Source organism: Marmota monax, unplaced genomic scaffold (assembly GCF_021218885.2).
Source record: "Marmota monax isolate L192 unplaced genomic scaffold, Marmota_monax_Labrador192_F-V1.1 WCK01_AAM20220418_F8-fsc00110, whole genome shotgun sequence".
Classification (NCBI taxonomy): Eukaryota; Metazoa; Chordata; class Mammalia; order Rodentia; family Sciuridae; genus Marmota; species Marmota monax.
The window spans coordinates 4262601-4839316 of record NW_026694633.1 but is presented as its reverse complement, the minus strand read 5'-3'; the positions used below and the strand labels follow the sequence as shown (position 1 = coordinate 4839316).

The window sequence follows — 576716 nt, the reverse complement described above, 5'->3', positions numbered from 1 at the left end:
AAGGCATTCAGATCAAGCAGGAGAGCAAAGTCCATTGCACAAGTTACAGAGGGGCCTGCTGTGCAACAAGGATACACAATGCCATTATTTGCACCCCTGAACTCCTGCATGATCACTTAGTTCCAACAGGCGGCAGGGCTGGTCTTTCAAGGGAGTATGAAAGCCGAAGCTTGTGTCCCACCATGCATCTTGCAAAAGGAAGAACACTGAAGCATCATGAGAGCCACACTTAGGAGATGTACAAACTGACGGCACATTACCAAGAATTCCTCAGTGATAGAAATGCACAAGGAGAAGGGCTTGAAAGACAGCTCCAGCCTCTGGAGCACTTTCTGCATGGAAACAAATCAGCTTTTCAAAGACAATACCATAGTAGCTTTAAAAAGTGGTATTTAAGCAGCATGGAAATAGCCTACGAGAAATTAATGCAAAATCAATTCAGGCACATAATTTACATCTGCTGTGTTACCCAGAATGGCTCTCTTCTATAACTGGAAATCTATGGACCTAATTCTGGGATGACTGGAAGGAGTTTAATGTCTTCTGGGATGTAGCTGAGCAATCTGTCACTGGGAGGGAAAACCTGTAGCCCTCAGAGCCAGCAGAAACTGGGGTCTTTGTGTTAGAAAAAACACAGCAAATTAACACCTAAGGAACTAGGTGATGTTCACAAGTCCAGGTCATTAAACCCAGCCCTTTGCCCAAACCTGCAGTCTTTCCACACTTCATGGGCTTTGTCCTTTCTAGATAGTGTGTAGCAAACCATGAGCTGCTCCTGCTTTGAAGGTCAACAGTAAATGTCCAGAAAAGACTCAAACTTATCGGTGAGCGGGCGCTGCATGCAGACTTCTCATTGAGTCTCTGGGCAAACTGATTGTCAGACTTTTCCTATCACCGTGATGATGATGATGCTGATTTTTAGTTCACTGGAATCATTAAGAGTTAGTTTTGTTCAAAACACATTTAAGGTTTCGGATAATTATAATGAAAGAAACTAAAAAGGAGCAACTGAGGAGTGCAAGAGGAATGGGGTGAAGGGTTGTCTAGGGAAGTCTTGGAAAGTGGCCATTGTTTCAAGAAAGAGACTTTGAAGGAGAAAGGATTACCAAATGCCTCAGAGAAGATGAATAAGATAAGGATCCTGATGTCCACTAAACCCAGGCCCTGCGGGGGACACCTTTTTCCTTGGGGCGTGGTTTTGCAGAGTGGGCGGGGAAGCTGTGGGTTTAGAGAGGACGATGACTGACAGGTGAGACCGCCAGCTCCTAAGGAGCGAGGGCTGGTGGGAGGGGCATTGCCACCCGGACACACTGAATGAGAGAGGTTTTTCTATTGCAGAGACTTTCTCATAACATTGCATGTCTCTATCCAGTGCTGAAATCGCAGACTAGGAATTGTAATCTTGCCTGAGGCACCCTCTCCCTGTGAATGGCTAAAAGTAGGTTTTCAACCAATGTTTGTGAAAGGAAGCCAGTTCGCCCTCTCCGAACTGCCTGCTTGCAGCTTGTGTTGAAAACAGAAATTCTTTTTAATCAGATCGAAAGATTTCCACTTATTTTTTTAAAGATTTGCATTTCTTAATTGTGTGACCTGGTACACGTGGCTTCACTTCTCTGGGCCTCTATTTCTTCATGTATAAGAGGGCATGGCTTATGCAAGAGGGGATGGTCGCCCGTGGTACACACCTGTAATCCCAGTCACTCCGGAGGCTGAGACAGAAGGATCACAAGTTCAAGGCCAGCCTCAGCAACTTAGTAAGGCCCTGTCTCAAAATAAAAAGCACTGAGAATATAGGTCAGTGGTGAGCACCCCTGGTGGTTCAGTCCAGGCACCAAAAAAAAGCACATGTTTCACAGTAAACAGATTAACAGATTATACTCTTTGTTGTTTTATTATTATTATAACCATCTGCCATACAGAGGCAGGCAGAGGAGGGTCACATTTGCCCTGAATGTCCAAATAACTCACAAAATATTTTTTCATAAGGGGAATTTCAAAAACAGCTCCCGCCTCCTGAGGTCCTTCCTGTGTTGAAAATAAATTAGCTTTGAAAATATAATGCCATACATTAGCGCAGATTATGCTAAGTGAAGTCAGCCAATCCCTAAAAAACAAATGCTGAATGTCTTCTTTGATATAAGGGGGGTGACCCAAAACAGAGCAGGGAGGAAGAGCATGAAAAGAAGATTACCATCAAACAGGGAAGAGAGGTGGGAGGGAATGGGAGAGAGAGGGGGAATTGCTCGGAAGAGGGAAGGAGACCCGCATTGTTATACAAAAATACATATAAGAGGATGTGAGGCGAAGGGGAGAAAAAAAAATAAGACAGAGAGAGAGAAATGAGTTATGCTAGATGGGGTAGAGGGAGGGGAGGGGAGGGGAGGGGGGATAAGAAGGGGATAGGAAGGACAGCAGAATACAACAGACACTAGTATGGCAGTATGTATAAACGTGGATTATTGTAACCAATGTGATCCTATAATCTGTACACGTGGGAATAATAAGAATTCATACCCCATTTGAAACAAATGTATGATATATGATATGTCAAGATCAATGTAATGTTTTGAGCAACCAATAAATTTCTGATGTTTAAAAAAAAGACTAAAAAAAAAGAAAATATAATGCCATAAAAACTATTTTAAAAGATACCAAATACACTTCAAAAAAAAATTATTGAAAGAAAGGAAAGCCTTTCTTTCCTAATGATGGCTTGCTTAATTGGATTTTCAAAAAGAAAACCAAAGCATCATGCCAGAAACCCATGCCCAGCAGCTGAGGCTCTGGAGGGCCAGGTGGGATGCAGTCTCTGGGTGCTGTAAGAGGTCCAGAGGGAGGGGCTGCTGAGGACTAGGGCTCTGACAGCGATTTGTGAGATACTGTCTAACTCCACAGAAATATTCCGTGGATTTTCCTGTGCTATTAGTCCTACCAGTAGGTGCACCCCAGGGGAAGCACCCAGGTTGGATACCTCTGTCACCGAGTCTCAAGTACACTGTCCATATTCATGTTTAGGTGTTTTCTAAGACACAGAGGGATGTCTTAGAAAACACCTAAACTGAGACAGTGACCAACTCTCAGAAGTGGTCTTTGTTGATGAGGCAGCAGTGACAAGAGGTATCTGCCCTGCTTTGAAAATTGGTCCTCAGTGCCAAGCTGTAAAGCCGTGGGCAAGTCACCAAACTGGAAATCTTCAGCTTCTTGTCTAAATGGGGGCGATAGCAGGGCCCAACTCCAGGAGCAGGTGGGACTGAGGAACTGGTGTGTGAGGAACTCACTGTGCTTGGTCCACAGGGGCTATTTTTTTTAAGTTGGTGGATCTAGCACCACCTTAACTTTTGTCCTTCATGCATTCCTGACGTTCCGTCAGTTTCTAGAAGGCACAGCTTTCTTTCCTTGTTCTCACAAAGATCCAGGATTGAAGCAAGAAAGGGATTGGTGATAAAATTGTTTTTCTCCTTTCTAAAGGTCAGACCCTAAATTCACCCGTTTCTCTGATGGGTTTCTCTCTGACTCATCTTAGTGCCTGAGGCAAATTACACATTTCCTGTCTTGTTTTCTTTATCTGAAAAATGGGCTTTAGTTTACTGTTTTCCCTGCCTGCCTTTGGGCACCTCACTGTTTTGAGGCTATATTCAGTAACATACCCTGCTTGTTCTGCTTCCTCTTTCCTCTTTCAGCAAGTTTTAGATCCTTTCCAGTAGTACACAATGAGGGAAGCATTTCTCTAAGGGCATCTGTGGAGAACTCCACCACAGTGCAGTGTGTTTCAGTCCAGGGGACTTTGTCCCCAGGAGGGATATTGGCAATGCCTAGAGACATTTTTGGTTATAACAACTGGGGCTGGGAAATGCTACTGGTATCTAATGGTTAAAAGCAAGGGATATTGCTAAATATCTTATAATGAAAGGGTCACACTCCCACCCATCTGGCCTCAAGTGCCACCTCTCTGCTAAAAGGAAGAGTAGGGTCCTGAAACTTCTTACCAACCTGTCACAACTTTGGCTTGAGCAGCCCAAAGCAGGAGAACCACCATGTAGGGCCCAGTTCTTCTCCAAGCTGCCTTCACTCCCCCTTGCTGGGCTGAACTGAAGGGAGTGTCTATTTCCCAAGCCCTTTCTCAGAGGTGAGGGTATAGGGGAGCTTCCGGGCCTTGCTTGTCATCAAGTTCCCACAAGGCAGGCCTCATCTGGGACGCCCCTCCCTCTGTGTGTGACTCACTGCCACCGTCTGCATCTGCTTTCCTGTCTGGGGATGGTATGATACCAGATTCATCTGGTTAAACAAAAAATGCTTACTGGTTCATTTCTTTACTGGGGACAAGATCTGCAGTTGTCCTCTGAAAATCCTCCAAAGTTCACACAGGCCTGGCTGCCAGGATCAAAGCCTCAAGGCCTGCAAGGACAACTGCTCTGGTCAGGGCCTGGCTTAGCTTCCAAAGGAGACAAAGCTTTCCTTTGTTGGGGTGACCCCTGCCTCTGAGTCCATGTCCCATTTCAGATCCGCCTTCCCTTCCCTTCCCTTCCCTTCCCTTCCCTTCCCTTCCCTTCCCTTCCCTTCCCAGAGCTCCCCCAGCAGGCAGAAAATACCTAACAAAGAACTTTTCCCAAATTCTTTGGGGAGCAACATGCTGACATTTGCAGAGAGTGAGGAGGGGCAATGTTTCATCCAAAGACATTACTAACTGGTACCCAGGTGTCCTGAGGGGCTGTTTGACCAACTGGCATCCCCAAAGCTTTTCCTGGAGGCCATGTCTGCTTCACTCCCACTGGAAGAGTCAGAGAAGGAAGGAAACCCAAATTCATTGACCCCCCATGGTGTGCTGGGCATAGTGCCAAGCGCTCTCCGTGGGTTTCCATATTTATTCTTCACATTGGCCATTGTTACTTTAATTTTTTTTTTAGTCATTAAAATTTGTTCTGTTTAAATATACACGACAGTAGTGTGCATTTTGACATATTATGCATACATGGAGTATAACTTAAGATCGCATTCTTGTGGTTGGGTTACTTTGATTTTTTGTGGTAGGGTACTGGGGATTGAACTCAGGGCACTCGACCACTGAGCCACATCCCCAGCCCTATTTTGTATTTTATTTAAAAGCAAGGTCTCACTTAGTTGTTTAGTACCTCACTTTTTGCTGAGGTTGGCTTTGAACTCACAATCCTCCTGTCTCAGCCTCCAAAACCACTGGGATTACAGGTGTGCACCACCATGCCCAGCATGTTACTTCAATTTTAATATAGAATAATCTGAATTGAAGCCAACAGATGTTAATTACAATGTTACATCATCATGCTACTCCCATAATACTAGGACCTATATATTTTCACAGAAACAAACAAAAACAAAAATAGCTGAGCCCTTAATCAGCGTCCTTCTGCGCTCCAATGTATAGGTTAGTACAGTTTATCAACATCATCAGCCCTTTTGCGTCAGCTGTCTGAGACAATATACAAAGGAAAAGAAAAGTCTCCTCCAATTCACTTGCTTTGACTGATTATTGCTTCCTCTGCCTTCATCCTTCCTTTGTAATTGCTTGTGCACAGTCACAAAGGTGAGCCACAGAGGACCTGGAGCAGAAGGTCCTTTGAATTTGGTCCCCAGACCAGCAATTTTGGCATCTCCTGGAAATTTGTTGGAATCTTATTTCTTAGGCTCCATCCCACATCTGAATCAGAGATGGGGAAGTCGTCAAACTGTATTTTAACGAACGCTGCAAGAGATCCTGATACACTAAACCTGAGAATCACTGACCTAGAGAATGTCATTGGCATAAATCCTCAGCTCTACATCTAATGAGTTGCTAAACTCTGCAGATTATGCCTCTGACTCCTGGTTGGCCTGTATTTGTCCTGGTTCAGGCCCTGTTAACTCCTGCCAGCAGGCTCCCCACTTCTTATTCCTCATTTTCTTCCGGTTCGTGAACCCATCTGATGTGACATTAACTTTCTGCTCTGGGGTTGTCATGCAGCTGTAGGAATAGGGGGAGCATGGGAGGAATAGATGAACTCTAGATAGGGCAGAGGGGTGGGAGGGGAAGGGAGGGGAAGGGAGGGGACAAGGGGTGAGCAATGATGGTGGAATGTGATGGACATCATTATCCAAAGTACATGTATGAAGACACGAATTGGTGTGAATATACCATACAACCAGAGGTATGAAAAAGTGTGCTCTGTATGTGTAATATGAAACAAACAAACAAAAACCCAACTCCTTAGCCCTGGAGAATAGAGTCCTGAAAATAAACATCCAACTTTTATTTTGAATCTTATTTCTTACTCTTACCTTCATGCACCTGATACTCAAGTCGTACAAAAGGCTCACAGTTTGCTTCAGATTCAAACCTTCTCATCTCTGCCTCTGCCTTTGCTTCTGCAGCTCCCTCTGGCTGGCAATGCCTCCTATTTATTTGCATACATTTTTTCAACGTCCAGCTCTTTTACAAATCTTCCTTGATCCATTTAATTACAGAATCCCACATAGAATTTGTCTTTACTTCTCTTAAAACTCTTTGTAGACGATATGCTTGCTTGTGAGCATGTCTTAGATTCCTCCCTACTAGATGACAGGGAGAGAACTGTGTCCTTTTCCATCATTTCATTTCCTTCAGCACCCCAATCCGTGGCAAAGCTTCACATAGAGTCATTGAGTGAGTCAGTGAAGGTTGGGTCTACATAAAAAACTGACTTTCCATCCCTTAGTTTCTTAAAAAGTTTCTATCAAAATCAGTGATAAGACTCTTGCTGTTTTTCTTTTTTTAATTATTTTTTTATTTATATATGAAAGCAGAATGCATTACAATTCATATTACACACACACAGAGCACAAATTTTTTGTATCTCTGGTTGTATACAAAGTATATTCACACCTATTCATGTATATGTACTTTGGATAATGATGACCATCACATTCCACCATCATTTATTTCTACCCCAGCCCCCTCCCTTCCCTTCCCACCCCTCTGCTCTACCTAGAGTTTATCTATTCCTCCCATGCTCCCCCTCTCTATCCCACTATGAATCAGCCTCCTTATATCAGAGAAAACATTCAGCATTGTTTTTTTGGGGATTTTTCTAGTAAAATACCTTTTCCATTTTATCTCCTCCCAAAATTGGGCCAGTTAGAAATCAGAGATTACAACACAAAGGTATCAAGGATGACATTGTTGTAGAACCAGATCATTGTTCCCATGGTGACTCGAACAGTATTTAAGAAGGAAATTACAACTTTTGCTGCTAACATTCACCTTGATCCACACAATGGATAGCCAAGTCCTAGCAGTCTCTCTTGCTAAGCAAAGTAAGAATACAGCAGAAACGCCTCTCAAGGAAACACGGGCTGGTTCCTTAAAAGTGCCCAGTTATAATCACTGGCCTGGCTTAATTCCAAAGCTGAGAAAGAAAACTTCTGCTTGGACAAAGTAGCTGGGCAGGTGATAAAATCTCGGCTCAATCTTTTTTTTTGAGAATTTTAATATTTATTTTTTAGTTTTCGGCGGACACAACATCTTTGTTTGTATGTGGTGCTGAGGATCGAACCCAGGCCGCACGCATGCCAGGCGAGCACGCTACCGCTTGAGCCATATCCCCAGCCCTCAGCTCAATCTTAACATCCCCATTCTTTGAAGACCTTTTTCCACATGGGTCAAAAAGATGAGAAGGGACATTTTTCAGGCATTCCACCATCATGTGTTAAGCGCTGAGCAGAAACCAAAGTGGAAGCCCAGGGTTGACTTTAAGCCCGGGTTTACCTATAGGCAGGAAGTCTGTTGCCATGGAGAAGCAGAAGCATTGGGTGCACTTTCAAGAGCAGTCATGATGCTGGTAGGTTTTAAGCCTCCCTAGAAATCCAGGGATTAGCCCCATATAGCTTCTCCCACCACGGGCTCTGGCCCCCTGCTCTGTGCGGGGTATGGGTCTCATCATCTATCTGCCTCAACAGTTACCTTTTCTTGGTAAAGACTTTGCAACCTTTCTGAGCACTCCTGTCTCCAGTGGGTCTTTTCTACTGATTCTTAGGCAGGCAGAGGGAAGTGGGGGCACAGCCTATGGCTGCAGTGTTGCGCCAGCTGGCATGACAGACCTGAATGAAAGCAATCTCCCCTGCTTCCACCTGGCTGAGTAGGATGACCCTCTGGCCATGAGCAGCCCCTTCTGCTATTGTCTCAGCTCTGGGGCTTGCCTCACGTGTGCAAGCTTTGAGAGATGGGTCCCTGGATGATCCTCTGCTGTTCTGGTTTTATTTCTGTCATATGAAGTTTCTTCTGAGAAGCACAAGCATTTCCCAGGTCTGTACGTCATTTTGTGTCTGTGAAAGCCTTTTCTTGGATTGTCTTGTGGTGCCTGGATACCTGTCCTTGGCAGAAAGCTCAACAGTCTTCCCTTTATGTCAAGATTAGGTTGTAAAGGGGCAGCACATGTCAGAATAGGTGTCACTGGTTGGCAGTGCCAAGTGTGCTCTGCTCTTAGCACCATGGGGGCAGGCAAGAGGAGCTGCTGGCACTTTATATGACCCCAAATACTCATAGTACAATGCTCCCTCCTTGTGTCCGCACCTATGGGAAACCTTCCTCCTGATGAGCTAAGAAGGATGCTAAAGAAATATTTTCAGAGGTTCTTATTTTTACATGGAAGATCTCTGGAATTCACAAGCCAGGCATGAAGAAAGGGAGTTTCTCTGGCCCTTCTTGAGCTTCAGGACAATGGAGAGTCAGCCCCACCAGCTTTGAAGAAATAGATGGCTGGTGTACACCAATGATCAGCAGCTGGTTGCTGGGAAGTAAATGAGGACGAATGGATCGGTATGGTCCCTGCAGCATGTAGGGACATAGCAAAACATGTTCCTGCAAGCGAGGGCACCTCAGATCATACAAATTATATATATCAAAGTTAACCAATTCTAAATACAAACTTGTTCTTGAAAGGTTTAAACCAGACTTAAACAGGGTGTGTTATGAAGGCTAATTACTCTCTAGACTTAAAGTAAACCCAGGGCTTCTGCTCAGCGCTTAACACATGATGGTGGAATGCTCTTGATAGCAAAGCAGATGTTCTACTGCATGGTGGCGGTGATGTCCTTTTTATTTTTAAAGTAGCCTGCCTCAGGTTACTATTAAGATTCTGATTGGCTTGGTGGGCACAGTGGTACTTTCCTGTACTCAGCTACTCAGGAGGCTGAGGCAGGAGGATGACAAATTCAAGGCCAGCCTGGGCAACTTAGTGAGACTCTGTCTCAAAACAAAAAATAAAAAGGGCTGGGGATGTAGCTCAGTGGTAGAGCACCCCTGGGTTCAATCCTATTCCTCCCATGGTTGAAACCTTCTAATGACTCAAAATGAGGTCGTAAACTTATACAGGCCTATGAGACACGCATGATATTTCTCTCTCTGACCATATCTTCATTAGTTTGTTTTCATGACTATAAAAATTTATGAAATCACAGTGTAGTTCCTTTCTGAGTAGCCTGTTAACCAAGGTGTACCAGCTCCTCTTATAATTCTATAAGCCAACCAAGAGGTTTTTTTTTTTTTTATCCTGAGGATTGAACCCAGGGGTACTCTACCACTGAGCTACATCCCCAGCCCTTTTTATTTTTTATTTAGAGACAGAGTCTCACTAAGTTGCCCAGGCTGGCGTTGAACTTGCCATCCTCCTGCCTCAGCCTCCTGAGTAGCTGAGTACAGGAAGGTACCACTGTGCCCACCAAGCCAATCAGAATTTTAAAAGTAAACTCCTTTTCTGTCACAATTAGCTGGAGTCCTTTTCTTTTGATGAGGCCTAAGAACCTTGACTGATACAATCTCTGTGTTGTTGAAACCCAAGCTGCTTTCTCTGGCCTCAACTTATTCAGCCCCTCAAGCAGCATCTGACACAGTTGATCCATTACTTCCTTCCTGAAACACTTTCAGAACCACTTGGCATTTTGTGGCCACTCCAAGGACTTCTCCAAATCCCAGTGGTCACTCCTCTGTCTCCTTTCTGCTTCCTAACTCCAGAGGTGGCTTTGTAACTCATCCAGTGACGTGAATGCATCTCCAGCCCTGGCCTTTCTCCTCAGGACCAGTCTCACATCTGATGCCTAAGCATATACATCTACTATGGGATATCTAGCAGATTCCTCAAGTTGAACAAGCCCTACATTCCCTCTCAGAACTGTTCTTCCCTAGTGTCTCCAACTTCAACAACCAGTTTCCTCATCCGCCCAGATGCTCAAGCCAAGAATGAAAAGGTCAGGCCTGCTTCTTTTTCTCATCTTCCACATGCAACTATCAAGACTTCTCAGCACCAATGTCCAATCCTAAGCCAGGCTTGTCTTTCTATCTCTGCATCTTTATTGGATCCATGCTGCCATCAACATCTCAACCTCCCCGCCTCCTTTCCCACTTTTTAAAAAATTAACTAATTTATTTTAATTAGGTAAATATGACAGCAGAATGCATTTTGATTCATTATACACAGTTGCAGCACAAATTTCCATTTCTCTGGTAGTACATGATGTAGCGTCACACCATATTTGCAATCATATGTGTACCTATCCTTTCCCACTCTTCACTCTATGTTCCAAACAGAAACCAGTGTGATTTAAAAAAAAAGAACCAAATAAACATAAATCAGATCCTATTCCTCCCATGGTTAAAACCTTCTAATGACTCAGAATGAGGTCTGAAACTTACACAGGCCTATGAGACACCCATGATATTTCTCTCTCTGACCATATCTTCATTAGTTTTCATGACTATAATGAAATACCTGAGGCAGGCTATAAAAGGAAAAAGAGTTTATTTTGATTCATGGTTCTAGAGGTGCAAGGTCTAGGGGTCTCAACTGGTGATGGCCTTCTTGACAGCAGAGTCCCAAGGCAGTATAGAGCATCACATGGCAAGAGACAGGGAGTACATGTGTGTCCCTTTGTTTATAAAGCTGCTAGGTTGCAATTATGTGGGCTCCACCTCTTACCATTTGCTAATGACCTTATGTAATCGAAAGCACTTCCAGAAGGCCCCACTTTTTACCCTAGTCAAATTAAGTTTCTCTTAAAACCAGTAACATAAGACTTTGGGGCTTAACCTTCTGCATGAGTTTGTGGTGACAACCTATATTTAAAACATAGCATTCTACTCCTGACCTCCTGAAACTCATGTCCTTCTCACTCACAACATGCAATCACTCCATCCAAATAGCTCCAAAGTCCCACTAATTCCAAAATTCAAAATCCAAAGCCCCATCTGATACTCAAGACCAATTCCTTGCCATTTGAGCCTGTAAATCAAGTCAAATTATCTACTTCCAATATACAGAGGTGGAAAAAGCACACAGTAAACACTCCCTTTGCAAAAGGGAAGCATAGGCAAGTAGAAGAGAAAAACTTTATGTATTAGTCAGCTTTTCATTGCTATAATGAAATACCTGACACAATCTGATTTTATAAAGTGAAGATATTTATTTAACTCATGGTTTGGGGGGCTGAAAGTCTAAAGAACATAGCACAGGGCCCCATGCAGATGATAGGGCTTCTGTGAGAGGAGATATCACATTTGCAACTAGGAAGCAAGAAGGGGAGGGGGTCAAGCTTTTCTTTTTATAACCACACAAGGATACCCCACCCCTCCAAGACTACCAACACCACCATCCTAGGATCAAATCTTTAGCACATGGACCCTTGGAGAACACTCAAACCATAGCAGTATGTTATTCTGCCCCTTTATGTTTCAGTCACATGGGTCACTTGCTGTCACTGTAACTTGTTCAAGGTTGCTTCAGCTCAGGCCTTAGCACTTGCTCTCCCCTCTACCTGGAATTGTCTCCTCCTAGATCTTTGCATTCTTCACTTTTCCTCATTCGGGTCCCAGTTCAGAACAATCTGGAATATACAGAACAAGCTTTTGATATATATTATATTTTTAATAGATTCATTAATACTTTACTAAAAAATACTTTATTTCACCACTTGGAGAATCTTAGTTTTTTTTTTTTTTTTTAAAGTCACCTTCCCTTCCCGCCTTATAATATATTAGGCAGTGAACAGAACTTTTCTTTCTCTGATAACCAGACATCTTATAGCAAGGAAGGATCGTTGTAGCCAATCAGATGTCCACATGGAAAGGGGATGGGTCTCTGAGCTAAACTTGGACTTCAGTCCCATTTCTGACATTCATTTATTCATTCATTCTATCCAACAGAAGATACAGATCAGGGAGTGGTCAGTGCACGGGGGTGGGGGGGATCGCTAAAATCAAGGATATGGATGCACAGGAGGAAAAAAGACCAGGGAAGAGCCCTGTGTGATGGCAAGGTGTAGGGATTGGACTAGGAGAAAGAATCCAACAACCTGATTCATAGGAACACAAAGCACGTGTGGTCAGCCTACCGAGCGTGCTCAAGTCCAGTGAGATATGGGCGGAATCTGTAAGGTGGAACAGATCATTAAGTGCAAGGATAACTGGAGCCTGCTTATAGGCTGAACGGAAATACTCTGTGATATGACCCATTAACATCCCACTCAAAATTCATTTCCCACTCAGCACAATGAGGATCTGCCTTCCACTTTAGACAACGGCTGTCAAAGAAGATGGGTTAGTGTGGGATTTCCAAGACCTATACGTTTGCAGGGAATTTATTGGCAGAGAAGAAGGGCAGTAGGGAGGCTTGAAAGTCATGGAACAAAGATGTAGATCTGACCCTCATATAGAGAGGAGGAGAGGAAGGAAGGCTGGGTTAAAAAAAAAAAGAAAAGAAAAGAAAAGAAAAAAAAAAACAGCCTCTTGTCCTTCCCTGTGGTCTCCCAGGACAGGCCTCCTTAGCTCCTGCTCAATTCAGTCCTTGCTCAGACCTGTGGGGCCCGTGGCTTTGGCATCAATGGATGGATTGCAACACAGCAGGGGAGGCCAGAGGTTTGTTAAGCTCCCACACTCAGATCAGAAGGGTGCATTTTATGGCCATCGTGTTAGTTAAGAGATTTCAAAGTCCTATATAAATGTGGAACAGGTGACTAACTCAAGCTGCCATTTTTAATCAACCACTGTTTATTGTTGGTTGCTGAGTGGATAAGAAAAGGAAAGTGCTCAGCTTACACATTCAAGTTGCTTAAAATCAATTAAGGGGCATTTCCATTGCACATTGCCACCAATATAGGCAAGGAAATCAATCAGACTGATTGCTGTACGGATCTCAGGGCACATGGAATAGGATTAGAAGAGTTTTATCCCTAATTTTAGTTTTCTTATTATGTGCTCTTTCACCTAAAATCAGCAGGAGACCAGGGTTTTAGTTAACAGGGAATTATAAATAGGTGAATTCTGGTTAATGAAAATTTTGGCCTTAATGCCAATTGACTTGGTAAATCAAAATAACTGTCATCTAGGTTTCAGCAAAGCTCTTAAGCATTTATGCCCCAGAGCATTAAGTCCATCTAGTAAATGACCAGTTTCAGACAAACCACTTGTTTTCCAAGGCCTGGATAAAGGTGGTGCTAACGATTTTGAAAGCTGCCCCCTCTCTGAGCTCTTTAGAAAGTTTGCATAACTGTACATAGTGCTACTCTCCTGATGCAGCAGCTTTGCATTTCATTTTCTCTGTCTCCTCCTTTTGCTCTCAACCACTCGGGGAGTCAAAAACACTCATCTCTGAGACTGCTTCATGGAAGGGCAGTCATCTGTGTGGTTCTGGGGCATATTCTAATCAGGGAGCACTTTTGAGAGATGCACTGGGTGATAGCATTAGGGGTCCCTGTGCCTTGAATCTGGCCAGGCTGGACCAAAGCAAGCACTGAACTCCTGGCACTGGTGTCCTCCACCTTGCAGAGGAGTTCCTCACCCAGCGTTCACTTTGGAGTCTTCACCTTGACTATGAACATGACAGGAAATGTGCTCATCCGGTGTCCGCCGTCTTGCTGAAGCTCTTGGGTTCTAGTTGGTGCTACCCAGTCTGTTTAAAACTTGAGGCTGAACATATGGCCATTTAGTATGAGATTCTTTTTCATTTATTTTTTTACACTGAAAACTCTTATTTGCTCTGTCTTCTCTATTGTGGACTCTTCTTCCCATAGAAATCATGCATTTGTAATTCCTTGGCTTGTGAGAGGTACATCTGGATGGCCCCCGCAAAGGGTTTTTTAAAATCTAATGGTTTAGCTGGGCACACAGCCACTTAGGAGACTGAGGCAGGAGGATTGCAAGCTTGAGGCCAGCCTCGGCAACTTGTTGAAAACCTGTCTTAAAATAAAAAGTGCTGGGGATGTCACCCAGTGGTAGAGCACCCCTGAGTTTCAACGTAATACTAGTGCTTCTAAGGCAAAAAAAAAAAATCAAAGATTTGCTAGGAGATAACAAAAGGAATAGAAAATCGGAATTGTTTCCTAAGTCATTTTTTTTTTAAATTTGTCATTCGGAACAGGTGCTTAGAAGTCACATCTAAGATGTACATGGACAAGAATTTGAGATTTGGGTTGCATGGCTTAAGTCCAGTAAAATTCTAACCCATGGCATTTTTTTCAGAAGTATTGAATTTCTTCTCTCAGTAGGTAAAACTCTGTCCTGAACAAATGTTCCTGTCTCCCCCAGACCACTGAGGTTTTTATTACAAACAAATTAAATGATGTAGCCTTCCATCTTCCCTCGGAGAGATTTCATAATGTACTGAAAAGCTAAGTGTTACTTTAAATAAGAGATGAGGCTAGAAAGTGCTCAACTACAGTTTAACAGACCTGCCTAAGCATAGGAAAAATTCTCCAGAAATGTGCCAAAATGAAATCTGGGGGTGGTAAGGTTAGGGGAGATTGCTATTTTCTTCTTTTATTTTCCACAATAGGAAAATGAGTGGCTTTATTGTTACAGGGAGATTAACTACTTAATTTCCAGTGGGTTGTTAAACTACCTTTATTTTGTGGCTCATGGAATCAGCTTTTTGATGTTATAGTCAAGCAAACTCTACACTGAAGCAAACTGATCTGTAGTTCAGTCCTCTTTAACATGTGTCTCACTTATCTGCAGGGTCAGCAGATCATTGAGGACACACAACTGCCTGGATCACATTTAAGAGAAATATGTATTTTTTCAGCAACAACAGAAAATTCCAGCTGTCGGGAAGCCAAACTCACTAAAAGAAAGCTTTAGAAGAAGAAGTCGTTTTCCCCACCCTTCTCAAATTCCTGCCAGTGGCCAAGGCCGTGTCAATGACAGAACTCCTGCAAGTGGACATGTGTTGGGAAGTTCCTATAATACAGGGCTGTTTTGTAAGGAAAGCCTGTGTGTCCCGGATGCCCATAGCAGCTGCGTGCCCCTAGGTCACCATGAGCAAATTCCCTGCGAGAGGGAGCCTCACTCGGTAGCTAAATAAAATGGACTCATAAGAACGTGCTCATTAAAGGCTAAATCTGCTATAAAGATTCAACAAGTTTGAAATCTACAGAAGCGAACCCTGGAAATAACCAGCTTACCCTGAGACTCCTTTTCAACTTCAATTTAGAGGTTGGGGAGAATCTCTCATTGCATTCACCTTTTCTTTCCCCCACCATTGATTTAAGCCTCTTTCCTAATAAGAGCTTCTTTGTCCTTAACTGGTCTCCAAGAATCAAGGAGAGAGAGTTAGAAAATCTAAGTCAGGGACCTAAGCTGGGTGATATCACTTACCATGAGCAAGATATTGAAAAGGCTCATTCTGTGACTGTAATGGAGATCTTGGCTTTAGGGGATTTATAGGAAGAGACCTGGGAGATTACATCATCAGGTCTCAGAGGGGAGAGCTCAGAAAGTATTAAAAAAAGGAAATGCAAAGCTTTGTAGTCCTGTAATTCTTCGCCTATATGGCTGCTGAGGCCCAGTATCCTCTGAGGACCTAGACTTTCTGGGGATCAGGGTGGGAAGCAGAGTGACTGAGATAGCCCACGGCTTGCAAACTCCAGTCCCTTACAGGGGCCAGGAAAGTAACAGAAATGGATGAAGAAGACTGGATATGAGACAATAAGGGATGTCAGGGGCTGCCGCAAATCAGAAAGGCATGCAAATACGGGCCAAAGAAAACACAGCTACTAGTACACACTGTCTTTGAATTGCCGATTTGTGACATACAGATAATCGACATTTATTTTGCAGATGAAGAAATAAAGGCTCAGAGAAGTGAAGGGACTCACTGAAAGTCACAGAGCCAAGTGGCAGCAGAACCAGCAATGGCAGCTCAGTCTCTAGGGTTCTCCCCATCATATCCTGCCATCCATTTCTTGCACCTGTGGCAGAAATTGGGTGTCACTGGAGAGACCCTCTTTCTACTCTGAAAGCTGATATTGAGCATATTAGTGAGAATAAGAGAATTTATTTCAGTAATTCCACACGGATTCTAGTTTACCCAACAATTGATGGCAGCTGTACATGCTACCGCCACTGATGGTCTTTCTCACACTCTGAATTCCTTCTTTGACCTCATACAAACAGGTCCCTCTGTTGGATCCCCTGTGGGTACAGTTTGAGAACCAGTTCCCCTCAGTTCAAGACTTTGGGCAACAAAGCCATAAACCAGGTCTAAAACTTCTGAGTAAGGCATCTTGAGCACCAGTGTAAGTTTCCTGAAAGTTACCTTTGAATTTGTCTCTAGGGTGTTATAGGAATTAATTACTAGTTGTAAAACACTTTGAAAATTAGGGATGAAAGGATTCAGGATCCACAAAATATTATAATTAATGAATGCCTATCAATGAACCATGATTAAGAATAATGGGCCTTCTTCCCAGATTATCAAACGGAGCCGTCATTCACACAAAGTCCATTAGCTATTTTTTCAGAAATGTTCTCTGTGTAATTTGCTTATGGGAATTTTGTCCAATGCAAAACAGTGCATTTTGTACTTTTTAAGAAAGTATCATTGATGTTTTTATACACCATGAATTAATAACAATGGATATACATACTTAATTTTCACTAACAATTTCTTATCCTTGAAAACTTCAAATTTTCTCAAGCTTGGCTTCAAAAAGAACCTTGTCAGATGATACATATTTTTGGGAAATTTCCTCTCCAACTGGTCCTCTATCCAAGAATTCACTGACCTTCTGTTTTACTGGCTAGGAGGGACTCTTTTGATGTATGAATATCAAATATCTTTCAGAGCTCAGGATATGCATGTAGTAAATGCTCAATGAACACTTGTTGGCTGAGTGGAGGAGTGGGTGGCTGGCCACAGTTGCCTGAGCTCAGTTTGGGACCATGGTGGATACAAGCACACTGTGAGGTAGGAGGCCACAGTAGCTCTTTAGTAAATGTCCTCCAGTTAGAGGACTTGGCTGGGACTTGATTTGGAATTCTAGTCAATTGTCCAATCCCATCTAGTAGTGATTGGTAGTGGCCTCATTGCTCCGAGGTGATGGAGCCTGGTATGGACCATATGTAAAACTTTCAAAGCTACTGAAGTCTAAAAACAGAGCAAAATAATTATGGGATTTCCATGAGACTCACAAACCACACAGGCACAGCTTTTTATACCTTTATTTTGTTTACTTTTTTTTTTAATGCAGTGCTGGGGGTTAAACCCAGTGCCTCACGTGTGCTAGGCAAGCACTCTGCCACTGAGCCACAACCCCAGCCCCACAGGCACAGCTTTGAAACAGACATTTACTTAAGTTTAAATCCTATCCAATAATAGCAGCAAATATTTAAGCAGCAATTATATAATGCCTGGTACTGCATAAAGCCCTTTTTGTACATTTTCTCGTTTAGTCCTGGTAACTACCTTATGAGGGAGATGCTAATATTGTGCTCATATTTAATTTGAGAAACCAGAGACAGATGAGTAAAATAATTTATCCCAAGTTACACTGAACTGAAAAGTAGCAGAATTGAGATTTGGGCTTTGATTTCTAAATCTCTGTAGTATGGTTTCTCACCAGTCACAGCTGTGCCACTTATGACCTCTGGATAAATGAGTCCCTGACCTCTCCAGGACTGGGTTATCTCATCTTTAAAATGATGAGACTCTGGCTAGCCACTCTGCAGAGGTATACCTGAACATCTCCCTCTTCATGGTTCCTCCTTCTGACTCCACCTACAGGTCCAAAGAGGGCTACTCTCTTCTTTCACAGTGTCATATCTGACCCTTTTCATTGGCCAAAGAGTGAGCACATGACCTAAAGAGGACCAATAAAGATTGCCAATCTCCTTGGCTATAGTTATTTGACTAAAATCAAACCAACCAAGCTCTTCTCTGGGATTTTTTTTTTTTCACTTGGCACTAGAGAAGGTGAATCTCAGCCCTTGCAGGGTAATAAAGGAGAGAGATGGGGTCAGGCTGTGCTTCCTTGCAAGGGGAAAAAGCTTACAGGAGAATGAAATCAACACAAAGACAAAAGCAGAGGAAACCAATGTAGAAAGTGCTCAGGTCTAAAAAACCTTAAGTTCCAGTAGCTCCTCTGCCATTTCTCCAGTATAGTTAGAAAACCAACGAATAACCATTTGTGCCTAAGCTGATATGAGTTTTTCTGTTACTGTGCACACACAAAGCCACAACAGAGCATCTTGACAAGTGCGTAGCATTGGGCCTGTATAAGCCTATATGAACACATGTATAGTGACTATGATGATTAAGCTTGATTACCAGTTTGATAGGATTGAGAGACACCTAGGAAATTAGTAAAGCACACTTCAGAGTGTGTCTTTAAGGGAGTTTCCCAAGAAGATTGACATGTGGGACTGCAAACTAAGGGAAGAGATCTGCCCTGAATGTGGATGGCACCATCCAATAGGCTCAGTGCTAGGAAGGAACAAAAGCAGAAGAAGGAAGCCTGCCAGTGGGTCAGCCCAATTCTTCTTGAGCAGGGGCATTTGTATTGCCGCCATCACCCCTGAATATCAGACTCCCTGGACTTCAGCCTTTCAACATGGATTCATACCACTGACTCTCCAGGGACTTCCAGACTGTGAGCCTTGGACTGTGGCTGCACATTGGTCGTTCTTGTTCTGAGGCTATAACCTCTTGAACTGAACAGCTGGCTATTTGTTCCTTGGGCTCTCCAGCCTTCAGACAGCCATTGTGGGATATCCACCTTCTGATATAAGCCAATCTAATAAATTCCTGTTTATAATTACACATATTCTGTTGGTTGTTTCTCTAGATAACCCTGACTCACACAGAGATCTGTTTATAATGGATCCAGGTTTTAGATCATCATTTTGAGGGCTAAAGAAGAGACTACATCAGCATCTATATCAGGAAAGATGTCCACTGCGGTTTACAGGACACAGCCTCTGCACTGAGTCATGGATATGATCCCATCATCTCCAAAACTTTATACCTGACCCATGTCCAGTTAATGTAAACTTATTGCTCATCCCAGAAATTTGAAATCTTGGCCTTTGCCAGGAGATCTATTTTGCTGGAACTAGTGCCAAGTATCAGAAAGGCAGGAATTGAATATATGCTAAGTGCTCCGAAAAGCAGGAAACAATGATTTTATTCAGGGTTTCTCAAGATCATAAGCATCAATGTTCTTTTGTTCAATTCAAAAGCAGAGGAAACCAATGTAGAAAGTGCTCAGGTCTAAAAAACCCTAAGTTCCAGTAGCTCCTCTGCCATTTCTCCAGTATAGTTAGAAAACCAACGAATAACCATTTGTGCCTAAGCTGATGTGAGTTTTTCTGTTACTGTGCACACACAAAGCCACAACAGAGCATCTTGACAAGTGCGTAGAATTGTTTAGCACCTAAACTCCTTATAGATAGTACCAGGATACCATTTTATTTCTATCTCATTTGGCACCTGGATTCACACAAAATGGTGAGAGGTTTTCAAGTGTCAAGCAAGATTCAATGTTAGTTCTTCTAATCTCAGACAGTTGACATTATTCTTGGCATAACCATTCCCTTCTGGAGGTAGGAAGTGTGTATCTTTTTTTAAAAAAATCTGTAAATGAAAAATTAATTCACAGAAATAACATTAAGAGAGTAGAATCTATGCCATTACATTATGGGTGTGAGCCCAGTAAATGTTAGTTACACACACAGCAAATGCATACAGTTATCTCTTGCTTTCAAGCTATCACTATGTGAACTCAAAGACCAAACAGATACATGGACAATGTGGGATCTGTTCCTTCTGTTCTTATTGTTCCCCCTTTGCTCTCTAGATCCCTTGACCAACCTCCAATGCCTACATATTGCCCCTAGAGGCTGGCACCTAGGCTGTATCACCACCTTGCCTTCCAGCTTTTCATTGGGTATGGCCAATGGGATATCAATGGTGAGTGTGTTGGGGTATCTATTTCCCTCTTTTCCTGTGTGAACACTCCTAGTACTGTACCCACATGCCTGATGCATGTGTCCGTTTCCTGGTTTCTTTGTCCTTTGCTTCTGTTGGCTGGCTCCTGCACCTTTCTTCTGGAAACCACCTATAGGCGGGTACAGTACTATAGGTGGTACAGTACTTCTTGCAGTACAGGTAGAGATCTGGGAGTACCTAGGAGCTTATGTCCCTCTAGAGATTAACCAATAACTGGTATAGAGTGTGAGAGCCCAGTTCCTTTGCCTTGAGGTGGGACAACCTCTGGCATGTGACAATTTTGACATATAATTTCACTTCAGAACATGGTTGGGCTTTGCTTGAGCTGGCTCTCTCACAAAGCTTTGTCAGTTTTCCTGTCTTGCCTCTGCTGTTCTCTTATGTCTTAATTATTCATTTACACACAAATGCTTGTCTCAGGGTCTACCTCAATAGGATCTGCCCCATAGTCTTCCCATCAGAACTGGATCACAATCTCAGCAGCAGCTGAGCCCCTCTACAGCCACAGAGCCTATTATGATTTGGATATGTGGTATCCCCCCACACCCCCCAAAGCTCATGTGTGTGACAAAGCAAGAAAGTTTAGAGGTGAAATGATTGGGTTATGAGAGCCTAAACCTAATCAGAGCATAAATCCACTTGGATGGATTAACTAGGTGGTAGGTAACACAGGCAGTTAGGGTGTGGTTGCAGGAGGTAGGACACTGGGGTATGCCTTTTGGGTTTCTATTTTGTACCTGGTGAGCAGAGCTCTCCTTCTCTGCTTTTTGATGGCTATGCTCTAAGCTCATTTCTTCCTCCACAACCTCCCACCATGATACTCTTTTTCACCTCCAACCCAGAGCAAAGAAGTCAGCTATCAATGGACTGAGACTCTGAAACTGTGAGCCCAAATAAATTTTGTCCCCTCTGTATTGTTCTTGTCAGTTCTTTTGATCAAGCCAAGAAAAAGCTGACTAAAATAGAGCCTGTTGGATGGATCACCTCCCAAGACTCCAGTTGTCATGGAAGCTCTGAAAATGAGCTTCTCCCTTTAAGACTAAGGATATTAACTGCTTCCTGTTGGTACTAGTGTTTGGGTTGTTGTTGGTTCCCTTAACCTTGCCCATCAATCTCTAAATAGTGTTCTCCTTTACTCTTCTTCCATTAAACCCTTTGGCTGTACTGTCTTTTTCTGACTGGGCCAAGGTAGAACTTAACAGAAACTCTTCTCTGCCCTTTCAGAAGCTAAAAGTTAATACATGACAAAGTGATTCAGATAACTAGGTATCCCTTGCCAACCAAACTCCGTCAGGAATCTCTCATGTGGAGCAGGCCTGTAACCCCAACAGCTCTAGAGGCTGAAGCAGGAGAATTGTGACTTTAAAGCCAGTCTCAGCAAAAGCAAGTTGCTAAGCAACTCAGGAGACCCTGTCTCTAAATAAAATACAAAATAGGACTGGGGATGTGGCTCAGTGGTAGAATGCCCCTGAGTTCAATCCCCAATACCCCTCCCCCTCCAAAAAAAATAAATGAGGTTGAGAAATGTTCACTTTCCCATCAGTCATAATAGAGACCTCATAATGCAAGGGACATTGGCAGGGGACTCAGAGGGTATTGTTTTCCTAGTGAGACTAAATTAACCCTAAAGCAAAAACTTCTCTGGATCTAACCTAACAAAGCTTAAAAGTAAAGCTTGAGAAAATCAAGTTATTTCTAAGCAATTTAACTACATGTCAGAACAAAGCCCACAATTATTCAAAAGAATAACAAAGCCCAGCCACCATAAATAAAAGAACACAAGCAAATGAAAAATTCACAATATCTGTCACTTAATGAAAAATTACCATGCATAAAAATAAGCTGGAAAATAGGATTCATAATCAAGGTAACAATCAATGAGCACAAAGAAAACTAGAATTTACAGAGATGATGGAATTAGAGGAATTGACCATGAAGCAGTTTTTAGAAATATTCTCTACATGCTCAAAGATGTAAAGAAAATGAGGATTTAATGATGTGAAAAATGGAAGATATTTTTAAAAATTAAATGACGCATCCAGAGATGAAAATGAAATATTTTAAATAAAGTCATACTGTATGAAGTAACAGCAGATTAATACGAAAAATATTTTTAAAAATAATGAACCTAAAGACATAGGAGAACACAAATTACTCAACATGAAGTAAAGGAGGAAAAATATTTTTTCATCAATAAAGCCACAGTGACATCTGGAGAAATATCAAGCAGTGTAACATATGGTAAATGGATTTATAAGAGGGGAAACAAAATATTTGAAGAAATACTGAATGGCAAATATATAGGTCCAAGAATCTCAATAATCCTCAAATGATTCAACATAAAGAAAAATACACAAAAGCAAGTTAGACTAACTTGCTGAAAAACAGTGACAAAGAACAGCCAGAGAAAAGAAGCCCCTTTACATACTGAGGAACAAGATAGAATTACAGCATATTTCTTGTCAGAAACTATGCAAGTCAGAAGACAATGCAATAATATCTTTACAGCACTAAGAGAAAAACATAAATCTAGAATTGCATTCCCACTGAAAATATCTTTCAAAAACAAAAACCAATTAAAGGCTTTTTCATAAAAAACAAAAGCTAACCGATAGTTACTGCAATGAATGTTAAAAGAATTCTTCAGGCAGAAATCAACTGAAATGAATTGGGAATTTGGATCTAAGGAGTAAATAACACTGGAAATGAAAAACATGGTGTCAAGGACTAATGAGGGAAAAAGAAGGAAGATTCTCATCCATTAGTAGAGCTGAAGGTAGACTGTCAGCTAAAGACGTACAAAGCAAAAACTAGAGCAAACACTACAAGTAAACAAGTAAGCAACAACAAAATGCAAGAAACAACAACTAATAAACTAGTAGTGAAAATAAAAGGGGGTTATAGAAAATAAAGTCAAATAAAGGTGTAAAGGAAGAAGGAAAAGAAACAACCAACCAATAGGACAAAATAGTAAACAAACAGCAAGATGGTATCTTTAAATAAAACATCAGTGATTATATTAAATATAAATAGTCTAAACATTTGCTATAGTTTGGATCTGAAATATCCCCCAAAGGCTCATGTAAGCTGGACTGGGTCCCAGCTTGTGGTGGGTGTTGGAGATGGTGGAGACTTTAGAAGGCAATGCCTAGTTGAAGGAAGAAGGAAGTAGGTCATTGGTTGCATGTCCTTGAAGATTGTATCATGTCCATAGCGCATGAGCTCACTCGAGCTCTATCTATCTATCTATCTTACCATGAGGTGAGCAGCTCTGCTACACACTCTCTGCCATGATGTCCTCTGTCACCACAGGCCCAGAATCCACAAAGCCAAATGACCATGGACTGAAACTTCTGAGATTATGAACCAAAATAAATATTTCCTTCTTTAAGTTGTTTTGCTCAGGTATTTTGCAATAGTGACAGAAAACTAACACAATATTTCAGTTAAAATACAGTGATTGTCAGATTGTCTCTAAGAAACATGCTTTAGATAAAACAACACAACTAGATTGAAAGGAAAGAATGACAGAAGATGACTCTATGAACACTAATATAAAGAAAGCTAGATTATTAATACCAAAGTAGTCAATGGTCTAAGTGTCAACTGAAGAATTTAGAAAAATAAGAAAAAAATTAAACTCAAGGTAAAAAAAAATTTTGTAAAGAACAAAGATCAAGAAACAGAAACCAAAAATAATAGATAAAATCAGTGACTCCAAATCTGGTTCACTGAAAAGATCGGTGCAATTATAAACTTCTAATCAGACTGATAAGGAAAAATAGAGAAGGCACAAACTACCAATATCAGAAATAAAATAGGACCATCACTGTAGATCTTTCAGTTATTAATAAAATCAACATATAATATTAAATATATAAATATACATAAAATAACATGTAAATAATATAATATATTATAATAAGGGAATACCATAAATAAATATCTAACAACAAATTCCATAAATACCATAAATGAATATCTGACAACAAATTTCCATTAGAAATCATGGAAAAATTTCTTCAAAGTCATGATTTGCCAAAACTTAGCAAGGAAAAAGAAATAAAGGGACTAAATTAAACTCCCTAACTTATTTTCTAAATCTGGCATTATCCTGATACCCAAACTAGGCAAAATCACTACAATAAAAGAAACCTACTGGCCAGTCTCTCTACTGAATATAAATGCAAAATTATCAAAACGTGTTTAAACTGAATCCAACAATTTGTGAAATAATAATTCATCCAAATGACAGTTGTTTTTTTTTAACTGGAGCAAACTTCGAAGTAACCTGTCAACAGAAGAATGGCTAGAAAATTTAAAGATATTAATATGGCCAGTACATAGGTCATATGGAAATGTTAACAAAAAAAATAATGGAAATGTTAACAATGTGATATCTGGAAAAGTAATTATGATATGCTCCTAACACCTAACACAGTGAGCATAGAATAGAAGTACACCAGGGGTGACAGAGGCTGAGATCCTGAGATCCTGAGACCCTACCCCCACCCCTCCACCCCCGTCACCTTTTTCCCCAGCTATGTTGGCTGATGATGGCTCTTACCAATGATGGAACCTTCTCATAAGAGCTCACTTTGTCCACAGGAGGTTAAGCCACCACCTTCCCAGGATGCTTGTGCGGTCAGTGACTGTCTGACCTAAGCACTCAGTACTCTTGATCAAGGTGAGACAATCCCTGGTGCCATTCAGATTCTAAAACTTCCTTGCAGGGTGGGGGAGGAGGGTCAGATTGAGATGAAATTTCCGCTGAGCCCACTGCAGGCTCCTTTCCCTGCTGGGTTCTGCTTCCCTTGCTTCTTGGACGGTTTCACCTAGGAAAATTGCCCCCAAATTACTTGCATAAGACACCTCTCCTTAGGCATCCTGGAGGGAATCTGACCTAAAGGTTGGTGCCCAGAGTGATGCTGGGAATCAGACTCCAGTGGTGGGAATCTGCAGTTGGTTTCTCACCTGCCAGATGACATTGAGGACTTCATCAGTGGTGCTGGGTACTGAAGATTTCTGTTGTGCTATAATACAGTAATTGCCCAGACTTTCACTTGAGAACAAGAATGGAATACAGGGGAAGAGGCTGCACTAGGGTGTGTAGTGTCTCTGACATTTGAAAAGTAGGAGGGAAATTAATTCTAAATACTGTGGAATTGAGTGGCTGAATTAAAATGAAGGGTGACTGTTGGAGGAACTCCCGGACAACATTTGAGGAGCCCCTTACTTTCTTCACTCAGAGGTGCAAAGAGAGCTGAGTGCCAGGCACAGCAACTGTAAAAGAAGTGGGGCTCTAAGAGAAGCTGAATTCTCAGTGCAGTCAAGTCCTATGCCAAAGTCAGAGCCCTGATGGGGAAGGGATGGAGGTCTAACATTTAGGGTAGAGATATCTAAGTCAAGGGCCCTGAGAACATTGATCTACCTGAACATGCTGGGCTTGCTACTTCTCCCCTTGCTTGAATATGATACTCAAATCAGGCAGATGCTTTAAAAGACAATATTTTTCCTCCTTAGGATCTGCCACCACCTCCTCTCCTGGCACAGAGTCAAAGCCAACTACGACCCAACTGAAGAAGTCTGGGCTGTCAAATGAAGGGGAAGGTTACATGCCACAGGAGCAACAGGACCCGGATGGCACAGGCCAGCAGGAATCGGTAGCGCATTCCTTTCCTGGGAGAGGATCATGAGGGTGCTATGTTTGAGGGGAGAGGAGTGGAATATCAAGTGGCATAATGGAGAATTTGTCAATATATGATCGACCTCCTAAAAAAACAGAATTTAATACTCTGGTAGGGCCTCAGGAACCTGCTCTTTTTAATCTGTTCCTAGAATCATGGAATCATATAAAGAAGCAATGACTCACATTAAAACAAGTATGAAGGAAAAAAATCAAAAAGCACGGAAAGTGAGACAACAGAAAAGATCTACTATATCAAACTAGAAAGCCAACCAGCAGACAGGTTTCTTGGAGCATTGTTAGGGACTGAATTTCGTGCCTTCCAAATTCATTTGTTGAAGCACTGAACCCCAATGTGACACTATTTGAAGAAAGGGGTTTTGAAGATGTCATTAATGTTAAATAAGGTCAGAACAGTGAGATCCTAACTACAGAACTGGTGCCTTTATAGGAGAAAGAGAGAGCAGAGTTCTCTCTATGCACATAGAAGGCCCATCCAACAACAGTGAGAAGGTAGCAATTTGCCAGGCAGGAAGAAAAGTCTTAGTAGAAACTAAACCTGTTGGTACATTGATCTTCTGCTTCCAACCTCAAGAACTGTGAAAAAATTAATTTCTGTTGCTTAAACCACCAAACCTACAGTATTTTGTTCCGGTGGTCCTAGTGTACTGGCACAGAAGGCCTAGAAGATACCCTCCCTGACTTTCAAGACAACCAAAAATGATCTGCCAGTATTACTGAGAAGGTCAAATGGAAACACTTAACCATCGTAACTGGGTGAACATAATGAAGATGATGGGCAGTAAAGTCAGAATGGAAGCCAGGCATATCTGATCCATGGAGTCAATGGAGATGACCAAAAGAATGTGGTGTTCCTGAAGGCAAGATAGATGGGCCACTGGCAAGGATTACTCTTGTGTACATGTTCTCTCTCTCTCTCTCTCTCTCTCTCTCTCTCTCTCTCTCTCTCTCTCTCTCATCATTTTTATAAATCACAATCCATCCAATTCCCCAAACAAATCCTGTGGTTATTTCCCTATTTCCAGAATACACAATTATCATAGATACATTCAGGAGCTGGCAGAACAGAATCCCACATTTGTTCCCTGACCTGTGGAATGAGGGCTATTTGGGTGGGAAAAGCCAAAGGAAAGCCATTAGATCTACCTCTACCAAGAAATATAGTAAACCAAAACCAATACCAAATTTCTGGAGGGATTGTAGAGATTAATACTACCAGACTTCCAAGAAGCAGGTGTGGTGATTCCACATTCCATTCAACTCACCTATTTTGGCCTTCATAGAAGACGGAGGGATCATGGAGAATGACAGTGGCTTATTGTAAGCTTAACCAGGTAGTGACTCCAATTGCACCTTCTGTTCCAGATGTGGATTCATTGCTCAAGCAACTTAACACATCCCTCGGCACCTGACATGCAGCTATTAATCTGGAAAATACCTTTTCCTCCATGCTGTCCAGGAGAGGACATAGTATGCTTCCAACTGGCAAGATCAGCAATACACCTTCACTTCATGCCACAGAGGTACATCCACTCTCCAGCCCCATGTCACAATTACTTCTCAAGGATCTTGATCACCTGTGCCTTCCATAAGATATCACACTGATTCATTACTTTGATGACATTATGCTGATTGGAACCACTAAGCAAGAAGTAGCAATTACTCTAAACTTCTTGGTAAGACGTTTGCATGTTAGCAGTGCTGATCATAATCCTAAAAGATTAGTATCCCAAAAGCTGAATTCCTGAAAAAACATAATTTCTCTTGAAAAGAAACCTATATAAAAGAACAGAAAGATAAACCTAGGGAAAAGAGTAGTTTGTTTTCATTTATGTGCAAAAGAGTTGCAATGTTAGGCAGAATCCATACTTCGAAACTTGATAAACCCCCATCTTGGGTGAGTCTATGAGGGTCTCTCCATAAGAGACGAATGTGTGGGTCCAGGTAAACAAGGTGGGAAAGATCCACTCTCAATGTGGCAGGCATCATCCAATCTCCCGAGGAGCCCAGAGAGGACAAATACACAGGGTGAAACTGGTCTCTCTCTGAGAGTTGGGATACAATTTTTTTCTGTTGCCTTGGACACTAGAATTCTAGGCTCCTAACCTTGAATCTAGGATTTATACCCTCCTCCTCCTAAGTCCCCAGGGCTCTCAGGCTTTCTGACTAGACTAATAGACTATCAGCTTCCCTGATTCTTAGGGCTTCAGACTGGGATTAGGCCACTATCTGCATCCCAGGGTCTCTGTGTAACATTGTGCATGTATATCAAAATATTAAAACTTCCTTAGTAAATAAAGAGATACCGTTTCTGTACATCCTTTGTGAAAATTTAAATTTTTCAAGTTTTTTTGCCCTTTGGGCAATTGTAAATGTTGTAGTTTTTTATTTATCTCGTCAAAACTTAGGTGATCCAACATGATATTACAGATGATCATAGCTGTAAACCTGGGGGCACAAAATTACCAACTGTAGTGATATGTGCTGATGCATTTTTCTTTTTTACCTATTTCTTTATAAATATTATCTATTTATAACAGTTATACTTGTGCAACAGAGATTTTTGTTGCTCATAAAAATGTGTATGTTATTATTTCCTCTTTTATTTTGTGACGTAACCTATGGAATATTCCATAATGCTTATATACATAAATCTCCCTTAAAATGTAAATGAATGTCTTTTAAATAATTTTTTAAATATTTTTCTCAGAATTATGTTTTGGGGACCAAACCCACATGTCAGAGGGTAAGAAATAAATCCAAATAAAATTCAGGGGCTTCTCAGTGAAATTTCTAGAAGGACAGTGGTATGGGGCATATTGAGATATTCCTCCTAGATAAAGGAGCAGTCATTGCATCTGAGCCTCTGAGAATTTAGCAAGAGGCACAACACCTCATGGTCCCCTCTCAGTTTTAAAGGAAACGCATTCCTCATCTGAGTGCGCTACTCTGGCACATTTACCAAGTGATCTATAAAGTTGCTAGTTTTGAGCGAGGCCTGGAACAAGAGAAGGCTCTGTTAAGAGTTCCAGGTTGCTGTGTAAACTTCTCTGCTACTAGAATCATATGAGCCAGCAGATTCAAAAATGGCGTTTAATGTAGCAGTGGCAGTCTCCTACATGTGAACTACAGCACAGGCTCTTAGGATTTTGCAGCAAAGCCCTGCCACTCTCAACACATGACTATTCTCCTATCGAGAAAAAGCTCTGAACCTGCCACTAGGCTTTAATAGAAGCTGAACACTTAAACATGGGCCACCAAATTACCATGCAACCTGAGCAGACCATCAGGAACTGGGTTTGTATAGGATGCCCTAAGCCGTAAAGCCGGGGGATGCACAGCAACGCTCCATCATCAACATGATCCCCACTCCTGCCTTCTCTCTCCCAGTCTGCACCTGTTGGCTTCTAGATAATTCTGTACAATCAAGAGTAGACAGCTGTAGCACTATAGCTCCTCTCTGGGACATTACTGAAGGACAGCTGTGAAGGAAAATCCTCCCAGTGGGCATTCCTTCAAGCAGAGAAACTGGTTGTTCCCTTGGCTTGGCAGAAAAAAATGAGCAGACATGCAACTATATAGTGATTCATGGGCTATGGCCAATGGTTTGGATAGATGATCAGGAACTTGGAAGGAACATGAATGCAAAATTGGTGACAAAGAAATTTGGGAAAATGTAGATGAAAGGCCTCTCTTAAATAGCAAAATATATAATATTGGTATCTTATGTAAATGTTTACCAAAGGATGACAATAAGTCTGCTTTTGAGTATCAACCTGACTGAAATAAAGGATACCCAGAAAACTGGTAAAGCATTACTCTTTCTCAATCATTCTATGAATTATTCTCAATGCAATAAACCCTCATACCATCCTCTTCTGCTAAGAGGGAAATCCAGGTGGTTTGGCATTTGATTAGAATGGTCGTGATGCCCCAGTGTGTGTCTATGAGAATATAATGGGAGGAGATTGGCATGTGAGTTAGTGGACTGAGTGGGAAAGACCTGTTCTAAATCAGAGTGGGAACCATCCAATTATCTGGGGGCTTAGATAGAATAAAAAGGTAGAGGAAAGGCAAATTCATGCTCTCTCTCCTGGAGCCAGTGAGCCCTTCTTCTCTTGCCATTGGACATTAGAACTCTAGGTTCTCTGGCTTTTGAACTCTAAGACTCACTCAGAGGTCCCACGGGCTCTTGTACCTTCAACCTTTGACTGAGAGTTATTCCACTAGCTTCCTTCATTCTGAGACCTTCAGACTTGGACTGAGCTATACTACTGGCTTTATTCACTCTCCAACTTGTGGATAGACTATTGTGAGGCATCTGGACCTCCATATTGAACGAGTATACCAGCTCCTCTAATATTGGCTCTATCCCTGAGGAGCTCCCTTGCTAAAACTATGTACTTAGCAGAGAGGGATTTTAGCAATCTAATGAATAGGAAGACCCATTTTATGGACACCAGTCGATTTCTTTCCCCAGACACCCCTGTCACCACCCAGTGGGCTCATGTTGTGTATGGGTGCCTAGTTGACAAGGGGGAAGCTAGTGATTCTTTTTGTTGTTTTGTTTTATTTTGTAGTACTGGGAATGGAACACAGGGCCTTGCACTTGCTAGGCAAGCTCTCTACCACTGAACTATACCCACAGTCTGTGGTATTTAATTTTATGTGTCAATTTGGCTGGGCCATAGAACACCCAGGTTTGTTTGTGGGAGTGTTTTTAGATGAGATCAGCATTTGAATTGGTGGACTAAAATAACACAGATGACCCTTTCCAGTATAGGTGTTCTTCATCCAATCTGTTGAAGGCTTGAATAGAATGAAAGAGAAAGAAAGAAAGAAAGAAAGAAAGAAAGAAAGAAAGAAAGAAAGAAAGAAAGAAAGAAAGAAAGAAAGAAAGAAAGAAAAAGAAAGGAACATGTCCTTCCCCCTTTCTTTCTGACTCACTGCTCTAGCTGGGATATCTCATCTCATTTTCTCCTGCCCTCAAATTGGGATTTATATTATTTGCTCCCCTGGTTCTTAAGCCTTTGGACTTGGGATGAATCATACCACTAGTTTCTCTGGGTCTTCAGTTGTAATCTGCAAGCAGATCAGAAGACTTCTCAGTTTCCTTGATCATGTGTACCAATTTCTCCTGATAGATGATTGATAGATAGCTTATTGGTTCTGTTTCTCTGGAGAACTTTGCCAAATACACTATCTAGTCCCCCCCCTCTTTAAAAAAATAGATGAAAAATAATGGATAGAAGACTGTGCTCAACCACCCAATGAAAGACAAAATTTCTTCCTATTCCCTGACCTATGTCAGTTCTCAGAGCCCAAATTCCTCCATCAATAGGTCACTTTCCCATGAGAAAGGATCTTGCAATACCATAGCAGGGAATTCGGTAGTGATTCCTTCAGTCTTTCTCCCCAAGAGGCTTATGACCATTTGTTTAAGAAATCATACATCAAGGAATAAGAAATAACAACATCTTTGGAGAGATACAGGGTTCAGGTCAACACTGGTTCCCTGAAAAGTCTCCCCAAAGAAAGTTGTATTAAATTCAGCAATTCCGCTCCCAAGATAAATGAAGCACATGTCTCCAAATATTCTAGTACAGGAATGTTATAACTGCTTTATATCATAATAGTCAAACACCAAAAGTATCCCAAATTTCTATGGTATAATAAAGTATATATATCTGGTCTTTGTCTCCAGTTCCTGGCTTAGAGCTTCAAAATCCCTTGTAATTTCCTGCAGAATAGGACTGTTTTGTTATGCAAATGAGGTACAAGTGGCAGAGGTCAGGGGCATGGCTAGATAGCTCCAGGATGGAACTAACTGGTCACCAGAAAATCAGTCACATACAAGTTGGAACTCAGATCCAGCCTGACCTCTGGGAAAGGTAGGGAGTTGGAGGTTGAATTCAATCCTGTAGACAATAATTTAATCAATCATACTTCTATAATAATACATAATGAAGCTGCAATAAAACTTCAGACACATTGGTTGGTGGACACACTGATATGCTGGGAAGTAACATGTTCTGATGTCACCAGGAGGGAACTTGGCAGTTCTATGTTCCCTCCGAAGGCTTATGCTGTAGAATTCTTTACAATAAAACTGAAATTATAATACAGTGCTTTCCTAAGTTCTCTGAGTTGTTCTAGCAAATTATCAAACCTGAGGTAGTAATAGGAACCCCAAAATATATAGCTAATTGGTCAGAAGTGTAGGTGTTGGATCAATCCAATTAAAAAACTGTAAAAGTAAGCATTTTATTTGGAGTCTTAGGAATTACATTTCAGAAAACACAGGCTCAAATAATTTGAATCAGTATTTTGAAGAAGGTAGGAAAAGTGGGAACTTATATAGGCAAGAAGCTCTTTATATCATTACCAGAAAATTAAAATTGTTTAAAGAATCTTCTATTGAAATTGGAAAAGAAAGCAAAGGCTACTTAGCAGGGCTATGTAACCAATACAAGATAAAGAAAAAAATATATAAACCAAAGGGAAATGTTCATATGACAAGAGGCAATAACCTCCTGACATGCATCTTGAGTTCCTAGGCTCTATGAGTTGTTCTGTCTGCTCTGGATGCTAAGAGTCAAAGTTCACATTGCAGCCAGTAGCCTGAGACATGCATAAATCCTGTTCCCAGCATGGCCTCCCAACTCCATTTTGAAAACTTCTTTCAAAGTTGTTGCCATTGTGATTTTCCTTTTGTTTTCATACTGTGGATCCCCAAAGTGCATCTGACATCCTAGGGCAGTCTTGTGGAGGATTTTGCATCTGACATCCTAGGGCAGTCTTGTGGAGGATTTTGCCTTTGATCTGTGGAGCCTGTTCTAACTCTGGGGAGTTCATATTGAATTGATTTGCAGTACACTCAGTTGGTGTGAGACTAGTTAGTTGAAGCAGAATATGCTCATCAACAGGAAAACAGATAAGCCATGGTACATTTTTTCAATAGAATATTACTTAGCAATAAAAAGGAATAAACTATTGATTCATACAATAATAAGAATGAATCACAAATTTTCTGTTGAGTGAAAGAAGGCAGACACAAAAAAAATATGACATGAACTAGCATTGAAAGCTAAGTAGGGGTTTAATAGAAAAGGTAGGAATGGAGAGTGCATTCCAGATTGAAGGAGCTTTTTTAAGCAAAGGTAGGAAGTTGGCAAATAGATGGGAATATTGGGAATGAAAAGCAATTTCAGATGCTTGGACAATATGTCTGTAAGTGTGTGCACTTGCATGAATGTACACATGTGCTCATGGGTGGTATGATCATACATGCACCTGTACATGCATGTGTACACATGTGTGTGCATTTGTATAGGTAATGGAAATTATAGGCTTTCTTTGTTAGCAGAGTATATCAACACATGCCACAGCGTCTAATACAAAATTCTTTTTCGGGGAGGGGGGCTACCAGGGATTAAACTCAGGGGCACTCAACCACTGAGCCACGTCTCCAGCCCTATTTTGTATTTTATTTAGAGACAGGGTCTTACTGAGTTGTTTAATGCCTCGCTGTTGCTGTGGCTGGCTTTGAACTCATGATCCTCCTGCCTCAGCCTCCCCAGCCTCTGGTATTATAGGAGTGAATTATCACGCCAAGCCTCATACAAAATTCTTCCCAAATTCAATTGCTTTGAAGAATTGGCCTACAAAAAATTCTGAGAGTTCCTGAAAAATCCAGGGTAGACATGTAACAGTAGTCACTGTTACATGCACAGGCAAAGTGTATACAACTACCTTTGACGTGACACCTCTACTGCCTGCTCATCAAGCAGCCAGGGGTTTGCCTTGTAATCCTGGAGTAGCAAATTCCTGGAGTGCCTTTCTCAGTGTGCTTCATGTCCCTGTTCATGTCTTTAGAGGAGAGCTGATCTTCTGAATATATTTAATTTCTTTCTTGAGGTTCTTTTAGGTTGAATAGGGTAGCGGCAGGCAAATTCTGCTGCATGATTGGGGCTGAATTTTGAAGAAGAGAGTAGCAGAATTATTACCCTGGAGAAAGTATTGGGAAAGTTTTCCCAGCTATATGGATTTAGAAACATTTTGCTAGTCTTAGTCAGTTCAGCAGAAAATCCTTTTAGTTATAGTTTAGCAGGGAAGAAATGGAAACATTCTCATTCCTAAAATGATCTGCTTTTAAGAAGGACTTTTAATGTATTTGAGAGTTTCCATCTTATTGTAGCACATTTCAACCCATTTTCAATTTGCCTCAATTCCCAGTCTTTTCATCTGAACCTCTAATAAAATAAAACGAATGGAGTGACCTCAACTAACTACATACTTCCTCTAATCACATCAAATTGTTTACCGAGGTGGCTCTGGAACTAGCTATATCAGTTGCATTTTCTGAATTTTGTTGGTTTTCATCCTATGTTTCAAATGCTCTGATCTTGTTAGATTTGGGGCCTTTCAGGATGAAGATAACTTTATTAGTAGTAGCTAAATACAGCGACTCATTTTTTTTGCATTGGTGTATTTGGAAAAAGCGCTCTTACCTGAGGTAAGTGGCCAAGTTTCCTGAGCAGACAGACAGTCCCTCTGGCATGGCTAGCCCCTAAGCAGAGCTGCCCTTGGTCCTGACTGGCCATCTAGCCACAGTCTACTTCTTACTGCGAAATAGTGCTATTTATTTTTGTATTTAGAAAATCCTTTAAGATTTTTATTTATTTTAACTAAACATCATTTAACAAATATTTATAGAGTTTCTATGACATATCTGTCTCTTTGCTGGCTAAGACATACATAGACCAAAAATATACATAAAAATCCCTTCCTCCATGGAGCATTTTACTGTAGAGCAACTAAGAGATTCTACAGAAGAAGTATCAAAACACAATATTTAAATTGAAAACACAGATCTTCAAGACATACAAAGAAAAAACATTCAACTCATCATCAGGGAAATGCAAATTAAAGCCACAGGGAAGTATCACCTCATTCTATAAGGAAACTACTATCAAAAAGACAAGACATAGCAAGTGTTGGCGAGAATCTAGAGAAAAGGGAACCCTTTTACAGCATTGGCGTTTTGGATATAAATCATTACAGCCACTATGGAAAACAGTCTTATGGTGGTTCCCCCCAAAATTAGAAATAGAACCACCAGTCCCACTTCTGGGTATATATCCAAAGGAATTGTGCCGCTATGATCATTGATGTGGCAGTATCCCTATAGTACGCTCTTTTAAGATCCTCAGGGAATAGTCCGAGTAGGGCGATAGCTGGGTCAAATGGTGGTTCCATTCCCAGCTTTCCCAGGAATCTCCATACTGCTTTCCAAATTGGCCTCACCAATTTGCAGTCCCACCAGCAATGTACAAGAGTACCCTTTTCCCCACATCCCCGCCAGCACTTGTTGTTGTTTGACTTCATAATGGCTGCCAATCTTACTGGAGTGAGATGGTATCTTAGGGTGGTTTTGATTTGCATTTCTCTGACTGCTAGAGATGGTGAGCATTTTTTCATGTACTTGTTGATTGATTGTATGTCCTCCTCTGTGAAGTGTCTGTTCAGGTCCTTGGCCCATTTGTTGATTGGGTTATTTGTTATCTTATTGTTTAATTTTTTGAGTTCTTTGTATATTCTGGATATTAGGGCTCTATCTGAAGTGTGAGGGGTAAAAATTTGTTCCCAGGATGTAGGCTCTCTATTTACCTCTCTTATTGTTTCTCTTGCTGAGAAAAAACTCTTTAGTTTAAGTAAGTCCCATTTGTTTATTCTTGTTATTAACTCTTGGGCTATGGGCGACCTATTAAGGAATTTGGAGCCCGACCCCACAGTATGTAGATTGTAGCCAACTTTTTCTTCTATCAGACGCAGTGTCTCTGATTTGATATCAAGCTCCTTGATCCATTTTGAGTTAACTTTTGTGCATGGCGAGAGAAAGGGATTCAGTTTCATTTTGTTGCATATGGATTTCCAATTTTCTCAGCACCATTTGTTGAAGATGCTATCCTTCCTCCATTGCATGCTTTTAGCCCCTTTATCAAATATAAGAAAGTTGTAATTTTGTGGATTGGTTTCTGTGTCCTCTATTCTGTACCATTGGTCCACCTGCCTGTTTTGGTACCAGTACCATGCTGTTTTTGTTACTATTGCTCTGTAGTACAGTTTGAACTCTGGTATCGCTATACCTCCAGATTCACACTTCCTGCTTAGAATTGCTTTTGCTATTCTGGTTCTTTTGTTTTTCCATATGAATTTCATGATTTCTTTATCTATTTCTACAAAAAATGCAGTTGGGATTTTGATTGGCATTGCATTAAACCTGTAGAGAACTTTGGGTAATATCACCATTTTGATGATGTTAGTTCTGCCTATCCATGAACAGGGTACATTTTTCCATCTTCTAAGATCTTCTTCTATCTCTCTCTTTAGGGTTCTGTAGTTTTCATTGTATAAATCTTTCACCTCTTTTGTTAGGTTGATTCCCAAGTATCTTATTTTCTTTGAGGATATTGTGAATGGAGTGGTTTTCCTCATTTCCATTTCAGAAGTTTTGTTGCTGATATACAGGAATGCCTTTGATTTATGTGTGTTGATTTTATATCCTGCCACTTTGCTGAATTCATTTATTCACTCTAGCAGTTTCTTTGTAGACCCTTTTGGGTCTGTTAAATATATTATCATGTCATCCGCAAATAGCGATAATTTAAGTTCTTCTTTTCCTATTTTTATGCCTTTAATTTCTTTTGTCTGTCTAATTGCTCTGGCTAGTATTTCAAGAACTAAATTGAATAGAAGTGGTGATAGAGGGCATCCCTGTCTTGTTCCAGATTTTAGAGGGAATGCCTTCAGTTTTTCTCCATTTAGGATGATGCTAGCCTGAGGTTTAGCATATATAGCTTTTACAATGTTGAGGTAAGTTCCTGTTATCCCTAGTTTTTCTAGTGTTTTGAACATAAAGGGATGCTGTACTTTTCAAATGCTTTTTCTGCATCTATCAAGATGATCATATGGTTCTTGTCTTTAAGTCTTTTGATGTGGTGAATAGCATTTATTGATTTCCATATATTGAACCAGCCTTGCATCCCAGGGATGAATCCTACTTGATCATGGTGCACAATTTTTTGATATGCTTTTGTATTCGATTCGCCAGGATTTTATTGAGAATTTTTGCATCCAAGTTCATTAGAGATATTGGTCTGTAGTTTTCTTTCTTTGAAGTGTCTTTGTTTGGTTTCGGGATCAAGGTGATATTGGCCTCATAGAATGAATTTGGAAGCGCTCCTTCTTTTTCTATTTCTTAAAATAGCTTGAAAAGTATTGGTATTAATTCTTCTTTGAAGGTTTTGTAAAACTCTGCTGTATACCCATCCGGTACAGGGCTTTGCCCTTCAATAGATGAATGGATAAAAAAAATGTGGCATCTATACACAATGGAGTATTACGCAGCACTAAAAAATGACAAAATTATGGAATTTGCAGGGAAATGGATGGCATTAGAGCAGATTATGCTAAGTGAAGCTAACCAATCCTTAAAAAACAAATGCCAAATGTCTTCTTTGATATAAACAGAGCAACTAAGAAGAGAACAGGGAGGAAGAACATGAGGAAAAGATTAACATTAAACAAAGATGAATGGGGGGAGAGAAAGGGAGAGAGAAGGGAAAGCATATGGAAATGGTAGGAGACCCTCAATGTTACACAAAATTACATATAAGAGGTTGTGAGGGGAAAGGGGGGGGAAACAAGGGAGAGAATTGAACAACAGCAGATGAAGTAGAGAGGGAAGATGGGAGGGGAGGGGAGGGGGGGATAGTAGGGGATAGGAAAGGCAGCAGAATACAACAGTCACTAATATGCCATTATGTAAAAATGTGAGTGTGTAACCGATGTGATTCTGCAATTTGTATTTGGGGTAAAATGGGAGTTCATAACCCAATTGAGTCAAATGTATGAAAGATGATATATCATGAGCTTTGTAATGTTTTGAACAACATATATATATATATATATATATATATATATTTCCTTTGGATATATATATATATATATATATCCAAAGGAAATAAAAAACAGTATTTTTTTTTTTAGAATTTGAATCTAGGACGTCTGTTTTCAGATCCCTCATTTTATTAATTTGTTTATTTACTTTTCATTCTAATTTGTTATATATGACAGCAGAATGCATTGCAATTCATATTACACATACAGAGCACAAGTTTACATATCTCTGGTTGTATACAAAGTATATTCACACCATTTGTGTCTTCATACATGTACTTAGGGTAATAATGTCCATCTCATTCCACCATCTTTTCTAACCCTTTGCCTTCTCCCTTCCCCTCCCACCCCTTTGCTCTAGCTAGAGTTCATCTAATCTTCTCATGCTCCCCCTTGTAACCCCACTATGAATCAGCCTCCTTATATCAGAGAAAAGATTCAGCATTTGTGAAACCAGTATCTTGAGAAGATATTTTCACTGTACTACTATTTACAAGAGCCAAGAAATGGAAACAACCTAAGTATCCATCAATAGATTAATGGATAAAGAAAACATGCTGTGCACATACACATACAATGAAACACTATTCAGCCTTTTAAAGAAAAAAATTCTTTCATTTGCAACAATATGGATGAACCTACAGAACATCATGCTAAGTGACATAAACCAGCAACAGAAAATCAAATACTGCATAATCTCATTTATATGTGGAATGAATCTTAGAAAGTAAAACTCACAGAAGCAGAGAGCAAAATGGTGGTTTCCAGGGGCTGAGGGACAGAGAGTAAGCAGATGCTAATCAGAGTGTACAAAGTTCCAGTTAATATTACTAAGTTCTGTACGTCTATTATATAGCATGGTGACTATAGTTAATAATGAATTATTTACCTGAAAATTGCTCAAAGAGTAGATCTTATGTGTCTTATAACACATACACGCACATACACACACACGCACACACACACAAAAGATAAATATGTGAGGTGATAAATGTGTTAATCAGTTGGGTTGTAGTAATTGTTTCATAATATATACATACATAAAAGCACCCTTTTCTTCACTGTAAATATGTATGATTTTCATTTGCCAATTATTTCTCAATAAGACTGGGAAATAAAACACAATGTCTCCATCCCTATAAAACTAATAGAAGTACAGAAAATTCTATAAATACAGTTGTGGTTATGTTCTAGGAAGTCACTGCCAAGGCTGAGTTAGTGAATATTGAACCAATGCTCCTAGGGCTGGGATCATGAAAGCTTCAGATCTTAAGTGGTCAATATGTAATCTTGCTTTTGTGTTCTTTTCTTTAAAGACACCTTATTTAATATACATCACTGACCCATTAACTGTTGTAGTTAAAGCTTCGTCCTAGGGTTTCATAAACTGACTTCCAGACCACTCACATATAATCGAATCAATCCTTTATTGAAGCACACCAGTGGTGGCTGACCAGAACATAAAGCTGTTCCCCTGATCAGCCCCGAACAATTGCAAGGGCACTCCTTATAAGCCTGAAAACCGCAAAAGGGATGTTTGGGGGTCTAGCCAATGCAAGCAAGCCAGGTTACAGAAGTGGGAGAGTGCAGTCAAGCAGTGGGAAGCCTAACCAATCACAGTTAGCCAGTCACCCCAGAAACAGAGCCCTATTACCCTAGTTACAGAAACAATGTCCCTAGGTGGTTCCGTGTTCTTAAAGATTTCTATAGCAAAAGGAAAAGAACATTTTGCCTTGGTCATGACCCTTCTACTTGGCATGGTTGTTTTACAGGATGAAGTCATAAAACAAAATGGAGTCACATTTGCTTCTACTATCCCAAACATTGAAATCAGAGTCAGACAACACCATAACCCAGGTCTGAACAAAGCCAATCTAACACTGATTCCTTTTCATGATCGGGAACACTGGACTTCTGCACTATACTTGGGGATAATTTTAAACAGCAAAATCACCAAAAAGAATTAAAAAAATATGAAAACCATTGGCACTAAATAGATCCCAAAACAAGACACCATTCACAGTCTGAGTTAAACAAGAAGGCAGAATGTCATCTTGATCTAATCTTAACTGGAAATGTACTTATTGGGTTAATTCAAATTTTCTACTACTCTGTGCTCATTCAAGAATGATCATGAGATTCTATCCCTAGCACCAGAAAGAAAAAAAATTCATGAAGGTGCTTCAAATAATTTTGGTGAGTAGGTGAATTTGCAAATACAGAATCTGTGGTAATAAGGATGGACAGCATATGCTTACTTATAATTTATAATTTGGGAAATCTACCCTTGTGTCAATTATATTTTTCCTTAGGTTGTTGAGAGGTACCTGGTCTAGTACCCTTTGCATATTAAAGGACTTCACTGGGGGTCACCTGGTCACCTTTCCCAGTGATTCTGAACTTATGCTTCCTTTTGAACCCATGCCTTCTTATTCTTCTATCTAGATAAAGTTGACCCCTTCTTCTGTCACTTGGATTAGAAATCTTAGCATTATTTATAATATATTTCTTTTCTCCCCATCTAGTCAATAAGCACAGATAGCTAACCCCTTGTCTACAACATCTGTAACTTCCTCCACACCTATTCAATTTCTCCTATCTTAGCCACAAGAACCCTCTGCCTTTAATAATATGATATAATATAATTAATATACCCCTCTCCTGCTTTTGTGTCTCTTCCCTCTGGTTAATTCTTTACCTTGATGGTATAATCTTTCAAACTCATGCCACTCAGGTCCAAAGCCTACAAGGACTACTCACTATTTAACACATTAAAGAAGTCTCACTTCCTTTTATGATATTCAAGGCCCTCTGCAATGTCAATCCACCAACTTCCCACTCTCCCCTCCCACAAATTCTCACACCGATTTTATGTTGTAATGCTAGAATAGATGCTAGAGTGAGTATTTTTCAAAACCCAAATCAAGACACTTGCTTTGATTTCATTAAATAAATGTGAAGATGTTGGGATAAGAGGTCTTCAATCCATACAGTATTGGAAAAGTCCGGGTCCTCTGCTTAAAATTTCTTATTTCCAGTTCTTTCCTGTCTCTGTCACCATGTCTTGAGGGTTTTGCTTTGTATTGTTTTGTTTTTTCTCGTGCCTAGAAGCATCCACGGCTTCCCTTTGTCTTCCTCATTCACTAACCAGTTGATTGTCCAATTGTCTGCTCAGGTCCAAATCAAATCCTCACCCTCCACTGCACAATTTAAATTAGTTGCTGTGCTCTCAAGACATTTTTAAAATCCTTTAACTATTTTTTCCTGCTCTAAAATATGTGTCTGTCTTATTCTCCTTTGATTTCCCCGTAGTACCTAGTGAGAATAAGCCTTTTCTCAGGTCTGTTGTACAAAAAGGACTCTTAACACCTCACTTCTTTCTCACAAGGACCTTCTCCCAGGCCATTGCCCTTTTATCACACCACGGCAAATGACAACCTATGGTGGTTAAGTAGCTCATCCAGATCCACGTGGTAGTAAACGGTCAGCCTGGAACTTGAGCCCGGTCATTTGCGGCATCAGAGGTGCACACACGGGGGAACACTCACAAGAGCTTTTCAAGAACCGCACTTAAAACAGGTGCACCAAGAGATAAGCTGACTGTTCTGCTAAGAAGTCAGAATTGAGAGAAGTCCTGATGTTCTTTCTCCTTAACAAGGAAGATAATACCAAATAATTGATTAGATTTCAAAGATCATTGTGGGTGAAGTACAAGGGAGATGAACAAAAGCAGAGAGTAAAAATAATATTTAGACAGTTTTTAAACATCATGTTCAAAGTGCATTTCCTCTCTCCTTTATCAGAGGTAGACACTTTCTCACTGTTTGCCCAGCAGTTGCTCAAACATCCCAGCATACGATGAGTCATGCACAGAGACAGCCACACAGCAGCCCCTGATGGGACAGGATAGGACAGCAGACCACACCTAGGGGGGCAGGCCATGCCTGTTGGACTCTGTACCCTCAACTCTCCCCCATACCGTCATTTGCCTCCCTACATCATTTACTTTCCCCAGTGAGAGATGTTACCTTGGAGACACAATGATGAGGCCCAGACAGCAAAGCTTACACAGCTCCTTTGGAAGCATGTAGAAGAGCCAATGGTGAAAAGGCAGCAAGCCTTAAGTGACCTTGGAAAATATTCTTTGTCTCCTTCTGGCATAGGATGTAGGACAGGGCCCAGGCTTATCTTATGGGCAGGGACTGCAATGGGGAGTGGTATCATAATTATTACTGCCATTAATATTAATGCAAGGTTTCCACCCCTATCAACCCATCCTTATGACCTTATAATGGGGTTCATTGCAGGTCTGACTAGTCCAAAGCTTCCAGAACAAAATTGACTCATCAAATGTGGACTTTCCTGATGAGATGCCTCTGGCTTCATCACGTGATCAGCTCTCACGGAGTTGAAAGCAGGCTGCGATGCTATTTTTATTTTTTTTCTTTTCTCTTCTCACCCTTAGGGATTTTGGATAACAGAGTTTATTACCTAGGTTTATTTACCTAGGTTCGCTGGCTTGTTTCCCCAAAGCCTGAAACTACACTGCAAATTTAGCCAATGCCTTTCTTTGTGAGCATGCCAAGTTCAGAAGAACACAGACAAGCAGGTGCAAACTGTTCAAGTCATCCTTCCTGCAGAAAGCTCGAGAGCAAGCCAGGCCAGGCAGCCGAGTGACGTTCCCAGCAGCAGAAAGCATGGATACCACAATCATTTTCATAGTCTGAATATGATCTTGAATTTCTTTTTTTTTTAATTTGTTTTAATTAGTTACACATGACAGTACAAGGACCTTGACATACATACATGATCTTGAACTTCTAAAGTCTAAAAAGCTCTGAAAAACAAAAACATTTATTTCGTTTTGCTTAGAAATCGGTAGTAAGCTTATTTGGTGGCAAAATCTGCCGGAACTGTCATGAAACTATCATCTTTATAGGCTGTACTTTATTTAGAAGGAATATTTACACATTGTGCTGCAAGACATAATATGTTTAATTATAAGGTATTCCCTGCTGAAGTGTGTGTATATCTATCTGAAATAGTCAAAATCTCAAAGCACACATAACCCCAAGGATTGTCAATAAGGAATCATAGACACATAGCACAAAAAAATTATCAAAATTCCTGCTTAAAAACAAATGAAAAGTTTTGTTCCATCTTTATGTGCATGAATTCCATTTCTTTCACCTACTGGATTGGAACTTGCTTGCTGGCCTGAGAAAAATCACTTAGTTGTCATGGAACTGGTTCCTAATTGTGAATTTGGAGGCCTGAAGGAAGTCAGTTTCTCTGAGCTTCAGCATCCCCATCTGTGGAATGGAGATGAAAATCCCAGCCCTGAATTTCCTATTTCTCATACTTTAGAAATAGTAGGAAGTATGAGTTTGAGACTCAAATACATTCTACATACTATGTCTATTTAGCGATATTTATAAAACCATCCCCAACTCGAGCTTACCACGATCATTCCTGTCTCTCGTGATACTCTGAATTCACTGGCCTCAGAGCAGTCCTCTTTTAGGATTTCAGGGAGTGGCTATATGAAGTGGCTGAGGCTGGAGACATCTGGTGACTCACCTGCACCCGACATCTTTGCTAGCTTCTTTGCTCATGTCTGACTCCTTAGCTGGGTAGTAGGACATCTTGATGCTGCTGAATTGGTCTCTTTTCTCTTTAGGTCTTTTGCCATTGTAAAAATATCAGATATGATTAGCAGAGCCAAGCTATCTGACTCCTTGATGTCCTTTACAAAAAAAAAAAAATCAAAAAATTTTCCGATAAAAAAAAAAATACAGCACATTAGTTCATCTAGGCCTGACTTCATCAATATCTTGAATCTTGTCTTCTCAGTCTTCAGTCATACTGAGTTAGGGCTGACCTGACATATTTTTTACTCTATCTTTGCATACACTTAAAAGCATGGGAATACTCCTTCTTAGATTGCATTATGTTTAAAATATTCCAGAATAAATGCTTCTGGTCCTTTGATTAATAAATGTCTTTAGTACTACTAAAAGACTTTAAAAGATTCTTTTCCAATTTGGAAAAAGAGCAAGACTGAGAGAAGGAGTTTATGCCAACGGGCAACTAGCACAGTTGTGTACGGTAATTAATGTTAAGTGGTTTGTATTGGTGGATCAAAGGAACACCCTAAGCACATCAGATAAGATCCTAGTCCCAGGCTGAAACTGGAGTGGGCAGAAACAGCCCAACAAATCCAGATCTAAAGAATCTGAGAAAAAGACTTCACAGCAAAGGGTAGGGAGTCCAGAAATCCCTAGGGCTTTTGGCTAATGTAGGTTTACCTTCCAGGGGGCGAATACTTTCTTAGTTCTCAGAGTTTTAAAATATGCATGTATGGAACAAATTTGCATGAGTTAGCTACTTTAAATAGGACTTCAGTAAGGCCTAGAAACAAACTTAACAATAATAATAATGCTTTATGTTTTACTGACTGCCTGCTATGTTCTGGGCACCTAAATACATGTAATCTTCATACTATTTCTGTATGACAGGCCTGATGATCATCCTCATGTATTCTCCCTAATTACTGACATGTTAAAAATTACCCAAAGCTGAGCAGCTTACAACAATCATTTCATGTCTCATAGTTCTGTGAGTTAACTGGGCTCAGCTGAGCATGTCTCCCTGGGGGTTTCAGGCAGTGGCTATAAGAAGCGGCCGGAGCTGGAAACGTTGGATGACCAAATATACCTGACACATAGGCTGGCTTCTTTACTTATGGGTCTGCCTCCTTAGCTGGCTAGTGGGAACATCTAGGGGCTGGCTTGGTATCTTTTCTCTCCTGGTCTTCTTCACAGGCCTGTGTAGGCTTCCTCAAAACATGGCAACCTCAGGGTAGTTAGACTTCTGACATGGCAGCTTCTTCCCCCTGATGAAATGTTCCAAGGGAACTAGGTAGAAGCTGCGGGCTTCTTCTGACCCGGCCTCAGAGGTCGTTTTGAGTTAATCTCCAACAATTCTATTAGCTAAAAGTGAATTACAGGACCAGCCCCCAAGAGGAGGTTCTAAAAGGTATGATTCATCAGGGGAAAGAGACTAGCATATAAATGAATGAATGAATCAATCAATCTAGTTCTCTATGATTCCACTATACAATACTTTATATACCAAGTAAAATTATCTGTAGAAAATGAGTTATTTATCAAGGCATTCTACAAAAAAGGCACAAACATCTGATCACCATCCTCCAAAACCTCTAGAAGGCTGAAGTTTAGAGTGAAAACAACATTGGGCTTGGAGTTAGAAGTTCAGAGTTTGACTCCCCACTCTGCAAATCTGGACAACTCTTTTAACCTCCTTGAGACTCAATTTCCTCAAAAGTAAAGTGGAGGTAACAAGGTATTCCTACAGGATTGATGGAAAATAAAATAAAACAAGGTATGTGAGCTTAATATTCTTAGTGACAGCGTAGTACATAAAGGGTGGGCTTTTAGTTGTGAAGAAATCATGGTCCACCGAAGGTTATATAACCAAGGAAAAGAAGACAGCACTTCTTCCTGAGACGTGTGCAAATTCAGGCTAATGGGTGTCAGTCAAGAAGGAGCTAGAAGTGATTCCTGCAGTCAGTGAGATGTTGCACCAGATGCCCTGCAAATCTCCTTCCATCCCTGTTCTCTCTGACATTGTGTTTTCCTGGGAAATTTAAATAATCCTTAAGAGTTGGATTCCTTTCCTTCATATGATGGCACACTGACATTTTGTCAGGCACTAAAGAGGATCCTAGAGAACCAGAGTGAAATGTTAAAATTTACTCCTGGATTTGATTTTCTTTTTACCCAACCTTAACTTCATGGGATGAGAATGAAATACTATAAAAATGCAGGGAGAGCCATAGCTGAACCCTAGTTTGAGCTTAAGTTTAACTATGCCTGATGAACTGGGATCAGAGTCCAGTAGCACAATCCTGCAGAGATGGCTGAGGATGGAGAATAGCCCAAGTCCTGAGCTGTGCTGATTGACCAAGTCTGAACCCTGAAGAGAGGGTGTCGCCGCTACAGGTGGAAATGCAAGAGCGCAAACTCACAAAGGCTCTCTGTGATGCTCTGGGGAAGAGGCAGTATGGCTTTCAGGACCAAGTGGTAAAGACTTAAAGAAGGATTTGGACACTTTATCTTTTCTTTCTGGATTTCTTTATAGTTGGCACAGAGAAGCCTGTCTGGGTACCAAGGGTGTTACATAGGAAGGGGCAGTGAACCTTTGAATTCTAAGTAGTGTGAATGCCACCTTGTTTGCATGGAGGTGGGTAAATTCCTAGGATACAGAACAGTTGGTTCTTAACATAGATTCAATCTATGTAGAGCAATGTTTCCAGACCTCTTCCCAAAGATTCATTTCATTCCATTGTCATGGACCCATTTTAAGTAACGAACCATGGAACAAATTTAACTTGCTTAGTTTTTTAAATGTCCAGATTAGTGGTTTTTAGTATATTCACAAAGTTATAATCATTGTCATTAATTGTATAACCTTTTTTTTTTGAGAGAGAGAGAGAGATTTTTTTAATATTCATTTTTTCGGTTTTTGGCGGACACAACATCTTTTTTTGTATGTGATGCTGAGGATCGAACCCGGGCCGCACTCATGTCAGGTGAGCGCGCTACCGCTTGAGCCACATCCCTAGCCCAAACCTTTTAATTATATCAAATGAAACCTATTAGCAGTCACTTCCTACCTCCCACCTCTGGTCCTTGACAAACACTGAATCCTTTGTCTCCATGGATTTGCCTGATCTGGACATTGCAATTCAGTGGAATCATATAAGTCTTTTTCATCTTCTTGTACTTAGTATAATGTTTTCATGATTCACCTATGTTGTAGCCTGTGTCAGTACTTCAGTCTTTTTCCTTGACAAATAATATTCTGTTATATGGATATACCACATTTTGTTCATTCATTCATCAGTTGACAGACATTTGGATTACTTCCACTTTGGGGCTATTAGAAATATTACTGCCATGAACATTCGTGTACAAGCTTCTGTGTAGATATATGTTTTCAATTCTCTTGCATATATATCCAGGAGTGAAATTTCTAGGTTATATGGTAACCTTCTGAGAAAGTGCCAAACTGTTTCAAATTAAACATTTTGATCAGTAATTTTTCTTTTTTGTCTTAATGAAGATATTAATCAGTATTTCTGATCCGCAGGAGATAACCCTTGTTAAGCATATTGAATTCATATCTTTTGAATATGAATTCAATATGCTTAACAATTTGCAGTGTAATCTATGTTGACTAATTTGGAGGAAATGAAACTTTTCTTTAGACTTTTTGAAGTCTTTCAGGGACCAAATATTAGGTTGGAAACAAGGCAAAGACTAAAAACAGCTCTGGAACACTTACTGGACTGTAGGACCCCTATTTTCTTCTCCCATCTTTTTTCTCTTGAAAAAAGACTGGAAACTGGAGGTCTTTTTCTTTTCTGTTTTTTCCTGCCTGCTCCCCCCACCCTTTTAAACTTTCCTTTTAGATTTCTCTTTTAAACAAACATTTGATTGTTCCTTCTTTCCAAGAAAAGTCGATTTCTCTGCCACAAACATTGCTAGGCTTTTGTGATATGAAAATGGGAAAGACCCGCAAGAGATGACTTAAAAGAGGCCAAGTTGATATACATGATAAAGAGCCAGGAAGGAGAAGGGTAAAGAATATTGAGAAGGAGAAAAACACCCTCTGGGGCCAAAGGCAGTTTTCTTTAGTTGGGTGCAGTGCTGGGGATGACAGATGCCAGAAAGTATATGTGGTGGGAAGGATTTAGGGATGAGGAATAAGAAAAAAATATGACATACTGCTTAGATAAAATAGGGCCTCTTTATTGTTTTTCAGAAGAATTAAACCAAAATCTTAGAATTCCTTTTCTTAAAAAAAAATGATAAAGTCTATATCTCATGACCCAGGACCTAAAAGTCACACAAAATCTACCAGTGTATGATGTTCAGATTTAGACTATCAATCTCCCTTTAAAATTAGTGTATCCTTCAGATAGAGCCCTAATTAGTGTATCCTTTAGATAGAGAATATACAAAGAACTCAAAAAATTAAACAATAAGATAACAAATAACCCAATCAACAAATGGGCCAAGGACCTGAACAGACACTTCTCAGAGAAGGACATACAATCAATCAACAAGTACATGAAAAAATGCTCACCATCTCTAGCAGTTAGAGAAATGCAAATCAAAACCACCCTAAGATACCATCTCACTCCAGTAAGATTGGCAGCCATTATGAAGTCAAACAACAACAAGTGCTGGCGGGGATGTGGGGAAAAAGGTACACTTGTACATTGCTGGTGGGACTGCAAATTGGTGCGGCCAATTTGGAAAGCAGTATGGAGATTCCTGGGAAATCTGGGAATGGAACCACCATTTGACCCAGCTATCGCCCTACTCGGACTATTCCCTGAGGACCTTAAAAGAGAGTACTATAGGGATACTGCCACATCAATGATCATAGCAGCACAATTCACAATAGCTAGACTGTGGAACCAACCTAGATGCCCTTCAATAGATGAATGGATAAAAAAATGTGGCATTTATACACAATGGAGTATTACGCAGCACTAAAAAATGACAAAATCATGGAATTTGCAGGGAAATGGATGGCATTAGAGCAGATTTTGCTAAGTGAAGCTAGCCAATCCTTAAAAAACAAATGCCAAATGTCTTCTTTGATATAAGGAGAGCAACTAAGAACAGAGCAGGGAGGAAGAGCATGAGGAAAAGATTAACATTAAACAGAGACGAGTGGTGGGAGGGAAAGGGAGAGAGAAGGGAAATTGTATGGAAATGGAAGGAGACCATTAATGTTACACAAAATTACATATAAGAGGTTGTGAGGGGAAAGGGGGGGGGAAACAAGGGAGAGAATTGAACAACAGCAGATGGGGTAGAGAGGGAAGATGGGAGGGGAGGGGAGGGGGGATAGTAGGGGATAGGAAAGGTAGCAGAATACAACAGTCACTAATATGGCATTATGTAAAAATGTGGATGTGTAACCGATGTGATTCTGCAATCTGTATTTGGGGTAAAAATGGGAGTTCATAACCCACTTGAATCAAATGTATGAAAGATGATATGTCATGAGCTTTGTAATGTTTTGAACAACCAATAAAAAAAAGAAATGTTAAAAAAATTTAAAAAAGAAAAAAAATTAGTGTATCTTTTATTGGGGAAGGTCTGTTTTTTTTATTGGTACCTATAAATGATATAGAGTAGTGGATTTCATTATGGCATAGTCATATGTGCATGTAACATAATTATTTAATCAATGTATTTCTTAATACCCCTGCTTACCCTCCCTCCTTCTCTCCCCCGATCCCCTTCCTCTAGCCTAATGGTCTCCATTCTTCTTTTATGGTATCCTTTGTTTTCTTTTCTCTCTAGCTTCCACATATGAGAGAAACCATAAGATACTTGTCTTTCTGAGTCTGGCTTATTTCATTTAGAATTATAGACTCTGGGTCCATCCATTTTCCTGAAAATTATAAAATTTTGCTTTTCTTTGTGGAAAAATAAAGCTCAATTGTGTATATATACTACATTTTCCTTATCTACTCATTTGTTGACAGACACCTGGTTTCATAACTTGGCTATTGTACATGGTGCTGCAATGATCAGGAGTATGCATGTATCTCTAGAATCTGACCTTAATTCTCTAGGAGAAATACTGAGGAGTGGTATAGTTGGACAATGTGATAGTTCTATTTTTAGTTTTTTGAGGAAGCTCCAGGATGATTTTCATAGTGGCTGAAACAATTTACATTCCCAGCAACAGTGTATATAACTTCCTTTTCCCCGAAATCCTTACCAGCATTTATTACTATATGGTTGTTGGGTTTTGGGGTTTTTTTTGTTTGTTTGTTTTGTTTTGTTTTGTTTTTTTGGTACCAGGGATTGAACACAGAGGCACTCGACCACAGAGCCACACCCCCAGCCCTATTCAGGCCTATTTTGTATTTTATTTAGAGACAGGATCTCACTGAGTTGCTTAGTGCCTCACTTTTCCTGAGGCTGGCTTTGAACTCACAATCCTCCTGACTCAGCCTCCCAAGCTGCTGGGATTATAAGTATGTGCCACTGAACCTAGGATTAGTTTTTATATATATATTCTGGCTACTGGTCTTCTCAGAAGAGTAGCTGACAAAGATTTTCTTCCATTCTATAGTTTTTCTCTTCACACTTTCAATAGCATTTCTTCGGTTCTTCTCCAAGACACTCTGGCTTGATTTTTCTACCTCCTACAAGAAGAAATAAAGAATTTTTTTTTCTTTGGTACAAGAATAGTATATTGGAGTTCTCAGAAGAAGATATACATTTGATCCACAAATATATGAAAAAGTGTTCAACATCTCTAGTAATTAGAGAAATGCAAATCCAAACTACTCTAAGATTTCATCTCATGCCAATCAGAATGGCAGTTACCAAAATTCAGACAATTATAAATGTTGGCGAGGATGTGGGGGAAAAGGCACACTTATACTTTGCCGGTGGGAATGCAAATTGGTGCAGCCAATATGGAAAGCAGTGTGGAGATTCCTTAGAAAACTTGTAATGGAACCACCATTTGACCCAGCTATTCCACACCTTTGTCTATACCCAAAGGACTTAAAAACAGCATATTATAGTAACACAGCCACATCAATGTTTATAGCAACTCAATTCACAATAGCTAGACTGTGGAATCAATCTAGATGCCCTTCAATAGATGAGTGGATAAAGAAACTGTGGTATATATACACAATGGGATATTACTCAACATTAAAAGAGAATAAAATAATTTGTTTGCAGGTAAATGGATGGAGTTGGAGAATATTATTCTAAGTGAAGTAAGCCAATCCCCAAAAACCAAATGCCGAATGTTCTCTCTGATAAGTGGATGCTGATCCATAATGGGGGTGGGGAGGCATGGGAAAAATGGAGGAACTTGATTGGGCAAAAGGGAGGGAGAGAAGAGGAGGGGGCATGGGGTCAGGAAAGATGGTGGGATGAGATGGACATCATTACCCTAGCTACATGTATGACCTCACATATGGTACAATGCTACATCATGTACAACCAGAGAAATGAAAAGTTGTGCTGCAATTGTCTACAATAAATCAAAATGCATTCTGCTGTCATATATATCATATAAGTAAAATAAATTAATTAATAAAAAAAGAATAGTATGTCTAGATACATAGATATGAATAATTATTCCTTTGGTGGAGAAATTCCTTTTCATTCTTTAAATTTATTCATACAAAGTGAAACACTTTTACCAAAGGGCTATATATAGACAAATTTAATACCTACACCTTAAATTGTAAAATATTTTTTCTTCAGACATGTGAAGAAAGGAAGGAAAGGAGGAAGGAAAGGAGGAAGGAAGGAAAGGAGGAAGGAAGGAAAGGGAGGAAGGAAGGAAGGAAAGGAGGAAGGAAGGAACGGACGAACAACGAAGGAACTACAATAGCACACTGTAACAGTACAATAAGCCACAGAGGAGGAAGTGAGGCAGGGGCAGCAGGAATTCATGACAAAATCATCAATGTGTCCACTCCCTTTTGGAATGTGGCTTTTCATTTTCTTAAGCTTAATAAGACATACAGCATTGAAACAGTCAGATTTGGGTGGGGAGAACATTCCTGGAAGAAAGAACAGGGAAGACTTAGTTCAGGGAGGAGAGACTGTAAAAAGTATTAAAGCCTGGAAACTTAACCAGCAAAGGAGTAGCTACAATCCCTGGGATGTGAGTAGGTTTGCATCCGAAGCCATCTTAACTGACAAAGCCCCTGCCCCCTAAGGATCAACACCCTCTACTGATCCTAAGGTGTACCTGAAAGCCAAGATAGATCACATCAGCCATGGTAAGAATAGCAGTGCTCTGTTCAGCTCTGTTAGGTGGAATCATGGGATGCTCCCCTCCTGCCTCTTCATGTCATGAATTCCTGTCTACCCTCCCAGCATGCACTTCTACCTTGTAAACTCACCCTGTAGGTTTCTTCACTTGGTGTTTAACCTTGGTTAGTCAGATGGATTCATGAGTAGAAGTTCTAACTAACGAGAATGGATTAAAAAGTCTAGCAGCACTGGGGTCACTTCTCAGCCATGCCACTTGCCACTGTGTTTTCATGAACAGGTTATACCTTAACCTTTCTGATCTTCACTTATGTACAAAGTAATAATAAGAGACTCTGCTACATAGTAGGATCTACTACATAGCAGGTACTCAATAAGTAAGTAATGTGAATGGACAAATTGCAAGAGGAAACATCCCTAAACTCTAACAAGGTAGGGTTCTGTCTCATACTCCAAAACATGCAGAAGAGAAAAGGTGAAACAAACCAATTCTCTTTATCAGAGATTGGCAGAAAGGTGTCAGGGAATCAATTTCCCCAGTGTTCACCTTTTATGTTCCTACCACCTCACCAAATCCTTCCCTTCCTTGTCTGGACGTGGGCTTTTAAAGTGCAACTCAGATGTCAGAGTGATATTGACCTAATGTGATTTCACATTGTTAAATAAAACTAATGTATATTGCAGCAGGTTCAATTGTGTTTCCCCCCAAAAGACATTTCCCAGTCTTTAATTTTGATTTCCATGGAAGTGACTTTATTTGGAAAAAGGGACTTTGCAGATGTAAGGAAATGAAGATGAAGTCATGTTGGATTAGGGTGGATCCTAAATCCAATAACTGCATGGCATTTTTTTATGAAGAAAAGAAAAGGGAGATTCAAACACAGAGACAGAGAGACTTGCACAGGGAAGAAAGCCATCCGTGATGGAAACAGATATTGGAATGATGCAGCTACAAGCCAGGGAATGATAATGAACTCTGGTAACTACACGAATTCAGAAGAGGCAAGAACAGATTCCACAGAGGGAATAGGACCTAACTGAAACTTTGATTTCAACTTCCAGTCATTGGAACTCTGAAGGAAAAAAACCCACCCAATTTGTAGCAATTTGTTATGACAACCCTTGAAAATCAGTATACATACAAATGGCTTTAAAAAATAAAATGGATTATTTTTTTTCCCCCAGTCTTCAGAATTTGTTCCTAGCCTTTCCTGGAAAACTTTTCCAGAACAAAAATTTTCAGGCAACTGACCATGTTCAACAGCATGAAAATTAGTAGTGATAAGAGTAAAGTAGGGGGAAAGGAGAATAAGCAAGAGAAGGCAACAGAGGAGATGAGAGGCAAAGGGAGCTCACGATGGCAACTGTGGGCATCAGCAGGTAACAGCTGGCAGTGTTGGCCAGACCCAGCTTCCAGCGGAGAGGAATGAGAGGGGCTGGCGTTCACAGCTGCCACAGAGGACAGGTGTCTGAAGTCAGCCTGCTTAGGACAATTGCTAAGGTCATACAAGGTCAAGCCAGAAGCCAGGTTCGAAGTGCCCATGTTAGTTCTTGCCGGGCATTTGATCCTTCCTTCCATCCCACATCACAGGGGCTCCTGGTTTGCTTTCACTTGCAAAGGGCCAGTTTGATAAGTAGATATCTCAATCATTCTGGAAAGTTGTGTTTCATGTAAGTTTATAGTATCAGTCCCTATGCAACCTTCAATCAGGCACTAATGCACCACCTTACTTGTGTAGTACTTATGGGGACATGGGTCAGTCCCTTCTCCCCACCTTCTGTATCCTAAGGTCGGACCCCATCCTCAATAAGTAGGCAGGTTTAAGGAAGGGGAACAAAGCAATGTTGAAGTGCTCCTAGGCACTCACAGCAGAGCCCAGAGAACTGGCTTTGTCCTAAATAACTGGGTCTCCCCTCCCTCTGCCTCAGATGAGGGACAGAAAACTATGGACCACATATAGTTAAAAATTTTATGAACCACATATAACTTAAAATCTTTAACTTGTACATGGCTAGTTTTGAAAGACTCTAGGCTAAAAGCTGATTATAAATGTTATTCAGGAATCATCCTTAAGGCCGCTCTATGTGCAAGACACTGAACTAAGCCTGTGGGAATTTTGGTCAGAGATTAAAACCATTAAAATCTCAGAATTTGGTGTGGAAGAGGGAGCTAAGCAGACATTCAGACACAGGCATGGAAGAAGGGGCAGAAGAAGGGCCAGTGGGAAGGCCGGTGGAGGAAGGATCCATCTTACAGACTGTGTCAGCCCATGGAAATACAAAGAATAAGCCACTAGAAGAGTAAGAGATCATCTTCAGGAAGACCACAGTCAAAATAGGTTCAACACCCAGGAACCACACACACACACACACAAATGTTCAATATATATGGTTCATTTCTAGCAACTTCTCTCCTCCCCCTTTCTCTACCCACTCACCTACCCTCAATCACTATGGTGTTTGTTTGTTGTTTTGTTTTGTTTTGAGACAGGGTCTTCCTATGTTGCCCAGGCTGAACAGTGATCCTTCCTCCTCAGTCTCCCCAGTAGCTGAGTCTATAGGCATGCACCACTTGGGTAGGAAACTATGGTCTATTTTCCACCCCCCATAGGCTTTATTACTCCCTGAAACAATCTGGCTCATTTATTCGGTGACTTGTTTTATTACCCTAACCACAAGAATGGTGCCTAGAAGTCGATGATTGCTCCATGAACATTCATTGACTGAATGAAATATAGCCCAACAGGAGCAGAAGTCACTCATGAAAGAGATCCAAGGAGAGTAGGCCTGGGTCCATCCCGCCCCTGGCAGACACCAGCCTGAGTTCAGGCTCTGGCACAGGACCACCTCCTCCAACCAGCAGACCCCCCGCCAGAACTCAGGCCCAGCCCAGATCTGCCTCTGCCCATCTGAGCAAGACCCAGCCAGGCCCAGGGTAGGTCCAGGACTGTCACTCCCCACACACATCTGGGAGCCCAGCCCACTTTCATATTGGGGCACAGCAGACATTGCCATAGCCTTCCCCACACAATAACCTCTGCCTTTTGGCAGCAGACAGGGCCTAGAAGCAGCTACATCTCAGAGCAGGCATCCCAAAGCTATTGTAAGACCCACCCTTTCAGCCCCATTTCTGAAATACTTTGCATCCACCTTGGGACACCTCTACTGCTATCTCAAGTTGCCTCCACTATATTGCCTCCACCAACTTTAGTTGCAGTAGCATCCATTGTGGGAACCCACAGGGTCTGAAAGTCCAGCAAAAAGGTGAGGTACAGACAACAACAACAAAAAAAAAACAAGGGAGGAAAGTGCTCCAACAAACCAGGATACTACAATAACAGAACCCATGGACAGAGAAGTTGGTGAAATGTCAGAGAAGGAATCCAGAATGTTCATAATTAAAATGATCTGTGAATTAAAGAATGGCCTAAATGAGCAAGTACAGGCAAAAATTGATCACTCTAACAAAGAGATAAGAGAGCAAATGCAGGCAGCAAAAGATTACTTCAAGAAAGAGATAAAGAGTCTTAAAAAAAATTAGAAATCCTTGAAATGAAGGAAACAATAAGCCAAAGAAAAAACTCAATGAAAGCATCACCAACGGACTAAATCACTTAGAAGACAGAACGTCAGATAATAAAGACAAAGTATATAATCTGAAAAATAAAGTTGACCACACAGTAAAGATAGTAAGAAACCATGAACAGAACATCCAAGAATTATGGGACAGCATCAAAAGACCAAACCTATTATTGGGATGGAGGAAGGCATAGAGTTTCAAACCAAAGGAATGCACAATCTCTTCAATGAGATAATATCAGAAAATTTCTCAAACATGAAGAACGAATTGGAAAATCAAATATAAGAGGCTTATAGGACACCAAATATACAAAATTATAACAGATCTACACCAAGGTACATTATAACAAAAATGCCTAGCATACAGAATAAGGATAAAATCCTGCAAGAGGGAGGAATCAAATCACATATAGGGGGAGACCAATTCGTTTCTCAGCAGATTTTCCAACCCAGACCCTCAAATCCAGGAGATCAAGGAACAACATATACCAAGCTCTGAAAGAAATAACTTAGACTTAACTGACATATACAGAATATTTCATCCTCCAACAAGAAAATACACATTCGTCTCACCAGTACATGGATTCTTCTCTAAAATAGACAATATATTATGCCACAAACAACTCTTAGCAATACAAAAAAGTAGAGAGATACTACCCTGCATTCTATGAGATCATAAAGGAATGAAACTAGAAAACAATGATAAAATAAAAAATAAAAGCTACTCCAACACCTGGAAGCTAAATAATATGCTACCAAATGAACAATGGGTTGCCAAAGACATCAAGGAGGAGATCAAAAAATTCTTAGAAGTAAATGAGAACACTGATACAACATATCAAAATGTCTGGGATATATGAAGGCAGTACTAAGAGGAAAGTTCATTGCATGGAATTCATTCCTTAAAAGAAGAAAAAGTCAACAAATAAATGACCTAATATTATATCTCAAAGCCCTAGGTAAAGAAAAACAAACCAACACGAAAATTAGTAGAAGACAGGAAATAATTAAAATCAGAGCTGAAATAAATAAAACTGAAAAAATTGACAAAACAAAAAGTTGGTTCTTTGAAAACATAAATAAAATTGATAAACCCTTAGCCATGCTAACAAAGAGAAAGAGAGAGAAAACTCAAATTACTAACATACACGATAAAAAGGAAATATCACAACAGACACTACAGAAATACAGAAGATAATTAGAAATTATTTTGGAAACTTGTACTCCAATAAAATAGATAATATTGAAGTCATTGACCCACTTCTAGAGTCATATGACTTGCCCAAATTGAGTCAGGATGATATACACAATTTAAACAGATCAATTTCAAGCAATGAAATAGAAGATGAAATCAGAAGCCTACCAACCAAGAAAAGCTCAGGACCAGACAGATACACAGGTGAGTTCTGCAAGACCTTTAATGAAGAACTATTACCAATACTCCTCAAATTATTTTGTGAAATAGAAAAAGAGGGAGCACTTACAAACTCATTCTATGAGGCCAGTATCACCCTGATTCCAAAACCAGGCAAAGACACATTAAAGAAATAAAACTTCAGGCCAATATCGCTAATGAACATAGATGCAAAAATTCTTAATAAAATTCTGGCAAATCAAATTCAAAAGAGGTATCAAAAACTTAGTGCACCATGATCATGTGGGATTAATCCCAGGGATGAAGTTTGGTCCAACATACAGAAATCAATAAATGTAATTCATTACATCAATAGACTTAATGATAAGAATCATAGGATCATCTCAATAAATGCAGAAAAAGCATTTGACAAAATATAGCACCCCTTCATGTTCAAAACACTAGAAAAACTAGGGATAACAGGAACATATCTCAACATCATAAAAACTACCTATGCTAACCCCAGGCCAATATCATTCTAAATGGAGAAAAATTGAAATCATTCCCTCTAAAAACTGGAAAAAGAAAGTGTTGCCCTGTTTCACCACTTCTATTTAACATAGTTCTTGAAACACTAGCCAGTGCAATTAGACAGATGAAAGAAATTAAAGGGATATGGAGAAGAAAAGAGAACTCAAATTAGCACTCTTTGCTGATGATATGATTCTATTCCTAGAAGACTCAAAAAATTCCACCAGAAAACATCTAGAATTAATAAATAAATTCAACAAAGTAGCAGGATATAAAATCAACACCCATAAATCAAAGGCATTTCTGTATATCAGTGACAAATTCTCTGAAAGAGAAATGAGAAAAACTACCCCATTTACAATAGCCTCAAAAAAAAAAAAGAAAGAAAGAAAAGAGAAGAAAAAAAAACCTTGAGAGTCAACTTAATAAAAGTGGTAAAAGACCTCCACAAGAACACCAAAGAAAGAAATTAAAGAAGACCTTAGAAGATGGAAAGATCTACTTTGCTCTTGGATAGTCAGAATTCATATTTTCAAAATGACCATACTACCAAAAGCACTTTACAGATTTAATGCAATTCCAAACAAAATCCCAATGACATTCCTCATAGAAATAGAAAAAGCAGGGATGAAATTCATCTGGAAAAATAAAGACCTAGAATAGTTAACGCAATCCTTAGCAAGAAGAGTAAAGTAGGTGGCATCACAATACCAGACCTTAAACTACACTACAGAGCAATAGTAACAAAAACAGCATGATATTGGCACCAAAATAGACTTGTAAACCAATGGTATAGAATAGAGGGCACAGAGACTAACCCACATAACTACAGTTATCTTATATTAGACAAAGGTGCCAAAAACATGCATTGGAGAAAAGATATCCTCTTCAACAAATGGTGCTGGGAAAACTGGAAATCCATATGCAGCAAAAAGAAATTAAACCCCTGTCTCTCACCATGCACAAAACTCAAATCAAAGTGGATCAAGAACCTAGGAATTAAACCAGAGACCCTACATCTTGGGAGCAAATCTTTACACCTCACACATCAGATACAGGACTAATATCTAGGATATATAAAGAACTCAAAAATCTTAACACCAAAAAAAAACCAAATAACCCAATCAATAAATGGGCCAAGGAATTGAACAGACACGTCTCACAAGATAATATACAATCAATCAACAAATATATGAGAAAATGTTCAACATCTCTAGCAATTAGAGAAATGCAGATCAAAACTACTCTAAGATTTCATCTCATGCCAGTCAGAATTGCAGTTAATAAGAATACAAAAAACAATAAATGTTAGTGAGGATATGGGGAAAAGGGTATACTCATACACTGCTGGTGGGACTGCAAATTGGTGCAGCCAATATGGAAAGCAGTGTGGAGAATCCTTGGAAAACTGGGAATGGAACCACCTTTTGACCCAGCTATTCCACTCCTCAGTCTATACTCAAAGGACTTAAAAACAGCACACTACAGGGACACAGCCACATCAATGTTTATAGCAGCACAATTCACAATAGCTAAACTGTGGAACCAACCTAGATGCCCTGTATAGTCTATATACACACAATAGAATATTACTCAGCATTAAAAGAGAATAAAATCATGGCATATGCAGGTAAATGGATGAATATAATGCTGAGTGAAGTTAGCCAATTCCAAAAAACCAAATGCCGAATGTTTTGTCTGATATAAGGAGGCTGATTCATAATGGGCTTTGCTGGGGGGAGGGGAGCATGGGAGGAATAGATGAACTCTAGATAGGGCAAAGGGGAGGAAGGGGAAGGGAGGGGGAATGGGGGTAGTAAAATGGTGGAATGAGGTGGACATCATTACCCTAAGTACATGTATGAAGACACAAATGGTGACTCTACTTTGTGTGCAACCAGAGATATGAAAAATTGTGCTCTATATGTGTAATATGAATTGTAAAGCATTCTGCTATCATACATAACAAATACAAATAAGAAAATACATTAAAAAAAAGAGATCAAGGGCAAGGCTCTGGATTCAGACTTCCTGGGCTCAAACTTCAACTCCTCTCTTTACTCCCTGTTTGGCTTTGATCTAGTCACTCCATCTTTTTATGCCTCACTTTCCTCAAGTGAAAAATGGGGATACTAAATCTGGTAGGAAGATTGAATAAGCCAACTAACATATGCTAAAAAACTCCTAAAGCAGGGATTAGCAGACATTTCATTAAAGAGACAGATAATAAATATTTTAGAGTCTGTGCTCCATATGGTCTCTTGCAATGACTCAACTCTGCCCTTGTAACACAAAAGTAGCCATAGACATAAGTGAAGGAGTATGGCTCTGTTCCAATTTCAATATTAAGAAATTATGGCACAACATATACATAGCATCTATGAATAATAACAAAATAGTCATCAATTGACCAGGGAAGTAGAAGTCTTTGTTTTGCAACAGATTTACCATGTGATCCCAAAGTCTCTGAGCCACAGTTTAGTCATCTGCAAAATAGAGATAATAACTTCCCTTCCCTACCTGGATTGTGTGGCAATCAGCCAAGGCAAAAGACGACATGAAAAGTGCAAATGTACTGTATACAAATAAGGCAAAGTGCCTACAAATAGGGGTAAAAGTGCTGTTTGGATCCAAGGTCTCTACCCAGCAGATAGGTCAAATATTATTTTACTCATTCTACAGATGAGGGAGCCAGAAACATTAAATGACTCATCTGAGGTTACACTGCTGATAAATGGAAGAGCTAAATTGAAACCCAACGTTTTTATTCTAGCAAAAGATTCCTAACAACAACACAGCACCTCTCCCCACATATACAACACAAACCTTACACTACAGTGTTTCTTTTTTTTTTCTTTTACCCTCCTTACCCATTTTCTAGGCACTACCCACACCAAAGCGTTCCATAATTACTAGAGAAGTTGCTTCCTGTCCTTGTAGTTATCAAGAAATAATTTTAAACTCAGCCCATACACTTTTTTCAAGTCCCCCCAATCCCTGTAAAAAAATTAAAAAGCCGGTGAAAGCTGTTCCTTAATTAGTTTTTATGTAAAAATGTAAAGGAGAAAATTTCACAGCACAATTCTGTTCTATCTCCATTCCCTTCCCAACCCTCAATGCACACATGTTTGAGAAGCACAAAAGTATATTTTGGTCAGTTTTATGTGGGTTGAGTAGCATTTTATGTGCTGCTGTAAGAAATCTACTTGATATAAACTTATAGAAACAAGGAAATGAAGATCTTGATAGTTGATGAAGACTTAAGCTTACTTTTGATTTAAATGCCAGAGACCTCTAATCAGGGAAACTTGAGATCCCAGCTTTCAGTCATCATGTGACTAGAAATTACAGCCATGCTGACAACTCAATTCCTGGAAGAGAACTGTCCAAGTATTTTCATCCACTACAATAGCTGAAATTTAAAAAGACCAATAATACCAAGTATTGGCAAGAATGTGGGGAAACTGGTATCCTCTTGCATTGCTGGCGGGAATGCAAAATGATATGGTCACTTTGGAAACTGGTTGGCAGTTCCTTAAAAAATAAACTTACATTTCTCATATGACCCAGAAATTCCATTCCTAGATAGCTACCCAAGGGATATAAAAATGTATGTTCAGATGAATGGATAAAGAAAATGTAGTATATATACACAGTGTGATATTACTCAGCCATAAAATAGAATGAAATTATGGCATTCGCTGGTAAATGAATGGACCTGAAGACTATCACGCTGAGTGAAATAAGCCAGTCCCCCAAACCCAAAGGCTGAATATTCTCTCTGATATATGGATGCTAACACACAATAAGGGGGTGGGAGAGAATAGAAGTGCATTGGATTAATCAAAGGTGAATTAAGGGAAGGGAGAGAAGATGTGAATAGGAAAGACAGTAAAATGAATCGGACATAACTTTCCTGTATTCATATATGAACACACCACCAGTGAAATTCCACATCACGTACAACCACAAGAATGGGATCCTAATTAGAATAAGTTATACCGCATGTATGTATGTATAATATGTCAAAATACATTCTTACTGTTATGTATATCTAAAAAGAACTAATTTTTAAAAATATATGTCCACACAGAGATTTGTAAGCACATGTCCATTGCACCATTATTCATAAGAGCCAAAGTCTGGAAACAACACAAATGCTCATCAATGGATGAATGGATAAACACAATATGGTATTTCCATACAACAGAACGATACTTAGCAATAAAAAGGAATGAACTATTGATAGCACATATGACAACTTGAATGAACCTCAAAAACATCACGCTGAGTCAAGAACAGATATGAAAGAGTACATAGCCCCATTCATGTGAAATCTCTAGCAAAAGCTAAATACACAGTAACAGAAAACAAGTCAAAGGGAAAGGGAGAGAAAAGGGAAATTGCATGGTAATGGAGGGAGACCCTCATTGTTATACAAAATTACATATAAGAGGTTGTGAGGGGAATGGGAAAATAAACAAGGAGAGATATGAATTACAGTGGATGGGGTAGAGAGAGAAGATGGGAGGGGAGGGAGGGGGGATGGTAGAGGATAGGAAAGGTAGCAGAATACAACAGTTACTAATAGGGCATTATGTAAAAATGTGGATGTGTAACCGATGTGATTCTGCAATCTGTATTTGGGGTAAAATTGGGAGTTCATAACCAACTTGAATCTAATGTATGAAATATGATATGTGAAGAGCTTTATAATGTTTTGAACAACCAATAAAAAAAAAATTAAAAAAAAAAAAATAAATTTACAAACCTGCACAGTTAAAAAAAAAAAAAAAAGAAAACAAGTCAAAGGGCTATGCATAGGAGCAGGGATGCACAACAAATAGGGCATGAATGAATTTTGGGGTGTTGGAAGGATTCTAAATTTGTATCATAGTGATGGTTACATGACTATAAATTTGCTAAAACTCCTATAACTGTGTGCTGTAAATGATTGACTATTCAAAGTATATAAATAGCATTTTAGTGAATCCATAAAACAAATGTGAATTTTTAGTTAACATTTTCCTTAAAATTTTATATATAAATATTTTATATTTTAGAAATATTTTATCTTCATAGCACAAGATATGAAAATAGGGGAAAGAAAACTTTAACCAGTAATGACCACTATTAATGTGTTTAATGCACTCACACTGGAAACTCCCTGTGCTTTATAGTTTTTTGCCTCATGTTACTCCTAAGCATTATACCATCCATTATAAATTATTCAAAAATATGATATTTAGTGGCTACACAATATTACATTATATGTACTGCAGTAATGGATTTACTGATTCTCCTTTGTTAAATATTTAAGTATTCCTCATTTTTCAGTTTTATTCTTATAAATATATATTCTTAAGATATAATTGAAGTTCAAAGTTTACCACTAACTGCTGAGGTTCTTGAATATACATTTCCAAATTGCTTTTCAGAAATATTTCATAATTGGTGTAAGAAAATTACCATAGTACTGTTACTTTGGCAACACTGGGTATTTTTTTTTAATTCAAATGTTTTAGATTACTTTGATTTCCAATGAGTGTTTTGATTGCTGTCTTTTTTTTTTATACCAGGGATTGAACCCAGGAACGCTTAACCACCAGCCACATCCCCAGTCCTTTTAAATATTTTATTTTTAGGCAGGATCTCACTAAGTTTCTTAGGGCCTCCCTCAGTTGCTGAGGCTGGTTTTGAATTTACAATCCTGCCTCAGCCTCCCAAGCTGCTAGGATTATAGGCATATGCCACCGCACCCAGCAAGGCTGATTCTTTCTTCAGTAATGTGGCAATCATGAAGGCTATTCATACATATTTCAATTCATTTTCTTGGGGGAATGTAATGGGTTTGGACTTCTCTCCCTTTGAAGCTCAGCTTGGCCTTGAGACTTGTTTTGGTCAGTGAAATGCGAATGAAGTGACATGTCATTTCTGGCCAGAAGCTTTAAGAGTCAGGGAACTAATATGCCATATTCCCTATCTCCTGCCTGCATGATCATGAAAGCAGGTCGAGATGGAGCCTCTGCAAGCCAGAGGCCCTGAATGACCTCCTTGACCAGAGCTCGCTGGCCAACCCAAACACAAAGAAGCATGTGTGAGAAATAAACCTTTTGAAATCAATGAAATTCAAGATTGGTTTTTACTACAGCATAATTGATATTATCCTTACTGTTACAGACCTTTGAATTTTTGTATGACAATAAGATAAAAATTTGATCAATATCATTTTACTTTGAGAAAATGTGTAACTTAGTACAGGACTCCAAATCAGAAGTAAAGGAAAAATAAGTTTTCACAATCAATGACTTTCCAATTTGAAAATAATTTCACAATACATTTCTATAAGTAAAGTGAAGAAAGGCTATTGCTTGACTTCCAGAAATAAAGTAAACCGTAATTTTTTTCTGAAAGTGGTACCCAAAACTCAGAAAAAGTGAACTCCAAGACTCTGGATTAAGCCATTCCTATTTTGACGAGTGTCCTTCTACACTGTTACCCAGACAACCCTGTGGGCAATGTGATTTAGCAGGCGTGTCCAGTGCTGCTCTGCGGAGGACAGGTGTTTAGAAGTCTTACACAGACATGTTATGACAATCAAGTTTCTGCCAATGAGAAAAGCACTTTGGATCCCAAACAGGAAGTTACTTGTCAAAGGAAAGAAACCACTTTATCTTCCCCAGGGCCACAATGGCAGAAATACACACAGGATGCAGAAGGTCAGGAAGAGCCACAGAGGCAGGGAAAGACAGGTTCATGAGTATAGCAAGAGAATCGTGTTTTATAAATTATGTTTTTGAATAGACCAGAAATATTCATCCATAAAAATGAAGCATATCTAAGAAGTGACTTCTCAGTACAAATAGCCTACAACTTGCAGCCAGAATCCAGACAGAACCCACAGAGCTTGTTTATACAAAGAGAAAAGAAACACCAAATGACTATGCATTCTCATCTTTTGAAATGATAACAGGACTCTCCTACACAGTGTTTCTTGTTGATACACATAATATGCAGTGTGTGTCTGTGTGTGCATGTGTGCCTGCATACATATATATGAATTCATAGTCTAAGTATAATCATTCTCAAAAATTTTTTTGCTGTCTTTACAAAGTTCCAAGTGTTAGGTACAGTGGCTTATACCTGTAATCTCAGCTGTGGCAGGAGGATCAAAAGTTCAAGGCCAGCCTCAGAGACTTAGTGAGGCTCTAGGCAACTTAGCAAGATCCTGAGTCAAAATTTAAAAAAATAATAATAATAAAAAGTCTTTGGGATGTGGCTCCTGGTAAAGTGCCCCTAGATTCAATTCCCAGTACCAATAAATAAATAAATGAATAAATAAGAATCTCAACTACATTACCAGATGATGAGAGACTACTAGAAAGAGGCTCTGGGGAATGAGAGACCATCCTGGACACTGCAGCCTCTCCAAGCACCCAGGTGTATGTTGTTGAGTAAGAGATAAAAGCAAAACCAGCTAAAGAATCCCAGGTTGGTGAACCCCAACCTACAGAGTAATAATTTTTTAAAAAATGTTTTAAGCCACTACACTTGGGGGTGATTTTATATATATATATATATTGTTTATATATATATATATATATATATATTGTAGTTGGACATAATACCTTTATTTTACTTATTTATTTTTTTATGTGGTGCTGAGGATGGAACCCAGCGCCTAGGCGAGCCCTCTACCGCTGAGCCACAACCCCAGCCCCTTGGGGGTGATTTTTAACACAGCAATACATAGCTAAAATATGAGTAATGTAATTTACAACTGACAAATATGTAAAATGGAACTAAGAAAGTTAAAAACATTGTCAATCTTATAATAAGATTGTAACTCCAAATGTATCATAAAATCCTGTGTTTCATTCACTATACTCTCCTCTAAGTTCCAGGCTTATATACATAAATTGCTTATTTGGTGGCATGTTTCCTTGGTCCTCTAATAGGCATCTTAAATATAACACAAAAAAAAACTCTTGAAAACATTTCACTCCCAAATTTTCTGCTCCTTTTTGGGGGTTCCCTACCTCAGTCAGTGGCACTGGCACCCATCTAATTACTCTGGCCAAAATTCTGGAATTTGTATTGACTTCTCTCTTTCACTCACACTCCTAAACCAATCTATCAGTAAATTCCTGTCAGCAATAATCTCTAAAATTACCTCCAGACTAAGGACACAGCTCAGTGGTAGAGCACTTGCCTCATATGCATGAGGACTTGTGTTCAATCCCTAGCAACACACACACACACACACACACACACACACATACACACACACACACAAATACACCTTTGAATCCAAATATACCTTTGCTATTAAAATACACCTTTGAACCTGACCCCAACTGTTCATTAGCTCCCTTCAACCACCTTAGTTCTGCCATGATCATGACTGAGTTGAACTAGCACAATAGCATTTGGGAGAGAGAAAATAGGGATAAAATCCACTGCAGAGAGCAGAGGGTAAAGGGAAGGTAGAGGGCACCTTCTGATTCCACAGCTCTTGCTGTCATCCCCACCCCCACCATCCTTCTTTATCTTCAGGAAGTGGGGCTGGAGTCTGGCAGGAAGAGAGGTGGCTATCTCCCTTTCCCCTCTGCCACAGAAGCTTTGTTTGTTTCTAGAAAAAGCATAGTGAGTGGGTATTTGTGTATCACACCCTCTGCAATCGACTCAGAAATAAGGTTCTATATTTGACATGGGGAAGATTACAACTGGAGGGGACTAAGGTCTTGAACAAGCATGAGCCCTTGCTCTGCACACGGAAATGTTGCTTTGGATCTTGATGGTTTATTCCCCAAGAGAGTAGATCTGGCCAGGAGAAGGTTAATTGACAAAGCAAAGCCATGACTTCCAATAGAGAATGTTCTTTTAAAATAGAAAAAGGACCAAGATGCGTTAGCTCAATAAATAATTCATTGGACTGCCTATTCACAGTCTAACAGAAAAAAATATTACAGAATGCCTACATGTCAATCAGTCTGCAGTAAGTTAAATAAACATTCTATGCAGATGTCATTTGCAAAACCCAGATTTATACATTAATTGTATGTCTTACCCAGGAAAAACACAGTATCTAGTAACTTCATTTCAAAGACTATTAAAATCTCATGGTCTTGGAAAGGTTGCCTGACATCTTGTAGGCCAGATCCAGGGCTGAATAGACATGTCCCCTGCCACTGAGTGTACAATAGCCACTCAAATGACACTTCAGTTACATTTGCTGCCCTTACAGAGAAACATGAAGAGCTGTGATCCTTCTGGGCCTTTTGGAATTCTCTTGGCTTCAGAGGGCACAGCTGCAGCAGCAAATGGAAAGGCAAAATGGGCATCTGCTAAAGCCCCCATCCAACTCCAGCAGCAACTACCATCTTTACTTAAACAATTCCCTAATTATTTGATGTGCTTTTAAAAGAAAAAAAAATAAGAATGACAATATCCTACTATGTCCTAGGAATTGTGCCAAGTGATTTTCATGCCATTTTACCCCCATTTAATGCTTACAATCACCATTTGAGGCAGGCACTACCATTATCCTATTTTTTAGATTAAAATATCTACAACATGATGTTTTAAACACCATGTAAAACATCTAGAACATGACGATCTAGAAGACACAGAGTGATCAAAGTTAGCATCATGGATAACAAGACTAATGGATACCATGGGGCTCCCGATAAGATGCACTCAGGAAACTGGTTGTGTGGTGTTCTTACTGAAAGAGCATAATCCAAACTCAATCCATATCAGCCAAATCCAAATTGAAGGATATTCTAAAAGATTCTTGTATAGTACTCTTCATATGCATCAAGGGCATGAAAGATAAAAATTGACTGCAAATCTGTTGCAGATCAAGGGAGACAACCAGACAAGAAAACGAAATGCAACATGTGAAACCAGGACCAGATACTGGACCAGAAAAAGAACATGAAGTGAGGCAATTGATGAATTTGAGGACTGTAGGTGAGGGGATGGTACTGCATCAGTGTTAACTTTTTGATTTTCACATTTCTCTATGGCATAAAAAAGGTTAACATTTGGAGAAACTAGGTGAAGGGTATTAAGGAATTATTTTGTGCTTCTTTTCTAACTTCTTTCTTTAAATGTTTTTATTAGTGCTTATAGTTTTACATAATAGTGGGACTTGTTCTGGCATAATCATGCATGCATGGAATATAATTTGCTCCATTTCAGTCCCCAGTACTTCCTCTTTCTCTCCCTTCTCCCCTACCCATGTTCCTCTTCCTCTACTCTACTGGCCTTTCTTCTATTTATTGTTTGTTTGATTTTGTGGTACTGGGGGTTGAACCCAGGGGTGCTCCACCACTGAGCAATACCTTGCCCTTTTATTTAATATTTATATTGAGACAGGGTTTCTCTGAGATGCCCAGGTTGGCCTCGACCTTATGATCCTCCTGCCTCTAATTTTTTTTAAATGGTGCTTTAAGATATACATAAAGGTGGGATTCACCTTGGTATATTCATATTTGTATATAGCATAATTTGGTCAATTTAATTCCTCCCTTTTCCTGTCCCTCCTCTCCCTTCTTAATCCCCTTTCTCTATTTCACTGATTTCCCTTCTATTTTCATGGAATCCACCCTTTTTTCTCCCTAATTTCTTTTTATAAGTATGTGATAATAATTATTATTATTACAATTATAATAATTCAAAATTAAAAGTTAAAAAAATGGAAAAAGAAAAATAAAAAACACAAAATGTACATCCAGCAGGGAATCTGGAGTGACAAAGGAGGTAGCCCCACATTTGGGATGAAAATAATTCTCTTCCAACTGCTGTGGATACCATTTGAGATTTGCCCTTGGAGTGGCTTATCCAGAAGATCAATTTCTCTTGTGTGAAATTCTTGTGAATGAAAGGCTGTTGGAGTTGGAAGAGAACGAAGAGGGACTCTGAGGGTCCCCAGCTTGCAGGTAAGGCCCAGAAGGGCATGAGCATGATGGGCCTTAGTAGTTGTGTGACAACTAGAAAAACAGAATTAGGATCTAGCTCTTCTAGGTCACAGAATATAGTTTCTGTGCTACCACACATTCCTAAAGAGGACACCTCTATGCCATGATGAAACTCAAGGATAGAATCAATAATGTAGGGGCTTTCCCCTTTAGTCATGTGACTACCCACCTACTAGAGATTTGCTTCCAGAACCATATAAAAAAATCATTTATTTACTCATTTAACTAATACTTGTTTGAGTGCTTCCCTGTGCCAGGCACTACTTGAAGGGTTGAGGATACAGCAACTATTAAACACAAAGTCCTCACATAATGATGGATGGATCCAGCCTCCACCATTAATAACCTGCATGACCTTGGGCATGTCCTATGACCTCTCTTAAGTCTCTGTTTGCTCTTCTGCAATACAAAGATAGACTCATTCAAAGTATTAAATAAGATATTGCACTTAAGTTTGCAGCACCATTGTCTGGCAAGAAAGGACTCAGTAAACATTAAGAATTATCATTATAATGTTTTTTTCTCCAATCCGGAGCTATTTTCAGTTACATCAACATGGGGAGATATCCAGGTTCACTTGGAAATTCTATAGAATATTTCTAAATGAGTTGAAAACTCATATTTAGAAAGGTAGGTTTTTCCAACAGAGTAATTTTCCATTTCCCACTCCATTTCTTTGTTATTTTCAAAGGTAGATAAGCAATAAAAAGAAGGGCAAGAAAGGCCAGCTGAGAAAATTGTTGCTGAGTGAGGAATTCAAATAGGAGTTGTAATAGGCAGCATATCTGATAGGGTTTATCTAGATTCAGATGAGACTGAGCTGGCTGTATCTCACCTCTTCACGGGCAAAATTTGAAACGCCACTTTGACCAGCCCTTGATTATTTCCACAAATGGAAAGAATAATAAATAACTGTACATAAAACAAGATAAGCAGAACCCTCTAGTGCTGATTGGAGGAAGCTTCTGGTGCCCTCTCTATTGTTATATCCCAAGACTATGGTCATTGTTCTGCTGGCTGAAATTATCTCACTGCATCCTGTAACTCTGTACAAATATCCCATGTCAATTAAAAATTTTAAAAAAATGTCTATTTGTCCACATGCAAATGGTTGGTTCTTAAATAGGAAGTACTTTGGTTTCATGTACTTCCTACATAAAAATTTTCAATGAGAAAATTTTAGGGTTACTTCTTATATTCTGTAGTATCCGCTCTTTAAAGGAATTACACTAAATCTATTTGAAAGATTTAGTTTGGCTGTATGTCTAGGAGCAGAATTAATGGGTCCTATGATGTACGCATCTTGAAATTCCTTGATAAACAGAGTTGGATCAGTAGTTTTTAGAAGTGGTTCAGATGTGCTGGGTGCTGTGGTTCATACTTGTGATACCAGCTACTCAAGAGGCTGAGGTAGGAGGATTGCAAGTTACAAGTCAGCCTGGGCAACTTAGAAAGACCCTGTCTCAAAAGTAAAAATTTGAAGGGCTGAGGATATAACTCAGTAATAGAGTACCTATCTAGTGTGCATGAGGCCCTGGGTTCAGTCCTCAGTGCCACAAAATCTTTTTAAAAATTAAAAAATAAGTAAATAAAACATCTCAGATGATTGTATGAGGCAGACAAGGTTGAGAATCCATGCTGCTGTCATTTACATAGTCAAGTACACAGCCTAGCAGATTGTGGCATTTGTCAGTACCAACTTCAAATTCTTAGAGGAAAATCTGTGTGGCTCACCTTGGGCCAGGTGTCTGCCTCAATTCCAGGTAAGCTGGCCAGATAGATAAGATCACATAGAACAAGTACATTTGCTAGAGGTCTCCTCTCTGTGATAGCTCAAGCAATTCTTTAAAATGAGGGGAGATTTTTATGGGTTGGACAGAATGTGATTTGACAAATATTTAGAATTGTTGTTCCTACTTGTTACAGGAAAATTTAAGATAGCTTGCAAAGGCACAAGCAATGCAAGATTTAAAAAAAAATATGCCAATTAAATGAAGAGACCTAATGCAACATAAAGAGGTTGTAGGAGGAATCGGGTTCGAAATAAGTTAAGACTGGTGTTCCAAATTATGCATAAGGCCTAGCCCATGCTATTAGAAGGGGATCCTAAATTCGACTGTGAGTTTCCTTGCAGCAAACACACAAGAAAAGAAAATCAGCTATACATTTCCCTGTATGCATAAGATAGAACAACAGTTGCAGCTTTCCCTGAAAAAAGTGAGGGCTTAGGATTTTATCTCAGTGGTAGAGTGTTTGTCTAGCATGCGTGAGGTCCTGAGTTTTAGTCCCAGTACTGAAAGCAAAAAAGAAAAAAGAAAGAAAAGAAAAGGTAAAAAAGGTGACTTCCTAGTCAGCTGGGAAGAATTGTTCTTGGGTGGTTCAGCGAACCTTATCCTTAATGATCCTGCTGAAGGAAAGAGGATAACAAATTGCTATGATGTCACTTGTCACCTAAGGCCAAGTGTAGAAGACAGGGTGAGGGCAAGAGAAGAGGACACAACACAAAACGTGAGGGAACCGAGAACAACTCTCAGTTGAGACCTCATGCTCTTTTCTGAAGACAAATCTCCTCTAAAACTCTCCCTCAAATCTGCTTCTGCTCTCCTCCAATCGCACCCCCTGACCCCCACCACAAACTTTCTGCTGTCAAAATTGGGTTGTTTACTTACACCAGAGTTTCAGAGTTAACTGGACAGAAACCACATTAGGGCTGGTCCTCTTTAAAGAGCCCTGAGGAAGTTGTTTGAGGTTCTCTGTGTGACTGACATTAGTCAGTTCTCAGAGGAAAGATGGGCGTGTGTGAGGTAGAGATGCGAAATGAAAAGGAAATGAAACTTGACAGTCGGGGTACTGTTGTTGGAGTCCACTTTCCAGAAAACCTGCCCTACCTTGTATCCTCTATCTAGCTCTACCTAAACCTGTCTCCAAAATAGACTTTGTTCTCAGTTCCATTTTGCCTCATTTAATCAGGTAATTTCTATTGCCCTGAGTTGCATGGAGTCAACACATTGAGCAAAAAGCAATCAGAGCAAAACACGTCTGCTGTGTTGGCAAATAGCATGGAGAGGGGAGTAATTCAGCCAGGGGACATTTGGAGATCGCGTAGGCAGCTGTCTGCCTGGGTTCCACTTCGTGGCCTATCCAGACACAGATTCCTAATCCTGTGCTCTTCTTTCCCAGCAGCACTTGACTGGGCCACTGAGTAAGGCCTGGGCCATCCCAAGGAATGGAGAAGGAGGCAGTGGCATGGGAAGAGGCTTATACCTTGGAGTCAAATAGGCCTGGATTCTAATCCTACTCTGTTCAGCAACTCAAGCTCTGTTAGATTCAGTTTCGCCTCCTCTAAACTGGGAAGAATTCCTATTGAAGCTACAGATGGTGTAAGGATTAGCAACAATGCCAAGCATTAGAACTAGGACAGCATATATTAGGACCTGGGAAATAAATCAGAGGTACTCTGTAAGTGAAAGCAATGAATCCATTCAGCCATCAAACTGCTCATTGATTTTATTTATTTTTCCTGCTCTGTGCCAGGTCTGAGGACCAGCTACTCAGCCAAGCCAGGTGGAAGGAACAGAGTAGTGAGGAGAGATTTCATGGGCTTCCTTCAAAAAGCCTCATTCCGGAGGCCTCCTTCCATGCCTCCAGAGAAGCGACCCATGGGGCTTTGTGGCTAGTACTCTCCAATTGTTCCACTGTTCAGAGCAATGGGAGGTGGCAATGGTGCTGATTTTTCCCCAGAAAAGGGAGGCTCTCCTGGCCATCTTGACAGTGGAGGGTGGATGGAGGGATGATGGACATGCTATAGCCCATCCACTGGCTCTCGGGTGTTGGTTGTCCGCCTGCCCTTACCACCCTGCAGCACAGCACTGCTAAATACTCCTACATACAGTCCCCTCACGCTTCTCCACTTGGAAAAAAAGGGTTCTAAGGCTACTGGTCTTTGTGTTCCTGAAATGGGCCTGTCTGACCTTAGGATGCTTTTAATCACTTGCTGATGGCATTAATTTATTTCCCATTATCAAAGGTATGTGTGTCATTCTGATTCCTGGAAGGTTTGTAAAAACTCAAAAAAAGAAAAGAGCAATTCCTGCAAATTTTCCCTGCTAACTCCTCCAGGCTCTCTGTACTTAGCACCCACCCATTCATTTTTTTTTAAATTTTTTATTGTTGGTTGTTCAAAACATTACAAATTTCTTGATATATCATATTTCACACTTTGATTCAAGTGGGTTATGAACTCCCATTTTTACCCCATATACAGATTGCAGAATCACATCAGTACCCATTCATTTTTTTCCACTTGTTTTTCCAAAAAACAGAATATCATGAAATCTATTATATATGGTACACATCATCTTCACATGACAACGTGTTATAAACAGTGCCTCAATGCCATCGTATATTTCTTTTTATTGTTAAGTCTCTTTTATTTGCTTAGAACCATTATGAAAGCACAAAATCAGGAAGTTGAGATACCTGGTCCTACCTGGCTAGGTGATGCTGGGCAAATTACTCAGTCTTCACCAAGATGACCTGCAAACTCTGTCCCAGCCTGAAAGGTTTATGATTCTGAGCAAGGTAGTTATCTTTAAAAAGCACCACAAAACAGACTCCGGATTTAAAAAACAAAAACAGATGCCCTGTTAAGCCCAGGGTTTTCACAAGCTCATACATGTATGATCTATAGAAGGGGAGAACTGGTGACCATCAAGGGTCTCTGTGCATGTCGGGAGTTATTCAGGAAGGAGGAAGAAATGCCTCAAGTGCTCCAGTGAGAAATGCTCCTCTCTCTCTGCTGGCCTGTGTCACTGTGTAAGTCTTTGCAGTTGCTATTTCTGGAGCTTTAGGAACTTGAACTCTAATCTCTACTCAACCTTGACACTTTCAGAGGTTATTGAAGTGATTCGTATGGCTATGGAGGAGACAATTGAGGCCTCTATTTTTTGCTTTTTTAGCACTCTAACTTCTCACATAAGCCCTGTGTGCATTATTTGTAGGAAATATTTCAAGGAGATCCAGAATTTTCGTTTTCTACCAAACCAAACCAAACATGGGGTTGGTAGTGTAGCTCAATAGTAGAGTACATGCTTAGCATGTGGGAGGCCCTGGGTTTGATCCCCCAAGGAGGAATAAAAAGTGATAGATTTTGTGACTAACAGATGCTCATTTTATCCAGCCAACTGTTCACCATTAAACCTTTTTTTTTTCAGATTTTATTTCATAAGTTCTTATTATTTTAAATCCTAATATTTCAAGGACTATTTTAACCAAAAATACTTTCTAATTTCTCTAACTATAAGGCAAGTAAACAAAAAAAATCAAAACAAACAACAAAAATGTAAATGAGCCAAGCGTGGTGGCCCATGCCTGAAATCCCAGTGGCTCAGCAGGCTGAGGCAGGAGGGTTGCGAGTTTAAAGCCAGCCTCAGCAAAAGCAAGGTGCTAAGCAACTCAGTTGAGACTCTGTCTCTAAATAAAATACAAAATAGGACTGGGGATGTGGCTCAGTGGCTGAGTGTCCTGAGTTTAATCCAGTACCAACAAACAAGCAAACAAGTAAACAAAGGTAGATGAAATAAACAAGTCATATTGTCAGAAGAGAATAGGGAAATAAAAGCATATAAAACATCTGTCTATGCTCATTTGTGAAAAATAGTTATCACACATCATATTTATTTCACATAAATGTTTTAGAGGAGTCCAGTGCATAAAATTTGGAATCCAAAGACTGGCTGGATGTGTCATCCTGAGCAAGCTTTTCCGGCTCTCATTGTAATAGAACAATAACACTGTCCATGAGAATTAAATGAGAAAGTGAAAATAAAACCAAATCTAAACCAAGGAGTAATCCAAATATAAAGATAAAAAAGTTCAGCGTGGTTTCTTGCCACTCATAACAGGAAGACTGAAAAGATGCCAATTCCCCCAAACCATTTTGCTTTCTTTCACAGAGGTTTCTAAGAATGAATATTCGGAATTTTCCTTTTGTATTCCTCATGCTGACTAAGACAGCCTCAGGGTCCAGCTTCCTTCTGGCAAAGAACAACCCTGAACCTATTTTTAGAACTCAAGTGGGGTCCAGTGTGCATAACAGTGAATTCATAAGCCTCCCTCACTGGCTGCTGGCTTCCGCTTGGCCCAATTGAGCTGCCCTCACTCACTGGGCTACATACTCACCTTCTTGGCAAGTCACTCTCTTGGATTCTAAATGGAGACAATCAGCCTCACCATCTGCCTTACTCAGTGGGTTATAATCAAGAAATATGAAGATGGAAGAAGGAGGATTTTTATGATGTTGGGAAATCTTTCCTATAGACTGAGGGTCGGGTAGGGGTAGGTTGGTACAGTGGTGAGTGTGCAAGAGTCAGGCCCAAGATGCTTTGTCTGTCTGGTACCCTCTGTGTCTACTGAACCTCAGTTGTGTTGTTGAGAAAATGAAATTATTTTTGGCTCTAAATAAATTAAATTTTCATAACTATTCTAGTTAAAAACAGTGATTTATAATTTATAAACATAATGTTGCTTGGTTTTGTTCTCAGGAGAAGGTGGAGAGAGTGTTAGAAAGTTAACAGTCTCCCAACTACAAAAAAGAAATGTGGGCATTATGCATTAAAATGCTCAAGTGGTTAAAACATACTTCATAATAGCTTCCAAATGGTTCTATCATTTAGTTCAAACTCCTCAGCTCGGTTGTTGTTCTAACATTTGATCTTGTCTTCAGTTTCAATGCCATTCAACTACTTATTGTTTCTCTAAAGCAGTGGTTGTCCAAGTATGGTCCCTGGACCAGGGGCACTGGTATCACCTAGGAACTTGTTAGAAATGTAAATTCTTGGGTTCTATCTGGGCCCACTGAGATAGACACTATGGGGATGATACTTGGTTATCTATCCTTAACAAACCCTCGAGGAGATTCTGATGGGTGCTTAAGCTAAAGAAGCACTAAAAGGCATTCCATTTCTTCTCTCACCCTCAGGTCTTTAAAGTGCTGCTTCATTGACATGGAAAGCCCTCCAGCTCTGACTCAGGGTCCAAAGCCTACATACATCCCCACATTCCTCACCCCTCACCCATCTCAGTCCTTGCCCAACACCCCTTCAGCTAGCACACTCCAACTATCCCAAGTCTGAGAAGTCTTCCCTGGGTTGATTACCCTCCTACATGCTCTCAGAGGAACCTATCCCATCTCTCTGGGGAACCTCATGTCACATTGCTCACCATTAAATTGTCTGTCTTACATTATAGGCCACATGCTTCCTCAGATCAAAGTTATCTGTTTCTGTATCTGGGTCTAGTCTAGTATTTGGAACATACTAGGTGTCTGTCTAATAAAGATTTGATGAGGGGAGAAATGAATGATTTAATGAATGAATGCAATTAGTCACCATGTGACACAATTAAGACTTAAATTTGTATCAGCTGACTCCAAATCAGACCGGATTATGTAAGAAAGGGCTCAGCATGATACCTGAGCCACAGTAAAGGATTCACAATTCTGTTTTCCTCCCTTTTCTCCCTTTGAAAACACTTGGCACGAAAATTCAAGCAATGGATAAAGACAATGTTCTATTTTGACTTTTTTTTTTTTTAGTTGTAGATGGACACAATACCTTCATTTTATTTATTTATTTTTATGTGTGCAGAGGATCAAACCCAGTGCCTCACACATGTTAGGCAAGCGCTGTGTCACTGAGCCACAACCCCAGCCCCCTGTTTTGATTTTTTGACTGTAAGAAAATGAGAAGTGGTTTTCATCCACCTGGGTTTTTGTTGATGGTGGTGGTGATTCTAGGAATTGACCCAGGGCACTTTACCACTGAGCTATATCCCTAGTTCTTTTTATTTTTTATCTTAAAACTGGGTCTTGCTAAGTTGCTTAGGGCTTTGCTAAATTGCTGAAACTGGCCTTGAACTTATGGTCCTCCTGCTTTGGCCTCCCAAATCCCTGGGATTACAGGTGTGTGCCACCACAGCTGGGGTTTTTACTACCAGGCCAATCACAATTAAAACATTTGGCCATCAGCAACAAAAATTTTATTGTTGAGTAGTTGGAAAGCTGTTTTTTTTTTGTCTTCTCATATTTTTTTTAAGAGAGAGAGAGATTTTTTTTTAATATTTATTTTTCAGTGTTCCGTGGACACTACATCTTTTTTATTTTTATCTGGTGCTGAGGATCGAACCCAGCACCCCGCGCATGCCAGGCGAGTGTGTTACACCTGAGCCACATCCCCAGCCCTTCTTCTCATATTTTAATTTCACTTCAAACTCCCCTTAATAAAAATGTTAAAATATTTTGGACAGTTGAGAAAGTTTGACCATGATCATCTGTACATTTATTGCCTGGGTCAAATATTCTCAGCTTCAGCACAATGACATTTTAAGAGATAATTCTTTTTGTTGAGGGCTGTCCTGAGCAATATAGGATGTTAACAGCATTATTAGCTTCTACCCACTAGATGCGAGTGGTACCGTGTGTGTGTGTGTGTGTGTGTGTGTGTTTTAACTGGCTACTTCTGGTGCTGTATCTGAAAGATTACAAAATCGTGTTTAACTGTTAGATTGGGGCAAATAATTTGATTCCAAATGGTTTCATTCAACTTCAATGTTCTAATTAAGTATCTATGATTAAACTATGGCATAGTTGTACCAGGGCCCTCAATTTAAAAAATAATAATAATAAAGCCCTTTAACAATGAACTACTAATCACATTGGTTGGCAAGCTGTAGACTTTGGTACTTTCAATGCCTAAATACTTCCATTTTTTCTTTCCATCATTCTTTTTTTTTCCCCCTATGGTGAGTGTCCTTTTACTTATTTATTTATTTATTTACTTTGTTCTAATTAGTTATACATGACAGTAGAATGCATTTTGACACATTGTACACAATGGAACACGACTTCTTCCTCTGGCTGAACATGGTGCAGAATCACCCCAGTAGTGTAATCATACATGTATATAGGGTAATAATACTTCTCATTCCACCTTCCTTCTCATCCCCAAACCCTTTCTCCTCCTCTCCCTCCTCTCTGCACACTCCAAATTTCCTTTTTTTCTCCACCCCTCCTCCCCCAATATGGATTAACATCCACTTATCAGAAAAAAAAAAAACATTTGGCCTTTGGTTTTTTGGGTTTGGCTTATTTCATTTAGCATGATATTCTCTAGCTCCATCCATTTACCTGCAAATACCATAATTTCATTCTTATTTAAGGCTGAGTAATATTCCATTGTGTGTGTGTGTGTGTGTGTGTGTGTGTGTGTGTGTGTATATATATATATATATATATATATATATATATATATATATATACACACATACACACATATACATATCACATTTTCTTTACCCATTCATCTGTTGAAGGACTCCTAGGTTGGTTCCATAATTTACACACAACTTTGATAACTGGGCCATCATTCTATGATAATTTTTAATTGACTCCTCATCTTGTTTGCTCCACTGTCCTTCATTTACAATTCCTGGTAGATGGATAGCCTTTAAAGAATAGAACTGTTGTTACCTTCTCACACACACCAAGTATCCCAAGGTTTGCTGAAGAAAAATCACCCAAATTAATGCCACTATAAATGCTTGTTCCCCATATTCAGCTGGGCTTCTGATGCCTAGAAATCTTATGATATATTCATTTTCTAATCTCCGTTGGCCCTTTCTTAGATTTCTGGCCTCTGCCCACTCATATTAGATGACCTCACTTTTGACTCACTGAGTCCACAGGAATAATTCAATAAAAAAGTCTTCAACTTCCAGTCAGGCAGGCACCCTATAAATGCACCTGCATCCTCTTCTAGTCTTTCTTCCTGGTTCCTGACTTAAAAGATGGCCCAACCTTCTTCCCAAGGCCCATGCCTTTTACTCTGATAAGGAGTCTCTCCGTCAATTTGGGCCTTGTTCTTCCAATTGAATATTCCTCTCACTTGCAGGGTCTCCAATTCCTCCTGCCTACTCATCTAAACACGGGTCAAGTCTCTCCCATTTCAAAAAGAATTGTCTTTATGCCAATCTTCAACCATGTCATGATTTCACACGTTATCTTAACAGACAAATTCTGGGAAGATATTTGTGGGAAAATGTTCATAGACTCCATGAGATTCTCATCCTTTCAATCCCAACACAGATTAAAAACGTCTTCTCCACACCCCTTTCCTGAGAAATCTTGTCCACCCTTACGGTTTCAGTTATTCTCCGTGTGCTACTGACTCTTGGTTTGTCTTCTGAGTTCCATTTCCTAGATTTCCAATTTGACATAAATCCAAACTCAACAGGGTCCCAGGATGAACTTGTGACTTTGCCCCACCTTCAAACACGCTTCTGCTTGTTTCCCATCTTCATGAGTGACACAATCTCCTCTCTACTTCCCAAGGCCCAGGCTGGGATGCATTCTAGAGAGTTCTCACCCTCACCCTGCACACCTCATCAGAACAAGTGCTACAAGAGCTCTGCTTTCTAGATGTGTCTCAGATCCATATGCTTTATCCCCAGGATACCAGCCCCATCCAGATGGCTTAGGTAATGGGGACAGCCACAAAACTAACCTCTGCTTCTGGTCTTGTTCTGCTCTAGTTCATTTACCACGACAGAAACTCCATAAACTTTCTAAAATGGAAATCCAATAATCTCAGTGATTTAAAAGTCACTTGCTGCCTGGCAAAGTGGCACACACCTATAATTCCAGTGACTCAGGAGGCTGAAGAAGGAGGATGGCAAGTTCAAAGCCAGCCTCAGCAACTTAACCAGGCCCTAAGCAACTCAGCAAGACACTGTCTCTAAACAAAAAAAAAAAAAAAGGGCTTGGGATGTGGCTCAGTGGTTAAGCACCCCTGGGTTCAATCCCTGGTCCCCAAATAAATAAATAAACACTATTTATGGTTTGCTGTTGTCCTTAGGATAAATTCAAAACTCTTTCATGTGGTCAGCTTGTTTGTTCATTACTTACCCACTTTTCCAAACTCACCCTGAGCTCTTTGCTCTCAACACCACCCACTCACATATGTAATATTCTAAACATAAGAATTATTTTCCCTGCATGCAAACTCAGTCTACAATGGTCAACAGTCTTGGAATTAACAGAGAACTATTTCTTTGGTAATAGTTGAATATTCTATATTTAAAGCCAAAGCCATTCTGCAAATGGTAAAAGTTCCTTGTGGCTTACTTGGTGCCTCATTTTTTGTAGAAGTAATATATATTCATGATAGGGAATTAGAAAAATCAGACTTGCATGTAGCATAGATTGTGTGTGTGTGTGTGTAAAATATATGTGTATATAACATGTACATATTAGATATAGCTAATATATATACATTTAAAAATGGATTATATATATACACACACATATTTTGAAAACCAAACAATTTGTGCTGAAAATTTCAGTAAATAATTTCATAACACCTCCAGTTGTATGCCAGTAGTAGAATAGTCACAAACCGAAAGAAACCACTGTGGCTTCACATAAAAACTGTTTTTGACCTTACTGAGAACTTCCTACAATCTTCCAGCTACCTTTTTAAAAATACTGTGGCAACACTATAACACAAAATTTACTATTTAACCACTTCTGCAATCCTGTGACATTAGGTGCTATTCTCGTGATCTGCAGCCACCACTATTATCCATTATCACAACTCTTTCCTTATCCTTAAACAGAAACCTTGTACCCATTGAATAGCTTCCTGTTTCTCACACCCTCTAGCCTCTGGTAACCATGCTTGCACATATTGTTTTGTAATTGTTTCATTTTGTTTTAATTTTCTGGTACCTTTAACTTTTCTCCAACATAATTTTGTGTGTGGCGGGGTGGTACTGGGGCTTGAACTCGGAGGCACTTTACCACTGAGCTATATCCTCAGTACTTTATAATTTTTATTTAGAGATACTGTCTAACTAAGATGCTGAATAGCTTGCTAAATTGCTGAGGCTGGCCTTGAACCTGTGATCCTCCTGTCTCAGCCTTCTGAGTTGCTGGGATTACAGGTGTGTGCCACCATAACTGGTCCCAACATAATATTTTAATGATTACAGAGATTTTGTTGATTGCATCATAATTTATTTAACCAGGTTCCTGTGTAGGTTAAGTTTGCTTTAAATTTTTTACTCTCACTACAACACTACTCTCTATTTCTTTGCCTTATGTTTTTTTTTTTCTTTTAACAGTTTTTATCTTCTCAAGTCCCTGTGAGAATCTGAATTGATCATGTTATCTCTCCATTAAAGATAATTAAATAAAACTCAGGAAGGTTATGGAACTAGAACCCAGGCCTTCTAACTCCATACCACCCACTGTCCTCTATCCTATCTTGGCCAGTCTCATTATTTCTCAGTTTAGCAAAAGATGGCAGTTTGGACAGAAAGAAGTATCAGAAGATAAAAAGCTCATGTGGAGAGATGGTCACACAGAGACATCAAGACAGGGGTTTTATGATATGCTTATGGCCTGTAAGCCACATTGAGATGTCACAAGTCAAAAAAGCAGGGGGCTAAATAAAGTGAAAGTGAAAGATAGCTGGGACCTAAGGATGGGCACTACCTGACCTGCTGGTCCCCCAAAAATCCTTCATGTGAAGAACTTGCTAGCATGAATTCCCAGCCTCTGCAGTCCACCCATGTTTGATGTGCCAATTTGATAGGCAATACATTATAATAATCACATTTGGGAAACTGGTTGGAACAAGTCTTAAGGAAACACACACATTCAGTCACACAGTGTTAAGTAGGCTACTGTAGTTAATTATACAACTCCAGTCTTCCTTGCTTTTTGGTTAAAATGTTGTTATATTCATGGAGCAAACACTGAAACTACAAGTAATTTTTTTTACCTTAAAACAATAGCATCTAGGCTGAGGTTGTGGCTCAGCGGTAGAGTGCTCACCTAGCACATGTGAGGCCCTGGGTTCCATCCTCAGCACCACATAAAAATAAAGTAATAAACAATAGTATTGTGTCCAACTACAAAAAAAAAAAAAAAACAGCAACAACAATAACATCTATTACTTTTTCAACAATTAATTTGTAGGGAATCTTTAAAACACTGGGTCTGCAGTGGAGAAGTAACAAAAGGGTTTATTCAAGGCAAATTCTTTCTAACTTTTCCATCTTTACTCACTTAGCCATTTTGTCACTTCTATAATTTTGAATTATGTGGGTTTCCCTGAAACAGAGACTGAGATGAAGAGTTGTGTGCAGGCAGCTAATTTTTGAGGAGAACCCAGGAAAGAAAACGTGGAAAGGAGGAAAGCCAATACAGTGTTTGTTGAGCAGTGGGCTTTCATTTTGGTACCTCTAACAAAATCTTGCTTGACTGAGGCTTCCCTAGGAATTGGTGCCTAATCCATTTTTATGTTTTAGATATGAGGTGCCCCCAAAAGCTCATATGTGAGACCATGCAAGAAAGTTTAGAGGTGAAATGATAGGGTTCTGAGAGCCTAAACATCATCAGCACATTAATCCACTGATAGAGATTAGCTGGATGCTAACTGTAGGCAGGCAGGGTGTGGCTGGAGGAGGTGGGTCACTGAGGGCACATCTTTGGGGTTATTTTGTTTGTGGGGAGGGGAGCTCTGTCTCTGCTTCCTGAGCTGCTTTCCTTCTCCACACCCTTCCACCATGATGTTCACCTCAGGCCCAGAGCAATGGAGTCCACCAACTATGGACTGAGACCTCTGAAACTGTGAGCTGCAAATGAACATTTCCTCCTCTAAAATTGTTCTTGGCAGGTTTTTTGGTCACAGCAGGGAAAAAGCTACTAAAAGAACCATCCTTCTATTCTTATGAAACCCTGTTATTTCTGGGCTCAAGAATGTAGCCAACTGTGTACAATGAATTGAAGAGCTTTCTACTGTCAGGTATAACTGATTAGAACTAGTAAACAAATTAATTTTTTAAAAGATTTGATAATTACACACACACACACACACATCAATAGCTGCAGAGAAAGCCCTGAGGGAATGGAGACCTTCACACACTGCTGGGAGGGCAACACAAAATACTATGGCTACTTTAAAAAACAGATTGGCAGTTTCTAAAAAAAAAAAGGAAAGTTAGAGGTCCATATGATCCAGTAATTCTACGCCTAGTAAGAGATTGGAAATGTGGAAATGTATCTTCACATAAAAAGGTTTTATACAAATGTTCATAGAAACTTTATTCATATTAGGTAAAAGTGGAAACATCCCAAATCCGATATATGATGAATGGGTAAATAAAATGTTTTATATCTATGCAATAGAATATTAATATAAAAGGAATGGAGTGCTACAACTTGGATTGGCCTTGAAGACATCGTGCTAAGTGAAAGAAGCCACATATTATATGATTCTTTCTGTATGAAATGCCAGAATAGGCAAATTCACAGTTGCATGCATGAAGATTCTGTTCCTAGATACAAAACACAGGTCTTATCCCTAGATTAGTGGTTGCCCGTGGAAAAAATAATAATGCCAACCCACTGTGGAGATTAAACTGAGTAATGTAAATAAGGTGTCTGATACATACCACATACTTCCTAAGTATATAGTTATTGTTACTATTACTACTCCTATGATTATTATTAGGGAGAAAGAACACAGGGGGAGGGAATAAGAGACACAAAGAGCACAGTGGGCATAGACTCGGTGCAGAGATCACATCTTTGTCAATAATTTGATCACTATAAAGCATCAAGGTCTGCTTTATTTCACTTCCAACTATTAATATAGTAGATTAATGATGGCCTTTTCACTTTAAAAAGAAATTCTTAGAAAGTTTTGTTAACTTAATAATGAAAGTGATATTATTTTTGAAGTACCAAGCATACAAGAGGAATTTTTGTGTGTGTAGTTTTGTTCACTGATTTTCTTTATTTCTTTCTTTCCTTCCTTCCCTCCCTCCTTTCCCTCCTTCCCAGCCCCCCCCCCTTTCTTTGTAACAGGAATTGAACCAAGGGGTGTTCTACCACTGAACTACATCCCCAGCCCTTTTTGTGTTTTATTTTCACAATTCAGTTTGCTGAATTGCCCAGACTAGCCTCAATTTTGTGATCCTCCTGCCTCAGCTCCCCACTCCTACGGGAAGTGGCTGAGATTACAAGTGTGCAACACTGCTCCCAGCAAAGGAAATGGAATTTTAACTTAAAAAAATGGATGGTAATTCTGTTGGTATCCAGGGGGAACTGGTTCCAGGACCCCCCTTGGACACTGAAATCTGCAGGTGCCCAAGTCCTTTATGTAAAATGCCATAGTATTTACATATAGCCTACACACACCCTTCCTTACACTTCAAATCACCCCTAGATGACTAGCAATACCTAATGCTATGGAAATAGCATTACACTTATTGTCTGGGGAAGAATGACAAGAAAAACGAGTCTGTGTTCAGAAGAGTTGCGTTTTTTTTCCCAAATATTTTCAACCTGCAGTTAATTGAATCCAGGGATGGGGAACGCTGGACATTGAGGGTCAGCTGCTGTCAATTACGGAAGGTGTTATTTCCACCCATAGGTCAACTTGGCAATAACTAGGAGTTTTCACCTTTGACTTGGAGTGCCAGGCCCCAGGTATTTCAGCAGATTCTTGGAGGCCAATCCCTAAGATCCCACTTCAGATGTGGAGTCTGACATGGTATATCAGCAACTTACCAAATGAATGGCTTATAGGACCAGTCTCAAAATCCTAGCTATTAAAGCTTAGTCCCCAACTGAAGTTATAATAGTATTTTTCATCATTGCAAATCCAATAACCATATCTGAAGTTTCTCAGATATTCTTAATTACTTTAAAAAAAAATCTTAAATGAAAGGTGGATCAATTCAAATAAATTTGAAGGGTTGTATTCATGGTAGCTTAAAATTCAATTACACATTTAATAATGTATTAATAATTAAACATTCAAAAACTGTATTGAGATATCACCCTTTAAGTAAAGCTTTCAAATCTAAACTACTGCCCAAGAATCACTGAAAATGAACATACTGAGTCAAGTATGTGAAACATGCCAAGGCTGTGGATTGATCATAGTGAAGATTTTCAAAGAGGAAAATTCTTTGTTATTGCCATATAATAATTAAACTAATACCTCTACTCAAATAATGCCTAACAGTTAACACAGCTGTTTCACATTCATCTTTTTATTGATTCCTCACAACGAAAGGAGATATTATCATTCTCCTTTTACAGGTGTAGAAACAGAATGAAATATGGTGGTTTTCAAACACTTTTGCAACTTCACAATTCTCATTAAGAACTCAAATATACAAAACCAGCAGGCACAAAGGGACCCTCTGCCCACAAACTGCTGGGACCAACCACTCCCAGGAGATTCTTTACACACAATTTGAAAACCACCCATGCAATCTGAAAAACAGCATGGGTTTGGGATTCATACAAACCCCAATACTGAAGACTGGCTGATATTCATAAACTAAGTATTTCTTGGAGTGCATTATTTAACCTTTCCAATCCTCTGTTTCCAAATTTGTAAAGTAAAAATGATAACATTGTAGAGTGCTTGGCACTATAAGCTTCCTAAACTTAACCCTTTGTCTCCTGAAAGGCTTGAGTGATTTTCTCAATGTATTGAAAGAATGATTTCTTTGGCCAACAAACCCAGGACTTTTCTCTCTATATCATAACACTGTATTCCTGACCATGTGGGAGGAGATTGGTAGTATAATAGCACCTTGTCCTAAAGGAATGATGGACACACATGACCTATCAATACTGGCCTTCTTGTGAATAGCCACGATAGACTAACAGATTGGGAAGGAACATTTAAGGCATGTTTTTTGGGAGGGTGGGTGTACCAGGGATTGAACTCAGGGACACTCAACCACTGAGCCATATTCCCAGCCCTATTTTGTATTTTATTTAGGGACAGGGTCTCACTGAATTGCTTAGTGTCTTGTTTTTGCTGAGACTGGCTTTGAACTCATGATCCTCCTGCCTCAACCTCCAGAGCCACTGGGATTACAGGCATGTGCCACCGGGCCTGGCTAAGGCATGTATTCTTAATGCAGGTCCTAGACACTCAGGTGGGCTTCAAGTGCTCTTTGAAGCACGCTTAAATTATTTAACAAAAATTCTGAACCAGATGTGCATTTTTTCTGGGTGCATGGTTCCTAGCTCCCAAATTATTGAAAGCATTCATAAACTAAGAAGAGTTCAGGACTGATGAATTAAGGAGTCAATACCTTGATCATGGATTTTTATTTTCCTTTGACAAAAAGAGCCAGAGATTGTTAATCAGCTCATCCAATCTCTGTCCATCAGAGGTCTATGTTTCCCAAGTTTTCATAAGTGTAAGAATAATCAGAATATAGAAACCAAATAAAATAGGACTGGGTATTAGGTAATAAGCAAACATTGTTATTTTTGTTAGGTGCCTTTAAGGAAAAAATTTCCAATAATTTAATTGTTACCATGTGTGGAAATTTTGTTGCCATAAATTTTTGGTGCCATACAAAGAAAAATGTCCTCTCTCAAGTCCATTCAAAGACTCATTATTTTATTTTACGAGAAAAGAGACTAGTAAAATATTCAACATAGAACAGATTTAAAAATAAAGAATGCTAAGTTCACTTGACTCTTGTCTGACAACCATTAGGGTAGATCAGTAACCAGTTTCCAGAATAAGCCTTGATTCTGTTCAAGTTCATCAGAAAAGTGCTTATAATTTTTATTGTGAATGCAAATATCTTTGCAGAAAGTGGTTATAAATTATATTATGCAAAAATGTTCTGTCTTTGACATGGTTTAGTACAATTTTTCATTTTAAGTGTAATAGTGACATTGTAGTTGTCCTGCCCCTCCCCTTTTTAAATAAGAAACTTTAAAAATTGTAGAATACTGAAAAGTTGCAAAGTAGACTCACTATCCAATTTCTCCTTTTGAAACATCTTATATTACTCCTGTGCATGTGTCACAACTAAGGAACCAATATTGTTACATGACTGTTAAGTGAACTACACCCTACTCAGATTTTACTAGTACTTTTCTTATTACAGCAGAGTGAGAGTACTTAATATCAACATGAATCATCACTGATGCTGTCACCGATGATGTTAATCTTGTTCATTGGCTAAGGTCCTGTTTGCTGTTTGCTAGATTTCTCCACTGTGAAGCAGTCATCCCTCCCCCTTTTCATGCTCTGTGTTTTGAAAGCACATCACTAAGCACAGCCTAGGTTCGAGTCCCTCCCCGTTTTATTGACATGCATACTGAAATATTTAAAAGTAAAATGACACAATGTCAGATCTGTTTTAAAATAGTCTACCAAAATAAAAAAAAAAATGCATGGAGATGGAAGATAAATAAAAAAAAGTACGGTGACATGCTGATGACTGTTGAAGCAGGTGATTTATACAGGGAATTTAGATTTGCTCTATGCTTATGCATGTGTTTGGAAGTTTTCAAATAAGTGCTTAAAAGTAAAAGAATCATCACAGAGGTCTTCTTCCTAAATTGCAGAGGTTTCAAGTGTAATGATGCCACGTTCTCAGATATGCCCATTGGAAAACAGAGCAACTGCAAGGCGTGACTTGAGAGGGATGGGTTTGAATTGCAAGAGGAATTTAACATCAACAACAACAACAAAAAAAATGTCACCATAGAATGGGCTCGTGATTTTTTTTTTTTCAGCCTGTGTTAGTCTGTGGGCAGAGGGTAGTGTGGATTCAATTTACAAATGTTCCAAGTTCTTGGGGTCATGCTAGAGACAGAAAGTTTTAGTATTGGTGAAAAGACAAAACAAGGGCTGGGGATACAGCTCAGTTGGTAGAGTGCTTGCCTCGCATGCACATAGCCCTGGGTTCCATCCCCAGCACCACCAAAAAAAAAAAAAAAAAAAAAAAGACAAAACAATAGAATGGCCTGATTGCTTTTCTACCCCAATCCTGGAGCAAGGCTGACCTGATGCTTTGGTGGAGCCTTAGAATGTTCAGACTGCTATAACAAAATACCATAAACCAGGTGGCTGAAAAAGAACACACATTCATTTCTTGCTGTTCTAGAGCCTGGGAAGTTCAAGATAAAGGCACCAGCAAATTCAGCATCTGGGAAGGGGTATTTCCTCATAGCCTTAGACACAGCCTCCTTGCTGTGTCTCTGCCCTCAGGTCCTGGCCACCACCCCAAAAGGCCCTACCTCCTAATACAACCCTCTTGGGGGAGTAGGATTTCAACATATGAATATGCAGGGGACACAAATCTTCAGGTCACAGCACTGTCCCAAAGAAGGAGCTCTTGGTCTGGTTCTGTTTCCAGAATTTCTAGCATGGTGCAGTCCTGAATCCTCAGCAGCTTTTCTGGATCTGCTTCACTGAGAATTTACCAACAATACTCTGTCTCTGAATCCATGAATCCTTTCCACCTCTGTCAGCTCTTTTGCTGTCACTTAGCCTATGTTTCATTACACGTGTTTGTAAAATTGGCTTTTGTCTCTTGCAGTGCTATAATCTGCTCCCATTATAAATTCAGTCTAACCAAGGAGGGCCTTGCTTATCATAGGCACTCACCAAATATTTGGGAATGGGGAGAAAGGCACCTGAGAGGTTACTTGTTTAAAAGTGAAGATTTGCCAGGGACAGTGGCACACACCTGTAATCCCAGTGACTCTGCAGGCTGAGACTGAGGCATGAGGATCATAAGTCTGAGGCCAGCCTGGGCAACTCAGCAAGACCTTGTCTCAAAATAAAAATATAAAAGGTTGAGGTTGTAGCTCAGTGGTAGAGCATTTCCTAGTACTGAAAAAAAGAATATATATGTATGCATATATATAGGGGGTTGGACTTGGTTATCTCTAAACTCCCTTCTAGCTTTAAAAGTCTGATAAAAAAAAGTTTTATCTATTCTATGACTTCATGGACAGACCCAGCTGGCCTTCCATCCCTTCTCCCAGCTCTAGCTGACCTGTGGGGTTGTGACTCTTTGTATATGTGGCTATCAAATGCAACACTGAAGGTTATTTTGTATGGATGATGGAGTAGGGAAAACTTTAAATCTAAAAACTAAACGGCACATAGATATATATATGCATATATATATATGCATACATATATATAAAATAAAAGTGAATATTTCTGAGTCTTGCTCCCCAATATTCTGAGACTCTGCATATTCATCAAGCCCTGTCCCTGATGGAAGTGTCCCAGGGATCACTTTTAGAAATTCTGCTTAAATTCTAAGGTAGAGACTATGTTGATGACCCCTCTATCCCTCCACTGAACCCGTTTTGATGAGTGGACACAGGATGAGTAAATGAGTTTATAATCTTCATGAATAGATGAGAAAAACAAAAACAAATGATTTTTTTTAAATATTTTTTTTTAGTTGTAGTTGGACCCAATACCTTTATTTTATTTAATTATTTTTTAATGTGGTGCTTAGGATGGAACCCAGGGTCTCACACATGCTAGGAGAGGGCTCTACTGCTGAGCCACAACCCCAGCCCTACAGCTGATTTTTTTTTTTGGGGGGGGAGTCAACTTTTGACACAGTTTTAGTGTTGACACTCTTGGTTTATTCTCAGAATCAACTAGTCAGGCAAAAATCATGACAGGTTGAAAATGTTGACACTTAGAGGGCTTCAAAGACTAGTCCAATATTTACTGGCTTCAGAGTGGCTAGTTCTGTCTACCTTTAAGCAGCTGTTTCACTAGATTTCATGATTTATTGATTCATTTTTTAATAAGCATCACTTTTATTCAAGTGTTCATTGAAGTCATTTAATATTTTAGGTATTATAGTTGGCACTAGAGAAATAGAGCTGAACCAGCAGCATTAGAAAAAAAAAAAGCCAACAATATAATCTCTCAAGCACTGAAAGAGAAAGTATTTTCTGGTGTGTGCCTTAAAATTCATCTATGTAACCACATGATGAGAGTGTGACAGATCTTTGGGGATGTTGGGCTTCTACCCTCTTTGACCAGCTGATCCAAAAAACCCCTCCTTCCTCGATTTATTTCTTGAACCCAAGGAACCCACTCAGATAAGCACTGGCTCCATTTTGACAACTTCTTCCCAATAGAGCCAATACAGGCACAGCAAACCATTTAGCTTAATCTCATTTAGTTTAAGCTCACAGGATGCCCACACTGTAAGGGAAATGCAACCAGGTATGGTGTGTACTGTACAGTTCCTTTAAGATAAAAAGCACCACAAAAGTGGAGAGTACTTTAAAAGTCTGGGAAACAATAGGGTATCATAGAAGGAGCAGTGGACTGAGAATCTCATGGGAAACAATATCAATAAATACAACCTTGCTTTTTTTGTTGTTGTTAAGTACAAAGCCTTCAGTCCTCAAAGCCCTTTTCTTGACACTGAGCAAGTCACATAGTGTCTCTGGACCTTGATTTCCTTATCTGCAAAATGAGGGGGTTGGACTTGGTTATCTCTAAACTCCCTTCTAGCTTTAAAAGTCTGATAACAAAAAGTTTTATCTATTCTATGACTTCATGGACAGACCCAGCTGGCCTTCCATCCCTTCCCCCAGCTCTAGCTGACCTGTGGGGTTGTGACTCTTTGTATATGTGGCTATCAAATGCAACACTGAAGGTTATTTTGTATGGATGATGGAGTAGGGAAAACTTTAAATCTAAAAATTAAACGGCACATGGTTCTGTAGAAAAGTTATGTGGAAAAAGTGGAAGCAAATTGAGATAGTCAGCAGGGAGTAAAGCACAGAAGGCTTCCGGCATGGTCTGGACAGGCCCTTGGTGATCTGAATAAATGTCCTTTAATCATTTCCATTACAGTATGTTTGGTCACTGAACGGATGTGTATTGAAGTGTTACTGTTGCAAGATGCTAGGTTAGTCCCTAAAAATTACTGAAGGAAAAGCAAGCTGAAAACTCCATTATTTGGCCAGAATACAACTAAATTTAAAACTGCTTCAGGATTTAAGGAGATTAAGCGACTTCCAAGAAATTATAAACAATTAAATTTTTCAATAAATATTGAAGGATTACAGCTGCATATTAAAATTTTATGCATATTTGTTGTTGGGAAATTCTCAGAGAATAAAAACAGAAAATGTTTTGAAAGTTCGTGCCAAATTTCTAGTAAAAATAGTTTTCTGTGTTTAGAGAAAGTGTAATACTGGTATTTTAGATAAAGTGTTGTGTTTGTCTTTGGGCTTCAGTGATGCTGCATAATTAAGAAAATCGCTCCAAACTCATTTTATACAAAAGAGATGTAGCCACTTGGCATTATTGTTCCAAGGGTAACTAGATTTTTTTTTAAACTAACTTTCTTTCTTTCTTTCTTTCTTTCTTTCTTCAATTCTTTCTTTCTATCATCAATGGAAAACAATAAGACTATATTACTTTTCTTTTTTATTTTGAGATTTGACCTCAAGCAGCATAGCTTCAGGGGCCATGTTCTTGCCCTCAGATCAGGTTGCATAGAATATGGTATATTGAATTTCAGGCTCCTGAACACTTTGAGGTCCTGCTTAGAAACGGAAAGTGAAATGGGCAAGAGGGTAAACCAACGGGAAAGTAATGAAGAATTCTACCAATGGACAGACATGGCACCTCAGAGAGGCAGAAAACAGTGGTGATGGCCAGGAGGCTACCAGGAAATCACAAGTATAAGGTGAGCAATAGACAAAAGGAAATTGAAGCTTTTGTTTTCTAAGTAAGAGAGGTTTAAGATGATGATAAATTTCTGGTTGGATTCCCGGGAGCAAGTTTAAGTACAATGGAAAACAAAGGCCATTCTAGTTTAAAAAATAGTTTCAAGAATTGTGAATTATATATTTAGATAAATATATATATTTAGATAAATATTTAGATAAATCTATTACATGAATGTTGACATATCCTAATGATGTGGCCTGAAAATGGACATAAATGATTGATACTTTTTGGAAATTATCAAACATTACAGTTTGGTCAAAGTTCATGAATTTGCAATGCAAGATTTGAAAACCATGTGTATTATTATTATTATTATTATTATTATTATTATTATTATTATTTGGTGGAAGGTGGAGGCTGTGGAGTGTTGGGTACCAGGGATTGACCTCAGAGGCACTCAACCACTGAGCCACATCCCCAGCTCTATTTTGTGATTTACTTAGAGACAGGGTCTCACTGAGTTGCTTAGCTCCTTGCTTTTGCTGAGGCTGGCTTTGAACTTTGTTCCTCCTGTCTCAGCTTCCTGAGCCACTGGGATGACAGGCGTGCTCTACTGTGCCTGGCAGCATGTGTTTTCTTAATTTAATGGGGTTATTTTGCTTTGTTTTTAAGTACTCTGAAAGCTTCTGTCTTTTAATATGAAATTTAAATATTTTTCCTTATTCTGATACACATATACTTAGGCCTGCTACATTATTCTTTGATTTCAACGAAAAGCAGAAACCAGTTTTGGTTAACATGAGCAAAAAAGACCAAATATTGAGCACAGAGAATTGACAGTAAAGTTTGCACAATGTGGTAGTTTTAATTTTCAAAAAAATACTGGAATGGCATCCTCTGTCCCACATGCTCATTTTCAATGTGACTTCAATACTCCATTCATTGAAAGATGGGGTATATGTGCCATCCTTCTGAATCTGCGTAGATTCATGACAGTGGTGAATTTAAGTTACAAGACTGCTGAGCCCAGTTCATAAAAGGTAACCAACTTCTCCCTGGTTCTCATGGGACGCTTGTTCTTGCAACTTAGCCACATTGCTACAAAGAAGCCCTGACAACCCATGGAGACACCCACCTGGAGAGGAACTGAAGCTTCCAACCATCATCCCTGGGTGAGCACTCCTGATGTCCAGCACAAAACTATAAGCTCTTCATTGTTTTGAGTCCCTTCATTTTGAGATGGTTTATTATGCAGGAATAAATAACTAGCACAGGGAAACAAGCTTGGAACTGAGCAGGAAGCAAGGAAACATAACTTCCTATTCCAAGGACTAGAAAGGAGGAATTTTCTCCTGTGGGTTACCTCATAGGTGGGGTGGCTTAACTGGAGTGAAGGAACACTAGCCACTTCCAGTCTGGCGGTCATCCTTAAGTTCCAGGTTTTAGGGAAGGGCCTTCCACTTTTCCAACTTCACACACCTCCTCACCCTTTGGCTGCCAATGAGCAGAAATCTTGAATAACAGCCCTGATTATCCATAACTGAAATAAAGGAGAGATTACTCAAAAGGAAATTTAGAAAAAGGAAGTCTGTTTTTTTTTTTTTTTTTTTTAATCACTGCTGTGACAAACTGCCTCAAACTCGGTGGCTTTTAGCAACACAAATTTATTACCTCTATAGTCTGTAGTTCAGAAGTTCAAAATAGGTCTTACTGGGCTAAAACATAGGTGCTAGCAGGACCACTTTTCTTCCTGGAGGCTCTAAGAGAGAATTTGTTTCCTTGTCCTATGCAGCTTCTAGAGGCTGCTCACTCTGTGGCATATGGTTCCCTTCCTTCATTCTCAAAATTGTATTTCTCTGTGCCTTTCCTGTATCACATCTTGCTCTACTTCTTTTCTGTCTCCTTTTGTCACTTTTAAGGAACCTTGTGATTACTTTTGGTACAAGTTGATAAGGAGTTGGGATGGTCTCCTCATCTCAGATTCCTTGACTTGAGCACAACTGGGAAGTCCCTTTCCTTTGTTGGGTAACATAATCATGGGTTTCAGGCCCTGGACCATGGACATCTTTTAGGAACCATTATTCTGCCTACTATGGTACACAAAAATAAAATCAATGCTAGGAGGGCCAAATTGCCTAAAAATATGTCCTTTATGCTGTATATTCTATTTTATATTTTTTCTTTTATTCACTTTATTGAATTCATCAATTCAATTACCCTTGTTTTTTTCCACTCAAATAGTGTATACTTTAAATATTCAACTTATATTCACTTATATGGTGACCTTATATTAATCATGCATCAATAATTTTTTTCTGTGTATTTAAAAATAATACAATGTCTATATACATCTCCAAATAAGACAAAAATCTTAGCCTGATTTTCTCTCTCCTTTCTATTTATTCTCATGATATAATACTTTTATAAATTGTCATTATTTCTTTTTATTTTACAAATTAGCAATGATAGAGATTTAATCAAGTTTTGATTTTTATTTTAGGAAGTGTTTGGCTGCAAATAACAGAATACTCAACTAAATGTGACTTAAAAATGAGAAAAACTTATTTTGCATAGAAAAAAAATTCACAGATATGTTGTTTCTGGGTTAATTTAGTGGTTCAGTGATGTCACAAAGGACCCAAGTGCTTTTCACTTTTTTCTCAAGTTCATCTGTCCTGGTAGGAAGAAGACATCTATAGCTCCAGCTATTATATTCTCATACTCCTTGTCAGAAGATAATGTATGACAAATCAAATGACTTAATCATAAAATTTATTATCTGTCATGTTTTCTGTGGGTCAGGGATTTGGGAGCAGCTGTTCTGGTTGGTTCTAGCTCAGGGTCTCTCATGAGGTGATAGTCAGGAGTTGGTATGGCAGTCATCTGAGGACTGTGGCTGAGGATCTGCTTCAAGCTGGCTTTCTCACATGGCTGGTAAGGAGCATGAATATCTGCAGGACACTTCTTTGAGAGCAGTTGTTCTCATGGGGTGATTTCGCTTACCAGGGGACATTCAAGAATGTATGGAGATATTTTTGTTGTCACAAACTAGAAGGTGCTATTGATACCTGGTGGATGGAGACCAAGGCTGCTTCTGAACATCTTACACTACACAGGAGGGCCTCCTGTAACATGAATTATCAGACTCAAAGTGCTAAAACTGAGGAACTCTGCCACAGAGCAAGGAGGTAAGAGAGCAAGGTGAAAGCAGCAATTTCCATTTATTATCCAGCTTTGGAACTTCTTTGTGTTCTGTATTGTGTGAGGGTGTGAATACCAGGAGGTGCGTCTCTTTGGGGGCCATCTTATGTATAGCTACTATAGGCTGGAGGTTTTTCCTGGACAAATTATCTTCTTCCTCCCTCCTTTCCTTCATCTTTGATTTTCAAAGGAGAAGTCCATTCTCATAACTCCCACCAGACTTGTCTTTCCTCCTCATTTGTCAGTGTTATGTGATAAGCCTATGTCTAAACCAATCACTAGGGGACAGAATGGAATTACTATGATGAGTTTACATAATGTAATATTCACTCTCCCACTGGGGCAGGAGAGAACTTGTATTCTTTAAAAATATGGAGTATAAATTCTCAAAATCAGTGTTTTACCAGTAAGGAAGGAGAATGGCTTTGAGTGGGTAGTAAACAGAGTTTGCTGGGCTGAGAGTAAGTCAGTGTTAGAGAATTTACTTAGCATGGGCAAGGCCCTGGGCTGGATACCCAACACTTAAAAAAAAAAAATTGTATCACACATTTTCTTTTTGGATTCAGTTTCTCTTTAGTGGAATGTATTTTCTAAAAATAATTTCAGAGATGGTCAGTCATCTGAATCCTTATGTGTCTAAAAATATCTGTCATTATTTTGTATTCTCTCTTAAGTGTTAATTTAGTTGGGTAGAGAATTCCAGGTTAAAAATAGGTCCCTTAGAATACTACTTTGTTCTATATTAACCTTCACTGTTGCTGATAAAAAATAAAATAGGTAACTTAGCATTTTCTTTTTAGCTTTCATGCTCTGAAATTCCATTATGATGCGTTCAAGTATGATATTTTATATTTATGCATTTGGCTCAGCACCAAATGAGAGCTTTAAACCTGAAGATACTGGAACATTTTCTATCATTTCCTTGAGTATTTTCTTCCAACCATCATCTAGATTTCCCATTAGATGCATATTGGAATTTCTGGATTTATTTGCTATGTTACTTAAATTTTCTCTTTATCCTCTCTCCTGAAAAAAAACTGGGCCCAGTTTTTTCTTTCACTAACTCACCCTTCAGTTCAGCTTGCATCCCTACAGCATGGTATTGAAGAGACTAAGTTCAAATACTGGTTCAGTCACTTTTATTGTGTTGCTTTGGGTAAGTTGAATCTTTGTATTCTTCAGTTTTCTCATGTGTAAAATGGATGTGCTAATAATATTGCCTGCTCTTTAAGATTATAAATATTAAATATGTAATGCTTTCTTAGTCCATTTGGGTGGCTGTAACAAGATACCTTAGACTAGGTAATTTGTAAACAACAGAAATTTATGGCTCACAATTTCAGAGGCTGGAAAAAACAGTATCAAGGCACCATCAGCATGTTGGGCGAATGATCTTTCTATCTTTCCTCATATGGCAGAAGGACAAGCAAGCTCCTTTAAGCCTTGTTTATAAAGCATAACCTATTCAGAAGGGTTCTGCACTCATGATCTAATCATCTTCTAAGGGCAACACCTCTTAATACCATTGCTATTAGGGTTAGGTTTCAACATTTGAATTTTTTTTTTGGGGGGGGGGACACAAACATTCAGACCATATAAAATTCTTAGAATATTTGTAGCATAAATACCGTATTATTCAATTACTCATTTTTAAAATTTCAATAAACATTCTTAATTAGTTCTCTAACTGGTTTGCTTTTAAAATAACCTTGCTGTTTTATGAATGCATGCTCCCATATTATGCCTCTAAGGATTACAAAAATGTATATTATAAAACTTTTTGCTGAGTGCACTGGTGCACACCTGTAATATCAGTGGCTAGGAAGCCTAAGTCATGAGGATTGTGAGTTCAAAGCCAGCCTCAGCAATTTAGTGAAGTCCTAAGCAACTTAGTAAGACACTGTCTCAAAATAAAAAATAAAAAAGGGCTAGGGATGTGGTTCAGTGGTGAAGCACCTATGGGTTCAATCCCTAGTATCAAAACAAACAAAAAACTTTTTTTTCTCTTATAATAATATTAACTTTGGGTGTTGATTCTGTTTGTTGACTGAAGTGTCTCTCTTTCACAGTAATAGATTTCCACAAATGAATGGTGCTTTGGGGTTGGTTGTCCACTCATCCTAGTGTTGAAACTCTTATTTGTCTATGTATGGTGTCAATTCTGACTTACAAGTGCTTGCTTTGCTGATTGTGATGGGAGGAGGTCTGGAAAGTACATGGTGCAGGGAAGAGGATACTAGTAATCTTCTGTGTGTGCATGTGGTCCCATTTCCCCCAGCAATTGGTGATAGACTCTCTGGGATGCTATTTTGCTCTCATTGGCCCAAGCACCCATACTCAAAACAGTATGTGTCAGGGCTGAAGGTAGTCATGTCCACCCGTGAGGCTTACATTCCTTCATATCACTCATCACTATATGACTAAAATAATCTTAGTTATTGATATTTATTTACAAGTTTATTGTAATCCATGAAGGCAGGGACTTTTTTTTTTTTTTAAACCAAGGTTTTGTCTCTAGGGCCTAGTACTGGTCTTACACAGAATGATTCACATATTTGTTGAATGAATGAAAGAGTGAATTAATATTGTTCTTTCATTACTCACCATATGAATGACACCCTCTCTGAGCTTAACTGGCCCCAGATGATCCCAGTCCCACCCTTTATTGTCTAGTTTGTGGTTCTACTGGAAATCCAGTCCTGCCTGCTTTATATAATCCACAAAGTCCATGGGGTCACTAGACCACTGATGTCATTAGTCTCTTACAACTCCAACAAATGACTAAAAATCTACTTTCTGCTATGTGGTGATAGAGATGTATGGCATGTGCTTTTGGAAATTCCACAAGTGGTATTTCTGATTTCTACTGTGTGGTTTTAGTTGGTGCAGACATTGACACCAATTAACATTGAATGTAATAGGGAGAGTATAACCTCCTTTGGGATTCTTTTTTTTTATAAATATCTTTAAGTTATAAAAATATTTCAAACATATAAAGATACTGAAGATAATATAATGAATAACCATTACTAATCATCCAGATTTAACAATTCAAACATTAAAAAAAAAAAAAGATATCACTCTTGGAGGCTCCTTTGTGCCTTCCCATTCCACTCCTCCTCCTCCCTTCTCACTAGTTGATCTGTATGCTTCCTGCCCATGTTGGTGCTTTTTATAGTTTATTGCCTATTTATCCCAGGCATAAGTAGCATATCATATTGTTCTGCAGGCTTTCAAACTGCTCTTAGATGGCATCAGTTCCCTCAGTCCTTCAGATTACCCCAAGAGGAAAATATCACTTTGGTTGAATCTTGAATGCTCTTTTTGGCATTTGCTATTCTCTCTCCTAACAAACTAAGAGCAGGTCTTAGGCTAGAAGTGGGGGGAATGGGGAGGTGGGGGGGATGGGGAGGTGGGGAGGTGGGGGGAGGGGAGGAAATGATAGCTAGAATTTAATAATACTGCTTTATTTTCTATTATATTTATTTTAAAGTTTTCCTTCCTTTTCTTAAAGCGAGTATTGCTAGCTTTCCATTTATAGTAGTGACTTATGTTTTCTTTTAAATTAAAGGTAGGGAAAAATAAAAGTGTTGATTTAAAGAAAAATGTTAAGTAGTAATAGTTACAGGCAGAATACTGACCAGGCCAAAAAAAAAAAAAAAATCAGGAAGTTTTTACTCATGTAGCTGAAGGTTGTTCTACACTTGATCTAAAGGATAAAGTTCAAGTTCCTAAATGAGGCATGCAAAGCTCCACCTGATCTGACCTCTGTTTTCTTCCCTAGTTCCAAGAATCACAATCATTACTTCACCTCCAGCTGTACAAACTGCTTGGAGCTTCCGCCTCCTCACCGGTGGCACTAGTTGGAGGTACATTTGCTATGCTAATCATTCCTTTTATGGTATTTCCTGTAGCCAGCTCCCCTACCTTCACCTGGCTCTCACCTCCGGTGCTCTAAGGAAGCCCTCTCCATTTAGTACCTATCACGGTGCTGCATGTATAATTCTCTAATCCCATCCTAAACCCAAGAGTTGAATTTAGTGCCAGTGTCACTGTATATATCTTCATGGCCTGAACAGGTTACTAATGTTAAAAAAACTAACCTGCTTGCGATGTGGCAGATAAACTCTGGGGTATAAAATGAAGGCTCTCTGTAGTGGGAAAAAAGTTTATCTCACATTTCCATGTTTGACCTTTTAAAAATAGTTCTGTTTATGTGTCAATACCTGATCTTAAATTTTCTTTCACACTGAGACAATACATTAACCTATTGTTCAGATAAAGGGTAAAGATGAATAATAATAAAGAGGACACAGAAGGGGAAAATGATAATGATGGAAAATAATGTTTTTTTATGTCATTCTGACATGGTGGTTTATTGCATAGTACTTATTACACCGACTTGGATGGTTTCATTAGAAAATGAGAAGTCAAAGAGCGCAATTTTAATATAACACGTTTGACATATAACATTTAAAGATAAAAGCTCCCAAACTATTACAGCTGTTGAGATGTTGCAACAATTTTCAAGTTTCATGGTCTATGATCCACAGTGCATACGAAAAATACAGTATTACTATCAAAAACAGTACAGCAAATACTGAATGCTGTTTAAAAGTCCTTTAATGTTAGCAGTCTTGATGAACTAACTGCATTAGGTTCCATTCATTCATTCATTCATTCAAAAAAATCTTATTCTGAAGCTCATCTTCACGCTACGTAATTAAAACCCTTCACTGCATTTGGCCACAGGTAGATCCCCGTCTTAACAGAGATTCAAAGAATACTTTATGAGTTATTGGTATATTTGTAGGGGAAAGTTCAGATTTTGCGTTTTCTTCCAAGATATTTCGCTTGGCTAAGGCCCCGGAAAGCGCGGGGAAGCTGCGGGAAGTGACTTCACTTTCTTGATGACAGAATGTCATGTTTACCACTGTAAACAACCAGCGTTTAAATGAGAAAGCAGTCGAAGTGAAATAGCTCTCACGCGTACATCTTCCATGTTACATCTTATCCACCAGCCAAACTTTCTCCATCAATCTGGATAGGTCAGCTCCGAAATGCCGCCTGAAGGAGAAATACTGTCCTCATGTGGCTTACCCAAAGCCGGCCTTGGAGTTACCTGAAACATTCTAGCTACTGCACCCAGAGAATAAGCTTCTCGTTTCAATTCGGTCATTTCCGTGGGGAATTGCGGCACGAGCAGGTCTTGGGTGTGGTGATGTCAAGAGGGAGCTCAGGTCCCCTAGCTTTCCCGCTACTGGCAAACCTTCCCAGCCCCGAAGCAGCGAGTGACCGGCGTCCTGGGCCTGTCATCCAGCTTCCCGGGGGCCACCGGTGGCCCCGACCCCGCGTCCGCTACACACTGCCGAAGCGCCAGGCTGCGCGCCCTGCGTGTGCGCTTCTCCCCCACTCGTTCCGCGTCTGGAGGCGGATCCCCTTCCCTGCACACAAGTCCTTATATGCACCGGTTGCACCAGCCCGCCTTACTCCAGCCCCACAAATAATTAATGGGGAGGGAGGGCGTCGTTCTTTTTTTCTCAGGCTTCTTTTTCAGCGCTAGAGCATTCGAACCCCTCCGAGAACCCCCAAAATGCGGCTGAAGGGCCATTTTGCTGCAGTGCATAAATCGGACACACAAAAATAGAGCTTGAGTCCTTGCGATAAGCACGCCTAGGTTCAGGAACAGCTCTTCCGATCCATCCCCATTAGCCCGCAGAAGCTTGGGAGGAAAGGGCGCGCGCCCCTCCCCCAATCCACGCTAGTGCAGAGGGACGGGGTCAGGAAGCGTGGCCTCTCCCCAGTCGGAGACCACGCCTCCTCCGCCTCCCCCCGCTTTTACTCCTCCCAGGAAGCGGTGATAGACAGTTCTGTGTGGTTCTCCACCCCCACCCCCCCAGCTGAGTGGAGGAGTTGATGTGTCTCATTATAACAGCCAATGCAGCCGCCATCCACGCACAAGCAAAGAAGCATGTCCCATTTAAATACACCCACGCAGCCCCAGCGCCCTTAGCCGATCAGGGCGCGCAGCCCACACGCACCGCGGCTCCGGGCTTGGAGATCTGTGCAGGTTGGGCTCCCGGACGGCGGACAGACGCGCGGAGGATCGTGCTCAGGCTCTGTGGGGCTGGGGTGGGCGGGGGAGGTTTGGCCCGGGGCCTCTGGCGCGACACCCGCATGAGGACGCGAGTGAAATAGACCAAGGTGGAATTTCCAAGGGAGAAGCTTCGGGGTGGTTTTGGTCCATTTCTCCGGCGAAGAAGTAGACATGGCGAGCGACTCCCCGGCTCGCAGCCTGGATGAAATCGATCTCTCGGCTCTGAGGGTGAGCAGAAACGTGCTTTCTGATTTCTTTCCAGTGGTTTGGGGCAGGGAGAGTGGGCTCGGTGAGTGGACTGGGGCTGGGGCTGGTGGGCAGCAGCGGAAGAATGCAACCCGAGGGAACCTGCATTCGGATTTTGATTCGGGGGTTGCTGAGGTGCTCCTGGCTGAGCCCCTATGGCAGGGGCTATGCAGTATGTTTTCTCCTCTGGCTGTGGCCGATGCTCCCCGAGAGCTCGGGAAGCTTATGCCAATTTCAAATTAGACCGGTGTAAGAGCATTAAAATGAAAGGTTCGTGGTGTGTGTGGTGTGTGTGTGTGTGTGTGTATACACGCCCTGGGCAGCCGTCTCTTGCTAAGGCGGGAGACCCAACTGTCCCTTTCGGCAAAATGAATAACCGCGTGAATAAAGCCACTGGCCCCTCAGGTTTTCCAGCTACCTGCAAGATGACATTGTGAGCCTCCCGTCCCCGCCAAGCCGAACCCACCGCTCCAAGGGGGTAGTTTTTGCTATGCGGGTCTTGTAGATGGCAACTGCGTCCCCCTCCCCCTTTTCTGCCTCCCACCCTGGCTCCCTCTCAGCGCTCGCTGAAATGCCAGTCTGCCACTCACCTTTATTTATGGTTTTAACTCAGCCCTGCCTGTGCTTTCCGACTTTGTGACTGTGACATTTCAGTTTTATGGCTGAACTTAAGCAGGTGAAAGGGATGTGTTTTCAGTTCTCTCCCAATCAGACCGGAACTCCCTGGAGTGTGTGAGTGTGTGTGTGTGTGTGTGTGTGTGTGTGTGTGTGTTTTCCCCGTGTCTGTGGCCATTCTTTGGTAGAGCACCTCCCTTCCCCCTGCCCCGCTGCTTCGCGTTTACCTTCACGTGAATTACCTCAGACGCTTTTCATTGTATTGACTAAGACATCACTGATACAGAATCCATTTTGCTGTTGTTTTGAGATCAGAACACCAGGAATCCCAGTGCAGCCTCCACATTTCCCTACCCCCAACCCCGGATCCCAACACACTCCTTCGGGGAAGGGGGCTGTGCTTTCTTGCCATTTTAATTAGATGTTGCCTGCTAGGAAGGGGGTGAGGGGTGGCGGTGGTGGGAGCAGCCGGAATCTGAGAAATATTGGACACCAATCTGGGGACGGTGTCTTCCTCTCATGAACCAAAAAAATAAAATTAAAAAGAAAATAGCAAGTGCATGTACTTGATGTATAGAGTGTGGGTGAAACCCAGTCCATGGTGGCTCTGTGGTCGCTGAGACAGGCAGTAGGGGTGGAAGTTCACTTGCCCTCTGGAGGAATACATTGTTAGATTGATGCTGAATCTTGGGGCCATTTACCTGAATGTCTAATGTTTCTTCTGACATTACCTCTCCCTGGATATTTGAAAGAGCTACCTCTCTAATCAAAGTGTTACTTTTTCTTTAGTCTCCATAAACCTCTTCCCCGACCTCTTTTTCTAGTCCTTTTCCCCTTCCCCTTAATCGGTTGGTCCAGGAGTTGAGGTTTTAGCAAGGCAGTGCTGGAGTTGAGAAGAAACAGGATGTCATTTGACATGGGCTGTTCTGATAGTTGTGTTGCCAAAGCTCATTCATGCATTATTACAGTAAGCCGGCTGTTTTCTTGGTGCGGGAATACCACATCCAGAACCCTTGCCCTCTGGGCAGCTAGGAGTGGGGTTGGTAACAGGGTGGGTGCTTTGGACCAGTTTGTGGCTTCCTGCTTTAGGGACTGTGTGTTCACTTGCCCTACTTTCTGGATGGGAGTTGCTGCTGGCGGGTTGATGTTAATCCGGTGGATGGATGACTGGGACTTGGGGAGGAGGGGAGTGGCAAAGGGGAAGGGGGTCTGAACAATGAGCAAGGTTTGCAGTGATTCCCCTGAGCTGCAATCTGGACATTATTCCTAAATGGAAAGCACTCTGATGTGATTTTAAGTTGAGCTGGGACTTGTCTCTTGTGGGCTTTCTGTTGGCTGAGGTTTTCTGAGACACCAGACACAGTGCCTGCCTGTAGGCTTAAGAGTAACCATGAAGACTCCTGGGCCCACCTTGAAGGCATTTCTCATTGGGAAAACCTGTACCCTGGTAATCTGTATTTTGAAAAGATATCTTTGCATGATTCACGGAAATTGTTCTTTGTGGCCTGAGCTGCTGGCTTAGTTCTCTGCCTGCCTGGAGATGTACTAAGAGGGAAGGCAGTTTATCCCAGTGACTGCTGGCAGGAAGACTTAAATGATGGTGTGTAGACATTTGCTCCCCGCAGGGATGGGGTCTTCCACCAGCCTTGTGTGCAGGCCAGTGTGGCTCCAAAGGCCAGAGGTGATTTCCACAAATCAGAGGGTGATCATCTCTGCCTCCTCAAATTTGGAGAGGTGGGCTCATGTAGATGAGAAGTCTGATTTGTCCCTTAGCCCTCCATAAGGCCTGCCTGCTGAGTACCTCCTGGGGAGTGAGTACCTGACCCCTGAAATGCAACCAAGGTCAGTGGCTTCTAGGAGAATTTGCTGCAGCCTTACCAGTCCCTTGCTGTTTCGGTGGCTCTTTAATGTACACAATCAATGCTCTTTTTGTAAACCCTGGGCTCAATGCATTAAAAAAGAGATCCTGTCTGGAGAGGCCTTATCTTTCTCACTTTGGGGGCTTATTGTTCTCAGCCAGTGATCCTAGACTGGACCCAGTCTAAATTTTCCCCAAATAGGAACAATGCATAATTCAAACCAGAACAACCAGTGACAGTACTGATCATTTAAATTATGCAAGATTTGGATGGGTTTTAAAAGTAAAACGAAGCTGGGTCTTTTTTGGTTAGAAAATAATCAGAATTCAATTTTAGTCTTGATTTTTAGAACTCATGAAACTGAATCTTGGGGGTGGAGATATTTTCACAGATTTAGAACTGAAAGAAAATTGTAGATTGCTCTGCCACACCTTACATTTAACACACGGGAAGGAGAAACCCAGAGAGGTGAAGTCTGTTGCTCTATGTCCACAGCCACAGGGGTTGGGGGGATGGGGATTAGGGGAGGTAAGAAGAATGGTTTGAGGAGAGATTCTAGGTTTTCTGACTCTTTATTCAGTGCTCTTTGCTCTAAGTCACGTTGTCTGTGGCTGAATCAGAAATCAATAATACATTTTCTGCCTGAGCACCAAAAAATGGCAGAGAGGAATAATTTCAGTGGGGTGATGGAATTTTATTTATGCAGAAGGGAAACTGCTTCATGCAAGTAAATTGGTAATACAGATAACCATGGAGCTTTAATGCACCTCTGAAATTCATTTTGTCCCCCTCCTCTCCGTGCTTCCTTTGCAGGCAGATGACTGAATGATACAAGGCAGATGGCTGTCCTGCACGGGTAGCCTCTCCTAGTAACCCATCTCCATCTGAACATGTCCCAAGGGGTCAGTCTAGACACACACATTATTCATATGTCTACACGAGAGGTTTATGGAGTCTGTGGATGTTTTGTACAATCTATGTGGATACGGATATTATAATAGTATTATGGATATAAACTCTATCCATGTGGGTGTATGGAAATGTGTGTATACATACATAGGCTACAGCAAACAATTTACTCATTCAAACCTGGGCCTTGAGTCATTCTTGCTTCAAGACATCATGATATTAAAAGATGAAACTTGCCACCAGGATGCTTTATTGCACATGAGGTGAGCTCAGCCCAGAAAGCTTTTTGAAGATTAAAATATTTCTGAACCTGAGCATCTTGGCTGTCTTTAGCTTGGCCCACGGGGTAAGGCATTCAAGGCCAGGATTTGGCCACTGCTGATCTCATACTCTTGGCTTCTGCCAGGGCTCACACATACTTTTCTATTTGAATAGAATTAGATGACCTACACTTGTCTTTCCCCGAACCCCTCACTTGTTTTTGGGCCTAACTGTTCCTTTCTCCATCAAAACCCAGATTTAAGCATTGACCATATCTGGAATCTTGCACACATTCTTAATTACACTTTTTATGCTTGTGTTATCAATGGTGTGACGTTTTCTTTCTGTCTCCTCACCAGACTGTGGGCTTGCTTATGGCCCACGGGGTCATCTTTGAGTGCCAAGTCCCCGTTAGTTAGATAAATGAATGAATGTGGGAATGAATGTATAAGCGAATGGAGTAGAATGAGCACTAGCTTTGGGTTCTGTGTCCACATCTTCTTAGTCAACCTAAAAATGGAAATGATCACAACTGCTTGCCTTCCTTGTGCACTGGTTTCAAAATATCAAATATTCATGGCAATGCTTTCAAAAGCCCAGCACACCATACAAATGTGCTATTCCATGTTAGGTAGAACTTTTTGGGGGAACTTGATTCCACCAACATTTGATCCTGGTGATTGCACCTAATAGAAAATGATCCTGGGAAAAAGGTATCAGAAGGGGCCTCTTTTCAGTAGCACCTCAGTAGACCTTGGTTGCCTGTTCCGTTTTATGTGCCAATCTGACCTTGTATGTTTCTCTGATGTCCTCAGTTGAGCTTAGCCTTGGGTATCAGCATTCACTGCATGTGAGGTAAGCTTGGCTCAGAAGCTTTTTGGAGATTACCATATTTCTGAGCTAGTATCAACTATAGGGCATTATTCATTCAAATCTTCTTCTGTCTTTCTTTTTTTTTTTTTTTTCTCTTTGTAGGTGATCTGTTATTCAAGTGCAAGCAATTTTATTAAATGCCTGGGCCTTTTCAAAGTGTTTCTTTTCTTTTTCTAGGAGGATGAGGTGGACACCTAAAATGATAACACTAATAGCCCAGTACTTAAAGCCTGGTCAGAGGTCTCCTGGGTCTTAAAGAAATCTTGAAACATTATTAATTCATTACCCCAGAGCACTTAATTAAATTTGGTCTAAAATGAGATTTCAGTAAAGTTACACAAATTGATGAGATAACGGTATCTTCAGACAACAACAGCATGGCAGTTTTTCTTTAGATGTATTTGTTGTTTTTCAGAGGTATTAAACAGGTGTTTTCTTTGCAATGAAACTGCCTTGAAATAAAATAGGGTGTATCAGTAGTTATCAGAACATCAGAGAAATATGCATAAGCATTTTCAGTATTCATTACTAATTGCAGTAATATTTAGTATAAAAGCTGATTTAAGTCATGGTTTGTTGTCTGAATAGTTATCTACTTAGGGGGTCATGGAATATTTTCTGGAAAAAATATCCATTATTTTTCCTTCTTGGACATATCTCATTTTGCCCCCTTATTTCTAAGACTCTTGAAATCTTGTAATTTTGAGTCTTTCTAGCGAGGCCTTCTTTCACCTCTAGAATGCATCTTTTGTGCCTTCTGGTTTCAACACGATTCCTTCTTCCAGTCATGGTGGTTCTAATGTCCACCCAGCCAGGGCTGCTGTGATTGAATAGTGGTCGCCATGCCCAGCTGAGCACAACCATACTGATTCTGTTTCTGATAGAATTTGGGATAACTTGAGTCTGAAAGATGCTTTAATGTCAAATTGGTTCTTCCATCCTGTGGGGGAAGTAGTTCTCTGAGAATAGGACCTAAACTAGTTTGTTAGTAGTGTGCTGAGAATTCAAGAGAATCTCTATGATATTTTTTTTGAATGAAATGTTATTCTCTGCATATAAAAATAAAGTTCCTAGTGGAGAGAGAGGGAGGACTTAAGTAGATAATGTTGGATGAATTCTGCTTGAAAATTCTTCCATTCTGTTTGGAAGTTTATTTCCCTCTAGAGACAGATGATTCTATCCACCTTTTTTATTTATTTATTTATTTTATAAAACATGCCCAGGATGATGGCTGTTCTCAAGAAGGTGCCCCTAAATTCTGAAAATGTTTTTGTATTTCCTCCCAACCTTTAAAGTCCTTTCTTAGTATCTTTTGCATGGGTCTCCTTGTCTTTTTCTTCGATTCATCTGCTGTTGTTACTCTTCCCCTGGGAGCATTTGTGATAAGACCTATTTCCTATGTCTCTACCCCTAGCCTTCTACTCACTAGTGCCTCTTGTACACTGAAGCCAAAGTAGGGTTTCAGTCTGGCTATTTCTTTTTTCAAGGTCTTCCCTGACTCTTCAGTCTACAGTCCAAAGACTAGAGCTTGGTATCAGGACCAGCTGTAAGTCAGCTCAATCTCCCACCAAGCTCTGCTGTTGTAATAATGATCACTCCTTCACTACCCCAGGGGGCAACCTCCTTCTTCCCATGCATGCTCTTTAGGGGGCGTCCTACCTTATTTTCCTTTTCTGCACCTGCTACTGTAAAGTAAACACTCATAGGCCACCTTTTCCATACAGTTTTCCCTGGTTTCTCTCAGAGAGATGTTCTCCCTCCCACTTACAGACTCTCTCAGAACTGACCTCACACCTCTTTCCTAAAACACAGAACTTTCTATCTTGGATTCTATTCACTAATACACAGTAAGCTTCATGAAGGCAACGTGCATATTTGATTTTCTTAGGGATCCCTACCAGTGAGTTTTTCACAGCAGGTGCTCAATAAATAAATATCAAACAAGCGAAATACATAATGTGCAGCCCTTTTAGAAAGGCTGGAGGTGGTGCTGCCTGGAGCAGGAATTGAAACTCCAGAAAGGTGGGGCCAATGCTGACCACAGCACAATTTCAGGGAACACGAATCCCATTATATCCTACTTGCACAACTCCAGGGGACACATTTTATGTAGGGTACAACTCCACTGGATGCCAATTACATAGAGTACAATCCCAGGGGCACCAATTATGAGGAATGTACTGTCGAGTCCTGGTAAGAATCCCTATTTGTAAAATTTTCTTACTATGGAAAATTGCTTCCATTGTGTCCATATTTTGAGTTTTTTAAAAAATATATTTTTTTTCAGTTGTAGATGGACACAATACCTTTATTTTATTTATTTTTGTGTGGTGCTGAGGATCAAACCAGTGCCTCACCCATTTGAGACGAGCACTTTACCATTGAGCCACAACCCTAGCCCCCATATTTTGAGTTTTGGGAGACTTGGTGCTCTGGGTTAGACTCTCAAAGCCAGTGGGGTGTGTGTGTGTGTGTGTGTGTGTGTAGGGTATTTCAGTCTTTTTACTGTCCTCTTAATGTTTGTGACTACTATTTTTATTAAATAATATTAGAGGGTGGGAAGGACTATACCTGTACATTTCCCCACTGGAGGATGACCTTGAGTTTTTATCTTGATAGAGTTGGTTGGAAAAATTTTATACAATAAAATAGGAGAGATACCATCTGGGAGTTACCTGGAGTGCTGGCTCTGACCCCTCACCCTCAGAACCTTAGTATATTCACATGTAAGAGGAATGGTTTGGACCAGAAAATGCTGGCAGTGACTTCTAAAGTTGTTATTCTTCTGTGATAAAATCTGGGATATGTAAAGAAGCCAGAGGCAGAACTAAGGATTCTTATTCTAGGAGACTCCTAGATACTGCAAGCTAAGCACCACAGAAAACCAGGAATTACCATTGAAAAGTAATATCTTGTCTCATTTTTAGGTGAGTTATTTTTTTCCAGTATGGATTCTGATTTATTATTTAAAATGTCATTCTGTTGTAGCTCAGTGGTAGAGTGCTTGCCTAGGATGTGTGAGGCATTGAGTTTGATCCTTAGCACCACATAAAAATAATAGATATAAGAAAGACTACTGTCATGTATAGCTAATTAGAACAAATAAAAAAAAATTTAAAAAATGAAAAAAAATTTAATTCTGGTCTTTGAAAATGGAGTAATCGGACCAAGAACTGATGATGACTTTTATTTAGACTCTGAATGAAGTAAGGATAAGATATTAAGTACTCTCTCTCTCTGATTAGTGAAATCAGAACATTGGCAGTGTGCATCAAGCTGAAAATTTGTAGAATTTTAACAGTACATTATATATATATATATATATATATATATATATATATATATACGATACTAGTGTTTGTTTGATTAATGTATTAGAAGTACAAGTCTGGGTGCAGTGTAAATTTGGAAGCAGTCCCCTATTCTATGATTCTGTGAAATGTGATTAACTGAAGGATAAGGTACGTGTCCAGCATTCATTCATTGATTTCTTCAGGTGTACAGTCACTCAGCACATGATCATCAGGGACCACTAGTGGCTGGAATTGTAGTTCTCCATGCCAGGAAATATTCTCACCAAATTTTCGCATGGAGGGCTTCATCTTGTTTTTTGGGTTTCAGATCAGATGCTCCTATATTATTACTTATCTAGTGCTGCATTAACAAATGACCCCCAGACTTAGTGGTTTAAAGCAACTATAACCATTTGTTATTTCACCATTTCAGTGCGTCAGGAATTCTGAAGTGGCTTACCTGGTGGTTTTGGCTTGAGGGTTCTGAGCACTCAGCTCAGGCTGGAGAACCTCTTTCTAAGATGGTTCACGCATGTGATACTGACTGTTGGCAGGAGGCCCTTCCATGGGCTGCTTGAACATCTTTATGGTATGGTGCTGCCTGTCCCTGGACAGAGCATTCCAAGAAAGCAAAGCAGAGGCAACACAGTCTTTATGATCTAGCATTGGAAATCATATACCATGATTTCCACCCAATTTTGTGGGTAATCCAGGTCAGCTTTATTCTGTGGCTGTGTGGGAACATTAATACCAGGAGGCGGGTGTCATTGAAGTCCCTTGTGGAAGCTATCACAGGGAGAGGCTTTCTTTGATACATATCAGTAAATTAACATTCCCTCCTACCCTGTAGCCATCCTATTCCGGTGTTTTATTGTCTTTAAAGCAGTTATGACTATCTGAAATTTAAGATAAAATTTTGTCTTCCTCCACTGGATCTTGCTTGTGTGCCTGCATAGTTTCTGGTGTTTAGAACTGTGCATGACTTGTGATAAAAATTGATTAAGTAAATATCAGTTGAATGAATGAAATTAATTAATTTAAAAGGGATGTTATTTATTTATTATACCTCATACCTGCAGAAAATTGGTTTTAGCAGCTTCTGATAAAAGCTGTAAATAGGATTAAGTCATTAGATCATTGAGCTAAGGAGGAGTAAAATGAAAATCAGCAGGGGATTGTGGAGTTGGGGCTGTGGTTCAGTGGTACAGCACTTGCCTGGAGTGTGTGAGGCACTGGGTTTGATCCTCAGTACCACATAAAAATAAATAAATAAAATAAAGGTATATAAAAAAGTGACTGCATTTGTGTATCTTGCTCTTTATATCTTATCTATTTGTCTGTCTTCTAGGGTTTAATGATCTAACTTATTCCTTTTGTACTTAGAAGTTGGGGGTAAGAGAAGTTCCTTGTCTTGTTGAAGACCGAGCTAGGTCCTGTTGTGACATACCACTCAGTGGGGCTGTGAACACCCTAGCCATTTGAGTGAAGCAGTTATTCTCACCATACAAAAATAAGCCTGAAAAACAATGGCTACAAAGATGGTCAAGTTGCTTGAACGTATAAAACACTCTTAAGACAATCTGGTAGTCAGTAGGTGGTAAAGGAGAGCACAACTCAGTCAGGATAGGTAAATGGCAAAGTCTTTGATGTACAATTAAAAAGTTAAGATTCTGTGTGCTGAGAACCCAACTGTAGGAGCTTGAAATATATGTAGGATCCTAACCGGAGTGAGTGACCAGAATGACCTCTGGGGCTGCAGGGGGGCCTGGGAAACCAAAGTAAATGAGAGCTAAGACTACTGAATTGTTAAAAATTTGTTTAATTAAGAAACAAGGGACTAGGGTTGTGGCTCAGTGATAGAGTACTTGGTTGGCACATGTGAGGCCCTGGGTTTGATCCTCAGCACCACATAAAAATGAATAAATAAATAAAATAAAGGTATTGTGTCCATCTACAACTAAAGAAAAATAAATATTTAAAAAAAACAAAAATATTTTTCTTCTCATAATAAAAGCAATGCATAATCATTGAAGAAAATTTAGAAAATGAAGAAAAGGCAAAAAGTTCCCATATCATCCAAATTTGTAATTCTTAGGATAACCATGATATCATAATCCATGTACTTTGGTATATGGATTAGTAGTTTGTTCTATGCAAAAGTAAATAGGTAGCTTTAAAAATTAAGTTCATATTGTATGTATTTTCTGCAATGTGTTTTTACAACTGAACAGTCATTCCTCATGCTATTAATGTTTTTTTTTTTTCTGGGATAATCTATAAAACTCTTTATCTATATGGCTCTGGAGGCTGAGTCAGGAAGATCACAAGTTTAAACCCAGCCTCAGCAAGGGTGAGGCACTAAGCAACTCAGTGAAACCCTATCTCTAAATAAAATACAAAATAGGGCTGAGGATGTGGCTCAGTGGTCGAGTGCCCCTGAGTTCAATCCAGGGTGCTAAAAAAATGAACAAACAAGAAAACCCCCAAATTCTTTATCCTAGAGACTTTTGAATATATGTGAAAGTAGACAGAATATTGGAGTTTATATACATTACAGGTGGGAATGTGTAAAATGTACAGAATTTTGGAAAATGGTTTGTCAGTTTCTCAAAATGTTAAATACAGATAGAGTTGTGATGTGACCTAGCAAATCTCCTTCTAGGTATATATCCAAGAAAAGCAAAAGCAAAAACTCGTACAAGAATGTTTACTGTAGTCCCAAAAAAGAAACCTCCCAAACGTTTCATCAACTAATTAATGAAAAAACAAAATGTAGTTTATCCATACAGTAGAATATTATTCAGCAATAAAAGGTAGTGCTGACACAGTCTACAACCTGAGTGAATAATATACTAGTGAAAGAAGCCAAAAACAAACCATACCATGTTGCATGATCCCATTTATAAGAAATGGCAAATCTACAGAGACTTAAAGTGATAGTGGTTACTGGGGCTGATGGAAAGAAAGAGTGGGAGTGACCGCTATGCCCTAAATCAGGTAGTTTGGATTGTCGTACAACTCTGTAAGTATACCAGAAGTCACCTGAATGCTTCAAAGAGTGAATTTTACAAAATGTGAATGAAATTTCAATGAAACTACTATAAAAAATAGAATAGGGGGTTGAGGTTGTAGCTCAATGGTAGAGTTCTTGCTTAGCATGTGTAAGGCACTGGATTTGATTCTCAGCACCATGTATAAATAAATAAATAAAATAAAGGTCCATTGACAACTAAAAAAGAAAAAAAATAGAATAATATAATGATTCCCCCTTTTTAATGATAACCTCATGACCACTCTTGTTTCTGCTATAACTCTGTCCACTTCAATGTTGAAATTTCTAATATGCTTTTATACTGCTTAGCATTTTATTGCTGAGATGTATCATAATATATTTCACCAACCCCTATTGGTGACTCGAGGTTACTTCTAGCTTTTCAATTCTTAGAATGTTTCAATAAACATCCTTTTCATAAGTCTTTGTATGTGTAGTTTTCCTTCGGATAATTTCTTAGATATGAAATTTAGAATGAAGCAGCAGGACTGATCTCTAAGGCTCTTGAAATTGTCAAATTACCCTCTGATTTCTTGTGAGGTTGATGTGTATCATTTACAGATGAACACACAAAGCTTAGAAACATCAATTAATTTAGCAAAGGCAGGTCATAGAGCTACTGAATGGCCCAGCTTATGACTGGCCCCAAAGCCAGGGCCCACAGGGACTTACATGACCCTGTTTTGACTTATAGACCTTGTCATAACATCATAATTATCTAAGGCATCATCTCTCTGGCTTTCACATTTGGTGTTGGGGACAAGTTTTCTTTGATAGCCCTGTAGTGATGTAAGCGTTATTCTAAAGCATTTCCTCCTTGTGATACTGTGTTTTAAGTAACCAGAGTCAGCTTGGAGTTGTATGAAACATAATTTATGAATCAGTTTATGATTAACATTTTTATCCTTGGACAAAACGTAGAGATGTTTACAGTTAATCTGTCATTCTTTTTGTTAGACATCCAGCAAGTGTGTTTGGAAAAGGTGTGGAATCAGGCTCAGAGGTCTCTGTTTTCTAAGCATTGGAGATCACTGAATTTGTGATCATCACAGAAGATAACAGGATGATTGCAGAGGCCTTACTCAACCCTTTATCTGTCAGATAGTTGTTAACATCAAAATCTTGAGTTGTAATTTAAGTTTTTCATATGAGTATAGATATTTTAAGATTACAATGGAGAAAATAGAAGATAGATTCAGAAACCAAAAGAACTCTTGTATTTTGGAGTACAGTCTACTTTCTATCCAGTTTATAAGTAAGAAACTATTAAAACTGACACAACTTTATGACTGTACATTTTCTGGAGGCCAGTTCCCTTGATTTACTGGATTTTATGGCCAAACCCTCCATTTCAAATGCCTATAAATTATTTATGCCTAGGGTATACATCCAGAACTTCACATGGACATGGTTTCATCATTTCTACCTCTAGGTATTTTTTTTAACTGCCTGTAATCAAATTATAGCAGAGTGGTGGGTGGGATAGGTTGTAAGCAGTAATTGCAAACTGTATATAAATAATAATAATAATAATATTTAGCATTTATAGGGCACTTTATATCTTCAAAGTACTTGCAAACATTATCCAATTAAATACCTTCTCTGATTGCAATCTGGATATAAATGCACTTAAATCCAGAGCAGGGTCATGAGAAAAGTATGCATTTGAAAGTTAATGCTAGCAATGCTTAGAAACCTCTGCAGTGATGGGAAAGTTAGAGTCAGAAGTTCTGTTGGATTGTGTTTGCATTTTGGTTCAGCCCAATGTCAGGATTACATTATTGCTGTACTGAGGACAGAATGTTGACCATGACTTTGGTGCTTAGACATGTGAAAATACAAACAACATAAATAAGATTTAAAAGGGGCTCCCTCGTTACATTTTGTGTCTGGCCTCTGATGAAACTCCCATTAGTGAGTGAAATGAAGTGAGGTAGTACAAGGAAGAAAAGCTGTGCATTGTGGTTTGGTAATGTCTATCTGAGAATAGTAGATTAAATTGCACAGTAGGATACATTATCAAGAAATGCATTGGAGAAATGAAACATCTTTAGTTTGACTGTACTAATTATTTCTTGCTGTTTTGGACATGTGTGTATGTATTGTCCCTTTACAGGTATATCCATGCATTTCCAATTTAGATAGTGTTTGGAGCAAGGACCTGTGCTGCTTACCCAGTAGGGAGTAGAGGGCTCTGTAGCCTGTAGATTCTCAGTAAATATTCATCCATGCATTGAGATTTTTGTAGGAGCTTTACCTTTACAGTTTTACTTCCAAGTCAGTGGTTCTCAAAGGGACATCCTTAGATCAGCAACTTTGAATCAGCTCTTAGGTCTGCTTCTCTGACCTCCTGAGTCAGAAACTTTCGGGATGGGTCCAGCAACCTGTGTGTATTAAGAAGTCTTCCTGTTAATTCGGTTGCACTTTATGAAGCTTGTGGGGTCTTGTTTGTTTTTGGTGCTAAGGACTGAACCCAGGACCACACACACAACCCTTCAGTTGCACTTTATAATCTCAGACCATTATCATAAATGTTTAAAAGACAGTTTTCTCTCCTCTTGTTTCTTTCATGCCAGTTTACTTATTCTTTTAGCAGATATTTATTGAGCAACTGCTGTGTGACCAGCACTGGGCTAAATTTTGGAGATATAGTAATAAAATAATGTTAATGAGTGGAAGAAACTTGTGTTAATGAAATGGTCATAAAACTGGTTTACTAAATACAGATTTCTTTTAGAACGACATGGAATATATCTCCAGAACTTTGAGTGTGTCTGAAAATGTTGGACAGTAAGAATTAGTGATTTGTAAAAGGTAACTGCAGCTTCCCATAAGGGGTTTTGGCCTCAAAGAAATTGTGGAAGGTACACATTTTTAGGAATATGGAATTTAAAACCACACTAATTATGTGTGCATTTGGATTGTTTGTAAGGAAAAGGGATCAAAGAGTCTGTGATCAATCCTGAATTGGTCTTTGTATTGCCAATTTTTTTTTTTGGCACCAGGGATTGAACTCAGGGGCACTTAACCACTCGGCCACATCCCCATCCCTTTTTGGTATTTTATTTAGAGACAGGGTTTGCTGAGTTGCTCAGTGTCTTGCTGAGTTGCTGAGGCTGGCTTTGAACTTGAGATCCTCCTGCCTCAGCTTCCCGAGTTGCTGGGATTACAGACATGTGCCATAGCACCCAGCGCCAATATTTTTTAATTTAGTGAGCTTTTTCAAGATGCAGAAAAGCTTCATCCCCATGATCAAAAAGTTGTATCTTTCCCTAGTACTGGAAAAAAAAAAGTACATCTTTCTGATGTTGATTTCCCATTTTTCCTTATAGGCCTAGAGGGATTTTTAATTTAAAGACCAGGAGATGCTGACTTTTGCCTGGAAGTTGAAAAAAAGAAACCATACCCACAAACTTTTTCAGTCCGACTTTTATTTGAAGGATATGTTCTTTGGGTTATGTTGTGAATCCTAGGAAATGGAATGGGTGTCTGGAATCTTGATACCAGGTAAATGATTTCCTTACTGAGAAATCCCACAGAATTTCTTTGGAACAACCCATAAACTTTTCTTAGCCACAAAGAATGTCCCATGTTGTTATTTAATCTACATTTCTTAGAAAAGTAGACTACTTACGTTGTGTGTGTATTTATTTGGAGGAAGGTTGATGGCAATTATGGTTGTCAAGGCAACTGTATATACAACTTGAGCAGATATCCTAATTTTATTTAATGAATAATATTTGGGGAAGGTGCTTTGGAAAAAGTGAGTTTGAAGATGCCATTTCAGAATACCTATTTTATTATATATATATATATATATATTTTTTTTTTTTTAAATACATAGTTTTTTTAGTTGTAGTTGGACACAAAAACTTTATTTTATTTATTTTTATATGGTGCTGAGGATCAAACCCAGTGCCTCATGCGTGCCAGGCGAGTGCTCTACCACTGAGCCCCAGCCCCAGCCCCAAATACCTATTTTAAATGGAAAAGATGGTTTGATAATCATCATTAAGCTAGAAGTGAAAGGTATCTTGTTGCAAACCATCAGGTTTTTCCCAATTTTGATTATTTGAGGGACAGATTCAACTTTCTCAGAAGCGGTTTTAATGTCATTATAGCATCAGGGAGTTACTTGAGCATTTTAGGAGTGTTACATTATTCTCTAGAAGGGGCTATGTATTCCATCTCCTAAAAGATTTGGACAGTTTTCTGTCTAGGTGGTGATGTCATAGGCTTTTTCTAAGAAAACTGACTTTCAAATGACTTTGCAGCCTCTCTACCCAGTTCCTGCCACACCCGTGGGGATTATAGTGCTACCATTAACTTGATTGAAAGGCCTTTGACTTTGGGAGTGCTGGGCTTTCCAGCTGAACTCTGAAGCTCCTGTAGAGCACAGGGATTCTGGGGACCGGGAGCTCATTGGTTTGGTGCTGGTGTCTTACTCCTTAATGGTTGGGAAGATCAAATCCAAAGCACTCACTCTTCCTACAGGCCTGTCCTCTTCTTTTTCCTTTAAACCGGTAGCTTCAGCACCAGAGAGAACTTAGTTTTCATTCTGGGCAATTGAATAAACAAAGCACTGTGGTATGTTCCAGATCTTAATATCTGTATGCTGCTAGGAGGCCAGGAGCGTTGCAGGCACTCTTGGGTCTGAACAATAAGTCATTGACTTGAGCTGGTATTGTAGTCATTATTTCCTAAATATGAGCATCTCTTATTTTAGGAGAACAGATGTAAAAGTGTGAAATATACACATCTACACATTTGGGAGGAGGGGCTGGGGGAAGAGGAATAGTGTTTCTTTAAATCACTGTAACCTAATCTTAGTTACGCCTTTGTTTTCCTTGAGTGACTGAAAATCAGCAGGGGAAATCTCCTGGAACCTGCCCAGCTGGGTACCTAAGCGTCCCTATGACTGATTGCACCAGAAAAAGTGCTAGTGGATTGTAGGTCTTCATCATTAGGTACAAAAAAATGTCCTTCCCCAGGAAGAAGCCCTTTGTGAAGAGAGGAAATTATCCACATTCTGTGAAATGGGTATGAGGCTTGAAAGAAAATCTTAGAGATTCAGAGATCCAGATCCCAGGTAGGGAGTTTGTTTTCCAGATTGGAAAGGGAAGGGGTTTGAAAGCCTGGTGTCCTCTGGGATCTCTGAACTAGAGCTCTTGCCAGTTCTCCCAAGCCCTCTTTTAATTTGTGTGCATATTTGCCAGAGGTGCCTCGGGTTTTCAAAGCAACAGGGGCTTTCTTGTGACTATTAGGCTCTCTGTCCCCTGGAGGTCAGGTCTGTTTCTATTCTTTTTGGCAACAGGGTCTCTGTTTTATTTTTCATGACCTCATACAATGCAAGTTGCATCAGAATTAAAGAAATAATTCTGTGACCTTCTGTAAGTTGCTTCTGGTTTGTGGGATTCACAGTTACATTTATGTCCCTTGTAAGACTCATTTTCATATGCAGTGCCCATTCCCATTTGTTGTGCTTATTAGCTCCTTGATAAGTTCCTTTTGACATTTTAGTCAAATTTCCTATGACCTAGGCTTACTTAGTTGTTGGGTATTACATTTTGATACCAAATGACTTTAATGAAGTCAATGTTTTGAAATGGACATCTCCGGTAATTTTTTAAAATAAAATTTAAGGGAAATTTGGAATGCAAATCAATTATGAGGCCACGTGAACTCCACATTTCACAGGCTTGCTCATCGAAAATTTATCTGGTTTATGCTTCTATCACAATAAATGTCAATAGGAATTTAACACTAAATTATACCTGACAATATAGATAAACTGGAACTCTCACATATTGCTGGTGGGAGTGGAATCTGGATCAGCCACTTTGTAAAACAATTTGGCTGTTTCTGAAAATGTTACAAAGGAATTTCCAATAGGAGCTAACAATTCCGCTTCTGATAAGAGAAATGAAAACATACTACAAAACCCTATATGTGAACGTTCATAGCAATATGATCCACAACTCAAGTGTCTGTCAACTGATGAATAGGTAAACAAGGTGTGCTTCCCTACCATGGAATACCGTTCAGCAATAAAAAGGAATGAAGTATTGATACATGCCACAACATGGATAAACCTAAATAAATGATTCAATTTGTATGAAATTTCCGGAAAAGGCAAATCTAATAAAAACAAAAAGAAAATTAATGGTTGGCTGAGGCAGGAGATAAAGACAGTATGACTACACACGGGCATGAGAGATCTTTTGAGGTGATAGAAATGTTCTAAAATTGGGTGGCAGTAACATGAAAGAATTTTAGGATATGTAAATTATACCTCAATAAAGGTCTTAAAATATAATAGGCCTGAAATACCACTTCATAGTTGGGCCAGCTCCATACACTGCAGGGGCAAATTCCCCAGTCAGGCCACAAAGTGGTACTTCTAGAAAGCCTGTATCTTCAGTACCTGGAGGAATGTGGGCTCTGACACTATCTTATGTTTTCTACTTTTCTTCATTCTATCCTTTATTCTGGAAGGCTTGTCATATTTTTCAGACACAATCATAATGACTTCCATTGAGATAAGATATCCTAGATAATGAAGCCTCCCTCTGCAAAAAAGCAGGATTTTGGAGCCAGGGATAGCATAGCTGTTCCTGCCTGAAACTATTCCTTGAGAGCACATTCTGCTTTCTCAATGTGTTTTCTCTCACCTGTCTGTGCATTATTCTCCTGTCTGAAACTCTTCTCCAGACCCATCATGATGACATTTATGAACATATCCTTTATTTGTTTGTCTCTGTCTATACCTCTGCCCCATCCCAGAGGAGACTGTAAGCGCTACAAAGGCAAGACCTATATTCCATGAATCTCCATGAAGTCAGCAAGGCCTTCTATGATCTGACCATTCCTCACTTCTTTATAGCAACCACTCCCCTACTCTCCTTCTGTACACTAACTCAGCGTTTTTCAAATTGTTTTGAGTGGTGGAGTGAGTTTAATGTGTTGTAATAAATTAGGTTTGGAAGAAAATTAGGTAGAATATTGAAGAAAAATATTACTGTACATGTGTGTGTGTGTGTGTGTGTTGTGTGTGTGTGTATTGGGCCATAGTGTGGAGTGTATTTTTTTTTTTTTTTTGGTACTGAGGATTAAACTCAGGGACACTCATACACTGAGAAACATCTCTAGCCCTTTTTTGTATTTTGTTTAGAGACAGGGTCTTGTTGAGTTGCTTAGAGCCTTGCTAAGATGCTCAGACTTGCTTTGAACTCATGATCCTCCTGCCTCAGCCTCTCAAGCCACTGGGATTACAGGCATGCACCATCGTGCCCTGCTAGGAGTATACTTCTTGCAGAGTATAAGGACTGAAAGTTTGAAGTTCATTTTTTCTAGCTCAGGCTGTAGCCTGCCTGAGACTCAACTGGAGGGATTTTAATGTACAAATTCTAATTCAGTAAATCAAGCCCTGATGTTTACACATCCGCACCCCTGTAGCTTCTACATGTGTAAAAGAACTATGATAAACTGTAGTTCCTGACATCTGCATAGCTGCCATAGGCCTCTCCCTCACTTATTAGGCACCTACTAAAAGCTGGGCGCATAGGATCCTGAAAGCAGCTGTGAACCCATGAGATAAAGTAGCTGTGCAGACCAATGGTAGGTACTATTGGTCCTTCTGCTGGGAACCTTTCTCTCCCCATCTTTGGTCCTGACAGCTGTTCATCTTACTTTTTAACACAGAAGAATTAGACACATCGTCCCTACTTTTCACATAGTTCAATGACGTTTGATATCTGTGTAGCGATTCCAGGAGGGCAAGATACTTAAAGGAGCTCTGTTCACTTGAGTAAAGGTATTTTTCAACTTTGTGGGAGCAGAAGAGCTGAGTCCTACAGGTAGTAGTGGATGACAGGAAGAGGTGGTATTCAAGGAGGAACGAGTTACTGGAAACTTCAGTAGCCACCGTGGCTCAGAGCTCCCTCTAGGAAATGTGGGGAGGGGAGAAGGCCTTGGGAGGTTGAGAGTAGGCAGTGGAACTGGAGGGTCCTTCACATCAGTAATCATTGTGGTCATTCCTCCAGGCTGTCCTGGCCTTGGAGATCATAAAACCACAGAGAACAGCCTATAGGCTTCTACCATGGGCCAGGGCGAGTCTGGGGAGGCAGAGAGAGTGTGCCCTTTCCCTCAGAGCAGTTGGGACACTTGATAGAAAGTTTATGAAACCACTGTGGAGACTGAGCACATGCTTAGCTTTTGGGGACTGCCTGTGCCAGGTGCTGGTTGAGAGGCTGGGAGCAGGTGGATCAGGCTGGTGGCTCACTCTGTCAAGGCAGGGCTTTCCTGGAGGATTTTATAGTTCAGGGATTTGGTCCTCAACTTTGTGGTTCCTAGAACTGCACTGTGATGTATCCAGCAAATCTCAGGTCATATCAACACACAGATGTACTTGGAACTGATCTGCAGCATAATTTATATAATAATTATAATAATGATAGTAATACCTACATTACAAGTATTATGCATAATTTATTCTAAAATATTTAAAATAATATTATTAAAATATTGGGTATTTTTGCAGCTACTTGCCATAGGTCAAGCAGTAGGTTGATTTTTTAAATAATAAAACTCTAGTCTTATTAATGCCACCAAATTTTGAAATATGTACTGTTCTTCTAATTTTGCAGATGTGGAACGTGAGGCCTAGGTTAAAGAGCCTGTTTTTTTTTTTTTGGTTGTTGTTGTAGATGGACAGATTCCTTTATTTTACGTGGTGTGTTGAGGATCGAACCCAGTGCTTCAGATGTGCTAGGCAAGAGCTGCCAGTGAGCTACAGCCCCAGCCCCAGCCCAAAGAGCGTGTTTTTTGAACCTGGGTTGGTCTAATTTAAATTAGACCCATTAAATGTAAGCACTGTGCTATTGTTTCTTCCCATTTTCTAATATAGAGAAAATACCTTTCTAGTAGTAAAGCTATTGTCTACTCTCCAGGGATGTGTATTCTTGATTTTAAAAGGATCTGGGACTATGAAATTTTTATTGGAGATGTGCTTGTTGGGGCTAGAATGAGGCTGGCATTGAGCCTGGAACTTGAGGTCAGAAGACCAATCCACCATGGGAGCAATGGTTGATCTGGATAAACCCACAGTCACCCATTTTGGACCCTAATCAATTCACAAAAGTCCCTGTTACTAAGACACCTTCTTAAGGAAAACATGTCACCCAGAGTTGTTCATCGGCTGGATCTACTGGTTAAAATTAACCTCTGCTTTGTTTTTGAGTCTTGCTTTGTTCACATTCTCTATAACCTGGGTTTCTGTTTTATTTTAAAACCATTTGTCTCATGTAGCCATTGATGGCTTTAAACTATAAATGGCATTAGGGCAGGAGTAGCCTCTGGTTTGCATTTATGCCCCATAGTACGTCTGATACATAACTCAGCCTGAGGTGCCTTTTCAGAACCATCCTGTCTGGATCCTGCATTTCCACTAGATACCGAGTGAAGAGGGGCCTGGCTATAAACTTAGTATGTTTTTGACCTTTGAGAGGAGAGATTGTGATATTGGGAAAACAAACCTTTAGAAAGTGCAGGAACTCCTGAGAAATGGAAAGACCTGTGTCCCAGCTGTGGGGTTTAATGTTGGCATTGTCAGAAACCTCCAGTGTCTCCCAAGGTCAATGGGAAGAAACAGATAGGGGTCCCCGAGTAGTGTAAGGACCCTTACTGTTGCTTCTCTATCTCTACTTCATACTTCAAAGTGGTTCATTTTTTTCCAAATATTTTTTAGATGAACACAATACCTTTATTTATTTATTTTTATGTGGTGCTGAGGATGGACCCAGTACCACACATGTGTGAGGCAAGCGCTCTACCACTGAGCCACAACCTCAGCCCTAAGGTGGTTCATTAGCACAGCTGACTATACACCTCCTAATAAGTGCAGGCTCAGTAGATGAGATGTGGGTGAATTTTTACTGGTGACAAGTGGGTGATGAGGGACCGTCTTTGTGTTCTCACTTCTGTTCATTGGACTCTCAAAGGCACTGCTTGTGGGCAGCTTCCCCAGGACCAGCAGGAAAGCAGGGGAAAGGACACTGTGAAGCTTCGTGGTGTGGACAGTAGCTAGCTGATTAGCTGGCCATCAGCCCCTAATTTCCTCAGCATCTGTCATCAGTGGCACATGGTAGGCACTTGGAGCTCTGTTGAATGAGGTCATGTTAGTCTGCTTTTTGTCATTGGGACCAGCATACCTGAAATAGACAACTTAAAGGAGAAAAGGTGTATGGTTTCCGTTCATGGTCAGCTGGCTTTGTTGTAGAGGTGGAAGGGTGTGGCAGAGGAGAGCTGTTCACCTCATGGCAGTAAGGAGGCAGAGAGTGAGAGAGGAAAGGGCTGGGGACAAGATACAGTCCCCAGGGGCATATCCTTCAGGACCCCTTTTCTTTAACCAGGTCTCACTCCCATAGCCTCTGCCATCACCCCACTTCCCTGCAATCCATTCAGCTATGAGTAGATTAACGCACTGATGAGATCAGACCCTTATGATCCAATCACTTCCCAAAGCCCCACCTCTGAATACTACTGCATTGGACACCAAGCCATCTACACATGCACCTTTGAGGGACAATCCAGTGCAAACCATAACAGAAGTCATCTGGTGCCTTCTAAGTTTGCTTCTAAGAAACATATGAAAGAGAAGCATCCTTTCCCTCTAATACAGAGCATCAGGTAAAGTTCAAGGATGGCTCTATTATGCTGTAGATATGGCCCAGTGGTAGATTGCTTGCCTAATATGCACAAAGCCCTGGGCTGATCCCCTGCACTGGAAGGCGGTGGGGTGGGGGGAGAAAGAGACAGAGAAATGGGGAGGGAGGGAAGAGAAGAGAGAGAGGGGCGTTGCCCTGGGGTTGAAGGCAGATGACTCTGGGAGTTGCGATGCTGGAGCCAATCTGGTAGCAGACTCACTCTCATTCTCAACTTCCTTGACTGCTGACTGCTGGGGTAGAGGCCTGCACTGGCTGGGCTGGGCTGGTTTGGGACGGAAGGGAAGGACCAGGCTGTATTTCTTTGCCGTCATGTTTGAGTTCAACAAACAACTGACAGTCTCTGTAACAGTTGCAAATGTTAGTTAGAATTTGGTCTTGGGAGCACCTGTGCTGCCTACCTGTGCCGACACTCATTTCATTCTTTGTTTAATTTTTAGCTTCTAAATATTGATGATCTTAAGCTAGTGCTCACTGGCTCCTTTGGTCCCCTTTCAGCTGTAGGAGGCAGATAAATGGAATTCTTAGAGCAAGGTGGAGGGGATATTTACTTATTTATTTAAATAAGGTCTGCAAAATACAGTTCATGTCTTCCATGTTCTTTATTAGGTCCCTCCTAGTAAGCGTGGGTACATTTTTTTTTTCAAATGTAGACTGTTGTATTTTACAGTAATTAGCTCTGACTATAATGGACTATGGCTTCCTTGGATAGCATCTTTGAAATCAGGTGTATTAAATTGACTCTTCCTTTCTCAGGTAATTCCAGCTATCAACAGAATTAATAGATTCCAAGCTTTTATAGGCTCTGGGGCAGTAACGAGGAGAGGGGAGCTGGTGCAGATGTGGCTGCACTTGATTTAATTTTTTGCTATTATTGTTTTTGAGATGTGCTGAGATTCCAGACAAGCTGGCCAAGTGATCCCAATGGGTTCTGTGTGAGGACCAGGAAAGGACAGTTGAGGTGGACTCAGTGCCTATTCCAATGCGGATTTGTGTTGATCTTCCAATCTTCAGCCTATTCCCAGTCTTTTTAAAATCAAGAAGTATAAAAATGAATGACAATGGCTCTGGCCTCTGGTTAGGATTCTCCAGATGACACCTTGGCAGGGAATTCAGCCAGAACATTTTTGGCAGTTCCACATAAGTTCATCTGTATGCAGAGGTCACAGTGAAATAATTCGGACTCATTTCTGAGCTTGTGGTTTTTCTCATTTGTTTTCAGAGTCAGAGGAAGAGAATGACTTAGAGGTTACATCAGGGTCAGACTGTGGGTACTGCTTGCTAGCTTTTCAGCTTGGGACAAGCTATGTAAAAATGTCTAGGCTTTTCCTACACCTGTGCAATAGAGATGGTAATTACAAAGTCATGTTTTATTTAAAGTACTTAGGACAGTGCTTGCCATATGGCCAATGTATAGTAACTGTTCAATACTTTTAATATCAGCATAATTTCTTTAATTTGGGAACCCATTTTGAATCTGGTATGGTGCAAGTGACTGGGTATATTTAGGTCTATGAGGTATTAGGTTTTGCCCTCAAGAAGCTTCTAGTGAAGTGGTAGAGGGGGAGATGGCTATTGGTATAGGGATGGGCGAGATGAGGGTGTGGACCAAAGTGGGTGAAGTGTGCCAGTGGAGTTGAAAAGGCCTAAAGCAATTCTCAGCAAGGCGGTGGGAGCAGCAGTGATTTGAATGTCCATGTAGATGAAGGATGAGTTTTTCTTCAGAAGTGGCCTTTGAAGGTCCCATGCTGTCCTGCCCTGTTGCCCCCACCCCAGAACCAGCCATATCACTCCCATATATATCTTTCCTGCCTGCCACCCTCTCTCTCTAGTTTTTCCCCTCTTAAATCTTTCTGGCATAGGGTCTGGAAAAATCTCATATGAAGTATTATTTGTAATAAGCAGTAGTGCGTGTGTCCTGCTTTGAAAACAATCTGAAAGTTGCTCATCAACAATATGGAACTGAAAACACAGAAAGCCCCACTTAAATCCCCTTCTTTCTCTCTTAGACAACCTATTAATATAACACATTAGTGGACCGAAGGATTTTCACTGTAAAATCATTTCAACAGATGTCAGAAAGGCATTGGTAAAATGTAGCAGTTATTCCTGATTTAAAAGTTACTCTTAACTTGATAAAGGATATATCCAAAACCAATAGTCAACCCCATACCTGATCTTTAACCACCAGAGACTCTTTGTGGTGGACATTGTTTGTTACCTGCTGTGGTCATCCTGATCCCCTTTCTCGCAGGCAGAACTCTGAATTTCTTCTGGTATTTACCCTTTCACATTCTCAGTTAAAATGACCCTTTCCTCAACCTCATCCTGGAGTAGGTGGAATGGATTAAGTCAGTCTTTAAGCTTCTTATTGATGATTGGGTTACACAAGTCATGTGATACAACCTGTCCAATGAGAGAACCAAAGGAAGCCTTTCAGTGTGGTCTTGGGGGGTGTTATGGTTTAAATATGAGCTATCCCCCAGAAGGTCATGTGTGAGACAATGCAAAAACATTTGGAGATGAAATGATTAGATTATTAGAGAGTTGTGAGCTGATCATTGGATTAGTCCACTGATAGGGATTAACTGGGTGGTAGCCATAGTCAGGTAAGGTGTGACTGGAGGAAGTAGGTCACCTGAGGCTACCTTTGGGGTTTATATTTAGTCCCTGGTGAGTCGAGCTCTCTCTCTGCTTCCTGGCTATGTCCCGAGCTGCTTTCCTCCACCACACTCTTCTGCCATGATGTTCTTCCATACCTTGGGCCCAAAGCAATGCAGCTAACTGTCTATGGACTGAGATTCTGAAATCGTCAGTGCCAAATAAACTTCTCTTCTAAATTTGTTCTTGTTAGGTCGTTTGGTCATAGTGGTGGTGATAAAGTTAACTAAAACAGGGTGGTTTCCCTCACTTTTACATGTGGATTTTTAAAATGAGCCTTTCCCTATCCCAGATTTGGATATTATTTATAAGTCTGTGATATCTAGATTTGTTGCAGCTGTTTGGCAATTGTGAGGAGCAGATCTGAAGAATCTAAGAAAAATTGACTCAGGCCCTGTATTAGTTTCATATTACTATAACAAAATACTTGCATCAGTTTACTTAGAAAAGGTTTATTTTGGTTCACAGATCTGGAGGTTCAAGTTCAAAATTGAGTGACCTCATCCCTTTGGTGAGGGCTGCAAATCCTGGTAAGAGTGCTTGAAAAATCAGCTGCTTACCTCATGATTCAGGAAGTAGAGAAGCTGACAGGCTGAGCTCTTACAGTCCCCTTTAAGGCATTCCCCCAGTGACCTAAGGAACTTGCACTAGCCTCTACCTCTTAAAGGCTCCATCACCTCTCAATAGTACCATCCTGGTGAACAAGCTTTAAACTTTGGAGGACACTTATCTAAATCATGAGGTCTTTCTGTTGTTGATCAGCAGAATTAATCTACCCTGGAACTGAACTCACTCAAAACTTCAAATTATATTGCATAGTATAGTGTTCACACTGTTGAAGGCCCTCCTGTTTGTATATTCTTTAACTTGCAGTTGCAAACATCCTAATTGGTATATATTCATTTTAAAGGATGATACAATGATGACAGGGTTAAGGTAAGGACCAATAATAATATAGAATGCTCTGGAAATCTTAGCCATTGAAAAAGGACATGTCATAGAAGAAACAAAGAATTTTAAGTATTAGATTACAGGAACAATTTTGTCATTATATAGATGATAACTTGAAAATATAAGAGAATCAAAGGGAGGAAATTATTAGACCAATAATAATTCAGTAATGTGACTGGATAAAAAATAAATATAGCAAAATCAATAGTATTCTTATTAGACAGCTGAAATAAATAACTAGCAAATGTATTTGAAAAAGATACCTTTTGCAATAGTAACAAAAATGTAAAATAACTAGAAAATTTTTTAACAAGAAGTATGTAAGACTTATAAGAAGAAAAATTTAAAATTTGATGAGACAAAATGAAGACCTAAATTAACATAAAATATCCTATGTTCCTGAATAGGAAAACTTAGTAAAGGTTTGTATTCTTCCCACATTAAGAAAGGATTCCAATAAAAATATCAAGCAGGAATTCATTTTAGCATCTGACAATATGATTCTAAATTTTATTTAGAAGCATTATCAGATAAGAATGACTTAGACTTTGTGTTTCTATCATTTGTATGTGTATGTGTGTGAGTGTGAGTGTGTGTATGATATGCCTGTACTGCAATACTTGCTGCACAAAAGCTTTAACAGTTACAATTTCATTTTGGATTATGATTTTTGCTGATATAAACACACTCTGTTTCAGGTGATGGTTTTTCCTAGGAATTATATTTAGTTTTGTAATATTGTTGTGCTTATTTTACTTGGTGTTTGCTCAATACATTTGATCTTTCTTTGATTTCTAAACTTTGTCTTGATTTGTTTTTGCTGTATCCCTATATTTGTTTTTACAACATATATGGTAAGATTTTGGTTTTGAACCTAATCTGAGAGGTTTCTGTTAAAGGGAGTGTTTAAACCATTTGGTTTTATTGCTGTAAATGATATGTTTGATCTCTTATTTCATTTATTCCACATTCTTTAGTGTTTTCTTTGTTTTTCTTTATAAATTTGTGTTTAAAAATCCAGTCTTGGGGCGGTAGAGTGCTTGCCTACCATGCGTGAGGTCTTGGGTTTGATCCTCAGCACCACATAAAAATAAATAAATAAAGATATTTTTAAAAATCCAATCTCAATATACACTTAAACTAGTTCTCTAATTATGTAAATTAATAATAAGATTGTATTCTTTGATATCTTCATTGCATAATAGGATTGAGTGAAACCTTATTTTCCCTACCTTCATCTTTCTGCACTCTCCAGTGCTTGTTTATATTGTGTTATATCAGTTTAATGTTATACACTTTTTTAAAAAAGAAAAAACAGATTAAGTTTTAAATTAAAATGTGAAGATACTGGGCTATGGGTATAGTTTAGTGGTAGAGCGCTTGCCTAGCATCTACGAGGCCCTAACAATACAAAGAAAAAAGAAGAAGATATTAAATAAAACACATTGTTTTTCAAGGATGCTTTTTGCCTTTTGCATTAAATTGGTTATCATATGAAATGAGTCATTTCCTGCTGTTATTTGAGTTCGCTATGTTGCTTTTTCTTTCAATGAGCTGAAATGTATATCTTGAATAATTTTGTTTTATGGGAATGTTATATATGTGTCATGTTTTATGAATTCTCACATAGCTCAAAATTTTGCTCTTACCTTTTTTCATGAACAATGAAAAACTCTATTAAGAGTACAATCATTTTATCACCACTTCTCCACATCAGACTTTGTAAATGGTTTATAGGTTTGTAGTGTTCACTTATGTTTTAGGAGGCTTACGCTCTTTTGATATTCATCTCTTTGTAGTTAACCTGCTTTTCTGTCTAGGTAGTTGTATGAATTTTTAAAATATTTTAAATTGCCTTTTGGGGGGCATAGGTAGAATTTGTTTGCATTTATTTTGCTTAGAAATTGGTGCCTTTTTGCACTAGGAGTTGGTATTTGTCCAAGTATGAATGTTTACCTTTGCTATTATTATTAGTTCTGTTCCTCACTCTTGAATTTCTTCCTGTTGAACACCCATCTGCTCAGTTTGTGCCTCTGTACCCTGGGTTTCCTGTGTATCAACTGTTTTGTCTTCACTTTCTGACTTTTAAAACTGCATCTGGTAGTGTTTCATATGTGTCTTTCACAGCATGGATATTTTTCCCATGGTGTTCCAGTATCAGTTTTGTTCTTTACTGCTTTCAGTTTTCCAAATGCATTTTTAGACTTCCTTGTGTTCTTTTTAAAATTTCTATCCTCACCTCAATCTTTTCTTTCCTTTTGACCCATTGCTCCAGTCTTCAGGAGCTATCCCTTCTTATCCTTTTTCTTCTTGAGAACATCATGACAGTGCATTTTAATTTTTTTTTTTTTTTGTACCAGGGACTGAACTCAGGGGCACTTGACCTTTGAGTCATCTCCCCAGCCCTATTTTGTATTTTATTTAGTGACAGGGTCTCACTGAGTTGCTTAGTGCCTCACTGTTGCTGAGGCTGGCTTTGATCTTGCGATCCTCCTGCCTCAGCCTCCTGAGCTGCTGCGATTGTAGGAGTGTGTCACCTCTCCTGGATAAAATTTTTATATGTATATGTTTTATATTTTTATTATATGTATTTAATAAACATATAACAGGTTTATTATTGATGTTATTTTTGCTTATGTATTCTCAAAAAGAGGTAATTAACCAGTCTTGGGATTTTTTCCAGAAGGCCCGGTAGAAGCAGACAGTCTTCTCATGGATGACTTTTGTAACATTGTTATCAATCTTCATGTGTTTGAATCCCAAGTAAAAGTACTTAATTTCTGACTCTTTTTTTTTTTTTTGTCTGCAAAATTAAGAGTATTGATTTCATCCATCTCAGAGGGTTGTTGTGGAGATTAAATGACATGAAAAAAACCCCAAAGAGTATTCACTAAATGTAGAGGTCAGTTTTTGTACGTGTGCTTACATAAAACATGATGTTTTTAAAATTGTTGTTATATTTTAAAAGTTAAAATATTTATTGAAAAAATTGGTTATTATAAAAACAAAAATAGTACAAAAATATATGTAAATACCTATTCAATGGAACACCTGTTAATATTTTGGCATACCTGTTTCCTGTTCAGTTAAAAAAAATTGCATTAAAAAGAATGTACTTATATGGAACCCTGGACATTTGTCAATAAAACTCCAAAAGAAGCTAGGTTAACAAAAATACATTAAGACTTGGTATAGTAGCTATCATTGTGTTCTGCTTGTAGTAGACGTGAAAAGAAAAAGTTGGTTGATATAAGGAACAAATGAAGCATGTTATACTATTTCAAGATATTTTTAGTGTTAATTATTATTTTCTCTTTTATCCAGAAGATGGTATGTTTATTTTAGGCCCTTTTGATTTAGTTTTTCTTAAATAGTAATTGTCTAAAGACTTAAAGCAAGCATGGTGGATGTGTCAGTCAAATTCCTGTTGCTGTAACACAGACCTGAGATGAGGTAAAGAGATAAGGTTTATTGAGGCTCACAGTTCCAGAGGTTGGCCTTGTGCTTCAGGCCTTCCAGGAGATGTAGCATATCATGGAGGGAGCAGGGAGTAGAATAAAGCTGCTCACCTAATGGCCTGGAAAGTGAAAGAGGAAAGGGTTGAGATCTCGCAGTCTTCTTCAGGTGCACCCCCCAATGACCTGAAGTCCTCCCACTAGGCCACGCCTCTTAAAAACACCACCGTCTCCCATTAGCTCCATTTTTGGAAACGAGCCTTTAACATACAAGCCTTTGGAAGAAGTTTAAAATCCCAACTATAGCAATAAGCCTATTATGTAAGTATGTAGCTCATTATTACTGTATTTCCTGAAAGCAGAATGTTAAATCTGGTCTAGTTTGGCTTCGCTCTACTTTTCATGTTTTACAACAAGCAAATTGTTTAAAATTAAGGCTTAGCGTTCTCTTTGCAGGCATTTTTATTTAGCCATCTTTTCCTGTGTTCACCATTAAGGTACAACCTGAAAACTTTACAGCCGTTTTTCTAAAGTTGAAATATATAGAAAATACAAAATAGAGTCTCTGCTAACTTTAGTAATATTAAATTTTTTATTATTAACTAAAATGATTATTTTTGTTATTTATTTAAAAACAATTTTAATTAATTTTCCTGGTTCATGGCCTAAAGCCAGAGGACTGTGCTATTTAGTGTAGTGTTGTTTTTTTTTGTTTGTTTGTTTTTTGCTTTTATTTTTCAAAGTTCATGCTTGGAGGCAAAATTCACTGTATGTTTACTGTGATGAAACTACTGGAAACAGTATTGCAAAACTGTTTCCTTGAAGGACAGCTATACACTAGATACTGTAAGTTGATATTTTGCATATTGTCTATTTGGCAAGATCAAACAATGTTAGGCTGAGTTTTATAAGTCAGCGCTTCTCAAACTTTAGCATGACATTAGCTTTACCTGGAGAGCTTGTGAAGTCACAAATTGCTGGGCTCTTCTGGAGAGTCTGAGTCAGTAGGCCTGGGGCGGAGTCCAGTAATTTGCTTTGTAACATGGTTATGCTGATTCTTCTAGTCCCAGGACCACACTTTGAGAATCACTGATGGTAGGTTACACAGAAGCGGTAAGGACAGTAGGTTCTAGGGTGATCGGGACAGGAAAGTTGTGCACCAAACTTGGGGGGATGTGAATGGATGGCTCCTGGGTCAAGATTGGATTTGAGCAGGACCCTGATGAGTAGGTAGCATAGGGCAGGGAAGAGGACCTGGAAGACAGAGCCACCTGAGAGGGGACTGTGTGACAGTGGTACAGAAGGAATAATGTGCAGGGCCTGCCAGAGGGATGGAGAGACCATCTGCAAAGGGAAAATGTACCTAGTAAGAAAGTTTGTTTGAAAGAAAAGCAAAATATGAAAGCAGGCCCTAGCAAGCATTCTCTAGTTCTCTCTCCTTCCCCCTCTCCTCCTATTTCTCTCAACTTCTGAAGGCAATGTAGAACTCATATAATGGATCAGATGAGTGGCATGGACAAAATAGTGTTTTAGAAAATTAAGCTGGTAGTATTATGAGATGAGTTGAAGAGGATGGAAGGGAGGCCCTTCTAGAAATCCTAGGCTTGAGGAGATGCAGGTTTTTATATGGGGATTGCCATCCTAATCATTAGTAGGGTCAGTGGGAACAAGCAGCTTGCTCTGGGGACGGGTAATAATGATGGGGGTTTGGTTTAGGCTGGTGAATTGACAGGGCAGCATGACTGGTAACAGGAATATGTGGCCCACGGTGTGGATATAGAGCTTTAGCTTGGTAGACAGGTGAAAACTAAATACAGAACCCAACAATTGATGCGCTGGTTGATTCATTCATTGGTTCAATAAATGAACAAAATTGGGTGCTAGGGGCCCTTTTTAGAGAATAGCCAGAATGGCTGAGAGTTAGGTCCTGACAGCTTTGCTCAGAGGAATGTAGAGAACAGTTCAGAGGATGTAGTATTTGAAAGAAGAGACGAAAAAGGAGATGAGGAAAAAAGAAGAGAAGAACGTGGAAGGACTGCCCACAGCTGCCACAGCAAATGGGGACAGTAGATCTCCCCAACAAGAAGAGAATTTGAGGATGGAAGTGTTAGGCAGTGCCTCTGGTGTGGGTGATGGGAGGTTGCCTTGCAGGAGTGTCCTTTGGAGGGGAAGGAGGTGCCCCTTGTGGTGGTGGTGGGGGCGGGGGCAGAGGGTCCTCAAGGAGTCAATGGCATTGGCTTAAGAAGTTATTCAGGAAGCTTAGCATTAAGCTGTAGGAGAGATTAGAGTAGTGGAAGGCTAATGTGCCTTCTTTTCTTTTCTCAGTGAGCAAGACCTTTGCTGGTTGACTGTCAGGGGCAGGAAGCAATGGCAGGGAGAGATAAAGGTATCACCCCGCAGTCTTGTGCATCTCGGTGTAGAACCACTCCATCCTCCCAGTGACATGGGGCCAGACCCTCGGGAGACATCTTAGGCTTCTCCTTTTCTTTGCATTGCTGTTTGGACCCATCAGCAAATCCTTTTGGTACAATATTCCCTTGAAAAATATATCCAGGATCTAACTGCTTCTGACCTCTACTGCTGTCAATTGGCTAATGTCCTCTTTCTCCTGAACTGTTGAAATAGACTAACTAGTCTCTTCTTCCTTCCTTGACCCTGGGGCTATTCTCAGCACGGTATCTAACTTGGATCAAGCCACCGTATAAAATCCACCAGGGACTACTCTTTTATTCAGTCAGAGTAAACGCTGAGTTCCTTACAGTGGCTTCCAAGGCCCTGTGTGGTCTGGCCGGATCCCCCACTGTCAACCCCAAACACACTTTTCTCAGACCTTACACCCTGCAGGATGGGTCAGCCTCAGCCTTCCCAGGGGTACTTTTCTCCGGATATCTGCCAGGCCTCTCACCTCTTTCAGTCTTTGCTCACATGTCGTCTGTGAAATGAAGCCTCCCAGAACATACTTTGTAAATTGGAGCTCTGTAGGACTTAAGCACCTCACATCCTATTTATCATTGGGCTCTTCCTATTAGGTTGTACATTTCCTGAGGGTAAGGATTTTTCGCTTGATTTTTGTTCACTACTATATGCTTAGTGGTTAGAACATCTCTTAGAGGCTCTTGATGAAATCTTACTGTGAGAGGAAGTGGGCATGGTAGTTGAGGGCGACAGGCCTTAGAAGGTAATACTAGCTACTATTTGTTAAGCACCTTACTGTGTGGTAGTTGTTTTATTTTTATTTAATTTTATTTTTAAAATTTTTATCTAATTTTTAAATGATACACAAAAACAAAGAAGTTGTACATATTTGTGGATTGCTGTGTAATGCTCCGTACACGAATATATTGAATAATGTTTTAGTCAGGTTAAACATATCTCTTTAAACATGATTTCTTTGTGGTGAAAACTTTTTATTTTTTGGTGCTGGGGATCGAACTCAGGGCCTTGTGAATGCAAAGCAAACACTCTACCATCTGAGCTATATTCCCGGCCCTGTGGTGAAAACTTTTAAAATAATTTCTTCTAGGTTTTGAAATATACAGTACATAATTGTTGTCTCTAGTCACCTACTGTGCGGTAATACTCTAGAGCTTCTTGCTCCTACCCAACTATAACAGTCCTCATCCATCAATCAGTATGCCAGGTGCTTTGATATGTGGTTGTATTTAACTCTAACAGCTGCGTTGCCCAGCGGGCATTATGTTCCACGTATATCTAAGGGAACTGAGTGTTGGGTAAGTTGATAATCTTTCACAAAGTTAATAAATTTATGTAAGCTGTTTAGATTATAGAGACAGTCTAATTAGGCAGAAGATTTGATCTTAGATATCAGGAAGGATTTTTCTCAAATGAGAAGAAAGGAAGAGAAGAAATGCTGAGACTGAAAGGGAAATGTGTGAGGCATCTTTTTTTCTGATGACCTTCATTTTACTTATTAAAGATCAAAGCCAATTTATCCATTGAAACTGAGAGGAGGTGAGCGGAGAGTTTAGAAGGCTACCAAAGGTTACATTCTGCTGAAGACTCAGATCAACAGCATGGTTCTTGATGTGTTTAGGCTCCATGTAGAATAATGAGCCCACCAACCAAAGGTGTTAGCAACGGATGGCATCGTTGAGATCATTTAATCTAGCTCCCAACTTTATCACTTTTGTCTGTGATCTGCCAAGGCCATGGTCACTTCCATTTATCTTACACCTGTTTTCCATTTGCTTTTCGTTTGCTTATTGTCTTCATCATTGTTGAGTGAATTATTTGTCCGGTAGACAATGTCCAGTGCCTGTATCTCTTCCTTCATTGACCTCCCCTTCTTCAGTGAGCCCCTCAGTCAACCTATACCTATGGCTGGACTACAGGAGTCTTTGGCTTTACCAGGAAAGCAGTGGAGGGTTGACAGTGGCAGGGCAGGGCGAGAGGGGTTACTGGAGAGGGGGCCAAGGGAAGGAGAGCTTTTGGTGGGGGTCTAGAGAAGATGGAGCTCCAGTTCAAAGTGGGTTAGAGGCAGGGTGGACCTGAAGAAAATTCATTCCTGCTTAAAGTAGTTCTGTGGTTACTCTTAAGATGATTTTATTTATTTATTTTTTGGAACTGGGGATTGAACTCAGGGGTGCTTGACCACTGAGCAACATTCCCAACCCCATTTTGTATTTTATTTAGAGACAGCGTCTCACTGAGTGTCTTAGCACCTCACTTTTTCTGAGACTGGCTTTGAATTCGTGATCCTCCTACCTCAGCCTCCTGAGCTGCTGGGATTACAGGTGTGCACTACCATGCCTGATTCTGATGTTTAAGCACTATGCATTTTTACATTCATGGGGCTGTCATTTCTTTCTTTTTGTTATTATTTTTTTAATTTTTTTTTATTCTTTTTTTAGTTTTAATTTTAATTTGTTATATATGACAACAGGATGTGTTACAACTCATATTACACATATAGAGCATAATTTTTCATATCTCTGGTTGTACACAAAGTAGAGTCACATCCTTTGTGTTTTCATACGTGTACTTAGGGTGATGATGACCATCGCATTCCACTGTCTTTCCTATTCCTATGCCCCCTCCCTCTCCTTTTCCCCTCTGTCCTATCTAGAATTAATTTAATCCTCCTACCCCTGCCCCCACAGCATATTATGGATCAGCATCCTTAAATCAGAGAAATCATTCGGCATTTGGTTTTTGGGGATTGGCTAATTTCACTAGCATTATGTTCTCTAGTTCCATTCATTTACCTGCAAATGCCATGATTTTATTCTCCTTTAATGCTGAATAATTTTTTGTTATTGTTATCTTTTTTTTTTAATTTTAGAGAAACCAGTAAAACATTTTTTTAAACATGGAAAAAATTACTAGTGAAATATTTGATGCATAGAATTAAGGATAAACACTGTGTAGATATGGGTAATAAATATAGCTTGGGTAATAAATATAATTTCTTAAAATTGGAATTTGTACATAGTCTAATTATGCACCCTTGTTGTTATATTTAGCCAGAGAGGTGTTACAGAATTGGCATTTATATTGGTGTGAACTAATGTTAATATTTATAACACCACTAACATTTAGCTGAAAATTGTTAGTTTGTATATCAGTTTCCCAGTATTTGCCAGGTTGTTTAAATTGTAGTTTTTGAAATTGGTATATGCATATTTTTTAAAAAGCAAGTATTAATTTCATTGCTTTCTTCCAAACACACAAGTGAATCATACACAAGTCAAATGGGAGTACGCATAATGAAACCTCCTACTTTATGTGAACTTGGATTTTTTAAAAAAAATTATAAAGAGTTTGTTTTTAAACAATTTGAGTGATTGCAGTCATTTCCTCTATTTAGCAACATGTACTCAGACTTTTGTAGTTATGCAATAAATACATATTCACAGGTTGACACAGGGTCAAGCATCAACTCATTTGAACATTGGTGGTGGCCATGGAAGCTGATAAAACAGAGGAAAGGTTCATCTGGGGCTTACATGGCAATGAGAATCACATTTTCCTTGGAAAAGAGATGTGATGGGCTGCTTGGGTCCAGTGTTCTCATTTGTGCAGCGGAAGACTCCGAGGTCCTGAAGGTTTCAATTGCTAAAAGCCACTGGGCTGGGAGCTGTTAGGGCACTGAGGAGCACGTTTATACCCACAAAGAGAATCTTTGATTGAAAAAGAAATTGTATCATGGTTTCTCTGGGCTGTAAGGTCCTCAAGGGCCCCAGCTAACTGGGCCCCCTACTATTCATCTTTGTATCTGAGTGCATGGCTATTTCCAGTACCTATTAGATATTTGATAAATGCATAATTTCCAAAAGTAAGTTATTTCCCCCTTTCTGAGAGTAGTTCTTTTAAAAAATATTAGCAAAACAAAAGGGTCGGTGCTGTAGCTCAGTGGCAGAATGCTTGCCTATCATGTGTGAGACACCGGGTTCAATCCTTAGCACGATATAAAAATAAATAAATGAAATAAAGGCATTCTGTCCATCTACAGCTACAAACAAAACAAAACAAAACAAAAGTGTGTTTCAAGAAAATACAGTTTAAAAAACAGGCTTAATAAATTGAGTTAAACATTTACTTCATTTTTTAAACTATAAATATCATCATTGTTTACAATCTAATTTACAATAGAGGGCCCATTTGCAAATAGTGTGTGTGTTTGAATGCGTATGTATAAACAAGTACATATGTGAGTTGTTTGTGTGTAAAGAATTTGATATTTTACTTATGTATGCATTTATATTATTATTATTTTTTGGTTGTAGTTGGATACAGTACCTTTATTTTATTTATTTATTTTTATGTGGTGCTGAGGACCGAACCCAGCACCTCACTTATACCTTATACCACTAATCAGGAGTAGAGCTGGGTCTTCTAATTCAGTGTTCCTGTCTTTTTCCCAGCAGAACAGCCTGTCTTTGAGGTTAGCTTCTTCATATGCTACCCTGTGTATTGTGATTGGGGTACAGCTGAAGGTGAGGGTAAATGCATTTCAGGAATATATATTTTAACAGTTGAGAACTCTTATTTACAATCAAGAGGACTGAATGTACTGTGACCTGAGAAAGAAACTAGACATCAAAGTCAAATCACAGCATTCCTTACACAGAATCTATAAAAGGACCATAGAAAGAGGTGTGTGTTTTCTAGATGACATCCTAGTGGGCTGTCTTCCAAGAGAGCTGCTCTCACATGGGTCCATTGACCATGGTGGGTCAATTCTGCCATGCAGCCTCAGGGACCTTACTTTGTATTTTCTGGGGTATTTGTGCATACGTGTGTCTTACAGGGAGGGATGCAGTTTCTGCATTTTCTTTAGAACATTGTGCCAATATGTCCGTTTATGGTGATAACTAGAACTGTCTTACAGGGAGGGATGCAGTTTCTGCATTTTCTTTAGAACATTGTGCCAATATTTCAGTTTATGGTGATAACTAGAACTTTCCCTGGCACTCAGTTTATGTGTGATGAGAATATCTATCACTCCTCAGTGATGGAGACCTTAGTTGACTGTCTAGCCAGGCCTTTAATATCACGGTCATGGAAGCAGACATGAAGGAGTAAGGTTTATACTTGTAGCTGTTCTGTAGCAGATCTGGGAATAGAACTAACTTCTCACCCCTGGCCCATAGTTCTTTCCACTGGTTTTGGAGTGGACTTGGGCCTCAGAAGTGCTGGGAGAGGGGGTACCACCTTGAGTGTTGGTACTGCTTTTAATTGCCTTCTCATGTATTCAGCAGTTTTATTGTTTATTCATGTGGAGAGCAGGACATTGGCCAAATGAAGGTCGAAATAAATCTTAAAATTAGTTTTAGGACTGAAGCTAGAATATGATGTCCTGAAGGCAGGGACCAGCTGTGTTCCTCTCTGTGTCCCCAGAGGCCCCGAGAGCCACAGAGAGGTGGGCCTGTCTCACCCACACTTATTAAATGTTGGCTGAAATAGAAGTCTTCATGAGCCAAGAGTGGATACTGAGCATCATCAGCTAGCTCTGGCCCTGTCCTTGAGATCATTTGACCACTTGGAAATTTGTTGTAATTCTCCATTGGATGTAGACATGCTAAAAGCCTGTTGGTTTTACTGACATGCCTTGCCTGGAGTCACAAACACATTCATAGGACAGCAGGCACTTGCTGTGTTGTCAAGAGATGAAGAATAAGTACTTCCAGGTATGCACTAGCTGTTAAGATCTTGAGGTCAGATTCATTGCCTCAGCTTTGAAATTGTCCATTCCAAAAAAGCAACCCATTCTATCCAGGAAATGTATTAATATCAACCACAGCATCACTTACCGAGTGCTCAGGACATGTTGGACTCTGTGTCACCTCATTTCCTTCTCAGCCAACAAGAGCAGAGTGCTCCCGGCTTCACAGGTCAGAGAGACTGGCCAGGCTCACACAGAGAGTGGGCGTGGGGAACTTGAACCCAGGACACAGTGAGTGGGCATGGGGGACTTGCACCCAGGGCTTCTCTCTAAAGAGCTTTTTCTTTCATCCTTTGTCAGTCATCTTGGACCTGGTCTACTTATTTATTATTTCAAAAAAAGTGTTACTGAGATGTAGCACATAATTCATCTATTTGAAGCATACAGTTCAGTGGATTTTAATAGATTCACTGTTGTGCAGCCATGATCAATGTGATTTTATCACATTCTCATTACCTCCAAAAGAAACCTGATAACCCATTAGCAGATATTCCATTTTCTTGCAGCTCTCTTCCCACCCCAGCCCTAGGAAATCACTAATCTACTTTCTGTCTCCGTAGATTTGCCCATTTTTGACATTTCATACGAATAGATTATGTAATACGTGGGTGTTTTGTGACTTGGAGTTATTTTGGCTAGCATCCGTTCATCCAACATGCTGTTTATTGACCCCCCTCACCCCCAAATCATATGTTGAATTCCTAACCTTCCTGTGACTGTATTTGGAAAACAGGGCCTGTGAGGGAGAAGGCAAGGAAGGGTAAGTCAGGTGGTAAGGGTGGGCCCTAATCTGGGAGGATTATTGGCCTTATAGGAAAAGATTCTAAGGACTTGCTGTGAAGATAGAACTGCAAGCCAGGGAGAGAGCCCTTACCAGACACTGACCCTGTCTGACCTTGACCTGGGCGTCTAGGCTTCCAAACTACAAAGCAATCATGTTCTGTTGTTTAAACCACCCAGTCTACCATGTTTTGTTGTGGTCATTCCTAGCCGACAAAATATACCATGTATTAGTATTTCATTCCTTTTTATGGTTGAATAACATAGCATTGTGTGGATATAGTCCATTTTGCTTATTTATTCAATAATTGATGGACATTTGGCTAGCACCTCACTGGCAACCACTCATTTCTTTTCTTTTCTTCTTGGTTCTTTTTGTTTATATATAACATCAGGATTCATTTTGGCATAATTATAAAAGCTTAGAATATAATCTGCTCTAATTTAGTCCCCACTACTTATGTTTTCCCTCTCCTCCTCCCTCTCTCTGTTCCTTTCCCTCCTCTCTACTGATCTTTCTGCTATTTACATAATTTTTTTTAGTTAGTGTCTTGTGGATGTAGACGAATATGACTGTGGCATATTCATATATGTACATAATAAAGTTAAGTCAGATTCATTCCATTGGCAACCACTAATTTAATTTTTATTTATAGATTTCCCTGTTCTGGATATTTTCTATGAATGAAATCATATAATATGTGAATTTTTGTGACTGGTGTCTTTCATTTAGTACAATATTTTCCAGGTTCATCCCTGTAGTACCATATCAGTACTTTGTTCTTTTTTATGGCTGAATAATATTTTATTCTAAGATGGTAGTAAGATTTGTTTATCCGTTGGTCAGTTGATGGCCATTTAGGTTGTTTTCACTATTTGGCTATTATGAATAATGCTGCTATGAACATTTGTGCACAACATTTTATACAGACATTATTTCTCTTGAGTATACACCTAGAAGTGGAAGTATATACCTATGGTTTAGGCCATACTTTAAGCTTTTCTCACCACCGAGGCGCTAAGGATTGAACTCTGGGCCTTGAGCAGGCTATGATGTGCTGTCTACCACTGAGCTACATTCCCAACCCTTGATCTATAAGTTTTTATAAGTCCTTTTGGAAGTTGTCAGAGTACCCCAAATATATTACCTATGGGTTTATGCTGTATTTTTGAAATTTGACAGTCTTTGCCCCCTCTGTGCCATTTAGGAACATGCAATGGAATTATAGAATCCTTGAGGTGCAAGTTGATTGAGAGGTGAGGAAACCAAAATTTCCTTTCCAGGATTGTGCCACTGCATAGTGGCTGAATCTGCACCAAACACCTGATCTCTTTTTCTCCTGGGCTGTGCTTTCCATATGATGGCCTCTCAAGATGGAGCAGTTCTTACAAACAAGGCTCCGTTGCTGAAGTAAAGATGTTTTGTATGTTGTTTGCCTCTGGCTGAAATCTATTCAGAGTGACATTCTAGAACTAGTCATAGTACTTTGGGATGTGCCTCAGAGAAAGCTTGCCATTCAAAGCACTTTGATGGTAGGAAGGTGGCAGGATGGGGCCCCATCAAGGTGAGGTTCTTGGGGATTGTCAGGAACGGGTGCTAGTAATTGAAGTTCTGTGAGCTCTCATTTCAGTTCTGTAGAATGGCAGTGTCTTGGAGCCTGGTGATCCAGGACATTTACAAATGTCAAGATTCACAAATGGAAATGGCAATTTAAAAAGCAAAGTTTGAGATGAAAAGAGGAAAATTACATGATTTTTAAAATGTTATGATACCTTTCACACCCCTGGAACCAATTCAGTAAGTACTAAAGAAATAAGCAACTGTGAAAATTCTTACTGAAGAGGGTCAAGTGCAGGTGCAGGTGGTATGGACAGGGAAAGATGTATAAATCATGAGACAGGGAAGATTTGCCAAGTTATTTGCCAAGGAAAGCAAACCTTGTTAGCAAGCTAGGAAAGAGTATCCAAAAACTGCCATCTCAATTTGAAATAAGGTGTGGTTCTGACTTGTTGCATCAATTATTGAAATTTTTATATGTGAAAAGAAAGCCTTGATTTTCTAATTCCTTAAAAAATACATTTTTTGAGATGTGAAGAGTAGTTTAATTGTTAAATATTTCATGATATGCTTAAGAAGCAATTGAATAAAAGTTGTAAAATCTGAAAGTATTAGTCTTTTTAGTATATTTTGTAGCACAGATATACAAGGTCATTTAAAACTTCAAGCAAATAAGCAGTCATTATGTGGTCTAAATTATAGTAATTTAAAAAATTCAACAAACGTTTATGAGCTGTGTACTCTGTATAAGCCATTGTTAGCCTCTTGGGAATGTAAAGATTAGCTAGGTATCATCTCTACTGTCAAGGAATTTATTATTTAGTGGCTGAAGTAGTATTTAATAAGAACTTTACTAAATGTTATTGGCAGAGGGAGGGGGAGAGGGAATAAAATAGAAACACAAAAAGACAGGCTTAAGGAATATAGTTTTCATAATCATAAATAAAGATTTATAAACTGTGTCTCCTCCAATTAGTATTAAAAACATCCTGTGGCAGCCTGACTCTATTGAACTGAGGATATAGATCTTACTGTGACACAATGTATATAACTGGAGGACATGATAGATGTGGAAAGTGCATAGTGATTACATGTAGGAGTGAATAATGATAAATTGGATCTGGGTTTTAACGACTATAAGCACGTGGGTGTACCTCATGGAGCTTTTGGGACCTGTACAACCTACAGTCAACTCTCCCAGTTTATGGATATTATTACTGCCCTCTCTCCCCCCACCGTCCCCAAGAATTTACGATCCAATCCAGTTTTCTTTTCTTTTCTTTTTAAAATTAAATCTAAGCGAATCCTTTAGACATTAACTTTTTTTTTTTTTTGAAGAATCCCGACCAGTTGTCTTGTCTAAAGTCCTACATTGTGGACCTGTGGATGCCTGCCTCATAGTTGCATTTAGGTTAACTATTTTTAGCAAGCATGCTTCGTGGCTGATGTTGAGTGGCTGATGTTGAGTAGTTATTAGATCAGATTAGATGTCAGGTAGTTCTTCTTCCCTTTGATGATTATCAGTTTACTATTATGAATGTAAATATACAAGAAGTACCTTGGGTTTTCTTTCTGAAAGGATGGCCTACATAATTTATCTCTTGGTTTTTCACTTACCCCAAGGGGTGAGGTACATTTGCCCTAAGCAGTGAGAGGACTCTTGGGTGGGAATGGAAAAGGAATGTTGGTCATTCACTTTTCTTACTAGTCGATGGATGGCCTAAGCCAGGGGTTGGTGCTCCAGGGAATTGGCCAGGACAGAGATATAGAGGTAGAAATGACAAAGGTAGGTGTGTGTGTGTGTGTGTGTGTGTGTATTATTATTATTATTTTCAAGGACCAGTGGGCTGAGAGACCCTGTCCTATGTACAAGGAAAGTTGCTAATGTTTGTAATCTATTATGTTGGGGTCATATCCTGGGGATTCTAGCCTTTGTTTATCATTCCATCTATGCATTAAATTTTCTTTGCATTTGTCCTAGTTGTGCTACTGGTGGAGACCAATTATAAACAGATTAAAAACTTGTGGCATGTCAAATACGGATGAGTGCTATGATGAAACAGTAGGCAAGATGGTGTGTGGGGGGGTGTGAACGGGATAAGATGGGTTGACAACCTATCTGAGGAGGCATTATTTATGTAGAAATGTGAATGAGGTAAGGGAGCAGGCCATGCATGCAAAGAGCCCCATGAACAGGTACGGAGAAGGAACATGCTTTCTGTGGATGTCTCAGGAAGAACCAAGCAGCTGGTTGGGCAGCTGGAGGGCAGTGAGGAAGGGCAAGTCGGGTAGAAAACTGAATGTAGGAAGAGTATTTAAATGTGCTTTGTGCTGAGCATAGTTACAGGGAATCCCAGGAGGCTGAAACTGAATACGTTTATTTTCCTTATAGGAAAGTAAATGTAAAAGACCATGAAAATGGTGAGTGTAAAAATAGGTCTTCCACTTAGTCTAAGGTCTTCCACTTAGTCTCATGAGGTATAGAACTGAGTTAAATACAATTTGACTGTTTTGCTTTACATTGTATCTCCAAGATGACAATACAAGTATTTTAGCCAAAATGCAAATTAGCCATGGGTTCCACACTTTCCAGCGGGGTATCTCTTTGTAAAGATGTGCAAATAGTTTTAAATCCCATGATGCCTTTAAAAAAACATTGAAATAGGACTTGAAAGATCTAAACCAAGGAACTGGCCTCTGGGAAAACTCTTGAGCCCCCAGGAGTCTGAACATTCCCATTTATCACACTGAGATAAGCTCTCTGGGTATCTGATGGGGCTACTGGAAGGACTGACTGGCATGATGGATATGAATGTGCTTTATAAACTGTGATGCACTACATGAGCCTAAGGTATTATTATCATTTAGATCTTTATTATAGTTTTGCTAAACAGAGGCAGTCTATTATCTACCTTTCATTTGAAAGCAAATGACAAATAGTTACTTCAAGGTAAAAATGCTTTTTAAGAGCAGAATCTGATCAATGCACCTTAAAGGACCTGATGAATTATTCAGCTGTTCTTCCAATCAGCATATCAGAACTAGGGAAATGATCACTTTTTATTTCTATTCCAGGCTCCTGGAAATCAGCATGCTCTGTGTGAAACCCTATCTGGGGGAATCTTCTTGAGTTTCAATGATGGATTAAGAAACTAGAAAAGCTTTATGCATCTGGAAGAAATGAAAATTTGAGAAGGATTGGCACATTTAAATTAGAAAACTGGCAAAGATTCATTGAGTCTTTAACATGCATGAATGGATGAATGGGTAGGTGGGTGGGTAGGTGGATAGGTAAATAGATGATTGGCACTATGGGATAGAAAAGAATGTGAGAAATGGATATTGGCATGAGCATAGCTGACATTATTTAGCACTTAGATATTCCAGGCATGAATCACACCCTAAACCATATGAGGTAACTACAGTTATTATCCCATTTTATGGAGGGGGAGATTCTATTTGGAGAGATTTAAGCTTACTCAAGGTCACATAGCTAGAAAATGGCAGAGCTGGGATTTGACTGTAAGTCTCCACTCTTAACCATGAGCTTTCTCAAGTTGCATATGGTATCACTGAGGAGAAAGTTTTTCTTTAAGGAAAGTGATGTAATAATACTGAGTTAAGCATAAATGCAATGGAAAGAAAAAGCTATATATGCAAGAATTTAGAGGAAGAATAGAACAGATAACTGGGGGCTCAGTTGGTCATGGGTCATGAGACTTGTTGGAAGAGGAGGGCTTTTAGTAGGATCCACAGGACTTGAACTGAAAAAAAGGAGCCAGGGGTTGGTGCTCCGGGGGTCAGCCAGGGCAGAGACATAGAGGTAGGAATGAAAAGGTGTATGGGTGTGTATTATTATTATTATTACTACTACTACTACTACTACTACTACTTTCAAGGACCAATGGGCTGAGAGACCTTGTCCTATGTACAAGGAAAATGGCTGATGAGGCATAGTGGTAATAGTGGAAGGGGGGATAGGATTAGAATGGAAACCTGAAAGGTACCTGAAAGGCAGAGAAGGGCAGACCCAAAGAGACTGAATTTTATCCTCTTGCCATTAAAGATCTTTAGATGACTCTGAAGTCAGCTAGTGATTTAATCAGAGTGTTGCCCCTGATTCAGAAAACTCAATTTAGAATCAGATTTAAGGACCTAGCCAAGTTGGGAGCGATTGAAAGAATGTAAGCAAAAATATGCACATATGTATGATATTGTCATATATTTATGTATGGCTAGGTAAAAAGAAGAAGGAAAATGTACATTGCTTGCTTGAGTTTCAAACATAGAATATTCAAATTCTCCCAGAATTATCCCACTTGATGTTTACAGAGAGGCGTTTGGCTCTGGAGGGGAAATGGTCTCCAAGGTGGTTTTCCTGTGGGGCTGGGGATAGAGAGTGGATGTTCCTAATGCTTCCAGGTTTCCTTCTGATTCTTATGGCTCATTATTCTTTTAAGCTTAGGTGTGTTCCTTCTGGTCTTCATAATGAAAATAGCTACCATTTGCAAAAAACCTGCTACATTCTGAGAGTTCAGGGTAACTATATGAATTAGATGGTGTGATCCCTGTTTTGCTAGTGAGGAATGAAAGCCCAGAAATGTTGACAACTGAAGTCACAGAAATAGCACAGTAATTGGTGGAGATGGGATTAGAAACTAGCCTTCTCTGGTCAGAAAAGCCCTGTTCCTTCTCTACTCTGTGTAAATGTGAGAGTTGGCCAACCCTACCTCTTATTGTAAGTGCTTTTGGGAATGTTATTAAATATCTTTGTTCTTCATTTTCTCTCCTATTAAATAGGGATAGTCATGACATCCAGGTGACATGCCATAAGGGTTCCATTAATAGCTCTTTTAGTGTTATTTATTATTATCTATGACTGAGTCCTTCTGTTGACTGTAACATGCTGGTCCTCAAAAAAAAAAAAAAAGGTTTAAATTCAGGTGCAAAGAAAAGAGGAACATCTTTGAAAATTCATTTTAGATTGTGCATATTAATTTGGAAACTCTAATTAGCTTTCTGTGTTTTCCCTGGGATTTTCTTAACCCAGTTTCGCACCTATGCTGCCTACCTTTTTGCTCTCTCTGTCATCAGCAGTGACTTTTCGATGCTGCTCTGGGCTGGAAGAGCACCTAGTGATGGACAGCAGGAAGGAAACTGATGTCTGCCTCACTGTTATCCTCACTAGGGAGGAACCACTTCTTCTCAAACAGGAAGGAGTAACTAGACTTGCTTTACCTTATTTTGACCTTGTGGGGCAAGGACAGGCTCAAGTAGGATGGTTTGAGATTGCTGAAGAAGTCCCTCAGCAGGTTTGACAAAGGCTTTTTTTAAAACCCAGATAACCAGAGTGGGGGCGGGGAGACCACACACTGGGTTGCAGTTACAAGGAAGAGAAAGAGAAAAGAGAGAGAACCAATTCCTGTGAGGTTTAATAGTCATCCCAAACTGAAAATTCCCCGCCTTGTCCTTTGTGTGTTCTTCCAAGGCCTAGAACACCAGAGATATTCATTAACAGGTCGCTAGTGGGGATAAGCTTCAGTATAATTGCTAAGTTGGCCTTTCTGGGAGTGACTTCCTCCTTCCCTGGCTTTAATGAGCAGTTTTATATGCAGATATATTCTCTGGTACTAGTAATATTGATTTCTGGGTCTAATTTTAAAATAACCTGAAGTTATCCTGCTCATCTAAAGGAACAGGCATTCAAATGCAAGTTTGCATTGCTAATGCTGTGAAAATCTGTATGCCCAGTACTGCAAGATTATCCATTTGTTTCCACTGGTAAGACTAGTGTAAGAAGATGAGCTGTGAGCTCTTTCATTGATCAAAATTTGAAATTAAACCCATTGTGCTCTCATGCAAAATACTAATGGTCATTATTTGTTACACAGGACATATTATAAATATCCAAAAACATTTATTTATTAACTGATTATTACCACTAATCAAAGTCAACTCTTTTATTTCATTGTTTTTCTAATAACTTCTCCAACTTTGGAGATTGTCAGTGAAATGAAAATAAAATACCCTAAACAATTAACTAGCCCAGTTGTCCACTGTCTCTGTTTCTCAGCAGTAAGATCTTGATGTCCTAGGGGAGTAGTCATCTGTGTGTACACAAATCTGATCAATGTTATTCTCTATGTCTTATCTCTGTGTTGGAGACCTTGCCAGGCCTCTCAGCATGTAATCATACTCATTATCTCCTCAATCATATGAGTAGTAAGGGCCTTTTTTGAGTCTGGAGTTGGAGTTTGGAGTTGGAGTTTAAGTAGTTTGGAGTTGGAGTTTAAGTAGTTTGGAGTTTAAGTAGTTTGGAGTTATGCAGTAGTCCTTCTCATTCATAGGCAATACTTCTGAGACCCCCATTGGATGCCTGTTATGTTCTTCTCCTAGATGCCTATGATGAAATTTAATTTATAAATTAGGTACAGTAAGAGATTAACAACAATAACTAGTAATAAGTCAAGCAGTTATGACAATTTGCTGCAGTGAAAGTTATTAAAATTATGACAATTTACTGTAGTGAAAGTTATTACAATTCTGGAATTGTTTATTTCTGGAATTTTTGATTTAATAATTTTAGACAGTGGTTGACCATGGTTAACTGAAACCATAGCAAGAGAAACCTTGTATAGGGGGACTATAATCTACCCATGGCCCTACTAGGAAACAGTCAATGTAATGATGAATATTAATCTAGCAGATTCAGTTTTGAGCCCTTTTTTTTTATCCATGGGCAGTAGACTGAGGTCATGTTTCTGCAGTCGACATATGTCATCTATCAAGTGCCTTCCCTGTGCCAGGTACTTTGCTCGTGTTGAGGATTCTAAGGAAGGTTTGTCCCAGAGGACCTCAGAGAGCTTTTGTTTTTGACGCTTACTTTTCTTTACCTGACTACCTGTTTTCCAAATATTCAACTCCTTTTGGATCTTTGGTCCAAGGATAAGCAAATATTAAATTGCTTGCTACTAATGTATGCCATTAGCAATTCAAATTCTGGTTTTCTCAGATTTTACTCCTGGGTATGAGGACAGAACTCAAAAAAAAAAAAAAAGCATTAATTAAATGAACACAATGAAAAGGAAAATAGCTGTAAAGCATGGTTGAGTCCCTCTCAGGGGGCCCTGATGTAAAAATATATTAACATACAGTGCTAAACAGGTGGGGGTAGAAAGAAACCACCTGAGAGATGCTCTTTGCTGCTGTTCCATGAGGTGCACTTGAATGACTGGAGCCAGTAACAATATTTCTCGACATTTGTGTGTTTATATACATTTCCTTTCTATGGTTTGCAGTGAGGAGAGTGATTTTTGGAGATGCTCAGCTTCCCATAATCCTGGTCTGAGGTTCAGCCAGAGGGGAGGCAAGGGGACGAGGGAGAGGGCTGACCTAACTTGTATTTTAGTCACCATTTTCATTGCAGTGACTGAAAGTCCTGACAAAAACAACATAGAAGAGGGAAAATTTATTTTGGCTCATGGTTTCAGAAGTTCAGTCCATGATCAGCCAACTCCATAGCTCTGGGCCTGAGGAGAGGCCGGAACATCATGGTGGAAGGGCATGGCCGAAGAAAGCAGCTCAGGACCTGGTGACCAGGAAGCAGGACAAAATATAAACCTCACCAAGGACAAAATATAACCCCCAAAGACAACGCCCCAGGGACCTACTTCTTCTGGCCACACCCCACCTGCCTACAGTTACTACCCAGTTAGTACCTACCAGTGGATTAATCCACCATTGAGTTATAACTCTCCCAAACCAATCTTTTCCCCTCTGAAAATTCTTGCTTTGTCTCATGTATGAGCTTTTGGGGGCACCTCAGATTGAAATCTTCTATGTCTGGAGTGTACCAGATTCTTTAACTTGTCACTTCTTTTCGTATCACTTTCTAACCCACTGAGGGTGGGTATGGTTGTAATCATCCTCATCTGACCATCAGAGGAACTGTGGCTAAGGGAGATGAAGAGTCATGGCTGAGGCAGTTAATGAGTGTGAGTCCTCCAGATCTGCTTGTTTTCTGGTGTCTTGCGACCCAAGAGTAGAGAATCTTGATCATCTTACCCCGGGCCTTCCTTGATAAGTCTCTGTCCTTGGTGGATCTTCTCTTCCTTGCTAAATGATGACCATGGTGTTCTCATTTCATAAAATCAGGGCTTCCATAAGTAAATGATCCTACTTTGCCAAAAATTCCCAAATTAAATGGGGAAAAAAGTCCTAATGTAGTATTTTAGTTCTCTGTGTAGACTTTCCCCCTTCCATTTAATGAAGACATAGAATTTCTATAAGGTACAGCTCATAAACATAATGTGAGAGATGTTATGTTTACTTTGTCATCTTTTTTAGAAGAAGCTGCCACCAAAACGATTTTAATGGAAATTATATCTTGTTATGATTCCCATTTTACTGTTACGATTTTGTTTCTTTTATCTTTAGCCATTTTATGGGTATTATTATATCAGAATATATGCTTCAGAGTCGATGTGCCGTTTGCTGTGGGATATGAAAGCTGACTCAGAACCGTGATTACGGAGGAGATTGGAGATGGGAGGCTGCGGTGAGGAGCCTGAACTCTTTCCATTCTGGACCGTTAAATGATCCTTCTTGTTTTAATGAACCTGCCAAGATTGATGGGCACAGCTCCCAACTCTTGAGATTCTCCTGTGCGTTTCATAGCCGAAGATGTTGGCATGTCACTGATGACACTTGGGGAAGCCTAACATGTAGTTTCACCTCAGAATTCTTGTTATATTCAATTTAAAAGCATTTACCCTTTGGATGTTTCTGGGAAGTGGAGATGTAAGTTCTTGTGTCCCACAAAAGGGCGTTTGCTCAGTGCTGATTTGCAGAGAGGGCAGGTGCAGTTTCAGTGGCTGCCTTCTCTCTCTGCGCCAATATAGAGCAAGCAGAGAGGAAAAGGAACTCCCAGACTACTCGAAGTCCCATGAACTCGTTGAAAATATGCTGTTTTAATAATGGTGGCCGATGGTCCTCTAACTCTATTACTCTCTAAATGAGAAGAAATGTGCTTGTGTTTTTCAAATAAAATGGTTTCTAAGCTTGGAGCAGATAACTGGAAAGCCTATAGAATCTTACCATGGTTAAAGGTCATCTAGCTGGATGCTTGAATTCTCTCTGGCATCCCTACCAAGACTGGCATCGTCCCCCATGCGTGCCTTTCACGGTTTTCTTCTACTTCTTTCTATCATGTCCAGCTCCCCACTAAATACCAGTAAAGACTCCAATCCCCCGTCCCCAGTCCTGAGTCCCCTTTTAAGAGTCTCCTGACTTCTCCTCCCTGACAACTACTGGCGGGGGCACTTCTGCCCTCCTGTGCTTCTCCCTACTTCCAATTCCTCCACTAAGCATGACTGGCAGGGCCTCTCCCCTCCTATTCTTCCCATCTTCCCCAATGTGCTCTAGGTAAGGTCTCATGGAATTTCTTAGTCTCTGTGTCAGGAAATTGCTGTGTCATCTTGGGTGTTCAGTATTAACTCAGTGATTTGAGGAGTAACACAGTTCTAGATGCTTCCATTTGCCATCTGTACAGGGGTCATGACCTCTTACTCTGGCTGGTTAATTTATGGGATCTCTGCTAGAGGGACTTGCAAAATCATGTTTGTTCTCAGTGCATGGAGGTCTCTTCTGCATAGCCCTAGAGTGTAGTGCTGTTCCCATTCCCTGACTCTAGATTGGTCTGGCCCCAGGGCCCTCCCTGTCAGGCGGCTCCAATGTGTGATAGGATGGACTCAGATTTTTATCACCTGGGCAGACAGAGTACTGAGGTAGCCAGAGGGTTCTGTGGGGAAGGAATGTTTGCTCACAGCCTTTATCACCACTGAGCCAAAGGCAAGTAGGTGCTATGGGTTTTTTCTTCTAGCTCTTTTTGGTCATAGATCAAAGATATTGAATTCTGGGGGCTGGGGCTGTAGCTCAGTGGCAGAGTGCTTGCCTGGCATGTGTGACGCACTGGGTTCAATCCTTAGCACCACATAAAAATAAACAAATAAAAAGAAAAGCATGCTGTCCATCTACAACTACAAAAAAATAAAAAATAAAAAAGATATTGAATTCTTCACTCGATTGTGTGTTTGTGGTTCTGATGTTAAAGATCCAGGTTTGCTTACCAACCTATATTGTAGGTTGATTATGAATTATCAGAGTGTAGGCCACACAGACTTTTAACTGATGGCTGCATCTTCTTCAAACTGTTCCATTCTTAACTCTGTGGAGCTGTGGTTCCCCCGAGAAGTTAGACAGATGCTATGGCTCAGGCTTTCTCTTAGTTCTTACTTGCCCTCAACCTGGCTATTTTCACCATGCACCTACCTCATTGTTCAGGCACAACTGCTACAGTTTGTTTGTTTTATTTAACTAGTGCTGTTGCATGACTGTGAGATTTTATCTTTAACAGTGCTTCTTAGCAAGATATCACCCTCTTATTTCTGGAGTTTAATTTGGTTGAGCAATTGAATTTTAGGATGTTCTGTGGAAACGTTAGAGGCAAATGCATATCCATCTTCTGCCTTGGTTATTGATCACAAGCATCGTAATTTGCTACATGGAGTAGAGTCAAGCCAATGTCTTTGAAGTTGTTTAAATAAAATGGATCTGTTTTCTCCAAATTGCTGTTTTACTCAGTGTATTGTCTCTAGTTGTTTCTGTTGTGATCTTTTTACCAAATTGATGTTTCGGAGTTCTTTGCATATTTGTTTTTATAAAGTTTTTTTTTTAAAGGTATAAATTGTTAAACTAAGGGTACAAAAAGTTTTAAATTTGTCACATCATCTAAATAAAATGTTCCAAAGCCTTATTTGATTATTTCAGGGATGTTTTGTTTCTGTTAAAATATTAGAATAGGACAGTAATTTAAAATGCTGGTTACAGAGGGGAGTGAGTTCCTTGTTCTTAGATTTTGAGGTAACTTTTATACACCAGCAAAAAAGTTTTGAGGGGTCTTGGTTTACATGTTACTTACAGGGCTGAAGAGAACATTTCATTGTTAATCTAAAGCATTCTACCTACCAATTTTTATCATCATTCATCTTTCAATTAAATCTTGGAAGTTTGTCCCACTGAGTTAGATAGCCTGCATTCAAATCCCCACTCTTGCTAGTAAGTGACTTTAAGTAACACAGCTGTTACCCTTTCTCTGCCTCCATTTCCTCATCTGTAAAATTGGGTAATACCTACCTCCGAGAGTGATTGAGGGATCAAATAAGTCTGTCTGTATTAAGCACTCTGTGAGTTGCATTGATTTTTCTAATTGTGCTGTTTTATATGTGACACATTGATTTAAAAGGAAGAGGCTGTATTTCAAATTTATAATTATTATGTTACAGATTTGAATCGAGCTCATGTATTGTAGGCTTGGCATAGAGGAAATGCTATCTCGAGTGAATATTTTAGCTGAGGGAAAAAACTGCCTGACAGGCAAAACCAAAAGTTCTGATTTCTACTCCCAAGTTCTGCCAATTACAAGCTTGGAAAAAAAATCACTTAACTGCTCTGAGCTTTAGACGCCCTGTCTGTGAAAATGGGTAAAATAATATTTTTCTTGCCAAGCTTACAGGACTCTTAAGAGAATTAATTAGCATAATCAATGAGAATACATACATAAGAACTTTTTTTTATTATTAAAACGCACACTCTGCAGTTGTGAAGCAGGAGGTTTGACTGAAGCCTGGCAGGGATTCCTCAGATTTTCTTTAGCTCAGTTTTTTTTTAAACTCAACTCACAAACTATCTTTAGTAACAGCTGAACATTTGTAAGATCAGATTGCTCATGATTTCTGAACAAAACGTGTTATAAAGATTCATTAAATTAATGAACTGATGAAAATTAGTTGCAGTGATAGGCAAGAGAGAAGACAGACTTTTTAAAAATTTTTTAAAAAATTTATTCCTTGTAGTGGTTTTCAGTCAGGCTTTTGCAAATGCATGGAGAGAGAGATTTTCGATTGCCTCAATGACTGGGGGTGGGGGGGGTGTCACACTGGCATTTGATGGACAGGGCCAGGGATTCTAAACTCTTCAAAATGCACATGACATTCTGACTTAAAGAATTCCACTGCTCAAAAGCCTTAAGGAGCCCCATTTAAAAAAAGTTGTTATCCTATCTGATGTCTGCAGGTCATACCACAGGGACGTTACCAGTACTACTTTCTGGAAAATAAGTGGTTGTACTTTATATTTTGATACATGGAAAATGCTTGTGCCACTTTTCTCATCTTCATGAGGGAAGAAGCCATATCCTGTGGCCTCTTTGCCTTTGATTCTGTGGGTATGTGCAACACAGAAAGCAAAGTGTAGGTCAACAGCTGTTTCTGGGAGGAAAACATGGAAAGCCACTGGCCTATCCCTATTGATAGGAAACAAAATCCTTTTATTATTCTTAGAATTTGCTTTTGAATAGGGAATCCATCCACATGGCTCAAAAATTAAAACATCCACGAAGGGTGCAGTATTTTAAAAAGCCTTCCTCCTAGTCCTGATCTGCCCATTCTCCTTCTCTGGCTTCCTCTGAGTAGTCATTTTGGCTAATTTCTTATGCTTCCATTGTTTCCTCCTGCAAGCAGATGGGTGCATTCCATTCACCCCACTTTCTAGCACAGGAGCTCTTGTCTGTTGGCTTGTTCTGAGTCTCTTCTGTATTCATCTCTAGGTATCTGCAGGTGTTTGTCTGTCTCATTTGCTTGGAGTCCTCTCTTCTGGAGCCTCTGTTTATCTTCAACCTGGACTGCCCTAGCTCCAGGCCTGCTACTCTTGGGGAGTGGATAGGATAGAATCTCCTATCACAATCTTCTGCCCCTTGTCTTGTCTTCTTTTTCCAGATTCCATTTCCTCTGTCTTAGCGTACTCCCTTATTTTCATAGAACACATCTTTTAGTAGTTTTCCCAAAAAGAATAGAAAAGTTTTAAGCATTGCATGTTTGAACATGTTGTTACTGTGTCTTCACGAGTTTTTGATAGTTTTGTTAGATAATTCTAAGTTGGAAACCATGCTTTATTTGTAGACAAGTGATCATATAAGTTGTGTGTAAGTATGTGAATTTATTTCCTTCCATAAATGGGGACATTAATCTACTCATATAGATATATTTAAAAATGGTTCTGCCTAATGCGGACTAAAAAGGACTAATAAGTAATATAGGATTAGATCTGCTTTCTGAATTTTGGAGACCTACTCTTTAATTCTAGTACCTTGTCTCTTCTATTGGTAATAAAGGGGTGTTTTTTGAAGATGAAAGGAGAATGTATTTTAAGGTGATTAAGCCTTGCTGAAAATATGTATAGTAGACATTGTTCTTTGTATCACTCAATTTATGGAGAATTTTTTTTTTTTTTAAGAAATCTCAATAACAGCAGTACCAGTGTCTCCCCTGAGTTTTGGAAGCCATGCGTTATATCACAGATCCCCTTTCTCTCTTTGCGTTCACTGCCAGGTAGCTCACAGCCAAATTTGAGACCCACTTCTAGCACCCTGAAAGGGATCTATTTGCATGTCCATTCATGCCCACTGGGCACCAAATATATTTTTCCCTACCCCTTAATTTGTTTTTTAAGAGTGATTGTCCTACTTTCTTTTCTTCTGTTCTGCCTGTGTCCTTGCCAACCTCCACAGATCCTTTATGAATGGGTTGAGGGCTGCAATAACCAATACAGGCTCACAATGTCTCACCCTAAAACAACCTCACTTGGGCTTTCTGAAGAGAACATTATTTTCCATTTTTTTTTTTTAGTCTTTTGTACTGCCAGATTTATAGCAAATTGGTACCAGCTAGCTATCTTTAGTCATTATCACAAGAATGCTCAACCACTAACTATTCAGTCAATGGGAACTTATAGAAATGTATGGTCATTAGCAGCTCTTGTTGAGGGGCTTAGCACTCCACAGAGCTTGTGAATTTTCTCTGTTAATTGAGGAGTAACTGCTGACTTCTTTTTTACAGGTCCCTAAGAAACAGATGTGATCATTTTGCTTGGTTCTAGAAATAAATAACAACAGCAGTAGCAGCAATTACAGTAACAGCTAACATTTATCGAACTCTCATTTTGTATCAGACACTGGGCTATGTTTAAATGCATTATTTAGTTCTTCCAACAGCCCTGTGAGATTGATATTAAATTGCTTCCTTGTTCTTTCATGCCAGTTCCCCCAGAAGCTCCCAAATACAGATTCATCGGATCACCTGCTTCTCACTTGCTCTCTCTGCATTGCTGAACCCTACTGGGACACAGTCACTGCATGATGTACCTCGGTGTTCCTGGACATCATACAGAGTGGCTTCGCTTCCTTGTTCTGGGCAGCACCTCTCCGTGCCTGCTGCTGTTGCTGTCTCCCTTCGCAGACCTCAATTCCTAGTCCTTCCTTCTAGCTGGGCCTCCGGATCACCAGGGAACTTTTAGCAATTACTGGGCCTCATCCCTGTCCCTGAAGATGACAGTTCCGCACGACTGTCACAGGAGACCAGTCCTGTGGTGGTTGCAGAATTGCCTCAGGAGATTCTGATGGGGCTCCTGGTTCAGGATCCCTGGGTGGGGTCCAAATGACAGAGAACCGCCTTTGTTCAAGGGAGACATCCCCCCCACCCCAGGCCCCACTGTCCAGAGCCTCCCTTTTTCTTTCCTCTAGGACTAAATCTGCTTTCTCTGAATTTCCATGGACCCCCTTGGCCCTGTGTGCTCCACTGTGGCTTCAAACACACATTCAAATTTTCCTCTTTGGTCCTGGAAGCGCTGGTCAGATTCCCTCCCATTCTTTTTACTTTCTTTCTTTCTTTTTTTTTTTTTTTTTTGAGAGAGAGAGAGAGAGAATTTATTTATTTAGTTTTTTAGTTTTCGGCGGACACAACATCTTTGGTTGTATGTGGTGCTGGGAATCGAACCCTGGCCGCAGGCATGCCAGGAGAGCCCGCTACCGCTTGAGCCACATCCCCAGCCCCCCTCCCATTCTTAGATGAACTTGTAAGGAAGAGTAAATAAGGTGCATCCTTCATTATTCTGCCTTTGGTTTTTTCCAAGTTGCTTTTACAAAGGTCACCAGCACCCAAATCCACAGGATGCTCTGGGAAGCGCCTGCTGTCAGCTTTAATGGGGCACATAGTGTTGGGGAGACTCTTCCTTGGTCTTTTTTGGTACCATCTCTGCCTAGGTCTCCTGCTCACTCATCTCCATGTCTTAAGTGGTTCTAAAAAAAATTTTTTTTTCAAGCAACTTTATTTAAGAATAAAATAGAATCTTACTTCATTTATAAACAAGAGGATGTGAAATAATATGGTTGGGGAAGAAATGTCTTTCTTCTAGGGATCTGGATCTAGCATTTTTTTAATGAGGAAAATGTGGACATGAGGGAATGAATTTGGCATAATTTCTTAAGACCCTGAAAGCCAATTTCAGAAAACCCCAGTTTTGGGTCTTAGTTTTTCTCCTGGAAGAGGGAGGCAATTGTGGGTGCAGAGAATGGTTTCCACCAACTTAGGAAAACCCATCAGTCCCCAGGTCCTCGGAGGCTGTTAAACCTCTTGGCAGCTGTCAGATGGAAGGCCCTTGTGTGTGTGATCCTGGGGGAGCTTTGCTACCCATGTGTCCTGTGACTGTGACAGTGCACCTGCTTCCCAGAACCAAGGGACATCTAGGTTCAGCCCAGAGCAGCACAGCTCAGCAGTTTGAACTCTACTTCTTTCTGTTTTGGTTATTTTGATTTTGTTCTTATCCCATTCCTTCTTTCTTCTTCCCATACTGAAGTAAAGCTTTGCTGAAGTAAAGCATGCGTGCTATATAAAATTTGGAAAATACTGAAGAAGAATGAAGAATGAAATCAATTTTCTTAACAACCATTATTCTGTCACTCAGATGTAGGCACCATAGACATGGTGGCCCTTTCTTTTCTGTCTTCTTACCTGTGCAAACACTCATGCATTTTTTCCCCTTTTCTTTTCTTTTTGTAGTTCTGGAGATTGAACTTAGGGGTTCTCTATCACTGAACCACATCCCCAGCCATTTTTCAGTTTTTATCTTGAGACAGGGTCTCGCTAAGTTGCCCAGACTTACCTTGATCCATTCTCCAGCCCCAGCCTCCCTGAGTTGCTGGGAAGACAGGCGTGTGCCACTGTGCTTGGCCTCACACACATGTTTTTTACAAGTAAAATTTGGATCAAACTACATGTGAGAGTGTTTATTCTGTTTTTGTTTGGTAATGATATCTACGTCATGAAAAATTCTTTTGTTTTTTTTGGTACCAGGGATTGAACCTAGGGGTGCTTAGCCACTGAGCCACATCCCCAGCCCTTTTTATGTTTTGTTTTGTTTTTAATTTTGAGTCAGAGTTTCCCTAAGTTGTTTAAGTCTTCACTAAGTTGTTTAGGGCCTTGCTAAGTTGTTGAGGCTGGCATTGAACTCATAATCCCCCTCCCAAGCCACTGGGATTACAGGCCTGTGCCACCATGCCCAGATCATGAAAAATTCTTATTGAGATTGTTTTTTTTCTTTTTAAATGGTTGCCTAGTATTCTGTCTCAGAGATATTCATAATTTATTTAACTAATCTCCTGGTGTTGAACATTTAGACAGTTTCCAATTTGTGCTCTTATAAATAAATAATGCTACATTTAATAACCTTGAACGTAATTGCTTGTGCATTGCTGATTATTTCTTTAGGAATATTTTTAGATGTTGGATATTGCTGGGTTTCAGGGTAAGACCAACACTCTTGTGATTGATTGGCCTCCAGCTAGACAAATCTTCCTTGAGGGAGGGAGGTTCAGAGGCCAAGAGATTCTGCCTGCTGCTGCTCACATCTGCTTGAAATCTAGGCTGTCTGCTGGATTTCAGAAGAACGCTGTAAAGCATTTTTTCAGGAATGCCTACATGGGAAGTTCCCTGCACCCCCAGGTGAAATTAAGCACATGTGTTTCCAAATCAATCTCTATTTGCTAGAGGCTGGTTCTGAATTTTCTCAGTTCTTTGCATGCTTTGGAGAAGTTCCGAATTACTTAGAAAGCAGCAATGGAAAAATCTAATATTTTTCATTATTTTACTTAATTTTGGAGATACAAAAGTAAATAAACCCTTAAGGGACTATGCCATGTAGCAGACAGGCAGGGAAAAGACTCATCATGTCATCATGGGTGAGAAGCATTGTGGGGGCAGAGAGGATTCTCCAATTTTGAGGGGTTGGGGGTCACCTCTGCTGCAGAGCTGATATATGAGCTGAATCTAGAACAACAAGAAATATTTCTTTTGTAGAGAGGGAAAGGTGTTCCAGGGAGAGGGAACAGCATGTGCAAGCCACAGAATTGTGACGATTCTGTGACATGTCAAGGGAGCCATGAATACATGCTCATAGGTGGTATCTAGGCAGAACTTTTCCACCTCTGTGCTGCACCAGGTGATGAAACCTGTGTAGACAATGGCACTCTTGGTCCTAGGGCTTGAGCCCTCAAGCCCTGGGCAATTTTGTTCATTTATCTCGGTGTGCCAAATGGCACGAATACTGATTTGTAGAAGGGTAACGGGAGCTGAGATGGAAAGTTGGACAGGGTGCCAAACATGAAGGACCACGTTGGCCATACAGAAAGGAGTTTAAATTGCTTTGTGAGCTATTTAGAGACAGTCCCCATTACAGACTACTATGTAGACAGGAGATAAGCTAAGCTGGTGTCCTTCTTTGCTCTCCTAACAATTCCACGACATACATCCCCACACAACAATTTGATGCTATGAACTCTGCATACTGACCTGCTTCACACTCCTTTGGGGGAATATCGCAGCATTGGAACTACACAGTGGAAACTCACAGTTGTGAAGTCTGTTCTGGGTTGGCAAAAGGTGACAGTCTAAGGAGGAATGATTTGAAAAGTGCTAATAGTAAAACATCAGTTATTTTGGTATCTCCAAAAGTGCTGTGCTATTTACTGTGACTGGTGCGAAAAGAATCAGTAAATGGGAAAATTGTGTTTTGGCCAACATAAATTAAGCCTCCACATATCATCAGTCTGTTGTATTTTCTTTTTCTGGCATTTCTTATTCATTACATACTACTTCATATCAGAGGTCTTAAGAATTCTTCAGCTATGTGGCTAAGAAAAAAATAAAAATGTTGGAATTCTCAAAGGGCTATTAGACAGGAATTTGCCTTACTATTTGTTTTGTTTTTGTTTTAGTAAATGGTGTAAATCTAAACCTTAGAAAATAAAAAAGATAGAAATAGTTTTATTTTTAAACTTTACATGCTAATGCTTGATATGGGAATCATTTGAAGGTGTTTGGATTTTAGGAAATGAAACAAGCTTTTGTCATTACACATTATTTTCTCTTAGATACAAATACATTACAATGATATCTCTGTGTTTCAAATGTAAATATAATTAAAAAAAATTGTTTTACATAGTTGTAGATGGACAGCATGCCTTTATTTTATTTATTTATTTATTTATTTATTTATTTATTTATTTATTTATTTATGTGGTGCTGAGGATTGAACCCAGTGCCTCACATATGCTAGGCCAGCGCTCTGCCATTGAGCCACAGCCCCGGCCCTAAATATAATTATCATTTTTTTTTTTGGCGGGGGGTAAGTTGTCATTCTACAAGAGGTATTTCATTTTCTTTTCCCTTCTCTTAACTAATTCCACTTCAAGACCAGGAGAACATGTAATTCACATGGGTAGCTGAGCAGTCAGCATATTTTCATGCCAATCTCTGTAGGGAATTTAGACTTCCCGCTTCCTGGAGCCCACCCCACATCTCCCTCAGCAATGGTAGAACATGAGTCAAACACACCAGAAATTTCATATTAAAATTCAGAGGCATCTATGTGTTGACCAATTCTTAACCCCCTCAACAGAACTCACGTAAAGGTAAGTGATGTATTCCTTGGTCGGTCACCTCGCTCTGTCCATCAATCTATACATGACTAACAAAAGAGGAGTGCAGCAGACCGTAGAGAACAAGGCGGGTATTCAGAAGGAAAATCAGAGATAGATGCCCTTCGCACTCTGGTGTCGAAGGCCACAGCGGCTGGCATGTCACACCTGCAATGATTTGTGAGAGTGGATAGATTTTCCAGATGCTACATTTCTCAGACTCCAATAGAAGCTCCTGCTCCTACCATTGGCATATTCCTGCGATTCCGACTCCTGGTGGGAAGCAGATTTCTTGTTTATTTATTTGGTACTAAGATTGAACCCAGAATACCCTACCATGGAACTGCATCCCCAGCTGACAGAGTCTTGCTAAATTTCCCAGGCGGGTCTTGAACTCGCAGGCCTCCTGCTCAGCCTCCTGAGTCTCTGAGATTATAGATGTGCCCCACCACACCCAACAGCTTTCTTTTAAATTTTATAAACATACTTGCTACAATTAATTGATCTGAAAAAATAGATCTTGTCTCACGAATTGATACTTTTGTAAATCTTCAGTATCCATCCCTTATTGTATTCCAGCTTTAGTGGCCTCATCATTAAAACAGTCATCCACCAACATAGTGAACCGAGGCAACAAGAAATAAGCCTGCATAAATGGCATCTTGAGAATTGGAGGAGTCAATTGAGAGTGGCCAAGAAGTGGGGAGGCCCATTGCTTTCTTGTCTTGTGACTGGCATTTTTTTTTAAGCTGGAAAATATCAGTTCTTACAAGATGGTGCCTGCACAATATGAATAATTGATGTATAATTATTAGGTGAATGAAGAGTTTCTTTTGGCAGCAAGAGTCAACCCTTTGCTGAATAGGTTGGTTTGATACACCAAGTTACTAGTATATTTTGGTCTTTCTGTCTCCTGGGAATTAGTGTAAAAGCTGGTGAGTCCATTTCCTCAAAATGTCAGAGAGGGTTAGTACGTGACTGAGAAGTGCTACCCTTAGGTGTAATGTACCCCACAGAAATGAAGACTTATGTTCACACAAAAATGTTGCATGCAGACATTCTTTGATCATCATTCACAATAGTCAAAAGGTGGCAATAACACCAATGCCATCAACCTTCATGAAGAATAGATAAAATTTGGTATCTCCAAATAATGGAATATTATTTGGCCATAACAGGAATGAAGTACTGATACATAGTCTGCAGAAACTTTGGAACCATTATGGTGATGGAAAGAGGCTAGTCACAAAAGGTCAAATATTGTATGATTTTATTCATGTGAAATTTCAGAGCAGAGAAATCTATAAAGATGGAAAGTAGATTAGTGGCTACTTAGGGCTTTGGGGTGGGGAGGATAAGGGGATGGAGACTGAGAGCCAAGAGGTATGGAGTTTATTTTTGAGATGATAAAATGTTTTAAAATTGCCTGTGGTGGTAGTTACATGTATTTGTAAGTACTATGCCCCAAACTGTTGACTTGTATTCTTTAGTTGGCTGATTGTGTGGCTTATGAATTATATCTCAATAAAGCTGTTAAAAATCTCCACATAAAACATAAAACTGTGGCTGTTACTGTGGAATGTGACAGGAGGGTGCTTCAGGGAGGAACATTTAGATGACTTGAGCCATAATGTTCCATTTCAAAGCTAGATGGTAGGTACACAGATGTTCACTGTGTTCAGTTTACTGTTTTTATTTAAATTCACAGATCTGTCATCAATATGGTTGGTATATGTGATATATTTTGTAAACAAAAAAATCTCTGACCCATACATCAAAAGCGCTGGTGAATCATGGAAAAGTATGCTTTATAATATATACTTTTAAAGGATCAAATGTCGTTCTGTGAAAGCTTGCCACTGCATCTCATTGTCATTCATCACCATCACCAACACCATTGCCATTGTCCAGTATCTAGGGCATCTCCAGGGTGCCCTATCATACAATGTTGTCCGGTATTTGACTGGAGAAGGGATTAGTTATAGTTGTAGTAAAGGTGGCCATTTATTTGGGACCTGTGAAATGCTAGGCTCTGTTAGAGGGGCTTTTTGTATTCGATCTTCAGTTCAATTATGAGATGTGTCTACTGATCCTTCTTTTACTGAAGACACAACCAGGTCTGGAGAGATTAAGTTTTGAGAATCGAGGAGCTAGTTAGTAAAGAGGAGGTCTGGAATTTGAACCCCTGTCTAACACCAGAGTCTGCTCTTAACGACAGCACCATGCCAGCTTTTACAATCCTACTGCTTCGTGAACTTCTGAAATCCATGTCCCTCTTTGATAAACTTCACGAAAATATCATGCCTTCTCTCCAGGTGAGAATCACAATCTTTTTTCTGTCTCCATGAGCCAAGACCACTTTGCTAAGCCTTATATTGTTTGTTTGCAATGCAGACAGTATTTGTTTTCCAGGTATGAAATTAGACTGAATATGCATTTTCAAACGAGATATTTCCCCTGGAGTTTTAGACACACTCTTCCCTCTTCTCCCAACACATATACCTCCATCTTTTTTTTTTTAAAAGACAGAGAGAGAGAGAGAGAATTTCAGTATTTATTTTTTAGTTCTTTTGGCGGACACAACATCTTTGTTTGTATGTGGTGCTGAGGATCGAACCCGGGCCGCACGCATGCCAGGCGAGCGCGCTACTGCTTGAGCCACATCCCCAGCCCATACCTCCATCTTAAAGACTTAAATCCATTTTCAAGAAGATGCTCTGCAGTGGAGAGTAGTACTTGATTAACTCCTGATGAGGAGAGTAGCAGGTTGTTTTTATTGAGCATAAATAACAGAACTGTAGAATGGAAGGGAACTTGGAGATCAATCATTTTAGAGTTTTCATTTTTCCTAAAATAAGAAGGAGAGGTGAGATGGTCTGAGGTTTCCTTGGAGAGGGAAGGACAAGTTCAAGGGAAAAGATGACTTTTCTCCATTGAAAAGTATTAAGTAGTCTCTGTGTGGCATGGACAACTGATTATTTGCTACATTATTTTATTTACTAAAACATGGAAATCAGTATCGTAATTTTCAGGTGCCTTCCAACTCCATAAATGTTCAAATGTGAAAAAATATGCGTTTTAGGATCGATATAAGTCCTGAATCAATATTTGTTAGAAGAATGAATGAACCAATCTTTTCTGGCAGTGCCCTGTGTAGATGTGGAAGGGAATAAATGCCAGAGAAATGAGCATTACATTTGCTCTCTAAGTTGTGTGACTTTCCTTAGTGAGACACATTTTGAGAGAAATCACCGATTGCTTTCCTTGAACAATTTTCCTTTTTTAATTTTTTTTTTTAGATGAACACAATATCTTTATTTATTTTTAGGTGGTGCTGAGAATCGAACCTGGAGCCTCCAACTTGCTAGACAGGTGCTCTAGCACCGAGCCATAACCCCAGCCCCAAACACTTGTCCTTTTACATTTTCTTATTGGTACATTAGAATTGTATGCAATGATGGGGTTTGTAGTTCCGTATTCGTACATGCACATAATACAACAATATAATTTGGCCACTATCACTCCCCTATACATCACTCTTGATAGAATTTTTGGGAAAATAGATTTGAGAAATGACTGAAGGAACAAGTTACTCTATGGGAGAGTGATGCTATTTCATTTAGATTTCAGGTCAAATAGTGGAAGCTGTGTTTGGGAACCCGCAGGCTGCCACTGGGTCCTTCCTGTGGTTCAAGAGGCGGGGCTTAAAAATAAGTGATAAGGTCACCACACAACTGAGAAGAAAACCTGGGGACAATTTAGAGGTCAGCCTTTGGTGGCACTCCTAGAGGGAAATTGCTGTTTGAAAGTTTGGCTTAAGTTTTTGATGACTGCTCAGTCCTGCAGCAGCTGGGTATTTCCTGGACCTCAGTCAGTCTTATCCTTTCTTCCCACTATTTGCTTAGTGGGATTCCAGCCAGGAATGTCTAAGAGACAAGGACAGCTGGGTCTGCCTTGACCTTGGGATTGCATTTTGCTTCTGTGGCTGTTTTGCTTCAGTTTGCACCATTTCAGGGGCACTTCCACAGGCAGAATGCAGCGGGCCTGCCAAACTGAGATGCATTCTTCACATTCTCCATGTGTCTGTACTTGTGCAACCTGAGAAAGTGAGCTGAGCTAGGAGAGAAGGGTCAAAGGAGGTGGTAGAAAGTGCTGCCTGTCCTTAGATATACCGATAGAGTGGCCTCTTTTACCGTGGTTCCTAGAAATGTGACTTAAATGAGCATGCCACATCACCTTGAAGGGAGAAGGCCCACTGTTTCTGAGACAGAATGACCAAAAGATTTTGGAACCTGTTTCTTTGGGACTAACTAGGATGATTATTCTAAAGCCCAGTAAAACGGTTGAAAATTTCTTCTCTTGGGAGACAAAGGTCTGCATAGAAAAGATCCTTGTGTATGCTAGTTGTATTTTCTTAACAAGAAAACACTGATGGTCTCTGAGTGGACTGAAGATGGGCTATTTTTATTTTCTCAAGACGCTGCACACTAATTATGAAAAGCTGCCTTTCTTTTAGGTGGGACCCTACAAGAGGGGATTTCTGCCATAAGCTTTTGTCTGGTTGGCTGACTCTAGCAATCTCCTTCCATCTCGCACAGCCACCAGTTTCTACATTGCAACCAGAGGAACTTGCTGGAAACACCCAGTCCTTCACTGTATTGGGGCCTTCAACTTCTGTGCCTGATTTTAGTTCTTTTGATGGGCTTCTGTTTGCTGTCCAGATTCTACCTTTAGCCATCTAGGCTCAAGATCAGGTTCCCAACAAAGCTTTTCCTACTTTGGAGGTAATCTCTCTCTCCTTTCTGAGCTAACTTGGCTTCATTCAATCTTTTTAGGGTGCCACTTGACTACTTTCCACCTCATGTCACAGACGCAGTCGTTAATATATTTCTGAAAACCAGAAATTCAGCTGGAAAAGCTACCAAGGGCAGGTTTCCTTTTTTACTAAGTGGGAAAAATGATAATGTGTTACATTTCAAAGCTCTGAAAGCCCTAACCAGTTCTCCAAAAGTGCAGCTAAAACACAGTAAGTACCTATAAATAAGCTCATTTTTCAGGATAAAAATTGCTCAAATCCTAGTTTTCTGTGATTGCTAAGGATTCTTTTGAGTTCACTCATGAACATAGCCAGCATCTGGGACCACACTGCTGTATTTACCCTAACACTTTTCAAGTCATCTCCACGACATTCTGAGGTCTCACCATTTGAAGTAACTTTGGTCTCTTCCATGTTTTGCTTAAAATGTTTTGAATTTTGAAATCATAAATATGCTTTTTTTCCCCCTGTGAACAGTTGGCCAGATTTTGTTTTATTGAGAGTTGGGTACCTTCTTTGAATCTTTAGAATTGAAAACCAAGAGTCATTCTCCTGGGAAGCACATGAGGTGGGGACATTGCACAAGTGTCCTGTGCCCACCTGTGGGTTTCATCTCCCTCTGTAGGACCAATGCACATAGAAAGTACGATCCACACCCAGTTCAGCTTTGTGTTCTAAGACCAAGCACAACTACTCCTTCTGGTTGCTTAAAACCTTTTTTATTTTTCTTTATAAATTAGATGAGAACTTGAAAGGAGGTTTTGAGCTGTTCATTAAAATCTAGACAGTTACTCTTCAGCAATTATAGAGTATTGGAAACTTGTGAATCATAAAGTTCTTTTCTTTCAAGCATTAGCAGATTTTTTTTCCCCCTGGGTGTCTACTTTTTAAAAATCTTGTCCACATCCCCTGGCTTTTTATACAGTTATCAAAAAAAAAAAAAAAAAAAAAAAGAAAGAAATTATTCCATGAATGTCTTGTGACAGAGATCAGAAATAGATATTTCTGAAAACTGAAGTTTGCTTTGTGTCATCACAGTTATTGTATATATTCCAGGAGGAAAAAACTTTTGGTCTACCATCTTGGATTTATCTGTGGTTCAGTAAATTAAACTGAAAAAGAAAGATTTTATTAAAAGAAAAGAACAGATTTAATTACATCCATGTGCAGGGGAGTTCTCAAATATGATCAAAGAAGTGGTTAGAATTTGGGATGTATATACCATCTTGGCAAAAAAGCAATAAATTACAGAGTTGTAACAAGAAAAAGGATAAGGATTTGGGGATTGTAGGAGCAGTCAATTATGAGAAGTTAAGAATATGAGGGAAACTAAGGGGAGATAAAGGCTATTTCAGTGGGGTTGCTTATGCAGATTCAGGTCACGGCCATCTCCAGTGAAAAGAGTTCTCTCCTCTGCTTGGTATCGGAGAGAGAAGGGGACACCTCCACAAAGGGAAATTTATCCCCTTTGGGAAGATAGGGAAGGGTAGAGAGTTTTATTCTACATCTGTTGTTTCTCTGTTGCCTTCTGCTCAAAATAATCTTCATGCCAAAATGGCATATTTTGGAGTGGCAGATTCTGATCCTCATCCATACAAACACCCCTTCCCTTTTTACACACACACACACACACACACACAGAGAGAGAGACAGATAAAAATACTTTCTGTACTTAGGCCTGAAAGTCTAGATCAAAGACAAGTCTTCCCAGCCATGGCACTCTGTGGGTCAGTCTTATACATGATAGGTACATTGTCTGGGAAGATACCGATCAGGAGCAGGAAGGCTCCTAAACTTATACTCAGGCAGGTACCCCTCAAAACTTGTTTCTTCCCATATAAAATGGAGGTGATGAATGTATCACCTACCCTGCTTGTATTGAGGACTGTTGAAGGATCAGCTAAGATTATAGATAATAGAGTTCTTTCAGATGACCAATGCAATGCTTGGACTTTGTTTCCTAAAAACACACACAAAACATGGGTTCTAGTTGTAGGAGGGTCACAGATACCAATGGGCCCACAGGTTCACAGTCCTTGAGCAAGATAGGCCAGCACACTCATTTCGTGAAGGATAGGTATGAGGTTAACACGCATCTTCCCAGACAGGCAGGGAAGCAGATTGGTGGTTTTGGGAGTTCATGTGGCAAGAGGTGCATCCCCTGCATCCCCCTGGCACCATGTTCTTCCTCTGGAAGTGAAAGCCAAGTGCAGCACGACAGTTTGTTGGCAGCTTCTGTGAGCCTAACCAAGGCATTTAGTTCTATTAATTGAGTGGCTATGTGGGAGACCCTCTGAAATAGGGGCTCTCCAGAGGAGTTTGTAAACAATAATTGCTTAGTCCGCCAGGGAACGATGTTGAGAACAGAAGGTCTAGAAAAGAGATCAACGGTAGTTACGGCGACAAAAGGCATAAAATGAGGCTGCAATCTTGTACCGCTATTATTTATTATCCACTTTTGGTCTTATTTGTGCTGCTTTCAAAGATGGTGTGGCAGTTATTAACGCTGAGTGGAGGTCTGACAGGAGCATATTCAGTTAGGTGGCATTTTAATAGCTCAACTAAAGCTCTGGGAGTAATTACTCAGGATCTCTTCTGTGTGGCTGATTGTGCACTTGTGCTTCGGGCAGGAAGAGGTACCTTACTTGGTGGGCTCTGCTTCCCTTTGGTTGCTCTGTGCCAGAAAGGCATGGAGATCTTCTCACGTGTTGCTTGAAAATTGGGCATGCTGGTGAAGCTTTGCAGCTGATGGTGCCTGGGAGCTTTAATTACTGTTAGTTAGGACCACTCTGGTGCACAGCTTTGGGGGGACTGTTCCAGCATATTTGTGTCATGTTGTGCTGTATGTGGATGATGCCTTTTGGAGTTCTGTACAGAGGCACAGCAGGTTGCCAGCCTCAGTGGATGCCATGGGCTGGTGGAAACAAGGGGCTCCTTTAGGGGGCGGTTGGCTGGGTGTTTGTGGTGAAAGTCTCCATAATGAGAGGCTTTTATGTCTTGATGCCCACTGCCTTGCTAAGTGCCAGCCATATTACCATTTCATTGGAAACCCTGTTCTATTCTTTAAGTACTCCCCTGTAGGAGTCCATCTGTGGGCTGCTCTTCCATTGTCACACGAAGGTTGGCAAATGGAGGACATTATCTACCTGAAAGAATATTCTGTGGTCACACACACATGGCCCCAAACAAGTTGCTCTGTGTTCTGTTAAATGATTCATAGATCCCCTAATGGCAGGCTAATGGCATGGAACTTCTGCCAATTAAGAACACGTGCTCCAGTCCCTCTCAAGTTCCTGCAGCAGGCACTCCACAAATGCCGCTATCTCCCCGTGTCTGCTCCTTGGGGCTGAGATTGTGACTTTTCATCCTTGGATTCCCAGTGCATAGTACAAAGCTGGCCCAGAGCAGCCACTTGGAAAATATGTTGGTGATGATTAATGAGTGGCTGAAAAAACTTTTGATGAATGCTGATGCAGAATCTGGTGGAACCAGCTTGTTGGGTCAGATTTCGCAGGTTTTAGTGTTATCCAGTACCCATGGAGTTCTTGCTTGGACGTTAGTCCCTAAAGACCACACTAAACATGGAATCTAGGTAGGAGGTTCACAGATATCAGTGTACCCACACAGGTTCTGGGATGTCCTTTACAAAAGTCATGCTCTCATTATTGTTTGAGCAAAGGAAGGACGGTGGCATCTTTTGAGGGCCCAGTAAATGCTGGGTGTTGGGTTAGATCTTTCATGGGCAGATAAGAGGTGGCTCAAAACTTGATATTAATTGCTCACTTGCTTCGTTTAGGCCTCATTTTTATCATCTCTGGAATTAAACTATTGATGTCCACCTTATAGTGTTCTTGTTAGGGTTACAGATGATGCATGTGGGTGCTCACAGTGCTCCAGAAATGATTACTGCTATAGTGAATTCAGTCACTCATTTAATACTTGCCATAAACCCATTAGAAGCTAGAGATATTAGAAAGTATAGGTACTTCAGGCAGCTCCCTCAGTCTAGAGGAGAAGGTCAGATACTTAAATATAGAATTAAAATACATGGCAGGTGTTAGTCATTTTCTAGAACAAATACTATGAGAACACAGAGGAGGAGGACTAAGATCTCCTGGGGAGAAGGCATGGGTTTTAGCAAAGGCTTGTTAGGTTCTATAATTTGGTCACCAGCCTGTGGCACTATGGAGGAAGTGGTGGAACTTGTGGAAGGTGGGGCCTCGTGGAAGGATGTTAAGTCGTTGGGGGGCTATGCCCTTGAAAGGCTATTGGGACCCTTGTTCCTTCGTCTCTCCTTACATCCTGGCTGCCATGAGGTAAATAGTCTTCCTCCTTCCTCTGCTACACGCTTCTGCTGCTGTGAGGTGCCGTGCCACACAGGCCCAAAGTCATGGGCCAGGAGACCATGGACACAAACCTCTGAAACCATGAGCCAAAATGAACCATATTTGTTTGAAATAGATTTCTCAGGTATTTTGTCAGAGTGACGGAAGCTGACCAACACAGTGAATAGGATGTTTAATCCGATTTAAAGGTGGAAACCAGCCTTTAAGGAAGTCACTTATGAACAGAGGAATCGAAAGCAGTGAAAGAAGAGCAGGGTCATCGTGGTGTGTGTGAGGGTGTGTCTGTGTGTGCACAAGGGGTAGGGAGGAAGTCACCCTTTGTGGGAGAAATATTCCCAAGGCATTTAGGAAATTTGGCAAGAAGGTAAAATAGCCTACTCATTCACATAGTTCAAAAGTAGCAGGGCCTGAAATTTGAACTGAAATGATTTCTATGACACCCGGGCTCTTTCTACTTTAATATCTGATCTTGAACATGTGTACGTTGCTACATTTTTAAGTGTGCATTATTACCTCCTTCCCAAGAGGACAGTATTTGAATTAATGGGTGTCCATGGGAAATTTTTGTATTATAAAAGTGAGGTTCTAAGTCAGACCTTTGAGGAGTGGCTGTTTTGGGGTAAAGTGAGAGGTACTGGTCTTCTCCAAAAAGGCAAGAGACTTCTCTGTCAAGAGGAAATGAAGACTGGAACTCCTGATCAGGAGGGATGAGATGGTCCCCGGAGCCAGAGGCTGAGCATGGTGGTATTGATGGTTCATGGAAACGACTAACATGAATTATGCTATATGTTCTATTATTATGATGATGCCTGGAGGCGGTTCAAGTAAAAGAAAGACCCCACATCAAATAGCCAAGTCCTTAACTGGCAGGAATCTTTGGGAAGATCTGTCTGCCTCCCCCAGTCGTCCTACCACTGTGTATTCCTTTCATTTTACAGTGTTGGTTTAGTTCTGCAGGAGCCCAGGTTCCAAGCTACTGAGCTATTTCTAGAGTGTGTTTGTCTTTTGAGAATTTAGAATTAACCTCATTCATCTAGAAGAAGCTAGGGAGAGCCAGGGTCTCCCTGCTGGTGAGAAACTTCACGTTCCTTGCTGGCAGTGGTGGAATCTCACGGGACCACAGGTGGCTTTGGTATGAACTGAATGGCTGTCTTCAAAAAGGGAGGTTCAGCGACACATAGATTTTTCATTATAATTGCTGTCATTATTCTTTTTACAATAATTTTTTAAAAAAAATGTTTTTAGTTCTTTTTTATTTATGTGGTGCTGAACCCAGTGCCTCACATATGTGAGGCAAGTGCTTGTACCAATGAGCCAAAGCCTCAGCCTGATGTCATTATTCTTAGTTCATTACTTGACTTATTCACTTGCATAAAAATCCCTCTTTTCATTACCTCTCTAGCTACATATGCCTCAAGTTTCTTGTTTCAAAACAACATTTGAGTACAGTGGCTGAGCAAGATACATGAGAAGAATGCTAGAAAGAACTATCCCTAGAAAGATTTGGGGCCATGTGGAGGATGTGAGAACTGACACCGGGTTTTGGGGGATGTTGCCATAAGCCCGTTTTAATTACACGTCTATTGGCAAACTTTGGTATCTCAATGAAGCAGGACTCTACTTGCAAGTATTATGGACTGAGCATTGTGCTATGTGGTATGGTTAACACCTGAGTGGAATTAAGTAATAAGGTGAAGATTTCTGCTCTGTAACAAAATATGCCTGTTTTTTTTTTTTGTAGTACACTTTACATCTGAGCTACATCCCCAGTCTTTTTTAGTTTTTGAGATAATGTCTCACTAACTTACTGAGGTAGCCTTGAACTTTCAATCCTCCTGCCTCAGCTTCCTGAGTCACTAGGATTACAGGCATGTTCCACCGTGCCTGGTTTAGCTTCTGGGTTTTAAGTAAGTTAACACCTTAGTGACTGACCTCTGAACCATCCTAGGTAGGGTTTTTTTTTTTTTTTTTTAATTGTTGGATTGTTCATATCTATTTTCTCTTTCTTTTAAATTGAAGATGACCTCATAATGACTCCATTGTTTTTTCAAACCTCTTAATTGTGAAGTACTTGCTGAAAAGTGCACAAGACAAATGTATTCTGCTTGCATGAGCGGCACCAGTGTAACCATGTCACCATTCAAGGAACAAAACGATCCTGTTATTAGCCTCAGAGAACCACTTCACTGATCACAAGTATTGAGAGGATCAGCAGACATTTTATGTCAGTGAAAAGCAATACTTAATAATAACTCAGAAAGAAACTTAGTTTTCTTCTACATACAGACAATAACTTAGAAACCCTAAAATGACACAGTTATTTAACAGAGGTCTTGGAACATCAGCCCTAGTGGAGAACCCTGGTTTAATAGACAAATCTGATTGTAATTAGCAATTGATTGAATGAAAATGTATGCACACACACAACAACAACAACACCAAGTATTCCTCTCGTCACCTTTTAAAAAATAATATTACTTTTTCTTGAAATCTATTCTGTATGGTAATAGAAAATTAAACTGGTCTTCAGTTCTAATCTCAGTAATTATAAATTGTGACTAGAGGTGCAATAAAGAATATTTTCTGATTTTGAAAATGGGGCTGTGAATTGTACAGGTGAACAATGTGCTTCTCTCCCCACCCCCGCTCTTTCTTTCTTTCTTTTTCTTTGAGTCAGGGATTGAACTCAGGGGCACTCAACCACTGAACCACATCCCCAGCCCCTTTTGTGTTTTATTCAGAGACAGGGTCTCACTGAGTTGCTTAGCGCCTTGCTTTTGCTGAGGCTGGCTGGAACTCGCAATCCCCTTGCCCTGTCCTCTCAAGACTCTGGGATTACAGACTTGCTCCACCGTGCCCAACTGAACAGTGCACTTTTGAGCCTGCTTGCCAAAACATTCCTATTGGTGAAGGAGAGGAAATGGGAAACCCTAAGATGCTAGTGTACTCACTGAGAAGCCTGCAGCAGAAGCCTGAGCTTTATTAGCATCTTCTCTGCTTTATTTTAAAATTGGTATCGAGTTTTCCATGTTTAATATATTAAAAAAAATCCACAAACCAATATCTTTATGGAAAACAGGCTTTCCAGAAGGTGAGCTATATTTGAATGTGGCTTCACAGATTATCAAGCGTCAGCCGGTTCTCCCAGAGGAATGTATATTCAATCTTCCATGTGCATCTCTGCATTTCCCCAGAGAAAAAAGTAACAGCTTATATATGTGTCCTTGTTAATTTTGGTAAAATCATTTATTTACCTAACTGACCATTATCCGCTCCCTCCGACTCCCATCCTGGTGTCTGCATGTTGCTAAAACCGTCAGGATGAAGAGCCCAGCCCTGTTCCTGGGGAAGCAGGGACACTGGGGTGTGAGGAAGGTGGATATAAAGAAATGATCTCAGCAATTGAATTGACATCGCTTTGTTGGGAGAATCGAGGCATCAGACATGGTGATTTGTTTAAGAAAATGAATGGCTTCATGGTCTTGATTCCACGTGTGCCTGTTGTTTTGTCTGCACTATGCATTCAGTTTTTGAAGTCCACCTGCCCCATGAGATGCTCCTGGAATCGTGGATTCTGGAAATACCCTCACACTGGAGGGATGCTGTTAGGTGCTGTCTCCAAGTGATATGACTTGAAATTTCTGACAAAGTGACACTTGCCTTGATGTGTATACTGTTAAAACAGCACCACAGTAAAGGCAGGTGTATTCCTTCTGACCATCTCTCTTCGCTTGTTCAAATCCTGCTTGTGTTTTGAAGTCCCGCCTAATGCCACCTTCCCTCTCCGCATTCTTGACTATTGGTCTGTATTGATTTCCTGCCTGTGTAAACTCTCCTAGCATTTATGGTGTTCTTCCCGTCTGGCTGGGTAAAGCCGGCATCCCTGACGCCATCCCTTCTCCTTCCAGGATCAAGGTTCTTGAGAAGTGGGTGAGAGCAGTCCCTGTAGCAGATGTTTCCTCCCTGCCCTCATCAGAGTGGCAGAGCTTCTCCTCCATCCAGCCTCAGGCTCTTGTCCTGGAAGCCCCAAGGCCTCCCTCGTGGTTTTGTCTTTAACTCTGGCACCAAGAGGGTCCAAGTCTGCTATGAATTTCTTTTCTCCTGGAATCCACACTGGCATCCCCTCTCACTCCCTTCCCCAACATTTTGAAAGCAGTGGCCATTCTATAGCCCTCTTCATACCAGCTTAAGTGACTTGTCAGTCAGAGCCAGTGGCTTTCAGCTCTTTCTCCATTTCCATTAAAACTCCACCCATGGGACTGGAGATGTAGTTCAGTTGGTAGAGTGCTTTCCTTGCATGCACAAGACCCTGGGTTCAATCCCCAGCACCACCGTAAAGTGGGGTGAACTGAGTATTATTCTGCAGTGGCCTTCATGTGCTGTTTTTCATCTGTGTGTCCTTCAAGGGTGGCCACCATGAGTTCCCTTTCTGATGGGCACATTTTATTTCAGCATTAACTGATAAAAACCAATTTAATCATTGCTTTGTATTTGGCAAAATTCTTTCGTTCTTTTTATCTCATTTCATTTTTAGTACAGCTTTGAGAGGCAGGCAACCTGCCAATATTCTTATTTCTGATGTATGGGAAGAGAAACCAAGGGCTAGAAGATTTCAGTGGATTTGCTCAATGTCAGACAAAAATTGTAAACGATGAAGTCAGTTTGTCAAATTCTTCCAAACCACAATCCTTCTGCTTCCCTTCATTTACATTTCCTGTATGTAATCTATTATAACTAATTAGACCTGCTCCTTGAGGGACACCTCATTTTATAATGTCCCCTATAATAACAAATGGTTTAATTTGCCATTTGATTAAGGGAGCTAAATAGTGGTTTCCCCAATTAGTGTCTCTGACTCTGGGCTGGGTGTTTCCCTACACTTTCCTTACATCTTACATGTCTCTGCTAGGTAGATTTTGTCAATACTTTTGGATCATTCATGTGCATTTGAATCACCTGGGGATGTTGTTAAAATGTTAATTCTGATTCAGTAGGTCTGGGTGGGGCCAGGTCTCTGCATTTCTTTCAAGGTTCCCAGGTGATGGGGATACTGCTGGTCACAGAACTCACTTTAAGGAGTGAGTTCTTCACCTCTTTATAGGTGAAGAAACCTTGGCTCAAGACATCGAGTAGTTTTTCAAAAATGCCACACTTGGAAGTGTAAAGTCCAGCTCAGAACCTAAACTTGCTCCCTGGAGAGTTGCCTTCCAGGGTGGTAAGGCAGACATGTTCAAGGACATCTTTGGGGTGTACTTTAATGTAGAATTTACTCTAGTGGAGTGGAATGGGAGGGACTTAGGGATGAATGATGATTTGAGTTGGCCTCGAAGGTTTACCTAACAAAGATGGGATCAGAGGAATATCTGGATAGCAGCAACAAAATAAGAATAAGAATATGGACGGGAGAGTCTACAGGACATCTTCTGGGAACAGGCTGGAGCTGATGCCTGGGGAGAGGTAGGGTGCAGCTTTAGGTAAAGTCTGAGTTGGATGCAGAGTTGAGAGGCCAAGGAAGCTCCTGGGAGACCTGGAGGAGGGTCTGTGATAGCACATTGGAGGTGCCCAGGAAATGAGCATGGATCAATGCACCGCCCGTTCTCTGGTTGTTAGCCGTCCCCTGCCAGTGGTGTGCCTTGGCATCACCATGGAGCTCTGTGGCTTGGTCGAAAGCCACAGAATTGCTCTGTGACAGCCTTTACTGTTGTTCCTATAGAGCCTGCCATCGTAGTCTGTTCACTTTTGGCAATAAAGGATGCATGACCCCCCTCCCTGCCCCCCACCTTTCCATATTTTCTTCCAGGCTATGAAAAAAAGCTGTTTTTCCACAGACCAGTAATAAACATTCTTAAAAGAAGCATTGTTCCTTTAGTAGCAATCTGCAATGGGAAAAGTAGAACACAGACAAAGTGCAATCCTGGTCTGAATGGAGACCGGTTTTTCTTTGTGTGAATAACCAGCATTCCAGTCAGGTTGCCACGGTGATGCTGAGATTATAACTGTTCATGCCAGCAGTCAGAGAATGTTGCCCAATTAGTTATTCTCGGCTGCTGGGTTACCTTGACAGTGGCTCAGACAGCAGGTTTTGAGTTCAAAGGCCTTCAAATGAGCAGTCAGGAGACCTATAGTTCTGCTTCCCTGGATGGGGCACAGGGACTACAAGTCCCAGCATACTCTGGATTAGGCTATATGTGGACATGAAAGCAGGGGCCATTTTTAATTTCTTTGCGCCTTTTGGTAAGAATGAGTTACCAGAATCCTTGGGTTGTTAGCTACATGTTTTGTAAGGGCTTTCCTAGGCTGTGTTTACATGTTTGGATTGGAGACAGAGAGAATGTGCATTTTGTCACTGGACATAGCTTTAGTTTTTTCTTTTGTTTTAACTTGCAAGATGCCCTGTGTAATTTCTGGGGTGTAGGAGGTATCCAGGGAAATGTGGCTTATTCCAATATTATTTCAGAAATCATCAAGCATTATACAGTGCAATTATTATTATTATTAGCATCTTTTTGTCACTTTATTCTCTTGGTCACAATGGCCTAGGATGTGCTATGGTAACAAACAATTTTTGAGGCTTTATATGACTTTGATTTATTTCTTGTCCCTGCCACATGCCCATTGTGGATCATTAGAGGACTCTATTCATCATCGACCTAAGAACATAGACTCCTGGAGGCTTTGTGACCACATGTGTGTCCACAGTCATCACAGTGCTTTGTACAGGAGATCAGATATTCCATCTGGAAGTGGCACATTCCTTCCAGCCACACTTCATCAGCTACAGTAAATCAAGTGCTTCTACTCAGCTTCAAGAAGGGTGGGGAGTGCCATCTTACAACATGCCCACAGAAGAAGTGGAATATTTGTTAAAAAACTCTTAATGACTGCAACACCTACCAAAAGCAAGAAGGCTGATGGAGAAGAGTGTTTTAAAGCAGGACTACTAGTTAGACATAAAAATATAAAAATCTCTAAAGAGTAAATCAGTTAGAATTCAGTTGCATCATAGCAAACCCAAGAAATCAATGCATTAAGGAAGACAGAAGTTTATTTCTCTCTCATGTCCAGAAATAGGCAGGTAAGTAGTGGCATGGTAGTTCCATGGCCTTGAGAGGCTTAGGATCATTTTATTGTTCTACTGTAACAGTATAGCATAAGCCTTCTGTTTTTCAGTTAACCTTAGGATCAGATGTGACTGCAGGGTTCCAACTATTACATCTTCACTTCATGAAACTAGTGGGAGAAGGGAAAAATAACAAAAGAGCAAAAGAGCTCTTCTTCCAGCTAAGCCAGTTTCATTTGAGTAGACCTTTTGAATGTCCATCCAATACTTCTGATATTGGCTAAATTATATTGTCATATTTTGTGCATGGATGAATATGTAAAAACAATTTCCATCATATGTGCAATTATAATGCCCCAATCAAAAACATGGAAAAAATACGTCTGCTTTTATGTAATTGACTTAGTCACATATTCACTTCTGACTTCATTGGAGTTGGGGCACATATTTTTGAGGTGCATACTTTGCCTCCCAAATAAAATTGAGATTTTTATAACTAAGACACAAGGGGAGAGTCGACATTGGATGGCACTGAACAGTCCTGGTAACATTAACTTAAGAAGCAAATTTTGGTTAAGTAGGAATGACAAGGGAAAGATGGCTGTGTGCATTAGCACTTTGCAGCCTGTGCTCTGCAGTACCCCAGTCTGTAGAGGAGATAGGACTCTCCTTAAAGGAGTGTGATGAGGCCAGACAGATTTGGGAAGTGCAGAAAGCTTGTCTCTAGAGATTTGCAGGGTACATTAACACATTAAAAGCTCTTGAGAAGCTCTGCTCTAAAGAAACTCCCAACCAATGGGGAGGGGTGGTGGTACACACCTGTAATCCCACAGGAGTTCAAAGCCAGCCTCAACAAAGGGAAGGCACTAAGCAACTCAGTGAGACCCTGTCTCTAAAATGAAATTCAAAAAATACAAAATAGGGCTGGGGATGTGGCTCAGTGGCCAAGTGTCCCTGAGTTCAATCCCCCGTACTCACCCCAAGTCGCTCCAGCAAAAAAAAAAAAAAAAAAAGAGAGAGAGAAAGAAAAGGACCCTCCCAGCCTACAATTTTTTTTTTTTTTTTTTGGTTCCAATGTTCCCAGATTTATTTGACAGTGGAAACTCAATACCCATGGAAATCTGGAGGGACTCAGAGAGATTAATTTGCCCAAATTTTCTAGATCCTTGATCAGATGCTATAAAGGCTTTATTCCAAAATTGTCTGTCTTGCTTAACCAACCACCCAGCCAACAAATCAACCAACTATGCTAGGAATGAAAGCCTTGGGGGGAGGAGTTATGCAAATGAGGTCCTGTTATAAACAACCTGTCCTAGTTGGTATTTACCAGCCATCTGTTCCATTAGTTGTGACACCAGATGATGGGCTGAGATTGGCTTGGATATCTTTCTGCCAATGACAGGCCACTGCCCCAGGTAGCTGTTGATGGACTCTGGGGCCATCCCACCATCTCTGGAAGTGAGAGTATTAGAAGATCCAGCCAGCTTGTCTTTCCTTCCTTGAGAATCCAGAGAGAAGACCTAGGTTCTTGGCCCAAAGGTGTTGGCCCCGCCCCCAATTGCACAACCCTGGCCTTCAAGTGGAGGCTCCCATGCAAAGGGGCAGAGAAAGGTGCTCCTTCCATTGTAGGGGTCACACGGGTGGGGGGTGTCTGGTGGGGGGTCAGGTGGGGGCGGGGAGGAGGGTAGATAGACAGCCAGTGAAAGGTGGCTTGCATCCTTATTACCATAGAGTGGAGTTGGCTGTCTCACTAGTTTTGCTCCTGCCTGGGTCCTTTTGGGGAAAGAACTCCTGAGAACATGTTCAAGAGCACATACCTGTTGTTGGTCTTTTGTGAGCAGGTGATAGGAGAGTAGCTGTGGGGAAGTGGTCCTGTTAAGGCTCTTCTTTCCAAAATAGAACCTGGGATGGCTTCCTAATCTTTCTTACTTAATTATTTAGGTCATCGGTTCTTGTCTTTAAAGTCCATCTGCTGCAGTTGCTATCTTTTTTCTTCATCTAAGCATCTTTGAAGGGCAAAATGCCAAAATCTTTGCTAGTCTGGTTCCCATCAATTGGACCTCTTGTTGCTGGAAATACTGGAACTATACTGAAATTATATCACCCTGTCTTGACAGATCTAGAGGGATCTGATGCTTGCACCTCCTCCCCGCCCTGACGCCCCCCTACAAAGGAAGGAGCACCTTTCTCTGCCCCTTTTCATGAAAGCCAGGGTTGTGCAGATGGGCGGGGATGGGCGGGGGGTAACATCTTTGGGCCAAGAACCTAGGCCTTCTCTCTGGATTCTCAAGGAAGGAAAGACAAGCTGGCTGGATTGTCTAACACTCTCACTTCCAGAGATGGTGGGATGGCCCAGAGTCCATCAACAGCTACCTGGGGCAGCGGCCTGTCATTTGGCAGAAAGATATCCAAGCCAATCTCAGCCCATCATCTGGTGTCACAACTAATGGAACAGATGGCTGATAAATACCAACTAGGACAGGTTGTGTGATATACTTCCCCACAATAGTTGTATTATCTCTGCAGCAACCTGATGATGGGAGGGACCCAGGTGGGGAGCTCTGTGTACCTGTTGACTTGTAGAGCAATTTATGCCTTTTCCTGATTGTTGATGTGTTGGAACGTAATCTCTGAACATGAATTTGGGTTTTGTACTTTCCACATATTGCCTTGGCAAATTTGTAGCCATGACATGAGAATATCAGGCCAGGAAGCATGAGAAGTGCTGGCCAGCAAATTGCAACAGCTGACAGGGGATTAAAATAGCTGTGCACTAGAGCCAGAGAAAAAGTATTCAAGTTAATGTTGTAAGTCCTTTCTGGGTTGTTCTCATCTCTGTTTTATGTTTTTTAATTTTATGTCCACATTTTTTTTTCATTGTAAGCCCGTGGACAACAATCAATTTATATGTAATCCTTTGTTTTCATCTGTAAGGAAATAAGTTGGAACTGAGCTAAATGTGAGTATGAATATGTAAAATCTATGAACTGAGAAAAACGTATTTTTGAAAAATTTCATTTATCTCCTATGCTGATGTTTACATGTGACCTACCAAATGGACTGTCTCAAAGATAATCAAATCAACCACGTGTGATAATATTAGTTATATCAGCTCTGGGCATGAATTAAATTTCTTTCTCATGCCAAGCACCTGAAATTTACAATTGCCTACCCATCCTCCCCATGACCCCTGCTTCCTTCCCTTCCAAGCCCACTATTTAGGGAGCGGTGAGTGATTCCTTTGATCTGTCAGAGGATTTTTTAATTGAACAGAGAAAAATGAGAGGTCTGAAGAAAGAGAGGTCTTGACCTTACACTGTAACCAGTTGAGACCTTGGACAAGTCACCTAAGCTTATTTTGTTGGAAATTCTGTGATTTTATGAGTGTATAGTTCCTCACTCTGGGCCTCCAGTAGCCCTTGTATAAAATGGGGAGAGGGATCTCTTGATTTGATATTGGAAATCCCTGCTCTGGTTGCCAGAGATCCTATTGTGGCCTTGGATGGCAGAACTGTGATGTGGAGACGTCATTCATCCAGCTGATACTCACTGAGTGTCTTTATGTACTAGCTGTGATCTAGTACTGGGGATACTGTGCTGAACAAAACCAATAGAACTTATTCCTTCTTGGATGAAGAATTTTTAGCAAACACTTTTTGAGAACTTATAATATGCTTGGCTTGAGGTTACCACCCCTTCTCTGGCTCCACTGTTAAACCACAAAGACTTCAGCAGTCCCCATCGCCCCAAGTCAGTTTCAGCATTGGCCTCTAGTAGAGAAGTGTGTAATGATGGACTTGGATTCAGAATACCCGATTTGAATACTGGCTTTACCATTTTGGGTAATTTTTAATAATGCCAGCAGCAGCAGCAGCAGCAGCAGCAGTCATATAGCTATTTTATTAAGCACTGCCTCACATTGTGTTTAATACTATGTTGTTTCTGATCTTCAGGAAAAATCCTCTTCACATTGTCATCTACTCTTGGTTGCTACCTCTTCCATTTTACCTTATGCAAGTTACTTAATTCCTTGAAGCCTTAGTTTCATTGTGGGGGTTAGGAATATCTATTTCCTAGGTTGCTGTAAGGATTGGATGTGAAAATGTATAGATAGCATGTAGGCCATTGCATGTTCCAGGGGTAGTGATAATGTCTACTATCATAGCCTGTTCTATAGCAGAAGGTCTTGCAGCTATTAATCTGAGGACTCAGGTTTCCATTCCACTTGTAAAGGCTGCCTTCGTGATGCCAGGCCTGAGCTGCAGAATGCTGAGGAGAGCAGGTGAGCAGCAGGAGGGTGCTGGGAAGGCTGGTTCTCTACTGGCTGCTGCACTGCACCAGGTGGAACTAAACCAACAGCAATTCAGGCAGGAGAGGAGGAGGTTTCAGTCCCTGTCTCGAGAACTCAAAGTCTCCAGCATTGAGAACGGTGTTCCCAGAGGCTCAGTTCAGCCTAGATCTTGACCCTACCAAGAGCTGGCTGGTCATCGAGGACCTAGTATGGTAATAAGACACCAATCCCAGCCAGGCACAGAGGTGTTAGGGCTGGTGGAGTCCTGGAAGCGAGCCTGTGCTCAGGACTGCTCTTCCCAAAGACTGTGCATGCTGCATGGAGCAGGGGAGTTGCCCAGGAGGTTCACAGTCAGTTTCAGCATTGGCCTCTAGTAGAGAAGTGTGTAATGATGGACTCGCAAAGAAGGCAGGCTGAGTGGTATGATCCCTTTTGCAGATGGGAGACCAGAGTATGGGAAGTGGAATAACAATAGCTATGAGTAGAATCCAGACTGGACCCCCATTTTGGATCAGTCCTCTAATGGGTCTGCATAGTTTATTTGTCTATACAAGACGTTCACCCAGGAAAAATCAGCAGTGTTTTATCTTCATTTTATTGTATATAATTTTTTACTTGAAATATCCACTCTACTTCAGATGCATAGCTTGGACTAGTTTGTTAATGAACAGAAGCTCTTGGGCCCTAGTCTGCATCTCCTGGATGACTGCTCTTGGAGCACTGTTTTTTCTGTATGCCACTTGTGGTGGTAATTTAATGACTGTGTGCATGTCATCATTTGCTCGTGTCTCTTTCCCTCCTTAGACTGGAAGCACCATGAGTTGGAGGTCAGGTGCCTTCTACTTCTACTTTTGGATAGTACATCACACCGAACAGGTGGCTGTGGAGGGGTTCAGGTGACTATCGGGACTAAATAAACCTGATAGTGTGAGGCAAGACCTTTGATCTCTCAGATATTTAGAAGAGAGGATATTACTGTCCTCCTATATTAGAAGAGGGGACAGTAAGTAAAATGTTGCCTTTAAGGGACCTTTCCTGGCTGTGAGTCAGCGGGGGACTGAATCCAGGGGATGTTGAGTCAGCCCGCCTTTCCTAAGGCTCTACTTACTCAGGAAGGACAATGGTGTTGAAAAAGCCTGAAGGCCAAGATAAATATGGAGAGTTCTCTTACTTTTCTGTTTTCTTTGTTCTGTTTTGCTTTTGTTCACACATGCCTGTCAGTTGTGGCTGAAACAGAACAAAACAGCTGCTAAATTTGGTTCCAGGAGAAATACCATTTTGGTCTTTAAGGCTGGTAAGTTTAGAGAAAGCACAGTGGTTTGGTAGATGTCAGTAGCCAGTCCCGGGTAGACAGTCATACCAAGGGCTATCTGTATTCTGTTAGAGTCTGTTTCACCCTGCCAAAGGACTGGTGGCCTCAAGTCAAAGATTCTGTCACAGAATGACTATGAGGAGTATTGGACAAGTGGTGTCTAGAGTTAGGCCATGGTCCTTTCTTAACTTCATTTTCAAAGAAGGGAAGGTTTGGGGAAGAATAGGTGGCCTCTTTTACCATGCTAAGGAGTCGTTGCCCTTATAAATAGGTCCGTTTGCCATTTGCAATCTTTGGGATTTAGTCTCAAGATGTTATTTAGTATTCCCATTAATCTAGTATCATTCAAGGGTCCTGGAAGAATATCTGCTCCCAGGGCCTTTGTAATTCGTCAAGGGAGAGAAATGTGTAAGGGGATAGCAGACTTGTCCCTAGATCCTAAATCTCTTCCCTCTGCTGCAGAGTCTGCCAACGCTGCCCACATTTCATCAGCTGAGGGACGAGAGAATTTGTTCCAATGTCCCAGGAGCCCGAAAAACTTCATGTGTCTTCTCAATTGCCTCACTCATTTCTAAAGAGACATCTGTTTGTCCATAAATATCTGACCCTGTTTGCTAAGCATGTGGTGACATTATTGGTGGAAAAGTAATAGGTCTTCTTTTACTGGCCTTTGTATGGTTTATAGACTTTCTTTAGTTGAAAATCTATGAAATGCAGATTAGCTTTTCCTGTGACATATTTCTTGTTTATTAACTGAACTGGTTTGCAAAGAGCAAGAAAGGAAATGGAAGGAAGGAGATGAATATTTATGGAAGTCCCATTGTGTATCAGGTCCTGTGCTAGTCTGGACACGCATGGTCCTCAGGATGACCCTGGAGAGAGGTAATACTGTTCCCATTTTAAAGATGAAGGCTCTGAGGCTCAGAGCAGTTAGGAAACTTGCCCAAGGTTGGAGAGCTTAGTTCATCACTTGAGCGATATCACTTGATTCATCACTCACTGAGGGATAAATCAAAGCTGATACTTCTGATGCCATGGAACTGACAGTGTATGTAGTGAGGAGCTCAGAGTTTGCAATCTGACATGCTGAGGTTATATCTTCTCTCCTGCTCCTCAGTGCCATGACCTTGACCAAGTGTTTACTCTCTGCATGCCTCATTTTTCTCACTTGTAAAATCAGAGGTAATGATAGCATCCATTTGATAGAGTTGTGATCATGAAATAAAAGACTCATGGAAAATTCTCATAATCATCCCTGGCATAAAACGTTGTCCATTATGATTTTTATTACCACGACTGACCACATTTGCCTTTATCAGCGCTTGTTGAAAAGTAACATTTTCTTTCAGGGAACTGCCTGCCTTTGGATATGTAGTTATATTTCATTATGAAATAATGTAAACTACTCTACCTTAGAATTAAATCTCTTCTTGGCCTCCCGGCAAAGGTTAAGATCTGAATAAAGGCATGTGTAGCCAACAGGGATTCCTGACTTTGGTAAATGTCAATGATTTGCTCTTTTCTCCTTGGTGGATGTAACATTCTTCCAGGCCGCCCATCCTGGCTTAGAGCAGCTAAGCAAACATGAGAGGGAGAATGAAGCTGACTCTTGTCTGAGCTTTCCTGTCTATGTAACATGATTATCAGGTACAGGCTCTTCTGCCTGCTGCACTGCAGCTTCCACATCCTGACAGCCTGTCTTCTCCAGGCACATGCGGCCCAACTCCCCCAACAAGCTTTATGGATGTCTTTGGAGCTGAGAATCCTCGAGGGACTTACACATGTGATAGCGCCGTGTGTCTGGGATTGGTGTAAGAGGGGTGGGGCTCAGCGGCTGGAACAGCTTGTCTAGATTGAAAAGAAATGACACAACTGTGATTTAGACCTACATTGTGATCCCCCTCCCCCCCCCCTTTTTTTTTGGCAACTTCCTCTACATATGTCGTGGAGAATTGGGAGTAGGACGTCAACCTTATTTAGTAAATAATTATGTCCAGCAGTTTTATGTCGGACATGGTGCTAAGTGCTGAGAACTACGAAGATGAATATGACATTCTCTGCTCCCAGGGCATTTGTAATTCATCAAGGGGGAGAAATGTGTGAGAGGACAGCACCGTGTGAAAACAGTTTTCCTAGAGCTGAGCACTAAATGCTGCCGGTGGAGAGAAGGGAGGTAGCATTGATTGGAGAAAGGCTACAGAGGAGGGTGCACAGGATGGGCTTGCCTGCTGGAGAGTGGCTGAAGAAAGATCTCTCTCAGCAAATGGGCTTTATGATAACCAAGGCACAGGGCTTCGTGTGGGGTGTCAGGGAAACAGCTGGTCTGAGGTCTCAGCTGGGTGTAACTTGAGGCTGGAAATGGAGGCGGGGCCTCAGAATGACAAGACCTTGAGTTTTCATTTGAAACATATTGTACGGAATTTTAAATCAGGGATTGTCAGGGTTAGAATATGTACAGTAGAAGGATTTGTGTGGTGAGTAGATTGAAAGGAGGTAGGCGCAGACAGAAAGCAAGTAGTGCCACACAGAAATGGTGAGGCCTGTTGTGTGAATGAGGTGGAGTAGATGGACATGTCGGACATTTGAAGGTCATTAGCATGTACTGAACAAAATGAGGGAGGTGGTGGCGAGGGTGGTACCTGGAGGGGCGCCTACGTTGAAGAAACAATCCGTGAGAGACTGAGGGGTGTAATGGAGGATGGAGGAGGATGTCCATTTTCATCAAGAGTGGTGCTCAGCTGGGGAATGCCTCAAAAGGGGCAAACGGGACAAGACTGAGAAGAGGCCATTACACCGAAGACTTGAGGGGTCATGGCCCACCATTGGGAGAATTTCCCCCCCCCCCACTTTTCCCCTATTGTTACTGGTGCATTATAATTATACATAATAGTGAGATTTGTTGTTACATATTTACACGTGCACACAAGATCATAATATAATTTGGTCAATATAATTTGGTCCCCATTCCCTCCCCTTGGGAGATATAACTTTAGAGGTCTTGCTCGAGTAGAGAAAAAAGCTGGATGCTCACCTTGTTTGAGCTCCACAAGAACATAACTAACAGTGATATGTGTTTATGTAAAGGAACATTTGCAAAAATTCCATTCTTCAGGTTCTTGGATCTAGGTAATTGGAAAGTTGGGGCAAGAGCCTCCATGGATCAGGTGGAGTGTGTGTGTCCACTGCCTTATAGTGCAGTCTACCTCTGCATGGTCCAGTCCTACCTCCTTCAACCCCAGCAGGTGTGGATTCCGAGGATGCCACAGTAAACTCACTCTGTAAATCAGAGATTCTTCATCTGCTTCTCAGAGAACCAATCTGATACGATGATTGTTTCCACTGCTGTTGTCCACTTAAGGCCACTTAGCAGTGGGCTTCCTTAGTTCCTTCAGCCTTTGTCCCTTTGGATGTGTCCAGCAAAATGCCTCCCTCTCTCCTAGCAGGTGGAATAAAGTCTATATTAAGTTACCTTGGCTCTGACTACCTGGGTCATGTGCCCATTACTAGATGATTGGAGGAGAGAAGGGGCTTTGGAAGTTATCAGTCCAGATCCTCCTGAGACCCCGCTGTGAACCCCAGCCCTGATGAGATCCAGGAGGTGGGGAGAGCCCTGGGTGTGGAAGCTGATCCCTGGCCTGCACCTATTCCTGCTCCTGCCCTTCCTCACACCCTTGATGGATTGATTATTGGGCTCCTTAAGGCAGCCGCTCCTCCCCATCCTGCTTCTCCTCGTTCACATTTATTTCTACTCAAGAAAAATAAATGTTGAAAGCACAATTGAGATATTTCAAGCAAATGTAGAACCTCGCTCCAAATATGTTGCAGAAACACCACTGAGCAAACAAACTACTGGGAAGCACAGCTTAGAAACAAACAGCAGCTGCCACCGTTTATGGGCTGTTTTTTTCTTTTCCTCATTCCTTTCTAATTCTGTTTGTAATAAAACCTGCTGCTCTAATGGCCTAGTCGTTTAACAAATGACGTTTTTCTTCCCCATCCTGAGGCCTCCCAGGTGGCCCTGTCCATCTTGCAGCTCTGGGGTGTCGGTCGCCTCAGAGGTCTGGTTCTTTCATAGTGTTTTCTTGTTGTGGTTCTGATGGAACATTGTCCACATCTACCCGGACCAGGTGGGACCTCACTGGACCTTCTGCATTGTTGATTTTCAAGGACATGAGCCCAAAGTGTGCTCTTTTTCACTTCAGACTTTGTGAAAGTGGGTAATGCTCTCTCCAGCATTTCGTCATGACAAAATGCTTACTCTTTTTTTATCATTTACTTTTTATTTTTCTTTTCTTTTTTTTTTTTGCTTTATTTTTTTAATTTTAATTTTTATTTTTTTTAAATTTTTTATTGTGGGTTGTTCAAAACATTACAAATTTCTTGACATATCATATTCCACACTTTGATTCAAGTGGGTTATGAACTCCCACCTTCACCCCATACACAGATTGCAGAATCACATCAGTTACACATCCATTGATTTACATATTGCCATACTAGTGTCTGTTGTGCTCCGTCCGCTGCCTTTCCCATCCTCCCCCCTCCCCCCTCCCCACCGCCCCCCTCCCCTCCCCTCCTCTCTCTCTACCCCCTCCACTGTATAACCCTGAGGGTCTCCTTCCATTACCATGCAATTTCCCTTCTCTCTCCCTTTCCCTCCCACCTCTCATCCCTGTTAAATGTTAATCTTCTTCTCCTGCTCTTCGTCCCTACTCTGATCTTAGTTACTCTCCTTATATCAAAGAAGACATTTGGCATTTGTTTTTTAGGGATTGGCTAGCTTCACTTAGCATAATCTGCTCTAATGCCATCCATTTCCCTGCAAATTCTATGATTTTGTCATTTTTTAATGCAGAGTAATACTCCATTGTGTATAAATGCCACATTTTTTTAATCCATTCGTCTATTGAAGGGCATCTAGGTTGGTTCCACAGTCTTGCTATTGTGAACTGTGCTGCTATGAACATCGATGTAGCAGTGTCCCTGTAGCATGCTCTTTTTAGGTCTTTAGGGAATAGACCAAGAAGGGGAATAGCTGGGTCAAATGGTGGCTCCATTCCCAGCTTTCCAAGAAATCTCCATACTGCTTTCCAAATTGGCTGCACCAATCTGCAGTCCCACCAGCAATGTACAAGTGTACCCTTTTCCCCACATCCTCGCCAGCATTTGTTGTTGTTTGACTTCATAATGGCTGCCAATCTTACTGGAGTGAGATGGTATCTTAGGGTGGTTTTGATTTGCATTTCTCTGACAGCTAGAGATGTTGAGCATTTTTTCATGTATTTGTTGATTGACTGTATGTCCTCCTCTGTGAAGTGTCTGTTCAGGTCCTTGGCCCATTTGTTGATTGGGTTGTTTGTTCTCTTATTGTCTAATTTTTTGAGTTCTTTGTATATCATTTACTTTTTATATAGAATCTTCAAAGGCACATAGCCAAGAACCTTGAATTTAAAGACTCTTTTTACATCAGACTCTTTGCCTACTTCCCCCATTTAAAGGCTACTGTTGCGTGGAATTTGTCAACTTACAAACGATTACTCTTAGGTGTTAATAGATTGTCGCCTGTGTGCGAGTCATTGTGCTGGTACTTATTCTTCACAAGGCTTCAGCAAGGTGGAGGACAGCACTGTTTTATAGGCTCAAATACTAGGGTTGCTCCTTCAGGCTCCCCCAGGCTCTCTCAGGCTCCTACAGCCAGCCAGGACAAAGCTGGCGTTCAACCCAGGTCTGTCCATAGCTCAGGTTGCTTCCCTCCTGCCTCAAGGCCACCCACCACCATAATATATGGTAGTGTTCACACGTGTGTTCACTCAAGATGGGCTAAGATTTGCAGTCTTTTTTTGTCTCTAAGAGCATTTTTTAAAATTTAGGTGCTTAACAATTAAGGTCTCACATTAAACCGATTTTTTTTTTTTAAATGTCATTAGACTTGGCAGAATAGTTGCTACTGTGTTGACAGGATGAGAGTTGGATCCCAGCTAAGTCAACTCTCCTCCCCCCCCCCCCACTCCTCTTCCTTAGCCTCACCTAATGGTGCATGACTTCTCCAGTTTGGCTCACGCCCCAATGGGGCCACTTTACTCATTTGCTTCTCTCGCTTGGCCTTTGTAGGCCTTTAAGTTTGTGACTTGATTTATACCTTTAAAGAAGCTATTTCTTTCCAGTTAGGAATCAGTAGAGGTAAAAGTCAATTTCTGTCTCTGAGTTGAATTTTATAGGCTTTGATTTTTTTCTTTTGAACTGTTTGGAATTGTAATTCAGTAATAATAGCTGTAATTATTGGACATTTACTAAGCACTTTACATTTAACTGATTCCGAGGGTTTGCAGACACCTGTTTTGGTGATAAGAATGCACATAATTCTCCAATTTAGTATGTACTCTAAGTCCTGTGGTTACCCTTCATGTACTGCAAAAGCATGTTTGGCAAGGGCAGCATTATAGAGAGGGGAGATGAATCCAGAGAATAGCATTCCAAGAGAGCTAAGTGTGTTGATAGAATTTTCTTTTGGAAGCTTTGACTCTCATAGGTAAGATTGCCCCATGATGCAGGAACATCCTACTTCACTCCAATGTTCACCACAGTGTGTAGACATTTCAAGAGAAATAGCCTAAAGAATTGGAAGCACCTCAGGATGATGAGTCTTTCATTTTATATTGTTTACCTGGAAGTATATTTTCATTTGCTGATGAGAAACATATTCTTCATATTGCTTTAATAGAACAAATGCCTCTTTCTGTCTGATTTAAACCCATTTCGGAGAAATGGAAAATAGAAGCAAAATGGAATTTGGTTGACTTCATAGTTGCTGCTGAATTAAATATTTGAAATTTTGATAATATTAACATGTGAGAGCCCCCCCCCCCCAAACTAAAATTACTTACTTATTTCTTTTAGTGTTTGCTTTTTAAAAATTTTTTAAAAGATGTTGATAGGCCTTTATTTTATTCATTTATTTATATGCAGTGCTGAGAATTGAACCCAGTGCCTCACACATGCTAGGCAAGTGCTCTACCACTGAGCCACAACTCCAGCCCCAAATATTTACTTTTGATTAAAACAATACCTGGAATATTGCTTTGAATATTTATTTATTTATTCATTCATTCATTTATTTATTTTCCAGGACCCTGCAGGGATCTTTGAATTGGTGGAACTTGTGGGAAATGGAACGTATGGGCAAGTTTATAAGGTAAGAGCATTGACCTTGACCATGGCTTATGTGTGGTTTTGGTTCTTGAATGTGGAGTGGCAATGTTGTCTGTACTTGCTCATAAATGTGTCACAACAGATGTAGTGAAATAATATACTTGTCACTCGATGCTGTCTTTTTAAATATATCTATAGTCATGTTGCCTGAGCTGGATCCTGTGACTTGGGCTTTTCCCCTTATTATAGATTACTGTGTTTGCATCTGACACATGAATTTGGATGCTCCAGAGTTGAAACTTAGGTGGTAAGTTTCCTTTACTTCAAGCACTGCCAGAGTTGGTTTTCAAAGGAGCAAAGGATGCCATTTACTTTAGAAATTTAAGCTATTAGACTCTGGCAGCTGGGAAAGTAGATTTGTTTTAGGCCTAGGGCACACGTTAAATGAGTTTGGCGATCAGTATTAGAGGAAGACTGGCCACCTCACAAGGCTAAAGTCTAACGGCAGCAATGAATTTTACAAGTTAGGAAATAATTAAAGTTAAACTTAGAATTGAGCTTCTGTCCTTTTACTAATTTTTGCTTCCTAATTCACCCCAAAAATGTTTTTAGAATGTATTTTTTCCCCAATAAATGATCTAAATTTTTTTTAAAATATGGGTTGATTTTTTTTTTTGGACTATCAAAAGAAAATGCAGGGGCTGGGATTGTGGCTCAGCGGTAGAGCCCTTGCCTAGCATATGAGAGGCCCTGGGTTTGATCCTCAGCACCACATTAAAAAAAAAAAAAATAAAGATTGTGTCCAACTATAACTAAAAAATAAATTAAAAAAAGAAAATGCAGTTGAACTGTTTTTAGCTAAAATTTTGGGGATTTTGGTCAATGAGCTCTTGAAATGCCTTCAAAACAAACCAGCTGTTTCCTCATGATTATTTCTAGGGAAATAGCCATCATTTCCCTAGTGGTAGTGATATGGGACGGCATTTCCATTACAAATTATCTCTTATTGGTCTATTTTTAAAAATTCCTTCTCTGAGCCCTAAGCTTCTCTCAGCTGGTTAAAATTATTATAGAAGTCAGATTGTAATATTTCCAATTCTGTAGAATATCAATAGTATATGTATAAGATGTTCTTGAGAATCTGGTTTTTAAAGTGCAATTATGAGTAAGTACACAATTTATGCTCCTATCAGGATGAACCATTTGGTGTCCACTTCAGGAGAACATTTTTTCCTTGCAAATAACAATAATTTCCTAAAATGTCAACCCCCTACAATTAGACAAAGTGTAGTCTACCCAAGCTGTTCACTTGATGTTGATCTTGTCTGACACAGAAAGGAATGTGTCTCGGCAAATGCTTTTAAATACTTTCAATGAAGATAATCAGGTTGGAAGATTGTGTTATTGCATTTTGAGAAATTGGATTGAACTTGTGAAGTAATGTGGCTAATGAATTAAGGTCTGATTTAGGTAGAGAATTACTTCTGACTCGCTGTCAGTGAGGAGGAGCTACTCTGCAGCAGGCTCTTGGTTTGATGGCGCCACTTCATAGAGCCCTTTCATCATGGGGTGCCTCCCACCGGTACATCTGGGAGACAGTTCATGTGTATGTCCACTAATCCAAGAGGTGGAACTGTATGCTCTAACAAAGGGTTTTGAGAATATTTGGAAAATCCAGAATTATCCCTAATTTCATGTCACCTAATGAGGAACAGGGAAGGAGTGGCAAGAAGACTCAAATCTTATTAAGGTGTTTAGCAATTGGGTTGTTAATGTTAGTATTCTGCAGGGTTCCATTCTCTTAGTGGTTGGCCCAATAATTGGCACCTTCCAGGTGAAGGGGAGACCCTGTAGTGTATGGTTGTGGAGAACGCACTGGACTTGGGGGACAAGAGATGTGGTCTTTTTTTTTTTGTTTTTTTACCAGTCCCATTTGTTGTTTTGCGGCCATGGCTGATTTCTGTGCTTGAGTCAAATGAGAATGTTGTCTGAGATGCTTTGGGGACTTCTGATGATTGATCTAAAGAGTTCAGTCTCCCCACTTAGTTAAGGGTTGGGTTTCTAGGCTACCAGGTGATATTAGGTGGCATTACTCATGAACAGAGACACCTGTGCTCACTGAGGACAAATCCAGAATGCTGAAAGACTAAAATAGCAGATCTGAACTTTAAAAAATGAGATCCTAAAAAAAATTAAATCAGGAAGTGATTTTCTTCATAATGTATGTTTTATAACTTTCACAGAGTACATGTTTCTAAAATACTGCAGGCATAACCGAGGCTTTATTATCTTAGGAGGGGGTCCTTATATTTAAAAATATGATAAATATTTTCTTTACATTAAATATTAAACTTTTTGCTTTAATTTTTTGCAAATTTACCTTTCAGAATTCCTGGTTTTCACAAAGTGAGGTATAATTTTATGAATAAACTGGTTGGATATGACCTTTATTTGTGGAAACATTTATCATACTTTTTAAATAAGCTGCCCTATGATAGTCCTAGTACACATTTATTTTCAAATAGTTTTTAAGAAACCTACTTCATACAATAAATAAAAACAAAAGCATAGATATTAAGAGAATATTTCCTGAAGTATATTTATATATGAACCAGATATATCTGGATTAGAAATATAAATATTTTGTAAAAAGGCCATTAAAAAATGTGTTGTTTTTCAAAATTGTCTCTAGTCTTTCTCCCAAGTCTAGCTCTTGGTTACCTGTTCTTGGAAGACTAGATTTGATTCTCTTTAGCATTTTGGTCCTGGGTGATCAGGACCAAGTTTAGGATTTATTATTGTTGTTTGCTTTTTACTTTATCTGCTAGACAGTCCAGGTAAATATAATGAATAACAATTCTCTACCAGGACTTTTAATGTGGAAGCTGTCTTTCTATATCCATGGCTCCCAATAAAAAACAGACCAACCCAAAACACACATACCTGTTTGTAGAAGGTCTTGGCTGTTGGTTGGCATGTCACCTATAGGGAACCTAGAGGACTCTGGACACATTTTTGGTAAAATACAGTAATTATTTTAATAAGTTAAAATGATTGCTTAATGTTTACTCCCCAAACACCATTTCAGATTAACCATTTAAAATGAATATTGGTCTATCCTGTTTCTTAATTGCCCTTTGGAAATATATATTTTATTACAGAATATGATGGATTCCTCAGCACGCCTCATGCCTCTTTTCAATCCCCTTTAATGTTGTCAAGTGCCCAGTAGAGAGGCCTTCTTGGTAGTTACAGTGCTTGAAAGAGAGAGTCACTGGGAGTGTAGGCCAACCATGGGGCATCTCATCCAGTTGTTCCCCTGCCCACTGGCTGATTTCTTGGTCACCTCTGACCAGGTGGAACTCATTGCCTCCCAATCAGTTCATTTGCCGGCAACTTCTTCGAATGTTCATTACCATAATGAGGTGAAATTTTGCCTTTCTGAAATCTTTACTATTTTAACCCATTTCATAAAATTGGAGCTACGTAAAATTCAAAATGAAATCTTCTGTAAGAACTTAGTCCTCCGGATACCAGAAAATTTCACCCCCCTCATCCCAAATATATGCTTGTATCTTATTTGCTTCATCCACTTACAGTCCCAGTTGCTTAGTTCATTTTTCATATGACATAGATCTGAGGCTCTACATTATTCCAGCTTCTGTCCTAAAACTTTCCTAATATTTTTTACTAAAAATAGTTTATACTTGTCAATAGATTTTCATTTTATGAAATCCTTTTGTATATATCATTTAATTTCCATCATAATTTCACTAGAACCTTGTTCTCACCTCAGGTGCATCACAGTTACAGTTCCCTATGCTTCAAACACTTCACCCCCAGCCCTCTCAATATGGCCTCCTCCTTCAGGTCTCTCTTCAAATGTTCCTCCTCAAGGAAGCCACCTTTCATGCCTGTAGTGGTTAGAGCCAGCCACTGCTTCTTTCTCCCTTTGTCCTAGACTTGTAACCTCAACTGTCATGTTGACTAAAGGACTGCTCTCTGGATGATTTTACTTCTTTATTTATGCATGTGCCAAGCAATTTAAATACATAAACAGGTAAAACAAGGGTGAGGCCTACTCTGTTTAGTTTGTACTGTTTTTCTAGAAAGTTCTTTTTATATTTGTTTCAAGTTTTATCAACATTTCTCATAAAATATTAGTCTGCTTACTTCAGAAAACCATATTTGCACAAAAGTAATCAACAAAATGCTGTACTTGGTTTTTATGGTGGGAGATGGATATGAATTTTCTATTAAATTAATTGTCAATAATCTGTATGCTGGGAATTTACAAAATAAGTCAAGACAGTCTTGTGGGATTCAGTCTCCTCATAGAAGTTCTCATACTTTGCTGTGTAAAATGAATATTTGGGAAAGTATTAAAAAAGTAGATTTCTGCAGCTGGGGTTGTAGCTCAGTGGTAGTGCTTGCCTAGCATGCATGAAGCACAGGGTTTGATCCTCAGCACCACATAAAAATAAATAAGTGAAATAAAGTTATCATGTCCATCTACAACCAAAAAAATATTTTTAAAAATGTAGATTTCTAGGCCCCAAACTCTGAAACTTGATTCAGGAGTTCTTGGGTGTGGTCCAGGGATGTGTACTTGTAATAAGTGCATTAGAAATCTATACCCGGGCTGAGGATGTGGCTCAAGCGGTAGCGCACTCGCCTGGCATGCGTGTGGCCCGGGTTCGATTCTCAGCACCACATACAAACAAAGATGTGTCTGCCGAAAACTAAAAAAAAAAAAAAAAAAACAACTAAAAAACAAAACAAAACAAAACAAACTTCTCTCTCCTCTCTCTCTCTCTCTCTTAAAAAAAAAAAAAAAAGAAATCCATACCCCTGAAGACTTTGCATACATGATTGTCTCCATTCCTGTAGTAAGGTCATTTGAGTGAATGCTCAGTCTAATGCTTTTTTGATCATTTACTTTAGAATTTCTAAGCTGATTCAGACTTGCAGAAATTGAGAAAAGGGGTGAGGGGAGATCTTGACCTGAGATGTCATACTGACCAGTTCTACTTCACTCATTCAGAGATTGGACTTTCACTGTTTTTATTTGACATGCCTGTGATTACAGTTTAAGGTTATTCTTGAGTCATTCACCTGAAAACCCGAGAATCAATACATTGTCAAAACTGACCTGGTATGGAAGAATTGGAATTGCCTGTTGCATGAGATTTCCTCAGATTTGTGCACTGTGATCTCTTCATTAACCTTCTGTTTAAAAACAGAGAAAGCATTTTGATAGTAAGCTTATTGCTTGTCTTGACAGGAGGGTAATTCTGCGACATTTCCCAGGATGCAGTGTAGCTTTCCATAGTTGATTGCAGTGAATCATGTATTATACTATTCATTTCTTGTTTGGCAAGGAGTTAGTATGGGAGAATGTTGTGTTTTTTAAATAATAGTGGCATTTGTTTTTTTTTTTTTAATCAGAAATACCCAATATAAAGAATGCATTCTTTGACATTTGTTGAGTACCAGTGAGACAAAGCTCTGTGTTTTGTGTGGGAATAATGCAGAGCTAACTGAGGTGATTCCTACTCTTTTTTTTTTTTTTTTTAATATTTTTAGTTGTAGACGGACACAATACCTTTGTTTTATTTATTTATTTTTATGTGGTGCTGAGGATCAAACCCAGTGCCTCACACATGCTAGGCAAGTGCTCTACCACTGAGCTACAGCCTCAGCCTGATTCCTACTCTTTAGAAGTATGCAGATTATTTAATGAGGACTCAGAGTGTTTCATCTCCTTTGTCTTAGTTATTCCTCCTGTTAGTTATGGTCCCATTTTATAGGGAGGAAGTTCATTTGTTAAATCATGTCACTCTAAGGCAGGTTTTCTCAGCCTCAGTGTTGTGGAGATTTTGTGCTGGATAATTCTTTCTCATGGAGGCTCTTCTGAGTATTGTAGGCTGCTTAGCGGTATCCTTGGCCTCTAACCCACTGGACTCCAGTAGCATCCCGCAAAGCTGTGACAATTGAAATGTCTCTAGACCCTGACAAACATCTTCCAAGAGACAAAATTGATCCTAGTTGAGGACCACTGCTAAAATGATAAGAGAAAATGATAAAACTTTAAAAACTGAGGTATAAGCAGAGACAGTGGGTCGTAGAATACAGAGCAGTAAATACTGTTCAGGCAGAGTAGGGTCCTGAGCGGGCTGTAGGACAGAGGTTCAGGAAAAGATTAGAAATCCCTGGGTGCCACAGCGCACGCCTGTAATCCCAGTGGCTCGGGAGGCAGAGGCAGGAGGATCGCGAGTTCAAAGCCAGCCTCAGCAAGGATGAGGCACTAAGCAAGTCAATAAGACCCTTTCTCTAAATAAAATACAAAATAGGAAAATAGGTCGGGGGATGTGGCTTAGTGGTCGAGTGCCCTTGAGTTCCATCCCTGGTACCCCCCCAAAAAAAAAAATAGAAATCCTGGCATTTGCACTCTATCTGGGAGTGCCATTCAGTGATTTTGTAAATGGAAAGGACTTTGGAGCAGTATTGAGCTGGAGTCCCAGTCTGCTCCTGCCTTGCTGTAATTTTGTGAAGATAATCAACTCTCTCTGAGTCTGAATTTCTTCATTCATTAAGAGTGCAGAGTAGAAAACTCAAGTTGGAAACACTTGGAGCCCTAGGCAAACCCTCCCACCCCTTCCTGACACATAGTAGGCATTCAGTGACCTTTCTTCCAAACATTTGCCAGTTTTCTTCATGGTCCTGATTATATAGAATATTTTATGATTTAAGAGAAATATTTATGGAAGAATGAAGTCAGAAACACACATCCGAGTGCTTTACCTTTTAAATTTGATTTCTTTGTATATGTGTGTACTCAGAATAGCGTTGTTTGTATTAAATCCAATTCTTAATACTTCTTCTATGACATTTGATAATATAATTGCTAGGTAGGTGCTGGAAATTGAACTTGAGGTTTGAAAAAAACACAATTTCTTGATGATTTGTAAGGAGAAATGCATCAGAAGAAGTTAGCATTGGCTCTGACTCTGGAATTTTGGTAGGGTAAGAATATAATTTTTGAATAGCTACAGATTTTATGTGTTTGAGGGGAGAATTGACAATAGTTCCTCTTTGGCACTCAAAAGTTTAAATAGAGAGCCTTTATTGTGATATTAGTCGAGGGCAGAGTAGGCCTCACTTAGGAACCGAAGACCTGTCTTGAGACTTTGGTTCTCCCCCTAACTTGTTACAGCTTTGAGTTTGTCATAGACCCACTAAGAGCCTCAGTTATTCTCACCTGTGAAATGAGAATAAAAACATCTTTCCTGATATACCCCATCAGGACATGGTGAGTTTGAAGGCCTATGAAAGTATTCTGTTAAATATAAACTGCTGTGAATAGCTAAGGTTTGATTATTGCTGTTGTCATTCATCCTGGGACAGGTGAAGGAGTACTTGATACAGGTGTAGGGAAGTCTAGTTCTAACTCTTCTTTCTCTTCTTCATCCTTGGGCTCATCATGCTATGTATGGTAAACGATTCTCCTTCCTGGGGTAGCCTGATTCCAGCTACAGATTGATTCTTGCATCTCTTCTTCTACTCATATTAGGATCTTTAAGCAAACCAGGGGCATTGGATTGAGTGGGAGGTCACTCTGGCTTTGCCTTTGCCTGACCTTTGTCTCATTGACATATATGTTAGCTAGTTTGCTGTATTTCCCAAAGTGCATTCAGTGGAACCCCAGAAGTTTCTATGGACAGAGGGTTGAGAGGCGGAAGAGGTTGCATACCTCTGCTGACCATTCCTCTCTTAATGGGACACAGTGACATTAGCTGTATTGCATTGTTTTACCCAGCATTCCTCCAGTTTATTTAACTTTGGAATCCTCTCTCCTCCTCCAAGTAACCCCTATTAATACCTATTAAACTATGTCCTATATATCCCACAGATAAATCAAGGTGGTTTTTGTTCCTGCATCACAGTGCAGTGCTGGTCTCCATTTCTCCAGGTTCCCTATCCTCCCATTCCTTTGGATCTGAGGGCAGTTAATGTCAAATGTGGCTTCAGGCTGTTTTTCCTGTTTTCTTTTAAACCAGGCTATTGGGCCAGGGCTGGTATGTTGATCTTCAAAAAGAGTTTTTGTATTATTTAGAATAGCACATTTTGCCCCCTTAAAAAATTAATGATATGATCAAGGGTAACTAGTTGGTCTTATTCAATTAAAAAAAAAAGTTGGGCTGGGGCTATAGCTCAGCAGCACAGCGCTTGCCTTGCATGTGCAAGGCACTGGGTTCGATCCTCAGCACCCTATAAAAATAAACAAATGAAATAAAGGCATGCTGTCCATCTACAACTACCAGGAAAAGAAAAAAGGTAATTGCAGCATACCCAAGCATTGTTTTTCTAGAAGTGCAGAAACTGATTTTTCTTTTTAGTGGCAAATAGACTTTTATTTACAAAATGTCTCTAAGATGCTGTAGCATATACAAGCATTGTTCTTGGTAATAGATTCATTTGATTATAGTTAAAGCTTTAGGATTATTATCTAATCCAGATTTGTTCTTTATGTGCAGTTGACCAGAGTTGTAGGTAACAGTTTTACACCTGTTCTCCAATAAGGAGAATCATTTCCCTTAGAAATGTGTGGCCTGCTGAGCTTTATGTCCTCATAGACCCTATGTGGTGCCCAGATGTGCTATGAGCTGCTGGGTATAATGAATTAGATGAATGCTGTCCGAGTATGGAGGGCAGACCTTCATGAGTGCCTGCATGCCAGGTACCTTGTGAAACGTCACTTTCTTTGCCAGGTGGTGGAATCTCCATCAACCTCCATTTTGGTGAGTGCTACCGAAATTTGCTACAGGGAACTGTGAAGGATTTCTTGTGGTTGCTTGTGGTTCTCAATCTTCAAAGTGCATATAAATCACCTGACAGCTTTGAAAAACTACAGCTATGTGGGCCCTTCTCTGGAAATTTGAGTTTAATTAGTCTACTCTGAGGCTGGATAAAGTATCCCCCCGCAAAAAATCTTCCCAGATGCAGCCAGGATTGAGAGCCACTGGGCTAAGGTGTGGTTGCTTAGGTGGTATAAGTGCTCTTTGGGGTGTTTTTGACATTAGAGATGAGACTCTTGCACTCCTAGCTCTATCCTGGTGGGTTTCTTTTGTTTGTTTGTTTGTTTTGTTTTGTTTCTGTTTTTTAACATTTATCCATATACTCAGCATCAGCCTGAATCGTAAGCATCTAATATCTGCTTGACACTGCTTTGAGGGCAGGGTTTATAGACCTGCAAGTGGCATAACGCTGCCCTCAAATCTTTGAGTAGCCAGACTTGTAAGTGAGTTGCTTCAGTGGTGTATTGCAGGGGCCCAGAGTAGGACCATGCAGGGATGAGCCAATTCTTTGAGGGCTGTGGGAAGACCAGGACCGGCCTCATGTAGAAGGTGACGCTTGAGTCTTGAAAGATGGTAGGTGTGTGCAGAAGGAGAATTAGGAGGACTTTCTAGGGAGCAGTGCTACTTCTGGTATAGATTGCCTAGGTCAGGGTCATTGACCTGAGGTGAAGCAAGACTGGGAAGCATGTAGGATGTGTAATAGATAGATCATGGATCTTGGACAGATGGCTCTTTTTAGCTTTGTGTCTTGGCCTTGGGGCATATTAGCTCTATGTGCTTAAGCAAGCCATTTAGTTTTTCTGGTTCTCAACCTTCTGGTTCTCAACCATTTTAGTTCAAAATACTTTCATTCCACCTCGTATCAATGAGTGAATTGCCCAATAATTTGATGCACAACATCCTCATAACTTGCAGTTTTTATGTCTCATAATACCCACAATGACTTGGTGATGATAAGGTACTTCCCAGTAATTAAATAATCAATAGTTACTCTGTAATTAACTGTTATTCTGGGGTTATTTGTAACATGTAAAATGAAACCCCGCCAGTATCATAGGTGCAGAATTTAGGGCTGCTCACATTTTAACTGTTTTGTATATGGAAAATATCTGAGACACTCTAAAAATGAATAACCAATTAATTGGGGCACTGAGTTTAAATTTCTTATCGCTGTAATTTAACCTCAAGGGTAATTTTATTAAATCCACTTGGATATTTTGCATTTGCAAGAAGAAGTATCTGCTGTTTGGCAAGCAAATATAGTATGTACTCTCCACTAAGCAGGAACCTTGCTGGGTGATGAGGGGCTGGCACTGGATGAAGCCTGGCCAGGGTTTGCAAGTGGGACTGGGTTCCACCTCTGTTGCTGAGTGCTGTGGCCTTGGGCATGGTTTCAGATCTCAGTTGTGTTACTCGATTCCAAGGCAGTGCACAGAACTTCTGTATCCACTTTGTTCCCATCTATAACAAAGAAAAGAAAGGGTAGCTACTCACTCATTGAGGACTGAAAATAAATACAGTTATTATAATATTAATCACGTCACCTTTGTGGACTGCAGGGAATAGTTAGGAACTAAATTATGTGAAGAGGTCTGCCTCCTTTAGAGAGAAGATGGTCTATTGTTTTAGGAGACTTGCCCATAATTGCATAATGTGGCCCACTGGGACACGCAGTTTTGGCAGGCCACTTGCATGTTGGAGTTGATGCTTTTCTTTAAAGCCTTTTTTGAGAAAGTTAGTTTTGACCTATGTATTGTGTTCAAGGAAGCAGTGTAAGGTTCCTAACTTACTGGAAAACTTACTACTTTTTAGTTGTGCCCCTCTCTTTTTCTTTCTTATTGTAGTAAGACATACATGCTATAAAAATAAACCATTTCACATATAAATGAAATGGAAATATGTAAAAGAGTGGATGTGGAACCTATGTGAATTTGCAATATGTATACGGGGTAAAAATGGGAGTTCATAATCTGCTTGAATCAAATGTATGAAATATGATATGTCAAGAGCTTTGTAATGTTTTGAACAACTAATAATAAAAAAAATGTTAAAAAAATGAACCATTTCAGCCAGTTATTAAGGATACAGTTCAACAGCATTAAGAAGGTTCACAATGTTGCACAACCATGACTACCATCCGTCTCCAGGACTGTTTTATCTTCCCAAACGGAAACTCGGTACCCAGTAAACACTAATTCCCCATATCCTGCTCCCTGGCCTTGCATCCCTAGTCCTAGTCTCTCATTTAAAAAAATTTCCCTGTAAACTCAACTGCTTTGAGAGCCACAGAGGCTGTGGCTTCTCAGATAACATCCCACAGCACTGAATCTCCAACAAGCCTGATATGTGCTGCTTATGTCTCCCTGGCATTCCTCCCAGGTGACATGCTCACAGCCCACATTGTCCTTAGGAGACTGACCACCCAGCACTGCAGGGCTACATCCTGTTCTCAGAAGCTGAATCGAGCTGAAGCCCAAATGGAAAAAAAAGAAAAAAGAAAAAAAAAACCTAAACCCAGGTCCTTCTTAGGTAGAGGTCAACTAAAATCATACAAGCATTTTGTATTGTGAATGTTTTCTGTGCTAAAATGTCTGGACTATGGTTATTTCTATTGCAGTTTTATAAGCGTGATTCCCCTTTACCTTTACATATATCAACTATTTTCTTTTTTAGTAGCAAAACATTTTTTTTCTTCAAAGGGAACCCGGATATTTCATACAGAAGCAGAATGTTCTGGATAGAAGATAGTTGGGGTCCACCTCATGTAGCTGTTTGTTCCTTTGCTAGTGCACTGCTCCCCTGACCCCATCCATCTGCAGAGTGGCTACTCCCCTGGGCGGAGTCAGACTCCAGGGAGCACAGTCCTAGATCCCCATCCCTTGTTTTCATGACATGACCTCTGCCTCCCCCTCCAGCCTCTTCTTTGACCAGACCTGACTCCCTTATGTGCTTCAGGTATCACGTTGCTTGCCATTTGTTTTCATGCTGTGCCTTTCCCCCTCTCCCAGTCTTTTAGGGCCAGTGACAATAATGCTTGGTTTAGGCAGCAGCCCCCTCAGGAATGGAGTGCTGTGGTCTTCCCTGAACCTCGTGCTCTGTCTGGTGTCTCTATCATGCTAACCCCTGAGCACTCTGAGGTCATGGATGTCATCCTACTGCCAGAACAGAGGCCGTGTCTGAAAACACCAACTTATAAAAAACCAAAAGTACAACTACTAATGTTTGCTGGGTTTGGAATGCCCTATGTCAGATTTTTTCCCCCCCATTTGGGTATAAACAAGGTAGAAATATCACATAGTTTTTGTTTAACCCCAGCAGTTGATATGTATTAATTAAGGAGATTGACACTGAATGTAGTATTTACTAGCCAATAGCAACTAAATATCTGATAAGTAAAACTGTGTCCTCCTAGTATCCAGTATAACAAAGAGAATAAGATAAAGGGAAAAAAATATTTTCCCTTCTTTATAAAACTGGTTTTGTGGACACAATTCTAAAACTCTCCTGTTGCTAAACAAAAGGGGCCACAGCTCATTTGAACTTTAAAGACAATGTTACACACTTTTGGTACATAAATTAGTTTCTTAGGTTTTCCTTCTAGCATGTCTTTGGGACTATGGAATCAATCATATTGATGATGGGAACGATTTTCAGAAAATGTTCATACTTGCTATTTGACCTTATTATATGACCTTCACAATAATACCACAAATTACAGGAGGTATGATTATACCTGTTTTAATGATGAAGAAACTTAAGATCTGAGAGCTTTTAAATGACTTTCTGGAAGCTACCAAGTAAATGGTGGAGCCTGACTCTTGATCAAGTAGCCTAAATTCTCTATCTCTACACAGAAGTTTCCCAGGAGGAAATCCAGAGGAAAAAAAAAATCTCCTTCAATATTTGGCAAGTATTGGTTTTGCCCTGCCCATGCATTGCATGTTTAGAATTTATTTTAAGCAGATCTCTGGTATGTATGGATTTAAAATATACAGCAAGCTGTACATGGTGATGCATATCTGTATCCTAGCTACTTGGGAGGCTGAGGCAGGAGGCTGAGGCAGGAGGATCGAGAGTTTGAGGACAGCTTTGCAACTTAGCATGATTCCACCTCATAAAAAGAAAAAAAATGTGTGTATGTGGGGGCGGGGGGACAGTGATGACATAACTCATTTCAATATATGCTTCTAATCTCTATATTTGAAATACTGAAGAGTGATTGCTAGCTGTGAGTAATTAATCACTGACTTCTTAGTAAGTGGAGACACTGTATTTTTATATAACAAACAATAAAGATAAGATGGGAATTCTTGTCCATCTCCCAAAAAGGAAGTAGCATGCCTTGGGCTAGTTACATTTTACCATATGAAATACTTATGTACTGATCATTTGAGGGAGTTGGTTGATTGTTTTCTTATGATTTGTTTTTGGTGAGAGAGGGAATGAAAGGCATAATTCTTAGACTTCTTCAAAAATCAGCACCAATAGCCAGGTGCATGATTTTTTTTTTTCTTCGAGAAAGACTCTTCAATCAGACTGGAACTTGCTAAACGTTTGTTGAACTGAATTGATTTATTCTCTCAGCTGCAGCCGTGTACTTTTGTGAACAAATGGATGAATCTCACAGCTCTGGAGACCATGCAAATATTTGCCAGGTGCATAATCTGTACTTTTTCTCTATTCTGAGCAGGCGGAAGTCCAGTTACCTACAACCTGGTGTGGGATTGTAGCAAGTTGCTTACTCTTTTTGGCTTTATATTTCCTACTTTTGGGGGCATGCAGATTTTCATGTTTGGGCTTGAAGATGGGGGTGGTGGTGGAAATAATGAAACAGGATGGGAGGAATTTCTGGGTGATAAATGATGAGGGCCTCCTGGCTACAATATCAAGATACAAGTACTTTTTAGATTATTTATTGTGAATGCAAGTTAGGAATACCTCTGTATCCATTTCCATTTCCATTAAGGGCCACACTGTTCCCCCATCCCCCATGGATTTTATATACATAGTGACAGCCACCCAGGAACACCAACAATGCTTCTGAAGGCTATTCTCAGACTTCAATGACAAGTTTTACTCACATTATCTCATTCTCTCTCTTTATGTGCCAAAACAGTGAAAGTTAGGGAAGACACAGGACAGCATGTCCTCTTTGGATGGAGGCAGAGTTGATTGTACATTATCTTAAAAGGAGTTTTAAATTAGGCAGATTCTGATTTTCCCCAGCTAACACTTCTGGTGATTTCACTGGAGGAAAGGAAATGTTTTGTGACCTAAATGTGTAGTACGTTTTGTTCTACCATTTTGTACCCACTTACCTACTTTGAGAGATATTAAGAACTTTTGAAACCACTCATTCCCCAAAGAAGCTTGTCGCCAAGTCCCCCACTTCTCGGTGTGAACATGCCCCTCTGCAAGCTCTCCAAGGAAGAGGTGCTGGGCACCCTGTGAGGTAGCCTCAGCTCTCTTGGTCAGCAGAAGGACAGAGAGGTGGGATGAGCAGATGTTCATAAGCAACCGTGTTGCCCTACTCTTTGGGGCTTGGGTTTATCTATTGCTTGACAAGAGACTTGCTCAAACAAGACTCATACCTACAGTTAATCATCTGAGTACATATCCCATCAATTAAGGTGTGGCCAAGAAACCAGTGTTGATAGGGGGATGAGGGAAACACACACACACACACACACACACACACACACACACACAACAAGCCTGCCAACCTAACCCCAAACAAAATAGCAACCTCCAAAAACAAAAAGCTCTTTGTTTGAATATTGTTTGGCAGTCTGAAAGCATGATCTATGAATACCTGGCTAAGTTGATGAGTAATAGTGTGGTCAAATGTACTCTTTGAAATTTGGCCTAAATCCTGGACATCATGGGATAGCTATCACTCAGATCCCTGTACCTATGAGCATCTAAAAGTAACACTGGCATTACTAGTATTTCTCTTTACCCTCATCCATCAAGTACATTGCTTCCTCCTGGGCAGTCTCTCCTCTATATTAGCTATGGTTCAATTTCTTGCTGCCTGAAAGGGAGTATCTTTGCATTTCTAACAGTCAAATTCAGAGATTCATTGGGATTTGAGTTCCATTTACTGATGGAGAACATGAGCATCCAGAGGTTTCACATCTTACTCAGGTTTTTGCTCCTCAGGAACCCCGAGGGTGACGACTTGGGAATGCCTAGGCTTTCAGGCTCATGGCCATCCTTGCTTTTGGCCCTCCAAGGGGCTGGTTAAAGCTCAGAGATTTTCTTTCCAAGTTTCCTTGAAGAGTCAGCTGAGGTGTTCAAGTTTCAACATGAATCTGGAGCACTTGGTGTCAACTACTTCTCTGTGGCTGGTATTTATTTGCATAATAAGAGGAAGAAGAATGTCCCCTCTTCACAGTCAGTGGTTCTGGTTAAATAGAAGAAATGGAGATGCTAAGTGCTGAGCAGTGGCTTAAAAAGGGAGAGGACTAAGGGTGTGTGTGTGTGTGCTTGTGTGTGTGTGCATGTGCACACGCATGCACACACATGTGTAAGTTCATTTGGTATGTGTGCTTGGTGTACTGTGCTCTACTGGGATTGGATTCTTCTCTGTGATGGTAGCAGTTCAAGACAGGTCTTTTCCTAGTGGTGTGGAGTCACCCTTAGGTAGATACAGATGTAGCCTTAAAACTTAATTCTGCTAGAATATAGACAGGTTCTGCTAAAATAAACTCTTTGTTTGAATATTGTTTTCCAGTCTGGAAGCATTGTTTTATAAATTCAACTTTATACAAATGCAATTTTGGGGTGGATTTGGAGGATAGAAAATATTTACAGAAAAAAAAAATCCTCCAAAACAAAAATTTTAAGAAATAGCAAATATCAACTTCGAAAGAAATACTGGGACTATAAATATTACTGCCTGTTATCACTAAGAGAAGGAAAAAAGTTAACTCTTTAACCCTGGCTCAGATGAAGGGCTGGGCATCCCAGAGACTGTGGCCTGACAGGCAAAGGGTGGGCACTGTGAAAGGTCACCTTGGGGAAGAGTGGTAACTTTCTCTCTGGATTTGAACCTTGAGGTTGAAGTTTCTTTAGAGCTCTCCCAATAATTAAAGAGCCATCTCTTTGTTTTTTACTGGTTAGAAGGTTCATAGGTTTAAAATGTGCTTTGGGTAGCAGCTTTTCCCTGTGACTTGTGGCTAAAGTGTCTTTTCAAAGCCAAGTTAATGCCTAAGGCCTGACCTTGCTCTGAGAACTAGAATCAGCACAGAAACACGTGCGTATAGTGCTGAATGAAAGGCTCTGTACCCAGCCTCCGTACCAGAATGTCACAGAGTACATTCTTACCATCTCTGCTTTACAGATAGAGTCTGAACCCTGGGTCACACTTTTAGTAAGGGATACAACCTTGAGTTGAACTCACAACCTTTTGACACCAGTGACTTAAACAATGATAATTCATTGCATAATGGAAGCGTGGTGGGGCTAACTGATCAGTTCAAGTATTTAGGGATCTAACCTGTAATTTAAAAAATTCTGCTTTAACTAAAAAAATGGTTTCTTGTTCTTGGAATTCCTTCTAAATAGGAATCCCACTGGCAAGCCACTCTTCATTCAGCAGTGTTTACAGGCTTTATTTCTCTTCCCTGACCATTTTTTTAAAAGGAGAAGAGTTACTCTGTGGCTCAAGAAGGACCTAGTGATGCTGCCCATGAGCTGAAATAAATGTCCTTTAAAATAGCCCATTTGAGAGGTGATTTAAAGGTAGAAGCCCAGCCAAAATATTTTGCTATTCTAGAAAGTTCTTTGGCTTAAGTCAATCAAGTAACCTTGACACCACTTCTGCATTTCTGAGTACATTAAAACCTCATTAATTTTCAAAGAGCAGACCTGAACTGAACTTGACCTTTTAAAATGCCTGAGAAGGAAGAATTTACCTAGCAATTTAAGAGTATAAACAGAAGTTTAAGAAGTTTGTTGTAAAGCTTCTGACCTTGAGTGCCCTCAGGTAACTGTTTATTTATGCCTAAATGATATGCTAATCACAAGTCATCCTTCAATATTAAAGCATTTCCTCTAAAGAATTTATACATTTTCCTTAAATTGTTTTTCTGCATGTACTTGGTTCATTATACATACAGTAAAATAATTATACAGTAAAACAATTCCTTATTTACATAGTAGTGCCTACCTTTGCATCCAAAGTAGCCTGAGTTGGTGAGACCTTGCTTGAACATTTATGCCAAAACTTCACCATTTTGGAGAATTTGACAGTATTCCTTAGGTAATTGAACATAAGAAAACCTGAAACTAAGTATAGTATCAGGTTTAATATTATGTATGAAAAAAATTAATATTAATAATAATATTAAGATTATGTATGAAAAAAATGTCTCTCTTCTTACTTGGGGTGAGGTAGCCTGGTAGAGCCCCAAAGGCTTAAAAAGTGAATAGATACTCCTGAGAATTGTTTAGAGTTTTAAATGCCACATAGAGGTACGTAAAAGTTTGTGGATTAGAACCCAGAGTCCTGGATGAGAACCCAGGATAAATCTTCCAAATATTCAAACACATGCTTTTCTTTGAAGCACACTTTTGCCCCTCTCTATGAGCTGGACCCTTGCTGCTCCAGGTGTGGCCAGCTGTCCAGCAGTATGTTTGTCACCCTCAGGGGATTGTGAGAAGTACAGGATTTCAGGTCCTCCCAAACCTCCTGGATCTCAATCTGCTTCTTAACAAGATATTCCCAGATAATTTCTGTGTGCATTTATATTTAGGAAGCACATAATTAGACCATCTCATTGGCCCCGAGGACTGGAGATAGCTCGATTAGAGCAATGCCTTTTCTAAAGAGAGGGCATAAATCCCGGGTTCAGCGTGGGCAGGTTGCCGGCAATGGACCATTTAATCTTTGCATTGAACAGTTGGTTCTCCTGGGAACTGAGGGAGGCGAAGGCAAGGTCTTGATGCCTGTGCTGGTTGGCTTGTCATCCCCACAGAGTAAATCACACTTTTTGAGAAAGTGAAGAGGGGAAGGCAGAGCATCTCAGTTCTGGCAATGACTGGGACACATGATGTGGAGTCTTATAGTGCTTAAGTGAAGAGTGCAAACAGATTTGAGACATTTGGCTGCTATTGTACATTGGAAATTTTCCCTCCCAACTCTTATAAATTCAATGATTGTCCTAATCTCTGTCCTTTAAGATATTTTAGATGTTTATCTGGTGCCATTATTGTTCATATTAAAATGAAAAAAAGAACACCAGAATAAATGATTTCTGTTCTTGAAAACAAAATCAAATCAATACACTTAATGGAAATACGAGAAGGATGATACATGATGCAATTCTTGTGTGAGTAGTTCTTCATGTGATTAATCTTGTGGAGTATTGAAGATGGCTTTCTTTCAAGGGTCCAGAGATGTGTCAGGTGGTTTGACAATGAAAGGACAGGGGTAGATTCATTCACATACACATACACACAGGCCACCTCTGTATGCGCATGCATTCCTGCACACATCTGCTCATGCATGCTTTCATATATTCTTCTATGGCTTCGGGAACAGTAAATGAGATAGTGTGCATATGGGTCTATGGGGCAGATTAAAGTGTTCAGTGTTAGTTACTAGAGGAAGCTGCAATGCAAAATGGTTAAGAGCACAAGCACTGGAGTGATAATCCTTGGATCCAGAATCTTGGCTCTCTCACTTATTAGCTGTTTGATTGAGGATTAACTGCTTAACTTCTCTGTATCTTTGTTTTCTCTGAAAAACAGGAATAATAGTAGTTCCTACCTCTTAAGAATTCAATGAAATTAGAATCCAATGTATTTAGAAGAATTTTGGATATAGGCTAAAAAATTAACTAAATTTTATGTATGCACTATGTGCTGTTATTTGGAATCCAGTGAATTTGGGTAGACATTCCTTTTTACTTTGTGTGTGGAAATCTTTCACTTCCTTTCTTGGTTAATTTTATGGTTGATGTTCCTTACCCTAAGTGAATTTCAACAAGCAGTAGAATTAACAGAAAATATTCGAATATGGCATTGTCAGATATGGCCCTCTAATCTGTGCAGGCATTGTGTTATGGTTTAGATGTGAGGTGTCCCTCAACATTTGTGTGAGGCAAATGCAAGAAAGTTTAGTGATGAAATGATTGGATTTTGAGAACCTTAACATAATCAGTGCATTAATCCCCTGATAGGGATTAACTGGGTGGTAACTGTAGCAGGTAGGGTGTGGCTGGATTAGGTGGGTCATAGAGGGCATGCCTTTTGGGGTACAGATTTTTATTCTTGATGAGGGGAGCTTTCTCTCTGCTTCCTGGTGGCCATGTTCTGAGCCACTTTCCTCCACACCCTCTCTGCTGTGATGTTCTGTCTCATCTCATGCCTGGCGCAATGGAATCAGCTGTCTTTGGACGGAGACCTCTGAATCCATGATCCCCAAAGTAAATATTTCCTCCTCTAAAATTGTTCGTGTCAGGTCTTTTGGTCACAGCAGTGAAAAAGCTGATTAAAACACATTGAAAGTAGCTCTCATTCTGGGAGTTGAGATGAACTGTAAAGTAGTTCCAGGAATACTTCAGAATCCTGGATCCAACAACCTGTTTCCCACCCTAGATTCAGATTTAGCAAATAGCATATTGGCTACCAGCTTTATTTCAGGCGCTGTTCTAATTCAGGGGCTGAGAACCTAAGTTTGGGTCCATGCAGATCTGAGGTCAAATCGTGATTCTGTTTGTTACTAGCTGTAGTATTTTGTGCTGTTATTGACAGAGGTGAGTGAACTCATTGAGAATCTTACTCAGTTTTGTCATAATGTTGTATTTTATGTCCACTGTAGTTTGAAAGTTTAACGTTGGAACTTACTGGCCAATGTTTTAGTATTCTGGGGTGGGGTCTGTAGGAGACTATGAAACAATGAGGGCAAAGTCCTTGTACAAAGAAGTTAGAGGCCAGATGTGGTGGCATACACCTGAAATCCCAGCAGATCCTGAGGCTGAGGCAGGAGGAGTTCAAGTTCAAAAGCCAACCTCAGCAATTTAATGATACCCTAAACAACTTAATGACACCCTGTTTCAAAATAAAAAATTAAGAAAGGGGGGGCACTGGGGATGTGACTCAGTGGCTAAGCCCCCTTGGGTTCAATCCCTGCTACCAAGAAGAAGAAGAAATATTTAGAGGGTATTAGCTAGGCCCCTTTTGCCCTCTGTCCCTCCTGCCTTCTAAGGATACCTAAACAGTGCCACCATTGAGGAATATGTCCCAAATAGACCTGAAAATATGGGAGGACTACTCCTTCACCAGACCCTGAACCTTCAGTCCCTTTGATCTTAGATTTCCCAGCCTCTAGAGTTTTGAGAAATAAAATTCTAATACTTACAGATTACCAAGTCTCAAATATTTTGTTCTAGCAACACAAATGCACTAAGACAACCTCTTACTTGTTTGGTAATTCTTCTAAATGTCCATGAGAATTGTAGAGAATATTTTGTGGGGAACAAGCCTGTCTTCATTATCTTTTAAAAATAACTTAAGGACTTCTTACTTTGGCAGTAGGTAAGTCCATTTCCTCTGGGTCAACAACTATTAAGATATACAAGAAAAACATGAAACTCTAGAATACTACTTTTAGAAGACCCTAAATACCACGGGCTTCTTTTGATTCAACAATGAATCTGTGTTCTGGGAAACTAAGACATGCAAGAATGGACTGCTCTCAGTGGGGAAAATATCCTTCTCTATACCCAAACACGACTGGAATGGAATAATTATAGGTATATTAGAAATACTGGGCCAGAAAATTATCCTGAGTTTTTAGTATCCTGTTTTGACAAGATGCCAGAAGAGAGTTTGGGGACAATGTGTCACATGCATGTCGGGCAAGGGTGAACAGTCTCCTTGTGTGACATGGCCTCTTGGGAGTCAGGAGTCAGCCTCCTCCAGACTCAGTCAGGGCTGATTAGTTGATGCCCTGGGGCTGTCTGTCTTTTGTAAAATTATCCCAGCTGGTAGGATTGGCCTTGCTGATCTCATTTTTGTGTGAATGTCTCATTCTTGTGGGGGATCTTTATCAATTATCTGCCTCTACCCTTGCAATGCAAGAGTTATTGTAGGATCATTTCATGGGCTACTGAAAGGAGGTGCTTTGTCCCAGCCAACAAACGTTTCTTGGTCTCCTAGCACTGCGAACCACTAATTTGGAAAACCATTATGATATGTGATTTGAAACAGAATTAAGCCACTGTCTAACAGGCCACTGTCCAACAATTCCAATTTTCCCAGTAGATCAGTATTAGAAACTCTGGTGCTATTTTGCTGTTTTTCTTGAGAGATGAAGGTAGCTCATGATCTATATGGAAACTTTATCTATCTATCTATCTATCTATCTATCTATCCATCTATCTATTGTATTTCAGTTATTCTTAGTATTTCCCAAGCTTTAGCCAGATGTATACCAAGCTCATGATTTCCCCCTCCCCCAGAACTTGGTAATATTTTCACTTAACTTTTTTCACCAAGTTACTTCATTTACTTATTTACAATTTTGAAAAAGGAAATTATTGCTACCTTAAATAAGAAACCCACTATTTCCAGCTATGCTTTAAAATGTAGTACATTATTTACAAATATAAGATGTTTGCTCATTTCTCACCAAATCACCATAGTCTTAAAGAATACTTTATGAAATATCACCTTCTCTGTGTCTTAGACCAGCATAGCAGAGGAGAGGACTGACTACTAGGGCTGTGTATTAGACTGGCAGGAGACCCTTGGCATCTAGGAATTTGGGGCTTCTTCCTCCATAAAAAATTAATTAAAATTTAGGTTTTATAGCTGCTTCTGTATAAAGCAAATACCTTACATATTAAATCTTTTTTTGACCTAATAGTTTAAATTTTTGTTCTGATTTTAAAATTAATAGGACATTGTCCTTGGCTGTTAGAAGTTTTCAGGCCCTGGGCACGGTTCCTAGTGCCTAAACTGGTCCGGAACCACTTATCCTCATCCAGAGGTCTAGAGGCTTTCTTCAGGGTGGTGGTGGTAAACCCCCAAACTGATATGTGTTTGAAGTCTTGCAGATGGATTTTCCCTCTATACTATGACATAGTCATTGTTGCCTCAATTTAAAATCATTTTAACATAATTCCAACAGAAAAGTAGAATTATAAAAAGATCTGTGGCTTCTTGCTGCTGTTTGGCATAGAGCCATGTGCCCTGGGGAGCCCACGTGTTAGGAACAGGCAGGAGGCATATCAAGCTTCAAAAGGCTTTCTTGTTCTTTCTTTTCTTTTTCTCCCTCCCTCCTTCCCTCCCTCCCTCACTTCCTTCCTTCCTTTTCTTCTTCTTCTTCTTTTTTTTTACATCTATGCTCAAGGGAAGGGATTGGGTTTATGATGGATTTTCTTATTGTCAAAAACAAATAAACTGCTGATACCACCCATGAGTGATCTTACAGTGACTAAAAGTCCACTGGGGTTCTTAGAAGAGGGTAGAAGGATGTGTACTGCCCTGTTGGGTTTCGAGCTCATTTATCAATACCTCCTTTCTTAGAGCCTGGTGAGTGATTTAGACTCAGCTATTTCTAGCAGGGAGGAGGAACAGTCACTCATGAAGACACTGAAATTCTTCTTGTCACCTGCTCCTTTTTAGGAAGTTCCTGCAGAGGTCTCCTTGGTGTGAAGAGGAGGATGGCTTTCCTCTTTGTCCTCTCATTACTGTCTGATCTAGGACAGGCTGTGATAAAGGCTTTTTGTTTGTGAGATCACTTCTCTGATTTCTGACTTCCCCTTTCAGACCTAAATGCCACACTGCTTCTCCCACATTGCCACTGCTGCCACTGCTCCCAAGGCTTCTGTTTTGTTTTTTTTTTTAAAGGATCTTTGTCAGACGTTTTGGTCTCTTGAAAAGAAAGCCCTAATGAGTCATCCTTTTGCTAATGTCTTTGTAGGTGCAACCAGCTAAGTGCTATTGGTATGGAGTTGAAACAGAAATCTTTGGACTAGGAGCCCACTTATCCTGAGTCTAACGTGGGCTGCTGGCTTCTCTATAATTTTTTTTTCTTATGATGACATACGCTACTTAAGTGAGGGCCAACTCTGAGGGCACACCAGGGATCCAGATTCCACTTAAAACTAGCTGTGTTGGGGGGCTGGGGTTGTGGCTCAGCAGTAGAGCCTGCACCTAGCGTGTGTGAGGTCCTGGGTTCGATCCTCAGCACCACATAAAATAAATAAAATAAAGGTATTGTGTCCAAATGCAACTAAAAAAAATAAGTATTTTTTTTAAAAAAACCCAAAACAAAAAACTAGCTGTGTTGGCTGTCTGCAGTGGCACATGTCTGTTATTCCAGCAACTTGGGAGACTGAGGCAGGAGGATTGCAAGTTTGAGGCCAGCCTCAGGAACTGAGCGAGACCTTCAACAACTCAGTGAGACCCTGTTTCAAAATAAAAAGGGCTAGGGGTGTAGCTCAGTGGTACAGCATCCCCTGGGTTCAGTCTCCAGTACCCCTCTACCCCCCCCCCCCAACAAACAAACAAACAAACAAACATAGAAACAAAAAACTAGCTTGACTGCCAAGGAGAAGAGACATGCTGTTTTCTACCGTGTTCTCCATGATGTTTGGTACCTCAGCTAGGGTGTCTTGTCTTTTTTTTCAGCAAGTGAGCAAATGAATGAAGAACATTTTCTTTTGAATGTTTTAATATTTATTTTTTAGTTTTCGGTGGACACAACATCTTTGTTGGTATGTGATGCTGAGGATCGAACCCGGGCCGCACGCATGCCAGGAGAGTGCACTACCACTTGAGCCACATCCCCAGCCCAAGAACATTTTTTTTTTTAAATCAAAAATTCAAGAGTCCCCCATGATGTCATCTCCTGTAATTGAATCTGTCAACAGGCCTAGCTGATTCTGTTTTCCTAAATTGTTCTTGATTTCCTTCTGCTGTTTTCTGTCTCCACTGCCGCTGTGCTGGTCCAGGAAAGGGACACCTCTCATCTGAATGTTGGCAGTAGGTTGTCCACTGATGTGATCCTTGCAGCCCTCCATGCCCACTGTGTAGCCAGTGAAGTCTTATTAAAATGCTTATTTGATCTCTTTCCTGCTTAAGATCTTCCAAATGGTTTTCTGTTTGCTTGAGACCAAACTTTGGCTCTGGAACCCTGCACAGTCTGATCCCAGCCTTCTTCTCCAGACTATCATATTGTTGCTCCTCTTCACTTTCAGGGATCCAGAAATATCTCTTTTCTTTTAGATCAGCAAGCCTAGTTTGCTCCCTCTCACCTGAGGACCTTTGTACATTTCTACTTCTGGACTGTTCTTCTCATTAATTCTATGCCATTTCCTTGAAAAACCTTTTATTGGCCTCCATAAGATCCCGGAGCCTGTTTTGAGCTCTCATAGCCCCCGGCACATTCCTTTAGGAAGCTCAGTTCAGATTATAATAGCACATTGAATAATTGATAAAGACTGTAAGCTCCCTGATGGCAGGCACGTGTCTACTTTCCTTACTATAGTATTCTCAGTAACCAGCACAGTGCTGAGCAAAGACTAGAGGCCCCCAAAGTAAAGAATAGTGTGCAGTGCATGGGTTGCATGTTTAATATGTATGAATAAATAAAGGATGATATTAGAGTCATTAGGAGAGACTGAATTATGGACCACATTGCTAACAGGGCACAGGGCTATGTAACATTTTTAACATTTTTGTTTTTCAAAATTATAAAATCAATGTTTGGGGACTTAAAGGAGAAGGTATTTATCGATACTGACCTAATTCTGCATAGAACGCCAAGCTTTCTGGAGTCACTGGTGCAGTGCCCGTGCACCTGCCCTGTCACTTGGATTCCTCTCCTCACACCCTCGTGTCATCTGCCTCCTCAAGTCCTTCCAGTGTCTGCTCAAATGTTTTATAGAGTGGTCTTCTCTGACTTTCTCATTAAAAGCAGCACCCCACCCCTGGGACCTGTCTTCTCTGCTGTCCCTATTGTGCTTAAGTTTTTTCCCACAGTGCTCATCGGCCACTTATTGGTTCACTGATTCATTCATCATTCATCCCCTCTCTTTCCACTAGGCTGCATGTGGAGGATAAGGATTTTGTTTGTTGAATATTCTGTTCCTAGCACCTAGAACAACATTAAACATCTTGGTGACACAAAAGCCCACTTTCTGAATGCACGAATGATCTCGCCGATGAAGGAAACTTCACTGTTTCATCCCCTTACCCCTAAGGGGGAAAAAAAGTCCATTTTCATCTTTGACCTCTTCTTGCCCTTCATCAAAAACTGAGTTTCCTAGTGAAGGTCAGGTTCCTACCCTATCGGTTTGTGTGTGCTCCCTTACAGCTCTTGACAGTCCATTAGAAATCCATGACTCGTTAATGCAGTTCCTCTGCTTCTAGGGCTTTCTCATAAGCTTGAAGGCTCAGCTACACACTCTTTGCTATGTTGCAAAAGTAAAAATACAAAAAGAAAGCAAAACAAAAAGAAAGTTAGGGCATTTTTACCTAAAAATAGCACTTACTCTTCATGAAGTGGCAGCCTGCCCCCGGCTCTCACATCCAGTTCTTCTCCAGCAAGATGTACCATAACAAAGGGAGAGGCTGGTGGTCACAAGCCAGGACATTGCAGGGCTCATTAATTACTTGGAAAATGGTGCCTGGGCCAGAATCCCAAACAAAGAAAGAAAATAGCTCCTGTTCCCCCATTGACAAGTTGATGAGTGAGGTAAGAATGAAAATCATTTGGGTAAGCAAAAGGGGGAAGAAATTAAATGCAAGCAGTCCTTTTGTTCAAGAATAAGTGTACAATTAAGACATATTCCTACCCCCGGGAGGGTTGATTCTTATCAGTTCAGACCATGCAAGTCACTGTCTGCTCCTGGCTATGAAATGAATTCCTTATCTCTAATAAAAGGATTGGGAACACCAATTTAGGAAAAGCGTGGATGGTGTTGGAGCCTGGACCCAAGTACATGATATGTATACAAATCAGTTATTAGTCTCAGTAGCTCCTAAATCACTTGGTCCTTATGAGAACTGTATTGCAAATACACAGAGTTAAATATCCTCACTCCAGAAAATGGAATCCATACTTTTGGCAAGGCTAAAAGTCCTAAGCCATTTTAGCAAATGTGTGGTAATTAAATGAGGATAGAGACTTTCTTAATGTTGATGTGAAAAGAGATAACTTAAGACAAATAGGCTCAGTGGGTTAAAAACTGATTTTTCTAAGTGTGATTATATTTTCAGGCAATATTCATAAGAGCTAGCCCATGACTCTCTCAATTCAGAGCTGTTCAAGGTTCATAGTGAGTCCTGATCATACAATACTTAGATAAGAGGCCATTGGTAACCTCTTTCTATTATGAGCTAGATAGTGAGCAAGCTTTCATCATCTGAATGAGCATATGTCTCTGCCATAAAAACCGTGGCATTAGGCAAAAAAGAAAATGAATACTGTATCTGTACCCCCACCCCCCACCCCCCACATCACCACAGATGCTGTACATAAAAGCAAGGTCTTTTTAGTTGTCACATCTCCTCAGGCTCCTCTTAGCAATGACAATGTCTCAGCTTTGCTTGTTTTGGTAACCATGATGGTGTTGAGTCCTGTTAGGGGTTTTGTAGGCTGGTCCCTCAACAGCTGCATGTTTTTCTCATGGACTAGATTGGTTTGTGGGGAGCAAGAGCACAGAGGCAAAGTGCTGATTTGTTACTTCTTATCATGTCTTGACTTGATGACCTTGACCTTGAACAACTGGCTGAGAGTTGAGTCAGGTTTCCCCACTGTGTATTTACTTCACCCTCCGCTTCCACACTGTGCTCTTTGAAGTCTGTCTGCCCAGTGGACACCTAAGGAGTGGGGAGTTAGACTCTTCCTTGAGGGCAGACTTATCTGGGCATTTTTTAAAAAAAATTTCTGCATAGGAGATTTATGTTTTTCTCTAATTCAGTCCTTTATTCATATCATTATGAACTCATGGACATTATATTTTATACTTTGGGTTATACTCTATCTTATTGATTTAGTTGCTCAACTTGTTCTGCTCTGGCCAACTCTTTTGGTTATTGGCTGTGTCTCTTGTGCCACCGGAGACCCTCCTTTCCTTCCTTCCTCTCTTCCTTGTTTTTTGATGCAATTCTTCCTTTCTAACACTGCAGGTGCTTCAGAACCCAGGTTTCTGAGTGATTGCAAAAAAAAAAAAAAAAAAAAAAGCCTTCCTGTCAATCTGTGAAGGACACTTAGTCTTTTGAGAAAACACAATTCTGTAAGGCCTCTTGAGATTCCAGAATTGTTTGTTTCAAAATTTAATCTAGACCAGTGGTTCTCAAAATATGTTCCCGGGAGCAGCTGTATCACCTGGGAACATGTCATATATGCAGATGATGTGGTCACCTCAGACTTAGTCCTATGTAGCTCAGTGGTAGCATTCTTGCCTACTATATGCAAGGCCCTGGATTCAATCCCCAACACACAAAAAATAAGAATAAAAAAGACGGTAGCTTGGAATGAATTGGGGGTTTATTCTTCTTTTGGGCCTTTCCCCTATGAGACCATAAACACCATCAAGATAAAGACTAGGCTGTCACCAGTGCCTAGAACAGTGCCGAGACACACAAGGTATGTCTACAGTGAACATTTGTGAAATGATTGTGTTATTTTTCAGGCTTTTGTTCATATAATACTTTGGGGTTTCTACCTCATGTGCATACCAACTCTACTGTTCTACTACTTTTAAAAAAAATGGAGATAAAAGTTATGTACAATGAAATATGAGGTTCTTAAGGATATATTGTATTGGGGTTTAATAGATGCAAGTATACCTTAGTAGTTTTCTTTAAATTGACTCTTTTTGTTGTATTTATGACTGCATTAATAGAAACCATGGCTGGTAGTCTTTGATATTTATTTTTCCAATCAGCACTAAAAATCAGTGCATATTTGTTGAAATTGACATATCAGTCCAAGTGCCACCTAGAACACTCACCTAAACTCTTTTGAGAAACATTTCAAAGAAAGTACTTCCCACGGTGGGTGGAACTTTCTCAATCACTAACTGGTGGATGTTAAATGTTTGAGTGAAATTTGGGGTTTGGGGGGGGCAAGGGTGAGGTTGTGATAAGGAAATCTGCTTGGGTTCTTGGGGTCACCATGGCACAGCTTCAGTTATTAATCATCTGAGCCAGTTCTCTCAATACCTGGGTTATTGAGATACTTCAGCTACCCCCATCTGCCTCTCAAATTGCTTTCATTTCAGAACTTTGTTCTCACTTGGGGGAGAGGGTCAGCTTGCTGACTTCTGAATTTGTAGATGGCTTTATTATTGAATATTTTTATGCCATTGTGATAAAAGGGACAGGGAAGAGACTTTTTGACTAGAGGGGGGGATTGTTTCCAGTAGACTGCTTGGTTATGTTTTCCCAGAATCACTTTGGAAGAAACTTTGGAACCAGTTAATACACTTGGAAAATTAATTTGCTTGATAGGCATCTGTGGTTATACCAGTTCCATGTGGGGCTCTGTGTTAGGCCTTTGAGGACGTTCTTTAGGGACCCAGCAGGGAGCCTTGTGGGAGAAGAGAGAGGCCCACGGTTAAGTACAACTAACTGGCATGATTTGGGCATTCCAGAAGCTTGAGCTATGTGATGAGGCTGTATCCTACCTCAGTCTGTGGGGGCTTCACTAGCTTGAAAGAAAATAGGAATAAATTAAAATTCAAACTGCATTTATCCTGTCTATTTAATTAGGTTTACTGACATCCATAGACTAATAATTCGGATCCTAATGGCTTGGAAGCTTGAGCTAAGTATTGTCATGGCACAGCAATATCTGCTCTAGGACATGTTTACAACATTACATTTAGTGTCTTTTTTACTATTATGAAAGTAATATATGCTTATGTGGACATTTAGGAACACACGCAAGAGTGTAGATGAAACACCTAATCACCCATAATTCAATACCTAGAGATTATTGCTGTCTTTTAAAAAAATGTGTTTTCCCATATGAGTATATTGTATAAAAAAATCTTACAACTTTAAAAAAATTTTTTTTATGTTATCAAATGTTTTTAGGATGGTAGAATTAAAGCCTATTAACAGTCTTGTTATTTATTCCAGTTTTTTTTCTAAAATAATAGCTTTGAACATAAATCTCAATAATTTTTGCATGTAAGTGTATAAAAATATTTCTGGATATAACTAGGTAAAGAATAATTAACAGAGCCAAAGGACGCATGCTGAGCGGGGCTGAGAAGTGGGCCCCTGAGCCAGCAAGTGCCAGTGAACACCTTGCAGGCGCAGGCAGGGGGCCTGAGCTGGCAACCAAGGCTCTTGATCTGAAACTTAAAGGAACAGACTGGGTTCTGGTAGGCGTGTGGAATCGGGATCCAGGGAGCTGTGGGGCATCTCAAGAAGTTAAGTTAAATGGTGTCAGGAGGGGAAAATAGGCAGTAAGTATCTGGCTCTAGCCTTGGGTCCCAGGCTGATCTAGCTAGCGGCAGCATGGCCATCAACCATCCTGGGATCCTCAGTCTTCAACCAAACATCATTGAGGGCCTATTATGCACCAGGCACTGTGCTGCAAGCTTAGGATACAAACCAATCCAGATTGTCATCTTGGAGAAATTTATACTCTAGTGAGGAAAATCTTCCATGGATGTGGACTGACAAAAGCAACCCATAGCTCTGGTTTTAGAGAAACTGGATGTTGATTTTGTCCAAGACAGACTTAAGTAAGAGGAACAGGTAGAAATCAGAACTAGCTCCTGAGAGGTGCTGGTAGAAAATCGGGAACGGTACTGATGGTCAGCCTGGGACCCAAGGCCAGAGCCAGAGCCAAACCCAGCAAGGATGACTTATCAAGCAATGGGGTGAAGCCTAGACATGCATCTTTCTGGTGTAAAGCCACATTGGTCTAACAGGGACGCCTCCTTCAGCCTGTAGAAGCAGGGAGGGGTCCAGGGCTGGACCTGCATACTGATAACCTGGTTGTGGGAGATGGGAGGAAACTTTAGTGACAGAATGAAGAAGTCAGAAATGTGCCTCGAGCTTTCTGCCCAGCAGGTATTATAGTTGGAGGTCAATGAAGATTTGTTGAATGGATGTATTGGTTAAAAGAAGAAGGAGGAGGAGAAGGAGGAAGATGGGGGGAGGGGGAGAGGGAGGAGGAGGAGAAAGAAAAAAGACCTGCGTTGGGGAGGAAACATAGGAGAGAAAATAGGACTGCAGATAGGGTGCAGGTGCAATGAGCTGGGGTGAAGTCAGCCCCTCAAATCTTAGTTCTTCCAGTTCTGTCTCTGTGACCTTGGACAGATTATGTAAGATCTTGGAACCTCAGTTTCCTCTCCTGTAAATTGAGCTAAGAGCAGTACTTAACTCACTGTAGGATTGTTAGGCAGTTCTTGTTTTTTAATATTTACTTTTTTTAAGTTTTAGGTGGACACAGTATCTTTATTTTACATTTATGTGGTGCTGAGGATCAAACCCAGTGCCTCATGCATGCTAGCCAAGCGTTCTGCCACTGAGTCACAACCCTAGCCCTGTTAGGCAGTTCTTATAAAGAACCAAGCACATTTCTTGGCACATAGTGAGTACACATTCAATAAATATTTGTTAATAAAACAACATTAATACTTTTTAATGTATTTTATTATTAACATTTTACATATTCTGTGGTGAGGTCCGTCTTTCTTCCTTCCTTCCTTCCTTCCTTCCTTCCTTCCTTCCTTCCTTCCCTTTTCTTTCTTTCTTTCTTTCTCAATATCATGACCTTAAAAATCAAGAAAGGTTATTATGTTGATAGAGAAGATGGGCTTTCATATATCCTCACCTATTTACTTTGCCTGCCTTACTTCTTGAAATGAGAATATCTCCAGGTTAGAAATGAGTCACGGAAGAGTGGAAAAATTAGGATATGAAATATTATTATTATTATTTAAAAAAATTTTTTTTAGTTGTAGTTGGTACAATATCTTTATTCATTTATTTTTATGTGGTGCTGAGGATCAAACCCAATACCTCACACATTCAAGGCAAGTGCTCTACACTGAGCTACAGTCCTAGCCCTGCAATATTATTATTTTGATTAAAAATAAAAGACTTGGATTGTGGAGTCATAAGATAAACATGTCTTCCTTCAATTTACATTACCAAAATAATTACAGAAAATCAGTCCAAGTAAGAGAACCTGATCAAATTAGAGACTCAGAGGTACATGGTTCAGATTAAATACTAAAGAACTTTGTCCTTCACTCTTTTTTTTTTTAAGAGAGAGAGAGAGAATTTTAAAAATATTTTTTATTTTTTAGTTTTCGGCGGACACAACATCTTTGTTTGTATGTGGTGCTGAGGATTGAACCTGGGCCACGCGCATGCCAGGCGAGAGCGCTACCGCTACCGCTTGAGCCACATTCCCAGGCCTTGTCCTTCACTCTTTGTGGGAACGCCTTCTCTCTCCTGTTCATGTAGAGATGTGTAGACATGGGCTTCACTATCAGTTCCTGCTATGTTTTGGCTTTTGCTTGTTGAAAGTGTTGATCCCTAGGCCATTTTCAAGTTCTCCCTCTGGAGAGGGTCTGTTGCGTGCACAGTAGAGCTAAAGAAAATATTTCTAGAAGTGAATCTAATGGCCCAGTGCTTCATTTAAGCAGATGCTCTTTTACTTTCTATGGAACACAGGCCTGTATAAAAATCAGAAAAGATGCTATCTCAGAAGATGCAGGCAGTGGGTGAGAAGTGTGTATCAATAGACGTCAGGTTTTTGTGGTGGTTGTTATTGTGTGTGTGTGTGTTTTGTATGGTGCTGGGGATGAAACCAGGGTCTTACGCCTGCTGGGTGCATGCTCTACTCTACTTCTGAGCTACACCCCCAGTCCTAGACATTTGTTTGTGTGGATCAGGGACATTAAGTGGGAATAAGAGAGCAGACGTCTCATTGAAAGTCTTTCAGGCTACAGACTCAAGAATGAAACAAGGCACCCAAATAGGATGCCCAGGTTTGAACTGCCTTCAAACCACGCAGGTGTCCACAGTGCCCAACATTGACTTTCTTTATTCCTGCTTTGGACTTCATGCCCCCTCCTCATCTTGGCTTTTCCCTGCTCAGACCCTGCCTTCTGTTTCCCTCAAGTAACTTCGTTTTTCTAGGCAGCATGATAGGTGCTCTATTTTCTCTGTGAGGATCCATCCTCTCAGTCTGGGTAAAGGGGATGTGTTTTTCTTCATAGGAACTTTCTGCTTCTGCGTGAGATTATGGATTCTTGGTAAGCCCGGCCTCCTTCCCTTCCAGCAGGGATATTCCGGTTTCCTATAGTCACAGACTCTTCTCATACCACTCCTGTGTGCTCTTTTGTGTTTGATTGGCACAGGGCACTCTGAGTTGGGCGCAATGTTACTTATCATCCTCACTTTTTGGATGAGGAAGCCTGGCTCTCCCAGGAAGGGCCCAAAGGGATGGGGAAGGTGAGGGAATGTCTTGGTTTCTCTCCCCCACCGGGGCTTCAGAGACATGAGGCTCTTTGCAGAGGGAGTTGAGCTGTTAAAATGAACAAAAAGGAAGGCGAAGAACTTATTTTAGGACACTGCACTGGAGCATCAACCCTACTCCAGCCACAATTTGCAAGACGTCATTAGGGTCGTATTTGCGTAGTGTCATTTATGACTGTGGAACCAGAAAAATGGGGCCATTCAGGGATCACTCAGTGTTGGTTGATAAGTTCTACTAAGCTTTCTGGTACATCTGGAAATGCTGACAGAGATTCTCTTCATTGATCCCAAAGAGTCAAAGAAGTATGGGATTCATCTTGGGAAGTTTTCCTTGAAAAAAAATGGAGGAAAGCAAAAATTATTTTTTCAGTCATGATGATTTGACAGAGATGATTGATATTAGTCAAAATGTATTGGAGGAATTCAAATGAACAATGTCCTTTTAATTTCCATTGAAAGATATTTGGTTCAATAAAGATTATATGATTGGCCTTAAAGTACACATATACCTATTGATCATTAGGCAAGTGCAAATTAAAATTGCAGTGAGAGATACCATGCACTGTGAGTATGACCAAGTTTAAAAAGACGGACACTATTAAGTGTTCACAATGAAATGAAGCACCTGGAACACTCATGCATTGCTAATAAGAATGTAAAATGATACAGCCACTTTGGAAAACACTTTGGCCATTAATTGTAAGGTTGCTCCCACACTGCTCATATGACCTGGCAAATCTACTTGTAGATATTTTACCCAGGAGAAATAAAACACATGTCAACATGTGTCACCAGCTGTCCAGACTGACGAGATGAGCTGCGTTCAAGGAGCTGGCTGTATCAATAACTATGAAAACGGCGAAGAAATTACACAAACATGAAAATACCTTTTTCTCCCTTGCTGGGATCAGGAATGGCTCTGAGACCTCAGGTGTCATCTCCCACGCCGGAGGGCAAAGGGAGCAAGGGAGGGAAGAGGCAAGAGAGTGAGCACACCCCAACCCCTCTATTTATTGGGAGAAGGACATTCAATAAAAAGTTCCACCCAAATAAGTCAAGGGATTGGGTTTCAAAGGGTGGAGTCTTGCTTGGTGAAGTCTTGTGGTCAGCAGATTGATTGATATCTTGGCAAGTCACGCCCATCTCAGGTGCTGTGTGCCATCACAGGCAGAGAGAGAAAAGATATACTTGTGTTGCACAGCTCAAAAAGCACGTAACGTCAGACCAGTCCTCTCATACACTCAAATGCACATAGCTCACACACACAGCCCATGGATGGCTTACGACAAACATTAGGGTCCATATGTGAGGGTTCATGGTAGCTTTCCTCATAATCACCAAAAGTTGGAAATGGTCTAATTATCTTATCAACTGGGGAATGGAAAAACAAATCTAGGTCCATCGATGTAACAGCACACTACTCAGCAATAAAAGTGAATGAACTGCTTGTACACGCAGCAGCCTGAGTGGATCTTCAAATCATTATGCCAAATGAGAGAAGCCAATTTCCAAAGACTGTACACTTTGTGATTTCGTGAATATCACATTTTATAAATGGTGAAAGTATAGAGATGGAAAACAGATCAGTGGACTAGGATTGAGGGGAGGAATTTGATCACAGAGGGACATGAGGGAACATTTTAGGGTGGATTATGATGGTGATCATATGACAACATACATTTGTCACCACTCTTCCAACTGTACCCTTAACAAGGGTGGATTTTATTGCATACGTATTATGCCCCAATGTAAAAGCTGTGGACATTGCATTGCTAAATTAATAAACAACCTAAGCATTTTGTTTTTCTAGCCTTTCAACTAAATTTTATTACATGTCAACAGTATCCCAATCACCACACTTGTCCCTGGGGTCAGAAATATGAATAAAATTAGACTCTAACCTGACCACTCTTACTCTTATATGATAGTAACTAAGCTAACTGAAGTTTATTAGTGATTGTTGATTAGGAGTTTTTTGGTTTTGTTTTTAGAGGAGCTTGCATTTTGGTAAATTATCTGTTTCTCTAAAAACACTCTGAAAGTCATTTCAAATGACAGTGATCTCTTGTGAGCACTAGCAGAGTAACAGAATCTGTCTTCAAAGGGATTACAACAGTTTATGGTAAAAAATAGCTCACACAGTAAAGATCAGCTGCACGGGATTCGGGTTTTGAAATTTAATTCAGGCTCTCCTCTTTTCATACTTCACTTCTCCCAAGGAAGTTGCTGGATATCTGAGGCCCAGAAGCTTGCAGGAGTCCCTAGAAGCAATCTGGTGATGTCATATGTGGTAGGTGAACAGCAGCACCTGTTCCAGGCTTCTCCCAGACTCGCCTCAGTCATTTTGTCACAGCCTAAGGGGTGGTTAATCTTTAAAGGAGAGAAAAAGGAATGGGCCTGAAGGTAGCTTCCTTCCAGATTATTTTTAGAAGACTCTTCCGCAGGGATCTGAGTGTCATTATTTTGAGATCCTTGCAGGGCAAGGCCATTTCTGGATGCCCTGGTGTAGACATGAATGAGTTCTGTGGGCAGGTAAGTCTCTGGTGCCCACCGATCCTCCTAGAAGCTGACTGCTTTCTATTCTGCCCTCTCTCTGCATAGGCTCCTTGGTCTCCCCAGGTACCCATTCCCAGCCTTCTATTTCGCTTACCCTTTCTTCTCTTAGGAGGGCCCTCCAGTTCCTGCACTCACCATGGAGGGGATGAACTAAAACAGCAAATATTGCCTGGATAATCTTTCTGAAAGCTAAAACTGACACGAGTCTTGCAGTTCTTAACGCTCTTCCTCCCATTTTAATTTGTTCATTAGGACAAAACCCCAGTGGCTTGTCATGGGATGCACAGTCCTTGTAACTCAGTCCCAGCCCTGTTCCAGTGTCCTACTTGACTCTGCCCCCACCCCCACTTGCCTTTCCTTAGAAGCCCCAGGCAGGGCACTCACTCTCTATGAGTTGCTTTGTGCTTGTGAGCAGAGGGCCTGTGATCTGTGAGAGGCCTCTCTTTGTCTTCTGGGTGAATTTCTGGTAGGCCTTTAAGTTGAACCTAAGCTCCTCCCTATCCTCCCTGACTTCTTCACCTTCCTTCATGGGCAGGTAGTCCCTACCCTGCCCCCACCCATACTGCATTTTTTTGAGATAACTCTGTGTGTTTTTACGCTTAGTTTTGCCACTACAGTTTGATTTTTTTTTTGAAGTTGTGATTTTCTTTTGTATCCCTATACCCAGCATATTGAAGGTATGTTACTGCTTGTTCAGTACAAACAACAATGAAAGAAACCAACCTAGACCAGAATTTAGGAAAGAGCTAATCGTACTACCTTCTACCCAGAGGTAGATAAGGTAATGAATATATTATTGTTCCAGATGCAGCTACCAAGGCAAGGAGATGTTACCCTGAATGTAGAAGAGGTCAAAGCATTATTAACTAGCTTCCCATGGCTTAAAATATTGTATTAGTCAAGATGTTCGTTACTGTGACCAAAATACTTGGCAAGAACAACTTAGAGGAGGAAAAGTTTATTATGGCCCATGGTTTCAGAGGTGTAGTCCATGGTCAATAAGTCCATTGCTCTGGGCCCAAGGTGAAGCAGAACATTACGGCAGAAGGACGTTGGGGGAGGAGCTGCTCCATTCATGGTGGCCAGGAAGCAGAGAGAGAAAGGGGAAGGGTCTGCAGGGAAGATGACCCTTTCCAAGGCACACTCCCAGTGACCTGTCTCCTCCAGCCATGTCCCACCTGCCTACAGTTACCATCCAGTTAGTCCATTCAACTAGGATGGACTGATTGGGTTACAGCTCTCAGAATCTAATTATCTTGTCTCAGAACAGACTTGCATTAACACAGGAGCTTTGGGGGGGACCCCTCACATCCAAGCCATAACAATAAATGGAGCCCGTCTGACATGACCCAGAACGGACAGTTTCACAGATCTTGTTTACACCTCATGACAACCTTGTGAAGGATGTCCCTACTTTACAGATGAGGAGACTGGGACTTAGAGGGACTCAGTGACAAGGTTTGTGGTAAATGAACAGCAGGCTCCACTTCCTTTGTGGGGTCCTTACTGTTATCTTTATCTTCCATTTCCTTGGCTCCATGCCCTGCCTGAGGCTTTTTGGTATTGGGCTTCTGATGGACCTGGGGAAGTTCCTGTCTAGTTGGGGTAGGGATGCTTTGGGGAGGATAGCCTAGGGAATGGCAGTGGGGTTGGGGAAGAAGCAAGACACTGGCCCTTGAAGTCTGGCTCTCCGTCCCCAGGAAGGGGACTTCTGGGTTGGCCTGGGATATGAGGATTAAAGGATGAATATACTGTTCCAGAATGAAAACTGCCTTTGGTGGTGGTGGTGGGGGGAGTCCCTCGTGCTGTTCTCCTCCACTCACCAGTGAGCATGCTGGGGAAGGGGCCCCGAAACTGCCTGAGCTGTCCCAGAATTTTCCTGGACTAAGGAATGGAGGAAACCTTTGAAAAATCTTGCCTGAGATGGGGCATTGGAAATTTGGATGCCTCTAGGGTCAGCAGGTAATTCTGAGTGAAATGGCCAATCCCCTCAACCTGAGGGGACAGCCACTATTCATTTCTCACCAGTTGTTGCCATAGGAATTTAGGGCCCAGTGTTGCCAGGCCTTGTGATTTTTTTTTTTTTTTGAGAGAAGCCAGATTTCACATAAAACTTCCAAATTATTCAATATGAATGTAAAACTAAAAAGAAACATAAAGACATCTCCTTCTTCCTCTGCACTTCCACTGCTATGGTCAAACAAAATATCTTGAAGCAGAATTTACCTTGGAGGCACCAGCTGGGTCCCCTGCCTGAGGAGTTGTAGCTACAGTATCAAGAACATCACTGATTGCAATTGAGAAGGGTTTATTTGATGTACTTAGATGCTCCATTGTTGGGGGCATAAATATTTACAATTGTTATGTCTTGTTGATGTATAATTCCCTTAAGCAGAATTGAAATGGCCTTCTTTGTCCCTTCTTATTAACTTTGGCTTAAAGTCCACTTTATCTGATATGAGGATATAAACTCCTGCTTGTTTACGTGATCCATGTGAGTGATATGTTTTTCCCATCCTTTCACCTTCAGTTTGTGGATGTCTTTGCCTATGAAGTGAGTCTCTTGGAGACAGGATATTATTGGGTGTTTTTTTTTTTTTAATCCAGTCTTTTAGTCTGTGTCTTTTGATTGATGAGTCTAGGCCATTAATATTCAAGGTTATTATTGAGATATGATTCATATTTCTGGTCATTTGGGTTTAATTCTAGATTCTAATTTGAATTAGTTTCTCCCTTGATTGACTATTTCTTTAGTATAGTTCCTCCCTTTGCTGGTTTTCACTTTTATTTTTTCATTTCATCTTCATGGAATATTTTGTTGAGAATGTCCAGTAGTGCAGGCTTTCTAGTTGTGAATTCTTTTAACTTTTGTTTATCACGCAAGGTTTTTATTTCATCTTCTAATCTGAAGCTTAATTTTGCTGGATATAGGATTAGAATTCTATGGTTGGCATCCATTTTCTTTCAGAACTTGGTATATGTTATTCCAGGACCACAACACAATAATACTAGGTAACTTTAACATGCCTCTGTCACCACTGGATTGATCCTCTAAACAAAAACTAAATAAAGAAGCTGTAGAGGTAAAAAAAATACAATTGATAATTTAGACTTTACAGACATATATAGAAGAATATTTCATCCGTCAATGACTGAATACACTTTATTCTCAGCAGCACATGGATCCTTCTCTTACATAGACCATGTTATATAAGCTATCATATATGGTGGCATACAATTTTAATATTACCTTAGTATATTTTTAGTATCTGTAGGGTTATTTTGATAGCTCCCTTTCCAATGATATTAATTTTTGTGTTCTTGCTTTTTAAAAATTAGATTTGCTTGATTTTTATCAAATTTTAACTGTATTATTTCGTCTCTATTTCTTATATTCTACTCCTACTCTTATATTTTTCTTCCTACCATGTAATTTGAAAATTATTTGATTGTTGTTCTAGGTTCCTTTTGACACAGGTACTGTAAGTTATAAATGTTCAGCTGAGTACTGTTTCATTCCAAAGATCCTGATACTTTAAGCTTTTATTATCACTTAGTTCAAAGCACTTTTTATTTACTTTTCTTGTGCTTTCTTCCTTGAGCTCTGAGATATTTATAAGTGTGTCATTTAATTTTGAAATAGTTGATATGTGGGGGTGGGGTTCTATATGTCTTAAGGTGATTGATTTCTAATGTAATAAATCATACAGGAACACAATCTGCATGACTTCAAATTTATAAAAAGTAATGGAAATGCTTTTTATATTGATTGTATTAGTTACATACCTGTCAAAATTGATCAAATTGCATACTGTCAAGTATGTGAATTTTATTGTACTTCAATTTTATCTCAATAAAACTATGGAAAAAAACAAAACAAAACAACAACAACAAAAGAACATCAATTCTGTGGAGCTCTGGGATATTTATAAGTGTGTCATTTAATTTTGAAATAGTTGATATGTGGGGGTGGGGTTCTAAATGTCTTAAGGTGATTGATTTCTAATAAATCATACAGGAACACAATCTGCATGACTTCAAATTTATAAAAAGTAATGGAAATGCTTTTTATATTGATTGTATTAGTTACATACCTGTCAAAATTGATCAAATTGCATACTGTCAAGTATGTGAATTTTATTGTACTTCAATTTTATCTCAATAAAACTATGGAAAAAACAAAACAAAACAACAACAACAAAAGAACACCAATTCTGTGGACCTAAAAGTGCAGAATTGGCTTCTTTCTATGGAAGAACTCATTTCTGCATCACAGATTCCTAGCTTTTCTACTCCTTGATTCACCCCAAATTGCCTTAATGTCATTCTGACAAAAATCTCTGAATTTGCAGATAACTCCTACAGAAACAATATCCCTGCTCTGAGCTGAGGTTTTTCCAGTTTTAATATAGACAATATCCACATATCTCAGTTTGTGCTTCCATTTCTGGGAATCAGCTTAGACCAAATATGACGTTTCAAAGTCATAGTAAAATCTTTGTCTTATTATTCATTATTCCTGTTACTCTCATTTCAGTGGGTTCTGTTTGGGTAAATGCACCTGGCCTTTGATTATAGCTGAATCGGGAAGGGGTTGGCTGGCAGGAGGATTACCTGGAGACATTTCTGCATCTCTCACTGTTCCTTGGCCACTGCAACCCGCACTCACAGCAGATATTCTGTCCTGAGGCTCTTCCCAGGAAGTGCCACAGCGTGGAAGATTGGCAGTATTCCTGCCAGTCTGGAGGTTATCATATGTGGCAGTGTGGGGTGATGCACTCTTTAGGAAAACGTTCATTTTCTGGAAAACAGTTTGGCCATCTCTAAAAATGTCCATCCATCTCTAAGAAAGGATCAAAAATATGAAAAATCTTTATGCACAATTATATTGTTTTTAAAGGTAATTTTGGTAGCCAAAAAGAAACAAGTTCATTATTCCACAGTAGCAGAAGGATTAAACAAATTTTGGTGTAGCTACATGGCCTAATGATAAGTGGCCCTTTAAAAGAATGCTTATGAAGAATTTTTAATGACATGGGGAAATTCCCTGTCAATCAAAGGATGACAGATCTGCAACTACATCTATACACAGAGTTAGAGCTATAGTTAAACCTATTTTATACCTATATACCTATATTTTATAGGTGTTTTTCTTGTTTACACATTTCTGTAGTTTTCCACATATTCTACAGTGAAAAAGAAGTGTTACCTTTTAAAAAATAATATTTTTATTTAAAAATAGCTTTAGATTCAAATAAAAGTTGTAAAGATGGTGGAGACTTCTGGGATACCTCACTCATTTCCTTTATATTTGTGTTATTTAAAAAAATTACAGTAAACAGTATTTTTAAAATAATTAAGACTATGTCCTACTGTTTACAATGCCACAAAGATAACTTTTCTTAGTTATGTAGTTTTTTTTTTTTTAAAGGAGGCTTTCAAAGGAAAAAAAATACATTCAATAAGGAGAGATGAAGTTTAGGTATTATTTATTTATTTATTAGCACTATTATCTATAACTGGGATCCCAAGCATTTTTACTTATCCTGGATGGAGCATTGGAAGATTAAAAAAATCTCTTTAACTTTGCTGTTTGTCCTAAAATGATTTCAACAAATCTATTTTTTAAATTTATTTTTTTTACTTTGGGATTTGATTCCAAAATCGTGCAGTTGAGACAAAAGAACTTCCTCATTCCTCCTCTTTGTGCTAGACGTTTATTATTCCTTCTCAAACTTCCTTAACTGCACAAGCATCAGTTTTATATGAGATGATAGTGGATGAGAGTTTAGGATGCAGTCATCTGAAACTGAATTTACCAAATAGATGCTATTTTAATACTTTGTTTTGACTGATCAACTCACCAAAGCTGGAAGCTAAAAATAATAAACCCTGTCATTTTAGCAAGTCAAGCCATCATGGAGATTATTAAGAAATGACAGCGTTGGTGTTGAGAGGATTCTCTTGCTGTGCTGATCTCTAGTGAGAGCCCTTCAGGAAGGGGCCAGGGTGTGGTCGTGGATGCCGTGGGGAAAGGTGAATTTATGGAGTGAAGCTCTGTCCAAAAGGGAGAGGTCTGATTCACAGAGGGGTGAGAACTCTGTGCTTCTTTCCCGACAAGGATTAGAACATGGGCTGCTGTTTTAGAGCATCTCAAAATCTTGTCTTCATATCACAGTTTCAAAGGCGTCTGTTGTTCAATTTGAAAATTTAGTCACAGACACAAAGCTGGCTGGCATTCCTGTAACTCATGTATTTCTGCTATTTTGTGGGAGGAACTTCTATGCCTTTTGTTCCCTACCTTTTGCAGTGAGGCCAGACAGACCTGTCCCATCTTCTCACATGGCGTCCACTTTTGTTTGGGGATTCCGGGGTGTTGCAATGCAGGGACTGTAGGCCAGAATTAAATGACCTGATATATGGGTTTATTGTGATCATCATTTGGAATAGAAGGTTTGGAGGAGAGAACAGAGGTTCTTATTTAGATTTGTTTTGGAGAATAGAGCGGGAATATGTGTAAGATGTCATCTGTGTGTAAGATTCACCCAAACTTTCCCCCCCCCCCCCATGTTCCCCATCTGCCTGGTTAAGAATCCCCAACAAGGACTGAGGTTGTAGCTTATTCTTAGATAGCTTGCCTAGCATGTGTGAGGCGCTGGGTTCAATCCCCAGCACCATAAATAAATAAATAAATAAATAAATAAATAAATGAAATATAATAAATTGTGTCCATTTACAACTTAAAAAAAAAGAATCCCCAACAATATGATTTCCCATCTCTCCTCTCCTTAATAAGGCAGAATTCCTGGCACATGAGAAACAACAAAAGCAAGAAGCTCACCCTGTTACAGTATTCTGCTACCTCCCTCCTGAGTTAATAGACTAAGGGAAAATCTATACACTGTATCTCTAAAAGGCCAGAGAGGGAGAAGGAAAGAAAATTAAGACACAGTTTGGTTGGCGATCATTAATGCTTGCTCAGTCCTGTGGGAAAATGAGCATTCTTTCTTCTGCCTGTTATCGGGTAGATTTAGGTTGTTCAAGAATACTGGAGGCCACCAAGGAAAAGACAATGGTCTTTACAAAGATACTCCAAAGCAGCTGAAAATGTATATTTCTTCAACTATGTCACTGTCTGATTCAGTGGCACTTAACTGACTTGGAATCGGCTTCTACTAAGCCCATGTGTCCTGATCCAGCAGGTAGGTCTCTTCTCCGGAGCCCACACCTGGACATTTCTACTCATACTTCTCAAGAAGGGAGAGGATCATTCACAGTTGCATTTTTTTGCAAACTTTCCAATGCTGAGATCTGAATCATCTATTTAGGGCAGTCAGAGCTGCCTAATGGAAACTGCATAATTGAGTCGAATTAAAAACCACTTTCCTGTAGGTCTCCTCCCCATCCCCCATCTGCAGCAACCTTTGACATTGCATAGATTTTGAAAGTCACACTGTAAGATGACTGCCAGGGGTCTTTCAAAGGGTGCTTGTAGCTGAAAATCTGTTTTCTTATCCTTCAAAGCTGCAAATCATGAAGTAAAGAAAAACTTTCTGCTGCTTTTAATGAACAGTCTTTGCAGAATCAGCTTCTTGCAACTTCAATCCTTCATGTGAATCAAAAATAGCAGAAAGTAGGTCATAGTGTAAAAGTGAATTAGGCTTCACTTCATTTTATTGACTTTACTAGGCTTTTTTTTTTTTTTCATTCACAGTGGCTGATGGTTAGCTAATGACTGGCATAAATAAGGAGGCATTGATTCTCATTTTCTTTATTTTACCATCTACTTCTTTAGACTATCAGTGTAGCCTGCTTGCTATGTGCTCAGGATTTTAACTTTTTCATTTCTCATCTTCACAACAACCTTGAAAGTTGGAATTTTTATTCTCATCTTATGTATGAGGGAACTGAAGCTCATAGAATTTAAGTTAAATGGCCCAAGGACACACAGCTCATTAGTAAAAGATATGAGACTTGGACACATTGCTCTGTCTGGAAGCCTTGATGTTATCAACTACATTTTCTTGATGTTAAGAAAAAAGGCAATTTTATTTTTGGAGCATGGTAGTGGAAATAATTAAATTGAACTAATATTGCCAAATCTTAATGCCTCATGAGACAATGAAAAATACTTGCCATGTCATTAAATCCTTTTTTAAAATAGCAATAACAAAATACTTATTTAAATTAACACTTAGTATGAACCAGGCATTATGAGGAAGGGAAATATATAATATACAAATAAATAAGAACATTTAATATGTCAGAAGAGAAAAATAAAATAGGGAGTGGGGAGGGAGAGAGAGAGAGAGAGAGAGAGAGAGAGAAGCATCACGCACATGCAGTGAGGAGCTTTTGTTTCAGAGGAGGCCTCAGGAGTATCTTGAAATTTGAGAAGAAACATAAGGGGAATGCTGGAGTAAATCTTTCAGATAGCTGGAAGAAAACTGCAGAAGTAATAGCAAGTTCAAAGGCCCTGAGGTGGGGTGGTGTTGCTCTATTTGAGAATCAGGGAAATGACAGTCTCAGTCTCCATAGAGTGGTTGGGCTGGAGTTCTTCAGTGACTTCATGCCACAGCTCAGTCGTCTGGGTGACTGACTGCCTTTGTTCTCAAGGGGCAGAGAGACTTCTATAATGATTGGTAAAGGCAGGCAGTAACTGCCTCCAAGCTGGAAAAGTTGGGGAGCCAGTTTTATTTTCATATTTAAATATTTTCCCTTACAGGTGAAAAAACTCAACACTTTTTAATTGAACATTTAAATCTTTCTTACTGCTAGGTATTTCAGGCATTTGGCTTTATGCCAATTATTGCATCATCTTAAAAGAGAAGCTTTTATATTAATTAAACCCATTGCACCTGAATATTTGATTTTGATTCCTGCCAACACATAATTTTAAATTCTCACTTAAAAATAATTTGGTAAGGATTAGTAAACTTATCAAAATGTCCTAATCTGTGCCCTTGGCGATACACTACCCAGTGTCCTGACAGGGGCAAAGTGGACTTTTGAAGGGGACTTTTCACTCTAGGCCTGGGAAGACAAATCTGCGGTATCTCAGACCATATGGTATAATAGGAATACACTAAACTAGGGGGCTTCAACAGCAAGCTCTTATTTTTTATAGTTCTGGAGGGTGGAGAATTCCAGATCCAGGTGCCAGGAGATCCAGTGTCTGGTGAGGGCCAGCTTCCTGGTTCACAGTCTTCTTTCTGTGTCTTCATATGGGGCAAGGGTCCTCTGGGACCTCTCTTATAACACGTGCATGAGGTCAGAGCCTCACCTCCTAATGCCATCACATTGGGGGTGAGTGTTTCTACATGGATTTTGTGGAGACACAAAGGTTCATTCAGTGTATAGCTTGCGGTGTGTCTATGAAGGGGCAGTCCTTGCACCTGCCTTCCCATGGCTGCATTAGTTAGTCAAGGCTGTGCTGTGCTGCAGAAACACATAGCCCCCTGGCTCACTCTTGGAAGTTAGTTCTTTCTCATGCAAAGTATAGGGCCAGGACCAACATCTGGAAAGGCAGATTTTCTCCAAATGGTGCCATGGACATCCTGGTGACTTCCACTCAGTCACACTGTGTCCCCCTAGGGCCTCCTCAGAGAATTCTGCAGTCAGCTCAAGAAAGAGAATATCCATTTTTGTGGGTTGTTTTACAGACCAACTGGGCCCCATGCAGACCTTCTGCCTGTGTTCCACTGGGTACAGCTAGTCCTTTAGCACCTTCCAGGTTCAAGGAGGCTGGGAAAGATAGTTCTCCCATGTGCTCAGAGGCAAGAGAGATCTTTGTCTAACACACACACAACACTGGCTCTGTAATTGTGATCCTGGGGCATACCTGGATGCAGTGTTCTGCAGTTTACTAGTGTTTTTCCATCCAGGTCTGCCCCAAATTTCAAGGTACTGCATACTGAGGATTACTGACCTCTCTACCTTCAACTTGGCACCAAGTCTGCTTGGTCTTATTGACAGAGTGGTGTTTAGGGGCCAGAGTAGATAAGAATTGTGATTCTAAGTATGATGTTCAGGAGATGGGAATTTTCTGGACAGTCTATTATTAGGGAAGATCTGAACCCTAAGGGCACACTCAGCAGCAGAGACGGTCTGTATCCTTGGTGAGACAAATCTTAAGTACTCAGTGTGAAAAAATGAATTAAACAGCTTTATTACCTGTAATTGCACAGTGACCATTCTCAGAGAATGTGCATCCCTAATGGATGGCCCCAGCCTGGTTGCCAGATAAAACACAGACCTTCTGCCTGTGTTCCATTGGGTACAGATTTATATTTTAAATAAACCATAAATACCATTTTAGGATGATTATGTCCCATAACTATAAGTATGTACTCTTTGAATAAGTTGTATATTTGAATTTAGAATTATTATAAATGTTGAATTTCAGATAAACAGATAAATTCTTTTCCATATAAGTAAGTCCTATACTACATACTCAGTTACAGTCTATATTTATACTAAGAAGTTACTTTATCTGAAATTTGAATTTAACTGGGCATTCTCAACTTTTAGTAGCTAAATAGTTTTTATTGGTCACAACTCTTGTGCCTGTGGCCAAGAGTTCCTTGGAGGCTGCCAAGATGTCCAGAGTTGCTTAAGAATCTCTAGATGTAGCCCCTGAGAACTTGGATTCTTTGTTTGTGAAGCTGTCATGACCTCACCATTGTCCCTCTGGATTGGGGCACCCCTTCCTTCTCCTCTCCTGGTGTTTGCCTTCCTGGTCTTCAACCTGCCTGCAGAGACAAGGGCTGACCTATTAGCAGCAGCACCAGCCACTCTGAGGTCCTCCCTTTATCAAATTGGTTTCTCCCTGAAGATTAGATTCATCTTTCTATTTTGGAGCAAGATGATGTCTGAATATTTCTGGGACAAGAAACCTGGCATTTCTGGAAGCTGAGCTAACTGCAATTCTCTTGGGGGAAAAAAAAAAACCCAACCAAACAAAAAAACACATCTTTGGTGAATCACAAAATCTTTCTGTCTCTCCAAGTGTGTTCTTTGTGTAGGTAATGGGAGCCCATCTAATTAGGACAATTAGATGAATAAGAACACCTGGCCCCCACCACCTTGGGTCCTAATGAGACTCCAGTGCAGACAGTGTCAGATAGGACCAGACTAAACAGGCTCTCTCACCCTTCTGTGTGGAAATAACAGAGGCCTAACAGCCGCAGCAGGGTAAAGTCACTTTGTTCTCTCTGTCCTAGATTCCAGCCGCTGCTTTGCTCTAGAGACCTTTTATGCTTGTTTAGTTCTCTATGAAATCAACAGAAACATGGAACACTAAGGAAGCCCATAGGAGTGAGAGATGCTGACCTAATTTGAATGTCCTCCTCCTACAGTTACTCAAAAGAATTCAAGCCTTAAAGGTGCAGAGCCTCTAAGTTGCTAGAGCTTTACCCAGATTCCCCTTGGGCGAGGAGACTGCAGAAGACTGCTGAAATAGCCTTTCTTTCCCGCCTTCTTCTTCCTTACATGTTGTGGATTTCAGTATAGAAAAAATGTAATGTTGATTTTATCTGGATGAAGTTTTGCTTGGGAATGGTCAGCTGTCACTGGATGTCACTGCTGGGATTACATTGTGGAATGAAGCGGGGTGGACTTTTTGTTGTTGTTGTTGTTCTTTAATGTTTTTAATGGCAGTGGATAGTTATTAGTTGTGTTGCAGAGATTAGTAATCTCATTTCTGTTTTCCATGGAGGGTCTCGGATGTAGTGTTTGGGGTGGAAACACAGAAAATGAAATTTAAACTCTCAATCTGTTGATGGTTCAGAGCACGCATAGCTTGACATTAGTCATTCACTGAGTTCAGGTCCTGTCTTAAATCAGAGGCTAAAATAATCCTTTTGCTCTAAATCATAGCTTATAAAGAACAGGTCAGAGGACAGGGAGGCAGCGAGTGGTGGCCATTTCATTGCCACTTGCTTTCTTGTGCAATAACTACATTATTTTTAAGAGTTTTCAATCTGAAGTTACAGGAATTATTTCCAGTCTTGTCTAATCCCATTCTGTCCTTCAGTTTGTATTCAGTCTCTTATAGGTTTTCACAATTGTAACAAAACAGATTGGGCTGGGAGTCCCAGAAAGCAGAGAAAGTCCATCTGTTGACCCTGGAAGTGTCAGTACCAGGAACACTCTAGATGCTCACCAGACAGATCAAAGTTAGACTCTAGAGCAGTGTACCCAGTCATTAGCAGATTATACATAATTTCTTAGGAATAACAGAGTTTTCTGAAGATCTAGAAAGAGAAACTGGAAGTTTGTCCAAATATAAATGGTCTGTTTATTGGATTACGAGATCATTTTATATTGCACCACCATTCCCCTCCCAGCATACTTCTGGTTATTTTTACCCTCTGAAAGGGTGTGCACATGGAATATAAAGAACCTATTTACAAGTAAGATAGGAGGAAAATAAATCTCATGTCCTAAAACAGGGGTTGTCTAACTTGTTCAGCAAAGGGCCGGAAAGTAAATGCTGTAGTTTAGAACTTGAATGTCCCCCCCAAAGGTCCATATATTAAAGGCTTATCCTGGGGTGGTACGATTGATGAAATGGTGGGAACTTTAAGAGGTGGGGCCTCGTGGGAGGACTTTAGGTCACTGGGGGCTTTCTCACTGTCTGTTGCCTTCTGGCCATGAGGTGCGTGGTTTTGCTCTGCTACTTGCTTCTGATGTGATGTGCTGCCTCACCATAGGCCAAGAACAATAGGGTCAACGAGTCTTGGGGCTAGAACCCCCAAAAGTGGTAGTCAAAATAAACCTTTTCTCCTTGATTATCTCAGTTTTTTTCTTTTAAATACTGTACATATTTCATTTTTTTTTAAATAGGATCTTTGTCCCAGCAACTCAGCTATTGCCCTTGGAGTCCGAAAGCTGCTGTAGACAGTGTGCAAAGGAACGGTCATGGCTGTGTTCCAGTCACATTTCATTTGTGGATACTGACATGAATTTCTTAAATTTCTCACATCATGAAATGCAGTTCTTAAAAAAAAAATTCCCCCAAACATTTAACAATGTGAAAACATTCTTAACTCACTGACTGTATAAGAACAGGTGGTAGACTAGATTTGACCTATTGGCCAGGGATGGACAGGACAGTACCCATGCACTAAAAAGTATTACTAACACCAAAGGCAAAGCTTGGTGAAGAAAGAGGCATTTTTGCTCTATCTGCTTCCAGGGCTTCCCTATGCATAGAAATGAGGGACAAAGGGGCCTTTGCTGAGTGGCTTATTTTTATACCCTTCTGTGTTTGTTTATGTGCATATTTGCCTAAGTGCATCCATGTGTGTATGATGGGAGGAGGACCGGGTTTTCATGTTATATTTGATCTATTTTCTTAGCAATTTGGAACAATGAGAGAGAATTGTAGAAAATACAGCATGAATGCAATTTTTAAAAAGTACATTATATGAAAAAAATGATATATGATTATATGCTTGTCAAACACTCTGGAAGGTATTTACTAAATGGTAATAGTGGTCACCCATGAGAATTACGTTTGGGATTGTTAAAGAGTAGGGTTCTTGACCTTCTTCTGAATTATTTGGTGATTTAGAATTTGAGTTGTGTTATTTGTGGATTTAAAAATAGTTAAATATTTAATTAAGAAGATATTCATGAATCAGAAAACACTGTACCTGCTTCTGTGAATCTAATTCATCCGTGATTTTTAATGATACCAGCTTTTTATATTGATGCTTTCTAAAATACAGCTTCTGAGAAAATCCCTTCTCTATAAGAGAATTGATAAATAGGAGTGTTTAGGTTTTATAGTAGTAAGAATATCTTCTCTAGTATTGTTGATATTCAAAATAATGCAAATATACACTAAAAATCCCACAATCTAACTCTACTATGGATCTGAGCCACGTACCCAGAGTTTTAGAATACATGTCTTACTAAAACACAAAAAGCCGTGAAAGCAGGTGGTGTCTTTGTCCCTTGGTACCAATGTTTTTTAATAAGGTTTCACTAGATTTTCAAAGTCTTTGGTTAAATTGAAACTGACATTTATGGTAATTAGCTGGGTTCAGGGACAAAACAGGTAAAATTTAATTAAGATGTGCTCTAAATTATGTTTATTTTTAACATGGTGACTCTGAAGAATGTTAGTTCCATTTGTTGGTGTTTTTATATCTTGCTTCTTTTCTCATTCCTCCCTGCCTAGTGTGTTAATCTGGTCATCCGAAATCTTTTTGTCTGCCTGTAATATGATAGCCCATTTTGCTGTATTCCATCTGTCTCCCACAGGAGGTGAAAGTGCTTTCCAGAAATGGCTTGGGTTGATATTATTAATCTTTATAAGCAGAGAAATTCCTTGAATAATTTAATGGCCAAATGGCATTTGGAGGACTTGGTAGGAAAATGAATTTTCTTGTCAGCTTTAAAAAATCACAGCATGGCTTGCCTTTCATCTGTGCACCTCAAATATCAAAACGCTGGATGTTTATACTTTTATGTAGGTTTTTCTATTTTGCACCACCTAAGACCATAAGGAAACATCTAGAACATTTTTGTTTACTTTTTCCCTGTTTTTTTTTTTAATATCTCACAATAAACTAATCACTCCAAAAGAAAGCCCTTCTTGTTCTCTGAAATAACAGATGCTGCCTTCGACCTTGGGAGTTAAGGGCAAATCTATTCTTGTTTACATGTCTTGAATTTCTTGGATTTGGCCGTGTGAAGGCAGAAGTTGGGACTGTGTGCTTTAGAAAGTATATGAATGATTTTTTAAAAAATCAGTCTGCACAGCTGTTCTGCTGCTAAAGAAACCATTGTTCTCCTCCCTTCCAATTCATTGATATAAAGGTTTTTAAAAAATTATTCATATTATTTTGGATTTTTCTCCCTATTATATTAATTGGAATGAGCCTTGCTACAGATGTCACAGCCTCTGGGTGTCTGGCCTTCCATCTGACACCTGTCTCATTGTGAAGGTACCCAGGGTTGGAGTATGACACATTTGATTTGCAGGGTCCCATTGTTCCTGGGTGTTGGGTAAGGAAATACAGCCTGCCCAGTATTAGGCAGGCCAGTGGGAGTGGAAATATTGATAGCCAAACACGTTTTTTTTTTTTTTTTCCTTTCTTTCCCCTCTCTCTGACAGCATCTATACAATGCTGCTTATTTGCCCTGTCTTTTGGAAAGTCATGTGAAGGCAGAGAAAGCTTTCTAAGAAATATGAGGCCCAAGTAAAATTACTCTGTAGGAAGTATGTCCACATGGAGTTATTAATATTTTGTTAGAAGACCTCTAGCAAGTTTGGTGTTTTTTTTTTTGTTGTTGTTGTTGTTTTGTTTTTAATCAATACCAAGGGCTGGGACTGTAGCTCAGTGGCCGAGAGCTTACCTAGCATGTGTGAGGCATGGGTTCAATCCTCAGCACCACACAAAAATAAACAAATAGAATAAATGCATTTTTGTTCATATACAACTACAAAGAAATAAAAAAAATCAAAACCAACCGATATGCATTGAAAATTTTTGTTTATTTTTTCGTAAGTCATGTATTGAAGAAGTAACCCCCCCCCGCAACCTGGTACTGGGAATTGAACCTAGGGCCTCTTGGGCAACTCCCACTGAGCTATGTTCCCTGTCCCAGAAGGAAACCTTAGTGACGAAAAATTCTTCCTTTTGAGCAGTGCAGACTTAAGTGGTGGCTTTATCCTTTTCATGGTGCTGAAACCAGAAATACTTTTCCCCTTTAAATGTCATAAAATGCAATGACATTTCTTTCCATATTATATTTTCAACCTGAGCAAATTGATGGTGAGGTGGCCAAATCATTCTTTGCTTCCCTTCATAGGTAGTTTCACTGTGTTTTTCTATTTATCTTCTTGATGCCATATTTTATTTGTGGGCCATTATAGTGAAGCCTGTTATTAGCAGTTTGGGTAATTTTATTAGTCAATTTATAGGCAACAGGCAAGACATTAGAATGTTACTTAATTAGAAAATTTAAGTGAAAATGTCTTTGTTCTGTTAGCCACACCTTCTAATTATAGAATAAGTAAGCTGCTCAGGTGCGTTGGGCCAATATGGAAGAAACCAGAGGGCCCATTGAAAGCCTGCTTCCCTATGGCTTGATAATTACAAAGGGAGCAAACTGGCCAGCTGGTCAGCTTCCTCTAGGAGTGGATTCTTTTGCAGGCCCCAGCAGTTATGTGCCTACTAAGTGGTCACCTACAGGGTGAACTGTCCTCTCCTGATGCTTTCAGGATCATCATCCAAGATGCTTTCTGCATCCCTTCAAGGTTAGTTGAGGGCTGACCTTCTCAGTTTTGGTGTTCAGGGACTGACACTCCTTCTGAGGAAGGAGCTAAGACATCCTCTCCTCTCAAGTGAAAGTTTTTGGAAGACATCATTAGGATATCCATTAGGGTATTTTGATATACAACGTGGTGGTTATAATTTACTGGAAAATATCTTTAATCTTTTAAAGGCATTTTCCTTGTTAATTTTTGGTATCTTGAAAGAGTGTCCTTGATTTTGGTGAGTGCCTTGAGAAACTTAGGCAAGCTCAAAAAGGATTTTTTTTTTTTAGAGAGAGAGAGAGAGAGAGAGAGAGAGAGAGAGAGAGAGAGAGAATCTTTTTTGTAGATGGACACAACCCAATGCCTTTATTTTTATGTGGTGCTGAGAATTGAACCCGGGTTGCGCCTGTGCGAGGCGAGGGTTCTACCGATGAGCCACAATCCCAACCCCCAAAAAGGAGTTTAATAAACTCAGTTCTCTAATCAACTGCTCATAAATCCATTTTATTGTCTCAGATGCCCAAGATGGATTGCCGCAGTCTGGCTGGGCACACAATCACGAGCCACCACACAGCTTGTAGATTCAAACAGCAACTCTTTATTCCCGAACTCACACCAGCCCTCTACAATCACGTTCTGGGGAAATCCACGTTCTCTACCCAAATCCACCTCCACTGGGCTTCTATCTCCAAAATATACTGTCTGAATCCCGTGAGAACTCAAGGGGAACTCAGGCAGCAGGATACGCCCTGTTCCCAGCAGGAATAATCTTAAACCTTAAACCTGGAACCTAAACTGGGAACGCCCTAAACACGATTATCTTAAAACCGGGAACACCCTAATCTGCCTTGGTCCTTGAGCAAGGTCACCTACATTCAATGTCACTGCAACATGTCAGCAACATGGGGTACGCTGGCAAGGAAATTGTCATACCTACTTGGCTAATGGCTCCCAGCAATGGATGTTTAAAATTTATTTGTCCCATCAACCAATTACTGAGTCAGAAAGCCAACCTCACTGAATATGTCTTGCTATGAAACTCTTCCCCCACCTACAATTTTCCTAAAGCTTTTAAAAACTATCAAGTAAGGATGATAAAGGTGTGCTTTACATACCATAACAATTAAACCTGGGAACATACGAGTAAGGGGAAAACAACTCTATCTGTTCTTTTATCTTCATGCTGAATTCTTTCCACATTAGGATTAGGGCTTAACTGCCGATTTCTTGCCCAATAGTGGAAACATTTTCTATATAATAATGGAAAATTGTCCATTCAGGAACACGCTGAACTAAAAAGGATAAAAAGTTCTTCAAAATAAAATTTTGTTCCTGGAGTCTTTACACACACATGCACGCACGCGCGCACACACATACACACACACACACATGCACGCGCACACATTTTCTCTTTGTGGTGCTGGGGATCAAACTCGTGCATGCCAGGCAAGTTCTCTAACCACTGAAGTACATCTCTAGCCCTGCCATTTTTGACACTATGTATGTAGCATAAGTTTTTATTTGCAGTCACTGAGATATTTGTAGATATGTTATTAATTATTGGACTCTCCTGGAATGAAATATATTGCATTGCACTTTAAACCATTTTTCTTTAATTTTGAGTTTATAAAAGAAGGTTTGATCCTAGAGTGTTTTAGAAGTTGCTTTTTTCAAACTTATTTTTCTTTTAACTTGCTTTATTGGCAAAAAGATGGTGTCCATACGCCATGTGAAGAACTGCAGCTTAAAAATAATTAGCTTATGAAGAGTTATTCTTAACTCTTTGTGAGAACTTAGCTAGGGTTTTCAGGAGAGTATGTATGAACAGGAGATCTACACCATTTCTTAATGAGAGCTGGATTATTCACAAAATAGGAATTGACTTTAAAAAAAAAAATTCTTGAAACTTAACTATATCCATCCAAGTTTATTCTCTTTATACAGAGATTTTGAACTATTTGTAACCAAACCCTTATCTGCAGTTTGGAAAATGATTACTTGGACTTAATGTTTGGGATATTGGTGCTTTTTCATATTATGCCTATATATGGATCAGTAATTAAATAATCGACACACTCCTAGTGAATAGTTATACAGTTCATCTATCTTGGAAGGCTGGAGAACATTAGCCAGCCTAATTTCAAATCCTTTCACAAGGCCGAGTTTAGTCTAAATTATACAGTTGGACATTTCTTCTTTCTATAGTGTATTGAAAAAGCATAGGTTTTTGGATATAGACAGATCTAGTTCAAATCTAAGTCTCTTGTTTATTAGCTCTTTAGCAGCATGTAAGTTGTTTAAGCTTCCTGAATCTTGAGCATGGGATGTTTTCTAAATTCTAGGCACCATACTAGGAATTAGTAGACCCTTTTCTTTTTTCCTCTTTTTTTAAAAAAATTTTTTAGTTGTCAGTGGACCTTTATGTTATTTATTTATATGCAGAGTTGAGAATCAAACCCAGCACTCTACCCCTGAGCCACAACCCCAGCCCTGACCTCTTTTCTTTACTTGGGCTGGTTGCTGTCCCATGGGGAAGGTAGCCCCGAGGGCATAATTTCACCATCTGTGATGGTTATTCCCAAATTCAGAGAAGTCTGCTCCGGGCCACTCCTGCCTGGCTACCCACTCCTGTCCAGCACACATATGTCTGAGGCCTAGCTGGGTATAGCTTAGGATACAAATGCGAACAAAAAAGCACTGTGCTTTCTGATGTCTTACAGTCTAAACAACAGAGGTGAGCACTTTTCCTACAGGGTTTTGTGAAAATGAAATGAATTTTCCCTTTCCTTCATGCTATCTCCATCCTCTGCCCTCTGCCCTGTCCAAGTGCCAAGTCTCCCATCTTCCTGAGCAGGCAATGGAGGCAGATCTTTCTCTTGGTTGACAGTTCCATATACAGAATCCCTTTATAGGCAAATGGCTGAAATGCCTTCCTACGAGTATTAGCATTAGCATCAAACGCTCTTGGATGCATGGAGACCACAAGAAGTACCTCTTTGTTTGGCAGGTATTCAGCCACTCAGCAGACAGACCTCCATGGGTGGCTGGGGTGTCTCCCCCAGGTCCCAGTGTGAAGGTGCCTCCTCCTATTCTGATGGCCTAGGTAATAACTGGCATCTCTGGCATCCCTGGCATTCCTGATGCTTCCTGAAGAGAAGGACAGATAGTAACCACATCCAGCCTCGATTATGAATTCTTTTGATCTCTGGACTTTCCAGGCTCATACAGAAGCCAAAGAATCTGGCCTGACCTGGAAGTCAGATGCTTTGTTATGGGGGAAAGTCCTCTTCCTTCCTTTAGTAGCTCATCCATCTCCCCTGAGGCTTTAAATTCCAGAGTCTTCTCCTGAGGAGAGAGTTTGAGACCTGGCCTCCGTCTATTTTAAGTACTTTTCAGATATGACCTTTTAACTATAAAATGTATATAACTAACTATATAATTTATATGATAATACGTAGTATATGTAATAAACATATCATGTAATGGATTATGTAACCAATTTCAAAATATAATTACTTGTATGTGACTCTAAGTTCCTCAGGCGAAACAAGGAGGTAAATAGTGGATGCACAGGTAGATATAAAACACTCAAGTACTCTTTGTAATAAGATAAGAACTGCCACTCAGGCAGGAGGATAAAGAGGATCCCATGCACGGAACCATCTCTACATATTTTTTCTTTCCTTCTGAAGCTCAGGTGGGATTACATCACTTCCCTTCTCAACAAGATGCCCCGGGTTCTGCTGTACTCAGAATAGCCTGGGTTCACAGGCCTCCGTGGGCTGCCTTTCTAGTGTACTCACATCCCTGTGGGCACCCTTTGTTCCAGCTTACCTGGTCTATTAACTGTTCCCCCAAAGACCATGCTTTACATCCGCAGGCCTTTGCTCCTACTCTTTGGTCAGCAGGGAATCGATTTTACTCATTCATTTATAAAACCCCACTGATGCCACAAGGCTGAGATAAAATACCTCCTCTTTCAGGAAACTTCCATATTCCTACTAATCAGAATCGATCACTGCTTCCTCTCTGTTCCTCACTGTTGGCCTGTCATGGGTTCCTCTATTACTCACATAGGCTTTTCTCATTCTTGCTTCTGTCTAGTTAATTCCTTCACCTGTCCATGTGCCCATTCGACAGTTAGTTCTTGAAAGCTTTATCCCCCCTGAGACTGTGCAGAACGAAGGAATGCAGCGGGGAACAGAAAACAGAGATGGCGCCTGTGTTCTGGGAGCTCACCGTCTCCAGGTGGAGATGGGTGGTGAGGACATGACCGCACCCACGAAGCCAAACCTGTGGCTGTGGTAAGAGCAAAGAAGACAGATTTGTGTGTCTACCTTTCTAGACTGTAAACAGCTGGATGTCAGTAAGAGCCTCTTGCTTGGTAGAGAACTTAGATAAGCCAACTATGATCACATAGTGGAGTATATACTCTCCACTGTTGTTGAATTGTGTTTCCCAAAAAATATATGTGGCAGTACTAATGCCCACTACTTGTGCCTATGACTTTATTTGGAAAGTGGGACTTTACAGATGTGTTAAGATGTGGTCAGGGGCTGGGGCTGGGGCTCAGCAGTAGCACACTTGCTTGGCATGTGTGAGGCATTGGGTTCAATTCTCAGCACAGCATATAGATAAATAAAATAAAGGTCTATTAAAACTAAAAAAAAAATCTTTCAAAAAAAGATGTGGTCATTCTTATTTTTTAAATAGGTTTTTTAGTTGTGGATGGACACCTTTATTTTATTTATTTATTTTTATGGGGTTCTGAGGATTGAACCCAGTGCCTCACACATGCCAGGCAAGCGCTATACCACTGACCTATGACCCCAACCCAAGATGTGGTCGTTCTTGAGTGGAGTAAGTCCTAATTCAATATAATTGGTGTCCCATAAGAAAAGGAGAAAAGACAGACACAGATGTAGGGGAAGATAGAAGCAGAGACTGAAGGGTGGTGAGTTAAGGAACATTAAAAAATGGCGGCAACCACCAGAAGCTGGGAAAGAGGCATGGAACTGGTTCTTCCTCAAGACCTCCAGAGAGCGCCAACCCTGAACACATCTGGATTCCAGACCTCTAACCTGTAAAACTGAGAGAATACATTTCTGATGTTTTAGGCCCCTAGTTTGTGATACTTTGTTATGGCAGCTCTCAGCAACTAATACCCTCTCCTAGAGGGAAGTTCGTATGAACTAAAGCACAACACCACAATACTGTCATGTGTAGGTGAATGAACGAATTTGGATGAGAGAAAAAAATGAATGAATGAATGTAGTGTTTGTTCTCTGGAGTGGTAAGAGACCAGGGTAAGTTCAGGATATTTATTCTGTTTCAACTCTATTAAGAGGAAAAAACTGAGGATTCAGTTAACAACATGGTCATCAGTTGAAGAAGCTGAATGAATTACTCAATTGCCCATGGGGCTCTGTCTTTAGAAATAAAGCTGTGTTTTTGTCACTGCGGCTAGTTTAAAAAAAAGCTAGAACCACTTAATATTGCAATAGTAGCAACTCTTTTCCTTCTTACAAAACAGAGTCTTAGTCTCTCATCTCCAGCCCTTGTCCCCTCAGGCAATTTGTATTGGTCCCTCTGGTTGATTGACTCATTTCAAGGTAAAGCAACTATTACAGTATTGCTGTTGTTTATGTTTGTTAAAAATCTTGTTGCATGTTTTATTTTCAGAACATTTTACAGTTGCCACTGAGTTCCATAGCACTGAGGAATTCATGGTGTTAAAATGTTTTTTTGTTTGTAAGGGGAGGACCAAGATGTACAGGGGCTGTACTGAAAGCTACGATAATGTAGGGTACAGCCCGCTTCTGCCTAGAAACGGGTCCTGTCCTTCTACTGCCTGAATCCTTCTGCTGTCTCTACGTTTCGTGCAGTGCCACCTCTCTGAACCCTCCCTGACCTCCTCAAGTCTCACAGATCTCTGTTGACATTATAGCATGAGGTCTGGTTTATGTGGGTTTTAGGCTGTGAGTCCCTGGAGGACGGGCAACCAAACTCGACTAGTAGGCATGCTGGGATCATCTCTTGAGGGAATGAGTGAATGAACGCATGCATGAAGTTCCCAGAGCCGAGTGAAGCCAGGAATTCCCAGTCTTTTAGCGCGGACTTGCTATTTTTATCATCTAAGACCATATCCATGAAACTCTAAGCAAATCACAGAAGGCAGAAATGGGACAGCAGTGCCAGCTTGGAGAACTTCCAGGCCAGCCCGAGGCTCTGTGTGGATCTCCTAGTTTTTTCTTGTCAGTGGAGGAGTCAGCTGTATTTAAAGTTATCCTGGCAGCCTAAGGTTGCAGGATGATTGCTAGAGAGGCAGCCCAGGTTGGCCACTCTGGCTGAGTCTAGGCGGTAGGTTGAAGGAGATGTTCACCTAACCCAGAAACCTGCTCTGTGAACCTGAAGTTCACAGGCTGCATGGAGGGATGTGGTTGTAAGATGACTCCAGCCACAGGGAGCAGAGTAGTCTGCAATCTGCAGAGAATGGCTCTCATTTTCCTCCTATTCCTTGTTTACCTTCTACTTATCTATATGTTGAAGAGCCTCCTGTGATCTGGCATAAGCGATCAACATCCATGGGGCACCTGAATCCTTCAGAGTAGAACATTTAAGCTAGATTTGGTCTCTCTGCATCCCTTCCAGGCTGTGTGTTTTCTTCTTTATGCCCCAGCCACCCCCAGCACTGCCTGTGAAGCCCCTTACACTGATCCCATGATTTTGCCCCTAATCACTCAGGAGTGAAAGCTAGTTCTAAGAGCACTTGGGAAGGCAGACTTTGAGCAGTTCATAAATTAATCATAGTTTGTTAGCAGGAATCATACATTCTCAGAGAGAACTTCTATCAGTATTTATTCTCCAGGTCAGGGGATTGGAATTGTAACCCTCTAGGTGACAGATCTGCCCTGTTTTTTGTGTGTTTTTTCCTCCTTGTTAAATGTTGGGACCTTTCCCTCTCACTTATCACCCAGCTAGAACCTTGCTTTGAGGAAACATGGTTGTGTGTTGGTTATTTTCTAATGCGCTAATTTGTTCTTAACCAGAAGTGAACATTGTTAGAATGATTTAACAGCAAACGAATTTGTCATTATTTGAATTATTTTTACTTGGCAAGAATATTTTTTTGTAGACTATCTTTCTGAGGATGAAAGGAGAAATTATGGATGTTGCTTTTCTAGGATTGGTAGATAAGGAAAACAGCAAGCTATGTTTTGGAACCCACTCTATAGCAATTCTTTGTCCTCCATCAAGTCACCTAAACTTCCACATTTCACAATGAGCAGTTGAGGGTCCCCTAAATTCATTTCCAGCCCTACCGTTCTGTGATTCTAGTTGGTAAACAGTTCTGAAATAATAACAAAGATAAATTTTTTCAAAATTGGACAAGCTGGGATCCGTGGAGGCAGTATTCGTGGCTTTGAATTTGTAAACTACCTGCTGGTAAAATCTCTTGAGTAGTTTCTAAACATTTGCATTCTTGCTTCCTCCATTTTCAAAACACTGCATGATTGCAAAGTGATTCCCCTGAAATGTAATCTCTTGCTTCGCGTAGCATGCTGGGAGAACGCAGGATCCACGTGGAGAAGTTAAGCACACACAGATCTTGAAGGTCAGCAGTACATTTAATGGCACTCTGCGGTCCAATTCCCTCTTCTTTAAGCGTTAGTAATTGCTATGAATACTCAAAGAAGTGCCCCACGTGGGAGCTGCTGGATTTGGGCCATAAACCAGAATTCGGGAATATGTGCCTTGTGAAAGCCAAAGTAATGTTGTCAGAGACAGGCAGGTAAGGCTACTGCGTTAACCAGCTGGGCAGTGTGCCACTCCTGCTGGGGAAAAAAAAAAGAGGCAGTTTATTAGATTTCACTACGATAGATGAAACTGGTGCATCTACTAGATATGTTTTAAAACCTTGGAAGTTGATAATGAAACAGGAAAGAGATCTCAGTTTAAAAAAAAAAAAAGAGAGATGCCTAGCACAAAAGGTTGAAAGTACTCAGTTAAATGGATCTTCTGTCTCCTTGGATACTTCCCAAGAAGAGGGCAATTTGGACAAGCATATGCAAAGTGGTTTGTACAGGTTGTAGTTAAAATCCCAACATGAGTACTCTAGTTACAGGGACCCAATAGAGAGCTGTTGCTCTGGACAGTCAAGATATCACTCTCCTGTTCCAACTATTTTAAAATTTTGAAAATGGAAATATTTAAAATGATATGCCACATAGAGTTGTATAGACATTTTTCTTCTAAAAAATGATACTTTTTTTTTTCCCTGATAATTGTGGAAGAGTTAGAAAGACAGCTCACAGTTGATAATCCCACTTGCTCAGGGATGATTTTATTAAACTTTTGGTGTATTGCCTTCCTGTCTTTTTTTTTTTTCCTTTTTTAAACTCCATATTTTAACATAGCATATATACATTTTTAAAAATCAGTTTTGCCAGGCACCATCTAGCCTGTTTGGATCTGGGTTGGCATCGGGGACTGCTGAGAAGGACAAAGCAATAACACAAAATATCTTCCCTCCCTCTTCTTTCCCCTACAGTCCAGAGGGCTGGGGTTTGGGATAGATGGGCAGAGATTGCCTATGGGAAGTCACAGGTATCCTTGGGGCTTTAGTGCTTCCTGACCTTGCATCTACTCTAGTTGCTGAATCCCTTCCTTAGCCCTGCCAATCCTGCTATCAAAATCTAGATGGCTGAACTCTTGCTTATCTGAATTACAGCAAAGTTCATGATGAAAGAGAAAAACATCAACAATGGGTCCTGTTTTTTAAATTTCTTTGTAAAGAAAAAGTAGTATTTGTTATATTGTTCCATTCCCTGAACTTGTTGAACTCGAGGGAAAGTGCATGGAGAAATTGTATGATTTGTACTTCCAGGTTAGCTGATCTCAGGGGACATGCTTGTTTTTGGGGCAGGTTCTTGAGACTGAGAGATTGGTGCCAGGAAGCAGCCTATCAATCAGACAGACCTGGAATTGAATTTTGGTTTCTTTTCACTTGTCTATGTGATCCTGAGCGAGTGGCCTAACTTCTCTGAGCATGAGTTTCCTCATTTGTGAACCACAGTTGATGGTGCATACATTCCAGATGTGTGGAGAGCTTGAATGGAAATATATGTGGAGTTCTCAGCACGCAGTAGGGCTTCCTAGTGAGCTTCTCCCCTTCTGCTTTCCCCTGTGGTTTCAGGGAAGTTTGTAGAAGGAATACATTTCATCAGTGAGTCATTGAGTGATGATAATGGTATGCTAATATTTACCCAGATAAGCACTTTGCATAAAACTATTTGTATAATGTTAATCAGAGGAAAAGGTTCTCATCATATATCATGATGCGAATTTTCCTTCCTTCCTATTAACAAGATTTGAGTGAGAGAAAGTCACTGAATTGAAAAGAAAATTTTTCCATGCTTTGCTCTGGGGGACATGCTTTTATATTTGTGAATAAAGCTTGCAACTTCTCTTTTTTATTAATTCTCACCACCCCACAAGTGAATGGGAGTGGGGAGTAGAAATATTTGAGGGTCACTTGGTGTTTGCATTGACAAGGTATTCATTTGTGTTTGGGAAAATAGATCAGGATCTGAAATAACTGGACGGCACCTGTGTTTCCTAAGTGTTTGATATATTCCTGGAAAAAAAATAGGAAACTGAATATTTTGCTTTTTGCTCTGGCCGCCATTCTAAAGAATGTGGCCTCAGCTTTCTGTTCTGCTTCTTATCATGTATGGTGTGGTACTCGTAAATTCTCATACATTTTTCCAAGTATTGCAATGCTTGAAAATAAACTACTTAAATATTAATATGTAACAAAAGATTGCTTAACTGTAGTGTGGAATAGCACAAAGAATGGAGAAAATTTTCATGTCCCAAAAGTGAAAGACGTTGTTGAATGAAATTTCTTATTTTTCAACTCTGGTTTTTAATGCCACTCACTGTTTACCCTAGTTTTCTAAGCTCGATACATTTTCTTCCAATCCTTGAGTTCCCTTCAGTTTCTCCCTTTTTTTTTCTTGGCATCCTGACTGCTTTTGTCTTTGAACTCATCTTGAAAGGAGAGACAGGCGTGCAGTAGGGGAAGAGCAAAGCTGGGCTCTGTCTTTAGGAATAGGTGCTGTGGGTTCCTTCAGAAGTTCTACTGCCTTGAAGGACTGCCAATATATCCTCAAATGGGAAATTCCAACTTCATATGAACTTCCCTCTAGGAGCATTAGTTTACAATGAGTGTTCATTAAACATCTATTCTAGGTAGTGGAGGGGAACAAATAAAGCCCAGCCCCTGTTTTCTTTTCTCCGTTGGCCTTCAGGAAAGTCAGAATCAGATTCAGTGGACTATTAGAAGTGTGTTACAGCTTGGCTGGTTCATTCATTTGCTCCCCCCTGTATTCTCTCAAAATTTTTTAATTTCTAAATTGAGTCCTACATTCACTAGTGGATTTGGTCATTAGCATCTTTTCTATGCTAGTTTTAGGGGAAAGAAAAAAAAATCTATGAATCACACCATCTTTGATGTGTTGAAATCCCATAAAGAAAAACCGGTAGTTGGTCAGCTCTGTAAGAAGTTAGATACTTCCTGTGGAGGGAGAAGATACAGCCCAACAGCCCAATTTTTTTTTTTAAAGGAGATGCACTGTTAGGTGTGGTGGCACTCACCTCTAATCCTAGAGGCTTGGGAGGCTGAGGCAGGAGAATTGCAAGTTCAAAGCCAGCCTCAGTGAATTTGCAAGGCCCTAAGCAACTTAGCAAAACCCTGTTTCAAAATAAAAAATAAAAACCGGGCAGGGATGTGGCTCTATGGTTAAGCACCACTGGGTTCAATCCCCAGTACCTCAAACAAATACATAACAATAAAGATACGTTCTAAATAACAATTAAAAATGCAGTAACATGTAACCACAACGGGGAAGTTGAAGAAGAGATGAGAAGGTGTGTGATTAAGAGCCACAATGAATAGCTGTGATGATGGGATGTCAGAAAAAGGACTTATCTGAAAAAACAGGAAACCTTTGTAAGAGGAGAAGTGGCAACAGGACCCTGTAGAGAGCAAGGCCCAGCAGCTGGTCAGAGCTGGAGATGGCTGGATTCTAGCCCATCAAGAAAAGGATTGAAGGACTTTATGTTTCTTCATTTTTTTAAGTACCCTATTGCTTGTGTGACATCCTGTCACCAAGTTATGGTTTATTAAGATTCAAAATGCAAGGCCCCTACTCCTTACAGAATTGTGACCTCAGAACCACTTTACATTCTTCACAGTGTCAGGGACTCCAGAAAGCTTTGTTACAGTGGGTTTATATCTATCCGTGTTTACTGTGGGATCATGAAGGGGGACTTAGTAATTTAATGAATAATTTTTAAAGTCTGAGAGCCTGAAAACACATGACCTGTTAGCTGCAGGGTGGTGATGTCATCTCTTGACAATTAAACTCCTGGTGGGTGACAGTGAAAGTGACACATGACATCTCAGTATTGTGATTAAAAATGGTTTGACCTCATAGACCTCTGACTGGGTTGCAGAGGCCCTCAGAGGGCCCCAAACCACTCTGAAAATCCTTCTAGCTATTTCTGCTCAAAACTGGGGGGTGATTGTGCACATTCTTTCATTCAGTAAGCCCTCAGTCGTTTCTTTTTCCTGGACAAGTAGCTGTGTGCACAGGTTTAAAAATAAAGAGGGCTGAATTTCACAAATTGCTTGTGGTCTGGAATTGGTACTGCTGGTAGTAAGAAAGAAAACATAATAGCAACAGAGGAAAAAGTTCAGTTGCTGATTTTTCTGTAATTATTTTTAAACCTTTTAGGTTAGACCTATGAATCAAGAGAATGTACTTTAGACATGTAACACAAGGAACTCCTTGAGTCCTTGGAGTAAGTGAACTTTGAGATATGTGCAGTCTCCGGGCTGGGGAACATTTAAGAAGAGATGTTCCCTCAAGGCCTGGTTGATGTGGATGAGGTTGGACGCAGGGTTTGAGTTCACTGACCATGGCTTGGCTGGACCTCTAGCTTTCAAGGTTCTACTCCAAGGGGAGAGCACAGAATGGCAATTCTGCCATTAGCAGCCTGTTTTCCCTGTCCCCTCTCCACCCACATAAAACTTAAGAGCAATAAATAGAAAATGGAGGTTTGGGGAACATATACAGGACGGTTTGGTATTAGGGATGATTGTTTTGAGACCTACTGTCCTTTCTGCAATTAGCCTCTGACAGTGGCCATGAATTCCTTTGTCTCAATCCATTTTTTTTCTGAAGATGCACAGTTGATGAGCCTTTCTACAACACGAGGCTCACTTTGAACTTTATTCCCAGGTCTGGTGTCTGCTAGATCTGACTAGTGAGTTCCCATCGCTGCCGGCTGAGATTTTTCCCATCACCAGGACATCAGAGCCTATCTCCCCTTAGAGGGTTTGTTATTTCAAGAAAAGCCGAGCATGGAATTGCTGGGAATCGCTGCTGCTGCTGACCACCAGGAGCACATTTTCCCTACTGGTTGTTTTTCTTTCCAGCTTCCTGGGGCTTTAGTGGTATTTACATTAAGGCCCTGTCATTTCACTCTTTCATGAAAATCCATTTGAGTGAGATGCCTGGATCCAAATACAATTTTTTTTGTAGTTGTTTAAAATGAGCCCAAATGTCCAACAGTCTCGCTGTTGGTCACTGAAATGGAAAGACTAAAAAATAAAATTGATTTGCTTTGTTTTTCTGCTTTAAATCTAGTCAAAAAGTCATTTTGCATGCTCCGCGAGGAACATGGCAGGCATCAGTAACCTGCCTTTTTATTTTATATAGCATCACTTTCTACTCCACACTTTCAGATTTGTGATGCAAAGCTGCTGAAAGAATTCCAAATGATTTCCAAGTGAAGTATCTTCTCTAATGTATAAAGAATGCTTCAAGTGGCCCTGCACTCAGTGTGGGCTTTAGAGAAAGATGGACAAGTAGATCACGTGTGCTGTGTGATGGCCCCATTAAAGCCAGGTTAAACTTTAGCTCTCCATATTTCTGTGTCTGCTGATCTAGTGCTGTTAACACTGTCCTCAAATCCCAGTCTCACTGAAAGCTAGCCCATGGCCCGGTCATTCTTATCCCCATCATCATGGCTCCGCCTCTGCTTTCCTTGCTTGGCTTTATTATGATAGGCACCCACCAACTCTACAGCAGACATTTTTCTACTGTTCCTCAATAGCTAACAGACCAGGGCCACCTCACTTCCCTGCAGATATCCCATGCTTGATTTCTTCTGTCTCTCTTTTTGCATCTCTGTCTCCTTCCCACATGATCTAACTCAGGCCATTGTCCCTCCCCAGAGCCATGCTCAACTGTTGTGAGTCCTTATTGATTGGACTTCTCTCATGTATTGATTGACTTCTTCTCGGTTCCTTTGCATTCTCCAATCTGCCCTTTAGAAAACCATTCCTTGCCACAGACTGTCTCCATGACTTGCCTTCATTATATTAATAGTCCTGCTGTTGCCTTTCCTCTGAGGGCAGGGCCATAGGCTAGCAATGATCTTTTCCTTACACCATCAAGAGACTCAGGTGGAGTTGGGGGCATGTGAGTAGAGTGTTTACTCATACAGCCTCACTTTTGGAAAGCACTCACATATGTTTGACAGACTGGAAATGCAAAGAAAAAAAATGAGTGAGCTGAACCTTGGGGTGCCTGGTTCTAGGGTTTGTGTGTGAAGGCTATGCCATATAATGGCCCATATTCTTAATGGAAAAGCAAGCATGTAGTCACATAATCTGAATGTTTTGAAATGTCACTTATTTTTTAGATACTTATATACAATGTATTTTATATATTTAGAAAAACAAGGATGTGTGGACAGACCATTAAAAATGTTTTTCTTGGGCTGAGGATGTAGCTCAGTTGGTAGAGTGCTTGCCTTGCATGCACAAGGGCCTTGGTTCAATCCCCAGCACCACCACCAAAATAATAATAATAATAATAATAATAATAATAATAATATTTTTCTTATGTTGATAATAACTTTGATACCTGATCTAGGTGTTTCACAATGTAAAATGAAAGTTATGGTATGAACACACCACAGACAATTCACTTGAATAGAGCTAATGCCATATATTAGGCCACCTAGATTGTGATGTTTGAGGCTGAAGGATTGAAAGTGGATGCTCAGATTCTCTCTACTGGGAAATGAGACAGAGCTGACTGATTCCAATTCTAGCATTTCTCCAGTGGCCGCTGCCTGTTTACTGAACACTATCATTGAGCAATAAAAGATAAGGGAAGGGTTGTTTTGATCTTGCCTAACTTTAGTACAAATATTACTTTCGAGTGAAACTTTATTTTGTTGGACCTTACAAATTTTGGTAGGTGTGAACTGTGTCACCTTCGCAATGAGATATTTTATGATAATGTCATTATCAGACAAGTTGTCAAGACAAATAATCACTCTGTGGTATGAATTTGACTTTTCATCTTGGAGACACAACTGGAAAGTCTGCTTGATAATGATAAGGAAACCAGATGACGTGGCTAGATGGGGAGCAGATGGTGGAGGCGACAGGGACTCTCCCAAGGAAGTAGCTCAGTGTTTTCTGCGGGTGCAAAGGACAGGGAGAGAGGGCGGAAGATTTGGACTTTGAGATCTTACTCCTTTTTGTCCTTTGGATTTTTTTTTTCTTTTTAGATATCAAAATGTTATTTACAAAGAATTTATGACTTCCCTTTAAAACGTATAATGAATTCATTCATATGTGGACTTCTGCCAGGATTTTACGGCATATGCTCTTGACTATTCAGCAGAGAATTCATAATTCAAAAGAAACATTTTAAAATCTGATGTTTAGGTTCCCACTTGAGCCAGGGTTCAATTATGATCATGGGCAGGGGTGTCAGAACCCTTACCCTCACTGTCCCAAAGCTGTGTTGACACTGTTCCTGAAGTCAGTAATGGAGCAGTTCATAATAGTTCATTTTAGAGTTTGTGCTGTGTTTCAGTGGTTTCTGTAACAAGTGAAATATCCTTTTTCTGATATAGGAAATAATGCCCATTTCCTTACTTTAAATCTCCATACCAAAATAGATGAATCTCTTTATTCTTCTATTGAATGTGGAAGTTGGACAGTCTTGACCCATTCTGAACCAGGAGTGCACTATCTGGACTGTCTTGTTCATCAGATGAAGCCAGCCCCAGTCCGAGGGGCTTGTGAGGCCAAGCATGCAGGCTTCACCCATTGGCCTCTGAGCTTTGCTGTTTTCCATGACCTACAACTGAAACAACCAGCTCAATCAGATGTTAGGTTTTCCCCCTCTATATCCTCCCCCAACTTTTTTTTTTTTTTTTGTAAATGAAAAGCTTCAAATTATACAGACAGCTGTGAGAGTGGTGCAGTACATACCTATATACTTTTCATCTAAATTTGCCAATTGTGAACATTTTACTATTTTTTTGTTCTGTCTCCTTCTATATGTGTTTATATGTATGTGTGTAAACCTTTTTTTTTTTTTCCCCCTGAACCAGTTGAAAGTCAGTTGATGACATCATGCTATTTAGCCCCTCTGTACATCAGCATTGTCACTGAAGAACCAGGGCTTGGGGAATCTGGTGAAAATAGAAGGGAGTCAGATAGAGCAAAGGAAGGTTAGAGTCGAATGGGGGGTGGGTTACTGGGGGATGAAACTGACCAAATTATAGTGTTCTATTGTGTGCATGTACACATATGTAACAATGAATCCCATTATTATATATAATTATAATGTATCGATTTAAAAAGTGGAAAAAATACACAGTTCACATCAAGATTTCTCCCAGTAGTTCCAATAATTATCTGTATAGCTATTCTTTCTAATCAAGGATCACATGCAGCCTTTAGTTGTTCTGTCTCTTTGGTCTTCTTTAATCTGGATAAGTTCCCTATGATTTTGTCTTGTGTAATAGTTGCAGGTTGGCGTGGAGACGTCCAGGTCATTCTTTTGGCATAGTTTCCCCCTAATCTGTGTTTACTTTCTCATGATCAGACTCAGCAATGACTTTTGCCAGAGTCCTGTGTAGTTAATGTTTGTCCTTCCTATTAACTCAGACCAGGAGCCACTTAATGTTTGCTTGGGCCATGATTGGTGGTACTGAATTTAATCCCTGGTTAAAATGATACCGCACTAGGTTTTCTTTTTATTAAAAAAGAAAAAAAAACTCGTTGGTAAATAAACTTTGGAGTAATATTCTGACTCTCCTCTTCACCTCCAAACTTTGGTCTAATGTTGTTGGTATCCATTGAGAATCCAAGCCCGAATCATGATTATTTCGGTGGTTTCCGAGACCCCAAAGCCTTGAAATTGAACACTGCTGGTGACTGCAGCAGCCAAGGAGGAGTGGGGAAGTGGAGTTTCAAGGCAGAAACAACACCCAGACCCTGACTGACCAAAGCTGTATCCAATTCGTCTTTGTGCTCTTTCTGCCTAGCATCATGCCTGGCACAGAGAAAGGCCTAGATAAATATTATGGTTCAGAGAATAATAAAAAGAACAGCCTTTTTCAATTTCTTTTTAATTAGGCCTTAACAGTTTCTGCTTAGAACATTAGGTTATTTCCCTCAGAAGGGCATGGCTGTTGGAGTGCGCCATCAGGGTGCTCTCTGGTTTTTACCAGCAGGCAGCATTTCTTCCATCAGCATCCTTTATATTGAAAGCACAGATTTTTATTTTAACTCATAATTCTTTGCCCAGAATCATTAAAATAGCCTGTTTCCAAGTCCTATAAGGAAATATGTTCTCTCTTCCAGAAATAATGTCAGATATATTTGTTCCTTTCTCTTTCTCAGAAAGTCTCTCCCTTACAACCATCAAAATATGTCCTGGTGATTCTTACTCAACAGGACATACGCAAACTTGAGAGAAGCAAACTGTGCTGCCGTTCTGCATGGTAGCATGGGGCACGGCCATGCATTGTGCTTTCTAGCAGGGGTTGCTATATGTGGCCGCACCATTTTCCTAAGTACAGTAGGTTTACTATTCACAAAGTTACCCATACATTTACTCACACTGAAGTCTCCAGAGCCGAGGTGTATTTCTGGACTCCATTGCCAAAGCAGAAACATGACTCGTCTTGGGAACTTTTGGTTTATGTCTTAAGATAGAATCCCATTTATCTTTGTAAACCCTTTTTTTTTTTTCCACACAATTCCTGATGTTTAGTAGTCAGTGAACACATTTGCATACCATTCATGTTTATTAATATTCAGGAGATTTAGTGTCAGCATTGCTGTTTTTGATTTAAGTTGAAGGAAATTATTCATCGTTGTGATGTGTGTCTAATTCACTGGAATGGCAAAAATGTAAAATGCCACAATTATTCCCTTGTGTGTTAGATGGTGTGTTGACTTTTCTCTTAGGGGTTCTGCCAAAGTTCGTGGCCACCATTCATCGCACTTCAGACTTAACCAGGTGGTGTCGCCAAATGAAATGAGGTTCCAATGGTCGGAGTCTCCTAAAATTTGGATGCATGCTTTATAAGATGCTGAAGAAGCAAAAGTGGTTGGAGACCAAGCTTGCTTTTCTTTTCGCCAACCTCAAGCCAGATTTTGGAGTCCTGCTGAAGCCCCTTTTCATTTCCTCAAGCAGAAGAAAGAGCCCAACATAAAACCCTCTGAGGTCAAGCAACCAGGAGTTACAAAAATCACCTTTTACTGTTGTCAAGTGGTTAAGTAGTCCCCATGCTGTATGGTGGCTAGGGCAGTGACTGGGCTGGCTTTCCACAGCTCCATAGATTTGGCTGGTAAGGTGGCAGCAAGTCCAGGTGAAGTTTTGCACAGGCAGCAGAAGCAAGATGAACATGGCAGCAGCCTCCTGCTTCCCCGGTCCCACACAGAATAATGCCGAAATGGAGAGACCACATGACAGGTGGCATGTGAGATGGGCCACTTTGCCCTGGAGAAGCATCTTTTAATTTATAGTCAAGCAGCTTCAACAGCAGCCTGCAGCTGTGCCTCAAGGGGAAGGGGACCCAAGGCAGAAAGTCCTGTGCTCTATTGAAACGAGGAAGATGGATGGGAGAGGTCTTGTGGCAGTCCTCCACAAGATGGTGACATAGATGACAAGGACACTTGCATCCCTTTATTCCAAGGAAAATTGCCAGGCATCTCCCAAGACGTGGATCACACACTACTATGACATTTAAGCTTTACCCACATGACCTGTGGAGATATCCAGGGGTGCCATGGGACACCTCTTCCCTGCATATTGCCCTCCTCATCCATTAGTATGAGAAGAAATTCACAGAAATAAGGTCTCAGGAATTTTGTGAAGCAGGTTGGGTGGAAATGTTAAGATGTTTTGGACTTTAGCTATTGTGTTATTTAGAATAAGATAGATGTGCTGCAGAAACAAATAACCTTGTCTTTTGGTGGCTTCCCCCACAAGGGTTGGTTTCTTACTCACTGTATATATCCAACAAGAAGAGCTGGAGGCAGTGTACCTCACACAGTCAACCAGGACCCAGACTGATGGCAGCAGTTAATACCATCATGGCTCCCTCAGAAGACATAGCCAGAAGACCCTGTGACAGGTTTTCTATGCTTTGGCCTAAAAGTGACCCTAGTTACTTCTGCTCATAACATATTGTTTAAAGAACTGTCCCATGACCCATCCTAATTGCAAGGGGCTGGAAAGAGAGGGAACAGGTGGAATATTTAGTGAACATCCTTATCTTTTCCACAGGCATGTATTTCTCCAAAGTCAACCTATCAGTCTAGCTTAGTATTTTTACAAGTGAGTATTGACCAATAAAATAAAATAAAATTCTTCTGTGACTGCTTTAAATTTTACAAAGTGCTTTTCCAGGAATTGTTCATAAAATAGACAAAGAACTGGACGTTCAGGGGAAAGGACTTACTCATGACCAAAGCAGTGAGGGAAGATGTTCCAGACTTCTGAAATTATAGGTGGTCCACGTAATGATACTTAGATAGAAACCAAGTTGTGCTTTAGCTTATATTGATTTTGGTGGGAGGTAGGCTCATCATTTTGTACTTATTCATGTTGAATGGAAATCGTGGTGATTGGAACACCATCACAAATCATTGAAGCCACTGCACTGTTCTTCAAACAGTTTGCATCCACACTCTGACCCAAAGTCTATAGTGTGAAGAGCTAAACCCCTGCGCAGTTGGAGGAAATGAAATGGTATCAGGACTGCAGGTGCAGAACAAGTAACTTTCCACACAAGTCTAAGCAGAGATTTAATTGCTGCTCTTCAGAAGTACAAAACAAGAGAATGTAATAATTAGAACTGTCATTATATACTTTCTCTCACCCTGATGCTGATATTAACTAGTTTTAAGTATATTTTTAACCTTTACTTTGGTATAATTATGAAATTTTTAGCATAAAATCCAAACTGATTTCATTTCTTACATTTAGAATACTTTAAAATAACAGGCCCAGGTTTAGTTAGCTGATGAAGATGAATGAGAGAAATCACAAAATTATATTTGGGGGTTTAATTTTTCTCAAAGAAAAAAAGCAACCTCTGAATTTTATATGATCTGTTATTATTTTGTTGGGATATAAATAAAAGTTGATAATTTGGCGGGGGGGGGTGCAGGGGACACTACTGAAACAACCTTTCTCCAAGCGATACAATTTTGATGTTATCATGTGCGGCGCTAATAGGGATTGCCAATAAGTGATTTATATTTCTATAACTTGGGGAGCCTCCATTTATATTGGCACTGTGAGACCCAGCAAGAAGCCATTCCCTTTTCTCAGTGCATTGCTTACATGTGAAAGTTGCTTTTGGTACAAAAACAACCAAAACAACAAACAAAATACACACACACACACACACACACACATATGGGCCCAGCATACTGCATTATGTCTCTCTGCTCTATGGGCACAGTGTCTGTGTTTTGAAGAGTCAATGGTGAGAAAACAGAGCTGTATTGGTTCCTGAGATGGAGTACAGCATACTCTTTCTTCTGGTCTCCCCATCAACCCCACCTAGATCCCAAGGGCAGGTATGGAGGATTCACTCTGGGATTTCAGAGTGAATCCTAAGCTGCATCCAGATTCCTAGAAACATGACTGGCTTATAAGAGGCAAGGACTGCAGTAAAATTCACATCAAAATTTTGATTTCTTTTTGCATTGGAACAATTGATGGTAGAGCAAGAAAAAAAATAAGGCTTTCCTTCCTCCAATTCCTTCCCATTAACCTGTGGGAGCAGGGAAGCCCATAGAAAATTGTTCTGCAGTTCCTAATAAGGATGGAATTCCCAATGGTTTGTCTAACATTTATCTCTGGAGAAGAGAAGAAAGTTGTTCATTGAAAGGAGGCATTAATAAATGACTTATATTTCTGATCATTATGAAGAAGTGTCATTTAAGAATTGGTTCAGAAAATGTCAGACACATGAAAGTGGATAGAATGAGTTGACCCATCTTCCATAGGCATGGAGATCTTGCCCCTTCTGCTTCAGTTCATTTCATTTTGCCCAGCTTGTCACTGCCACCACCCTCTTTTATTTTTTTTTGTTGGAGAATTAAAAGCAAGTCTTAGCCATTGTGAAGGAATTTGCCTCATATCTCATAACTAAAAAGTGGTGAGAAAATAGAACGAGGCAGCCGAGACCCCCCAGGTGGAGGTGTTCTTCAAGGTATTGTAGCCGCCAAGCAAGCCATCTCTTTCCATAGCACCTCCATGCCCTTGTATCTGTGCTCCACACATTTATCAGAAGGGTGATGAGTGTGCGCAGGGTGTTTAGGACCCAGCATTGGAGACTCTTTGCTAGTACAGCATTTTACCGACATGAAATGCCAGTTTATTGCAGGGCCTGCCTCTCCCCTGAACATATTTATAGAAATTAATATCTGCTCACGTGCTTCTGCCAGCAGTTCACAGGAATTTAAAACAGTGGGGTCAAGCTCAGGTCACCGTTGAGTGAAGGCTTGAGTCGTGGGGTTCCTGTGTTCTGCTCTGACAAAGTGTCAGGGGTTGACTCTTTAATTACAGCATTTGGGAAATGACCAAAGATTTGACACTGACTGTTCTTGATTGTTTAAAAATATACTGTTTTTAGGGAGTACAGAGAACACAATATCATGGCTGCTGATGTCTGAAAGGTGCTGATCAATATTTTGAATTCAGTTTGGTTACCCTCACTGAGCCCAGGCTTAGAACTCAGAGCCTGCATTGGTCTCTGTGATCTGGGGACATCAAAGCTAACCCTGGGGAGGGGTGTTTCCTGCTTTTAAAGAGCTGGTGCCCACTGTGAGTTGAGGGGTGGCCAGTTAGGACCAGCCAGATGTTCTAGAAGTGGGGTTGGTGGATTCACTGTGGTTCCATTGGAAAGGCCCCACCCTCCCAGATGGGGGTCCCTCTATGGCCTGCGGTGGCCCAGGCAGGGGCTGTAGTTGTCACATCTGGCTAGGACGCATTCAGAATAGCAACATGACTCCAAGAAGCCTCCATATAAAATGTTCCTAATTTCCCTGGAGGGAAGTAAGGAAGAGCTTTCAATTAACACTAATACTGGTTACTTTTTCAAGCTAGCTAATTGAACTCTCAGAAAGCAAAGACTTTGTGGAAAAGACGAGAGACAGGATTAGTAAATTGCAATCACAGAACAGTTAGGAAGGAAAGGGCAGCCTGGAGCTTGAGCCAGTACCCAGGTTGTGTGTGGAAGTCTCCCGACATGGATAAGAATCTCGGAGGTCTGTTTGTCTGTCTCTCTACTTTTCTGGGGTAGATGCCAGATGCTGGGGACTGGAAGGCAAGTCAAATGGAGAGATATTAATCTTCAAAGTCAGGTGTTTTTTTTTTTTTGGAACCGGGTCTTGAACTCAGGAATACTTGACCACTGAGCCACATTCCCAGCCCTATTTTGTATTTTATTTAAAGACAGGGTCTCACCGAGTTGCTTAGTGCCTTACTCCTGTCTCAGCCTCCCAAGCCACTGGGATAACAGGTGTGTGCCACCACGCCTGGCCCATGTCAGGTTTTGCTTCCCCTCTGTTTTAAAGGAATATAACCTAGTACATAGTTTCTTGACCTTGAGTGAGTTTCCCAAGCCTTAGGCTCATCAAAACTCAAAACTCTCTTGTGGGCATAGAGCTGGACCCATTTCCTGCCTGCCTGTCTCACAGTGAAGGTGCCATAGACTGAGTTCCAGCCAATGGAGTGTGAGCAGAAGGGATATGTCAACTCTAAGCCTGGCCCAAAGCAGTCTCCCACACTGTCTGCTGTTCTTCTTCTCCTTCCTCTTCTTTCCCCCTGTCTGTTGAGTGGTATTGAATCGAGGCTGAGGTTCCATCATCCTTAGATGCTGAAGGAACACATGGAAAACTGCCACAGACCAGAAAATACCCAAAGGGAATTATCGCACTTTCATGAGCAAGAAGCAAGTTTTGTTGTGTTAAGCTACTGAGATTGGGGATGGGGACAGATATTATAGCAACTAGAGTTATCTACTATAAATATTTTCCCAATTATCTACATATGAACTATACTGTCAATTAGTGTTTTTTTAAATTGATTCACCTTTTGTGAATTTTGATTTTAAAAGTAAACTTTTCTATCATTAACACAATTGGAAAACAGTATCCCTACAAATAGAAGGTTGCTAAAAATAGATTGAGTGAGAACAAAATAATGGTAGTCATTTCTAGCTAGATGCTATTGCCTGGAGAAGTCTCTTCATGTGAGCCCTGCTGCCTCTGTTGTAAAGGGGAAATTAGGTGCTATTAGGAAGGTGTTAAAGGCATATTAGCACCAAACTTGAGATTTATTCCTTGACAGAATAAGAAGGGTTGAAGAGGAATTGAAAATAACTTCCCCCTACTGAGATTCAGTGCTATTTAATGTGCATCTCAGGCATCTGCAGTCATCTCGTTTACCAGTGTAACATGCTGCACTTGGGAATCAAAGGCTTAGCAAATGGAGACCAGATAAGAATGATGGCTTGAAAGGAGTTGGAATGCCCAATGGAGAACGCTTATGTGCCATAGGAAGTAAACCCAGTGCATGTCTTGGAGGGGTGGGGTAAAACTACACTTCTGTGGGCACAGAAAGACTTGGCAACGTACGGTTCATTTGTTTTCCCCATTATCTATAGATGACCTATACTGGACCCTGTGTGCATTGGACAGGCTCAAAGCAGCACCAGTTAATAATGAAAAGAATCAGACCGAGATTGATATGTTGCTTCTTGCAGACAAGACCAGGTTTTCAGTTTAATACAAGTTAATTGCCTGTTAAAATAAACACTGTTCGAAGGAATATAATAGGATCCATAATGCCCACAACAGCTTTCCCAATGTTCAGGATACAATCCCAAATTACTGTACCGACAAAGAATCTGGAAAATGGGACTACTCTCAGGAGAAGATAGATAGAAGCCAACACCCAAAATGATCTAAATGTTGAAATTACTGCATGATGCTTTAAAGAAGCTAGTGTAATTGAGATAGAGGAAAATATTCTTGTACAAATGAATGAAAATGTAAGGATTTTGGCAGGAAAACACAAAATACTAAACAAAAGGGGAATTTTAGAACTAAGAAATACAATATTTGAAATGTCAAAAACCCTCTCAATATACTTCATTAATAGCAGAAGAAAAATAACAGGAGGAAGATTTGGTAAACACTAAGAGAAATCAAAAGAGAAAAGGATTTTAAAAGAGTGAATGGAACTCTAGGACCCGTGGGGCAAAATTAAGAATTAACATGTATTTACTGTTTCAGAAGGAAAGGAGAGGGAATGGAGCAAGGGAAAAAATATTGAAGAAATAATGGCCAAAATTTTTCCAAACTTCATGAAAAACATAAATTTAAAGATTCAAAAAAAAAAAAACAAAAACTCAAGTGAAGCTCAAATAAGGTAAACACAAAGAAAGCCACACCAAAGCCCGTTACAGTCAAATTGCTGAAACTAAAGATAAACTGAAAATCTTGAAAGAAGCCAGAGGAAAAGGGCCCACGGTGCACACTGGGTAACTGATGCAAATGATGGCCGCCTCCCTCTGAATGTGTGAAGCAGATGAGCCGAACAGTATCTTTCATGTCCTAACAGAGGAAAAAACTGTCAAGCCAGAAATCTAAATCCACTGCAAATATCCGTTGGGAACAGAGGAAAAGACATTTTTTTTTAAATAAAAGGAAATATAAGAAACTTCACTGCCAGCAGATTTGCATGACAAGAAGAATTAAAGTTCACTAAGTGCATGGAAATTACATGAGAGAAAGCCTGATTTTCCATGAGGTGATGTACAGTGTTGGATATGATAGGTATCTATGTGAATAAAAGAGGTGGTGCCTTCACTCAGTTTATTTAAAATACATGTAGTGATTTTTAAAAAATTATCTCTGGGTAGATGCAGCACAGGAGACAACAGCATAAAGTACAGAACTGGCGTGGGGGTGGGGTGGGGGGGTGTTAAATGGAATATGCGGTTACAAGACTTGTATGTTTTTCCCTGAAGTGGGATATAATAACTCTCGTAGATTTGGAAGAGTTAAGAGGGCATATTACATTCTCTAGAGCAACATTAAAAAATGGTGCAAAGAAGCCTAGCTAAGAAGATAATAGGTAAATGAGAAGGAATTCTAATAAACCAATCAGTGTGTTTGTGGTATGGAGCGACTGGAGAGCAGACCTTTTCCTAATTCTTTGGGTTCCTCATGGAATTGATCATATTTGAGTGACTGTTTCTTTCTTCCTACTCCTCTGGTCATTTTCACTGAATCACCTCATCCTGTCCACGACACTTTGACACACATGTTCCTGTCTTCCATAGTGAGTGAATGCAAACTTCCAGTGCTGTTCCTTCAGTAGTTGTGGAGGTGTGGATTTGGAAGTTTGTAATGGAGAAAGATATTTAACTTGTGTCTTCTGTAGAGATTGTCTTTTCTTACAGATAAGGAAGGTCCTGGAAAGTTAAAAGAAAAAGGTTACTGTGGGAGGCTTAAAAGCAGCCCATAATATTATTAGTACTAGGTAGGTAAGTAGGATCTGATGCTTGAGTTTTCATCATAAAATCCATTTTTGAGAAGTAATAATCACTTCCATTTCAGCATACCTATTAAATGCCAGGGCCATACTGGGCCCTGTAAATGTCATATATTACCTAATACTCAAAGTTAGGCCAATGAGAAAGATTATTACTTCCCATTTTACAGATGATCCACTAACTTGTTTTAGCTTATGCAATTAATGGTGGTGATTGGATTCAAATCCAGTTGCTTGGATTTGAATCCCTTCCCACATATCACATACCCTTCTCTTTGAAGTTTATCAAATTTAAATGTTACCACTTACTTTGTCATCATCATTCATCCATAGATGTTCTTGAGCACCACAGAATAGCAAGTTGTACCACAATACATGATCTGGTGTTGATGGTGGGGTAGTTTGTGCCTTTGCAAGAGCCCAGAATGCTGGAAGCCCTTTCCCCATCCTCCTCCATGTCTATCTGAAAAACATCAGTTTACAAAAATCTGACAGCATTTGCCAGCATGATTTGTTATTTTCCACTGTGTAGAGGAATCAACTGGAGCCCAAATGAATGATATTGGAGATGCGGGGTATGAAGTCATATGCCTGGGCTCAAATCTAAAGCGGGGCCTTTCCTTACACTTTAAATTTGAATCTCTAGAAATCTGGTGATAAAGACATGTTTTTCAAAGTGTTCCAGAATTGAACTGGCTGCTGGCAAAGTCAGGCTAGTGAGAGGATGGGAATAGAATCTCTATCAGCCAGCCACATTTTCTCCTGTCTCACGTCTGGAATGTCATGGCAGGATATCAGATCAGTAGTGACATTTACAGGAGGACTGAACATTTTTGACAGCAAAGATGGAGAGTTTTTAAGACCTTATTAAGACTAATCTCCAGGTTTCCTTAGAACCATAGCCTTTTAAAGGCGTGAAGGAATGTTAGAGAACACCATTCTTCTGTTCTCTTTCCACAGGGTTTTAACATCTACTCTAGAGGCAAGGATACACAATTAGTCCTTCCTGTGTCCTGGCTCCCAGTTTGGGCATTCGTGCTTTACTTCTCACTCACCCTCCAATTGCTTCTTGAAGGAGTGAACTTGTGTGAGGCTTCCTACTATGCCTCCTGAACTACTATCCTGAAAGGGTGCCAAGGGTAGAAGTGTGTGTGTTATAACTTAAATTGTTAACCCATCTTGGAACAAGTTATCCTATAACTTATTGGGTAGCATGCAAGATTTTATTGCCACGAATGAACTTGAAGAGGGGTAAGAAACATGAAGGAGGAAGTTTACTGCCTCTAATGGTCTTAAATCGTTTTCTCAGTACTGTAAATTCTGTCTTTGGATAAAATACTAAACATTCAAGACATTACTTGGCCTGATGTTGCATTAGATGTGTTGGGAATCAAAACGTGTTATCTTCTAAAGTCATGTCATTGTGAAAAGAGAGTAAAAATCCCCAGAAAGTTTCCAAAATATGTCCTAAAATATTACTTGGTAGAAATTTTAGTAGAGATCAAAGTCATCATTCTAAGTTAAAACCAGTGGACACAGACATCCTGTTGGATTTCCTTTTCTTACTTAGATGGTTTATTCTAGAGTTTGCATTAAACCCAAGGAAAAGCTGCAAAATAATTGATTAGATGTATCTAAGACCATATTTAAAATATATTGAACTTGGAGTTTAAATATATTGAATTTGAAAAGATCAATGATAAAATAGGATTTGATGTTATATACTAAGATAATGAATTGGCAACTTGTTCGACAATGAAAATAAGAATTTTTTGTATAGTTTTTGAGTTGGACTAGGGGGAAAAGATAAGATCTGCAACAGCATGCAATACCCAGGCTCATCCTGACTTTATTGAGGACCATAGGGGCACCCCCTAGTTTGTGCCTCAGTATATTCCCGGAAACGATACCATGAAGTGACTTATTGGGAATAGGTGTTTTTCTATGAGAACAATATTGAGGAGTGACTTTTCTGATCAAAGATGCGGCATCATATAAACCATCCTGCCAACAATAAGTCATATAAACAGATATGAAGACATAGAATAAAGTTCCATTGTTGTAAAGCTTCATACCACAATTGATTTTTACCAAAGGTTTCCATGACGAGTCCAATTGTCACAGAGCTCTTGAAACTACAGCCTTGCGTCAGGGATGGGGCTGTCTAAATGGAAGGACCTTGCGTGACTCCAGCTTGTACTTGGTATCTCGTGATGTCAGCTGAGTCAGAACAAATATTAAACATGTATTTATTTCCCAAAGTGACATTTCTGCCTCTAAATTTTTATGTTTCTATTTACAGTGCATACTCTTGCATTCCTAGACTATGAGAGAATGACTTAAATTGTGGACAAGTTTCAGAAGACCTAGGTTTCTTCCTGAAGTATCTGAATAAGACCCCACCCCACCTCCACCCTCACTGAATTTCTATAGGATGAGTCAAGGCCTTTGTGAACTGATCTCTTATTGGTTCACATTCTGAGTGCTGGAAGGGGCACTCCTTAGGTATGTGTTATTGTGATGGACAAAGAAGAAGGAAGCCAGAGAAGACTTTAAAAAAAGAATAGCAGCTAACCTAGCCTCTCTCCTTGTGTCTCTTCTACTGTCCCAGTTAATTCACAGGCTGTTTCTATGGCTTCATCAGACAGATGCCCCCTCTTCCCTCACCATAACAATAAGAAGGAAGTATTGGATTTGGTACTTCTTTCTCTTTTATAACCATGGGGTTATAAGAGAGAATAAGAGCTGAGAACTTTTTCAACAATGAAAATAAGAATTTTTTGTATAGTTTTTGAGTTGGACTGGGTGGGGGGGAGATAAGATCTGCAACTAACCATCTCCTAATAATGCTGACACAGACTAAGACTGTCCTACTCTTGAACCTTCAGAATGGAACAGGTCACTTCAGGAAATGACCTAGTCCTAGACCACCCAATTTTCCCCCAAATTGATTTTTGTAATAATAATAATAATTAAAAAAATCCACCTAGAATAGTGTTTTCTCAGTTCTCATATATGTGCCTAATTCACCAATGCCTGGGGCTCTCCCCAAGTTACTGTGATCCAGTTTTTCTATGGTAGGGAGGCAGTTAAAAAAAAAAAAAGAAGAAGAAATCATTTAGGCCATTTAATGTAAAGTCAGGGTTTTACTACTGGGTTAGAGCCTTTTCATCTGCCAAATAATGAAAGAAAGAATGAAAGGAGAAGGGTTCATTTTACTAAAATCTAGTGACTAGATTGAAAGTGTAAATGATTGCTTCTAAATCCTGATGACAATATGTACTAGTATTTACTATAATGCACTGTACATGCATGAAGCCAATGAACCTACCCAACAGCCCTTACTTTTCAGATGAAGAAATTAAGCACTGAGTGTCACAGAGAATCCAGCTCTCCTAAAACAAAACAAAACAAAACAAAAAAACCCAAAATCCATTTTCCACTTTTCCTCTCTGTCCTAGCACCTGTACAACCTGACTTTCTCATTTTATTTTTTCTTGAATAAATGCAGTGCAGGTCAAGCAGGCAAATATGTACTATTGCTGGTTACATGCTTAGCAGCCGGAGTATTGCTAAGGAATTTCAACAGCTGATACGTTTGTCCCAGTCTTGGGTAGAAATGATATATTATGAACAGCTTATGAAGAAAATGTTTTATTAAAAAAATTGTCTGCTTGAATTCCATGATTGAGGACAGGTAATTTCTGTCCATGCAAGATAAATAGCCTGTATCCTTTAAATAATTTAAAGCATATTTCATGATAATATTCTGCATTTGCCTATGTCTTTTATTTAAAACGTATTGACCCAGTATCCTAAAGCAGGGCAATGATGAACGTAGTTCTCAGGGAATGGAGGTTTTTAAATAATTTTCTCCATCCCTCTTACTGTAAGCACGTAGCAAAGTCTTGGCATCTGTTCAGAATAAATGTTCTGCTTCTTTTCTGTCTTTTAGTCAATATGCATTTTATCTCAGTTCTCCCGCCCTTTCCCCACCCCTTGGTAATCTACAGGAAACCAGACCTTACTAATTTGAGTGCTTTACTCCCAGAGTTACTTATTATTGCACTAGTCCATATTTGCCAGAGCTTGTAGAGGATTTGTGCTGCTTTAGGTGTCATAAAAATTACAAAAGACAGACCCTTTAAATAATGTGTGATTGTGAGGGAAGCTACAAAAGCAGGAAGATTTATTTGGACTGACTCTCTGCAATAAATTGCTTCTTTAAAAATGCTGCCATGTAAGAGAATTTTGTTTTTTCTTTCTTTCTTTTTTGGCAAAGAACTCTTAAGTAAAACAATTTGTAGTGAAACTTACTGTGGTCAGAGACGAGGTTTCTTCTCTTTGGACGCCTGTTCTGATGCCCAGCACCCAGATGTCTTCAAGTGTAACTTTTCATGATTGTGCTGCTCTAGAATGTTCAGTGATTCTCCAACTTCAGCGTGCACCAGAATCCTAGGAAGATTTGTTAAGGCCCAAATGGCTGACTGTCCTTCCCAGAGTTTCAGATTCTTAGGTCTGAGTTGGAGCTGAGTATTTGCATACATGGTCAAGTTCCCAGGTGAAGCTGATGTTTCTCAGGTAATAGGCGAATGATGGTGAAACCCAACAGGTTTTTATTTTAGAGATGAGATGCCCATTCAGTCTACTTGAGTAAAGTAGAACTGTAGTTGCATTTTTACTGGTAGATCACCTGAAGGAACCTGTAGGCATTGCAGGAGACTTGGAAGATGGCTAAGAGGCAGTACCCTTGGGGTAGTTCTGGGGTGCTATACCTGCCTGGCATCTCCACATTCCTGTGACTTGAGGCACTTCTCTGGGGACCAGTTACTGGTGTTGCAATTCACCATGGCTTGCAGAATCCCAGTGGCACGGTGGGAATTCCTGTTTCTCCCCTGTACTCCCACAACCCTGAATCCACAAGATTTCTTCCCATCTACAGGAAAATCCATTTTCCCTTCCTTGGTTTGCAGAGGCAGGCGCCATGGAGTTTCCTGGATGGCCTGTTTTGAACAATCTGAATGGCCTTCTGTCTTACTCAGAGCTCTTACCTTTTAGTTAGCAAACTAAACCTTTCTGCTGCTTAGTAGGTGGAGCATTTGGTGATGGTGATGGTAATTATTCAGAAGACTTAGCACCCAAGTTTGAAATTCTCCTAAGCAGTGATTTGGGGGATCTACTTCCTTTAGTTATACAGTTGGCTTTCTCCTATGTTCATTCAAGTTGCCAAATCTTCTGTATAATTCTCATCCCCCATCAAAACAGGAAAAAGGAAAAAGAGAGAGAAAAAAAGTACTTCTATTTTTGAGGAAAAAGAGGAAAGAATCCAGGAAACATTTCTGAGGACTGTATGTTTTCTTAGCTTCTTCTGCTATGCATGTGCAATTCAAGGACAGTTTGTCCAATCGCTAAATTGCATGAGAATTTTTAGAAATTAATACAAAATTTAGCTTTCTCTGCCCCTACCCCTTAAGAAACTATAAGAAATACCCAGTTTGCATAATTTAAGTCAAACAATTCTTTTCTAAAGATCATATTTTTCTTGTCTCTCAGAGTTGTCATAGGAGGGTGGCATGGAAAGGTGTCCCTGTGTGCCTGGGTTCCACTGGCACTGTGTGGGTAGCACAGCTGGGTCAGCCTTTGGGGGCCAGGCTGCATCACTCTGCTGGGATAATTAAAAACAGGTTTGTTGTGAAGTTAGGGCCCTAGCCACCCCTAGAACTGCCTCCTTCTCTCTCTCTTGCTTGAAGCTTTACATTCTAGATTTTTGTTCTGAATCTTCCTAAGGTAAGAAAATTTATACTTTTGTGAGACTTTACATCATCTGTTGATGAGCATCAGAGTTCATTAACATTGTTTTGAAATCTCTATTTTTCTTTTTCAGTTTTATTATTTTTCTATCATCATCATCATCATCATCATCATCATCATCATCTTCATTATTGTTATTGTTATGTTGCCTTACTGAGGATTGAGCCCAAGATTTCTCATGTACTAGGCAATCCCTCTACCACTGAGTTATATCCCCAGTCCATTTAAAAATTTCAAGATAGTGTCTCACTAAACTGCTGAGGCTGGCCTTGAACTTGCCGATCTCCTGCCTCAGCCTCCGGAGTAGCTGGGATTACTGGTGTGCACCATCATGCCTGATGCATTTGTTATTTTTAAAAGGCTTCAAGATACCATTAAGAGAATCCACAGATAGTTCTTTTGGCAGATATGTTGGTTACAAAAATCCTTGGCCACACACCAAGTCAGTGACCTATAAATACTCCATGCTGGCTCTGCTTTCTCCTCTTTGTGATTCATTGGAATGGAGATCTTGGACCAGTGCCTTGAGGGAAATGTTATTTTGATGATAACCAAAGATTTTAATCTGAAGAATTGAAGGCTGATTATAGACTGGAGAATTTCTCTTAGCCTAAAAATTCATTCTGTCCATCACACTCAAGCATATGCTGAGTTTGGGGAGAGGATAGCACTTCACATAATCACTGTTTTTAAATTGTACTGTATAATGGCAGCAGACTTTGCCCTCACTGACCTTTAGGTATGATAAGACCCAGATTACTGTCTGAGATGTGCAGTAAAGCATGTATGTAAGAAAAATAAAAATGGAATATATACTTCGTACAGTTTTAGTGTTAACTGTTAAGATTTTGGAAATATCAATATTTGAAATGTGGTGCTTTTCATTCTGGGTGAGTGTCTCTTAAGCACTGCATGGGCATTAGCTTATTTTCTCCTCCCAACAGCCCTTTGAGGGAAATTTTCTACTTCTACCATTTGCAGATTAAGGAAATAAGACTTTAAGAAGATAAATATCTTGTTCATGATTTCATAGAGGGTCAGTAGTAGCATCAGAATTTGAACTCATCTCTGTCTGACTTCAAAGCAAAGTTCTTATGTACTTTGTTCCCCGAAGGAAGCTTCTGGCTGAAAAAACTGTGATCTGATGTGGTCAAAACTGTGTCCTGGGCAATGCCATTCTGCCTCCTGGCCATCTTTGGATCTTTCATGTAAGAAAGAGCATGGGTGGCGGTCTCCAGATGTTCTTCCCCTCTGTCCCATTGCTTCACCTTTACACTGCCTTTTAATAAAAAAAAAAAAAAAAAAAGGAATGAGGGAAACAGAAGGTAGCTCTCACCCAAGCAAAACCTGGGAACTGTAGGTCTATCTCTATTTAACCAGAGTATTTCCTACTAATAGATAGATAGTGTTTAATATCGTGTTATTCTGTAAAGACATGGTTACTCCTTAACTTTTGCAAAGGGTACTTTCTTAAAGTATGACTATTTATTCAGCAGGTTGCAAGCACTTTGTTTTACTGACTGTTCTAGATTTTAGATTATTCCTGTGGAATCACAGTCAAGCCACAATGTAACATTATATGCAGCACATGTAGTAATAGGAAGTAAGAAACACCAATTCCTCTATTTTATTATGGAAATTGCATAACATTGCATTTATTAATGGTTGACATCAATATTTATAAATTCGGTGTTAATATTGATAATTGATATGTTGGGTGACAAAATAAAGCATTACTTATAGTAACCGAATAGTCCTAAGCCCTATAGATCTGATACTAAGAAATTTTGTATGCTATCATATATTAATATTGATTCCTTTAAGGGATGAATGCTTCTATTTAATCTATTGATGCATCTCTGAAAGATGGTTCTGTTGAAGGCAATCTTGCCTTTAGAGATCACTGGAACTATATAGCACAATGGTAATTTTCTGGGTGATGAGAATATCAAACAGAAATAACTAAAGGAACTAACACTTGACACAAGGGAAAATTACAGTGACTTCTACTTACCAAGGATTTACTACATGGCAGGCTTAGCATGTTTTCTTACATCAGCCAAACATGCCATACACATTTTTATCCTCACTTCACAGGTAAAAACATTGAGGCTCACCGGGATTAAGCTCTGATCCAATGACACGTAACTTCTAAATGGTGGATCTGGAAAGCCAGAACCTTGTTTGTGGTGTTTCAGTGTCTTTTAAAACCTGAGATTCTGTTGTTGAACTTGTTCAAGTCTCAGCTGTGGTGCTCAGCAGTGTGAGAACCGCTGGGGCTCAGCTGAGACTTCACTGAACCATTCATCTGGACCATGCGGATATTAGGCATGGTAAGTCATTAGCAGGACCTTGGGCTCAGGGCTGAAGGAAGTGGCAAGATAGTGTGGTACAGAGAGCTAGTGCCTGGTCATCCATGAGCCACGTATCCAGGAGTGAATGGGCAGGACATAGTTTCTGATTTTAAAGGGAACAGATTCCAGGTGAGAAAGAACTTAACTAATTATATTCAAGTGAGTGACAATCTATGGAACTGCAGAACTACACCCATGTCTGAGGGCAGGAAAGGATGGTGATGTCTCTGTTTTCATCCATCTTTTTCTTTATGGTACAGGAACTGTTACCAGGTATGTATTACACCTGAGCAGGCAAGATAGATTTGGAAGGATTCTAAAGCCAGACTGCATGTGTTTGAATCCTTGTTTTATCTCTTATTAGCTTTGTAGGTTTGCACACTTTACATCTCTCTGTACTCCCTTCTCTCATTGTAAAATGGAGACAATGATAACAAAATGCCCGCTCACAGGTTTTTGTGAAAAGCTTAGAACAAAGGCACTGTATAAATGTTTTGTGGCTGTTGTCGTGGTCATCATTATCGCCATCACAATCATCATCACCTGTCATTGCTGTTGTCAAAAATGCTAAGTACATTTAATAGCGGCCTTAGATAGAGCAGCTCAAACAAAGCCCTTAGCCAAACTATGAACCATTTTGAAGTAGTAGTATTGGAAATGGATGTTAATAGCCAGAGTTGGCCATGGGGTTGGCATTTAGCACATCATGTACTTGTAGGAGGGCAAATTGGTGTAGTTTTTGGAAGGTCAGTTAAGACCTTTGTTACCAAAATTCCTGAATAGTTGCAACCTCTGTAGTCTAGAAGCTCTGCTTCTAGAAAGTTCTACAGGTGCCTAACCAGTGTACAAGGATAAATGAAGGTGTTAACAGTTTATAGAGACTTATATTTATGGACATGGAAAGATTTAATAATAGGGGGAGAAGTGAGTTATAAGCAATATAAAGGGGGCTCTCATTAGAAATATAGGTATTGGTAGATACTTTATGATGAGTTTTTGCTTTTAAGTTCAATTATAGCCAGAGGTAATAATCACACCCCACTTTCAAAAAACTTGCTTACGCTTTTTGTGCCTAGTTACAGTTCTTTTCCTCAATGTCCACGTACAACTTTTCATCCAAATACTGAGAATTTTGTGATAATGTGAGATGACTTTTCTCTCCCTAAAGAGGAGAAAACACCATGGAGTGTGATTATTTGATGTTCATTATGAGTACACTATTGAGACAAAGTCAGCCCTTGTCATTTAGGAGGAATACTGCCATTTAAAAAAATGGTTTCTTTAGCAGATCATTAGTTTCTCTCCTATTTGCTCTTCCTATAAATTGGATTTACCTCCAGGCAACGTTTCAATTTAAAGAACTGTGATGAGAATAGGCCGAGGACATGGCATTCAAACTAGTGTGGCTTTTGTTGTTTGAAACAAGTATCTATGATGTGTCTTTGAATGCCCAGCTGCCCAGTCTGTGGCCTTATAAGGCTGAATGCTTTTCTTAGGAGATATCGAATAAGCTTCATTCCAATACATTGAGATACAGGCAAAAAAAATTGGAAGGGGGGCGGGTCCTGGGGATTGAACTCAGGGGTACTCGACCACTTAGCCTTATTTCATATTATATTTAGAGACAGGGTCTCACTGAGTTGCTTAGCACCTTGCTTTTTGCTGAGGCTGGCTTTGAATTCACGGTCCTCCTTCCTCAGCCTCCCGAGCTGCTGAGATTAGAGGTGTGCGCTGCCGCACCCCGCACAAAATTCATTTTAATGTCAGCATGTACAGACTGCTCTGTTTTAGGACAGGTAATGTCCAGCATGTAGCACTACAACACAAGGGCTAAGTCCTGACTGTCATCTGAAAGGTCAGGAGAATGATCAAATATTAGACACCAGGTCTTTGAGGCATGTTGTGCCTATTCTCAGCAGGTTGATGGGGGTGGGGGGAGGAGAAAAAGAGAAAGAAAGAGAGGCAGACCCCGCCTAAAAACTGACTCTTTTCTAAAAGTCAACTTGACTGCAGATAACATTTCCTCAGAAATCCAGGGATTTTCTGTAAAGGGCAGAAATATTTTAAGTTTTGTGGGCTGTATGGTCATTGATGGAATTACTCAACTCTGTCGTAGCAGAAAATAGCCCTCGAAATATGAAAACAAATGAGTGGGATTGTGTTCCAATAAAACTTTATTTACAAAAAAACGAAGATTGTTTGCCTAGGATGAATGTGGGATTCTCTGATGAAAGTTGTGCTCCCTTGGTCACAGTAGCATTTGGAGGGTAAGTGTAAGAATGGGACATGGGGGCGGGGCGGAACGTTCCTCAGTAGGAGCTTCATCCAGACTTGCTCTTGAAAAATTTTATGCTCTTTTCTTCAACTAAGAACAGAACAGGGAGGAAGAGCATGAGGAAAAGATTAGCATTAAACAAAGACGAGTGGGGGGAGAGAAAGGGAGAGAGAAGGGAAAGCATATGGAAATGGTAGGAGACCCTCAATGTTACACAAAATTACATATAAGAGGTTGTGAGGGGAAAGGGGAGGGGGAAACAAGGGAGAGAATTGAACAAGAGCAGATGAGGTAGAGAGGGAAGATGGGATGGGAGGGGAGAGGGGATAGTAGGGGATAGGAAAGGTAGCAGAATACAACAGTCACTAATATGCCATTATGTAAAAATGTGAGTGTGTAAGTGATGTGATTCTGCAATTTGTATATGGGGTAAAAATGGGAGTTCATAACCCAATTGAGTCAAATGTATGAAAGATGATATGTCATGAGCTTTGTAATGTTTTGAACAACCAATAAAAAAAAAAGAAAAAAAATTTATGCTCTTTTCTTGACTGTCTTTGGGAATTCTGAAATTCTCTTCGGGATCAGTTCTCCTCACTTACTCATCTCGATTGCGTTCTTTCTTGAAAGTTTTCCTAATGTGCCTGGGAGCCATAATTGCCCATTCTTAATTAGGAGTGAGGCCCATTCATCGGCTGCTTAGTGACTATCTCTGTGGGCTTTGTTTTATGATGATCAAGTGGGTTGGGGCCTGAACATGGAGTCTCTTTTCCCTCCCTCCCTCCCTCCCTCCCTCCCTCCCTCCCTCTCTGTCTCTCTCTCTCTCTTTCTTTCTTTCTTTCTTTCTTTCCCCTTACAATTTTTATACAAAAGATTGCTCCAAAATATATTTTCTTTTTCGGGGGAGGGTGTGCAATAGTGGAGAGGGGGAAAGAGGTAGTATTAGAATGGAGCCGGGCACGAGTTAGGGTCCGTGGTTGGTCGTTCCACGTACATGACTTCAGATAATTTCTCCACCCTGCCCCATATCTCTCACTTAGCCTCTGTCCTTCAGGAATCTCCGGTGTTGTCCAGTTCTGCAGGGCCAGTTGGGTTCTGCCCATGGTGTTTTACATGGTAGACTGCTGGCCCTGTTTCAGTCATTCTGTTTTCTATAGAGAAAGAGATTTGTTTAGACCTCCTCAGGACCCTTTGCATGTTTTTTTTTTTTAATTTATTGTTATAAGTTTATGCCATTTTTCCCCCTGGACTTTAAAAAATATTTTTTTGACAGTAGAGTGTATTTTGACATATTATATATACATGGAGTATAACTTATTCTAATTAGGATTCCATTCTTGCGGTTGTACATGTAGAGTTTCACTGGTGAGGTATTCATATATCAACATAGAAAAGTTATGTTCAGTTCATTCTACTGTCTTTCCTATTGCTATCCCCTCTCAGTTTCCTTCATTCCCCTTTGTATAACCAGTGAACTTCTAAGCTTCTTCTGTCTGCCCCCTATTGTGTGTTAGCTTCCGCATATCAGAGAGAACATGTAGCCTTTGGTTTTTTGGGATTGGCTAATTTTACTTAATTTAGCATAATGGTCTCCAATTCCATCCATTTACTGGCAAATGCAATAATTTCATTCTTCCTTATGGCTGAGTAATATTCCATTTTGTATATGTACCACATTTTCTTTACCCATTCATCTGTTGAAGGGCACCTAGGTTGGTTCCATAATTTAGCTGTTGTGAGCTGAGCTGCTGTAAACATTGATGTGGTTGCGTCACTGTAGTTGGCTGACTTTAAGTCTTTGGGTACATGCTGAGCAGTGGATAACTGTCAATGGTGGTTCCATTCCAAGTTTCCTACTTTCCAGAGTGGTTGCACCAATTTGCAGTTCCACCAGCAATGTATGAGTGTACCCTTTTCCCCCCACATCCTCACCAGCATCTATTGTTACTTGTATTCTTGATAATTGCCACTCTGATTGAAGTGAGATGAAATGTTAAGAGTAGTTTTGATTTGCATTTCTCTAATTACTAGAGATGTTGAACATTTTTTTCGTGTATTTGTTGACCATTTATATTTCTTCTTCTGTGAAGTGAGTTTATGCCATTTTGATCTCTTAACTCTCATTTTAATGAGGTTGATTGAAGGAGAGAAGATAACTTGTGTGGGTGATCAGAAGTCACATTATTCTTTTCCTCACCTGTATTTTGAATTGTAATTAGACAATATTTTATTGTCTGCTGTTGATTTTATTCTGCTGTTGAGTGGCATGGTCTGCTTAACTTAACCTTCCTGGATGTGAGAATTGTTTGAAACCCAGGATTCTAGAGACCACATTTTGATCCTATGTTATAACATTCCTCTCCTCCTTCACTCTCCTTGACTTTCTCCTCCTGGCTGTGTGATGCTTGGCCAAGATGGGACTAGAGGAAGTATCTCCTTACTCCTTAGGAAGGCAGTAGCTGTGAACTGTTTTTGAAGTGATTTCCAGGGCTTCCTGGGCTCAGTTCCCATAAGGAACACAAGAGAGACTGACTCAGATTATTCATAACTCTAGCAATAAATTATATTTTGGTAAGTTGGAACAACCGACTTGTGATTATGTCTTGCTCTTTGGTTCTACAAATTCCACACATACCAAATTAACTCCTGAGAATTACAGAAAATTGGAATGAAGACATTCTTGCTTCTTGTGGGCTTTTCTTTTGCTAAAACTTTTCCCTGTATGCTAAAGAATGCACACTGGCTGGTCCCTCTCTGGGAAGCAGGGCCTAGGGGTGCCTGTTTCACCTTAAACACAGAAAGAGGTATTGTTGAAAACAGGGGCTGTTAACTCAGGCTCCAAATGGACATACAAGCTTTTGTTCTGCAGAATGAGGGAGAGAAATGGGGTATTGGGTGTCAATATGTTTCAGCCCCTCAAGAAGGCTTCCATATCTCTTCGATGGGCCAGACTTCTTCATAAAGTTTAAAGTAAATCAAGCTATGAATTCACCGATTTTCTCACATGGGCTTCCCTCCTGAAAAAACAAAACAAATGGTTACTGTGGTTCATTGTCAGTTGTCAGAACAGCTATTGCATTTCTGTGCTACTTTCTTTAGGCTCAAATATTTAGTTAATACTGAGTGTTTTTTGTTTGTTTTGAGTTTTTGAGCAAATGGTAAGCTCTAAGGCACCCAGGGTTAAAGAGTTATGGAAAGCTATAAATTTCTGCTTTTGAAACTGAGGGTAATTCTCTAAGCCTTCCAACAGCCTCAGAAACAGTCCCACCCAGAGCTCCCATGACACTGTCCAGATGAAGTCCTGCTGGTGGCTTTTCACATAGGTGTTGAGGCTCCATCCAGTTCCACTTGAGCCCATGGCCTTGTATTTGGTTTAGATCCTAAATGTCCCTCAAAGGCTCTTAAGCTAAGAGCTTGGTTGCCAGGCTGTGGCATGATTGGCAGGCAGGAGGTGACACTTTCAGGAGGTGAGGCCTAGTGGATGGAGGTTAGGTGCCTAGGTGTGTGCCCTTGAAGGGCACATTGGGCCCTCTTGCCTCCTCTTTTTCTCTCTACCATCTGGCCACCATGAGACAAGTACCTCTGCTCTGCCACATGTTCCCTGCCATGACTCTTCCTCACCACAGGCCCAGAAACAGCAGAACCAAGTGATCATGGTTGGCAACCACTGAAACCATTAGCCAGAATAAATTTCTTCCCCTAAAGTTGATTTTCTCAGGTATTTTGTCACAGAGAGGGAGAGCTGACAGACACACCTTGTATGTGAGTGTGGAATGGTAATTTTTCTACATCTACATCCCTTATTTGGAGTATTGTCCATGGGGTACCAACCATCATTTTCTTCCCAGTGCTTGTGGGTTTTCCTGGAAGCTTGTTCAGACTTGTCTTCAGAAAACCAGACACACTTGGACTTATGAGAAAGTGTCTAAGTGGTGTCCCTGACCCATGTGTGAGGGTCTTTCAGTTAGATGAGACATGTCTCTGGAATAGGAGAGTCTCTCTGGGCACTGGGTATGCCGTTGTGGATATTAAATAAAAATGCAATGGGAAATAGGGGAATGGCAAAAAAGGATAGAGGAGCTCTTAATCCTAAGTACATTTAGTTCTGTTGGCCACAAGCTACTCATTTGTCTTCAAATTTGACCTAAGTACTGTAAAGCCTTCTCTTTGGAGCTGGCTTGCTATGACAGTCCTGGCCTGAGCAGGTCCCCCCTTGACATTGGCATCCAACCCCATGCATGAAATTGAACAGGAGGTAAGTCTTAATACACTTCTAGGAAGGGGTTAGTATTATGAAGATCCAAGTGGGCTCCCTGGGAAATGACTTTTGCTATGTATTTACTTAATCATCATACATTTTTCTGCCTATGAGAGGTATTATATGAGACGTTGTGGGTCACTTAAACATGTGTCACAATATTTAAGTGACACCAGTGATCTAATGCTGTGGATAAGGTAAATTATGAAAATAACTTTAATACTGTGCCAATGTATTCTGTAATGTTATGACTAAAATACTAATTACAGTATATAATTATTCTGTTATATATTTAATACAGTTTATACATACACTAACTTTAATGTACAGCAGAATGAGAGAGGTAAACCAACTCAGTTAACTCTCTGTGTTATCATTGCTTTCTCACAATTATAATAAATACAAACCGATTTTTTAAAAAAATATTGGGCAATATCCAAAGTATGATTAAAAAAATATTTGCTAGAGACTTCCAGCTTGTGAATATGATATAGGCATCATTAAAAATACACATTACTGCTTTATCAGTTGGTACTGCCGTTTGGTACTGTGGCGTTTAGAGATGGGGCCTTCGGGAAGCAATTAGGCTTAGTTAAGGGCAGTAGGGTGGAGCCCCCATGATTGAATCCTGGTGGCTCTCTGGGACAGAGCGACCAGGAGAGATGTATGTACACATGAATGTTGCCTGTCTCTTACTACATGACGTGCTCCACCACACTGGGACTCTGTCAACACCAAGACCATCACCAGATGTGGTCCCGTTGACCTTTGGATGTTGTGTTAATCAGTTTTTTATTGCTGTAAAAAAAAAAAAAAATGCCTGACAAGAACAAGTTAGAGGAGGAAAAGTTTATTTTGACTCATAGTTTCAGAGTTCATCATGGTTGGCTGACTCCATTGCCCTGGGCCTGAAGTGAGGCAGAACATCATGGCGGAAGGGAGTGGAGGAGGAAAACACTCAGCTCATGGCAGCCAGGAAGCAGAGAGAGCAGGAGCTAGGGACAAAATGCATAATTCCCAAGGCATGTTCCAGCGATCCACCTCCTCTAGCCATACCCCACCTACCTATAGTCACCACCCAGTAATCCCTTCAAATTATTAATCCACCAAATAGATCAGCCCACTAATTAGGGTACAGCTCTCATAATCTAATCACAGGAGGTGTTAATGAGGGATAGCTCACAACCCAATCATGACAAACATCCAGAACTGAGATCCAAGGAAACCTCTTTTCATTATAACTTATCCATTCTGTGGTGTTGTGATATTAAGGAATAGAAAATGGACCAGTAACACTCACTATCTAAGAATATATTCATGAGCATAAGTGAAACAAATTGTAGGAGAGTATAGCATAGTCAATGAGGCATGGATCATGGCTCCCATTCCCTTGACCTCTCATAATCTTTTCTGATTTCTCTTTTCCTATTCTCATCTTGAGTAGTTAGCCTGAAATTCATTTTTTTTTTCTTTGCAATCCTGGGACTGGAACCCAAGGCCTCATGCAGGCTAGACAAGTGTGCAGTCACTGAACTACATCCCAGTCCTAAAACTCATTCTTCTGGGGAAAAAAAACAAAACAAAAAACCCAAAATGATAACAAGAAAAAAAAGAAAACTTAGTGAAAGCCCAATGGTAGCTAAGTCAAAAAGAACAGAGAGCATTTTGTTAACTGAACACCTGGAAATTTGTATTTGATATCTACTTTTAAATTCTTCTTCAGCATTTGTATGAAAAATGTAAGGTTTTTCCAGAACATGCATGATCCTCAGTAGTGACCTAGGGACCTTGGAAGGTATTGCCAAATATGCTGATTAACCGTAGCTACTGAAACAGATGCTCAAACAAACAAATCCTTAGAAAGCTCATATATGATAATAGTTTATTTCTAGCCTCTGTAAGGTGTTCTTTATTATTCCTTTTAGGAAAAGCAGCTTTCACTCAGTGATTTTGGGAGTTGAACTTCTTCCATCTTATGGCTCTGCTGTCTTACAATGCATCTTGCAGTGCTTGTCTGAATTAAGCCAGTGGTAGAGAAAGGATTTGGCTAGGGGTATCGGGTAGCAGGACCACATTGGAAGGATATTATTGGTCAAGATTAGAGGTGTTGTGTATCACTTGAGTTTAAATTTGATTGGCTAGAAATATGTGTTTATGCCTTACAACAAGGGAATAGGGTATTACAATCTATTTATAGTTTAGTTTTCAAAATACCTAACCGATTTCTGATTTGTATGTTTTCAGGCTGTGTAGACATAAGTGGATGACTTTGAAAGTCTTAGTTCTAGGCATGGTGGTACACAACTATAATTCTAATGGCTTGGGAGTCTGAGGCAGGAGGACTATGAATTCAAAGCAACTTGGCGAGGCCTTAAGTAACTTAGTAGATCTGTCTCAAAATAAAATATACAAAAAGACTGGGGAAGTGGTTCAGTGGTTAAGCACCCCTGGTTTCAATTCCTGGTAAAAAAAGAAAAAGAAAGAAAGAAAGAAAGTTTTTTATTAATTCACAGCTGGTTCTCACCTCAAATTTCCTTTTCCCTTGAAGCCTGGATATATATAGAGTAATAAAAATAGTAGTTTATACCAGCTACAATTGTGCTGAAGGAGAATCTTTGATGATATAGGTCATTTCATAATTATTTGCTGATAGTACTCCACCGACTTTTATTCTGCTGTGGGAGGAGGCAGAAAGATATTCTGAATCCAGCTTGTACCATGCCCGACTACATCTCTTCCCAGCCCTGAGTTTATTGACAGCACGTTGATAGCTTCAAATTGGCCCTGATGATAGTACTTCCACTATGAAAACTGGCAAGCAGGAAGCCTCTTTCCCTAGAGAGCCAGTTGTTAAACATTTGCCATCCCATCACTGGATATTTCTCATGTTATCCAGTGGTTCATGGTTTACTGAGCTAGAATGGTGAAGGATACTCTGTCAGAATTGAGAGAGAACATCAATCCATAAAGAATTTAATGAATGAAATACATGTAGGGTTAATAAGTAAGAAATTTTGTCTGCCTTCCTCTTCTTTATCCCAAGGACAGCCACTTTGGGGATTCCCCTTCCTGGCTCCTCAGCTGTCTCCACTGCAGGGTGCCATCTTAGGAGAGATACCTTAGCAACTCACAGGCAAAGGGCGCTAGTCCGTGATTGAGAAGGAGAAATCTTTTCCCCAGCTGCTGAAGGCCCTCTTTCCAGGTCCTGGCCTTCCCCGGCGGCTGACATTGTGTTTGCCTTATCTGTTATGAAGATTTTGTCACCGATGCCTTGCCTTGTAGACCCCAACAGGAGGACTTTGGCAGTCCCAACACCAGTGATGGCTCCAGTAAGGTGAGGGGGGAAGTCAGGCACAGTCTGAGTGGTGCATGTGTCTGCAGGTGACTAGAGTCTAGCAAAGGGGCTGCTTTGCCTGTTCTTTCCTCTCAGTTTCATCATGTCATATCTTTACCACCACTAGGTAGTCGCTATAATCATGTGAATCTCCTACTTTGATCCAATTTCATGAATTTTCTAGAGAGAACGAATTCAACAGTTAAATTCAGTAAATGTTTTGTAAGTTCCTTTTGTGTGCAAGATGGCTTTAGGCATATAAAGGAGACTTTGAGAAGGTAATCAAATAGTGGGGTTCAGAAAAGTATCTAAAGCTCCAGGGTAACTCTTAAAAAGAAATTTAATTGGAACTTGATTAATTGAAATAAATTTAAATTTGCTTATAAGCAGATAAAAGTCTTAGCATCTTAGGTGTCGATTTTTTTTCCTTTTTAACTCTGTTTAAATAATTGCATATGGTAAGCTGTGGAACACTGTTTTCAGTACAATCTTAGATATAGATATGATTAAGATATGGTCCTTTTCTTAAGAAGTTGGTATATGTCAAAACAGTCATAAGAACTTTAATAAAAATAGCTTTCCTAGAGAGAGTGCTTTGGGACTATATGGAAGGTAGAGATTAATTTTAGAAGGAACTTTGCATGGAGGGAATGGAATCTGGTCTTGGCCTTGACAAATAAGGAAGAGTTTAACAGATGGACATGAGGGCTTCCAGGATCTTCCAGGATGAAGGCTCAGCTGGAGCCCAGGCTTGGAGACAGGAAATGCAAGGTGAGTTAGAAGGCTGTGTGTTGGGCAGGTCATGGGAAGTGATGTTGAAAAGATAAGTCAAGATATTATTGTAAAGGAGTCTCTGTGCTAGCAAGGGAGGTTAACTTGATGTTGACAATCTTGGAGTGAAGCCACTGATTACCATTTTCATTTTCAAAAAATAATCTGAGACTTTTAAATTAACCAGATGACCATGTAAGAGAATGGAGAAGGAAGGTACATTCTTAGATTAATACAGAAATGCAAGTGTGTGTAAATGCCAAAACCATTAAATTGGCAACACAAGTAGGAGAGGTGTACAGTTAGAGGCAGAATTGTTACAGACTTTTATGACTGAGACTTCCCAGATACAGTATTGATTATAATCCTGCTAAGACAGAACTCAGTCCCCTCATCATGCATGTAGTGAACCTGTACCTCTGTCATGTACTGTGCTCAGAGGAACTACCAGTGTCAGGAGCTAGTCAGGTTGTGGACAGAGGTAAGAGAGGAGTCAGCAAGGTGGGGAACAATGCTTCATGATATGAAATTGACACATAGAGAACATTTCGGGAAGATGGTTGGAGATTAGAGATGAGTTTCACCTTATGACTGATTTGAACTGCTAATGGGATATTTAAGTGGTGATGACTCTCAAAGGAGATGGGTGTTGTTGGATAAGTTCTCAGATGTCTCCTCTTTGACCTTTTTCCTCTCCACGTTCATGGTCATTCAGGATGACATCCTATTCGTGTTCCATCTCTGTGCAAACAGGGAAATAGATCTCAATGAGGAAGATGTAATAATACCTTTTGACCTTTTCTAAGCAGATCAATTGCTCATTAAGAATCCATTCCCATTTAATTATCAAACAATATTTTAAATAGCCGTGGGTGCTGTATGAATACAATTTGGGGGTGTGTGTTCCCCAACCGTGGCAATGACTGTGTAGCTACTTCTAAACTTGGAAAGATGGCTAGCCAAGGAAAACCAATCATCTTTGCAGTGTGCAAGCAGAAATTGAATTGTTCAAAGCGAGCGTGAATTGCATGTGTGTGTGTGTAAATATGTATGTGTATTTATGTGAGTGACTTTTCCATTGAGATGAAGGGATCAGTGTAGATGAGCGTGACTGATCTCATAGAGCGGGGAGAAGTCAAAAGTTTCCCAGATACTCAGTCTTTCTGAAGTCCTCTGAAACTTATTTTAGATTAACAAAGGAAAATCTCTGTGGTTCTTAGCTAAGAAGCATTGGCTTGGTTTCCTTTCCTATAACGTGTTATATTCTGATCTTAATGCAACACTGTCATGTCACCTTCTCTGAAAGGAGGAGTGGAACTACAGTCTTCCTAGCAGGGGCCATTTCCATGGTCTTTCATGTAGGAAATTTCAAAAGCACATCAGCCATGGTATGATTTATGGGACAACAATTTCATAATAATGGCAAAAATCACATATAGAGACAATCCCTAAAAATTGATGCTTTTTCTATGGTTCTGTTTTGAGTGGTACCACTAAATTAAACTATCCAAGGAAATTAAATATGGAGGCGGGGGAGCATTGTGTGATGTATGGTGGCTGAAATACTAAACACTCCAATATAACATCAATACATAATTTGTATGGTTACAAATATTATTGGCATAAATAATTCATGCTGTTGCTTTGTATTCACTTGATTAACGGCGTCTTTGTCATTTTTTATCAGTCATGATGCCATTGCAATCTTGCGCATTGTGTTTAAAGAATACTTGGGGAAATGTTTCAACTGTGTGTCTGGATGGTAGAATGTATTTATTCATTTAGTCAGATGAAATGAAATAGAGGGTGTTTAATATGCATGTCTGCGTTACACTAGATACTCTCTAAATAAATTACAGACAGTATTAGTCCCTTTCATTGTAAGAAAAATTATAGTTTGATTTTTTTCAAGTAGCCAAAATGCTGCCATTCTGTATGTTTAATTACAATTTTTTGAGGCTTTTCAAATGAGCTTTGAAGAATCCTGAACATTTTTGCTTTGAGATGTCAATAGGGAAACTTTGCTTAGTTAAGTGAGAGTCTAATTACTCCATAAAGAATGTAGAGTAGTTTTCTTCTTATGGGATGAGTGTACTCCGCTCTACCGTAGCTGAGCCTTTCTATCCCATCCCCCGATGCTACTGCCATTAATTTTGGCTTCCGAAGCACTTCTGAGGGCTGCCCACTGGAACTTCCCTGGAATGGTCCATTTTGTTCCTTGTCTAGCCCTCTTCTCCTAGGACTCAGATCTTGGGCCTGTGCAGTGTCTTCTTTTGCAGCCACTGAGGTCTTCCTGAAGTACTTTCCTCTCACCTTCTCTCCCTGAAACTCCAATTCCTTTTCATAGCTGGTTTCTGCTTGAGGTTAGAGCTCATAGAGTAATTGAAGTAATTTATGCTCAGCTTTAGATGACCACTATCAAAGAAAATCAGAGCTGGGCAGCCATTAAAGCAGTGAAAACAGATTTTATTTGGGGCTTTTGGGATAGGGCAAGACAGACTCGGGATAGAACTGGGCTACATTCTGAATACAACAGCAAGTAGGGATTTATAGCCAGGGAATGATCAGATATCACCTGGATGGTGGGTGATGAGGAGGGTAATAAAATATTGAGGGTAAGGGATTCTGGTTAAACCAGCTTGACAAGATTCTTGCTAGAATTGGGTTATGCAGATATCGACATGGGAGTCCAAACACTGAGGCCTCCTTGGAAAGAGAATTCAGAGGAGCCTGACTTAAGTTTGATCAAAGAGAGATACTGTCACTGGTAAACATGATTTTTCCGGGGGGGGGGGGTGTGAGTTGGGGAGGTGTGTTTCAAATGAGGGGAAATCAACTCCAAATCAAGCCCAAGTTTGAGACTGTCTTCTGGGGGGTACTCCCCAGGGTGGAGTCCTGAAGTGGTGTGTGGAAGAGCCAAGCTGGATTTCTTCTGATGAAGAGGGGAAGGGGAGCTGAGGGTTGGGGCCATCGGTCAAGGTTTGGAATTGGCAGGAGGTGGGTGTGAAGTTGGGGACTTACTTGCATCCTGTTAAATCCTCAGTCTGTAGTACAGAGCCTGGCATACATTGTGGGAGCTCAGTCAATGTGTTGGGTGCAAATGAATTTCACAGACAAGGAAATTGGCCCATAGAGAGGATGAAGAACTCTCTGCACAGTTCTTTCATATATCCATTAGGTAAAAAATTGCTTTTATTTTTCCTGCCCTACCTATAAGTTGTGCTCACTAGATAATTAGCAGTTCTTTCCTCATAGAGAGCTCTGTGATTTCTTCTATACGATGGCATATTATTACTAGGTTGACTGCCACGTAAGTATGTAGTCTCTGGAATCAAAAAAGAGGAGGACAAAGCATTTTGCTGTCACACTAACATATTGCAGCCGTGAGTTGCCTTGAAGAATCTTAGAACTCATGGCTTTCTGCCACGATTGGAACATTCAGATGGCGAACGTGTAGCTGGTGGAAATATGGGTAATACTGGGCTGAGAGTATCTGAGTTCTGACTGCAGGCCCCTTTCCATCTGCTTTTCTATATTAACTCCGCTTGCTTTGCTGGATCTTCTTTCGTTTTGGAAGAGGCTGACCCTACTTTCCTTAAGGATCTGCTGAGCCAGGAGTTCTTTGGTACTGTATTGAACAAAGCCAGGTGGAGAGAGCGGCTGCACGAGAGGCCTTGGCTGGCATTCTGAGAACCTTCTGGCTCCTCCTCGCAAGATGTGGATTCTATATTTATCAGTTCTTACACTGTGACTCATCACTGCCATATTGGGCAAATACTACTGTAACACTGAGATGGTTTGATCAAAAGTTCTCCTTCATTGCATACCCTGAATAAAAGATATATATATTTTTTTACTAATCCTTAAAAAAATAAAGTTAAGTGCATCCTAAAAAATAGAATGTGCATTCATCTGTGCCAGTTTTTAAAACTAGAAATAAAAAAAAACACAATCAAGTAAACCTGAAAATGCCATTTGCCTTAACTAGGCATTTTATTATAAGAGAAGCATTTTACACAATAATCTGAGAGTGAAATGTTTTTGGATTTACGCTGGCCAGGCTGTTCCAAACAGACTCTGGGTGGGAATAGTCCAATATGAGGATCATCTGCGTTGGGGAACAGAAGGAAGCCAGCTTTACTGAAGCTGGACAGATTTTTTTTTCAACTTGGAAGACACTGGCTCCTGGTTTCTCAAGCAAGGCCAGAGGAAGGAAGTGTTTTCAAGGCAGCCTATAATTTTTTTTTCAGGTTGTTTTTCCAAATCTCTGTTTGGTTCCCTTTGTGAAAAATGTACTCTTTTTTTTTTTTTCCCCTGCTGGAGCCCATTTTCCCATGCAAGCATCCAGATTTCACAACGCGGTTGGCTTAGATACTTGGCAGATCTCTCAGAAGTGTGGTGGAGCAGGGCTGCATCCTAATGAGCAGGGCCACATAGTCATCCAACAGAGAGACCCACACAGTTATCTCGAGAGGAGCCTGGCACTGTGTGTGCCCAGGTGAGGGAACCTGTCCTTCCTCCCCACTCTCAGAGAGGATGAAAGGAACCCAACATGGCAGAGGCGGAGTGGGGGGTTGGATATCTCCAGATTCCATCTGCCTCTTTCTTTTTAAATGCTCCTGGGTATTAGACCTTATCATGGGCTTTTTCTAGTTTTAAAAATATTTAGGATTCTTTCTCTCCTGAGCAACTACCCGCTGTGAATGGAGGTGAGATGACAATTCCTGGAAACTTCTTAGCAATGTGATTTTGGGTTTTCTAAATTTCATGCCCACGATTATTTATTAATAATAACCTCAACCATGGGCTAGGAACCCTTCCATTCGTGCCCTTTCCTTCCCTTTTCTTTCTCCTTTCTTTCTACTTCCTTGTTTTTTTTCTTTCTCATCTTCTCTCTTCCTTTTCTTTTTATCTGCCCACCCTGAGAGCTTTCTGGGCTCATGCTCCATTGGCTGCCACTTCTTGATTCTTGACAGCATTTGGAGGCATGTTGAGCCCCGATGCCTGTCTGCCTTAGAGCTGCCTCTGGGGCCCCAGGGAACAGCAGGCAACTGATGGTAATCCTTGCCCTTCTCATGGCTTTACCAGGGGGAAAAATTGTGCTTAAATACTATTGACACAGTTCCGTCCCCCTTCCCTCCTGTATTCCAGGTAACCTTGTTTAAATTTACATGGGCTTATCCATCATGGTTGGCTTTCACAAAATGAATTGCTTTATGAAGATGATTTTAATTACCATTTTCTTGCAACCTTTAACCATTCCTGCATATGTATTCCTTGGGAGCATCTGTTTGAATTGCAAATGCAAAGAAATTAAACACTTGAAGAGTGGCCGCTTTCCAGTTTTTTTTTTTTTTTTTTTTTTTTTTTTCCACCAGTTTTGAAATCCATGTCGAAGGGAGTGAATGTAGGTCTGGGACCACACAGACCTGTTACATCATGAAGGATAAAAAAAGAATCATGTTCCATCAAAGCAATTTTTCTAGACTGTGACTGTTCTGAAAGGAAGTTAGTGGAGGAGAATGAGCATCCACACGTCTTTTTAAACTGAATATTATCTGTTTAGGTCCTGTCTCACAATTCCTCTAGATTTTATTCTATTATTTGAAATAGTTTCAGTTTTTGATTCCTCAAGTGGTAAACAGCTGTGCCAGTTTTCTTCGATTTTGTCAATTGCCAGCTTTTTCTGTTGAAAACTCACTTCGTGCACCATATTCTACTTCTTGGTATTTACATTTGGAAAATACTGGGTTCATTTTCATGTTCTCAAATTGCATGAGCAATTGCAGCAGGATCTTTGCTTCTCCAGTGAATGCATAACAGCACTCACATGCCTGGAGTCAATCATGTCCATGTCTTCATGGAGTCTATGGTCAAGGTGCTTAGGAAGGTAAGTGTGTGTGTTAGCTTTTCATCACTGTAACAGTGCCTGAGAAAATCAAAAGAAGGAAAGATTTAGGCTCATGGTTTCAGAGTCCATGGTCAGTTGGCTGTGTTGTTCCTGGGTCTGTGGTGAGACAGAACAACATGGTGGGAACATGTGGTAGAGCAAGGAAAAGAGAGGGGCAAGGAAAGGGTCAGAGATGAAATATGCCCTTCAAAAACATGCCTCCAGTGACCTACTTCCTCTAACTAAGCCCCACCTCCTGAAGTTTCTACCACCTCCCAATAGCTCATTAAGGTGTGAACTCATCACTGGATTAATCCATTGGTGATATTAGATCCCTCATGATCCAGTCACCTTCCAAAGACCCCACCTCCGAGCACTGCTGCATTAGGGTCCAAGCCTGCACCACATGAGCATTTGGGGGACATTTCAGATTCAGACCAAACAGAGAGGAAGACTGTCCTTAGCAGTCAGCAGCCTCCCTGGCCTTGCTCAATAGCCTTGGAAGAGAACCCAGCACCACTACCTGAAGATGACTCTGTCTAGTGGCAGAGGTCTGAGATGCCATGGGTGAACTTGTGGAACATTCCATAACATTTCTAGGCCTCTGTTTCCACGCCTGTAAATTTATCTGATGGAACATGGTCTCCAAGATCCCTTTATAATCCCCTTACATAGCTTCTTTCTTCTATGTTAAGGGATTATCACCCTTTAAAGCACATGATTGTACTTCAAGCTGTGATCATTCATTTATTCCATAGTAGAAGCCAGTTTATGAGATTTCTTCCAACTTAAGAGCCTCTGGAGAACATCAGGGAAGGGGGAATAGGATCCTTGGAGGTAGGTGAGGAAGAAAGATACCACAAAGTTCCTTCCGCTTTTGTAGGACTCTCAAATGCTGAGCTCACAAATGCCTTAGCATGTGCCATCTGACCAGGCCCCAGCCTGTGTCTCTCTAGCAACACAGATCCCAACTCACACCCAATACTTCATTCTTATTAAAGCACTGTTTCGCCCCTGTGGGCCAGGTACCTCCCACACCTCCTGCTGTACCCTAATCATTCCAAGTCTCGGCCTACATGTTGTTTTCATTAGGAAGCCCCCTTACATCACCTGTTCTAGTTTAGGATAAGCCCCTCTTCACTGGCTTCTGAGACTCCCTTGTGCTTTCTTTCTAATAACAGTTCCCCCCCCCCCAAGAAATATTAATAAATTTTAACTCTCTGTGACCCTCACTATCCTGTTCACTCCTCGAGGAAAGGAATTGTACATTCAACATCATTGTATTGGGCATCGCCTGACAAATAATAGGTGCTCCATTAGTATTTGTTGAATGGATAAATGAATTAATGGAGGTTTTAAAAAGTTAACATCATTGAAATTGCTTTTAAATCATTGAAATTTGAAGACCTCAAAATGGCTGAGGGGGAGAAGGCCAATCACCTACAAGAGGGCTGAGATGATGAAGATAGGTCAGAAGTGGGAATTGTATCATTTCATTGAGGGATAGATAGTAGAAGAAAATCGAGGTTTCTTTATCAACGAGAAAAGGGCAAAAATTGTATTAGTAGGCAACCGATTGCCTTAATAAACTTGAATCTGTTTGCAGTTTTCTGTAATTGTGTTCGTCTAACTTTTCTCTTTAACTGCAGGCCTTTACAAATGCTACTGAGCTTGGGAAGCCAGGTGAATTTACTCCAAGGTTAAAAATGGATGACTTTATTCCTCACTTGTTGATTCTGCCCTGAATGCCTGAGTAAAGTTGCTTCCAGACATTGATCTTTCATCTTCCAGAGTATTTTTAGGAGTTGTGTAGAATTTTTTGCTTTATTTATGGGCTCTGGGGGGGTAAGCCAATAAATTGAGATGTGAAGCACCAACTTTTGTTCTTTCTGTCAGTGTCCAGATGGGAGTGATGAAGAATGACATTCCCGTTCTTTTCAGAGAGGAGACAGGGTAGAGTGCAGGGTGACGGGAGGAGGACCTGAGGAAGACAGGCAGAAGCTAAATCTGATTTGGTTGCTTTATTAAAAGGTTAGTGAAATCAAACAGAGCAGACAGTTTTATAAACAGAAATAAGGGAAGGTAAGCCTCTATAGGTCAGCCTGCCCCAGCTCTAAGATTGTTAATCAGCAGTCATGAAAAATCTCTTGGACAGACCTAGGGTGAGCTGTCCTGGTCCTGCTCCCACTGTCCCCTGGGAAGTCTACCATTGACCGTCTGGCTGGGTTAGGATTGAAAAGATTGTTAATAGTAGTGCTCGTGTTTGACTCTAGTTGCCCACACAACCTGGCATCTTGTTAATCAGGAATCAGCTCAAATGTCATCTCTTTGCAGAGGCTTTTTCTACCCAAACCAATTTAAGTTTTGTATCCTCTCCCCCAGTCCATGTTGCCCTGGTGTTTTGACTCTTTTTTCATTTTCCGAATAGCACGTGTCATCATCTGGATTGGCCTTTGTTATGGTTTAGTTGTTTTGTGTTTCCCAAAAGTTCAAGTGTGAGACAATGCAATAAAGTTGAGAGGTGAGATGATTGGGTGATAAGAGCCTTAACCCATTCAGTGAATTGATCCCCTGATAGGGATTAACTGAGGGTAAATGAAGGCAGGTAGGGTGTGGCTGGAGGAGGTAGGTCATTGGGGGCATGCCTTTGGGGTATATATTTTGTATCTGTTGAGTGTTGTCTCTCTCCCTGCTTCTTGGCAGCTATGACCTGACCTGCTTTCCTCTGCCACATTATTCGACCATGATGTTCTATGTCACCACCAGCCTTAAGGAATGGAACCCACTATCTGTGGACTGCTATCTCTGAAACTGAGCTCCCAAATAAACTTTTCCTCCTCTTACTGTTCTTATCAGGTCTTTGGTCACAGCAGTGAAAAAGCTGACTAAAACAGCTTTTAAATTTCATTAAAATAGAGGCCTTGTCTGCCTCACTCATTGCTGTGGTCCAACCAATCTAGAACAATGACCCGAGGAATAGGTGCTCATTGTTAAACAAATGAGTCATACTTTGTACAAGGAAGCCAGGAAATTAAAATAGATTGCATTTGGTACATGATCATTTGCCTTGATTTTAGCAAAAAGGATATCCATTTATCCTCCCATCCAACCAAGAAACATTTTTTGATTATTTAGTGGGAACTATCTACTCAAGGCAACATCAAAAATAACAGAGCTTTAAATAGTATAAATTACATATAATACAGGAGTAGATATTATCCAAATAAAATCCTGTCTCTGCAGCAAATTCTGAATTGAGTTCTTACGCCACAAATAATTAATAGTGTTTCCTCCATCACCATTTCTAACTTAGAATTAGGCATTATCCAGCAACAAGAGACTGAGGAGGTCCCTAAGAGTTGAATCTCCCACTCAGCTCAGGATGTTACTTGAAAGACTGAAATAGTAAGTTATACAACCCTGCTTCTCAACTCAGAGCTCCTCACTCCAAAGCCAACACTCTTCTGTATAAGATTCTGTTTGTACTAATGGTATATACACCTCCAGTGAGTATGCTTATTTGCATGTAGTAGGTTGAGAAAATGAAAGATTAATTTACTTTAGAGCAGTTGGGTCGATGAATAATATAAGTTAGTGTTTGCATAGAATAACTAGGCTTTCTCTCACCACATCAAAAATCAAAACCAAAATTACTCTTAAACAAAAATCCACAAATAAGAATTTATGAGCTATTTATTTACTCTAGGGTTAAAAATGGAGTAAATGGAGTCTCCTCTCTTTGGTGGAGCTGCTAATTGTGGTGGCATGAACGAACTTCCCAAGCATCTCCATAAAATGCACCTTTCCTTATTCTGGATTTTTTTTATATGTACTACTCATTTCATGAAGGCAGACTCCATAAGAAGCAAGGACAGATGAGGATCTGAGGCTCAGAGTGGACCATCGTGCCAGGATCACATGGCTTAGTTACTGGCAGGCCAAGGATTTAAACCCAGAGATCTTCAGAACCTGTTTCTCTTTGATTTCAAAAAGGAGAGCTCTGGGGATGCAACAGGAAGACAAAGCATGCAGCTGGACTTTTGAGGATCACAACATTAGTGAAAAACCACAAAATTGTGCTTCAGAATTTTAAAATGACATGTGTAGCTCTCCTTTGAATCACCATTCTTTCAAAGCGAGAATATATATAGATGGTAGAAAAGATGACAGGAAAAATAAGTGGATGGGTTTATGTGTGAATGGACAGACAGGAAGTTGTAAGAACTAGCAGTTTAAGGAACTTTAACCTAAAGTCAAATCACATATATGCTAACTTGTCAAGCTTCCGGCTATCCTTATTTCTCATAAACATTGTGTAGAGGCAATTTGTAAAAAAGATTTGTCATCTTTTTTATGTACTGTATATTCTGTGGAACTGTTACAAAGACATTTATTGAAGTCGATCATTCTTCTATTACTTTGTGAAATATGGTAGGCTAAAGGGGCAAGCCTTGCCTCCAAGCAGTTTCCCTCAAAGAAGCAGTGTTAAGGAAAGTGCTGGAAAATGCTGCTGCTATTCACCCCTACTCCTGTCCCCACCCAAAGAGTGCATTGCATTGATTCTTATTTAGCTCTCACAGTGACCAGAAGTGGCTAGGTTTACCCTTGGCTAATGAAGACTCAAGAGGGTACTCAAGGACATTCTCTAGTGGCAGGCGAGACCCTTGGTGGGGCCTCTCATGCCAGGTGCTTTACTTGCTCTTGAACACCACAGCAGTGAAATGCACTGGGCTTTTTCACTACTGAATCTCTACACTTCACATAGTGCCTAGCGCTTAGTAGGCCTTTTATGAGGGGGGAAAAAAAGAGTAAACAGAGTCTATAAAATATGACCCTTGAGCTTTTAAACAGTCTATTATTTGGGGTCCTAGATTTTTATTAAATACCAAATGTAAAACAAGCCCTTTGACTAGGAAAAGATTTAAAAATAAAAATCAGTAATATTTAGTTGGTGAGAAGTTGTGTAATATCTTTGAATAATGAGAGCTTTGGCAAACACTCCATTTGATTGAAAGGAATTTTGCAAAGCATTTTAGCCACTACAAGGAAAGGAAAGTTCTATTGAGTTTTTAAAACGGACTATGTGAGCCCATTTGTTGAAACTAAACACTGAAGAGCCTTAGGTTTTAATGAATCTAAAAGAAATTTTATCTAAAAAGAACTCATTGGAAACCAGATGGTACAGCCACCATTGTGAGCTGAGCCTAACTCTCTTGTTTTCTGAAGTGCATGTCAATTTAGCTCCACAGAACTCATAGTACAAAGATGCTATTAATTCTGGAAGCCTCTGTACCCTACTCACCCTCTCCAACCATCCCGGCCAAAGCAATACTTCCGTTCCCTGGAAATTAATTCTTTCAGTAAAATGTGTGTCTTGGGCAGGAAGTGGGGCTGGGAAGGTTGTCACTTCTCTTGGTTTTTAATTTATTAAAAAATTAAATTATTCAATGGCACTAGTCAAAGCATGGTCAAGCAGACTTTACTCAAGACCATCAAGAAAGGTATGGGGACTTCTGTAACAGGTCTTGGAGAAAGGGAGAGAGATGGGGCTTCACTTTCACAACACAGCCAAGTGGGAATTTATAGCCAAAGAGTGGGCTGGGGGTCAGTGGGGAACATTGTGAGGGAGATCTGGCTAAACCTGATCCATCCAGGATTCTACTGAAGAAAGGCCATCACCTGGGGGAAGGTGGAGCTTGATGGAAGTTCAACCAAGCAAAGACTCTGTCATACGTCTCTTACGTGGCCCGAGACACCAAGCTCTACACCACAGATCAGTGTCTCGAAGACTTTAGTTAGTAAGGGCAAGAAGAGAGAAAGCCCATCAGGAATGCAAGGCAAGTGATGCCTTCTCTGGATCTCTTGAGGAGCCTGGGGAGGGTCAAGGGCAGTGAAAACACAATGGGGGGGGGTTCAGAACTCTTGATTGCATGCTATGATAGGAAGCCCCTGGTTTGTAAGTATAAAAAGTGAGTGCTTTTCAGTTTTTGCCTTTATTTTTGTGAATTCTTGACCTTTGTCAGTGAAGTTAGGTAATTTTGGTTTCTCTTCACTCTTTATGTAATAATCAAATGGGTTATTCCCCCTCATTTATGGGTGGTTAGGTCTTTCCAGCAATGAGTGAAGCACCTTGTAAGACATAAGAATTCTTCCAGCTCTCATGGTTCAAGGGCTTAATGCTAAAGATTCCAAGTTTCTGGGTTGGATTTCTATAGCGTCAGCTTCTAGGCCACCAGGCAGTTTCCAGGGATGGTGGTCAACTACTTACTGAAAACAGACAATTATTCCTTAATCCTAAAACTTGGCTCTTATTCCATCTGCCATGGTATAAGATTCCCAGTGGTGACTCCTGAGGACTAAAGAGGGCCGCTTCCCGATTATGTTAGGTTTGACACACACCCTGCACTTTGTTGCCTGAATGAAAGACCTAGGTCTAAGATGTATTCCCTAAACATATTAAGCACACACTGTGTGCCAGGGTGCACAGTCGCGCATGCGCGTACACACACACACACACACACACACACACGACCCGTGGTCATTGACTTTGTGGGACATAAGCTGTGTGCACCAGAATCACAAAGAGATCGTTGCAACACACTGCAAAGCTGACAAGCCCGTGGCCATTTATAGTGAAAAATCAAACTTAAATGTTGTGTGAGAGAGAAGAAGTGGGTGAGCAAGAGAGCTCACTCCTGACTGTTGGAGTAGATGGGGATGATGGTTACGAGACTGTAATGACATTGCCATCGTTGATTTGCCTTAGCTGATACTTCATTGGGAAGATAAATACCAGTCCCAGAGTCACTGAGAGGGTCAGGTGAACAGAGAGAGAAATCCTGGAAACCCCACTGAATGGTCACAAAGGGGGCAAGTCTAGGCATGATGTCCCTAGAAGAAATGGAGCTTAATTGGGGGCTGACTTGGAAGAAGTTCATTGTCATCTCTTTTAAGCTGTTTTAAGAACTTGACTGACCCCACCCAAGAGGGGCTCGGACATCGCTTCCCTTTAATGGCTTCACAGACTGCTTGTGCAGTGGCTGTAGGTGATTGTTTTGCAGTTACCCTGTTGGCTAACCTTTCCTTGATTGACAGGGGGCATTGGAAATAGGTGAGGGGAATTAGAAAACAGCTAGAGGGAGAAACAAAGGAGCCATCCTCCCATCTCCTAGGCCTTTGTTATTGGCATTTTCTCTCTGCAAGTTGATTCAAGTCAGTAGGGAAATCATTAGCAGGATAGAGAAGCTTTTTAAGGGTTCCTTATTTATTGATGCTGAAGGCTTTGGGATTGTGCATTTTCTTTGTTCTGTGCCTCCACAGTGGTAGGAGTTCTAGATAAAATATTAATCATAAAGTTTTTTTTTATCATTTCCAGTTGCCCAGAGATATTAAGAGTTATGGCCATGAAGCCTTGGTACAGCTATATTTTACTGCCCACGTGTCTTCCCAGAGACGACACATATGCTTTTCATTTTGCTGCCATTATTCTTCTTGAGATCACAGGGCATCAATCATTACTGTGGTGGAAAAATGAAGATGAGGGAGAAAAGCATGGGTCTGTAAGCACAAGATGATGTGTTTGTCTGCAGTGCCAAGGGACAGTCTCTGAATTCAGGAACCAGAAAAGGCTCTGTGACTGGTACTTGAGGAAGAAGATTCATCAGCAAGGAAACCAGAGCCCCCAACCAGCAGTCGGTATGCAGAGGTGTTTCGAGAAGCTGTGTTGCATTGTGGAATTCCACCTTCCTGGTAGTGTAATACAATCAGACTGGGCTGGGGTGAGAGAGTTGAGATGCCTCCTCTCCCGAATGTCATATTAATTACAGCTGTGTCGATGGAAAAGATGAATAGGGTGTTAATGTCCCAAAAAAGGTGCTCTGGGTAGATGGTCTCCCTGGCTCTTATTAGCCAGTGAAAACCCTGGCTAGCTTTTGCAAATGGAAAGGGTTCTCAAGTCCCTGTCCTGTCCAGCATGCTTTTATTCTCATCAGAATGTTATTTTCCATTCTGAGACACCACCTCGCAAGGATAGAGTGCTGTGATGAATGTAAATACATTTAAAAGAGGTCCCCTGTGGTAGTGACATTCGTCAAGTCATGAGCCTCTGCTTCATATTTTACGTGGACTCTCTCCCAGCTCTTATCTGTGAGGGAGGTGTTAGCAGGCTCAGATGAGGAGACTGAGGCCCAAAGAGTTAAAGTGCCAAGGTCACATGGCTGCTAGTGGTAGAGCTGGGATTTGAATTCCTTTGATGCTAAATAAATTTGTATTCTGCCACTTGGACAATAATATGTAAATCATTGAAAACTTTTATTTATGAAAAGCGAATGGGAAGTGGGGTCCTAGAGCTCCTGTCCCGAGATCCCATCAACATTGTTCCTTGATTCTTTCAGCACTCTGGGACCTCAGCAGAGGCCCCCCAGACTGGTGAGCAGAGCCTTCCTTTGAAATGTAACAGACCTAGCACTGCCTCTTGCATGACTTCATGTCCTCTCCTGCCCACTTCTCTGCAGCCACTTGCCATGCCAGAACAAGTTCGATCCAGAGCAAACACTTCCTGGTGGGTACTTTAAAGTTTAAAGAAAGTTTAGAGAAAGGCTCTGCAGACCTGGGGAGGAAATGTGTCTCTCTGCTGCAATTCTTTTGTTCCTAATGGTTTTATACCAACCCGAAAATACGCTTCACACACTTTCACCCTTGGGAAAGGGCAGAGGACTGTCCACATGGAGACCAAAGTTGCTGCACTGTCCTGAGGGAGCATGTAGTTTGTTTTGATTCCTGGCCTCAACTCCAGTCTTCATCACAGGTGCCCTTCTGGAGCCAGAACCCACCTATTTCTACAAGTGGCAATAAATAGCTTCTCTTTGGGGTCAGGAGGAAGTAAACCAGATGAGCACTCAGGTAGTCATCCTCTTTAAGGTTCTGTCTGACTTTGAAACTTAGAGAAAACTGGCCGGAGGAGAATATGGTGTTCCTTGAGGCATATATGAAGTAGGTCCCAACAGTCTTCATGGCCAGCCCTTTGTCCTTCTGTAGGTGGCCTTTGTTTTCATGTGTTCCTAAGTATTGCAGAAGAGAGGATTGCATCACACTTGGTTAAGAAGATAGTGTCTCTCCTTTGGGACCTCCTATTTCCCAGCAAATTCTTCAGCCTCCCTAGACTGTACCACATACGCTAATTAATCTCCTTATAGATTTTCCTCCTTCTTATTTTAATTCTCAACTGGTATTTCTCGAGGACGTGGGCCTTGGGAATTGTAGGGTCATTTGTTGAATTTCTGGCAGTGTGAGAATTTCTAATAGTTTGCTTTTTGTTCTTAGGCATCGTGAAGTAGGCATCAGAGGCAGAGAAAATAATTGAGGAAGAAAAACAAAACTTGGAAAAGCCCAGAAACAACAGCCTTGCTTGAAATAGCCAGGGGTTGGGGCACTGGATGCCTGTTCTTTTTATTTTGATAGGAGCTATATTTTCCCTTATTGGCTGCTCAGAATACTTTGTTGTATAATTCTATTCTTTTCTATGGTTCTATAGAACTTTCCTTTGAGTTTCTCCTGGAGAACTAGGACCCCCCCCCGCCCCCCAATCCTGTGTCACATTACCCCATACCCATTGTGACTGTGTACCCAATAGATGAGACAAATTTCAAAAACCATAGAGTAGAAAGTACAAAGCAAACTGCCACGGTATTGATGACTTTTCAATGTCCATCCACCAGAAGACTATTTATGAAAGGCTGAGCTCCAACAATACCTGTGGTCCCTAACAGTACTGAGGGATAGAAGCCATGGCACCTGAGAAGGTGCAATGGCATCAGTTTGTTCTCTGTGGCCTCTGGCACAGAACATTCTTTTGCCAGCGTTCGGACACTTCACCTGGAATTTATCTCACTATCAACTAATCAGACAACTTTGTATTTACTCTTGCTCCTTTGGAGGAGGCGGTATGTACTCAGGCTACCTGGAAAGACCTGTTTTGGAAATTTGCCTCAGCAAGATGTTTTAAAATCTGTTGACAAGCAGGTGATGTCTAGGTAGTGAGTAGAAAAATAGCTAAAGCTTGTATCCAGTGTTTGCAAAACAGGGCACTTTGGAAGTGATTTGTAGTTTGATTTTGAAATGTCTTAGCTCTGGCTAAGCCATGGAGCATTGCTTCTGACCAGATACCATTTGTCACCCTGACAGCTTTAGAAATATCTGCTGTTTCTTCATGGGGAATAGAGGAGTCTTCTTGGCTTCTTTGAACCTGAAATTTTCGCATAATCCAAAGTGAAGATTAATATTTTCTCTGGCCATGTGAGGTTTCATTGGCCAGACTTTTTTTTTTTCCCTGAGAACATTACACCTTTATTTTCCAAATTGAATCAGCATCAAATAAAACACGTTGCAACCTCAAAATCAGTTGCACTCCATCTGAATAAGATTAGTTATAAACCAAAATTAGGGGATAAAGCTAGGGTGGAGTGGCCTTGTAAATTCTGAGTGATTTCTAGATACATTAGAAATGGCTTTCTCATTTTGAATCTTTGGGAAAGCCATGTAATTAATCTACATACTAAATTCCTTTTTATTTTGCTTCTCAGAACAATTCCCAAAACCATTACCATACTCCAAATGAGAACATATTTGTCTTACTTATTCGAACGCAGTGAAAAATCAGATCCTATTTTCTGCAAATAGCTTTTTTGCACTTATATTTTCCATATCACTTCTTTATTATGATATAGCATTAAAAGAAAGAGGTGTCTGTTTTTGTGTTACCTGCTCACATACTTTATCACAAAATGAGGGACCCGTGCTGTGAAATCAGAATTTCCATTTAGCCCTTAAATGTTGGTACAATAATGGAAATTTGGTCAGTAATAATATTATTATTTTCTACCAACAAAGAAACAAACCAGGCTTATGAGATGATTAACATCAACACACTGCAAAACTTCTGAGTGATACCTGTGTGTAACTTAATTTATTTTGGTGATATATTTACCTACAAATGGCAAATCTTGAGTTTATAGTGAGACTTTGGTCGACAGGAGTTGGGGGACAAGCAAATATTAAAACACTAAGAATTGACTTCTCTACTAGTGTGGTCAATTTGAAATTCTGAAAATTATTTCATCCTCTTGTGGCAGTCTGATAGCAAAGGGCCTGGTTATGGTCTTTGGGGTCAGAAGAACTGAAGAATGAACATAAAAACGTTAATTCATCTTTTCAAGATATTTCAAGGTTTTATTTTGTAAAATGCCTCTAGCAGTAGACAACCTACATTAAGAAGGTCAACAGAAATAAGCAATAGAAGATCTTTGTTGTGTTCTACAAATGCTAGGAGTTAATAGTATTTTCTTACTAAAATGAATATAGCCCCAAAGAAAGCGGAAATGATATAGTTATTGGTCATTTGCATCCTGATGTGAATTAAAGACTTAAGAGCAGATTTTTTAAAAAAATGAAATGTAACAAAGGATAAAAATGGCTGGTTTTCTTAGCCATGTTCAGAAAGCAGATCCTGAAAGAAAATTTTACAATTTTGCCAGTTGTGTTTTTGTTTAAACCATGGAAGGCTGCATAATTAGTCTTTAATCTGTGGACTTCTGCAAAAGTGTGAATGTTTAAAGACATTTCCTTCTATTTTCCCATCTCTGAGACCTGATTTTTAACCTAATTTGTTTCTTTCTCTCTTTAAGGAAGAATGTGGCTGGGTCTGGTTCATCAAGGTTCCCTTTGGGGAGCATGGTGGAAAAGTTGCAAGACTTGTTATTCAGGTTTACTCTAGAGTCTTGATGGTCCAGCCAGGTGAATCTCTGGAATTTTAGAAAAACATCTTGTCATTTCACATATTCTCCACATCAGATCCATGGGAAAAGAGGTCAACCCAGTTCTTGAGCCAAGTGCAAAGTAAGGGTTGATGTGACTGAGGAGAAAGCTGGCATCTCATTGCAGATTTTGCTTTTAGCTGGATTTATCAGACAAGCCAAAGCTGAGGATGGAAGGATGGAGCCGGAAGAAGGTGCCTGTAATTGAGACTTTCCCAGACCCACTGAGGCTGCCTCCTGGGGGTGGGGGCAGGGGGCTGCTGCTTGGAAGTCATGGTTTAATATTTCCATTATTTCACAAAGTTGAGTGAGAGTATTTTCCATATCCCCATTCTATACTATATTAAATATTCTCTATACCCCACCTCATTTAAGTTTTCTGAAATGGCTATTTTTCCTGTCTTACATGGCAAAATCCTAGCTATTGATTCTCCCGTTCTTTAGGATTTAGATTGTATCACAAAGACCTAATGCTGCCCCCATTCCTGTTTTGCTTTTTGACAGAATCTGGGTTAGATTTTTCCTTCATAAAGAGATGGAACTCACCAAGCTTCTTTCTTATATCCAAGTTACGTTGTGAATATCAAAGAACTAATTCTATGCAGTGATGTAAAATATGGTTCTAATTTACTTCACGCTGTCAGGCTGATGTTTTACCTTCTCTCCAGGTGGGGAGAGCGATGGGGAATTAGCACGGTTATATGTTGATATGCAAACTACCTATTTTGAATTATCAAGAGACAGTTTCTTAATGGTATAAAATGAAAATTTATGACACTGTCAGTGTTGTGCACAAGAAGTGTTTTTTTTTTTTTAATGATTTTGTTCATGTTCTCTCCTTCCCTCTGTCCTCTCCCATTTTAAATCACACCTGCCTTTATAAGTGAACATGTTAATTTTCCACCAGCTGCCCAGATCCCTATGGTTTCCTAGTTCCTTTGCTCAGAACATTTAGGCAGAGATAAGTTTTGAGTTGTAATCAGTCATTTATTCAGTACCAACTCTTGTCCAACACTTAAGTTCTCATCAGCTGGTAAACATTCCCTATGAACTGGTTAAGGGGACAATCACTGGAGGGAAACAAGAGGGTTGGTTTTATGTTTTTTGTTTGTTTGGGGGCTTTGGGGATAGAGCTATTAAGTAATAAGATTCCCCCCCCTTGCACACATACGCATACACACACACACACACAAACACACACACACCAGCATTTAACTGTGTAACTGAGTGTCCTTTTCTTCAAAATGGAAGATTGCACCTATTTCTTTGAAAGTGTTGCAATGGCCCTGAATATTTGAGACCAACCTTCTTTTGGTGATGAAATGCACAAACCACAAAAGTTCTTTTTTTACCCCCCTCTTATCATTTAACTTTCCAACAGTTTTATTCAACTTGATTCCCTCTTACCAGTTTAGAATGATCTTAAATGCAAAAATAATCAAACATACTCTTAACAGATGGGCCATAATTCTTTTTCAATATTCAGAGGGATGTGATGATGGCAATTTCAAAAATGATTTAAGCATCAGTATTATTAGAGCCTAGAGACAAAAATCCACTCTAAGTGCAAGTCCTTATAGTTTTGTTAAATAAAATTGGATGCATTACTTATGATAATATGTGTGTGAAATTCAAATTCTGGATAAATTAGACCTTGGCTAAGTACGCATACTATGGTCTGACTTAGATGAAAAATATGCTAATAAGGAGCATCTTGCAACAGCCCTGAACCATGTTCCCACCTCAGCTAACCTGCCCAGGCCAGAGAAAATTATCCCAGGACCATCGCAGCAAGGTTGATAACCATTATGACGTGACATATTTCTCATTGCTGGACCTATCCAAGTTGTCATCCCAAGTCATTACCCAAATCTGTTCAGACATTTTAGGCCTCCAAAATTGCAAGTAACCAACCTCTTTCTGGAACAGATTGAAGGAATCCTGACACTCTTGAAATTGTCATTTTTTAAAATTTTTAAAATTTGTTTTAATTAGTTGTACATGACAGTAGAATGCACTTATATACTTTGATGTATCATACATAGATGGGATATAATTTCTCATTTTTATAAGTGTACATATTGTAGAATCACATTGATCATACAGTCACATACATACATACAATAATAATGTCTGTTTCATTCTACTATCTTTCTTATCCCCACATCCCCTGCCTTCCCCTCCTTTCACTCCTCTCTACCTATAATCTAAGGTAACACTATTTCTTTTTTTTTGCATTACAATTATTAATACGCATATATACCATGTATGCGTATATTGTATTTTGGACTCATCACTTCTTCCTCATTTAGCAAGTCCTCACATCCATGCCCTGGTCTTTGCTATTCGTCAACCTTCTTCCTGACCCTGCACTGGTTCCAATGTGTGCTTTGGCTTAGTCTCCTCTCCATTTGGCACACATGGATGATACCTTTAGGCTTTCCTTCTGCTGTTTAGATGAGCTCCAGCCATTCTATGATGATACACACACTTTCAAAGACACCATAACATATCAAATTTGTAACCATTTGTATTTGGAGCTTTTCAACAGCATACATTCAATTTGACAATGGTCTTAGACAACTGATGATGGTTGAAACAGAGGACTATAAGAAAAAAAATGCTGTCACCAAAGTTAGAAACTTCAAATGTAGAACAATAATATAAATTTGTAGCACTTTAGAGCATTATGTTTTTTTACAAAACTTTCATGTTAGCTAATTTTGTTCTTACAGTGGGCTTAGGTATCAAACTCTGGTTTTACTGAGGCTGAGATATGAGTGATTTGTTCCTGGTCACACAGCTAATGGGTGACAGTGTCCGTTGCAGATCTGAGGGTCTGCATTGTTCCTACATCCCACCACTGAAGGTGTCCTTGCTTTCCTCTGAGTCAGCTGCATGGCCTTGGAGGAAGAAGGGTGGAAGTGGTTAATAATACCATCGGACACAGATTTCCCTAGAGCTCTAATATTTGCTTTTTTCCTAGACTTTCAATTCTGCTGGGTTTGGGCCCAAGAGATTTTTAAAAGGCATAATTCAGATTTCCAAGAACCCCTATGCCTGACCAAACAATTTAGGGAAGCAGGGCTTGAGTTGCATCTTAGAATTTTTAAGTTGCTGAATGAAGCTCTTTAACCCAAGCCCCCACTTTGGTGGAGAAGCTGCCCTATCCATCAGCTCCAGTTTCTTGGGCAAACAGAGCCAATGGGTCTCTCCCCGGCTTGCCCCCAAAAAATCAGAGGGTGCAGATGCTCCTAGAAAGCAGAGCTTCCAACTGGACAGGGATGAGTTCCCTCTGAGAAGGGAAAGATCAGCGTAGACTGAAGTAGATAGGGCGTCTTCTTGAACACGTGGCATCTGAGCTGTGGAGGAGAAGTTGGGGGAAATTTGAATGGGATTCTACAAAGCAGAGGCATATGGGCATGGCTAAGAGCCTGGCCCACTGTGTCTGGCTCTCCTCTTTGGAAGATTGAGGACGGCAGTAGTTCCTCCTTCACATGAGGGCTGTGGGGATTAAATAGTAACTAGTTTAAACTCAGCCTGGCAAGCACATACCCAATAAAAGCAAGTTATATTGCCAAGTCAGTAGAAACCAGGATAACCAGGAAAGGTTGGAGGGGATTGGTCTGTTGAGTTGGATGGGTTGATGGGCCCCACCTGCCTCAAGAATGAATGAAATAAATGGTTATAGAGGAACTGTATGTGAGAATGCTTTCCTGCAGAATCCTCACTTACGCCATAATCAAGGGCAGTAATAGCTAATATGATAGGTAGCGAACTTGACATTTTTTTTTTCATTCATCTTTTTCATAATGAATTATTCAAGGTAGAATTATGCTAATGTTTACCACCATTATTCCATTTGAATATGTCTTTAAACCTAAAATGTCCTAAGGGCTGCCCAGGACTGACTTAACTAACTGCAAATGAGGCCCCTAATTTGCCATTTCCGCCCTAGCACCCCATCCCCTAGCCCGGCTTAGGTTGGCAGCAGGCACTCTGTCTTGTCTGGTGATGATAATAGAGGGCCTGAGTGATTCTCAATCAAAGAAAATGACAGTTCAATTTACATCTGAACGAATCTGATATTCATATTTGCATGCCTAAATGTACCTGTGTTGAAAATATGTGGTCCAACATTGTTTCAGTTTCCTAAATCATCGTGACATAGCCTTGTACTTGATAGGCAGTGGGATCCAGTACAGAGAAATAATGATGGCCGTGCCACCTCGGGCTGGATTTATGTTGCATGAGATAAAATCGTTCGTAACTATTTTTGTTGCCATGTCAGCTAGGTAGTTACTGTTAATGCTTCTATAATAAGAAAACACTATGCAAAGGAACATTTTTAACAGAATTTCATAAGCTTCTACATGCCAGGTAATAACCAGAACACTGAAAATAAAACTGTCACTTTCACTTGCATTTTAAGTCAGATTTATAGCTTGCTTTCATCATAACTTGGTCCTAGACTGAAAGCAAGATCACTATTTATTATTTCCTATGTAAAGGTAGAAATCAAAAGATACTAAATGAAACAATTTTACATAAACTGTTCATAGGATTTGGTGACAGAGGCTTGCTTTGGAAGCTGGGCTTTGCCATTAGCTAGCTGGGACTCTGAATAAGTCTCCTATTGTCTGACTTATTTGTAAAATGGTAAGCATTAATACTATAGTTATATTACTATTACCTGGATGACACCCCACTCTGAAGACTCATACCCTGGACTTATGACCCAGGTCTGTTCTACTTTCAAAATCATGAATTCGCAGCATCCCAGTCTCAGACTACAGCCTCTGATTTGTCTGGTTTATTCTCCTCATACCCTACACAGCTGCCCTTTGATGTTGAATGAGCCCTCTGGTCTCTTTTATCAGTTTCTCAGTCCCCATGAGACTTTAATAACTTGTCTCTCCGGCCTTGGGCCTCATGATTCCCCAATTTCATCATTTTAAACCAGCCTGTACTACCTCCTTTGCCCTTTACTCTTCCAGAATATTCACTTTGCAGACCCCTTACCAAGAGCCTTTGGACCATTTGATTGCTTTTTCTGCATTTCGGCTGCACAACTCAACTCCGCACTGCTTAATAATCTGCCATAAGGACCTGCTTAGCTCCTCCTCCTGTTCCCTGAAAGTCACTCTGCAAGTTCACCTCTTTGCACTCTTCCCTTTTACTGCCCCTACCTTCATAACAATATGCAGGTGACCTTCTCCAGCACCTCTTACAAAAAGTGGAGCCATTGGACAGAGATATCCTGTTTCCACAAGCTCATCAGTGCCCACCCACATTCTCATCTTCTGTCCTGTCTTGGTGCAAGGTTTGTCCCTCCAGGGTGAGAACTCCTCCTCTCCTGATCCTGGAGTTTCCCACCTTTCTCCTCGTATTGCCTCTTTCACATCCCGATTGGTTTAATAAAAGACTGGAAATCTTGATGGATGGTGGAAAAAGTGCTGTCAGGAGCTTGGTGTGGCTGGGGATCTGGGGAAAGGACAGGGAAGATGATAACTAGGTGACCTCTCTGCCCAGTCTGATCCTGACTTCCATCTTAAGTTCTTTAATGCCATATTCTTTAGCAAGGGATGAGAAGCACTTCTTGGTTGGGACACAATCTGCTATTCCAACCTTATTTCCTTATTATTATTATTTTTTTAGACACATGTGATGTCACAGCCGAATACAGATTCAGGTCCTTCCTGATGTGCTGGCCAGGCCCTTACTCAGGCATTCAGTGCCCTTCCCTCTCTTTCCCTGATGTAATCCTTTGGGAGATCCTTTGAGACTGAATTGAAGTCTTCCCTTTGTACCTACCGCTCCTGTCCTGCCCCGTCTGAGTTGCCTGCTGTAGCGCTGTTGCTGTGGCATGGTGGGTTACAACATCACTTTCTCAAGCTGGGGATTTGTTTCTGAAACCTCCATTGTGAGACATCATAGATAAAAACCCAAGGTTTGAAAGAAGAAGTTAGTGCTAGAGAGATTGAGGTTGTTAAGTGGAATCCTGAAAGATATTTTCAACTAAATGAGGCGACAAAGAAACTGCAGAAATCCAAGATGAGCCTCAGTGAGATGCTACCTGTGCTAAATAACAGGTATTTTAGAAAGTCGGGTAACTTGTTTGTGCCTCAGTCTCCTCATATGTAAAATGAAGATTACAACAATACCTACTCTCTAGTTTGCTGTGGTGAATTATGTACATATATGCCTGTGTTTCGGCACATAATGTATATGTTGGAAATGCTTAGAATGGACATAGTAGGTATTAATATTCATTTATCATCTATGATTGCCATATCCTATTTTTTACTTCCACTTCCTTATATTATGAAGTGATTAGAATTTGTTCTGTTTTGAAGTGTGAATATCAAGGCATATATTTAGGGATGGGGTTCTGTACCCAAGTGTTCGTTGGGTCTAATTCATTACTTGTCATTGTTAAGCCATATCAGTTTCCACTGTGGTCTCAAAGATGCACCTTTTCATTTGACTTGGGAAGCTCTGAGGTGCCGCAGTCCGGCTGCAGCAAAATAACCGGGGGGGGGGGGGGGACGAGCAACTTGTGTACCTTGATACAGCAGGAGTGGGAGCCGTTTATTGTAGGACAGGAGGGGTATATATACATTCCACACAGCTTATCTTAATTAACATAAACTAGGTACAGCAGTCAACCAATAAGGAATCTCCACACTTAATGGCTTGCTGGTTACTTCACAAACCACTGCCTCTGGCAAAATGCCAGGCGCCATCCTGACTTGTTTACAGACCCTAACATTGAGGTTTATCTCAGCAAGTTCAGCTCAGGGCATGTGGAGGACAGTCTCACCTGGCTTTGTCAACCTCTCCTGCAACAATCTTGCTCTTAGGGTCCCCCCCCCACCCCCCAGCTCTTTTCCCTTTACCTCAAGTTGCAGGATTCAACTTTCCCTTGCCTCTGCTATTTCCAGTGCTGTTCTACACAAACATCTACTTCTGTTCCCCACTCCCAGGTCCCTTTTTGCTTACTGTTTCCAACAGGACATGTTATTCATTTACTTATATTAAAATATTCACAATATTAAAAAATCTATAACAAAAAAAGCCATGACTGTGAGTTCCATGAGACAAGAAACCGTGTTTTATTCATATTTGTGTTAAGAGTGGGCATTCAACAATTAGAGAACAAATCCTCATACAGAGGAACATTATGGGAAGCAAATGAGATGATTCACAGGAAAAAATGTATAAACTGTAAGGATCATGACATGGATTTTACAAATCTGTTCTTTCCTGTTTCCACTATGGATCACTACAGCACCATTGTAGGAAAATATTGAGGATCAAGTTGTATTTTTGCCAAAGTAGCTTAAAAACGTGTCCCAGCCTTCCTAAGTAACTCTGACCCTTTAATCACTGTCACAAATCTACTTTATCAGAAAATTTAAAATTTTAAATTATGGTTTTAATCTATTGTTTCTCTTATTTTGATATAAAAATGTGATTGGTCATTGTAGTGACATTCATACATTTAATATCTATTGCTTTAGCTTTTCCTTAGCTTGCTTCTGAGGCTCTGATATCATCAATAATTTTTTTTTGGGGGGGGTACCAGGGATTGAACTCAGGGGCACTCAACCACTGAGCCACATCCCAGCCCTATTTTGTATTTTATTTAGAGGTAGGGTCTCACTGAGTTGCTTAGTGCCTCGATTTTTGCTGAGGCTGGCTCTGAATTCACGTTCCTCCTGCCTCAGCCTCCCTACCTGCTGGATTTACAGGCATGTGCCACCAAGCCTGGCAAGAGTTCTTATTTATCCAATCATTTCAGATCATTTTCCCAAGATTCTTCAAATTCTCTAACTTTGATTTAGGTTGTGCTAATCACATCCTTAACTAAGTGCAGTGTTGAAAGTCCCAAGTCCTTATTTCAAAGGGGCTCAAACCTCTAAGAGCTAGCACTATTGGGCAGAGCCCCTTTATTCCAACTTCCTAGTCATTGGTTTCAAAACTGCATTTCCTAAGAGTATCTTTCTGGCAATCCAGAAAGAAATTGTTCATAAATACTTACTGGTCTTGTTAGATGCAAAATAAATTTAATGGTTGAAAAGTTCAAGCAAATTTAAGTAGCTTCCTTTCTCGTTTTGAATAATCCCATAGTAATTTCAGGACTATGTTGAAATCAAGGCAAGATCCTGTGTGATAGATACAGAACCAGTAAGTTGTCAAACTCTCACAAACTGACTTTACTGAAAAGTGAAGCACATTGGGCTAACCCCCAATATGCTGGGGTTGTAGCTCAGTGACAGAGCGCTTGCCTAGCATGTGTGAGGCACTGGTTCGATCCTCAGCACCACATACAAATAAATGAACAAAATAAAGGTATTGTGACCATCTATAACTAACAAAAGTATTAAAAAAGTGAAGCATATCAGATATGAGTGTGTCAGTGAATAAAATACAATAATAAAATTCATTTCCATATGACCTTTATAATGCCTCTGCATTAATGCCAATGAATGAAATTCTAAGTTGAAAATATAATGATTGTCTTAATAATATCTTCACCTACAGCTGTGGAAGAAATAATATGTTTTAAAGAGTGATTTTTATGCTAATAAAAATTGAAATGCAGGAAATCCTTTTTTAAAAAATTATTTATTAAGCTATTTGAGAAAGGCCTCCCTACCCTGCAAAGTGAGTACATTTGAGAAGTATTAGAATGTTGATTATTTGAGTAGATGAGTATCTCTGCTGAGAGTAGTCTAGCACAAATTAAAAATCTTATCAGAACCTAAGAAAACAGCCTTCTTGGACTCCATCCTCCTCAATAGCTTTCTGCACATGGGTTATTCTTGGAGGACCTTGCAGCTTAAATTAAGGAGGAACATTCAGTTCTTTCTCAAGGAGATAATCTAGGCGGATTTCTTTCTTTGTGTTTTTTTCTTTGTGGTAAATCGTGTTTCCCAAAAGAACTCATAAATTAGAGTTTTCAATGCTGTCTTCTCCAAAATCAGATGCTATGATATGATCTTGGTCATGATTGACTCTGAGGAGGCCTCTGAACATGGAACAGGGAAGAATAAAAACACTTATATTTTTGTTAACCTTTTACTTCCTTTAGAAGTAAAATCCATTAAGATGAAATTAAATTATTTATGCAAGAAATTAAAATAATTTAAATATTATTATTATTACATTAATAATATTACATTTTAAAATAATTTTGGACTTTGGGGAAAAAGGCCTCAAGTTGTGTAAAATGTGACTCGTGACTAGGGTAAGAAGGTGTATTTAAAAATACTTATTATAAATATTATGTTCATTTCATGTGAAATTAGTAGATTTTCTTCATAAGGCCTTCCTTTGTATAATCTTGGCCATGTTCCAGTGTGTATTGAAATCCACTTCAGTATAGAAATGACACCCTTTTGGAACTGTTTTATCGTCTGCTGTTTTCCTTAATAGAGGAGTAGTACTGATTGTATTTATGATATGCTGTGAACTCCTGGACAGGAATTGTCAAGGTTAGGCAACTGCATTGGAATTTATCTTGAACAACAAAAATGAAATGTTAACTCAATAAGGTGGGCCATAAGAACTCATTCTGCCTATTCATTGCTGTTTGCATCTTAGTCTTGTAAGAGAAAAAGGCACAGCAAGTATTTCCATTTGTCTTCTTTATGAAATCCATGAAAAGTTAAGGAGTTTTGCCTAGAGCTTTATTGAAAAATTGAAAACTGATCAAATTCTAAATAGAATGTGTATTTTTACTCTTTTAGCTCCTCTGCATTTATCTTTCACAGATTTTTCTTGCCTTCCAAATTTGTTTTCTGAAATATTTTTTCTCAGAAAGATTTTCAAAAATATAAGTCAGAAATATAATGTTTAAAAAGTATAATACAGTCCTTAAAAAGCATCATATGTGCACAATAGGCATGTTTTTAAACAATCAAATCTATAAACTGTTGAATGTCCATCAGTACTTAATATATTAGTATATTTTATTATTGGTATCAAATTACTCTCACTTATTTGTTATTATGTCAAGATTTTCTGGTTAGGAGTTTTTGGGATAGCATAAGGTACCTTTTAATAATTGAAGACCCACAGTTTGGTTATTTTGCTTAAATGAGCACCATTTTTATCTTCTTAGTGTCTTTTCTATTTGAAGATAGAAACCACCAAAAAAAAAAAATAAATAAACCATTAATGTTGCAAATATAAAAATGTCTAAGTTAAATGCTAGAGAAATTCAGGTTTGCTCTACTGAATGGTAGGCAAGTACCTGATGCCCAAGGTGACTGAAATCAGGTGCTGAAGACTAGGTTGAAATTAGGTTTGGTATTTTCAGAGAGGAGATTCTGTTTTCTAGTCTTTAACCACAGGCTTGCCCCTGTGCCACAGCCGGAAATGAGGAAGGTGAGGATGGAGGAAGGCAAGCCAGTGCTTCTTGCTTCCATGCAGGTGACCTTAGCTGGGTGAGGTCTGCGAGGTTTAAGAAAGTTTTTTAACTCTTCTTTCCATTTGGGTCAAGAAAGGGTTATCAACTTTTTTTTTTTTTGTGGTTCTGAAAGCAAAGCGACATGCTTCTTTGTTACCAGTAAGCTTGATCTGTTGGCTATTGCTGGCAGAAATTTAATTCAGAGATGGAATCACCACTACTTCCTACTGTGTCTGTATTACTTTTCAGTACTCTTCAGTATCTGTGTTTTTAACATTTAAATAACAATCACATTTTTGCAAAAATAAATCTTCCTGGTTAGAAAATATATTGTGATTATCAAGTATTTTAATTTATCCTTTGAGCTTTAGAGAGAACTTAAATAGAACAAAAAGAGGAAAACAATATCTTCTTACTCCATTTACTTTGATACAGGGCCATTATGAAAAGAAAATATGACCTATGAAAAACTTATTTCTTTGAGCTTCAGATTTCTTCTCTGATGACAGGACTTGTTCCATCAGAGTTGTTATTTTTTCAAGGAGGTGCTTTTTTTTTTTTTTTCCCCAAAAGAGAACAGAGGGCCTTAGAAAAGCGGGTCTGCAAAGAGGTCGGGAGTTCATCACACAGCACATGCATGGGCACCGAGCTGCTCCTGAAAATGGAATAGTGAACAAGACAACAAGAAGCCCCTGACCTCAAGATACTCTTTCCTACAGCAGGGAATACCTGATGCACAGGATAAATAAATAAATAAGATGTAGAGTTTGTTAGATGATCCTAATGCAGGGAAAGGGAGTAGTCAAAATTAAGGTGGAGTTGAAAATTTATATATGGTGTCTAAGGAAAGATTCTTGGAGAAGGTGACATTTGGGGTCAAGATCTAAGAAGTGAGCAAGCAGGTACAACAGAAGGAAGAGAAGTAAAGTCCCCATGGCATCTTGGAGGAGAAGGAGGAAGGCAACAGGGTTCAGGGTCTTCAGTGTGGTGAATAAGAAAGGATGGGAACAGCAGAAGAGATCAGAAATAGACCTCACAATATACTAAACACTGCAGCATCTCCATCTTTTACCCAGGCATTCTACCAAGTGTTTCTACAGATACTGATTTAATCCTTACTACACACTAGAGAGCTAATAATTTTATGTGTATTTTACAGATAAACTGTAGACCCCAAGTAACTCTAGACCCACTAAAGCATCCAAATGTATCTCATAGCTCCCCCAAATTCTTTCCTCTTAACCTCCAGTCCTCTTTAATGGGTCTACAAAACACTATCTACAGATCCATGATTGTCTCTACGCCTGTGTGAAATAAACTGCTTGAGAAGATTGTCCAAAGAGCCGGGAAGATGCTCTCCCCACTCTTCTTAATAATCTCTGAGCAGGAAACCTAGGCTGGAGGCGTGAAAGCATGGTGTAGAGAATTGCACTGGAGTCAGGGAAACCTCACCCTCCTGGAGGGGAAGCTACCTGCCACAGCACTGGTAGATTGCAGCTAAATTTAGCTGCAAATCAATATGTTTTCTAACTCACCAGCTACCTCCCGTTCAGGCCTGCCCAGAGCTGGGGGGCATGTCTTATTTATTTAAAAGAGTCCTCATTCTTTCTCAGGGTATCATCACATTTCATCCACTTTTAAGATTTCAGACAAAAGTGTTTTTAGAATTATTGTCCTGGAGGGGAAGATAGAGATGTCCCATGAGGCACTTGTATCCTTGCTCTCAGAGACTAGCTTCCCCCGGGATGGGTGTGTTTGCTGACCAATCACTGTCATCTATGATGGCCATCCACTTTGAAAGAATATGAATATATAAGTGCCACCTGCCTTTAAAAACAACTTTCTGTTTTCTGATGTCCTTTATGTCCTCTTGCATTCCTACCCAAAAAACAACATTCAGGTCTTTGCTCAGAAAGCACAATTGCTGGTGCAGCCTGTGAGGACAGGAAGACATCCATCAGGGGGAGAGATTTTCAGCAGAGATTTCTATTGCAGCTGAAGTGATCCTCCCAAACACAGCGAGGGATCCATATTTGTATATTCTTTGCCTGTGTTCAGGAAGCTTGGGTTCTTTAATCCTTAAGTACCCCAAAGGTGGTGATGGTTGTCAGTGATATAGAATAATGTTGCTTATCTTATTCTTTCTATAAAGCTATGATTCTACTTCCCTTATTTATTGTAAACAGATCTTGTACAGCAATTGCAAGATTCCCATATCCTTGCGCATGAAGACCTTCCATTGAATAAAGGCAAATACTGCTATCTTCTTATAATTGATCATCTATTTTAAGTTCATCATGATTTATATTTTAAACAAAATTATTTTATTCCTGCCTCAAGCTGCCAATAGTTAAAAACCATAAGTGTTTGAGAGGATGGAATGCATACACACATTCACGCTTTTATTACAAAGATCTAAATATTGTTGAAAAGCAATAATAGGACAACTTTTTAAAAGGACAGACTTTCAAAAATTAATATAATTAGCAGAAATGGTACCTCTGTGTCCAAATATAATAAACCAAATTCCGTTTAGTCCTAATGCTACTTTACTGCATTTTTAAAAAAACTAGAATATGCCACTTAATGATAGTGAAGATCTTAGAATTGCCCTATTACATGAAAAAAGCCAGAAGGAAAGTGGTCTCAGGTGCCAATACATTAGTGTTAATATTACCTGCATTCTAAAAACTCTACGTAGATATTTGGGATTTCAGAAGTATTCCCTTCCACAATATATATATATATATTTAATTCACTAAGCAAAGAAAGAACAATGCTGTTCCCATCCACCCTGTCTCTCCTCCTACCTGTGAGAAATCCCCTGAGGGCAAGGCCTTACCTTTTCATCTTTGTAATATTAGAGACACTAATATAGCATTCTGCATCCACAGGGCACCCATTAAACGTCAAATTCTCTTAAAACAGGGTTTTTTCAACTTGATCCCATTGACATTTTGTGTACAATAATTCTTTGTTGGAGGAAGGGGGTACTCTGAGCATTACGGAAGTTTTCCTAGCATCCCTGGCCTCTACGCACTAGATGCCAGTAGCACCAGTCATAGCAGTCAGATGTCTCTAGACATTGTCAGATGTCCCCTGGAGGGCACAATTACCCTGTTGAAAACCATGTTTTATAGGGTGTGATGTCAAGTTTATATATTTTTTTAAAGAATAAAACATAGATGAGTCTTAACCCCTCTCCCATATATATAATATAGATTCTATAATGCACACATACAGTTTCTTATTGAGGAGACATTTGGTTAAGAGTGCTCATCATAGTCTCTTTTTTTTCTTCCATTGGGAATCATTATGACTCCAGTAAATTGCTCACTAAATTTAATCTGTCGCTCGTGTTCCTGCTCAGATACAACTAAAGCCTACCGAAATTGATTTTTGTGTCAGCAACAGAGCAGGGATTCAGTAAGAACATGAAAGCTTTCCTTTCATTACTTGTCTCCCCCCACCACCCCCGTATTACTTGAGGTGTGTTGGGCCCTAATTATATTCCAGTGCTTTCCTGTTTGACATTTCTTTTGTTTTAATTAAAACTTCTGGAGGTTTGAGGACACTGTGGGAGAGGGTTTATTCACCAGCAGCCCCGATAAAGAGTCAAATGGATCCCCATTTGTGTTCCTACGGCTCCAAGAATGACAGCTGGGAACACTGTGGTCCTTTTCTTTGCGAACTGCACTGGACTTGAAGCCCTGATCTTACTGCTGCGGCTCCTGTCTGCGGGTGGCTGGCTTCATGTTGAAGCCTTACTGTAGATGCAGTGAAATGTAGCCCTGTCAGTTGGCAGACCTGCGCAGGGCCAAGGGAAAAAGACATAATATATCTTTTTAATCTGCAGCGGGGAGGTGGTATGGAGTAAGCGGAGGGCCTGCCAGAGCTCCTGAGGGGAGCTGCCTTGTGCAGCAGTCCGCAGAGGAGCCATTGATTAGACATCTTAAAAAATGAGCAGTGGGTCCTCCGGCCTCCAGTTAGCAATGTCTGAGGAAAAGGGAGCCAGAGGTGGAGGGCTTGGGCAGGCATTGTCTAGTCTTGCTTTTCTCCTGTAGCGACTTTCTCTGCCTGACCCTGTCCTCAGGGAAACCAGTGAGATTATGAAATGCGCAGAGCTAATGGCCACTGAGGTCCCCAGGGCCTACTTGCATTTGTTAGTTAACACTTGGAAAAGAAAACAAAAACAAAACCTTGTGGAGCAAAACAGGTCAGATGCTGCAGGTTTTCCCCTCCAGTTAAGGTATTTGAGCCCTTCTCTGGTCCCCTTTTCTTTAAGGAATAGTCAAAGTAGTCTCCCTGCAAGCTTTATCAGGCTTCTTCCAGCTGGATCTTCTTCTGATGGATCATTGGAGTCTGCACATTGTGATTTGTGGCAACCTAAAGGGCTTACTAGGCCTACAAACTTGCATGTTTCCAAGCATCATTTAACACCTGCAGGTTAAAAAAGCTTCCTCAGGAAGGTCAGAGGATCAAACAGATGTCAGGCAGAGGCCCTGCCTTTGAGAAGCTTCCCCTTCAATTGTGTGCAGGGCAGGGGCCTGAGACACTCACTGCATTTTAAGGCCCAAAGCAGAGAAGTTGGTTTCTGTGCAAGACACACAGGCTAGTGCAAGCTGTTGAGGGCTAAGCCCTTTCACATGTCACTCTTTACAGTTCGCATCAAGAACAGCCCATCTTTGTGTCTGAAGAGAGTCACTGACCCCACTACCATTACTATATCCATGTACTTCTAAAATGCTTCTTTCTGGACTCCAAGATTTCAGAGTATGAAAATCTTACTCAGTCACCCGCAGTAGAAAACCAAAACAACCACTGGGAACTGACAGAAGGCTATTAACTATTGTTAAGTTTTAAAAATTAAGAACATTCCATTAATTTTGACACCCAAATTTTTTAAAATAAAAGATTCCTGCTTAATTTGAATGCCTCTTGTTGTCTGGGGGGAGAAAAAACCCAACTCACCACAGGGTTCTTATATTTGTTCCTCTTTTGATTATACACTTCATCTTGGACTGGGGTCCAGGTCCCAAGGCTTTAAAATGCTGTTTGTGTCCCTGGATGCCACCCCTGACTTGGGGGACAGAGAAGACTATTGTGTCCTTGGGAAGCAACAGACTATTTGAGGAGACTGAAGAGTTGGCTGCTTGAGCATGTTCTGTCCCCATCCTTTGAACCCCATGTCCAGAGGATTGGGTTCTCCCAGAATGAGAGGCCACATGATGTGGTGATTCTGTGACCTAACTTAGACAAGAGCTGGTACATCTCTGATTTGTGCTTATTTTTTGGGTGCGAGGAGGTCACTGGGAATGTGTTCTTGGCTTGAGGCCATGGCCCAGAGACTGGTTCTCCTTGCTTTCCCAGCTCCGGCCACCCCTTAGCTCATCTGCCTCACCACGGCTGTCACTTCAGCTGTGCGTGCCTTTCTTGGGTGCAGGCACTAGGCTCCCTGCCATGGAATCTGCATACATTAACCGTTGTCTGCTAAAAATTGTGACTATATGATTTGCATCCATTTTGATTTATAAACTGAGCCCGGCTGGCAGCCACCAAGACTGCCACAAAGGGAAATGAAGCAGCCTCTTGTTCCCACCTTGCGTCTGTGAGGAAGCCTGAGCTCTCAGCTGGCCCACCGCTGAATAGTCTTGAAAACTATCCATTCTCTGCCACTCAGAGGTGCCAGGCGGAGGAATTCACAGCGAGGGTGCCAGGGTAGGAGTGGTTGCGTGGGAATGGCCCCGTGTCAGTACCTCGCTTCCCCGTGCCACCGTCTGGGAGCCGAAGCAGCTGGATCGCAGTTCTGCAGACATGCCCAGCAGACTGTTTTAAGCTACCAGCAGAAGGCACGGGCTGGCCAAGGAAGCACAGAGGCTTCCTCTGACCTGGGGAAACCCTGGGAGTAGACCCTGTGCCAAGTGTGTTCGGTGAACATTCATGTTCTTAATTGTAAGGATTTTTGGAATCTTTCCATAAAGTTATCTTGTCTACCTCTCTCTGCCTCCAGACATATTTTCTCAAAGCAAAGTTGCATTCCTGAAAGCATCCAGATAGGTGCCTTTAAGCTTTCATCTTGACGGGTAGTGAAAAGCCAGAATTCACCTTTGCTCTCGTCTGTACAGCTCAGAGGTGCAGCTGAGCTAAAGCTAATTTCTAGTTTCCCTGTGATCTATGGAGAAAAAAAAAAGGAAATTGGTTTCTCTGTAGAGTTTAAAAGATCTTCATCCACTGAAATTCATCTTTCACTTTCTTATTTATGGACAAAATGATTGTAAACCCTGCTTATAATCTCACCCTGTCTGGTCCCAGGCACTGTGTCGGGGGTGGATAGAAATGTAAGGGGTGAGGGAAACCAAAGTGGACATGTGGACGATACCAGGAACCCAAACGCAATCAGTCTGCTATTTAGCAGATATTTCCCTGAGTCCCTTCTGTGCCATGCAGTATGAGAGGCATGGGGGAAATATGTACCCAATCTCAAGTCCTGCTGCTTTGGCCTTCTGAATATCTCCTGGCTCTGTCTGCCTCTGACATTCTCAGTCTCATTCTTCATTTCTGTTCTTATCCAAGTTGTCATTCTTTCTCAGCTGTCTCCAGGAGGGAGCATGCCCTCGGGAGTATGTCCCAGAGAGAGAGACCTGATTGAGGTGCTTCAGTCTGTAATGGAGAATCTGGATGGTGCGTCCCAGCCTCAATGATTGGTAGACAGATGGACACTGATATAGATGGATGTAGCCAGAACAATTGATTAATGAAGCAACAGCTGCCATTACTACATGTTTTACACTATTTTGTTTTGTTTTGTTTTATGGTGCTGGGGATCAAACCCAGGGCCTCATTCATGCTAGGCAAGCACTCTACGATTGAATTACTCCCCCAGGTCCTCAGTTTGGTTTGATGTATTTTCATAGTTCTGGTCATGCACATTTTGAAAAATATCATGGGCACTCTGATCAATGGGGTTAGCATAAGATGTTGCGAAGCTCAAAGGTAGTGCACTTTTTTGCAAGTAGGAAATTGCAGACTGCCTCAGTAAAGGTGAGATTAACTCTAAGCCAAATTTGAAGAATGAGCCACTCTGCCTGCATGCCAGTCCTTGGACAGGGGTGTGGAGATGGTGGGGGGACTGTCTGCATTTTCAATGACCTCACTTTGGCTTGTGTACTCTGCTAGAAACAAATATATTTCGGTGACCTAGAAATGAAAGCGTGCTCCCTTCCAGCCTGGCCTCAGGCTAGCAGCTCGAGAGCTGTCTTGCTGTTTCTTAGAAAATAACAGCAATAACACAGGTGAGGGTTATGTGCCTATTTCAGACAAAACCGCTGTTTTTCTCTTGCATTCATTTTGGGAGGAGATAAAGGAAGGGCTAACGTACTGTACTACTTGAGTGAGTTGGATTTTTACCTTGATGTTGAATTATTTTATATGGAACTGAAATAGGTGTAGTTCTTAACCTCAAAGTGAGGTGGAAGAAAAGAGAAGGAGAGACAAGTGTGTTTGCGAGCATGTCTGAGAATCAGACTGGCCCGGGCTCCCAGCACCCATGACCCCACCTGATCTGCTTTTTCCCATGGGGTACCATTCTTCCTTCTTTCTTGTGGACAGACTTTTTATGCTTTAGGATATTATCTGACACTAGATTTTGGGTCAGTTTTTTTTTTATAGATTTAGTTGGTTTATTAACTTTTGTTAATATTGATTATTTCAGGAGGAAAATAAATCTTAGTTTATGCTTTTATTCAGAAATGACTCAGGAGTGGCACAGGCCTGTTATCCCAGTGACTCAGGAGGCGGAGGCAAAAGGACTGCAAGTCTGAGGCCAGCCTCCGCATTTTAGTGAGACCCTGTCTCAAAATGAAAAATAAAAAAACTGCTGGTGATGTGGCTCAGTGGTTAAGCACCCCTGGGTTTAATCCCTGGTACCAAGAAAAAAGAAAAGAAATGACTTGGAGCTGGGAGTGATGGCACACACCTGTAATATCCCAGTGACTTGAGAGGCTGAGGAGGCAGGAAAATTACAAGTTCGAGGCCAGCTTCAGTAACTTGGCAAGACCCTGTCTCAAAATAAAAAGTAAAAAGGGCTGGGATGTGGCTCAGTGGTAGAATTTCCCTGGGTTTTATCCTTGGTACAAAAAGGAAAAGAAAAAAAAGAAAGAATGAATGAACTCAGCAACTGCACTCTGACAAAACATGTCCTCCTATTTTTGTGGAGATATTTTTTTTAAACTCTTGTCTAGTGATTTTTTTTTAATTTCTATAATTTATTTTTTAGTCCTTAGTTGAACAGGTATTTTAGATTCAAATTTAGATACTATCTATGTTTGTATTTTTAATTTCTCTTTGTAAGTGGAAATAAATTAAAATTGAGAGCAACATGTACTTTATATTCGCTCGTGATATAACATCCTCCCTCAGTACCTTGCCCCCAAATAGAATAAGAAGTTTAAAAAACTCTGATGTGAAGCAAAAGATGAACAGTTCAGTGTGTAATTCAAGTAAAATATGAAAAATTTGTTTAAAATAATCATTTTAAAATTTCACCAGTGAAGGTTTGTCAGGAGCCAGATGGCAGAAGTGGATAGAGGTGAAGGCGTCCTGGGAGACAGGCCTCGTTAGCTGTGAGATTTTGGCGTCACCTGTAAAAAGCCAGGATTGTTAGGCACCTTAGGGGCTGTTCTCCTCAATTTATTTGTGTTTTTGTCAGGTTGCCTCCTTAAAAATTCCTAATTGCAACTGTGCTTCAGGTTTCTGATGACCTAAAGGTCAGTTTACTCCTAGCCATTCCCTTCAGATCCGCCTCAATCTGGATCCTCATTTGGTCTGATGTCCTCCAGTGATGTAGGGCTGCTTATGCTGGGCGGGTTCTTGGGCACTCCATGAGTATCAGGCTCTGGTAACTCCGAAGCCTTCCCAATCCAGCACATGGGGATACCTGGATCTGGTACTGTGTTGAGGCTGCTGTTGTCCCCACCTGCAGGATCTCGCTGACTTCTCTCTGCTGTTAGATCCACGGAGAACTATTATTTCAGTTTGGAGGTGAAATTTAAAATGGAGGAAAAAAAATACATGCTTTTCTTTTTCACAATCATAGTGGTTACTAAAAAAGAAACAACAAAAAAATACCCTAAGTTCAAAAAATAGCAGATATTTTATTGATTTCAAGCCCCAGACGACCCCGGACCTTGCATTTGAAGTGTATTGTGGATTACTTTTCTGTCTCCTTGCTTCTTGGACCAGTACTGCTGTAAGCTAGTTCTGCTCAGTCTCGGGGTACTGTTAGAAAGAGCAAGGTGGTTGTTCTACCCTTGTAACCAATTATTCACTCAGAGAAGACTCCCTGCATCTTAAAGAGTTAAAAATCTGAGTGCTGAGTTTCTCAAACTATATGTTGGCAAAAGTGCATCCAGCACTCCCACAGGAAAGAGTTTGAGAGGCAGGGCTGACGAGACTTGGGTATCAGGCCCCAGCTTGGACCAGGGAAATTCCAATTAAGGTTTTATTTCAATGAGAAAACTGAGATTTAAAAGGTGAAGGGACTTGTAGATCATGCAGCTGGGATTTGAACCTAGCTGATCTTAGAAACTATAATATACTACCTGATAGCACTGTAGATTGAGATCCCTACTCCAAAAATCTCAAGTTTTCCAAAATCTGGAACTTTTAGCACCAACATGATGCCACAAATGGAAAATTTCACACCTGACCTCATGGGATTGTCACCATCAAGACACAGGCACACTAAAAATACATAAAATTACCTTCAACCTGGGTGGAAGCTATACAGGAAACAAAGGGATTTCCTGTATAGACTGGAATCCCATCTCATTTATATATATGCATATATTCTGAAATATGGGAAAAATATCTGAAACAAGCATTTCTGATGAAGGATACTCAATTTGTAGTACACAAAATGTATTTGGGGAACCATATATAAAATGTGTTTACAAGTAATGGATCTGATCATCTTTGCTGTTATCAGAGTTGGATGTACACATCAAGTTTTCTTAAGGAGTGAGCAAAGAGAAACTGTGGGATTGCCCTGCTCTTCACTGCTGTGCTATTTTCTTCTGATTCCTCAGTGTGGCTGCTGCGTTTGTTTTTGTTACAAAGTCCAAAGATGCCCAGTTGTGGGGAGCTGTTGCTAAAGCTCAGCACTGTCTTGGCCACTACTGTGATTAATTGCTATTTCATTTTAGATCCCCTTCTAAGATAAAGATAAATGAACAATCTCAAGTGAATTATAGTAAAATTGAATACAGCTGATTTTGTTATAGTATCTAATATTAAGAATCAGGGCAACTAAAGTTTCTCCACTTGTTTCTTCTGATGGACATGCATGTGACCTCCATCCAAGCTGGGCTCCCCTTCCACATAAATCCACCTCTCACCCAAGCTCTTACTTACATTTTGGAGAGGAGCAGAACCAAATTGTTCAGCATTGCACTTTTTATTTAATTTGATACCCACTGCGAAAGTAACCCAAAAGACAAAATGATGAGGAATGTTTTACAAAATAAATACTAACCAGAAATGAATCTTCACAACATTTGAAGTGTGTATGTGAGCGAATTTGTGTCCCCATTGACATACAGTAACATTGACCTTGGCAATTTTTTATGGTTGGAACAGAATGCTGATGTTACTCATGAGAACTAAATCTTTTTTTTTTTTTCTTTACAGGGTCGCCATGTCAAAACGGGCCAGCTGGCAGCCATTAAGGTCATGGATGTCACAGGGGTAATGTATCCTTATTGTCTCAATAGCTATATATTTCTAACAAAGTAGCTAGTGATAGAAAAAAATGTTTTATTAAAGATTATTTAAAATAATCTTTCTAAATATTTAAGATCCTTACCCACTTGTGCTTCTCATATAGAGTATGCAACAAGAGACTAAGGAGACCATGGATAAATCACTCTAATTAAATTCAGTACCTACATACTGCTGTAGGTAGTTAGAGTGAATAATGTGTGCCAATAATTTGCATAAACATAACCATGGATATTTGCATTTGAAGGCAGAACAAGGATTTCAAGGCATTAAAAGAATAATGCTGAGATTACACAGACGAGATGGGCCTTAACAGTTTCCCCAAAGGTCTACCTAACACTGGAGTAGACAAGAGCTTGGATAGCTCTAAAATCCTAGTAGGATATTTAACACGAATATTTTCCAAAACAAACATTTTTGACCAAATAATCATGGAACCACAAATTTTTATTTATTATAGAATAACGCTGAAACAAGATGTCTTCTTGGATGATCAAAAGCAATCTAAGGAGCAGGTTTCATTTTAAATGAATCTAATGCTTTCAATCCGTTTGCTAGATCTGTTTAAAATATTTTAATGCCTTTTCAAGAGTGCAGAGTGAAAATCAGACTTGAAAGGATTCACTGGACATCAAAAGCATGCTAATAATTTTTATTGTCCTGAGGATTTTTCTGAGATATCTGTCTGCTGTACATGAAAGCTAAAACACCAAAGTCCCTTTTGGCCGAGAAGTGGAATACTCAATATAAGTAGACACAGAGTGAATGAGTCACACAAAGGTATTGAGAACCAAGATACAAACAAGAAAAACACACAGTATGTCTGTAGGCCAGACTTTAAACCACAGCTTTCCAGACCCAGTCTGTTACCTTTGATAAGTATATGTTAGATGGCAATTACATACCACAATACCAATTTCACCAATTCTCATTAAACCACACATTGGGTTTTCTTTCCTTAGCTATTAACTGATCTGAATTCCTCTTTAAATTATATTTAAGAAGTTAGATATAATTAATGAAAATTAAAAAAAATAATTAATAAAAGTAAAAAGTTTTGTTCCTATGTATATTACCACTTGGTTGAATTTCTACTTCTTTTTGCTTATCTTAAGTACATTATTCCAGTTGCAGAGGTTACAAATCAGTTCAAATATTTAATCTCAATTAGGTTTTGAATTCACTTTGCCTTGACTAGAAAAGAAATTGCATGTGGGTTATATTAATTAGGGTTATGCTCTCCCACTTGAGACAGGGGGTTAAGGATGTAGAAGAGTCTTACTCTCTCATGTCGAAGGGATCTGAAAGTTGACAGTCCAGGGATGTGTGGCAGCAGTGTGGTGGAGCAGAGGAAGTGCTTATTTTTCTGCCCTGTCATTCTAGCACAAAGCTCCCCTTTTTAATGTCACTCTGTGGTTCAAGATGGTTGTTGGATTTCCATTGATCATACTCTGTGACTGCAAAAACAAAAAAAGGCGGGTGAACTCAAGGATGCAGAAAGAGCCCATTCCAGTGAAATCTTTTCTACTTGGATACAACATCTTTGCTTCTGTTTCCATTAACTATATTTAGTTGCAAAGGAGCTTGGGAAATGTAGTCTTTTTAGTCTACCAATGTGTCCTATTAAAAATATAAGTTCTGTAGGTCAGAAATGAAGGGGGAGTGGACATTTGGGATAGTTCACTTAGCAGAGTCTGACACCAAAATCAAATTCAGATACTATAAGCCTTTGCCTTGAAACCCATTATCAGTTTGTAAATCTTTAACAAAAACCCAACCACAGAACATATCAGACTTTGTTTTGCAATTTTGCTGAAGTCATACTACTGTGTTTTCCTTGGATTGAATCAGATCTCCACATAATGAGATGTGCTTGGCAGTTTAACAACTAATGGCTGTGGATGGAGTCCAAGACATTCATGCTGTAGATTAAGTTCTGTTGTGTGGCTCTGCAGAACTACATTCGCGTTTCACTGACATCATTCATCTCAGTGCACAATGTTGTTGATGTACAAAGTTTGACTTGAGAGCATTGAATATTACTCTTCCAGTTTCTGGTTCTATTGGTGAGGATTTAAATTGTTCAGAGAACCACTTGCTTAGAGCTAAAAAAAAAGTCACCCAGTAGTTTATCCTAGAGTGTGTATGTTCAGATTAAGGAAGGTCAGCCCTTCTAAACTGGGTTTCATTACACAGCGAAATTATATAGAAAATTATTTGAGAGTTACTTTCTCAGTTTTCCCAAGGCTGGTACAATACTAACACCATTTTACATGCCTGGGAGTGTCAACCCATTATGTACAATGGATGCTTTATAGTATTTGGGTTCAACTCTGTTGGAAAACCCCTGTTCAGAAAGCCAGGGAAGTTTCTGGGATAATGACATTATTGACTATTATTTAACCACTGATTTTGAACAAAGGCAAACATGGATACACACCAGGAAATGGTTCTCTTATGTCCATGGTGTCTGATGGGCATCAGGTGACTTTTGTATCATCCCCTTACGTATCACAGTCAACATAAGATTTCCTTTGTGAAATTCATGTGGGGCCTTTGTAAAACAAGCAACTCCATTTTTCCACGTTGTCTTTTGTGTACGATGGAATGCTGCAAAAGCTTCTTACCAATTATCATAATTGTGCTCATTATAGCTGCTCTGTTAAAAACTGAGATGAATTCTCAAAGATCATCTTTGTTGATTGTATGCTGTGACCTACTACACACTACTATAGTTTATTTTAATGAAATTTATGAAGTCATAGCTTGAAATTAATTTTTAAATTATTGTTGCTATTCAATGTCACTTCCTTTTTTTTATAGAAACCAGCCACAGAGAGAATTGGATACAGTGCCTTTATCCTTCCAGCCTGAGAGCTGAGGCCCTTCCAAATTGGTTGGCATTTGCTTCAGAATTACTGCTTATTCTTGGACTTGGTTTAGAAGTTCTTTTAGTTCCCCCAAATCATTATGAAAATCTCTTCATTTCATTGCTTTATGGAGCTTCCTTCCCTGCTGGATTTGTGTTCTCTAGATTTATCTACAACAGCTAAGAGGAATCAGACTTCCAACCTCAGGGGTGCTGGTCAGGAAACACTCAGATACCTAAGCCTGCTGCAGAGGGTGCAGCCTCTGAATCTGTCTTTTCTATAAGCTCCTCAAGAAGGCCCACACACCCCAGAGTTAGAGATCCTTTTCCTGGATTTTGTATTAACTCTTTTCTGGACACCAAGTGTGAAGAGCCTGTGGTTCTTTAATAATCTTTTAACTAATCCCCATTTTCATTTGAATAAAAAAATCCCTGAATCAGCTAGTCCCTTTACAAAGAAAACCTAAAGTACACGTAAGACTTAGTGAAATAATTACTTAATATTGTAAGCTTTTACCTTTACGTTTACTGGTTATGATTACATTACTCAGAACACTTTGGAGTGTGCGGGGGCGGGGGGGGGTTGCAAAACTTTTCTCAACCTGATGAAGCTGAAATGGAATTTACTGGCTTGTATACATTAAAACAAACAAACACATGCTCACAAAAATTCAGCAGGATCCAGGAAGTCACATGATATGATGGGAAATTTTGTCTTTGTCCATCTCTGGGCTCTGCTTTCTTCCCACCCCCAGCTCCAGGCTCATGTTCTCATGACCTCTTTGTCATTAGTCCCAGCACAAGTGTCAATCTGAGTATCCATGGCCTCACTTGGGTCATGTCCCCATCCCTGAACCAGTCTGTGATTCTTTTTAGCCAGATTTGGGTTAGCTGCCTGGTTCTGGAATCTACACAGGGACTAAGAGTTAGGGAGAACTCATCCCTAAGAGAAAAACCCGAGAACTGTTGCAGGAATGAGTGGGCAGGTGTGTGGGTGCACAGAAATCAGATTTGGTCCTTAAGTAAATTGTCTCTTGTCCACTTTTTTATATCTAGACAAAAATAATAATTATGATAGCTAACATTGATGGAGTGGTTATTATACAGTAGAACTTCTTGAAATACTTCATGTACATGAATTCATTTAATCCCCTCAGCAACCTACACAATGGGTTCCGTTATTAGTCCCATTTTAAAGATGTGGAAACAGGACATATTAAGTATCTTGCTCCATGTTACATGGCTCTTCAGGGGTATGGTGAATATTTCAGCCTGAGAAGTTTAACTTCATCCTCTCAGCCACATTGCTATAGGCCTTCAATTAATATAGAGTGGTATTTAGTGTTTCATTTAGTGTGATTCCTTTTTGATTGGTTTATTCAACAAATATCTACTAAACACCTACCTAATGACAGACAAGGAAAATTTAAAGATGAACAAATGATCCTTTGCCTGCAGAGGAGCTCATGATAACACAACTTGACTATAAATGTTTTAAAGGAAAGTTATACCTTTTGCAATAAAGTTACAAAACTCATAAAGAAGGTTACTTATCAGGTTTGATAGGGTAGTCTTTACTGCCAGCCCTGGAGAGTAACCAAGGAAATAAATTTCTGGCCAAGGACACAGGATATGCCAAGGCATGGAGGCTAAAGAAACATGTTCTGAAAGCCATACACCGCTTAGTTTTGATGTTGAAAACTGCCAACAAGAAATTGATACAAGAAAAATCCAGACAAATCATGACCAGGTCATGAAAGAATTGAATACTGTAACAAGGAGTTTACAAGGTTTTCTTTTTTTTTTTCCCATACACCACTTTGATCAAATAGTCTTGGGGAAACCCAATAAATAAAAGAGACATACAGGTTGGTTTGTTTGATTGCTTTACTGGGGTTAGGAGGCCTTAGTACTGGCCCTTTTCCCCAAACCACTGCGGCAGCCAGTGCAGGGCCAGAGGTTGAACAGCAGCAGAGTCACATGGTTGCGTTTTGCCTGCTAGAAGGATCTGTCTTAAGCCCTGTTTGTGAGTTCAGGCTTTTGTCTTACTGAATTGTTGTAGGTGAAGCCCATGAGCAGTCATCTCCATCTCTTATTGAAGAGTAAGGATGTGGACTTCTCTCAGTAGCCTGTCCTCCGTAGGGTCCTTTGCTTATGTTAAAGGGCTTAGTGGATGTTTGCTAAAATTGGACAAAAACAACAACAACAACAACAAAATCTTCCCTTCCTGGGTCATTTGGTAGAGTCAAGGGGACACAGTGCTTCAAGTACTTTTGTTTCATCCCTCCCATGGGAAGGAGTTCCGCGGAGTGAATAGTAGCACAACACATAATGATACTATTAATGCTAACAACAGTTTCCATGGCCAAAATAAAAATGGCTAACATCAATTGAGTGCTTATTATATGCCAAGTGCTATTGCTCTTAGTGTTCAGTGTGTATTAACTCATATGATCTTTCCAACAACTCCCCTCAAGGGAATATTGTTATTATATCCATTTTACAAAGGAGGAATTGAAAGCAACTCACTGAAGCCCCATCATGAGGAAATGGCAGAGGCACAGTTCAAGTGCAGTCTGGCAGGGTGTATCCACACTTACCACAGCGGTCTCATAGGATAAGAGATGGGAGGAGTCTCCAGAGTGTGACCTTCAGATTCTGGCAGAACTGGTTCACATCCCACTCTTCCCCTTACTGATTATGACTTTGCATAGATTTCTTTACCTTTCTGAGCCTCTCTCAGTTTTCTTGTGTTAGATGAGTATACAAATATGGTAAGCTTGTTCTGAGACTAAAGTGGGACATGCTATCTAGTGTCTGACATATAGTAATACGTCCTTAATACAAGGTTTTAATGATGAGTCTTGGTGAGATACAGAGACTGACTGAGTGGGACAGGTCTTAGGAATGAAGGAGATTCTAGAGTATCCATTGCAACTCTGCAGCTACATATATGGTGGTAGCCGGTCTTTAGAACTATGTTTCGTGCCATACCCGTGTGAGTTAATTGTTAATATGTGTAAATAGACTTGGTCTGTCTCTCCATTTCAGTCACAGGGCTGTTAGTCCTACCCTGAATAGTATGTCTCTATAAAATATAAGTACTCGGGAAGGATCCAGGAAAGACAGTAGGGCTAGATTCTCTCTGGAAAGCTGAAGACCAGAATCAGAGGATTTCATCTTTTCACTCATTGAAAATGAGTGAATGAAAATGCTGAACTCCAAGGTGATAGAAATGAACAAGACAGAAATGGGCACCATCTTCTGGAATCTTCTGTTCAACATGTGTGAAAAGCATTTGACAGTGAGACAGTAACTTCATCAGAGTTCTGGTTTGCTTTCAAGGAGTGTACAGAGGATCAAGGAAGAATTTTAAGAGAAAACTAACTTAGCTGGGTGGTCAGAAAATGTTCTCTGAGAAAGCAACTGTTTTAGTCAGCTTTTTCACCGCTGGGACCAAAAGACCCGACATGAAGGAGGAAATGTTTATTTGGGGGCTCACAGTTTCAGAGGTCTTCGTCCATAGATGGCCAACTCTGGTCCTCAGGGCTGAGGATGAGGCAGAACATCATGACCAAAGAATGGGAGAAGAAAGCCACAGGGAACATGGCACCAGGAAGCAGAGAGCGAGTTCTGCTCAACAAGGACAAAATATAAATCCCAAAGGCACCCACCAAGGGACTCACCTCCTCCCGCCACACCCTACCTGCCTTCAGTTACCACTCAGTTAATCCCTGTCAGGGGATTAATGCACTGATTGGGTTAAGGCTTTCATAACCCAGATATTTCACCCCTAAACCTTTTTGCATTATCTCATACATGAGCTTTTGGGGGACATCTCACATCTACACTATAACAGTGACCCCTAGGTGAGGTTTACAGCATGGGCAGACCTTGGTTAGTGGTGGGGAGGGGGGCTCTCCACAGGTGGGAGCCTGCCCCTCAGGTGGGTTCAACACAGCTTGGGAATCCTCTCCTGAACTCCTCGTTTGTAGAGACCACCTCAGAACTTCTCCTTTGGGGCTGTTCAGGTAGACATGTCTAGCAGGCGGAACATTCGGATAAAGCACAGAAATAAGAACTTTTCACAGAACAAAGATAAAATGTCTTTTTGTCTCCGTAATACTCTGCACCTTTGGGGCTATTTCCGGTGCTTCAGCTATGTATGCTGTACTCCATGTACAACTTGGAAAGCTTCTAGAGTTCTAAAAATGAGCAGACTGAGCTGCCCACTCTGTGCACACTTCAGCATCTGTCCTTACCTTGCATGCAGTTTATACCCCTTTGGTGGCTTGTGTGTGTCTGGGTCTTTGCACATTCGTGTGTGCTGGTGTATGGCCTGGATATTGGGCTTGTTCTGTGTGTATGCTAACATGTTAGGGAGATTGCTTAAAAACAAACACATGGCCCTGGGAGCTACTATCCATACCTCCAAACTAATAAAGATGAGAACTTGTTTTAAAAAAAGATTTTTGCATCATAGTGGTTTGTACTCATTGGTGCCTTTTGTTCATATATCTCCAAACATTTGGTTAAAATTTTATTTAAAGCTCTCAGTCCCTTGTGAGGTTCAGAAGCATGCAGATGAGGAAATTGGCTCAAGAAGTTGGGGTGCTTGGAATCCTTGGGTGCTCAGATGCAGAACTACAGGAAAGGAGTTCCTCCGCCGTGACCCACTCTGGGGGTCTTCTCTGGAGGCCATTCCCTCCTTTGTGCTGTCTGCACTTCTCCACCTCCTGGGTCTGTCCCTTTTCTTTTCTGGGCTTTCTCTTATTGAAATTTATTGTTTTGTGGGGTTGGTTTGTTTGGTTTTTGTGGCTTGACTTCCTTGTCAATATTTTGGCTTTCTTCCTGATGACTTGAGCTCTTCTTTGGTCTGGACCTTATGAGAAGTCCTCCATCATGTAAAGCCTACTGATTTCCATGAGCTCTAAAGCCAGGAACAGAAGCTGTGCTTGTTCCACCATGGTCTCCCCTGCAGAGCTTGCTAATGTAGAACCTGGCCCATAGTAGGTGCTACACAAAATGATTTTGTACATATAAACATGAAATACAAAGAGTTGAAAGCCAGATGAAAGTAAAATCCAAATTGCAGACCACAGAAAATATTTTTGCATTATAGTGTTTGTACTCATTGGTGACTTTTGTTCATATATCTCCAAACATTTGGTCAAGATTTTATTTAAAGCTCTCAGTTCCTCGTGAGGTTCAGAAGCATGCAGATGAGGAAATTGGCTCAAGAAGTTGGTGTGCTTGGAATCCTTGGGTGTTCAGATAACTTGGTAGTTATTTTTCCTGATAACCAAAGTCACAGAGGGAGACATGATCAATTACATTATTTTTGCTGTTAGAAAACACGATTCATTCCAATCCCAGTGGCCTGTTACCTGAATTGTAGGTTCAGGATCTTTGAGGATATAAGCTATCTCATTATTGGTGGACTTTAGCCAAATGAATGACATCATCCTGGGGTTACAATTGGTTTACTTCTGGGTCACTTGAGTTTAGATCTTTTTATTTATTGAATTCATGGTTTTCTTTTATGCTTCAGTAGCGGCTTTGGTATGAAAAAGATACACATCCTATTTCATTATGCATTCCTCTAAGTAAGAGAGTGAATGTTGGCCCAATGATCAGTCTCTTCCAGAGCTCTAGTTTTGACACTTCATGGTTCTCTTACCCTGGGCATATTGCTTAACTTTCTCTATTCCACATCTAGAAATGTGAATAAAATCACTTCTTTGATAAAGTTAGTGTAAAAAGTAAATATTGTTACAAAGCATTAGATATGTCAGACATGGTGTGCAAGGCACATTGTTGTTAGTTACTGGGCCTCTTCTTCCCCTGGCACAATGACCCATCTTAGAAAGTTGTATGCAATCCCCCTGCAGCTACAGGGCCTTGGCACGTGCTGTTTTCTCCGAGCAAAATGATTCCTTCCCCAATTTTAGATATCATGTTTTCTCTTTCCTATCCTTCAGTGGATGACTTCCACATGGAATTCAGAACTCAACTCAAACTCGCAATTCTTGGGTCCAGAGAGATCAGCTACTACATATGTCTCATGGTAGTAATTTTGCATACATCTATATCATTCTTTGTTGTACATCTTTGTCTCCCACTAGACTCCAGAAAGTTTCATTTTGGCAAAGCTTGAATCTATTATGCTCATGGTTATATTACTATGTTATTAGCGCTGAGCATTATGCCTAGGATAGAGTTGGCATTTAATAAATATTTGTTTAATGAATTCATTAAGCTTAGGATGAATACATACAACAAATCCATTGCTGCCTGCAGAATTTCATGGCAAAGTCCTCAGTTGTCAATGCTGCACTGAAGAGGTGCAGAATTAGGCAACTTATTGAGCCACTCCTGGCTTGTTTCTCAGCTTTGTAAAAATATAGATTGTAGGTACATAACCCTACCTTGAATTTTTGGTGATTCACGGGTGCTTAATTTTCATATGTATTTTAACATTAAACTGTGATTTTAAAAGCAGACCTCAAATCATTTGTTAACTTTGTTTTTTGTTTGTTTAACTTTGACTACATTAGAAAATGCCTGCCTCTTAATTTGGATGCTAGGTAACCCCATTCACATGCAGAATGTCATTTAGTATGAAGTTCCTACTGAAATTTCAAGGTAAACTCTAAAAACAGCTTTTACCATTTGCAACTACTTATCTCAGGAAATGGAGATTTTTCTCTTTGCCTTCAAACTGAAACAAAACCAAAAATTAGTTGACATTGAAGCTAATACATGACTTTAAATTTCTTTTATAAATTCTAATTTTATAGTCACTAAAGCAGTCTCTTGTCACTGTGTAAGCAAATATTATACAATTAAAGCTATAAAAGTGAATGTTTATTGATTTAAAATTAGCTTTTGTCTGCCATAGATTGTCATCCTGAATAAAATTTCTATCAAGAATTTCACTACTACAGATTATTACAAAAAAATTTAAGACCACTTTCTGAGTGATAGAGATGATGTCCTTAAATCCTGGTCCTCTATGATCCTTTTTTTTTATTTTTAATTTTTTATTGTGGGTTGTTCAAAACATTACAAATTTCTTGACATATCATATTCCACACTTTGATTCAAGTGGGTTATGAACTCCCACCTTCACCCCATACACAGATTGCAGAATCACATCAGTTACACATCCATTGATTTACATATTGCCATACTAGTGTCTGTTGTGCTCCGCTGCCTTTCCCATCCTCCCCCCTCCCCACCTCTCCCCTCCCCTCCCCTCCTCTCTCTCTACCCCCTCCACTGTATAACCCTGAGGGTCTCCTTCCATTACCATGCAATTTCCCTTCTCTCTCCCTTTCCCTCCCACCTCTCATCCCTGTTAAATGTTAATCTTCTTCTCCTGCTCTTCGTCCCTACTCTGATCTTAGTTACTCTCCTTATATCAAAGAAGACATTTGGCATTTGTTTTTTAGGGATTGGCTAGCTTCACTTAGCATAATCTGCTCTAATGCCATCCATTTCCCTGTAAATTCTATGATTTTGTCATTTTTTAATGCAGAGTAATACTCCATTGTGTATAAATGCCACATTTTTTTTATCCATTCGTCTATTGAAGGGCATCTAGGTTGGTTCCACAGTCTTGCTATTGTGAACTGTGCTGCTATGAACATCGATGTAGCAGTGTCCCTGTAGCATGCTCTTTTTAGGTCTTTAGGGAATAGACCAAGAAGGGGAATAGCTGGGTCAAATGGTGGCTCCATTCCCAGCTTTCCAAGAAATCTCCATACTGCTTTCCAAATTGGCTGCACCAATCTGCAGTCCCACCAGCAATGTACAAGTGTACCCTTTTCCCCACATCCTCGCCAGCACTTGTTGTTGTTTGACTTCCTAATGGCTGCCAATCTTACTGGAGTGAGATGGTATCTTAGGGTGGTTTTGATTTGCATTTCTCTGACAGCTAGAGATGGTGAGCATTTTTTCATGTACTTGTTGATTGACTGTATGTCCTCCTCTGAGAAGTGTCTGTTCAGGTCCTTGGCCCATTTGTTGATTGGGTTGTTTGTTCTCTTATTGTCTAATTTTTTGAGTTCTTTGTATACTCTGGATATTAGGGCTCTATCTGAAGTGTGAGGAGTAAAGATTTGTTCCCAGGGTGTAGGCTCCCTATTTACCTCTCTTATTGTTTCTTTTGCTGAGAAAAAACTTTTTAGTTTGAGTAAGTCCCATTTGTTGATTCTAGTTATTAACTTTTGTGCTATGGGTGTCCTATTGAGGAATTTGGAGCCCGACCCCACCGACTGTAGATCGTAGCCAACTTTTTCTTCTATCAGACGGCGCGTCTCTGATTTGATATCAAGCTCCTTGATCCATTTTGAATTCACTTTTGTGCATGGCGAGAGAAAGGGATTCAGTTTCATTTTGTTGCATATGGATTTCCAGTTTTCCCAGCACCATTTGTTGAAGATGCTATCCTTCCTCCATTGCATGCTTTTAGCCCCTTTATCAAATATAAGATAGTTGTAGTTTTGTGGATTGGTTTCTGTGTCCTCTATTCTGTACCATTGGTCCACCTGCCTGTTTTGGTACCAGTACCATGCTGTTTTTGTTACTATTGCTCTGTAGTATAGTTTGAAGTCTGGTATCGCTATACCGCCTGATTCACACTTCCTGCTTAGCATTGTTTTTGCTATTCTGGGTCTTTTATTTTTCCATCTGAATTTCATGATTGCTTTCTCTATTTCTACAAGAAATGCCGTTGGGATTTTGATTGGCATTGCATTAAACCTATAGAGAACTTTTGGTAATATCGCCATTTTGATGATGTTAGTTCTGCCTATCCATGAACAGGGTATATTTTTCCATCTTCTAAGATCTTCTTCTATTTCTCTCTTTAGGGTTCTGTAGTTTTCATTGTATAAGTCTTTCACCTCTTTTGTTAGGTTGATTCCCAAGTATTTTATTTTTTTTGAAGATATTTTGAATGGAGTGGTTGTCCTCATTTCCATTTCAGAGGATTTGTCGCTGATATACAGGAATGCCTTTGATTTATGCGTGTTGATTTTATATCCTGCCACTTTGCTGAATTCATTTATTAGCTCTAATAGTTTCTTTGTAGAGCCTTTTGGGTCTGCTAGGTATAGAATCATATCATCTGCAAATAGTGATAATTTAAGTTCTTCTTTTCCTATTTTTATGCCTTTAATTTCTTTCGTCTGTCTAATTGCTCTGGCCAGTGTTTCGAGAACTATGTTGAAGAGAAGTGGAGAGAGAGGGCATCCCTGTCTTGTTCCAGATTTTAGAGGGAATGCCTTCAGTTTTTCTCCATTCAGAATGATGCTAGCCTGAGGCTTAGCATAGATTGCTTTTACAATATTGAGGTATGTTCCTGTTATCCCTAGTTTTTCTAGAGTTTTGAACATAAAGGGATGCTGTACTTTGTCGAATGCTTTTTCCGCATCTATCGAGATGATCATATGGTTCTTATTTTTAAGTCTATTGATGTGGTGAATAACATTTATTGATTTCCGTATATTGAACCAGCCTTGCATCCCAGGGATGAATCCTACTTGATCATGGTGTACAATTTTTTTGATATGTTTTTGTATCCGATTCGCCAGAATTTTATTGAGGATTTTTAGAGATATTGGTCTGTAGTTTTCTTTCTTTGAAGTGTCTTTGTCTGGTTTAGGTATCAGGGTGATGTTGGCCTCATAGAATGAATTTGGAAGTTCTCCCTCCTTTTCTATTTCCTGAAGTAGCTTGAAAAGTATTGGTATTAGTTCTTCTTTAAAGGTTTTGTAAAATTCTGCTGTATACCCATCGGTCCTGGGCTTTTCTTAGTTGGTAGTCTTTTGATGGTTTCTTCTATTTCCTCAATTGATATTGGTCTGTTTAGGTTTTCTATATCCTCCTGACTCAATCTGGGCAGATCATATGACTTAAGAAATTTATCTATGCCTTCACTATCTTCTAATTTATTGGAGTATAAGGATTCAAAATAGTTTTTGATTATCTTCTGTATTTCTGAAGTGTCTGTTGTGATATTGCCTTTTTCATCCCGTATGCTAGTAATTTGAGTTCTCTCTCTTCTTCTCTTCGCTAGCATCGCTAAGGGTCTGTCGATTTTGTTTATTTTTTCAAAGAACCAACTTTTAGTTTTGTCAATTTTTTCAATTGTTTCTTTTGTTTCGATTTCATTAATTTCAGCTCTGATTTTAATTATTTCTTGCCTTCTACTTCTTTTGCTGTTGTTTTGCTCTTCTTTTTCAAGGATTTTGAGATGAAGTATGAGATCATTTATTTGTTGGTTTTTTCTTTTTTTAAGGAATGAACTCCAAGCAATGAATTTTCCTCTTAGAACTGCTTTCAATGTGTCCCATAGATTCCGATATGTTGTGTCTGTGTTTTCATTTATCTCTAAGAATTTTTTAATTTCCTCCTTGATGTCTTCTATAACCCATTGATCATTCAGTAACCTATTGTTCATTCTCCAAGTGATGTATGCTTTTTCCTTCCTTCTTTTATCGTTGATTTTCAGTTTCATTCCATTATGATCAGATAAGATGCATGGTATTATCTCTACTCCTTTATATTGTCTAAGAGTTGCCCTGTGACATAATATATGATCTATTTTTGAGAAGGATCCATGTGCTGCTGAGAAAAAAGTGTAACTGCTTGATGTTGGGTGGTATACTCTATATATGTCAATTAGGTCTAGGTTATTAATAGTGTTATTGAGTTCTATAGTTTCCTTATTCAACTTTTGTTTGGAAGATCTGTCCAGTGGCGAGAGAGGTGTGTTGAAGTCTCCCATGATTATGGTGTGGTGGTCTATTAGACTCTTGAACTTGAGAAGAGTTTGTTTGACGAACATAGCTGCACCATTGTTTGGGGCATAAATATTTATGATTGTTATGTCTTGTTGGTGTATGGTTCCCTTAAGCAGTATGTAGTGTCCCTCTTTATCTCTTTTGATTAACTTTGGCTTGAAATCTATTTTATTTGATATGAGTATGGACACGCCTGCTTGTTTCCGAAGTCCATATGAGTGATATGATTTTTCCCAACCTTTCACCTTCAGCCTATGTATGTCTTTTCCTATCAAATGCGTCTCCTGTAGGCAGCATATTGTTGGGTCTTGTTTTGTGATCCATTCTACTAGCCTGTGTCTCTTAATTGGTGAGTTTAAGCCATTAACATTTAGGGTTATTATTGAGATATGGGTTGTTCTTCCAGCCATATTTGTTTATTTCTGTTACTAAACATTGTTTGTTTTCCTCTTTGATTGTTTCCCCCCCCCTTTACTGTCCTACCTCCCACTGTTGGTTTTCATTGTTATTTTCCATTTCCTCTTCCTGTAATGCTTTGGCGAGGATGTTTTGAAGAGATGGTTTTCTAGCTGCGAATTCTTTAAACTTTTGTTTATCGTGGAAGGTTTTAATTTCATTCTCCATCCTGAAGCTTAATTTCGCTGGATACACAATTCTTGGTTGGAACCCATTTCTTTCAGTGTTTGAAATATGTTATTCCAGGATCTTCTAGCTTTCAGAGTCTGTGTTGAAAGATCAGCTGTTATCCTGATTGGCTTACCCCTAAATGTAATCTGCTTCCTTTCTCTTGTAGCTTTTAAAATTCTCTCCTTATTCTGTATGTTGGGCATCTTCATTATAATGTGTCTAGGTGTGGATCTCTTATGATTTTGCACATTCGGCGTCCTGTAGGCTTCTAGGATTTGGGATTCTGTCTCATTCTTCAAGTCTGGGAAGTTTTCTTGTATTATTTCATTGAATAGACTGCTCATTCCTTTGGTTTGGAGCTCTGTACCTTCCTGTATCCCAATGACTCTTAAGTTTGGTCTCTTAATGTTATCCCATATTTCTTGGATGTTCTGCTCATGGTTTCTTAACAGTCTTGCTGAGCTGTCTATGTTCTTTTCCAGTTGAAATACTTTGTCTTCATTGTCTGATGTTCTATCTTCTAAGTGTTCTACTCTGTTGGTAGTATTCTCCATTGAGTTTTTAAGTTGGTTTATTGCTTCCTGCATTTCTAGGATTTCTGATTGCTTGTTTTTTATAACCTCTATCTCCCTGTATAGTTGATCCTTTGCTTCCTGGATTTGTTTGCGTAATTCGTTGTCGAAGTGATCTTTCATTGTCTGATTTTGCTGTTTAATGTCTTCCTTGATACTCCAGATCATCTGAAGCATGTATATCCTGAATTCTTTATCTGACATTCCATCTGCTGCAGCTGTTACCTCTTCTAAAGTTGCGTTGACCTGCATTGCTTGTGGTCCTTTCTTTCCTTGTCTTTTCATACTGCTTGCGTATCTTTCCTGCAGGCGCGGGCGGCGGCTCTGCTCTCTCCTTATTCCAATTGGGGTGTCGTGGCTACCACGCCGGCAGGTCACTGGGCCTGCTCTGGGCGCTGGCGGCGGCTCTGTTCTGCCCCTACTCCAATTGGGGTGACGAGTGTACCACGCCGGCAGACCACCGGGCCTGATCCGCCGGTCGGTTGCAGGTTTGCCTACCCTGCAGGCGCGGGTGGCGGCTCTACTCTGCCCCTACTCCAAATGGGGTGACGTGTCTGTCGTACCGGCAGGCCACTGGGCCTGTCCCGCTGGTCGGTCGCAGATCTGCCCACCTTTCGGGCACGGGTGGAGGCTCTGCTCTGCCCCTACTCCAATTGGGGTGTCGTGACTACCCCGCCTGCAGGACGCTGGGCCTGTTCCTGGCACGGGCGGCGACTCTGCTCTGCCCTTACTCTCCAATTAGGGTGGTGTGTGTACCACGCCGGCAGGCTCCTGGGCCTGATCCGCCGGTCTGTTGCAGGTCTGCCTACCTTGGAGGCGCGGGCGGCGGATCTGCCCTGCCCCTCCTACCACGCCTGCGGACCCCTGGGCCTGATCTGCAGGTTGGTCACAGGTCTGCTCACCCTGCGGGCACGGGTGGCGGTTCCGCTCCGCCCCCACTCCAATTGGGGTCACGTGACCACCACACCGGCAGGGCCTGATCCGGGCGTGGGAGAAGGATCTGCTCTGCCCCTACTCCAGTTGGGGTGACGTGTGTACCACACTGGCAGGCCACTGGGCCTGACCCGCCAGGCTGTCACAGGTCTGTTTACCTTGCAAGCGCGAACGGCGGTTCTGCCCTGCCCCTCCTACCACGCCCATGTACCACTGGGTCGCGGGTCTGCCCACCTTGCGGGTGTGGGTGGCGGCTCCACTCCGCCCCCTCTCCAATTGGGGTCACGCGGTCACCACGCTGGCGAGCCGCTGGGCCTGCTCCGGGCGCTGGCGGCGGCCCGGCTCCTCCCCTCTGGCTCGACGACAAATTGAGGAGACTCGGGTGTCTGTGCCTCACCCCCCCTACCAGGAGACCCCCTCTATGATCCTTGAACAATAAATTATCTACACATTTTTGTCACATTCAGTCAATGCTGAAGGTTAGAATGATAGATGTGTTAACACAAACACCTGCCTAACAGCAACAGCTACTATGAAAGAGAAAGTTCTAGCCAGTGTCCCAAGTTTGCACACTGATAGGGTAAAGCATTTACGAGTCTGGACTTAATGATGATCAGTCCCTTGGATTGTTATAGGAATAACAGGTTTATTCTTGTTCCATGGATCAAGAGTTAAATGTTGGGCAAACATTTTGTTATAGGACACAGTAATATTAAATGTCTGATTAATTCCATTTTTAAATTCTGGCATATTGTGGGTACTTAGAATGTGTTTCCCTATATAATAGATATGAAACTTAAAACTCCATCTTTTATTCCTTGAAATTAAGCATAAACAAGTTCTGTTGTATGCTATCAGGCTCTTTTAACTGGAGCACAAATGTCAGGGTTCTCTTCACCCCAGATTTAAGTCTCTCCTAAACTCTTCATATGAGCTCTTTGGTTTTAGACATCGTGGGTAATTGCCCTTCTATATAGGAGTTTTCTGTATAGAGTTACTGGCTTTGGAGTCTGACAGTGAATTTAGGGAAGTAACTGAGACTCATTTTCCTCATTTGTAAAATCAGATCATTGAAAACACTGACATCAAATGGCAATTATCAAGAACACAAACAACAATAAATGTTGGTGAGGATGTGGGGAAAAAGGTACACTCATACATTGCTGATTGGACTGCAAATTGGTGCAACCACTATGGAAACCAGTATGGGGATTCCTACGAAAACTTACAATGGAACCATCAGTTATTCCACTCCTAGCTTTATACCCAAAGGACTTAAAAACAGCATACTTCGGTGATGCAGCATCGATGATTATAACACCTCAATTCACAATAGCTAAACTATGGAACCAACCTAGGTGCCCTTCAACAGATGAATGAATAAAGAAACTGTGGTATATATACACTAAAGAATATTACTCAGCCTTAAAGAAGGATGAAATTATGGCATTTGCCAGTAAATGGATGGAACTGGAGAATATTATGTTAAGTGAAATAAGCTAATCCCAAAGAACCAAAGGCAGAATGTTTTCTGTTATGTGAATGCTTATTCATACTAAGGGGTGGGGAGAGAATAAAGAGATTGCGGCTAGATAGAGGGGAGAAAAGGAAGGGGAGGAGGAATGGGGGTACGAATGATAGTAGAATGAAAAAGACATCATTACCCTATGTGCACATATGATTTTGTAACTCTACATCATGTACCACCGAATGAATGAGAATTCATACTGCATTTATATATAATGTGTCAAAAAGCATTCTACTGTCATCTAGAACAAATCAGAACAAATACAAAATGTTTTAAAAAGGAAACACTGACACCATAGAGTTATATTGAGTATTAAATGAGATAGTGCATATACAACATATACAATGAACATTATGTCCAGTTGGCTTTGGCTATACTTTATGGACATAGTCTGAGAATCATATTGCCATCAGAGGTTGTCACCAGCTTGAAAGTCTGGCCTAGAATCACCAGTTTGTTTGCATTTGAAAATTTCCATCTCTTTCCATAGTTTCTCATCCTCTGGAGGCCAATTCCTACATGCTGGAAGGATTTTTTGTAAGCACTGGAGGGTCATCCCCAAAGCACAAGTGCCTCCTGTGTCTCTGCTGCAGGACATTTGTTAATGTCCTGCTGGTCAAAGCAAGTCATGTGGCCAAACCCCATTTTAAGAAAAGTAATAGCTGCCACCTTTGTTGGGGACAGTCAAATATCAGCCATTTTTTTCCCCTCCATCTACCACCAATACTAAAAAATAAACAAATTCCCATGATCTTAAGGGCAAACAAATAAAAAAGAAACCTCAAAGCTCCTTTATGTTGATTCTAAAGCTATAATTCAGTAAGAACTGCATCATTTCTAAGCCTCAGAGGGACTTCAACAGGTTTCTTATTCCCATTTACAGCTGAAAATAACTTGACATTAGAGTTTAAATGTCGTGCCTAAAGTTAACACAATAAATCAGAATTGACTTTGAAGTCTTTTGGTTGAAGTAATAGATCTTCCTAAAGGACTGGACTTGGCTTATTAAAATTACTCTTCTTTTTAAATTTCAGACAACTTGGTTCCACTATTTTTTGTTATGAGGTAGCTTCTCAGTGATCTTGTCCCTGTGCCTAATAATTAAGTTGTAGGAATATTTACACAATAGCAGATGACTCTTCTTCTAAGACTGTTTAGTCTAATTCTAGCCTCAGTTGTTCTCTTGGAAACATTCTAACTCATTTCCCTCAATGGGCCATATTGTGACTGGCTGGACCATTTGTGTCATGGTTAAATGAATTCTTGTCATCTCTAGTAAGATCCTCCCTATTTCACTGAATCACTAACTGCCATCAGTGCCTCGGACTAGAAATCTGGATAAATAGGGTCCCTGAAGCCCTGATAAATTGCATGCTCACTTACTGGGCCGTAGAAGGTCAAGATCAAAATTGACTCTTGGAGCTACATGACCATGACCCAATGTTCCATAATTGTGTTTGGAAACAATGCAATTTAAACTTGAAATTCAAATGACTAGCATTCTTGCTCTCCTACCTTTTTATTTGTTTATTTACTTTAGTTGAGAACATTAACAATGATATTTATTTTGTATTACACTTTATAACTTTCATCTTATTTAATTATCTCAAAAAACTGGGACTTATAATATCTGTATTTCAATATAGATGAGAAAACTTAGGCTCCAAAAAGGTAGGTTACTTTCCTGAGCTCTTACAACATGTGCCTACCTTCCCACTCCCATCTTTCTTTTTTTCTTTTTCTTTTTGCGGTGTTAGTGATCAAACCCAGAGCCATGCGTATGCTAACCCCCCATCTTTCTAACCCCAAAATCAATGCATATATTTCCTGCATGTTCCTACTTGCCTCAGTTTACCTTTGCAAAGTGATGGAGAATACTGACTTCATGGCGACCTCCAACACTATTTATTGTAGACTTAATTCCACACTGAATTACACTATTTTTTGGCTCTTTCATAAGCTCTTAATTTTCTTAATGATACAGTAAGCTTTTTTAGGGCACATTACCCACCATCTTGCAGAGCACCCAAGAGGCAGGAAGCAAGTACTTGTGGAACCTGCCTGCCTTCTCACTAAGGATGACTGAAGCCAAGACTGTCAGCTGCTGTTAGAAAGTGATCTCTTTCTTTCAGTGCCTCACCTAGTTGCCTTTTTAATCAAAGCAGCTGTCAGCGATGGGGCCATGCTCTCCACAGAAACCCTCAAGTTGGTTTTCTCCCCTTCTACTTAGGCTTCCCCAAAGTACATCTGTTTGCATCTCACATTCATGCACAATTATTTGGCTCCACACTGCGAGTTTAAAATAGCTGATGCACACTGTAGTAAGGCTTTTGTGGTGTGCTGCCCAGACCCTTCCACAAATGGAAGATATGTGAAGGTCATTCTTCCCGTCGGCCTGCAGCGAAAGCGTGGGCGGTTTCCCACTACTGCAGGGAAGATGCATGGGTCAGCAGTGTGCCAGTAATGCCCTCAGCCACCATCCCAGCTCCTCTGACTTCAGCTCTCTTCCTCAGTTCTGAGGCCACATGCACCTCCTTAGCTCAGCATCCCTATCATATGTTCTATTTTGAGATCACCTAGTGTTCGATTTAGTTGTGTCTTGTGGTGTGTAACATGCTTTAGATCTCCTGGGTTTGCAATCTTCATTTTCTTTCACTAACGCTTATTTTTGTTTGGTCAGGAAATGTTAGCATTCTGCCACTGTCCTCCTTCTATTCCTGTTTGTTTCTTTGAACATCACTAGTCTTGCTCTAAGTGTTGGACCCTTTGCAGGTCTTCTTTCTTGTATTCACTTTTGTTCACAGGCACTTTGCTGGGTGCTTGAGATGGGACAGAGAGACAAACACAGGCAGGATTCCTGGGCACATGGTTGCTGCAGACTTGTAGGAGTGGCACTTCTAATAGGTACTGCAAAGGGAGATGCATGGTAATTCCTGTGGCTAGAACCAAGACTATTAGATCAGGCAGCTTGGCCAGTAGGAACTCTGGAACTGAGATCTGAAGTGGAAGAGGCCTTTCTATGGAGAAGAGAGTAAGCAACAGGGCGATTATGGCACAGGGAGCTGCATCTCAGCATGAAGAACAGTAGTGGGCTGTGACAACATTTAGTCGGGGAACTGGACATTGCTTGATAGAATCAGGAGGACATCTCTGGGTGTCAACTTAATCAGGAATGGTGTGTAGAAAAGAAGAGAAAGAAGAAGGAAAGAAGACATCACACGTGGGAGACTACAGAAGGCCCCAGATACACTGGAAGGAGGCCAGGCAGCTGGGAGGGACTGACAGTGCAGACAGGGGACATACCAGGCAGGTCTTTCAATCATGGTACTGTAACATCTTACATGGAGGAATAGTCCCCTTTTACGACGGCATCTAAAATAATTATCTAGAGGCAGAAGTCTTTTACAACAACCTCCAAATTAAAACACTTACTTCTCAGTCCAACTGATGTGTACCCATCCGTAAAATAAAATTAGGAGGGAACACATACTCTCCACCAGGAATTTTGGTAGATTCCAAGGTGAAACTCAAAATGAATGAAACTTGAATATCAGGAAACTAACTCTGTAGGGGAGTTGTCTCCTTTTACATCCTGGGCCCCACCACATCTCCCCTTTCCTTTTTATGTTGAGTTTCCTGAAGGTGATGTGGGTACTCCTGCTTTGTGAACTTCCTCAGATCCTGAGAACTTACTTTGCTCCTTTTCCCTTCTGACTTTCATCACCTTCACTCAGGCACTTCAATAAAGGCAGGCTTCAAAGAAAATGAACCTAACCAAATTTAAATCCGAGAGCCTGTGTTTTTCTCTTTCGCTTTTCTGAACCTTTCCCGTAGCAGATGTGACCAGTGATAGTAGCTCATTGGGCCTAGTTCCAGAGGCCTGGTGTGGACTGTCTAACAGCCTGACCACCTTCATCTCCTCCGGGTGAAGAAGTCAGGTTTCTTTTTCGTCCCCAGCTGATTACAAGCAATGCCTGTTAGCTGGACTAAAAGAAGACCCCTTTGGGCCACCGTTGTGTGGTTTTGTAAACTTTTTCATTTTAGTCAGATAAAATAATTATGCTCTTTTATCGCCATGAAAGAAAAGACATAAGAAGGAACTTACCATAGTTTAGTTGATATCCATGGTTTGAAGGCTGGAATTCCACTATAGACCATGGATTTTCATGACAGATTCTTTACTGTTCTAGGATGAAGAGGAAGAAATCAAGCAAGAAATTAACATGTTGAAGAAATATTCTCATCACCGGAATATTGCTACATACTATGGTGCTTTTATCAAAAAGAATCCTCCAGGCATGGATGACCAACTTTGGGTAAGTAGTTTCTTTTATTATGTGAAGAACATTCAGTGCTAAATGGGCCCATTTCTCCATTCTCATTACTAGGCTTGATTAAGTACCTTCAAATATGAAACCGTTAGTCTCGTGGTTTCCAAAATATTGTGTTTTTGAGGTTTTCTCCCATTTTCATGAACACCACTTCATCTTTTCAATATCTTTAAATCCTCTTTCCCTTAATAGAGACCATTCCCAAAGATGGTTGTTAATTCTGTTTTTTTTTTTTTACCCACCACTTATCAATAGTTCTTTATTGCATTTAATTATATTTTAGGTGCCATGCTATTTACTGTTTATGAATTATATAATTTATTTCAATTCATTGAGTTAAATAGTATTCTAATTTCTTACATGATAAATGATAAAACTATAGTTTATGGGGAGGATAAACTGTTTCAAGTCTGTGTAGCTAGCAGTGGGGGAGGTTGGATCTAACTATAAAATTCTTTGTCCTCTCTATGACTAGAATGTGGATAATTCTGAAATATAAATTACAATTTGATAAGTAAAATACCTAGCATAGTAGTGTCTGACCCCACTATAGGGATTCTGCAAATGTTTCCTCTCCTGCATCCCCAGTCCGCTTAGCAAAGTACCCTAGTCCTGGATCTTTGAGTGTCTATAAGAGAGCTCTGATTGACAGACCCACCAATAAGAATTCAGCAGGTTTGGTACCAGAACCACCACTTCTTGTTGCTGCTGTGCCTGGTCCACATCGTCGTCTTCTCACCTTCCTCGTTTCTGTCATAGGAAATGTTATTCATTTGCCCTTCAGAAGACTTGAAAAGCTATCATGGTTTGACCTTCCCTTTTCCAGTTTTATAATCACTCTTCTAGTAGGGGACTTTTGATGGAAGCCCAGACTGTGCCGCAGCCTTCTACTTAATCTACTTCCCTGTCTCTTAAATTTCAGTTCATCTCACATGATGCTGTTGGGTTAGTGACTCTGAAACACCCTTTTACACACCTACTGTCTTGCTCATCTTCCAGAGGTCTTGTTATGAACCTAACACACAAAATTTACTGAATTATCATGTGCCTACTAAAAGCCTGTGCTAAACCCTGGGGCTCCAGTGGTGACTATTTCATGGATAATTCTTTAAGGGCTCAGACTTGGATAGAAGTTACCTATGGCATTTGCAATGCGGCTGAGAAGACCAAGATTTTCATGTCATTTGGTATTGAATACTCCACCTTTGGCAGTGAAAAGAGCTGCTGGGACATTTTGTTTTTCCCATGTAAGATTCATCTCCAAATTTAAAATTAAAAAAAACAACAACAAAAACAACTTTGGAATGAATACATTTGTTTTGTGTAATCACTGATTTTATAAAATATTTTATGTGATTTCTGAAAAGGTTTAGATTTAATTATGGCCTCTAAATGTAAGAAGATATGGACGTGAAGATTAAAAATGTAAAAGTAGTAGGAGAAAATGAATTTATAAATTTATAAAAATAAATTTCTAAAGTGAGATCAATGACAACAAAAAAATTTTGATGGATTTGACGATGAGCATTTTAAAAAATTTCCCATTACCTAAAAATAAAAATGCAAATAACTAATTTAGGAAAAATATTTATTTCAAATACAGTGAGCAAAGAATTTAATAGCTTTCAGAGATGAAGACTTTTTCACAAATCAAAAGAAAAAAATAGGAAACTACTTAGAGAAAGATTGAGTTAAGGACAAGACAGCAACTAAAAAAGTAAGAAATGTCAGTTACCAAAAAATATGTTTTTAAAATGTTATTGTTATTAATAATATAAATGTAATAGAAATGAAGGTTTGATAACCATTTTTACCTAGTACATTGCAATTATTTTAAAATGAACACATATAAACACTGCTTATGAATATGGATATTGGTACAACTTAACTAAAGTGCAACTGAGCACACACAGATGCACACAGACACAACACATACATGCACATATGTATGCATACAGACATGCAGATATTTGGAGATTGAGATGTCTTTAAAGAATGTGCTTGTACTGGGGTTGTGGCTCAGTGGTAGAGCACTGGCCTAGCATGTATGAGGCGCTGGGTTTGATCCTCAGCACCACATAAAAATAAATAAACAAAATAAAGGTACTGTGTCCAACTACAATTAAAAAGCATTAAAAAGAAAGTAGTTTACTTTTGAACCAGTATTTCTACCTACAAAAATGCATCCTAAATAAATATTGGGGCAACCATACAAAGTTGAATGAACAAGTTAACCAATAGGAAGTCATTTAAGAGACACGATGCAAGGAATTAATTGATGAAGATCTATATCTATAAATGGATGATTATTCACAATTTTCTAAAAAACAAAAGAAAAAGGAAAATACCATATTGATATAGTTGAGGTGTCTGAAATAATACTGATGGTTTGGAAAAATATTTACTCCTGGATAGTAAGTTCATTAATTTAATTTTTAAAACATTGTCTCTTTCTTGTCTACTTTTTTCTGGTCTTTCTCATGAATATGGTATCCAAACCACTTCCTGCTGCTCTTTTTTTTTTTTTCTTGCTTCTTGTTGGGCTGTCCTCGCTCCTCATAATGACAGTCAGATCTCTGAGAAATACGGACTGTGCCTCTTGTACCTTTGCATCCTCCTCAGCAGTTGGGAAGTACAGAGCAATATTATGTTGGGAAAAAAAAAAAAAAAAGCATTTCTCCATGGAAGTGATATTGCTGCTACAGGTGCTTTCAAGAACATGTTCTGGTAGGCCTGCAAGTTCAACAGGACATAATGAGGTGGCATTAGTTGAAATGTCTTTGTTTTCCCAAAGGACTTCTATATTGTCAAGAATCCACCAGTTTAGGGGCTGGGTTTGTGACTCAGTGGTGGAGTGCTTGCCTAGCATGTGTGAGGCCATGGGTTTGATCCTCGGCACCACATAAAAAGGAATAAATAAAATAAAAGTATAAAATGCTGTATCTGTTTTTTTAAAAAAAAGAATCCACCAGTTTAGCTGTGATCCCTTATTGCCATGAGTTGTAGTAGATGACACATAGAAAATGACAGTTATTTTTCCCTAATTCATTGCCAGCACCATGGAGGATCCCTTATGCTTCTTCCTAATCAACAGCTCAAGGGAAACCACTATCTTGAGGGTTTTTTGTTGTTGTTCTTGTTCTTGTGTTTTACAGTCCTGAGGTTTGAAGGAACCTAGGGCCTCATACATGGTAGGCAGTGCTTTACCACTGAAGTATGTCCCAGTCCCTATCCTGCCCTACCACTGGTTTTATTGAAGTATAACTGACAAACAAAAATTGCATCATGTTGGCAAGCATATGGAGAAAAGGGAACCCAAGTACGCTGCTGGTGGGAATGTAAATTAGTATAGTCTTTATGGAAATATGATGTCTCAAAATATTGGCCATCCCTCAATATATGGGGGTGCCTCAAAACATTGGAAATAGAACTGCCAGATCATCTAGCAGTTCCACTCTAGTTTATATCCAAAAGAAATGAAATCAATATGTCCAAGAGACATCTGTACACCCATGTTCATTGCAGCATTATGGACAACAGACAGAGAATGATAGCTATTTTTATGCTATCTGTGGAAAGCATTTTCATTTGGTCAGGACTGTAATTCCAAATTTTTTTTTTAAAAAAAGATGGCTTTGGGACCACCTTCCAACTTATCATCTGAAGCAGTGCAGCTGTTTCTAGATGAGTCACTTCTAACCATTAATTCCATTCCTTTTGTGAGTTGGGCCAAGAAAGATAGTTGATTTTCTTGGATATTGTTTTATTCAGCTTTCTTCGCTGCTGTGATTAATGGACCCGGCCAAAACATTGTAGAGGAGGAAGAGTTTATTTGGAGGCTTATGGTTTTAGAGATCTGAAGCCATAGACAGCAGGCTCTATTCCTCAGGGCTCGAGGTGAGGTAGAACATCATGGTGGAAGAGTGGCAGAGGGAAACAGCGCACATAGTGATCAGAAAGCAGAACAAAAGAGAATCCACTCTCCAGATACAAATTTATACCCCATAGCCACGCCCCACCAATCTCCAGTTACCACTCAGTTAATCCCATTAGGCTAAATCTGTAACCCAATCATTTCTCCTCCAAACCTTCTTAGCATTGTCTTTTGAGCTTTTGAGGGACACCACATCTAAACCATAATAGATACAAATATTTATATGCAAGTTGTTGGTTGAGGGAAGGAGAAGGGTAATCAAGCAGGGTAGAACTCATTCATTTTCACCATTTTCCTAATCTTGAGATTTTTTTTTTTAATTGGCAGGAAATTTAGTTGTCATTCTTTTTCGGGTTCCTGGTGAAATTAATCGATTTCACAGGACCTCAAAGCTCACTAATGTATGATGTAGGTCCAGAATGCAGACTCTTAAAATGTGACAGGTTAGCTTGATCTGAAATTCTATGAAAGGCAATGGAAGGTTGTTTTATTTGTTTTTTTTAATGAGCAAAATCTTCAGTCCGTTTTCATGTTGGCCCTTGGAAAAAGCAGTGAGCCTGTTTGCATTTGCGTGGGATTAAAAGGAGGTTGGGAGATCTTATACCCTGAAAACAGGAGTCTCAACTTGCCAGTTCTCACCTGGATTAATTGCTCTTCCCATGGAAATGGCTTTGGTTGCTGGGAACCAAGAGCCTGGAAGTGAATATGTTCATGCACAGGGCTGTTCTGACCATCTCTGCTAGCAATTGTCCAGTAGTTTCTGTACCACTACAGATGAGATAAAAGCTAGGAACAGCCTCATACAGGCAAGAAAATCCTTTTTTTTTTTTTTCTGGTTGCACTTCTGTGTGATAACAGACTAAGGAGTAATTTTGAAATAGCAAAGGCAGTGTAGAAACATAATAGGAGATTAATATCAGATTACAAAATTGATGGGAATTTGGTTACAGAGTATAATAGTGTGTATTATTACAATTCAGAACTCACTGGAATTTGGGTTTTCCGTTACTGAGGACAGTGGTGCATAATATTTGTCACCTTCTTATCAATATGCCAAGGATTATATTTGCTAACATTGTCATATTATTTCATTAGATCTTTGTAGCCACTCTACAAATGCATGATTATTATCTCCACTCTACAAATGAAGAAGTGAGGCTCAGAGAAGTTAGGAAGTTTTCCCAAGCCCAGAGCTTGTCAATGATGGAGCCAGTGTGTAGCTAACCCCAGCTGTCTGATGTCAGAATCAAGCCCTTAAACGCTACATTTTTCTCCTTTTGGTCATAAAAGATGGTTTTGAAATCAAAGGTTGGTGTTGAATGGAATTGAAGCTTTTTGTATAAATAAACTTGTTTTAACTTCACTTTTAATCTTCATTCCTCAGTTTCCCTGCCATTCAAAGAGGGTAGTAGGACCTGTTACCTATTACTACTAAGACTGCTGTGTAGTCTAAGAAATACATTATGAGAATTACATTAAACCTTTTGAGAATCTTTCAACAAATAATTGCAAAGGTCACAGTTAGTTGACTCTTTGGACTATTAGTATTTTGTTAGGATTATGTTGATATAAAAATATTATTATGGATCATATAGAGATATAGTTTATGCCACTAAGACCAGTGCTTTCTAACATTTATTCCCTGTGTTCAGTCTACATAAAATACTCCCCAGATATTTCTTTGGCTGTGACTGGGGGACAGAAGTTTGCAATATCTCTCCAGCCAATATATGTGCTATTTCAGGTGTCTGATTGAAATATAATCTGTGTGAATTCTATCAGTCTCACTGTGGAGATAAACTCTTGTTTAGTACCAGCTCTTTGTAGAAACACAACTACTTCTGATAATGGCCAAGTGATTCTCCTTTATCAACTGCTCAGGGCCTGATCCGGAAATCAAAAAAGAGAGCTCTTTCAATAAAGATTCTGATCTCTGAGAAACAAGTCGAACTCTGACACACAACATTACCATCTCGTTCTGCTGATCTCAGGGCAGGGAGGCTGTCCTGTTTTGCTATATGCCGATCAGATAGCAGGAGTGAGGAGTACTATCAATTAAATGGACTAATTTCTCTAAAATGAAATCACAAAATCTACCTTCTTTTGCTTTCTCTTTTGATACCACCATAACAATCACAGGCCATAATGTCTTATAAAAGCAAATACATTTCTAATTAGCTTCCTAAATACACAGTGATCAAAATATCACAGGTTATTACAGTGTAATGGTTCAATATTCCTTTAACTGTATTGTAATGCTGCAGTCTTACAGAACAGGAGTCAGGAAATTATATTGTATGCTTTTGAGAAATGTTCTAGCAGTTAGCTGCAATCCAGAGACCTGTTTTCTAGCCTTGGCAGAGGCAAGTGTCTCTGGCATTTGGTTTTTACCTTATAAAAATGATGATTTTGTTAGCTAGGCATGGTGGTGCATGCCTGTAATTCCAGCTTCTCAGGAGGCTGAGGCCGGAGGATCACAAGTTCAAAGCCAGCCTCAGCACTAAAGCAAAGGTGCTAAGCAACTCAATGAGACCCTGTCTTTAAATAAATACAAAATAGGGTTGGGGGTGTGGCTCAGTGAGTGGTGGAGGGTCCCTGAGTTCAATCCTCAGTACCAAAGATAGATAGATAGATAGATAGATAGATAGATAGATAGATAGATAGATAAAATGGTGATGTTGGACTAGGTCTGAGTTGGCAAACTGGCACACAGAGGCTAATATGTTTAATTTGGTTCACAGAAGGTAATAGTGTTTTAATTATGCCAACATTAGAAAAATTGAGCAGTTTCACACAAAAGTCTGGATTTCTTGAAAAGTTTGAAAAAATCAAATGATCTAAAAATATTGGTCCTGAAATCCTAAATAGCAGCAATATGTTAGAACAGTCTGCCAGCTGCTAGCAGGACACATGCCACTCCACTTTGTGCCAGAGGCCCCACCAGTCTCTTGTCTCCCCTTCATCCTCAACCTCACGCTCTTGCAGTACTTGCCCAGGCTTGTGTAAGACCATCCAGAAAAGCCACCAAGATGAACTAAGATGTGAACTCATTTCAATCCCAAATAGAGACCCTTTCTAGAATCTGCACTGCCATTGGCCAGAACCCCCAAACTGAAATCTGCCATAGTTTAGATTTAAATTGCTGTGGCATCTTGGCTTGGCAGAAACCATGCCTACTTCATTTTTGATTGTTTTGCAATTTAAAAGTAAGGGGCTACAGGTAACACTATTAAAAATTCAACCACCTGTAGCAGAGCCTTTGAATAGTTAATTAAATTTTCTCTTAGTTCTATGTACCAGAAATGAGATTTTCCTTTAAAAAAAAAATGTTTTTAATCAGTGATCTTTTCTTTTATGAGTGAAGAACTCCCTTCATAGGTAGAAGCTAGGTCACTCATCTGGAGAAATGTTTGAATCTCATTATTTGTGAATAGAAGATTTCTAAAGGTTGAATTTAGTCAATACAGGAGTGCCTGAAATGGTAGGAAGAATAATTATAAACAATCTGCCAGATGTCGCAGTTGCGTGACCTACAGAGACAAAACATAAGATGCCCAGATATCAACAGATTTTATGCTACACCTAAATTAATGGATGATTCCTTGACAATAATGAGACAACCAATTCCTTCTTCTACCCGCAAAGAATTTCATTAGAATTGTGTTTAAACTGCTTTTCATCTTAGCAAAAGGACTTCACGTATGTCCCAAGTTATTTTGCTAATGGTCTAAGTAAAACTTCTAGTTCCTTTTTTAGGTTAATTTTCAGCCAATGTTCCTATTTACACTGAACACGCCTCAAAATTCTTCACTACCAAGATGCTTATTCCCAAATGCTCTAAGGCTAGTATTTCTCTTTTCCTTTTCTTTTTCGTTTTTTTAAGTACTAGGGAGTGAATGCAGGGGCACTCAACTGCTAAGCTACACCCCCGCTCCTTTTTATTTTTTTATTTTGAGACAGGGTCTCACTAAGTTGCTTGGGGTCTCACTAAGTTGCTTAGGCCTGGCTTTGAACTTGTGATCCACCTAACTCAACCTCCCGAGTCTCTGGGATTACAGTTGGTATGTGCCACCACGCCTGGCTTCTCTTTTCCTATTTTTAACTTGTCTGAAAACTTACTCCTTGATTCTCACCCCAAATTCTTCTATTTGGTTGTAACATTCTGAGATACAGAATTGTACCATTTCTTACTTCCTGAAGGTTAGCTTCTACAATTGGGCTTGTGGACATAATGGACATTAATGATTTACTCCTCCCAACAACAATTCTGCAGAAGATCACGCATGCCTACTGTGAAATTCAAGTCCCAGCATAGCTAATTTCTCTAGCATTTCCTTGAATGTTCTCGTGCTGAGTCTGAGCTGTCTGTCTACTCAACATGGGCAGTGATTGAGCATGTGTGGGAGGGTGCCCTTTGGACAGGCTCTGGTTGCTCAAAATACAAAATAGGCTCAGTATATTCAAAGTGCCTTTGTCATTCTCAAAGTATAAAGTTATTCATTGTCCAGAAGACTTATTGACCAAGTTTGAGACACTTCACAACCATGGGACTCATTTTCTTATCTTTGGAAAACTTAGAATTGGTACTTCACGCATTCTCTTTTCAAGTCTAAAAATAAAATACAGAAACCAAAAGAGCCCCCCCCCATACATGCTAATTTCAAAATGATTGCAAAAGGCTGTTGAGGTTGCTTTTCAAATTTGAAATGCTTAACAGTCTTACTTTACTTTAGTTGGTCAGTTGAATGATAAATGTATTCATGTGTGGACCAACCTATTTTTGTTTTATGTTCCTATATACATATTTTTTATATTGTGAGACTTAAACTACTTTTGGTGAATGAAACAGCTCTTCTCTAACAAAGTTACAGAATATGGGTTTGGTTTACACCTTCATAAATCATGCAGATGAGAGCCATGGCTGTTCTAACCACACATGTTAAAAAAATATCTTGTGTCTCACTGAGGTTTCTGGACTTTCAAGGTCAGTACCCTGATCATTTGCAGAGTTGTGAATCCTTGGAAATATTTTTCCCACCCTTTTTTCTTTTCTTTTTTTCTTTTTTTTTGGTAGCAGGGATTAAACCAAGAGATGCTTAACCACTGAGTCACATCCCCAGCCCTTTTTAGTTTTTATTTTGAGACAGTTTCACTAAGTTGCTGAGGCTGGCCTTGAACTTGTGATCCTCCTGTCTTAGTCTCCTGAGCCACTGGGATTGCAGATGTGCACCACATACTTTCCCATCCTTTTTTAGGGTGTCTCTTCACCTGCTTGGTTCATTTTAGGAAGCCCTTCATCTGCCTGCTCCCCTTTCTTACCTTTTGCTCCTACCCCTCCTTTTACTATTAAAGAGAGCTATCTGTTAATAGTTATTTATTCTGTGGGTGACTGACCAGTGACATTGGGGCGGGGGGCGGGGGTGGGTAATGAGTTCCTTTCACTGTGTTCTGGGTTAGTGCACACCATTTTAAAATACTATCTTAGGGCCTTGTTTCAGGAACTAAAAACCAATTAACTAGAAAGTGAGCAAATCCTTTAGGGACCTCAGAAATCACCCTAGCTTCTGAGAATTAACCTTTTTAAAATTTTTCAGGGGTTTCTGGGGTTGGAAAAGGAAGGCTCTAAATGACCTCATCTGGTGATTCTGTTCTACAGGCCCTTGTCTGTGTCTTGGGAAGGAGGTGAGTTCAGGGCGATCTTGGTGCTTCTGAAACTCCTCTGGGATCAGCTGAGGCTGGAGCCTCTTTCATCAGTTGTAAACCTGGGGTTGGGGGTGCACCGGAGGGCATAATAAGTGCCTCCCAACCTCTGAGAGAAAAATCTCACACTTGTCAGAAATGTGAGACAGCTGACTAAAATATGTAACAATCAACCATGCAAATGGTGAAATATGTCAAAACTCTGTTTCAAAAACTTAGTCTCTTTTTATTTATATAGGAATAACTATTCATGTCCACCTCATGCAGGAATCCTCATTTCTGATCATTTGATGGTGCTACACTGAGCTCTTTTTAGAATTCATGCACCAGGCCAGGCCCAGCATGCCTGAGCATGTTTCTTTTCCACCTTCAACTTCATCTTCCTTCTTTACTTCCAGTGGCAGGCATGCTAATTTGTTTCTGACCCATTATTTGTTTAGTTGGTATTGAATGAGAGTTTCAAATGGAAGAGTGATTTTCATCTCTCCTTCCCCCACTTGCATTACCACCACCTTCCAAACAGAAAGATCCACTGTCCTCATATGTACCACTGTGTCTTCTTGCTGTGATACAAACTTTTAAAACCACGCCGTGTGTCCTTGGTACTCTTTTCTTAATAGAAGTTTTAGGAACATATGTGCCTGATACCCTTTCAGCATCTCTCACTCTGACTCTTCCCCAATCCCAGTAAAGTGGGCCTTGAGGACCTATTGATGTCCCCCTCCAAGTCAGAAACTCCTCCTCCTTGTCTTTTACAATGCAAACCGAATAAACAATGGAAAAATGCTCACGCCTGTAATCCCAGCGGCTTGGGAGGCTGAGACAGGAGGGTCTGTGTCCAAAGCCAGCCTCAGCAAGGGTGAGGCGATAAGCCACTCAGTGTGACCCTGTCTCTAAATAATATACAAAATAGGGCTGAGGATGTGACTCAGAAGTCGAGTGCCCCTGAATTGAATCCCAGGTACCTCTCCTCTGCTCAAAAAAAGAAAAAGAAAAGTAATAGATATATTTTGAGATTTCTGGCCATGAGAAATTTTATATCAATAGACTCAAGGAATGCTCACATCAAACCTATAAAGTTGATGCTTTTATTTTGTATTTTAGCATAGCGGTGATAGGTGGTTAGGGAACCTGCCCAAAGTCTCAAAGCTGGTAATTTAGAAAGCAGTATGCTTTATAACTGTGTTAGCTGATTAATGATTATATACTATGCATAATGCTGTAGACCTTAACAATGTCCGATTCCAAATAAATAAAGGAATTAAGAGAAGGAGACTAGAAAGACAACAGTTTTGTAACGACTAAGTGGTAAATCATTTCACCCAGTCCTTGGCACATGGTAAATTCTCAGCAAACGTTAACAAATATTTTTGTTCCAGCATAAACTCTTTGAGAACTTTCTTTGAGGAGAATATTAATGATCCATCATGTCTTCCTTGTGAGATGTGAAGTTATTGACTTATTGCTGCTGGGCTTGGCATGTGGAGCCCTGTCTCTGTTTATTAATGTGATGAGGTTGCTTATGGGGAGGCCTCCCCACTGTGTGGTAGCAGTAATTATCAGTATTGCTGTGTGGCTGGAGGAACCCCTTGCTACCAAGTGCTGGTTTCTTTCTTTCTTAAAAAAAATCCCATTACATAATTTAACAATCATTTTTGTTCCACTGTGAGATGAAAAGAATTCAGCAGCCTTCAGCTGGAGCTGAATGGAGAAGCAAATTATAGAAATCACTGACATTAGTGCCTGGCTAGAGTAGAATTGTTTCCTACTGAAGACTTGAAAGTATTTTGTCCAATCTAATTTTGAAAGACCAGAGTCACTGGGCTTCCACTGCTTTCTCTGGGAACTACAATTATGTGGCCTAATGCAGCACAGGGCCAGGACAGTATCTCCAGCTGATCCTGGAGCAGTGGACACATTCATGGGAGGTCTGGTCTCTTGGTTTTTTCAAAATGAGATTGAAAGAAAAGGCACAAGTGTTTTGTTCACTTGAGAAAATATTTCTTTCCATTCTACACAAGGATGTTTCTTTGGACTATTCTGCTGGCTTTGAATTGTAGTCAGCTACATAATGGTTTTTGTTGAACTTGGTTTTATGGAGGATCCCCCCCAAAATCACATATCTAGAGCAGTATGATGAACACTTTTCTACCAGTGGCTAATCCCACTCTATCTACAAATTCATCAAATTCCCCCTCTTCTAGGATTAATTTGAAACATATTTATAATTTTCTTTAAAATTTCTGAAAAAAATACACATAATACCATATTTACCTAAATCCTAATCATTTTAAAGTGTACAATTCAGTGGCGTTCAGTATATTCACAGTGTTGAACAATCCATTACTATTATTTGGTTCCAGAATTTTCCGTCATCCTAAAAGAAAACTGTATTCATTAAGCAGTCACTCCTGTTTTCCCCACCCAGTACCCGGAAGCCACTAATCTGCTTTCTCTCTTCATGGATTTGCCTATTTTGGATATTTCATATAAATGGAATATATATATATATATATATATTCTTTCTTTTTCTGGCTGCTTTCACTTTCACTTAGCATAATGTTTTCTTGATTCATCCATGATGTATCCTCTATCTAGACTTCATCCATTACACTTTTTGTTTGTTCATCTGTTGATGGATATTTTGGTTATTTCCAACTTTTATCTATTGTGAATAGCACTACTTTGGACATTCTTATTCAGGTTTTTTTTTTTTTTTTTTTTAAATCTGTTTTCAGTGTTTTGGGTATACATCTAGAAGTAGAATTACTGAGTTCTCTATCAATTCTGTGTTCATCTCATTGAGGGTCTCATGAACTGTTGGCCACAGTGACTGCACCATGTTACTGTGCCTTCAGCAATGGATGAAGATTCGGATTTCCCTACATTTTTAAAAATTATAGTCATCCTCATGGGTATAAAGTGACACTTCCCTATGGGTTTAATGTGTATTTTCCTAATGACCAGTGGTGTTGAACAGCTTTTCATGTGATTATTAGCCATTTTTTGGTTATCCTTCTTTAGAGAGATATCAAGTCTTTTGCCCATTAAATTGAATTTCTTGTCTTCTCATTGTTGAGTTGTAAATGTTCTTTATATATTCCGGATACTAGGCCCTTGTCAGGTAAACAATTTGTATATATATTTATATTCTATCGGGTTATCCCTTCACTTTCTTAATAAAGTGTCCTTTAATGCACAATAGTGTATAATTTTGATGAAATTAATATTTTTCTCTTTTGTCACTAGTGAATTGTTGCAATGTCTAAGAATCCATTGAAATGTTTCAAGAAGAGTCATTGAAAAGATTCAAGAAGAAAGGTCCCTGAGAATTTTTTTTTCTCTTAAAAGTTTAATAGTTTTAGCTCTTACATTTAGGTCTCTAATGCTAAAATCAAACAAACAAAAATTTAGGTCTTTGATTATTTTTGAGTTAACATTTTTGCATATGGTGGGAGGTAAAGATCGAACACCATTGTTCTACATGTGGATATCCAGTTGAGTTGTCCCACCATCATTTGTAGAAGAAACTGTGATACACTTTTATCCATAAGTATGTCTGCATATTTCTTTAAAAGACAAGAACATTTTTTTACTAACCACAGAACCATTATCACACTTCTAAAAATGCTAATCTTATTTCCTTAGCATTATCAACTATCTAAGTCTAAGTTGTAACAGTCTCAAAAATATTTTAGCTTTTTTTTAGAAATTTAGTAATTTATTTATATTTATGTATCTGTTTTAGTGTCCAAATAAGATGTATCCATTGCAATTTGTTGATTTGTTTTTTAAATTGAATTTTTTTTTTGTAGTTGTAGATGGACAGCATGCATTTATTTGTTTATTTTTATGTGATGCTAGGGATCAAACCCAGTACCTCATGCGTGCTAGGCAGGTGCTCTGCCAAGGAGAGACAGCCCCAGCCCCTGTTGATTTACTTTAAAAAACATTTTATGTCTACAGGTTTCCCTTCCAACTCTCTTTTCTTTTCCTTTGCAACTCATTTGGTGAAGAAACAATTTGTCTAGACAAGTTTCCTAGTCTAGACTTAGCTGATTTCCTGTAAGTTGTGGGTGGAAAGAACTAGAGGCTCCAGCAGATTCAGGTTTTTGTTTTTTTGTTTTTTGTTTTTTTTTTGGCAACACTACCTCTTAGGTGATGCTTTGTTCTTCTATCAAGAAGCAAATCTTAGTTATTTCTTACTTGTTTATGTCAGCAACGAAGTCTGCTCATTAGGAGGTACAAATAATGACAATGTAGTTGTATTATGCCTTCATCATTTGTTAAATGGGATATCTACTTTCATGAATAGAAGTTTTCCATGTTTTATTATTTAGCTATCCAGTGGTAAAATTAGTGTAAGAAAGAATACATTTCTGTCACTAAAAGTAAATCTTACAGTTAAAGAAAAAGAAAGAATAAACCAGAACCCTCCCCCCACTTTAACTAGTTCTCAAAAGAATAAGTTGGTTTGTTATTTTCTTCTAATATTGCCAATTTTGTTCTTGGGAGGTTACTTTATTAACACATTTAATTAAGCATATTTAATGTGTTTCTAGACATTGCCAGTATTGTTCTAGTCAATGACTAGAGTCCTTTTTGACATGAATCTTTGGTCTTTGATAGCTTCCCTTACGTATGAGAAATTTGTCACTTATTCTGGTTGGAATGTAGTCTGTTGTAGTACCTCCCTGTAAAAGCTTCTTGTAAGCCTCGAAACTTCTGCTCCTCCTTTGGAGAAGATGGGTGGGTTTTATAAGTAACCCAGGCTTTTTGAAATCATAAGTCAAATCAGACCAGGCATTGGAAACTCACTCATGGAACTCATTTCGTAACTTTTTATTAAGAGGTTCTATTAGACACACAGACAAAAAGAAAACGGGATTCCTGCCTGCAGATTTTGCATCCTGGTGGGTATCTTTTAGGACCTAGTGACACAGTGCTGATATCAGACATACACATTTGCACAAAGCCAAAACCATCAATGTGATTTTACCATGTATCTGTTTTAGTTCTTTCTCTACTGTCAAGTCAGGGATTGATTACTAATTATTCTGAATTATTTTTATGTAATTACCAAAAGCAATATAAATATCTAAGAAGATGACTTTGTTGAGAAATGCATTTGAAGGCAAAAAGATAGAAATGGATATTTCCTTTCTAAGCCTAGAAAATGGATGTAAAATCATGTAGACTCCTGTTCCTCTTCTAGGCTCTACTTTGCTGTTAAGTAAGGGCAATGTTTATTTTCTGCCTATTTTATAAAGTTGCTGAGTGCCGTAATGAGTTTATATTTATAGAGTGCTTGGAGCTTTTTGGATGAAAGGTGCTAAATTAGAGTTTATTGTTTATTGAATTTATTTGATGTGTCCAACCTCCTGGGAACATTTACCGAAGTTAATTAAAAACAGATCGTCCCCACTCTGACAGCTTACAGTGCCAGTTACAAACCAATAACATAAACAATGTGCACTTCTGTTGTCCTAACTTGGCACTGACTGCAGAACCATAGGTCTTCAGACAGGGGAATGGTCCTGCTTGTAGGAGATAAGCATTCTTGTGCTGGGAAGAAAGTACAGATAATCTCAACTGATTCTGAGCCACCTACCTGACCCCAGTAAAAAAAAAAAAAAGCAATTTAGAATATAGATATTTCCATCAATTTCCAACTGTTAACTTATAGGTTGAAAATTTTAAAAACAATCTTTCTATCACTGTAGTATGATATTAAGACAAGCGCTTCTGTTTTAGCCTCACATTTTTTTTGCAGGTTTGGCATTCCCAAACAGCCAACTAGAATACCATCTGCTTTCTTCACCCGACTTGGTAGACGCTGTGAAGTGTAACAATAACAATGGCTCGTTTGCTTCCTTTGCCAGTTGGTGATGGAGTTTTGTGGCGCTGGCTCTGTCACTGACCTGATCAAGAACACGAAAGGTAACACCCTGAAAGAAGAATGGATCGCATACATCTGCAGGGAGATCTTGCGGGTAGGTGACAAATGGGGACCAACCTATTTCCCAAAGTCATCAAGCAAAACAGGGTATGTTGGGGGGTGCTGTGGTGCTGTGGCCTTCTAGCGTGATTCACAAGTGTGCCATCTCTGCCTCCCTCCTTGAAGGTTACTCTAACTGCTGGTGGTGATGGTGGTTGGGCACGCAGTTCTGCTCTGATGGGCCTGCGCCATTTTCATAGGTCATGTGCACTGTCATTTGGAGGTTGACATCAGGTGATTTCCTTTGGCCAAGGATTCACTTCCAGTGATGTATCTAATTAGAAATCTGATTTTTTTTTTAATCATAAAAGTAGTGTAGTATAAAGACAGATTTAGGAAATGGGTTGTTTTAAGATGGGTCATTTGAGGTAAACCATTTGTATTATAATTAATATGGTGATGCGTTCCCTGCACTTAAAGTGTTTCAGGATTATGTGATTTTAGTAATTTCTTTACATAGAAGCTAGTTTAACTAATTTTATTTTTAAAAGACTCCTTGAGGCCTAATTACTTAAAGTAATCAAAAGAGCTAGATAAGACTGCTTGTTCTACCAGTTTTACCCACAAATCTCATCATCAGGAGGTAAAGACAATCCTGTCATATTTACTGTACTCAGTTTGGGGAGAAGAAGGTAATTGGGTGCATTCACTTAAACTAGTTTTAATTTTTCTCTTGCTGCTAATACAGAGCTGATTATAGGTCTACAGAGCATTCTTGCTAGATTCGCCTGATGATCATCATTTATTTATAAGCTCAGTCTTCTTAATTTAAGGGAACAAAAGTTAAAATTGTTGTTCACTACATGTCCAAGATATGCCTTTGAGAGATAGATTACATGCTGCAAATGGATGAATCAGTGGATGAGCATTAAAAAGGAAGGAAGATGTAAATAGATACTGACCGGGCCTTAAATGCAAACCAAATTAAGCAAAATACAAAGAGAAATAAAAATTTTAAATGATAGCATTGACAATAGCATAAAAAAATCAAATATCTAGAAATATACAGAAAGAAGTAAATGGCATCTACTCTAAAAACGGCACAAAGTTCCTGAGAGAGATTTATAAAGACCTTAATAATTGGAGTTGTATTCCATTCTCCCCAGTTTTATCCATATCTTTTGAACTCCCAATCAAAATTCCTGTAGGTATATTTGTGCACAGTGATGATCTGATTTTTAGAAATTATATGGAAATATCACCCAGAACCACCAAAGCAATCCTAAAGAAGAAAAACAAAAGTGGAAGACTTATGCCCCCAGTTATCAGGATTTCTTTAAAAAACTAGTAAGTAATTAAGACAGAGTGGTATTGTCGTAGACTAGACAGGGACCAAAGGAACAGACTCAAGGCCCTTGAACAGCCAGGCATGATGGTGCACCCCTGTAATCCCAGTAACTCAGGAGGCTGAGGCAGGAGGATCACAAGGTCAAGGTCAGCCTCAGCAACTTAGCAAAACTCTGTCTCAAAGTAAAAAATAAAAAAGTTCTGGGGGTGTAGCTCAGTGGTTAAGTAACCCTGGGTTCAATCCCTATTACCAAAAGGGGAGGAAAAAAAGTCTCTGAACAGACCTACATCACATGAACACCGTGTTTATGGCAAAACTAATGTTGTTATGGATTAAAAAAAAATGCTCTTATGAGCAAAATTTGATGACTCATATGTAAACATGAGATTGATACCTGCTTTTTACCATATTTAAAAACTTAAAATAGGTGAAAAGTAAAAAACTAATGTTCTTATAAGAAAACAGAGAATAATATACCTATAGCTTAAGGTAGCAAAAAGATTTTTTTATTTGTTGTTTTTAGATATACATGATAGTAGGGTGTATTTTTCACATATTATACATGTTACATGGGGTGCAACCCATTACAATATAGATCCCATTTCTTAGGGTTGAACATGATGTGGAGTTATACCTGTTGTGTATTCATACATGAGCATAGGAAAGTTATATCCATTTATTCTACTGTCTTTCCTATTTCCATCCCTCTCCCTTCCCTTCATTCCCCTTTGTCTGATCCAGTGAACTTCTATACTTACCCTCCCTACCCTTCCGTGTAAAGATTTCTTTAAAAATAACACAAAACACAATTTGAGGGGAAACAACCTATCTGCTGATCTTCTCATCTGACATTTGTCTCTGTGTTTTGATGTGCCATTAACTTAACTTGAATTCATGACTTAAACTCACTCCAGGAAACCATGATGGATTACTTCATCCTCTAGACCACACGTGAGTGCCACCAGAAATTTCTCAGGTTTCCAGGGCTGGTTATCCCCATTTGCACTTCTGGGTAGAAGGGTCAATCTTCAGGGTTCTAAAAGCAGAAAGAAAGTTTGTACTATCCCTTGTTTTAAAAATTGTGAAAATAGTGGTTTTTCTTCTTCTTTCCAATACCTTCTCCCAAATGATACCAGGATTTGACATAAGGTGACACCCTGGTAGGAATAGTTGATCACCTGGAAGTGATCAGAAGAATTATCAGAGCTGATCTTCCCTATATTGTATGATCCCATTCAGTACAGGCTTTGGCTCACTTATATGCTCTTGGTGTCTGCTTCTGAACACTCAGAGGGTAGAGGAGGGAGGGGGATCCTCAGCCCTTCTCTTGAGGATTTACGGGTTGTTCATAGACTGTAAAAACTATGCATTTAAATCTGTTTGATGCCCACCTTAGGCCAAACTGACTAGATAAGAAAGGTAGTTTTTTACCGAGTCTATGACAGTGCCTCAAACTGTCCTGTTGCATGATTTATGTTTACTAATATGCTAAATGTACATGTGAATATTTCTTGGACATCTGTACTCTAGTGCTGAATCTCATTTCTTCAACTAGGAAATTCAGATATTGAGTGTGTGCACGCACACACCTTTTATTCTGTTTTGTGTTTGTGGCCAACAATTAAAAGAAGAAAATCATAAATAATAAAAGACACTTGGATACATAGTTCTTTGAACTAATAATGGTAGAATATAGCATGCTTTACTTCAAGGCTCTAATTTTAGCTTCTTTTAGATTATAATTTATCTGAAAAATATGTGACTACCTTAGAGTAAATCTGTAGCTTATAGAACTCACAATGCAAAAAAGCCAAAATCAGAGTAATTCATGGAAATATGGTACATCATTAGGTGTGGATGTCACAGAATGATTGTCTCATATAATGAGCACAAAGTCACCAAAATCATTAAGTACTAAAAATGACAGTGACAGAATGCCCACTGAGTGAATAGAGATGGTTTTCTTTTGAACCACATTGGCTAAAACCAGTGGGAAAGTTCTTGGCTGCCCTTAGAAATATTTTATTGTGTTCAATTATAAAATTGTAAAACTCAAGGTAACTTTTAACTTTTCAATTCAAATATTGCTCCCTCCACGTGAAGATTTAGTTAAATCAGGGTTGTCTTTTGTGCAAAGAGTGTTGATGTCTTTCATGCAAATTAGCACATTGAGGCAGCCCTCGCTTCTCATGGTACCTTGTTAACTGAAACTCCTGCGCGTGGGAACCTAACCATGCCATCCAGAGTGTGCTCTGGTGGTATCTAGTGTCAGATCCAATATGCAGGGATTTTGTTTAACACAGTGCCATGAATTGCAAAGATAACCAATAAGTACCCATTTATATTGATCAATGGCCTACTGTTGAGAACAACACTATGAGTATGTCAAAGATGTGAATGTCATTCTGTAAAAGTATCTCTGGGTGAGTTTAATTTGGGGAGAATCATTCAAAATAGGTTGTTTTCATCTTGGCTTATCCTGCTATTAACTCTCTCACCTTTTCATCCCTGCAGGGGCTGAGTCACCTGCACCAGCATAAAGTGATTCATCGAGATATTAAAGGGCAGAATGTCTTGCTGACTGAAAATGCGGAAGTTAAACTAGGTGAGAACAGAGTCCTGTGAGCCAAGGGACTGCTTAGAATTGATAAGAGGATTTCAACAGCTCTTTCTTTAAATTAATGTATATTTGTTACTCATGAGTTTGGGGGGCCATTGCCCTAAAAGAGAAAAAAAAATATTTTTTTCTGTTTCAAAGATATTTTCTAAAAGCATTTTGAGGAATCAGTTGTAAATGCTATGATGAACAGAAGAAACTTGTGCTTAATCAATGTGTAGAGATATTTGGGATTTTTTTTTTTTTTCAGTAAAGATTAGAAGTGATAGACCTTAAAATCATCTCCTGCATTTCACATTTTTTATGTTTGCTGTTATGACAGAACACTGATGACCCAATTTTTCATTGAAAATATTCATAGTTAGACATATTTAAAATAAGCAAATTCTGCTATGTTCCCATATGTTTAAGTTATATGTATATTGATTTTATGATTACCTAGGCCACCTGTAGAAAATGGGTGCTTGGTAGTCTGCTTTAGGTGCATAATGATTACCCTCCTACATGTGTCGGTTGCCAGTGGGGGATCCCTTTCTTTGGCATATCTATTAGAGCCCTTCCCCACAGCAGGTCTGGGATTCTCTAGATGAGGTGCAGAACCCCCATGCGCATTTGCCTGCTTGAGTAAAAATGTAAACTGACCAATATCCTGTAGGATTCATGATTCATCATCTAGAACAGGATGACTGTCCATATGGTTGTTTATTTTCATTGAGATTTAAATATTTGCTCTTTTGTTAAAAATATATAAATTCCTCTTATTGTATTTGGAGTTAAACTTTCATCTCATGAATATTCCGTTTTAAAAAAATCAAAGCATACGTTTTGTAGGCTAAGCAGACACTTATGTGCAGATTAGATGAGCTGTCGGAAGATTCGGTCATCCCTGTTTAACAGTTACTTGTTGAGAGTGTAGCAGTGCCATGTCCCTTACAAGGCACTTAGATGATCTCATGTAAATATTAGAGCACTGTATGTAGGTGACATCATCTTCATTTCATAAGTTAGGAAGTCCAAGCTCAAAGAGGTTGATCCACTCATCCTAGGTCACAACACTAGTGAGTGGCAGAAACAGGATGCGAACTTTGGCATCTGACTCCAGCCCTCAGCCGTTATCACTTTTTTTGTACCACCCTTTATGGCAATCAAGCTTGCCTTTTATTGAACACCTGTTTTTGGTCATTATGGAGTCTTGGTATAACCAAATATAACACTTGGTGTTTTATCATTGTATACTTCATGCATTTATCATGAAGTTGAAAAATTTATGTTCACAGTATGGAAAAGGCAGAAGCCATTCCAGTAAGACAAACAAAATGTGGTATATATACATGCAGTGAAATGTTATTCAGTATTACCAAGGAAGGGATTCTGGTACCTGATACAACATGGGTGACCTTTGAGAACATTATGCTGAGTAAAATAAGCCAAACCAGAAGACAAACACTATGATTCCATGTAACTGAGCAGTCAATTTAGAGAGACAGAAAGTGGGAGGTTGCCAGGGCTTTGGAGAGGGCAGTAGGACAGTTCTTGCTCAATGGATCAGAGGCTCAGTTGGGAAAGATGAAAAGTTTTGGTGGTGATGGTTGCACAGTGTTAATGGACTTAATACCACAGATGAAAATGATTAAAATGGTACATTTTTACATCTTGCCATGTTAAAAAGCACAAATCCATTTTCCCATGTTAAACCTGAGATCGGGGAATAAACAGTAATTTGGCTGTTTTCTCTTCATTAGTGGACTTTGGAGTCAGTGCCCAGCTTGACCGAACAGTGGGCAGGAGGAACACTTTCATTGGGACCCCCTACTGGATGGCACCAGAAGTCATTGCCTGTGACGAAAACCCAGATGCCACATATGATTTCAAGGTATGAATTCTTCTTTGTGTTTTAAAATTACACCTAAATTCCATCCTGAGTCTTGCAGTGGAAGAATTCTCTTGTGCTTTCAGATTTGGGATGTATGTGTCCCAATGGGAGAACTGGAGAAAAAAAGGACATTTTAGTGAGAATCTTTATAATGAATCCACCTCACATGCCTATTTAAAAAAATTTTCTTTAAAAGTTTGAATCATATTCTGTATTCTTTTTCTTGGAAAATAGGTTGGATTTCCATTTTGATTATTGTCTAGATTTTTGGCCAAGTACATATTCTCTTCTTTGTCCAGTTCATTTACTAGTTCTTGTTTTACCAATTTGATTATTGTCTAGATTTTTGGCAAAGTACATATTCTCTGACCAGTTCGTTTATTAGTTCTTGTTTTTAAATTTATTATTTTACATATTAACAGGGTACCATGTGATATTTTGAAACATGTATACATTGCCTGTTGTTTAAATCAAGTTAAACATATTTCTCTACGCAAACTTTAATAATTTCTTCAAGCTGAAAAATTTCAAAATCTTTTCTTCTAGCTTTTAAAAGGTACAGTACATTATCATTCTAGTAACTCTATTGTACACTGATAACACAAAATAACTTTTTGCTTCTAGGTAACTATAATTTGGTCCCCACTGATCAACCTTTACCTATCCCTTCCACTCCCAAGAACATATTCTGATAGCTTTTAATAATACAAGAAGCCAAGATATGCATTTGTTATCTTGGGTCATCTTTTTCTGAAAAGAATAATCAGACTTCCTCATTTCTGCATTGCTCAGAGTCTAATTATTCAGGTCTCTTTTCTGTGAGAACCAAATGAGATGTTGATCACTACTCTATGGTGGTTTCTCCAGAAATTTGATTTGCAGCTTATCACTTTGCATTTTAAGCTGGAGATTTTCTAATAAATTCAAAGCCATGTTCAAATAGAGGTCTTCAAGAAGCCTTCCTCTATCTGTTCCACAAGCCAACCACCAAACATGAATTTGGGTTGCTGCCCCACTGCTAGCTCAAGTGTCCATTGACATTGTTTTTTTCCTGGCTAAGAATAGATACAGGATAGGACTAGGTACAGTGATGTGTATGTAGGAACTGTGGGTTTTCAGGTTGAGCACTAGGTAGAGAGACACCCTGTGGACAAAACATGGTACTGCCTGGTTTTAGAGGTTCACGTTCCTTCCCAAAATGACTGGCCTTTTGCAAGTGCTTACCCAGTTAGTGATCTTCTCTGCACTGGGTCTTGAACCCAGGTCTCCCAACTTTCTGAAGATAGCTCTGTTCCTCCATAACTTACTTCAGCATAAGCCTCCAGTTTATCAAACAAATGAAAAGTATATTTGACAAAGTCCTGTTTTAAAGACCATTTAGTTCTTCACATGTGGGATTATTATTGAAATCAGGCCACAACAATGCAAACCTTGCAGTATCTTTGGGACCCAATATTTCAGGGTATTGACAAAATTACTTGCCTCCTTGGGGAAATGCAAGTTTGAAGGTCTGAAAACCTAATCTCCTGTAAATATGCTCCTTCCTCTAAAGTTAGTCACTGCCATAACCTGACAACAATCTGTCTGAAAACAGCTGCCAAGTTAAAAATTAATCTCCTGCCAAAATAAATGACATTTATTTAAACTGCTAATGATAAACATGTTTAAGTAATTCCATTTGCAAATCTCTTCAGAGGAGCCACCACAAAGTATATGTCCCAGGGTAGACATGTATGTTATACTGGCCCTGAGCAATTCTTCATACTTTAGTTATATTTTACAAGTGCTAACTATTCTAAGTCTGGGCCTTGGATATTTTAGATGACCTGAACATATACCAGGAGGAATCAGTGTTTTTGGACTTATCTCAAACTTAACCTTTTTTGTATAATGACAGATACATTATATGTGGGACTTCTCCTCTGTGGCACAGAGTAGATCCCTCTGATAGATCTTTTGAGAGGCATAACTAGAAAAGACCTTTCTTCTTTCCAAGCCAAAGCTTGGAATTAAAATAATTTCTTGGGGGCTGGGATTGTAGCTCAGTGGTAGATAACTTGCCTAGCATGTGCGAGGCTCTGGTTTTCGATTCTCAGCACTGCATATAAATAAATTAAATAACGGTCCGCCAACAACTAAAAACAATTTTTAAAAGAATCATATCATGGGGCTAAGGATATAGCTCAGTTGGTAGAGTGCTTGCAGCTCATACGCAAGGCCCTGGATTCAATCCCCAGCATCACAAAAAAAAAAAAAAAAAAGAATCCCGACAGAACAGGTTCCTCTCCATCAGTCATTTAGACCTTCTTCTGAATTAGTTTATCAGGCTCATCATGAGTGCAGGCTGTTTGAAAGGAAGAAAAACTCATGGCAATAATGTGGGCTTCACTGGTCACCTGTCACGGGTACAAAAGAAGGCGCATGACCAAAGGGTGAATCAGGAAAATTGGGCAGAAATGAAGATTTGGGGATTCTTTGAAGATTTATTTCAATCACTTCACAGTTTCACTATAGGCCAGAGAAGATGCTAATCTTAAAAAAAAAAAAGCAAACTTCCTTCTTTATTGCCACTATATCTTACTCTTTTTATTTTCTGTCCAGATTCTCTTAGGAATGTGGTCTGTCACCAAGGGACAACTTGACAATAACACCCCATGTGCCTTAGTGAATACCCACTGTGTGCATGGGGTTGGCCAGGCTCTATCTGTGGCAGCGGTTGGGCTGTTGACAAGAGTTCATTCGGGACCCCGTCAGAGATTTGGTCCTGTGTGTTTGATGTTCCGTTGACCAGCAGGGTCTCCCAGGCTCAGCATCTGGTGTCAACACTAGGGGCTGTCACACGTCATAGATGCTTTCAGCCGAGATGACATGTTTAGAATAAAAGATGACTTGAGGGCCAGTGGATATTTCTAAATTTCCTGCCATGAGATCCCTTGCTTTAAAATAAAGGCAAAATGTAAGCCAGGACAGGATAGTTTTGATTTTGTTGATTATTGATATTATTGATTATTATTTGACTTAAGATGTCTTTAAGAACTGTTTCAAGTTTTTGTTTGTTGTTTGATTTTTAAAAGTGAAGTCATTCAGCATTATGAGGGCCTCTGTAGGAAAGTAGTCTGAGAGCTCATGGCTTTTATTGCAGCCTGGCTTTGTGGGTTATCTACTGGGCTCAGTAAGTCACTCTCTGCAATAGAGTCTCCTCAGGAGGAGTGCCAGAATCTCATTTGCCTGGTGTGTTGGCTTTCCCTGGAGGCCCTGCCTTTCTTGTTTTCAGAAATTCTGTCAAAACACTTCAAGCGAAAGGAAAGGTTTCATTTCCCTGATAAGTATGCGGGGCAATAATGAAAGCTTTCCCATTTAATAATAAGCATTCAAAAGATTTGAAATTAATAAAACTACTCAAAATTCCTAGGCTGTTTAAACTGTTATTTTTAAAACTTACTCTGAATTTTATTTCAGTTGGATGGAATCTGCCAAGCATTTTATAGTCCTGTGTACTTATTACTTTTAATAGAACCACCCACTAAAGAAAGTTCTCTGTGGCCAAATGCCCATCAATGGGAAACAGGTTGAACAGAGACCAGAGCATCTGTCCAGTAGAATATTACATAGCTATTTTGGCAAAGGGGTGCATATATGTTGGATCCGAAGAGACCCCAAGATAGCCTAAGTGTAGAGTATGGAATAGAACTATTTCGTAACATCAACTTACTCTACCCCATGCCATGGAGAGAGACACATGAGAAATCTAGAAGGAATCTGGAATATTCCAAGAGTGTTTTACCTCTGAACAGGGCATGTGGATGGTGAACTTAAAATTCTTATTTTCTGTCTCCTCTTGTCCTGTTTTAATGTTTTCGCCATTAGCAGGCCTTGTACTCATTAAACTAGTGGAGAGAAATGAAGTGGATGGCCAGTCCTAACACCCCATACCTGCTGGGCTTTTATACCCCAGGCCAGATCTGTGCTAACACTGTGTGCTATTCATCTATATTCTGTTTATGAGAGTTTTCACACAGGTGCTGTGAATTATTTGTAAGCATAGGGGTCTCCTCTGGTATTTGGGTGAATATTGTGTTCAGGCTGTGGAGAAACTGCCCGATTCATTATCCCACGTCCCAGATATTGGCTTAATAAGCAGGGTAGAAATAGTGCTTCTCAGAGGCTCAGCCAGAGATGACATAAACAACTGCCTGATAGGAGAGTCACTGTGATGAAGGTGTCACCCAAGAGGACAGTATTCAGGCTACAAAATGGTACATTTATACTTTCAAAGGAGTCCAGGCCTCTGTCCGCTGAAATCCAAACAGGGGTTCTTCCCTATTTGTTCAAAAGGAAGATGATACAGTTGGGCATGGGGGTACATGCTTGTGATTCCAGCAACTTGGGAGGCTGAGGCAGGAGGATGGCAAGTTTAAGGCTAGCCTCAGCAACTTTTCAGCAAGACCCTCAACAACTTAGTGAGACTCTGTCTCTAAATAAATAAATAAATAAATGCTCAAGATGTAGTTCAGTGGTAAAGTACCTTGGGTTCAATCTCCAGTGCAAAAAAAAAAAAAGGTGGGGGCAGCGAGATGGTACCAACAACCACATTAGTGCCACTAGCAGGAAACTGACACCTGTTATACATGTTCATAAGTGTCCATGTTCACACCCACCTAGATAGGACTCCTCAGTCAGGCCCAGCATCTCCTCCAGGCAACACGCACATCTCAGTGGAAGAGATTAAGTTCAGTAGTTTTCCTTTGGCCCAATAACATGTAGGTGGATGGGGACTGCAGAAAGGTATTTCTTCAGTTTATGTTTAAACAGGATTTGTAATACCTGCCTCTCTTGGGAATATCACCAGTGACCCTGAACTCACCACCTTAGTTCTGTTTATATGTAATGTAGTAAGTATGTGACATAATGAATAAGTGAGTCTTTTGAAGTCAGACAAAACATGTTTAAACCATAGATTCTGCTTCCTGTTTGCTGTATTGGCCCAAGGGAATTATTTAACCTTTCTGAGCCTGTATAAAACGAGAATAATAGATTCTATATCACGATTGTAATAGAATAAGGTGTGTTAATAGATATAAAGACATAAATGCAATGCCTAATACTTAATCTATAAACTTGGTATATAAATATAGATAATATATATGTATTAACTTTGTAGTTTTATATTTATGTATCATTTGAAAAAGCACTGCTATATTAGGGGTCATTTTTGACCTAGAACAACAATTTCATGTGGTTCAACCTCATATTTGTATTGCACATCTCTGATTGTTTTCTGTTGAACCAGAATCTGCTTCTCTCTAACTTTTACCACTAGATCAAGATGCTGTCCGTAGGGACCACACATGCAATGCATACTGTTTCCTTTTTCCTACTGGGATATTTCAAAATGAGTAAGTAACCACAAATCAGTGACCCAATGAAAGACTATTTTCTGGTCTGTGAAACCTGGTAGAATCCACTGTCCTTTTTGTGCCCAGGATTAAGCTATTGTCTGTCTACACTTGACCTCCATGCTGCCCCTTGCAGTGGGTTCATGGGGCTAAGACTCCACCATGGCCATTTCTGCTCAACAGCCTGACTTCTTATCAGGCACTGCCATTACGGGGCGGCAGAGAGAGACTGCCAGGCTAAAGGAGGGAAGAGGACAGCCTCTGCCTGTTGGCTTCCTCTAGCTTCCTGTTTCAGCAGCCTTGGTCCACTGAGTGCTAGACTCACTGCCATCTGATCTGACTCAGGTTTAGTGGCTGAGCTGCCTTTTGATAATAACTGGCCTAAGGATCTGTCTGCACCCTTTTCTGTTAAACACCAACTGTGTGCACTGCACTATTAGGTGCTTGGTGTATATTATCTTACTGAATTCTCACACCAGCCCTGAAGGATATATATATATATATATATATATATATATATATATATATATATATATATATATATATATATATTTATTCACCTTACAGCTGAGGAAATTGGGATCTTTCCTCAGATGGCCTCCCTTTCCTTGTGTGGCTGGTTTGGCCTTCTGAGATTGCTGCTCTGCACTGTTTGGCAGCCCAGCCCAGAAGGAACGCTCTCTTTTTCTGTTCAAGCTGCCAGTGTGCCGCTGTCCCCAGCTCCCAACCAGAAATTGTGTCTTATGTCTGCCTCCCCAGAGCCACCAGAATGTGTCCCTGTTCTGTTTGTAATGCACACAGCACTGGTCTATTAATCATGCCACGGGCCAGGCTACGCAGCCAGCACCTCTGGAATAATGAATTACCCAGCTCCTGCCAAAATGAGTCACGCCATGGCCATGAAAGAAACTTATCTCTTCCTGACTCTCTCCTATCTTGTTCCTCCCTCTTCCCTTTCTTGTCTCCTGTGATCTGTCTTACCAGTGGTAATTGGTATATTTTCTCCCATATTTAACTTCTGAAGTGTCTTTGGGACTTGCTAATGTATCCGAGGGCTTATACAAGGCCCGTCAAGGACATTTAAGGCTTCCGAGCACAGCAGTTAAGCATAGCTTACAAGCAACTTTGGGTATGTATGGCCAATAATATAAATGTTCCTTTTGGAAAAGAAGGAAACCCCAGCAAAAGAAAGAGAAATCTAACAGTGATATGAAATGAAAACTTAAAAGAAGCCGCAGTAGCTGGCCTGGTCATATGAAAAACCTAGGATGCAGGGAGTTGGAATGGAGTAGCTTCTGATTTAAAGGGGAGTATTTGTGGATTGGGGGCAGGCTGCCCAAGAGAGACATGTCTTCAGTGACCCTCCCTGCTTCTAGTAGAATGGATCCAGGATCACTTAACAAGTGAGACGTCCTATTCCCCTATTGTCAAAATCTGCTTTCTTTTTTTTTTTATTGCTGTATATGCATTATCATTTAGGAATGCCTTTGGCTGTATATATGTATTTGTGTTTCTTCCATCCCCAGAAGCTTAGATGCAGGTACTCCAAGATTGACATGGTGCTCATCAATGTCATTAGAACTCTAGGTTCCTTCATTTCTACCCTGTCAACAATGACTTGTCAGTTTATTGCCTCATGAATGCAAGATGGATGCTGTAGCTGCAGATACCATGTTTTGATTCAAGGCACAAAGAAGTGAGGATGATTTGGCAGGACACAAGCTGTGTTAGTTCCCTATTTTTGGGAAAAGTGGAAGCTCTCTGAAGATGGCTGTTTATGTCTCCTTGGCTATAACTGTGTCAGATCCATAACTTGTAGGAGAGTCAGAATAGACCAAGTGTAGCTCTCCTATTCTCTGAAATAGAGACAGCAATGAAAATAGGGGCTGAAAGTGCCTGTTGGGTAAGCCACAGCCAGATGGAGGGTAATCACAGAAGACTAAATCGCGCAGACAGAGGCAGTCTTTAGAGGAGAAGGAAATCGATACTCTTGAGCTTCAGTGTGTGCCAGGTTTTGTGCCCGGGAGCATACCTGAACATATGCGTGTCAGTTACCTCTTTTATAGAGCTGAGAAAGCTAAACTCTAAGCAGCATTCTGTGGGTAGCTAAATTAGGAACCCAGATTTAAATCCAGATCTGTCTGAAAAGCCAACCCATGTTGCCTTGAAGAATGAGGCCAGTTTCGTAGCATGGAACTGGGGTGCTTCACTGTATCTTAACACCTTCATTGAGTTGCCAGCACATTCAGTCACCTGTGAAGTAGGAATCTGGAAGGATTATTTTATGGACCCCTGACTTAAAAAAAAAAATAAAGTATGCATGCTCTTCTCTTTGGTAATAGAGGACTGGCCTGGAAGGCAGGAGACCCAGCTCTGTTGAAAAATGTTGGTGCTTCTTTGCACTATGATCTTGGCTCTGTCGCTTTCCCCAGCTGTGAAGTACAGTAAGGTTGGACGTGAAGGTCTACCAGGGTCCTGCCAGCCCTCAGACCACTCAGGCTCTGCATCCTTCTCTAGTGTTCTAGGTACTTGGAATACATAAGTCAACAAAATGAAGATCCCTGTCCTGTAGGCCTTATGTTCTTGTGTCAGGGAGTGTGCACATGCGTGTGCTGGGGGCAAGGGGCACAAACCATAAACACAAAGTACAGTCAATTAGCTGTGAGTAAACGCACAGCATATTAGAAAGGGACAGTTTATGGGGGGACTGTCCTGGGAAAGGCAGGGGATGGACAGCACTGGGGGAGGACATAGGACTTAAAGGAAGACCTCATGGAGGGGAGTCAGGCAGCCTGCAGGTCACTGGGAGGTGCTGCTGGCCCAGAGATGAGCTTGAACACAGACCCAAAGGCAGGAGAGTGCTGGGTCTTCTGTGCATTTTCTGCCCCACCTGAGGCAGGCCCTGGAGCCCTCCCCTTGCCAGACCAGCATGTTCTCTTTCAGACATGTGGGCTGTTCAGCCAGTTCAGTCTCCTAAACTTGGAGGCCATCTGCGTTTGACTCTGCTGTGGCAGTCAGGGGGCAGAGCCTGGCCTCCTCCATCCTGCTCGCACCTCATTTCATGCTGCAGTTTCTAGGGATACTGGACACATGCTGGCAGAACTGCCAAGGCCTGCCGATCAAAATAGCACAGGGACCTTTGGAGCTGACCCTCCATTTCCAGACAATTCTCACTGTTTCCTTCCTGATGCCTCCTGCACAGAGTGACTCAGTGTTTGCATCAGGCTCCTGAACAACTGTCTTTGTCTACCAACCATAACACCCCACATATAAGTGAGCTATTTCCCTCTGTACCAGTTACTGCTCCTGTGCCAGCCTGTGACAGGTGGGCCAGGCCTTCCCCTTTAGCTCTGGAAATGTTCTCCTGAGCAAGGCCAAGAGCCTGTGGAAAACATCGTCCTTTGCAAGACTGTGCACTCACTGGGGGTGTATGTGATTCTGAAACCTCTGAATCCTTCTTGAAACATAGCAAGAAGGTACGAGCTACCTTCTTGAGCAGTGCTGAAAGCAGAGAAGTTACCTGGCACCCAACGACAATGGTATCGATCTGACAACTGGTGACAGGCAAAGAATCTACCACTTACGTCCTCATGTGTGGTTCATGTGTGCCCAGCATCTGTGGTAAAGTAGATGGCATGGTAGGCAAGAGGCCAGTGCCCTGGAAAGTCCTCATCACATTGTGTAGGCCTCAGCTCCAACACTGGACAGGCCTGGGGGTCACTCACAGGATACTGAGAAATTTAGTTGTAGGGAATGACACAGTATGAGTTTCATGGTCCTCTTCAGTTACATATGTTTTATGGACCCATGACATTTGTTTGTTGGGAATATAAGGAAACTTAACTTTGGTCTCTCTGATCTGAGCGAGGTTGCAGGTGAGGTCTTGAATAATATACACAATGCATAATGTATTTAAAATGCAAGGAGGGTGAGACTATATCAGGATGTGGGCCACTGAACCAAATTTTCTGTTAGGTTTTCCAACCCATCTGCTGGGAAACAAATGCAGCAATTATCTGTTTGAGGTTTCCTAACCTGGTTTTCCCCATTTCTTGATTTGACCCCCTCTTCTGCCATCTTTAGAGACCACTGAGCCATAGACATGGAGTGTGGGAGAAGCATATTGTTAGAGATGGAGGCCGCACAGTTAAAGGGGAATCATTGGTCTAGAAAATGCTGATCAGAGCATAAAATCAGTCTGAGCATAAGCAAGAATATAAGGGTATAAAAACCTCTATTTGAGAGCTGGAGATATAGCTCAGTTGGTAGCATACTTGTCTCGCATGCACAAGGCCCTGGGTTCAATCCCCAGCACCACACACACACACACACACACACACACACACACACAAGATCTTTATTTCAAATGATAGTCTACTTACAAGAAGGAGGATATTTCATCCTTATACAAATGTATTGAGCACCTACAACTGTTCCAAACTCTCTTCTAAACACTAGGAAGAAACAAGTAAAAAGCATCCTCAAAGTCTCTCTGTCCTCATCTAATTAAAAAACATGGGGGATGTCTTGCAGGTTAAAAACCATTGGAAATAGATAAACCTACTATCTGATCCAGCTGTGTTCCACTCCTGTCTATTTTCTCAAAAGAAATAAAAATGCACACCTTTGTATTGACTAGCTCAAACTGGGAACAATACAAATGTCTGTCAACCATTGAAAGCAAACTGCACTATGTCCACCCAATGGAATACTACTGAGAAAATAAAAAGGAGTGAGGTACAGATACATGCTACAAGGGTGGACCTCAAAACATTATGCTAAGTGAAACAAACTGATTGCAAAAGGCATTATCTTACGTGACTCTTAATAGAAGACTTTGGAAGATGCAGACTAATTCGTAGTGACAGAAAAGTGATCAGTGGTTGCCTATGGATGGTGGAGTGGGGCCATAGATAGCAGGGACTACAATATAGAAGGGCAAGTGGGATCTTTGGGGAGTGATGGGTATGTTTACTATCTTGATTGGGGTGATGGGATCCCGAGAGTATTCATGTGTCATACCTTATTAGATGGCACACTTTATGAATGTGCAGTTTGTTTCATGACAATTAGAACTCAGTAAAGATATTCAGAAGAAATAGCAGTAACTTCATATGGTTCCATTGATAGATGAATTTCGGTGATAAGTTGATTTTTAAAACCTTGTATTCATTTACCATATATTTGTTGAAAACTGACCCTGAGTTAAGCATCATGCAAAGTATCATCAGTAAATAAGTGAACGAGGGCCTTCTCACCTTGGAGCTTGGTTGGGGGGATGAAGTTGGTAAACAGGACAACTGAAGGATTTTCCCACAGGCAGCTCTCAAGCCATTCCCAGGTTTAAGTAAGTGTTCCTTTGTTGACTGAATTTATGCACGTGTCTGTACCTTCCTTGTTTTTCAGAGTGACTTGTGGTCTTTGGGAATCACCGCCATTGAGATGGCAGAAGGTGCTCCCCGTAAGTATCCTCCTCTGGGGTGGAATCTGTTGCTGGTCCACGCTGTGGGGACTGAGGTTCCTTGCCAGGAGCTGCAGTTGCTTTACTTCTGCTACACTGAGCCCTGCATGGATTCGAGCTGGCATATTTAGAAAGCAGAGTCATCTTAAATTAACCAGGAATCCGTTCATTTCAGAGCAGCGTGAGGATCTTGTTTCCATGATGAAAAAAAAAAAATGAAAGCAAACTCTGAGAGTCTTATTTGTCTTACAGATTTGGTGTGTAGTTTATTCTCGAACTTCTCGTCACCTAACATAAAACTGTGAGCAACCCACAAAGACTATAAGCTGCAACGTACAAAAAATTCAAAAGCTGGTTTTTCAGGGCCAGGTTATACAAACACTTATATTCTATTGCTGCCATTTTTTTTTTACAACAACTGTACATTGAACCAGGACTTCAGCCATGCAAGGCTAGCATTCTACCATTGAATTACACCCTCAACCTTTTCATTTTATTTTGAGATGTGGGGGGGGGGGGGTCTCACTAGGTTGCCCAGGCTGGCCTCAAACTTGTGATCCTCCTGCCTCAGCCTCCTGAGTAACTGGGATGACAGGCATGTGCCATCATACTAGGCAACTCTAACTTTATTAATGTTTAGATTTTTAGACTTTCCTGCCCTTATTTGAGGCAGGATGGTCAGGACTCTGGCAATCCTGAGACCCTCTCGAGTTCCTTAATATCTGGCACAACTGGTATGGCAAAACATTGCTATCTGCTGTGTGGTGGCCATGAGAATGTACCTCTCAGGCTTCCAAACAGGTGATGCCATTCCATGCTGCCAGAATGGTGCTGAGCCTGCCTCTCCCAAGGGCCGCTCCCCATCAGAGACCAAGCATGTCTGGGAACAAGAAGGCACACCTTTTCCTGGAAGACAAGATTTCTTTTAGGCCCTTGAGGCTCAAAGCAACCCCTTGTGACTTTGCTCACCTGCCTTGGATTGCAGGGCAGTCAGACTTGCAGAGCCACCAGAGGACCCTGCCCATCCTTCCTGGGTCCCTCCCTAATTCTAATTCCCTTCCCACTGGAACTTTCTCCATTAGTATCCTTGCATATTTAATGTCACCTTGGTATCTGCTTCTGAAAGGACCAGTTCCAAACCATCCTTCTCACCCAATGGACAGGTCATTGTATTCATAGCTGTTTACCTTCATGTTATCATAGTCTTCTTATTTCTCAATCCTGATTTGGTTGATTTCATCTGTCCCATGATTGATTGGGAGTATTTGTTGACACAATTCCTCTCATTCACAATGTTGATGGGCATTTATGAATCAGAAAAGCAATATACCACAGACTTAAAACTATTATCATTCTTGATATGTAGTAGGTGGGCTAAAAATAAACATAAACCCACAGAACCCTTTGTTTTTTAAGGAGCATTAATCTAGGTACAAAGAAAAAAGTAGTCCCAGCTGTTTGAAAAGTAAACTAACAAAATATTTTGATTAAAATATGACTATATGAGAGCTTTCACTGGAAAAGATAATCTCATTTTGACACATTGAGATATTTTTGTAACTTGGTCTTTCTGCCAGACTCAATTTGCCTTACTCCATTGGTCTTCCTGGGGTCAGTGAATTTAAAAAACAAACAACCCCCCCCCCAAAAAAAAAAAAATCATGAAACCTGAGAAGCCACTTGAGATATCTGGAGACAGTGAATGATGTTCTAGGATAGTACTTTGGACTTCAGAAATCCACAGAGATCTCACTGAGCTTGGATGAGCCTTCAATGTATAAGAAACTATACTTTGGATTATCAAATACCTTCTATTTTATGGCTTAGGCTTTTGCCAATTAAAAACAACTTAATCGTCCTCATTAGACTTGTCATCTAATGCTATGTGCTTTGAGTGTCAGATGGTTATTTACAGCAAAGATAGTTGACACTTTAAATTATTTTCCTTAAATGTGAAGTAAGAGTATTCCCTAGAAATGTTAACATATCTGTTTGAAAGGGGTGGTGGCTAATGCGGTTCTTTTAATTAGATACCAGCTCTTGTAAGTGCTTTCCAGATGGAAGCTTTTGGATCCTCTGTCCTGGGCTGCACTGGGCTTGCGTGATCCCAGAGGGTCAGTTGGCAGTATTCGTTGCACTGCAGGATGGACTTGGCCTGGCTTTAGCCTCCTAACCAGAGCTGGCCCTTGTTTTGGTCTCTTGCAGCTCTCTGTGACATGCACCCCATGAGAGCCCTCTTCCTCATCCCCCGGAACCCAGCGCCTCGGCTCAAGTCTAAGAAGTGGTGAGTTTGGTCCTCAGTGTTCTGCAGATCTAAGGGGGAAGTTTTCCTGGATATCTCTCTTGAATGAGCTTGGATCCCTGGGTCCTGCTGAATGGATTAAACTAATATAACTATGGCGTGGTGGGTGACTTTCCACATGTCATTCATCTTAGAATAATAGCTGCATTACCTGCTATTTGTGCAGCACATCTTTGCCTACCAGGTAAGGAGCTACTAGGTAAAATGGGTGGTAGAGCCCAAGTAATGACATGAAAGCTGTATGATCAATAACTCCAAGTGGTGTCTTTCCTGGTTGTACAGAGCATCTTATCAGAGAGGGTGATAATTTAGAGTCAGCCTGTTAGAGTGGCTGACTTCTCTTCTGTTTCTCAACAATGCACACACGCACCCCTGGGTATCCCCTGAGATGATTTCTCTGGCATGTGCTTGAGCATTTGTAGTTTTTTGTGGTTTTCCCATTGCTTTCTCTTTATGGCAGGTGATACTGGTTTCTTTTTTTGGACAGTGATGTAAGCTTTGCTTTTAATTAGCTTATTCTTAAAAAGGTGATGTATTACAAAGGAAAGCATTACTTAAATATTGTGGCCACACATAGGTACAGCAGAAAGTTTTGGAGAGAATATGACTGGTTATGCCAGATGTCAGACTTTTTCTTTCTTGTGTACATCTGTGGGGACCCGTGTATACATCTGTGGAGACCTGTGTATCTTATTCTGTAACAAAAATCGTGGCTTCCTCCTTCCTCCTGCAGAAGTGGTGTATCTGCCCCAATGAACTCTTCAGTTTCTGAGTCCTCTTGCACTGGGGTTGATTCCTGCCCACTTGTGACCTCCCTATCCTTTTCCTAGAGACACATCCTGGCCCCTTAGACCAGGAAGGGACAGCCCTTTGTCCCTTTTCATGCCACTTCATGATCAGATCTCAATGGGGGGGCTCTGATGATCCCACCCACAGGTTCACCCCCCACCACCACCACACAGGGAGCAGTCTTAATTAATACCAGTCATCTGGTAATAACATAGCAACACTGGTGAACCAGAGAAAGGCCCTGCACAGCGAGAGAGGGAAGGAGACCGCCAGGAAAGAGGCGACAGCCTCCCAGCTGCCAGGCCTGCAAGGCGCAAGTGAGTTGCTATTGGTAACAGGAGGCAGAGCCTCTCGGAGGGTCAATGAGGTAGGAAACACCACTCTCTCCCCAGCAACAGCCTTCTATTGGGCACTGAATCGCATGTGATTTCAGAGCGCGTAAGGCCCCATTCCTCTCCCCTCCCTGGATCAGGCTCCCAAGAAGAGGAGCCGGCTCATTCCCTCCCCTGGAAATCATAGGAACATTACAGAGCCCCCTGGCTGCCAGGTTTCTGCCTGTCATTGTGCCAGGCCTCCCTTGGAGCCAGCTGTATACAGGGGACTTTACTTCCTATGCCCCCTTCCACCTTTTCCACCTCTCCCTTCTCTGCTCCAGGGTGCATATTTTGAGCTTTTTCACAGAGAAGGACAAACTGTCCACAGATGTGTTTTGTCTGATGGCACAATGAGGCCACACACTAGTCTTAAAATATTTGTATTAATTGCCAACTTTTTAAAATGTGTCAATTTAGCTTTATGTTTAGGTTTTTGGTTTTTTTTTTTTTTTTTTTTTTCCAGAAGGGCACAGTATAGCCCTTGCTGAGTAGTGACGGCTCCCTTTTGGGACAAGAGATTGTCCTTCTGCCCCAAGTGCCACTTCTACCCAACTCCTAAACCTCAGAGAGGTGGTTGGCACACTGGTTCTGCTTTCATCTTGACCTTGGTCTGCACTGCCCCTTTGAAAGCTGCACTGACCCCACTGAAGAGTGAGTGACAGCCCTGCACTGGTGGAGGTTTTCAGTGACCCTGCTCCCAAAAGAGCACCCACGCTGACTTTGCTGGAGAAATAGACACTTCAAGGGAAAATGTAGGCTGACTTTTCCACTTGAGAATTTGACACTGAGAACTAATTTTGATGATGCTGAAGGAAGCTGGTGAGGGTTCAGGAACTGAGGAGGCCCAGCCAGTTTCATCTTATCACGCCCTTCCAGACTGGAAAGGAACCAGTCAAAACAGGAGACCTATGCTGGCCAGGGACACAGAGGCAGCTTGGCAGTTGGAGAGCCAATTTCTCACTGAAATCACTACCCTTGTAACTGGTTGATGGTGCATTCTCCAGCCAGGCTACACGATACCCTAATACGCACTCTGGCTCCCATTTCTCTGCAACAGAACTCCAGTTTTTAAGTGAAAATATTTAAGCTCTTCAGAGTTCTTGATCTTAAAACACTAGATCCAAAGTGATTTGAAATAGTATGGAGTTTGCTTTAATAGGCTCTAATGTTTAGGAGGAAATGAAACATCTTGTTTATTCTTTGTTTGTTTGTTTGTTTGTTTTTGGTACCAGGGATTGAACACAGGCACTTAATCAGTGAGCCACATCTTCAGCCCTTTTTATTTAGAGACAGGGTCTCACTAAGTTGCTCAGGGACTCACTAAGTTGCTGAAGCTGGCTTTGAACTCACGATCCTTCTGCCTCAGCCTCCTGAGCCGCTGGGATTATAGGCATGCATCAGGATGCCCAGCTTTTATATTTTTAAAGGAGAGGAATTCTCCCTACCCCAACCAAAAGAAACAAAACTCCAAAGTGTGCTGTCATTCCCAGCTGTTCTCTACCTAAGCGACTTGTCAGGTCAAGTGTGGTGTTCTCAGTGTACATAGCAACACATTACCAAAGTTGGTGCCTTTGTAGTGGACATGGGGTCCTGAACTTACTTCATCAGGAGCAACCAGTTGAGGGTTATTTTCAGCTAACACTTCTGACTTCAATGTACAAGACATCTAGTCTATTAGTGAGAACACTCTTTCTTGTGCCTTTAAGTTTGGGGGGAAAAGGCAATAGGCAGCTATTGCCATCACTCACAGGACCCTGGCTCCTCCCATCAGTGCATCAGGACAGGCCTGGGTGCCTGTGGAGTCCTGAGGCTAGGGAGCCACATGTTGGTCTCAGTCCATAACCAGAGGAAACCCAGGATGCTCTCACTCCCTCTCCTTTCCCCACCAGCAAGTGAACTGTAAGGCTGGGGCCCTTTTTCCTCCTCCTATCTCCCCTGCTGCCCATGTGGGTCAATCCTCTCCTTCGGATTTCCTCCCCCTTTCTCTTCCCACCTGCTCCTCCACACCTGCCCTGTAAGCTCAGTGCCATAGCTTCCCTCTGGGGGCTTCTTCAGGACAGCATGACTCTCTTCCTGTAAGCAGATGGTCAGTCTTATTCTTTTCATGCGCCCTTTAAATTTGAAGAGTCCACACAGCAAAGCAGTGGTTGGATGAGTCCATTTGGAAAACTATAATCGCTCATACATGCAAGATCCCCGGCCCAGACCACGCAACCAGGCAGAGTCTGGGCTCCTCCTCGCTGGTAGAGCAGCCAGCAACCCCAGGCTCCTGCTGCATTCCAGAGCTTACAGTCACCCCGTGACTTAACGAACCTTCTCTTCTGATTCTTGCTGGGTTGTCAGGAACTTTTGTTTTGAGATATGACAGAGCTCTTTGTGTGTGTGTTTGTGTGTGTGTGTGTGTTTACTAAAGAAAATAATGGTACTATAAAGCAAATATCATGAAATACTTTAAATACAATGAATTTGCAGGTTGTAATGTGATTATTGAGTTTATTAAATGCAAAACAAACACCGCCCCACAGACCTTTCCCTTTAGCCTTTTCTGTCCAGTCTCCTTGGAGATGACAGCCCTGTTGACCCTTCCTGCTGACTCACCTCACTCAAAGATACAGAAAATAATTCCCTCAGAGAACACCACCACGTAATGGTGTATTGGTCTACAGTGGGCCACACGTAAGACAGTGGACCCATGGAGTTGAGTCTCCTGGTGACGTCGTAGCCACCTCAGCCTGTGCAGGTGTGCTCTGCAAAGTTGGTACAGTGACCAAATCACCAAACAGTACATTTCTCAGAACATGTCCCTGTCCTTAAACAACGTAATGAATAGAGTCATAAGTGAATATGACTTCAGATTGCTGCTCCCTAGTGTTAAAGGCAGATGCTGTGTTCCTTAAGCCTGGTGACAAAGGAAGGGTGCTCGGATACTGTCCTCACAGTCATAGTAATAAGAACAAAAGAGCAAACACAGAGAGGGCGTGTGTGCTGTCTGGCACTGTTCTAAGTTTGTGATGTGAATTAATTCATTGGATCATCACAGCAGTCTTTGCAGCCAGAGACACAGACACAGAGAAGTTAAGTGCTTTGCTCAAAGCCACACAGTAAGTGACTGAGCCCCAAGGAGAGAAAGAAGGTAGTTCTATGAAATAGGTCAGGGCCACTGCGAATTTTCAAGTTCATATTGCATTTAGAGAATCCCATGATTACCCCAAAATATAAGCCCAATAATTATAATGGTTTATGTAACCATCTTTAAAGCATTTTAAATTTCCCTAACATAATTTAATATATAAACAAGATTAGGCTGGGGAGATAAAGTGTTTACAGATGCTGGGAGTGGAATTAGTGCCTCAAACTGTAAATACCACTAGTTACCATTCACCTCTCCCTGCCCACCCTTGGGAAGTTAGTATTACTAACCTTAGGTGAGTTTTTTTGTTTTGCTTTTTTAAGAAGATAGACTGCTGTGGGTGGTGACATATGCCTGTAACCCTAGCAATTCAGGAGGCTTAGGTAGAAGGATCACAAGTTCAAAGCCAAGCTCAGAAATTTATTGAGACTCTAAGCAACTTAGCAAGACCCTGTCTCAAAATAAAAGGGCTGGCGATGTGGTCCAGTGGATAAACACCCCTAGGTTCAATTCCCAGCCAAAAAAAAAAAAAAGACAGAAGTAGATTAAAGAGATTAAAGCAGTAAAATTATACAAATGTACTTTAAACCCATCAGAACACTCAGCAAACAGGAAATATTCAACAGAGGTAAAGTGTTTTCACATTTAGTTAAATGTGTAATTAAGCACATCCATTCTTTGGTCACACTAACGTAAATAAGAGACAGCGAATCCTTCTTCAAGGACGTGTTTTAGGTAAGATTGTTTCCTCTTCAAACTCTGCCATTTGAACAAGACGTGAAATACACACCCAGCTTCGTAGCCCTGCACATCCAGGCCCTCCTTGGGCCCAGAGTGACTCTCTTGGCTGCCTGTGTTCCCTCCCACCAGGAGGGCACCGGAACTGGGACTCTGGTGGCTGGTTCCATGAAGCTCCATGAGCCAGGCTCCTTCCTGGAGATCTGGAGAATTCTCTGGCTTTTTTTTTTTTTTAGACATCAGTGTGGGGAGTGAAATGTACAGTCTATTAAGTCTGGGACTCATTTTTTAAATTGAATGTGAGTTCTTTTATTTATTGCCTTCTAATTAATAGTGGAGCACTTTATAAAAGATAAGCACTTCCTTCTAGTCGCCAGCAAGAGAGAGGACTGCCATTTGCATTCTTGTGAATATTTAATGGCCTTCTGTCTTCATTTGTTTTTGTTTTCTTCTTTTAAAAAAACGGATTCTCCTATCTAGCAATGCGCTGTGTGGCGTTGTCTGTTTCTATTATGGAGGTCAACCTCGCTCTTTCCAGTTTATTCCTTAAGGGAGTCCATTATTTCATTAGGCTTTTCTTGCAAGGTCTCTCCATAGATGGTACCAGGTTGACACTGGCACAGATTTATTCAATGGATCAGAGAAAGGAAATCCCACCTCCCCTCCAGTTCTCCCATTCAGTCCTTCACACGCACAGAGTTGAGGGTCCTCATAGCGTAGCCCTTGCCCAGCCCTTCTATCCATGCATTTATTCATTTATCAGACATAGAGCACAGCAATTATTCTCACGATGCAAAGATGACCCAGACAGATCCTGACACTGCTGAGAATTTCCAGTATGGGAGAAGCAGAAATATGGGCTGAAGGACTGAATAGGCAGGTGCATAATATCCATCCTCTCGTCACTATTTCTAGTCTATGATGTGGCCTATCCTGATTCATCCTGGCATTAACCCACGCACAATAGATTACTTTTATTTCTATGCAAACTATTTCTAAAACTTAGCTTAAAATTTTGGAGGGAAAAAATACCAGTAATTCAGTACTTCAAAAACATGGAATACCAATTTTAAAAATATGGGGAAAAAATTCAAAAACATGGATTAAAATGAGAAATCACTTTGACAGAGGCAGAAATAGAAAGTAGTCCATATAGAAGTGCCTCTCACATTTGAATATTGAAGTACATACTCCCCATTTTGTTCAGGCCTGAAATAAATATGGCCTTCTGGGAAACTTGGGAAAGCTGTGGGGATCCATAGGGCACCACAGGAGGGTGACAGAGAGCATAGAATGGGCCCTTCCTGCTCTGGGTTAGGTGGGCGGGATGTCCAAGGTTCCACCCAGGTCTCCAGGGACGAAGTACTGAGCTGTCAGTGGAGTGTCTTGGAAAGGCAGAGTCAGTCGTGAGCTTAATTATTTGTGGCTAGATGATTTCTTGGAACCTTCAGCAAGAACATGTGTGCCCAGCTCATGAATCATGGCTAAAGTCCACCATTAATTTCAACCACATGGGGACTTGCTGCCGTCTCTTGTTGGTGTGTTATCTCTTTACTGATTGACCTGCCCCTGTGCATCTCTGGCACAGAGTTAATCTTTGAGGAAATAGGGCCTTTCCAGAGGGAGATATATGTGCTTCTAGGTGTGAACTTAGATCCAAATTTTCAAGTCCTTGGGTTGATGGCAAAAATACGTACATCCTGTTCCAATTCATTGGAAACCAAAGTTCAAAGTGATTCAGAAATTACCTGTTAAAAAATGTGCCTGATCAGTGTTCACTTTCCCATGTAAGAATGTTGCTCGTGGTGCACCCTCCTCACCCCTCCATCCCTCTGCTTTTCTCCAGTCTGTGTTTTCTGTCTCATTTAATTGACTCTCATCTTAATGCCCCGGCATATGTAGCCTCCCTCCTAGCTTCAGTTTTCCCCTGATTTTTTTGCCTACCTGAACTATCTTTTCTCTAGAGTGATTTTTCTCCTCATTCTTTAAGGCCCCACTTTGGTTTCCTTATTCCAATAGCCATTCCAGTAAGGGTCCCCAGGGAGACCTTTTTCTTCCCTAATTCCTTTTGGTCTTCTGTGTAATGTTATGTATACACTGTGCAGATGCTTTCATATGCTAACTACCATATGTTACCTCAGTTCTGTGTGTTGATGGCGACGATGCCTTTGACCCCCATTGTACCTAATATAGTGCTAGACCTATTTTGTGATTGGTTGATATCTATGCTGACCGATAGATGGAGCCTTTTATTTTTTAATTCCAGCATTTCAAAAATACGTATATTTGGTTTTTTGGAGATTGTCATTTTATCTGCGGATTCATCTCTTTTGTTTGACAGGTCAAAAAAATTCCAGTCATTTATTGAGAGCTGCTTGGTAAAGAATCACAGCCAGCGACCTGCAACAGAACAGCTGATGAAGCACCCGTTTATACGAGACCAGCCGAATGAGCGACAGGTCCGCATCCAGCTCAAGGACCATATTGATAGAACCAAGAAGAAGCGCGGAGAAAAAGGTTAGATGCACATTTGCATTTGAGCAAGAGAAACAAAAGATGGAGTGTGAACCATGGGCTCTTGGCGAATTCAGAGGTGACTAGAGATTTTAGATGCGCTGCTCTCTTAGTGCTGGGGACCACCATTGAGATCGAAGTCTTAGGACATCAGTGGAGTGAAATCCACTGCTGAAGTAGAATCTTCCATGAAAAAAATAGATCTGTGTGAAACATCCCCTCTTCCAGGCACTGAGCAAACTTGTGTTGCGTGATACTATGAAGCACTTTAAAATGACAAGTGATTTTCTTAATTCAAATGAATATTCATGCTCAGAAGACTAAAAATCTACAGAAGACAGACAACCTGAAAAAAAAACCAAAATTCATCCAGTTGACATTTTTCTGTACTGACAGTCTTCAGCATTTAAGTTTCTGTGCTCTGAGGCTCATTTCTAATTCAGTTATTTAGAAGTCAGAAAGAATTTTCTCAGAGCTGCAGTGATATCAAAGATCATTAGGTTGCCAGACTTGCTATATGGAACATCAGAGTTTGAGCTGAAGGTCATTTGAGGTACTTCTTTATTTCATAGATGCAAAAACTCCTCTCTCATACCACGCAGTGTTTTCAGTGCCTCTTTGGAAAGGACATGTGTCCCAACGCGGAGCTCTAGTAGTTCACCCTCATTGTTTGAAAGCTTGCCCCTCCTTCACTTGACCCTGACCACTTGGATCACGTGACCTGGGGCAGGTTTTATGGCCAGATGAGCATAGTTTAGGGAGATAGGGAAGGTTGGGGTGTGGAAGACAGAGATGGAGGAGATAGTAGCAAAGACTTGCTGGATGGAGATCAGGAAGGATAGTGGGCAGGGAGAGGACAGCAGGAGGCAGTGTGGGCTGGAGGGGTGAGGGTGGAGCTTAGAGCAGAAGACCAGAGGCTCACGGGGTGGGGAGGCACTGGTCATGTGCTCTTCCTTGCTTCCCTCTTCTCCACCCACTCCTCTTTATTTCAGTTCAGAGGGATCCCTGGAGGGTGGCAGACAGGTAGGACAGAAGTTTCCCTCCTTTATTTCCATTTTTCTCCCTTTTTGCCTCTATAATTAGCAACCTTTATGCAGCGAGGTGTGTGAGCTGAGGCTTAGGGAAGGGGCACCAGTAGATGGATGGAGAGGGAAGATCAGCAGAGGACCAAGGTAGGAGGAAAAATCCTCAGTGAAGGTTCTGGAGAAGGCTCCCCTTCTACAGCCAGCCTCAGGGACTCGAAGGAAAGTATGTGATCAGGAGTGGGAGGTCATGAGGCTGAGACAAAAAAGAGGCCCATCTCCAGCCATGAGTGGGGGGATAGGGATAAGATGTCAATGAGGCTGCAAGAAACAGGGAGGCCAGACCAAGCTGGAGGAACTAGGCCTGAGGAGAAACCCCATAGGGCAGTATCGAGAAGTTCTAAGACTGACATTTCAGCTGCTCTTTTTCCGTCGTGGTCTTGGGGACCACTCCCTGAAGTCAAAACTTAAAAGAGAATGTTTTAGGGCAACATATCAAACATCTAAACATTAAATGCCAACTTCTCTAAAAGGGAAATTTGATTGTACTATGGGTATACAGACTAGGTGAAATGTTCAGTCTGTTTTGAGAATCAAATTCTGTGTTCCAGTTCCAGCCCTACCTCTTATGAGTTATGTGAATTTCATCCCAGTTTTCTCATCTCCAAAATAGGATTGGGAGTATAAAAATAATAATAATACCCAATGCCTGGCCTTGTTGCAAAGTTGAAATAATGTGTGTAAAATAGTTACACCATTTCTGGCACATAGGTGCATTCAGTAGCTATTTATTAGCTATTCTCATTTAGGCAATTCTTTATGAGCCTAATTTTTCAGTGCTCTTCAGGGATACCTTCTAGAAATCATGATCTGTGAATAAGACTGGGAAACCCAGAACCCATCATACAATGAAGATAGATCTACTTTTAATGTGTTTATTCTGTAGAGTGGCAGTAGGTCTATTCAAGAGTTACGTTGCAATTTAAGGAATCTCATCCTGTTTAGGTTTAGGGTCCCAGAGTTACAGTTCCAGCCTCATCTTTGTCTGCTCTGCAAGGAAGGGCATTTGGTCAACTGAAATCTCCTTCCATTTGCAGTTAATCAAATCACTTAATTTGCTCCCCCTCGTAACTCCCCCCCCCCCCAGTAGCTTCCTCTGTGACCAGCTTCTGGTAGAATCAAGCAATTTTAATTTGCATTGCTTTATGATTTATTTTAATCTGATACTTTTCCTTAAGGTATGTTGACATGTACTAATTTAACCCAGAAGTACAAAAGCAATCAAACCAAATTCTGGTGAGGTATTAAAATTGAGAAGCCTGACAAATGAAGCTTTTACCTTAGAGAGTGGAATTACACAATTAGGAATAATTGTGCGCTTCTTTCCCTTGCTGCAGTTTACTTTATTAGATAAAATGTCTTCATTTTACTTTGAACTCTATGTTTATCCATTTTAGAAAAGTTTGAAGTATTAAACTTTTGATATGGCGTATTAAGACACTTTATGCAGGGTTTTACATTTAGGTGAAAAAAAAACCTGTAAAAATAAAAAGTAGCCTGAAAACTTCATACTTAACCTAAAGGTATGAAGCTAATTTGTGATTTAAAAAAATACAGTTGAACTCATCACACATGAGTTTTTTTCATTATCTCTTTGCTGCCTGCGTAGTGTCAAAGTTGTAACCTGTTTTTACCCTGTGAATGCTGCCTCCTAGTGGTAACAAAACCAAATTGCCATTTTAGTTCCCTTGTAGGGATGCCAAAATGTCTTTGAAGTTGTAATTACAAACTCAGATCTAGGAGGAGATAACAGTAAAGTTCCATCGTTAAAGCCTCCTCATCACCCACAGATATATCTCCAGCCTGACATATATAAGGATTAGTGAGCTATTTCACCATTTCACCCCCTTCTGTCCTCTCTCCCTCCATCTACTTCTCCCACACCTGGACGCCTAGCTACGCACAACTCATGGTTTCTTGCACATGTAATACCGCTAGCCTTGTTTACGTGGATACGCATCTTGGAATGCCCTTTTCCTGCCACTTCCAGCTACCAGTGCTGGAGAAGGGCCACTGACCTTCCAAGGCCCAGCTCATTCCCACTTCTGTACTTCACTGTTCCTTTCCTCCTTTCTGAGCTGTGGAATGAGCTGCTCTTTTCTTTCATTTTTTCATTGCTCTTTTTATGAACTTCTGTTTAGCATATAACATGTTGGAAAAAAGCTCTGGTTTTAAGGTTGAAAAAGTTCTGGATTGAATTCTAAATCCACATCCCAGCCTGACATTTTATTATAAGGTGATGACACTGGCCACAGCACTTCACCTTTTGTAATATGAGTAGCTTCAGTTGGAAAATAGGCTTTATGTTAGAGAAATAAACGAGAGTCTGCAGGTAAACTCACACTAGTTGTTTGCATGGGAAACACTCAACTGCCATGACACACGACTAAACGGGTCAAGGTCACTCCAGGAGAACTGGGCTGGCATGAAATAATGACACACAGACTGAGAAATACCTTTGTCTTTGGGTTCTGTGACGGCCCCTCTGACCCAGCTTCCACCAAGGAAGCAAGGTAGGCAAGAAAAAGAGGGAGCACGCCTCGAACCTGGGTTTTATTAATGGCGGGGGCGGGGGAGACTAATCCATGGAACATTCTATCCAAAAAAGGGCAGAAGGGTAGGATTACAATAAAACAGGTACGTGTAATTCATTGGGTAACGCCCACTCCTGGAGCTGTGCCTTTCTTATCTGAGCAGAGGTAAAGTCCAGTTGCATTGCAGTGTGCAATACCAGTCCAGTACCTCTTTACTCAGGACTTAAAGGTGTGTGCCTAGCTCCTGAACAGGGTGGCCCCTGACACTTGACAAATATTCATTCCCTTTCTTCGTGGTCATGGTAGTTCTGATTATTGATTTGTCTTGCCTGTTACATTCTGATATCCTCTGGAGCACAAACTCAATCTTATTCATGTTAACTTGCTTACTGTCAATCAAAACACATTCTGACTACATGTTAATTGTACCAGCACTGCAACAAACAAACAAAAAGCCCAAAACAAATAAAAAAACAACATATGCTGTGTAATGCTGGCAGTAGCCTCAGACATCTCCTGTGTTTGTTTCTGGTATTTATCAAGATATCTAAAGGCAATTAGTGAATCCATGTAAGTCATAAACAAAATACCACTTTCAAAATGGCTGATACCACGATAAATCATTTAGTGATAAGTTAATAGTGGGCCAAAAAGTTTGATATGGTGACTCTACAACAGAGGTTACACAGAAGTTATTTTTCAATTCCTTAGTTTCTTTTTCATGTGAATGTTAGTCACTGGGGACCGCTATTTAAGGTCAGCTGGGACAGTCTTGATGGCAGTTAATGCCAGGTACCTAAATCCAGTTGGTGGGAACTGCTGTATGACAAGTCAGGAGGCCTAGAGGACACCCTAGTCCTATGTTAGCCACAACTCTGTGGGCCTCAATTTACTTATACAGTCACACATCACGTGATGACAAGATGTATTTCTGAGAGTTGTCATTAAACGATGTCATCATTCAGCGAATATCATCCAGTATACTTATATAGACCAGGTGACATAGGTCAGTCACTGGACATGTTCTCTTGATGTAGTCAAGAGATGCAACAAACACAGGAGATGTCTGAGGCTACTGCCAGCATTACACAGCATATGTTGTTTTTTTATTTGTTTTGGGCTTTTTGTTTGTTTGTTGCAGTGCTGGGGATCAAATGGTAGACAAGTGCTCTACCACTGAGCTACACCCCCAACCTGGCATACTGCTTTATGGGAAATGTTTTTTTTTTTTTTTTAACGAGTGTCAGGAGAATACTCTAAAATAATGATAAAAAGCATAGTAGGCTGAATACATCAACCAGTACCATAGTTGTTTGTTATAATGATCAAGTGTGTGCACTGGAGGTCACTGGGTGGGCTGTACTTCTATACGACTGGCAGGGCAGTGGGCTTGTTGGCATCAGCATCACCACCAACGGGTGAGGCATGCTTGTGCTATGAAGTTAGGACAGCTCCCATGTCACTGGGTAGCATGATATTTTCAGTTTCATTATAATTTTACAGGACCGCTGTTGTGTACATGGTCTGTTGTTGACCAAGGTGGCATGATGTGAGTTATGACTGGACATGAATAGGGGTGGGTTCACTTGGCTGTCACCATCCTATGCACTGATGCACTATGAATCTCTCTTTAGATGAGACAGAGTATGAGTACAGCGGCAGTGAGGAGGAAGAAGAGGAGAACGATTCGGGAGAACCCAGGTATGAACTCGGAAGCCAGGCCTTCTGATTTCCACATTCTGAATTGTGTTTGTGTGCATTCACTTTCCTTTTGATTTATAGGTTCATTTTTAAGAATCCACCAAGGTGGTCTTATTTAATTTATTGCCTACAAACATAGCTCATTAATTTGGGGAAGTTTCCTTAGGCAGACTCTGAAGAAAATGTGGAAATCAGCATATTCTTTATCTTGTCCCCCAAGATTTATGGTCTCTATTCAAGATCTTGTTTCCTCACATATGCATCATGTAAAGTGGGTATTTATCTGGGTGATGCAGAACGAAAAGTACTTAAAACCGGGACTTTGGGGAGACCTAAATGATATTATCAGACTTGAGTTATTCAGTTCATTACCTTGTACTTTTGAGAAGGCCCCTGTCCTTGTCATATGCCTCAACATGCTCACTGCAGCCTAATCCAAGAGGAAATGATTTCCAAGAAATCAAATTACACTCTGGAGGTGAGCCCCAAGTGGAAGCTTCCATGCCAGTCTCATTGTCACACGTCAGGCCTGGAGTCAAGTGCTGCTTCACCTTCGCTGTCATCATCCCTACGTTGTGCATTCCACTTGACTTTGCTTCCAACTTTCTTCCAGTCTGTGTTTATAAATAATTAAGACTCGGGGGCTGGCACTGCCAGGATTTCTCTTTCGTAAGAGAATTCAGCTGGCAGAAGCTCAGCGAGGCAAGAGCCATGCATACCAGAGGGCTATGCACTATAAACGCAAAGTAAGCTCTATTGGCCCACACAGAGGGCCACCGGATGTAGGGGTCTCCAAACTGTAGCTATCCAAGGAGTGGATGCATTCAAAGGACCAATTCTTATATTGCTGACACCAAGCCTCCTGACCAGGAGCAGGGCTGTTGCAACTGGAATGAGCTGGATGTCTGTGTTCTCTTGAGCTAGCTCAGACCTGCGGCCCAGGAGCCTTGCTAAAAGGGCGAGACTGAACACACAGGGCCATCAGTTTTTCTCTCTTCACCTGCCATAGGATTTCTCAAGGTCCAACACGGAAGGAGAATTGTTTCCTTCCATCTGATACATAGCATGTCGGCCACCCCCACTTTAGCTACATAAAAATGAGGACTGTCAAGCAGTGACGTGGAAAACGAACATTCCTCTAAGGCAAAGGTCCAAATGCCCTGCTTTCTGAGAAATGCTAGGCTATTTTTTGAAAGCTTACCCAGATGGTCATATCAGCCCTCTGACCATTCTCTGAAGAACTGAGAAACCCCGTCTCTCCAGCACTTGCTAAGCTGTGCGTTAGGAGGCACTTAGTGATCCAACCAGCAATCATTTTAACATGTCATTATTTGGTACCCTGTGGAAGATGGTGTGCCAAGTCCTGTTTTTATGGATGCATCTAATTAATCTTCATGAAATCCTAAGAAATAGAAAAGGCAATGGTTATCTCATTTTAGAAATGAAGCGACAGCTCAAGGGTGGCAATCGGGTCACACACGGAGTTAATAATTGAGTCACTAATGCAGCTCAGGTCTCCTGACATTGATTCAACATTGATTAATATTAATGGGGCATCCTCCCGTACACGTGAGGTGAGATTCCCAAGCCCCATCCCCTCTGCACAGAGCAAGTGGCCTGTGCACAAAAGCACTATCATTTAGGGGTTTGTCTTAGAGTTTTACACAAAGGCAGTAAGTTTTATTGGAGGCTTGTTAATGGACTGTGGGATTGTCTGCGAAATATCACAAACAAAGCCTTTTTATGACATTTATGGCAGGATCTCACACAGCATGCTAACAACTCTCCTAAACCAAACCTTAATCTTGTCAGCTGCCACCAAAACTACATTCCTCATTCCAGTCCTCCTCACCACCACCACCAGCTGCCGAGACAAAACCTGCAAGTCATCCCTCCTTCCACACATCAGGGCTGTCTGGGGTCTCCATAACTCTATCCCCAAGCACTCTTCCAGCCTCCGTCCCTACTGCTCCTGTTCTGGTTGGAGCCCCGACGCAGAACCATTGCAGGAGTAGTCTTGCTGTTAGCTTCACAGACTGTGATCCACGCTGCAGCCATACAGGCCTGCTCCTGGGACTCCTCTCCTCAAAGCCTTTCCGTGCATGGCTCAATGGTCTACATGCTTTTGCACAATCTGCTTCTCTACGTCCTCGTGCCGTAATCCTCTCGCTTCCTCAGTTCTGAGAGAACCGGCTGGTGTTCAGTTCCTGGGAAAGGCCACACCTGTCCTAACCTGGGCTCTAAACTTGCTTTTGTTCTACTTGGGACACTCTTTCCCTTCATTGTGATTCCATAGAGCCTATTATAGTAGTGCCTGTCACATAGCAGGTGCTAGTAAATATGTTTAATGAGTTTATTTCAGGTGGAAGCTTCCAGAAAGATTTAAAGGGCTAAGTATGAAAAAAACAAAAGCCATTTTCCACCTTTCTGCTAGGCTGCGATGCAGAACCAGGGAGGCTAGAACTGTTAGCTGCTCCCTTGCAGTTAGATTGGGGTAGAGCAGACCCAGACTACCAGCAAACCAGCCAAATGCGTGAGTTCGTCCTCTTGCTCTCTCTGCTGTGTGCACATGCAAACACACGCAAACCACCTTCTTATGGATGAGGAAACTTTTGCTGAAACAGAATCTAGGAGTCAGTGATCTGGGTTGCGACTCCAGCTGCACACTCTGCCGACAGAACCAAGTCTCTTAACTACTGGATCGAGCTCCAAACTCCTTAGACTTTAGCAAACTTGAGTCCCATCCTGGCTCTGTGTTGACATGGCCTCCAGCCTTTTCCTTCCCTGACTGAGTCTTCACAGGAGCAGCCTGACCTCCGCCTCCTGGGGTTTGGTGTGAGTGGGAGGGTAGTGGTATGAGTGAGGGTGATCTGTGCTTGTCCAAGTGAGTGGTTGGTTCCCCTGTCTGCTCCAGAAGGTTCACTTTTCTTTGCTTTGTCTTCTCATAACATGGAGACAGCCAGCCTGGGGCCCAGGGCTTGCACACTCACTAGTCTTAAACAAATCTCTGCTACACCTCACAGTGAGGGAGTGGTGTCAACAGTCCTGGAGGAATGTGACATCCCTCTGGGGATGGAGATGGCAAATATATGTACCAGTCCCACTGCAAGAAGGCTAAACATGCCTCTCCTCCCCAGACCCCCATTTTGGAGGTAGATGATTGAACTATTGGAGAAACTAGGAGCCTGTGCTCTGGCCCTGCTGCCCTCCCCCAGGACCGACAGTAGCCATGGCCCCTGCCCCATGCAGAATCCTGATGACTCTTTCCTGCCCACAGCTCCATTCTGAACCTGCCAGGGGAGTCCACACTGCGACGGGACTTCCTGAGACTCCAACTGGCCAACAAGGAGCGTTCAGAGGCCTTGCGGCGACAGCAGCTGGAGCAGCAGCAGCGGGAGAACGAGGAGCACAAGCGGCAGCTGCTGGCAGAGCGCCAGAAGCGCATTGAGGAGCAGAAGGAGCAGCGCCGGCGGCTGGAGGAGGTGAGCATGCTGAAGGCCACCCTGCACCCTCTCCCAGCCGTGGCCACTCCCCGGGCTTCCACAGAGAGCCCAGATCTCACCCTCGAGGCTGGGGCCACTGCCTGGTTGGTGCACACACACCTTGACTGCAAAGGGGGGTGAGGCCTGAGTGCTCTCAGACCCAGAAGACGGATGTTGTGGTCACTGTAGACATGGGGGTGAAGGCCTCCACCCATTCAAGTCTTGCTCGGTATCACGTTCCTGGTGAGGCCTTCCTTGACCACCTTACTTAAATTGCACCTCACTCCCTGTGGCGTGTTCTATTCCCATCCCTGTTTACCTCACTCTGACCACCTTCAGACATGCTCTGTGTAAGTCTCTACCTTCCTGCTAGAATGTAAACTCCACAGACTTGATCTCTTATTCCCTCATTCCCTAATGTGCCTATAGAACCGTGCCCAGCACACAGTAGGTGCCTCATTAATATTTATGGAATGGATGAGTTATATAAGTATGATCAAGAGGTGGGATACAGGTGTTAACTAAACCACAGAGAATAGGCAAATAAGTGAGATGCCAAGTGTAGAAAAGCAGCGCCTGCCTATTGGTTCTCCTGTTAACCCTGGGAACAACATTTCGTGAGTCCTTCCCCACACCCTCCTTCAGGGCCTGTTCTTTAGCTGGTAGGCAAGGCCCACCTTCAGCAGCAGATGCTACTGTCAGCTGCATGGTAAACCACACTGCCGGCCACAGTCTCTTGCATGGCAGGTCCCCAGCGAGGCTCTGAACCTTGTGGTTCACACAGACCTTTATTCAGGTCTCCTTCCCAGAAGCTTTCCCACATCTCCAAGACCCCCATCCTCTCCAAGATAAATCAAAGCCTTTGGACATTTATGAAACTGAGAGTGCTGAGCTACTGGGGAAATTGGGCTGCAAATGAAAGGTTCACTAACTGCACAGTAATTGGGTAGTAATTTCACAGGTCTCCCAAACACCAGCTTCCACCTCATTAATAGGTTTACAATGGTCTACTTGTTTTGTCAGGTGGCCACTGTGGAGTTAGAGGGTGGTGAATTGCAGACACCAAGAGCAGATTGCTTTTTAAATGGTACATCAAGGTCCGGCCTCCCTTGTTTAAATCAGCGAGGGCCTCAGTTCTACTTTGCAGTAAATCCCATCAACCTCATTATGTCCCTGGAATATTAGTTTCAGACGAGCAACAATAATACCCAACAGCTGCAACTATTGAGTGATTTCTGTGTGCCAGTTATCAGGCAGGATGCTTTGCTTATGTCCTATATCTCATATCATTTTGCACATGTTCATTATCTGTGTGTAAAGTTCATATAGTTCTCATTTAACAAAGAGGAAACTGAGATTCAGGGAGGGGAAGTAACTGGTACCATATCACAGGGCTGGGAAGTGAAAGCAAGGATTTACACCCTGCGGTCCCTGGTCCCAGTGCAGGCCTTTCGAGTGTAGCTGTGTAATCAGAGCCTTGAACTGTGATCCTTAAAACTGGACCTTGAGGCTTTGGCAAGGAGCCAGTTTCTTTGCAATAGGCAAATAAAGCCCTTTGCAATCTAAGTTTATATTGTTGGTGTAAAGAATGCTAGCACATGTCGTGTTTGAAGTGTATCTGTTATCTGGTGTTCCAAGATTTATGATGCCAAAGGCAGAGGCACTGTGGTGCTGTGGGACAGACACCTTCCAAGGAGCAGGTGGGAGCAGGGTGAAGTGAGGCGTGGGCATGAGGCAGGTCTCAGAGGTGACGTGGATGGTACAGAAATGGGAGGCATCTGCATGACCTCTGGTTACCTCCCAGGCATAAGTGGAAATTCTCAGGCACTCGCAGATATCCTCAGGTTTTGTCTTTCAGCCCTCCCAGGCCATTTGTGATTTCTTGTCCTGGCCCCCCAGCCTGGGGCCACACCATTCCTTCAATCTCTCAGGCCACTCAAGGACCAGGACCTCTGCTGTTTAGACAAGGCCTCCTCCTTCAGACTTAGGACCAAACCCTGCCTTTCCTGCTGCTTTCCTGGTGGGGCTCCTTCCCTTCAAGTGCATTTCCCAGGCCCCACTGACTAGAGCAGCTCAACCCAGAAACCTTGTCCTTTGATTCTCCTGTCTGGCTACTTCACACATTAGTTTCAGGCTGTAGGACCTTATCATGCAACCCTAGAAAGTTCTCCCAATCATCCCTTAAAGCATTTAAGATTCTCAAGGATGCACGCAGTTATACAAATTCCCTTCTTTTTCCTTTTTAATTTTAACACACACTCTTGAACTTACATCCTCTCGATGGCTGCAGTCTCTTTTCAGAGGGCACATTGTTTCGTTCTGTTTTTATTTTTTAGATTTTCTTCCCCTCACACATGATGTGATTTGTTTTGCGCTTCATATGTTTATTTATTGAGTTAACTAGAATAGTCATTTCTAATGATTATGAAGCGCTGACCACGTGACAGGCACTCGGGTCCGTATGTTACATGAATTGTCTCATTTAATCCTCACAATAATCCCCAGTCTAAAGATAACGCGGCTGAGTCTTAGAGAGGTTAATAACTTGCTAAAGGTCATCCAGCTCAAGAAGAAACCAGGTTTCAAGTCCAGGGGATTGGACTGCAGAGTCTAAGCACCAAGTCACTGCCTGTGTCCTGCCTCTGCAGTGACAAACTGTCTTTGGTGCTTTCCCTGTTCTTTACCAGGCCTATTCTTCTGTCGTCTTTTTTGTTGGTTTGTTTAATCTCAGTACTGAGGATTGAACCCAGGGCCCCACACATACTAGAAAGCACTGTACCACTGCTATCCCCCAGCCCTTTTTATTTTTCATTTTGAGCCACGGTCCTGCTAAGTTGCCCAGGCTGGCCTTGAACTTGTGATCCTCCTCCCTCCTCCTCCTCCCAAATAGCTGGGATTACAGGCCTGTACTACCATGCCTGAGGTCTTCTACTCTGGACGTTTAGGGATTTTTGAGCAAGACCAAGGAAAGCAGGTACTCAGCTCTGAGCTGTGAGACCTCCTTTGTGGCTCTTCTTTTGTGGCATTTAATGGAGATTCTATCATGAATGCAATCAGAACTCAGCTCAGTGAGGCCCAGGCATCCGAAGGCACACCAAGATGTGGCTTGCACAGGAGGAGTCTTCACACATGAGGACATGACCCTCTGCTCCATGTGACAATGAGAATGAACCTTGAATTCTCACCAGAAACAGGAATACTTATGGACACAGGCATCAGCCTATACTAGCGTCATCTTTCTATCCTTTATCTTGGCCTAGAGCTCAGTAGAGCAGAATGAGAAACACTCGACACTCAGATGGTTATAAATTCTGAACCCTTAATGATGGCACTGTCTTCCACCAGGGACAGACCCTTCTCCTACACCCTACTCTTGCTGGATCCTATCAATGACTGCCATCCCAGCCAGGGTGAGCCCTTTGTGTATCCTGAGCAGGAACTTGGCTCACAAGGACACATAGAAAGAGCTAAAGTCCATGGTTCATCTTGAGAATTTAGCTTTCTTGGGGTCAGATGGACTTTTTTAGGCATCCTGAGAGAGAGAGAGAGAGAGAGAGAGAGAGAGAGAGAGAGAGAGAGAATACAGGTTCCAAATAAAGGCTACAGCCACCCCCTTTGGTCACAGGAGACTGTGTAGGAGGCCCTGCTTGTCCTTTGCTATTTATGGGTAATCATGTGGATCTGATTAGGTTAGTAATCAGTACCTGTATATTCTTGGAAGGACAGTGACTCTACACTGAATGGAGTCATTTATCAGCTTTATGAAAAGCACATGACTTCTGGCCAATTAGAAAGTGCAGACCATACTCAGGTGTTGGCCAGTGATAAGTTATAATTAATAACTTAAGTTCCAGGACTTGATTCAACTCAGCTAAGGTGAACAAGTTCATCAGTAGTGAGAAAAGACATAGATAACCTCCTCAACTTCCACTCAGTTCAGCAAGAATTTCCATTACTTAACTTAGATTTACAGCTTCTTTCATTATGTATCACAGAGTTAGTGTATGAGAATGGGGGCTCCGGTAACCGGCACCCATCATCCCAACTGCTCAGGAGGCAGAGGCAGAAGAATTGGAAGTTCAAGGCCAGCATGAGCAACTTCATTAGATCCTGTCTCAAAACAAAATATAAAAAGGACTGAGGATGCAGCTCAGTGGTATAGCACTTGCCAACATGTGTAAGCCCTCTGGGTTCAATCCCCAGTACTTGGGTTGGGATAGGGTGCTGAAGATATTACACCTCCTACTCTGGTTATCTCAGACTAATTTATGACAGATTCATGGTGATTTTTTACGCTGCTTAAGAATTCTGAGCCAGGCGCAGTGGCACATGCCTGTAATCCTAATGGCTCCTGAGGCTGAAGCAAGTGGATGGCAAGTTCAAAGCCAACCTCAGTGACTTAGTGAGGCCCTAAGCAACTTAGTGAGACCCTGTCTCAAAATAAAATAGAAAAAGTGCTGGGGATTGGCTCGTGGTTAAGTGCCCTGGTGTTCAATCCCTGGTACCAAAAAAATAAAAGAATTTTTATAGGATAATAGTGTTTTTATATTTTGTTTCAACTGTCTGAGAGCATTCTGTACCTTCATTTTAGGGGGATATCTTGAAGTTACAGGAAGGACCAAATTGACCTGAGGAGTACCAGCCTGCTTCACAATTTTATTTTTCAGAGAATTGAGTTGTTTTTCAAGCCATGAAGGTCTCATCTAGTGCCCTTCCAGACCTTGATAACATTGTCCAGTTGCAAAAGCAGCAGGTTTTTAGCTAAGAACTACTCTGCTGTTTGGTTCCATTACCTGAAAAAAACATTTAAAAGAAATACCACTATTATCTTGTGGAGCATGAATTTACAAAATAGTGCCTTACAGCCTAAAAATGTGAATTATAAATAAGTCTTGGTAACATTTAACTGTGAGTGAATAGGGGCTTTCAAGGACATTGGGCTCATTTGTTTTTTATAAGTGTAAGGTGGAATTGAAACCTTTTTCCTATGCCTGCAGGCAGTCATCCAGTAAATATTTAGTAAGCCCCTCTGCTGGGCAGGCCCCATGCCGGACACTTGGAATACAGACTGCCCTTAGGAACACCAGATCGGTGAGGAAGATAGGCAGTTAGTCCCAGAGCAGTCATTTATTGTCTTTATGGTGACCACAGTGGCAGAGAAGGCCTGCTAAGAGAGGACAGCACAGGGACAGTGAGTGGAGCCTGGCTTGCAGGTCAGATGGCCAGAGTCCTGCTAAGGAAGCTGAGCACAGACTGGGAAGATGTGAGGCAAGGAAACCCAGGCACAGCCCTGCAGGCCAGCTCAGTTACTTTTTTTTTTTTTTTTTTTTTTGGTACCAGGGATTGAACCCAGGCATGCTTAACCACTGAGCTATAAACCCAGCCCTTTTATAAATACCTTTATTTTATTTGTTTATTTTTTTTGTGGTGCTGGGGATCAAACCTAGTGCCTCATACATGCTAGGCAAGTGCTCTACCACTGAGCCATAATTCCAGTCCCCAGCCCTTTTATTATTATTATCGTTTTATTCTAAAACAGGGTCTTCTTACTAAGGTGCTAAGGCTGGCTTTGAACTTGGGATCTTCCTATTTCAGCCTTCTGAGTGCCTGAGATTACAGGTATATGCCACCCAGCCCAATTCTGCTACTTTTGAATTTTATTTTAAAAAGAGTGGGAAACCATTCAATCAATGGAATACAGTCACATCTACCTGTGGAAAGTGAAACCGTGACTACTGCAAGGAAAGCAATGGGAAGGAAGTGACCGTGGGTGGGGAGATGAGTTAGTCTAGAGAGGGGTGCTGCTCTGCGCGGCTGGTGGTAGAGTGGGGATTGAGGCAGCTCTGGCCTGTGGAACATGCAGGACGTGATGACGGATAAATCCTCAGATGAAGGAGAGCGAATAGTGGCAGAAGGTTCCCCCATGTTGGACTGGGCCATGTGGGTGGGAGAAGAAGAGAAAGACCAGTTCAGACGTAATGAGACTGAGACACGTATGAGCTTGCCCGTGGTGATGCCCAGGATGCAGTTGGTTTAGGGAGATACAACCACCCAAGAAGGACTGGGATGAAAGTACGGGAAGAGTTGGTTGATGGTAATACAGGTATACATTGAGAAGTGGACAGAATCTGGGCCTAAGCTCTAGGAACTCAGAACAGAGGAAGAAAAGCCAGTAAAGAAAACTGATAAGGAAATGGAAGGCACACCAGGAGAGTTCCGTGCTGTTGAAGCAAAGAAAATTGAGGTTTCAGCATGAGGATGAGTTGAAGGGGCCAGCTCTGCAGAATGCCACCCAAAGACCAAGTAAGACAGCAGCACCCTTTGGTTTCAGTGACAATGACGAAATTTAACATGTAGTTTCTGTGTAGTGCTCTCTAGAAAATGCTGTCATTTCCTCTCTGTGGGAAGGGGAGCAGCCTCTCAGGCAATGAAAGTTGTCAGTTTGAACCTGAGGGCACTGTGTTCTTGGCCTGGCCATCTTCTTCCATCCCCACTTCCTGTGCCAAGCTTATGTCTACCACCAAAGCCATCCTGAGGATTATCCAGGAAAATGGAAAGAACTTTATCCACTGCCAAGAGCTGGACGGATTATTTTAGTCAGCTTTTTCGCTGCTGTGACTAAAGGCTCTGACCAGAACAACTGTAAGGAGGAAAAGTTTATTTGAAGGCTCACGATTTCAGAGATCTAAGTCTAGAGAAGGTCAGCTCCATTCCTCGGGGCTCAGGGTGAGGATGAACATCATGGCAGAAGAGTGTGGCAAAAGGAAACAGCTCACATCATGGTAATCATATAGCAGAGAGAGACTTCAGCTCTGGATACAGAATATATACCCCATAGCCACGCCCCCAATTAGCCACTTCCTCCAACCACCTGCCTCTCATTACCACTCAGTTAATCTGATCAGGGATTAATTCACTGATTGGGTTAAGAGTCTCACAATCGAATCATTTCTCCTCTGAAAATTCTTGCATTCTCACACATGAACTTTTGGGGAACACCTCACATCCAACCCATAACACAGATCTTACTTTTAAAGGATGTGTCTAATCCAGCCCAAAAGTTGCTAAGGACTTTTGGAGACCTTTGGTGGCTAGGTGCTTCTCCGTTTGTCATCAGCTTTTGCTCATGTTCTCTAGCATTTGCTTTGCACTTGGGGTAACCGGATGGTCTCACAGAAGCTATCCAGCTGGAGGCCAGACCCAGAGAAGTCACCAGAGTAAACAGGTGTTTGCTGAACCTAAGTAATTTCTCCCAGGTGCTCTGAGACAACCCCCCCGACCACCGTCCCCACCAAAAAGTAGAAGAGCAGAGGGCAGTTACACATCTGTTGAAGAGTCACCATGCAGGACACATGTTGAAGCTCTAAAACTTCTTGGACAACAGGATGTAGATTAAAATATGTTGGAAGGAAAGTAGGATTTTGTTTATGAGCAGCAATGATAGACCCCAAGACTGCCAAGGACCAGTCCCAGCTTTCTTCCTTAGATGTGTGATTCTGGGTATATCCGTTCACATTCCTTACCTCAGTTTCCCCATTTGGAAACCTGGGAATGACAATAGCATTTGCTTTATGAGGCCAAGAGGAAGCATAACTGAGGTTGTTCATAGAAAGCCTCAGAACCTCAGCATACATACTGAAGTTGCTATAGTTACTGACATGGGTAGCTTAGACTAAAATCAAGAGGAATGAGTTTTCAAAGTTTGAGCTCCTGTATGTGCTGAAATGCAGAATTCTTGAATTCATTAAAAGACGTTTACCAATAGGTAAACGTCTTTTAATGTTTTAGGAAGAATATTGTTACAATACTAAGAGGAATTAAGTTATGTCATTAAGAGAAAAAAATATCTAATAGTTTTTAAATGGCTAGCTGGTAGGTTAGTGCAGAAGTAAAGTTCATCAGCACTGTAGGCCAGGAGGCCAAACTTTAATCCTAGCTATGTGGTCTTGGGAAAACTTCTCAACCTTGCTGCACCTCACCTTCCTTACATGTACATACAGTACAGTGATATTTAGTTTTCAGGATTTATATATATATATATAAAATATTTGATACTGGGGATTGAACCCCAGGGGCATTTTACCACTGAGCCACATCCCCAGGCCTTTTTTGCATTTTATTTAGGGTCTCACTGAGTTGCTTAGGGCCTTACTAAGTTTGCTGAAGCTGGTTTTGAACTCATGATCCTCCTGCCTCAGCCTCCCAAGCCACTGGGATTACAGGTGTGTGCCATTGTGCCCAGCTCCAGGATAATTTTGAGAAGCAAATAAACCATATGCATAGTAACCTGGCACAATGCCCGACACAAGAAATGGATTGATTTTGCTAGGTGAATATTTTGTTATTTTGGAAACAATAATTGCAAAGTATTATTAGTTTTTATCTTAACAATTCTGTGTAGACAGCATTTTTCTATTCCCTGCTTTCCTTAATGCCCTAACATACCTTCCCTGGTTACTGTAAAACCTGGACTTTCCATCTTCTTTTGAGGGACTGAGAGCAGCCCTTCCTTTGTGTCTTGCTCGTCTGTCTGTCTGCTGTTCGTTTTGCCAGCATCCCCATCCTTGCCTGTGGTTGCACCCCGCTTAGCAGGGCCAGCTGCCACCTTGGGAAGTCAGCTCTTCCCAGGGAAGCCCAGAGGACTTCCCCTGGAGATACTCTGCCTCTTACTGGATGCTCTCTCCAGTGCGTCTTGCCATCATTTCCAACATGTGTAATTATGATCCCGTTATTGCCACCAAATGGCTACACGAAGTCTCATCTCCTACCAGTATCTAAACAAACCCCAAAAGAAGATACGAGATCTTATGCAGTCTGAATAGTCAGTTTTGAGGGCACTAGGGATACAGCACCTCCAGAGTGATCCTTTCACCAGGAAGGTGGGCACCAGGCAGTCCAGTCAGAGATTACCTGGGTTTCAATCCTAGCTCTGCCACTTACTGCCTTTGTCATTTTGAGCCAGGCATAACTTCTTTATGTCTAAGTTTGCCCATTTATAAAATAGGCTAGTAATAACAGATAATGAGTTAATATATACAGAGCATTTAGGATAGTACCTGGCACCTGGTAAATACCTAAATAAGTTCAAGAAGAGTATAGCACATGAAGGGAAGAATCTTTACTTCCCATTACCAGCCTGGTTGTTCCTATTCTACATCTTCTCTTTCCAGGGTGAGGGTTCCCAGTAGCATGCAGTCTGAGCATGCTCAGTAGGCAAAGCAGGAAATAGGAAAATCAGTGTAGCTTTTCACCCGTGCTGCTTTTCCACCTGTTGGACACACGCCAAGGCCCTCAACCAGAAGAAAGCACTGTGAGGATAATTCCACTTCAGAACCTGGAGTGTTAATTCATTGGCACTGCTGAGAAGCAGCCTTTATGTCACTTAATCATTAACTCTAGGCATCCCAGTATGTCCTGTGAGCTGTGGCCGGCTGGTTAGGGGCAGAGTGGCCTTTTGTTCCTAGACATTATTAGCATCAGCCCAAAGCCGGATGGCTTCCTTGCTGGGCTTTTGCTCTGTTATTTCAGTAGCTGAACAGAAATTAGGAAACCACCAGGAGCCAGGCTGGCAAAGTGGATGCTCATTGTCTGGGACGGGGCCTGCCCACAGCTTCTGACAGTCGTCACAGTCACATGAATGTCTGAATCACACTCGTGCTTCAGGAAGGCATGCTGTCTGTGTGGACATAAGGAACCCTGCTTCCCAGCAGATCCCAGAGGGGCTTTTTGTCCTCACTTGCCTGCCCTGCAACAGGAGGTGTGGCCTTGTCTGCCCATCCCGGGATCCCACCAAACTGAGGAAGTTGGGTTGAAATTCCTACACCGCAGTTTAAAATGCTGCTAAGATTTGAAGTCCTTGTGCCTAGACCTCTTCCTATATTTTTAAGGAATGAGAAAGCATTTTATACTCAAAGCATTTCAGACTGGTCCCCTAGAGTTAGGCAGCTGCTGCCCTCCCCCCTCTCCAGGATGCCTCCCGTGGATGTAGGGTGTGTTTCCAGTGCCCACTGGTCACCACACACCTGCCTTCCAAGGCCCAGGGTCTTCATGGAGCCTCTTTTATTAGATCTAGTCTATGTTTCTGGTGTTCCACGGTTGTCCTTCTTATTTCTAACCACAGAACTATGACAACAAAATAGTTTCACTCAAAGTATTGTTTCACATGACATTTAAATTGAATTGTTTTCATCTCAACTCTTGTTTTCAGGGAGTAGTTTTATAGAATCATAGATCCTATGAAACATAAGGGACTTCAAAAGTGATCTGAACCAATTCTTCTCTGAAAGCAAGAATCTCTTTGAGACACAGTATTCTTCAAACAGGGTCATTTCACCTGTTTGGCATATCTTGCCTTACAAATCCATGGACTTGATATGGCACCTCCTATTTTTGAACAACTCTTCTAATATTAGAAAATGTATCTTGTTATTGATTGAAGTCCTTGTGATAGCTCTGCATTGGTGCCAATTATGCCAAATAAACTAAAATGCCTTCCACATCATTCTTTGAAATGTTTTAGGGTAATAATCCTATTCTTCTCCAAACGTCAACCCGTTTCTTTCTAAATATGATATAATTTAACATAGTCGGTATCATCTCAGGTGTGCTGGAGTGGCCCTCTCTTTAATAAACTGGCTTTATAATATGCGTAATAACACTCAGCATGCATCATAACACTGTGCATCTGAGGCTCTGCAATAGTCAGCTGTCCTGTTTCTGTGGCAAAATACCCGAGAAAAACAACTTAAAGAACGAAAGGTTTATTTTGGCTCACAGTTTTAGAGTTTTCTATCCATGGTTATCTGGCTCCACTCTTAGGGGCCTATGGTGAGGCAGAACATCACAGCAGAGAGCCTGTGGTGGAGCAAAGCCACTTACCTAATGATTGCCAAGAAGCAGAGAGAGAGAGAAGGGGGGGAAAAAGGCTGAGATCCTCCAAGGTTATGCCCCTGATGACCTACTTCTTCCAACAAGGCCCTACCTCCTTGAGTTTCCACCACCTCCCAAAAGCTGGGGACCAAGCCTTCAACCCATGAGCCTTTGGGAGGACATTCTAGATCCAAGCTATAACAGGGGCTCATTCAAAGGCTTTGGAATCATGACAGAAGGAATTTGAGGCTTTCGACTGCACCTGACTTGTGCACTTTCCTGCAGAGCCATCAGTACTAGGTATGACCATTGTGCTATTTTTGTCCCTCTCTGTGATGCCCAGGAAAATCCAAGTAGCTGTTCTCCTTGGGGAAACAGAGGCTCAGAGATGCTAAGGAGTTTGTGACTAATCACGTGGACTAGCATCCATAGAAAAGCAGGACAGAATTCTTCATTAAGACAGCCCAAGGCTCAGGCGGCTAACACCTTTGTCTCTCTTTCTTGGTGCACAGAGACTGACTTGTGCATGTGTGTGGGCTGTGGGGCTGCCTGTGCATCAAAAGTTACCCTGGGAGTGCAAAGAAAAGGCTTCGTTTAGGCAGCTAATTATAGTAGATACAGAGAGAAAGGAATGACATCTATCTAGCCTGTCTAGCTTTACTGTGTTCTCTGGTTGTTTCTGTGAAGAAATGAGAGGGTACAGTGAAATCAGAGAGAGAAAATGGCCACTTGAAAAAGCAAAAAATCATCCTTCACTTTGGATATGCAGATGCCTCAACCTACTTCTTGCAAATCCATGGTGGCGGCACAGCCAGAGCCAGACACAGAGTACATCCTGGCTTAGCCCTTACCAACTGGGAAACATACTGGCCTGAGTGTGCCTTGATTTCCCTTTCTGTCAAATGGGAGTGATAACATGGTAGTATCTGTCCCAAAGTGCTGTGGTGGGAATTAAATGTGCTAATAGGAATAAGGGCTCAGAACCATCATAGGAAGCTCTGTCTGTTTGTTCTTGCTCACAATGATGATTATTATCTTATTATTATCTTTATTTATTTCATTTATTATGTTGCTGTGTAATGAATTTAGAGGATGACTGCTTTATCATTCTCATGTCTTACTAAAATAGATGATTTGGAATCCCAGTTTTGGTTACAAGGAATCATGTCCTTGCCTTGCAGTAGTTGGTTTGCAATGGTCTTTCCAAAGCTGCAACTTTAGCAACTGGTAAATGGACAAATGAAGTGCCCAGAAGTTTGAATACCTCATGTCACACATACAGCTCCTGTGCAACTTGTATGGACTCATCCGGTTTAAAGCGAGGGGCATGTGTGATGTGCAGTCCATTCAAAAGCCCACACTGGGTCCTTTCATTCCTAGTGCCTTTGAACAGAGCCCCTGTGTTCACGGGATGGTTTGAGGTACTTCCCAAGGAGCCTGACTTGATGCTGCATAGGCTGCTTTCCTGTCCTCTGGAGGCCAAGCCAGGTCTTCCACACTCACAGTAGGGTCCCTTTTTCACCATTTCCGGGAGGTCACCCAACCTGAAAAACAAGAGAAGCTCCCAAATGCAACTCAGAATTCTGCTTTTTCTCACTTCTTATTCTGAATTGCTAGTAGAATTTTGCTTTGTGAGGTAGCACATCCTTGCTCAGGCTCTTGGAATAAATACAAGGTTACCTGATGTGACCCCCTCATGGAAAGTGTGGGTGGAGGTGACTTATTCAAGGTCATAAAACATTCCCTCATTTATTAAACAAATATTTGGAGAGCACACTGCTATGTGGTCTTCAGTGTTCACCTTAGTGGCTGTGCAGGACCAGAATCTAGTCTGTTTCTCATCACACATTCTTCCCCTCAGTCCTATTAACTACCGCCTTCTGCCCTCTTGCAATGACATGTGACACTGCAGCTATCAGATGTTCATTCTCAAATGTAGATGTTACCTCTCAGTCCAGATATCAGAAATGCGGTGTATGTAAAAGACAGGCCCAGGGCAAAGGTTTCTTTTTCTTCTATTTGTTTATATCTTTCTTTATGACTCTTCATCATTCTGTGTTTTAGTCATATTTTTGATCGCTGCAACCAAGAGATATGACAAGAACAATTAGAGGAGGAAAAAATTATTGGGGACTCATGGTTTCAGAGGTCTCAGTCCACAGACAGCTGACTTCATTTGTCAGGGCCTGAGATGAGGCAGATCATCATGGCAGAAGTGTGTGGCAGAGCAAAGCAGCTGGGAACATGGCACCAGGAAGTGGAGAGAGATCCCCTCAACAAGGACAAAATGTATACCCCCAAGGGTACCCAAGTAACCACCTTCTCCAGCCACACTCTATCTGCCTTCAATTGCCACTTAGTTAATCCCTGTCAGGGGATTAATACACTGATTAGGTTAAGGCTATAGCCCAATCATTTCACCTCTAAACTCTCCTGCATTTCCTCACATATGAGCTTTTGGGGATCACCTCATATCTAAACCATAACATCCTGAAAAGAGGACTTAAGGCAGCCTACAGAATTTACTCCAGCCACTGTGCACAAAACACATGAGGAAAGAAAGTAGAAAGGAACATAAAGTAGGAAAGAAAATAAAATGAAAGCAGGAGCAGGGTGGGCTCACAGCATGCCTGCATGACATGGTGTCCAGTGCAGTTGCCTGAGGTGGCCCCAGTCCAACTCTGAGAGTCTTAGCACCGGAGAAAAGAGGCAAACTCAAGCAGCCCGGAGTTGGGAGTTGTGCTGTCCATCAGAGAAGAGCAAACCAGTCACTCAGGGCGGTTTTCTGGGGCCACTGAAAGCCTGCACACTTGTCCAGGAGTGGTTGGGTGGATTCTGCTTTGAAGGCTCGGGATAATATTCCTGCCATAAACACAGTAATTACTCATATTCAGCTATTCCAATGACATTGTAAAATGCCATTTTATGGCACTACAGTTCATCAAAATCACTCTTCCAAGAACTAGAGCACCCTGGTGCAGGCGCACACCTTTCTGCTGATCTAAAGTCACCCAAGAAGGGCATTACAACAGGAAAGGAGGACCGTTTCGCAGCTTTGGTGATGAACATCCGTGAGAGCGATTTCTTACAACCAGGCCTTTGATAAGAATGTTAGGACTTAAGGGTTGAGGCGGTATTCTCTGGCAAGAATTTAAAGAGCAAAAATGCTGCAGGGTCAACTTGGGATAGATGTGTTACTTTTGAAGGTCCCCTGAGCAGGGAGACAGGATTAATATTTCCTCATTACAATTAACTAACCTGTTCACTTGATAGTACAGACCACAGCCTCCACCTGGAGGTATCCCAAGGGGAACATCCATGGGGAGAAATCATAATTTCCCCAAAAAAAGTCATTCTTGGGGGACACTAACTGAAGACAACAGGTGCTAAAAGATCCTACAGACCTACTCCATAGAGTAAGGCAACAGCCATTTTAACCTAAAAAAACAATTACAGGATGGATTCTATCAATCATCCCCCAAACAGGCAAACATACTTAGAAATTTATAAGAGCCCACCAAATGGCTAATTTTAAGGGATATCCCTTTTGACAGTGCCTCCAAGAAGATTTAGATGAAAATAAACTTCTCAGCCATGGAGAATCTATCAAGAGAAATTGACAGAAGGACCACTATAAATGTTATGCATCATTTGAATATAATCTAAAAATACTGTTTGAGTCTTCCCTGCCCCATTCGTTCCAGCTTAGACTCTTATTCCCTTATTTTATCTTTCTATCTTTCTTTAAGATGGCAAAGAGGTACCTTGCCAGCACTAGTTATAGGTGACTATCTTTTTAGATAAATATTCTCATGTCCTATATGTACTCATCATAAAAGGATGTTCTGGCCAGTAAGGGCTAAGGAAGGGCATAAAAAGGCAAGGACCTGGTCCCAAGCTCTGCAGGCTGTTGTTTATCTAGTGCAGTACTCAATACGGCAAACATCAGTGACGTCAGCCCAGAGTGAGAAATCATGGGAGATAAAACCTGAAATGGAGACACCTTTCAACCTAGATTGTGAAGTTGGTAATATTGTGATATAAACTGTAAGTATTGATTGGATGAAAAGTGCCACAAAAAATGTAAGGGGATACTCACATCCTCTGGGGCCCCAAGTTTCTTAACTTTGTTCAGTTCAACAAACCTTGATGTATAGCCAAGCCCTGTGCGAGAGGTGGAGGGTTAAGAGAGAATCAAGCATGAGCCTTGTCCTCAAGGAGCTGCTTCAAACAAGAGTCATTGGAGCTCTGTAACAGTGCCTGCTTGGAGCCCTGGTCTTTCTTTGACATGTTTTGATATGTCCCCTCAAAATCCCCATGCCCAGGAGGAGAGAGAGCAAACATCTTTCCAGGAAAGACACCAACATTGAGACACAGCAGCTGGAAATTGGCAGGGTGCCCTTAGAAGACTGAGGAAGTAATTTATTTTTCCAGCTTCGCCACAAGAACTGAAGCCCGGGCATATGCCTCCATGTGTCAGCAGTGGCTGATCGGAGTGAGATCATTCTTAATTATTAGTCACTTTTGCATGTCTTCCTCCAAAACTGTGGAGTACTTGGGAAGGCAGACCCTCTTGAGTTGGAATCAATACTGTATACACCTTGCTCAGGAACCTGCCTGGCATGTAATTATAAAGCAGTATTGATTCCTGGCAGAGGGGTTGAAAATGTACAAATTCTTCACACACACACACAAAAAGGCTAAATCTTCAGAAGGCTTAATTTTTCTCCCTCAAGAAAGAGACCAATGTTTGGAGTTCAAAAAAAAAAAAAAAAAACTTGAAATATTAGATAAATTAGGGCTATTTCCTGCCAGGAGACAGATCTGTACACATAATTATTTTATTCTCTGGGCTGGCACTGATTCACTTCTGTTGAGTGTTGGAAACGTCTCTGTTTTGGGTCTGTAATCCAAATTATTCAGTCGGTTCCTATGATGATGTTTTCTCCGCGTGTCCTCCAGTGTTGTTTTTCTATAAAACAAATAATTGCTTGTCTGGTACCAATGAGTTCCTGCTTTTCCTGCTCTTCTTTGTCATACCATCTAGTATGCCCCATGGCCAGGAGCTCCACCCTCTCAAACATGCCCGTCATCACCAAATTCTGCCCATTTTATTTTGGCTGGTTTCTGATTTCTGCTTCTCAGTTGGCATCTACTGCAGTCCTATTCGAGTGACTGGAATCTGGATAGGTTTCAGTCTTCCTTCCTTTTGGCCGCATCTCCAAAGGCGGTGAACACCCTCACAGCCTGCCTTTGCTACCTCCTCCATGCCCCGTCACCTCCTTCCTCACCCAGAGAAAGTCTTCATACTGCCTTTCCTCTTCCAGCCTGGCCCCTTCCATGGCTGTTGGGGCCGTTTTGAAAATGCACATCTGATCGTGTCATTTGGCTGCAGCAAGCCCTCGCTCCAGTGGCTCCCTGTTACCTGTAATCTAAGATGGACAACTGCTCACCAATCTGGAAATGATAGATGTTGACTCTCAAATGATGCAGCTTACCTCCCAAGACCCAGAGGTTCCCGGAAGATGGTGCATATGGAGGACTGCAGTGGGGGCTACAGTGGGAAAGTTGCTTTGGGGGCTTCTTGGCATTTTGAGTATCTGTGGTTGGTTTAGCTGGGGCTTCGACAGTGAGCTTTTGCTCAAGGCTCCTTCTCTGGTTGTGCAGAGCTGGCTTGTCAGTGCGAGACGGTTATGATCCACTCTGTCCCAGGAACCTCATGCCTCCATAGCCATGCGGTAGAGGGTCCTTGAGAATTTCTCAAGGGAGTGGACCCCCCTGGTCTGTTCCTTCTGAACCTTGTATTTAAAGAACAAATCTCAGTGCCAGTACAGCGATCTGACACAAAAGGCCTGCAGCCTTTCTCAGATGGGTGCTGAGGACATGTGGTATGGGGAAACACTTGGTTTTGTGTGACAGTCCTATGCACTGCAACATTTTTGACATTTCTGGCCCCTCATAGTAAATGCCAATCATGTTCCTCAGTTACTGAGACAACCTGAAAAAACCCTCTCCCGTGCCCCCACAGTTCTGCGTGACCAGAGATGGGTAACGGTACCACCCCCACTTGAGAACCATCAGCTCCTGTAACCACTTGGCTTCATTTGAACTTCCCCTAAAATGTTCTCTTTTCTGAGAATACAATTAATGGCCAGATCTTTCTGTCACTCCTCTTTTCCCTTTATCTGATACAATGATAAGAGCTGAGATGCTGGTGACACATTGCTGACTTTGAAATCAAGCTCCACTATTTAAGGGCCATGACCTTGAACAAGGGCATGACCTTGAACAATTACTTAATCTCCCTGTTCCTCAGTTTTCCCCTATAAAATGGGGATAATAGTATAATATTTAGCTCCGAAGACCTGTGAAGATTAAATAAAGCATGTAAGGGACAGTGGGTTCACTGTCCAGCATCAGGGGCTCTGTAGTGGTTTGAGATAATGACTGTCAGTGATCATGATGATGTCCCTGAGCATAAGGTCTTACTGGGACGGAAGTAGAAGTTGATGCTTACAAAGGAATAATTCTGAAAACAGGCAGCTTGGTATATGAGAAAGAGTTTAGCCTGGGTGGGACTTAGTAAGTTCTGTTCCCCTTAGCCACTAGTGTTACTAGTAACTGTATAGTCTTGAATGTGCCCTTCTCTCCTCTGGTTCTTAGATTCTCTATAATATATTTCTGTTTTGTGGTGTCAAAAAGATCAAATGACACAGCGCTGTAGAAAATCCTGTGAATAGTTTGATGAAAGGTAATAAGCAGCTGTCAAGTCTTGGCCTTTCCTAGCCCTGATTTGAAAACCCCACCCACCCCTGGGAAAGCACATAACAGGAACTCCTTGGTGAGAGTCCTCTCTCATGGTAAATGGCAGGTGTTCTGCCTGACCCCCTCTCTGCCCTGTGCCCCCAGTAGCCCAGGACACACAGAGCCTTGGAGCAGTTGGCCTCTCTCCCTAGTTGCTCATGTCCATGTCCAGTTGGTTTCTTACAGCACACCCCTGCCCCGGCCCAGCTTGTGTCCACTGACATCATGGTTGTCTGCTTGTGGCCCCACAGCAACAAAGGCGAGAGAAGGAACTGAGGAAGCAGCAGGAGAGGGAGCAGCGCCGGCACTACGAAGAGCAGATGCGCCGGGAGGAGGAGAGGAGGCGGGCGGAACATGAGCAGGTAACGTGCAGCAGGATGGGAGTCCATGCTTGGTCCCCATGTGACCACCGCGTGTCTGCCATGTTGTGGGTCACCTTCTCCTGGACTCTCGGTTGAGGTTTTTATTCTTTCTCCAGCAACTGTTCTCACCTATTCAAAAAGTCAAAAGCACAGCCTTGGCAATGGCCATTGGTTCAATCTTGCTCCCTACCCAGGCCAGAGTCCCCTGACATGCCTGCGTCTTCAGATTCACAGCCCTGGGGGTCTGATGAGAAGATAGCACTGAAGCATGAAAAACAAACCAAGCCCTACTCCTCCAGTGCTTTAGGGGAGGTTTTCCTCTCTTGTACTCCTTGTGCATTGATTCAGACTCCTCTCTTTGCTAGATTCGTATTCTGATAGCAAGTGAGCCTGCAGGAGGATTCCATTGCAAAGACGGTGCATGATGGCATTTCACAATTGTTTTACACCTGCTGCTTGCACAAGAGCCTTAGAACTTTATAGCATTGTTAATTCTGTGTACTCCATAAAGAGAGGAACCTGGAATGGAAAGCTTTTAAAATGTAACTGTGGGTTTATTAAAACCAAGTAGTAACAGTAAAATGCCAAGCTATCTCAGTCAGCTGTTGCAGGCAGAGGGCTGGTGCTTCTGACTATGTTGAAAGGCTTTGGCTTTGGCTTGGCAAACTCTTCCTGTTTGATAAGGGTGTTGGGTATTTTTTCCCCTCCTTTTTTCTGTACTTTTCTTGCAGCACTTGTCACCTTTGAAATTACTGGTTCTTTTTCTCTCTCTTTCTTTCTTTCTCTTCCTCCGAATTCTCTGCTGCCTACCTCTCCAGGAATACATCAGGCGACAGTTAGAGGAGGAGCAAAGACAGTTAGAGATCTTGCAGCAGCAGCTACTGCATGAACAAGCTCTACTTCTGGTAATGGGAAAGCCACGAGCCAGCTGTCCTGCTCTGTGTCCATTGTGTGTGTGTGTGTGTGTGTGTGCAGTTCCAAAGAAGGTGCTGGGCATGGTGACACATGTCTATAATCCCAGCTTTGGGAGGTCAAGGCAGGAGGATTGCAAGTTTGAAGCTAATCTCAGCAACTTAGCAGGCACAGACTCAAAAAGGGCCAGGGATATAGTTCAGTGGTAAAGCACCCCAGTATCCTACCAATAAAAGGAGAGGGGCAGTTCTTCAAGCCTTGAAGACCGGAAAATCTCACAGAAACTTAATGCATTTCCTGACCCAATTTGCCAAGGCCTAATACTTTTAATACAATTGTTATGCATTCTTTATTAAATCCATCTATTTGTGAAACTCTAACATGAATCCAGCCTTATTATAAGTTCAGACTGCTTTTGAGACCCACTGTGTTTATTGCAGAGTAATTTTTGAGACCATTTGCACCATGCTGGAATACAATCACAGTAAAATGCACCTTTTCCATAAGAACCCACTCTGCTCTGCAGTCATATTTCATTTGCAGACTATTAGTTTTACCCTTATGATGGGAACATTTTGTGTTCCCTGCTCATGCGGCGTCCACTTGAAGTACTTTTTTTTATTATTATTGCATTGCTCTCCAAATGGGCTGCTTGGTGTATTTTTTTTTAACTGAACTGATATTTTTTAGCCTGTACTTAAGCTTGCTAATGACTTTTGTTCGTCTAAGTTTTATTAAACAAAAGATGATTTAGGTTTATTTTTAGTTCTGTACTTAACTATGCATGTTTGAATGATTTAATTACTAAATTAGGAAGTGGTTGGCTACTTATGGAGGTTGTGTGCTGACCATCCAACTGTCCTTGTTACTGCCATTTTCTCAGTTGCAATTCATCAGGGACAAGTCACTTTGAGTGTTGTGGTAGTTTGTAGGATTGCCACTAAAATGACAGTCTTCTCCTTAAATGACACATTCTTGTGTGGATACTAACCCAAAACTGGAGTTTATTTCTGTGCATACCTGACATCCTCCTGTATTTCTATTAATGTGTAAGGTCCTTTGTTGCTTAGATTTTTGCGTCACTGCATGCTTTGTCACTACTGCCCAGTGGTTTTTCCTGGGATGATTTGGCCTTTTTTTTTTTTTAACTCATCTTTCCTGGTCTGGGCAGGAGTATAAGCGCAAACAATTGGAAGAACAGAGACAAGCAGAAAGACTGCAAAGACAGCTTAAGCAAGAGAGAGACTACTTGGTTTCTCTTCAGCATCAGCGTCAGGAGCAGAGACCCATAGAGAAGAAGCCACTGTACCACTACAAAGAAGGGATGAGCCCCAGTGAGAAGCCAGCGTGGGCCAAGGAGGTAAGTAAGCAGGGGTAGACATGCCCTGCCAGCCAGGCTTTCCCCTGCACGAGTGCATCCCTCAGAAGTGCAGAGTCCCTCCATGCCATAGTTGGAAGACAGCTCATCACAGGACACAATTTTTGCCACTGGAAGAACCACAACATCCTTTCTGTAGAGAAATAGCCAGACATCTTACTCTGCTGTGGTTCTATTTTGTGTGTGTGTCTTTGTGGTCATAGTGGGGTTTTGTAAGTAAAACAGGAAGTAGAAAAATACTTTTCCTTATATGAGTCCAGCTGAAGTTATGGCAGAAGGAATTCTTTTTTTATTGACTTCTCCTTGGAAGAGTGGGATTAGTGCTTGGGAGATTGTGGGCAAACTCATTTACTGTCCATACCTGGAGCCTGGACAACACGTGGGTATTGTCATTAATACTACCCTGTTCATTGTGCACCAGCGGGTGCACAGTAGAACTCAGTAGTGACCAGAGGTCACTCATAGTTATCCAGTAGTTCCAAAGTAATGGTCCTGAATTTGCTCCACGACTAGAGTAAGGGAGGGTTTTTAGCAACTTAGTTCTGTGTTGAGCTGGTTTAAAAATGTGATAAAAAAAAAAAACTATTTGGATCAGAGAGGAAAAAAAGGGTGATAACAAAATGGGTAAAGGAAACAAACAAAATACTAGCTCTAGCCAAGATTAGGCCACTGCTCAGGGAGCCACTGTGTCTGCTCCTATACATGACACCCTGGTTTTCAGTTGTCATTACTTGTGGCACCTAGTGACTTCCTTTATTTTCTTGTGAGCATAGCTTGTCACTTAAAAGGATGTTTTGGGTTACATTGTATTTTTATCTAACTTCTTTAGATATTTATAGCTAGAATTTTTTTTTCAAATTATCTAGACAACAATATTACCAGAACTAGATTTCTTATATAAGATCCTGTTTTTATAAAAACAGGTTTTTTTTTGTTTGTTTTTCTAACCTATTTTACCTGTACACAGAAAATGCTGAAAATGATATTTTGATGTTAATTATGGTGGTTAATGGAAGGTGGAAATTTTTTTAAAAACTGAATTTTTCTTTAAAACTTTTTTGTGGTTCCATATCTTCTTAAAATCCTTCATGATTATCATGCATTATTACAAAATAACTTTTATCTTTAAAATCTTTAAAAAATTAAGTCCATACAGAAGGTTAGTTTTGACGAGGGGAAGTACATTTTTCATCGCTTTCCTTTAACATTTGTAAACATGATCCATATTTACCTCTGTCTGTAATAGCTACTCTTTCTCTTAGATCAGTAACTCAGTTTTGTAATCCTACTCCCAGGTACAGCAGCGACCCCTTAATAATCCACCTGTTCTTCCAGCTAAGCAGAATCACTATGCTGCTAAACAGCAGCTGACACGCTTCCTGGTTGGCAGAGGTGCGCCATCTTCCTCCACTGCCAAACCACTTTCTAGCCATGCCAAGTCAAAAGCTCCAGCTAGACCAGACTCACAGAGCCTGGCTGTGGCAGGTATTCAGAAAGCTGAAAAACTGACCTCCACAAAGTTAATGCCAGTAGCATCCACAGGAATTCACCATTCCAGATCAAGACTCCTGTTTCAGCGTCGCTCATGGAAGAAAGATGGATCAGCAGCTTGCCCTATTAGACGTGGTTTGGAAGAACAACTGAAACCTCAGGAAACCTCAAGGACTGGAGTGAGATGGCCAAAGCAATCTCACTCCCAAGGATGTAGCCCAACTCAAGATTTAGAGTCTAAGGTCATTTCTGTGTCCTCTCCTAACATCTCCAAAGTGACAAGTCCCCAGCTGCCCATTAGGGCAATTAAGGAGGGCCTTAGACACTGCCATGGACCTCAGGGCAGGAGGGGCATGAATTCCTGTGTCTTTACTAGCACCTCTACTCTCCTAAGAAATGCTGCATCACTAAATGACCTCTCCTTGATGCATGACCACCAGGCCTTCAGTGTTCCCAGCTCTAAGCATGACTTTAGAAAACAGACACCCTCAGATTCCATCCAAGAGGACTGTGATTCCTTGCAAAGCGTCCCAGAATTCCTTCTTTCCCCTAGGCAGCTCCCGCATGCACAAATGCACCAGAAAAGATGGGACAGCGTGGAGCAGTTTCCATTTCCTCCCTTCGGCCTCTACCCAGCCTGTTCTGATTTGAACTTGACCACTTTAGCTTCATTGTTTTCTGGGTGCTATTTGTCCTCATCATTAAACTTCCTGGCCTGTCCTCTCTATTTGGAACAAGTTCGCAGTTCCCAAGCTTTCAGGAGCCCTGGCATCCCTGGGGACAAGTTTCTGCAGATGTCATCGAGGCCATTTTCTAGACCTCCTAATTTCCCTATGCTTCCTGGCCAGGCTCCTCGCAGGAAGAGAAACCTCGCTGCTGGGCGTGCAAATGGCATGGCTGTGTCATCAAGCACTCCTAATGTGAGGGTCCTTGGCCAGCTTAAGTCTGGGCCACCTCTGGTGGGTGACATCTTCCAAGGTTCCTGGCTTCCCAGCCCCCTGGTGTTCCTCCTTTGGGCTTCATGCACTTCCAGACACATGTGGGGGATCCTTTGGGAATTTCACATTTAGTCCTCTCCTCTTGGGTGTGGTTAACATACTCTAGCTTCCAACTAACCCTGCATCTAGTCATCAAACTGTTCCCAAGTCTTAGAGTGGGTGATTATATTTTAGAAGAAATAAAATTATTTAAATGGTTAAAGAAGTGACAGTACTAAATTTGGGACTGAAGCAACTGGTATACAAATCAGAGCAAATAATTGCCTTCTTTGGTTTGATTCATCATTTTTTGAACACTCAACTTTGTTAAATTGGGAATAAAATGAACATAAGAATTCTTATCTTCTTGATCTTCTAATGCTTCTCATCAGCCATGTACAAACTTTTCTTCTAACACATTATTTTCAGATCTCATTTCTTATACTAGGAAGGAGAGTCGTGCTCAAAGTAGCCAAACAATAACATGCCTCAAGACTTGAAATATGAACAGAATTTATAGCTTAGTGTTTTAACTATTGCCTGATAAGAAAACTTGGGTTAAACTCTCGGGAGATAAAGAGAACTTTTCAAGTGCATCTTCTGTCAGGATATAAATTTGAAGACATCCTCAGCAGTGAGGAGCAGGCAGCTGTGCCCATGACACTGTCTCCTGTGACATGGGGTCTGGACATTTTCGGCCCTTGTGCTAAGGAAGACACTACCCAGCCATCTTCTACCCACTTGCAACCTCTTCACTAATCAACTCCAGCATGTTTCCTAACTCAGCTCTGAAGCTTCTTGTTGGATATTTTTTTCATCTTTGATTACCCTTCCATCCACTTCTTCTCTTGCTCATTGCAGAGCAACCGTTTTCCATTGGTATTATAGTGTTGTCATGCTTCATCCTCTTTGTCTTCGTTCTTCATTTTGTGAAAGAGAAGTGATCATTGCATCTCATTATCTTTCCCACCACTTCTTACTGGATACGCTCAGAGCAAATGAAAATGCTTGATCATTTACAAATCTTGTTGTGCTCTTCCTTCCCTCCTTTTCCTGAGTATTCCATCTGTCCTGAATGTCACATTGGCTTTGCTTTTCAGATTTCAGCCAGGAAGGAAGTTGTCTCTGAATTAAAAGAATAGAGATGGTCATGCCCCCCATACTGCACCTGCTTTCAAAATCTGTACTATTTCTGGATTGGGATGAAAGTCAGATTTGTTCTGTGAAAATAGAAGCATGATGTTCTGTTGAACCTCAGGAAAATTTGAAGGTCTTTTTTTCTCATTTTTTGGACCTTGGGATTCCTTTTTTTTTTCTGCTGTACCTTAAAATGGCATGTGATTGTCTGGGCCTGGTAGTAACTCTGTAGCACCCCCCTTCCTTCCCCAAATACATAAAAAAAAAATTGCCCTCACACCCAGCAGTGACAGAATGCTCTGTTTACATAGTGTTGCACGAGATAGTATTTTAATTTTTTTTTTAACACTCCATCATGTTCTCTCTCCGCCATGCGTGTCAGTCATCTGGCTATAGTTTTATTTGGCAAACAATGATCTGATCAAGGGGCCAAGATAGCTTTTTATTTCCCATCATCCCATTGGACTTTGAAATCTCTCTATATAAAAACTTCTACACTTGGATCTCTCTGTTGTACACTGACTTTTTTTTCCATTTTTATATGAGTTACTTTATATTTGAGGTTTCCAAATTATGAGAGTTTGCAGCTCTGCTTTTATTGTTCTTCAGTTTCTGCTTATGTTTCTTAAGATTTGACATAAAAGAAACCTGGACGCAAATAGTAGGGAGCGCCTTTGAGTTCATGTTCTTCCATTTCCTGGCAGTGTGGCCTGGGCAAGTCTTGGGGCCTTCCTGAGATGTACTTCCTGGGCACCTCCAGCCTCACAGTTAGAAGGATCAGGGCAGTCTCATGTATCTGTTGACACTGAAATGATGGTACCAGTGCAAATCAAGTATGGATTCACATTTAATTCCCAAGGCCACTGCAACCACAGGAATGTTTTGTCTTTGTTGTTTCTGATTTGGATTTCACCTGACTGATTCACATGCATCTCTATCACCTTCCTCACCTCTTGCCAGTAATAGATAAGCAGATTTTATTTCCCCTGTCTCACTTTGCTAAGGACTTGCTTCACTACTTTTAAGTAATGTGCTCTATTCAAGTGGGATCTATACTTTTTCTTGGAATATTTGTTATGAGTAGATCTTAGAAAAGTCGTTCTAGCCCTTATCTTCAGACAAGATTGCATTTTAAACATTCCATAGGAATGAGAGTCTCTCCTATGCTCAGAGGTGCCCTGGAGAAGAGAGGACCCGTCTTGCCCAGTAAACATCTGCCCCGTGGTTTTGCCAGAGAACCATATGACTCACCCTTTATGTGCTGGTGAGCACAGGGTCAAAGTATCTAATGAGCACTTAGAAGTTATTTATTGACTTTTTTCCCTTTATCTAGCATTGCCAGTAAAATACAGAAAACACATTATTTTGTTCAGTAAGAGAAAAAAAAATCTCATACAATTATGCTGAATTTAGCAATTAAGTAAAACCTTCTAAGGCCTGTGTAGACCCAGTGAACCCAACATCATATAAAATATTATGAAAATGACATAAATATATTTAACTGTCTGCATGTTTGAAACTACTTCTATCATTTTGTTTAGAAAATATCAAAAAATATTCATTATTGTGAAGTGAAACAATCTACAGACTGTTTTCAAATATACAAGACAGTTTGATAATTGATATTGGTAGAATGTTTCTCTTCTACATGTTTAAACATTTTTATTTATTTTGAAGTTGTTTTATGACTCTTGGAATCAATAAATTTACTTTTAGCTGGGTACAGTAGCGCACGCCTATAATCCCAGTGACTCTGGAGGCTGAAACAGGAGATCATGAGTTCAGAGCCAGCCTCAGCACCTTAAGGAGGCCCTAAGCAACTCAGCAAAACCCTGTCTCTAAATAAAATATGAAAAAATGGGATCGTGGGGGCTGGGGATGTGGCTCAGTAGTTAAGTGCAATGTGGCTCAGTGGTTAAGTTCAATCTCCCCCAAAAAAGTTACTTTTTGATCTTCTATATTTGTGCAGCCTTTCTGCATCTCATAGGCCTTGTCTGGCACCCCCATAATGCCCAGTGGACAGCTCAGCCCTTCCTGAAGTAGAATTGTATTTCTGAGACCAGTTTTTTCTTTCTCTATATAAGGCTGTAGTAAATAGTATAGTATTTTTGCAGAGGTAATCCAAGCCTCTTTAAAGTTATTTTAGTTTACATGGTAAAATGATTCTTTCTTTTTTTTTTAAGAGAGAGTGAGAGACAGACAGAGAGAGAGAGAGAATTTTTTTTTTTAATATTTATTTTTTAGTTTTTTTCAGTGGACACAACATCTTTGTTTGTATGTGGTGCTGAGGATCGAACCCGGGCCGCACGCATGCCAGGCGAGCGCGCTACCGCTTGAGCCACATCCCCAACCCGTAAAATGATTCTTTTAATAAGAAAAAGAAATTGCTTTGATAGTGAAATTTGATCAATCTCTGCTAATCCTGTGCTCTGTGTTCACTGGTAATCCCGTCAAGGAGAAACCCTTTGTAATGGGTTTTTGTTGTTATCATCTAGAACCTGGACACTCTATCAGATTTACTAGAAATCTCTTTTGGGTAATGTTCCTGATATTTTATGTCTTGGCAACAGGAGTTGCAGCAGATGCTCTGCTACTAGAATTTTCTGAGTATCCTCAGGCAGATTGAAACATATCTTGATTGTGTCCCAGTTTTTAATCACATATAAGCTTATTCTAGGCAGAGGGGACCTGTTTCTTTTTTTGTCTCTTTCTCATATCTATCTCTAATTAGTAGACATACGTTGTCATAAGAGGCCTTTTTGCCTGGTCTCAACATATTCAGAAGGACCATCTTCTAAATATACTATCCAGCTTTCCCTCTGAAGCACCATTTCCAGTGTTTGTTTTTGGTATCTTTGCTTCAATTCTTCAGGTGATCCTTTGGTGTAAGCTCTGTGCAGCATTGCCTTCCCAAACACCTTAAGACAAGATTTTCTTGGGGTAAAATGTGTAGCCAGATGCCTTATTGTTACAGCCTTCTCATAGATTTTTCAAATTTCTTTGGACACACTCAATTCCAGGAAATTACAGCACACTGGACCCATCCTGAAATAATTTTAAAAGTGTAACAAATTGTTATTTAGACCATACCTTTTAGAATGCTATGCCTGAAACATATTAATGGTAGAATTTAGTCCATAAACTAAGTGAGAGAAAGCATAGGAAATTCTACTAGAAGTACATTAGTAACATTTGCACACAACAATCAAATCCATTAACTGCCTGTGAAAATCAGCACCCAACTTTCTGCCCTGTTTGTTTTCTAGTGTAGTTTTAGACCCCCGGGTGGCCTGTGGGTCTATAAGCAGGAACACTTGTTTTACTGGAAGCTTTCTGCTGTCATTGGTTAAAGGAATTCTTTATCTCAAAAGTGATTTCTTTGCTCAAGATGGAGTCTTAGAGGCAGACTTTTCTACTGTTGCTTTTTAAAGTGCTGCGTCTTAATGTGTATTTTAAACTAAATGTATTTTACAGTTAAAAAAATAATAATAATTACAAGTATCCCTCTCTCTGAATACATTTGATTTCAGAATTTGGGATAACAGGTGGGTAGAGTGCAGACAGCCAGGTGTTCATCTGATGTGTGTCTGAAATTCTTGGGTTCCTGAGCTCAGACATAAATGGTTTGTATAGTAGGAGTTCAGATGTTACGAGAGACTTGTACCTGTCATTCATCTATTAACAATATTTCCTGGAAATAAGAAAATGGCTGATATTTGACTAATTCCAGTGGTCTAGAAATATTTGCCTTCTTTTCCAGGTGTCTGGCATTTGGAAAGCAGTATGTTACACACCTTCGTCTCACTTTATGTATTGCTGTCTCTGTGGGATTCTTTCCTCTTTGTGGTCTTGTCTCAGGGTTGTTTTATTCTTTTGCTCGATGCAATCATCAAATAATGATTGCTGATATAATACTTGGTACGCATGCACACATGAAGTACACCAGTTCTGGTTTATATTCCTGGCTTTTCGCAGCTAATCTCATTTGGTGTGTGGTGAGTTTGTGGGACATGGAATCTCAAAACTCAAGCCAATTGGATGCAACTGTATGTTCCCTGCACAGCCATGGTGGGAGATGAGATGTTCCACTTACCCCCCTCAGTGGGGCAGAAGGGTTCTTTCCTATTGGCTTATCTTGCCATGTTTAAACATTAACAAACTTATTCTGTATATGAGACGGAGTCTGCCTCTAGAAAGATCCAAAATGGGGCAAGGGATGGGAAAGAACGCATTTCTGAAGTTTTACTTCAAATCAGGGAGTAAAATGAATAAAATGGTACAACTGTGCAGACAGAACTGAATATTGAGTCAGCAAAAGAGAACTAATTGCCCAGTCTGAGGAGTCATCAGGGAGAGGAGAAGGGCAGCATTGCCCTGGCAGGTTTGGGAAGCTGGACAATTAGCTTGACCCTGAAGAAATATAGGAGATAAAGATGGGGAAAGACAGATCTGAAAGGAAAAACTGAGGCCTGTTGAAGTTGTGTAACATCTTACATCATGTCTCACAGTGTATGTCTAAAAATCGAAAATTTTCTTCAAGATTGTCCTCTGCGATAGTCATTCTGCCCTAAATATGTACTGTGGGGTAACTGAACCTTCCCTGTGAAGAGCCTAAGGTCTGTTCCCTGCTTTGGGCTGAAAGAGACCCTAGATGATAGGGAATGACAAGGGAATGAAGTGGCCTGAGAGGAGAGGGCTGGAGGAGAGAGAGGGGGAGTGGAGGCAAGGTCATTGCCACAGTGGAGAGCAGAAGGGAGGAGGGGAGAGCAAGGCAGGGGAGGCCATGCTGGGAATGGAAAGAATGAGGAGCAGCAGCATATTTTAGGGAGCAGGGAGGGACCATTGAAGAGAAAGAGCCCTAAAGAGAGAAAAAGAAAATGATACAGGAAGTCTGTTTAAGACAGGCGGTGCTCATTAAGGGGGCAGCCTGGAACACCCACATGCCTATCAGAAACATGTGAAGAAGTACAGGGTTCATGGACTCAACTTCACTCTCTGCCAGCCCTCCCCATGTTTCTTTCCCTCCTTGTCCCATGAGTCAACCCAACCCAAGTTTCTATTTTCTCCCAAGCAATCTTAATGCCTAGTACAGTTCCCTTTGATCATCTAGGGTGCAGACTGTCTCCCTGGCTAACCCCATGGCTTTGTGACCAACCTGCAAGATATTATTCCAATCAATGTAAAATAAGCTCTTAGTAGGCTCAGCTAACTGTAATAATACAAGGTAACGGGTAATGGCTCAGAGTTCTGCATTTTTTTGTTTTTTGTTATTTTTGGTGCCATAGTGTTTGCTCACATTTAAAAAAAATAAAATTAAAGCTTTCTGCAAATTTTTGAGGCAGAGCAGAAAGGAAGACTCATGGCTCTTTGAATTGATCAGAGGGACACAAAAATGGCTGTGCAGGTGACTACAGAAAATCCTTACTGGGAATTAATTGACTTCTATCCATTGAGGCTCTCTTTTCCTTTGGCTTTTAGGTAGAAGAACGGTCAAGGCTGAACCGGCAGAGTTCACCTGCCATGCCTCACAAAGTTGCCAACAGGATATCTGACCCCAATCTGCCCCCGAGGTCGGAGTCCTTCAGCATTAGTGGGGTTCAGCCTGCTCGGACACCCCCTATGCTCAGACCTGTTGATCCCCAGGTATAATCTCTTCTTTATTTCACTGGGCATTAGGATGTATGATAAAACTTAGTAAAAGCCCAGGGGAGGGCCTGGGACTATGGCTTAGTGGTAGAGCACTTTCCTAGCATGTGTGAGGCACGGGGTTCGACCCTCAGCACCACATATAAACAAATAAAATGAAGGTATAAAAAAATACTATAACAACAACAAAAAAAAGCCCACAGGATTATAACATGATTTAGGCATAGGAGCAGTCAAATGACAACCCTAATGTCAAAGTTATAGCAATATATAAGGTTCCACTGAATTTGAAGGGTAGAAGAAAGAGTGAGAAAGGAAAAAGCACCACCCTTCACTTGGAGTCAACCACACCATTCCTTCTTGGTAAACTGGCTCCTCTGAAGACTCCTAAGAGTATTGCAAGGTGGGGACAAAAATCTTTTTGGTTATAATTACCAAGACTAAAATTCCTATAGACCTTTGAAGTCTATACACACACACACACACACACACACAGAGTCTTTTGTTTCTTGGTATTTTGCACTGGAGTCTGAACCTAGAAAAATTAAATGAACTTGGTGTAGTAAAACAGAGTCTTGTAAGCCAGCCATTTCCCCCAGCAAGCTCACCCCCCAACTGCTTCAGCATCACCCAGGAACTAAAGAAATGCATAGTGTCCAGCTCCACTCAGCACCTTGGGTGGGGCCTGGCAGTCTATGATTTAACAAGACTTCCAGGTGATTCTGCTACCTTTAGAGTCTGCAAACCACTGTCTTAAGCAACTCAGTGAGGAAAAGAGATTATTTCACTTTTAGGAAAGGAGAAAATTTCTGGAAGCTCTATAGGACTTTTAAATTAAATATGCCTGAAATGGAATATGAAGTGAAACAGAGCATGGAATTCCATAGAAAGATATAGGTAATGCAGCTTTTTACACCTGTCTAGAATTTCTTCCAGGCATCCACCTGTGTTAGGACTTTCCACAATGTATTTTAAGGTCACTTTTGAAATATGGAATACTATCTGAACAGGAGTTCAAAGAGTAGTGATAAAATCAAGTATTCTTTGAGATTTAAGTCACCTCTAATAGATGGCTTCCAAGACTTTTGAGAACCAGCCAGCTCAACATAGCTTCTTCTGGGTCGTTTTTCTATGTACATAATTCTTTTATGCCTACCTTCAAAAGGATACATTTTTACAAGAACTTTTCTTTTAAAACCCCCAACTCTGACCTTATAAGGTTTACTTTTTCCCCCTGTTAATAGGCAGCTTAGGAGGAGACACTTACTTTCTAAAAGTGACCAGAAAATGAAAAATATAGATATTTTATACCAGCTAATTGGGGGAAAATTTTTTCAGGTGCCTCAGTTTTTGGTTTTATTTTTATTGATTGACTTAGGTTCTTTTTAAAGTAAGTTTGTGTCTTGCAGTAGATATTTTTTAAATGTGCTCTGGTTTTAAGTCCTATTTAATGTATTTAGTGATGATATTTAGCATTGGTGTAATTTTCATTGATTCTGTTCCGATGGAAGCCTTAACATTCAGTGGAGCTGGGCTTTGAGGATTCTCTCCAAATTGTCATTAATGACATGCCAACTAAAATTTCAGACTAGACAAGTCTGACAAGTCCTGTACAAAGCAGATACTAAACGCTTGTTGAATTCACGGTTTGATTTAGAAAGCTCTCTAGATTTCTTTCTCAGCCAATATCTATGGAACACCTTCCACAGACAGGACACAGAGCTAAACTCAGCATGACAGACATAGCTCCTGTCTCCGGGAAACTGAGCTTCCTGAATGGGAGTGTTGGGTTAAAGAATTATTAAAGATAATGAAGCGTGAGCAGTGCTATGATAAAGGGGTACCCTGTGCCCTGGGTTCTGATGATTACTCTTAAGGACCCCCAGTATCACTTCAAGACTGCATGTCTTGTCTGCACAAGCAGTATCACCAGATGGCCAGTGGTGAGACTTTAGAACTCATAAGACACATCCTGGTGTCAAGCGATGGTTAATGCTGTAGATGGTCAGAGGTAGCAGCACAGAAAGCAGGACATGCAGAGGTTAGGCTTGTGGGCCATGGGAATTCAATACTAGGTCCCAATCCAGGCTCCAGCACCTGTCAGCTGAGGAGTCATCATGTGGCTTAACCTCTTTGCACCTTATGATACTTATGTGTAAAATGAGGGAAATGGTTGTAGACTCAGTGAGTTGACAAGAAGTTTAGAGCAGTCCTGCTTTTACAGAGCAACAACACTCTCTAAAGTCAAAGTTAGGTGTTTTAAAGGAGGAAGTTTGTAATGTTAGAAGAGAAGTGTCTAAATATATTGCTGGTCAATAAATGCTCGCTCAATACAGCTATCGTCAGTAGCATCACACGATCCACGGCTTCTCAGAAAGCCATTTAACTTGTTGCCAAAACTCCAATTCAGCCCTACACATTGCTCTAGATGGGAGATTCTGAAGGGCTGTTTAAAGTGTGCTGTGGGCATGATGGACCCTGTAATTCAATTCTCAGGCCCTGGAATTTTTTCCCCTCCTTCAACTGATTGAGACACTGGCAAATCGTCTTCTAATAATGTTGCTCTGATGTTGGTTTGTGCTTAGATCCCGCAGCTGGTAGCTGTAAAATCCCAGGGTCCTGCCTTGACTGCCTCCCAGTCAGTGCATGAGCAGCCCACCAAGGGCCTCTCCGGGTTTCAGGAGGCCCTGAGCGTCACCTCTCACCGCGTGGAGATGCCACGCCAGAACTCGGACCCCACCTCCGAAAACCCTCCTCTCCCCACTCGTATTGAGAAGTTTGACCGAAGCTCTTGGTTACGACAGGAAGAAGACATTCCACCAAAGGTAATGTCACCATCGAAACCACCATCCTCGTCACAATCGATCGTCATGAGCACCACCACTGGCCCACCCTGAAAAGCCTGGTGATGCTGACTTCCTCCCTCCACATGCTTGTCTTGGTCCCTCCTCATTCCCAAGCTGAGACTTGGATTATCACTTATCATTTCTGACTGTCATCTCCCCAAAAGAGCTGAGACTCAGGTCAGTTGAATGGCTTGGAAGTATGTGTCCTGTACCAGAATTGGCGCTCTCAACCCAAGCATTCCAGACCACTTTACTATCCATATTAAAAATAGAATAATGGATATTTCCAATGATGACCACATCTACTTGTAGACAAATTGAAAACACCCAGATAAAAAGTAAAACATTCATTTAAAGTAAAACTAGATTTCAGGAATTCAGAAGGTGCTATTTGCCCTTGCAAACTTCTGGTTGGCTCCATGTAAGGACAGCTTCTTCTAGGCTAAGTCACAATTCAGTTCCAGCCCTGATTAATTACTAAGGATGAAACTTTAGGGTAAAATACCAGCCTTTCCACTGGACAGAACAGTCCTGAGTTCGAGTTCTTTTGTTCTCCTGTACCAAGTCATTGTTAGATCCCAGAAATGTTCTGGACTGTGACTGTAACGGGCTACAAACAACCAAGATGTTTTTCAAAATACTGAAAACATCTTTATATTAGATTCTTCCTAGTTCAGGAATCCCCTTTCTCCTGAACTCAGTGTAGAGAGCTGTGACAGACACATGGAATGACCCACAATTTCCAGGAAACAATGCCATCATTAATTCTATGAAAAAAGATAGTATACTATTACAGCAGAATTCTATTATTTTGAAAATGAAAACAGCTGATGATGGCTTTTTTTTTGGTGGTGTCCTCCTCTTGTTGAAGCAGAAGTGCCATCAGAAAAGGTTACTTAGGAGCAAAGATCAATGTGACAAATGAGGTGAGTCAGAGAGACGGAAAGTGGAAGCTGTTGGTCCACTCTAAATACATACAGCTGTGTATTTGTAAAGGTGGCGGAAACTCCAAATTGGTTCAGATACTTAAGTTTTAGTAATTAAATTAGACTCTTTCAACTCTTCCAATGTTCATGTTTACAAAAAGAAAAAGGTAAAATAGTAGTAGTAATATTTAACTTGAATGGATGGTAGCACCAGTGTGGTCACTCTCCTTCACTGCCTCATCTTTGTGTTAAAATGGGCTGTAATAAAAAAATTAATTTTTCAAAACAGAGGCTGACACTTTACATTGAAAGTCATTTTCTGCACTAGAAGTCATAATGTGATTCTTTCAAATCGTGGACTCCTTTGGTACTCTGACAATATTTGATTTCATAAAAAAGGGTCTTGCATGAGTCTCATCAAAGGAAACATACTTGAATCTACCTTGAGCTTTTCCCAGATAAGTTAATAATTCACTTTCCTGCTGTACCTCACAGTCTCCTTGATATTCACACAGACTTTTTGATGGCCCTTTTAGTCTTCAAAAAAGTCTTCTGACCTGAGGATCTAAATGGTAATTGCAGGTTAATTAGCAAGTAGAAATATCCAGGAACCATTGTATCAGGTTCTCCAGTCTCACTGAAATGACTTAATGTCCTGAGTTCTAGCCTGATATCCCAGTTTCTCTGTGGATTAGATAGCCTGTTAGTGGTAATGTGAGCTAAAAATGGAACTTGGCACTGTCTGGACAGCTTTCATTTGATGCAGCCACCAGTGAGGTAATGGTACCCTAAAAAGGTTTCAGGAATCTACCACTCTTGGCCAAACAAGAGAGGTTAATTACACAGAGCTCAGAAAGTCAAGGCTATTAACTTAATCTGTCTTTAAGGTTGCTTTTAAGATTGGAAATCACCCTCCTTCATGGTTGCTGGTATGCTTCGGAGTCTTTGGTCTGCAGATCTTTGTTTGGTTTTATTTGGGGAGTTGAATATTTCTTTGAGGAACAAATAATATAATTCTTCCATATTTCAGATAGTTTCTGTAGCTTCTGCTTATCGTTATAAAGGAGTAAGATTTTCAGATAGGAGCCTGTGGTCACTATTTTCTGGAAAATATTCCTGAATTCTGCTTTTCTTCCAGGTGCCTCAAAGAACAACTTCTATATCCCCAGCATTAGCCAGAAAGAATTCTCCTGGGAACGGTAGTGCTTTGGGACCCAGACTAGGCTCTCAACCCATCAGAGCAAGGTAAGGGAAGGAAGGTGACAAGTAAAGGAAGAAGCCTCATCCGCCATTGTCATCATTGCTTTCCTAAGGAAAAAAAAAATTTTTTTAAAGTTCCCTGTTTGTTTGTTTTTTTGCTTCAGAAGCTTGTTAACTTACCACCTGGACGTTAAGCATTGACGGACCAGACCACATGCCTCTTACTACTTCAATAAATCTTAGAAATCAGTGTTACGGTGGGGTTCTAAGAATGAATGAGCAACTGGATGAGTGAATGAAGCAACCCAGGAGGCAGTCAGGTGTATTGAACTGACAGTTTTTAAAATCTAGGAGCAACAATGCAAATATAAATCAGATTGCACTATCCCGAACTGTAGCTTCCGAGTCCCATTTGAAGGGAGTCAGCAAGTCAAAATGGTCTATTATGAGGTGATTTTTAGCATCCAGTCAAGAAATGAGCCCTGGGAACCATTGAGACATTACAAAGCAACTGCCCGGAAAAGAGTGACCAACTGCAGAGCTCCTCCAGCCTGGCACTTAGGAAAGGACCAGCTCCAGTAGGGAGATCACTTATTGGGCATTGTTGAGGGTCTCTGAAATGCAGTTATGCTTTCTCCGTTATTCTCTGCTCTCCCTTCCAGAATTTTCCATCCACAATGTATACTCTTATAGTCAGGAAATTGCATCCACTCCCACTGGTTAGTATAGCAGTCTCGACAAGCTAGAAAGTAAGCAATATCTTTGCAGTATCTGGGCAGATTTTATGTGGTAACAGATGCTGTTTGCTGCTGCCGTTCATCAAGCTTCCCTCAGATTTTTCATGATGAATACATTCCTTTTTAGGATCCACTGAAATAGCAAATGGCCTCTGCTGAGGCTATAAAAAGGATGAGCTTGGGCAGGCTGTTTTCTTCTCCTTCATTGTGTTCATAATAAGAGAAAGACCCTCCTTTCCTAGTAAGAGAGAGAGACAGACTAGAAATGAAGCTTGCAGTTATTTGTACACATTTTTAAGATATGGAATGTTTTTGATCTTAACGCTCTTTCTTCTTCACATGAAAAGCCTTAGGAAGGGGTCAGTCCATAAATAAGATGAAATTATGCTAAGAGCAGCATGCATCCCTTGAGGGCAAAGATGCTAGCTCATACCAATCACAGGAGGCTCTGAATGAGCCATTTTTTTCTTCCCAGTGACTTGTCAGACTCATGCTGAGCTGGTGTTGCTAAGCAGCACCGAGCAGACCCAGACACACTGTGGCTGGGGAGCCAGAGGAATGCCAGCCCTGGCTCTCCAACAAACTTCTTCCATCCCCTTCCTAGAGCAGCAATAAGCCCCCAATTGTCAGGGCTTCTTGCTCTTTTGAACCCTGCCCTTAGGGCTCTGTTCATTAAATCAGTTGCTTAGAATTGAGGTTGCTTTGGATCCAAAATTATTTCAACTTTTAAGTATTTTTCCTTCTGTCGACCAAAAAGTAAAAAGAAAGATCTACCATTATGTAGTCAAATAAAAGGAAGCTTTCTATTCTCTCCAAAGTGAGATTTTAATGACATTGGGGCCCCACTTAATCAGTGTTTGATGGTCAGATGCTTATAAAATATGAGTTTTTACCTGGAATCACTTAAATATTTTTACCTTTTTTTAATATTTCCAATATTTCTCAATATTTCCAAAGAATGCATGAGAGATGGTCTACTTAGGTAGAAAGGAAGCGAGCTAAAAGGTAATAATTATTTACCTACAGTGGAAGAAAATTGGGGACAGTGGAGAATCCCTATCTCTGCATGTGGAACAGTCCAATAGAACACCCCCATGTCTTGCTAACACATATCTCCATGTGACCAACATTTAAGATGTAAATTAGGCTTTGCAGCTCCAGATTGGATTGCATTTATAAAAGCTTAAAATACAGTTTCCTGTATAGAGATAGCTCTCATTCACCTTTCCTGGTTAATAATCCACCCCAAAACTCAGTGGCCTGAAAGATAGCAGTTTATATCGCCTGTAGCTCTTCTCCACAAGGTCTTTCATCTCGGTATCTTTACCTCTTAGCAATCTAAGAGCAGCATTCAGAGAGTGACACTCCAGTGCACACAGATATGTTTTTTTGTTTTGTTGCAGTACTGTGGATCAAACCCCCACATAGTATTTTTTTTTTCTTTTCTTCACCTTTGTTGATGTCACACTGGCTACAAGTCTGAACCATGGAAAGGTACCACATAGTGTCATGTTTAGAGAAAAGTTTGATTACCTGGGGCTTCTACACTGCATTTCTTACTCTTGGTTGATAGTCCTTCTTTTCTTCCCAGTCTTTTCTTTGAAGTGATAATAAGGGAAACTAAAAAATTAGCAAAATTAGAATAAATGCCAGTGAAAGCTATAGTTAATTAGGGACAGATTCAGGACACTTCTGTTATTATTTTTAATTCATTTGCTAAATTTAGCTAATATATATTAAGAATCTGCTGTATACAGGGCTGCACACAGCCCTGGGACCCAGTGACTCCAACCAAGACTGCCTAAGTCATAGGGCCTACTATTTCCTGCTACTCTTTAGAGTACAGATATAATTAAGGGCAAATTATATTTGTTTGCCTCACCTTTTTGTTGCTTTTCTTTGGTGTAAATATGTGAATTAGCTTATTTGTAAAAGGCAGACCCTCTCTCTTCTCCTGTGGCAAACTTACAGACCCCAAGTTTAAAATAACAGTGTTTCAACACCAAAGGATTTCAGGCTCCAAAGTTACCATATGGAGAAGAGCCATCAAGGAGAGCAGTTTGCCCTGTGGATAATATGATGTGTGTGAGAAACAACCCATTGTATGAAACCAATAACCACAAAAAAAAAATTGGCAGATTATAATGGTTAAGAAGCTCGGATTTTTAATATTAGTACTAATTTTAAACAGAAACTGCAGAATGTGTGTTTTGTATTTGATAATTTGGAAAACAGTACCTTTGAATAAAAAGAAAACTCCTTCGTATCCTTGAAGGGAAGACTCTTGGCAGTGTCACGCAGTATGCTGACATGTAGCTGTTACAAAATAAAAGCAGAGCTTTATTCTAAATACCCTTCCTTCTGCTATCTACACACATTGTACCAAATCAGAAAGAGTCCTCTAGAGAGCATGCTTTTGTAGTTTTGAGCAGGTATAGCTGTGCTGCAGTCAGTTGTTCAACCAAGTGTTATTGGGCAACCTTTGCAGGTCTTTGTTTATTTAGTGAACACCTCTGGAGCACTTATATGTATGGTATACTTCTCTAAGTACATTGCAAATATTAAATGTTTAAACTCTACAACTCTGTGAGGTAGTGACTGTAGTCATCCCCATGTTTTAAATGCACAAACTGAGATAAACAAAAGTTGCGCAAATTGCCCAATGTGATGAAGTTAATAAGTCAGTATTTGAACTCTGGTAGCCTTACACCAAAGTCTACTCTCTGAAGCGCCACTTTATGTTGATCACAGCACCAGTGCAGCTGCCACTGCTGCCTGGTTTTCCTAGGGGAAAGGGACACCCTTGATTCATTGACGGACTCCACGCCGTTTTTCCTGTTTCCCACTCTGGGGTAGATGAATGTGTTGACATTCCTCCTAATCTTAAGATTATCGATCCTTATCCTGTGAGACTCAATACCTTGTAAATATCATTGTCTTGGGAGACATATTTATACTCTGAACTCTTATGCACTCAAGCTGGAACTGGTGTCGTCTGTCACATGCTGGTGATGCTTCCCTTCCTAAATGGCTGAAGTCTTGGTGATCCCACGGTTCAGTGACCCCAGGCAACCATCCTGGCTCCTCTTTCTCCTGTGTATGCTGCTGAGCATTGCTCAAGCTGCCAGATCCAAGAGCAGTTCTCACCTGCCCTGTGGATTTCCAGTGCCTAATGCTGTCAGGGCAATCAGTTGAGTTTAAATCAAGTTTTGATAAGAGCGTTTAACTAGATTGTTTTTAAAACTCCCAGACAGTTTAATATTTAACTTTGATTCATGCATTCTTTTAAAGCAAATTAAAATTCGATCAAACAAGTACACTCAGAATATAAAAAGATTTAAATTGAGCCAGAAACACCCAGTCAAAACCCAATAACTAAAAGCTTAATTTCAAAATAATTCTCTGTCCCATCCCAAGCCTATCTTCTTATGACTTGTTTATTCTCATTGACTGTATCATCAGAGAACAAAGTAAAGTGAATTTTGGCAGCCAGCCAGTTAATTAAAAGACTTGGCCCAAGTACTTGGGCACAAAATCACTTTGTAATCCTCATTTTCTATTTTGACTTTTTATATGATTCAAGTGGATGGAATAATTGCCACATTTTACTTTACTATGTGTTTTATAGACCAAACATCATTGTCTGCACAATGCCAAATGTAGGAATTAAAAGTTAGCATTTAAAAAAATCTATTTGGATGTTTTCAAATTTTTACATGTTTAGATTGAGTAGACTCAGTAATACATGAACAAGAGAAATCTATTATTTAGTGGAATCCTTCTGAAATTGAACCTAGAGCCTTTAGCTCAGACCCCTTGGACCCAAAGCCACACCATACATACATAATAAAGAAGGGAAAAATGTGAACAGTATGACATTTTCTCAAATTGCTAGTGTTTGACAAAAAAAATAAAAATAAAAAGGTAGAAAAGCATTGTAAGTTCTCCCTTTTTCTATAGGTGGTTACATAGAAACCAAAGACTTCATTTAGTCTACCCCAGCAAAAATAGCAGCCTGTCAAGATCAGCACCCACCCTGGTTAGCTCCAGTGGGAGGACTTGTGCTAATGAGGTCCAGGTCAGGGATTTAATGCCCATGGGATCCAATTAGCTTCACATGGGAAGAGTATCTGAGCCCCATCAGAGATGCATGCTCATCTCAACTGATTCTGCTAATGCCCTTGCTCTTGTTCTACACTGGGACAACCCTGGCCCAGGCCTCGCCATCTAACATGGCAACAGCCCCTCACTGTACTGCCTGCCCTTCTCCTGGCCAGTCATGCATAGACCTCCCTTGGGGGATGCACCTTCTCTGCCAGGCTTTAAAGGCTGGTGCCTGATCGGGCTATAACCTGATCTTTCCTTCTGATCACCCTCCTCTCCAACTTGGCACTCCTTCCTGTTGGTGTCCCCTCCACACCACATACACCTGGAAACCCCAGCCCTCGTCTTTACACAGGCTCTTTCCAGCCTCCCAGCTTACTGCTCCAAGACCCAGTCAAGTTCTCCCTCCTTCATCCCACTGTCCTTGACCCCTCCAGTCTGCAAGAATTGTTTCCCAAGCTCCAGCAGTATTTACAGCCTCTTTCCCAGACAACATTCAGAGTTACCATGTTTAATGTTGTCTCCATTGTGTGTATCTCATTGCCACCATCATGTTGTAACTTGAGTGTTCGCCCTGTGACCTGTGCTTCTCCATCCCTCTTCCCAATCCAGTGAGGCTCACAAAATAAATGCTTACTAGAAAGGTTTTGGCTAAAGAGTCAAAGGAATGCTACATCTGTATACATATGTGCACTTACACATACCTAAGTTCATGCCTTTCACCCAAGAATTCCAATTCCAGGAAATAGAGATATGATTTAGTATTGGTGTGCAGACAGCTGATTATCTCATCATTATTTGTCACAGCAATGTATTGGAAGCACCTTAATATCTAAGAGCAGAGGATGGCCAAACTAATTCATCTATACAGTGGACTATAATGCAGCCATTCCTTTTTTTCCAAAACATAAGAAAATGCTCACAATGCAGTATTAAAAACTTTAAAAAGCAAAAATAAAAACCAAATATATGATATGCTGCCTTATATACAAAAGAAAAAAGATGAGAAGATAATTTACCAAATAGTAAAATAGTGAAATTAAGTTGAATATCTTCTTGTTCAGGGATTTTGAGTGTTGCTTCCTATATTTTAAGTTTAGTATAATGCACACAGGAAAAAGTCAAGGAAGCTTCCCTTTAAGATTCACCATCTCAGAGATAGTGCTTTTAGTGTAATGACTGAAAGATTGAGTCAGGAGTTCATTCCCTGCATGCCCAGGAGCTGGCCAGGAGCTCCATGAGGAAGTCAAACTGCCATCATTCTGGGACTCCTTCAGTGCATGGCATCTTGAGTGCCCCCTTTACCCCTTGACCTTGCGGACAAGTGCTGTACGGTGCTGCTCCACCAATGGCAAGTTATTTCCCCCCAGGCTTATTGATGAACAGCTGACAAATAAAATTTATACATACACACACACAGCATCAATGTGATGTTTTGAATCTGTATAAATTAACATCTATCATTTCACATAGTCTTCATGTTTTCTGATGAAAACATTTAAAATCTACTTCAAGTATACATTATTACTAATTATAGTCACATAGTGTACAAGAGATCTTCAGAACTTATTCATCCTAACTGAACTGTTCCCTTTGATCAGCATCTCCCTGGTCTCCTCCTACTGATCCCAGAGGCCCTGATAGCCTCGTTGCTTTTCAGAGTTGGACTTGTCCACATATGAGGAAGATCATGTCATGCTTGCTTTTTTGTGTGTCTGATGTTTTTGTGTTTAAAACACATATGTGACGGTGGCACAGGCCTGCAATCCCAGGGGCTTGGGAAGCTGAGGCAGGAGGATCACAAGTTCTGGGCCAGCCTCTGCAGATTAGCCAGGCCCTAAGCAACTTAGGGAGACCATGTCTCAAAAAAATAGAAAGTACTGGAGATGTACTCAGTGGTTAAGTGCCTCTGTGTTCAATCCACAGTGTGTGTGTGTGTGTGTGTGTACACACATATACAAACATGTACATATATACACACACACACACACACATATATATGATATATGGCTGTATTAATTTACATTCCCATCAGCAGTGTGCAGGTGTTTTCTTTTCTCTGTATCCTTATCAACACTTATCATCTCATTCTGATAATTGCCATTCTAACAGGTGTCAGGCGATAACTCCTTGTGTTTTTAATTTGATTTCTCTATGCTGAGTGATGTGGAGCATTTTTACATAAGTCTGTTGGCTATTTTCTGTCTTCTTTTGACAGATGTCTATTCAGATCCTTGGCCCATTTTTAAATCTATTTGTTTTCTTGCTGTTTTGTTGAGCTCCTTATATATTTTGGATACAGAACCCTTATCAGATGTGTGGTTTGAAAAACTGGCCAAGTCTTGAGGGTGTAATCAATGTGCTCCACCATTGCAGCAACCCGGATCTCCGGAGAACGGAGCCAGTCTTGGAGAGCCCCTTGCAGAGGACCAGCAGTGGCAGTTCCTCCAGCTCCAGCACCCCCAGCTCCCAGCCCAGTTCTCAAGGAGGCTCCCAGCCTGGGTCACAAGCGGGATCCAGTGAACGCACCAGAGTTCGAGGTAAAGCCTATCTTACCTTTCCCCAGGGACACTGCCCATGGAGGAAAGCTACAGGTGGAAAGAGGGGTCTTTATTGACCCTGGTCCTGGTGTGGTCATCACTCTGTGACCCCAAATAGCCCCTTCGCTGCCTCAATCTTCCTCAGGGACTGGGTCACCATCCTTCATTGTGTGGACCAAATTCTTGCTAATCTCAGGTACTAGTGTTTTCCAGAGAAATCGTCAAACTGTGGTCTTATTTAAAAATAGTTACTAGTCACTGAATTTCCATTTTTATTTGATTGCCTTTAGAATTTTATGTACCTCTGAATGTCCTGTTCCCAATGTGCCAATCATCCCTTTTAGAATTCTGAACATAGTTCATAATTCTAGGTATTTTTCAAAATGAAATTTAATAAAGACTAACATTTAGAATAAATACACTTGGGGAAGAAATAAAATTTCTGACTTGAAAAAAACATATTTGACTTTTCTGATTATTAGGTAAAAATTAGTCTCTCTAAGCATTTAATGCAAATCATTCATTACTGTTTACTTTTCATTAATGGAGAATCCTATTGAAAACCATTAATATTGAACATGTAATTTTATGTAACAATACATTTTCTAGCTAGTCAAAAATTACTCTGGATCACCTTCTGCAAAAGGTAATCTTGGTTCCAAGTGATAAAAACCAGTGCTTTTGAAGTTCATTTAATAAATATTTATATACTTATAAACCACTTTGTTCAATGAGATCCACGTCTTGTTTATTCTTTCTTGGCCTCTGCAGTGGAGACTACTGTAGTTTATGTCCTAATATCCCTTTCAGGTTGTAAATAAGTGGAATCATTGTGTGTCCATACTGAAAAGTTTGGTGTCTAACACCTGATTTCCATGTCTGTGTCTTGGGACTTAGACTGGCCCACGGCTGCCCCTGTATGCATTCTTCTGACATCTGTGACATAGACCAGAGCTATGTCTTTGTGTCTGAACACAAATTTTCTTAACTTAGAAAAGTGTCATTCCCTTCTATTCACAAGCAACTTATTAGAGCAAATACTAAAGAAAACAAAAATTATATATATCATTTTATTCTCTGACGTAGATGAGGTTTAATTCTTATATTCTGAAGAACTGAAGTTCTTATATTCTGATGAACTGAAGTTCCTAGTTCTGGATTTAAAGTGTTCTTGTATCCCTCGTATGTCCCTGCCTAGGAAAGACCACTTTAAAACACAACAAAATATCTCTCCTACCCTGGACTGTGGTTTTTCTACCTATAAGTTCATCAACAAAAGAAAAGTTGGGAGCCTCCCCCACCCTTACCTCTTATTCTGGGGCTCTTCACTTTATCACCAACACTTTCCTAGCCCCCCCCCCAATTCTTCCTTCCTCAAAGATCCCAGACCACTCACACTCCTGTTTAAAAATTATTCCAAATAAGGGTTTTTGGTTTTTTTTTTTCCTACAAAATTCCATTCTGGTGAGTAAGTAGTAAAAGAGGAAATCAAGCATAGAACCTTAACTTGGAAGCTGGTTTATAGCAGAGTGATGAAGAACAGAACTTGGAGAACTCAGAAAGAATCCCCACTTAACTCATAATAGCATCATGAGTTCAGGCCAGTTGTGTCGTCTTTCTAGTCTGCATTAACCTGTAATATAGAAAAATAGTGCCACACCACTAGGTTGGAGCAAGGATTAAATGAGATAATTGACACAGAAAGCATGAGCCCTTTACCTGATACAATGTGTACTCAGTTCATGATGGTGGTAGTGTGCTGGCTACAGTTTTTCTTATTATTACTACCGACTTCTAGGTTACACGTCTAAATGTGTCTTCCTTATTTTGTTTGTCTGAACATTTATTATTTTTCCATGTATATGCTTGAGGATTTACCTAAGTGAATGACTAGTCCATCCAGTAATCCTGAGGGGGATGACACTCCACTGATCACTCACCTGGGGCATGAGTCTGCATTTTTTGATGGTCCTGTCTCTCTTGACCCTCTGTTTTCCCTCTAGCCAACAGTAAGTCGGAAGGATCACCTGTGCTCCCCCATGAGCCTTCCAAGGTGAAACCAGAAGAATCCAGGGACATTACCCGGCCCAGTCGACCAGCTGTGAGTGCCTTCCTCTATGAGTTTTTAAACTCTTTTAATTTACCAGAGAACCCACAAGATAAATTGGGGATACATTCATGATTATAATGAGCAAAAGTTGAGATGAATAAAAGAAAGGATGCCGGGAACGTCCAGAGGGAAGGGATACCTGATTAAAAAACAACTGAGCAGATCTTGGATTGTGTCCTCTGCCTTTGAATGTTTTGCTGATCATCAGTGCTCCTTTAGAGAGTAAAGCAGTAAGAGAAATAACTCGTGTCTTTCCATAATTTCTGCTCAGAAATGGCAAAAAAGATGTTGAACTAGCAGTTAAGGATGCTCGAGCACTTGCTATTGATTTCTCTTATCTCTTCTGCTCTTTCCCATATTATTTTCCATATGAATGAACATTACAGTTTTTCTGCTACTTTTCTTGCCTTCCGGAGCTGTCTTTTATGGACCCAAACTTGATAAGCATGGCATGAACAGGGGCTTGACAACTTGAAATCCAGCATCATTGCTGGACATCATGTAGACTTACAGAAAGAATTAAGAGCATGCAGGCTGAAATTTGAAAGTGGAAAATTAATTTGGGAAGAGTTACTATCCACCCAATTTATTTCAATTTTCTGAGACTCTTTTCTACAAAATGAATGTGAAGCCTTTTGGGTTTATTGTGTTCTTTTTTTTTTTTTTTTTAAGATCTTAAAGTAAGGAGGTATACTGAATAATAATGAAAGAAATGTGCATGGTCCTGGGTTGAACTTCTCTTTGCTTTTTGTCTTTCTTAGTTTTGTTCTAATGATTGCAATTCTGTGTCTAACCTGCTTCCTTTCTTCTGGATTTTCCCCTTCTATGGATTCTTCTGGATTGGGTCCCTCTTATCTCAGAGCTATAAGAAAGCTATAGATGAGGTTAGTATTACCTTTTCTTGGTCATGCTTTCACAGAATGTAAATATTAAATTAATTTCCTGATGTTGACATTCAGAAGAGGCTGGGGGAATCACAGGTTCAAAGTCCAGTCATCTACTCGGAGGAGAGCCCCTTGGATGGAAGGCAGCCTGAGACCTTCATCCCTCCCCATGTAAAGCTTAGAGCCTACTCTCAGAAAAATGTCACCTTTCCAATGTTCCATCTGGCTAACACCAAGTGTTAGTGCTTTATTAATGGCAGAGTTTCTCCTTCCAGTACCTTCCAATAGCAAACCTGTCCTCACCAGCCTTGCTAAGAGATGGCTCTCAGCGGTTTTATTAACCGAGAGAGAGAGAGAGAGAGAGAGAGAGAGAGAGAGAGAGAGAGAGATCATTCCAGAGCACTCCAAATTTATAGTGTGTGATTTGTGAACAAGGAGTTACTGGGTATTGTTAGATTAATTCTGTGGGGCATTAACAAGAGCATCAGCAGCAACATCAACTTTAGTTAATGAATCCCGGTGAGTTAAGTGACTTTATTTCCTTATCTGTGGAGACATTTTTCCATTAGAGAAGTATATGGCTTTGCCAACCGGAGGTAGCTTGCTAAGAAGGATGACTGCCTCACTGCTGTTTGTCAGGCCTGCATGAGTACAGCATAGTGGGATTTCTTTTCAGAGCCAGACCTTGCAGAGTCCTCAATGCATGGAATCTAAAGTCTATCCTGATGGCTTTAAGGCTGAACCTCTGCTGAGCACTATTTTTGTGAAATTACATGGAAAAAGCACTGGCTTGGGGGATCAGCAAGTTGCATTTAAATCTTGGCTCCCCCAGTAAATAGCTGGCTAGTATGAGTCTCATAACCTCTCTGGGCCAGAGTTTTTTCATCTGTAAAATGAGGATAAAAACACCTGCCCAACCTCACCTATGAGATTGTTTAGATCACTCAAGGTCATGTGTGTAGAAGTACTTTGTGATGCGTAAAACCCTATGAAAAAACAAGAAGTTGTCCTGTTAGGATTTGGGCCTGAGTCATAGAGCTGGTCTCAAGTGGGAAAAGCACATTTCTATGCATCTGGGCTTTACCAGATAGGCTCGCTTTTTCAGAATTAGGACAATCTCACCATTCAGCGATTTAGAAAGTTATCCTAGCTAAAGGATTATTGTTTATAAAGGAATGAGCCTCTACATGTGTACCGTGTGGGGATGGTATTTACGGAGAGGGAAGAGGGGAATATTCTTAATTGCTCTCTGCCAAGGCCTTGCCAGATCCTTTCCCTCATAATAGTGAGAAGAATGGGAAATTGTCACAACTTTTGTCAATTTTTTTCCCAGAACAGGTGAAGAAAGAGAATTATTTTCTGATGCCATAGTTACCAGTAAAATGGTTGAGTGTTTATGCACAATTCAAGGCAATTTTATGAGTCCCAAAAATGGCCTAGGAGTGGCTCTCATGTGGGACAGAGCTCTAGTGGATTTCATCTGGTTAACCCTGGATATTTTAGACTTTCCAAATTTGCTTTATTTACTTGGGTGTATTCCACTACATTGGACAGAGTTGAGAAGAGGCAACAGAAGTATAATTAATTGTAAGGAATTATGTGAACCAAACACCAACATCTCTGGGACCATGTGTAGCTAGAAAAAGCCCCTTGGGTGACCCTGTCAACCCCAACTCTTGGATATCATTGATCCAAAGCACTAAAAATACTGGATTACTTGACTCTCTCTAACCCTGTTGTTCTTAGCTGAGGACGATTCCTCTACTCACCACCCTTAGGAGACAGATTTGGCTGTCATATTGAGGGCAGAAGGCACTGCTACCAGATAGAGCAGAGGGATGCTACTAAAAATCCTACAGTGCACAAGAGAACTTCCCACAATAAAGAATTATCTGGCCCGATATGTCAATAGCACCACAGTGGAGAAACCTAGAATTTAACTAGAGCTAACCCTAACCCTTCCTTCTCCAGTCCACTGGTTTCAATATGGCTTCCTTCTCAATGACTATTCTGCCATTTAGATAACTGAGGGTTGAAATGAAAAGTCTTAAACTCTTGTTTGAGAACTCGTTACTTTTTAGTGCTAATTTAATGGTTTAATTTTTCATAAAAGTCAGTCTGGGAAGTACTCATTAATTTTGCATTACTTTCCCATAAGAAGATGAGATTTTTACAGCCATAGTCTGTGATCACTTAGTACAGCCTTTGAAAATAAGTACTTTTACTTTAGCACAATCACGAATTTGACATGCAGATTATTTGAATAAACAAACACTGGCTTTGCCACCATTTTTTCATTAGTATACAGGAATCTGAAAAACTCCCAAGCACATTCTTAGATGGGATGAAACTTGAGAAAGAACTAATAATCCAAACACTTTTTTCTTCAGATGAGTATACTGAAGTTAAGTGACTTAGCCAGTGTCATATCTTTTGATTTCCTAAATAGGAAGTAACTTATTTTAATACATAAGGAAAAGACTAGCTTCAGTTCCTTAACAATATAATGGTTAAAGAAGTTGAGCTAAAATTTTAATAAACTATATTATTTCCAAAAAGAGGCCTAAAAGAACACCTTTCTATCTTCATATTCACTCCATAGTTTAAAAAAATCACCCATTTTCCATATTTCTTTTTTATACATTCTCAGATATTTTCTTGGTAAATAGTACTTTTATTTCCCCTTTTTAATATCTTTTTAGCATCAGGCTTGACACAGCCATGCAATAAATTACCAGAAAGTCTCATTATATGAAGAATATTGTTATTGTCTGAGAACAAAATGTATGAAAATGGATCTGAACCCAGTGGTATCAATTTTAGATCTCGTCTATTTTCTAGAACTTTGTTATTGTACATTTTCCCATAGTAGATGGCTAAGAAACAAAATGTCAGCTGAAACACAGGCTATTGGTGTGGAGAATTAATTTTCTTTGACTGGAAATATTACTTTTGAGTTACTCATTAATGTTACCCTGAAATTTTCACATATGCCTCATCCTCCAAGCTGTTATCAATTGAACTTAAAAGGAATTTGCAATTATTTCTAATGTTTCAGGAAGGAGATTTTTAATAACAGAAACAAAACAAATTCTGATTAAAAGCAAAATTATAAAGCAGGTCAGAACTTTAAAGTGTTTCTAAATAACAGTGTTTAGGAAGATGTAGGTCATTTTAACAAGTGAAAGTTTCTTGAAATCAATGGGCTATGGACTAGCTAAATATTTCTAAATAATTTTGATTTTTCTAAAATCTCTTTAGTTGTGTTTTGAGGTGTCAAAATACGGAAAAGTAGGCCCTGGGGGAAAATGTGCCTTAATTTAAGTAAGTCATAGCTGATAGTATTATATTTTACTCAGAATTATTGATTTAAAATAAACTCTTTTAAACCATATTCTCTCTTTATGCTATAATGAAATGTAGTTTTTAATGACAAGTAACATTTTAAATTCTAGTTACATTCTTTGATGAGACTTAACAAGGTCTTAACGTACTATAATCAGAACACAAAAGAAATCTATCTAACTTGTTATTATTTTACTAGTTTGGAAGATTATAATACCCTTTTCTTTTCATGGCCTTAAAAAATATCTAGACACTATGTTCCCATTGTGTTCAAGTATAGTATACTCTTCACTTTCTTTTCCATTTGATGAAAATAGGCATTAACAATTACCAAGAGGAAATAAATAAAAAGCTGAAATGTGCATATGAGCTTTTCCTATTTTGGCTCATTGCCAAAGAAACCCAAAATAAATTTGCACAAAATTCTATGTGTGTGGTAGTTTTCCTCTTCCTTAATAGTATGCATTTTATTTAAACACCATTGAGCCTTTTTAATACAATTCTACTTTCACTTTCACAAATGGGATAAATTTAAGTGCTGAGACTGAGGCTATTTTGTTTATGCAAGTGTGCTTGTATAGAAAAGCCCTTGCAAGGCTGTTTGTATATATAATGCACAGTTAGAAATTGCAAAAGCTTCCCTTTTTCTGAGGGCTCCAATTTGACTTCAGGACAAATTTTAAAGTCATCATTGCTTCCCCTTTGATTTTTATGAAATTAGAAAGAAATGGCTCTTTCACTTAACACCTTGAACTTCCTAAATTTCAGCTGAAACGCCTGAAGTGCTTCCTCCCCTGGTCTCACCCAAAATAGTCATCCCTGGCATGTAGGTAGCAATAGAGAAATATGATGGTTTGTGGTCTCTTCAAAATAAAATCATAATTATAATTCATACATGGTTATCACAGCTCTTCTTCTATCCAATTGGGAGAGATTATGTAATGTCATTTAGGTCACCTAGATTACTCTAATCCTACTTCAGGTGAATCGAACAAATACATTTCTGGAATGAAATAAAGAGAGAATATGGACATAAAAAAATTGTAGGATTTAGTTTTTTTTTTTTCAATGAGTTTCTTTCTCCCTAATCCCCTGTCTCTCACTGAATGCTCTGATTCCCACATGGGTCACTAAATAGGGAGAAATGGTAAGACTGATGTCAAATTGCTTTTTCCTCATTTGCATGCTGTGTGCCATGGGCAGTTTAACCCATGCAAATTAGAGCGGCCATGCTTCTGCAGAACTGCTTCCCTCTGCATTGCTCTGATAGCATGCCAAATAAAAGGTAGTCAGATATTCAGCACACTGCCTGCAGTATGCCTGGTGATTAAATCCCACATCATCACATCCATAAGGCTAAAGGTTTCATCATACTCATGGAAAACTGAAAAATTCTCTCTTCCTTTCGGTGTTTGCACATCCATTTCAGTGTTCTTTGCCAGGGTTCTGCCAGGTGACTGGAATTTAAAACTTGAGACAGTGAAACACCTATAATTCTGGAAGAGAACTCCTTTTCTCCTTTTTTTTTTTTTTTTTTCTTTTTCTTTTTTTCCCCTCTTGATTAACTCTGCTCTGTGGCTATCAATTTTGATGGCTCTGGGCTTTGGGGTGGGCCATCATTTGATGTGGTGCCTCTGCTCTCCAGGGAATGATCACACACCAAATGAACCTTGGGAATTGCTCTGTTCTATGACTGATGCTAGATTTTGGTCCAGCAGTGATTGTAAGAAAGGAAAGGCCATCGCTATGGCTTGGGTGGGAGTCCCACTATACTGGGGAACCATTTTTAATCCCATGTATTTTCCTATTAACTCTGAGGGTGACCATCTTCACCTTCTCAAAATAAAATGAGAGCACAATTTTGTATGTATGTGTATGTGCATAACATGGCCTACACACACGTGCACCTGTCTATTCAGAACTGGTCAGTCTCGGTCTAGCTATTGGTTTTGAACAAAGTTTAAAGTGATTTCATCTTTCTTTTCTAGCTTCTACACACCACAAACATCGTTTTCTTAGTTCCATGCAGTAACTATGTTTGTCACAGTTCTCTATAGAGCTTTTTTCTTTCTTTTTTCCCCCCCTTTGTTGCTTAAGCTGGAGCACTAACTTGCTGAGAGCTGTGGCTTTGGTCATGTCTAAAATTCATACGCTGAACAACCTTTCTTTTGTAGGATCTGACGGCATTGGCCAAAGAATTAAGAGAACTCCGGATTGAAGAAACAAACCGCCCGCTGAAGAAGGTGACTGATTATTCCTCCTCCAGTGAGGAGTCTGAGAGTAGTGAAGAAGAGGAGGAAGATGGAGAGAGTGAGACCCACGATGGGACAGTGGCTGTCAGCGACATACCCAGACTGATGTAAGAGGACTTTGTTTTTTTTTTTTTGTTTGTTTGTTTGTTTGTTTGAGGTGGGGTCCTTGCTATGTTTCCCAGGCTGGCCCTGAACTCCTGGGCTCAAGGGGTCCTCCTGACTCAGCCTCCCAAGTAACTGGCACTACCAGTGTGCACCACCATGCCCAGCTCTAGACTACTTAAGTGCAGACCAGAAGGAGACTAGGTCTCCAAAGCTAAAGGACAAAAATGGGAACTAAATATAAATCGTAGATAGATCACGGGTAAGGCAAATTGACTTTGGAGTTTGGGGTTCTTATTAGAACATAATCCTATAGTTAATCTCTCTCTCCATAGACATAATCACTTAGAATTTGTACATTTCTAGAACTGTGTGTCCATTACCTTTCATGGGAAGGTAACATATTCCTTTTGGTAAATTTTTTTCTTTTCTTTCTTTCTTTTTTTGTTTTTGTTTTTGTTCTTTTCATCTCTAGAACAAACAGTATTATCATTGGTGCAAGCCTTTCTCCCTGGAACTACAAAAGTGAAATTGTGAACAATGGCATTTAGGGAATAAAATGAAAAAAGAAATGAGACATCTATTCCATTGCCACCACTGCCACCAGTAAATAAGGATGAATGTACATGGCATCCTCGATTAGCATCCCACTGACAGAATCAGGAGTCACACAATCAGGGAGAGAAACTTCCCAGTGTTTGGTTTAATATACCTTTAAATCTTACCCTTATGATTTTCTACGTCATCACCTTCATTGTCTGTCTTCGAAGTCTTTCTTTTGACTATATCTATATCTATGCCTGCCATTATTTCCCTCAGTAGTTAAAGTCTTTACTTCTTTTTTTCTTTTTCTGTTTTTTTAACATGAGGGAGGAGCTTACTGTTCTTTCACATTGGAGTGAATCCCAGCAGGATATCCCCATGCTCTGTTGCTTCCCCATCTCCTTCTCCAGATACACACAAGGTCTCATTGCCCTGGTTTACCAGAACCTTGACAGAATGCAACGCTGAGTTTTCCAGCTTCACTTTTCCTTTCCAGTCCTGTGACTTAGCTATCAGTGTTGATCACCAGACCTCGCTCACTCTTCTCACTCTGTATTGAGAAGATGCCTCACGGCCACAGATCATTGTCGTGTTCCAGAAGGATGAGACCCAGGTCTGGTTAGCCTGCAGGAAATGCCATCCATTGTTTCACCTTTGTTACATTACAAGCAAGTCTGAGAGGCAAATCCAGTTATCATTGCCAAAAATCTATGCTTGGTGTTTTACTGTTGATTACCCAGTTACCGACAACCATAAATATAGTAAAATATGATATTTTGAAACATTGTATTAAATTGCTTTTTTTAACAGCAAATAATATTGTTCTAGAGGCAAAATCACTATTCTAAAACATTTGTGCCAAACAGGCTGGCCCTTTCGGGTTTTATCTTGATTCAGCATTAATTCTTCTCACAGATGTTCAGAATTCCCTTTAAGCACTAAGCATACACTATCAGGATGAGAGCGGATTATGAAATTAAAAGATTGTTGAAATTCCCATTCTATGTTCAACACTATGCTGAAGGCTTTGATACACTTGAGAAGTACATACACTTGTATTTGACCTTCCAAAAGTTTATATTCCAGTTGGACAGAGACCAAATTACACATGGACAACTGCAGGTTAATATTAACATTTAGAAGAACAACCAGGGCTGGGGCTATAGCACAGTTGGTAGAGTGCTTGCCTCGTATGCACAAGGCCCTGGGTTCAATCCACAGCACCACAAAAAAAAAAAAAGAAAAAGAAAGAAAGAAAAAGAAAAAAAAATAGAACAACCCAAGATAGTTTATGAGGAAATGCTAAATAACATTTGGTTGTTTATTTTTAATAAGCAAAGACATTTTTTTAAATTTATTTTTTAGTTGTAGTTGGACACAATACCCTTATTTTGTTTATTTGTTTTTATGTGGTGCTGAGGATCGAACCCAGGGCCTCTCACATTCTAGGCGAGCCCTCCTCTGCTGAGCCACAATCCCAGCCCATAACATTTGGTTTTAAGCCCCCCTGCCCGCCCCCAGTCATATTTTGCAAAGCCATGTGTAGTGTTTGTCCTTGTCCCTCTAAAAGCAGATCTGGAATTCCGCTCCACCCCCCGTAGCAGAAAACCCACCTTCCTACAGTTCCCCATTTAGATCAGGCTACACTTCTCTTCTGCTGTCTGGCACTCTCCTGTCCCTTTAGAAGTCACTGACTCACAGCCCAGCTTGCAGAGGTAGAATCCATACACTCTTCTGAGCTGCCACTGCATCTCATGTTTATTCTTGCATTTTCTTTCTTTTTTTTTTTTTTTTTGTATCAGGGATTGAACCCAAGGGTGCTTAACCACAGAGCCACATCCACAGCCTTTTTTTATTTTTATTTTGAGACAGGGTCTCTCTTAGTTGCTTGCTAAGTTGCTGAGGCTGGCTTTGAAGCTCTGATCTTCCTGCCTCAGCCTTCCAAGCTGCTAGGATTACAGCGTGCACCACTGTAATTCCTGCATTTTCATTTAGTGCCTGGAATCAGGATTATTTACCGTGTGCCTTTCTTCTCTCTGGGCCATGAAATCCCTGAGCATACGGATAGCATCTTACCCATCTCTCTACTCTTAACACCTTGAATGTTGTCTGGCACAGAGTGGGTGGGTCATCAGCAACTATGAATTGCATTTAATCACACTGAATAGAATTTGCAGGTCTTGACTTCAAAGAGTTTCTAGCTTAATCCAAACAAAAGAAAGATATGTGTAAACAACTTTCTGCAGGATAGAAAGAACATGGGATAGTATTAGAATTCTAGGCAGGGGAAAGAGTTAAGTAAAAGGCACAGAGGTTGAGTTTGATGGAAAGAGATGCATAGCAGTGGGGAAGGGATTCTGGAAACCAGACCAAGACGTGCACTTTATCATGTAGCCATTGGGAACCAGTAGGGTTTCTTGAACCAGGGAGTAACAGGATTCATACTATGTTTTTGAGGGAGTTTATTTCAGCAAGATAATTTGGGGAAATAAAGATGAGATGCTAGTATTGCAATCCAGATAATCTAGTACTATGATTCAGGTAAAAAAATAATAAACTGAAGCTACTGTGAAATGCTTATAGTGGAAGCAAGATTTCACATAGTTCTTGAAGAATTGGTAAATTTTATATAGTTCAAATGATCATCCATCAAAGAACATTTAAAATATCATATATAAATATCATATATATATGATGATATATATGTGTGTGTGTGTGTTATTTACATATATATGTGTGTGTGTGTGCACATATATATGATATATGATATATATTAGGGGGAAAAAACATACAAACATATATATGTGTTTATGTGTGTTTACTCCAATCTAGTCAATGCTGTGGATGTACTTTATATGGATATAAAATAGGATGCTGTCTCTTCTTCTCCAGCATGATAGTTGTATGCGTACCAAATATCACACTGTTAAAAATCCATTATAAAACAGTTACTTCTTTAAAATGAATGTTTTGAGGCTACAGTGCTTTTTTTGCACACTCTTACTACCTTTATTTTCTTTTGTTAAGATAAACCTTTATATTTTGTGCTCTCTATTTTTTCTTTTTCTTTTTAATTTTATTTATTCTAATTTGTTATATATGACCACAGTGTACTCTATATTTTTAGAGCATAAAATAAAAATATATTATAACACAGTTAACTCCCATGGAGTGAGTGTACACAAAAAAGCTTCTCAGAAATGGACCCCAGCCTTTCAGTAAACAGCTGTGGATTCCAGTGTTTAAAGCTGTAGCTTTTTTCTGTGTATGGTTTTCTATTTCCATATTTATTGTATAAGATATGACCTGTAGGACAACACAGATATAAGTTTGTGCTCCTTAACCAACCAAGTGCACTATGTCCCAATGCCTCATGCATAGAAAAATAATGAGTGGAGGGAAACAGACCAAAATTAGGAAATGATCATCTTTGGATTATGCAGTTGTGAGAGACTTTTATTTTATGTATATCCCTGATTTTGGGTTGGGCATGCACTACTTGTATAATCAGGAAAAGAGAAAAGTTTCATAGAACAAGAAGAAGAGAAGGAAAGACAAGGCAAGTTGATTTGCATCACATCAAGCCAGCCACAGAGCATCCTTTTGTATTGTATTGGTATCTTCCCTCAGGTACCAGCACATTTCCGAACAGTACTTGTGAGGCACAGTTTACTCATTAGGATCATCTACTGATAGCACGGTCAATAAATTTTATCGTCAATGCCATCTGGACAATGAAAACCACATATATTTGTGTCCGTTCCTTTCTGTTTTCACTAAAGAGCCAACCTCCTGTGGCCTGCCCCCCAGGCTACTGGAGTGTCTCCCTTGCCATAAGTCCTCTGCCCTCCTAGGAGTGGCCAAGTTAATATTGCAGAATGGTGATTGGTCATGTCTAGCCCCCATTCCTTGCAGCTCTTTGCATTCCTGGGTCCTGTGATCACCCCTAGCACGCTCCAGCCAAACTGAGTCCTCATCAGCCCTTCAAAGACCTTGCCCTGTTCCAATAGGGATCACCCCTTCCTCTGTCCTTTCTCACTTAACATCTTGCCTTTTATTTGAGTGTATTTGTGATCCTCTGTGCTCTTGTGGATGCTAACCCTTTCAGTTTTAGGAACCATATTTTGTTCAGCTTTTATATCCACTACCCAATGCCAAACCAAGGCTCTTTCATACAGCAGGTGCTCAGTAACCATGTATTGAATTGAATTAAATCAATACCTCCAGGAACACTTTGACAAATCCAATTAGAGGAAATTATTGTTCTAAACCTACAGCCTAATTACAGTAAATTTCCTGTAGTTTTCCTTCAAATCAGTGGAGTTTTTTTGTTTGGTTTGTTTTGATTTGATTCAGTTTTGTTTGTTTTTTTTAACAGTCTTTATAGAATTTTGGACAACGAGTATTTCCAATTCAATCTCTAGATTGGAAAAATCATTTTCAGAACAAAGGATTACCTTAACTATAAAATGTTACAGCTGTTTTAGCCTTAGTGGGGTTTTACAAATTGCCTTTTCCCCCTATTCTTTTATTTTTAATAAATGTTATATTTTAAAATAGTTTTAGATTTACAGAAAAATTGAGGAGATGGTACAGAGAGTTGCCCTGTTATTACACCACCATTTTCTCCCCATGGTTTCCTCCATTGTTAGTATGGCACAAATGTTATAAGTAGTGAACCAGTACTGATAGGTCATTATTTATGAAAAGCCGTGGCTTATGCAGCTTTTCTTATTTTTTACCATAATGTCCCTTTTTCTTCCCAGGATCCCATCCAGGCTACCATGTTACATTTAGTTACCATATCTCCTTAGATTCTTCCTGGCTGTGTCTGTTTCTCAGAATGTCATTGTCTTGATGAGCTTGACCCTTTTGAGGAGTACTGGTGAGAGGTATTTTAGGACGCCCCTCTACTGGAATTTCCAAGGTCCCTTAGGTCAATTGCCTTGCCATCCCCATTCCTCCTCACTGAAGTTGTTCATTCATTTGTGATATAGTTAGATTCTCTTGTCACAGTTTACATTTTCCCTGGCCTCTTCCAACATCCTCACTGAGCTTTTAAAATTTAAATACATTAAGGCTCACTCTTTGTACTATAAAGTTCTATAACATATCTAAATAGATTTGTTGTTCCCCTATTTACACATCCTAGTGAACCCAGTGTCCGAGTTATTTTTTAAGTTATAAAAATGGCAAAAGTTACCATTGTCATTTAGGACTTTTAAACATGCTAATAATTATCCTTATAGTTAACAATTCATCAATTTGCAGAAAGGATATATTTTGACAATAAGCCTGAATGAAATCTCTACTAGGAGCATTAAATAAAACCTTTGACCCAAGACCTTTAGTGATGTAATAAACATTTACTAGGTGCTACTCACATGCCACACCAGTGTTGTTATGAAGAGGCCAATACTAATGATATCTGATCATTGCAGGAGGGTGGACTTGGCTCAGTGGTAGAGGTGCACCCAGGACAGTGTGACAGCAGAGTGGAGACTGCCTGAACCATCCCCGGCTGGGATGGGTTTAGGGTTGCCTGAACTGCAACATAAAGGTTAAGTTAGCCAGGGGAAAGCAGAAGAGAAAAAAGAACCTTCTAAGGAGAAGGGATGGAGTAAACTCATCAAGGGTTTTATGGTATAATGTGTTTAGGAACCGACTCTACATTAGGGTTTTTAGGGTTGGGGGGAGGGGGCAGGATTTTATTTAAAAATCAGGTTAGGGAGATAGGCAAGGACCAGATAATGGAAGTCCTTTACGCCAGAGCGAGGGGCTTTGAGTTTGTCCTGTGGTTCATGAGGAGCCACTGAAAGTTAAAAGCAGAAAAGTCATAGGGTCAAATTTGTGTTTGCAAGAGCTCACTTTTGCAGCTGTGTGGAATGACTGAACAGGACTTGGGGGACAGGACTAGAGATGGGGGAATCAGCAAAAATACTGTTGTTCAGATAACAGAGGAAGCTGACTTCACTGGGACAGTTACAGAAAGGACAGAAAATATTTGGGACATGTTTAGGAGGTAGATAGGAAGGGACTAGACTGAATGTGAGGGGTGAATGAGAGAAAGGAGTCCAGGATGGCTTGGAGTTTCTAGCATGGTAATGGCACTCCCTGAAATCACTAAGTCAGGAGGAAGATGATGATGTCAGTTGCCACCCAGGTAGAAATATCCAACAGGAAGTTGAATGAATAAGTTACTGAGTAAAGAGATTAGATTATTTATTTAGGATTATTCTGTAAATGGCTGATTATAATAAAGGTCATAGATAAGAGCATGCCAAAAGGTTATGCAGAATGAAGCAGAATCCTAAGAACCCTACGAACATTCAAGAAGAGCCTCTGAAGGAGATAGGTAAGGAACAGAGGGGTCAATGGAAAACCAGAGAAAGGTCATGATACAAAAGCCAAGAGAGCAAAAAGGATGTGGGGAGCGATCAACAGTTAGCCAGGCATGGAGGTGCACACCTGTAGTGATAGCTACTTGGGAGGCTGAGGCTGGAGAATCAGAAGTTCAGGTCAGTCTCAGCAACTTAGCACAACCCTATCTTGAAATAAAAAATAGAAAGAGCTGGTATGTAGCTCAGTGATGGAGCTCCCTTGGGTTCAATCCCCAGTACTGAAAAAAAAAAAAAAAAGTCCCGGGGAAATAATAGCCTCTGTAAAAACATTCAACAAAAGTTAAAACTGTAGAACTTGCTATTGACTAATTATTGACACACAAATCAAATCCTCTCAGTAAAATTTAAACCTTCAGAACTGATCCAAATAAATTGAACTTGGTAAAAGTAGTGACACACTGAAGCCTTTGAAAGAGTATATGGATAAAAAAGACTATTAAACCTTTGCTATGAATTCATGTAGAAAAGAATTGGACCACTGATAATTTTAGTAAAATAATGATGAAAATGCAAAAAGTAGGAATGGTTTAACTGAAATATGTGGAGAATTAATTGAGAAATTACCCTGCTGGAATTAGCTCTAAAAGTACTTTTTGCATGAAATTCATCTGTATCCACATATTTCTGATTAAAATGTTTGGATAGAATTAGAACATTATCTTGGTAGAAAAATAAGTGGAGCCAAAATACTCTCAACCTTTGGACTTCCTGGGATGGTCTATGGCAGGGAAGACCCTGACTGCTCAGTGTTAGCTGGTAATGGCCACCAGATCCACCCAGCCCCTGACAGTGGCTAAAGGATGTCTGACAAGGAGGAGGAGGGACTCCTTGCCTGGAAGGCCCTTGATAAACACTTCATTCATTGATTTATTGGCTTGTCCCGAGAAGGATTTAAGAAGAAAAGGAAAGAGACAGATAAAATTAAATTTCAAATAAGTGAACAAAGAAATCACAGTTTTGAGAACTAGTCCGATTTACCCATCTATCGATATACCAGAAATTATTACGATAATTTTTTTCTGAGTCTCTGGAACACTATTAATAGCTCCTTTCTGGGACTGAAATATTGAAAATGAAAAGACTTCTTTGAAATTTCTTCCCAAACACATCAGTCCTAGCCTGCGTTGAGTTCATTCAACCCACTGCCCCCGCTTAGTGATTTTTCCAAGTGAACGTCTTGCTATATATTTTCTTGTCTGGACTCACGAGCTCTCTCATCTTTTCACCTCTTTTTGATGAAAATCCTTGAAATATGTCTACTTGGCCACAGAGATGGCATAAATTGGGCATATTTCTTGCTTCTTAGAGTGAATATTTCATCAGGTCCTTGAACTTTCATTCCAGAGGCCACAGATATTTTTCAAATAAGAAACAATTAAAATTGAAGAATAGAAATAATAAAAAGGTGCCATTAATATACCTGAGAGAAATAAACCTTGATCCCTTTCCTGTTTTTAAAATACTCATTTTTAAATAGAGGTAGATGTCAAAATAGGAGAACCAAAAATGAAGCCTTAAAACCTGAAACCATATCACCTGCCGGGCTCTGGGTTTTTGGAGCTCCTGAATCAGAGAATTCCTGTGTCCTGCGAATGAGGCACTTCACAGATTTCTGAAGTCCAGGGGAAGCTCCTGTGGACAGTTGTTCACTCCTTGTTGAGCCCTAGAGCTGTACATATAGGAAACTCAGTCTGTGCCCCCACAGAGTGTGTCCACTCCTGTTAGCTTCTTCTATTGTGTCTTCAGCAGAATAACAAGAGAAAAAAAGTATATCACAATGTAGACTGAATACAGAAATTTTAAGAAGTGCTAAATACTGTTTGAGTTAAGCCATCCTGGTTCTTGGCTGCCCCAATGAATTAGTGTTCTTAATTGATGTCTATTTTTAATAAATAGCACAAAATCTATCTTATAATAACTTTAAGTGCTCCTAATATGTGCTATATGCTGGGTTCTGGGTATATAATGATGAGCAGAGAGACAAAGACTGCCTCACAAATGTATATTCTAAGGAGAGAGAAGAAGAAAATGAACAGAGAATGAGTTAAAGAATTGCACATGGCGATGGGAACTATTAAGAGAAAAAGGGAGAAGAGAAAACAGAGGGGCTGGTAGAATAAGACATAGATGCCTTAGGCTTCTTGGAAAAAAAATATCATTTAAAATGAAATCAAATGAATGAAAAGGAGTCAGTCAAAGGGGGAAGAGCTTTCCAAGTAGCGGAAACAGCAAGTGCTAAAGCAGGTCTGCTGGTCAGAGATGGAGGTGGAGGTGGAGAGAGGTCATGAATAGCCTGATAGACCCCAAAGCCGACTGCAGCATTTTTTACATGGATATCAGAAGCCCACTCACTCTATCCTCTGGGTAGAGAATAGGAGAAGATGTTTCAGTCGCCTCAGGGACCCCATTCCAGGCATCAGTGCACACTGAAGTTAATATGCAGTGTACTTAAGGCCACTGAAATGCACACTTGAAAACAGTCAAGATGGTGAATTTTATTATATATATTTTACCACAATAAAAATAATTAATATAGACAGGAAATGGTATTCCCTAAATACACCTGACCCTCAGTACTGTTCCTTCCCCATTTCAGTCCAACAGGGGCTCCGGGGAGCAATGAGCAGTACAACGTGGGAATGGTTGGGACCCATGGGCTGGAGACCTCTCATGCAGACACCTTTAGCAGCAGTATTTCAAGAGAAGGGACCCTGATGATTAGAGAGGTAAGTTGGTATAATAACTGTGCAGAAGAAGTGCATTTCTTAAGTGGTTTTTATATTAGAGCATTTACAGAGAATGCTTTCAGCATGTATTTTAAGCATGGGGAGTGGGGGGAAAAACCTGTGCTTCTTAATGGTTGAGTAATTTTAATTGTCTGCTGCCTTCGTTCCTGCATCCTTCTAAGCTTTTGCAGGGTGATTTAATTACATTAGTCCAAATTCTTTGGTAGGAGTTATGCAAATCAGAATATAAAATTTGAGCCTCAGGATATAAAACCAAGAAATCCAGATGTTCCCTACCACAGGAAAGCAGAAATGAATGGTCTCTCTGCAGCATCAGTAGTTTTGTTTTCATCCTTGTGGATTTCTTATAAAAAATTCTCAGTAGTTCCAAGAAGTAGTGATACCATCTTATCTCATTAAATTAACATTTTAAAAGCCAGTACACTATCTTGGTGAAAGAACAAAGAAACATGCAGATCTGATTTAAAATGTGCCTTAGCATTTTGGGTAATATTTTTTTCTTTTTCTTTTTTTTTTTAACTCTGGGAATATCATTTCATTTGTGGGGAGGCACATGTGTGCTTTTATGGTCCTTCCAACATGCAGTGGCTCCCCACTGTGTCTGAACCAACCAGAAAGGCCCTGACAAATTAGAGTCACCTTTTCTTCTTTTCACTTCATTATTCACCGTTGCAAGTTTGAGAGCAGGTCTCTACTTGGAAAAAAAAATATATAATAATGACTAGTAACAGTGGGCAATAAAATTAGACCTATTCTTGCATCCATTTTAACATCTATAAAATTCATAAATAGCACTTATAAGATGGTTGAGGTTGTCACATGGGTTTGTGAATAAAGTTAAGTGTTCAATGGAGGTTAACTATTTTATTTCTTTCTCTCTCTCCATAGACTGAATTCTCTTTTTACTTCTTTTCACAACATACTCTTCTATGTGAAACATAAACATTTATCATGTGTCGTTCTCCCTCTTCAGCCAGGAGAGAGTTGGGAAAACCCAATAGCACACTTGACTCTGTAAAAAGGCAGAGGGCATCTCACTTTTGTAAGAAAGAAGGGAACTGTAGTTTGGAGATGAATAAGGCCTTTGAAGTAATAATTGGCAGTAGGGCTATAACTAGAAGACTAGTTCACAAAGCAACTTGCTAGAATTTCGTTTTATGGCCTTGTCGAATCTTTCAAGTAGGCTTTAAAGAATCCTTTCACGTAGGCCTTGAGTGGAAAATGGACTTGGCTACTGAGGTTGACATTGTGCAGTGCTGGTAGATAAATCTCCCAGTGTGGTGAATGGATAATTTCAATGGAAGCGTAGAGGGCTTCTATCACGATAGCTTGCCACTTGAGAAAACATGAGGGAGAATGTTCTGGACTGAGTTTCTCTTTAACTCCAAATAAAAAGATTCCAGCTTCTAATGTGTCCTAAAATTTACCTGCATCTTTATGATGGTCAGTACCTCCAACTAGATATTTGGAGCACATTTTCAGGTCTATTGGGGCCACATCTGGTTGACTCCCTCCAGTATTCTATGACCACAACCAATCACCTTGAAAATTGCATTCACCAGTGTCTTGAATGAATTTGATCTACAGAGAGTGACCCTCAAATCTTTGTCCTCTCAGATTCTATATTCTGCTTTTCCCAAATATAGGCTTTTAAAATAAAAATCTGAATTAATCAGGGTTCTCCAGAGAAACAATATTTATAGATATAGATTGATTATGAGGAAGTGGCTTATGATGATTAAGGCTGAGAGGTTCAATGATTGGCCATCTGGAAACTGGAGACCCACAGAAGCTGGCAGAGTAGGTGAAGAAGAGGCACATTCTTTCTTCCTCCTCCTTTTTTTCTATTCATGCTCTCAGCAGAAACACTGATGTCACCCAGTTTGGGGATGATAATCTACTGCGTGTACCAGTTCAAATGCTAATCTCATCTCCAGAAATACTTTCAGACACTCATCCAGAAATAGTGTTTAACCTGGGTACCTGTGGCTCAGTCACATTGACATGAAATTAAATACCACACAACCCTTATGTTAAGATCCATTAAAAGGATGAGTATTAAAATGATAAATGCAGGCTAAAGTAAATCCCTAACAAATAGGAAAATAAGATCTTACTGCAATAAGATTAAGCTTCAAAATCTAAACTGAACTTCTAGTTCAATTCCCCCAAGAAAAACATCCACAGCCTTCAGCTCATTCTCTGCATGTGAGTGGACTAGAGGGTCCTGTCAGTTTACACTGGCTCTGCCACCCCTGATCTTGTCAGATCCACAGATTCCCCATGTAGCACACACCCCTGTCCCTGTGGTTCTAATTTTCCCATCCTACAGCTCCACAGGAACATTTTTAGTCTAGTTCTAGAACATGCCACACCAGCTGTGGTCTGCCATTTTGTCTACAGGAGGCTGTCAGCTGGACTTTCTGTCCTGTCTTCCCCATGGCTGCTCATTCTTCTCCCAGCAGACCTCTGGTCTGGCTCCAGGTTCCCTTTCTCCTTGAAGTCCCCACTGGAACTCAGCGGGCCTCTGTCCATAGCACCTTCTTGGAATCAGCTGGGATCTCTCCAGTGTCTAACCACAACACTGAGCCAGAACATCACAAGACCTCTTCGTCACAAATGCTATGGAAGAGAACCCACTTGAACACCTCTTAAGGAAAAAATAGTGGAAGAATGGTAGATAACCAGGAATAGGGGAGTAAAGCTTCAGAGGTCTTTCATGGAAAGACCTCTTTTTCCTGACAAACCAGCGTTACCTCCCTCCTTCCCTCCCTCTCTCCCCCTCTCTCTCTCTTTCTCTCCACACCCCCCCCCCCACCTACTGATGCGGTCATCTCTCTTCCCACCTTTGGAAGACATTCACCACATTCTAGTTCACCTGCTGGCAGTGATTGGCTGGTATCTCCCAGGCAGGGTATTCCATGTTACTGGGAATCTGGTCCCACTTCCCTGAAGTGTCCACCACTGACCTACCTCTGTGGTCAGGAGGACAGCCCCTTAGCCCAGAGCTCCTGGGTTCTGCCCCTAGACAGCCCAGATTTGAACTCTAATGTCACCACTTAGAACTCTTGTCACTTGGGACAAATTAATTGACTTTCTTGTACTGTGATTTTTTTTCCATCTGTGAAGTGGGAATGATAAAAGCTAACTCTTGGTATTATTGTGAGGATCCAGTGGAATACTATGCACAAGGTGGTTAGCCCAGCTCGGTACCTGACGTGTTGGTATACAGAACACCTTAGCTCCCATTCCTATGGGAATGAGCAGGACATAAAGATCAGAGACACCGTTGGGGTTCTGCTAATAAGGTCCTCAAGGGGAGGGCTGGTGTTCATTTCCCTTATCTTCACAGAGTGCCCAGCACACAGAAGGTATCTAATAAGGAGGTTCTGTTTGAATGAACAAGGGGCAGTGACTCAGAAGTGGGCAGACTCCCGGGTCACTGCTTCCTCCTCACCATCTGGGCTGCTTCCCTGCTTAGCCTCTTGCGCTCCTTCTGTGTTAACTAATGTTTCTGCATCGATTTTGGCTGGAGGTTGAATGCTACTGTACGTGAAAGACTGAAAAATTATCAAGGGGCAAGGTGTGATTTATGCTATTGGAAAACTGGGGGGAAATGGGAAAAAGCTTTTCCGTATTTGAACAGGAGTATGGGGAAGTGTGTGTGTGAAAAGCAGGGACACAAAGATAAATTAGGACTGAACTCCCTTAATGGCCTCTAGAAGATGAAATGTTTGACTCTGGGAATAGGCACTAGTACAAGCTCCAGATGACCACTGTGTCAACATCCATTCAAAAAGGCCCCTCTCAGGGGCAAGAGACTGCTCACCAGAGCAGTGTTTTCCAAATATGTTAGAGCATATAACCCTGTCAGTAAAAATTACAGAGCATCCATATAGAGCATGCTCGGTGGTCGTCCTGCTGCATGAATACATGTATTATAAAGTATCCTTAAGAACATTAAAAGAGATGCTATAAACAGTATTTCAAATGCTTCGCTAGTCACCATGACTTCGTTTTTTTACTGCCTACATCACAAAGCACCATCGTTATTTACGGAGAAATTGGACATTAATGACAGTGGATATAAATCCCTATTTTCAAACAGTCTTCTAGATCATTTTAATGTTTCTTTGCAACCCCTGTCAGATCTGATTAGTTCATTATTATTTTGACCTTGTGAGTGACAAAGAGCCCTGTTGGGTAAGTCTGATCTCTGCATTTCCTTAGAAAACAGTTGTACAGGAATTGTTAGTATTGCCACAGGCCACTGCTCCTTCCCAACAATATTTCAGGTCATGGATCTGTGTTGTGTGTTTGTTTCATGGTAACCTCAAAATATGGTGTGTAAATCCAATTAACCAGTAGTGTGTGCACGAGCCTACACACACACACAAACACAGAGACACACAAACACTGTGAAGAGAAACTTGCAGTGTGGGCCCTGCTCAGCTCTCCATCTGGCAGCGTCCCTGTCTCCCCACAGGAGACCCTCACACCACACATGACTGTCCCTCATGCAGGAGCATTAGGCTCGGGGTCAATCCATTTAGTAAATATTAGCAAAGCTTAATTTTTAAAAAAATTTTCTTAAGATAGAAATGTGAATATTACCTTCCCACATCCCAGTCAGTCAGTTTGGAGTCCTTGGCCCCTGGGCTGAGTGAGGGGTGACATTGCTCTAGGGCACTTTCTTCCTTCTCTAATGACCGCCCTGTGTCGTGCTCCTCAGACGGCTGGAGAGAAGAAGCGATCTGGCCACAGTGACAGCAATGGCTTTGCTGGCCACATCAATCTCCCTGACCTGGTGCAGCAGAGCCACTCCCCGGCTGGGACCCCTACCGAGGGCCTGGGACGCGTCTCCACCCATTCCCAGGAGATGGACACCGGGACTGAAGTAGGTGCTGGGTTCTCTTCAAGAACGAGGCCTTGCCAAACTCCTCACAGTGTGTGGGTTGGTTTCTAGTATTCAGGTGTGGGTACAGATATTTAGGAGGAGAAATCATAGATGCAGAGTAGTGAAAAGTTTTCAGATATGGTCTGGACCAGTTCCTGTTTTTATAGATGAAAGTACTGAGGCTTGGAGAGGTGAAGTGACTTGTCCGAGTGGCACAGCTAGTTTAGGGTAGAGCTCCTGTGCCACAAGCCAGTGGTAGAAAAATCTGTTAGTCAATGCTCATAGGAGTCATTGACCATTTGGATGAGTTCATGGGGCATGGTCATATTTCATGAATATCCCCATGAATCACACCAAAAGCCTAAGTGTGTTTCTAAAGCCTATGCACTGTGGCTTCTAACATTGTCCACACACTGGATTTTTATGATGTCTGCTTTGGATTCTAAAGTTATGAGCAGATGAGCTTTGCATGCCCCAAGGAAAAGAACACGGGGCACATTGGAAAGTACAGCATCCTATTGCAGCTCTTGGAGCTGGTGCCAGCTCACATGCAGCCCAGCCACAGTGGAAGGGCCCAAAGGCCACCCCTCCAACAGGGAACTTCTCAGGTTGACTGTGTGCCCAGGGTGACATGCTGCTGTGTAGACATGCTTTTTCTAGTTTATTGCCCATTGTGTCAGCTTAAGACCATTTGACCAACATGATATTGCTTTTACTTAAAGATAAAATGTTATCTTCCGGGTAAGATATTGAGGTGCTATATGTCATCCAAAACCTCATTTTCTTGTTGCAACTCTTAGAGACTGATAGTTGCCCTACAAGTGCAAACTGGCTCATCAGCCACCAATACCAGGAGCAATTGAAGAGAAGCACACACTTTGGCAGGGGGTTGGGTGTGTGCAGCTGAACAGATGGAGGAGTCTGCAGCCATTGTAAAGCCCACACAAGGTATTATTTAGCACTGTCTGTTCCTGCAGTATTTATTTATCCATTTTCCTGATCTCCCTGTTTATTGAGCAGTATGGTATGGGAAGCAGCACCAAAGCCTCCTTCACCCCCTTTGTGGACCCCAGAGTATACCAGACATCTCCCACTGATGAAGACGAAGAGGATGAAGAATCATCCGCTGCAGGTAAGTGAGAAGGCCCTGGTTTTTTAGCAGCAAATCAATTTTCTTTCTGGTGTGGCCCTGATGAGAAAATTAATCATTATTTCATTAGTTAAGCCATTTAATGCTTAGGCCATGCCTTAAAAGGAAGATCTTGTTAATTATTATTTTTGTAGGATTCCTAAAACAAATCTCTCTCCTTCCTCCCACCCCATCTTTTCTATTTTGCTTCTGGTAGGAATCCAGAGGTATCCAGGAGCCCTAGGAAAAGCTGTTCCCCAGCGATCTCTGAACTTACCACATATTTCCCAAAAACAATTTCTGGGTACAATGCTATGCACGCAATAGATATTTAATAAGTGTGTGTTGGATTGTGTTGAGTTCTAGGTGTGCGCTTCCCACCACAGAAGCCTGGCTGACTTGGAGCCTGGACTTGCTTTCTGAACTTTTGTAACTCACTAATCATTAAAGTCACCGTAGGCCAACTTTCCCATTGAGAATGTGAAATTTCCAAAATCAATCTTACATGCATATATTTACAGGAGGTGGTGATGATACATTTAATTTTATGAGATTAATATTAATTTTCTAAACCATCCAAATAGTATCTGTGAGGCTGTTTGGCTAGTGAATGGGGCATGGTCATATTTCATGAATAACCCCATGAATCACACCAAAAGCCCTAAGTGTGTTTATAAAGCATATGCTTCTATGACTTACGCTTTATTCTACTAAAAAAAGAGTAAAATAGGTATAATTTCAGAGTTTCTGTGCCCTTTCTATAATACATACTAAACAAGGGGAAATCAGTGTTTTGAAGCCCCTTCTCCAAATCTCCACTGGTTATCTTTTAAGATGCCATTGACTTTTCTGATTCTTTTTCTCAAAGCTCTGTTTACTAGCGAACTTCTTAGGCAAGAACAGGCCAAGCTCAATGAAGCAAGAAAGATTTCTGTGGTAAATGTAAACCCAACCAACATTCGGCCTCATAGCGACACACCGGAAATCAGAAAATACAAGAAACGATTCAACTCAGAAATACTTTGTGCGGCTCTGTGGGGTACGTCGGTACTTTTGTCCTTGTTCATTAATGAATTGGCCCTCAAACGTCAAATGCCTGTGGATTTTACCATGAGGAAACACTAATTGAATGGAAGGGGTTAGCAGCCTGGGACTACCTTGGCCTCCAGAGAAACCAAAAGCAGTGCTGTATGTAGAGAGAACCTAAACCCTACCATACCTAATGCCAAGGATGACTTCTATAGCAATGGGCGAAAGGCGACCACAGAACCATCCACCACTTCTTACACACCCATTGTGTTCCCACTGGGTGATGTGCCCCACATTCTGTCTCTGTGATCCCTGCAGCATCCTGCAAGGGGGAAATGGCTATACCTTCATTTCACAGCTCCAGTGCAGGATAATTTAGTGAATGCCCCAAGGCCATACCATCAGTAGTAAGAGAACTTGAAATGAACAACAAATGATGAGCCTTCCCTTTTAGTTCGCATCATCCACGTGCAATTCTCGTGGAAGTGATCTGCAGGTGTTAGCTGACCTCCTACTCAATATAGGCATGATGAGAGTCTATCAAAGTCCTGGTCTGGGTTACTGTAAGCATCACAGACAGATCAGGACATGGCCCATCTGTGTCCATCTAGGCCTGAACAGGGCTACCATACCTTCAACTAAAAGCATTTGGAATGTTAGCAAGAAAAGTGTGCAGTCTGGGGATCGTTTCCTAAGAGGTATGATAGCTCTGTCCTCTGGGGATGAGACAGGACAGCAAGATAGCCACAGTTCATATGGCAAGGCTTAACGGGTGGATGAAAGAGCAGACATGTTCTCAGAAGATAGAAGTACCAAGAAGAGAGGTTCAAAGGGGGACATATTTATGAATATAGTCCACTGTGCAGTGAACCTCTTGAGGTATGTATATTGTGGTGGGTGGATGATTGATGTCTTGAAGTATGAATCTTTAGGATGCTAAACTGTCCAGATAAGACCACTTACCTGCCAGAGCTTTTGCAATCAGGGTGTCTCCATGCCAGGTAGGATGGACAAGCATTAGACCCCTGAGAACTCTCTTAAAGTCAGCGTTCATGTGACTCTCTATCTGTTAACACCCTCTCTGGATGTCCTGTTTCCCCAACAGGAAGCTGAGCCTGGAGTGTAGAGGACATAAGAGAGTCAAATTTTGATTTGAGGAGGAGGAAGGGCTTTTGTTCCCATGGAGTATAGAAATGTAAACTCTGTTGGATGCCCAAGGTAGATAGTTAGGTTCCTGAGAAATAACTACAGGAGTAAATGTGGGGTGAACACTGGGGAAAGAGAAGTGGATTATTTAAGGAAAGCCACGAAAGAGGCGGTTGTTACAGGAAGGAAATAAAGGGAAATTGTGCCACCTTCACAGCTGTGCCCAAGGCTCCCCTTGACAAGGTTTCTCTGCGTTAGGTAGTAAATGGCTCGATGTAATGAATGCAGCTACCACTTTATAAAAGAAAACTGTAATTCCATTACTAGAGGGACAGTGATTTAATTACTGTGCCGGAGTTTCTACACTCCCTACTGTAGTGGTGACTTGCCCATTATTTATATTTACAAAGCAGTTCCTTAGGTGTTATGGGAACCCCAGATGCAGAAGGTCAAAGCTCACAGAAAGTCAGTCTTAGGGTGTTTCTTAAATTTGCAGGTGTAAACCTTCTGGTGGGAACCGAAAATGGCCTGATGCTTCTGGACCGAAGTGGGCAAGGCAAAGTGTATAATCTGATCAACCGGAGACGATTTCAGCAGATGGATGTGCTAGAGGGACTAAATGTTCTTGTAACAATATCAGGTATGTTACCAGGTCGATCACCATGGTTCCCCAGGTCTGTGCAAGTAGGAAAGGTAATTACCTCGTTTCTGAAGAAATTCAAAACTCTGCCATTCCTGTCCAAGAAGCATCAGAAAGTGGTAACAGGGTGGCCAGCGTGAGATCACCCATTGGGAAGCCTCTCACCTCTGTATTAAATCTGAGTGACACAAAATGTTCCACAAAAGCTGTGTATTCATGGTTCTTTACCTCTATCAGGACTCGGCAAGGATTTTTTTTAAAGATGCCAGCATCCTGAGATGGAGAATGTAAAATGTAGGCTCCTGGGAGGAGAATTGAGTAAACAGAAATTTCTCTGAGCTCTTCTCTTCTCCCACTTGTGGTCCATTGATATCTTGGGAAGTGCAGCTGGACCTTTGGGGTGACCAAGTCTTCAGAGCAGAGGGAGCCAGTCATAACTGCTACACTCTGTAGCTCTTCCGAGCTCCCAAAAGAGATTTTTCTTTTTTCTTTTTCTTTTTTTTTTTAAGGTTGGAGATAAAAGTGAAAGCCTTATTATTTTTTAAATATATATATGTGTACATATATATATATATACACATATTTTTTTAGTTGTCAACGGTTCTTTTGTTTTATTTATTTATATGTGGTGCTGAAGATAGAACCCAGGGCCTCATCATATGCCAGCAAGTGTTCTATCACTGAGCCACAACTCCAGCCCTGAAAACCTTATTATTGGTAAAATGCATCCCGAAAGAGTCTGTGTTTGTTGAAAGGAAGGATTTTTTTTTTCTTTCTCATAATCCTTGAAGGAGTTTAGCAAATGCCCCCTCTCCCTCCCAGCCCATCTACTCATGGAGATACCTGGGGAGAAGTGAAAATAAAAGCTGCACCGCAGACCAGGGTCAGGACCTCTGGGAGTGGGGCCCAGGCATGCACAGCGTTCAGAGCTCCCGAGGGGTTTCCATCATGCAACCAAGTTTGTGAACAGGGATCTACACTCAGCTTTCACAACACAGAGACAATGCAACCTTGCACTGAACCTCAAGGAAAGTTTAACTCTTGAACTGTACTTTATATTTGGAGAAAATGCTTCACTTGACACCCCAGTTCCCTGTTTATTTTACCTTTCCACTGAATGCTTAGAGATTTGTTTTGCTTTGTTGTTTGTTTGGTTTTGGGACTAGAGATTGAATTGAGGAGTGCTCCACCACTGAGCTACATCCCCAGCCCCAGTTTTTATTTATTTTGGGACAAGGTTTCACTAAATTGCCAAGGGCCTTGACAACTTGCTGAGGCTGACCTCGAACTTGCAATCCTCCTGCCTCAGGCTTCCGAGTCACTGGAATTACAATTGTACACCCCTGTGCCTAGCCAAGGACTTGTTTTATCCTTCCCCAAAACGGGTTAACCAAGTCAATTCTTCCTGTATTGTGAACTGAGTTTAATTCTGTGTAGTCCTTTGTTCTGGCTAATTGCTTTTTTGATTGCTACATTACCAAATCAAAATTAGAAGCACATGTCTGTCAGTCATCTACCCAAAGTGGAAATGCTACCAGAAAATTCATGTTCGGGCTTTATTATGTTGTTAGTAGCACATCCTCATTCTTAACTATTTCCTGTTATCATGAGGCACAGATGGGGAAAAGAGAAAATTAAAATAGGAGCACAAGGTGCTTGAGTTGCCCTTGGATCCATAGTGTCATAGAAAGGAGGAAGCACTGGTGTCCCTGCCCGTCCTGGCTGTCCTGAGCAATGCATGTTCTACCTTCTGGTTACAAAAGCGAATAGCCACTGCATCATGATTCCTGGATTTCAGGTCCGAATGCACCAAGTCTTGTGTCAAATCCAGCGCATGGATTCTCTTCTTCTGGTATATATCACATCTGTGAAATGTAAGACATCTTTAAAGACAACGAGAAATCAAAGGAAAATAAGTTTTCAAGAAGTAAAACCTACATGCCCATATTTCTCATTACTTAGGAAGAGCCACCCCAGTGCTCCTCAGATAATCTAATGGAGATAATCTCCATTTTCCTCTTTGCATGCTCTTCCTGCAATCCAGTGGTTTTCTTACCATCCTATGAATTCTTACTCCAGATCACTTTAGCAAAAGGAGCTTCTAAGTTGTTTCCAGATCCACATCTTTTTTCTTCTTTCCCATTTTTTTTTCAGTGACCACAGCCCCTTGAACCTGTCCAATATCAATTTCTGAACCCAAACTGCCTTTGTTGAACTTGTCTCCCTGTCTCCTCCTAAAATCCTTTTTTTCGTTAGTTAGATAAAGCCACTAACAATTGTTATCTCTAATTCACTAAGTCCCCAGTTTTTAATTCTGCAAATATTTCAGTGAAATTGACACAGATGCATTAAAGTAAGTTAGAAATCATAATCTAGAGCTTCTATATTATAGTGTTCATTGGTATTAATTTAAATATTACAATTATTGCAAAATAGTTTTATATGTATATAATTATATTGTCTACGATAGTTTAAGTTTTTATAGGTATTCCACATCTGGGATCGTAGGACAAAGTAGGTTCAAGGGATAGAGAAGAGGCTTTCCATTGCCATCCACTGCCAGGTCAGAGTGTGAGTGAAAGACAGGACTCCTGAGGAGCTAAAACGCTCAGCTGTCAACACTGCTTCATGGGCTCAGATCTAGAATGTCCTGAAACTATGATCAACCATGCTGTTTGTGGCAGACTTGGGTCTTAGTGAGTTTAGCAGATGCTGGCAAGAGAGAAAAGAGCAGCTTGCTCAAGTAAGAAACCACCTGAAGGTAAAGACAGATTGTAATTTTGTAATTTGTCCAAAACACTTGGAGCTGTTTAAACCACAAGTCCTGCTAGAGAAAACACTTTAATTGTGAAGCACGGGGGACGCTGGTTATTACACTCTCACACACACAAACTGTAAACAAAAAGATGGGAAAAAACGTGGAGGTAAGGGAGGAGAGGAAAAAAGCTATCACAGGGACTTGGAATTAAAGCTCTGCCGTTTCAATAGGAAAGAAGAATAAGCTGCGAGTTTACTACCTTTCATGGTTAAGAAACAGAATATTACACAATGATCCAGAAGTGGAAAAGAAGCAAGGCTGGATCACCGTCGGGGACCTGGAAGGCTGTATACATTACAAAGTTGGTAAGTCTCCAGACACGGGATTGCAAATTCAGTGTATTTACTTCGTCAGAGTTATTCAGTTAAGTTTCATTCAGTTTTTCAGTCAGATATTGATGATGCCTATGTGACCAGCTTAAGATGTTGCTGGAACCTAGAAGTATATTCGAATTATTCCCCCAGAAGTCAAATTTGTGAAGTTCAAAGGAAGCATTCAGAATTAAGTCCTAGGCTCCAGTTTGAACTTTTATAGGTACTTCCTCCCAAGGACACATTAAAAGAATAAAAATGTACTATGCCTACAAGGTCAAAGGGACCAAGAGGAGAGATGCCAGCAAACAACAGATGTCAATAAAAGTGAACAAGAGGAACAGACCTAGCAGACCAGGAAATGCTAAACCTATAACTGGGAAAATTATCAAAATAATCCAGTCACTCTGCAGAACACAGAAAGGCCCAGGGACTGAGGGCCCAGGAGAATCTGAGGCAGAGTTATAAGGTATGTCTGAAAAAGGAAGGATTTGGGGAAGCGGATCAAAGCAAGGCCTCCAGGACCCAGGACCTTCCCAGCAGGCAGGGTGCTCCCTCCCTCACTACAGCAAAAGAGGAAAGGTTTACATGGCCAGTTGATGGTGGGCATCCTCGTGAGGGCATACTTATGCATGACCCTCCCTTTGCCTCTTTAGCTCCCAAAGTGTTGGCAACCATGATGATGATCATATTCTCAAGGAAGAGTTTGAAAGACTTGTCTTTGAAGAAACTAAATGGCCAGAAAGAAAAGATGTACAGGTACTAACATTTGAAGTCATGAAGAAAAAGATCTGCTATCTAGCTACTCAGCAATGAATCCTAGCAGCTGATAGGTCTCCTATAAATAAGTGGAGACAGGGAACATGAGGGAAAGTGAAACAGAATGTAAGGACCTTAGAATAAACAAAGATAATGAGGAGTGAAGAAAATATAGGGAGAAAAGGAAGGAAAGAATTTTAGAGGATTAGAAAAATTGTTTCGGTATCAGAAGAATAGGGCTATTTAGAAAGGGAGAGCAGGTGGGGAGAGATCATTAAGAAACCAATCTTACAAACTGTCGCATATTGGCAGAAATAAAATTTTAATAGAAATGTTGAAAGATAAAGATGAGGAAATGTCCTAGAAAGAAGAATAAAAGAAAAGGGAAAGGAAAGAAAAAGAGAAGAAAAAATTAACCCAGATTTTCAAAATCTGAGTCTTAGAAAAAAGGGAAAAAAGAGGAATGTAAGAGACATTTCTAGACCCAAAGGCCTTGGCATCCCAGATTAAAAGGATTCTGAGTACCCAATATACTTACTTTAAAGAAAAAAAAAAAAGACTTCAAAGAAGGCCCACCAACTGATATTTCAGTACCAAGATGGCAGAAGTCCTTAAAGCTTCTGTATTCTAAGTAAATTGATAAACATTTTATATATAGTAGATACAGAAACAGAGGCTTGGTACTTCTCAACAGCAATCCTGGAAGTTTAAAACTTCTGCCTTCAAAATCTGAAGGCAAAATTATTTCTAACTTATATTTTGTAACTGTCAGTATTGGGGTTCATGTGTTTGTGTGTGTGTGTGTGTGTGTGTGTGTGTGTATTATAAGGAATTGGCTCTCATGATGATGAGACCATGAAGTCCCTGCAGTCAGCAAGCTGGAGACCCAGGGGAGCCAATCTTGTAGTTTCAGTTCAAAAGCCAGCAAGCTCAAGACCCAAGAAGAACTGTTGATGCAGCCTGAGTCCAAAGGCCAGAAAAGACTAAGTTCCCAGCTCAGTCAGGCAAGAGGATGCAGACTTTTGCTTTTATCCAAGTGTTCAATTGATCAAATTGTACCCACCTATTCTGAGGAGGACAGTCTGCTCTCATTTAAAAACGTCCTCACAGACACATGCAGAATAATGATTGACCAAATATTTGGGCACCCTGTAGCCCAGTCAAGCTGACAAATAAAATTAATCATCATATCATCAAACCATTGATCAACTTTGGTGCAAAATGAACATATTTTCAGGTGTGCAGGGTCTCTAAAATGAAAATTTCACACACCATGCTCAATAGCTACCAGAAGATGTGTTCCACCAAAATGAAGAACTAAACCTGGTAATCCAGGAAAAAGATGAAGAAAATACCCAGAATAATGGTGAAAGGAACCAAAATGATAACTCTGCCACTAGCCTAGAAAGAAATCAGTCCCAGCTCAGTAGGACGATGCAGGATTCCAGGAGAGTGACTTCAAGAAAAATAAAATGGTACCAATGGATTCCCCGCTGCGGTTGACCATGAAAAAAGGCGTGTCTTAGCACAAAGTTTACACATGCTTAGAGTAGGTAAAATAGGGTAGTGAGGAAAAATTAAGGAAATGTAATTATGGTATATCACAGGCCCCAGGTGTGTACACTGACAATTTGAACACTTTATGTTGCTTTAACCAAAAATATAAACTCTGTGTTGGAGGTGTGAGGGAGAAAGTGATTTATGTGTATGTAGAGATAAAAGGAGATTATATAAGAAACTACACCCTTTTCTTATTGTTAAGTTTGGTAGATAGTGTCTACAATTGAAGAAAATAAAAAATAAAAAAACCTGAATAAGCACATTACTTGGAAATCTGGAAATAAATTGCCAAATAAGAAGTTTAAAAAGTTGCAAGTATTTGTTTGTGGGAAACAGGACTTGGGACTGAGGCAGGGACTTGTTTTTTATATGCCTTATATGACCATTTGACTTTTTAAAATATGTTTCTATAAAACATGTTCAAAGTTGATTAAAATTAAGAGAATGTGTGGAGGTTGTTAAATGTGACCTGGATAAGATGGATTATTTAATGTAAGGAGTGTCCATAGAGGGGCAGCAGAGTAGCTTTCCACACCTTCACTTCAAAAGTGTCTGTGACATAGTGACAGAAAAGCATGGTGCACAGTTGAAATTGTTACCTGAAGAGCTGGTCCAGTCGTGTGTGTTATGTGACAGAAGCTGAAAGCTACTTAGGTGTGTTAAAGACAGAGTATGAAACAGGGCCATGCTACAGAAGAGCTCAGAAAGCAAGAATTCGGTCATTTGGCCCATCCTGGCAAGAACCCCAGTATGTTGTCTTCTGCCAACTGAAGAGGGGACTGTTCTGAAGCAAAGTCTTCATGTACCTTTCCTCTAATTTCATTTCAAGTGACCTTCCCAGATATCTTGACACTAGGAAGCATTGGTGCTATATAGTGAACTTGAAGGTTCCAGTGCCTAAAGGGATAAGCCCCCACTATTTATCAACATTATTTGGGTTTTATTTTTTTAAAAATTATCCTTACAACACAATGAGCTTATTAGTATGCATTTAAAGCAGGTGTTGAAGAAAATAAACATTAAATGCCTGTAAACATATGTGACTACAGCTGCAGTCAAATCTAGCGTAGGCAATGCACAGAGAAACAAGTTAAGTGGTATTTTTAAAGACAGGAATGGATGCTCAAAAGACACAGTATTATTCACAAACTAGACCACACGGGGGAGCATTTTTCCATAGCAAGCTGGGAAGGTACAAGCTCTTCTCTGCTCCACTGTGTATTTTTGTGGGATTCAGAATTATTCAGTACTTGCTAATAAGATTCCCTAGAATTCTAATTTTTTTTCTTGTTTGTAATCTGATTATTTGGCAAAATATCAAACAAGCATCTCATTCTTACCAGGAAGAATGCAGATTCATATGCCCATTTGTCTTCTTTTAGAGTGTAGGCTTCTTTTGGGGGGAAATAGATCCTGCATTCATAGGAAAACAATGTAGTTTAAGTACTACTATGGAAACGGTTTGAAAGCTATTTCTAGATACTTCTCTCATAAAACTTTTAGGATTTTCTTTCAGTATTTTACCTTTATTACTTGGCATTTGTAATATTCCTAGTGATCAAATGTTATGTACAAAACTAATATAACTACAGAGCAATAAAATTCATTACAGGAAATAATAAAGTTTGTGTGTGTTATCTCTTGCATATACCTGGCAAGTATTCTTTCAAATCTCTGAAGCTGCAAAAGTCCTATGGCTCTAAATGTTAGAAGGGTCAGTGCAAATCTGACCTCTTCCTCCTAATCACTGCTATCTCTTTTCATTGCCCTAACATTAGAAGACTGACGTATACGGATACATGCAAAATGAAATATAACCAGAGAGCAATAACTGATCATTATCTACCAGAATATTGAGACAAGTTTAATTTTCAGAACATTTTTTGCCTCAGTTATCCAGAGAACTACTTTGGGCTTCATTTTGCTTTCTTTGAGGGATTTCAGTCAAAACACTGAGATCTTTTTATAGTGCCTGGTTACTTTAGTATACTCAAATTTACATGAAATTTTAAAACCATAAAATGGGAGAAAACAGAAAAACAAGTTATATATCCAAGATTCATTTATATTTATCTATTGCTCTTAGCCTATATATATTTTGATACACTTGTATTTTCAAGGCTATTTTAAGCTTTAATCTTGAATCTTTGCATAAGTTTTAAGTGAGAAGATTAGAGAATAATCTTATAAAGTATTCATATAATGAAAAATTGTGGAGACAATTGGAAACTTAACATGTCATCTAATAAGTGCATTAGTATTTTCCTACCCAGTTTCTTCAGGATAGAGAATATTCTTTTTCAACAGATATTTTATGAAGAAAACGCCTGGTATGTGCATCATTTGTAGATTACAGACTTTCTAAGAATTAAAATCTACATTTAATATTTAAAGATCCTGAGGCATTTAAAGGATTCTGTAACCTCTCAAGGTCATCACTATAAATATCAATCACTATGGTATCAAAGACACATAGGCCACAGAAGATCAGACAACAAAATATATTCTTCCATTCAATAAACATTATTATTACTTTGTATAAGGTAAAAATAAAATAGACAACAATGAAATTTTATCAAGATTCTATCCATGGAATTTAAAATGTTTAATATTGCACTTTCCCAGAGAATAAAAAGGAATTGGCAAAGTAATTGAAACTCTTAAAAATAGGCCATTATCAGAATTCAGGTCTCCTAATATTCCAAAATTCAATACAAACACAAACAAGCAGTTATTCTACTTAATAATTAGAACTTGGGTCTGGGGATGTGGCTCAAGCAGTAACGCACTCGCCTGGCATGCGCGGGGCGCTGGGTTCGATCCTCAGCACCACATAAAAATAAAATAAAGATGTTGGGTCCACTGAAAACTAAAAAATAAATATTAAAAAATTCTCTCTCTCTCTCTCTCTCTCTCTCTCAAAAAAAAATAAATAATTAGAACTCTAATCTGAATAATAAGCAGTTGGCACCTTTTATGCCTCTACCCATTTGCATTTTTTCTACCACCTTGCCATACCAGCTTTAGCTACTTACATTTGGTTGAACCTAAAATCCAGGTACAGTAACATAAAAGACAAAAAAAAAAAAAAAAAGATTCTGCTGACTAGGTATGGTAAAGGAAGTGAAATCTGTATCTATGAAAAAAATCCCACACCAGGAGCATCACCCTCAAATATGGAGTGTGTATATGTGTGTGTATATTTACATCTTGTGACTTATACATTCACTGATACAAATTATTGAATAAATTGATGTACTTTTTAATTTACAACTATTCTATTACAGTTAAATATGAACGGATCAAATTCTTGGTGATTGCCTTAAAGAATGCTGTGGAGATATATGCCTGGGCTCCTAAACCATATCACAAGTTCATGGCATTTAAGGTAAGTGGGCAGTGATTGCTTGGTTTTCCGTTTCCTCCAGCCATCTGTTCTCCACATAAACTAATACCAATTTTACTACATATGATAAATAATAAACCTATTTTGGAACTGTAGGAACTCATAGATTTATTATTTTTAAAACTACTATGAGATTAGTCAAACTAAATTTCTTTAAATATTTATTTTTTAGTTGTAGTTAGACACAATATCTTTAATTAATTCATTTATTTTTTTATGTTGTGCTGAGGATTCAACCCAGGGCCCCGCATATGCTAGGGGAGCACTCTACCGCCGAGCCACAACCCCAGCGCAGTCAAACTAAATTTTATGTTTACCTTCCTTCATTTGAGATCTGCAAATCATCATCTGCAAGAGACATTTGGTACAGGATGGTTACCAGGCAAAGTATTGATTATGATACTGTGCAATGATATCTGTTTTAAAAGCATCTAGAGTGTTATCTGGTGTTTGGGCTCAAAAGGGCAGACCACTGGCAGCACTGAATCTCCAAGTCTTACAATCATGAGGCTTTCTGGACCAAGTCTCTAAAACTCAGTTGATGCTATCTCCCTGTTGCTATTAGACTTCCCTGAAATGAACACTGAGTGTAGTCATTCATGGAAATGACCTAGTTTTTCTGCATTTTCCCAGGGGATTCATGAGATTGAGTGAAAGTGGGATTGGAATATGTTTAATCCCATCTGCCTCAGCTCATGAAAGCTGACCCCCAAATGCCAGAAAGACTTGTACTTGCAGGCCCCCTGATGTGTTCAGACTGCATAGCCAGTGTGACTTTATCTTCTGTTTTCTCTCTGCCTGTGTCTGTCTTTCTCAGTAGCTCTTTGGCCCTTGACTTTTCTCCATTTTTATAATTACCATCTCTCTTTGGCTTTTTATTTATTCTCTCCTGCCACATATGTCATGTGGGAGCCAAAGCTTTCCCTCTTCAGGGCTGAATCACCCCACTTCTCTGTTGTTCCCTTAATGCAAGTGGCTCATTTGTGATGTGCTCAGGAAGACAGATTGATCAGTGGAAATGGGCTCCCCTCCATAACCCCACTTTTATGGAAAGGAATTTTTGGAATGCATTAGGTTCATAATAACACTTAAGGGATGTCTCCAAAAATCTAATGTGCTGCTGCTCCTGTTGTGCCAAATTCTCTCCATAAAAGCTTTTCAGTGGAGATCCCATTCCCATTCTGACGTTGAAGTCACTGCCATCAGGTTACTAGCCAAAGCAATGAGAGAGTGCAAAATGCTCTGTTCAGCAGACCCGCCCCAGCCTGCAAGAGGGAAAAGCAAAGGCAAGAACTTGAATAGGGAGAACTAGAGCTGACCCCTAGGGACAGGAGGGGAAAGCTTCCTATGCTGTGAGATGCTAGCAGAAGATGAGGGGAGAAGGGTATATTAGGTAGCAGCGATAGTATCACCAGGGCAATGGTGGTTTCTCAAATCCTCCCCTAGATTTCAAGATGCAGTAAAGGTAGTATGTGAGTAAGTCATAGCAAAGGAAGAGGAACACTCAACAGCTGGTTGGGGCTTTTGTCCACAGAAGCTCAGCTAGAACTTTGTAGTTAAACCTTAGTTGTCAATGCAAGTCATAAGTCTTGTGATATTTCACCTCCATCCCTTTCTCTTATTGCCCAAACCTAAGTCTTAGATCTCAACACTGAGTTTAGAGAAAGCCTCTCTGATTCCCACTCAGTAACTGAAGGAAAGTGGGGGCCAGAGCATGCTCACCCCAGGCTGTCTCTGAAAGATAGCAACCACAGATGGTCCTTGCTGCCACATAGCAAAGAGAAGGGTCAGAGAGGTGACAGGACCTTCTCCAGAGAGCAAAGGCCAGAAGTAAACAGAACAGCAGCACCCAGACACCAAGCTTTAAAGATAGAATGACACTATGAACATAGCTATAAACCACCTTCTCTGCGGTAAACCCTGCACTGCCCTGAGGACCAGAGATGGAGAAAGGAGGCAAAAAGGGCTGATGGACCCTTCCTCCTGGAGCTAGAATATGAGTAGACCTACCAAAGACAAATATCCTGGCTTTTCAGCTTTTCAGAAATTAACTTAGTGGCTACATATTATTCAGATAATGTCTTTAAATGATGTGGATACTTACAGGGTGATTTTTAAAGTCTTTTTCAGATCTTCAGCACAAGCCCCTGCTAGTTGATCTCACTGTAGAAGAAGGTCAAAGATTAAAGGTTATTTTTGGCTCCCACACCGGTTTCCATGTAATTGATGTTGATTCAGGAAACTCTTATGATATCTACATACCATCTCATGTAAGTTTCCCAAAGCAGACTATAAAGGGCCTTCTGCATGTAAAAGATTTGTTTTGCACATTTTTAGAAGTCATGCTAACCCTTACTAATTAGTAAAGCAGATGGACTTCGGGCCTTCACCAGGAAGACAGAATGCTTTCAACCCAACTTTTCAATTCTGCAGCTATTTCAATGAAATTGGCACATGGGCATTAAAATAGGTTGAAAGTCAAAATCTAGAGCTTGTATGTATAATCATATTAGTATTATTATGTAATGATTATTATAATGCAATTATATTCTTATTACTGTTTTATTATACTATATATTATATCTATATATATAATCTATATATAATAATATACTATATTTAAGTTTTTATAGGTGCTCCACATCTGGGATGATGGGACAAAATAGGTTAATAAGTAAAACATATAAATTTAGCTAATTTTTATTACTTCCTAAAACAGAGTAACATATAAAGAGATTATGTGACATTAATCTACATATTGTTTCTTTGGACTTTATTAAAATGTATTTTAATTTTTCCTTCAGGGCATGGATAAGTTTCCATTTTCAGTTTTGAATGGAAATTGTGTCATATTGTGTGGGAGAAAAACAATGATCAGATACTAATTTCCTAGAGAAAATCCCTTTTCAGCTAGTTTTAGTTCCTCTTTACACTATACTGCCTCAAGCAGCAGAGCTCAGCCCCTTGCCTTTATCTGAATGGGCTTTGCAGATGGACACGTGAGACAGCTTCTGCAACCTTCAGCTTGCACATCTGTCAATGGGAATGCCAGAACCTATCCCATAGGGTTATCATCAGCATTAAATTAAAAAATGGATATAACATTCATTCAAATTTGTAGTTCTTTTTTTTAAAAAAATATTTTTAGTAGTAGATGGACACAATACCTTGATTTTTTTATTTGGTGCTGAGGAGGGAACCCAGTGCCTCACATGTGCTAGGCAAGTGCTCTACCACTGAGCCACAACCCCAGCCCTGTAGTTCTTCTTCTTAACAATATAATATCCCAATTACTATGCTGATATGCTGCCTAAAACATGACTCCTAGAGGGAACTGCTGCACAGATTCACTCTCTAGAACTGTGCAGTATAAATTATGCATCCTGTGTGTGATCCTCAGGTGACACACAGAAGACACTGTCAGGAGAGTCTGAGGTCTTTTCTGTTGCTGACGGTATGTGAAGAGTTTGGAGACTCTAAAGAAGCACAGTCACAGAAAAAGATTATTTTAGTGCATTGTTGTACACATGCACACACACACACTAGTCATTCATTGCTGCATTACTCTTCACACCTGTGTGCGTGTGCACATAGAGCTCACACTCAGGCTCTCTGTGAGGGCATCACTGTGCTTGTTCCCGATCCCAACGTTCCTATCCATCTATCCATCAAGTACATACTGGGCTGCTGCGACATCCTCAACCAGGGATCACAGCAGCACCACATCTTCTAGGACAGGTCAGTTGACGCTTATTTCAATTGTATGTTTTTTTGTTTTTTTTAATTAGTGGTAATTCTAATTTTTTTCTAAACAAACCATTAATTTGGATTATTTTGGTATTTCAGCACCCAGATAAACAATCTGAGTCATGTACTCATAGCCTGCCTGGTGGGGACCGTCTTAGCCCCATTACAGCTGCTTCGCCTCATTCAGCTGCCTTGCTTTCTCCTCATCTTTTTGGGAAGCAATTGTTCTAACAGAAAACACATGAATTTCAATACCAGAAACTGATATGTTCAAATGCCAGTTCTCCCACCCAATACTAGCATAGCTTTGGTCAAGTTACCTAACCTTTCTGAGATACAGTCTCCTTATCTGTGAACAAAGATAACTCCCACGGGGATCTGTTCTAAGGGCCAGAGATCATATATGTAAAGGGTGCCTCACAAATACTAGGTACCCCATCAATACTGTGTTGTTGCTTTTAGGAACAAGTAAATTGGATTTGTTATCTAGCAACTAAGTTCATATTTATCAGGGCATCTGACAGATCTGTGATTAAATTAAGCAAAGAAAATCGTAGAGTGAAAGTTTCCATAAAAGCTTTTTTAAATTGCAAGAGATGAAAATCAAGGTGTTGTCTTATTTTCAAAAAGAATAATGCATGGCTTTTCTTTGTCTTTCAGATTCAGGGCAATATCACTCCTCATGCTATCGTCATCTTGCCTAAAACAGATGGGATGGAAATGCTTGTTTGCTATGAGGATGAGGGGGTGTATGTGAACACCTATGGCCGGATAACTAAGGATGTGGTGCTCCAATGGGGAGAAATGCCCACATCTGTGGGTAGGTTAACCATTCCTTATCTCCTTCAGCAGTTACACCCCCCAAATGAAACGAAAGTCAAGAAATGTGAAACAACCATTTGAGTCCACAAAAAAAAAAAAAAAATCTGTGAATAACACTTGTAAGACTTACTTTGTCTGTTTATCTCAAGTCGTTTGTCATTTATGTGGTTAAGATGTGAACAGATGCTGTGAGTTATTGCCCATCTAATGTTTTTAATGCAGTTTTGGAAATTCCTTTTGACAGCCTACATTCATTCCAATCAGATAATGGGCTGGGGCGAGAAAGCTATTGAGATCCGGTCAGTGGAAACAGGACATTTGGATGGAGTATTTATGCATAAGCGAGCTCAAAGGTTAAAGTTTCTTTGTGAAAGAAATGATAAGGTAAATCCGTTTCAACATTTGCATTAGTGTTTGCATTTTAAGAGACCACCAGGTACCTGTGAAACCTTCATTCTCCTTTATACTGATCTGAATCACCTCTGTGTTAATCAGTAGTATCTTGAAATGGCATTATCTGGTTTGACTCATGTGAACACTCAAGATTATTACTCACATATCAAAACAAACATCTAGAAATTTCTCATAAGCTCTTATATATAACTTCTGTGGGCTGCGGGCCTTCTGACAACTCAACAGACACCCCCAGATTCTCCTACGCACTTAGAGCAGTTGGCCCATCATCTTCATCTCCCAGTGGGTCAGCTTCACAATTCCCCTCTTAGACTCTTCACAAAGTCACTGTCAAAACCTAACCCTACTCTTATATTCACCCTTAAGTGTAAAACATTTGAAATGTATAAATATAAACTTTTGAAAGTTGTCACCCATTCCTTAAGAAATGCACAGTCACAAACTCAACTAGTGCCATGTCCTGTGTCATTCCAGCCATGTCTCTTCTGAAATGTCATAGGGGGACTGTTGTCCAGTGGAATTGGCTGTGTCCATGCAGCATGATCAGACGCTTCTGAGGGGTATCCTGCAGCAGTGCTTCTTCTACTGTGCCCTCCCTGTAGAGTAACCCAGTTTTTAGTAGCTAAGCTATATTTGCATTTGTAAATCCCACCTTTGTGGCCATGGCCAACAAAGAGATGCTGCCCCCGTGCAGCAGGCATAAACACCTAGGAAAGAACGGGACAGGTTGGGCTGCTGTATACCTCTTCGTTCACCCTGGGGTTCCCCATTGGCCAGGCTGGTCTTTGTCCAGCCCTGGTGGAATGGGCCTAGACTACATCCCACCCTGGCCAACTTCCCTGGCCTGGTGTGGTCTGGGTGGACAACAGTTATGGGTGGCAAGGATGTACCAGAGACTGAGGAGTATTATTTAAAAAAAAAAAAAAAAAACAGAGCTAACCTAGTAAGATTCCAACAGCTACCCAGTCTCTGGGATCCCAGGATGAGGAGTGATCTGGGTGTGAACACCCACACTCTGGTTCACTGATGACCCACTCTAACAGGCCTATTTCAAGCCAGGCCCACATCATTAAAAGAAGGCTGGACCACACCAGTGTCTAGACCTGAGGTGGAGAGCCCAGGACACACAGCCTGGAGAGAACAGCAGCCCTTTCCTTCCCTCATTATGGCCTTCCATGGGTTCTCTCTGTCCTTCCCCATTTTGATTCAATGACCCTAAGAGTAGCTTTACTTTCATATGTAGCATTAACTGAATGAAAATCATTTCCATAGACTTCTTAAGAAGTTGTTGGGAGAGAACATTCTTCTGAAGAAGTTATGGAAATGAAGTAGCAGAGACTTTATACTAGTGATAAAAGCAAAATAAATGCCTTGGACCAAAGTTAGGTGTTGGCTGATGAAGGGCTACGCCACAGCCCCAAATCCTGTTTTCCAAGGGCAGTGGTTCATTTACATTCAGCTCAAGCAAGCAGTAACCCGAATTTTGCTCACTTCTCTCAGTCATTTGATAAAATGATTTAACAGGCTCAGACCTAATGGACTGTGGTTCTACTTATTAATGCCATTATCTGCTCTGGCCACAAATATGCCAGCATCAGCAGAGAAGCTAAGTGTTAACTCCCAAAATGCCACAGTAAAGAAGCATTAAACACTTGACTGTGTTTGACCACAGCCATTGAAATTGCTTGATTTGAAATTTTAAAAATTGGAAATGGAAGTTATATAATAGTAGACCCAAAGTTTGCCCATGACTTTGGGAATTTGAAAGGATCCTCTTCCACCTTAAAGTCTGCCTTCATGTCATTTATGAGGGAGAGAAGGGGAGCCTCTGTGCCTTTCTGAAAATCATCAAAGGACCTGTTGTGTCCTGGGCCAGAAGTCAGGACTTTTATCCTAGCAGGAAACTCTCTTTTAAAATGTGAGCATTCCAAAAGATGTCACAATGATATCCAGCCCCTGCAGCGTCCCTGGAGGCCAATACCGTAATAGTAGTTGATATCAAACCAGAGTAATAAAGGCAGGTGTGTTTACATAGGCTGCACTGTCTCAGAAGGCACTTTATAAGCACTAGCCATTGAGTCTTAAGAGCTGACACATGGCAGGGATAGGACATGTGAAAGGAAATGGATGGACGGTTGAAGAAAAGAGGGGAAAAAAACATGCAGTCGAACTAACTTGTTTTTAATTTCAAACAGGTATTTTTTGCATCCGTGCGATCTGGAGGAAGTAGCCAAGTGTTTTTCATGACCCTCAACAGAAATTCCATGATGAACTGGTAACAGAAGAGCACTTGGCACTTATCTTCATGGCGTTATTTCTAATGTAAAAGAACATAACTCATGTGGACTTATGCCAGTCTAGAGGCAGAATCAGAAGGCTTGGTCGAACATACCACTTTCCCCTTTTCCTCTCCCTCCACCCCTCCCGATACAGTCCATCTTTCAGTGTTGCAGCCCGGTTGAGAAGGAGAGAAAAAGGTGGCAGGAATGTCCAGGAGATCCCCAAGGATGCTGCGTTGTCCGTGGACAAAGATGGACCATGTGCCCTTCGGAGTTAGGGATAGAAACAGATATTGTGTGCTCTTCTGAGTAAGCTGTGTTGTGGTGGCTTTTGAGTTTTTGGGTTTTTTTTTGGTTTTTTTTTTACCTTTTTTCTTTACTCCCTTACTTTGTAAGAATGGGGAGAGAATGCTCACTGAGAAAATGAGTCTGTTTTTAATTGTCTGCCTGCTAGCTTTAAGTACACAGTATATTGTAAAATTTCCGATTTCCAGTGGTGAGAGACAGCACAATAAATGTACTTTATCTCCTTTCACTGAAGGCCATCACTGCATAGTGGGGTGATTTAAGAACTCTCTTGCCTTCACCAACCCAAAAGGTTGCTTTTTGATAGCAACTGGCTAATGAGTTTTTAAAAGAGAAGAAAAAATACTAGTTTTCCCCTCTTTTGGGAAATAGATTTTAAATGGCTAAACTACTAGCCTTAGTCTAATAAAATCAACTACCACTTTTGTGAGTCTGACAGGTCATATTTTTATATGGCCCTTTATAGAATGGAGCGTGTTGAATGGGATAGAAATGCCATTGAACAAGTTGGCCTGGCCACTGAGGAGGGGCTGTAATGCACCCTTTCCTCAGCTATTATGCAACAGATCAGGGCAAAAGGGGACAACAGACGGAGTCAGACAGAAAGAGCCTCTGGGAAACAAGCTTATATACGTGTATATGTACACACACACACACACACACACACACACACACGTTGTTTTTTAAATGCACAAAGCGTCCCAGTAAGAGGTCACTTATTTGGGGCTTCATTTGGACTGAGACTTTGTTTTTGTGGGAATTGGGGAGTGGGTGACATCCAGGCTCTGGACATTCCCAGCTCTCTCCTGAGGGTGCCACTTTCTCAAGATGAAAACTGTGACTGAAAAAAAAAAAATCAATAACAAATGTTTCTGAGCTGCCAGTGTTCTCCTTAGGTTGGTGAGAGAAGGGAGTAGACTCCTAAGCCTGCCGCAGACAACAGCAGGCATTGTTGGCTCAGATTTTAATGAACTTGAAAGCAAGGCTTTGGCCAAAATTCTGAGACCCTAATCACTTTACCTTCCTCCAAATTACCCAACATACGGTAAACAACATTTGTGCAGAGATATGTATGTATTTAGTTCAGGTTGACTTGTGTCCTTATAAACTCTTACTCAAATGATTTGAACTTTTACGTGACTGTCTGGGATTTTTTTTCCAAAGCTACAAGCATGGCCGCCTGTGGTATCGAGGTGTTGCAAAAAACGATATCTGTGTTGCGCTTCCTGTTTTAACCTACCTCGTTTTGTTTGTTTTTGTTTCACTGTTCATCACAGCAGTGTTATCTCCAGGAGACATATAGAGAGCTCAACTGGCAATCTCAGGAGTATTGACTGTTTTAAAAACGAAACAGTAGTTGACCAAATTGTTCTTTAAAAATTGGGGGGCGGGGAGAGGGGGTCCAATGACAAAAACTAATATGGCTTGTTTTGGGAGAAAGCAATTACTGTGAATGGATCCAAAGAAAAATCTGCGATCCTACTGATTTTGCCTAAATACAAGAGCAGCTGATGTACTATTAATGAGAACGAAATACATTAGAAAACTGGTACCATTTCAATCCTGTGGTTTGGGGCAAGGGGAGAAGGGAGGGGAAATAATCTGATTTCCAGACCAGTTGATTATGCCCCCCTGCCAAAGGTGGTTGTCATTTGCATTTATTTTAAGCATTTAGCACACAGGAATGCAACTGAGGATCATCTTCAGGCAATCACAAGAGGTCCTCAGCATGGTCCCTTTAGTTCACAAAAACAATGAATTGCTCCCGTTCTCATTTTTACTGCTGTGATTATGCTGCCGAACAACACTGTCTTCACAAATTCCATGCAACAAATTCAGCAATAACTTTTTGGACTGAACTTAACAACTACTGTAATTGGATGCCGATGTGGACAAAATGCATTGATCTGGTCTCATCCCCAATGTGATTGCCACCAGCTCTTTATATTGCTGCTGTGGTATTTTAAACCAGAGCTTCTTTAAATTATGTTGCAAACTGATCTTTGTTTTTATGTTTTGTTTTGTTTTGATTTCTAAGTGATGAGTTCGAAAACACACAGCTTTAAATGATTTTTTTATTGTGGGTTTTGGGTACAGTTAAGAAATAAAAGGGAATCATTGTGTTTAAACATAAGGTAGTTTGTGAATGTATTTTTTAAAATCTAGATTCATTGAAACAAAAAAAAACATAAGAAAACAATATTAATGCAGTCTTGTTTACAGTATGTACAGTGACATGACATAGAACATGAGCTTTTCTGGTGCCAACAACAATAAAACACAAACGTTAAACATCAAGCCATGCCTTTTATATTTTCGTACAAATATCTTACATTGAGTATAAGGCAAAATCAAATTTAAAAGGGACCCCCACAAATCTCCTTAAAACATAGTTCTGGAATTCCTTGAAAGTTTTATCTTCAAAAAAAGATATTTCCCTATCAGGACAGGACCCAGCCCTGACACATCCAGGCCTCGATCATGCAAATTTTATCAGAATTATGTCCTTGTGGCTCAATACCATTCCCGAGTTTTTGGTTTGCTTTATTTTGGAGGGAGGGACGGGTGTTCTCTTCATTCATTTTAATAGCATATTAATAAAAATGTTTTTAGTTTTGATCTTCATGTGGAACTAGAAATTGGCTCATTTTTTTCCTACAAAATTGGAGAATTGAACTCTCCCTCCCCAAAGTAAGCTTAACTAGATCTCTCAGTCTTCTTCACTGAATTGATCATTATACAGCAAAAAAAATCATCCAGCAAAATCCACCAAGCCTGCCCACACCATAGTCTTGGTCCAGGGTCTAGCAGGTGATCCTCATTTCCAGTTGCTGGTCAGGGGACTTGTTGCATAGGTTCCTGCATCCAGTGGGTAGTAGAAATGGATGAGCTATAAGGCCCCTTCGTAATGGGAGTCAGTCGTCTCCACGACAGTTTCATTCAGATGCTTGTCAGTGCACACAATGTAGAGGAAGACAACTTGTACTACGCTGCACATAAAATCTAATGACCGTTTGGATAGATCTCATTATTTTTCTTGGAGACTCAAATAATGCTTCAAGAAGACCCAGAGCTATTCACTTATTGGACAGGGTAGATTAAGGCATGGGTAAAATCTCTCAAGGCCACTTGGACAGGAGCTCCATTTTTCTAACACTTTTGACATCACTTTCTAAGCTGCATTCCTAACACACCTTGCGTCAAGAACACATTTATTAAAAGCATCCTAATATCTGGTTGTCACAAACTACTAACAGTTTTCTGTCTGCTCTTGTGACTCATTGGTAATTGGTGTCTCTGGTCCCTCCTGTGCTATAGATTAGAAAGAGGTGTGATATTAATGCTGGAGCCATTTTGTTATTATGTGTTGCCCAAGGAGGAAGGGTCAAGTTTGACCTCCCGTTCCAAGAAGTTAAAAAAAAACATGCTAATCCTACTACTGTTTGTACCAGGTCCCATCACTGTATCCTTGAAAAGTGGAAGAGCTCTTTGTGTTAGTAGTGTGTGCTGTCTTTGAAAGTCTGCTTGAATAGGCATCACTTGCATTTGTGCTGGTTGCTTTGAAATGTAAGATGTGCTGCATTATTTTTAAGAAGGAATATGAAGTTATTGGTCAAAGCTTAATCTTAACCTATAGCAGGAAAACCTGAGAAAATCCACAACATGCTGATAGCAATTCTGAATCACCCTACCATGCACCTTTCCATGCAAACCATCTGCTACTATGTTCTGACAATTTCAACAATTTGTATAAATTGTTAGCTACTTTTTAGTTCACTCCTCAAATATTTAAATCTAACCAAATCAAACAAAGCATAACCAACCAACCAATCAAGCAAAAACTGGCTTCTCCTGAGACTACATAGTACAACATAAAATCTAAAATCCAAGATTCAAAATTTGATTTACTTTACTTGTCAATATTGTCTCATAAATGTTTCTGTACTTTTGCCTTGGTCAACATAGCAATATCAGGAACTCCAAAATGAGCTGTCTTAAATGAATCTAAAATAAAATGGTTATAAACTGATCTCTTTTCGGAAGTCTCAACAAAGAAGAGAACCTCTTGAGAATTGCACATTTAAAACTGAAAATCTATACATTTCTACCAAATATTTTATAATACTGTTTTGATTTCCATACTGTATCTTTGTTCTGATAATTTTTCCATAGACATCTAGAATATTCAACAATTTGCAAAGCATTAAACAGTGTGAGATCATAACCTGTGCTTTGAAATTTATTCTCCTAGATGTACCATTCCATGAAGGGCCAGACTGCACCAAATAAAAATCTCCAAATGAATATTTCTTAACAAAAATCCCTGGATAACATTTGAGCTATTTTAAATCCAGATCAAAATCTTGGACTCTATATCTGTGATGCCAAACATTTTGGATAAAAAATAGAAAATACTGTTAAAAATAAAACTGTCCTAAAGTTTCCAGATTATTGGCTTTGGGTAGTTCTCCTCAAGCTAACTCACTCTTGGCATAAGAGGGTTTGGTTTTAATGGTTTATTTTTATCAGCATCAAGTTACATTGCATTATTGAAGTCAAGCAAATGCAGGTGGAAAGGTGAGTTTTCATTTCTAGCAATGGATCATTATTTGTATATAGCAAATATCCATGTCCCAATTGCCCATTACCATTCTCTCTTCCCTTGGGGCAAATGTTAAGGAATAGTAATACATACCATGGCTTAGGAAAGCCCAGGTATTATCCGGAATCAGAATTTCAAATGTTAGGTAGCAGCATGGAAAAATAGAGATGACAGCCAGGAAGAACTTTTAAAATTAATGTTGTAAAACTGTTTTTGTGCATTTTAGTTGTCTTACTTTTAATGTTAGCGTAACTTTAGAAAGATGCTAAATTTATAATATTAGAATGGGAAACTCATTTTGCTGTGCCAGTGATTAGTTATATCTTTTCAATCTCCAGGTTTCAAAAGTGTTTTAAATTGTCAAAAACCACTGAGATTAAATATTGTCATACCTATGTATCTTCCTGGCATATTTTCTAATCTGAAACTTTTAGTTATTTTCCAGTGTTTTTTCCCACTGCATACAAAAATTCTTCAGGATGTACTTTACACAGCTGTTCCAAGCAGTAGCTAGAAATGCTTTTGTAAGTTCTAAGCCAAGGCTTTGTCATACCCTGTCCTCGAATATATTATTTTATGCTATCTCTATCAAAATATAAATACTGAAACATTAATAATAGTAGGACACCTTTGTTCTTGGAGATTTCAGTATCAATTTAGACAATTCTACAAAGATCCTGGCTTCTTAATTTCCTTATCTTGACCAATGAATTTATCATTATTGATTACTAATTAAATGATAGTGAGCATCTCTTCCTATTGGCTCCACGTATGTTCTATCCAAACTCTCAAAATAAAGGCCATTATCTTATGATATCCTTCTGTCTCTTGCATCAACAATATTTCCAATTTTCCTGCAAGACTTTGCTGCACTCATGCTGTGGTCTCTCCTGTGTTATAAACACCCATCTCCTCTAATCCACCCATCTTACTTGTCTGTACCCCTTGACAAAAAAAAAAAAAAAACCTCCCTAGGAAGAATTGTGCATGCTCACTGTCTAAATTTGACCCTTTCCTTGGTCTTTTGAACAACTCAAATCAGTCTTTCATTACCACTGCAGTAGCTGTTGCTAAGGATACCAGTGATCTCCCACACAGTCAAATGCAGTGGTCAAGTTGACTGACTTCATGCTGCTTAATTTATTTGTGGTGTTTGACACAATGAATAATTACTTCCTTCTTGAAATACTTTCTTGGCCCAAGGACATCCTTCTTAAGTTCCCTTACCACTCTTTAGTGGATTCTTGGCATAACCCAGTACTAGATATGCCATCTTTTTCAGTCTTGGAACTTTCAAAAAACATATGCACTGACAAAACCATTTTTATCTCCAGCCCCAGGTTAGACATAAAAGAATGCCCGGATTTATGTCTAACTTCCTAGTTAGCATCTTCATTTGGATGTTTAACAGCATCTCAAAGTTGACATGTCCAAAACTAAGAATTTGCTCCTATCCATCAATATATAGCCCCTACAATCTTTCCTGTGTTAGCAAATGGCTTCTCCATTTTTCCACTCCATAAAATCTTATTGTAACCCTTACATTTTCTCTTTCATATACCATACCTAATCCATTTTTTAAATATTTATTTTTTAGTTGTAGTTGGACACAAAACCTTTATTATATTTATTTTTATGTGGTGCTGAGGATTCAACCGAGGGCCTTGCAGGTGCTAGGCAAGCACTCTACCTTTGAGCCCCAACCCCAGCCCACCTAATCCATTTTGTAAAAATCAGTTTTTCTTAGCTTCAGAATGTATTCATAGTCCAGTCTGAGTCTAAGCCACTTCTTGTCTGACATCATGCTTTTAAAACATAGGCCAAGGTGTGTCCACTATTGGCCAAGTCCCTCAATACCACCCCATCTTCTCCACAACATTATCTTCCTCCCAGGGCTGATAAGGCCATAGAGGTAATCTGCCATATCTTTTGTACCTCCCTATCCACATCCACCACTCCACCTGACTCGGGGTCTATGCCCTTGCTGTCATCCAGTCTGGAAATCTCTTCCGTCCACATGTCTGTATGACTTGCTCCTTCCTTTCCTTCAGGTCTGTGCACAAATCTTGCTTTCCTCTCAGAGACCTAAATAAAATCACCTCCAGCCACCACCACACCAGTCATTTTCTGCTTCACTACCTCTCTGGCTATCTCCAGTACTTTAAAGAATCCCTGACAAGTAGCAGTCACTCAGTAAGTATCTGTTGGATGAAAAACTGAATGAAAATTTTAAATATCATTTTGGGATTTAAAAGCTATTTAATTTCAATGTTGAACAAACAACAAAAAAAAACTGTCTCCAAAAATTTATCAGAAAAGTGTTTTCTTTCATGTAGAAAATAGAAAACCCTCTAGGACTTTCTTTCCTGGAAGGCTATTGTAGATGGAAGGCACCTGACTCTGACCCCGTCTGTACTTCACAGCTCCATGAATCGTCTTTACAGACCAAGTGGCAGGGTTGGAAGAGAGGCTGTTATATAGAATCTGGAGAAAAGAGGCATTTCAAAACCCTTAGATGTATACAGATAATGATCCATTTTAAGCTATTGTCATTGCACTAAGTGCAGTTTTGGGATGTGGGGAGAGATTCTGAATTTTGTTTTCTCATCTAAATGTTTAAAAAACACAACAATTTTCCCCCAAGAAGAAGTAGTAAACAATAGTAAAATTATTCCTCCTCAAAAAAAGCCTAATGACATTTTGGGTCTTAATCTTCCAAGTGACCATGGTTCTGAGGCCTCTCTGGGTGGCCTCTAACATCTGTATATATTCAGCTTCACTGAATGTTGTTGCATGAAGTTTCATTGTAGGAAATTGACACATGCCTTCTGATGAATTAATTTATTGTTTCACTCAGTCTTGTAAAGGGCACACCTTGTAGTTTCAATTTGTTCAATCATGTATTTTCCTGCTCATTTAATAAAAGAAATATTTTAAAAAATAAAGAAAGAAGATAGTAAAATGATGTAATATGAAGCAGTATATGACAGTGAAAGAATTTTTTTGTTCCTCTATTATTTTTTGTGTCTTTTCACAAATCTGTTGAGTTGAAGGATAATATATAATTCCTTCTAAAAAGCCAAGGTCAAGGTCTTAATCAATCTTTTCCAGGACCAAAACCATTTTGTGGTTCCAGGGTGCTTAGTTGAACATTCCTGAAATCTTTTAAGGCATTAGTCCCAGGTGCAGATGGAGAATGTGAAACAGAGGCTAAGAAATGCACAAAGTGTCAGTGACAGTCCTTGTGGATAATCACTCAAGTTGTTATGATACAATAAATGTTTTCAAAATGAGTTCAATAATTTACATGAAAAGAGTATTTTAGAGTGTTGGTTTTCTTTTTCATTATATTTCACCAGCTTGAACACATATTTTTGTAGTTTCATAAGCAACTATGTCCATGTTTTGTGACAGTAACAACTTGATATAAGGTCACTGCCTGCAAAAAAAAAAAAAAAAAAAAAATCATGGTTTCCAAAATTCAAAGTTAACTTGCCAAGTGATGGCAGAAGTACCAAGAGCAGCAACACCATGGTCTGAAACATTTTTCAGCCCTGCATCTGGTTTCATGATTCCAGGTTATCTTTTATTTTTAATCCATCCAATAAAAGAGGGATTTAGAGCTAGAAGCCATCACTCATGCAGAAATAAAACAGAATAACTATTCACGATTGGACACCAATCAATCAGTGCAGGCCAAAGTCATCACCAGTCAAGGCAAAATAACCACAAAGGACAACACTGTGAGCTATTAAGCTCCCCAGGGATGAGCTTATGCTACTGTAAAGATGCATTTGAGCCCTGGGTTCTGGCCCCAGCACCACCACCACCTCCCCAAATAAACAGGCATTTGAGAGCTGACTGTGATAAGCAGTAGCTGTCAGTAGCTGTTCATTTTATTAAATGTTCTGGTTTGGCAAAATTAAAAGTTGGAAGCCTTTTTGTTGATCTTCACAAGATTTGGGGTTTGGTGGAGGAGGCGTCAGTTACGTTTTTTAAATTTTCCTAACCAATGGGGCGGGGGATGTGGCAACTGTTGTAGATTACTTGTAAAGTTCTAGACATTTCTTCAATATTAAAATATACTGCCCATGTCCAAAATCAATGGGGTAAATATAAATATAAAAAAATCAACAGCATCACCCATTACTCTACTGGTGTCCAAGATTTAGGCTTATGTTGTTGGCTTCCACAAAGTAAGTGGTAACTAACCTCATGTGGCATTCCAGAAACTTCTACAGGCTGTAGTGCCAACCTGAGGGAGCATGCTGTGAGACATAAGACGCCACAAAGCTCAAAATTTATCAGCTAACTGCATCCGGGTCATCTTATTAGCCCAAGAAAGATTGGCTCCCAATATTTTAAATTATAATTAGTTCCCATCACAACTACTTCAGCAATTTAAAAGCAAGAGAAAGTTCAGTGACACTTTTCAGTGAAACTCAAAATATTTTTAAAAGCCACATTCATTTGAAAAACAATGCTTCTACATGAGTCACTTATCTACAGACAATGCCTAATCTACACGGTGATTGCTGGACCCCTTACTATATATAACTCTGAAACTCCCAACCCCGTTGAGGTTCTAACCCAGAGTTTGGAAAATAAAATTATGCATTTTCCCTAAAATCTCCCGTTTGTGACTTGATTGTGTTTTATGTCAATGTTTCAATGTGGACAATGTTAACGATCATTGGTTCAGATCATTTTAATAAGGCTGCCTTAATCACTTTCAGTTGTCAAAGGACTCAAAAAAACATAGTATTTACTTTGCCTGTTATATGTCATATTATTTTTGAAGTATTCGAAGCAGCTATGATCTCACTTGACAAGCCATTAAGGAAAACTTAGCATGTCCTATTCATGCCACAGAAAGAAAGTAGCCATGCATTTATCAGCACCTGTTCTGTAGGAGGCCCCACGCTGGATGCTGGGGTAGGAACCTCTGAGGAAGCTGGGTCCTGCGCTTGAGCTGCAGTCTCCACGTATTGCAGCTGAGACAGAGAAGGCAGGGACAGGAGAAAAATGTGCTCTGAGGCAAGAACAAAATTCAGAGTCTATTTTCTGATAGAAGAATGCAGGAATTTCTATGGGACCAAAGAGAAAGGATCCTCTACCTGGAAGGGCTTCAAGGAGGAGATGGCCTTTGCCAGTTTATGGGAAAGGAAAAAAAAAAAAAAAGGTTTTCTAACCAGCAGGAGCTTTGAGCAAGAGGAATGGAAAAAAATGGAATGCTCATGTGGGTGCAGAAGTGGCCAGTAGTTCAGAAAGAGAAAGTACTGGAAGAGCAGGAAAATAAAATCCTTTGAACACATGAATATATAGCACACTCTCTTGACCCCTATTGCCCATCCTTCTGACAAGCCACAGGTGGTTCAGAATCCTGATTCAGCCAGCTGCCTGCCCCCTGGTGGGCAATGTTTGGTGAATGAATATCAGCATCAGTTAGGAACGGCCATGATGCCCACGTGTGGGTGGAAGCTCTCCCACTTGCCCATCCCCTGCCCCAGGAGTGGGTCGTTTTGCGTGTGCAGTTCTGATCTTTCTTTCAGTTGCTTCCTGTAGAACTTCCTGAAGAAATTTCCAAATTTTCTCACTGAACCCCAGCTTTGAAGCATGAAACTGTTCTGAGACTCAAGAGAGTTAGAAATAACTTGCTCAAGATCTCAGGGTGAGTAGTTATAGAATAAAAATCAGAAGTTGGCTCTTTTCCTAGGCTAGAGCTCTTTCTGCCAAAGCACTCCAGTGATAATGAGGGGATGAAGGGCATCTTTTTTTGAAATAAAGAACCCTCAGTAACATCTGACCAAAGAGCATTTAGCCTCTGTGACTTCACAATCGAGGCTGTAAATGTCAATGACAGCACCCTGGGAGCAGGCTGAAATAAGAAAATAAATTGAGAAGGGGAAAGCTGAGCAATGGAACATTTTTCCTAAAATAAACAGAAGAATAGACTCTGAAGTCAGAATATATTATGCCAGTTGGGTGACCCTAGATAAATCACCTCTCCAAGCTTCTGTTTTATTTCCTAAAGAGGGATAATGAGACCAGCCCTACCTGCGTCACAACTGCATGCTTTCACATCAGATCTTGGTAAATTTTGTCCCTAGTTGTTCTTATAACATGCCAATAAAATCCAAGAAAAAGTTTAAAGGAATGACTACATAAAAAGAATACCATATTAATGTTAGGGTGTGTGTCCATCTGTATATCTAAAAAGGGAAACATCTGTATATGTTGTCTATGTCACTCTCAACACCCAAACTCATATTTTCCCTCCCCTCTCCCTTTGACAGAATAAAAACCAAATTACTTTTTATTGACTTTCTACTGTTTGATGCACATTTCCATCTGGTGCTTTTTGGGTACTTCTGTATCAGCCTGCTTCACTCCTTAAGCTTTAATGCTTTAAAAAAAGATCAATGTAACTGTACCTCAAGGTAAGATCCTTTGTAAGAATGCCATCTTCAGACTGCAGTTTAGCCTCACCAACCAAGCAGTGGCTTCTGTGGCCAATCTACAGCTTCTTCCCTGATCTGTTTCCACCAACATTCCATCTTCCATCTTTGTGGAAGTTCACGATGACGATCAGATAAAAGTATTACTTTATGCATCTGGTAGTGAGCTGCTTTTTTATTTCATTACTCAATAAACTTTCCAGATAGCAATCATTTCAGTGTCTCAGCATCTGGAGCAGTTAGCTCCTCAGCAGAGCTGGCTCTGCAGCAGCAAACTCATAGATTAAAATGCTAAGTGAATTTTCACTTAGCAAGAAATCTGTAAGGACAGTAGATGAATCACATTGGGTGCTCTGTGATGAGGACAAAAGGATCAGGGATGCTCTAATGTGGGGACTACCTCTTGGCCAGGGTTATAATGACTAGAAACAAACTAGAAGAAAATTTGTCACTCAGGATGCTTACCTATGGAAACACTCCGAATTTCTCTCTGCTACTTAGACCGAAGCCATCAACAAGGGACCTACCTGTTGTTCTTGCTGTGCTCTCTTACATGTCCTGAAAGTACAAAATGGTGAATCTATAAGGAACAAAAGCTTAACCCTTCAGATGCCATAGCCCCAAGCGGTTAAGTGGCTCCTTGTGACCTGGAGGGCGGCAGCAGCACTGGGACCAGGCAGTGCCCTTCCTACTCCGCCTGTCCTCTCACCCTTTCAGTGCTCCCCCTGGAGAAGCTGATGGAACCTCTTGCTCCTGTTGGTGGCAAAGATAGGGCAATGGCCTTGGTGTATGTTATGTCCACAGAGCCTGCCCCTGTGCTTGCTAGATTCTTTCAGTGGGCTCAGGTAAGGGAAACACGGAACTGTGCTCTTACTGAAGCAAAACGAAGCAATTTCCCTTTCAGTTCAGCCTGGCACCTGAGGAGAGTCTGAGAAGAAAGAGGGAAAATAAATGGGGACAAGAGGGTGCAGCCTTGGGCAGACTCCACACCCTGGGAGGAGAGGGTTGCCACCACAAGCCAAGGCTCCACCTGCAGCTGCCCTGAACATCCCTATGATACCGCCGGTTATCAGTGACGAGTCCTGCTCCCCGACATGTTGAAGTGTGAACATTAGAGAACATGCAGAGGCAAGCATATAAAGCAGGGTTTATTTTTAAAGGGGTAACATAGACTTTTCCCTGGAGGGAGAAGGGGGCCATAGCTGGTATCCTGGTATCCCAACAAGTGAGGGCATGCCTTTTTTATATGTCCTAGACTTCCTTTGTTCTGCTCTCTTCCCCTTATCTCTCTCCTTCCTGCTTACCTACCTACATGACTAGTCCCAGGAGATGCTCAGTGGGATGACCAAAAAAGGTGAGAAGCAGATAGGTTGGAGGGGCCAAACAGGAAGGGGGCATAATTAATAATTCCTTGGAGGGACAATGCCTGAGACAGGTTACCTTAGCAACGGGTTGGAGCAGGGGCAGGTTACTTTGATTCTGGCTTCACCTAGATACTCCTAACATTGCTCCCAGGACTATGGAAACAGCTTTGTCTACTTCGCAGAAGCACTGACCTTCAATTCTGGACATTCTCACTTAAATTACTGAAGAAAGAAAAGGACTGTTTCCTCTCTCATCTAACTACCACAAACTGCTTGCACAATTCCATGTGCCCTGCTCTAATACAGGAAGTGGCTTCAACTCATAAGGAAGAGGGAACTTTTTTTTCCTTGGGGATTGAACTCAGGGGCACTCAACCACTGAGCCACATCCCCAGACCTATTTTGTATTTTGTTTAAAGACAGGGTCTCACTGAGTTGCTTAGCCTTGCTTTTGCTGAGGTTTTGAACATGCGATCCTCCTACCTCAGCCTCCTGAGCCTCTGGGATTACAGGCATGCATCACCGTGCTGGGCAGAAGAGGGAACTTCTGTTTGGGCTTATCACACCAATCTTACCACTGTTCTCAGCAGGTCAAAAGAGACACTGGAAGTCAACATTTAGTGTTCACACACACTGGGGATTTTCTGGGGAGAGTGGAGCTTATTGAAGCTGATTGTGTTTCTTAGAGATTCATAAGACAAAGGACCGCCTGGGTCAACAATTTGTCCACCGCCGAGTTGCACCATCTGCTTGTTACAGTACATTCCTGGAACTCTGGAAAACAGCTGACAGAAGAATCCTTTCTCCCTGACTCTGCTCCATTTATTGGTGACCTATTGGTCAACAGCACAGAGCAACATTGTTTGTTAAACCTTAACAATGACCTCATGATCTTCGCTCCCACTTTCTTATGTCAACCTCATGAGCCTCCCTCAGCACCCAACAAATGAGCAGTAAACGGTTTTCAAGGCAATGACAGAAAATAGCACAAAGAGTATCTGAAATGATTAACCCGCTGACATTAAAGAGACAAACTCATAATAGAAAGATGCCCTGCAGAGTTACTGTGGCCATTTAGGCATACTTGACTGAAAAAAAAATGGTTTGGAACAGAGACTTTTAATAGACTTAAAATGATTCGAGAATTGCAAACAAAAATTTTCTGCATGCCGCAGTGCCATTCAATTTAGATTGAATTGCCTGGTGATTAATTAATTTAGAACAGTGTTCACTGAAAAATTGCCATAGATACACAACTGTCAAAGGAATTTGCCACACATTGTTGAACCTCTGAGGCATGAACAGCATAAATTCAGGGGACGCCTGCTCAGTAAGTGACCCCTTGCTCTTTTAATTAGAATTGCCCTCATTGCCAAATATCACAAGCTCCAGGCTGAAAGAAGGAGCAGCACTTACCTAGCTAGGCAACCAAGAGGGACACAGGACCTTGTGTTAACTTCTGAAGAGGATATTAGATTGAGAATAATCAATCACAGAAACTGAGGGCAGAAAAATAACAATAGCTGACATCAGCAAGTGATTATCATGTGCTGGGCTTTGTTCTAAGCACTACATCCAAACAATTTTATTTAATCCTTACAACAATCCCATGAAGCAGATACTACTCGCATCTTGCTTGTGAAAAGACTTAAAAGAGATTGTCTAATTAGTTTTATAGATAATGTTAAAAAAAAAAGTTAAGCAAGACTTACCCATGATCAAATGACCTTACCCTTGTAGAGGGAAAACCAAATCAGGTCTCAGTCCTATTCCAGTGCTCCAAACTCTTGTGAGCATGAATTGCATTTTACAAGATGCCTTGGGTTCATATGAGACAAAACCATTCCAGAAAGGTAATCTCATCTTCCTTAACAAAACCAGAGCCAGTAAGTTAAAGGGGTCAGGCAGGCATTGTCTGGCCTGCAAAAATGGCAACACATTCAGTCCTTTCTCAAGTTCTTTCTTAAACCAGCAAGGGTCTGGGGTGCTGGGAAAGAGTATCCAGACACCCAAGTTTAGACCGAGAAATTTGGTGCCCCTTGCTATAGATTTCTATGTCATACTAAGAAAAGCAAACTAAGAGAAGCTTCTTGATAAGCAATTACATTAAAACTACATTGTAATAGGATCCAGGGAAACAAATAGAAGTCTAAAAGAGGATGGTGGATTGAACTAGCAAACTACAAACTGCAGGTGATTTCTGAGGAGGTATCCAAGGTGGATCCAAGGTGGTGGCAGAGGATCATTTTTTATTTTTCTATATCTTATTAAAATTTCCTAATGAGAATGGCCTAAGTATGTGTGTTTAACGTGATATTAAAATAAAGCAAATATTTTTGAAAGCAGAAGAAGAAGTAAACAAAAGGTGGAAACAGTACCTACACTTGGACAAGCTATTTCATCTGACACCTATGGCCCCAGCATGGGCCATTACATGGCTAAGGTCACTGCCACTGTCCAAGAAGTCTTGACAGTCCCAGTCCCAGTGACCAGTACTGCTTCCTCTGCCCTGTACCTGATGCCACATTTGAGATATGATCAAAGGATTCCACAGGACTTAAAGCCAACAATAATGTGTTATATACTTAAAAAATAAGAGGGTAGATCTCAGGGTAAGCATTCTATGACAATTAAGAAAAATACAAGTAGTTCTATAATGGCACTAATGAAATGATAATTTCTGGTTCAGAAATTGGTCATTTATCTTGCTGGTCTTTATGTTCAAATTAAATGAAATAATATACTACAAAATTATTCTGTCCTTATCAACAAATACGTAATATGAAAAAAATGAATTATGGCTCAGAGAAATCTCTAAAATGTTAAATACTCTCTTTTGTGTGTGTGTGTTTCTTAAGTAAGTTATAGCCTAAGAATTTAAACACAGGAGGGCTGGAGTTGTAGCTAAGTGGCAGAATGCTTGCCTAGCACGTATGAGGCATTGGGTTCGACTTTTACCACCGCATAAAAATAAACAAATAAAGGCATTCTGTACATCTACAACTACAGGAGAAATTTTTTTCTAAAAAGAAAGAATTTAAACACAGGAAAAACTTTTTCTAAACTGTTAGAAAACTAAGAAGTTTTCTATTAAGTTCTAGGCCCTAATTCTCCTGTCTTCCATGGTTAAGAATGGGAGCTGCACACTGTGCATATTACAAGAGCTATAAGAACAGTCATGATATACACAGAGGGCCAAAAATATGTGAAAAAGTGTTTAATATCCTTACCAATCAGGGAAATGAAAATCAAAACTACACTGATATTTCATCTCATTCCAGTTAGAATGGCAAGAATAAAAGAACAATAACTGCAGGCAAGGGGGGCAGGGGGAGGTACACCTATGCATTGTTGGTGGGACTACAAATTAGTACAACCACTTTGGAAAGCACTATGGAGATCCCTCAAAAGACCAGGAATGGAACCAACAGATGACTCAGATACACCACTCTTGGTATTTACCCAAAAGATCTAAAATCAGCATACTAGAGTGATACATGCATATCAATATTTATAGAAGCACAATTCACAAGAGCCAAGTTATGAAACCGGCCTTGGTCTCCATCAACAGATGAGTGGATAAAGAAAATGTGGCATATATAAACAATGGAATTTTACTCAGCCATAGGAAAAATGAAATTTCGTAAGTTGCAGGTAAATGAATAGAACTGGAGAACAACCTACTAAATGAAATAAGCCAGATTCAGAATGTCATGGGTTGAATGTTTTCTCTTGTATGTAAAAGCTAGGAGGGGAGAGAAGAAATATTAAAAATTATAGCGGGAAATCTCATGAAAATAGAAGAAAGACCAACTGTAGGGAGAAAAGAAATCGAGGAGGAAGGGAGGACATGGGGAAGAACTGGGAAATGAAGTCAATCAAATTATGCTGTGTCTATATATGAATATTCAATTATAATGCACTAATTAAAACAACAGTAACAATAATAAAAGAGAGATAAGTAGAGTAGAATAGGCACATGGGGGAGGGAAGGTATGGGGGGAATTAGGTTGATTAAATTATGTTATGTGTACATGTAAACATGGCATAATAAATCCCACTATTATGCATAATTATAAGACAGCAATTTTAAAATTTGTTACATAATTTTTTCCTGTTAATTAATTATAAATGGGAGAAAAGTAAACCTTTCCCAGCAAGTGCTATAATTTATGACTTAATTTTGAATAAAGCAAAGTTGAGAGATCGGGGGAAGATGGCGGCGAGGGGAGTGCATTGCCCCCGGGTGCCGCGTCACAGTGTGGGAGAATGACGAGTCAGGACGGCTAAAGGCTATCTTGTTAGGAATTTCCAGCAATAGTGGGGTGCTCCGGAACCTGGAGGAAGGATTTCCATCACACGAGGATCGGCTACGGGGGCTCAAACGTGAGAGATTTGTCCGCACGGAGGGTCACACTGCTTATTCAGCAAATCGCCCCATGGCTAGAGTCTGCGGCGCGCGCTGGGAAACGAGGAGACAGCGACGCAGGGATACAGCGCTGTAATTTCCGTGGGCTTCTGCCAGCTGTTCAATTACCGTACTAGGTGCTGAATTCTGGGTTTGAGATGGGGGAAGGAAGCAGTCCAATTCAGTTCTCCACACTGGTCAGACCACAGAGGAGGCCAGCGGCCACCATCTTGGAGTGCTGACGTCACCATCCCTGTTTTCGACTGATCGCAGCTCATTCAGCCATAGAACAGGTAATTTCAGGCTGCCATTCGCCTGCGGCTTGCAGACAAATTACTCAGGCTCAGTGCTAAATAACCCGCGGAAACTGCTTCTTGGAGCCTGCTCTTATCAGAGCATACACCGAGCACGGAGCGGCTGAGTTCCGGCTCCCGGAACTGCTCTGGCCCAGGGCTTAGGAGCCCGCGGAAACTGCTTCTCGGTCTGGGTCCTGCTGAGTACTGTGGAGGTAAATACCAACCGAGCCTTCGTGGGCAGTGGCAACAGGACTGAGACGGGGCCTGTGAGGGCCGGTCAGGACTCACCCGTTGCTTTGGTCACCCGGCAAAGGGAACGAAATGCTGCCATTCGCATAGGATACCAACATGGCAGAGATCTGATGTCATCAGAAAGCAGCGGAGGAGAGAACTTCATCAATACCAGCGGCGACAGAAACAGTTGGTCTCCTGGTAGGGAGGGTGAGTCACAGACACCCGAGTCTCTCTCGCTTTGTCGTCGAGCCAGAGGGGAGGAGCCGGGCCGCCACCCGCACCCGGAGCAGGCCCAGTGGCTCGCCAGCGTGGTGGTCGCGTGACCCCAATTGGAGAGGGGGCGGAGCAGAGCCGCCACCCGCACCGCAAGGTGGGCAGACCTGCGACCAACCTGCAGATCAGGCCCAGCGGCCTGCCAGCGTGGTACACACGTCACCCCAACTGGAGTAGGGGCAGGGCAGAGCAGAGCCTTCGCCCGCGCCTGAATCAGGCCCAGCGGCCCGCCTGTGTGGTGGTCACGTGACCCCAATTGGAGTGGGGGCAGAGCGGAACAGCCACCCGTGCCCGCAGGGTGGGCAGACCTGCAACCGACCTGCAGATCAGGCCCAGCGGGCCGCGGGCGTGGTAGGAGGGGCAGGGCAGAGCCGCCGCCCGCGCCTGCAAGGTAGGCAGACCTGCGACAGACCGGCGGATCAGGCCCAGCGGCCTGCCAGCGTGGTACACACGTCACCCCAATTGGAGTAGGGGCAGAGCAGAGCTGCCACCCGCGCCCGAAAGGTAGGCAGACCTGCGACTGACCAGCGGAACAGGCCCAGCGGCCGGCCGGGGTGGTAGGCACGTCTCCCCAATTGGAGTAGGAGCAGAGCAGAGGCTTTGCCTGCGCCAGCACAGGCCCAGCGGTCCGCGGGTGTGGTAGACAAGTCACACCAGTTGGAGGAGGGGCAGAGCAGAGCCGCCGCCCGCACCTGCAAGGTAGGCAGACCGCCGCCCGACCCTGCAAGAGAGACTTTTCAACTATACAAGAGCAATATAAATATATAGGGGGAAAAAATTTCAAAAACACAACAGTTTCACCAAGCAGAAAGAAACGCAAGCAGTATGAAAAGACAAGGAAAGAAAGGACCACAAGCAATGCAGGTCAACTCAACTTTAGAAGAGGTAACAGCTGCAGCAGATGGAATGTCAGATAAAGAATTCAGGATATACATGCTTCAGATGATCTGGAGTCTCAAGGAAGACATTAGACAGCAAAATCAGACAATGAAAGATCACTTCAACAATGAATTACACAAACAAATCCAGGAAGCAAAAGATCAACTATACAGGGAGATAGAGGTTATAAAAAACAAACAAACAGAAATCCTAGAAATGCAGGAAGCAATAAACCAACTTAAAAACTCAATGGAGAATACTACCAGCAGAGTACAACACTTAGAAGATAGAACATCAGACAATGAAGACAAAGTATTTCAACTTGAAAAGAACATATACAGCTCAGCAAGACTGTTAAGAAACCATGAGCAGAACATCCAAGAAATATGGGATAACATAAAGAGACCAAACTTAAGAGTCATTGGGATACAGGAAGGTATAGAGCTCCAAACCAAAGGAATGAGCAATCTCTTCAATGAAATAATACGAGAAAACTTCCCAGACTTGAAGAATGAGACAGAATCCCAAATCCTAGAAGCCTACAGGACTCCAAATGTGCAAAATCATAAGAGATCCACACCTAGACACATTATAATGAAGATGCCCAACATACAGAATAAGGAGAGAATTTTAAAAGCTACAAGAGAAAGGAAGCAGATTACATTTAGGGGTAAGCCAATCAGGATAACAGCTGATCTTTCAACACAGACTCTGAAAGCTAGAAGATCCTGGAATAACATATTTCAAACACTGAAAGAAAATGGGTTCCAACCAAGAATTGTGTATCAGGCGAAATTAAGCTTCAGGATGGAAGATGAAATTAAAACCTTCCACGATAAACAAAAGTTAAAAGAATTTGCAGCTAGAAAACCATCTCTTCAAAACATCCTCGGCAAAACATTACAGGAAGAGGAAATGGAAAATAACAATGAAAACCAACAGTGGGAGGTAGGACAGTAAAGGGTGGAAAATAATCAAAGAGGAAAACAAACCATGTTTAGTAACAGAAATAAACAAATATGGCTGGAAGAACAACCCATATCTCAATAATAACCCTAAATGTTAATGGCTTAAACTCACCAATTAAGAGACACAGGATAGTAGAATGGATCACAAAACAAGACCCAACAATATGCTGCCTACAGGATAGGAAAAGACATACATAGGCTGAATGTGAAAGGTTGGGAAAAATCATATCACTCATATGGACTTCGGAAACAAGCAGGAGTGCCCATACTCATATCAAATAAAATAGATTTCAAGCCAAAGTTAATCAAAAGGGATAAAGAGGGACATTACATACTGCTCAAGGGAACCACACACCAACAAGACATAACAATCATAAATATATATGCCCCAAACAATGGTGCAGCTATGTTCATCAAACAAACTCTTCTCAAGTTCAAGAGTCTAATAGACCACCATATAATAATCATGGGAGACTTCAACACACCTCTCTCGCCACTGGACAGATCTTCCAAACAAAAGTTGAATAAGGAAACTATAGAACTCAATAACACAATTAATAACCTAGACTTAATTGACATATGTAGAATATACCACCCAACATCTAGCAGTTACACTTTTTTCTCAGCAGCACATGGATCCTTCTCAAAAATAGATCATATATTATGTCACAGGGCAACTCTTAGACAATATAAAGGAGTAGAGATAATACCATGCATCTTATCTGATCATAATGGAATGAAACTGAAAATCAACGATAAAAGAAGGAAGGAAAAATCATGCATCACTTGGAGAATGAACAATAAGTTACTGAATGATCAATTGGTTATAGAAGACATCAAGGAGGAAAATTAAAAATTCTTAGAGATAAATGAAAACACAGACACAACATATCGGAATCTATGGGACACATTGAAAGCAGTTCTAAGAGGAAAATTCATTGCTTGGAGTTCATTCCTTAAAAAAAGAAAAAAACCAACAAATAAATTATCTCATACTTCATCTCAAAATCCTAGAAAAAGAAGAGCAAAACAACAGCAAAAGAAGTAGAAGGCAAGAAATAATTAAAATCAGAGCTGAAATTAATGAAATCGAAACAAAAGAAACAATTAAAAAAATTGACAAAACTAAAACTAAAAGTTGGTTCTTTGAAAAAATAAATAAAATCGACAGACCCTTAGCCCTTAGCTAACGAAGAGAAGAAGAGAGAGAACTCAAATTACTAGCATACGGGATGAAAAAGGCAAAATCACAACAGACACTTCAGAAATACAGAAGATAATCAGAAATTATTTTGAATCCTTATACTCCAATAAATTAGAAGATAGTGAAGGCATTGATAAATTTCTTAAGTCATGTGATCTGCCCAGATTGAGTCAGGAGGATATAGACAACCTAAACAGACCAATATCAATTGAGGAAATAGAAGAAACCATCAAAAGACTACCAACTAAGAAAAGCCCAGGACTGGATGGGTATACAGCAGAGTTTTACAAAACCTTTAAAGAGGAACTAATACCAATACTTTTCAAGCTACTACAGGAAATAGAAAAAGAGGGAGAACTTCCAAATTCATTCTATGAGGCCAACATCACCCTGATTCCTAAACCAGACAAAGACACTTCAAAGAAAGAAAACTACAGACCAATATCTCTAAAAATCCTCAATAAAATTCTGGCGAATCGGATACAAAAACATATCAAAAAAATTGTGCACCATGATCAAGTAGGATTCATCCCTGGGATGCAAGGCTGGTTCAATATACGGAAATCAATAAATGTTATTCATCACATCAAGAGACTTAAAAATAAGAACCATATGATCATCTCGACAGATGCGGAAAAAACATTCGACAAAGTACAGCATCCCTTTATGTTCAAAACTCTAGAAAAACTAGGGATAACAGGAACATACCTCAATATTGTAAAAGCAATCTATGCTAAGCCTCAGGCTAGCATCATTCTGAATGGAGAAAAATTGAAGGCATTCCCTCTAAAATCTGGAACAAGACAGGGATGCCCTCTCTCACCACTTCTGTTCAACATAGTTCTCGAAACACTTGCCAGAGCAATTAGACAGACGAAAGAAATTAAAGGCATAAAAATAGGAAAAGAAGAACTTAAATTATCACTATTTGCAGGTGACATGATTCTATACCTTGCAGACCCAAAAGGGTCTACAAAGAAACTATTAGAGCTAATAAATGAATTCAGCAAAGTGGCAGGATATAAAATCAACATGCATAAATCAAAGGCATTCCTGTATATCAGCGACAAATCCTCTGAAATGGAAATGAGGACAACCACTGCATTCACAATATCTTCAAAAAAAAATAAAATACTTGGGAATCAACCTAACAAAAGAGGTGAAAGACTTATACAATGAAAACTACAGAACCCTAAAGAGAGAAATAGAAGAAGATCTTAGAAGATGGAAAAATATACCCTGTTCATGGATAGGCAGAACTAACATCATCAAAATGGCGATATTACCAAAAGTTCTCTATAGGTTTAATGCAATGCCAATCAAAATCCCAACGGCATTTCTTGTAGAAATAGAGAAAGCAATCATGAAATTCATATGGAAAAATAAACGACCCAGAATAGCAAAAACAATGCTAAGCAGGAAGTGTGAATCAGGCGGTATAGCGATACCAGACTTCAAACTATACTACAGAGCAATAGTAACAAAAACAGCATGATACTGGTACCAAAACAGGCGGGTGGACCAATGGTACAGAATAGAGGACACAGAAACCAATCCACAAAACTACAACTATCTTATATTTGATAAAGGGGCTAAAAGCATGCAATGGAGGAAGGATAGCATCTTCAACAAATGGTGCTGGGAAAACTGGAAATCCATATGCAACAAAATGAAACTGAATCCCTTTCTCTCGCCATGCACAAAGTTAATTCAAAATGGATCAAGGAGCTTGATATCAAATCAGAGACACGCCGTCTGATAGAAGAAAAAGTTGGCTACGATCTACATACGGTGGGGTCGGGCTCCAAATTCCTCAATAGGACACCCATAGCACAAAAGTTAATAACTAGAATCAACAAATGGGACTTACTCAAATTAAAAGTTTTTTCTCAGCAAAAGAAACAATAAGAGAGGTAAATAGGGAGCCTACATCCTGGGAACAAATCTTTACTCCTCACACTTCAGATAGAGCCCTAATATCCAGAGTATACAAAGAACTCAAAAAATTAGACAATAAGAGAACAAACAACCCAATCAACAAATGGGCCAAGGACCTGAACAGACACTTCTCAGAGGAGGACATACAGTCAATCAACAAGTACATGAAAAAATGCTCACCATCTCTAGCAGTCAGAGAAATGCAAATCAAAACCACCCTAAGATACCATCTCACTCCAGTAAGATTGGCAGCCATTAGGAAGTCAAACAACAACAAGTGCTGGCGAGGATGTGGGGAAAAGGGTACACTTGTACATTGCTGGTGGGACTGCAAATTGGTGCAGCCAATTTGGAAAGCAGTATGGAGATTTCTTGGAAAGCTGGGAATGGAGCCACCATTTGACCCAGCCATTCCCCTTCTTGGTCTATTCCCTAAAGACCTAAAAAGAGCATGCTACAGGGACACGGCTACATCGATGTTCATAGCAGCACAATTCACAATAGCAAGACTGTGGAACCAACCTAGATGCCCTTCAATAGACAAATGGATAAAAAAAATGTGGCATTTATACACAATGGAGTATTACTCTGCATTAAAAAATGACAAAATCATAGAATTTGCAGGGAAATGGATGGCATTAGAGCAGATTATGCTAAGTGAAGCTAGCCAATCCCTAAAAAACAAATGCCAAATGTCTTCTTTGATATAAGGAGAGTAACTAAGAACAGAGTAGGGATGAAGAGCATGAGAAGAAGATTAACATTAAACAGGGATTAGAGGTGGGAGGGAAAGGGAGAGAGAAGGGAAATTGCATGGAAATGGAAGGAGACCCTCAGGGTTATACAAAAGTACATACAAGAGGAAGTGGGGGGAAAGGGAAAAATAATACAAGGGGGAGAAATGAATGACAGTAGAGGGGGTAGAGAGAGAAGAGGGGAGGGGAGGGGAGGGGGGATAGTAGATGATAGGAAAGGCAGCAGAACACAACAGACACTAGTATGGCAATATGTAAATCAATGGATGTGTAACTGATGTGATTCTGCAATCTGTATATGGGGTAAAAATGGGAGTTCATAACCCACTTGAATCAAAGTGTGAAATATGATATATCAAGAACTATGTAATGTTTTGAACAACCAACAATAAAAAATTTTAAAAAAAAAAGTTGAGGCCATTTTAAAAATAATTTCTTACTCTTGTTCTCATACATTATTTCTATGTGGAACATTGTAAGATTAATTCATTTATAATTTGGAATTGTATCATTTATTAGAGAATGTTTGGGTCTGGGTCTTCTACTTATGTATGTAAAAAAGTATTTATTCATCTATTCATTTAGCAAGCATAAAACTCAGAAAATGCTTTGTATTTGAAGAGGTACACTGTTCTTCAGAGTAAGAGGAGTTGAATCTTTTTATTTCTTTATTTTTCTCTTTCTGTAATCATTACTCCTTTACTTCTTTAAATATCATATTTTCTTCCATCCTGGACCTACTATTATGTTATTAGGCTATTATACCTCCTGGATATCTCTCTCTCTCTCTTCTTCTTCTTCTTCTTCTTCTTCTTCTTCTTCTTCTTCTTCTTCCTCTCTCTCTCCTCTTCTTCCTCTCTCTTCCTCTCTCCTCTCCTCCTCCTTCTTCTTCTTCTTTCTTCTTCTTCTTCCCTCCCTCCTCCACTAATTTTTCTTTGATCTGTTATGAGAAATATTCTACCATTTAAGGTTTCAAACATAAGTATTCATCAGTTTTTACTAAAGTATTATTCATATACATTAAAATCACTAGATTGCTTTAAAAGAGAGGGAGATGGTCCCATAGTCTCTATGTACCTCTGGGTTTGTCACCTTGGATCGTCAAGACTCTCCAGTGACCCACTTATATTATATAGAAGAATTCCCAAATCCCTTACTAATCCACCTTCAAGGATCCATTAGACTGAATTTTAGGCAACTTTAAAGAAGGAAAAGAAAACAAATAAAGGAAATAAGCCTGTTGCTTAGCTACCACAGACAGAATTGGCACCAACAGCTGCCTTGTGTTCCTCCCTCTTAATATAGCACAGGACATCTTCTTAGAGTCCTAGCAGGGAACCTCAGTATAGACATGTCTGGATCATAACTTGCCCTCCCTGGACCTCTGGTGAGGCTCATTTCCAGGAGAAGTCTAAAAGATGAGTTTGGGTCCCAGGACATCATCCAAACATGATGCCAGCCTTAGCAGGCTCCCCTGGAGACTCAAAGTCCACTCTTTTTAGTGTCCTTCTCTCTCCCTTTCCATCAAGTACCTGGCCCAACCTGTTGGCAGCAGGTCCACCCTGGCCCCTGGAGCCCTACCTCCACTAGTTTGTTCTGCATGCCAGTGTGGCCAGCTCACAAGGCCATGGCGAACTTGCGGTTTTTCTGTTCCTGCTTGTCCGTCTGAGACATATGTATCCCACGGGAATGCCTTGACCTTTTCTGGTCTGATGGACTTATTGTTAAGGGAGGTTTCGGTACCTGACAATAATAGATGTTGAAACTAAATTTCTCCCCCCTCCCTCCTGCTTTTGGGTAGTTTTCCACTTCTGCTGCTTGGGGTATAAAAAAAGGTGTGTTAACAATAAAGATTATTGACTCCTGGATGAAGAACCTTGGTGTCCTGTGTGTCTTTTAACCTCGCCGTCCCTCGCCGGACTCGGCTCCCTTGGCCGGACGCGGCACAACCCACACTCACACTACTGTCTTGTCATAGAGATAACTTCTCTTTATCAAATCTTCTCCCTCAAATCTATTACATCAAAGCTCAAACTTTTGGTTCTTATTAGCTTACTTATCCCTGAGGGCTACTCTAAGAAATACATTCTAATTACTATTGGCCCACTGTTTCATATTGCTTATAGATAAAAGTTCAAGTAAGGCTTGAAATTAAGACATTTTTGTGGTCACTTATTTACTCAAAGCAGGGTTTTCCAAAGCTAAATGATCTCAAGGGTTCAATCTCAATATAATCAATATAGTCCTCATTTCATCTTCCATTAACAAAGGATATCATAGAAATTTTTGTTGTACAGAGAATCTCCACTGAACAGGTAAATTTCTGTTGGGGTTGTGGTGAGACTGGGAAGAGGAAGAGGTATGAGGTTTCACAAGACTTGATGGAAAATATCACAATGTTTTTTTAGTTAAACAACCAAACATCTCATCTCACCCATAATGGTCAAGAATCCAGTTCAGTACTCTTCAATAATTCAGGCCATAAGCCTATGAATGTAAAGAATCACATGTTCACCGTTCGGGGGATCACATGAATGACAACCATTGCAAGTGGTTTCCAGACAGTACAAAGATAGTAGAACATAGCAGAAAGATCTGAAGCAAAAATCTAAGTTCATGTGGATCTTTGGTACTGCTAATCACGTGACCTAGAACAAATCACTCAATTGTTTTGAACACCAGCAGCTGTAGCTGTAAAATGATCACAATAAAAATATCCACTTTACAGTATACTGTGACAATTGCATAAGGTGGCATTGTTATAAATGTGCAAGTCTATAGGATTTTTTTCTAAGAATCATTAGTACAGCTATAACACAAAAGAACAAGATTCTAACAATTCATTTCAGTGCAACTGCATTGAACCTGAAAGGCATGGAATTCTAAGTATCTTTTACTATATATAGGACCACCCAGGTGAGTATGGATGGAAGAACCAAGATTTTGTGTTTCACATCCCTTATTCTTCACTGCCCAACTAAAAAAAATGACTTTCCTTGAAATAAGTCTGTAAGCACCCTTAAAACTAATATGAACTCAAAATAGCAATAAAGCAAAGAACACGCACATGGAACGAGGTGGCTAGAACTCTTAACACTAACTCAAGCCCTTCTCATTCACCATACTGACATTGTATCCTTAGTTCTGCCTTCATCCATTTGGTGTGAGCATTGACCCATCTCTTAGTTTCCCTTGAAAGCTTTTCTAGTGGGTTAGGAGAACTGAAGGAAACACATATCACGTATCATGAATAACACGAAACCAGGTCATCTAGATTACAAGATCTGATTAGTTTTCTGGACTTTGTAGGCTTAGAGTCATCCACAAAGGATTGAAAGAGGAAAGAGAACATGCCCAGACAATTTCTACCTTTAATCCCCTTGATTTTTCTCCTCCTCCTTTTTATCTCTTTGTCTTTGTCACCAGGTCGGGAAGTAACTAAAATGATTAACTCACCACTTACTTACAGCTCATGTTTGCTCTGACCACAAAAAATCCCCTGGCCCTGGATGGTGAAATCATCTGGAATTGGCTAGCTGCCCTATATTAGAAGGAGCAACCTCTCCAGTTTGTCATAGACCCCACATCTCTTACACATTACTTACTGACACTGAAGTCATGTCAGCTGCCACTTGTCACAAATGTATGTTGTTGCAGTTTCCTTCAGTAAAGAGGAAAAGGAGATAAAATGTCTCCAACAAAATTAGGAAAACCAAAGAGAAATGAAAGAGAACCTTGTGTTTTTGAAAAAAATGAACAAAATCACATTCCTTTGAAAAGTAGAGTATATGTAATTGTTAACACAAAAGTGTCTCTTGTTACAGGATGCAGTGTGTAGCCATTCTTATCCTCTGTGGTACCTGCTTGGCCCTGAAAGTCACTTAAGTTTGCCAACATTTTAAAAAGTTTTATGAAGACAGTGGTTGACTTGGCTTTCTTCTTGGCTGTCACTACAGTCTACAAGTACTGGTTGAATAATTGTTTGTGGCCACTTTGGTTGTTGTTAACTGTCTTTGATACAGTTCTGAACTCCCACCTCATCCCAATTAGTTTGTCATTTGAGGAAATCTGAGGTGCTCACAGGGTGGGCTCTAAAATGATCCCAGGCACTATAGGATGTAAATTCCTAGACATCAGGAATCTTTTCTGATATGTTCACTGCCTTCTCCAGTCCTGGTACACAAACAACAATCCATATGCATTTGATGAAAGGATGAGTGAATAGACTTGTCGCTGATTAACGGAAGAAACTTGGGACAGATCCTTAATGCTTTCAGCCTTGGTCTTCCTCTGGAAAATGAGATAAATGTCTTGTATGGTATGAAGTCACAACGTGTGTGGCGTTCTGAGCTACTGTAGGTGTTTAATAGATTAGGAATAGGTGGTAGGAATTTGGGTACTTTTGTAACTCCTTGGTACATTTGTGAAATCACCTCTCACCTTGCTGACAGTTTGTCTAAAGGTTGAAAATAGTTAACAGGATCTTTCTCTGTCAGATGACTGTTGTGGTGGGAAGACACTGATGTCCTGCAGGCTCTTGCAGGGTTTGAAATTGCTCATGAGTAGCCCTCCCCCCTTAGTTAAGTCAATACCAATAGTTAAATCTTCTCTTTCTCTGTCAGTAGATGAGAGGTGATGTTTTTGAACTGTTTTCTGGGACTAATTCTAAAAGTCATGGATTAAAATGGGAATAAATAACTTAAAATATTTGCAGCGGAATTCCCTAATTCTCAGGGAATTCCGGAAGCATCACTATTCCTTTTGTGTCTATTTGCTTTTCCAATGTCCTTATGGAAAACTTCAAAAGGAAGATATCCTTTTATGAAACGTAGCCTATATTCATCACTAAGAATAATAGCAGCAAATACTTACTATGGGCCTGGCACTGCTACAAGCATTCCAGGCAATGGACATGTTCCAACTCAATTTTTACCCACCCTACAAGGGAGGCACTGTTATGTGCTCCATTTCACATATGAGAAAGCTATGACACAGGAAGTTTAATTAACTCACCCAAGGTCACTTAGCTAAACAAGATGGAACTGGGACTCAAATTTAGTGTACTCCAGATATAAGGTAGAAAGAGATTCTGGTAGATGGTATATATTGCCTAATTACAGATTAATCAACAAATGTAATACTTCCTAGAAAGTCTCAAGTCAATAAGTCAATCTTTTATGAATACTTACTGTGTGTAGCAGTAATATTCTAGGGACTGAGAACACAACAGTAGGCATAATAGAGCCTGTCCCTCAAAGAACTTGTATTTGGAGACAGACCAAAAATAAACATGTAAATAAATAAATCAGGGTTAACAAATGCAATGAACAAGTCAAAGAAGATAAATCTGATAGTAAGTGACTGAAGGGAAGGTGCTGTTTTGATTAGGGTGGTCAGAGAGGCCTCTTTCAAAATGAGGATACATGACTTGAGATCTAAATTATGAGGATGAGGCATCTACCCTAGGAGGAATGCTTTAAAAGGTAGCTAGCTCCAGCAACAGGGTGGCTCCAGCAAGTGAACAAAGATGAGGGTAGAAAGAGAAGCAAGGATTTGAACCATGTGGACCTTGTAGGTGAAGTTAGGTATTTTGATGTTTTCTTATTTAAATGAAAAACAGTTAAAAAGTTTAGAGCATGGAGATGTTTCCTGATTTATTACTATTTTTAAAGAACCTTCTGTTTACTGTAAAGAAAATGAAGGGCATGTAGGAATGTAGGGCAGCAAGAGTTGAGACAGGATTAGTTAGGAGGCCATAGCAATAGTCAAGGCAAGAGATGACAGCTCCTTGGACTAGGGTGATAGTGAGAGTGGCCAGACTCAGGAAGTATCTGGAAGATGTAGTAGACAAAACTTTCTGAAGATACAGCAAATTGCCTATAGTCCCTAAAAGACAGAAGTGGATCCTTGGTTTGGAACATTATTGTGCCATTTACTGAACTAGAAAAGGCTACAGGTAAGAAGATTTAAGGGTAAGAAGTGGAGGAAGCAAGTATGCTATTTACATAAGATGTGAGATTGAAACTCACAGACATTTAGGTGGAGATGTTGATATGTATGAAGCTTGGAAAGAGAAGCACAGTGCTGAGATAGGTGTTGAGACATTGTACATCTATTATTTCCAATATGCTAGTTAGTAGCCATACATGCATATTAAACACTCAAATTGTAGCTAATGTTACTAGCAATCTAATTTTTTTTAAATTTTAATTAATTCAAACTTAAGTAAGCTATATTTGATAGCTACTGGCTAATGGCATTAGATTGGACAGCACAAATATGAACTACTATTATCATCACAGAATATTTTATTAGACAATGCTGGTACAGATGGTTCTTAAAACCACTAGACTTGATGAGATCACTGACAGAATGAATGTAGACCAAAAAAAATGTACCAAGGACTGAGTCCTGGGATCCAACATTAAATTTAGAGATGTGGAGAAGACGGGCAAGTCTGCAAATGAGAAGCCCTGACCCTCAAGTCCAAGTGATCAGGTTGTTGTGAAGCAAAGAGAAAAAAATGTTTCCAGAAAGAGGGGGATGGTAAAATGCATACAGAATTGCCCACTAGGTTAAACCTGATGAAGAGCTATTTCAGAGACATGAGGAGGGACAACTGCATACTTAATAGGTATTGAAGAGAGAAAGAATGATGAGTATTGAAGATAAACACTTTTTGAAGGGTTTAACTGTGAAGGGAAACCAAGAAGGCAGAAGCATCTTGGAGGTTAAGAGATTCTTCCCCTTCGTAGTCGTGTGTCTTACCTGGAAGCAAATAATTCAGTAGAGAAGAAAAAATTAATAATTTTTCTTGATTTCTAGGAGAAAACATGGATAATTGCAAAAATGCAGTCTTTGAGAAAGAACAAGGGGCTAGAACAAAAGCCTTGGCTTTTTTTAATGAGAAACTACCATTTTATGTTAAAATATATGTGAATGTAAATAAGAATTGTAAAAGAATGAAGAATAATGAAAACAGTTCACTTGTTAAGGTTAATATGAACAATTCTTTTTTTTAATATTTATTTTTTAGTTGTAGTTGGACACAATACCTTTATTTTATTTATTTATTTTTATGTGCTTCTGAGGATTAAACCCAGGGCCTCGCACATACTAAGTGAGCACTCTACCACTGAGCCACAACCCCAGTCCAGAATATGATTAATTCTTTATAAGCAAATTTATACTTATAGAAGTTGTAGCTTGCAAATCAAGAATATTTTTTAAAGTTAAGTTTAATTAGCTTCATATTTACATATACGGAAAATCAGTTTCTTTGTTAATGTTATTTGTTCTTTTTAGATATATATGACAGTAGGGTATATTTTGACATATTATACATACATAGAATATAACTTATTCTAATTAGGATCCCATTCTTATGATTGTACATGATGTGGAGTTTCACTGGTTGTATATTCATATGTCAACATAGGAAAGTTACTTTCGATTCATTCTACTGTCTTTCCTAATCCCAACCTTCCCTTCATTTGCCTTTGTCTAATCCAATGAATATATGTTCTTCTCTCCCTCACCCCTTATCTTTTAAAAGTGGGATAAGTTTTCCACTCCTAGGAAGCTACTATAATAGATATGTTTTTCAATATTTCTTCTGCTAAGTACAACTAAAAACCCCTGGACCCTAATATAAGATAAACACATGAAGATTATGAAAGGTGGAGAGTAGAAGTTTGACTAGAACCCTCAAGACCTGATTGCAGAACTTCATTTTCTTTTCATCTCAAATATACAAGATTTGGAACTGAAGAAGTCAGAAACCTGGAAATATCAATAGATATAGACCAAAAAGTTCTCCCCAAACCTGCTATCTTGAACTGCAGGACAAGGAACGGCAAAACTTGGCGAGGCAGAAAACTTTTAAATACTAATTGCATTATTCCAGCCAACTACCACCTAAAACAAAACACAACACTATGGCTCCACCCCACTGTGCCAAAACCCACCAGGAGCCTAGACTTCCACCCTCCTGAGGTTATAATAAAAAACCCCAGCATCTCTATCAGAAGGGTGTTGGAAAAAGCCAGGTAGGGAGTCAGAAATTTGACCTTCCCTGTAATGAAGCTCTATGGTTTTAGGAGAAACCAGGTGGGGAGCTGGGGACTTCTACTTCTACCAGAAGTAACAAGCACCCACCTCCCTCCTGGAGGGTTGTCAATGGAGGCCTAGTGGAGAGTTAGGAATTTCACCACTGTCCATCAGTAGTGAGGACATTCCAGTCATGGGGCAGTAAGACCATGTGTGGAGCTGGCAATCCCACCTCTGCTAGCATTTATGAGGAACCTACCTGTTATGGTTTGGATGTGAGGCATATTAGTCAGGGTTCTTTAGAGGAAGATAATCAACAGGAAGTATAATTATAAAAGAGGGGCTTATTAAGTTGGCTTATGTGACCAGAAGCTGGATAGTCCACGATGGCCGCCTGCAGGCTGGATAGCTGGAAGAACTAGTAGCTGCAGTCCAAGAGGCTGAAGCCCCAGAACAAGAGGGATCAACGGTGCTACCCTAGTCCAAGATCAAAGGCTTCTGGAGTATCTGCTTTGGAAGAGTGAAGAAGAGGGCTGGGGTTGTGGCTCAGCAGTAGTACACTTGCTTAGCACATGTGAGGCCCTGGGTTCGATCCTCAGCATCACATAAAAATAAATAAAATAAAATATTTGTCCAACAACAACTAAATAATAAGTATTAAAAAAAAAAAAGAATGAAGAAGTTAGAGTCCGGGCTGAGGTTGTGGCTCAGTGGTAGAGCACTTCCCTGACCCGGGTGAAGCACTGGGTTCAAACCTCAGCACCATATTAAAAAAATAAATAAGCAAACAAAAAAATAAAGATATTGTGTCCACCTACAACTAAAAAATTTTTGTTTAAATAAAAAAAAGGAGAGTCTAATATCTTCAGATGATTACAGCAGCAATCAAGAACCCATTCAAGAAGAATGGAGTTTTGTAGCTGCTTCCTTGTTCTTCCAACTTCTATTCCACCAAGTCCATCATCCTTTTGGTTGGTATGGCACACACTTAGGGAGGGTCTCCATTTCAGTTGGCTATCCCACATGCCAATCATTCCTAGACCCACCCTCACTGACACAACCATAATCCTCAGCATCTCTTAATCCAATCAAGTTGACAATTCAAATTAAGCATTACATGAGCTGTACCCCAAAAGCTCATGTGTGAGACAATGCAAGAAGGTTCTGAGAAGAAATGATTGGGTTAAAAGAGTCATAACCCAATCAGTGATTTAATCTCCTGGTAGGGATTAACTGATTAATAACTAAAGTGTAGAGTGTGGCTGGAAGAGGTAGAAATTGGGTAATGGCTATGATTATATATTTTTATCTAGCAAGTGGAGTCTTTCTCTCTCTGCTTCTTGTCACCACAATATGAGCTGCTTCCCTCTGCCACCACCTACCCCATGATGTTCAGCTTCATCTCAAGCCCAAGAAATGGAGCTGGGCTTCTATGGACTAACACCTCTGAAACTGTGAACCCTCAAATAAACTTTTTCTCCTTATAGTTGTTCTGGACAGATCCTTAAATCACAGCAGTGAAAAAGCTGACTAAAACACTACCCTTCCCTTGGGTGTCAATAGAGGCTGAAGGGACAACCTGGAATTCTATTTTCACCTGGCAATAAGACTCAAATCCATAGTTATAGTTGTCAGTTTCAACACTCCTATCTCAACAATTGACAGAATAACTAGGCCAAAGAACTACAGGATCTCAATGACACCATCAACCAATAGGCTCTAACACTTACAGAACCCCCTAACCAACAACAGCAGAATGCATATTCAAGTGTTCATTGAACATACACAAATACAGACTATATGTGGAGCCATGAAAAAAGATCAACAAATTTTAAAAAATTGAAATTATGCAGATTGTTTCATTTATCACAATTAAATCAAACTAGAAACACTAACCATAAAATATCCAAATACTCAGAAACAGAACCCTTCTAAAATAACCCACAGTCCAGAGGAAATTCCAAGGGAAATTGTACAAAAAATACATTAAACATTAAACTGAATGAAAATTGAAATAAAATTTGTCAAAATTTGTGGGACACCACAAAATCAGTGCTCAGAGAGGGAAAATTAAAGCACTAAATGCATATATTAGAAAAGAGGAAAAGTGGCTGGATGTGGGGCACATGCCTGTAATTCCAGCAGCTCCGGATGCTGAGACAAAATGGTGAGTTCAAAGCCAGCCTCAGCAACTTGGTGAGGCCCTAAGCAACTCAGTAAGACCCTGCCTCTAAACAAAATATAAAAAAGGGCTGGGTTGTTAAGCACCCCTGGGTTCAATCCCTAATATCAAAAAATAAAAGAGGAAAAGTCCCAAATCATTTAAGTTTCTGTCTCAAGAAAGTAGAAAAAAGAGGAGCAAAATAAAGGCAAAGCAAGCAAAAGAAAGGAACTAATAAAGAGAAAAAAAAAATCAATAAAATAAAAAATAGAAAAATAATACAGAAAATCAATCAAAGAGGTTCATTGGAAAAAAATAATTTACAAACTTTCCAACAAAGAGAGAGAGAGAAGGCTTAGATTACTAAACCTGGAAATAAAACAGAGTATATCACAATAGACCCTACAGACATTAAAATAATGACAAAGAAATATTGGGAACAACCTTGTACATAAATTTGAGAATAACTTAGACAAAATATACCTTGAAAAACACAAACTACCACAACTCACTCAGTATTAAATAATTTAAATAGTCTGGTAACTTTTAAGGAAATTAAATTTATAACTTAAAATGCTGTAAAAATAAATCTCCAAATTCAGATTGTTTCACTGGAGAATCTTAGCAAACGTCAATTTTACACAATATCTTCCAGAAAACTTAAGAGCACAGATGACTTCCAAGTTCATTTAATGAAGTTAGTATTACACTGATACCCAAGCAGATAAAAACAGTAACCCCTCCCCCGAAAAAAAAAACAACACAGAAAAAAGTATAAACTAATATCCCTCATAAATAGAGATGTAAAAATACTTTAAAATGAGAGCAAGTAGCTAGGCAAATGGCACATATCTACAATCCCAGTTGCTCTTGAAGCTGAGACAGGAGGATCACAAGTTTGAGGCCAGCTGGGCAACTTAGAGTATCTGCATCAAAACAGAAAATATAAAGGGTGGAATGTAACTCAGCAGTAGACTGCCCACTGGGGGGAAAAAAGATAGCAAATGAAATTCATCAATATGTAAAAAATATATTATATACCAAGACCAAGTGGAGCTTATTTCAGAAAAGCAAGACTGCTTTGACATTTGAAAATCAATCAATGTAATCTACCATATCAATAGACTAAAGAAGAAAAATCACATTATCATATCAACTGATGCAGAAAAAGCATATAAAAAAATTCAACTACCACTCATGATTCTCATGATTTAGGGGAAAAAAACTTTTGGAAAAATAGGAATAGAGGGGAACTTCCTCAACTTGATGAAGAAGTTACATAGAAAATCTACAAATAACATTGTACTTAACTGTGAAAGACCAATGCGTTCCCTCAATTAATAGAAACAGTCTAAGCTTAATCTTCATTACACTTACTCAGCATAGCACTAGAAGTCATGGCCAGTGTCATATGACAAGAAAGGGAAATAAAAATCATGTAGAGGGCCTGGGGTTGTGGCTCAGTGGCAAAGAGCTTGCTTAGCATGGATGAGGCACTGGGTTCAATCCCTGGCACCACATAAACAAACAAACCAAAAAACAACCAAATAAAATAAATGTGCTGTACCATCTACAACTAAAAAGAAAAAAATTAAAAATAATTTAGATTTTAAAAAGAACAAATAAAACTCTGTTTTCAAATGATATGTGTACATAGAAAATACCAAGGAATCTACTAAAACTCTAAGAATTAATAAGTGAGCTCAACAAGATTTCAGGGTACATGATGAGCACACAAAAATCAATCAATACTTCTATATTTTAGCAATGAACACCTGGACACCAAAATTTAAAATTCAATACCATTTCTAGTTACTAAGAAAAATAAAAGTTAGGTGTAAATCTAATAAAACTTATACAAGGACTTGTGATGCTTAAAATAAAAAATACTGATCAAGGAAATCAAAGAAGATCTAAATTAATGAAGAGCATGTTTGTATATTGGAAGACTCAGTAAATATGTCAATTTCCCTCAAATTAATATACAGGCTTTGTACAACTCAAAATACCAGCATGATATTTTATAAACAGATAACTTACTCTAAAATTTATGCAAAAAAGCAAAATAACTAAAATTTCCAGAAAGAAGAATGAAGTGGGAGGTATCAGTTTACCAATTATGAGACTTGTTAGAAGCTGTTACAATAATCAAGACTGTGGTATTAGTGAAGGGACAGATACACAGACCAATGGAACAGAATAGAGAACCCAGAAATAGACCCACATAAAGATGCCCAGCTGATTCAATTCAATGGAGAATCAATTCAATGGAGGAAAATCAGTTCAATGGAGGAAATCAATTCAATGGAGGAAAGACAGTCTATAGAACAAATGGTGTTGGAGTAATGGGACATCTGTAGGTAAACAATGAAAAACAACTGAGGTCTCACATTTTATTAAAAAAATGAATTGTCAATCTAAATATAAAGTCTAAAACTATAATACTTTTAGAATAGAAATAACAGGAGAAAATATTCATAAGCAAAAAGTTCTTAGACTTAAAACCAAAAGCAAAATTTATAAAAAGAAAAATTGATAAATCAGACTTCAATCAATATTAAACCATTTGTTCTGTGAAAATCCTAGTAAGTGTAGACACACTACAGAATGGGAGAAAACATTTGCCAACCATATGTCCAATAAAGGATTAGTATGTGAAATATATAAAGAACTGTCAAAATCCAAAGTAAGTGTGTGTGTGTGTGTGTGTGTGTGTGTATCCAAAAAAACCCAGCAAAAAATAAAATCCAATTAGAAAATGAATAAAAGTTATAAAGAAACTTTTCATTAAAGAGGATAAACACAAATGTCAAATAAACAAATAAAAATATACCAAATGTCATTGACCATTAGAGAAATGAAAATTAAAACCAAATTTACTACACATGATTCATAAGGGCTAATTTTTAAAAAATGTATAATATCAAATATTGGTGAAGATACAGAAAAACTGTCACTTATACATCATTGGTAGAAAAACAGCACAGTCCTCCTGGAAAACACCAGAGCAATTTCTGGAAAAAAATCTAAATAGACAACTGCTGTATGTCTTAGCAACTACATTTATTCCAGAAAAAAGATCACTTATGTTCATACAAAAACGTTTTTTAAATATGAATACGTAACACTATGTTTAATAGCAGCTTTATTTCGCATAGCCAAAATAGCTGGAAACAACTCAGATGTTCTTCAAAGACAAAGGGGTAAACTACAGTACATCCACACCACACAGAGTACTGCTAGCAAGAAAAATAAACTATTGATACAACTACTTGATGCATCTTGAGAAAATTCTGCTGAGTGAAAACAGACAATCTCAAAGGTTACTTTCTGTAATAGTTAATTTTACATGTCAATTTGCCTGGGCCATAAGTGTCCAGATATTTGATTAAAAATTATTCTGGATGCTTCTGTGAAGATTTTTTAAATAAGACATTTAAATTGGTAGACTCAGAGTAAAGCATTGTCCTCTATAAGGGACTTCATCTAATCAATTGAAGACCTGATAGACCAAAAAGTTGACCCCCACCCCACCCTACCCCCACGCCCCTTGAGCAAGAGGGAATTCTCCAGAGACTGTCTTTGGACTATATCTGCAATATCTCCTCTTCTTGATTTTCCAGCATCCTGCCTTTGGACTCAAATCCAAGTCTTCCTTGAGTCTCCAGCTTGCCAGCCTCTCCTATCCGATTAGGGACTCACCAAGCCTTCATAATCATGTGAGTCAATTATTTAAAATAAATATCTTCCTGTATACACACATCCTATTGGTTCTATTTCTCCAGAGAACCATGACTGATAAACACCTTATATGATTCCATTTTGATAGCTTGCTTGAAATGACAGAACTAAGGAAATGGAAAAGAGTTAGCGATTGCCAGAATTTGTGTCCTTGAGGGTAAGAAAATAGTTGTGGTTATAGTAGGACAACATGAGGATTCTTGTGCCAACAGAATTTTCTGTATCTAATACTACTGAAATTAATATCCTGATTGTAACATTGTACCATAGTCTTGCAAAGTGTTACCACTGGGGGAAATAGGCTAAAGTGTACTGAGCTGTGTTACTTCTTACTGCATGTGAATCTACAATTACCTCAAAATTTTTAATTTTTTTACAAGTGGAACAAATTGTATCTGATTATTATATTGTGATCTACATGAGGTATGGGGGATAAACCTGGGTTACTACTCAGGTGATTAAACAATCACCTATAATATTAAATGGTTTCAGCGTTATCTCAGTTGAATGAGCAAGAAAACAACCTGTCATCTTGAGTTCTCGCATTTCTTCCTTTCCAAAAAATAATTATGTATATGAACCATCTGTTTTACTCACCAGAACATATCATGAATTTATGACCTCTCTTTCTCTACCACCACCAGTGGTCACTAGCAAGCATGAACTGTGGCCACAGCTTTGCAATTTTTCCTCTCCTCTTTCCTGGATACCAACCCATTCCTTACTCAACAGCAGAAGTAATCTTAAAACATATATTGAATCATCACTCCCTTACTTAACCCCTCCAGTGATTTCCCTGTGCTCCTCAGATGGATTTCAACTCATTTCCATGGCCGGAATGACCATGGCTGCTGTCTATCTCGCCGATGCTATCCCTTTCTGCTTTCTCTTGCTCCTCTAGTTTCACCAAATTTCTCTTTTTCAATGTAAGACTCTTCCTTTCTCAAAATCCATACATAGTTTCCCTCTGCATCCTGCCTGCCCATTCTTCAGGCCTCAATGAAAAAGTCACTTCTATAGAGAATGTGTCCCTGGGTATCTTTTCTAAAGTGGGCATATCCTATTATTGTTCTCTTCCTCAGCATTCTTTTTGCTTATTTCATAGAATGTCAGCCCACAAGAGCAGAGACTTCGTATATTCTGTTCACGGTTGGAACTGATGCCTGGCAAAATATTCTGTAAATATTACATTTATTGAATGTTAAATCAATAAATGTCCCAATTTACACACCTGTAATCCCAGCAGCTCAGAAGGCTGAGGCAAGAGGATGGGGAGTTCAAAGGCAGCCTCAGCAATTTAGTGAGTCTCTAAGCAACTTAGTAAGATTCTGTCTCTAAGTATTAAAAAGGACTGGAGGTGTGGCTCAGCAGTTGAGCACCCCTGGGTTCAATCCTTGGTACCAGAATAAAAAAAAAAAAAAAAGTCCCAATTACAGTTTCAGATGCTCCCAGTGTAGGAGTGACAATTCATTTGGACTTCATTTATTAGACAAATACTTCCTGAGTGTCTACTATGCACTAGGCACTATTATAGGCAACAGAGAAAATGATATGGGCAAGGTGTCCACATTCCTAGAACTTAGATTTGGTAGGGAGAGTGGAAAACATACTAAATAGACAAATTAGAAATAAAATCTCAAGCATAAGTGCTAGGAAGAAAATAGAGGTGAGTGACAGGCTGGGATGTGTTGGAGAGTTTTCTCTATCCCAGTGAGATTCAAGCATGGGGACAGGCTCTCCAGGCAAGGCTCCTCCAATAGGTGGATGCTGCACCTAGGACATATTAGAGGTCAGTTTGGGTGGACCCAGAGGAGGAAAGACAGTCTCAGGGTTAGGCAGGACCTACATCAAATCAGCCTCTTGGGCCATAGTAAGGAATGTGGGTTTCCTTCTAAGATCAACCTGGAGGCCTGGAGAGACTTTAAAACAGGAGGCATTGTGATCCGATTTAACTTTTTATATCAATTTTGATTTCTGTGCCAAGAAGTTACCGTGGGGCAAGAGTGGGAGCAAAGAGGCCAATGGGGAGCTGTGCAGACACAGAGGAGAGACGCTGATGGTGTGGACCAGAGAGGTATCTGTGGAAAGGGTGAGACAGATAAGGATGTGCACAGTTTACCCTTGCTCTTTGGTACCCTACAGTGCCAAATTTGGGTCAGAAATTTTAAAAATACATTGTCTTTCTTCAGGGACTCAGACTTTCAGATACTCTCTTGGATGATGCCTGGGTTGGCCAAGTTTAAACTCACTGATTTAGGTCCAAAGAGACCCTTTCTACCTTACGGCACACTTTCCCCCAATCAGAAAGGAATGCAGCAGGCTCATTTTCTTTCCTCCTATTTTAGCGAAGAAACCACTCTGATTTTACTGAAAGGAAGGATAACAATGGGGAGAAACGGTGTGGTGGGTCTCCTCTCTGGCCGTCACCACTTAGAACTTTTGGCATCTGCTAAAGTTAATCAATGAAGTAGTTAGGATGTGACCTGAAAGATTTAAAAGTGTGAAGTCAAAAGAACTGATTTCCCCAGCCCCGCGGGTCTCTTGGGTGATTCTGGACACTCGCTGAGTAGACCCCATCACGACAGCTCAGTACCCACAGCCTGACTTTATCTCACAGCCAAGAAACTGGAAACACCAACTTGATAGGACCTGCAGCTCCTAGGGTGAGTGCGAAGGCCAGTTCTCCAGGAATGGAATCAAATACCAGTTCTCCCAGAGCCAAGTCAGTCAGCAGAACGGGTGCGACCCCTGGACCTCTACGCGGGAGATAGTTTTAGCCCATCCGTAAATACTATAGACGTTACTCGTTTCTGAGCAAGAGCAGAACAAGAGAAGCCCGGACTAAACCAGAAGAAGCCGGTCAGCGTGGCTCGAGATGAGTGGCAGGTGGCGCAGCCAATGAGAGAGGAGACTACTTCCCTGCGCAGCCCCGAGGTGCCCGCAAGGACTTAGCCCAGGAAGTCACGGGCTCATCTGCCTCGCGCTGCGCTCCGGCAAACTTAAAAGGAGAGTTCCAAAGACTAAGATAGGTAGACAGCAGAGGATAACTGTATTTGTTACGACCCCACAACCCTCTTTCTTGCGGTATTTTGCCGCTGGGAAAACGACTGCCGAAGAACCTCTTCTGATTGCAGACCGCTGTGACATTGAAGCCTGTGCATCACCCGAGAAACTGGTACGAAAGTCAGTGCCCTTACCTGAGTGCTGTGAAAGCTGTGTCAAAGCTTTGCTCTACCAACTAGAGGACCTCCTAGTAGACAAACTAGTCCACGTCAGTGCTGAGAGTAGCACCTGGCACAGAGCAAGAACTCAATAAAGATTGTCATTACTGTTTACGTGCGTTCATGCTTTTCCACTAAGAAATTATTATATTGTGTGTTTGTGTTTACATACATCTGACCTTACCCATCATAAACTCTGAGCCAGAGGAGGCTGCAGCTTATTTATGTCATGCAACTTCAGAGCTGTGCTGGGCTCCATTAAAGATTGTGGTTTAAATTTAAAATTATTCACCTTCAGAAACTAAACATGCAGGTGTGTGTCACCTTGAAAAAGTGAAAGAAAAGAAAGAATGTGGGGGAAAAAAAAGACATCTTGAGTTTTCTCTATCCCCTTACTTTCTCGTCCCTGGCTTTTCATAGTGCCCCTTCTTTTGCTGCTGTTATATTTCCTTTGCTGCAAACTGGTTTCATTTGAGCCCCAGTGACCCTAGTTGCCTGCACAGTTAAAGCTTAATCTATTTTGGTATCTGCTTATATCACAGAGGATACCTCTGTGACATAGACCCAAGAAAAGATACATGAGCAGATTTATTTGAGAATGCTGAACTGTCACTTCCAGAAAATGCATCTTGACATATACTGAATCAGTAATAATAATAATAGTAATAACAACAACTTTTGTCATTTGCTGAACCAAACCGTGTGCCAAACACTTTCATATATTATCTCATTTAACCCCCCCCCCCCAATAAAGTGTGTGTTCTGTTATTTCCATTTTATCAGGTAAAGAAACTAAAGGTACATACAGAAAAGTCACAAGAAGCCACTTGTTTAAGGTCACCATCAATAAAGTGTTGAGATTCAAACCCAAGCCCTTTACTCTCTGAAGCTCATTCAAGTACTGTTTAAGTCTGTAACAGCCTCTGGCCACCCAGCCCAAACTCCACAGTACTGGTTCTCCATAGAGAGGAGTGTATTTGCCTCCCATGTCCCTGTCTTTGTCATCCCCATAACACAGCATGACAGCCCAGCATATTCCAGCTTCTACACAAGACCCCACAGATTCCTCCTTTCTCCTGATCCCCATAATTGCCATACTTAACACATGTGATCACCTCTGGTTTGTAACTTACTCCTAAAAAGATCTGTGCCCATTTTCTTTCCTGATGGAACAAAGGTATTGCCCCAGGTCGCTGAGGCAAAGGATTTATTGATTAGCTTCCATCAATATTCAGCCTCTGTTGGGAAGATTAGACTTGGACTCTTGGTTTGAGGTAGCCCTGCTCCTCCCTCACCTTGCTCCTCCTCCTACAATGTATAACTAGAGCTTGGACATTCAGGCAGGGGCTGTCACTACACACTCAACACGGGACCTGGAATTAAGAAGAGGACTCCAGCCCAGTACAATGACAGAAGATAAGGTAAAGCAGCACCAGGTTCTCTTTGAATCTGTCTTTGAGGAAATGAATAGGAGAATCTGTTCAAGTCAGTAAGAGGGTTTGGGGATGTTGGGTGAAGCTACCACAGATCAAGGCTATTTCCCTTTACTTGGCCAATTGATCATTAATTTGACCGCTTTAAAAAAGCAAACAAACAGTTTCTTATTCAATCACTGGGGTTTTAAGGACATTGCTGTTTTCTGACTAGTCCGCATAACTTTTTTCAAGTAATTCTGCATAACCACCTTGCTGAAGGAATGTGACTCTCTCCACACAGGATAGATTCACCTGAATACAACCATGAAAACTGATCTAGAATTTTCAAAAATGTCAGTGCATGAAAGACCAAAGAGGTGGAAGGACTGTTTTAGGTTAAAAGAGACTAAGAAGAACGGACAATGAAATGCGACATGTGACCTTAGGTCATGGAAGAAGAAAACAGCTGTGTGGGACAAATGGGGATAGCTGGAAATTTTTGAATGTGGACTCTACCTTAGTTAATATGAACATGTCAATAGTACATTCTTGGAGGTGATAATAGTGTTGCAATCATGTAGGAAGGTGGCTTTGTTTTTAGTACTTGTTGAAATATTTAGTAATGAGATGACAGAAATAACTGCAGCTTATTTATAAATAGTTCAAACATGCACACGCACACACACAGTGAGAGTTAAATGAATGTAAATGTTAACCACTGGTGAATATAGGTGAAGACTATGGAGTGTTAACTGCATTACTAGTTCATCTTCTCTGTAGATATGATGCTTTTCACAATAAAAAATTTTAAGGGATGTACACTCTTGATTCCTTATAAGTTTGCCCCACCAAACCCATCCACCCCGTACACAGTCATACAGCTGATAAACCTGTGCCTGTGTTAGAGTAGGACCTTTAAGCTCTGACCTGATCACACTTGCTCTGCTGAGCAGTCCTGCCTGTCAGTAAGTGGCACGGTGTGGAGCAGAAGTTCTGGAGTCAGCCAGGTTCAGATCAGGTGTTAGCAGATCTGCCTCCCTGCTGTGTGACTTGGGTTAAGTTATTCAATTGAGCTTTTGGTTTTTATATACTATGATAAAATAAGAACATATTGGGATATAATATGCCCTATTCAGGGATTGTCCTAGTACTTTAGTTTTGAGAATAATTAAATGATAGTAGTAGAAAGGCGCCTTAAATGACAATTTTTTAATGATAATAATTGTCTATATAATGTGAGTTTAAAGAATAGTTAGCATGTCATTATTTTATTGGTGTTATAGCCCACGATAAAGCTAAGGTAATAGGAACTTTAAAGATCATATAAAGATGAATATTCAACTAATAACTATGTAGATGGAATGTATTTTGGGCAAAAATCATGAAGGTTATATTTAAATAATTAAAATTTGGAGGATATTTGCAATGTGCCTCACATAGAGTCAGGCATAAAGCAGATGATCAGGGTTCATTTAGAAGTATAATTAAATTCCCTTAGGGGATTATCAATTAGATTGTAGGACTCTCCTTGAGAACCAAGGAATTGCCTAATAATAACAGACCCCACAAAGAATGAGAACCTATTTGAAGAACAATGTTTTCAGCCTCATGAATCCACCCAGTGTTTGAAATGGGTAGGATAATCACCGGACTGTGGGTCAGGAGCCCTAGGGTGCAGCTCTAGATGTGACCTGAGTGTGCATAGAACTCAGACAAGGGGCATGGCCTGGAACTTCAGTTTCTTCAGCAGAACTGGGAGAATAGATAAAAATCCACTGCTCTCTATGCTCTTTTTCAACCTGAATATTCTGTAGCTTGAGAAGTCCCTGGGCTTTTCCAAAGTTGGGTGCAAGATCACTTTGGCTTTGGCTCTTGGAAGCATGTAGTTTAGAGGAAAGTGCATAAAATTGTGTTCCCTACATAGTGAATCTACTGTTGCCGGAAAATCTACTCTTTTGCTTAACAGTGAGGGTTAAGAACCTCAGCTCAGAGTCCCATAGTAGGGTGTCTGTCACACACGAAATGTGGTGGGAGGCATGCCCCTTAATCTTCCCTGACCCTATTTTCCACAGCTGTAAATTGGGAATACTTCAACGGATTTATAGTATTATTGTGAAGATTATTGGTAATATATAAAAAGTTAGCACATGATTGTGTGGCAAAAGCAATTAATGAAATGATAATGTAATTAAAGATGCACTTGTTTCTTTAAAGAAAGACCAGATTGTTTTTCTTTAGTTTTTACAGTAATCCTATGCATTAACTATTATCATATATGATTCATACTCAAAGAAACTGAGGCTTGGGATGATAGAAGCCAGTTAGCACTCTTTTTTAGGTTTTATTTATTTTTTTTTTGAGGTGGGGCACTGGGGATTGAACTCAGGGGCAATCAACCACTGAGCCACATCCCCAGCCCTATTTTGTATTTTATTTAGAGGCAGGGTCCCACTGAGTTGTTAAGCGCCTCACCATTGCTGAGAACTCACGATCCTCCTGCTTCAGCCTCCTGTGCCACTGGGATTACAGGCATGTGCCACCACACCTGGCTCTTTTTTAGTTTTATAAAATCCACATCTACTTTTTTTTTTCTGGACAGACACCATCTGACTTGTAAGCTACAAAACACATACCATGTTTTGTTTTATGTTATGGTTCAGCTTCTTGCTTAATCTAACCTTCCACATTTATCCTGCAACATATTTTACATGGATATGGGACTTTGTTTCTCTAATTTAAAATTATTGGGTGGGGAGGGGAGGGGAGGAGGGATAGTAGAGGATAGGAAGGGCAGCAGAATATAACAGCACTAGTATGGCAGTATGTAAAAAAGTGGATGTGTAACCAATGTGAATCTGCAATATGTATACGGGGTAAAAATGGGAGTTCATAATCTGCTTGAATCAAATGTATGAAATATGATATGTCAAGAGCTTTGTAATGTTTTGAACAACTAATAATAAAAAATAAATAAAAATAAAATTATTGAGCTCTATGTAAAGGTAAGCTTTTAGAAGTTCCAGCTGAATATCTTGTAGTCTATGAAGAACTTTAGAGAAAAAGACTTGAAGATCTTCTGCCACTTACTAGGTTGTGGCCTTTATACAGCTAGCCCTTTCAATATACACTTGCTCATACTTGAAATTATATCACCAATTCCTTATACAGGGTTATTAAGATTACAGATTCTGGATGGAGTAAGTTCCTCTCTAAGTTCTCATTATTTTCTTTTTATGTACATATCCTGTCAAACTCCTGAACATCAGAGTGATTGGATGAAGGTTGATGGAGCTTTTTCAGACTTAGTAGTTTTCAGAAAATTTTCCCTATCATAAGCAAAACTTTCTTGGACCAAGTCTAGTGTCAGGTCACATAGAAGGCAAAATGTACTTTGCACATGTGATTAAGGTTACAGACCTTAAAGATGGGGAGATTTTCCTGGATTGTCCAGATAGATCAAATCTAATCCCATGCATTCTTAAAAGGGAAGAACTTTCCTGACTGTTTTCAGCATCAGAGCGATGCAACATGAAAACTGGACCTGCCATTGCTGGTTGTGAAGATGGAGGAAGGCCACCATTAGCCAAAAGACTATGGTGGCCTCTGCAGCTGAGAATGGCCCTCAGCTCACAGCTGAGGATGAAAACTATACAGGTCAGTCCTACAACCATGAGGAACTGAATTCTACCATCAACCCACATTTTCTTCTACAACCTCCAGAAGGAACATAGCCTGCTAACACCTTGATTTTAATCTGCTGAGATGCGTACTGGACTGCTGACCTACAGAACTGTAAGATAAATAAGTTTGTGCTGTTTAAACCACTGAGTTGGTGGTAATTTGTTAGAGCAGCAATAGAAATCACAAGGAGTACTTGAGATAACCCACCCAGAGCAGTGAGCAGGCATACAGTAAACATGGATACTCAGCATTAGACGCAGAAGCTGTGTCTGCACTGTGCCTCACACCACGCTGTCCAGACTGGAGTGATAGAACGTGACAGAGGGAGGCTGAAGCCCTTCCCAGGTCCCCGGCGCCCTCACTGCTGTGATAACTAGTACTCTGGAGGGGAAAAGAATTTGAGGAGGAAACACCAAGCAAGTCAATGGTACCCTATCTTAGCTTTGTCTGTCTGGCCACTGGGTTCTAGATGTATAATTACATTTTAGCAGATAGTTCAAAGTTTTTCATAATCCTGTTACCATATAGTGTGTGTCCATGCCCATACTTTAGATATAATATATACTAGTTATTTCTAGTAAACATAGTATATATAATATGGTATGTGTGTATATTATATTATATTATAATCATATACTTTGGGTCAGCTTTGAAATCTTTCAGAGAAGGAAGTTGTTGGGAGGGAAAGTCTATAGAGATGCCACCTACAATTAGTGAAAAGAAAGGGAGTTTTGTAAACCTGCAGATTCCCAACCCCAATTTAAGATTCCAATCCAGCAGAAAGTCTGGGTAAGTCTCTGGAAGCTACATACATAACAAGCTCTCCAAGTAGGGGTCTGGTTTTAGAGCCACCAGACTCCATAACTTTTCCAGCTTTATCAGGGAATCAAGGTCCTGATTACTAAGCTATACTTCATGCCTGAGTGGGGAGATTTATAATCATCCTACAATTTAGACAAAACCAAAGCTCCTATTGAGGAAGTGGGTTGAGTCATATATCACTGAAGTAAAAAACTGGAAACTGGAATCCATGATTCATTCCTTCATCCAACAATGTGCCTATTATAACCCATGCTTTTTATTTAAAAATTTAAATTATATAATTAAATATATCAAATATTTTCTCTATAAAATATCTAATAATATAAATAAAAGAACATGTAACATTCCTTCTCAAAGATTATCATCTTATTCTTCAAGAAAATATTCTATGCAACATTCACAAATCAAAGAATATTCATGTTTAAGGTTTTTATTAAAACATTCATATGATCAACAACTTCTTTTACCACTTAAAAATAAATTATTGCATACAATCACTTTATTTATTTATTATTTAATGGTACTGAGTGCTGAACCCAGGAGTGTTCTACTATTGAGCTACATCCCAGCCCTTTATATTCTTTATTTTTGAGACAGGATCCTGCTAAGTAGCTGTGGCTGCTTTCAAACTTGTGATCCTCCTGCCTCAGCCTCCCAAGTAGCTGTGATTACAGATGTGCACCACCATGCCTTACTATTTACTAACATTTTAAAGGATTTTTACATTTATATTCTTTTTGACTGCTATACAGTATATATGTATCTGACATATGTACCAGGATGTATCTGAATCTATTTGACATTTGTCATTGAATAACATCAAAATTCTTTCTACAATTTTTTCCATTACCCACAAATGTGAATCTGCATGTATCATATAATTTTCCTATAGTTGGTTAGATATATAATTATAGGTTGATGGAGATGAAAATGCTCTGTAATAGCTTCATGGAGTTGGGGAGAAACAATATAGCTTGAGCCCCTGACTCTAGGCTCAATTAGATGCAAATCCTTTAAGGTAGATCACAATGAGGCTAGTTGATGCCTCTTATATGAGGGCTGAAGTGTTTCTGTACCATGGCAGTGTCCAGAGAGCTCCCTGTCCCTTCATTGTATGTAACTTCTCCCAACAACATAAATGTTTCCATCTTGGAAATTTTTTTTTCTTCAGCAAAGTCTAGTTCTCAGTTCAGATTCTGAATTCTAAAAAATATATATGTAAGGAAAAAGATGTTTGGTTCCTCCCCTGGGAAAAGCCATTCCAAACCTTTTTCAGTTCTAGAAGTGTAAGAAAAGATAAATGGTTTTCACATTCTCCTGTGAATAACCCCTACCCTGCCAAAGTGCATAGTGGATACCGAGGGGAAAGAACCAGCCTGTGGAGCCATTGAGAGGCCCACACTGCAGCCTGATGGGATGATGAGGAGCTGAAACTGCCTGCTGTTTCCCAACTCTGTGTTTCATCCCACAGATCACTGGAACTTTGATTTTTGCTGTCTTCACTGCTGCCCTGAGTTCCTTCCAGTTTGGGTATGACATTGGTGTGATCAATGCACCTCAAGAGGCAAGTGAAACATACACAAGTTCTTTTGGGGGCATGTCCTATGTCCTATGAGTTCCTCATGTCCAGAGAGTATCACATATTCCCCATGTATAAGATAAAGTGTGTCCACGTGGTAGACACAGGGTAATCCTGGCCTGCCAAGTACAATGTGCATGGTTCCAAAGCTGATAAGTTGGCCTTGACTCTCCAGTTAACAATCCTCCCAGAAAGAGTGAAACTAATTCTTGATCTCTGGTTCTGCTAATCGCTGAGCTCATAGAAATCTCTAACTAGAGTACCACATGCCCAGGATATTTTTTGAAAAAGAGTTTATTGCAGCATTCTTCAGAGCTCTCATCCATACATGAATGAAAAATGCCAGAGAATAACGAAAACAGCAGAAGGCTATGTTTCACTCAGTGAACCTTTATTGGACACTTACTGCATCAGGTACTTCAACTGTCCCCAACGGAGCCTCCCAACAACTTTATTAGGCCGGTTGCCAGGCCAGATTATAACCTTTAGGAGCCCTAACACTAAAAAGATTACAGTCCTTTCCTTCCTTCCTGCCTCCCATGGGTTATTCAATATAAAATAATACAAAATTTTAGAACCAGAGTGAAAAAATCCAACAAAGTTTGGATTTTCTCCACGATGAGTATTTTCCTGGTAACTAAAAATGTATATCAGGTAATTTCTACAGTTTTCTCATTATTTTTTTACATCTCTACTCAGTTATCTAGAGAATATCAGAAAATAAGATTTTTCTCAAGGTCCCATAGCCTACAAAAGGGGGCAAGGAGGGGACCAGAACTTTATCCCCCTCTGTCATTATTGTCAAGCACAATAGTTAACATAAAGAAGGTGCTCAAAAAAGTGTTAAGTGAATAATGGAGAGGGAGGGAGGGAGGAAGAGAGAGAGAGAGAGGGAGCACACCTGGGAGAGGGTGGTATAAGGTGGAGTTATGAAAACTGAACATCATGTGAATCCACCATGTTTCATTTGCTTCTCTTATAGCACAGAACTTCAAGAAAAATTCGACACTACCAGTTGTGAATGTGTGTAATGTATAGGGTACAATCCATTACCTGAAAAGAGCTTCTCCTTTGGCCAAAAGATGTGTCCCCAATTAGGGGATGTGGCTCAGTGGTTAAGTGCCCCTGGGCTCAATCCCCGGTACCAAAACAAACAAACAAACAAAAACCAAGATGTGTCCCCATTAGGTACCACATCCCATCATGAGTATGGCAGCCTCGCTATGGTAAGGTCCAGAGAATAATACTGGGGGTCAACAGACGGGGCTTATATCTTTTTTCTTTCTTTCTTTTTTTTAAAAAAAATTGTTTTAGTTGTAGTTGAACACAATACCTTTATTTTATTTTTATGTAGCACTGAGGACCGAACTCAGCGTCCTGCACACGCTAGGCGAGCCCTCTACCACTTAGCCCCAGACCCAGCCCCTCTTATCTTTTTTTCTTGGGTGATAACAAGTGTCAATTTAGGAAGCTTTCTAAAATTCAGTTCCACATTACCATGACTTCAAAAGAGAAATTGGTAGAACTTCAATTTTTATGGAAGACCTTTTTACATCTTATTTAACCATCCTCTCCAGTCTTAGAATGAAAATTAGGCTAAGATTTCCCATCTCTCAATCTCCCATCTCTCTGACTCTCCTGAGTCAGAGCTGAAAAACAGGGACCATTATTTTTTTTTAACATTTTTTAGCTGTCAACGAATGTTTAGCTTATTTATTTATATGTGGTGCTGAGAATTGAATCCAGTGCCCTCACACATGCTAGGCAAGTGCTCCACCACTGAGCCACAACCCCAGCCTAAAACAGGGACCCTTCTAATTTATCAGATTAGTGCCTTCTTGACAAACCCCTCTGTGTTTAAAGAGCTGCTTAAACACCATTAATAATAATGGGCATTTAGGTCCTCTATTTCTTCATTAGCTGAATGATATTTGGAATGTATTTTAAAGTCATATTTTTTATAATTCTAAAACTACAGATTCCTAGTACAGAAAATATATGAAAAAAATCATCCATAATTCTATGTTATAGAGCAAACTGCTAAGAACATTCTGAATATTTCCTTCCAGCCTTTTTTTTTTTTTAAATGGCATGTTATCCATGTAAGGCAGCCATCTAATGATTCTCTTCTTCACTCAGGTGGCTTTACCAAACAGGACTTTCCTTATAACTGGTAATACAGAGCAACTACATTCTAGGAACTGTCAGAGAGGACCCCCAGCTCACTATGGCTGAATAGTGATCTAATCAGCAAGAAAAATGACATGGGAGAAAGATGACCTGAAGGATATATTTCTACATGATTTTTCTTTGGTACCATATTTGTCTCTACCAAAGCACATTATAAAATATGGCTCTGTAAAATTTAGTTTTGAACATCGTTCCTTCTGTTACACACTGAACTCTATGAGGACCCACAGTTCAAACTTTCTTCAGTCTTTGTACCTTCTCAGGGCCCACTAGGATATGTTTTTCTTTGTAATTCATTAATCATATGCCTGATTGTTTTCCTCTGCACTGACCACCTACAAGTTAACTGCTAAATTTATAACTCAATTCTCCCAAGGATACAATACCTAGTGTTTTAATTTTGTGTAGTACCAACTTTATTTTTGACCCTCATCTTATCTTCCCTAATCATTTTTCTTTTATGTTTCTATTTCAGTATTTAAGTTAATTTAAATCCTGCTGTGCAGAAGTAATTCTGGTGTAAACACATCTTTTAACTTGAAGAATATTTTCAATATTTAAAGAGTTGCCAGCATTTAAAACCTGAAATTTTTAATATAAAAAAAACTAGAATTCTGATTTCCGTTAAAAAAATTAAAGGTCATCCAACACTAGACTAAACTTTTAGCTTCCTCCTTTAGGTGGAGGAAATGCTACCATTCCACAAGCCCACACTCCCTATTCTAGCCCAGGGGTGGGGGGTGGGGGAGGTGGGGGGGTGGATATGCACCTTCAGGACTCTAGTCACCAGGTACCATGCCTCCTTCACTCATCTATCTGTCCCTGCCTGGTTCCTGGTGGCCTCTGTTTTATAAGGTATGATCAACGTAAATACATCTAGCCATGTTTATTAATGGAATGGTCCTGTTTAAATACCTAATATTTTAATGAAAAAAATCAAACAAAGTATATAGAATGTTTAAAATATTGAATTAACTTTTCTTTATTTTATTTTCTCAGATAATAATATCCCATTATAGACATGTCTTGGGGATTCCACTGGATGACCGAAAGGCTACCAACAACTATGCTGTCAACAGCACAGAAGCACTGCCCACAGTCACATACCCAGCGAACCTAGTACCAGCTGGGGAAGAGGCTATGGCATCTGCTGGCCTAATCACCATGCTCTGGTCCCTGTCTGTGTCCAGCTTTGCAGTTGGTGGAATGATTGCATCATTTTTTGGTGGATGGCTTGGGGACAAGCTTGGAAGGTGGGCATAAATTCATAAATATGTAAAAATGCAAAAACTTTAGTATCTTGGAGGTGTTAGATTTTTTTTTTTTTTTGAAAGATGCCATCTTTCTTTTATGGAGTAGTTTTAGAGTTGTTTTCTCAACTCATAAACATATGAAGCAGGTCAGTGTTAGACCAAATCAGCAGACAATGTTCCTGCAATTATCTAGTTAATTATGTAGTCAAAATAGCAAAAGTCAATTTATTGTGTATTTCTAGATAACTACTTTGATACTCTGGCTTTGTAAGTTATAGAACATACTAGAAAACCATTGCATAATGGTTACCTCGGGAACTTAGAAGAAGAGCTTAAACTGGATTTTTTTTTAAACTGGGAATTGAATCCAGGGGGTGGTCAATCACTGAGCCATATTCTCAGCACCACCAGTCTCCCTTTCAAATTTTGAGACAGGGTCTTGATAAGTTGCTTAGGGCTTCACTCAGTTGCTGCGGCTGGCCTTGAACTTGCCATCTCTTTGCCACCGCCTCCCAAGTCTTTGGGATTACAGGCACGCATCACCACGTCCAGCCTAGATGGGAATCTTTAAACTGAGAGTCCATTGTATGCTTCACCAAATCATATCGTTTCTCAAACATCAGTTTTTTCATTTGTAAATTAGAACTTGGCTTTTGGTTTAGTCAAGTCCTAAGGTCAAGTCAACATTCCTGATTCCCAGTAACCCTGTGTACTTGGCATGAGTTTCGAGCTGCTGCTTTGGCTACTGCTATCTCAAAGTCTGGACCCGAGTGAAGCAAGATGGAACATTTCTCAATTCTGGCTTCTATTAGACATTTTGCATGGAAAATATCTGTGAAACTCCTTTACCCTCAAGCTTCACTGAGACAGAGGATATACTATAGCTGCTGGGGTTTTCCTACCATATAGGAAGGAAATAAGATTAGAAAATCAAATGATATTTCTTTAGCTTTATTTCCTGCTCTTTGAGCCCATATTTTGTGTATTAATTATCTTTTATTCTTATAATAAAAATAATACACAGATCAGGAGGCTGAGGCAGGAGGATCACAAGTTTAAAGCCAGCCTCAGCAAATTAGTGAGGCCCTAAGCAACTTAGCAAGACCCTGTTTCTAAATAAAAATATTTTTTAAAGGGCTGGGAATGTAGCTCAAGCACCCTTGGGTCAATCTCCAATACCAAAATAATAATAATAATAGTAATAATAATACATGCCAAATTTGGAAAATTTAGGAAGTGCAAAAACTTCTAAAGGTATAAATAAAAATATAGATGACTAACTTAATAATTCTGAATTACAAATTATTTAGTATTTCTAATTTTGCTACTATAAATTAGAGTCTTTAGTTTTCTAGTTATTTAATTGTGATTTCTTCCTCTTACACTAGAATTTTATATAATAACACTGTAAGACATTTTCTCAAGTAAAGGGCATCATGGTAACTCAAGTTTTATTGCTTAAATTGGAGTCTCCTTCAATTTCTTACATTTTTATCAATGTACTGGTATTTGGTTGAAAACAGATTATGTACACAACAGAATAAATAAATTGCCTTTCATCATTTAAAAAAATGCTAAAAATTAGCCGGGGCACAGTGGCACATGCCTGTAATCCCAGGGACTTGGGAGGTTTCGGCAAAGAGGATTGTAAATTCAAGGCCAACCTCAGTAACTTAGTGAGGCCTTGTCTCAAAAGAAAAAAATAGAAGATAAAAAGGTCTGGGGATGTAGCTCAAATGATAAGACCCCTGGGTTCAATTCCCAATACCACACACACACACACACACAAAAGTAAGAGTCATTTCAAATTGCATCAGATTGGCTTAAACAGTAAATGGAGAATTTTCTAGATTATTTATAAGTCAAATCAAACTGAGCAAAATTAAATTTTAAAATATGAACAAATCAATTGGAGCTACTTCCCATTCCTAAAGGAAAAATTAAACCCTTCCTATATTCAGAGATGAGATTCTCACAGGCCTAGTGACTTACCCTGAAACATGTAACCAGTGGCCTAGCAATAAAGCCAGGATGCATATCCTCTGAAGCCAAGATTTAGCATCAACAATAGTCATAACCATATCAAATGACCATTTATTAAATAACCTATTATAAGGAAATTGAAACTTCTTCCAGCACAATAAAAAAATCATCTTCTTTGAAAAACAGTCATGAATCTCATAAATTCAACTTAAAAATTAAGATAAAAGAGTTCAGTATCTCTTGTGAAAGTTTTTTTTTTTCCCCTGGGGAAAGTCACTGAGAAATGGCATGAATAAAAGTGTTGCTAGGATGATTTCTCTACTAGTTAAAAGTAAGTAAATAAAAATGTTTTCCTTCCATTATAGCTTAAAAAAAAAAGTTTTTCCCTGAAACTGTGTAGTAGTCAATAGACCAACATTTTATAGACTGGGTTTGCAAGGTCAATTTTTCCAAAGACTGTGCACTTACCTTTTAAGTAGGAGAAAAGTGTTTTGGGCAATACATGGTCTATGCAATCCACACTACCATAGTCAAGGGAGGCATACACAGCAAACAGAACTCATAGGGCAGGAGGGATAGCTCCAAGGTAGAGTGCTTGCTATGTCCGGGAGCCTGGGCTCAGTCCCCAGCATCACACACACACACACACACACACACACACACACAGGAATTTATTAAATTGCAGCATCATTAACCCTTGGTGTTGCACAGATCAGGTTCAGCTCTGTCACTTAATATTAGTATGAAAATGACCAAGTTGCTTAGGTTCTCTAAGACCGTTTTCTACCATCTGCAACATGGGATGGGGGAATATATACCTACTTCATGGCATTATTATGAGGATTAAATGAGAAGGAATATAAAAGATTTGGCCCGATGCCTCACATATAGTCATCAGGCAACAAATGTGGCCTTATTTTGATGATGATAATAAAGACAATTATGACAATACAAGAATGATGATGATGATGACATTCATAAGAATGAAACCAACACTAACAGGAGTATTCAGAGCAAGAGCTTAAAAAAAATACACTTAGGAAGAATTAAGTTTCTTTCTCCCTGATTCAATCACTGCATGTATTTTTGTGATTTTCATATGATTATTTTTGAAATTATTTTCATTTATTTTTGGCCATTTCTCACATCTGAATAGAAATTAAAAATCATTTATATTGTATTTTGTGTTCCAGCAACCACTGTTTGCAGTAAGGAAGAGAAACAGTCTGATATCAAAAATCTTCTCAGGACTTTATTGGTTTTACTTTTTGTCTTTTTTCCCTCCTAACAGAGTGGACTATAAGCTAGCTGCTAATAATTTCTTAGGGTTAATTGGTGAATTTGCATGCTCTCTGTCCTTGTGAAAAGAAAAATCATTTCACAGTAGTCTAGCAGAGAAAAAAACACCCTTTAACTATTTTTCTACGTGGCAGCTCAGGGACCGGCAAGTTCTTTTTAACTGTTCCCTATCTTTGGATAGTTAATAATTTCCTTATATTAATTTCCTATTGCTGTTGTAATTAATTACCACCAACTTGATGACTTAAAACAACACAAAATAATTTTCTTACAGTTTTGGAGGTCAGAAGTCCAAAATCAGTTTCACTTGGCTAAAGTCATGATATCAATTGGGATGGTTTCTTCTGGAGGCTCAGAGAGGAGAGAATTTCTTCCTCTCCTTTTTCCAGTTTGCAGTGGCCCCTTCCTCCATCTTAGAAGTGCATCAATTCAATCTCCACTTCTATCACATCATCTTCTCTTCTGCCTTCCTCTTATGAGGTCACTTGTGATTACATTGTTGGGTTCACCTGGATAATCAGACACTCTCCCTATGTCAAGATACATCATCACATTTGCAAAATCCCTTTTGCCACATAAGGTATCATTTACAGAATCTGAGGATTGAGACTTGAACTCTTGAGGGACATTATTCAGCCTATCACATAGTTGTTGGGAAATCATTTCACTATGAGATTTTAAAGTTTTACTCTCTAGAAAATAATGTGTTTAGTGTTAAATATATTTGCTTAGAAAAGGCCAACCTATCAGAGTTTGAAACAATGAAATAGAATACAGCAAGGTGCTTACATATCTTCATGGCAAAAACATTTTTATACTGACCAGTCAGATTCTTTTATTTACTTTGGCTATTTAACTTTGAACAAGGTTTTTGTGCGATTTTTGTATGATTATTTTTGAAAGTGATGTTTTTGTTGCCGTTGTCAGCTTTATAACACATTTGACCTTGGTTGACATTAATTCATGGATTCTGGAAACATGCTGGTGTACAGTGTTAAAATGAGGATAATTATAACTATAATTATGATAAGCTTTAAAAAGTATGTTTTAGTTATCAAAATAATTTATACTAAAGGAAATTTGACTTTGAAAGTTCCTCTTCAATCTACATCAACTGAAACCTTTACATTGAAAGAAAACAAAAAGAAAGAAACAAGTTATAGATTACAACCACAAAATTGAATTCATCTATCACCAGATAATTATTCCTTAAAACAATCAATTTCTGGAAAACTTAGTTAACTGTTTGGAAAAGTGTCAAAAGTATTATCTTAAATCAAACTAGTCACCATTGTGAGTGAATCATCTCTATCAAAATGTGGAGATTAAGTGTATAAAACCCAGGTTGTCTCATCATAAATATTACTTTTGTTAACACGTTGGTCCACAGATGAGTCAAAGTAACAATACCGGTTTAAGATTTCTGAACTAGCATTTATGGCAAAATTAAAATAATTGAACTCAGGTAAAAAAATCTCAACAAGCTCTGGAAGCCAATAACTTTATTAAGTTTTGATGCCTAATTTGTAATTCTGGCTTTATGAAATTTCAGAATCAAGGCCTTGATGGTAGCAAACATTCTCTCATTAGCTGGAGCTCTTTTGATGGGGTTTTCCAAATTGGGACCATCTCATATTCTTATAATTGCAGGAAGAAGCATATCAGGACTCTACTGTGGTAAGTGACAAAAACACATATATACATCTTTTCTGAAAATCACTGTGCAGCACATGTGTTAACTTGCAGGGACATTTTTGAGCTTAGGATTAAGTCACAGAGGGAAAGACAATTGCATAAAGTTAGGTCCTGAGTTGTGAGTTTTGGACCAGTAAATGGGAATTGTGATGTTATCTTAGGATCCTGTACACCGCAATAGCAGCATCTTTAGTTGTCTGATCTCAGACAAATTGTTTAACTCTGACTCTTAGTTCCTTCATCTGTGAAATGAAGAGAATGAAAGTATATACCCTACAGGGTAATTGTGAGAATACATGTAAAACACTAATCATGGAATCTAATATACAAAAACTGCTGTTATTACTTTTGTGGTGCAGTAAACAGTGGAAGACTGCTGCACTCAGACCCCCAGTGCTGACCTGTGATCTACCTGGCTGTCTCTGTTTCTCATACCTGACCAGACCTAGACACCTGTACCCATCTCTTTAACCATACACCCCAGTCCTGTCTGATCCCAAGCATGGCTGAGTGAAGCATTAAAGAGATGGTGTCTGTAGGGAGAGGGAATCAGGCAAAAGCAGCAGCAAAGTTCATAAATCTCCTCCCAGGAACTTCATGTCTGAATATGGGAATCACTAGTTTTTGGATACAGCTTTCCAAATGTCCAGAAGCAACAAATTAGCAGAGATTTGAACAAAGGCAGGAACATTCACTCACTAAAACAGACAAATATTTAATTTCTCAAGGCCATTGGATCCTTAATTCTGATGGTTCTGGGCTGATGTTTTAACCTATTCTCACAAACTGGAGTTGCCCTTCAATGCACTAATACCAAGCGGGGCAGGGAAGGAATGATGAGGGCACAGAATTTGTATGTAAAGTATTTCTAATATTCTGACTGTTAATGTTGCTAAAATTTATAGGAAATATAATTTGACTTCAGATTCATATTATTTCAGACTTGTGAACTTAGCTGTATCATTTGATCTTGAGATATAGTATTAGATATTATGGAAAGATAGTACAACCTCAAATGTTTTTTTTTCCTTATTGAAGCTGAATAGGCAGCATGTTATAGTCACATGTAAAATTCTCCAGAAGTTCAGATGCCATATCAGATATTCAAATATTCACTGGAGATATTAAGAGTTTGGAGCATTAAATATGCACATTGAAAATAGTTGCCAAAGCATCTTTCACACAGAGACCATCCACTTCCATTTGATAATCAGTAGGCAACCTCTAAGAGATTGCCTTCTGACAGATCTTAATTTTTACTGCAATCAGCCAATGGCTGGATGGGTATGCCACCTTTTCAACATGACTGATCAAATTTTTCATATTCCTTTACAGCACAAAAGTCTTTTTTCAAATAAAATCTTTTCTGAAGCCTAATACGTAGAGGGAATAAAGGAGCTGGGTTGCTCTGACAACTGGGGGAAGAGTCCTTGAGTTCCTTAACTCTTCCAACTCTTCCACCTACCTCTCCACCCCAACAGGGACCTTGCCATACTTCCACATTGTGGAGATTGGTAGTTCTCATGCTAACCCTCCATACCATGGGATCTTGGCACATCATTTCTCACCTCCATTGTGAGGGTGGCGTGTTGGTGTCCTAGCTTCCTTTAATTTCATGAGTCTATTAAGAATATTATTTAAACATTCCTCAGTCTCTTTTCTCAAGAGAACTTCAGGCACTATGATGTAAACTAAACATTAAGATAGGTTTTTTTTTTTTTTTGAAACCTGAGACAACACCATGAAGAATTGCAAAATACATGACCAAGCATTTCTTTCTAACAGTATTTTCAACTGCACCTTCATCATAAGGTGGTATACAACCTTCATTGATAAGGTTGTATTAACAAATTTGTTTTGCATGAATTGTGTCTTTGGCTGAAGACAAGGGCCCTTCATCCCAAGGGATGCAGGAAGGGAGTTTCAGTCTGGATATTGGGTGTACTTAGACCAAATATCATTGTTACTGCAATGTTCCTGGGTGTACTTTAACATTTGTTATATTCATGTTTCATGCAGGGTTAATCTCAGGGCTGGTTCCAATGTATATTGGTGAAATTGCTCCAACCACGCTCAGGGGTGCTCTTGGCACTTTTCACCAGCTAGCCATTGTCACGGGCATACTTATTAGTCAGGTAAAAACTCCTCATCCTCCACTTTACTCATCCTCTTCTTCACCCACTTCTCCTTTCCTTTCTATTTCCATGGTAGACTAGCACAGAGGAAGATAATGATAATAATTATTATTATTGTAATTTAGCAGCAGATTAATTATTTAGGTATAACTAACAGCAATAGTGAAAATGGTACAGAAACAGGCGTTTTAGCTCAAAGTTAAACTATTACCACTTCTGACTTTTCTCCTTAAAAGTTGTTTGGTGGGATTGGCACTAGAATTGAAACTTCCAATACTATTCAGGAATTAAGTTATTTGATTTAGATTTCAAAAAATAGGAAACTTCATGTTTTTGACTGCATGGGTTTCCTTTGTTTTGATCATCTTTCTTGGAAACCTAGCATGCAAATGATGATTACAGGAGCTCTTGTTCGGATGGTTCTTTCCTTCCCTTCTACCCTATGGCCTCAGAGGGAGTTTTAGAACCTCATATTTAATCATCCAGAAAGATCTCTGAAATAGGATTCATAAAGCTGATTTTCCCTAAGCAATCGTTCTATCTATAATGGAATAAAGGAGCTGGGTTGCTGAATAATCTAAGCAATTTAAAAAGAAATATTTTCTTCTTTTTTGTACATTCTTTTTTTTAAGAATTTAACCTTTATTTTTTATTTATTTGTTTTTATGTGGTGCTGAGAATTGAACCCAGTGCCTCACACATGCTCAGAAAGCATTCTACCACTGATCTACAATCCCAGCCCCAAGAAATGTTTTCTAAAAAAAAACTTTGGAACAAGGCCCCAAAATTATGTATGATTTTAATACAGTATTTTTCCATCTGGTTGCCTAGAGACTATAGCCATATGTTGCTTTAGATATCAAATGTATTTTTTAAAAGTTGGGTTGATTCCCAACCTAAATGTGTAAATGAAGTTAATACAAACAAGCCCAGTTGAATTATTTGCCAAGTAAATTGTCCCTATTTTGGTTAAGATTAGATGTAATGGTTTCCAACTTGTGCTTACATGAACCAGGACTGTTAGGGATTACTACTGAATAGCCAATGTGTTTTTTCAACAAATTGTAGAAGGCAGATGCAGAGCATTGTGTAGCTGATAAGTTTCCTCCTTATCCTCTCAGATTGTTGGCCTTGAGTTTATCCTGGGCAATCATGATCTATGGCACATCCTGCTTGGCCTGTCTGCTGTGCGGGCCCTCCTCCAGTTTCTGCTACTCTTCTTCTGTCCAGAAAGCCCCAGATATCTTTATATCACGTTGGAAGAAGAAGCAAAAGCAAAGCAAAGTGAGTATGTAGATGTTTTTTCTTTCTTTCTATTGTTTTTGAAATACCAGCTTTCTATTGTTTTTGAAACACCAAACAGTGTGTATGAATGGTTGCTAGCAAAATTATTAACAGGGACTTCCAAATGAAGTCAGTAATTACATGTAATAAGAATGTGCAAAATCACTTTGATAGGACTGGTGTGTGCCATATCACACCTGTAAGCATGCACTAAAGCCCACAAAAGGGACTTAACCAGAGACTTCCAAAAGACTGCCTAGATTTATGCTTTTATGATAATGAGGATCATAGTTTTCTGTCAAAAGATGAAGCCAAATGTTCTGCCTTTTTACATCAAAGAGCAGGATTTAATTTAACAAAAGAGAATTTCCAACCCCCATGCTATAAAGTAATAGAATGGGACATGCAGAACTATAACTGTTTCATGAACACAGTAAAAATAAATTAATTTTTGTTTTGATCTGAGTGAGTTGTTTCAACTTGATAATTTGGGGGAACAGGCTTAAAAAGACTCAGAGGAAGTGATGATGTCACCAAAGACATAAATGAGATGAAAAAAGAAAAAGAAGAAGCATCAAGTGAGCAGAAAGTCTCCATAATTCAGCTCTTCACTGATTCTAGCTACAGACAGCCTATCATTGTGTCATTGATGCTGCATGCGGCTCAGCAATTTTCTGGAATCAATGGGGTAAGTTGAGAATATCTTCTAAATTTAAGAACACAAAGCGAACTAAGAAGGAAAGAGGTTAAAGTTTAAATAACTAAAGGATGCTTTAAAACATTGACATCAAGTGTTACTACATAGCTATCAAGTGTTATTACAACAGAAAATTAAGTGAAAATTTTCTTTTCTAAAATAGGTTGCAATTCTTTAAAATATCAGTACTCAATGGTGATTTATTTCTATTAAGATGAGACAAAAAGGCAAAAGTCATAGTAAATGCAATGAGAGAAAAGGAGAATAATCATCATTTCCAAAGGGGGAAGGTCCCTAAATTACAAGAGGCTTCCAGAGGTGAGAATGAAATTTAGGATTTTTGATAGTGAGGGAAAAAGGGAGTCCATGGTTCTTTTTATTTAAATGAAGGATGCCAGATAGCTAGATGCAAAGAACAGTTTCTTGCCATCAAGAAACTTTTTTATTTGTGAAGACAGCCTATAAAAATAAACAATAGAATGAGTTGGCATAATATTGATGAGTGAGGGTAGTAGATAAGATGTGATTGAAAAATATGGTAGTATCAAACTTTTAGGTTCTGATTTTAAACCCTTTACTGTTACACTGTGTGCATGTATAAATATGTTACAGTGAATCCCACTACTATGTATAGTTATAATGTGCTGATAAAAAATACACAAAGAAACCCTTGTATCATGCAGACTAAATTAACCACTAGAAGAAAAATGTAAGGGGGCCGAGGTTTTGGCTCAGCGGTAAAGTGCTTGCCTGGTATGTGTGAGGCACGGGTTCGATTCTCAGCACTGCATATAAATAAGTAAAATAAAGATCCATTGACAACTAAAAAGTACTTAAAAAAGAAAAAGAAAAATGTAAGCACTTGTTAAGAAATTAGATAAAGAAAATCACATGCCCTCATCTATTGATATTAAATTATGTGGATTAGGTTTCTATCACTAGTGAGCCAATCCCAGATCCACAAGAGACAATTTAGGGGTACTAATGGATGGTCAGAGTCTTGGAGGAGACAAAGAAAGTAATTCTTATCTGTTGAAGTAAAAGGATACCTGAGATGAACCTCACTTCATAAACCAATATTTCTTTCATATAGTCTCTAGTAAGATATCTTGATGTTTACCTGTGTACAACTTTGGAACTCACAGACCAAATTCATATCCCCTGTCTCAGTTCTGCCTGTATATCCACTAGACAATACTTAATCTTTCTGAACTTCCTGGTTCATCTTCCATCCCAGGATCTTAACTTCAAGAGGTACTGAGAAAATGTTGGCCCTGAGGCTGTGGAGCAGCCTAAAAATAGTAGGATAGTAGTATAGCCACTGCTCACTGAACAGTCTGCACAGTTCTCCTGCATTAGTCCTCTCTGCAGGAGGAACGAGAAACAGGACATGTTGAGTGGGGGAAAAGTGACAGAGGAATAACACAATGATCTAAAAGACTATTAGAAGTATATAAACATAACTAAATTTTTTTTTAAAAAGCTATTGGGCTGTGAAATTGATTTCTCCATTCCTACTGAGATTAGTGGAAAATTCTGGATTAATCATAAAAGACAGAACTCTCCCACATTATGATGAGCACATAAAACTGTCCTAACTTCTTTTGAAAATTGTTTGGCCATTTGTACCAAAGCTGAGCAAATGCATACCCTAAGGTCCAGCAATTGTCTATTCATAGGTATGATTACATATTTCACCAAAAGGACTGTTAGACTGTTTAGAGCAACACTATTCATAATCACCCTTAGTGCCTAAATATTCATCAGGAGTGGATTGAATAACCAAATTGTGGTGTGCTAATACAACAAAATTCTATAGAGTAATGATATGAACAGTCTGCAAATATGACAATAAGGTAACTCATAAAGGTAACTGTGAACAAAAGAAGGCAGACAAAAAATAGTACATATTATGTGGTTTCATCATCAAGTACAAAACTAGGCAAACTTTATCTATAACGTTAGATGATGGGAGAGTGATTTCTTCAGGACAGTGGATGAGGGAACAAATAGGGAGTTTCTGCAGAGTGTGCAATGATTCATTTCCAGATCTAAGAGCTGGTTATACATTAATGAATGGGTGTGACCCATTCATTAAAACTAATTCAGTTGTACACTTATGTGTGTTTTTATATGTGTTATACTTTAACAAAAAGTCTACAAATTTAAAAAATAGTAGCAAAGTTTTCTAACTGTAAATGTAAGGAGAACTTTTAAGCAATCAAAAGCTTTAAATGCTAAAGGAAGTCTGTTATCTACTCTGGAAAGAGAGGGTGGAGAAAATCTTTAGGAAGTTCTAGGGACTATGGCTCTAGAGGAACATGGAAAAACAAATAACCTAAAATATTTCTTGCCTTAAAGACATGAGTGTGAGACTTCCTGATTAAGGCCAAACTGTTTGTACTTTGCAGATATTCTACTACTCAACCAGCATTTTTCAGACAGCTGGAATCAGCAAACCTGTTTATGCAACCATTGGAGTTGGTGCCATCAACCTGGTTTTCACTGTTTTCTCTGTAAGTCGACACCTTAGATAAACACTGCTTGTTTTCTAGTCCAGAAATGGAGGGAAAAACTTGTGATATAAAAGTGATCAATGATTTCTGTCCACGTGCAGTGGGTATGTAGAATTAAATGGGTCATGCAAAAAGTCCTCTCTGTAAATAAGCCAACTATTGCACTACCAATAGGCTTAACTGAGAATGTGAATCACTGGCTCACCCCACTTCTGGGATGCCATTCAATTAACTCTTAGTGAAAGAATAACTTACTGGGAGGCACAGAGGAAATTCCGTTCGTTCCTTCTTCATCACTTTATACTTAAACCCCTTGGACTGGCTGGCAGCTTGTCATTTCTATCAATATGTATAGTCAGTATGCATAGTTTACCCAGGATCCTCTCCTTCCATGTTTGAAATACTTTTTCCATCATGATGTCTTGGGGAGAACATTTAAAAATAATAGACAAGTTACTCTCAGATATCTTGGCCTCTAAGCAGAATTCAGCAAACTTGGGAAATTCCTATGATGTTAAGTCATTGGACAGAAGTTCTAGGTAATTCCCAAGGAAGTAGCTTCTGGTGATGCATTAGAGGTTTATATGTGCTTTAGAGGGTGGGGTAGAAGTATAAAACTAGAAGTGTTATTGATCCTTTTGCAACTACCACAAAAAAAGAGGTCATATGTTCTTCTTAAAACCAAATATTGCATATAAGGAATGATTCAACATCTTGACGACAATATTTAACATAATCTAAAAGATAAAATAAGTAAACAACAAAGACAAAAACTTGCAGCTAATATAATTCACTCTAAAGTGAGGATAATTTGGCCCATTTTAATATTTGAATAAAAAATATTAAAAATAAATGTGCTTGGGCCAGGGTTGTGGCTCAGTGGTAGAGCACTTGCCCAGCATGCGTGAGGCACTGGGTTCGATCTCCTGCACCACATAAAAAATAAATAAAAATAAATAAAACAAAGGTATTAAAAAATGTGCTTTTCTGTGTCAGTCATAATACTATACTCCACTTATTTTAGATACTTGTTTTTCATTCTTTGAATATGAACTTTCAACTATTACCTTGGGGTGGTCAATAAATTACAGCCTGGTTATCTAGACCAAAAAGCAGGTTTGTCTAGACCACATTGAACAGTGCTTAACCTTGGAATGAGAAGGAAGAACAAATAGCAACAGAACACCAGGGATTCTGTAGAAATAACTCAGAGATAATACCTGCTCAGGCCAAGAGGCCACTCTCAAAGAAGGTCTGTTACTGGGATGGAATGCAAGGGACTACATGCCCTTTTTGTCTCCTGGAATAATATTTTTTATAGATACTGCTGTATCATCTTTTCACAATATGAAGATTATTATTCAAACACTTGTGACCAATAAGATTTTCTATATAAAGTATTGAGTTGCCAAGACTGAATAACCCAAAATTTGGAAAAAAAACTAGAGAGGAACTCTTTTTTTACTATTATTAATTTTTTTGGAATTTATATATGACAGTAGAATGCATTATAATTCTTATTACACATATAGAGCACAAAGTTTTCATATCTGTGGTTGTATACAAATTATATTCACACCATCCGTGTCTTCATACGTGTACCTTGGATAATAACGTCCATCACATTCCACCATCATTTCTAACCCAATGCCCCCTCCTTTCCCCTCCAAGCCCTCTGCCCTATCTAGAGTTTGTCTATTCCTCCCATGCTCCCCCTGCCAACCCCACTATGAATCAGCCTCCTTATATCAGAAGAAAATATTCAGCATTTGGTTTTTTGGGGTAGGCTAATTTCAATTAGCATTATATTCTCAAACTCCGTCCATTTACCTGCAAATATCATTATTTTATTCTCTTTAAATGCTGAGTAATATTCCATTGTGTATATATGCCACATTTTTAAAATTAATTCATCTGCTGAAGAGCATCTAGGTTGGTTCCACAGTTTAGCTATTGTGAATTGTGCTGCTGTAAACATTGATGTGGCCGTGTCCCTGTAGTATGCTATCTTTAAGTCCTTTGGATATAGACTGATCAAATGGTGGTTACATTCCCAGTTTTCCAAGGAATCTCCATACTGCTTTCTGTATTGGCTGCACCAATTTACAGTCCCACCAGCAGTGTATGAGTGTACCTTTTCCCTCACATCCTCATCAACACTTATTGTTGTTTGTCTTCATAATAGCTGCCATTCTGACTGGGTGAATGAAATCTTAGAGTAGTTTTGATTTGCATTTCTCTAATTGCTAGAGATGTTGAACATTTTTTCATATATTTGTTGATTGATTGTATATCATCTTTTGGGAAGTGTCTGTTCAGGTCCTGGGCCAATTATTGATTGGGTTATTTGTTTGTTTTTGTTTTGTTTTTGTTTTTGGTGCTTAGCTTTTTGAGTTCTTTATATACCCTAGAGATTAGTGTTCTATCTGATGTGTGAGGGATAAAGATTTGCTCCTAAGATGTCGGCTCTCTATTCACCTCACAGATTGTTTCATTTGCTGAGAAGAAACTTTTTAGTTTGAATCCATCCCATTTATTAATTTTTTATTTTAATTCTTATGCTTTAGGAGTCTTATTAAGGAAGTTGGGGCCTAATTCCACGTGATGGAGATTAGGACCTACTTTTTTTTCTATTAGATGAAGGGTCTCTGGTTTTATTCCTAGGTCCTTGATCCTCTTTAAGTTTAGTGCATGGTGAGAGAAATGGGTTTAAATTCATTTTATTGCATATGGATTTCCAGTTTTCCCAGCACCATTTGTTAAAGAGGCTATCTTTTCTCTTATGTATGTTTTTGGCACCTTCATCTAATATAAGATAACTGTAGTTATGTGGGTTAGTCTCTGTGTCCTGTATTCTGTACCATTGGTCTACCAGTCTGTTTTGGTGCCAATCCCGTGTTGTTTTTGTTACTATTGCTCTGTAGTATAGTTTAAGGTCTGATAGTGATGCCACCTACTTCCCTCTTCCTGCTAAGAATTGCTTTAGCTATTCTGGGTCTCCTATTTTTCCAGATGAATTTCTTGACTGCTTTTTCTATTTCTATGAGGAATGTCTTTGGGATTTTGACTGAAATTGCATTAAATCTGTATAGTGCTTTTGATAGTATGGTAATTTTGAAAATATTAATTCTGCCTATACAAGAGCAAGGTAGATCTTTCCATCTTCTAAGGTCTTCTTTGATTTCTTTCTTTAGGGCTCTGTACTTTTCATTATATAGATCTTTCATCTCTTTCATTAAGTTGATTCCCAAGTTGTTGTTGTTGTTGTTGTTGTTGAGGCTATTGTAAATGGGGTAGTTTTCCTCGTTTCCCTTTCTGCAAGTTTGTCACTGATATATAGAAATGCATTTGATTTACAGGTGTTGATTTTATATCCTGCTACATTGCTGAATTTATTTATTAATTCTAGAAGTTTTCTGGTGGAACATTTTGGGTCTTCTAGGTATAGAATCATATCATTGGCAAGTACTGCTAGTTTGAGTTCCTCTTTTCCTATGTGTATCCCTTTAATTTCTGTCGTCTGTCTAATTGCTCTGGCCAGTGTTTCAAGAACTATGTTAAATAGAAGTGGTGAAAGAGGGCATCTCTGTCTTGTTCCAGTTTTTAGAGGGAATGATTTCAATTTTTCTCCATTTAGAATGATGTTGGCCTGGGGTAAGATAGCCTTTATGATGTTGAAATATGGTCCTATTATCCCTAGTTTTTCTTGTGTTTTGAGCGTGAAGTGGTGCTCTATTTTGTCAAATGCTTTTTCTGCATCTATTGAGATGACCATATGATCTATTGAGATGATCATATGATTGATCATATGATTGATGTGATGAATTACATTTATTGATTTCCATATGTTGAACCAACTTTGCATCCCTGGGATGAATCCCATTTGATTGTGGTGCACTATCTATTTGAAATGTTTTTATTTTCAATTTGCCAGAATTTTATTGAGAATTTTTGCATCTATGTTCATTAGATATATTGATCTGAAGTTTTCTTTTTTTGATGTGTCTTTACCTGGTTTTGGAATCAGGATGATATAGGCCTTACAGAATGAGTTTGGAAATGCTGCCTCTTTTTCTATTTCCTAATATAAATTGAAGAGTATTGGTATTGGTTCTTCTTTAAAGGTCTTGTAGAACTTGGCTGTGCATCCATCCGGTCCTGGGCTTTTCTTGGTTGGTAGGCTTCTGATGGTATCTTCTATTTCATCGCTTGAAATTGATCTGTTTATATAGTGCATATCATCCTGATTCAATTTGGGCAAATCATATACTCTAGAAATTTGTCAATGCCTTCTATATTTTCTATTTTATTGGAGTACAAGTTTTCAAAATAATTTCTAATTATCTTCTGTATTTTTGTAGTGTCCATTGTAATATTTCCTTTTTCATCCAGTATGTTAATAATTTGAGTTTTCTCTCTCCTTCTCTTCATTAGCATGGATAGCATGGTTTGTCGATTTTATTTATTTTTTTCAAAGAATCAACTTTTTGTTCTGTCAATTTTTTCAATTGTTTGTTTCAATTTTACTGATTTCAGCTCCGATTTTAATTATTTCCAGTCTTCTACTGCTTTTGGTGTAGATTTGTTCTTTTTCCAGCTTTGAGATGTAATGTTAACTTTTTGTAATGTTGACTTTTTCTTCTTTTAAGGAATGAATTCCATGCAATGAACTTTCCGCTTAGAACTACCTTCATAGTGTCCCAGAGATTTTGATAAGTTGTATCTGTGTTCTCATTCACCTCTAATTTTTTTTAATCTCCTCCCTGATATCTTCTGCAACCCCTTATTCATTCAGTAGCATATTATTTAGTCTCCAGGTGCTGGAGTAGCTTTTATTTCTTATTTTATCATTGATTCCTAATTTCATTCCATTATGATCTCATAGAATGCAGGGTAGTATCTCTACTTTTTTATATTTGCTAATAGTTGCTTTGTGGCATAGTATATGGTCTGTTCTAGAGAAGGATCCATGTGCTGCTGAGAAGAAAATATATTTACTCGTTGAAGGATGAAATATTCTATATATGTCAGTTAAGTCTATGTTATTGATTGTATTATTGAGTTCTATAGTTTCTTTGTTCAGCTTTTGTTTGGAAGACCTATCCAGTGGTGAAAGAGGTGTGTTAAAGTCACCCAGAATTATTGTGTTGTGGTCAATTTGGTTCTTGAAATTGAGAAAAGTTTGATTAATGTAGATGCTCCATTGTTTGGGGCATATATTTATAATTGTCAAGTCTTGGTGTCTGGTATGGTTCCCTTGAGCAGTATGTAGTGTCTTTCTTTATCCCTTTTTATTAACTTTAATTTTATTTGATATGAGGATGGAAACCCCTATTTGCTTCCCCAGTCCATGAGTGGGGAAATGAAGGATACAATGAACACTATGATACAATATACACTATGAGTGGTATGATTTTTCTCAACCCTTCACCTTCAGTCTGTGGATGTCATTTCCTATGAGTCTCTTGGAGGCAGCATATTGTTGGGTCTTTTTTTTTTTTTTATCCAATCTGCTAGTCTGTCTTTTGATTGGTGAATTTAGGCCATTAATATTCAGGGTTATTATAGAGACATGATTTGTATTCCCAACCATTTTTGGTATTTATCGTGACTTGGTTTCCTCCTCTGATTAGATTTTCCTTTAGTGTAATACCTCCCTCTGCTGATTTTCATCATTGTTTTTCATTTCCTCTTGGTGGAATATTTTGCTGAGGATGTTCTGTAGTGCAGGCTTTCTAGTTGTAAATTCTTTTGACTTTGGTTTATTATGGAAGATTTTTATTTCATCATCAAATCTAAAGCTTAATTTTGCTGGATATAAGATTTTTGGGGCCACATTGACATTGATCCGCTGCCGCGTTACGAAATGGCGCATTGGCCCGCAATGGCCGCCGCCTAGCTGCGCCGCTGAGAAGGAGCGCGGGATTGGAGGAGCAGTCAGGAGGCGGCCCGGTAGAAATGCCGCAGATGGCTTCGAGGGCCACGATCCAAAGGAACCAGAGCAATTGAGGAAGCTGTTTATTGGTGGTCTGAGCTTTGAAACTACAGATGATAGTTTAAGAGAACATTTTGAGAAATGGGGCACACTCACAGATTGTGTGGTAATGAGAGACCCCCAAACCAAACGTTCCAGGGGCTTTGGTTTTGTGACTTACTCTTGTGTTGAAGAGGTGGATGCAGCAATGTGTGCTCGGCCACACAAGGTTGATGGGCGTGTAGTGGAACCAAAGAGAGCTGTTTCTAGAGAGGATTCTGTAAAGCCTGGTGCCCATCTAACAGTGAAGAAAATTTTTGTTGGTGGTATTAAAGAAGATACAGAAGAATATAATTTGAGAGATTACTTTGAAAAGTATGGCAAGATTGAAACCATAGAAGTTATGGAAGACAGACAGAGTGGGAAAAAGAGAGGATTTGCTTTTGTAACTTTTGATGATCATGATACAGTTGACAAAATTGTTGTTCAGAAATACCACACTAGTAATGGGCATAATTGTGAAGTGAAAAAGGCCCTTTCTAAACAAGAGATGCAGTCTGCTGGATCACAAAGAGGTCGTGGAGGTGGATCTGGCAACTTTATGGGTCGTGGAGGAAACTTTGGAGGTGGTGGAGGTAACTTTGGCCGTGGTGGAAACTTTGGTGGAAGAGGAGGCTATGGTGGTGGAGGTGGTGGCAGCAGAGGTAGTTATGGAGGAGGTGATGGTGGATATAATGGATTTGGAGGTGATGGTGGCAACTATGGTGGTGGTCCTGGTTATAGTAGTAGAGGAGGTTATGGTGGTGGTGGACCAGGATATGGAAACCAAGGTGGTGGATATGGTGGTGGAGGAGGATATGATGGTTACAATGAAGGAGGAAATTTTGGTGGTGGTAACTATGGTGGTGGTGGGAACTATAATGACTTTGGAAATTACAGTGGACAACAGCAATCAAATTATGGACCCATGAAGGGGGGCAGTTTTGGTGGAAGAAGCTCTGGCAGTCCCTATGATGGTGGTTATGGATCTGGTGGTGGAAGTGGTGGATATGGTAGCAGAAGGTTTTAAAAACAGCAGAAAAGGGCTACAGTTCTTAGTAGGAGAGAGAGCGAGGAGTTGTCAGGAAAGCTGCAGGTTACTTTGAGACAGTCGTCCCAAATGCATTAGAGGAACTGTAAAAATCTGCCACAGAAGGAACGATGATCCATAGTCAGAAAAGTTACTGCAGCTTAAACAGGAAACCCTTCTTGTTCAGGACTGTCATAGCCACAGTTTGCAAAAAGTGCAGCTATTGATTAATGCAATGTAGTGTCAATTAGATGTACATTCCTGAGGTCTTTTATCTGTTGTAGCCTTGTCTTTTTTCTTTTTCTTTTCATTACATCAGGTATATTGCCCTGTAAATTGTGGTAGTGGTACCAGGAATAAAAAATTAAGGAATTTTTAACTTTTCAATATTTGTGTAGTTCAGTTTTTCTACATTTTAGTACAGAAACTTTAACAAAATGCAGTTTTGAAGGTGTTTCCTTGTGAGTTAACAGTAAAGAAGATCATTGTTAATTACTATTTTGTATGAATTTTGCTAAAGTTAACTGTAAAGAAACACCTGCTGACTTGCAGTTTAAGGGGAATCTATTCTCCCCATTTCCAAACCATGATATGAATGGGCACTGACATGTGGAGAGAATAGATATTTGTATGTTTGAAATGTGTGTTTTAGATAAATAGGATTGGGTATTTAAATTAGCGTATTTGTGAATTTAATAGCACTAAGATTATCTTCAAATGAGAAATCTCAAAATTAAAAAAAAAAAAAAAAGATTTTTGGTTGGCATCCATTTTCTTTCAAGAGCTATATGTTGTTCCATGATCTCCTGGTTTTGAGGGTCTGGGTAGAAAAATCTGCTGAGATACAAATTGATCTCCCCCATATGTGATCTGATTCCTCTCTCTTGTGGCTTTTAAGAATCTATCCTTATTCTGTATGCTAGGCATTTTCATTATGGTGTAGGTTGTAATTTTGTACATTTGGTGTTCTGTAAGCCTCTTGTATTAGGTTTTCCAATTCATTCTTCATGCGTGGGGAATTTTCTGCTATTATCTCATTGAAGAGATTGTGCATTCCTTTGGTTTGAAACTCTGTGCCTTCCTCTATCCCAATAACTCTTAGATTTATCTTCTGATGCTGTCCCATAATTCTTGGATGTTCTGTTCATGATTTCTTACTATCTTCACTGTGTGATCAACTTTATTTTCCAGATTGTATACTTTGTCTTCGTTATCTGACATTCTTTCTTCCAAGTGATCTAGTCTGTTGGTTATGCTTTCTATTGAGTTTTTTATTTGGTTTATTGTAACCTTCATTTCAAGTATTTCTGACTGGTATTTTTTCAGAGTTTCTAACTCTTTCTTGAAGTAATCTTTTGCTACCTGTATTTGCTCTCTTATCTCTTTGTTGGTGTGATCAATTTTTGACTGTACTTGCTCATTTAGGTCATTCTTTAATTCACAGATCATTTTAATTATGAACCTTCTGGATTCCTTCTCTGACATTTCATCAACTTCTCTGTCCATGGGTTCTGTTATTGTAGTATCCTGGTTTGTTGGGGAACTTTCCTCCCTTGTTTTTTCGTATTGTCTATGTGTCTTCCTTTCTTGCAGTGTGGATTTGAGATTTTACAGTTTCTACTCTATATTCTTGTAGTATCTGTGCATATTGTCTGTACCTCACTTTGATGTTGGGCTTCCAGACCCTGTTGGTATCCCTCAGCGTATGCTACTGCAACTAAAGGTGGTGGCAGCAATAGCCAAAGTAACTCAAGATAATAGTGGAGGTGCCCCAAGGTGACGCAATGACTTACAGAGATGGGGCTGAAAGGGTCTGCCTTACACTCTCTTTGGGATGCCTGCTCTGAGGCGCAGCTGTGTCTAGGACCTTTCTGTTGTGGAAAAGGTAGGGGCTACTGCATGGGGTAGTCTATGGCGATGACTGCAGTGTCCCAAGATGAAAGTGAGTTAGGCTTGGGCTCCCAGGTGGTGGTGGTGGGGAAGAACTCTGACTTGCCCGGCAAGTCAAGTCAGTCCAGTCAGTCCGTGAGGGCAGATCTGGTCTGGGCCTGATCTCCCGTGTTAGTCTGCTGGTTGGAAGGTGTGGTCCTGTGCTGGAGGCTGGGCTCCATCGGGTGTCTGCCAGTGACAGGATGGACCCGGTCCTACTGTGAGCCTGGGTCCTGTGCAGGCTGATGTTGAGAGAAACATTCCTTAAAATTTTATTTTTGCACTTTGCACCCAATCTCATTGGTGTGGGAGGAGTCATTGTATTTATAATAGTTTCTTAATTATTTTGAACATAACTTCTGGAGCTCATCCTTTTATTCTGTAAAAATTTTGAGCAGATAAGTGACATTATTAAAAAAAAAACAGTTCAAATCATTTCATTAACTCTCCAAGCCTACAGGTAACATTTTAAAATTTTAATTATATTTGTTTTGAAAAGTCATTTTAAAGTTCAATAGTTCAAAAAGAAGGGTAACTTAGTCACCCAGTTTCTCTTCCCAGAATTAACCAATGCTACCAAGTCCTGTGCATTCTTTTCAAATAAATAGGATAATGTATTATTGATAATATAGTAATATTTCACCAGCTTGGAAGCAACATAATCAATCTGTTTTTTTCTGAATTAGTGTTTGGGAAAAAGAGATTTTCCCAATAACAAAATGAACTATGTTCCATATTCCATGTTTTCTTTCATGCTAATGAGCTGGTAGAAGGGAGCCTATAATCTTGAGAGAGAAAACAAATTAGGAAGAAATGCGGAGGGAACTGGGAAGCAGCATGGGTCTGGGGCATCAGGAGTGGCTACCAAACTCTAACTAGGTACCACCTGGGATGTGAATGATGCACAGAGTCTGGCAAAGGTGAATGTTAGGTGGGACAGATGTCTCCAGCTACTGGCCATGTCTCACCCTTGTCACAGGCATCCCTGAGAGAATACCCAGTCTCAAGGAGACAGTCCAACTCAATTTTCAGGATATACAGTTTTAGGGTTTATTATCCAGCAAATACACATTGTTTTAGAAACAGCAGAAACATATAGTAAGAGCCCTTATTCCTGAAGAAATGTTTCTATTTTTCCCAGTATCTTGACATGGCATCATCAAGACAGCTTTGAAAGTCAGAATTAAAGAATCAAAATGTATACTGATATTTGATGAATCTGAGAAAGGTTTGTTTTTCTACTTCTTCCTTAATACTTAAATGTGGGCCCTTTGCTTATCATCATATCTGAAGTGATTTGAAGTTCTGACATGCATGTGTCTCTTAGATGAAAAGGGTTTTCACTGTAGGTGAAAAGAAAAGAAATGCTTCTCAGGTACTTTCAGAGCTAGAGCTCGCCATACTAAGCATTTTGTATTGCTATTAATTTATTGATAGAATGATGAAACTAACTGATTTACTCACCAAGATGAGAAATTGTGACAGGTGTGTTTGTGTGTGAGTGAGTGTGCATGTTACCAGCTTTGGTAGTATTCCATGGATCATGGAGGCAAGAGCATATTCAACAAATGTTGGTCTTGGTTCATTGTAAATCTTAACCATTAATGCAAAGGTACCCAGACTCAAAGGAATCAGTGACATATTTTCTCAATTAGAATAGAAAAGCACTCTAACCCTTTGCCTTAAATTTTTCTCTCTTTAAATGCATAGTTCACTTCTAATACCAGGTACATTTAAGTGCACCAGAAAAATGCAGACCTGTCTATTTTGATACAATGATCAAATTCTGTATGTTGCCAGGTGAGTGGTCATAATTTGACTTTATTAAGCAGTGAGAAAGCTGGATGGAAAAGTTGATACCCGAGCAGCTGTCCTGTTTCATTTGCAACAGTAACTTAATCACCAGGAGAGAAATTAATGTCACTTTTTAATGTAGATCTTTCACATTTTAAATGTACAGGTAATCTTTTGGGAGAGATGCAAGCTGTACAGCCTCTGACTCTTGTACTCAAGGGGATAATCCTAGAGAGGTGGTAACACTATGGTTCTATCTCTAGAATGGCCTATTTAAATCATTATAAACAAATTAAACAGATATCTGTTAATTATCCCTGTTCACTGAGTCAATTCTGCCACCTGAGGCCAGAGTCCCTCCCTGCCTCAGTCTCACATCTATAAAATGTAATAACAACACTGCCTCCTCCCCTACTGTATAAATTAAAATGACCTCTTTTGCAATAAAGTTGATTTAAAGGCAAGATTTTGTGACTCACAAAACTAAGATAATATTTTCCAAAACTTTCCTAGGTATTGCTTGTGGAGAAGGCAGGGCGGCGCTCTCTGTTTCTAATTGGAATGAGTGGGATGTTTTTCTGTACCATCTTCATGTCACTGGGACTTGTTCTTCTGGTGAGTTTTGGTGTCTGGATAGATGTTTGGTTATCATAAAATAACATCTCTGTGTTCCAGGCTAAAGTGCTTCCAATGTCAAAAACATTTCAGAATGGTTTATGGAATAAAGCCAGAGGGACAGCACATAATATAATAAGACTAAATGGGGAACTCATTTCTTCACTTTAGACTAAATATCAGTGTGTCACTTACACTTGTTTTCCAGGGAGGTAGTGTGGTCATGTGGTTAGGGCATAGGCATTAGAGTCAGCTCCAATGAGATTCAAATTCTAGCTCTGCACACGGCTGCCTGTGCCTCTCTGGTGAGTATTTGAACCTCTCCCAACTCAGGGTCCTCATCCACCACTTCACAAGAAAAATACACCTTGCCTAGCTGCTTTGGTATAATTAGGAGCAAAGGATATTTGATCTTTCATAGGAAAGAGCAAATAAGGATCAAATAAAAAATCTAATCCAGGGGCTGGGGTTGTGGCTCAGTGGTAGAGCACTCACCTAGCATGTGTGAGACCCTGGGTTTGATCCTTAGCAACACATAAAGATAAATAAATAAATGTATTGTGTCCATCTACAACTAAAAAATATTTTTTAAAAAAAATCTAATCCAGCCAGTGCAGTGGCACACGCCTGCACTCAGGAGTCTGAGGCAGGAGAATTGCAAGTTCAAAGCCAGCCTCGGCAATTTAGTGAGGCCCTAGCAACTTAACAATACCCTATCTCAAAATTTTAAAAAATAAAAAGGGCTGGAGGTGTGGCTCAGAGATTAAGGGCACCTGGGTTCAATGCTGTGTACCAAAAAACAAAACAAAAACTCTAAATCTACATGATTTGCCTTAATATAAGGACTATCCAGACAAAAATATTCTAGTCTCAGACTAGAATAGTCTGAGACTAGAATATTTTGTACTCAACAGAACATAAACACATTAGGAAGAGAGCTGTGTCCACCTTAGTCACTTAGCTAAAGGAAACAGCAGCCAGTGAGCCCAGCCCCACTTTTGTTCTTGTTTTGCTTTTTTCTTCAGGATAAGTTTGCTTGGATGAGTTACGTGAGCATGACGGCCATCTTCCTCTTTGTCAGTTTCTTTGAAATTGGACCAGGCCCCATCCCCTGGTTCATGGTGGCTGAGTTTTTCAGTCAAGGACCACGCCCCACCGCTTTAGCACTAGCTGCATTCAGCAACTGGTTCTGCAATTTCCTTGTAGCTCTGTGTTTCCAGTACATTGCGGTAAGTAGCCTGATGCGGTGCAAATTTACCGAGCAGGAGACGGGTCAAACCGCTGCTAATTGGAGCTCTGTGTTTGTTCTTCATCCAGGACTTCTGTGGACCTTATGTGTTTTTCCTCTTTGCTGGGGTGGTCCTGGCCTTTATAGTGTTTACGTTTTTTAAAGTTCCAGAAACCAAGGGAAAGTCTTTTGAGGAAATCGCTGCAGAATTTCGAAAGAAGAGTGGCTCAGCCCCAAGGCCAAAAGCGGCTGTAGAAATGGAATTCCTTGGAGCTACAGAGACTGCATAAAGATGACTGCTTTTTTATATGAACAGGAAGGAAACTGTTTTTAAGTGACTCCTTGAGAATTTTGTATCTACATCTTCAAGTATGCTTTATTTTTTTAGAGTTTGGTAGGCTCTGATCAGAAATGTGTCAACAAATATTACCACAGAAAGTATTTTTATAATTTAAAGAATATATTTTTAATGGGAAAACTCTGTAATTAAGTAAACCAAAAAGGGTAGCTCATTTTGCTACTGTCAAAAGCAAGTATGTCCTAATCTTCTGACCCCTATTTTTTTATATAATAATGCTTCCTTAAAATTGAAAGGCTTTTAAGGTATGATATTATTGCTTCACGAAGCACAGGACTAGGAGACCAAGGATACAACTGACATTTTTATATTTAAATCTGATTAAACTGGAATTTTCTTACTAATCTCATTCTAAGGGAGTTACAGGTAGTGGAAGTATGATTTATGTTAAATTAACTTTCATTTCTCTCACTCAGCTTCTTTCTTGTGTATTTGAACTTCTATTTTGCTTAAAATACTATTTTTTTCTGTATTTTCATGTGGGATATTTTGGGTTCATTAAAATATGTTTATAAAGAAAAAGCTTAATTTAGTACTCAGAAAAAAATCATTTTAGTTCCTCTGATGACCAAATGGTTTTTTGCAAAGTTGAACATTCAAAAAATTTTAACTGGTTATATACCCTGGATTATCAGTTATTATTAACATCTATTTCAAAACCATGTTAATTTCTTGCAGGTTCAATTCTTTTGTTTTACTTTTAAATTGAGTATAGCCTGGTTGTTTGAGCTGTTATAAAATACTTTCAATCACGAGTCAGGCATTTTATGTATCTCTCATATCTCTAATAAGTTGGATCAACCTTACTTAGGAAAATCTAGGAGAGGATTGCTCTTTTAAAAAATATTTTCTGAATTAGTATGTCTCAAAATAAGTTGAAAACTTCCTAAGGGTGGGCTTCTGAAACTTCATGAATTTTCAGTTTCAGATTTGATCAAATTCCCTATTTAATTTTCTTGGAAACAATGAGTTCCCTAACATAGGACAATCGTCCCATTTGACTTTTCCTTCTTTGTCTGAATAATTAACAGATCCCATCTACCCTATTCTACTGCTCTGTGTTGTATGCTACAAATGTGCAGGCACGGTTCTGAGTGCTTTGACCTTTTTGGCAAATTGAAAAGGAACAATGATTAATCAAACTTCAGCTTACAGTGAATTTTACAATTATGGAAGCACACTTCTGATGGATACTAAAGAGTTTGTGGGAACTAAAGTACCTCCAAACTGTTTTCCCCATAAAGTGGGATACTGAATAATCTCTTTATGTTTACTTTAATGTGCATTGAAGAAAAGCACTTTTTATAAAGTACTTAAGAGAGAAAGAAACCCATTGAATATTTTTCTTTCTTTCTTTCTTTCTTTCTTTTTTTTTGTTGTTGTTCTATTACTTCCCCTTTGATGAAAGTTGTTCACATGTATGTAACCTGGCAATTCAAACAAGATGAAATTATTTCTTCTCACTTCAATTTTTTTCGTTTGGGCCAATTTGAGGGAAAAAAAGAAAAAGAAAAAGAAACTATTTTCACTTAGGACTTTAGGAAGCAGTCAAAATGAGCTGGACTCTGAACAAAAATGCGGAGACTCTGAATAGGGCAAGAGCAGGAAAATGGTTCATTGGTGGCTTCTGTCTTCTACTTCAGGTTGCTGATGGCCTTTGGAAAATTCAAAATTGCAATGATAAAGGAGTTTAGTATCTTTATAGGGGATGGATGTGATTTATATCAAATCATGATTCCTGATTTCATTTACTAAGAGAATAAAGCAGTGAAAGGTTTTAAAAAAAAAATTACAAAGACTACTTTTAAGTTCTAATTAGTTATTTTGACTGACACACAAAAAAACAGATATTCAGATTCTGAAGTTTTCTGCCATAGAAATACCTAACTGTGTTTTCTTTCCATAATTGTTTCCTGGCAGATATTATTGTACCTTGTATCCATGAGGGACTGGTTCCCAAACTCCATCCCACACCTGCAGATACCACAATCTGCAGATGCTCAGATCCTTTGGATAAAATGGTGTAGTATCTGAATAAAACCTACACACATCCTCTTAATAAACTTTAAATCATCTCTAAATTACTTAAAAGACAATGTAAATACTACATATCCAGTTATTATACTATGTTGTTTAGAAAATAATGACAAGGAAAAATACCTGTATATGATCAATAGAGACACAATTTAGAGAAAACATATTTTTAATCTAAGGATACAGAATCCACCAATAATAAATATTAAGGGGAAATAGGCCGCTAATAAAACATTATAGGAGGACCCAAAAACCAGCTTAATGTAATAAAAATCCCTAGGTCTTCACAGTATACTCCATAGTGAATAATAAAACAGGTGATATCTAGATTTAGCCCCAGGAAAATGAGATGTGAATTTGAACATTTACGAGTATCTTTTTTTATAAGATCCAAGTATGATTTTTATGGAAGGTATTTTATGTTCTAAGTTCCTTACAAATGCAACTTTTCTCTTAGCTTCTGTGAAGCATGATCACACTTTCTGGTCTATCCATTCACTGGCTGTGTCTAGTTCTTGCACCCAGGACTAGGCTGTCTAACTTCCTACTCCCTGCTTTCCTCTACACTATCACACTGCAGTGAACGCTAAGATACAATCAGACATGGTCCAGTTCCTCCATCTCAAAGATTTGCATCCTAAGGGCGAATTCAGGAAGACCAGGGTATTAGTGTCCCATCTGTGTCTATTGCCTTCCATGAACCAGGCTCGTGGAAGGTGGGCACAATGATGTTACCTACCTCAAAGAATTGCCATGAGAATTAAATATCAAGTGCTAAGCACAGTGCCTGGATTAAAGGAGGTGCTCAATAAGTGTTACCTAGATTTAGTATTCACAGAAATACTGTTAGGATAAAGGGTTATCATATATGAGAGTTAAAATTTTTCTTTTGACTAAAAGGAGTTTTATAAGTTAAAGATAATATTTTCTTACTTGAATAATTTCAAAATAAAAGAATGGTAAGAACCAGGGGTGATATTCATCTTTCTAATTTCTAAACCTAAACTTAACATTTCCTAGTAGGGCTTTAAGAGTTTTTATTTTAACATTTGCTTTTGTCTAAGTTATGTTATTTCTAAGCAGTATATATGTAATATTATTTCTCTGGATAATATTAAACACAAAACAAAATGTTGTATATCACAGTTAAATGAAATTTAATACTACTGTGATCACAAGAAAAGACTAAACCTGTTGATGATTCTCAAAAATTGTAAAAGTGCTATTGACATGTAAACCAGCATACATGCATAAACTATTCCTTATTGCTACTTAATTATTATATATGCAGCAAATAAAACAATGTTAGGCAACATTTGTGCTTACAGTGTCTTAAGCAGAGTTGCAGTGTAGAAAGCTAAAATATATGTGTGTGTGTGTAGTGTGTGTATGTATTGTGTATGTGTGTGTGTGTGTGTGTAATTTTTTCATTAAAATTCTACATTAGAAACCCAAGGAGAAAAAGTTTATTTGCCAACCACTCTGAACACAATTTGGTGTGGGTTTTTTAATATTCATTTTTTAGTTATATTTTACTTTATGTGATGCTGAGGATTGAACCCTGTATCTCACACATGTTAGGTGAGCACTCTACCTCTGAGCCACAACCCCAGTTCATGGTGTGTTTTAAAAAGGATTATGAAACACTACTGTTTTGGGTCAATAAACGTGTTTTATTCAGATATATATATATGGAGGGGGGGGAGGTGGTGCTGGGGATTGAACCCAGGGACACTCAACCACTAAGCCACATCCCCAGTCCTATTTTTTTTTTTTTTTTTTTTTTAGAGACAGGGTCTCACTGAGTTGCTTAGCGCCTCCTGGTTGCTGAGGCTGGCTTTGAACTAAGATATGTGCCACTACACCTGGCTGAAAATAACTATATTATTTAAAATTGATATTGGTTTACTATTTGTTTCTTTCTTGCAGTATTTTCCTTATTCTCATTTCAGGGATAAAATGTGAACTATTTTTTAAGCCCAAAATTTAGTTCCATTTGGTAGTTGTTTTGTTATCGGTAGTAAAAAAAAAAAAAAAAAAAAACCTAACTTAAGGCTATGAAGAGTTGAAAAAGAATGAATAACTCCTTTTAATGAAAATAAAAATAATTTAATTCAGTTTATCTTAACTAAGCTCCTATTATAAACTAGCAGCTATTTGGTTAAAAGATTAGGAAACATGGTCTTTACTCTCAATTACCTGCATTCTCAAAAAAGGAAAAAATATTTATAAAACATTTATAGTACTATAAATAGTATAGCAGAGGATAGAAAAGTCCATTGTTTTCAAAATTTTAAATTGACATCCAAAATTTTCATTATATATTTATATATGATGAAAAAGGGTATAATTTTTTAGAATTTAGTATATAATAACATTAAAAATTACTGAGCTCTAGCTATCCAATGGAATTTAACTATTATAGTAATTTTTTACCTTTAATCATTAAAAAATAAACAAGTTTTTAATATAATGTAGATATATACATATAAGCTTTTTATATAGAAAAGCTTTTATGTACATATGAATATATATAAACTTGTTTTAACAGAAATTTTACTTTATTCTTTCTTATTCTCATAATATCATTACATTTCCCTCAAAGAATTTTATCCCAAAGTAAAAAATATATAAGCTTTAAAATTTTTTGCTCATTATAAACACCTACAACAAAAATACTTTAATTTTTAAAATTTCTTGTACCTACAAAAGTCAAAATGTTTAACCATTTTTCTCTGAATTGAGTTAGCATCTATGATTATTATTAGTATATAATAGATGAAAAGTCTGTATTTTGAATCTTGATAAAATTAATTTTACCTGATATATATGTAAACGTAGCACTTTTCTCCTTTTACAAATAATTGTTTTTGTTGGTGTGAAGTAGGCATCTACCTTTATTTTTTCTAATATAATAACTTTATTATAAAGATGTAGATGAGTTGAAAATAATAGGATTGAAAAACATTATGTAAACATTTTTTAAAAGGAGGAAGAGAAGGTGGCATATGAGAGGTTATATTACTATATAACTCAGTCTTCAGAACAAGGAATACTATGGAGGACAGTATGAAAAAAGAAATTATATTATTAAAAGATCAACTAAACAAGATGATATAACAATCTTAAATATGTATGTATCCAGCAACAGAGTTTCAAAATACATGAAGAAAAACAGAAATGAAAGGGAAAAAATAGGCAAATCCACAACTATACTCAAAGACTTCAACATCCCTTGCTCAGTAATCTGTAGAACAAGTAGATGAAAAATCATCAGGGACATATAAGACCTAAACAACAAACAAATTAACCTAATTGATATTTTTAGAGCACTCTCCCCTTCAATAGCAGAATACATATTTTTTTCAATGGAACACATAGAAAGCATTTGCCAAGAAAGATCATGTTCTGGGTCATGGAACATATATTAACAAATGTCAAATAATTGAAATAATAAAAAGTATATATTTTAACTATAAAAATTTTTACTAGAAATCCAATAACAAAATGATGCCTGACAATAACAAGGGCTAGTAAGAATAGAGAATAACTAGAACTGCATTCATAGCTGGTGGGAATGTACAATGATAGAACCCTTTTAGAAAATAGTTTGGCATTTTCTTCTAAAGTTTTCAATATACACTTAACCATAAGAACAAGAATCTCACATGTACATATTTACTCAAGAAAAATAAAAACTTACGTTTACATATAAACTGATATGCAAATACATCATGACTTTTTCCACCCATGTCATTCAACTGATAAATGGATAAATAAACAATAGGATACTCTCTGCATTAAAAAAGAACAACTGATTCATGCAAGGAGATGGAGAAATCACAAACGTATGATGCAAAGTGAAGGGAGCCAGACTGAAAAGGCTACCTAGTTCAATTTCATTGACTGGCATGTCAATGAAAGGGAAAAGTTTAGAACTAGTTTCAGAGCAGTCCTTGCAAGGAGTTGAAGACAACTTACAAAAAAACAGCAAAAATGAATTTTAGGCAGTGATAGAACTGTTCTTTGTCTTAATTGTGGAGATAGTTTACTTGTCTACATTACATCTAAACTCAGTTTGTGTTGTGTTTTGTTGTTTTTGTTTTTTGGTAGTGAGGATTGAACCCAGCGGTGCTTAACCACTGAGCCACATCACTAGCCCCTATTTTTAAATATTTTATTTAGAGACAGGGTCTCACTGAATTGCTAAGTGCCTTGCTAAGTTTGCTGAGGCTGGCTTTGAACTCGAGATCCTCCTGCCTCAGCCTCCCAAGCTGCTGGGACTATAGGAGTGAGCCATGTACCTGGCTAAACTCAGTTTTATCATATGTATGTATATCATACAAATTTATGCAATTCATTTTTTGTAAGTTTTTAAAAAACATTTTTTAGTTGCAGATGGACACAACATCTTTTATTTATTTATTTATTTTTATGTGGTGCTGAGGACCGAACCCAGTGCATCCATATGTCAGAGGCAAGTGCTCTACTGCTGAGCTATATATAACCCAGCCCCTGTTTGTAAATTTTAAAAAGTAAATTCTAATATTTTTTAAAATTCTGATATAATGACTTCTCAGGTCACTTAAGAGGTGTTTTTTCCCCATGTTTTCTGCCATGGTCATTCATCAAAATATCAATCAAAACCAATTAAGCCTTGTTTATTAAATCTGGGTTATTTGTGACAGGAGAGGCATCGACAAGCATCAAAAGCCAGTGTTAATCCTAAAGCACATTTTGAGCTTTTCTTTACAACCTCTGAACTGAGACTCGAAACCTCTTTCCAAAACAGCCAGAGAGGCTTGATTAAGTTTCAGCATCATTTCCAGACCTCCCAAGGTGGAGCCATTAATAATTAGTGAAATGGCCCCAAAAAATAATGCACTGGAAGGAATATGATTTCAAAAAATCTGCTGTGACATAAATTTCCAAATGATTGAGAATTGAATAAAAAACCCTTATCTCCACCTTCCCTGCCTCACATCCTACCATAGTTCTGAAGCAGCAATCAAATCTGCACCAATGATCTCGTGATAGCAGCCCTGAAGAGGTCAGGGTGAGGCTGGTTGGGTCTAGAGTGTCAACTGGCACCTATAAATCTACACAGTCAGTCAAGACTATCTGTACTCAGAGCCTCTGACAACCAGTCTAGTTTAGACTTGTTCCCAAGAAACACTGGTGATTATTTTTATCTCTTAATGTTATAGTTTAACTAATTCACTAATGATTAAGACAATTTTAAAGGCTGAGCAGGCCCCACTAGCTAAATGGCTGGTGCATTTTAGTTAACATGCAAAGGATGTCAGCTGCCTGCAGTTAGCTAATAATGCATTATAATTAATAATACTTGGGCAAAGTGTCCTGTCAGCAGGAGCCCTAAGGTTGTTTTCCTAATGCACCAAGATGATCTCCACCAGACCTCTTCTGTTTCATTAAATAAGTAGCTGGTGCTGTTCCTACTCTGATTCTTTTAATTCTAAAAGTAATTTAGGTCCTAATTCCCAAAACTCACAGGACTTGTTTTCAATAGCATTTTCTTTTTTTTTTCACCATAATTTGATAAGCATTATTTTTATTGTCCATTGAAATCCTTTAAAGCATTAAAAAGAGGCAAAGTCAAGATTGTAATTTCTCTGGAGTTGACTGTATATGGGGTCATGCTTAGTAGTGTGTTTTAGCTAAATTATCACTGATGTTAACAGGTCTCCTCTCCTTTATTCTCCTGTGTATGTCTGTTCATTTTTAAGAAATATGATTGTTAGCACACTTATTCTATGTGTTTACAAAACAAATTTCTATTTTGATGGTAACACTGGATAAGACTTATGTGTAATTACACATCTGTCTTTTGTATAATAATACATAGTTCTTGTGTTTATAGACTTTCAAAATGCATGTATGATAGTACATAACAGTATAAAAGTGTTGAACCATGAAAGTAAAATTTAGGAATCTAGATTATCTTGAGGAATTCAACCAAATATTCAGTAGTAAGCTTGTAGCAATACACAGAGTAAACTATAAAAATAATTATAAAATGCATGAATTAAAACAATAGGATGAGCATTAAACTACAAGTATTGATTCACATGTGCATTCTATAATTGTTCAAAAATAGATTTTGGTTATAAGATAATAAAGAGAAACAAATTTTCCAGGACTAGGATTGATTATGAGGACTACAATAATGATGTAGAAAATGCAATTAACTAAGGTGTCCAAAGTTTACAAAGTACATGACTGTAGAAAATTACTTGACTTTTTTTTTTTTGAGCCTTAGTTGATTTATTTGCCAAATCAAGGACATATTTTCCTAGAAGGGTTTCAGTGCTTTTCCTTTTTTCATTACTATGTAATCTACTGGAGACTACCTTGGGTAAATCCTTTTCTAATAATAAAGGAGCATTTTTTTTAGTCACATGATTTATTACTTTCTTGTATTGACTGACATGTGGGATGCTGTGATGATAAAAGCAAATAAACCTGTTCTTATTTACTCATTCCCCAATTCTACCTTACAAAAGCACATCTATCTCAGTGGAAGGGCCTCAGCAAGCAAGAACCCAGGGAAGTCAGGACAATGATGCATCCACCCCAGTATAGATTCCTTCATCTGCTTGTGTGTGTGCGTGTGTGTGTGTGTGTGTGTGTACATATGTTTTTCTTATATATAGGATCTGCACTGTCCAATTATTAATTGGTGCTAAAGTGCCGATTTTGCACAGAGGGAAACTAATCTTGTATGCTTTAATTAGAATCACCTAATGCAACTTTGATGGAATATGAAACAGATGATGATGGTTTCCAAGAGCAAAGCAGTTGAGTCAGAGCCAAATTACATAATAGCATAACAGTAGTATAACAGCATGGCCAAAGACCTAGCCTCTCCTCCCATATCATTATTATTGTCAGATAAGAACACATATAAATGTTCTTCGAAATTCAGTACTCATCTTCAAATTCACCTGTCCATCTCTGTCATCCTCCTTTGCCCATTCCATGAGCCAGGGGAAGGAGCAAGAGAGAGATGAACGAGGAACACGTCCCTCACTCACTATTTCCTGGGTGGTAAAAGTGTCTAAATGATGTACACTTGGAACTACCAAAAGAAAAAATGAAAATGAGCTGTGTAAACTGTGCAATAAGAACCATAGTCCTACTGGTTCTCCAATTGTATAAAATGTCAATTTTTATGATGTTAGAAATTAGATGCCAAGGAAATTTTTACTTTGGCACTAGATCCTCTGGTGGAGAATCTAGTTGAATAGTCTGTGCTGTGGGGTAGAGTTCAATGAAAGCGATCAGGACAAATTGTTTGGTAATGTTGTTCAGGTCTCCTACACCATTACTGATGATTGTTTTGTCTACTTTTTCCATTTACTACTGAAAGTGAAGTGTTGAAGTCCTCGCCTATAACTGTGGATGTGTCTAGTTGTGTAACCTGTCATACATACTCCTCCCCAATATTTTTACCATTCTAAACTCTACTATTAATACCACCATTTTTAAAATAAGGAGATTGAGTCACAGGGAGTTAGGCATTTTGTAAAGCTCACTCAATTAGTTAATGGTAAAACAGGATTTAAATTGAGGTAGTTTGACTCTTGAGTCCCTCTTTATCCCCACTGTACACCAAATCCTATCTCATCTACGAAATTTAAGAGCAGCTAAAATAAAGCCAAGACTTATTTGCCGCTTACAAGATATCTGTGGCACAAGCTGACTTCTGGGAGAGTTCAATACAGCCTCTCCCTCCCTCTCCCATCTTCTCCCTCTCAGTACAATCTCATTCGTCCTTCAGGGTCATAGACAGAGGACACTCTGTGGGTGTGTTGCTGGCAGCTGCAGCTTCTAGAGGATCAGAAAGAAGCAAAAGCCCCTGCTCCAGCATGAAGGACTATTTGGATTACCTCCCTCTCTCCAGTCCCCCTCAGTTCTTAAGTGTCCATAACTTCATTCTCTTGAAATACTGATATGGATAAGTATGAGGTCTGCCTTTGGGAGGGGTCCCTGCCCTGGAAAGGCTTGGAGGTGGGGAGATAAGTCAAACCCTGTTTGGGGATTTAACAATTCACCTGTCCTTACTTCTTTTTGTCATCAATATGATACGACCTCAAAGGTCCAGAGTAGAGTGTAAGAAAGGGACAAGGAAGACCTATTTCCAGATTTGGCATTAAGCTAGAAAGGCAAAGGACTTGTCCTGGTTCACTCACAGTTCGTCGTAGTTTAGCAAGGCCAGAATGCCTCCCAGGAGTTGGTGTGAGTGATGTGCTCTCTCCCAGAGTGCACAAATCTCTCCTGGAGACAGAATTCGTGGACTGGGGCCACCTCTGTGTTTATCAATAAAGCAAACCATAAGATTCTCCATGGGAAGGATAAGGAATAACCTCTTCTAAACCTGAGAAGGGTAAATCCCTATTCATAACTGGCAGAAGAACTATTCTATTGTAGGCCTCAGAGATTTATTTTTTTAGACTTTCTGGTCCTTCAATTTAAATTAGGGAAAACTGAAAAATCTCAGGGCCACTGAAATCTCAGCACAGGACCGTGTGTTCAATATCTTGAAAACAAGAAGTGACCCATTACTCTCTTTTGTCTGTTGAAGATTGGTAAGTCCAAGTACAGAGCTGTTATCCAGGTACTCTGGAAGACTAGCTCCCAAAGGAATACAGATGAGACCCAACAAAGTGGTGTTTGTCTTCTTCTTTAGCAAATGGTCATCCAACCTCTGCCTTGTAGGCTGAGAAGTCAGCCTAGTAGTTCCCAGAGCTTCAGGAATGCAGAGTATGTGGGGCTAAAGAACAGGGACTCCGGAATCATGGCCTCAGTTTGAATCTGGGCTGTACTTCTTACTAGTTGCAAGTTAAGTATCAGTCTCTGAATTTTAAAAATGGTGATGGTAATAATAGGTGTTGCCTATAGGGATTGTTATGATAATTAAATGAGCTAATATTTGAATAGTGTTAAGATGAACAGCTGGGCACATAGTGCTATGTGTTATTATAAAATTGATAAAAACAACAAACAAACAAAACAAATTAAAAAAGAGGCCTAAAATAGCCAAAGCAATCCTTAGTAAGAAAAGTGAAACAGGAGGTATCCCAATACCAAACCTTAAATTATACTAAAGGGCTATAGTAACAAAAACAGCATGGTATTGACACAAAAACAGACATGTAGACTAATGGAACAGAATAGAAGACACAGAAGCAAACGTACATAAATATGGTTATCTCATCCTATCCATAAACATACATTAGAGAAAAGATAGCCTCTTCAATAAATGGTGCTGCAAAAACTGGAAATGCAAACGTAGTAGAATGAAATTAGACCCCTATCTCTTACTCTGCACAAAATTCAATTCTTAGTGGATCAAGGACCTAGCCATTAGACCAGAGACCCTGAGCCTACTAAAAGAAAATGTAGGCCCAACACTCCATCATGTCAGCTTAGCAGTCTTTAACAAGACTCCTAAAGTGCAAGAAGCAAAATCAAGAATCAGTTAATGGGTGGAAGGGCATGGGAAGAATAGAGGAACTTTGGATAGGGCAGAGGGGAATGTGGAGAGGGGAAGGAGTATGCAGGTAGGAAAGATGGTGGAATGAGACAGACATCATTACCTTGGGCACATGTGTGATTGGATGAATGGTGTGACTTTACAGAAATGAAAAGATGTGCTCCATCTGTGTATAATGAATTGAAGTACATTCCACTGTCATGTATAACTAGTTAGAACAAACTAAAAATAAAATGTTCCTTTCAAGAGTAAAAATATTATAAATGTATATATAGTTGTTGGAAAATTTTCTACAACTAGATAGCCACAGAAATGTAATTGATCATTTGTTAAAATTTCTCTGATCTCCTTTACAAGAGACCCCCACCTACTCTTTGGGGATGGGAGGTAGGCAACTTAATGTTAAATTGATCCAGATTAAATTTAGTCTGATTTAATAATATAAACAAACTCAGGTTAAAAAAATTGAATCAGTAAATGGGATGGTATCAAAATAAAAATTTCTTGGCCGCAAAGGAAATAATCAAGAACACAAAGAAAGAGTCTACAGAATGGGAGAAAATCTTTGCCTCCTGCACCTCAGATAGAGCATTAATCTCCAAGACATACAAAGAACTCAAAAAACTTAACACCAAAATCCAAATAAATCCAGTCAAGAAATGGGCAAAAGAACTGAACAGGCACTTCACAGAAGAAGAAATATGAATGGCCAACAAATATATGAAAAAATGTTCAATATCTCTAACAATTAGAGAAATGCAAACTAAAACTATACTGATATTCCATCTCACTCCAATCAGAATGGCAGTTATCAAGAATATAAGCAACAATAAGTGTTGGCAAGAATGTGGGGAAAAAGGCACACTCATACATTTCTGGTGGAACTGCAAATTGGTGCAAGCACTCTAGAAAGCAGAATGGAAATTCCTCGGGAAACTTGGAATGGAACCACCATTGGACCCAGTCATCCTGCTCCTTGGTATATACCCAAAGAACTTAAAATCAGCATACTACAGTGACACAGTCACATCAATGTTTATAGCAGCTCAATTCACAATAGCTAAGCTATGGAACCAACCTAGGTGCCCTTCAATAGATGAATAGATTAAGAAAATATGTAGAGCGCTTGTCTAGCATGTGGGAGGCCCTGGATTTGATCCTCAGCACCATAAAAAAAAAGAATAAATAAAATAAAGGTATTGTGTCCAACTACAACTAAAAATAAATTTAAAAAGAAAATATGTCATATATATACCATGGAAAATTACTCAGCCATAAAAAAATGACTTTCTGACAGTTGCTGCTAAATGGATGGAACAGGAGACTATAATGCTAAGTGAAACAAGTCAATTCCCCCCAAAACCCAAAAGCCAAATGTTCTCTCTGATATGTGGATGCTGACACATAATAAGGTGGGGGGCGGAATAGAAGCTCACTGGATTAGACAAAGGGGAAGGAAGGGAAAGGATAAAGGGATGCGAATAGAAAAGACAGGAGAATGAATCAGACATAACTTTCCTATATGCATACATGAATACACAACCAGTGAAACTCCTTATCGTGTACACCCACATGAATGAGATCCTAATCAGAATAAGTTATACTCCATGTATATATGTCAAAATACACTCTACTGTCATGTATATATAAAAGGAACAAATAGAAAAAAAGAAAGTTGGTTAAAAAAAAAAGCTCTCAATATGAGAGTGGCAAATTATTTTGCAGTGAGGAAATAGTTGTTAAGCAACTGGAGACTGATGTAGGCCTGAGCAAGGGAAGTCAATCAACATGGTTGTTGGTGAACATGGAATATCAACGAATAAGGGGAGTTGTTACAATGTAATTATCTAGTTATAGTAGCCTCTGAGGTAGTTTCAGATTGGACATTTCTTCTAGAGTTATGTTAGCATATTATCTGTCAAAAATTATGACAGGGTCATCCTGTCATTACACAGTTCTTTTGTGTATGCCTGCATTTGTGTATTCCTGTAGAAGTTGTGATAATAATAATTCTGTGAGCAGTCACTGTGTCTGTTACAAACAAGTATTGTCTCATTTATTCTACCAAACACTTCTTTAAGGTAAATACTACCACACACAAGAAAACCAAGATTGAGATATACACAGAACCTCTGGTATTTTTCCCTTGCAATTTCCTTGCCTGGCACACACATTTGCCAGTCACCTGGATCACTCCTATTCATCCTCTAGGACACAGTTCTAGTATTCCCTCCTCTAGCCAGCAAGACCCAACTCCTCCCCCCTAGAGCCTCTCTGAGCAAGGCACTCTTCCTCTCTTTCCTGGTACTTCTCAGCATTACTGATACAAGCACTCACGATATCATATTAATGTGTCTTTGGCTATCTCCTCCATAGGGTGGCTATGCCTTGTTCTGACTGAATATTTTACAAAAATTATTCTCCAATAGGATAAGTGCCTGAAAACCGGGTAGGTTCTTACAATTTATATGATGATAAAGGGTTCAAACATCACAGGAGTGATTTATCTAAGAACTCTAAGGTCTGTTTCAATTCTGAGACACCGGTTTGATCCTGGCTGGCTTGAATGGGTAATGCCATCCTTCACTAAGAAACGTGTTTCAAGTAGAAGATGAGGAAGTCAGTTTTCAGTTAAAATAAGCCCACTTATCTAAAAGTAAAGGACTCAAACATTTTTTGAAGAAAACACTAATACTCCTATAAGGGATCATATACCACACTGCTTCCAATTTTCCAGTGTAAATTTCTACTTAGTTCCTGGGTATCATATTGATTTGAACTTAGGAATAGTCTAATTTGAGAAATATCCTCTAAGAATAAACTGCTTGGTTATATAGCACAGATTATGTCTTGACCGATGTGAAAAGACCATGCAGGAAAAGATAAGAGACCTGTCACAGAGGCAACCTTTCTGGTTACCAAAAGGCCAGTTCAACAGCAACACTGAGCTCCTGCCAGGATTTGTTCCTGCCTTGATGTACTACTGTTGACCTCTATTGATTATCCCTGTGGCCTTCACCAAGCTGCTGCACGTAGGAATCATTCTTTTCTGCCATGTAAAGGCTTCATGAATTTGTAAATCACTTCAAAACTGATCAGTACACATCAACTCCCACTTAAAATCTGTTTCAAAGCATAGTTGTTTTCCATTAGTCCCTAATATGTCAAAAGCCTTTCATGTTAAGAAACCCACGGTGAGAATCTTGCTCAATAGCAAGCACATTTATTTCACTTAAGCCTTGGCAATGTGCTTAACAAAATGTAATATAGTTCTTTTTGTCTTATTTTCAACGTACCTCCATTGCAGGAAAAATATTGGAAGAGGTCTTTGGTAGAAGGTTAGTTTTGATTGTGTCATAATCTAAATTTCTCCATATTGATCATATTGATTGATACAAACATAGCAATAGAGTGTGGTCTCCAATTCCCTGTTAGGAAGCCTAATTTACACTGAAGATTGTGGGAATATTAATTAATTCCTTTGTGGGATTCAGTTCAAGATAATGTGCTCATGTCCTGATGCAAGTCGGTAATTTGAAGTTTGCCTTGCTGATAACAGTGTCACTGTCGTACAGAATCAAAGTTTAATGTGCCTTTGTTCATGTGCTCTCCAAATGATTTCAGAGTCCACTGTAGGACAGATAAGCTCTGAAATCTGTAGTTGTGGATTTTATCCAGAGGATTTTGCAACTAAGAAAGTATCTAGTTATTTTGACTTGTGAAAATCACCTCACCTCAGAGAATTTTTAGTACAATGAAACTATTCTGTATGATGTTAGACTGGTGGACACGTTAGCATACATTTGTTCAAAATTATAGAATGTACAATTCCAAGAGTGAACCCTCATGTAAGCTATGGACTTTGAGTGATAATGATATATCAACATAGGTTCATCTATTGTAACAACATACCATCGTGGTAAGGGATGTTAGTAATCAGGGAGGAAGGCTGTGTATGTGTAGGGGCAGGGAGTATTTGGGAACTCTTGTATTCCTTTCAATTTTGCTACAAACTGCTGTAAAACGTAAAGTCTCTTAAAAAAACAAACAAACAAAAAAAACCCCACCCTTCCTGAGGCAGTTGATTTCTTTCAGACAGCTCTAAACGTTGGAAACTACTTCAATTAGTGGAAACGCAATCTGCTTCACTGAAAGCTCTTCCATTTTCAGGTGGGGATGCCTTCCAGGTGAAATCTATAGGGACCCAATTTCAGACAATCATAAAGAATGACTTCCTAACAGTCCAAATGCTTTGTCAATCCACAAGTTCCCTATAAAAATGACCACTGCATGAACAGTTTATACTATGTGGCAGGAATTAATTTCAGTATGTCACCTGTAGCATACCTTCTATCATGACAGCACCTTTATATGAGCATGTTATTGTTCCATTATGGGACAGCTGGAGTGCAAGCATTCTGATGGCCTTCATGTATTTCTGCCAGGATTATTTCTTTTCCTTTTCTTGGTCCCCCGAACAGCCTTCCAAATATTTGTTCCATCTTCTGGAAAGGCTAGTCCATGTAGAAATCATATTCTGGAACCCGAGAGACCATGATTGGAACCTTGCCCTCACTTCTGTGACCAGCTTTGGGAACATGGGAGCATGTTCTCCATGCCATAGTTTCCTCATCTGTAAATGAAATGCTAAAGAGTAAAGCACCTGACACATTGACATTTTGTACACTCATTAATTCCAGAGTTTCCTCCCTGGGAAGGAGTCTTTTGGCTAATGAACACAAATTATTCTAGTCACTGCAGAGTACTTTCCTCCTCTGAATAAACAGAAGGGGAATAGCTGGGTCAAATGGTGGTTCCATTCCCAGCTTTCCAAGGAATCTCCATACTGCTTTCCAAATTGGCTGCACTAATTTGCAGTCCCACCAGCAGTATATGAGTATACCTTTTTCCCTGCATCCTTGCAACACTTGTTGTTGTTTGTCTTCATAATGGCTGCCATTCTTACTAGGGTGAGATGGTATCTTAGCATAGTTTTGATTTGCATTTCTCTGATTGCTAGAGATGATGAGCATTTTTTGTATATTTGTTGATTGATTGTATATCCTCTTCTGAGAAGTGTCTGTTCAGGTCCTTGGCCCATTTATTGATTGGATTATTTGTTTTTTGGGTGCTTATCTTGTTGAGCTCTTTATGCTCTAGAGATTAGAGCTCTATCTGATGTGTGAGGGGTAAAAGTTTGTTCCCAGGATGTAGGCTCTAATCCTTAAATTCTTATCATATTATTACCAAGAAGTGCAATACATGGATCAAATGATATGCAAACATTTAAGGGTTTTGATAAATAGTGTCAAATTGGGAATTACTTCAAATTGATGACTTTTTTCATAAGTAAGGGCTACCAAGTAAACTATGGACACACTTCACCCAGGTCGATTCCTCACTATGGTGGCTTCTCATTGCTTATCTGTGAAATGAAAATCCAGAGTAAGGCTGGAAATTGTTGGTGATTGGTCAACACTTTTACTAGTACTATAAACCAGCTTTGAATCACCCTGAAGTTGAATTCCCCTGAACTTCAGTAAATGCCACATGGTATTAAACACAATCTGAAATTATAAACTACTAATGAAAGTGTTTATAGTTTAGCATTCACACATAATTATTACATAATATGAAATGTGATTAATTTTATAAGAAAATTATTAAGAGAAAAGGGAATAAGAATAGTTCTGAGAAGTGAGTTTGGAAGAATTTCTTAAAAGAGATGATTTTTAATCTGCACTTTTATGATGAATAAGGTAAGATTTTGACTGGCAATAGGCAGAAGGGCATTTGAGGTATAGAAACATACAAAGCAAAATATGCAAGGGCAAGAAAGTGTGTGACATTCATTTTCTTTGAAGTGTAGAATGATATTTCATGAATAAGAGTAAATAAAACAATAATAGGATACAACTGGGGAAGTGGATTGGTATCAAATGTTAACACTTTGCTGTGGAGTAGAAACAGTTGGGAGGAAAATAGGGAGCTGATGAAGGGGAGTGGAATGTACAGGAGAGTTATTTCATCAGCAGTGTGGATCACCGCAGCATCCAGTACAGCAAATGACTGCACTAGTCATTGTGAGAAATAAATAAGGGCCTGGAAAGAGGAAGGGTCCACAGAAAGGCAGATAGTGGAAGACAAATGTGTAACTGAAACTCTTCAAGTAGTGTAGAATATAATAATACAATAAAGAGAGGAAAATAGTAAAATTGAAAGGCTTGAGTTACAGTCTGTTTCCCCATGCAAATGTTTCCTCAACTGATATCCAATTGTCAACATATGCTGTTTATTTAGCTTTATTTGCAAAGCACTAGCACCACCTGGTGACAAAAATGTAGATTGATCCCAACAGTCCACAGTTCCATCTTTTTTTTCCCTTTAATTTTTATTTTGAAAATATTTCAAACCTCCATAAAAGTTGAAATAATAAACAACCCTATGCCCTCATGTGTACTTTGGTTTAATGTTTTCCACATTTTTTTATCTTTTTCTCCATGTACATATATGCTGAGCCATTTGAAAGTATATGGTAGACAATAATACACTTTAATTTCAATTTTTCATTCCTAAGGAAAAGATATCTTCTGCATAACCACAATATCACCACCTTACCTAAAAATTAAAAATAATTTAACGCCATATACATATTATTCCATATGTATTTAAATTTCCCTATTTGTCGCACACACAAAAAATATTTTTACATTTATATTTTTAAACTCTGTGTGTCTAACCAAGTCTTGTGCTTTGTACTTGGTTAATTTGTTTCAGAGGTCTCTCTTAATCTAGAACAATTCTCACATTTTTTTTTTGGCCTCCCATGACATTGCCATCTTTAAAGTATCCAGGTCAGTCATCTTGTAGAATGGCCCACTTTCTGGATTTGTCCAATTTACCCTATGATTAAAGTAATATTAAGTATTTCTTGGCAAGAATACTTTATAAGCAATTTGTGTACATTTTATTGCATGATTCCATGAAATGTAATGTTAGGTTTTATGTTATTGGTGTTGCAAAATGTGAACATTTGGTTAAGGTAAATTTATCCTATATAATCAGTGCCAGGAGTGCAATATTATTTTGAGAATGTATCTAACACCCTAATAAATTTTTACTCAAAGGTTTAACAAACTTTAATGATTCTTATTTCACTCGGCTATTACATTGGGAATTGCAAACAAATTTCTATTACTATCATTCCTTTGAGTTTTATTGTTAAATAGAAATGGAAACAAATTAGCTTAATTGTAAATCGAACTGATAAAACCATGAAAGAGGAAATAATAGAGATTCAAATAGATTTTGTCAAAGTACTCTGTACATCCTTAGTGAAACATAAAGACAAAAAAACTGAAAAAGAAATCTTAAAACTTATTTAGTTGGTATCTTGTCAGTAATCTTGTACTATCATTCTGAAACTATTTTATTATATGGTAGAATAAAGCAACTAATAAATTCATGAAAGTAGGAACTAAGATTTTACTGTAAAAGAGGTACACAAAAAAGGAAAAATGTTACATTCAAATATAAAATTAAATCGAATTGGAAATACCAATATTAGCTCTGATTTAAGAAGAAAATGCTTCTTGGTTCCATCCTCTAATCACTTAAGCAATGATAGTTCAGCAGTGATAGCATATCTAGCACCTAGTCTTGGTTTTGCATACTACTCATTTGGAATTCTCCTTTTGTGAAATATCTATTCAAAACTTATGCCTATTTTTATTGGATTATTTCTTTCTTTATACTGAGCTGAAGTAGTTCTTCCTATTTTCTGAAGAGCAATTCACTGTCAGATGTTTTGTGAATATTTTCTTTTATTCTAAAAATATACTATTTATTTTAATACTGTCTTGTGATCAATTTTTAATTATGTTAAAGTCTAATTTATCCCATTTTTAAATTCTTATTGTTTTTCTGTATCCTGACCCCAAAGCCTTTGCCTACTCGTGGAGATTTTTTTTAAATGTTTTCTTCTAAAATCCTTATGTTTATATTTGTACTTTCTACGTAAAAATCTATGATTGATTTTAATTTCTATATATAAATATGAGGTAGGGACCTACGTTCATTTCTTTTTCTACATGGATATTCTATTATTCCCAAATAATTTGTTGAAAAGACTTTACTTTTCAGATTGCCTTGGGATCTTTGTTGAAAATAAAATGACTGCTTGTGTGGGCCTAATTCTCTGTTCTGTTCCACTGATTTGTCAATTCTTATGTCAGTACCACACTGTTTTGATTACTATTACTTTATAGAAACTCTGAAGTTAAGTAGGAAAGACTAATTTTTTTCTTTTTCAAAATGCTTTTGATACTCTAGATCTCTTACATTCTGAAAGAAATTCTGATAGTTTGTCAATTTCTATAAAAACCTTGGTGGATTGTGACTGGGATTGTATTGAATCTATCAACCAGTTTTATAGACTTTTAACAATATTGAGTCTTCCAATCATGAACATAGTATATATTTCCACATAAAGTACTCCCATATTTTCTCTCAGCAATATTTTGTAATTTCCAATACAAAGGTCTTATATATCTTTGATTAGTTTCTAAGATTTTATGGTTTTTAATGCTATTATGAGTGCATTTAACTTTTTAATTTCATTTTCCAGTAATTTGTGGCTTATATATAACAGTACATTCAATTTTTGTGCATGGACTTTATAGCTAATCTAATAGTTATTTTGTAGAGAATAATGATTCCTTAAGATTTTCTATGTCATGTCACCTATAAAAGACAAAAACAAAAATAAAAACAGATTTTTTCTCTTCTCTGCTGATCTTTATGCCTTTTTTGTTTTATCTTGCCTTATTGCTATGGCCACGGCCTTAAAAAGAATAAATAGAAATACTGAGAGTAGGTATATTTATCTAGTTCTCCATCTTGGGGAAAACACTCAGTATTTCACCAGGAAGCATAATTACTAGCTCTAAAATTTTAATATATGCCATTTATCAGATTTAGGAATTTCTCTTCCATTTCTAGCTTCTGAGAATTTTAAATTGCAAATGAATGGAGTTTGTCAAATGTCTTTTCTGCATCTATCACAATTATCTCATAATTTTCCTTTCTGTTAATATAATAAATTACATAGATTGATTTTTTTTTAAATTTTTTATTGTTGGTTGTTCAAAACATTACAAATTTCTTGACATATCATATTCCACACTTTGATTCAAGTGGGTTATGAACTCCCACCTTCACCCCATACACAGATTGCAGAATCACATCAGTTACACATCCATTGATTTACATATTGCCATACTAGTGTCTGTTGTGCTCCGCTGCCTTTCCCATCCTCCACCATCCCCCCTCCCCACCTCTCCCCTCCCCTCCCCTCCTCTCTCTCTACCCCCTCCACTGTATAACCCTGAGGGTCTCCTTCCATTTCCAAGCAATTTCCCTTCTCTCTCCCTTTCCCTCCCACCTCTCATCCCTGTTAAATGTTAATCTTCTTCTCATGCTCTTCGTCCCTACTCTGTTCTTAGTTACTCTCCTTATATCAAAGAAGACATTTGGCATTTGTTTTTTAGGGATTGGCTAGCTTCACTTAGCATAATCTGCTCTAATGCCATCCATTTCCCTGCAAATTCTATGATTTTGTCATTTTTTAATGCAGAGTAATACTCCATTGTGTATAAATGCCACATTTTTTTTATCCATTCATCTATTGAAGGGCATCTAGGTTGGTTCCACAGTCTTGCTATTGTGAATTGTGCTGCTATGAACATC

At 39.9% G+C, this 576716-nt stretch overlaps 3 protein-coding genes and 1 long non-coding RNA gene across 12 annotated transcripts; 3 read left to right on the top strand and 1 right to left on the bottom strand.

The window, feature by feature from the left end:
* Window positions 1-99916: 99916 nt before the first annotated feature.
* On the top strand, window positions 99917-483575 carry Tnik (TRAF2 and NCK interacting kinase). Of its 7 annotated transcripts, XM_058572271.1 has the most exons (34): window positions 99917-100331; window positions 187339-187404; window positions 321101-321157; window positions 342721-342846; window positions 358378-358488; window positions 362296-362386; window positions 364141-364271; window positions 375074-375128; window positions 377334-377412; window positions 384803-384978; window positions 390226-390292; window positions 393570-393774; window positions 411699-411809; window positions 412628-412714; window positions 413893-414081; window positions 423183-423347; window positions 425936-426175; window positions 428261-428367; window positions 435540-435703; window positions 437707-437804; window positions 438674-438697; window positions 444217-444401; window positions 453937-454066; window positions 458820-458984; window positions 460005-460116; window positions 460331-460417; window positions 460982-461152; window positions 462785-462928; window positions 465917-466051; window positions 471664-471764; window positions 473903-474052; window positions 476190-476349; window positions 476596-476735; window positions 478961-483575. In XM_058572271.1, exons 1-34 carry the CDS (start codon window positions 100275-100277, stop codon window positions 479042-479044), a joined length of 4170 nt encoding a protein of 1389 aa, XP_058428254.1. In that variant the 5' UTR covers window positions 99917-100274; the 3' UTR covers window positions 479045-483575. The 7 variants fall into 7 exon arrangements, with proteins under 7 accessions (XP_058428254.1, XP_058428256.1, XP_058428255.1 ...); XM_058572273.1 differs by lacking the exon at window positions 412628-412714 and having other exon boundaries at window positions 99918-100331; XM_058572272.1 differs by lacking the exon at window positions 438674-438697 and having other exon boundaries at window positions 99918-100331.
* LOC124078195 (uncharacterized) lies at window positions 464471-473948 on the bottom strand. The gene is made up of 3 exons (XR_006846837.1): window positions 473887-473948; window positions 469717-469789; window positions 464471-464793 (listed from the first exon to the last, which is right to left on the bottom strand). It is a non-coding gene; the product is annotated as an uncharacterized LOC124078195 (long non-coding RNA).
* A 37603-nt stretch (window positions 483576-521178) lies between the features above and the next one.
* Slc2a2 (solute carrier family 2 member 2) lies at window positions 521179-558767 on the top strand. 3 transcript variants are annotated; one of them, XM_046422909.2, is made up of 12 exons: window positions 521218-521323; window positions 524803-524971; window positions 527292-527384; window positions 530589-530842; window positions 535677-535801; window positions 537839-537954; window positions 539076-539238; window positions 539739-539926; window positions 542347-542451; window positions 553731-553832; window positions 554858-555061; window positions 555150-558767. In XM_046422909.2, exons 2-12 carry the CDS (start codon window positions 524846-524848, stop codon window positions 555348-555350), a joined length of 1677 nt encoding a protein of 558 aa, XP_046278865.1. In that variant the 5' UTR covers window positions 521218-521323; window positions 524803-524845; the 3' UTR covers window positions 555351-558767. The 3 variants fall into 3 exon arrangements, with proteins under 3 accessions (XP_046278867.1, XP_046278865.1, XP_046278866.2); XM_046422911.2 differs by lacking the exon at window positions 524803-524971 and having other exon boundaries at window positions 521179-521323; XM_046422910.2 differs by lacking the exons at window positions 521218-521323; window positions 524803-524971 and adding an exon at window positions 525085-525109.
* On the top strand, window positions 544821-549881 carry LOC124078200 (heterogeneous nuclear ribonucleoprotein A3-like). The gene has a single exon (XM_058572274.1). The coding sequence runs from the start codon at window positions 548166-548168 to the stop codon at window positions 549492-549494; it is 1329 nt and encodes a 442-aa protein (XP_058428257.1). The 5' UTR covers window positions 544821-548165; the 3' UTR covers window positions 549495-549881.
* Window positions 558768-576716: the final 17949 nt, after the last annotated feature.

Bases quoted from the DNA above. Each gene is read 5' to 3' on its own strand.
- LOC124078200 (XM_058572274.1), top strand. From the start codon at position 548,166: ATGTTCTGTAGTGCAGGCTTTCTAGTTGTAAATTCTTTTGACTTTGGT.
- Slc2a2 (XM_046422909.2), top strand. From the start codon at position 524,846: ATGAAAACTGGACCTGCCATTGCTGGTTGTGAAGATGGAGGAAGGCCA. The intron at 539,239-539,738 runs GTGAGTATGTAG...TTGGGGGAACAG, and splicing joins AGAAGCAAAAGCAAAGCAAA to GCTTAAAAAGACTCAGAGGA. The intron at 539,927-542,346 runs GTAAGTTGAGAA...TGTACTTTGCAG, and splicing joins AATTTTCTGGAATCAATGGG to ATATTCTACTACTCAACCAG.
- Tnik (XM_058572271.1), top strand. From the start codon at position 100,275: ATGGCGAGCGACTCCCCGGCTCGCAGCCTGGATGAAATCGATCTCTCG. The intron at 100,332-187,338 runs GTGAGCAGAAAC...TTTATTTTCCAG, and splicing joins TCGATCTCTCGGCTCTGAGG to GACCCTGCAGGGATCTTTGA. The intron at 358,489-362,295 runs GTAGGTGACAAA...TCATCCCTGCAG, and splicing joins TCTGCAGGGAGATCTTGCGG to GGGCTGAGTCACCTGCACCA.